General features: G+C 41.6%; 3 protein-coding genes and 1 long non-coding RNA gene across 11 annotated transcripts; 2 read left to right on the top strand and 2 right to left on the bottom strand.

The window, feature by feature from the left end:
• The first annotated feature begins 111,692 nt into the window (after positions 1-111,692).
• On the top strand, positions 111,693-389,105 carry LOC132406560 (complement C3-like). The gene is made up of 41 exons (XM_059992384.1): positions 111,693-111,765; positions 114,820-115,012; positions 115,860-116,022; positions 118,979-119,049; positions 141,716-141,810; positions 143,139-143,221; positions 144,400-144,487; positions 150,011-150,113; positions 165,524-165,644; positions 175,492-175,607; positions 175,706-175,846; positions 179,461-179,673; positions 218,559-218,762; positions 220,277-220,441; positions 238,423-238,552; positions 247,234-247,305; positions 267,364-267,561; positions 277,791-277,899; positions 282,591-282,676; positions 288,251-288,390; positions 294,584-294,796; positions 295,365-295,419; positions 312,327-312,413; positions 329,091-329,294; positions 337,700-337,775; positions 339,388-339,547; positions 344,716-344,811; positions 348,468-348,618; positions 350,484-350,653; positions 351,624-351,782; positions 360,290-360,349; positions 363,592-363,682; positions 376,539-376,590; positions 377,590-377,677; positions 378,279-378,368; positions 380,749-380,854; positions 381,281-381,370; positions 384,084-384,164; positions 385,334-385,417; positions 386,096-386,231; positions 388,596-389,105. Exons 1-41 carry the CDS (start codon positions 111,698-111,700, stop codon positions 388,735-388,737), a joined length of 4,950 nt encoding a protein of 1,649 aa, XP_059848367.1. The 5' UTR covers positions 111,693-111,697; the 3' UTR covers positions 388,738-389,105.
• A 39,063-nt stretch (positions 389,106-428,168) lies between these two features.
• Positions 428,169-457,986, bottom strand: LOC132406563 (uncharacterized). Of its 2 annotated transcripts, XR_009516200.1 has the most exons (4): positions 457,877-457,986; positions 456,481-457,442; positions 443,940-444,038; positions 428,169-432,815 (listed from the first exon to the last, which is right to left on the bottom strand). It is a non-coding gene; the product is annotated as an uncharacterized LOC132406563 (long non-coding RNA). The 2 variants fall into 2 exon arrangements; XR_009516199.1 differs by lacking the exon at positions 443,940-444,038.
• On the top strand, positions 457,321-461,103 carry LOC132406562 (zona pellucida sperm-binding protein 3-like). The gene is made up of 6 exons (XM_059992387.1): positions 457,321-457,719; positions 458,490-458,605; positions 459,942-460,045; positions 460,137-460,314; positions 460,385-460,511; positions 460,602-461,103. Exons 1-6 carry the CDS (start codon positions 457,321-457,323, stop codon positions 460,692-460,694), a joined length of 1,017 nt encoding a protein of 338 aa, XP_059848370.1. The 3' UTR covers positions 460,695-461,103.
• LOC132406561 (uncharacterized) lies at positions 460,372-496,477 on the bottom strand. 7 transcript variants are annotated; one of them, XR_009516197.1, is made up of 4 exons: positions 496,414-496,477; positions 491,971-495,872; positions 485,228-485,453; positions 460,372-460,507 (listed from the first exon to the last, which is right to left on the bottom strand). XR_009516197.1 is itself a non-coding variant. In XM_059992385.1 (2 exons), the coding sequence occupies exon 2, from the start codon at positions 495,686-495,688 to the stop codon at positions 494,726-494,728; it is 963 nt and encodes a 320-aa protein (XP_059848368.1). In that variant the 5' UTR covers positions 495,689-495,872; positions 496,414-496,477; the 3' UTR covers positions 490,005-494,725. The 7 variants fall into 7 exon arrangements, 1 of the variants encoding a protein (XP_059848368.1); XR_009516198.1 differs by lacking the exon at positions 485,228-485,453 and adding an exon at positions 484,937-485,180 and having other exon boundaries at positions 460,382-460,507; XR_009516194.1 differs by lacking the exon at positions 460,372-460,507 and adding an exon at positions 472,449-475,411.
• Positions 496,478-576,716: the final 80,239 nt, after the last annotated feature.

Genomic DNA, 576,716 nt, shown 5'->3' on the forward strand with positions numbered 1-576,716 from the left:
TAAACAGCACAAACATTTTGTCTCTAAATTCCTCCATCAACAGTGTAAGCACATTTCAGTAATAAAGCCATAGTTACACCCAGTGGAGGAATTAGTAAAGATCTTTCTAAACTCATTGGACTCTGGCATGGTGCCATAGAACAGGAAAATTGCACTGAGAAAGAGTGAAGGCAGCAGAAAGGAAATTATAGACTAGTTAGTCTGACCTCAGTAGTTCGGAAGATATTGAAGACAAAAGCTAAGGATGAGGTTATGGAGTACTTGGCGACACAAAACAACATAGAACAAAGTCAGCATGGTTTCCTTGAGGGAAAATCTTACCTGACAAATCTGTTGGAATTCTGTGAGGAGATCACACATAGGATAGATAATGGGGATGAACTGTATATATGTTGTATGTTTGGACTTCCAGGTGGCCTTTGACAAGGTGCCACAAATGAGGTTGGTTAGAATTTAAGAACTATTGAAAGTTATTGGCATGGTTAGAGCATTGGCTGATTAGTAGGAGGAAGAAAGTGGGAATAAAAGGATCCTTTTCTTGTTGGCTGCCAGTGAGAAGTGGTGTTCCACAGAGGTCGGTGTTGTGATTGTTTTTTTTTATACTGTATATCAATGATTTAGATGATGGGATAGATGGCTTTGTTGTCAAGCTTGCAGATTATATGAAAATTAGTGGAGGGATTGGTAGTGTTGAAGGAACAGGTAAGCTGCAGAAGGACTTAGATTAGGGCAAGAGAGTGGCAAATGATATACAATGTTGGAAAATGCATGGTCATGCACTTTAGTAGTAGAAATAAATGTGCAGATTATTTTTTAAATGTGAAGAAAATCAAAAAATTTGAGATGCAAAGGGATTTGGGAGACCTTGTGCAGAACACCTTAAAGGTTAACTTACAAGTTGAGTTAGTGGTGAGGAAGGCAAATGCCATGTTAGCATTCATTTCATGAGGTCTAGAACACAAGAGCAGGGATGTGATGCTGAGGCTTTATAAGGCACTGGTGAGGCCTCACCTTGAGTATTGTGAACATTTTGGGCTCCTTATCTGAGAAAAGGTGTACTGGTATTGGAGAGGGTTCAAAGGAGGTTCACAAGGATGATTCTGGGAATACAAAGGTTATCATACGAGGAACATTTGATGGTTCTGGGTCTGTACTCACTGGAATTCAGAAGGATGAGAGGGGATCTCATTGAAACCTTTCGAATGTTGAAAGGCAAAGACAGAGTAGATGTGGAAAGGATGTTTCCCATGGTGGCAGAGTCTAGGACAAGAGGGCACAGCCTCAGGATAGAGTAGCATCCATTTAAAACAGAGATGTAAAGAAATTTCTTTAGCCAGAGGGTGGTGAATTTGTGGAATTTATTGCCACAGGTAGCTGTGGAGACCAGGTCACTGGGTGTATTTAAGGCAGCTTGTTAGGTTCTTGATTGGACACAGCATCAAAGGTTACAACAGGAAGAAGGCTAGGGAGTGGATCTGAGGAGGGGAAAAAAGGATCAGGCATGATTAATTGGCAGAGCAGACTCATTGGGCCAAATGGCCTAATTCTGCTCCTATGTTTATGGCCTTATTACAAATGTGGTACTCAGCCACTTTCTTGCAGCCCTTTTGTAAGTTATCTTATGGATAGTTGAGGGTTAATGAACTTTAAAGCAATGTCAATGCATTTCTAAGTTGTAATGTTATACATCTGCTATCCTTGTCTTCAGTGACTGAAATTTCAGAATTGGGAAATCTTCTTGTACCAGCCCAGTCAAGTAAATTTGATACATTTAGTAAATACTACTATGTAGAGCTACTGGTGGGAGGAATAATGGAATGATTCTATTCAAAGCACTGATGTGGTTAGTTCATTTGAAACTTTGGTCAATGGTGCTTTCTAGGATATTGGTGGAACAAAACAAATGGTAAAGCCTTTGAATAGCAAGATTGTACAGTTAAACATATTGGAAATGGTGAATGCATTTGTGTGACATCGCTTTACTTACTTCTCTTCCTCCTCCACCCCCACACATAGGATTGTTTTCTTGGAAGTGCTGCATGTGGGCATGGACTGATTCTTACTCAGAACAGTTGCTAATGAAATAGAATATTATAGACAATAGACAATAGGAGCAGAAGTAGACCATTCGGCCCTTCGAGCCTGCACCGCCATTTTGAGATCATGGCTGATCAATAACTATCAATACCCGGTTCCTGCCTTGTCCCCATATCCCTTGATTCCCCTATCCATAAGATACCTATCCAGCTCCTTCTTGAAAGCATCCAGAGAATTGGCCTCCACTACCTTCCGAGGCAGTGCATTCCAGACCCCCACAACTCTCTGGGAGAAGAAGTTTTTCCTTAACTCTGTCCTAAATGACCTACTCCTTATTCTCAAACCATGCCCTCTGGTACTGGACTCTCCCAGCATCTGGAACATATTTCCTGTCTCTATCTTGTCCAATCCCTTAATAATCTTATATGTTTCAATCAGATCCCCTCTCAATCTCCTTAATTCCAGCGTGTACAAGCCCAGTCGCTCTAACCTCTCTGCATAAGACAGTCCAGACATCCCAGGAATTAACCTTGTGAATCTACGCTGCACTTCCTCTGCAGCCAGGATGTCCTTCCTTAACCCTGGAGACCAAAACTGTACACAATACTCCAGGTGTGGTCTCACCAGGGCTCTGTACAAATGCAGGAGGATTTCCTTGCTCTTGTACTCAATTCCCTTTGTAATAAAGGCCAACATTCCATTAGCCTTCTTCACTGCCTGCTGCACTTGCTCATTCACCTTCAGTGACTGATGAACAAGGACTCCGAGATCTCTTTGTATTTCTCCCTTACCCAACTCTACACCATTCAGATAATAATCTGCCTTCCTGTTCTTACTCTCAAAGTGAATAACCTCACACTTATTCACATTAAACAACATCTGCCAAGTATCTGCCCTTTCACCCAGCCTATCCAAGTCACCCTGAATTCTCCTAACATCCTCATCACATGTCACACTGCCACCCAGCTTAGTATCATCAGCAAATTTGCTGATGTTATTTTCTATGCCTTCATCCAAATCATTAACATAAATGGTAAACAGCTGTGGTCCCGATACCAAGCCCTGTGGCACCCCACTAGTCACCACCTGCCATTCTGAGAAACACCCATTCACTGCTACTCTTTGCTTTCTATCTGCCAACCAGTTTTCTATCCATGTCAATGCCTTCCCCCCAATGCCCTGAGCTTTGATTTTACCCACCAATCTTCTATGTGGGACCTTATCAAATGCCTTCTGAAAATCGAGGTACTCTACATTCACTGGATCTCCCCTGTCTAACTTCCTGGTTACATCCTCAAAAAACTCCAACAGATTAGTCAAGCATGATTTACCATGCTGGCTCAGCCCAATCCTATCACTGCTATCTGGATATGCCACTATTTCATCCTTAATAATGGACTCTAGCATCTAACCAATGTCAGGCTGACAGGTCGATAGTTCTCTGTTTTCTCTCTCCCTCCTTTCTTAAAAAGTGGGATACCATTAGCCATTCTCCAATCCTCAGGAACTGATCCTGAATCTAAGGAACATTGGAAAATGATTACCATTGCATCCACAATTTCCAGGGCCACCTCCTTTAGTACCCTAGGGTGCAGACCATCTGGACCTGGGGATTTGTCCGCCTTCAGTCCCATCAGTCTTCTCATCACCGTTTCCTTCTGAATGTCAATCTGATTCATTTTCTTTGTTACCCTATGTCCTTGGCCCATCCATACATCTGGGAGATTGCTTGTGTCTTCCTTAGTGAAAACAGATCTAAAGTACTCATTAAATTCTTCTGCTATTTCTCTGTTTCCCATAACAATTTCACCCAATTCATTCTTCAAGGGCCCAACATTGTTCTTAACTATCTTCCTTCTCTTCACATAACCTAAAAAAGCTTTTGCGATCTTCCTTTATATTCCTGGCTAGCTTGCATTCATACCTCATTTTTTCTCCCCGTATTGTCTTTTTAGTTAAGTTCTGTTGTTCCTTAAAAACTTCCCAATCATCTGTCCTCCCACTCACCTTAGCTCTGTCTTATTTCCTTTTTTTAATGCTATGCAATCTCTGACTTCCTTTGTCAACCACTGTGGCCCCTTTCCTCCCTTTGAATCCTTCCTTCTCTGGGGGATGAACTGATTTTGCACCTTGTGCATTATTCCCAAGAATACCTGCCATTGCTGTTCCACTGTCTTTTCTGCTAGGCTATCCGTCCAGTCAACTTGTATGAACTTGCCTGAATCTTACACTGTGTTGAAAAGACGAAGGATAAACATTGAAATAATTAAATATGCATAACATCAGTTTTTCCAGAGCTCTTTGATGGTATATCCAGACAAATTTTACATTAATGTCAAGAGCATATTGTTTATTTTCTTACTTGTGATTTTTTATATTTGTGCAGATCGTCTTTTATATATTCATGCGTAGTTTTTCATGATTCTATTACATTTCTTTGTGTTCCTGTGAATGTGTGCAATCTCAGGGTAGTAATATGAAGACATACTAATCAATTTGATAACTTACTTTGAACTATGAACTTTGAGAGCAGTCGCTCAGCTTGCTTCTGGAGTTTGGTAATTTTGTTTGCATTTAGCCCAAGTTCTTAAGACCTGATGTCAAATGACCTTGGTGACAATCATGTCGGCTATGTTGACCGGAGAACAAGTGGAGTTTGATTAAAACCAATGAGGCCTTCTTTAACCTGACTGGTATGGCAGCAGTTATCCAGATTAGATACAAAATTGGTAAAGGCACAGTCATTTCAGGTTCTTTCTCTACCCCTCTATAGACTAATGTTAGCTATACAAAAAGCAGGATTTGACAATATAGAAAGACTCTTAGAGGTACATTGAGAGACTGTAGGCATCAATGAATCATAGCTTTTGCTGATTCCTCACTGGACATCTGGCTACAAAGAAAAATAGAGCAATAACAAAGGGATGAGTAGAATTACCTGAACAACCAATCATGAATTGGAGAGATACAAGAGAGGAGGCGGCATCCAGGTCCGGGAGAGAAGTTTAAAAGAGAAAAACTTCATGGGAACTCGGCTATAACTGGAGCACCAATCGTGTGTTGGGGAGCAGGGAAGGTCTGGCATAAAAGGGAGATTCTGCTTAGCAGAGTGGTCATCAATGAAGTGGTTTGAGTCAGACTGGTAGGGTTTTGGCTCGTTTGGGCTTCAATGAGGTAAGTGGACTTCATTTTCTCCTTGAATTTTTTGAGGAATAGACAGTATCTCTGTAGGGTTAGTACTTTGCTCTGGGTGTCAGATGTGGGAGTCCTGGGAATCATCCAGTCTCCCAAATGGCCACATCTGTGCCAAGTGCACCGAGATGCAGCTCCTGAGAGACCGTGTTAGGGATCTGGAGCTACGGCTTGATGATCTAAAGCTTATTAGGGAAAGTGAGCATGAGAAAAATAGGAGATACAAGCAGTTAGTCACCCCAAGGCTGCAGGAGTTAGATAAGTGGGTGAGTGTCAGGGAAGGACAGAGCTCAGATAGTAGAGAGCACCCCTGTGGCCATCCTCCATAGTAATCGTTATCTCATTTTGGATGCTGTTATGGAGGGTAACCTGACAGAGGATGACTATGTTGATCAGGTCTCTGGCACTGAGCCTGGTTCCGTGGAGCAGAAGGCAGAGAAGACGAGGAATACAATAATCTCAAGGGATTCCATAGTGAGTGGAACAGACAGGAAGTTCTGTCAGACTGATAGAGATACCCACATGGTTTGTTGCCATCCAGGCGCCAGAGTACGGGATGTCTTTGATCAGGTGCAAAGTATTGTGCAAGGAGAGGGTGAATGGCCAGAAGTCTTGGTACACATTGCTACCAATGACATAGGTAGAAAAAGGGAGGAGGTCCTGAAGAGAGAATTCAGGAAATTGGGTGGGAAGCTGAAAAGCAGGACCTCCAGGGTAGTGATCTCAAGATTGCTGTCTGTGCCACGTGTCAACAAGCGCAAGAATAGCATGATCAGGCATGTTAATGTGTGGCTGAGAGACTGATGTAGGGGGAAGGGCTTTGGGTTCCTGGAACATTGGAGCCTCTTCTGGGGGAGGGACGACCTGTACAAAAAGGATGGGTTACACCTGAACCCAAAGGGGTCCAATATCGTAGCAGGCAGGTTTAATAGAGCTGTTAGGGAGGGGTTAAACTAATTTGGGAGGGTGATGGGAACCAGTGACAGGGCTGAGGAAGGGAAAAACAGAAATAAATCAAAGATAGCGTGCAACAGAGATGATAGAAAGGACAGACAGGAAATGAGGCATAATCACAGCCAGTGGGATGAGGTACAGGGCAATAGAGGCACGGTGCAGTTAAAACAGAAAACAACAAATACTGGACTGAAAGTGTTGTATTTGAATGCACGCAGCATAAGAAATAAAATGGACGATATTGAAATTCAGCTACAGATTGGCAAGAATAATGTTGTGGCCATCTTTGAAACTTGGCAAGAGGATGGCTGCCATTGGGAGTTGAATGTCCAAAGATATATGGTGTATGGGAAAGATAAGTTAGTAAGCAGGGGGGTAGTGTGGCCCTGTGTATAAGAAATAATATTAAACATTAGAAACGGATGACATAGAATCGGAAGGTGTAGAGCCTCTATGGGTTGAGTTAAGAAATGGCAAGGGTAAAAGGACCCTAATTACCTCCTAACAGCAGCCGGGATGTGGATTACAAATTACAGCAGGAGATAGAAAAGGCCTTTCAGAAGGGCAATGTCATGATAATCATTGGGGATTTTAACATGAAAGCGGATTGGGAAAACCAGGCCAGTAATGGACCTCAAGAGAGAGAATTTGTAGAATGTCTAAGGGATGGCGTTTTAGAACAGCTTGTTGTTGAGCCAACTAGGAGATCCGATTTGTCATGGTCCCTTCTGGCAATCCCCCACCTTGCTATTTACCTCAGGAATTGGGCCTCAATCCCCTCGTTTAGTTTCCAATCATTCCCAGGTTCCACTAACTACATACACCTGCTTTCCATCAGAAAATGCAGGATAAAGACCCTGTGATCACAACAAGGAGCTACCAGTTTGTTGGTCGACTCCAGTGTGAGTAACCTCATTTCATGGTTCTTAGGACTGCCAGTTCTAAGTCTAGCATCACTCCTGGATACCGATTACATGCTCGCTACATCAAGAACGCCTCCCGACTCTGCCTCTGTGCCCATGTTCTACACTTTGGTTCATCCACCGCTTCACTCATGTAGCAGAATTGGGTGTTGTGCAATGATCTGGAGGTGATAAGAGAACTTAAGGTTAAGGAAACCTTAGGGAACAGTGATTCCTAAGGTCCCTATGATTTAGTTTGCTTAGAAATTTGAGAAGGAGAAACTAAATTCCAACGTGTCAGTATTTCAGTGGAATAAAGGAAATTACAATGGCATGAGAGGGGATGTGGCCATTCTGCAAAAAATGAGAGAAGTGCAAGACAGATACAGTATATTCCAAATAAGAAGAAATTTTTGAATGGAAGAATGACTCTACCATGGCTGACAAGTGAAGTCAGAGCCAAAGTAAATGCAAAAGAGAGGGCATACGAGGAAGTCAAAGCTAGTGGGAAGATAGAGGATTGGGAAGCTTTTTAAAAACTTGCAGAAGGAAATTAAGAAGGTCATTAGGAAGAAAAAGATGAATTATGAAAGGAAATTGGTGACTAATATCAAAGAAGATACTAAAAGCTTTTTTAAGTATATAAAGTGCACAAGAGAGTTGAGGGAGGATATAGGACCAATTGAAAATGGCACTGGAGATATTGTAATGAGAGAAGCAGAGATGAAAGAGGAACTGAATGCATATTTTGCATCAGTCTTCACAGTAGAAGACATCTGAAGTATATTGGACATTCAAGAGTGTCAGAGAAGTTTTGAATTGAATTGAATTTATTTCTTACATCCTTCACATACATGAGGAGTAAAATAATTTATGTTATGTCTCTGTCTAAATGTGCAATCATAATAATTTATAATAAATAGAATAGTCAATGTGACATAGAAATATCAAATCATTGTGAGTTAACCGGTCTGATGGCCTGGTGGAAGAAGCTGTCCCAGAGCCTGATGGTCCTCGCTTTTATGCTATGGTACCATTTCCCAGATGGTAACAGCTGGAATAGATTGTGATTGGGGTGCCTTGGGTCCCCAATAATCCTTCAGGCCCTTTTTACACACCTGTCTTTGTAAATGTCCTGAATCATGAGATGTTCACCCTTATCAATGCGCTGGACTGTCTGCGCCACTCTCTGCAGAGTGCTGCGATTAAGGGAGGTCCAGTTTCCATACCAAACAGTGATGCAGCCAGTCAGGATGCTCTCAATTGTGGTCCTGTCGAAAGTTCTAAGGATTTGGGGGCCCATGCCAAACTTCGTCAACTGTCTGAGGTGAAAGAAGTGCTGTGTGCCATTTTCACCACACAGCTGGTGCGTACAGACCATGTGAGGTCCTCTGTGATATGGATGCCGAGGAACTTAAAGCTTTTTAACCTCTCAACCCCAGATCCATTGATGTCAATAGGGGTTAGCCCATCTCCAGTCCTCCCATAATCTAGAACCAGCTCCTTTGTTTTTGCAACATTGAGGAAGAAATTGTTTTCTTGGCATCACTGTGTCAGAGAGATTACTTCTTCCCTGTAGGCAACCTGGTTATTGTTTAAGATTAGGCCAATCAATGTAATGTTGCCAGCAAATTCAATTGGCAGATTAGAGCAGAAAGTGAAGTATGTGCAGAGCAAATTACGACTGAGAAGGTGCTCAGGAAGCTTAATGGTCTGAAAGTGGATAAATCTCCTGGACTTGATGGAATGCACCCCTGCATTCTGAAGGAAGTAGCTGGAGACATTGTGGAGGCATTACCAATGATCTTTGAAGAATTGGTAGATTCTAGCATTGTACCAGATGATTGGAAAATTGCAAATGTTACTCCGCTATTTAAGAAGGGTGGAAGGCAGCAGAAAGGAAACTATGGGTCTGTGAGCCTGACATCAGTGGTTTGGAAGCTGTTGGAATCGATCATTAGGGATAAGGTAACAGAGTACCTGGAGGCACATGACAAGATAAGCCAAAGCCAGCATAGTTTCCTGAAAGGAAATTCCTGCCTAACTAATCTACTGCAATTCTTTGAGGAAATTACAAGCAGGGTAGATAAAGGAGATGTAGTAGATTTAGTGTACTTGGATTTTCAGACCTTTGACAAGGTGCCATACATGAAGCTGCTTAGCAAGATAAGAGCTCATGGAATTACAGGGAAGTTATTAGTATGGGTGGAGCATTGGGTGATTGGCAGAAAACAATGGGAATAAAGAGATCCTACTCTAGATATCTGCCGGTTACCAGTGGAGTTCCACAGAGGTTGGTGTTGGTCCCACTGCTTTTTATGATATCTGTCAATGATTTGGACTATGGGATTAATAGATTTGGGGCTAAATTTGCTGATGATGCAAAGATAAGTGGAGGAGCGGCTAATGTTGAGGAAACAGCCTGCAGAGAGACTTAGATAGTTTAGGGGAATTGGCAAAGAAGTGGCAAATGAAATACAATGTTGTAAAGTGTATGGTCATGCATTTTGGTGGAAGAAATAAACAGGCAGACTATTATTTAGATGGGGAGAGAATCCAAAATTCAGAAATGCAAAGGGACTTGGGAGTCTTTGTGCAGGATACCCTAAAGGTTAACCTCCAAGATGAGTCAGTAGTGAAGAAGGCGAATGCAAGGTTGGCATTCATTTCTAGAGGTATAGAATATAAGAGCAGGGATGTGATGTTGCGGTTCTATAAGGTACTCATTAGACCACACTTGGAGTATTTTGTGTAGTTTTGGACTCCTTATTTTAGAAAGGATATTCTGACATTGGATAGGGTTCAGCAAAGATTCACGAGAATGATTCCAGGAATGAATGGGTTACCTTATGAAGAACGTCTGGCAGCTCTTGGGCTGTATTCCCTGGAGTTCATGAGAATGAGGGGGTATCTCACAGAAACATTCCGAATGTTAAAAGGCCTGAATAGATTACATATAGCAAAGTTATTTCCCACAGTAGGGGAGTCTAGAACAAGAGGGCACAACTTCAGGATTGAAGGATGTCCATTTAGAAGAGAGATGTGGAAATTATTGCTTTGTGTAATTTGTTGCCACAAGCGGCTGTGGAGGCCAAGTCATTGGGTGTATTTAAGCCAGAGATATATAGATTCTTGATTAGCCAGGGCATCAAAAGGTATGGGGAGAAGGCAAGGGAGTGGGGATGACTGGAAGAATTCGATCAGCCCATGACTGAATGGTGGAGCAGACTCAATGGGCCGAATAGCTTCCTGCTGCTCCTATATCTAAAGGTCTGAAGGTTGGGAAGAGAGGATAAGGTATAGAATATTACAGATCCCTTTGTGTCATATTTACTTAGACATCTACTTATATATTTACACCTTTGCTCTTAGCTCCAGCTGTTCTGAGCAAAGTTGGTATAGTTTTTATATACCTTCATTTCTATTGCACTAGCGTTTGCATTCAATAAATCTTTCCTGATACTATCAGACTCATGAACTGACCTAAGAAATCCCAACACTATCTTGGTCTGTACTCTCTGTCTCTACTTACACTAGTATTGTTTTTATTTTGTCATGTAAGTTATTTATAACTAGTTAACAAAGCTTTTAATTTGTTTTGTAACATAATCTTTGAGTTGGACAAAACACGTCAGCAGTGTGTAAAAAGAACTACCATGCAATCCGGTCCATGTCCAAGATTTTAAAAGAAGTCCTTCCAACCAGTTTTCTCTGAGTTCAATGATCTATACTGAGGTGCGTGAGAAAAGCTACTTTTTAATCAGGGTGGTGATCAAGATTTTAAGGGTAGAGTTTTGTGGCAGTTTTTCTGATTTTAGGAAAGACCAATTAGAAAGAGGGATTCATTAGAAAGTGCCATTAAGAATAATTAATGTAAGTGGAGTGGCCATTGTGTTGGTGTGTGCCAGTCTTTAGAGTGGCTTTGACTCATCACGTTTAGGCGAGATCAGGCATGGGTGAGGTACGATTGTCCTATAAGTCTCAGTGTCTCCATCTCAATGGCCAGTCTTTTGTACTCTTTGTGGGAAGACTGAGAGACCATTGGAAATTGATGCTGCAGAGGTAGTAATGGGGGACACCAAAAAAGTGGATGAACAAATAAGTATTTTGCATCAGTCTTCAGTTTGGAAGACATTAGCCATATGGTAGAAGTTCCAAGTGTCAGGAGTCATGAAGTCTGTCAAGTTAACATTACTAGGGAGAAGATTCTTGGGAAACTGAAAGGTCTGAAGGTAGATAGGTCACCTGGACCAGATGGTGTACACCCCCGAGTTCTGAAAGAGGTGGCTGAAGAGATCATGGATGTATTATACTGATGTTTCATGAATCACTAGATTCCGGAATGGTTTCAGAAGACTGGAAAATTACAAATGTCACTCCGCTCTTCAAGAAGGGCGGGAGGCAGAAGAAAGGTAATTATTGACTAGTTAGCCTGAACTCAGTGGTTAGGAATATATTGGAGTCAATTGTTAAAGATGTGGTTTGGAGGGTACTTTGAGGCACATGATAAAACAGGCTATAGTCAGTATAGTTTCCTCAAGGGCAAATCTTGCCTAACAAGTCTGTTGGAATTCATTGTAAAAATAACAAGCAGGAAAGACAATGGAGAATCAATTGATGTGAATTTAGATTTTCAGAATGCCTTTGACAAGGTGCCACTCATGACACTGCTTAACAAGCTATAAGCCCATGATATTACAGGAAATATTTTAGCATGAATAAAGCATTGGCTGACTAACAGGGAGTAAAGATTGGAAATAAAAGGAGCCTTTTCTGTTTGGCTGCCGGTGACTAGTGGTGTGCCACAAGTCTCTGTGTTGGGTCTGATTCTTTTTATGTTATATGAGGGATGATTGATAAGTTAATGACCTAAGGTAGAAGGAGTCAACTTTAGAAAACCTAGCACATTTTTCCTATATTTACTCACTTAGTCCAGTGGTTGTGAGCATACAGATCCCTTCTTTGTAGAAGTCGGCGTCATGGACCTCCAGAAGTGGTCCACAGCATGGACTGATTGATAAGATTGTGGCCTAAGAAAGAAGGAGATGAGTTATTAACTTAAAACTTTCTGCATTTTCACTCAGAGTTGAACTGCACATGCATGTAATGAGAGCTGTATAACTCATCTCCTTCTACCTTAGGCCACAAACTTATTGATCACCCTTGCTGTGGACCACCTGGAGGTCCAAGATACTCTTGTTACATGCCTGTGCAGTTCAACTTTTTGAGTGATAATGCAGAAAGTTTGAAGTTAACAACTCATCTCCTACTACCATAGGCCACAAACTTATCAATCACCCCTGCTGTGGACCACTTCTACAAAGAAGGGATCTGTATGCTCCATGACTGCTGGACTAAGTGTGTACATGTAGGAGGGGACTATGTTGAAAAATAAATGTGCTAGATTTTCTAAAATTGACTCCTTCTACCTTAGGCCACAAACTTATCAATCACCCCTCGTATGTTAATAATTTGTATGATGAAATTGATGGCTTTGTTGTAAAGTGTACAGATGATATGAAGCTAGGTGGAAGGGCAGGTAGTTAAGCAGAAGTAGAGAGGCTACAGAAGGACCTAGAGAGATTGGAAGAAAGGGCAAAGAAATGGCAGGTGTAATATAGTGTCGGGAAGTGTATGGTCAGTACTTTTGAATTGAAATTGAATTGAAAGGGCTGACTGTTTTCTAAATAGAAAGAAAATACAAAAAAAATGAGGTACAAAGGGACTTGGGAGTCCTTGTGCGGGTTAATTTTGCAGGTTGAGTCTGTGTGAGGAAGATACAGTAAATGTGATATTAGTATTCATTTCAAGCAGAATAGAATATTAAAAATGGATGTAATGTTGAAACTTCATAAAGCACTGGTGAGGCCTTACTTGGAGTGTGGTAAGCAGTTTTAGGCCCCTTTTCTTAGAAAGGATGTGCTGAAATTGGAGAGAGTTAAAAGGAGGTTCATGAAAGTGATTCCAGGTTTGAAAAGTTTGGCATATGAAGTGTGCTTGATGGCTCTGGGTCTGTATTTACTGGAATTCAAAAGAATGAAGGGTGTCCTCATTGAAACCTATCAAATGGTGAAAGGGCTTGATAGAGTGGATGTGGAGAGGATATTTCCTTTGGTGGGAGAGTCTATGACCAGAGGACACAGTTCAGAATACAGGGGTGTCATTTTAGAATGGAAATGAGGAGGAATATTTTTTAGCCAGAGAATCTGTGGTTATCGTTGCCACAGCCAGCTGTGGAAGCCAATTCTGTATGTTATTATAACCAAGTGACTATTGAAAATCATTTTTATTGTTAAAGTGCACTTGTGTATTCACCTTGGTAATGCTAAAATAGCTGTCTGCACCTTTAAGAAAAATCAGTGACATCATTTTGCATTTGTGGAGTAAAACAGGAGTTGCCATGTTTTAGAGAGAATGACATTACAGTGCTTTTCCCAGTTTGGTGAGGAAAGATGAGTAATATTTGATAATATCCTTGTAAATTAATTCATATTTGTTTGTAAATCTAGAATATTTGACATATTTTACATGTGGATGCTTTAGTTTTTCGCGAGTAAATTGATCAGCACTGGAATAGTGTGGTAGTGCGAAGTTCCTTATTGGCCTAGTAGTTTAGCCTTTTTTTGGTAATTAAAACTCAAAGGTAATATATTGTAAAAGTTATTTGTCTTTCTTTATTGTTTCATGACCAAATGTGAATGTAGCAGAGTAATGTGAATGTGTTGTCATGGGCAAACCAAGTTTGAAACGGGTTCCAGAATTGACCCTATGAACTGTGCTGCTATTAAGAGAGAGAGAGGGACGCGTCCAGTGCAATGAGGGAGAGAGAGAGACAGAAACTGCTCGAAGGATTAATGTTATGGTTTCTTCTGCCAGCTTGTTTACCTTTTCTCCAAGGACACTTTGCCTGCTTGTTAAGGTTCCTGCAGAAACAGCAGGGCAGAGCCAGTTGATGGACAGTCGGTGTCCAGCATGTGGAGATAAAAAGCAGGTCCACTGGGACACAGACACCCCACAAGGCATACACAGTGTCGGACAATGAACGAGTTTTGTGCACCCACGTGAAGGTGGGGTTTTGGAGGATCAATTCGGGGAAATCGATCAGCGGCTCACAATGTGAAAAGCTGCGACCGGTGGAGAATTATTTGTGTGTCCACCCTCGCCTGGGTGATAATTCCACCTCTGAAGAATAGTCATACGTATTATGTTCATAGACGGTGACCACAACGGGACTTTGGAAGACAACGGGAAGATTGATGGCAACAGCTCACCTCTCACCTCTCTCTCTCTCTCTTTCTCTCTAACATTACTCAATTAACTACCTCGAACTGAACTGAACTCTCTTCATGGCATTTACCCCTACGTTTGAAAGAGCCTATCTTTGTTCCTATTTCCACACACATCTATATATCTATATCTATATCTATATCATTGCTAACCTGTTTGATATATTTGCCTTTATATTACTGTATTTCATAGTTTACTAATAAACATTATTAGTTTATAGCAATACCAGACTCCAAAGTGTTTTCCATTTCTGCTGGTTCTTTAACCCTGTCACAGGGTACATGACAGTGGCAATCTCTGTTTGCATTATGTGATCGAGGAGAACTCATTTCAGGGTCTAGCCTATGTGTTTCAAAGTTGAGCACGTGTGCCAAATATCTCTTAGTTAGGATGAGATGTATTTATTCATTCTTTTAATGTTCTGTAGAAGGTACAGGGAAGGTGGGATTCTAATGTTAGTATTTTTTTAAGAATTGCCATTACTGTATTGGTTTTGTATATTTTGTTTTAGTTATTCTCATGTTGCAAACATCACAAGGGTGTGGTCCAAAATTAAGCTGAAATTGTAACAGCAGGAACTGTTTTTTTTTTAAATCCACTTTGTCATTTTTATTCAGATAGCCTCTTTCTGCATTAAAATATCTAAACCAGATAAAGGAATTAAAGACCCGAAGAAGTATTTGTTGTCCTGCGTGTGTATTTTTCCCCAGGCTACAAAGTTTGGTACCGGGCGTGAATGGGGTAGTTCCAAGCCAGGTTAGAGGGTTTTTGATTTTTCTATGCAGTACAATATACAACACATTATATGGTAGTGGCGAAGAACAAGCCAGCTGCTCCTGTGGGGCAGAAGGAGAGCCTGTTACCACACGGAAACTGTGGTAGTGTCATGGTCCCATCTGGCAATTCCCCATCTTGCTATTACCACCTTAATTGGGCCTTAATCTCCTTGTCTGATTTTCCATCATTCTTAGTTCCACTAATTACAGCACACCTGGTTCCAATTAGTGAATTATAGGATAAAACTCGGGCGTCACAGCCATTCTTTGCCAGTTTGTTGGTCGACTCTAATGTGAGTAAACTTCGTTTCCTGATTCTTTAGGACTGTCAGTTCTAAGCTCTGCATCATTTCCTGGATACTCTACGTAAACCTTGTCTCTGTGTAAAGACTCTCCTGGATACCGGATCCCTGTTCACAATGGTGCTAACGCCTCATGACTCTGCCTCCGCGCCTGCGTCCTGCACGTGGGTTCATCTTCAGCCTCATCCTTGCAACAGAACAAACTGGCCAAGAATGAACCCAACGGACATAGACCCCGTGCAACAGGCCTTCACCAGCCAGGGCTACCTACTGGGCACCCACAACCAACTGCTCAGAGAGGTCACAGAAAATCTTTGTGCGCTGTCCACGAATGTGAGGAAGGTCAGTGAGCAGGTTGACCGTATCCGCTTCCCTAACTGACCAAACCTCGCAGCCTGGGATGGCTACACCCCTTGGATCAGCAATGCAATCCCCTCGAGATCCATACGTACCTGAACCAGAACCCTACGCTGGGGACCTAAGGAAAAGCCAGGCCTTTTTATTACATTGCTCTTTGGTCTTTGAGCAACAGCCACATACGTACACCTTGGGCAGATCAAAGATTGCATACATGATGGGGCTGTTACGAGGGGATACCTTGGCATGGGCCACCACGATCTGGGATAACCAACCAGAGGTCTGTTCTTCCTTCCCCTCCTTCATCTCAGAAATGAGGAAGGTCTTCAAACAGCCCATTAGTGGTAAGGACACCACTAAGTGCTTGCTAACTCTCTGTCAGGGTTTGTGAAGTGTAGCAAAATACTCCATCGAGTTCTGAACATTAGCGGCCACGAGGCACTACAGAAAGTGTTCCAACAGGGCCTCTCAGATAAGATAAAAGATGAACTGACAGCAAGGGATGATGCAAACAGCCTGAACTCTCCGATCTCTCTAGCCACCAGGCTAGTTAATCGACTTCAAGAGCATCTGAGAGAAAAGACCAGTCGCCTGTTCTTTGGGTCAGCCCACGTCCCACCTTACTATCTTCAGCCAGCCTCCCTTCCCCAGCCACTCCAAATATAGCTCCTGCTCCTACTGTCCCCACTACCCTAGAGGAGGAACCAATGCAGCTGAGATGGAACCAACTCTCTCCTGCCGAATGACTTCGGAGGCGGAGAGCTAGGGATTGTTAATATTGCGACCAGCTGGGACATTTCCAGGATACCTACAAACAAGCTGGATGAACTCAGCAGGTCGGGCAGCATCCGTTGAAATGAGCAGTCAATGTTTCGAGCCAAGACCCTTCGTCAGGACTGAAGAAGGTGGGGGCAGGGGCCCCATAAAGAAGGTGGGGGGAGAGTGAAAAACCAATCAGAGGAAAGATCAAGAGGTGGGGGAGGGGAACCACTAAGGACATCTTTCCCTCTCTACCCCTCTCTGCTTTTCGCAGGGATCATTCCCTTTGCAACTGCCTGGTCCACACGTCCCTCCCCACAGATCTCCCACCTGGTACTTATCCCCGCAAATGCAAGTGCTACACCTGTCCATACACCTCCTCTCTTACCACCATTCAGGGCCCCAAACAGTCCTTCCAGGTGAGGCAACACTTCACTTGTGAGTCTGTTGGGTAATCTATTGCATCCGGTGCTCCCGGTGCAGCCTCCTCTATATCAGCGAGACCTGACGCAGATTGGGGGACCGCTTCGTCGAGCACCTCCGCTCCATCTGCCACAACAGACAGGATCTCCCAGTTGCCACCCACTTCAACTCTGCTTCACATTCCCATTCGGATATGTCCATACATGGCTTCCTCTACTGCCACGATGAGGCCAAACTCAGGTTGGAGAAGCAACACCTCATATACCGTCTGGGTAGCCTCCAGCCCCTTGGCATGAACATTGAATTCTCCAACTAGTAATTCCCTTCCTCTCCCTTCCACCATCCCACTTTCACTCTCTCCCCTTCTAGCTGCCTATCACCTCTCTCATGATTCTGCCTTCTTCTACTACCCATAGTGCTTTCCCCTTACATTCCTTATTCACCTCTCCTGCCTATCCCATCCCTGCTTCCTCTCCCCCACCCCTTGATCTTTCCTCTGATTGGTTTTCCACCCTCCCCCCACCTTCTTTATGACGAAGGGTCTCGGCCTGAAACGTTGACTGCTCATTTCAACGGATGCTGCCCGACCAGCTGAGTTCATCCAGCTTGTTTGTACATGTTGATTTGATCACAGCATCTGCAGTGTACTTTGTGTTTTCCAGGATACTTGTCCTCTGCAGTCAAAAGGGAAGGCTCATCAGTAGAAAAGAGTACTCTGGTGAGCTGGATGACACTCTCTACAGTCCCCCAGATCCAGATGCAGATCCCAGCTATCATGAACTATCGACAACAGTCCCTGTCCCTATCTGCCTTGGTGGATTTCGGTGCCGAGGGAAATCTGCTGGATGAGGCCTTAGCCGCCTGTGCCAGAATAGCTCAGGAGTCACTAAGTACCCCTCTGGAGGCCCGGGCACCGGACGGAAAACTGCTGGCTCAGGTTACCCACTGTACGCCACCCCTGACCTTGATTCTGTCTGGAAACCATCGAGAGCAGGTATGATTTAATCTCATCCATTCTCCTTAAGCCCCTGTAATTCTAGGATTTCCCTGGCTGAACCACCAAAACCCCTACATCGACTGGTCTACCGGGAAGATAGCCAGTTGGAGCCCGTTTTGCCACGCTACCTGTCTGCAGTTAGCTCCACCCCCCGGGGAGGCTACCATGACCTCTCTTGTCTTGGAATCCCTCGACTTGTCCAGAGTCACCACAGAATACTATGACCTGGGATAGGTATTCAGCAAACAACCGGCTCTTTCCCTGCCTCTGCTCCGCCCGTATGATTGCACTATTGACCTTCTCCCCGGGGCCTCGCTACACACCAGTCGTCTTTATAACTTATCCCAACCAGACAGAGAAGCAATGCAGAAATACACCAGTGAGTCCTTCATGGGGGCATTATTTGACCTTCATCCTCCCCAGTGGGCACCAGTTACTTCTTTGTAGAAAAGAAGGATGAGTCACTTCGTACCCACTACCCCTCATTAACTCGGCATTTGAACCACTTCACAGAGCAGCATTCTTCTCGAAGTTAAACCTTTATAGCACTTACCATCTAGTCAACATGAAGGAGGAAGACAAGTGGAAGACAGCCTTTATTACACTTTGGGCCTCTTCGAATAGTTGGTCATGTTATTCGGCCTCACCAATGCCCCCACCGTTTTCAAGCTCTAATCAATGATGCACTGAGGGACACTATTAATTACTTCACATTTGTCTACCAAGATGATACCTTAATATTTTCTAGCAACCTGCAGAAACACATTCACCATGTCCATCTAGTCCTCTAGGGACTGTGGGAGAACAAGTTATTTGTGAAAGCAGAGAAATGTGAGTTCCACGTCCCTTCGGTCAGCCTCCTGGGCTACATCATTGAGAGTGGGCAGGTGAGGGCAGATCACAAGAAGATCTGGGCAGTGGAAGAATGGCCTAGACCCATGATCTGCAAGCAACTTCAGCAGTTTTTGGGGTTTGCAAACTTATCGCCAATTTATCAGGGATTACAGTTAGGTGGCGGCACACTTTACCTGATTTACCTCACCTACAACAGCTTTTTGTTGGTACTCCAAGGCTGATTTGGCATTCACTGACCTGAAGAGGCGATTCAGAACTGGTCCCATCCTGGTCCAACCTCGAAGAACCCAAGCCTGGTCCAGTCCTGTAGCCGTGTCATGTCATTGCCTAATTCTGGGATCCAAGCTCAAGTCAAGACCCAAGTTCTGGGTCCTTGTCCAGACTCTGGCTCAGAGTCCAAGCCCAGGCTCCTAGTTCCCAGTTCCTTGTCCTAGTCCCGCTTTCCGAGCCCAAGTCTGTGTTCCTCTCCCAGCTCATAGTCTGTGTCCTGTCCTGTCCCTAACTCTAGTCCAGTCCAGTTCCTAGTACTTAAGTGTCTCTGTCTTGCAATTGGGTCCACCATCAACACCCCTGTATGACAAAACAGTCCAGCCAAGCATAGACTCAGTGACATAGACATTGCCATGTTACTCTCGCTATTCTGGGTTCTCTCCTGTTGAACGCCATCCCCACCCGCCTGTGTTGTCCATAGTCTTGGAAAGCCTTTTGGGTTGCCAGGAGTCTCCTATGGGGGGGAGGGTTTACTGTCATGGTCCGGTCCTTGAAGTCTGCATTCCAGTTCACAGTCCGGTCCATCGTTCCTTATTCTAGGTTTTTCCTTGTTCTGTTGGGTGCTCTAATTGAGGCACCTGATTCTCATTTTAGGCTGACTACATAAATATTTCCTGGGTTCAGCTTCATTTGCTGGACTGTTCCCTTCACCTTTCTCCTGAAGCCTTGCTGTGTCTAGATAAGGAACTGTCTATCATTGTTTGGAACTAGCTCTGTGTCCATGCCTTCGCTAGGTAGGTCTGGCCATTTGCCGCTACCTTGTATTGAAAACTGTCTCTGTGTCCACACCTTTGCTAGGTAGGTCTGGCCATTTGCCACTACGTGTGTTGGGAACCGTCTCTGTGTCCACATCTTTGCTAGGTAGGTCTGGCCGTTTGCCGCTATCTTGTGTTATGAACCGTCTCTCTGTGTTCTGTGTACGAGTCCCAGCCCTACGTCCTGCTCCCCAGGAGGGGTCCTGACTCTATGTAGAGCCCCCCAGCCACAAGTCCTGTTCCTAAGGAGAGGTCCCGGCTCTGTGTTCCATGTCCCTTTGTTCCTGCTCTCTCAAGACCAAGGCTTTGTGTTCAGGTGTCTCAAGATCGAGCCAAGGCTTTGAGTTCTTGTCCTGTCCATGTGCTTCGTCCTGTGCAGGATTTTCATGTTTAGTCCTGCAGCCAAGCCTCAAAGGACCCAAGCCTTGCCTAGTCCTGCAGCCAAGCCATGTCCAGTCCTGTAGCCACGTCATGTCCTCACCTAGTTCCGGGGTCTGAGCCAGAGTCAAGACACAGGTTCTGGGTCCTTGTCCAGTCTCTGGCTCAGAGTCCAAGCCCAGGCTCCAGGTTCCCAGTTCCTTGTCCTAGTCCTGTTTTTCTAGCCAAAGTCCTAGCCCAAGTCTGTGTCCTGTCCCGTCCCTAACTCTAGTCCAGTCCAGTTCCTGGTACTTCAGTGTCTCTGTCTTGCATTTGGGTCCACCATCAACACCCCCCGTATGACAAGTTCTCCAAGACGGTGCACTTTGTAGCCCTCCCTAAACTCCCTTCTGCTCAGGAAACCACAGACCTTTTCATCAGCCATGTCTTCCGCCTCCACGGAATCCCTGCCGACATTGTCTCTGATCAAGGTCCCCAATTCATCTCGCAGGTATGGAAGGCCTTCTGTCAAGCCTTAGGTGCCTCGGTCAGCCTGTCATCCAGCTTCCACCCACAGACAAACAGGCAAACGGAGCCAGTCAACCAGGAGTTGGACAACCAACAACCAACAACCCGCCTGCCTGGAGTGACCACCTTGCGTGGATTGAGTATACCCCTGCCATCGAAATGTCTCCATTTGAGCCTTTGGGTACCATCCCCTGCTGCTCCCCGCGCAATAAGAGGAGGTTGTGGTGCCATCAGTTCAGGCCCATATCGATTGGTGCCGCAAGGTTTTGGAGAACACATGCACGACCCGCTCAGATCAGCTGATCGCAATAGAAGAGTTGCCAATCGACACCGGACTCCTGCACCTGAGTATTGACCTGGGCAGATGGTGTGGCTTTCATCCAAATACATCTGTCTTAAAAATGAGCCTAAGAAACTCACCCCTCACTTCCTGGGACCTTTCGAGGTCGAAAGTATCATCAACCCCACAGCAGTCTGACTTAAGCTACCAAGATCTATGCACGTCCACCTACTTTTCATGTTTCCCAATTAAAACCACTTTCCATCAGCCCCTTGTGTACTCCGACCGAAACCCCTCCACCCACCCAGATTATCGACAATCATCTGGCATACACTGCCCAGCAGCTACTAGATGTGTGCTGTTGGGGGAGGGGCCTCCAATACCTGGTCAACTGGGAAGGGTTCCTGGGTTTCCTGCTCCTTCATCCTGGACCGCATCCTCATCTAAGACTTCCATCAGGACCATCTGGACAAGCCTGGAGGATCGCCTGGAGGCTCCCGTTGAGGGGAGGGTACTGTCATGGTCCTGTCTGGTAATTCCTCATCTTACTATTACCTCCTTAATTGGGCCTTAATCTCCTCATCTGATTTCCAATCATTCCCAGTTTCACTGATTACAGCACACGTGGTTCCCATTAGTGAACATAGGATAAAACTCTGGCATCACAGCCATGCTTTGCCAGTTCGTTGGTCAATTCTAGTGTGAGTAAACCTCGTTTCCTGATTCCATAGGACTGTCAGTTCTAAGCTCCACATCAATTCCTGGATACTCTATGCAAACTTTGTCTCTGTGTAAAGAATCTCCTGGATACTGGTTCCCCATTCGTGATGGTGCTAGTGCCCCACAACTCTGCCTCTGCGCCTTTGTCCTGCACTTGGGTTCATGATTATGATTGATATGGGGGCAACCACTTCCACCCTTGATCATGAGATAGTGTCAGAATATGAACTCCTGCTTTCCTGGGCCCCGATTGCCCTCTAGGGGTTCAAGGGGTCTGAACGAACATACCAATGGATGCAACCCCTATGAGTGGAGTTTCAGGGAAGGCAGTACATACCCTGGTAACTGTGGCTTCTAATATTACCTTACATCAACCTGTAAATATGCTCTCTTCCCACTTGGTGTGGAGCTTTTGATCTCTCGACAGATGCAGCACCTCACGCAGGCACAACAAAATCGCTATGATACAGCGTTATTGAGCAACCGGCTGCTGACATTTTCTCACTCCTCCACATTAAACCCGGCTACTTTCCTAATATTGCCACCCCAGGTTACAAATGATTCTGAACGTGATTGCGTGTTGCGAAATCAGCTTCTCACTACAGCCCATGAGGACCTCATGGACCAAACCCTACAGGACCAGGACCCTGACGTAACCTTTTATGTCGATTGGTAGTTCTTTCATGGGCCCTCAAGGCCATTCCGGCTATGCTGTGGTCACAGATGACATGGTGCTCGAACAGGCAGCCTTTCAACCAGTCGTGTCAATACAAAAAACTGAGTTCTTTGTCCTCACTTGTGCCTGCATCCTCACTGCCAACAAATGTACAAACATCTACACTGACTCGCAATATACCTTCAGGGTAGCTCATGACTATGGACGGCTTTGGCAATGCCAGGATTCCTTCTCAGGATATCCTATTAGCAATGCTACATTTGTACAGAATCTCCTCACTGCCTTGCAGCTTCCAAAAACATTGGCCGTTATCAAATGCTCTGCTCATACCTGTCAGACTGATAAAATCTCCACCGGTAACACCATGGCTGATGAGGCTCCCAAAGCCACAGCCCAGGCACTCAAAATTATAGTCCCACCGGCCCACCAAAACCCCTTGTACCTCTCAGACAGCACGGATATGCTAGACATGCAAGTTGTACGTATGGTTCAGAGAGACGCCCCTGAGGAGGAATGCAGACTATGGTCACAGGTGGGCTGTAAGGAGAATCCCGTGACGGGCCTCTGGTACACCCCTGCAGGACAGGTCTGCATCCCTACCCAATTTCTACCAATCCTCCTTGATTATATTCATACTTGCACTCACCTTGGAAAGAAGGGAAGGGTAAACAGTTTGCTGCAAACATAGTGGCATCCGAAATTACAGTAAGCAGCAACAAAGAGGACAAAAGCATGTTTAATATGCTGTAAGAATAATGTGGGAAAGGGGACACCCTGTGTGTCAGGTGCCACTCTCTTATCTAGAGGCCCTCTTTCATGATTAAAAATTGATTTTATTGAACTACCTAGAGTGCATTGTTACAAATATTGCTTAGTGATCATAGATGTGTTTAGTAGATGGATCGAGGTAATCCCTGACATGAATAATCAAAATCAGAATCAGGTTTATTATCACCTACATGTGCTGTGAAATTATTAATTTAGCAGCAGCAGTTCAATGCATATATAATCTAGCAGAGAAAAAAATAATAAATAAACAAGAAGGACAAGGTTCAGAGCAAGAAGGCTATGAGAGAAACGGCTGAGAATTTCTGGAGCAAAGGCATTTTACTACTCGGGGTAAAAGAGGCAACGTAGTGGACGTGATGGATTTTAGTGTAAGGGGTTTCTTCTTTTATGTTACTGCTAAGGCTAATAAAATAACTTCTTTGTTATGTTAAAAATAAAAATGCTTCTTTGTTATGGTAACTGTAGAGAATGTGCTTTTCTCTCGCAGCTTGTTTGGGTTATAATTTCTCATAACGAGAATTATATTCATTTGTTAACCAATTGGGATAGATGTTATTCTTTCTTGTGAGTCTGTAAGCTATTGTTTCACGGACTTTGGGGAAGAAGGCGCGATGGGGAGAGAGAGAGGAGACGCGATGCTGTAAGCTGGGCGACCGAGTGGACCCCGAGCGGGAGACCAAGGCCCAGGGTCTTCGGCGAGGAGAGGAGATGAGGACAAATTTGTGTGGAGCGTCTGGTTGACCACTATTTTTGGTCCCAGGCGGTGGGTCAAGGAGGTCTGAGGGGATCGAATGGTGGCAAGAAGTCTTTGTTAACTGAGCTCCAACGGTTGTGCATGAAGTGGTTGAAATTTGATAAGTTTGGCGCCTTTTACTTTTCCTTTTATATTGTATCTCTATTAAGTACTTAGTTCCAGTAAGATCTATAAAGTGTAATCACTTAATTGCATATGGTGTACTATCTGTTATTTGGCGCACTGGGGACATCACACAGTGTCTACACAAGCCGGTTACCCATTTTGGCGTGGCCGAAGGCTGCTCCTCCTAGATGGAAGTGAGCTGAGCAAGCCTGAGGCTAGCCAGGGGGCTACATTAGTAAGGCATTTGATAAGGTTCCACATGGTAGGCTTATTCAGAAAGTCAGAAGGCATGGGATCCAGGGAAGTTTGAGCAGGTAGATTCAGAATTGGCTTGCCTGCAGAAAGCAGAGGGTTGTGGTGGAGGGAGTACATTCAGACTGGACGGTTGTGACTAGTGGTGTCCCACAAGGATTGTCTCTGGGACCCCTACTTTTTGTGATTTTTATTTACAACCTGGATGTGGGGGTAGAAGGGTGGGTTGGCAAGTTTGCAGATGACATAAAGCTTGGTGGTGTTGTTGACAGTGTAAAAGATTGTCGAAGATTGCAGAGAGACATTGATAGGATGAGAAGTGGGCTGAGAGGTGGCAGATGGAGTTCAACCCGGAGAAGTGTGAGGTGGTACACTTTGGAAGGACAAACTCCAAGGCAGAGTACAAAGTAAATGGCAGGATACTTAGTAGTGTGGAGGAGAAGCGGTATCTAGGAGTACATGTCCACATATCCCTGAAAGTTGCCTCACAGGTAGATAGGGTAGTTAAGAAAGCTTACGGGGTGTTAGCTTTCATAAGTCGAGGGACAGAGTTTAAGAGTCATGAGGTGATGATGCAGCTCTATAAAACTCTGGTTAGGCCACACTTGGAGTACTGTGTCCAGTTCTTGTCACCTCACTATAGGGATGTGGAAGCATTGGAAAAGGTACAGAGGAAATTTACCTGGATGCTGCCTGGTTTAGAGAGTATGCATTATGATCAGAGATTAAATGAGTTTGGGCTTTTCTCTTTGGAGAGAAGAAGGATGAGAGGAGACATGATAGAGGTGTACAAGATATTAAGAGGAATAGACAGAGTGGACAGCCAGCGCCTCTTCCCCAGGGCACCACTGCTCAGTACAAGAGGACATGGCTTTAAGGTAAGGGGAGGGAAGTTCAAGGGGGTATTAGAGGAAGGTTTTTTACTCAGAGTGGTTGGTGTGTGGAATGCATTGCCTGAGTCAGTGGTGGAGACAGATACACTAGTGAAATTTAAGAGACTACTAGCCAGGTATCTGGAGGAATTTAAGGTGGGGAGGATATATGGGAGGCAGGGTTTAAGGGTTGGCACAACATTGTGGGCCAAAAGGCCTGTACTGTGCTATACTATTGTGTTCTATGTTTCTATGTTCTATAAATTTGTGGGCCGAAGGGCCTGTGTTGTGTTGTAGGTTTTCAATGTTTAAGTAAATCAATTACATATATTGAATAGATAAAAAAATGTGCAAAAACAGAAATACTGTATATTAAAATGAGGTAGTGTCCAAAGCTTCAATGACCATTCAGGAATCGGATGACAGAGGGGAAGAAGCTGTTACTGAATTGCTGAGTGTGTGCCTTCAAGCTTCTGTACCTCCTACCTGATGGTAACAGTGAGAAAAAGGCAAGCCCTGGGTGCTGGAGGTCCTTAAAAATGGATGTTGCCTTTCTGAGACATTGTTCCCTAAAGATGTCCTGGGTACTTTATAGGTTAGTGCCCAAGATGGAGCTGACTAGATTTACAACCATCTGCAGCTTCTTTTGGTCCTGTGCAGAAGCCCCTCCATACCAGACAGTGATGCAGCCTGTCAGAATGCTCTCCATGGTACAACTATAGAAGTTTTTGACTGTATTTGTTGACAGACCAAATCTCTTCAACCTCCTATTACGCCCTGACAGCAGGTAAAATACTGTTGCTAGAAGTAATCTCCCAAAATGGGCTACCAGAAATATTGAGTTAAGATAATGTAGCAAGCTTGAGGTGTAGCAAACAAGGTGTACAAGATATTAAGAGGAATAGACAGAGTGGACAGCAAGCACCTCTTCCCCAGAGCACCACTGCTCTGTACAAGAGGACATGGCTTTAAGGTAAGGGAAGGGAAGTTCAAGGGGGATATTAGAGGAAGGTTTCTCACTCAGAGAGTGGTTGGTGCGAGGAATGCACTGCCTGAGTCAATGGTGGAGGCAGATACACTAGTGAAATTTAAGAGACTACTAGACAGGTATATGGAGGAATTTAAGGTGGGGGTTTATGTGGGAGGCAGGGTTTGAGGGTCGGCACAACATTGTGGGCCGAAGGGCCTGTTATGCGCTGTACTATTCTATGTTCTAAACTTAAATAAGGAAAACCGCAATTCCTTATTCATCAAACAACAACTCCATTGCTCTCACCAGCCCCAGGCTGCAGGTATAGTGGAAAGGGCAAATAGTAAGTTAAAAACTAAAATGGCAAAACTTATGGAGGAAATGGGGCTTATAACCATATAACCATATAACAATCACAGCACGGAAACAGGCCATCTTGGCCCTCCTAGTCCGTGCCGAACCTTTAATCTCACCTAGTCCCACCTACCCGCACTCAGCCCATAACCCTCCACTCCTTTCCTGTCCATATACCTATCCAATTTTACCTTAAATGACACAACTGAACTGGCCTCTACTACTTCTACAGGAAGCTCATTCCACACAGCTATCACTCTTTAAGTAAAGAAATACCCCCTCGTGTTTCCCTTAAACTTCTGCCCCCTAACTCTCAAATCATGTCCTCTAGTTTGAATCTCCCCTACTCTCAATGGAAACAGCCTGTTCATGTCAACTCTATCTATCCCTCTCAAAATTTTAAATACCTCGATCAAATCCCCCCTCAACCTTCTACGCTCAAATGAATAGAGACCTAACTTGTTCAACCTTTCTCTGTAACTTAATTGCTGAAACCCAGGTAACATCCTAGTAAATCGTCTCTGCACTCTCTCTAATTTATTGATATCTTTCCTATAATTCGGTGACCAGAACTGCACACAATATTCCAAATTTGGCCTTACCAATGCCTTGTACAACTTTAGCACTACATCCCAACTTCTGTACTCAATGCTTTGATTTATAAAGGCCAGTGTTCCAAAGCCCTCTTCACCACCCTATCTACATGAGACTCCACTTTCAGGGAACTATGCACAGTTATTCCTAGATCTCTCTGTTCCTCTGCATTCCTCAATGCCCTACCATTTACTCTGTATGTTCTATTTGGATTATTCCTGCCAAAATGTAGAACCTCACACTTCTCAGCATTAAACTCCATCTGCCAACATTCAGCCCATTCTTCTAACCGGCATAAATCTCCCTGCAAGCTTTGAAAATCCACCTCATTATCCACAACACCTCCTACCTTAGTATCATCGGTATACTTACTAATCCAATTTACCACCCCATCATCCAGATCATTTATGTATATTACAAACAACATTGGGCCCAAAACAGATCCCTGAGGCACCCCGCTAGTCACCGGCCTCCATCCCGATAAACAATTATCCACCACTACTCTCTGGCATCTCCCATCTAGCCACTGTTGAATCCATTTTATTACTCCAGCATTAATACCTAACGACTGAACCTTCTTAACCAACCTTCCATGTGGAACTTTGTCAAAGGCTTTGCTGAAGTCCATATAGACTACATCCACTGCCTTACCCTCGTCAACATTCCTCGTAACTTAACTGGTTAAAGTGATAAAGTATGTAAAAGGATTAACACTTCGTTAAACAACGCAGTCCATTTTTCTGAAAGAAACCACTGATGATCAACAAATGTGCTAAGCCAAGCTGAGCCATATTTCTTCTTGAAGGTAGCTAGCTGGGGTTTCAGGATGCTCATCTCCTTGTACACTCATGCGTAGATCTAGGACCACTCTAGCCTGTTTCTGTATGTTCTGTCCATGATGCCTATTTTGTAATTTGTCTTTCGGGGCTGTCATATAGTGGATAACTTTGCATCCAGCCTGTCTTGTGTGGGAGGTATCTGAACAAATATATCTGTGTTGTAAGGGGAATTGTTAGTTAGTTGGTGGATTGGGCAGGAACAGTCACAGACAGACTGTTCCTGTTTGAGCGACTAACTGAGTAGGTCTTGTGTGCTTTGAATAAAGAGTTTGTACTTATATGGTCTCTGAGTGACTTCCACATTTGGTGCTTGCAAGCAAGGTACCAACATCGGGACAGTGACACGGAGGTGGGCTGAGTAAGCAACAGACCGAACATCCTATCTATGGGGACCAATCAGGCCCACAAAGATGTATTGCCTTGGTCACTCCCTATGATACCAATGTAAGTCTCTGCCCTTCGCCTGGACCTCAACACAGGACCTTGACGTGACCGGATCGAATCTGCTGACGGACTCGTATAAGGTAGGACAATTATTTGAAAACTGGACAGCTAGACACATTGTGTCTGGTTTAAAAAAAGAAATGATAAAATTGAATAGATAGCATGGGTCAGGTAAAATTTGAAGTCATCTAAGAATTAAAGTTGGGTAAACGAACCAGGAAAATTGAACAGTAGATACTGTGCACGGGTAACGGGTAAAAATTAAAGTCAGTTAAAAATCAACAGGAGAATTGAAGAGCAGACACTGTGCTTGATAAAAAGACAAAAACATGGGACAAGATCTGTTGTGTGATAAAAAGGTACAGGAACTTCACTAGGTTAAAAGTATGAGTTGTTTCATGATAGAGAGATTTATGTATTTTAAGTGCTATTTTAAGTAAGAAAAATGGGGGACGAAGTGTGGCCATGAGAAGGGTACTTGGGATGTGTCAAGCTGTGAACAAGCCAGAAAAATGGTCCTGAAAAAGATTAGTCATAATAAATGCAAAACCTTAATCAAGGAATAAAACCCGGGGGACAAATAGGGAATGAAATATGGGATCCTGGGAGCATGTTTGGCATACCGACCCTGTTTGGTGAGAGTGATCGCGACGAGGACTGGCTAGTGACAAGACCCTCACCACTGTATTGGGAGCCGCTACTAGCCATGGGACCCGAAAATTCTCCAGGGTTCTCTAACACCGTGGGAGGAAGGGTGAAACCAAGGGAGAGGGGGAGGACAGAGCCCCTATATCCAACCATCCCACGAGGTGATACTGAAGAATGGATAAGCTCAGTTCTCGAGAAAAGTCCCCCACCTGAACCTCAGAGACAGTTACCTACCTGAATTATGCCAAATCCCAGGGCGGGGGAGCAAGATTAGTCGGCGGTTAACCCTGTCTATGCCCCATGGAAGCCACAAGAAATGATCATGATAAAGAATCAGGCCCCTGACAGAAAGGAGAAACCAGTGCTTTTCAGACACGGACAGACAGAAAGACATACTTTATTGATCCAGAGGAAAATTGGGTGTCATCACAGCCGCACCAGCCAAGAATAGTGTAGAAATATAGAAATACAAAACCATAAATAATTAAATAATAATAAGTTAATCATGCCAAGTGGAAATAAGTCCAGGACCAGCCTATTGGCTCAGGGTATCTGACACTCCGAGGGAGGAGTTGTAAAGTTTGAAGGCCACAGGCAGGAATGACTTCCTATGACGCTCAGTGTTACATCTTGGTGGAATGAGTCTCTGGCTGAATGTACTCCTGTGCCTAACCAGTACATTATGGAGTGGATGGGAGACATTGTCCAAGATGGCATGCAACTTGGACAGCATCCTCCTTTCAGACACCACTGTCAGAGAGTCCAGTTCCACCCCGACAACATCACTGGCCTTATGAATGAGTTTGTTGATTCTGTTGGTGTCTGCTACCCTCAGCCTGCTGCCCCAGCACACAACAACAAACGTGATAGCACTGGCCATCACAGCCTTGTAGAACATCCTCAGCATCATCAGTCTCCTCAGAAACTAGAGACGGCTCTGACCCTTCTTGTAGACAGCCTCAGTGTTCTTTGACCAGTCCAGTTTATTGTCAATTTGTATCCCCAGGTATTTGTAATCCTCCACCATGTCCACACTGACCCCTTGGATGGAAACAGGGGTCACCGGTGCCTTAGCTCTCCTCAGGTCCACCACCAGCTCCTTAGTCTTTTTCACATTAAGCTGCAGATGATTCTGCTCACACCATGTGACAAAGTCTCCCACCGTAGCCCTGTACTCAGCCTCATCTCCCTTGCTGATGCATCCCACTATGGCAGAATCATCAAAAAACTTCTGAAGATGGCAAGACTCTGTGCAGTAGTTGAAGTCTGAGGTGTAGATGGTGATTCACATAATATGTGCAGAGCACAATTCAGATGTATAACGCTACCCCTCAGGATCTTTTCAGACTTTATCTGCAGACGAGGGATGAAAATGGAAGGCAGAACTGGGATACCAGACTTCCCAAGTACTGAGAGGGGATGTTGCCAAATGGTGAGGAGCAGACCAACGAGATAATCCAGGGCTTAGAAAAAACACTCCAGCAGACTTTTAATATCCCCAAGGTATTACAATGTAAACTGAAACCCGGGGAATCGGGGTCGGATTACTGGGAGCGCTTTGTATCATGCTACAAGACTTATGCGGGGGACCAGATCTTCAATAATGGGAATACTTCCCCTCAATTTAATGTGTTGGCCAGATAATGACCGTATTCAGATGCGATTGGCCGTAGTTTACTACTGGGATGCCAATGCAGAGTCCAGAACTGTCTCAAAGGGGGTGTAATTAAGCATGAATTTGTCCAACAGGGTGAGGGACACCGATGGGGGTCAGATAATTGCCGGTATCATAACCCTACACCAGAACTGGGATACTAGGATTGGGATCAATTCCCTGATTGGCCTTACCACCCCCCCCCCCCCATGATTGTCAAGTACCCGGCCAGCAAATGGCAATAAGAGGTTGACCCCAACGACCTTAACCCCCGAGCGAAGAAATGGGCCACCCCAGAGAGCGCCCATGCCAGGGGAGCTCAGCCAAGACTGAGTGACCGGGACACTGGAAGGCAAGGTGTCCCTGGGGATAGCAGAGACGCCAGTTTCAAACCGGTCCATCACCTCATTCTCCATGAGCAATCCCTTTTGCTAACTGACCTTGAAAATGTTGCCCGTTGTAAGTAGTGACCCACAAGAGGAACCCATCATTGCCCTCTCAGGGTTTGAGGGGTCTGAACAAACACACCAACAAACACAATTCCTATGGGTGGAGTTTCAGGGAAGGCAGTATATATCCTGGTGTGCGGTTTCTAATATTACCTTACATCAGCCTGTAAATATGCTCTCATTCCATTCAGTGGTGGAGCTTCTGACCTCTCGACAGACACAGCACCTCCCTCAGGCATGACAAAATCGCTATGAGACAGTCTTACTGAGCAACCCGCTGCTGAAGTTTTTTCTCTGCTCCACTTTAAACCCGATCACTTTCCTAATGTTGCCACTCCAGGTTACAAATGATTCTGAACATGATTGCGTGCTGCGAAATTAACTCCTCACTACAGCCCATGAGGATCTCACAGACTAACTACAGGACCCTGACGTAACCTTGTATGTCCACCATTCAGAGCCCCAGACAGTCCTTCCAGGTGAGGCGACACTTCACCTATGAGTTAGCTGGTGTGGTATACTGCGTCCGGTGCTCCTGGTGTGGCCTTTTATATAATGGTGAGACCCGACGCAGACTGGGAGACCGTTTTGCTGAACACCTACGCTCGGTCTGCCAGAGAAAGCAGGATCTCCCAGTGGCCACACATTTTAATTCCACATCCCATTCCCATTCTGATATGTTTATCCATGGCCTCCTCTACTGTCAAAATGAATCCAAACTCAGGTTGGAGGAACAACACCTTATATACCGGCTAGGTAGCCTCCAACCTGATGGCATGAACATTGACTTCTCTAACTTCCGTTAATGCCCCTCCTCCCCTTCTTACCCCATCCCTGACATATTTATTTGTTTGCCTGTTCTCCATCTCCCTCTGGTGCTTCCCCCCTCCCCCTTTCTTTCTTCCGAGGCCTCCCGTCCCATGATCCTTTCCCTTCTCCAGCTCTGTATCACTTTCACCAATCACCTTTCCAGCTCTTAATTTCATCCCACCCCCTCCGGTCTTCTCCTTTCATCTATCCCTCCCCCCACTGCTTTCAAATCTCTTACAATCTTTCCTTTCAGTTAGTCCTGACGAAGGGTTTCGGCCCGAAATGTTGACAGTGCTTCTCTTTATAGATGCTGCCTGGCCTGCTGTGTTCCACCAGCATCTTGTGTGTGTTGTTTGAATTTCCAGCTTCTGCAAATTTCCTCATGTATGTTGATTGATAGTTCTTTCATGGGCCCTCAAGGCCAGAGATGTTCCGGCTATGCTGTAGTCACAAATGACATAGTGCTCGAGCAGGCAGCCCTTCAACCAGCCGTGTCAGCACAAAAAGCTGAGTTATTTGTCCTCACTCGTGCCTGCATCCTCGCTGCCAACAAACATGCAAACATCTACACTGACTCTCGATAAACCTTCGGGGTAGCTCATGACTATGGAGCACTTTGGGAATGCCAGGGTTTCCTCACCTTCTCAGGACATCATATCAGCAATGCTACGTTTGTACAGAATCTGTTCCAAAAACATTGGCCATTATCAAATGCTCTGCTCATACCTGTCAGACTGATAAAATCTCCACCGGTAACGCCACAGCTGATGAGGCTCCCAAAGCCACAGCCCAGACACTTGAAATTATAGTCCCACTGGCCCACCAAAACCCCTTGCACCTCTCAGACAGCACGGGTATGCCAGACATGCAAGTCACACTTATGTTTCAGGGAGACACCCCTGAGGAGGAACGCAGACTATGGTCACGGATGGGCTGTAAGCAGAGTCCCGTGACGGGCCTCTGGTACACTCCTGCAGGACAGATCTGTGTCCCTACCCAATTTCGACCAATCCTCCTTGATTATATTCATACTTGTACTCACCTTGGAAAGGAGGGAAGGGTAAACAGTTTGCTGCAAACATAGTGGCGCCCAAAATTGTAGTAGGCGGCAACAAAGAGGACAAAAGCATGTTTAATATGCCGTAAGAATAATGTGGGAAAGGGGACTCCCTTACCTGGAGGCCCCTTTTCATGTTTACAAATTGATTTTATTAAACTATCTAGAGTGTGCATTGTTACAAATATTGTTTAGTGATCATAGATGTGTTTAGTAGATGGATCAAAGCAATCCCTGCCTTGAATAATCAAAATCAGAATCAGGTTTATTATCACCAGTATGTGACGTGAAATTTGTTAACTTAGCAGCAGCAGTTCAATACAATACATAATCTAGCAGAGAGATAAAATAGTAATAAGTAAGTAAATCATTTATGTATATTGAATAGGAATAGATGTAAAAGAATATGCAAAAATAGAAATACTGTATATTATAAAAGAGAGGTAGAGCCCAAAGCTTCAATGTTCATTTAGGAATCACATGGCAAAGGGGAAGAAGCTGTTCCTGAATTGCTGAGTGTGTGTCTTAAGGCTTCTGTACCTCCGACCTGTTAGTAACAGTGAGAAGAGTGCATGCCCTGTGTGCTGGAGGTCCTTGGTGATGGACACTGTCTTTCTGAGACACCGCTCCCTAAAGATGTCCTGGGTACTTTGTAGGCTAATAACCAAGATGGAGTTGACTAGATTTATAACCTTCTGCAGCTTGTTTTGGTCCTGTGAAATAGCCCCTCCATACCAGACAGTGATGCAGTCAGTCAGAACGTTTTCCGCGGGACAACTATAGAAGCTTTTGAGTGTATTTGTTGACACGCCAAATCTCTTCCAATTCCTAATAGGCCCTGACAGCAGCTAAAATACTTTTGCAAGAAGTAATCCCCTAGTATGGGCTACCAGAAGTGTGAGTTCAGATAACAGTCCCCACTTTGTAGCAAACTTAAATGAGGAAATCTGCAATGCCTTATCCATACAACAACAATTCCATTGCTCTCACCAGCCCCAAGCTGCAGGTATAGTGGAAAGTGTTAATGGCACATTAAAAAACCAAATTGGCAAAACTCACGGAGGAAATGGAGCTTAATTGGTTGAAGGTATTGCTTTTAGTATTATTCCATATGAGAGCTGCCCCCCAACAGGAAAAAAATGGGAGTGTCACCATCTGAAATCATCTTTAGAAAGCCCCCAAGGATTCCATGGGATACCGCACAGCCTTCCACTCTTGATATAAACAGGCTACCTAAATAAGATTCTCCGAGCCTTACATTCACAGGTGCGTCAGGCATATGAGGACGAAGACAATGCAACAAGAGAAGGTGACTTCCCCAATATTGAACCCGGGGACTACATAGTAATTAAGAACTGGAGCCGTTGCAAATTAGAACAACAGAGGGAGGGACCATTCCAAGTACTGCTCACCACGCCCAAAGCAGTCAAGTTGGAAGGACAACCGTGGTGGATACATCGTAATGACTGTAAAGAAATTTATGGACTGAAGAGACTATCACGGACTTCACATGTACTGGGCCATTGTCTTTTGCCTTCTTTTTGTGGGCTTCCAGTCAATTAGAGTCACACATAAGGGTGGGAGCAGTGACCACCGAAGACGTGGCAACTCTCCACAGGTTAGAACCATCTTTACCCCATGACCCACACAGGGAGCAGTTCCCCAAGTGCCGTGGCCAAAACATCCCCTACTGTCTTATTTTGCCCATAATACTTTCCTGTCCCTTTGCTACAACTGTGCCAAACACTAAGATGCAGGGGAATGTTGGAAGAAATAGTGAAACATTTAGAAAGGAGTAGTTCAATTTAACAGATGCAGCATGGATTCAGAAAGGGCAGGTCCTGTTTGACAAACTTACTGGAGTTCTTTGAGGACATAATGAGTGCAGCAGATAGAGGGGAACAGCTGGATGTTGTATACCTGGATTTCCAGATGTTGTTCAATAAGGTGCCACACAAGAGACTTACAAATAAGATACAGATGCATGGAGTCAGAAGAAGTGTATTGGCGTGGATAGTGGATTGGTTAACCAATAGAAGGCAGAGAGTTAGTATAAATGGATGTTTCTCCAGTTGGCAGTCAGTGGTGAGCGGGGTGCCACAGGGGTCGGTGCTGGACCTGCAGTTGTTTACCATTTACATTGATGATTTGGAAGAGGGGATTGAGTGTAGCGTAGCAATATTTGGTCATGACACTAAACCAAGTTGAAAAGCAAATTGTGCAGAGGATGTGGAGAGTCTGCAGAAGGACATAGATAGGTTAAGTGAGTGATGGAATACAACGTTGGTAAATGCGAGATCATCCACTTTGGAAGGAATAATGGAAGAGCAGATTATTATTTAAATGGTGAAAGATTGCAGCATGCTATTGTGCAGAGAGACTTCGGAGTGCTTGTGCATGAATCGCAAAAAGATGGCTTGCAGGTGCAACAGGTTATTAAGAAGGCAAACTGAATGTCGGCCTTCATTGCTAGAGAGATTGAATTCAAGAGCAGGGAGGTCAGGCTGCAACTATACAGGGTACTGGTGAGATTGCACCTGGAGTACTGTGTGCAGTTCTGGTCTCCATACTTGTGGAAGGATATACTAGTTTTGGGGGTAGTACAGAGGAGGTTCACCAGATTGATTCCAGAGATGAAGGGGTTAACTTAGGAGAGATTGAGTCACCTAGGACGATACTCTCTGAATTCAGAAAAATTAGAGGGGATCTTACAGAAACATACAAGATTTTGAAAGGGATTGATAAGATAGTAGGAAAGTTATTTCCATTGGTAGATGACACTAGAACTAGAGGACATTCTAGATTCAGATTCAGAGGAGAAGATTTAGGACAGAGATGAGGAAAAACTGTTTGTTCCAGAGAGTGGTGAATCTGTGGAACTCTCTGCCCAGGAAAGCAATTGAGACTTCTTCACTAAATATACTTAAGATATAGTTAGATAGATTTTTACATAGTAAGGGAATTAAGGGTTATGGGAAAAAGACAGGTAGATGGAGCTGAGTTTACGGACAGGTCAGCCATGATCTTATTGAATGGTGAAGCAGGCTCAATGGGCCAGATGGCCTACTCCTGCTCCTATTTCTTATGTTCTTATATGTGCACAAGTACTCTCACATGGAAAGACTATGTTACAGTTGTCAGTGATCCCCTCAATTCTAGCGAAGGAACTCTCTGCTTGGGGTTCTCTAATAACACCCAGGGTAGTGAAGTCCAGAATTGCAAGTGGACCCCAAGCGATTGCAAATGTTAGTGTTTTGAAGGGTGGTACCTCAGGTCCCTGGTGAATATGACCTCCTCTCCTGAAGCCTCTTGGCAACTTCTACATGTGTCCTGTGCCCGGGTGACAAATACATTCGTCAGGGGGTACTTTTGCATGGAAACAGCACTTGCAGCATCTATAATTATAGTGTTAATGGCGAGCTTTTCCCTCTTGCCTTTGAATAGCACCTTTTGGGTTTGTGGGGATATAGCCTACTTGTAGCTAACCAGGGAAGCGATTAAAAGGTGGGACACACAGCTGCCCCAGAAGAAAATTTGGTGCTGTTATCTAGCTTACCTAGTACCCAGTCTAAGGGTAGTACCCAAGCTGCAGGATCACCCCCACTGGCAGAGGCAGAAACAGGAAATTACAGAATCAGAAAGATTCTGGATGATTACCTTCCCATCTTATGGCGGGGATAGGAACTCCCGAGAAATCATTAAGTTGACATCTGCCCTGGAGGAATTGGCAAATGAAACTGCCAGCGCTGTATTAAACACCCAGGCTCAGGTGGCTGAGGTGATCACGGAAATGGTAGCCATCCAACAAACAGTTCTACAGAACTGTATGGCTTTAGTTTTTATCCTAGCTTAGAAAGGGGGAACCTGTGCTATTATTGACACAGAATGCTGCACCTATATCTCTGGTGAGTCTATTAACATTACATCCCTCTCTGAGCACATTGCCAAAGAGATCAACAACATCAAGAAAGTAGGGTAGGATTTACACATGTTCACCAAGGGGTCTAAATGGTGGTCGTCCGAATGGCCTGTTCAGTAATATATGGGCATGATATTGCATTATGGCCTAATAGTTGTACTTATCATTGTTATACAGTAATTACTGTTGTATGCTGTTTTATCCACTGATAACTCAATGCTGTACTTGGTCGCTTTCTCTGTAAAAAAAATTAATTATTGCTTTGTTGATCATGTAATGATCAAAAGGAAGGAATGATAAAGTATGTAAAAGGATTAAAGATGTAGAAGGATGCTTTCAAGAAAGAGCTAGATAGAGCTCTTAAAGATAGCGGAGTCAAGGGATATGGGGAGAAGGCAGGAACGAGCTACTGATTGTGGATGATCAGCCATGATCACATTGAATGGCAGTGTGGCTCAAAGGGCCGAATGGCCTACTCCTGCACCTATTGTCTATTGTTTATTAACACTTCGTTAAACAGTAGCAGTCCGTTTTTCTGAAAGAAACCACTGATGATCAACAGATGCACTAAGCCATGCTGAGCCATATTCTTTCTTGAAGGTCGCTAGCTAGGGTTTCAGGATACTTACCTCCTTGAGCACTTTTGCATAGAAATAGGACCACTCCAGCCTGTTTCTGTTTGTTCTGACCATGATGCCTATTTTGTAATTTGTCTTTCGGGGCTGTCATGTAGTGGATAACTTTGCATTCAGCCTGTCTTGTGTGGGAGGTATCTGAACAAATATATCTGTGTTGTAAGGGGAATTGTTATTTGGTGGATTGGGCAGAAACAGTCACAGACTGTTCCTGTCTGAGTGACTAACTGAGTAGGCCCCAGGTGCTTTGAATAAATAGTTTGTAGTTATACAGTCTCTGAGTGACTTTATCCAGATTCGACTTCCACGAAAAGTATTGCTCTTAGCATTTTTCCAATATGAGGACTACCTACCGAGGGGAAAAACAGGATTGTCACCAGCTGAAATTTTCTTTAGATAGCCCCTAAGGACTCCATGCTGTTCTGCACAGCCTCCCACTCTTGAAATAAATGGGCTACCTAACTAAGATTCTCCAAGCCTTGCATTCACAGGTGCATCAGGTATACAAGGACGAAGACGATACGACAAGAGAAGGCGACTACCCCAACTTCGAACCCGAGAACCCGAGGATTACATACTAATTAAGAACTGGTGTGGTGGCAAACAAGAACAATGGTGGAAGGGACCATCCTAAGTACTGCTCACCATGGCCACAGTAGTCAAGTTGGAAGGACAACCACGGTGGATACATTTGTACTGACTAAAAAAAATTATGGACTAAAGAGACTATTACAGAGTTCACCATGTACTGGGCCATTGTCTTTTGCCTTCTTTTTGTGGGCTTCCAGTTTATTAGAGTCATACATAAGGGCAGAAGCAGTGGCACCGTAGACATGGCAACTCTCCAAAGGTTAGAACCATCTTTTTCCCCAAGGCCCACGCAGGGAGTAGTTCCCCAAGTGCCATTGCCAAAACATCCCCAGCTGTCTGATTTTGCCTATAATACTTTCCTGTCCCTTTGCCACAAATATGCAAATATACTAAGAAGCAGGGGTATGTTGGGTATGTATGTAAGTACTCTCGCATGGAAAGACAATGGCGCAGTTGTCAGTGATCCCCCTCAATTATAGCGAGGAACTCTCTGATTGGGGATTCTCTAATAACACCTGGGATAGTGAAGTCCAGAATTGCAAAGGGGACCCTGAGCGATTGCAAATGTCAGTATTTTGAAGGGTGGTACCTCAGGTCCCCATTAAATTTGACCTCCTCCCCTGAAGCCTCTTGGCAACATCTACATGTGTCCTGCACCCGGGTGTCAAATACAATCACCAGGGGAAACTTTTCCTTGGAAACAGCACTTGCAGCATCTATAATTATAATGTTAATGGTGAGCTTTTCCCTCTTGCCTTTGAATAGCACCTATTGGGTTTGTACGGATAAAGTCTACTTGTGGCTACCTGGGGAAGCGATCAACAGGTGGGACCCGCAGCTGCCCCAGAAGAAATGGAGCGGGTGCTGTTATCTGGCTTACCTAGTCCCCAACCTGAGGGCAGTGCCCGAGCTGTGGGATCACCCCCACTGGCAGAGGCAGAAACGAGGAATCACAGGATTGGAGGGGTTCTGAGTGATTGCCTTCCCAAATTATGGCACAGCTAGGAACACCCGAGAAATCATTAAGTTGGCAGCTTCCCTGGAGGAATTGGTAAATGAAGCTGCCAGTACTCTATTAGGCACCCAGACTCAGGTGGCTTAGCTGATCATGGAAATGTTAGCCATCTGACAAACAGTTCTACAGAATTGTATGGCTTTAACTTTTATCCTAGCTGAGAAAGGGGGAACCTGTGCTATTATTGACACAGAATGCTGCACCTATATCCCTGATGAGTCTATTAACATTGCATCCCTCTCTGAGCACATTGCCAAGGGGATCAACAACATTAAGAAAGTAGGGCAGGATTTACACAGGTTCACCAAGGGTCTAAATGGTGGTTGTTTGAAGGTCTGTTCAGTAATATGTGGGCATGATATTGCATTATGGCCTAATAGTTGTACTTATCATTGTTATAATTACTGTTGTATGCTGTTTTTACCCACTGATAACTCAATGCTGTACTCAGTACTTTCTCTGTAAAAATTACTGCTTTGTTGATCATGTAATGATCAAAAGGAAGGAATGATAAAGTATGTAAAAAGTTTAACACTTTGTTAAACAATATCAGCCTGTTTTCCTAAAGAAACCACTGATGATCAACAGATGTGCTTATTTTGTTATTCAATGCTGAGCAATATATCTTCTTGAAGGTAACTAGCTAGGGTTTCAGGAATCTTATTTTCTTGTACAGTCATGTGTAGAGATAGGACTGCTCCAGTCTGTTTTGTGCATTTAGACCATTAAGTCTATTCTGTAATTTGTCTTTTGGCACTGTCAAGCAACAGATAAGTCTGACTCCAGCTTGGTATGTGTGAGGGGTATCTCAACAAATATATCTCTTCTATAAGGAGAATTGTGAGTCTGTTGGGGGATCAGGCAGGAACAGTCATAGACAGACTGTCCCTGTTTGAGTGACCAACTGAGTAAGCTCTGGGTGCATTGAATAAAGTTTTTGTACTTATACGGTCTCTGAGTGACTTTATCCGGATTTGACTTCCACAGACCCAACCTTCCCAAGTTACTCTACCAAGTTACTTGCACACTTTTCAGCAGCAAGACCGTGTGTTAAGTGTCTTCAGAAACTTAAGGTATAGGAAAAGAAAGCTGGATGGCAAGGAATGTAGAGCTCTGCCTAAACTGGTTTTGTCTCTGTTAAAGCATTGGGACAGGATCAGGGAGTGTAAAGGGTTACTGTATCAGGTAGTTGAGGATGAGAAGCAAGGGAAGTGTTATCAGTTTCTAACTACCAGCTGGAGGAGTAAAGTGTTAGGGTACGTACATGACTCTATGGGCCATCAAGGCATAGAGCAACCTTTGCAGTTGTTGAGAAGCGAATTTTTTGGGTTTGCATGCACAACAATGTGGCAGAGTGGATCAAAAATTGTATGCGTTGTGTTTTAACTAAAATGCCACACTCTAAGCACTCCTCTCCCCACCCCCCCCAAAATCATGCCTTGCTTTCTAGGCAGCTCAAAGTTGTCACTGTTGATTTCACTGTGCTTGAGCTGGTAACTGATGGGTGTGAGAATGTCTTATTAGTCATAGATGTCTTTACAAAATTCACCCAAGCATTTCCAACTCGGGATCAAAAAGCAGATATCACAGCAAAGGTGCTCTTGAGGGAATGGTCTATGAAGTACAGTGTTACTGAGAGGTTGCTTTCCAATCAGTACCATAACTTTGAAAGTGAAGTCGTAACTGAGCTTTGCAAACTGTACTGTTAAAGTTGAATCTGAATAAAACAGGAGATCAGCTTCTTATCATCACCACAGTTTATTGCACATTCTCCTGCAGGAGTTTGAGACCCAGTTGTCAAAGGGAAGACATGTCAGTGCTGCCAACCATCTGATAAGTGGACTACTTTAGTCAGGTTACAGTGGTATATTTATACACAGTAAGCCTCATACATTACTATTGCAAGATGTTATTTTTATTAGAACTGGTATGCCCACCAAGTCTATTGGTGCAAAACTTAGTTACAGATAAGAGAGCCCACTGAATCAAGGTTTAATTACAGGTGGATTTGCTGTCCAGTCCTTATCAGTTACTCCCCTTGCTAGGCCCTGACTTAATTGTAGATAGATATTCATTCCTGTCCTTACTCAAACAAAGGTACAATATATTGTTTATCAAATTCTCAAATTGTCTCTCTGCCAATTAAAAGGGAACTAGTGTAAGCCATTTTTTTTCTAACAGCTGAAGACAGAGTTTAAATCAGTTCAAAATTTCCTGTTCAGTCCCAGTTATTCTTTTAGGCAGAGGCTACATAAATTCAAAATTATTTTATATATATATCCTCAATTCCTTAGTATGGGTTAAAGAAAAGTCGTACTACACCCCATCATCCTACTGTCAATGCTCAGCGTGAGTGTTTCAACAGGACGATGAATGATTTGTTGCATACATTGCCTACAGAAAAGAAGCACAGGTGGCTAGAACATCTACCCGAGTTAGTGTATGTGTATAATGTGACATCTCACGCAACCACCGGATATTTCCCTTATTACCTACTGTTCGGTGTTGATTCCCACTTGTCAGTGAATGCTCTGCTGGGGCAAAGACAGTCTGCAAACAGGAAATGTGACGGGTTAGCCATACACCAGAAATGACTGAGTGTTGCTCATGCCAGAGGGATGAAAAGAAGGCTGTAGAATGTATTGCCTTAAAGGAGGATAAAATTCATTGTCCTAAGATTGGCATAAATGCACTGGTTTACCTCAGGAACAGACCATTAGGCTGTAATGAGATCCAGGATGTGTGGAAATCAACTGTCTACAGAGTGGTAGAAGTACTAGACAACACATACATGATGGAAACTTTGGAGCGAGGGTCTATGAAGAGGGTGAACTGGTAGACATCAGATCCTGTGAGAAGCTTCCCACCCCAGTTCCTCAAAGGAGACTACAAATTCCTGTAATTCAGTCTAGCCCTACCCTGGGACATGAATCAGATTCAGAGAATGGTGTGATATTGGGAGAAGATCTGTCAGAACATGATGTACTTAATCATGACCCTAGCCTTCATAGCAAAACTTCTGGAACTGACACCATAGTGCCTGTGACAGCTGATACAGGGTAAGATGTTGGTAGTCTTCCTGTTGCTGCACCCCGCAGGAGTAAAAGAGTAAATGCTGGACAGCACTCTAACCCACATCACGAACCAAGGTCAGTCCTAAATCTGGCCTCCATAAGTCCTGCCACAGAGTCGCAGATAATGGCTAGTTTATGTTCAGTTCTATTCAGAGAAGCAGTAAAAGAGGTTTTGCAGTGAGTGAGAAATCAAGGACACTTACCTGTATACAGGGGAGAATGTAACCAGGTGACCATTGAATATAAATTTTTATTGTTAAAGTGCATTTATGTATTCACTTTGGAATTACTAAAATAGCTGCCTGTGCCTTTAAGAGAAAATGGTGATGTCATTTTGCACACGTGGAGTAGAACAGAGTTGCCATGTTCTAGAGAGAATGACGTTTGAGTGCTTTTTTCAGGTTTGGTGAGGAAAGGTGAATAATATTTTATAATATCCATGTAAATTAATTTATAGTTGTTTGTAAATGTAGAATATCTATTATTTGACCTTGCAAATGGTCACCAATGAGATCTATTTATTTATATTTTTAATGTTGTGTAAAAGGTACAGGGTTGGTGGGATTCTAATGTCGTTTGTATTTTTTTAAGAATTGCCACTACTGTGTTGGTTTTGTATATTTTGTTTTAGTTATTTTCATACTGAATATGTAACAAGGGTGTGGTTTGAAATTAAGCTGAGACTGTAACAGCAGGGCCTGTGGTTTTTTAAAAATCCATTTTGTTGTTTTTATTTTGTTGCCGTCTTTCTGCATTAAAACATTTAAAACCGATAAAGGAATCAAAGACCCGATAAAATATTTGTTGTCTTGCTTATAGATTCTTCCCCAGACTACAGAATGTGTTTAAGACATAGGCTATAGATTCTTGATTGGTCACAGCATGAAAGAATAAGAGAAGAAAGCAGGAGATTTGAACTGAGAGGAAAAACTGATCAGCCATGACGACATTGTGGAGCACTCTTGATGGGCTAAAAGGCCTAATCCTGCTCCTATTGTTCTATTTCTATGTAGTTCAGTTTAAGGGTCTTCCCCTGATACTGACTTCTGATACTGATTCCCAATGCTGTGTGACCCACTAAGTTCCTCCAACAGTTGGTATTTTGATCCAGGTGCCATCATCTGTAGTCTCTTGTCCCTATATAGTCATTGCTTAATTTTCCTGAACAAGTAAGATCGTCCAGTCAATCATTTCTCCAAAGCGGCTGAGTATTCTTGTAAAACACATTCAAACCTTTTGCTGACATAAATGCAGTTTCTATTGGTGGCATTAACCTTGCATTTCCATTATGGTGCTACAGAGTATTTATCACTTTGAGAATCTTTGGAGTTTTCAAATAGCTCTTTAGTGCTTGTCATAAGAAATAAAATGGATGATCTTGAAATTCAACTACAGATTGGCAAGCCATTGGGAGTTGAGTGCCCAAGGAAAACAGTGCATCAGAAAGCTAGGTTAGTAGGCAGAGGGGGTGGCATGGCCCTGTGTATAATAAACAATATTAAATCATTAGAAAGGGATGGCATAGGATAGGAAGGTGTAGAGTCTCTAGAGATTCATTTAAGAAATGGCAAGGGTAAGGACACTAATGGCAGTTGTATACAGGCCTCCAAACAGCAGCCAGGATGTGGATTACAAATTACAGCAGGAGATAGAAAGGCATGTCAGAAGGGCAATGTCATGATAATCGTTGGGGATTTTAACATGAAAGTGGATTAAGAAAAGCCAAGCCAGAGGGAGAATTTATAGAATGTCTCAGGGATGGCTTTTTAGAACAGCTTGTTGTTGAACCCACTAGGGGATCAGCTGTGCTGGATTGAGTGTTGTGCAATGATCCGGAGGTGATAAGAGAGCTTAAGGTTAAGGAACCCTTAGAGAACAGTGATCACAATATGATTGAGTTCACTTTGAAATTTGAGAAGGAGAAACTAAATTCCAACGTGTCACTATTTCAGTGGAATAAAGGAAATTACAATGACATGAGAGGGGAACTGGCTGAGGTTGACTGGAACAAGACACCAGCAGGAAGGACAGCAGAGCAGCAATGGCTGGAGTTTCTGTGAAAAATGAGGGAAGTGCAAGACAGATATATTTCAAATAAGAAGAAATTTTCAAATGGAAGAAGTACACTACCGTGGCTGACAAAGTAAAAGCAAAAGAGAGGAGATACAAGGAAGCCAAAACCAGTGGGAAGATAGAGGATTGGGAAGCTTATAAAAACTTGCAGAAGTAAACTAAGAAGGTCATTAAGAAAAGATAGGTTCCGGTGAAGTCATTGTCCAGAATAGCAGCTTAAGTCATTAGGTCCTCCGGAAAAACACATATTTTGCCCTGTTAATCCATCAAATATAGGATCTTACAAAAATATCTGAATTGATAAGGGGGAACAAGAATGGAGAATAGGGAAAGAACGGAGATAAAAAAGCATCACTGCGGAGCCTACAGCACTATAGTCTTGCAGAAACGTAAAGAATACTCTGCAGTAAAGCGAATATTAAAACAAAGAAAGATTAGCGGTGTGGTGTCGGTGCGGGCAGCGGAGCAGGAGTAAGGAGTGCTCGAGGTCGACAGACGACTGGAGATCAGGGGATCGGAGGATCAGCCGTTGTAGGTAGGCCAAGACCCTCGGACCTACCTGGACAGTACCTGAGGAGGAAGGTAAAACTGTGCAGGTGCGGGTGACATCAGCGGCGAGCGCGGGGTTTAAAATGAGGCCCACTTTCAGGAGCGGGCAGCGTCGGTGCGGGCAGCGGAGTGCGCAGGAGCAGAGTGCTGGGCTTTGGCTCAGCGGGCTTCGGTGCAAGGAGACTTCAGTGAGAGGAAATCAGTAAGCCTGAGTACATGCTTGCTAAGGTAAAAAGGTGAGGTAAGTAGGTTCTTTTTTCATTTATTCTGACTAATCTGGGATCAGGTAATGTGGGAGACAGAGCGGTGGTGTGCTCCGTATGCAGTATGTGTGAGGTCAGGGTCAATACAGTTGTCCCTGATGACCACACCTGCAATAGGTGCATCCAGCTGCAGCTCCTATCAGACCGAGTTAGGGAATTGGAGCAGGAGCTGGATGAACTACGGATTATTCGGGAGGCAGAGGCAGAGATAAATAAGAGTTATCAGGAGGTAGTCACACCAAAAAGTCAGGAGGTAGGCAAATGGGTGACAGTCAAGAGAGGCAGGGGGAGTAGACAGAGAGAGCAGAGCACCCCTGTGGCTGTTCCCATCAACAATAAGTATCCCGTTTTGGATACTGTTGGTGGGGATGACCTACCAGGAACAAGTTGCAGTGGTCCTGTCTCTGGCACTGAGGTTGGACCCTCGACTAGGAAGGGGAGGAGGGAAGAGAAGAGAGCGGTAGTGATAGGAGATTCTATAGTCAGGGGGGCGGATAGGAGATTTTGATGGGAAGATCGGGAGTCTCGGATGGTATGTTGCTTCCCTGGTGCCGGGGTCCGAGACACCTCAGGTCGGGTGCAGGTTATTCTCAAGAGGGAGGGCAAGAATCCAGATGTTGTGGTCCATGTAGGGACCAATGACGTGGGTAGGATGAGTGAGGGGGTCCTGCGTAGGGAGTTCAGGGAGTTAGGTGTGAAGCTGAAGAGCAGGACCTCCAGGGTAACAATCTCAGGATTGCTACCCGTGCCACGTGTGAGTGAGGCAAGGAACAGAAAGATTATACAAATTATAATGTGGCTGAGAGGATGGTGCAGGAGGGAGGGCTTCAGGTTTTTAGATAATTGGGCTTTGTTCCAGGGAAGGTGGGATTTGTTCCGAAGGGACAGTTTACACCTGAACTGGAGTGGTACTAACATTCTTGCAGGGAAGTTTGCTAGTGCTTCTTGGGGAAGTTTAAACTAAATTTGCAGGGGGCGGGGATCCAGAATGTGAGAGAGGATAGCGAGATGAAGAATAAAGGACAGGTGAGGACTACACAGTTCCGGAATATTAAGTGTGTAGTAGGGGAAGGTGGGGCGGAACAAGTGATAAGGAGGACACATGTACAGAGGTATGGTCTGACGGAACATGGAGTTAGATGTGTTGAAAGAATAAGTAAATTTAGGAAGGACAACAAAATTCTAGGGACGTATAGCCTGATCGGAGTTCGGGGAGCTGGGTTAAGCACAATAGGCAGCAATTCAAACAGAGGAGAAATGGGCTAAAAATTCTATATCTCAATGCATGAAGTGTCAGAAATAAAGCGGATGAGCCTGAAGCTCAGGTGCAAATGGGTAACTATGATGTTGCTGGGATAAAGGAGACATGGCTGCAGGGAGATCAGACCTAGGAAATGAATGTACAAGGGTATACGTGCTATCGTAGGGACAGAAATGTAGGCAGAGGGGGTGGGGTGGCCCTGTCGGTGAGGAATGAGATTCAGTCCTTTGCAAGGGGGGACATAGGATCAGGAGAAGTAGAGTCTGTGTGGATAGAACTGAGGAACAGTAAGGGCAAAAGGACCCAAATGGGTGTTGTCTACAGGCCACCAAACAATAGCATGGCTATTGGGTGCAAGTTGAATAGGGAGTTAACATTGGCATGTGGCAAAGGTAATGTTGCAGTAGTTATGGGGGATTTCAACATGCAGGTGAACTGGGAGAATCAGGTTGGTGCTGGACCCCAAGATAGGGAGTTTGTAGAGTGCTTATGGGATGCATTCTTGGAACAGCTTGTACGAGAGCCAACCAGGGACAAGACTATTCTGGATTTAGTGTTATGTAATGAACAGGATTTGATAAGCGATCTTGAAGTAAAGGAGCCATTAGGAGGTAGTGATCATAATATGATAAGTTTTTATCTGTAATTTGAGAAGGATAAGGGCAGCTCGGAGGTGACAGTGTTGCAGTTGAACAAAGGAGACTATGGAGCCATGAGGGAGGAGCTGGCCAAAGTTAACTGGATGGATATCCTAGCAGAAAAGACAGTGGAACAGCAATGGCAGGTATTCTTGGGAATAATGCACAAGGTGCAAAACCAGTTCATCCCCCAGAGAAGGAAGGATTCAAAGGGGGGGAAGGGGGCCACAGTGGTTGACAAAGGAAGTCAGAGATTGCATAGCATTAAAAAAAAAGAAGTATGACAGAGCTAAGGTGAGTGGGAGGAAAGATGATTGGGAAATTTTTAAGGAACAACAGAACTTAACTAAAAAGGCAATACAGGGAGAAAACATGAGGTACGAACGCAAGCTAGCCAGGAATATAAAGGAGGATTTTTTAGGTATGTGAAGAGAAAGAAGATAGTTAAGAACAATGTTGGGCCCTTGAAGAATGAATTGGGTGAAATTGTTATGGGAAACAGAGAAATGGCAGAAGAATTTAATAAGTACTTTAGATCTGTCTTCACTAAGAAAGACACAAGCAATCTCCCAGATGTATGGATGGACCAAGGACATAGGGTAACAGAGGAAATGAAACAGATTGACATTCAGAAGGTAACGGTAATGAGTAGACTGATGGGACTGAAGGCGGACAAATCCCCAGGTCCAGATGGTCTGCATCCTAGGGTACTAAGGGAGGTGGCCCTGGAAATTGTGGATGCATTGTTAATCATTTTCCAATGATCCTTAGATTCAGGATCAGTTCCTGAGGATTGGAGAATGGCTAATGTTATCTCACTTTTTAAGAAAGGAGGGAGGGAGAAAACAGAGAACTATTGACCTGTCAGCCTAACATCAGTGGTGGGGAAGATGCTAGAGTCCATTATTAAAGATGAAATAGTGACATATCTAGATAGCAGTGATAGGATTGGGCTGAGCCAGCATGGATTTACCGGGGTAAATCATACTTGACAAGTCTATTGGAGTTTTTCGAGGATGCAACCAGGAAGTTAGACAAGGGAGATCCAGTGGATGTAGTGTACCTCGATTTTCAGAAGGCATTTGATAAGGTCCCACATAGGAGATTGGTGGGTAAAGTCAAAGCTCATGGCATTGGGGGGGGGGAAGACATTGACATGGATAGAAAACTGGTTGGCAGATAGAAAGCAAAGGGTAGCTGTGAATGGGTGTTTCTCGGAATGGCAGGTGATGACTAGTGGGGTGCCACAGGGCTCGGTATTGGGACCACAGCTGTTTACGATTTACGTCAACGACTTAGATGAAGGCAAGGAGAATAACATCAGCAAGTTCGCTGATGATATTAAGCTGGGTGGCAGTGTGACATGTGATGAGGATGTTAGGAGAATTCAGGCTGACTTGGATAAGCTGGGTGAGTGGGCAGATACTTGGCAGATGACGTTTAATGTGAATAAGTGTGAGGTTATCACTTTGGGAGTAAGAACAGGAAGGCAGATTATTATCTATACGGTGTAGAGTTAGGTAAGGGAGAAATACAAAGAGATCTCAGAGTCCTTGTTCATCAGTCACTGAAGGTGTATGAGAAAGTGCAGCAGGCAGTGAAGAAGGCTAATGGAATGTTGGCCTTTATTACAGAGGGAATTGAGTACAAGAGCAAGGAAATCCTCTTGCATTTGTACAGGGCCCTGGTGAGACCACACCTGGAGTATTGTGTACAGTTTTGGTCTCCAGGGTTAAGGAAGCATATCCTGGCTGTAGAGGAAGTGCAGCATAGATTCACAAGGTTAATTCCTGGGATGTCAGGACTGTCTTGCGCAGAGAGGTTAGAGAGACTGGGCTTGTACACGCTGGAATTAAGGAGATTGAGAGGGGATCTGATTGCAACATATAAGATTATTAAGGGATTGGACAAGATAGAGGCAGGAAATATGTTCCAGATGCTGGGAGAGTCCAGTACCAGTGGGCATGATTTGAGAATAAGGGGTAGGTCATTTAGGACAGAGTTAAGGAAAATCTTCTTCTCCCAGAGAGTTGTGGGGGTCTGGAATGCACTGCCTCAGAAGGCAGTGGAGGCCAATTCTCTGGATGCTTTCAAGAAGGAGCTAGATAGGTATCTTATGGATAGGGGAATCAAGGGATATGGGGACAAGGCAGGAACTGGGTATTGATAGTAGATGATCAGCCATGATCTCAAAATGGCGGTGCAGGCTCAAAGGGCCGAATAGTCTACTTCTGCACCTTCTATTGTCTATTAGATTCCAAACTCCATATCCTGCTAAACTGCAAGTGTTTTATGAAGATCGGATGCAACTATATCAGACAGTAGAAAAGCCGACTACAGACATGAAGGCCAGAGGGTTGCCTGTCAGCATGATCAAACCGAAGGAAAGCCTGGCTGAGCAGTTATCCCGATCTGCTTGGGAAATAGTGAGAAAATCGAGAAAGCAGGGGATGGGAGGAGGGTGAGAGAAATATATCAGGAAGAGACTGTGAGTTTTCTGAAGTCAGCCCTCACCCCGCCGCCCCAGAAGAGCCATAAGTTTTGGCTAACTTTAAAAATGTGGATAAGCTAATCAGAAACAAAAATAGACAGTGATATACCTATCTTGAGAATTACTTATTATCATGTGGATTTGATGTTACGCAATTATTTTTTATTCATTCATTCACTTCTTTTTCCCCACCTAAATGAGAATATGTATATGGGAGGAATACACAGGGAAATCTTGTGTAATGGATATAGATTTGTTAACTTACTTTTATGGGTACTGTGATGGGGGCCCTCAACTCACAAGTAGGAGGGGATAACCCCTCCTACCAGACCTACGAGGGTCATCTACCAGAGACCTCAGCCTTGGAATCACACCTTTGTTGCCTTTTTTAATTATTCACATTTCTTGGTTCTTATTTTTTCAGGGAGTAGATTGATTAAGTTTTATTATGCTAATTTCAATATATGATATATTGACAGATAAATATACATGGCTAAGGACAAAGTAAAATTCATTTATTTTAATGTCAATGTGCTGTTAAACCCAATCAAACATAGTAGACTTCTATCCAAAATGAAAAAAGAACAAGCCCATGTAGTTTATTTACAAGAAGCTCACTTAAGTGATAATGAGCATGGAAAATGAAAGAGAATGGGCTTCACTAATTTGTTTTTCTCCTCATCTAAATCAGGACATAGGAGAGGAGTTTTTATTCTTATCTCAAGCAAGCTAAATTTTGAAAAAGTATGGGAGATAACGAGGGCAGATATATTCTGGTAAGGGGGAATATAGACAGAAATTCAGTTACTTTATCGAATATGCACACACCCCCAGGAAGTAATATTGGTTTCTTTCAGAGAATTACCAATATTATGATAATGGAAACAGAAGGTCTCCTGATATGTAGGGGAGACTTAAATTTATAATTACAGCCAAAGTTAGACTCTTCCAATAGAAAAAAAACCTATGAAATAAAATCCTTACATGAGAAAGTTAATACACTTTTTGAGGATGTTGTTCTGATTGATATATGGAGAGACCCTTTCCCCTACAGAAGGGATTACACTCATTATTCTGCACCCCATTCTGTATATATAAGTATAGACTATTTTATAACATTTTGAAAAGACAATGACAAGATAAACACCTGAGGAATTGGGACAATAGATTTAAGTGACCATGCACCTATATATTTATCTGTCGATTTTGACCTACAACCATAGAAAACTATTTGGAAACTAAATTCAAGTCTACTCAATGATCCCTACTTTAAGGAACAAATTAAAAAATAATTTGGTCTTTACTTAGAATTCAATGATAATGGAGAGGTTTCATGGGATAATTCCATGGGATAATCTGAAGGCTGTTTTAAGAGGGAAAATTACAGCAATATCTTCATATAAGAAAAAAAATAAAGAATAAAACATTAGAACAATTACAAAATAGGCTGAAAGAACTAGAAAAAACACAAATTGAATTTGGCACAGGATACATTAGAGGAAATTTTAAAAATTAGGAATGAAATTAATAGTTTGGCTACACAAGAAATCAGGAAAAAATTAATGTTTCTGAAACAGACATTATCAAAGTGGATCTAAGTCTATGAAAATACTGGAATGGAAACTGGAAAAAAGATAGCAGAAAATAAAATTCATAGAATTAGGGATCCAAGAATAAAAATGATTAAAAAAAAATAAGCTAAGTGAAATTCAAAAAGCTTTTGAAGTGTTTTACAAAACTCTATATTCCAAAGTTCCAGGGGGAAGCATAACCCAAATTGACACCTTTCTGAATTCTCTACAGTTACCCACTTTAAGTGAAGAACAAAATAGAACGATGACTGCTGACATAACTGAAATCGAACTAAAATCTGAAATTAGTAGGCTTAAATTAAGCAAGTCACCAGGATCAAATGGGTATATGGCAGATTGGTACAAAGAATTTAAAAAAGAGTTCATTCCTGTCTTACTCCCCACACTGAACTGGGCTCTATAAAAGGCACAAATGCTACCCAGCTGGAAGGAAGCAATAATCTCAGCTATACCGAAAGAAGGCACGGATAAAATGGAATGTGGGTCATTTCAACCAATATCCGTTCTTAATGTAGATTATAGATTATTTACCTCCATCATGACCAAACGATTAGAGGAGTTTCTACCCATACAGATATGAAATGATCAGACAGGTTTTATACGACAACGCCAGACACAAGACAATATACAAAGGACATTTCACATTATGGATCATTTACAAAAAAAAAAATTTGAAGCAATAGCGATAAGCGTGGATGCTGAAAATGCATTTGATTTGGTTAATTGGAATTTTCTTTACTGAGTTTTACATAGATTTGGTTTCCAAGACACAGTTATTAAAACTATACAGACACTATATGACAATCCTACTGCTAGGATTAAAATCAATGGATATTTATCAAATAGTCTTACCCTAGAAAGGGGCACGAGACAGGGTTGTGCATGGTCACTGTTACTCTTTGCATTATATCTGGAAACATTAGCTCAATACATCAGACAAAATGAAGATATCAGGGGAATTACTATGAAAGGGACAGAGCATAAATTGGCTTGATATGCAGATGACATTTTGATCTATCTAGGGCAACCAACATACTCTTTACCTAAATTGATGCAATCCTTTGAAAAATATGGTCAATTATCAGGATACAAGATCAACATAGATAAAACCCAATTACTTTCATATTACTATAGCCCACCAAGAGAAATTGAAAGTAGATATCCCTGGGCATGGCACACAGAGTCTTTCAAATATTTGAGCATCATTATGCCAAAAGATTTGTCAAAATTATCAGAATATAATTATCAGCCTTTATATAAAAAAATTATGAAAGATATGGCAAGATGGAACCTGATTCCTTTTTGCAGTCTCAGTTCAAGGATTGAGTCTATTAAAATGAATATACTGCCCAGACTGTTGTATCTCTTTCAGACCCTACCAATAGAGATTAATCAAAATCAATTCAATGAATGGAACAAGATGCTATCAAGGTATATTTGGCAGGGTAAAAGGCCTCGAGTTTGTCTCAAAACTTTGCAATTAGCAAAGGAAAAGGGGGGATGGGGCTTGCCTTCTCTTAGAGATTATTATTTTGCAACACAGTTGAGAGCTGTGATATGTTGGTGCAGCCCATCATATGACGCTCAATGGAAAAACATTGAGGAGTGGGTACTTCCCATCCCTATACAAGAAATTTTGGCTGATAACAACCTGCAAAGGTACATAATTACTATTGATAACCCATGGGTGAAACTGAGTCTTAAAATATGGAAAACTACTATAAAAGAATATAATCTAGAGGGAGATATTGCAATTCTTAAATGGTGTGCATATGACTCGGATTTTACACCAAATAAATTGGATGCTAGATTTAAGGAATGGACAGCTAAAGGAATAACAGTTCTTTGCAACATAATGAAAGAAGGAACACTGTTCAGTTTTGAAATGCTTAAAGAGAAACACATTAGAAAAACAAGATTTTTATTGGTATTTACAGATGGGACAATATGTTAATAAGATGCTTAAAAATGTAACCAAGGCAAGTACATGCTTGATAGAGCTCTTTAGAAAAGCATATAATTCAGATAATGGTAGTAGAATCATTTCAAGCATGTATAAGGGGCTGTCAAATCTTAAAACACATTTGACTTCATACATTAAAACAAAATGGGAGAAGGAAGGAGGGATAATTATATCTGAGGAAGAATGGACAATAATATGGAGATATCAATGGAAGTGTACCAGTTCACAGAAATGGAGGGAGTTTGGATGGAAAAACTTGATAAGATATTTTATTACACCCTCTCAGAAATCCCATTATGATAGTAACCTCCCTGCTTGCTGGAGAAATTGTGGAAATCAAAATGCAAATCATAATCATATTTTTGGGACTGCCCTGTTGTCAAAGACTATTCGAGAGGGATACACAATGCCCTACAAGACATCTTTAAATGTGAAATACCCTTAGAGAGTAAGACCATATATTTTGGATATATACCTCAAGAATGATTGAAAAGAGATAAATATTTGATAAATATACTGTTGGTGGCTGGTAAAAAGACGCTTACTAGGAGAGCCCAACTTTAAATACATGGATGGAAATTACAATGGACATTTACAAAATGGAGAAGATAACAGCATCTGTTAATCATAAGTTGGAACAATTTGATTCGTACTATGAAAAATGGTTTAACTACATAACACCTCATAGGCCTGATTTTATCCTCACAAATCAATGAATATGTTGTAAAAAAAAAAGATCACTCCCTACTTGTACATAGTTATTTCCTTTTCCTTGTTTTTTTCTTTCCGCTCTTTTCTATAAGTGTATATGTGGCGACCCACTTCCTGGCACATCCGAACCGACTCACAATTAGATAGCCTACGGGGGTTTGCGAGCACAGAGCTTTGGAGCCTCTGCGCCATGGGGGGCAGGTTGAGGGAGGCTTAAAAGTGAGGCTGAAGATTTCGAATAAAGTTTTTTCCTTCGACTGCAGTTACCGACTCCATGTCGTAATTTTAGCACTTCGTGTAGCACACCGCTACAATTGGTGACCCCGACGGTGCAAACGATTTTTGGACCAGAAATGACCGATGCCGCCTCTGTTCATGCAGTTTCGTTGAAACTGCCGGGTTTCTGGACACAGCAACCGAACCTATGGTTCCAGCAAGCCGAAGCCCAATTCCACGTTCGCCAGATCACCTCAGAAGACACCCGCTACTACTACGTGGTGAGCTCCCTCGACCAGGACACAGCGGCCTAGGTCGCGGAGTTCGTACAGTCACCCCCGGCAGATGGCAAGTACACGGAATTCAAAGCCCTGCTCCTCAGGACTTTCGGACTCTCACGGCGCGAGCGGGCTGCCCGTTTACTGCACCTGGATGGCTTGGGCGACAGACCTCCTTCGGCTTTAATGAATGAGATGTTGTCTCTCGCCGACGGACACACATGCCTCATGTTTGAGCAGGCATTCCTGGAGCAGCTGCCTGAGGACATACACCTGCTGCTGTCCGACGCGGATTTCAGTGACCCCCGGAAGGTGACAGCCTGGGCGGACTTGCTGTGGAACGCCAAAAAGGTGAGCGGGGCGTCCATCGCACAGATCTCCCAGCCACACTCCCGGCAGCAAACCAGTCCAGGCCCGGCCGCAGAGCCCGCCAACCCCCGGCCGAAGGAACACTGGTGCTTCTACCACCAGCGGTGGGGCGCAGAAGCCCGCCGTTGTCGCCCGCCCTGCAAGTTCCCGGGAAACGCCAGGGCCAGCCGCCGCTGATGGCTACGGCGGCTGGCCATCGGGATAGCCTCCTGTATGTGTGGGATAGAAGGTCGGGACGCCGGTTTTTGGTCGATACTGGGGCTGAGATCAGCGTTTTACCTCCGACGAGTTACGACACCCGCAGCAGGGCATCGGGTCCCCCCCGAGGGCCGTGAATGGCAGCACAGTAAGGACCTATGGCACCTGTCAGGTGCAGCTACAGTTCGGCTCCAGCCAGTTCACGTGGGACTTCACACTGGCCGCCGTAGCCCAACCGCTTCTGGGTGCGGATTTTTTGCGGGCTCACAGCCTACTGGTTGACCTGCCCAGGAAGAGACTGGTACACGCCGAGACCTTTCAGACGTTCTCCCTGGGTGCAGCCCAGTTGCCAGCCCCTCACCTCGGCTCCATCACGCTGTCCGACAACGACTTCACCAGGGTCCTGGCGGATTTCCCATCGGTTCTGGCACCGCAGTTCACAGCGGCCATGCCCAGGCACGGCGTACAGCACCACATCCCGACCAAGGGACCACCCCTCCACACCCGCGCTCGACGGCTTCCCCCGGACAAGCTCCGACTGGCGAAGGAGGAGTTCCAGAGGATGGAGGAATTGGGGATCATCCGGCGGTCCGACAGCCCATGGGCCTCCCCCCTGCACATGGTCCCCAAAGCGACGGGGGGCTGGAGACCGTGCGGCGACTACTGCAGGCTGAACAAGGCTACCACACCGGACCGCTACCCTGTGCCGCACATTCAGGACTTTGCAGCAAACCCGCACGGCGCACGGATCTTCTCCAAGGTAGACCTCGTCCGAGGGTACCATCAAATCCCGATGCATCCTGACGACGTCCCCAAAACGGCTCTCATCACCCCGTTTGGCCTTTTCAAGTTCCTCCGCATGCCGTTCGGCCTGAAGAATGCCGCACAGACGTTCCAGCGGTTAATGGACTCGGTGGGACGGGACCTGGACTTCGCGTTCATCTATTTGGATGACATCCTCATAGCCAGCAGCAGTCATCAGGAGCATCTGTCCCACCTCCATCAACTCTGCGCCCGACTGAGTGAGTACGATCTTACAATCAACCCCGCCAAATGCCAGTTCGGACTCGATACCATTGACTTCCTGGGCCACAGGATTACTAAAGATGGGGCAACCCCTCTGCCCGCTAAGGTAGATGCGGTCCGCCTCTTTCCCCGACCCACCACGATCAAAGGCCTTCAGGAATTCGTAGGTATGGTCAATTTCTACCGCCGCTTCCTCCCTTCAGCTGCCCGGATCATGCGCCCCCTGTTCGCCCTGATGTCGGGTCCGAGCAAGGACATTACCTGGGATGAGGAGTCCGCCGCCGCTTTCGTTCTAACGAAGGAAGCTTTGGCGAATGCCGCAATGCTAGTACATCCCAGAATGGACGCCCCTACCGCCCTCACAGTGGATGCATCAAACACGGCAGTCGGTGGGGTGCTGGAGCAACTCATCGCGGGTCACTGGCAACCCCTGGCGTTTTTCAGCAAACACCTGCAACCACCCGAGCTCAAATACAGTGCTTTCGACCGGGAACTGTTGGCGCTCTACCTGGCAATCCGGCATTTCAGGTACTTCCTAGAAGGTCGGCACTTCACCGCGTTCACGGACCACAAACCGCTTACCTTTGCGTTTACGAAAGCGTCCGACCCCTGGTCGTCCCGCCAGCAACGCCACCTGTCCTACATCTCTGAATACACGACGGATGTCCGGCACATCTCGGGTAAGGACAATGTCGTGGCGGATGCGCTCTCTCGCCCTACCGTTCATGCCCTTTCCCAAGGGGTAGACTTTGAGGCACTGGCAGAGGCGCAGCAGGCAGATGAGGAGATTCCGAGTTACAGAACCGCAGTCTCCGGTTTGCAGCTCCAGGACCTCCCCGTGGGCCCGGGTGAGAGGACCCTACTCTGTGACGTCGCCACCGGCCAGTCCCGTCCCGTCGTCCCAACAGCCTGGCGGCGCCGCGTTTTCGACTCCATTCATAACTTGGCGCATCCCTCCAGCAGGTTCGTTTGGCACGGACTCCGCAAACAGGTCAGTGAATGGGCCAAAACGTGCATGCACTGCCAGACGGCCAAGGTGCAGCGGCACACCAAAGCCCCACTGCAGCAGTTCCATCCCGTCCACCGGCGTTTCGACCACATTCATGTGGATATTGTGGGTCCCCTGCCAGTGTCGCGCGGAGCACGGCACCTCCTGACTATTGTGGACCGGTTCATAAGATGGCCAGAGGCGGTCCCGCTCACCGACACCACCTCCGAATCTTGCGCCCGAGCCCTGATCGCCACCTGGATATCTCGCTTTGGTGTTCCAGCCCACATTACCTCCGACAGAGGCGCCCAGTTCACCTCCAGCCTGTGGTCAGCTATGGCCAGCCTTTTGGGGACTCAGCTGCACCACACCACTGCCTACCACCCACAGTCGAACAGGCTAGTGGAGCGTTTCCACCGTCACCTGAAGTCAGCCCTCATGGCCCGCCTGCGAGGAGCCAACTGGGCGGACGAGCTTCCCTGGGTCCTACTCGGCATCCGCACAGTGCCCAAGGACGACCTGCACGCCTCGTCGGCCGAGTTGGTATACGGCGCGCCCCTGGTCGTCCCCGGGGAATTCCTACCAGCCCCAAGGGGGCAAGAGGAAGATCCCGCAGCAGTCCTGGGCAGACTACGCGAGAAGCTCGGTAACCTGGCCGCCATACCCACTTCACAGCACGGGCGGCACCCGACCTGCGTACCCAAAGACCTACAGAACTGTAAGTTTGTGTTTGTACGAAGGGGCGGGCATCAGCCACCGCTGCAGCGGCCATACGAGGGGCCGTTTATGGTGCTCCGGAACAACAGGTCCACGTTCGTGCTGGATGTTGGGGGGAAAGAGGAGGTTTTCACGGTGGACCGCCTCAAACCGGCCCATGTGGACCTGGCGCAACCGGCCGAGTTTCCGGCACCTCGGCGCAGAGGCCGACCTCCCAAGCAGGTTCTGGCCCAGACTGTGGACATTGGGGGGGTGTATCGCCGGTTCTGGGGGGGGGGTTATGTGGCGACCCATTTCCTGGCACATCCGAACCGACTCACAATTAGATAGCCTACGGGGGCTTGCGAGCACAGAGCTTTGGAGCCTCTGCGCCATGGGGGGCAGGTTGAGGGAGGCTTAAAAGTGAGGCTGAAGATTTCAAATAAAGTTTTTTCCTTCGACTGCAGTTACCAACTCCGTGTCGTAATTTTAGCGCTGCGTGTAGCACACCGCTACATATACCCCAAATAAATACTTTGTGGTGATTTGTGATATATATGATTATACGATATATATGTACAGTGTCTGTAATACATCTTATGGAAATGTTTGTTTGATGATGAACTTCAATAAAAAAAATAAATTACAAAAAAAAACAATGATCTTTCAAGAATTGATAGATTCTGGCATTGTACAGGATGACTGGAAAATTGCAAATGTTCCTCCACTATTTAAGAAGGGTGGGAGGCAGCATAAAGAAAACTATAGACCTGTTAGCCTGACATCAGCAGTTGGGAGACTGCTGGAACCGATTGTTAGGGATGAGATTACGGAGTACCTGGAGGCACATGACAAGATAGGCCAAAGCCAGCATAGTTCCCTGAAAGGAAAATCATGTCTGACTAACCTACTGCAATTTTTTGAGGAAATTACATGCAGGATAGACAAAGGAGGTTCAGTAGATGTGGCATAGTTGAATTTTCTTAAGGCCTTTCACAAGGTGCTGCACGTAGGCTGTTTAGCAAGATAAGATCCCAAGGAATTACAGAGGAGTTACTGGCATGGGTGGATCATTGGCTGATATGCAAGAAACAGAGAGTGGGAATAAAGGGATCCTATTCTGACTGGCTGCCGGTTGACAGTGGAGTTCCACAGAGTTTTGTGTTGGCACCGCTACTTTTTATGATGTATGTCAATGATTTGGGCTATGGGATTAATGATACAAAGATAGGTGGAGGAGCAGGTAGTGTTGAGGAAACAGTGAGCCTGCAGAGAGAATGGACAAAGAAGTGGCAAATGAAATACAATGTTGGAAAGTATATTGTCATGAACGTTAGTGGAAGAAATAAACAGGGAGACTGTTATTTAGATGGGGAGAGAATCCAAAATGCAGAGATGCAAAAGGACTTGGGAGTCCTTGTGCAGGATACCCTAAAGGTTAAACTCCAGGTTGAGTTGATGGTGAAGAAGGCAAATGCAATGTTGGCATTCATTTCTAGAGGCACAGAATATAAGAGCAGGGATGTGATGTTCTGACTCTATAAGGCACTTGTGAGACCACACTTAGAGTTTTGTGAGCAATTTTGGTCTCCCAATTTTAGAAAAGATATATTGACATTGGAGAGGGTTCAGAGAATATTCCCGGAATAAAGGGTTACTATATGAGGAAAGTCTGGCAGCTCTTGGGCTGTATTCTCTGGAGTTCAGGAAAACGAGGGGGGAGCTCATAGAAACATTTCAAATGTTAAAAGGCCTGAACAGAATAAATATGGCAAAGTTATTTCCCATGGTAGGGGAGACTAGGACCTAAGGGCATGACTTCAGGATTGAAGGACATCTATTTAGAAGAGAGATGTGGAGAAATTACTTTAGTCAGAGGTCATAAATCTGTGGAATTTGTTGCCACAACGGCTGTAGAGGCCAAGTCATTGGGTGCATTTAAGGCAGAGGTATATAGATTCTTGATTAGCCAGGGCATCAAGGGGTATGGGGAGAAGGCAAGGGAGTAGGGATGACTGGAAGAATTGGATCAGACCTTGATTGAATGATGGAGCAGACCCGATGGCCGAATGGCCTACTTCTCCTAAATCTTGTGGTCTCATAAGACACATTGACAGAATAAGTCAAGAGTTTCTTTGACCCTGATAAGATTTAGTAAGATTTATTACTTGTGTTAATTTACAATCCCTTCCAATTGAAATATCTGTCAGTATATTCAGTGACTCTTCAGCGCACTGGGGTAGAGAATTCCAAAGATTTGTCACCCTCTGAGGAATACAATTTACATCTCAGTAACTCGTTATTTTGAATCTCTAAGTAAGTTCTAGCGATTCCCCAGTAAAAACATCTCAGTATGCAGTCTGCCAAATCCTCTCAGGATCTAATATGGTTCAATAATATCTCCTCATTTTGTTTTGTAATACAATGAATGTAGGCTCAACCTGTTGGAATTCTTTTTATATAATAATGCAAGCTAGCCTCTCTGCAGTGCCTCCAATGCAATGCATCCTTCTCTAATATGGAACTCAACAGAGTATTCCAGGTACCCTATAAAACCATGTTACAACTTCTTAATGTCTTCTTCAATAACAGGCAGGATTCCATCAGCTTTCCTGACTATCTTTGATAACTGCAGGCTATCTATACACATTTTATATTCTAGAACTTTTCTAGTATTTGTACCTCATACAAAATGCTGGAGGAACTCAGCAGGCCAGGCACTATCTGTGGAAATAAAATGCAAAGTCAATATTTTGGGCCTAGACCCTTTGGCAGTTCTGTGAGATGTCATTTTAATTATTACTTGTCTTACTCAGGTCAATTTAAAAAGTTTTGATAAGTGACCACCAGACCACTCCATTCCTTGCTCATGGATGAAATTCCCCTAGCCTTCCTCACTATAAGACCATAAGACAAGGGAGCAAAATTAGGCCATTTGGCCCATCAAGTCTGCTCTGCATTTTATTATGAATGATTTATTACTACTCTCAACCCTATTCTCCTGCCTTCTCCTTGTAACCTCCGAACCTACCAACCTCTACAGCCATCTGTAGCAATGAATATAGCAGATTCATCTCCCTCTGGCTAAAGAAAGTCCTCCTCACCTCTGTTCTAAATGGATGGCCCTCTATTTTGAGGCTGTGCCTTCTGGTCATAGGCACCCGCACTAGAGGAAACATCCTCTCCATATCCACTCTATCTAGGCCTTCTTATACCCAGGCAAAGTCTACCTTTTTTTTTGTTGCTGTGACTATTGCCTAGCATTTGTTCAGCAATGACTTTAGCTCACAAATCTCAGGTTTCCAGAAGGAAAAGTCTACTACTTTTTGGGTTGTTTGATGCCTCTGATATACACACCACTTTCATGCCCTATCTTTTATTTAAGGACCACATTTTCAGACTTACTCTTTTCCAGTTCATTCCTAGAAATGCCAGCAGCTTGCAAGGTTTTTATTCTTACCATGCACAGAAGTACAGGGAGAATCTAAAGCTGCAGGATTCTTCAGTTTCTTGTCAACCAATGATGCTTCCTTGTCACTGCCAATATAACTATGCATGAATTTGTTGTTTATGAGGTTCTTTTACCTACCCCAGGGGTCGGCAACCCACGGCTCCGGAGCTGCATGTGGCTCTTTCATCTCTGTGCTGCGGTTCCCCGTGGTTTGTTAGTTTTTGAAATGTAATTCGAAATTTGAAAATTATGGTGATCTTGTACAATCTAAATAAAACATTGTGGAGACCCCATTTCCTGGCACATCTGAACTGGCTCACAATTAGCCACCGTTCCGGCTAAGGGAGATAGCCTACTGGGGTTTGTGAGTACGTGTCTTTTGGAGCATTCGCGCCCACGGGGGGCGGGTTGAAGGAGGCTTTAAAGCAAGGCTGTTTAGTTCGAATAAAGTTATCTTTGACTGCAGTGTCGTTATTTTAGCACTGCGTGTAGCACACCGCTACAACGTGTTTTTTTATCGCTATTAATATACATTACCTCTGCCAATGCCTGACACCCGCCAGTGCGCACTTTCTTTTAATTCTTCAATCCAAGGTAGGCTAACTATGGAGTAACCTTCAACCCAACGTCTTTTTTTCGGAGTTCAAAATGTTTTTGTTGCATGCAGAAATGTAATTTTGTTTTCTCTGCAGGAGTTCATCAATTTCATAAATGCAACACATTATAATTCGTTTATACATAGCATAAAGGCAAAAAAAATGTTGTACGCAGTGTTATTTCATTTTAAATGTCAAACGGGTTTTGTGGCTCCCAGTGTTTTCTTTTCTGTGGGAAATGGGTCCATATGGCTCTTTCAGTGGTAAACGTTGCCGACCCCTGACCTACCCATAGACAGATTGCTGAAACTCTGCTTGGGTTTTGCTTTGACTGCAATGACCTGAATCTCATTTGCACCTTGGAAAATGCTAAGAATTCCTTTGGCATCAACATTTCCTGAACCATATCGGATTATTTGCGGAAATATGGCAAGTACACACGTAGCCAGTTGATTGTATGATGAATCAATTAGGTCTCCAACATGCAGAGGCCTCTCTTTCTGCCCAGGCTTTAGCGTATAGATGTTTTGTCTCAGTGTCCCATTTGTCCCTCCCTTACTGCAGGTTGCACATCGTGTACCGTAACATGATTCAGTAAAAATGTTTAATCATACTACTCAGTTGTCATTCTTCCTCTATGCATTAGAAACACCATTGATCTTAAGAATCAGATTTATTATCACGCATATATAATATAAAATTTGTTGTTCTACAATAGCATTACAGTTCAATAGCATAAACTTACTACACATTACAAAACTAAATAAAATATGCAAAGGAAGGAAGAATGAGGTAGTGTTCAAGGATTCATGAACCATTCTGGTCTGAGAAGAAGCTGTTCCACACTCAACAAACCAGGATTCTCTTGCTGCTGTATAAATGAGAAAAAGGCTTCTTCCAAATAGTGAAAGTCCTTAGAGATGGACACTGCCTTCCTGAGAAACTACCTTCTGAGGATAGTGTCCATTATAGAGCCTGATGAGTCTACAACCCTCAGGAGTCACTTGTGCTCCTCCATATCAGGCTCTGATGCAAATAGGCAGAATGCTTTCCACAGTACATCTGTAGAAACTTAGAAAAGGTTTTTGATCACATACAAAATCTCCTTAAACTTAAAATGAAGTAGAGGTGCTGGAACACCTTTGGTGTGATTACATCAATTCAGTGATGTTGAAAGTGTACTTATCCATGCAAAGGCAAGGTGTTTCGCCTTGCTTGCAAATGTTTAGGGATATGAGGAAACAAGTAATTAATTTCAGGCTGCAAAATTTGCCTGCTCCTGTAGAAAAGGATTATGTGACTAGTCTAGTTAAGTTCCTAGTCATTAATGGTTAATAGTGTTAATAACAGACCACAAGACCATAAAACGCTGAAGTAGAAAAAGGCAATTTGGCCCATTGAGTCTGCTTTGTTATTTAATCATGGCTGAGCCTTTTTTGTTGACTATGACTTCCCTTGTTAGCCACACTTGTGTCATTCTGCTTTTAGAATACTTCTTCTTTGGGATGTGTCTATCTTTTGCCTTCCAATTTGCTCCCAGAAACTCTGTTGTCATCCCTGCTTGTGTCCCCTTCCAATAAATTTTGGCTAACTTCTCTCTCGTGCCTCTGTAATTCCTTTTACTCCCCTGTAAAACTGTTACATCTAACTTTAGCTTCTCCTTCTCAAATTTCAGGGTGAATTTTATCATATTATGATCTCTGACCGTAAGTGTTCCTTTACCTTAAACTCTCTAATCAATTCTGGTTCAGTGCATAATGCTCAATGCAGAATAGCTCGACCCCCTAGTAGGCTCAATGATGTTCTATAAAGACATCTTGTAAGCATTCTACAAATTACCCTCTTTGGATTCAGCATCAATCTTCCCAACTTACATGCATATTCAGACACGGCACATAATGATAATGATGACTTGCATCTTGAAATCCCCCATGACTATCGTACATTGTCCTTTTGACATGCATTTTATATTTCCCATTTTATTTTTTAGCCTACATCTTTGCTACTGTTCAGAGATCTGTATGTGGGGACGTCACGTGATGATGTAGGATCGAGACGCTGGAACTCAGCTCTCCCATAAAAAATCAATAAATTAATGTTTAAGTGAAGAAAAGTTAGTCAATACTTTCTAAAAGTTACTTATAAACTACTCTGGATTGTTTCAAGCTATGCCTCAAAAACAGAAGATGAAGAAAGCCACTTCCGGGAAGACAACGCAACTTGGAGCAGAACCAAGGCCCACTTCTACCAAAGAGCCGCGGACTCAGGTACATTATACCACCGGCGATACGGAACAGGAAACTGCGGCAACATCGGACATTCCTAAAGGAAAAGACCAACGAGAACTACACAAGCGCGAAGCAAGGAGCATGCGCAAACGGGAGCAACCAAAACTACAAAGCCCAGTTACGACTGGAACCGAAAGTGAAAGTGAATCTGAGGGAGAGTCAGATTCTTTGGAAAGACCAGATGGAGATGGAGATAAAAGTTCTTCTGGAAATATAGAAAAGACTTTGAGGCAAATAATGCGTAAATTAGGCGCATTAAAAGTAATTAAAAGTAATCAAAAGGTAATCAAAGAAAAAATGATAAATATGGAGATTATCTTTGATAAAATGACAAAGAGAGGAAAAAATAGAAAAGAGAATTATAGACTTGGAAACTACAACAGAAGACATGATTGAAAGAATGAACAAAATGGAAAATGAGAATACTTGGACATCAGAAAGAAAACAATTTATGGAAAAAATTGATAAGCTTGAAAATTTTAGTAGATGAAACAATATTAAAATTGTTTACTTTTAATTAAGGTGATGATCCAATAAGTTTTTTTCAAAAATGGATCCCTGAAAAATTGAAAATGGAAGGAGAAGCTCCAATTGAGATAGAAAGGGCTCACAGAGCATTAAGGTCAAGACCTCAACCTGATCAAAATCCACAATCAATTTTAATAAAATGCTTAAGATACCAAGATAAAGAAAAGTTCCTGAAGGTGGCTGCCCAAAGTGCCAAAAATAGAAATGTGCCATTGATGATAGCAGGGAAACCAGTTCTTTTTTAACCTTTTGAAGAGAAAGAAGGGATTTAACCCAGCGAAAAAAGCCTTATGGGAAAAAGGTTATAAATTTATAATGCGTCACCCAGCAACATTGATAATTTTTTTGAAGGAGGGAAAAAGAAGATTTTTTTCCGATTATCGAGAAGCGGAGGTGTTCGCACAAGAACTTCCATCTAGTGGCTAATTATACATAGAGACTTCCAAACGTAATGGATTAAAGATGAAGATAGAGACAGTGAACAGAAGTGATGGACATTTAAGGATAATATAGGGAAGAAAACTAAAATTTTAGGAACACTAATTGAGAATAGTTTTTTTTCTTCTTATGTATAAACTTTTTTATGTTGCGGGGGGCTGGGGAGCTTTGGACCGGTTTCTGCGGGATTCACGTGTGTAATCATGGCGATTGCCATGACCTGTACAACAGAGGGGGGTAATGTTGTGTTTTTTTTTCACAATATTAGTAGGGAGGTATTTTGTTTTTTTCTTTATATTCTATTTTTCTTCTATCTTTTTGCCTGGATGATTGGAGGGGACACACATAGCAACATGAAGAATTTTAAAAAGATTTCCCAAGTTACCAAGAAAGTTGAAAGATTAGGTATTATTATAGCTTGGAGTAACATGATTAAAAATAATGTCTAATTTACTGAATTTTTAAAGTTTTAATGTTAATGGGCTTAATGGACCGGTAAAAAGAAAAAGAATTCTAATATACATTAAAAAAATGAAAACAGATATAGCTTTTTTACAAGAAACATATTTAATAGATAAAGAACATCAGAAATTAAAAAGAGACTGGGTTGGAAATGTTATTGCAGCTTCATTTAATTCAAAGGCGAAAGGAGTTGCAATTTTGGTTAATAAAAATTTACCAATTAAAATACAAAACATAATAATTGATTCGGCGGGGAGATACGTAATTATACATTGTCAAATTTTTTCGGAACTATGGACTCTTATGAATATTTATGCACCAAATGAAAATTATGTAAAATTTATACAAGAGGTCTTTTTGAATTTGGCTAACGCACATGACAAAATATTAATAGGTGGAGATTTTAACTTTTGTCTAGATCCAGTTTTAGATAAATCAACAAAGGTAATCACAAAATCAAAAGTACTAAAATTAACTCTATCATTGATGAAAGATTTAAACTTGATTGATATATGGAGAAGAATTAATTCAAAAGAAAGAGATTACTCATTTTATTCAAATAGACATAAAACATATTCAAGGATAGATTTTTTCCTATTATCAACAAATATTCAGAATAGAGTGAAAAATGTGGAATATAAAGCGAGAATATTGTCAGATCATTCTCCTTTGATAATGACAATGATAACGACAGATAAAGAGGAATCAATTTATAGATGGAGATTTAATTCAATGTTACTAAAACATCAAGATTTTTGTGATTTTATGAAAAAGCAGATTCAGTAATTTTTAGATACAAACTCACATTCAGTTGATGATAAATTCATATTGTGGGAAGCAATGAAGGCATACTTGAGAGGTCAGATAATAAGTTATACTTCTAAAATTAAGAAAGAATATATGATAGAAATAGATCAATTGGAAAAAGAGATTACAAAATTAGAAAAAGAATCTCAAAGAAATATGACAGAAGAAAAACAAAGACATCTTATTAATAAGAAGTTACAATATAATACACTCCAGACATATCAAACAGAAAAAGCAATTATGAAAACTAAACAGAGATATTATGAACTAGGTGAAAGATCACATAAGGTCCTTGCATGGCAGTTAAAAACAGACCAGACTTCTAAAACAATAAATGCAATTCGAACAAGAGTAAATAAAACTACTTATAAACCTTTAGAAATTAATGAAACTTCTAAGAATTTTTATTCTGAGTTGTATAAATCAGAATCACAAAATGATAATGTCAAGATAGAAAGATTTTTATCACAAATAACTATTCCAAAATTAAATACGGAAGAACAGAAGGGATTAGATATGCCTTTTACATTGAAAGAGGTCGAAGAAGCCCTAGGATCACTTCAAAGTAATAAATCTCCAGGAGAAGATGGTTTTCCGCCTGAATTTTATAAAAAGTTTAAAGATTTATTAATTCCTCCTTTTATGGAGTTAATACATCAAGCGGAAAGAACGCATTAACTTCCAGAATCTTTTTCGACAGCTATTCTAATAGTATTGCCAAAAAAAGATAGAGATCTTTTAAAGCCAGCATCATATAGACCTATTTCTTTATTAAACACTGATTATAAAATAATAGCAAAAATCTTATCTAACAGATTATCTAAATACTTACCAAAATTAGTACATATGGATCAAACAGGATTTATTAAAAACAATCAGCAGATAATGTAACTCGGTTATTTAGCATAATTCATTTAGCGCAAAAGAGGGAAGAAATGAGTGTGGCAGTTGCTTTAGATGCAGAAAAAGCATTTGATAGATTGGAATGGGATTTTTTATTTAAGGTATTGGAAAAATATGGATTAGGAGTATCTTTTATAAAATGGATTAAAACCTTAAATACTAATCCCAAAGCTAAAGTAGTGACAAATGGTCAAATTTCAACACCATTTCAGTTAACAAGGTCAACTAGGCAAGGTTGTCCATTATCACCTGCTTTATTTGTGTTGGCGATAGAGCCATTAGCTGAATTAATTAGAATGGACTGAGATATTGAGGGTTTTAGAGTTAATCAGGAAGAATACAAGATTAACTTATTTGCTGAATATGTTCTGCTTTATCTAACAAACCCATTACACTCATTGCGTAAATTATCCTATAGATTAGAAGAAAATGGGAAAATATCAGGTTATAAAATAAATTGGGATAAAAGTGAAATTTTACCTCTTACTAAAGGAGATTATAGTCAATGTCGATTAATAACCCAATTTAGATGGCCGGCAAATGGTATAAAATATTTAGGTATAAGAGTTGATAATGATATAAAGAATTTATATAAATTAAATTACTTACCACTATTGAAAAAAATTCAAGAAGATCTTGATAAATGGATGGTATTACCAATAACATTAGTAGGTAGAGTAAATACCATAAAAATGAATATATTTCCTAGATTACAATACTTATTTCAATCACTACCAATACAAATACCCCAGAAGTTTTTCCAAGAGTTAAATAAATATGTGAGGAAGTTTCTTTGGAAAGGTAAGATGTCAAGAATATCGTTGGAAAAATTGACATGGAAATTTGATCTAGGAGGGTTACAACTTCCAAATTTTAAGAATTATTATAATGCAAATCAACTTAGATTTATTGCATCTTTTTTTGAGAAAGACAAACCGGCATGGATTAGAATAAAACTAAATAAAATAGGAGAAAATATACCAGAAGATTTTATATATAAATGGGAATCTAAATGGTTAAGGGAAAAGAAAGAATCTCCTATATTAAAACATTTGATTGACTTAAGGAATAAGATAAATGTTGATGACGAGATAAAGAAATCCTTATTAGCAAAGAGATCTTTAATTCAAAATAGACTTATTCCTTTTACAATGGATAATCAACTTTTATATAATTGGTTTCAAAAAGGGATTAGATATATAGGTGATTGTTTTGAAGGAGGTATATTAATGTCATTTGATCAATTAAAGAATAAATATAAAGTATCAAACAACACTCTTTTTTGTTACTTTCAACTAAGGGCTTATTTAAGAGAAAAATTAGGTCAAACAATGTTATTGCCGAGATCTAATGAAATCGAAACTTTAATTCAAAAAGGAAAGATTAAAAAATTAATTTCTTGTATATATAATTTGATTCAAAAACAGGCAATTAAACAAGGAGTCCATAAGTCAAGACAAAAATGGGAAAGTGACTTGAATATTAAAATTGAAGAAAAAAATTGGTCAAGACTATGTCTTGAGAGTATGACAAATACAATAAATGTCAGGTTAAGATTAGTGCAATATAACTTTTTACATCAATTATGTATTACACCACAAAAAATAAATAAATTAAACCCAAATTTATCTGATCAATGTTTCCGATGTAACCAAGAAATTGGTACTTTTTTACATTCTACTTGGTCTTGTTCTAAAATTCAGCCTTTTTGGACAAATTTAAGAGTTTTATTGGAACAAATTATTGGAATACAACTTCCACATAATCCAATATTATTTTTACTAGGTGATATTGAAGAGATAAAACCGATACCCAAATTGAATAAATATCAGAAAGAATTTATAAAAATTGCATTGGCAGTAGCCAAAAAGGCTGTTGCAGTTACTTGGAAATCGGATACATATTTAAGTATAGATCGTTGGAAGAAAGAAATTTATTTTTCCACTTGAAAAAATTGCTTATAATTTAAGAGATAAATATGAAACATTTTTGAAAATTTGGCGCCCTTATTTACAAAAGACAGGATTAAGTATATAGATGCTCTGAAGATGAAATAATTGGTTATTTGGGGAAAGAAATAAATATATATACTAAAGCTATTACGAACTTCATGGAGCATGTGGGGATCGTCCAATATCCAGGCACTCTTTCTTTCTTTTTTTTCTTTCTTTCTTTCTTTCTCTTTTTTTTTATATAGGGATGCTAGGGGGGAGGGGTTAAGGGGAGGGGGGGGGATGGGTAATATACATTTTTTTTCCATACTTTATTTTGTAACTATTTGAAATACAATAAAAAAAGTTTATTAAAAAAAGAGATCTATATGTAACTCCCATCAAGGTCTTTTTACTCATTTCTTCGTTTCTTAGCTCTGCCCACAATGATTCTACACTTCCTGATGAAAATTCACCTCTTTTGAAGGAATGGATTTCTTATTTTACCATCAGAGCTATGCCAACTCCTCAGCCTACCTGCCTGTATTTTCAATGCAATGTGTATCCCTGGATGTTAAGCTCCCAGCTATAATCTTCTTTCAGCTGCAATTCAGTGATGCCTCAACATCATACATGCCAATCTGTAACTGTGCTACAAGTTCATTTGCCTTATTCCGTATTCTGTGTGCATTCAAATATAACACCTTCAGTCCTGCATTCATCACACTTTTCAATTTTGTTTCTCTTTTACATTGCAACTTATCCTGTTGACTGCAGTTTTGCCCTATCATCAGCCTCTCCTTGGCCAGCAGTCTCACTACACAAAGTGTCTGTTTGAAAACCACATTCCCCATCCTCAACATTATCACTCTGGTTCCCATCTCCCTGCCAAATTAATTTAATCCCTGTTTGGTAGGTGCACTGTTCCATAGTGGAACTTCTTGGCAAGGGTTAATGTTATTTCTGGAAACTGTCTTTATTAGCATTGCTTAGAAATCGTTTGCACCCGAAGTTCATGACATTCAATTTTTAAAAGTGTATTTTTACTACGTGAAAGTTGATATTGGAATGTCTTCAACTGATGCAAATTGTCTGTTGTTTAGTTCTACACACTCTCCACACTTGTCAGGTACTTAAACAAAACATTCTACCCTCTCCACGGTAGGCAATGTTCCAAGTGATGATGTTCAGTTGTTTCCTTTGTGTTAAGGGAATCCGAATGAGGGTCAATGACTAACAAACGAGATGCATTATTTGATGTGAGCTCCAGTGAAGTGTGTCCTTCTTCAGAAGAAGTAACTGGAATCTGGTTCCCATTCACAGAAGATTCACTTCAAAACTAAAACTAAAACTGGTTCCAGGAGCTTGGTGAAACTGACACTGCACCTGTTTCCTTTCATCGCATTAGGGTCAGCAGCAACATACCAAATAGTTACACCAGCGTAGGGCAGAACAGTACAAAACAAGCAACCTCTGCACTCCAGGCCACAGCTCCCTAGATCAGGATACTTCTCTACACAGTGAAAATACTGATCCTGATTTTTGATCTCCTGTTGCTTCCCCGATATGTGCATTAGTGGGTAAGTATTTTTCTTCAGTGCTTCTCTGCCTATTGAAAGGTATTTTGTTTAAAAGCTAATGACCCTCTGTTGCCTCTATTGACATGAAATAGGATTGAGATTGACTTAAACCAATCTGCCCATATATTCCCTAATGACTGAATTCAGGAGCTGAGGGCTGTAGGCAGAGATACAAAATAGATCAAAAGAAAGCACTAGAAACCCAGACTGATTTGCTGGATTTACTCCAGGGTTGCATTATCAGCCCCAGGAACCCAAAACAATATGAGAAGAAATTTCTTGAACGATAGGCCAAAGGGTTCATCAACAGACTCTTCTAAATCAGAACACCAAATGAGAGTGCATGGTCACTTGAATGATGACTCAGAGAACAGACTGATGATCTTCTAATTCAGAATTCAGTGGGGTCATCCCTCTCCTGAGACTTCTACAGAAATCTAGAGTATAAGACTGAGAGAACAAAGTATTGACTTTCAGTCAGAGCACTCTCATATCCCTCTCAGTTAAATACACGTAATTCCACAGATTTATTTGAAATCAAGGTATTTTTCCCATTATTCTGAGGCCAAATCTGATTCTTCACAAAGAATTTAAAGAACAAGGTCACTGGTAATCATTGCAATCCTGGTTTGGTCTTTCAATAGTGTGTACAACTCTGCTGCCGCATGAACAGATATTGTGAATGATGTCACAGAATTATTAATCAGAACATACCCCCTCTTTATCACTAACTGTTCTCAATTCCCAGATCTATAAAAGGTAATTGGACCCCAAATTTTAACTGTTCCTCTTCCCACAGATGTTAATTGTTTCCAGCATTTTCTGTTATTGCCATAGTTATAAAACAAGTTTGTCAAGCCTTTCCTTTCTGATAATGAATAGTTCCTGAATGAACGCTGGATTTGTTGACATTGAATTTTTAGATTTGAAAACCATATCCTGCGCTCCCTTACATACTGGATTATAATGAAGGAAGAAGACTGTGACAATGGGAGTGATAGTTTTCATTCAAAACTGTGCCATCCAGCGGTGGTTTTCCAGTCTGAAGCTCACACAGGTCTTATTGGGAGAGAAATTCAGTCTAAGAGGCAGTTCACTGGGTATTTTCCAACTGCCCTCCAGTGTTTGCCTTGTGATTGAACAATGGGTGGAATTATAAGTAAAACTGACCCACTCAGAGTGTCATTTTCTTTTTGCTGTTTAAATACTGGTATATGGCACCTCTTGAAATAAAAGCAGAAAGTGCTCAAAACACTCATAAAGAGGTTAATCAGCATTCATAGAAAGATAAATAGTTGATGCTTTAGGTCAGAGACCATTCATTAGATCAGATAGTTTCCAACAGGAGAGAAACTGGAGGAGGAATATTACAACAAGTACTCCATCACTAGGGTCTCTCTCTTTCTTCCTCCCTTCCCCCCATCTGTTTAGCAGTATAATATTCCCCATTCTCTTGACCATTTGCACCCTTTCCATGTTGCCTATTTGTAATTCTTGTTCCCTTTCGCTGCCTTTCTCTCGACCCACCTAACCCTCTCAACCTCTCATGTATACTTTAATCTCTATGAGGCAGATAAACAGTGGTTACTTTTATGCAGTATTAACAACTGAGAAGTCGCATGTCTAAAATTTTCCATATCCTTGTTCTGACCCTTCCATCACCTGAACCTCTCCTCAGCCCTGTAATTTTCACCATCACTGTGACATTCCCCATGCCTGGAAATCCATCTGGCCCTGAAACACTCCCAGTTCTTGTACTCCTCCAATTCTAGCTTCTCGGGGATGCTCAAATTCAATTAGTACAGAACAAATTCTTATACTTTTGATCGCTTGCTGCTAAGCCCTGAAATTCCCTTTTGAGGTCTCTCTTTAAAAAAAACTTTAACCGTGCATCTCCTTTAAAAAATTTCTCCTCTAGTGCCTATAAAAAGTATTCACCACCTCCCTCTCTTGGAAGCTTTAATGTTTTATTTTTTAACAAGATTGAATCACAATGGATTTAATTTGGCTTTTCTGACACTGATCAACAAAAAAAAAGGGCTTGTATCAAGGTGAAAAAAGATCTCTACAAAGTGATCTAAATTAATTACAAATATAAAATGCAAAGTAATTGATTGCATAAGTATTCATCCCCTTCAAGTCAGTATTTAGTAGATGCACCTTTGGCAGCAATTACAGCCTTGAGTCTGTGTGGATAGGTCTCTATCAGCTTTGCTCATCTGCACACTGCAACTTTTTATATGCACTATATATATATATATATAATTTTATATATACATGTGATACATATATATATATATGCAATTAAACAGTGCATATACTGAAATTTTTGTGTTTACATTATGTAAATTTGTACATACACACACAGACATGTGCGTCATCCTGCAATGAATAATTATTCAAAAAGTGATGTTTGTTATCTATTCTTAATACATAACCTAGTATTACCTTAGGAATTTTTTTTCAAATAATCTTAATTATGTATGATGATGACAACTGCTAGTATTTAGGAATAGATTTTCCTGAGTGTTTGTATTGAAAGTCACTGATAATTGATAGCAGGGTCATGTTACCTAATTCAGAATTAGGAAATAATGCTTTTTTGATACTTTTGAAATAAACTTTTTGCTATCAGATGTGATAAAGTGTGCAGCTTCATTTGATGTTTACATATGGTGCAATAACTGCTGTCAGTTTACAGGAATGAGGACTTTTGATAACATGAGAATTTTGAAAGCAGATGCTAGTTTGAATATTTGTTTAATGAGCAATTATTTTAAAACTGCCCCATCATGTCTTAGCACCAACTCAATCCTAACTTTCAGAAAGTCATAGAAAAATACAGCACAGAAAAAGCCTCTTCAGTACCTCTAGTTCATACCAAACCACTTAAACTATTTACTCCCATCGCCAAAACAATAGTACCCCATACCCTTATTATCCATGTACCTATCCAAACCTATTTAAACACTGAAATCAAACTTGGTTGCATGCACCACTTATGTTGGCAGTCCCACCCAATCTCAGTGGAAAGGTCTGCTTGCATTTATCCTATCTATATCCCTCATATTTTGTATATCTCTATCAAATCTCCTCTCAATCTACTAAATTCCAAGAAATATAGTCCTAACCTCTTCAATCTTTCCTTGTAACTCAGGTCCACCAGACCTTACAACATCATTATAGAATTTCTCTGCATTCTTTCAAACTTGTTTACATCTTTCCTGTAGATAGGTGACCAAATCAGCACACAATAGTCCAAATTAGGCCCTACCAACATCTTAATCAACTTCAACATAACATCCCATCTCCTGTACTCAATACATTGATTTATGAAGGCCAATGTGCCAAAATCTTCCTTTACAACCCTATCTGCCCGTGAAGCTATTTTCAATGAAGTATGGACCTGTATTCCTAAATTCCTTTGTTCTACTATGTACCTCAATGTCTTAACATTCACCGTCTAAGACCTGAGCTTGGTGCATTTGTCCAAATGATGCAAGCCACTATAGCCTTCCTCACTGTCTAATACACCCCCAGTGTTGGATGTTCAACAAACTTGCTTGTTCAGTTAACCACATCATTAATCAGATAATTGATAAAGATGAAAACACAGGAATGGACCCAGCACTGATCCCTATGGCACACCACTAGTCACAGGCCTCCAGTCAGAGAGGCAACATTCTACTACCGCTCTCTGGCTTCTCCCACAAAGCCAATGTCTAATCCAATTCACTACCTCATCTTGAATGCCAAGCGACCGAACCTTCTTGACCAACCTCCCATGCAGGACATTGTCAAATGGCCTGCCTAATGCCCACATAGACAACATTCACTGCCTTGCCTTCATCCACTTTCCTGGCTATCCTTCAATCCCCTGGTGCCTTTCCTGTTTCTAGGATTATTTAAATATCTCTGCTTGGGCCCCAGCAATTTCTACACTTGCCTCCCATTGGTTCCGAGAGAGCACCTTGTCAAACCATTGGGATTTATCCACCCTGATTTGTCTCAAGATAGCAAACACCTCTTCCTCTGTAATCTCTACAGGGTTTATGAAGGTGATACCGCCTTGCCTCACTTCTACAGACTCTGCATCCATCTCCCGAGTAAATCCAAATGCAAAAAAAAATTAAGGTCTTCCCCATCTTTTTTGACTCTGCATATGAATTACCATTCTGATTTTCCAGAGTATCTCTTGCAATCCTTTTGCTCTTAACATATCTAGAATCCTTTAGATGCTCCTTCACCTTGTCTGCTAGAGCAACTTCATCCCTTCTTTTAGCCCTCCTGATTTCATTTTTAAGTGTCTCCATGCATTTCTTATATCCATTAGCACCTCATTTGTTCCTGCCTGTGACTATCCACATAATCAATGCCTCTCATCATCTTATAAACCTCTATCATGTCACTTCTCATCCTCCTTCGCTCCAAGGAGAAAAGGCTGAGTTCACTCAACCTGTTTTCATAAGGCATGCTCCCAAATCCAGGTAATATCCTTGTAAATCTCCTCTGCACCCTTTCTATGGCTTCCACATCCTTCCTGTACTGAGGCGACCAGAACTGAGCACAGTACTCTAAATGGGGTCTGACCGGGGTCCTATATAGCTGCAACATGACCTCTGGGCTCCTAAATTCAATTCCATGGTTAATGAAGACCAATTCACCACAGGGTCAACATGCACAGCTGCTTTCAAGTCAAGATTTGATGAGCCAAATGTCAAGTCGTCACTTTTATTGTCATTTTGACCATAACTGCTGGTACAGTACATAGTAAAAATGAGACAATGTTTTTCAGGACCATGGTGTTACATGACAATACAAAAACTAGACTGAACTACGTAAAAAAAAAACACAGAGAAAGCTACACTAGACTACAGACCTACACAGGACAGCGTAAAGTGCACAAAAACAGTGCAGGCATTTACAATAAATAATAAACAGGACAAAAGGGCAAGGTGTCAGTCCAGGCTCTGGGTATTGAGGAGTTTGATAGCTTTGGGGAAGAAACTGTTACATAGTCTGGTCGTGAGAGCCTGAATACTTTGGAGCCTTTTCCCAGATGGCAGGAGAGGGAAGAGACTGTATGAGGGTTGCATGAGGTCCTTCATAATGCTAACATGAAGAAATCTGAAGATGCTGGAAATTCAAGCAACACGCAGAAAATGCTGGTGGAATGCAGCAGGCTAGGCAGCATCTGTAGGAAGAAGCACTGTTGACATTTCAGGCCGAGACCCTTCGTGTGTGTTCCTTCATAATGCTGTTTCCTAGCAGATGCAACGTGTAGTGTAAATGTTCGTGATGGCAGGAAGAGAGACCCCGATCTTCTCAGCTGACCTCACTATCCGCTGCAGGGTCTTGCAATCCGAGATAGTGCAATTTCTGAACCAGGCAGTGATGCAGCTGCTCAGGTTGCTCTCAATACAACCCCTATAGAATGTGATGAGGATGGGGGGGGGGGTGGTGGGAGATGGACTTTCCTCAGCCTTTGCAGAAAGTAGAGACACTGCTGGGCTTTCTTTGCTATGGAGCTAATGTTGAGGAACCAGGTGAGATTCTCCGCCAAGTGAATACCAAGAAATTTAGTGCTCTTAACGATCTCTGCCAAGGAACCATCGATGTTCAGTAGGGAGTGGTTGCTCCTTGCCCCCCTGAAGACAACAACCATCTCTTTTGTTTTGTTCCTATTAAGAGACAGGTTGTTGGCTCTGCACCAGTCTGTTAGGCGCTGCACCTCCTCTCTGTAAGCTGACTCGTCGTTCTTGCTGATGAGACCCACCACGGTCATGTCATCGGCGAACTTGATGATGTGGTTCGAGCTGTGTGTTGCAGCACAGTCGTGGATCAGCAGAGTGAACAGCAGTGGACTGAGCACACAGCCCTGGGGGGCCCCCGTGCCCAGTGTGATGGTGTTGGAGATGCTGCTCCCAATCCGGACTGACTGAGGTCTCCCAGTCAGGAAGTCTAGGAACCAGTTGCAGAGGGAGGTTTTCAGGCTCAGTAGGCTCAGCTTTCCAATCATTTTCTGAAGGTTGATTGTGTTGAATGCTGAACGTATGTTGGTGGCAATGGAGTCATCTGTTGAGCGGTTGGGATGGTACGTAAACTTCAGGGGGTCCAGTGAGGGGGGCAGCAGGGTCTTGATATGCCACATGACGAGCCTCTCGAAACACTTCATGATGATGGATGTAAGTGCAATGGGATGGTAGTCATTTAGGCAGGTCACTGAAGACTTCTTTGGCATGGGGACGCTGGTGATGGCCTTGAAGCACATTGGGATGGTGGCGTCTCTCAGGGAGATGTTGAAGATGTCAGTGAGAACATCTGCTAGCTGATCTGCACATCTTTTGAGCACTCTACCAGGGATGTTGTCTGGTCCAGCAGCCTTCTGTGGGTTAACCCTACACAGGGTTCTTCTCACATCGGCCACGGGGAGACACAGTACCCGGCCATTTGTAGGAGGAGTGGACCTCCTCGCCGCCACATCATTTTCCGCCTCAAACCGGGCATAGATGTTATTCAGCATGTCTGGGAGGGAGGCATCACCTGCACAGTCAGGTGATGTTGTCTTGTAATTGGTGATGACCTGGATGCCCTTCCACGTGTGCCACGTGTCGCCACAGTCCTGGAAGTGGCTGTGGATTAGCTGGGCATGTGCACGCTTTGCCCCTGTGATGGCTCGGGACAGTTTGGCCCTTGCTATTGTTAGAATTGCCTTGTCGCCTACTCTGAAGGCTGAGTCGCAGGTCCTCAGCAGCACATGCACCTCTGCGGTCATCCATGGCTTCTGGTTGGCACGTATAGATATGGTCTTGGACAGAGTAACATCATCAATGCATTTGCTGATGTTGCTGGTCACTATTGCTGTGGACTCCTCTGTTGGTAGAGTCACCATCAGTTGCAGTCTCTATGTACATGTGCCATGCTTTGAGCATCCTATTGACTCGGACCCCAAGATCCCTCTGATCCTCCACACTTCCAAGAGTCTTACCATTAATGCTGTATCCTGCCATCATATTTGACCTACCAAAATGAACCACTTCAGATTTATCTGGGTTGAACTCCATCTGCCATTTCTCAGCCCAGTTTTGTATCATATCAATGGCCCATGGTAACCTCTGACAGCCTTCCACACTGTCCACAACATCCTCAACCATTGTGTCATCAGCAAATTTACTAACCTATCACTCCACTTTCTCATCCAGGACATTTATAGAAATCACGAACAGTGAGAATCCCAGAACAGATCCCTAAGGCACACCACTGGTCACCGACCTCCATGCAAAATATGACCCGTCTACAACCACTCTTCATCTTCTGTGGGCAAGCCAGTTCTGGATCTACAAAGCAATGTCCCCTTGGATCCCATGCCTCTTACTTTCTCAATAAGCCTTTCATGGGGTACCTTATCAAATGCCTTGCTGAAATCCATATACACTACATCTACTACTTTTCCTTCATCAATGTGTTTAGTCACATCCTCAAAAAATTCAATCAGGCTCGTAAGGCATGACCTGCCCTTGACAAAGCCACACTGACTATTCCTAATCATATTATGGCTCTCCAAATGTTCATAATTCCTGTCTCTCAAGCTCTTCTCCATCAACTTACCAACCACTGAAGTAAGACTCGCTGGTCTATAACTTTCTGGGCTATCTCTACTCCCTTTCTTGAACAAAGGAAAAACAGCTGTAATCCTCGAATCCACAGGAACTGCTCCCATCCCAATTGATGATTCAATGATCATCACCAGTGGCTCAGCAATCTCCTCCCTCGCCTCCCACAGTAGCCTGGGGTACATCTCATCCAGTCCCGGAGACTTAGCCAACTTGATGCTTTCCAAAAGCTCCAGCACATCCTCTTTCTTTATATCTACACACTGAAGCTTTTCAGTCTGCTGTAAGTCAGCACTACAATCACCAAGATCCTTTTCCATAGTGAATACTGAAGTAAAGTATTCATGAAGTACCTCTGCTATTTCCTTCGGTTCCATACACACTTTCCCACTGTCACACTTGATAGGTCCTATTCTTTCAGGTCTTACCCTCTTGCTCTTCACATACTTGTAGATTGCCTTGAGGTTTTCCTTAATCCTCCCTTCCAAGGCCCTTCATGGCCCCTTCTGGCTCTCCTAATTTCCTTTTTAAGCTCCTTCCTGTTAGCCTTATAATTTTCTAGATTTCTAACATCACCTAGCTCTCTGAACCTTTTGTAAGCTTTTCTTTTCTTCTTGACTAGATTTATTACAGCCTTTGTACACCACAGTTCCTGTACCCTACCATAACTTCCCTGTCTCATTGGAACGTGCCTAAGCAGAACTCCACACAAATATCCCCTGAACATGTGCCACATTTCTTCCGTACTTTTCCCTGAGAATATCTGTTCCCAATTTTCTGCCTGATAGCCTCATAATTCCCCTTACTTCAATTAAGTGCTTTTCCAAATTGTCTGTTCCTATCTCTCTCCAATGCTATTGTAAAGGAGATAGAATTATGCTCACTATCTCCAAAATGCTCTGCCACTATGAGATCTGACACCTGACCAGGTTCATTTCCCAATACCAAATCAAGTAAAGTCTCTCCTTTTGTAGGCTTATCTACATATTGTGTCATAAACCTTCCTGAATACTGCTAACAAACTGCACCCCATCTAAATCCCTTGCTCTCGAGAGATGCCAATCAATATTTGGGAAATTAACATCTCCCATCACAACAACTCTGTTATTATTACACCTTTCCAGGATCTGTTTCCCTACCTGCTCCTCGATATCCCTGTTACTATTGGGAGACCTGTAAAAAATATCTAGTAAACTTTTTAACCCCTTCATGTTCCTAGCCTCCACCCACAGAGACTCAGTAGACAATCCCTCCAAGGCTTCCACCTTTTCTGCAGCTGTGAGACTATCTCTGATTAACAGTGCCCCTCCCCCACCTCTTTTGCCTCCCTCCCTGTCCTTTCTGAAACATCTAAAACCCAGCACTTGAAGTAGCCATTCCTGTCCCTGAGCCATCCAAATCTCTGTAATGGCAATCACATCATAGCTCCAAGTACTGATCCACACTCTAAGCTCATCCGCTTTGTTCACAATACTCCTTGCATTGAAATAGACACATCTGAGGCTTTGGTCAAAGTGTATCCCTTCTCTATCACCTGCCTATCCTCCCTCACACACTGTCTACAAGCTTTCTCTATTTGTGAGCCAACTGCCTCTTCCCCAGTCTCTTCAGTTCGGTTCCCACCCCCCAACAACTCCAGTTTAAACTCTCCCCAGTAGCCTTAGCAAACCTCCCCATCAGGATATTGGTCCCCCTGGGATTCAAGTGCAACCCATCCTTTTTGTACAGGTCACTCCTGCTCCAAAAGAGGTCCCAATGATCCAGAAATTTGAATCCCTGCCCCCTGCTCCAATCCCTCAGCCACACATTTATCCTCCACCTCATTCTATTCCTATTCTCACTGTCGCGTGGCACAGACAGAAATCCTGAGATGACTGCCTTTGAGGTTCTGCTCCTCAACTTCCTTCTTAACTCCCTGTCATCTTTTTTCAGGACCTCTTTCCTTTTCCTACCTGTCATTGCTACCAATATGTACCATGACCTCTGGCTGTTCTCCCTCCCACTGCAGGAGATCTTGGATGCGATCTGAAACATCCTGGACCCTGGCACCTGGGAGGCAAACTATCATCCGAGTTTCTTTCCTGAATCCACAGGATTGCCTTTCTGACCCCCTAACTATGGAGTCCCTTATCAGTACTTTATTGTCACCAAACAATTAATACTAGAGCATACAATCATCACAGTGATATTTGATTCTGCGTTTTGCATTCCCTGAAGTACAAATTGAATTAAATATAATAAAATATTTAATTTATAAATCATAATTAGAAAAAAGAAAAGGGGAAGTAAGGTAGTACAAGTCAGGTCCAGATATTTGGAAGGTACGGCCCAGATCCAGGTCAGGATCTGTTCAGCAGTCTTATCACAGTTGGACAGAAGCTGTTCCCAAATCTGGCCGTACAAATCTTCATGCTCCTGAACCTTCTCCTGGAGGGAAGAGGGACAAAATGTGTGTTGGCTGGGTGGGTCGTGTCCTTGATTATCCTGGCAGCACTGCTCCGACAGCATGTGGTGTAAAGTGAGTCCGAGGATGGAAGATTGGTTTGTGTGATGTGCTGGGCTCTGTTCACGATCTTCTGCAGCATCTTCCAGTCTTGGACAGGACAACTTCCATACCAGGTTGTGATGCACCCTAGAAGAATGCTTTCTACGGTGCACCTATAAAAATTAGTGAGGGTTTTAGGGGACAGGCCAAATTTCTTCAGCTTTCTCAGGAAGTAAAGGCACTGGTTGGCCTTCATGGCAGTGGACTCTGCTTGGTTAGACCAAGTCAGGTCATTTGTTATATTCACCCCAAGGAACTTAAAGCTTTTGACCTCTTCCACCTGCGCACCATCGATGTAGATGGGGTTGTGTACTCCTTCTGAAGTCAACAACCAATTCCTTCAACACACACAAAATGCTAGTGGAACACAGCAGGCCAGGCAGCATCTATAAGGAGAAGCACTGTCGACGTTTCGGGCTGAGACCCTTCGTCAGGACTAACCGAAAGAAAAGATAGTAAGAGATTTATCTTCTTTTAGCTTTTCTATTTTCTTTCTTCTTACATTCTTTATATTCCTCGAGCACCTAATTTACTCCATGCTGCCTATATTTATTGTAGAGACTGGGGAAGAGGCAGTTGGCTCACAAATAGAGAAAGCTTGTAGACAGTGTGTGAGGGAGGATAGGCAGGTGATAGAGAAGGGACAAACTTCGACCAAAGCCTCAGATGTGTCTATTTCAATGCAAGGAGTATTGTGAACAAAGTGGATGAGCTTAGAGTGTGGATCAGTACACTCTTTTTTTCCTAATCAAGTTTCCAATATCCCTTAAAAACCATGACGCTCTCAAACTTTTAACCTTTCCTTTCAACCTAACAGGAACATAAAGATTCTGTACTCTCAAAATTTCACCTTTAAATGACCTCCATTTCTCTATTACATCCTTCCCATAAAACACATTGTCCTAATCCACTCCTTCTAAATCCTTTTACATCTCCTCAAAGTTAGCCTTTCTCCAATCAAAAATCTCAACCCTGGGTCCAGACCTATCTTTCTCCATAATTATATTGAAATTTATGGGATTGTGATCACTGCACCCAAAGTGCTCCCCAACACATACCTCCGTCACCTGACCTATCTCATTCCCTAACAGGAGATCCAAAACTGACCCTTCTTTAGTTGGTACCTCTAAGCACTGCTGCAAAAAACTATCCTGCAAACATTTTGTGTGTGTTGTTTGAATTTCCAGCATCTGCAGATTTCCTCGTGTTTAACCAATTCCTTCATCTTGCTGACATTGAGGGATAGGTTATTGTCTTCGCACCATGCCACCAGGTTCTTAATTTCCTCTCTGTACTCAGACTCATCATTACCCAAGATACGGCCTACAATTGTGGTGTCATCAGCAAACTTATATATTGAGTTTGATGGAAACTTGGCTACACAATCATGGGTGTACAGTGAGTACAGAAGGGGGCTGAGTACACAGCCTTGTGGGGCACCGGTGCTCAGAGTGATTGTAGAGGAGAGCTTGTCCCCTATTTTACAGCCTGGGTCCTGTCTGTGAGGAAGTTGAAGATCCAGCTGCAGATCTGAGTGCTAAGACCCAGGTTCCAGAGCTTAGGAATCATTTTATTTGGAATGATAGTATTAAAGGCAGAGCCGTAGTCAATGAAAAGGAGCCTTACATATGCGTCAATGTTAACCTCTAGATTATGGTTGATGTGTGCCATAACCAATCGCTCGAAGCACCTCATAGCAATTGATGTTAGAGCCACAGGTCAGTAGTCATTCAGGCATGCCACCTTGTTTTGCTTCGGCACCAGGATTATCGTTGCCTTCTTAAAACATGAGGGGATCTTAGACTGAAGCAAGGAGCAGTTGAAGATGTCAGCAAACACTCCAGCTAGCTCACTTGCACAGGCCCAGAGAACCTGTCCCGGGACGCCATCTGGGCCTGTCGCCTTCATTGAATTTATCTTCAGGAAGGCTCTTCTAACGTCTTCCTCGGTGATGATGAATCTTGATGCTACCAGGTCCAGTTCATCCAGAGGGGGCGGAACGCTTCTCTTCTGTTCTAATCTTGCGTAGAATATGTTAAGTTCGTCAGGAAGAGAAGTGCTATGGTTATTGATATTCCCAGCCTTTTCTTTTTCTTTTCAGTACTGCCTTCCTCTTCCTTTCCCTACCCTTCTGAGCCACAGGGATGGACTTTGTTCCAGAGGAACAGCCACTGTTGCTTCCCCCAGGTAGGCTGTCCCCCCCAACAGTACTCAAACAGGAGCACTTATTCTCAAGGGGTACAGCCACAGGGGTACCCTCTATTATCTGACTCTTCCCCTTCCCTCTCCTGACTGTTACCCACTTGTCTGTCTCCCATGGCCCTGGTGTGACCACCTGCCTATAACTCCTCTTTATCTCCTCCTCCCTCTCCCTGACCAGACAAGGTCACCGAGCTGCATTTCCAGTTCCCTAACATGGTCCCTTAGGAGCTGCAGCTCGACACACCGGATGCAGATATGGCTGTCCAGAAGGCTGGGAGACTCCAGGATCTCCCGCATCTGACACTGAGCATACAACGCCGACCTCACGCACGTACTACTTCCTTTCCACAATTAACACAGGTAAACCTACCTCGTCTCGTTAACACCTCAGCCTGTTGAGCCAAAGCCCTATCACTCTGCTACCCTCACTCTGCTGCCCACTGGATATTGCAGTCTTTTTAAAAAACTTTTCCCACTCTACTAGCTGATGCCACGCATCTGCGTAGTCTTGCCTCTTTTACCCCGAGTAGTAAAACTGCTTTCGCTCTGGAAATCCTTAGCCATTCCCCCACAGCCTTCTTGCTCTGAATAATATATTCTGCCATCATATTTGACCTACCAAAATGAACTTTTATCTGGGTTGAACTCCATCTGCCACTTCTCAGCCCAGTTCTGCATCCTATCAATGTTCCGTTGTAACCTCTGACAGCCCTCCACACTATCCACAACATCTGCAATCTTTGTGTCATCAGCAAATTTACTAACCCATCCCTCCACTTCTTCATCCAAGTCATTTATAAAAATCACAAAGTGTAGGGGTCCCAGAACAGATCCCTGAGGCACACCACTGGTCACCGACCTCCTTGCAGAATATGACCTGTCTACAACCACTCTTTGCCTTCTGTGGGCAAGCCAGTTCTTGATCCACAAAGCAATGTCCCCTTGGATCCCATGCCTCCTTACTTTCTCAATAAGCCTTGCTTGAGGTACCTTATCAAATACCTTGCTGAAACCCATATACACTACATCTACTGCTCTTCCTTCATTAATGTGTTTAGTCACATCCTCAAAAAATTCAATCAGGCTCATTAGATACAATCTGCCTTTGACAAAGCCATGCTGATTATTCCTAATCATATTATGCCTTTCCAAATGTTCATAAATTGTGCCTCTCAGGATCTTCTCCATCAACTTACTAACCACTGAATTAAGACTCACTGGTCTATAATTTCCTAGGCTATTTCTACTCTCTTTCTTGAATAATGAAACAACATCCACAACCCTCCAATCCTCTGGGACCTCTCCTGTCCCCATTGAACCATAGAACATTACAGCACAGAAACAGGCCTTTTGGCCCTTCTTGGCTGTGCTGAACCATTTTTCTGCCTTGTCCCACTGACCTGCACCTGGACCATATCCCTCCATACACCTCTCATCTATGTACCTGTCCACGTTTTTCTTAAATGTTAAAAGTGAGCCTGCATTTACCACATCATCTGGCAGGTCATTCCACACTCTCACCACTCTCTGTGTAAACCCCCCACCCCATGTTCCCTTTCAACTTTTCCCCTTCACCCTTAACCCATGTCCTCTGTTTTTCTTCTCCCCTAGACTCAGTGGAGAAAGCCTGCTTGCATTCACTCTATCTATACTCATCATAATGTTATATATCTCTATCAAATCTCCCCTCATTCTTCTACACTCCAGGGAATAAAGTCCTAACCTATTCAATCTTTCTCTGTAACTCAGTTTTTCAAGTCCAGGTAACATCCTTGTAAATCTTCTTTGATGATGCAAAGACCATTGCCAGAGGCTCAGCAATCTCCTCCTCCACCTCTCACAGTAGCCTGGGGTACATCTCATCCAGTTCCGTTGATTTATCCAAATTGATGCTTTCCATGTCATGGTCCAGTCCATGAAGTCCGCATTCCAGTTCACGGTTCAGTACATTGCTCCTTATTCCAGGTTTTCCTGTTTTCCCTCGTTCTGTTGGGTGTTCTAATTGAAGCACCTGATTCTCATTTTGAGCTGGCGACATAAATCGCTCCTGGGTGAAGCTTCATTTGCTGGACTGTTTCCTCTCCTGCCCCCTGAAGTCTTTGCTTGTGTCCTTGCCTTTGCTGTCAAGTTCTACAGCTGGAGCAAGACCAGAGCCTTGCTGTGTCTAGATAAGTAACTGCCTATTGTTGTTGGGAACTATCTCTGTGTCTGTACCTTTGCTAGGTAGGACCAGCTGTTTGCTGCTACCTTGTGTTGGTAATTATCTTTCAGTGTTCTGTGTCCAAGTCTTGGCCCTATGTCCTGCTCCCTCGGAAGAGTCCTGACTTTTTAGAGCCCTGGCCCTAAGTCCTGTTCCTAAGGAGGGGTCCTGGCTCTGTGTTCCCATTCTCTCTCAAGACCAAGACTCCGTGTTCCCGTTCTCTCTCAAGACCAAGGCACTGTGTTCCCATTCTCTCTCAAGACCAAGGCTCCGTGTTCCCGTTCTCTCTCAAGACCAAGGCTCAGTGTTCCCATTCTCTCTCAAGATCAAGGCTCTGTGTTCCCATTCTCTCTCAAGACCAAGGCTCCATGTTCTGGTGTCCCAAGATTGAATCAAGGTTTTGGGATCTTGACCTATCCTGTGCAGGAGTTCCATGTCTAGTCTTGCAGCCAAGCCTCAAAGAACTCAAGCTATGCCCAGTCCTGTAGCCAAGTCATGTCCTTGCCTAGTTCTGGGGTCCAAGCCCAGGTCAAGACCCAGGTTCTAGGTCCTTGTCCAGTCTCTGGCTCGGCCTCCAAGCCCAGGCTCCTTGTTCCCAGTTCCTTGTCCTGGTCCTGCTTTCCTAGCCAAAGTCCCAGCCCAAGTCTGTGTTCCTGTCCCAGTTCATAATCTGTGTCCTGCCCTGTCCCTAACTCTAGTCCAGTCCAGTTCCTAGTACTTCAGTGTCTGTGTCTTGCACCTGGGTCTGCTCCCAGCATCTCCGTATGACATTCCAAAAGTTCCAGCAGATCTTCTTTCTTAATATCTACATGCTCAATCTTTTCAGTCTGCTGTAAGTCTTCCCAACAATCAACAAGAACCTTTTCATAGTGAATACTGAAGCAAAGTACGCATTAAGTACCTGCTATCTCCTCCAATTCCATACACACATTTCCACTATCACACTTGATTGGTTCTATTCTCTCATATCTTATCCTCTTGCTCTTCACATACTTGCAGAATGCGTTGGGGTTTTCCTTAATCCTGTCCACCAAGGCCTTCTCATGGTCCCTTCTGGCTCTCCTAACTTCTTTCTTAAGCTCCTTCCTGCTAGCCTTATAATCATCTAAATCTCAATCATTACCTCTTATTTTGAACCTTTCATAAGCTCTTCTTCTTGACTAGATTTTCAACAGCCTTTTTACACCACTGTTCCTTTACCCTACCATCCTTTCCCTGTCTTATTGGAATGTACCTGTGCAGAATTCCATACAAATATCCCCTGAACCTTTGCCACATTTCTTTTGTACATTTCCCTGAGAACATCTGTTCCCAATTTATGCTTCCAAGTTCCTGCCTGATAGCCTCATATTTCCCCTTCTTCCAATTAAGCACTTTCCTACCTTGTCTGTTCCTATTCCTTTCAAGGCAGCCTTGAAGAAGAGTTTATTGAGTGTACTCGGGATGGGTTCCTTGAACAATACGTTACTGAGCCGACAAGGGGGCAAGCACTCTTAGTTCTGGTCCTGTGTAATGAGATAGGACTAATAAAAAATGTCCTAGTAAAGGATCCCCTTGGAATGAGTGACCATAACATGGTCGAATTCCATATTCAATTAGAGGATGAGAGGGTTGGATCTCAAACAAGCGTACTGAGCTTAAATAAAGGAGACTATGATGGTATGAGAGCGGAATTGCTTAAGATGGATTGAGAAAATAGATTAAAGGGTAGATCGGTACTTGATCAGTGATGTATATTTAAGGAGTTGTTTTACAGCTATCAAGAAAAATATATTCCACTGAAGAAAAAAGGGTGTAAAAGAAAAAAATAGTTATCCGTGGCTAAGTAAAAAAATAAAGCAAAGTATACGACTAAAAAAAAAGTTATATAAGGTAGCTAAATCTAGTGGGAAGATTGAAGATCGGGAAGCTTTTAAAGATCAGCAGCAAATAACAAAAAGATTGATTAAGAAGGGGAAGATAGATTATGAAAGTAAATTGGCGAAAAACATAAAAGCAGATAGTAAGAGTTTTTATAGTTACATAAAAAGAAAAAGGGTGGCTAGAGTAAATGTTGGTCCCCTAGAAGATGAGACCGGGAAATTAATGGTAGGGGACATGGAGTTGGCGGAAACGCTGAACAAGTATTTTGTATCAGTTTTTACAGTAGAGGACACTCAAAATATCCCAACACTGGATAAACAGGGGGCTCTAGGGGGAGAGAAGCTAACTACGATTCAAATCACCAAGGAAATGGTAAATTAATGGGACTGAAGGTGGATAAATCCCCTGGACCGGATGGCTTGCATCCTAGGGTCTTAAGGGAAGTGGCGGTCGGGATTGTGGATGCATTAGTGATAATTTTTCAAAACTCGCTGGACTCGGCAATTGTCCTGGCAGATTGGAAAAATGCTAATGTAACTCCTTTATTTAAAAAGGGCAATAGACAGAAGGCTGGGAATTATAGGCCAGTTAGCCTAACACCTGTGGTTGGCAAAATGTTGGAATCGATAATTAAGGAAACAGTAACAGGGCATTTGGATAAACATAGCTTAATAGGACAAAGTCAGCATGGCTTTACAAAAGGGAAGTCATGTTTGATAAATTTGTTGGAGTTCTTTGAGGACATAACATATAGGGTAGATAAAGGGGAACCAGTGGATGTGGTGTATTTGGACTTCCAAAAGGCATTTGACAAGGTGCCGCACCAAAGATTATTACTTAAAGTAAAAAATCATGGGATTGGGGAGAATATTCTGGCATGGGTGGAGGATTGGCTTTCTAACAGAAAACAGAGAGTTGGGATAAATGGTTTATTCTCAGACTGCCAGTTGGTGACTAGTGTTGTTCCGCAGGGGTCGATGTTGGGACCCCAACTCTTTACAATCTATATTAATGATTTGGAGAAAGGAACTAAGTGCAACGTATCAAAGTTTGCTGATGACACAAAGATGGGAGGGAGTGTAATGAGTGCGAAGGACATTGAAACCCTGCAGGGGGACATAGATAGGCTGATTGGGCAGACATTTGGCAGATGAAATATAATACTGACAAGAGTGAGGTCTTGCACTTTGGCAGGAAAAATAATGGAGCAAGTTATTATCTAAATGGAGAGAAACTGGAAAGTGCTTCTGTGCAAAGGGATCTGGGGGTTCTGGTGCAGGAAACACAAAAAGTTAGTATGCAAGTGCTGCAGGTGGTCAAGAAGGCCAATGGAATGCTGGCTTTTATTGCTAGGGGGATGGAGTATTAGAACAGGGAGGTCTTACTGCAGTTGTACCGGGTATTGGTGAGACCACACCTGGAGTACTGCGTGCAGTTTTGGGGTCCATATTTAAGAAAGGACATACTGGCTCTCGAGGCAGTGCAGAGAAGGTTCACTAGGTTAATTCCGGGGATGGGTGGGTTGATGTATGATGAGAGGTTGAGTAGATTGGGACTCTACTCATTGGAGTTCCGAAGAATGAGAGGTGATCTTATTGAAGCATATAAGATTGTGAAGGGGCTTGATCGGGTGGATGCGGGGAGAATGTTCCCAATGATGGGTGAAACTAGGACTAGGGGGCATAATCTTAAAATAAGGGGATGCCGTTCCAGGACTGAGATGAAGAGAAAGTTCTTCACTCAGAGTAAGTGGGGCTGTGGAATTTACTGCGCCGGAGAGCTGTGGAAGCTACTACACTCAATAAATTCAAAACGGAGATAGACATCTTCCTGGATAAAAATGGCATTAGGGGATACAGTGAGCAAGCAGGTAAGTGGACATGAGGCTAGGTTTAGATCAGCCATGTGATCTCCTGGACCAGTTTTCGGTAGCCTGGATGGGTCGGAGAGGAATTTTCCAGATTTTTTCTCCTCAATTGGCAAATCGTTTTTTTTCCCCCGGGTGATCACATGGGTTTGGGCGGGATGAATAATAAAATAAAATGGGTGGCATGGTGCCCTGTTGGTTGGCACTGTTGCCTTGTGGGATTCGGTGAAAACTAGAGTTAAGATTGGATCAGCCATGATCTTGTTGAATTGGCCTACTCCTGCTCCTATCTCTTATGTTCTTATGTTATGTTCTTATGTTTCCAATGCTATGGTAAGGGAGATAGAATTGTGATCACTATCTCCAAAATGCTCTCCCACTGAGAGATCTGACACTTGACCAGGTTCATTTCCTAATGCCAGAGCAAGCACAGCCTCTCCTCTTGTAGGCTTATTTACATATTGTGTCAAGAAACCCTCTTGAACACACCTAACAAACTACACCCCATCTAAACCCTTCGCTCTAGGGAGATGCCTATCGATATTTGGGAAATTAAAATCTCCCATCACGATAACACTGTTACTATTACACCCTTCCAGGATCTGTTTCCCTATCTGCTCCTCGATATCCCTGTTACTATTGGGTATTGTATAAAAAAAACCCAGTAGCAATACTGACCCCTTCCTGTTCTTAACTTCTAACCACAGAGACTCTGTAGGCAATCCCTCCATAACTTCCTCCTTTTCTGCAGCCGTGACACTGATCAACAGAGCCATTCCCCTACTTAGTTTGCCTGTCCTTTCTGAAACATCTAAAGCCTGGCACTCGAAGTAACCATTCCTGCCCCTGAGCCATCCAGTTCTCTATAGTGGCCACAACATCATAGCTCCAAGTACTGATCCACACTCTGAGCTCATCCGCTTTGTTCCTAATATTCCTTGCATTAAAATAGACACATCTCAAACATCACTCTGAGCGCGTCCCTTCTCTATCACTTGCCTATCCTCCCTCACACACTTTTTTCAAGCTTTCGCTATTGGTACATGGAGCTTAGAAAAATAGAGGGCTATGGGTAAGCCTAGTAATTTCTAAGGTAGGGACACGTTCAGCACAATTTAGTTGGCTGAAGGGCCTGCATTGTGCTGTAGGTTTTCTATGTTTCTGTTTGTGAGCCAACTGCCTCTTCCTCTGTCTCATCAGTTCGGTTCCCACCCCCAGCCATCCTAGTTTAAGCTATCTGCAATAGCCTTAGCAAACCTCCCCACCAGGAATTGGTTCCCCTGGGATTCAAGTGCAACCTGCCCTTTTTCTACAGGTCACTCCTGCCCCAAAAGAGGTCCCAATGGTCCAGAAATCTGTTTCCCTGTCCTCTGCTCCAATCCCTCAGCCACACATTTATCCTCCACCTCACTTTACTCTGTGCTCACTGTCACCTGGCACAGGCAGTAATCCCGAGATGACTACCTTTGTGGTCCTGCTTGTCAACGTCCTTTCTAACTCTTTCAGGTAGTCTGTTATCAGGACCTTCTCCCTTTTCCTGCCTATGCCATTGGTACCAATACTGACCATTCTCATTCCCACTTCAGGATATCGTGGACGCGATCAGAAATATCCCAGACCCTGGTACCTGGGAAGCAACTTGCCATCCATGCTTCTTTCCTGCGTCCTCAAATCGCCTGCCTAACCCCCTAACTATGGTGTCCCCTATCACTGCTGCCATCCTCTTCCTTTCCCTGTCTTTCTGAGCCACAGGACCAGATTCTGCCAGAGGCGTGGCCACTGTTGCTTCTCCCAGGTAGGCCATCGCCCCTCCACAGTACTCAAGCATGAGTACTTGTTGTCAGGTGGTACAGCCACAGGGGTACTCTCTAGCCTCTGACTCCTGCCCTTCCCTCTCCTGACTGTTACCTACTTATCCACACACCCAGCCAACACTCTTTTTGTCCCTCTTCCCTCCAGGAGAAGGTTCAGGAGCATGAAAATTTGTACGGCCAGATTTGGGAACAGCTTCATTCCAACTGTGATAAGACTACTGAATGGATCCTGACCCAGATCTGGGCTGTACCTTCCAAATATCCGGACCTGACTTGCACTACCTTACTTTCCCTTTTCTATTTTCTAATTATGATTTATAATTTAAATTTTTATTATGCTTACTTCGATTTCTACTTCAGGGAGCATGAAGCACAGAATCAAATATTGCTGTGATGATTTTACGCTCTAGTATCAATTGTTTGGTGACAATAAAGTAAAGTATAAGTATCTGTCTCCCCAGGTCCCGGTGTGACTACTTGCCTATAGCTCCTATCTATCACCTCTTCACTTTCCCTGAGCTGCATCTCCTGTTCCCTAACAAGGTTCCTAAGGAGCTGCAGCTCGACACACCTAGCGCAGATGTGGCCACCCATGAGGCTGAGAGTCTCCTGGACTTCCCACCTCTGACACCAAGCACAGAACATCAGCCTCACAGACATTCTTCCTATCTGTATTCTACCCAGGCAACCTATCTCACTCGACTCGTTATCGCTGAAGTCCTGTTGAGCTAAAGTCTCCCTCTACACTATCGCCCGCTCCTCAGATGCTTTCTCTATAAAGCTGTCTCCTTTTAAACTCTTCTCACTGTTCTCCCTGGCTGATGGCTACACGCTTGTGCAGTCATGCCCTGATCAAACCGCCGAAGTAACCATCTTCCTTTAAACACTTCTCGCTTTTAAACTCTTCTTGCTGTTTTCACTGACTGATGTCCACGGACTTGCACAGACCTTCCCAATGTCTTGCTTGCAGCCACAGTAATGCCTGTCTGTACCTCTTTCTATAGGATCCCCTATCAATAATTGCTTATCTAAACTCTGTCCTACCCTGCTGTTTAACAATCATGATGTCACTGTTCTAGCGCTGCTTTCTTGAGAGAGCCCACCTCCCCACAGCTGTATCCAAAATGGTACGGTAACTTGATAGACGGGTTACCACAGGAGAAATCCTCCATTATCTGCTGGCCTCTCCTGGCAATCACAGCCTAACTGGCTGGACCATTGGTGTGACCACCTCCCTGTAGCGATAATCTATAACTACATCTGCCTCCTACATGCTTATAATTGGATACATTTTTACTTTTTGATAGTTGCCTCTCCTTCTCCAATATTCAAGGAATAAAGATATGCTGCTGCAATGGATCTATGTGTTCTGAGAGAAGATGCAGCTACACACTTCACAGACATCAAGTCATAGAGTCATAGAACCATACAGCTTGGGGCCAGGCCCTTGCAGCTCAATGGGTACAATTTGACTGCATTGCACACCTCGCTAATACCAAATTCCTGCATCCATTTCATATCCATCTAGGCCCCACCCTTCCATGTAACTATCCAAGAGCTTCTTAAGAGACACTACTGTACCTACTATACCAATTCACCTGGCAGCTCATTCCACCTACTCACCAACCTCTGCGTGGAAAAGTTGCCTCTCAGGTCCCCTTTAAATCTTTTCTCTCTTGCCCTAAATCTATGCCTCCTAGTTTTGGACTCCCCTAGCCTGGGATAAAAGATATTATAGGCATCCGTTAGTCTTATGAGACCATGGATTTGCGCCTTGGAAGGTTTCCAGGGCGCAGGCCTGGGCAGGGTTGTATGGGAGATCAGCAGTTGCCCATGCTGTAAGTCTCCCCTCTGCACACCACCAATGTTATCCAAGAGAAGGGCTAGGACCCATACTTGGCACTGGTGTCATCACAGAAGAATATGGTGTTAAGTGCCTTGCTCAAAGACACAACGTGTTGCCTCAGCTGAGGCTTGAACTAGTGACCTTCAGATCACTAGACTGATGCCTTATGTGCCAACACGTAAAAACTATTACCATCCACCATATCCATGCCTTTCAAAATTTTAAACATTTCAATAATGTTGTCCTTCTTCATTCCAAGGAATAAAGATCTAGAATGGGCTCTCCCTATATCTCAGGTCATCTAGCCTGGCAACGGCTCATTAATATTTTCAGGACTCTTTCAAGTTTAACCTTGTCTTTGCTGTATCAAAGTGACTGAAACTGTACACAGTACTCCAAATGAAGCCTCACTAGTGGATCATATACTGCAACATAACACCTCAACTTCCACACGTGGTTCCCTGATAGATGAATGCCAGTCAGTGTGCCAAATACTCTTTTCATCAACCTGTCGATCTGTGAAGCTGCTTTCAACAAACTATCCTTTAGTACTCCTAGGTCCTTCTATTTCATTGCACTCCCTGGTGCCCTGCTATTCATTTTATAAATCTTACATTGGTTAGACTTTCCTATTTTCATCAGCTCACACTTGTTTGTATTGCACTCAGTGGCCACTTTATTAGTTACACCTGCTTGTTAATGCAAATCAAGTCAAGTCAAATCAAGTCACTTTTATTGTCATTTCAACCATAACTGCTGGTACAGTACATAGTAAAAATGAGACAACATTCAGGTGAACAAAGGAGACTATGGAGCCATGAGGGAGGAGCTGGCCAAAGTTAACTGGACGGATATCCTAGCAGGAAAGACAGTGGAACAGCAATGGCAGGTATTCTTGGGAATAATGCACAAGGTGCAAAATCAGTTCATCCCCCAGAGAAGGAAGGATTCAAAGGGGGGGAAAGGGGCCACAGTGGTTGACAAAGGAAGTCAGAGATTGCATAGCATTAAAAAAAAGGAAGAATGACAGAGCTAAGGTGAGTGGGAGGACAGTTGATTGGGAAATTTTTAAGGAATAACAGAACTTAACTAAAAAGGCAATACAGGGAGAAAAAATGAGTTATGAATGCAAGCTAGCCAGGAATATAAAGGAGGATAGCAAAAGCTTTTTTAGGTATGTGAAGAGAAAGAAGATAGTTAAGAACAATGTTGGGCCCTTGAAGAATGAATTGGGTGAAATTGTTATGGGAAACAGAAATGGCAGAAGAATTTAATAAGTACTTTAGATCTGTCTTCACTAAGACAATCTCCCAAATGTATGGATGGGCCAAGCAATCTCCCAGATGTATGGATGGGCCAAGGACATAGGGTAACAGAGGAAATGAAACAGATTGACATTAGGAAGGAAACAATGATAAGTAGACTGATGGGACTGAAGGCGGACAAATCGCCAGGACCAGATGGTCTGCATCCTAGGGTACTAAAGGAGGTGGCCCTGGAAATTGCGGATGCATTGGTAATCATTTTCCAATGTTCCTTAGATTCAGGATCAGTTCCTGAGGATTGGAGAATGGCTAATGATATCCCACTTTTTAAGAAAGGAGGGAAGGAGAAAACAGAGAACTATCGACCTGTCAGCCTAACATCAGTGGTGGGGAAGATGCTAGAGTCCATTATTAAAGATGAAATAGTGACATATCTAGATAGCAGTGATAGGATTGGGCTGAGCCAGCATGGATTTACCAAGGGTAAATCATGCTTGACTAATCTATTGGAGTTTTTCGAGGATGTAACCAGGAAGTTAGACAAGGGAGATCCAGTGGATGTAGTATACCTCGATTTTCAGAAGGCATTTGATAAGGTCCCACATAGGAGATTGGTGGGTAAAATCAAAGTTCAGGGCATCGGGGGGAAGACATTGACATGGATAGAAAACTGGTTGGCAGATAGAAAGCAAAGGGTAGCGGTGAATGGGTGTTTCTCAGAATGGCAGGTGGTGACTAGCGGGGTGCCACAGGGCTCAGTATTGGGACCACAGCTGTTTACGATTTACATCAACAATTTAGATGATGGCATTGAGAATAACATCAGCAAGTTTGCTGATGATACTAAGCTGGGTGGCAGTGAGACATGAGATGAGGATGTTAGGATAATTCAGGCTGACTTGGATAAGCTGGGTGAGTGGGCAGATACTTGGCAGATGACGTTTAATGTGAATAAGTGTGAGGTTATCCACTGGGAGTAAGAACAGGAAGGCAGATTATTATCTATATGGTGTAGAGTTGGGTGAGGGAGAAATACAAAGAGATCTAGGAGTCCTTGTTCATCAGTCACTGAAGGTGAATGAGCAAGTGCAGCAGGCAGTGAAGAAGGCTAATGGAATGTTGGCCTTTATTACAGAGGGAATTGAGTACAAGAGCAAGGAAATCCTCTTGCATTTGTACAGGGCCCTGGTGAGACCACACCTGGAGTATTGTGTACAGTTTTGGTCTCCAGGGTTAAGGAAGCATATCCTGGCTGTAGAGGAAGTGCAGCGTAGATTCACAAAGTTAATTCCTGGGATGTCCGAACTGTCTTACGCTGTGAGGTTAGAGAGACTGGGCTTGTATACGCTGGAATTAAGGAGATTGAGAGGGGATCTGATTGCAACATATAAGATTATTAAGGGATTGGACAAGATAGAGGCAGGAAATATGTTCCAGATGCTGGGAGAATCCAATACCAGAGGGCATGGTTTGAGAATAAAGGGTAGGTCATTTAGGACAGAGTTAAGGAAAAACTTCTTCTCTCAGAGAGTTGTGGGGGTCTGGAATGCACTACATCGGAAGGCAGTGGAGGCCAATTCTCTGGATGCTTTCAAGCAGGAGCTAGATAGGTATCTTATGGATAGGGGAATCAAGGGATATGGGAACATGGCAGGAACCGGGTATTGATAGTAGATGATCAGCCATGATCTCAAAATGGCGATGCAGGCTTGAAGGGCCGAATGGTCTACTTCTGCATATGTTGTCAATTGTCTATTGTCTATTTTTCAGAACCATGGTGTTACATGACACAGTACAAAAACTAGATTGAACTACGTAAAAAAACAACACAGAGAAAGCTACACTAGACTATAGACCTACCTAGGACTGCATAAAGTGCACAAAAACAGTGCAGGCATTACAATAAATAATAAACAGAACAATAGGGCAAGGTGTCAGTCCAGGCTCTGGGTACTGAGAATCTGATAGCTTGGGGGAAGAAACTGTTACATAGTTTGGTCGTGAGAGCCCAAAAGCTTTGGAGCCTTTTCCCAGACGGCAGGAGGGAGAAGAGTTTATATGAGAGGTGCATGGGGTCCTTCATAATGCTGTTCCCTTTGCAGATGCAGTGTGTAGTGTAAATGTCTGTGATGGCGGGAAGAGAGACCCCGATGATCTTCTCAGCTAACCGCACTATCCACTGCAGGGTCTTGCAATCCGAGATGGTGCAATTTTCGAACCAGGCAGTAATGCAGCTGCTCAGGATGCTCTCAATACAAACCCTGTAGAATGTGATGAGGTTGGAGGGGTGGGAGATGGACTTTCCTCAGCCTTTGCAGAAAGTAGAGACGCTGCTGGGCTTTTTTTGCTATGGAGCTGGTGTTGAGGGACCAGGTGAGATTCTCCGCCAGGTGAACACCAAGAAATTTGATGCTCTTAACGATCTCTACCGAGGAGCTGTTGATGTTCAGTGGGGAGTGGTCACTCCGTGCCCTCCTGAAGTCAACAACCATCTCTTTTGTTTTGTTCACATTAAGAGACAGGTTGTTGGCTCTGCACCAGTCCATTAGCCGCTGCACCTCCTCTCTGTAAGCTGACTCGTCATTCTTGCTGATGATCATCAGCGAACTTGATGATATGGTTCGAGCTGTGTTTTGCAGCACAGTCATGGGTCAGCAGAGTGAACAGCAGTGGACTGAGCACACAGCCCTGGGGGGCCCCCGTGCTCAGTGTGATGGTGTTGGAGATGCTGCTCCCAATCCGGGCTGACTGAGGTCTCCCAGTCAGGAAGTCTAGGATCTAGTTGCAGAAGGAGGTGTTCAGGCCCAGTAGGCTCAGCTTTCCAATCAGTTTCTGAGGGATGATTGTGTTCAATATCCAATCAGCCAATCATGTGGCAGCAACTCAATGCATAAAAGCATTCAGATATGGTCAAGTCAAGGTTCAATTGTTGTTCAGACCAAACATCAGAATGGGGAAAAATTATGTTTTAAGTGCCTTTGACCATGGAATGATTGTTGGTGCCAAATGGGGTGGTTTGAGTATATTGGCCTGGTATTTTCATGTCTAACAGTCCCTAGAGTTTTCAGAGAATGGTGAAAAAACAGAAACAAAAAATAACATCCTGGGAGTGACCATTCTGTGGATGAAAACGCCTTGTTAATGAGAGAGGTCAGAGGAGAATGGCCAGACCAGTTCAAGCTGACAGGAAGATGACGCTAACTTAGATAAACACACAGTACAACAACGGTGTGCAGAAGAACATATCTGAATGCACAACATGTCGAATCTTAAAGTGGATGGGCTACCGCAGAAGAAGACCGTGAACATACACTTCACTTGCCATTCATCAGCCCAGTTCCATAAAAGATCAAGATATCCCTCTATTCTACAATAACTTTCTTCATTATCAGGAACACCTCCTATTATCAGTTCAACTGCATTCTCATCTAAATTATTTCTATAAATAACAAATAACATTAGTCACTATTAGTCACTGGCCTTTATTCCAAGAAAGAACCTTCAACCACTACCCTCTGGTTGTACGTCTGAACCAATTTTCAATCCACTTAACTAGCTCTACCTGAATTCCATGGGGGCTAATCCTCCATACCAGTCTACCATGCAGGACCTTGTCAAAAGTCTTGCTAAAGACCAAAGACAAAAACTTCCACTATTCTATCCTTTTGGTTACCTCTTACACCACTACAGCCTTCATTAAGCACAACTTTCCATACACACTCTCATGTTGATTTCGCCTAATCAGACTTAGTTTATTCAAAATTCCATTAGTTCCTGTCCTTCAGAATTCCTACCAGTAACAAATCTACTAATGATACAGGCTGACTGTCTTGTAGTTCCCTGGCTTGTGCTTACTACCCTTCTTATACACTGGACAGCATTAGCCTCCTTCCAGTTTACAGGAACTTCATCAGTGGCTAACAATTAAGCAAATATTTCCACAAGGACCCCACAATTTCTTCTCTATCCCCTCATAAATTTAAGGGATGCACTCAGTTAGCCTTGGGGTACTGACTGGTAACTGATCTCCCACACCTGACAAAATGTAATTAAGGTAATGTAAATAACTTACCTGAGTAAACACAAAGTACACTGCAAATGCTGTGGTCAAATCAACACGTACAAACAAGCTGGATGAACTCAGCAGGTCGGGCAGCATCCGTTGAAATAAGCAGTCAACATTTCGGGCTGAGGCCCTTTGTCAGTACTGAAGAAGGAGGGGGCAGGGGCCCCACAAAGAAGGTGGGGGGGAAGGTGGGAAGGAGAAGGCTGGTAGGTGCCAGGTGAAAAAACAATGAGAGGAAAGATCAAAGGGTGGGGGAGGGGAAGCAGGGAGAGGATAGGCAGGAGAGGTGAAGAAGGAATGTAAGGGGAAAGCACTATGGGTAGTAGAAGAAGGCAGAATCATGAGAGAGGTGATAGGCAGCTGGAAGAGGAGGCAGAGTGAAAGAGGGATGGGGGAAGGGAGAGGGAGGGAATTACCAGAAGTTGGAGATTCGATCTTCATACCAAGGGGCTGGAGACTATCCAGACGGTATATGAAGTGTTGCTCCTCCAACCTGAGTTTGGCCTCATCATGGCAGTAGAGGAGGCCAAGCATGGACATATCCGAATGGGAATGTGAAGCAGAGTTGAAGTGGGTGGCAACATCAGTGCGACCCGATGCAGATTGGTGGACTGCTTCGTCAAGCACCCCCACTCCATCCGCCACAACAGACAGGATCTCCCAGATGCCACCCACTTCAACTCTGCTTCACATTCCCATTCGGATATGTCCATACTTGGCCTCCTCTACTGCCATGATGAGGCCAAATTCAGATTGGAGGAGCAACACCTCAAATACCATCTGGGTAGTCTCCAGCGCCTTGCTATGAACATCGAATTCTCCAACTTCCAATAATTCCCTCCCTCTCCCTCCCCCTCCCCCATCCCAATTTCACTCTGCTTCCTTTTCCAGCTGCCTATCATTTCTCTCATGATTCTGCCTTCTTCGACTACCCATAGTGCTTTCCCCTTACATTCTTTCTTCACCTCTCCTGCCTATCCCCTCCCTGCTTCCCCTCCCTCACCCCTTGATTATTCCTCTGATTGTTTTTTTACCTGGCACCTTCCACCCTCCCCCCCCCCCACCTTCTTTATAGGATCCCTGCCCCCTCCTTCTTCAGTCCTGATGAAGGGTCTCAGCCCAAACGTTGACTGCTCATTTCAACAGATGCTGCCCAACCTGCTGAGTTCATCCAGCTTGTTTGTACGTGTTGAAATAACTTATCTTGCATTTGCCTTGTTCTTAACCATAGAACCATATAACAATTACAGCATGGAAACAGGCCATCTCGGCCCTTCTGGTCCATGCCTAATGCTTACTCACACCTAAACCCACTGACCTGCACTCAGCCCATAATCCTCCATTCCTTTTCTGTCCATATACCTAACCTCTTTTACCTTAAATGACAATACCAAAGCTAGCTCTATCACTTCTACTAGAAGCTCGTTCCACACAGCTACCACTTTCTGAGTAAAGAAATTCCCCCTCGTGTCACCCCTAAACTTTTGCCCCCTAACTCTCAACTCATGTCCTCTTGTTTGAATCTCCCCTACTCTCAATGGAAAAAGCCTATCCACATCAACTCTATCCCCCTCATAATTTTAATACCTCTATCAAGTCCCCCCTCAACCTTCTACGCTCCAAAGAATAAAGACCTAACTTATTCAACCTTTCTCTGTAACTTCGGTGCTGAAACACCGGAAACATTCTAGTAAATCTCCTCTGTACTCTCTCTATTTTGTTGACATCTTTCCTATAATTCGGTGACCAGAACTGTACACAATACTCCAAAATCGGCCTCACCAATGCCTTGTACAATTTTAACATTACATCCCAACTCCTATACTCAATGCTCTGATTTATAAAGGCCAGCATACCAAAAGCTTTCTTCACCACCCTATCCACATGAGATTCCACCTTCAGGGAACTATGCACCATTATTCTTAGATCACTCTGTTCTACTGCATTCCTCAATGCCCTACCATTTACGATGCATGTCCTATTTTGATTAGTCCTACCAAAATGTAGCACCTCTCACACTTACCAGCATTAAAATCCATCTGCCATCTTTCAGCCCACTCTTCTAACTGGCCTAAATCTCTCGGCAAGCTTTGAAAACCTACTTCATTATCCACAACGCCACCTATCTTAGTATCATCTGCACACTTACTAATCCAATTTACCACCCCATCATCCAGATCATTAATGTATATGACAAACAACATTGGACCCAGTACAGATAACCTGAGGCACACCACGAGTCACTGGCCTACAAACTGACAAATAGTTATCCACCACTACTCTCTGGCATCTCCCATCCAGCCACTGTTGAATCTATTTTACTACTTCAATATTAATACCTAACGATTGAAACTTCCTAACTAACCTTCTGTGTGGTACCTTATCAAATGCCTTGCTGAAATCCATATACACTACATCTACTGCTCTACCTTCATCAACGTGCTTAGTCATATCCTCAAAAAAATCAATCAGGCTCGTAAGGCATTACCTGCTTTTGACAAAACCATGCTGACTATTCCTAATCATATTACGGCTCTCCAAATATTCATAATTCCAGCCTCTCAGGATCTTCTCCATCAACTTACCAACGACTGAAGTGAAAAATCATAGAAGTTTTCGAGCATTCATTGTTTTCAAACAATGTAAAACCTCCTTCTAGCTAGCTCCAAAATTAAACCCTGATCAGTGATTTCTGATCCTGTGAAGCTTTGCACTAATGTGCTACTGCCATACTATAGTGCAAAAGAAGGAATAACAAATTAGAGTTCATGGACCTCTCAGAACCATGATGGCAGAGAGGAAGCTCTCCACCTTACATTTGTAGAAATTTGCAGGAGCCTTTTGTGAAACAGTTATAACAGTGTCATAAGGGTGGCATGATAGTGATTAGCAACATGATTTACTGTACCAATGACCCATGTTCAATTCCCACTACTGTCTGTAAGGAATTTGTATGTCCTCCCCATGACCGTGTGGGTTTCCTCTGGGTACTGAGGTTTCCTCCCATAGTCCAAAGACATACTGGTTGATAAATTAACTGGTCATTGTAAATTACTTCATGCTTAGACTAGGATTCATTCCGGGGATTGCTGGGGGAGCACAGCTTGAAGGCTGGAAGGCCCTATTCCATTCTGTATGTCAATCAATCAATAACAAGTCTCACAGGATGTAGAGCCGCTGGTGTGAATCTTCATGCCAATCACTGATGTATATCAGTGTATGTGTCAATAATAAACCAGATTACTGATTTACCATCCACTGTGTCAGTATGATTTGTCATTTCCAAAGACTTGTGCAATTTAGCTGTTTTAACTTCTTTCTTCCACATTCTATCACATTGCTATATTTACTCTCATCTGCTCTAAAAATTGATTCGCATGTAAATATATGTTAAGGAAATGTGATGCAAAGAATATACTACAGATTTAATCAAGACTAAGTCGAGTGATATTTCAGTGTTCAAAGCATGCAGTGAGTTGTATACACATACAAGAGAAAATCTGCAGACGCTGGAAATCCAAGCAACACACACAAAGCGCTGGCAGAACTCAGTAGGGCAGGCAGCATCTATGGAAAAGAGTACAGCTGACATTTCAGGATGAGCCTCTTCAGCAGGACTGGAGAAACAAACCGAGGAGTAGATTTAAAAGCTGGGGGGGTGGTGAAGTAAAGAGCTGGGAAGTTGATTGGTGAAAGAGGTACAGGGCTGGAGAAGGGGGAAACTAATAGGAGATGACAGAAGGCCATGGAAGAAAGAAAAGTGGGGAGGAGTACCAGAGAGAGGCAATGGTCAGGCAAGGAGATAAAGTGAGGGAAGGAAAAGAGGATGGGGAATGGTGAAGGAAGTGGAGATATTACTGGAAGTTCAGGAAATCGATGTTCGTTGAGATTGTGAACATGTCCATTTGCATGTGAACATGCACGAAAGAGATCATCAAAAAACATCTGCAGGATAGCTCAGACTTTGTCGTCGAAGCCCTAACTGCTTTTCTGCACTGATTATCTCTGTGGTATTGATGTAACTCGGACACCACTGTAGATTGAACAACCACATTTATTCAACAGACTTTCATTTTTCTTACCTACATCCTGACGTCATATGCACTCTGACGCTACAAGTACTCACACAATACATTACATCCCCCTTCTCAAGATGTTTTTTTTTACAACACTGTGAATTCACAAAACAACGTCTAGGTATGCCTTTTTTACATTGCAACAAACATGACATAAACTAAAAAAAAATCTTAACTTCTTATACTGTATTCTACATTGTATCTTACAATACTAACAGCAGTGTATTTTCTTTTACTAACATAGACTAATAAACCTTTTATTTCACACCTTGGAACTTATAACATGTGAAACTTTGCCTCAAACTGTGAGACTGGAGGTAGATCTAGTCTCTGTATCTAGCTAGAAGTTTGACTTGTCTCCCAGACCATGTGCGACACAACTGTGACTGTGCTTGTCCTTCATCAGTGTCAGTCTCTCGAGTGACCTCTGTGTCTTTGCGGTCTGCATCACTCTTGGTGTCATTTGTTTCCATGTCTGTATATGTGGAAATGTCCTGTGCATCTGTAGGTGGAAACTCCCTCTTGCCTGTCTTCAGTAGATGCTTCCTCTTCCTCCTGTAGACTCTTCCATCCAGCATGCAAATTATTAAAGATCTTTGTTGCTGATGTCTGTTCACAACCACAGCTAGTTGCCAAGTGTCTCTGTATTCTGACATTTTCACCTGTATGCAGATCTGGCAACTGTCTTGTATGTCTGTCATAGCAGCTCTTTTGCTTTATTTGCTTGTACTTTTGCTTGTCATGTACTTGAGCATTACCTTCAGGAGTTAGTAGAGTTGTGAATGTTGACAGTTTGGACTTCAGACGACATCCCATCAACAGCTGTGCAGGAGAGAACCCCACACCCTCAATCGGTGTGCTGCAATGTTGAAGCAGAGCAGTGTAAGAGTCACTATTGCTGCTTTGTGCCTTCTTGATGATGTTCTTGACAGTTTGTACAGTTCTCTCTGCTTGTCCATTAGACTGACCGTGCCCTGGACAGGAAGTAACATGTTGAAATTTCAGCTTTCTGAGAACCCTCTGAACTCACTTCTGGCATATTGTGGACTATTGTCACTAACGACAATATCTGGAATACCATGTCTAGCAAATGTCGACTTCATTGCGATAATAACACCTTGACTGGATGTGTCGCTTAACTTGGTAATCTCCGGATATTTTGAATAGTAGTCCACACAAAGCAGATATTCTGCACAATTGCAGTGAAAGAGATCTGTGCCAATCTTCTCCCATGGTCTTCCTGGTAGTGGGTGGGTAAGCAGAGGCTCCCTTGGATTGCTGTTTTTGTTTTCATTACAGACAGCACACTGAGACACAATGTCCTCTATCTGAGTTGACATGCCTGGCCAATAAAGAATGTCCCTTGCTCTTTTTTAACATTTCACTATCCCCAGGTGTGACTCATTAATTCAGTTGAGCATTTCCTGTCTCATTTGGTTTGGTATGATGAGTTTTGCCGTTTTGAACATTAGTCCTGATGCATAGCTGATTTCCTCTTTAAATGTCCAGTATTTCTGCATTTCCTTTGGAACATCTTTTCTTTCTGTTGGCCATCCATTCATTGTAATGTCTCTTAGCATTAGCATTTCAGGATCATCTGCAGTCGCTTTCCTGAACAAGTTCAACTTCTCCTCAGAGATGGGTAGCTGAGGTGTAACCCAGTTGACCTCCAGCTCTCTTCCTAGCAACTCTTCCTTTTGCTCTTTGAGGTAAGCACGGCTCAAAGCATCAGCAATATACAGTTCTTTCCCTGGCTTATAGGTGACTGTGAGGGTGTACCTCTGTAGATTGAGAAGCATGCTTTGCAACCTCATAGGAGCTTGGTGGAGTGGCTTTTTGAAGATGTTTTCAAGTGGTTTGTGATCACTCTCAACCTGGATTTCTTTGCCATATATATATATTGGTGGAACTTTTCACACCCATAAACTATGGTGAGTAAGTCCTTCTCAATTTGAGCATATCGGTGTTGACTGTCCAGAAGTGCTCGTGATCCATATGCCGCAGGCCTCCCATCCTGCAGTATAACAGCTCCTATTCCTTCTGAACTAGCATCCACAGACATTGTCACCAGTTTATTGACATCATAGAACTTGAGTGCTGGTGCATTGGTAACCAACTGCTTCAACGTGTCAAAACTTTTCTTTTGTTCATCTTCCCAATGCCATTCAGTGTTGCTCCCTAGTAGTTTCTGAAGTGGAGTGCTGACCTCTGATAAGTTGGGAATGAATTTGGCAAGATACTGTATCATGCCCATGAACCTCAATAGTTCTTGCTTGTCTTTGGGTGGTGGTAGCTGTACCTCAGCCCTGACCTTTTCGTTGTCTGGTTTTAGCCCATCAGCGCTGAGTACATGACCTATGAATTTGATCTCTGTAGTTCTGATCTTACATTTACTTTTGTTCAGTTTTAGTTTCTATTCATGCACTCTCTCCAGGAGCTTCCTCAGTCTCTGATCATGTTCCTCAATTGTGTCACCCCATATCAGCAAATCATTAATGATGTTGACCACCCTATCCAGGCCTTTAATCATTTGTGTCATGGACCTCTGGAATACCTCTGATGCAGAAGAAATCCCAAAGGGTAGACGCAGGAAACAATATCTCCCTATGGGTGTGTTGGAAGTGCATAATTTGGAACTTTCCTCATCTGGCTTGATCTGCCAGAAACCTTGATTTGCATCTAATACTGAAAAGTGTTTCGCGTTAGACATGCAGGAGACAACCTCTTCAACCGTGAGCAGCAGATAGTGCTCTCTTTTAATGGCTTGGTTGAGATCTTGTGGATCCATGCAAATCCTCATATTTTTTCTGTGACCACTGTCACCATACTATTCACCCAGTTGGTCAGTTCTACTTGTCTTGTTATGACTCCCATCTGTTTCACTCAATGTAGCTCCTCCACTAATTGTTCCCTGAGAGCTACTGGAATCTTTCTCAGGGCATGCACGACTGGTGCAATAGTTGGATCAACCTGGATATGGTGTTTCCCTGGTAAACATCCTAATCCAGAAAACAAGTCAGCAAAGTCTTTGAGAATGTCATTTTCTTTTTCAACACCATAGATTTGATTCATCAAGCCTAGCTTTGTGCATGTTGCTTTGCCTAGTATTGCTGGAACATGTTGCTGTACTATCTCAAACTCTATCTTGTATTTTTGTCCTTTGTACAAAACATTGCTTTCTTTCCCAAAGGTGCCGTCTTGTGGCCGAAATATGCAACAAGCTTTCAGGTGGATTTTCTCAGTCTTCCTCTGATGTCCAGTGAGTTGAATATTTCTGCTGACATTTCATTGCACTTTGGCCCAGTGTCAAGCTTAAATGTAACATTCTTCCTGTTTATTATCAGATCTTGAATCCAATCATCTTCATCCTTCATTTCTGCATTGTCAATATTCTTGATGCATACCTTCTATTCCACTTCAACTGTGCCAATGAACATGTCAACTGTTGCCCTTACTCTGTTCCACAGCATGCATTTTCCTTGCATGCTCCTGCGATTTGCACATCTTTGCAAAGTGATTTCTTTTCTGGCATAACTTGCATGTCTGATCAAAGGCTGGACATTTTCTGTATCCCTGTTTATAACCACATCTGTTGCAGTTATCTTTCTTTTGATCATCCTGTGGAGCTGGCTTTGTCCTACTCTTGTCAGTTTTCACAGTTTTTATTTTGTGCACTTCAATCTCTTCATTGGGCACTTTAGCCTGACATGACGTGATCTCACTGGCACGGCAAACATCAATTGCCTTTTCTAATGTAAGATCCGCCTCTCTCAATAGCCTGCCTCTCACTTGATCATTTCGTATGCCGCATACGATCCTGTCACGTATTAAAGAATCATGCAGTTGTCTGAACTCACAATCTTTTGCCTTGTTCTTCAAATCTGTTACATAGTCATCTATGATCTCTGTTCATCCTTGAGCCCTCGTGAAAAACATGTGTCGGATGTGCAGCAGGTTTTTCTCGGTTCACAGTAATCTTGAAATTTTTTCTTCAACACTTCAATTTTATCTTGCTCATCATTTTGGAAGACAATCGTGTTACAAACCTTTATTGCCTCTTCCCCCGCCACATGCAGAAACGCAGCACATTGCACTTTCTCCGTCTTTTCAGCTATGCCACTAGCGGTGCAAAACAGCTCAAACTTCTGGATCCATATTTTCCAGTCCTCAGCAAGATTACCTTATCGGCTTAAACTTGACGGTGGTTGTAAGTGTAACATCTTTTACGTGTCTTCTCTTCCTTTTTTTCCGCAGTTTCTTCTGACACCATCTAGTATTGAGGTGACTTAAACACCGCTGTAGATTGAACAACCACGTTTATTTAACAGACTTCTTACCTACGTCCTGACGTCATACACACTCTGATGCTACGAATACTCACACAATACATTACAATCTCAATGCAATATCAAAATTCTGAGCAATTTTTAGCACCATATTGAGGGAATCTATGCAATGCCCTGATGAGGGCCCAGACAAGAATGATCACAGAAAAGAAAAGCTTAACATTTGAGGAGCATTAGGTGTCTGGTTTTGTTCTTGATAGCGTTAAGAAGGATGAGAGTGGATCTAATCAAAGCATACGTGATACTTCTTCAGGCAGAGGTGCTGACTCTGTGAAAGTCATTGCCACAGGGCGCAAGTCACTGGAAGTATTTAAGGCAGAAATTGACAGATTATTGATTGGTAAAATGTTTAAGAGCTATAAGAAGAATGCAGAATTAAGAATTTAGGCATTGTTGAAAGGAGGAGAAGACTCAATGAGCCTAATGGTGTAACTTTACTCTTAAATTTTATTATTGTATGATCTCATAACCAGATCAGCAAAGATACTAGTTTGTTGAGATTAGATAAAAATTCAGCATGAGCATTGTTAATAGCATGATTTCTTGTGATTGTATATTTGGTTCAAAGCCATGCAAGCTCTCAAATTTCAAATTAACCAAGAAATATGCTGTCATAATAGAATTAAATCCTGCCAATTGTTATACTTCAAGCTTTTCTAAAGTTTTGTTCTGTAATACTTTCACCTGTTCACAACTGCTTAGGTGGATCCTGAACTATTCAAGACTGCTTTATTAAAGATAAAGAGTAGCTTCATTTGTCACTTCGAAATATTGAAGCAATAAGTGAAATGTGCCATTTGTATCAGGGCCCAATACAGTCCAATGAGGATATGCTGGGGACAGCCCTCAAATGTCACCATGCTTCTGGCGCCAAAGCAGCATGCTCACAATTTAGTAACCCCTCACCTGCATGTCTTTAAAGTGTGGGAGTACATCAGAGCATTCACAGGAATCTATGCAGTCATAAGGAGAAAATACAAACTCCTTACAGGGAGTGGCAAGACCGGAGCCCTATTGTGATCACTGGCATTGTAAAGTGTAACACGAACCACTACGTTACAGTGCCATCTTGGCTGAATGAACATCTTGGAAGCACTTTGCTTTTACCTGCATTGAATTAGCATCTGCTTTGTAATTATTGATGATAGTGACAATGTACTGGGTAATGATAGGATGTTGGGAGAAATCCTGTGAAAATTCAGGTCTTCAGTAGTCAAAATGGAAAACAAGCAGTGAGAAATAATGAAAAGGACTGTTTAATTTAAGCTTTATTATACAATTGAATATATTACAAAAACTTTTAATGGTCCAGTGCAAAGTACCTTGTCCTTCATAATAGCCCAGTGAAAAAGTGGCATGAATCAGGTTACAAACATAAGGAAATCTGCAGATGCTGGAAATTCAAGCAACACACACAAAATGCTGGTGGAAATGGTGGTGGCCTGCTGTGTTCCACCAGCATTTTGTGGGTGTTGTTTGAATCAGGTTACTGTGGCTTCAGAGATTTGTAGTAGATTGGGAAGACCCAAGAAAAACTAGTACTGGATTTGGTCTGGATCTGAGTTACTTCATCACCTGATGTATTTTTAGTAATTTTTGAGCTGGTGTTCACGCAGAATTCACACTCACATCTGATTGCCATGACTGTAGTGCCCAGCCATTACATACAATGATGTTTTTCACGTTATCCCTGCATTGTGACAACATGAGTGAGCAGCTCAAAGTAAATCTTGCTAGCCTTCTTTGAAGTAATGGCTGTAAGTCTTGAACAGGAATTGCTTCTTGTCTGTATGCAATAAGGGGAAAGTCATTGCAGAAGTTTGAGAAGCTTCCAGGAAGGTATGACAGTGTGAAGGAAGTTGGACAACCAGACTTTCCAGTATAATTGAAAGGTTTTGAAAGAAGGATTGAGGTCCTCATTGTGAAATGAAACAAAAATCCACATATATAGCTTATGAAAGATTCAAAAAACTAGGTAATGATAGTGATCTAGAGGATTATAAGGCTAGCAGGAAGGAACTTAAGAAAGAAATTAGGAGAGCCAGAAGGGGCCATGGGAAAGCCTTGGTGGTCAGGATAAAGGAAAATCCCAAGGCATTCTACAAGTATGTGAGGAGCAAGAGGAAAAGACGTAAGAGAATAGGACCAATCAAGTGTGACTGTGCAAAAGTGTGTATGGAACCAGAGGAGGTAGCAGAGGCACTTAATAAGTACTTTGCTTTAGTATTCACTATGGAAAAGGATCCTGGCAATTGTAGGGATGACTTACAGCAGACTGAAAAGCTTGAGCATGTAGATATTAAGAAAGAGGATGTGCTGGAGCTTTCAGAAAGCATCAAGTTGGATAAGTCACTGGAACCGGATGAGATGTACCCCAGGACAGTGGGAGGCGAGGGAGGAGATTGCTGACCCTCTGGCGATGATCTTTGCATCATCAATGGGGTTAGGAGAGGTTCCGGAGGATTGGAAGGTTGTGAATGTAGTTCCCTTATTTAAGAGAGGGAGTAGAGATAGCCCAGGAAATTATAGACCAGTGAGTCTTACTTCGGTGGTTGGTAAGTTAATGGAGAAGATCAAGAAAGGCAGAATTTATGAACATTTGGAGAGCATAATATGATTAGGAATAGTCAGCATGGCTTTGTGAAAGGCAGGTTGTGCCTTACGAGCCTGACTGAATTTTTTGAGGATATGACTAAACACATTGATAAGGTAGAGCAGTAAATGTAGTGTATATGGATTTCAGCAAGGCATTTGACAAAGTACTCCATGCAGGGCATATTGAGAAAGTAAGGAGGCATGAGATCCAATGGGACATTGCTTTGCGGATCCAGAACTGGCTTGTCCACAGCAGATGGGTCATATTCTGCATGGAGATCAGTCACCAGTGGTGTGCCTCAGCGATCTGTTCTAGGACCTCTTCTCTTCATGATTTTTATAAGTGACCTGGATGCGGAAGTGCAGGGATGGGTTAGTAAATTTGCTGATGACACAATGGTTGGGGATGTTGTGGATAGTGTGGAGGGCTGTCAGAGGTTACAACAGGACATTGATAGGATGCAAAACTGGGCTGAGAAGTGGCAGATGGAGTTCAACCCAAATAAGTGTGAGGTAGTTAATTTTGGTAGGTCAAATATAATGGCAGAATATAGTATTAATGGTAAGACTCTTGGCAGTGAGGAGGATCAAAGGGATCTTGGGGTCTGAGTCCATAGGACACTCAAAGCTGCTGCACAGGTTGACTCTGTGGTTAAGAAAGCATACGGAGCATTGGCCTTCATCAATTGTGGGCCTGACTTTAGAAGCTGAGAGGTAATGTTACAGCTATATTGGACCCCGGACAGACCCCACTTGGAGTAATGTGCTCAGTTCTGGTCACCTCACTATAGGAAGGATGTGAAAACCATAGAAAGAGTGCAGAGGAGATTTAAATGGATGTTGCCTGGATTGGGAAGCATGACTTATGAATATAGGTTGAGCAAACTCGCCCTTTTTTCCTTGAAGCAATGGAGAATGAGAGGTGGCCTGATAGAGGTGTATAAGATGGTGAAAGGCATTGATCGAGTGGACAGTCAGAAGATTTTTCCCAGGGCTGAAATGGCTAGTATGAGAGGGCAGAGTTTTGAGGTGCTTGGAAGTAGATACAGAGGAGACATCAGGGGTAAATGTTTTTACACAGAGAGTGGTGAACGTGTGGAATGGGCTGCCAGCGACAGTGGTGGAAGCGGATACAATAGGGTCTTTCAGGAGACTCCTGGACAGGTACATGGAACTGAGAAAAATAGAGGGCAAAGGGTAACCCTAGGCAATTTCTAAAGTAGGGACATGATTGGCACTGCTTTCTGGGCCAAAGAGGTTATATTCTTCTGTAGGTTTTCTTTGTTTCTATGTTTCTATATCCAAATTGACGCTACAGTAATTACAAACTTCCTTCAGCATGAATTGATGAAGTCAGGTATCCAGGGCATTGACATGCATGACACAAAATTTGAGGCCAGTGTCAGTCAATAGATTGAGAAATCTCATTTCCTAACAAGTCCTCTGCCTAATCACACATTGTTCCAGCTACACAACAATTTCTATCAATTATTGCTGGGATATAACATTAATTTTCTCAGTAGATCTCCATATTGTGCAGAGTTACTTGAACCCATGCACCCGTTATCTCACAGCAGCTACATATTCAGTCATGACTTTTCATTGACACAGTAACCAGAGGAGAGATGGAGGGTAAAATGGATGAGATAATACGAGAGAGAAATAATAAGACAGAGACAGAGTGTAAAGTAAGTGGTGTGTGTGTGTGTGTGTGTGTGTGTGTGTGTGTGTGCGCGTGCGTGTGTCTGTGTGTGTGTGTTTCGAAGTGATGGGAATGACTGGAACCATTATGTAGTTAATCAAGTCAAAGTCTGAGCCTTTGTGACTCATCAGGCCGGTGCTTATGCTGGTTTCTGTGGCATGAAGTGACTGAGAGTACGTGACTCCCCCACCCCCCCGGATAGGACGCCAGTCTATTGCGAGGTTGACCCCCAGCATTTTATTGCCAGAACCCATTTTCAGCTGGGTAGACTGGAGCATTCCAACACACACAAAAAGTGCTGGGGAACGCAGCAGGCCAGGCAACATCTATAGGAAGAGGTTCAGTCGACATTTCAGGCCGAGACCCTTCGTCAGGACTAACTGACGAAGCATTATGTGGTTAAGTGCCTTGCTCAAGGACACACATGCTGCCTCATCTGAGCTTGAACTCATTACCTTCAGGTCACTAGTCAAACACTCTAAACACTTGGCCACACGCCACACTTACATAGTCAATAGTCACAGGATAATCATTTAAAGTCACTGCACTTATACCTAAGATGCCGTTTTACAATTTACTCATCAGTCACCTCACTGTTTCTTTTGATTCCAAGTAGTGATTGGTGTAAACATTTGTAAATTTTCATGCCTTTCCTTACCACGACCTTATCTCTTAGGAAAGTTAGTGTCAAGATAGGGGTGGAGTAATTCAGTAAGAAAGTGTAAAATGCTATTTAAATTGGTTGGATGCAAAATGAGAATCTGAGGTGATTTGACTGTAGATAATCTTATGATATTGCAAAGCTGACTTCATATTACACTCCCCCAAATTTTAATTCTGGACAGGGTTAAAATTGCTCAATTTAAAACTTTGAAAGTAGCATTTTGTAAGGTTTGTTTGTGCTACTTATCTGGATAAGTCAAGGTCAAATTCTAAATCCCAGACAAATGCGAGATACCACTATTCTTCCCGGATTCCCAGGTTTAAATTAACTCTTGATTAAACAACTACGGACAGTGAATATTTGTTTATGTTTTAAAGTTCACTGAAGAATAAATATCTCATTTGTTAAATATTAATAACTGTAATGAATTCCTATATAATGCAATGACATGATTTTGGAAAATTTGCCACAGTGAAGCACTCACCATGGGATGGACTTCTCTGTTATTTGCTCTCTTGGTGTCTCTTCCTGCATTATCCCTTGGTGACCCTCTGTAAGTATTAGGGAATAGTTCAATTTAATGTACATTATGTTCTGGTATTTAGAAATTTTCTGTTGTTCAGCATGATCAAGCAATTCCCCTCCTATAAATTAGTGGAATTTTCAGAGATAGATAGGTTCTTAATTAGCCAGGGCATCAAAGAGTATGGGGAGAAGGCAGGGGAGTTGGGATGACTGGACCAATTGGATCAGCCATGATTGAATAGCAGAGCAGACTCGATGGACCGAATGGCCTTCTTCTGCTCCCACCTCTTATTGTCTTATTTTACCCCTAGTTAGTACTTCATTTTCTTATTAAATCATAGTTGTTTCTCAATAGCATTATTTTTCTTTGTGCTTATGTGCTTCAGTCAAAGGAATATTCCTAGAGAGTCTACAAAGGAGATTCATTGAGTTTGTCCATGGTGAGAGAATTCTATTATTCAAAGCGGCTAGAGAATCTTGGGTTTGTTATCCTTAAAACAGAAAAGGTTAAGGAGAGATCTCATGATTTTTTTATCTGTGAGAGGTATTAAACAAAATTTTTAAAGTTTAATTTCATTCAGGTACATTATTAAAACTAACTAAATATATTGGTAAATATATGAAGATTTAAGGTTATTGACAAAGAACCAATAAGACATGAAGGAACATTTATTTACACAGTGGAATTGGAAATATGGTGTAAGCTGATTCAAGATTAATTTCTAAAGAAATTCATAAATCCTGGAAGGGAAATGGATTGCAATACTTAGAGAAAAGAATGCTGCCTCACGTTTCAAAGAGCCAATACAGGTTTAATGGGCAATAGCTAATTGTGATTCAATTACTTATGCCACTAAGCACAAACTGAAACTGCTCGGCTGAAAATTGTCACCCCATGTACCAATCCCAGAGAAAATGGCTTCAAATCAAGACAAGTCACTTTGGGCAGTTAACTTCTGTAGAAAAAAAATAGTTCCCAGCAATAACATCAGCATATCTGCTCACAGGGAACAAATCCCTAAATGGAAATTCAATCCCACGGTGTAGCTTAGTCTGCTGTTTTCAACACTGTGCTATTGATTCTGCTAATCATTTCACATTTAATATAACTTTAGCTCAGCCTGAAACATTGTCCATTAGTCCCCTTCATAAATATTGCCTAACCTGCTGAGTTGTTCCAGCATTTTGAGTGTGTTACTCTCGATTTCCAGCTTCTGCAAAATCACTTGTGTGCATAACTTACATTCCTTTATGTCCCAGCTGGAACTCACTGATATCAACCTTAATGCATTTTATTCCAGCTAATACTAATGTAATATTATTAAACAATTATTTGGTTGTTTTTAATCTAAGTCACAGAATTTGGATCCAAAAACAGGCAGTTACCAGTGAATCAACAATGAGTCAGTATTAATTGCCTTTCAATTAAATTAATTTTATGCCTTTTATTAGAATGACTCTTGTCTTGTCCATACTGCACCAACTACTACCACTGGGCTATAAACCTGCAGGAGCAGTATGTGGTTAAGTGCCTTGCTCAAGGACACACACGCTGCCTCGGCTGAGGCTCGAGCTAACGACATTCAGATCACTAGCCCAAAGTCTTAACCACTTGGCCATGCACCAACACTATAGGTGCAACTTTAAAAAATTTCAGTGCAGTGTTTTCGTCATTTATCCCAGCCTACTGTAGACGTCTGGCACCTGATTAACTTAGTGCCTTTCAATTCTCTCATTGTGAAGGAAAATCATTTTTTCACTAGATCATTTTAAACTTTTGCAAGAGGTTCCATTAAATAAAGACAATTATTGGAAAAGAACTATGCATTCTTTATCAGTGCAACTACAATTATGCTTGAGAATCATACTGGAAGTTCAAACTGTGTAGTGTAATTTTGTGCAGAGCTTTGAAATAATTTTATTCAAAGTGACACTGATTTATGATTTGTCCTCATGATTCTGACTTTGCTCTGAAGGGATTATGGAGGAAGATGATTGACGGGGCCATCTCTTCACTCATCAGATTTAAATTTTGGCATTCCCTCTCATGTTGAGGGAGTAGCTTCATGCCATGTATGCTTCATCATCTTCGTTGGTAACTAGGCAGGAGAATTAAAATAAGGTTGTTGTCTGAAACAAGATACCACTGTGTGTGTTACTGCCGTTGAACTGCAAGGTTACTTTCAGAGGAGTGAGAAGGAGTGTTTGTCTTATTTAGACATGGGACCTTACATTTAGTTAGACTGTGTGAGGATGATAAATTTATTTTTCAACAGTTTATATAATGATCCAGTAGTTTCAGATACTGTATTGAAGCAAGGTCTTCACTGAAGCTATCTAATTAACTATTTAAATTCCCCAGATCATATGGTGGGATTTGAATCCAAGTCAGGAATTTAAGCACTGTGCCCCTATTTCTTTTAATACCTTTGTTCAAGGACTTAGCTTGGCTCTTTAGATTTCTACTTAAGTATCTTTTATTAATTTCATGTACCTGGCTGGCTTTAGTTAAAGAAAATGGTTGTCACTCTCCAGATGGCAATTAGAGATAGTCAAAAATCTGGCCTTGCCCATGACACCTATAGTTTTTAATAAAGAAAACACTTTCAAAGAAAACATTTTTACTGTGCCCATGATCTTTTTTTTTATCAATTATGCTATTATTTCCACTGCTGTAACTATATGTTGTAACTATGTGGTTTTGTGCAGGTCTTGTAGCTTCAGTTTTTGGTTTGTTGGGTGCTAGAGTTGATCTCCTGACTTGGTGTGTCTGGATAGTCTTGTTTTGACTGGTGGCTTTGGAGCTCCTTTCTGGGGTACGCGCTAAGATGGTAGCACGATATTAATACGCAGCAGCCTTTCCGGACTCTGGATTGGGGATTGCCAAACGTTATGTGGATTTTCTGGTGTAGTCTATTTTGTCATGTGCTTTTGTGATATCATTCTGGAGGAACATTGTCTCATTTTTTAACTGCATTGCACTTGTGGTTTCTGAATGACAATAAACTGAAACTGAACTGAAATGAAATGAACTTTCTTGATTCCTGTAATGAAACATTAATTTTCTTCAATTTTCCTACAGATATACACTGACTGGTCCCAATGTTTTCCGAATTGAAAGTGAAGAAACTGTGATTGTGGAAGCTCACAATGTCAATTTTGATATTAATGTTGATGTTCGTTTATTGATTTTCCCTGAAAATACCAACTTGTTATGTCAAACCAAAATGCACTTGACATCAGCTAACAACCATATAGCTTCTGCCACTGTTAAGGTAAATGAACAAATACATTAACTCACTTTTAATGGCTGTTCAAAGTAGTAGCTTTTACTTCAAGCATAAATGGGGAGCTCTTTCTAACAATTTTACCGGACTTTCTTATTATCGCTCTGTAAGTTATTCAGCATTTTGAGGAAAGGGAGAGATTCCTGATGAATTACAAATTCTCTTCATATCATTCCAGTATATCTTCACATGAATGTCAGTAGGGTTCAGTTTGTTGACAAATACCAAGCAGCATCATGCTCTTGTGCTTATTGTAAATTCAACTTGTTGCAGAAGGTTGGGTTGGAATTTCAGAATGTGTGTATGTCTTTAGTTACTAGAAACAATACAAGGAGACTGCAGATCCCTGCTTGTCACTGCCCATGCTGATACCTGTAACCTCCATTAGCTTCACATGTCTCAAAGATTTTTCCATGCCAGTTCTGCTCTATTCTGCATCCTCCAGGCCTATTACTTGGCTTCTGAATATCTACGTTTTCCATCTGGTAATATCTTCAGGACATTGACAAGCTACTCAGTGATGACAGTTGCAGGGTGGATATGCATTCTTAGATCGGTAGTCTAAATGTGAACTATGGCAGTGACTGTTGGATGGAGCCATATTTCTGAAAATCAGTTCCATTGAAGTAAATTTCAGAAGTGGAGTCAAGTGGTCTTGACTTGACTCGAATGTCTGATTGGTAATCCACAGTGCATTTAACACTACCAAAGCAAGGATGAATTTTTACACCATATGGATTCCTCATAGCCTGAGTTTGGAGTGAAGGATATTGGGGGTAATATAATATTTAAAATTAAGCACACTGATTTTGTTGATTTTTTTATTTTTTGTTAGATACCTGCAGAAAAACTCTCAAAGGAATCCAGAGGAAGCCAGTATGTGTCTTTAGAAGCAACATCAAATTATTTTAATTTGCAGAGTGTTATCTTAATAACACGCCAAACAGGACACATCTTTATCCAGACTGACAAACCAATCTACACACCATCTCAAACTGGTAACTATTATTCAAAGATTCAAAGTATATTTAATACAGTATGAAAGAATGTATAAATTATACAACCTAGAGATTTGTCTGCTTACAGGAAGAAATCTGAAAGAACCCAATTAAAAAAAAGACCAACACCCAATATTAGAAAAAGAGAAAAAAACACAAATCATGCAAACAATAGAAGTGGCAACCAGCAGTCCAAACCAAATTGAGTTCCTAGATCCAAATCCCTGGAGCAGGCCAGAGTAGGGTCAAAGCCTCAGTCTCAGTTCATGATATTTGTAGGGCAAATTGGAGCAAAGCTCACAGATATAAAACACAGCAACTGAGGCAATCTCACAGCCTCACTGTGAAATCAGCCCGAACCTTGCCTCCAGTCCTGACATCCTGCCTTTTTAGTCTGCCTGGGCTAGTATTCAAATTGTCCCTAACAGAAGATTGTACCTTGCATTGGGACTCTAGTCCTGCTGCGGCAAATGCTCTGGGACTAAACCATGCCATCCAGCAATTCACTCTGGGCCTAGACTGCACCGCCTAACCTGATGCTGTTCTCAACCTCTTCAAGTTGGATCAGTTCTAAGAGCAATCCAACTTCTCACCCAGGTGAATTGATCAGGCATGAAAACTCAAGTTCCTTGACTCCTCCTCTATGAGTCACTCACTCTAACTCCACCTGCATCAAATTTGCAAATCACCAGCATGGCTCATCACTCAAATTTGCTTCACCTGTAATTTCCTCTTCATTGTTTGCAGTGGATAATTTACCACAATTTACTTCAGTAAAGGTGTTATTAATAATGTTTTCAGTTGAATTTCTTGCCTTTCGAACTACCAGTAAGTTGTCACCTTCAGTAGTGCCAAGTAATGCCATCTTAAACCAGAAACTAAACTGAAAGTTTTTACAAGCATGTAACATCGCTGTGTGGGTGTTGTGAGAGAGGCACTTATGACTATATATAAAATATATAATATATTTTAATCAATGTGGCTACTTCCCCATATCTCCAATGAATCAACCCCTTTCCCTCCTGAATGATACAGAGTTCATCCAGCTCCAATTCAAGTTCCCGAACTCAGTCTGTAAGAAGCTGCAGCTGTATGCACTTCTTACAAATGTTGTCTTCAAGGAAACTTCAAGGCCTCCTCAGCCTCTCACATATCACAGGAGGAGCATTCCCTTGTCTTGACTAGTATACTCGCTGCTCTAACTATGCAATAGGAAAGAAACTTACTGTTAGTTTACCTTAACCTTCAGACATGATGATATGGCGGAGCAGACGATGGGCCAAATGGCCTAATTCTGCTCCTCTATCTTACGGTCTTATAGATTTATGGCCTTAACCTTCACATGTCCACACTAAACCCTCTTGCTCCCCACTCTAACCCTGTCCATCCCAAAGTGGCTGCTCCCACGATGGCCTCTTCACTTAAAACTAACCTCCTTCCATATGCCCTTGCCAATCACCTAATAAACCAAATGATGTGAAGTGCTACCGAATGTCCCGATAGGCCCCATTCACTTTTTTAAAATTTTGCACTCATGCGCCACAAGCAATACAGTCACATCAAAGTAATGTCTGGGCATCATTGAGAAATGGAGCAAATGTTGCCCATTCACTAATTGTCCTTGAAAAGATGATTTAATACCAGGGTGTTTATGTTACTCTGCAATTCTAAATATTTCTTAAAGCAAGTTCAAATCTGTCCACAAGTCCTGAAGTATTTAAATTTGATTAGTTAAGGAAGCTTAGAAATGGAATTCTTATAAAAAGTCTTGATCATGGATATTCTTCAGAGAAATGTGTAGACCAAGAACTTAGAAATGTCATTGAGTCTTCATTGCTCTCTAACAAGACACTCAATCATACCAAGTTGTTATACCAAAGACTTAGATAATAATGTATGTAAATTTATTTTATTGTACAGTATTCATTTTTGCAATACAGGTTTCGCTGTTAAGGCCAGTATTTATTGGCCTTCCAAAAATGACTTGAAAATATAAATGTGAGCGTCCTTCTTGAAGTACTACAGTCCTTCTAGTGAAGACATTTTTAGTGCTTTTCAGCAGAGAGCCCTTGGTTTTAGACCTAGCCACAGTGGAGAACTGGAGATGTATTTCCAAGTGTGGATGATACGTGAGATGTGGAGGGGAAGCACCACATCACATACCATCTGTGGTGGAGGTGTTTGTGCCTGATGCCATAGTCTTCATTGGTGATCTAGGCAGAAGGCTTGAGAGGTGCTCTTGGAGTAGGCTGGGCAAAACAAGTAGTATCTGTTCCTCATTGCACCTGGTAATGGGGGAATACATGTTGAGGGTGGTCAATGAACTCGTCATACAGGCTGCTTTAGCATCTTTGTGCTAAGCATTTGAAAATAATGGCAGTGGAGATATACAGACAAGTGGAGATTATTCCAGAAAATTTTATTTTATATTTGAGACACAGCATGAAGAAATCTTTGATCCATGTCACCCAGCAGTCCCCTGATTTAATCCTAGCCTAATCATGGAACAACTTACAATGACCAATTAACTTACCAACCAGTACATCTTTGCACTGTGGGAGGAAACCAGAGCACCTGGAGGAAACCTACGCGGTGATGGGGAGAACGTACAAACTCCTTACAGGCAGCAGCAGGAATTGAGCCCAGCTTGCCAGTACTGTAAAGTGTTGTGCTAACCACCATACGACCATGCCATTCAAATTCTTCTTGACTTGAGCTTTTTAGATGATGGAAGGGTCTCAGGATATCAGGCTATGAGTCACTCACCATAGGAATCCCACTCTCTGACCCACTGTTATAATTAGAGTGTTTGATTTGCTGCTCCTGTTGAGTTTTTAATCATTAATGACCCCCCCCCCCGCCTATTGATGTCAAGGGAATAGGTCATGGTAACACCATTGAGTAGGTGGTTAGATTGTGTAGTACAGATTAATTTTTGTGTTGTACTTTTCTCTAGTGCTTTATCGTTTGCTCACAGTGGACAGTGACCTGAAACCGAACAGAGCCCCAACAATTGTTGAATTTGTGGTAAGATATTTTGTTTTATAATTATCACAAAGTAACAAACTTACCCTCTACAGTGTGTGAAGATTTGTAGTTTCTCTCTGACATAATTTGTAAAGGTATTGTTCAGACTGGAGCAGAGGAATGAACAATAAAAGATGGCATTTGCAGCTACTGTGCAGCTAATGATGAACATGAGAAACATCACAGTGGTCAGTTCTCTGGCACTGAGTCTGGCTCTGTGACTCAGAAGGCAAGGGGGAGAAGAGGTGAGCTGTGATGATAAGGAATTCATTAAATAGGGGAACAGAAAGGAGGTTCTGTGGGTAAGAATGAGATTCGCGGATGGTATGTTGTCTCTCTGGTGCCAGGATCTAGGACATCTCAGATTGAGTACTCAGCATTCTCAAGGGAGGATGAACAGCCAGAGGTCGTGGTCCATGTAGGTACCAATGACATGAGTAGGACTAATGATGAGGTTCTGCATAGGGAATTCATGGAGTTGAAGAGCAGGATGTCCAGAGTTGTGATTTCAAAATTGCTACCCATGCCACCCGGGGGTGAAGGCAGAACTAGGAAGATTACACAGATTAGCATGTGGCTAAGGAATTGGTGAAGGAGGGAGAGTATAAGATTTTTGGATCATTGCACTCTTTCTTTCTTTTTCAATCTTTTCATTATTATTATTATCAACATATATTGGGATTACAAACTTACAAATTTATACTAAACATGAAAGGATACACATGCAGTAGTTACAATATAATTAAGTCTTCCCAAATCACAAATGATACAAATAACATATAAACAAAGCAAAACTAGGTTATATCATAATATATATTAAAAACAAACAAAAAAGAGAAAAAGAAAAAAAAATATGCCAGAAAAAACTAATCTAACAACCTAATAACTAATAAAGAGAAAAAAAGAGAGAAATTTTTTTTTTAAATGGGCTGTTTATAATATCTATAAAAAATACAAATTCATCAGTGTCGCCAACTCCATTCTTCTCAACATATGTATAATCAAAACTGGAAAAACGAATAGGTTTGGAACAGGGTCTCATTACATCATATGAAAATATTGAATAAATGGTCTCCATGTCTTTTCAAATTTAATAGAAGGGTCAAATAAAATACTTCTAATTTTCTCCAAATTTAGACATAACATAGTTGGAGAAAGCCAATAAAATATGGTAGGGGGATTAATTTCTTTCCAATTCAACAAAATAGATCTTCTAGCCATTAATGTAAGAAATGCAATCATTCATATAACCATATAACATATAACAATCACAGCACGGAAACAGGCCATCTCGGCCCTCCTAGTCCGTGCTGAACTTTTAATCTCACCTAGTCCCACCTACCCACACTCAGCCCATAACCCTCCACTCCTTTCCTGTCCATATACCTATCCAATTTTACCTTAAATGACACAACTGAACTGGCCTCTACTACTTCTACAGGAAGCTCATTCCACACAGCTATCACTCTCTGAGTAAAGAAATACCCCCTCGTGTTTCCCTTAAACTTCTGCCCCCTAACTGTCAAATCATGTCCTCTCATTTGAATCTCCCCTACTCTCAATGGAAACAGCCTGTTCACGTCAACTCTATCTATCCCTCTCAAAATTTTAAATACCTCGATCAAATCCCCCCTCAACCTTCTACGCTCCAATGAATAGAGACCTAACTTGTTCAACCTTTCTCTGTAACTTAAGTGCTGAAACCCAGGTAACATCTTAGTAAATCGTCTCTGCACTCTCTCTAATTTACTGATATCTTTCCTATAATTTAGTGACCAGAACTGCACACAATATTCTAAATTTGGCCTTACCAATGCCTTGTACAATTTTAACATTACATCCCAACTTCTGTACTCAATGCTTTGATTTATAAAGGCCAGCGTTCCAAAAGCCTTCTTCACCACCCTATCTACATGAGACTCCACCTTCAGGGAACTATGCACTGTTATTCCTAGATCTCTCTGTTCCTCTGCATTCCTCAATGCCCTACCATTTACCCTGTATGTTCTATTTGGATTATTCCTGCCAAAATGTAGAACCTCACACTTCTCAGCATTAAACTCCATCTGCCAACGTTCAGCCCATTCTTCCAACCGGCATAAATCTCCCTGCAAGCTTTGAAAACCCACTTCATTATCCACAACACCTCCTACCTTAGTATCATCGGCATACTTACTAATCCAATTTACCACCCCATCATCCAGATCATTTATGTATATTACAAACAGCATTGGGCCCAAAACAGATCCCTGAGGCACCCCGCTAGTCACCGGCCTCCATCCCGATAAACAATTATCCACCACTACTCTCTGGCATCTCCCATCTAGCCACTGTTGAATCCATTTTATTACTCCAGCATTAATACCTAACGACTGAACCTTCTTAACTAACCTTCCATGTGGAACTTTGTCAAAGGCTTTGCTGAAGTCCATATAGACTACATCCACTGCCTTACCCTCGTCAACATTCCTCGTAACTTCTTCAAAAAATTCAAAAAAAAACAGCAGAAGACAAGCAGAAGAAGATAAATGGATGGAGTCCATCATTGGTAAACCAAAGATTGCAGTATTAAGATGAGGTTGTAAATCAATGTTCAATACCATGGAAATAATATCAAAAATGTCTTTCCAATATTTTTTCAAAAGCAGACATGACCAAAACATATGAGTTAAAGACGCTATCTCAGAATGACATCTGTCACAAATAGGATTTATATAGGAATAAAAATGAGCCAATTTATCCTTAGGCATATGAGCCCTATGCACAACTTTAAACTGTATTAATGAATGTTTAGCACATATAGATGATAAATTGACTAATTGAATAATTTTATCCCAATTCTCAATAGGGATAGTAAGGTTAAGTTCTCTTTCCCAATCATTTTTAATCTTACAAAAGGGCTCTGAACGTATTTTCATAATTATATTGTAGAGTTTTGATATTACACCTTTCTGAGAAGGATTTAGTTCTAACAAATTCTCCAAAATACCCAAAGACTCGAGATTTGGAAAGGTAGGAAATGCAGTATTTAAGAAATTCCTAATCTGTAAATATCTAAAAAAATGAAATCTAGGCAAATTATATTTATTAGATAATTGTTCAAAAGACATAAAACAATTATCCAAAAATAAATTGGAAAATCGTAGTAATCCTTTAGTCTTCCAAGCTGAATAAGCTTGGTCTATAATAGAAGGATAAAAAAAGAAATTGGGTACAATAGGAATAATTAAAACAAACTGATTCAACCCAAAAAATTTCCAAAATTGAAACCATATATGTAAGGTATGTTTAACTATCGGATTGTCAATTTGTTTCTGCAATTTAGAAAGAACAAAGGGAAGAGAAGACCCTAAAATAGAACCCAATGAAAATCCTTGTACAGATTTAGTTTCCAGGTTCACCCAATGAGGGCTAAAAGATAAATCCCGATTCTTTAACCAACATATCAAATATCAGATATTAACTGCCCAATAATAAAATCTAAAATTAGGCAATGCCAATCCACCTTCCTTCCTTGCCTTCTGTAAATATTTTTTACCTAATCTAGGATTTTTATTCTGCCATATATATGAAGAAATTTTTGAATCAACATTAGCAAAAAAAATTTCGGAATAAAAATTGGTATCGCTTGAAATATATATAAAAACTTGGGTAAAATAATCATCTTAATAGCATTAACCCAACCTATCAGAGATAAAGATAATGGTGACCATTTAGTGAACAAACATTTAATCTGATCAATTAAGGGTAAAAAATTAACCTTAAATAACTCCTTATAATTTTTAGTAATTTTAATCCCTAAGTATATAAAAGAGTCATTAACAAATTTAAAAGGTAAATGTCCATAAATTGGAACCTGTCTGTTTAAAGGAAACAATTCACTCTTATTAAGATTAAATTTATACCCCAAAAAATTACTAAATTGAGCCAACAATGATATAACTGCAGGAATGGATTTCTCAGGATCAGAAATAAATAATAATAAATCATCTGTGTATAATGATAACTTATGTATATCCATCCCACGAGTAATGCCAAAAATGTTTGGTGATTCTCTAATAGCAGTTGCCAAAGGTTCTAAAGCAATATCAAATAATAATGGACTAAGAGGACAGCCTTGTCTAGTACCCCGAAATAAACAAAAAAAGGGAGATCTTTGATTGTTAGTAAAAACCGAGGCTACTGGAGTATGATATATCAGTTTAATCCAGGAAATGAATGTCGGACTAAAATTAAACTTCTCAAGCACAGTAAGTAAGTATGGCCATTCAACTCTATCAAATGCTTTCTCTACATCTAATGAAATGTCACATTCTGAGGTGGTACGTGAAGGAGTATAAACAATATTCAATAATCTCCTAACATTGAAAAAAGAATAGCGATTTTTAATAAAACCAGTATGATCTTCCGAGATAATTTGAGGTAATACCTTCTCCAGCCTGGGTGCCAGTAACTTGGAAAAGATCTTGGAATCTACATTCAATAAGGATATTGGTCTATAGGATGCACAGTCAGTAGGATCTTTATCTTTTTTCAATATTAAAGAAATAGAAGCTCTATAAAAAGATTGTGGCAGTTTACCCAATCTAATTGCTTCTTCAAAAACCTTGCATAACCAAGGAGAAAGAGTGGAGGAAAAACACTTTAAAAATTCCACTGTATACCCATCTGGACCTGGTGCTTTCCCAGAATTCATAGAGGAAATAATCCCTTTAATTTCTGCATCCGTAATAGGAGTTTCTAATATTGAAAGATCATCTGATGATAATTTTGGAAAATTCAATTTCCCAAGAAAATCATACATGATATTATGATCATGAGGAAATTCAGAATGATACAGGGAGGTATAAAAATCTTGAGAAGATTTGTTTATCTCATCATGGTTAACTGTCAATTCACCATTCTGTTGACAAATCTTAATAATTTAGCAATTAACCAAAGCATTCTTCAATTGATTAGCTAACAGTTTACCCAATTTATCACTATGTACATAAAAATCAGATCTGGTTTTCATTCATTGATTTTCAATTGAAGATGTAAGTAATAAACTGTGTTCCATTTGAATTTCAACCCTTTGTTTGTAAAGCTCCTTACTAGGAGCAGTCGAATATTTCCTGTCAATTTCTTTAATTTTATCAACCAATAAAAGAGTTTCCTTCTTAATACATTTTTTCAAACCAACAGAATAGGAGATAATCTGTCCACGTATATATGCTTTAAAAGTGTCCCAAAGTGTTCCGCAAGAAATGTCATCCATGGAATTAGTTGAAAAGAAGAAATCGATCTGTTCCTTCATAAATTTAATGAAATCCAGATCTTGCAGTAAGGTAGAATCAAATCGCCATTGCTTAACACTAGAAGCTGTATCCATAAATTTAATAGAAAGTTTCAATGGAGCATGATCAGAGATGGCTATAATATCATAATTACAACCAATTACAGATGGAATAAAATGAGAGTCAATAAAAAATAATCAATTCTCGAGTAAGAATGATAAACATGTGAGAAAAATGAAAACTCTTTGTCCTTAGAATGCCAAAATCTCCAAATATCGAAAATTCCATTATCAGTCAAAAAAGAATTAATGTAAGTGGCCAACTTATTAGGTAAAGTCTGAGTGGATATAGATCTGTCCAAGAAAAGATTTAAGCAACAATTAAAGTCACCACCCATTAACAATATATATTCATTTAGATTAGGTAGAGAAGTAAATAAGGACTTAAAAAAATCAGGATAATCCACATTTGGAGCGTAAACATTAACCATAGCAACCTTTTTGTTAAAAAGTAACCCAGTAATTAACAAAAATCTACCATTCAGATCCGAAATAATATCATGTTGGACAAAAGTTTAAAATCAGCCCAAATGAAAAAACTAAAAAAAACTGGTAAAAAGAACAATACATTTAGAAAAGAGACCCTCACCCTCCAGCCACGAAAAAAAAACCCATCCCAAGCCTGGAGAAGGCTGAGAAAAAAAAGGAATGATACTAAATCTACCTCTGTGTCAGCAGAAGGCAACTCCAAATATATAGAGAGAAAAAAAGTTCCACCCAAACTCCAAAAAAGTAATTATCACTATACTAAAACAAACTTCTTAATATAATTGCTAGTAAAAAAAAAAACAAAAAGAATATAAACACTAGTAACTTATAAATCAGGTTAAAACCCAAACAAAAAGTTGAAATGTGATAAGAAATGCATTATAGGAAGAAGACGAGAGAAAAAAAATGGCGAAATCTTAAAAAAAGCACGAAATAAAGCAAGAAAAGCAAGAAAAAAAAGCAAGAAACCACCATCTTAGTCACACAAAAAAAATGAAAAGCGTTAAAAAAAATTCACCTTCAAAGGGTTAATAATAATGACCAAAAATAAAGTATAGTGGTCAAAGTTAGTAAAATAAGAAGACTAGTACATCGAAAAAAAACTTGAATTAAAATATAAAATATAGAATAAACCTACACCAATAGCCAGAAACAAAATCTGGTTTTGGAAACAAAAACTATCTTGTAATGATCAAAATCATTCATTTATTAGAGATGAGAATCCGAAGCAGTGGGGTAGTTCTCATCCAGAAAGCTTCGAGCTTCAGACGTGGAGAGAAAAATACGTCGTGGTGCATTCGGAGGCAAGGTTCTAAGCTTCGCAAGGTATAAAAGCGCTGGTTTTAGATTTTTCTCATAACATTTGGACATCAGAGGTTTAAAAAGAAGCCTTGCCTTCATTACTTCTGGGCTAAAATCCTCCACTAATCTAAACTCGAAATCTTTAACCATCCCTAAACGCCAAGCCACACGAATAAATTGCTCTTTGACATGCAGATAATGAAATCGAACAATTACAACAGGTGGTTTAGATAAAGAACTCAATGATCGGCGCATAAATCTGTGGGCGCGATCAAGTAACGGAGGACTGTCTGGGAATACAGAAGGGAGCGCATCCTTTAAAAGTTGAGCAAAATATTTCGAGGGGTCCCCTTGTTCAATACCTTCTGGGAGACCAAGTATGCGTAAGTTCTGTTTTCTGGACCGATTTTCAAAGTCGACACTCTTGGCTTTAAGTGTTTCCACTTGTTTAATTGTCGAAGATAATTTCTGCTCCAGTTTTTCGATTATCAAATCTCGCTTCCGAGCATCCTCTTGCAAAGTTGTAATTAGAGCTTGCTGCTGGTTAACTACTGAATCAGTCTTATCCATATAATCCTGAAAATCCTTTATATCTTGCTTGAAAATTTGTCGTTGTTCTTCAAATTTTTCATTTAAAAGTTCCAATAACATTTCATAAGTCAATTCAGTGCGCTTAGGATCCATCTTTTTTTTCTTTCCGTTACCGTTAGAATCTTTTCCAGGGTCTCGCCCTTTAGATCTCAAAGCCATTTCTGTACTCATTTCTTCAAAATTCACAGTACACTCTTAAAGACAAGTCCAAAAAAGTAGCAAGAATCTTTTGGTGTAGGTAAAAGTAAGTTAAATAAGTGTGATCATAGGTTAAGAAAAGTGAAGGTTATGGAGCGAATCTGAAACAGCACTCATTCCATGAGCATCTCCTAGTGACCTCCCATTGCACTCTCTTCCAGGGAAGACCTTTACAGAAATAAAAAAGTTGCACTTGAAGTGGAGGGGGGCTAATATTGTAGTGGGAAGGATTGCTAATGCTGCACAGTGGGGTTTAAATTACAGCTATAGAGGGATGGGAACCAGAGTGCCAGAACAGTTCGTGGAGACGTTGTGAAGGCAGATGTTCTCAGACGTAGTCAGAAATCAAAAGGTTGAACATGGTGCGACTGGTGTCCTGAGCCGCATATAATTCAATGCAAGAAGTATTGTAGGAAAGGCAGATGAACTCAGGGCATGAATCAACATCCAGAAATTTGATATTGTAATCATTAGTGAGACTTGGTTGCAGGAGGGGCAGGACTGGCAGCTCAATATTCCGGCATTCCATTGTTCCAGACGTGATAGAGTGAAAAGGGTTAAAGGAGAAGGGGTGGTATTACTAGTCAGGGAAAATATCACGGCTGTGCTTCATCAGGACAGGCTGGAGAACTTGTCTAGTAAGGCCTTATGCATGAATCTGACAAATATGAAAGGTATGACCACATTAATGTGGCTAAATTATAAACCACCCAACAGTCCGTGGGATCTAAAGGAACAAATTTGTAGAGAGTTTGCAGACTGTTGCAGGAAACATATGATTGTTATAGTACATGATTTTAATTTTCCACATATTGACTGGGAATCCCATACTGTAAAAGGACTAGATGGGATAGAGTTTATCAAATGTGTTCAGGAAAGTTTTCTTCATCACTATGTAGAAGTCCCAGTTAGAGAGCACGCGATACTGGATCTGCTATTAGGGAATGTGACAGACAGCTGACAGAAGTTTGTGTAGGGGAACACTTTGCATCTAGTGACTACAGTGACATTAGTTTCAAAGTCTGGTCCATGGATTGAGATTCTATCTTGGAAAAGGGCCAATTTTGGTGGTATAAGAAATTATCTGGCAAGTGTGGATTGGGACAGTCTGTTTACTGGCAAAGGTGCATTTGGTAAGCAGGAGGCCTTCAAAAACAAAATTTTTGAGAGTACAATGTTTTTATGTGCCTGTCAGAATAAAAGGTAAAGATAACAAGTGTAGAGAACCTTGATTTTCAAGAGATTTTGAGGCCCTGGTTAAGAGAAAGAAGGAGGTACAAAGTAGGTATAGGCAGGCAGGAACAAATGAGGTGCTAATGGATATAAGAAATGCCAGAGAAACTTAAAAACAAAATCAGGAGGGCTAAAAGAAGGCATGAAGTTGCTCAAGCGGACAAGGTGAAGGAGAATGTAAGGGGTTCAAGAGGTATGTTAAGAGCTAGGGGTACTCTGGAAAATCAGAATGGTAATCCATATGCAGAGTCGAAACAGATGGGGGAGTTCTTAAATATATTTTTTTGCATTTGGATTTTCTTGAGAGTTGGACACAGTCTGTAGAAGTGAGGAAAAGTGGCATCAACTTCATGGACCCTGTAGAGATTACAGAGGAGGAGGTGTTTGCTATCCTGAGGCAAATGAGGGTGGATAAATCCCAATAGACCAAATAAACCACAAAATAAACCAAATAAAAACACAAAATGCTGGCAGAACTCAGCAGGCCAGACAGCATCTATGGGAGGAGGTAGTGACGACGTTTCAGGAACGAAACTCTTCATCAGGACTGACGAGGTGTTCCCTCAGACCCAATGGGAGACAAGCAGAAAGTGGCAGGTGCGGGGCACAACCCATCGGAAGTGGTGGGGGGGGGAGAGGAAGGGGCAGAACACCCCGCCGGGCAGCAGCAGTCTAGCCGGACCTGCCTAACGGAGGTAACAGATAGGAAAGGGCAGAATGCCCCGCCAGGCAGCAGCAGTCCGGCCAGACCTGCCCGACGGAGGCAAAGGGGTAGAACGGGGACTAGGTCCAGGATGACCAGCACGACACCCATGATCCCCAGGTAACTCAGGAAAGGCAGGCAGACAGCGCGACAGTGCGAGCAAGGCAAGACGGGCAGAGCAGCAGGACCAGCGCATGCAAGAAAAAGCAGGGGAACAAGGCCAACCTGGACAGAACAAGGTTGGAACCCGGGCAGGGTAAACAGGATACGGAGCAGGATACAGAACAAAACGACCACCCGCCTGGTCTCAGTCCCAAGGCCCCTTATAAATGCCTGCAGCTGAATTGGCCACAGGTGTACCTCCTTAAGCCAGGAGGATCCTAACTGACTCAAGGGTGATGGGAGGGACAGCTGCAAGACCTGGAGTCCAGAGTCCGCGAACCAATCAAGACCCATAACGTGGGCTCTGGACCGGACCGGACCCCGACATATGCTGATTTCTGGTCGCCTCACTACAGGAAGGATGTGGAAACCATAGAAAGCCTTCAGAGTAGACTTACAAGGATGTTGCCTGGATTGGGGAACATCCCTTATAAGAACATAAGAAATAGGCCAGGAGTAGGCCATTCAGCCCATCGAACCATTCAATAAGATCAAGGCTGATCTGTTCATAAACTCAGCTCCATTTACCTGCCTTTTCCTCATAACCCTTAATTCCCCTACTATGTATAAACCTATCTAGCTGTATCTTAAATATATTTAGCGAAGAAGCCTCAACTGCTTCCTTGGGCAGTGAATTCCACAGATTCACCACTCTCTGGGAAAAACAGGTTCTGCTCATCTGTCCTAAATCTTCTCCCCTGAACCTTGAGGCAATATCCCCTAGTTCTAGTCTCCCCTACCAATGAAAACAACTTTCCTACTTCTATTTTATCTATCCCTTTCAAAATTTTGTATGTTTCCGTAAGAAGGAGCTAGATAGATATCTGATGGATAGGGGAATCAAGGGATATGGGGACAAGGCAGGGACTGGGTATTGATAGTGAATGATCAGCCATGATCTCATATCTCGAGGGGCCGAATGGTCTACTTCTGCACCTATTGTCTATTGTCCCCTCTCATTCTTCTGAATTCCAGAGAGTATTCAGAATGTCCCAGGAAATGCAATCTCTTCTCTTAGGTTAACCCCTTCATCCTTGGAATCAACCTGGTGAATCTCCTCTGCACTGCCTCCAAAGCCAGTATATCCTTCCTCAAGTATGGAGACCAGAACTACACATAGTACACCAGGTGCAGCCTCACCAGTACTCTGTATAGTTGCAACATGACCTCCCTGCTCTCGAATTCAATCCCTCTAGCAATGAAGGCCAACATTTCGTTTGCCTTCTTAATAACCTGTTATCATAAGAATAGGTTGAATGAACTCGTCTTTTTCTCCTTGGAGCGATGGAGGATGAGAAGTGACCTGATAGAGGTGTATAAGATAATGAGAGGCATTGATCATGTGAATAGTCAGAGGCTTTTTCCCAGGCCTAAAATGGCTAGCATGAGAGGGCATAGTTTTCATTTTCACTTTTAGAATCTTTTTATTGGTACATAATCTTCTACAGCTATAAAATGATACAAAACTTCAACAGATTAATATGTATACAATTAATAAAACTGAAGCAAAAAAAGCTGATCGTAAAATATAAAAATGGGAAAAGAAATTATATATATATAAAAAGAAGGAAAAAAAAGAACCCCATCTAACTAGGAAAATAAAACCATTAGGAATCAACTCCCCGGAACAATACGTTTGACCATCATCTAAATATTTTTAAAAAGTCATCAACCACCGTTTCATATTTATTAAAAAAAATAAAATTGGAAAGAAACCATACAGCTTAATTCAAATTAAATGATAATATTTGGCAAAAGAACCCCATCTTCTCTCAAAATCAAATCGAGGATCAAACGTTCTACTTCTAATTTTTTCCAAACTAAGACATAACATTACTTGAGAAAACCATTCAATTAATATAGGGGAAGAAATATCTTTCCACATTAATAAAATAGCCCTTCTTGCCAGTAGTGTAACAAATGCAATTACATGTTGATCTGAAGATGAGATAACCTGAATATGATGCAGAACTATTCCAAATAGAACAGTCAATCTATTAGGTTATAATTTAATTTTCAGAGCTTTAGAAATTGTAGAAAATAAAGATTTCCAAAACAATTTTAATGAAGAAAATGACAGAACATATGTGACAAAGTAGCTACTTCAGTTTTACATCTATTGCAGTAGTTGTCTATACTAGGAAATATTTTAGATAGTCTCTCCTTTGTTAAATAATAACGGTGAACAATTTTAAATTAAATTAAACAATGGTTGGCACGTACAGAAGACAAATTTACGTTTTTCAAAACTCGAAGCCAATCTTCATTAACAAAGGTCATATTAAGTTCTCTCTCCCAATCTTGTTTAATCTTTAGTGATAGGTTCTCTTTTTGTAACAAAAATAAATTATAAATTCTGCTAATGGAACCTTTCACTAAGGGATTCAATTTTAAAATGGTATCCAACAAATCAGATTCTTGTAAATATGGAAACCTAGGTAAATATTGCTGTAAAAAATGTCTAATCTGAAAATATTGCAAAAAATGTGTATGAGCGAGAGAAAATTTATTAAGTAACTCTTCAAAAGTCATCAAATCAACCATCACAAAATAAATCTGTAAAAGAATAGATTCCTTTATTTTTCCATAGAAAAAAATGGGGTCAGTTGTTGAAGGTTTAAATGAAAAGTTTCGATTATAAAAAAAAACTAGACAACTTAAATTGTTTAAATTACGAAACTGAACCCAAATCCATAAGGATTGATTAATAACCGAATAGAGATTTAAATTTGGAATTTTAGAGAACTATAAAGGTAATGGAGCTCCTAAAATTGAAGTTAAATGAAATTACTTAACAGCTTTTAATTCTAAATAAACCCATAATGGTTTTTGGTTCTTATCAAGCCAATATAACCAAAAACATAATTGTCTAATATTCACAGCACAATAATAGTCTTAAACTAGGAAGTGCAAGTCCACCATCTTTTTTAGATTTTCGTAAATAAATTATACTTATTAATACTTATTAATTTTTGGTTTCTTATTGTTCTAAATAAAGGAAGAAATAAGAGTCAATTTGATCAAAAACATTTTTTAGTTAAAAAGATAGGTATATTTTGGAAAATATATAAGAATCTAGGTAAAATCATCATTTTCACAGCATGAATATGACCTATTAAAGAAAAAGTAAGTGGATTCCATCTAGAAAATAGTTGTTTCATGGAGTCCATTAAAGGAACTATATTCGCTTTATAGAGATCTTTATTTTTTTAGTAATTATAATACTTAAATATCTAAATGTATTAATAATTCTAAAAGGAATATCATTATATATACTAACAGGGACATTTAATGGAAACAATTCACTTTTATTCAAGTTAAGTTTATATCCTGAAAATTTACCAAAATCTTTAAGTGTTTCCAAAAGATTAGTAATTGATTTCTCAAGATTTGAAATAAAAACCAAAAGATCATCTGCATAAAGAGAAATATTATGTATGGTTCCATTCATAGAGATACCATGAATATTTTTAGGTTCACATAGTGTTATAGCTAAAGGCTCCAATACAAGATTAAATAATAAAGGACTTAATGGACATCCCTGTCTAGTGCCACGAGAAAGTGAGAAAAAAAGAAGACCTGCAGTTATTAGTAATGACCGTGGCAACAGGATTCTTATAAATTATTTGAATCCATCTATTGAAATTATTATGAAAACCAAATTTTTCTAATACTTTAAACAAATATGGCCACTCAACTCTATCAAATGCCTTTTCTGCATTGAGAGAGATAACACATTGAGGTTGCTTAGATAATGATGAATATATAATGTTCATCAATCTCTGAATAATGGCCTTTAATAAAGGCCATTTGATCCACAAAAGTGATTTTAGTTAAAATATTTTCCAAGCAATTAACCATTATTTTAAAGAGAATTTTTGCATCCACATTTAATAGTGAAATAGGTCTATATGATGAACATTCAACAGGATCTTTATCTTTTTTAAGAATTAAGGAAATGCTTCATAAAAAGAAGAAAGTAAATTACCCTTCTCAAAGGATTCATGAAATATTTCCAAAAGATACGGAGAAAGTAATCTTCCAAATTTTTTGTAAAATCTCACTGAATAACCATCAAGTCCAGGAGCTTTACCTGATTGCATTGATAAAATAGCTTTCTGAATTGCATGCTCAGTAATTGGAGCATCAAGCATCTGTTGATCTTCAACAGAAATTTGTGGAAATTTAATCTTATGTAAAAAAGCCTTCATTTTGGAAGAATCAGTAGGAAATTGAGATCTATAAAGATCAGAGTAAAAATCTTGAAAAGTATTATTAATGTCCTCATGATTACTTGCTATATCTCCATTATTTTTATGAATCTTTAAGATTTGTCTTTTAGCTCCAGCTGCTCTTAATTGAGAAGCTCAGAGCTTATTATTTTTATCCCCAAAAATATAAAATTGACTTTTCAATTTAAGCAAATATCCTTCATTAGGATATGTTAGTAATAAATTATATTGTGATTGTAATTCTACTCTTCTTTTAAATGAAACAACATTTGGGGAGATTGCATTGATGTTATCTAATACCTTAATTTGTTTAGAGATTTTATCGAATTCCATTCTTGTTTCTTTAGTTTAGCTATATACAAAATAATTTGACTGCATATATAAGCTTTTAATGTATCCCAAATTACTAACATAGAGATGTTTCCTATATTATTAAAGAGAAAAAATTCTTTTATCTGAGCTTCAATAAACTCAACAAATTCTGAACTTGGTAATAAATGTTCTGGAAAACACCAAAATGGTCTGGTAAAAACAACATCTTTCAGTTCAAATATTAAGTTTAAAGGAGCATGAGCAGAAATAGCGATCTCATCATACTCAGATTTCTGAACATTGAATAAAAGTCGAGGGTCAACTATAAAATAGTCGATTCTCAAATATTTATTATTAACCTGTGAGAAAAAAGAGTATTCTCTATCACTAGGGTGCCTCCAGACCTCAATTAAACCGTGATCAATTAAAAAGGAATTAATAAGTGATGCAGAACAATTAGGGAGTTGATATTTGGATGATGACTTATCCATTAAAGGATTTAGACACGTATTAAAATCACCACCCTTTAATAACGTATATTCTTTTAAATCAGGTAACAGAGCAAAAACTTTTAAAAAATGAGGGATCATCAATATTTGGTCCATAAATATTAACCAAAACCATTTTCCTATTACAAATTATTCCTTTAACAATCAAAAATCTACCATTAATATCAGCAATAATATCCTCCTGATTAAAAGGAATATTGGAATCAATAAAAATAGAGACACCTCTAGTTTTACTCCGGGAGTTTGCATGAAACTGAGGATCCTTCCAAAAATTTAAAAATCGATTTTTATCACATATCCTAATATGCGTCTCTTGAGCAAAGATTATATCAGGTTGGAATCGGTTAATAACTTTAAATGTTTCCTTACGCTTAATAGGATGATTCCAACCGCAAACATTCCAAGTTAAAACATTTAACTGTTTAGATACCATCATGGAACTTTGTATCTAAAAAGAATAGTTAGACGCATGTCAGGATAGGGTAGTCGAAAATGGCAGAGATGAACAGCAATAAAAATAATTGGCGTATGCTCCGGGATTTCATAATGGGGAAAAAAAAGAAAAAACAAAATCCCATCCAATCTACAAAGCCCAGAAACAATCGACAGATATTCACAATAAACAGATATCAATCGACGCAAACACCAAGAAAAACACGGATGCAAATGTAATCTCCACCTACCTAAGTAAAAAAAAAGAGAAAGAAAAAAATCTCTGTCTCCCTCTACTGAACATAAAACTCATTACAGTCGACATATATCTCAATATAATTAACTTGGAAGGAAAGTGTTTTTTTCGTAAAACAAAATGACCTTCAATTGAAAGTAACCTTCATAACATTAGATAAGGGAATAAAAACACGTCCAAAACAATTCTTGAAATATTTGCACAGAAGAAAAACAATTGCCATCTTTAAATTATCCGGTCTATCTTCAAAACATAAAGACATCCAAATAATTACTTTTAAAAATCTTTACAAAAGTATACGAAACAAAAAAAACAATTAATTCATTTAAATGCTGCAGAAAAAAATTCTAAATGTTTCAAACTTATTACAGTCTATCAACAGTTCTCCCTCTATGTCTGCTGAAATTGAAGCCATCCAAACCAGTCTTTTTCAGAGATAAAAATGTATTTTAAGGTAAAGACTTCTGTAACCATCAGATCTTCCAATCTCATCACTCTTTAAACCGCAAGAGAATCAAGCCATTATAATTTCTCTTTTAGTTCAGTTATCTCAATGCTGATATTGCTGATTTGAGATTCTAGTCTCTTTACCCGGGGGGGGGGGGGGGGGTTCTTCCAAGAATTAGCCAGCTTTCCATTTTTGGGCTTTCCATTGCTCAGGTCCGGATTTCTTTGGGTGCTTCTGCGAGTAGCCATAATTATAACTATTATTCTACAGATCCGACTGAACAAAGTTGAAATTTCAAAGTTTAAGTCAGAAAAGGGAGAGATTAAAGGTGGACAAGAAGCGACTGTGTCTTGCATGTCCATAACTGGGAGGTGGAGTCTGAAAGGGCATAGTTTTAAGGTGCTTGGAAGTAGATACAAAGGAGGTGTCAGGGGTAGGTTTTTTTCACAGAGAGTGGTGAGCACGTGGAATGGGCTGCCAGTGGTGGTGGTGGAGGCAGAAATGATAGGGTCTTTTAAGAGACTTTTGGATAGGTACATTGAGTTTAGAAAAGTAGAGGGCTATGGGTAAGTCTAGATAGTTGTAAGGTAAGGACATGTTTGGCACAGCTTTGTGGGCCAAAGGGCCTGTATTGTGCTGTAGGTTTTCTTTGTTTCTATATCTATGTTTCAGTGTTTCTAATGGTGTGCCACAGGGATCAGTGCTGGGTCCATTCCTGTTTTTTCATCTTTATCAATGATCTAAATAATAATGTGGTTAACAGGACAAGATTGGTGGTGTATTAGACAGTGAGGAAGGCTATAATGGCTTGCAGAGGGATATACATCCTTTGGAAAAATGGCAGATGGAACTTAATGCAGACAAATGAGGTTTTTTATTTTGATTGGACCAGCCAAGGTAAGTCTTGGGCAGTGAATGGTAGGACACTGAGATGCAGACTTTAAACTAGTAAGATGGGGGGGCGGGAATCAATTTGAGGAAACTATGGGAGAGGAGGTTAGTTCACCAGTACAGCAAGTAAATAGACAGTGTGTGAGGGAGGAAAGGCAGGTGATGGAGAAGGGATGCGCTCAGCCCGAAGATGTAGGGGAGAAGAAAGAAAAGGATAATAAATTTAAATGCATTGTTAGGGATGAAAAGAGAGGAGGAGGTGGAGAGTATCTTAAATGTATCTATTTTAATGCTAGGAGCATTGTAAGAAAGATGGATGAGCTTAAAGCGTGGATTGATACCTGGAATTATGATGTTGTAGCTATTAGTGAAACATGGTTGCAGGAAGGGTGTGAATGGCAACTAACTATTCCTGGATTTAGTTGCTTCAGGTGTGATAGAGTAGGAGGGGCCAGAGGAGGAGGTGTTGCATTGTTTGTCCGAGAAAATCTTATGGCGGTGCTTTGGAAGGATAGATTAGAGAGCTCCTCTAGGGAGGCTATTTGGGTGGAATTGAGGAATGGGAAAGATGTAGTAACACTGATAGGAGTGTATTATAGGCCACCTAATGGGGAGTGTGAGTTGGAAGAGCAAATGTGTAAGGAGATAGCAGATATTTGTAGTAAACACAAGGTGGTGATTGTGGGAGATTTTAATTTTCCACACGTAGACTGGGAAGCTCATTCTGTAAAAGGGCTGGATGGTTTAGAGTTTGTGAAATGTGTGCAGGATAGTTTTTTGCAACAATACATAGAAGTACCGACTAGAGATGGGGCAGTGTTGGATCTCCTGTTAGGGAATGCGATAGGTCAGCTGACAGATGTATGTTTTGGGGAGCACTTCGGGTCCAGTGATCACAATAGCATTAGCTTCAATATAATTATGGAGAAGGACAGGACAGGACCTAGAGTTGAGATTTTTGATTGGAGAAAGGCTAACTTTGAGGAGATGTGAAAGGATTTAGAGAGAGGGGATTGGGTCAAGTTGTTTTATGGGAAGGATGTAATAGAGAAATGGAGGTCATTTAAGGGTGAAATTATGAGGGTACAGAATCTTTATGTTCCTGTTAGGTTGAAAGGAAAGGTTAAAGGTTTGAAAGCACCATGGTTTTCAAGGGATATTAGAAATTTGGTTCAGAAAAAGAGGGATGTCTACAATAGATATAGGCAGCATGGAGTAAAGGAATTGCTCGAGGAATATAAAGAATATAAAAGGAATCTTAAGAAAGAGATTAGAAAAGCTAAAAGAAGATACAAGGTTGGTTTGGCAAATAAGGTGAAAGTAAATCCGAAAGGTTTCTACAGTTATATTAAAAGCAAGAGGATAGTGAGGGATAAAATTGGCCCCTTAGGGAATCAGAGTGGTCAGCTATGTGTGGAGCTGAGGGAGACGGGAGAGATTTTGAACGATTTCTTCTCTTCAGTATTCACTAAGGAGAAGGATATTGAATTGTGTAAGGTGTGGGAAACAAGTAAGGAAGTTATGGAACCTATGACAATTAAAGAGGTGCAAGTACTGGCGCTTTTAAGAAATTTAAAAGTGGATAAATCTCCGGATCCTGACAGGATATTCCCCAGGACCTTGAGGGAAGTTTGTGTAGAAATAGCAGGAGCTCTGACGGAGATGTTTAAGATGTCATTAGAAACGGGGATTGTGCCAGAGGATTGGCGTATTGCTCATGTGGTTCCATTGTTTAAAAAAGGGTTCTAGAAGTAAGCATAGCAATTATAGATCTGTCAGTTTGACATCAGTGGTGGGTAAATTAATGGAAAGTATTCTTAGAGATAATATTAATAATTATCTGGATAGACAGGATCTGATTAGAAGTAGCCAGCATGGATTTGTGCGTGGAAGGTCATGTTTGACAAACCATATTGAATTTTTTGAAGAAGTTACGAGGAATGTTGATGAGGGTAAGGCAGTGGATGTAGTCTATATGGACTTCAGCAAAGCCTTTGACAAAGTTCCACATGGAAGGTTAGTTAAGAAGGTTCAGTCGTTAGGTATTAATGCTGGAGTAATAAAATGGATTCAACAGTGGCTAGATGGGAGATGCCAGAGAGTAGTGGTGGATAATTGTTTATCGGGATGGAGGCCGGTGACTAGCGGGGTGCCTCAGGGATCTGTTTTGGGCCCAATGCTGTTTGTAATATACATAAATGATCTGGATGATGGGGTGGTAAATTGGATTAGTAAGTATGCCGATGATACTAAGGTAGGAGGTGTTGTGGATAATGAAGTGGGTTTTCAAAGCTTGCAGGGAGATTTATGCCGGTTAGAAGAATGGGCTGAACGTTGGCAGATGGAGTTTAATGCTGAGAAGTGTGAGGTTCTACATTTTGGCAGGAATAATCCAAATAGAACATACAGGGTAAATGGTAGGGCATTGAGGAATGCAGAGGAACAGAGAGATCTAGGAATAACAGTGCATAGTTCCCTGAAGGTGGAGTCTCATGTAGATAGGGTGGTGAAGAGGGCTTTTGGAACGCTGGCCTTTATAAATCAAAGCATTGAGTACAGAAGTTGGGATGTAATGTTAAAATTGTACAAGGCATTGGTAACGCCAAATTTAGAATATTGTGCGCAGTTCTGGTCACCGAATTATAGGAAAGATATCAATAAATTAGAGAGAGTGCAGAGACAATTTACTAGGATGTTACCTGGGTTTCAGCACTTAAGTTACAGAGAAAGATTGAACAAGTTAGGTCTCTATTCATTGGAGAGTAGAAGGTTGAGGGGGGATTTGATTGAGGTATTTAAAATTTTGAGAGGGATAGATAGAGTTGACGTGAATAGGCTGTTTCCATTGAGAGTAGGGGAGATTCAAATGAGAGGACATGATTTGAGAGTTAGGGGGCAGAAGTTTAAGGGAAACATGAGGGGGTATTTCTTTACTCAGAGAGTGATAGCTGTGTGGAATGAGCTTCCTGTAGAAGTAGTAGAGGCCAGTTCAGTTGTGTCATTTAAGGTAAAATTGGATAGGTATATGGACAGGAAAGGAGTGGAGGGTAGGTGGGATTAGGCGAGATTAAGAGTTCGGCATGGACTAGGAGGGCCGAGATGGCCTGTTTCCGTGCTGTGATTGTTATATGGCTATATGGTTATATGCATAGTAGAATAAAGGGATCTGGGAATATAGGTCCATAATTCATTGAAGGTAGCCTCAAGGGTTAATAGGGTTGTAAAGAAAACATTGGCCTTCATATATTAATGTATTGATACAGAAGATGTGATGTTATGTTGAAGTTGTATAAGATGTTGCTGAGGTCTAATTTGGAGTATTGTGTGCAGTTTTGGTCACTTACCTACCGCAAAGATGTAGACAAGTTTGAAAGAATAGAGAAAATTTATGATTATGTTGTCAGGTCTGGTGGACTCAAGTTATAATGAAAGATTGAATAGATTAGGACTGTATTCCTTGGAATGTAGAAGATTGAGAGGAGTTTTGATATATAAAAATTGTGACAGGTATAGATAGGGTAAATGCAAGTTGATTTTTTTTCCCACTGAGGTTGGGTGGGACTAACACAAGAGTTCATGGGTTAAGTCAAGTCAACTTTTATTGTCATTTCGACCATAACTGCTGGTACAGTGCATAGTAAAAATGAGACAACGTTTTTCAGGACCATGGTTTACATGACACCGTACAAAAACTAGACTGAACTACGTAATCAAAAAAACACAGAGAAAGCTATACTAGACTACAGACCTACACTGGACTGCATAAAGTGATCAAAAACAGTACCGGCATTACAATAAATAATACAGGACAGTAGGGCAAGGTGTTAGTCCAGACTTTGGGTATTGAGGAGTCTGATAGGTTGGGGGAAGAAACTGTTTACATAGTCTGGTTGTGAGAGCCTGAATGCTTCGGAGCTTTTTCCCAGACGCCAGGAGGGAGAAGAGCTTGTATGACGGGTGCATGGGGTCCTTCATAATGCTGTTTCCTTTGCGGATGCAGCGTGTAGTGAAAATGTCCGTGATGGCGGGAAAACAGACCTCTATGATCTTCTCAGCTGACCTCACTATCTGCTGCAGGGTCTTGCGATCCGAGATGGTACAATTTCCGAACCAGGCAGTGATGCAGTTTCTCAGGACACTCTCAATACAACCCCTGTAGAATGTGATGAGGATGGGGGGTGGGAGATGGACTTCTCAGCCTTCGCAAAAAGTAGAGATGCTGCTGGGCTTTCTTTGCTATGGAGCTGGTGTTGAGGGACCAGGTGAAATTCTCCATCAGGTGAACACCAAGAAATTTGGTGCTCTTAACAATCTCTACCGTGGAGCCGTCGATATTCAGCGGGGAGTGGTTGCTCCGTGCCCTCCTGAAGTCAACAACCATCTCTTTTGTTTTGTTCACATTAAGAGACAGTTTGTTGGCTCTGCATGGGAGAAAGGTGAAGAGTTTAAAGGGACATAAGAGGAAACTTCTTCACTCAGCAAGTCGTGAGAGTGTGGAATGAGCTGCCAGTACATGGTGCATGTGGGCTGGATTTCAACTGTTAAGAGAGGTTTGGATAAGTGCATGGATGGTAGGGTTTTGGAAAGCTATGATACCAGTGCAGGTCAATATGAGTAAGCAGTCTAAATGACACAAAGGTTGGAGGTGTTGTGGATAGTGTGGAGGGCTGTCAGAGGTTACAGTGGGACATTGATAGGATGCAAAACTGGGCTGAGAAATGGCAGATGGAGTTCAACCCATGTAAGTGTGAAGTGGTTCATTTTGGTAGGTCAAATATGATGGCAGAATATAGTATTAATGGTAAGACTCTTGGCAGTGTGGAGAATCAGAGGGATTTTGGGGTCCGAGTCCACAGGACACTCAAAGCAGCTGAGCAGGTTGACTCTGTGGTTAAGAAGGCATAAGGTGTATTGGCCTTCATTAATCATGGAATTGAATTTAGGAGCCGAGAGGTAATGTTGCAGCTGACCCTGGTCAGAAACCACTTGGAGTACTGTGCTCAGTTCTGGTCGCCTCACTACAGGAAGGATGTGGAAGCCATAGAAAGGACACAGAGGAGATTTACATGGATGTTGCCTGGATTGGGGAGCATGCCTTATGAAAACAGGTTGAGTGAATTCGGCCTTTTCTCCTCAGAGCAACAGAAGATGAGAGGTGACCTGACAGAGGTGTATAAGATGATGAGAGGCATTGATTGTGTGGATAGTTGGAGACCTTTTCCCAGGGCTGAAGTGGTTGCCACAAGAGTTCACAGGTTTAAGGTGCTGGGGAGTAGGTACAGAGGAGATGTCAGGGGTAAGCTTTTTACTCAGAGTGGTGACTGCGTGGAATGGGCTGCTGGCAACGGTGGTGGAGGCAGATATGATGGAGTCTTTTAAGGGACTTTTGGATAGGTACAGTGGGCTTAGAAAAATAAAGGGCTACGGGTAAGCCTAGTAATTTCTAAGGTAGGGACATGTTCGGCACAACTTCGTGGGTTGAAGGGCCTGTATTGTGCTGTAGGTTTTCTATGTTTCTATCTCCAGGATAGTGGTTTTCTCTGCTAGACTGAGGTCTGGAGAAATGTGCAGAGTCATTATAAATGTCCAAATCTGAAGTAGGTGCATAACTGGAATGCTGGGGAAATCAAGCTATTGAGCCTGGAAAGTGGACAAGTTTATATCATCATTGATTTGTTTGAATGAGACTGCAGGCCAAAGGGGTCATCTCCTCCGTTGCTGTTTCTGTTTCTTAAGTTCTCAGGGTTGTTAGGGTTTTAGAAACTTAAAATGAGTATTTGAAATCCTCCCTATTGCCCAATGCCACTCCCCCCTCCTCTCTTTTCCCAAAGTGATTTGTAGTCCAATTGATTATGTTTTGAGATGTGAGATGACAGGAATGCATAAGGTGTGCACACATCTTTGAGCTGACAAAGCCTTGGACTTTGCATGCCCCAACAAACGCTGCCAGGCGACCTTGCAAAATACTGACCTCTGCAGCTTCTCAATTGTGTGAATCATCACTTTAATATGTGATTATAGGATTGGTATAATTAATACTCCAATTTATCTCTGACATCTAATTCTATTTTCAGAATCCACAAGATATTGTCGTAGAACGGAAAGAAATCATTGTAAAAGATTCCACTGGAATTACTGGAAGCATCTACAACATACCAGAGATTGTGAAGTATTTACAAATTCTTGCCATGGAGATTACTGTCAGAGCAATTGGGGCTTTGTTTATTAAAGCTTAAAAAGAATTAAAGAAGATCTGAATGATTCTCAGATTGGGGAGGCATGGTGTAACATGCAGGTCATGGAAATCTGAGATAAACCTCCATCTGCAGGAATCATACAGTCATTGGGTAGCATCAAATTCTAATTGGATTTGGAAACGCATTTCATATTATTAAAGTATCTAGAAATGGGGGCATATTTTCAGGATAAGGTATTGTCTGTTTAAATGGAAATCGGGAAGAATTTCTTGTCATTTCAATTTCTAAACCTCAGAACTCTGGGAATGGAATCAGTATATTCTTGCAGGATTGGATGAATTTTAGCTCCATAGCAATGTCTAGCATGGACTGCCAAGATCAGATCTGTTACAATCTTATTAAATGATAGACAAGGCAATAGCTGCATAACAGACTCTTATTTCTTATACTTGGGGGGGGGGGGGACGGACAGGATGAATTCAGCACTAAAAATCAGTACAAACAGAAACAAAATCAGTACCAATATCACACACCCATCCAGTAATGATGCAGATGGTTTCTGATGTTTGCTACCGATTTTCGTTCTTCTGACCCCAGTGTGATGAGAAAATCTGTTGACTCATTTTCTGGATGTGGGAATTTTAGGACAAGTAATCAAGTTGTGTCTCCGTACTTTTAGTTCCAAGTTTGAATCCTACCACAATTAAATGTAATTTCTAAAATAAATCTGGATTAAACAGCTAACCTCAGTAACAGTGACCATAAAACAAATATTTAAATATCCTCTCCTGATTTGTGTGCTATCTAATTCTTAACTTCTAGGGTTTCAGTTCAAAATCAAATTACATATAACACAAGTTCCCCAAGGTAGTGTTAAGACTACTGTGCTTGTCTTTTTTTCCCCAATCCACTCCTACACCTTGAATTGGACAGTCCCAATAATGAATTTATTTTGCCAAAGGCTTTTTGAATTTTGGCCATTTCCTGTGTATTTCGGGCAGAAGTGGTTTGATATTGAGTCAAAATATCCTGTTCCAATTTTCCCAAGCTGAGTTTCACCTTGTCAGCTGAAGTTAATGTGTCCAATAATCTTAGTGTGTTCCAGACCTGTTTTCTAATCTATTTGTGTGCCTTTTAGAATATCTCACAGTAAGTCGTTATAGTAGTGAAGAGAGGTTTTTTATTGATTTTCAAGGAGAAAATATTTTTATTATAAGTTGATCTGTTAACCACAAATATTCAAATGCTTGGCAAAAATTTTTGTATAATTCAGTGGTTTAATATCAGATATATTTTGCAGTATTGGAATATGGAAGATTTTTGCAAGTTACAAAGATGCCCCCGATGCAAATTTCACAACTCAATTTGAAGTGAAAGAATATGGTGAGAGAAATTAATATTGTACTTAAATATGGTGAATGAAATTAAAGGTAAAAGTTTCCTGTGATAAAAAGATTATAGCTGACGTGAAATCCAGAGGAAAATGTTTTTGTGTGAGATGTTGTTTCTACTTTGATATGACTTCTGCCAATTGCATGTTAAAGCAAGTATTTTGGATGATAGTATATAATTCAGTTCTTAATGTTCCAGTAGGTCCTTTCCTCCCTACTCTACAAATGCCCCATCTTTTGACATCCACCAGCAAGATTCAAGCAAGCAGCACATCTATGAGATGGAAGTGATAACTTTATTCACATTGCAGAAAGCTGAACAAGAGCACCAACAGTTCTTTTACAATGCTAGTGCCTTAAACTCGCTTTTAAACTTTCTGCTGTAACAATACCCAGATTAGTGCAGGGATCCCAACCTAAGAAGGTCACATGTAATTACTTCTAATTAACCTGCTCTCCTTGGAGGGTGGTGTAATTGCAACCTATAAATTTAACCCACCATACCACCATAGTTTTCTTCAGCTCTCTATCCCTCTGAGGTATCTTCATTCTTCCAACATCCACCTCTTTAATGTCTATAAATGTGATTGTTCCACTAATTGTTGGTCAATCTTTCACCTGCCAAGACCCCAATTTCTGCAGTTTCTTCTTTAAACATTTCTACATTATTTTTTGGGACACCCTTTGTATCTCCAGCTTTACCAACCCTTTGTCACATGCATCAATATATTCTAATGCAAAATAGCACAAATGGTGGACATCTAAAATAAAAACCAAGTTTTGGAAATACTCAGCAGGTCAAACAGCAATTATGGAGAGATTAAAATGTTTCAAATTGATGATCTTTCTCTAAAATTGGAATAGTGTCTAATTTATTGAGTATCTCTTAGTTATGTTTGCTTTTAATTCTAGTAACTCTTAAGTGTTTTAGCATACAAGATTGCAATATTGAGATCCAAATGGAGCCATTTTGCTAAATTAACGGCAACATTTAAATGGAATCTGAATTAATCACAGGTTGTAATTTTTGCACCCACAGGAGTAATTAATCCATTTGTTATAAAGAGTTTTGAGGATGGCGTGATAAGAAATGACACAGATTTTCATTGTCTAAGTCCTTTGCATTGTTCACGGGGTTAAACATTATTGTTTTTGTTCTATTTTCATCAGTGTTGCCAAGCTTTGAAGTTACCTTGGCTTCACAACAGCCCTTTTTCTATGTTGATGACCTGGAATTGGATGTTACAGTCACTGCAAGGTTGGTATTGTCTTCTATCAGAAAATGGGATTTTTAGATAAATTGCAAGAGAGCTGTTGGCGTCACTTGTGCAGATTTTGGGTGTAGTGTTACTCTCATTTCTGCATTGATTTAAATGACATATGGAAATTGCAGTGGAGCTGTGTGCTGGCCAGTGTTGAATTGGAACCTGAATAAACCACTATTTTATTTCAAGGGCATGCTTGTTTGAGGTAATGAGTGAGAGAGTGTCATACAGGTAGGGAGTCATTTGAAATCTGTAAGTCTCATCAGGAGTGAGTTTTATTTGAATTAACAAAAAGAAGGGAAGTATAAGCAGAGCAGCCATTGAATAGGATGTTTTGGCAGATGAATGTGTGGCTGAGTAATTAGTGCTGGGGCAGGGTTTCAGATTTCTGGGTGATTAGGATCTCTTCTGGGGGAGTTTTGCCCTGTACAAAAAGGAGAGTTTATATCTTAGGCCTTGGGAACAAATATCCTTGCAGGCAGGTTTGCTAGAGCTGTTGGAGAAGGTTTAAACTAATTTGGCATGGGAGTGGGAACCTGAGTGATTGGGCTGAGGATAGGACAATTGCTATATAAGTAGATGCAGTGTGTAGTGAGGCTGATGATAGGGCAAAATTGGTATGAGTTGAAGTGTAACATGGAGGTAAAATTAAAAAGGTGATGAATAAAGGACTAAATATCTTTGAATGGACACAGTATATGGAATAAGGTCGATAATCTTGTAGCACAATTAGAGATTTCCAGTGTGCATCACTGAGTCGTGGCTGAAAGAAGATCACAGTTGGGAGCTTAACATTCAAGGATGCACCTTGTATTGAAAGGACAGTCTCTGTTGGTTAAAAAAAGTTAATTCAAAATCTTAGAAAGAGGGGCATATGATCTGAAGATATAGAACCTTTGTGGGTAGAGTTAAGAAACTTCAAGGGTAAAAAGACCCTGATGGGAATTATATACAGGCCTCCAAATCATAGCCAAGATGCAGGATACAAATTACAATGGGATATAGAAAAAGCATGTAAACAGGGTAATGTTACCATAGTGATGGGGGATTTCAGTTTGCCGGTAAGTCAGGTTGGTGAGGGTAGATTGTGAAAATCAAGTTGAATCAAGAGAGGGAATTTGTAGAATGCCCATGAGATGGCACTTTAGAGCAGCTTGTGGTTGAGCCCAGATGTAGAACCATAGAACATTACAGCACAGAAACAGGCCTTTTGGCCCTTCTTGGCTGTGCAGAACCATTTTTCTGCCTAGTCCCACTGACCTGCACCTGGGCTTTATCCCTCCAAACCCCTCTCATCCATATACCTGTCCAAGTTTTTCTTAAATGTCAAAAGTGAGCCCACATTCACCACTTCATCTGGCAGCTCATTCCACACTCCCACCACTCTCTGCGTGAAGAAGCTCCCCCCTCATGTTCCCTTTAAACTTTCCCCCTTCACCCTTAACCCATGACCTCTGTTTTATTTCTCTCCCCTACCCTCAGTGGAAAAAGCCTGCTTGCATTCACTCTATCTATACCTATCTATACATATGAAGTCCATGTGGTAAGGCAATTCTAGTTTGAGTGTTATGTAATGAACCAGAACTGATTAGAGAGCTTAAGGTGAAGGAACCATTAGGAGCCAGTGATCATAAAATGATAGAATTCACCCTGTAGTTGGAGATGAAGAAGATAAAGTCAGGTGTATCAGTATTATAAGACCATAAGACATAGGAGCAGAATTAGGGCATTCAGCCCATCATCCACTCTGTGATTTCATCATGGCTGATGTTAGATCCTATTCAACCCCATACACCTGCCCTCTCACCATATCCCTTGATGCCCCAACCAATCAGGAATCTATCAACTTCCGCTTTGAATATATCCACAGACCTAGCCTCCACTGCATCTGTGGCAGAGCATTCCAGATTCACCACACTTCAGCAAAAAAAAAAATGCTTACTTCTATTCTAAAAGGTCTTCCCTCAATTTTGATGTTGTGTCTTCTAGTTCGGGATTCCTTCACCAGAGGAAACATCCTCTCCACATCCGCCTTATCTAATCCTTTCAACATTCAGTAAGTTTTGATGAGATCCCCACACATTCTTCTAAATTCCAATGAGTACGGACCCAAAGCCACCAAACGCACCCTGTATGTTAACCCCATTCACTCCCGCAGTCATCCTCGTGAACCTCCTCTGGACTCTCTCCAATGACAATACATCCTTTCTGAGATAAGGGGCCCAAATCTGTTGACAACACTCCAAGTATAGCCTGACTAGTGTCTTATAAAGTTTCAGCATTATCTCCTTGTTTTTTTTTTATATTCTATTCCCCTTGAAATAAATGCCAACATTGCATTTGCCTTCTTTACCACAGACTCAACCTGTAAATTAACCTTTTGGAAGTCTTGCATGGGAACTCCCATGTACCTTTGCACTGCTGACATTTCAAGTTTTTCCCTATTTAGATAATAGTCTGCATTATTGTTCCTGTTACCAAAATGCATTGTCATTTATTTCCCAACCCTGTATTCCATCTGCCACATTTTTGTCAATTCTTCCAATTTGTCTACCTGCTGCATTTGCATTGTTTCCTCAGCATTACCTACCCCTCCGCCCATTTTCATATCATCCGAAAACTTTGCCACAAGGCCATCAATTCCATTATCTAAATCATTGGCAAACATTGTGAGAAGTAGCAGTGCCAACACTGACCCTTGAGGAAAACCATTAGCACTGGCAGCCAACCAGAAAAGGCCCCCTTTATTCCCATTCACCGCCTCCTGCCTGTCAGCCATTCTTTTATCCATACAAGTATATTTCCTGTAACACCATAGGATTTTATTTTGTTAAACAGGCTCATGTGAGGCACCTTATCAAATGCCTTCTGAAAATCTAAGTAAATGACATCTACTGCCTTTTCTTTGTCCACTCTACTTATTACTTCCTCGAAGAATTCTAACAGATTTGTCAGGTAAGATTTCCCTTTACAGAAGCCATACTGACTTTGACTTATTTTATCATTAGTTTCCAAGTACCCCAAAACCTTTTCCATAATAACGGACTCCAACACTTTCCCAACCACTAAAGTTAGGCTAACTGCCCTATGATTTCCTCCCTTTTGTCTTCCTCCATTCTTAAAGAGTGGAGTGTTATCTGGAATTTCTGATCCTCCACGACCTTGCCAAAATTAAGTGATTCTTGAATGATCAGGACCAATGCATCTGTCATCTCTTCAGCAACCTCTTTCAAGACTCTGGGATATAGTCCATCTGGTCCAGGTGACTTATCCATGTCAACACCTTTCAGTTTGCCTAGCAGTTTTTCCTTTGTAATAGCAATGACACTCACTCCTGCTCCCCGACAGTCACAGACCTCTGGCATACAGCTAGTGTCTTCCACAGTAAAGACTGAATCAAGGTACTTATTAAGTTTATCTACCATTTCTTTATCCCCCATTACTACCTCACCATCATCATTTCCCAGTGGTCCAATATCAACTCTCACCTCCCTTTTACTCTTTATATAACTGAAAAATACTTATAGTATCCTGCTTTATATTATTGGCTAGTTTTCCCTCATATGTCATCTTTTCCCTTGCGGGTCTTTTTAGTTGCCTTTTGTTGAATTTTTTAAAATTCCCAGTCAGGTAACTTCCCACTCTCTTTTGCTACCTAATATGCCCTTTCCTTGGCTTTATGCAGTCCTTAACTTCCCTTGTCAGCTACAGTTGCCTAGCCCTGCCATTTAAGAACTTCTGTGGGACAGATCTATCCCTGCATCTTGTGAACTATTCCCAGAAACTTCAGCCAGCTCTGGTTCTGCCATCATACCTGCCAGTATCCCCCTCCAATCCAACTGGGCAAGCTCTTCTCTCATGCCTTTGTAATTCACTTAATTCCATTGCGATACTGATACATCTGACTTACACTTTCCCTCTCAAATTGCATTATAAATTCAATCATATTGTGATCTCTGCCTCCAAAGGGTTCCTTTACATTAAGCTAATTAATAAAATCTGAGTTTTTACACCACACCCAGTCTAAGATAGCCTTTCCCTGAGCAGGCTCAAGCACAAGCTGCTCTAAAAAGCCACCTCATAGGCATTCAGTAAATTCCCTCTTGCAATCCGACACCAATCTGATTTTCCCAATCCTCTTGCAAATCCTCTTGTATATTGAAGTCAACCATTTTAATTGTGACATTACCCTTATTACATGCTGTCTTGCTCCCTTTGCAATGTCAACCCTACATCTTGGCTACTATTTGGAGGCCTATATATGATTCCTATAATGGTTTTTTTACCCTTGCAGTTTCTTAACTTCACCCACAAAGATTCACCATTCTCTGACTCTATGCCACCTCTTTCTAAGGATGCAATTCCATCTCATACCAAGAGAGTCATATCACCAGTATGTCTTCCTGCCTGTCTTTTCGATACAATCTATATATTTTGATGTTAAAATCTTAACTGTGACCTTCTTTCAGGCACATCTCAGTGATGCCCACAATGTCATACTGACCAATCTCTAAATGTGCCATGAGTTCGTCCACCTTATTCCGAATGTTACGTAAATTTAAATACAGCACCTTCATCCTGCAGTCTTCACCCTTATTATGGTGGAGTAAAGGAAATCACAGGGGCATGAAAGAAAAACTGACCAAAGTTGACTGGAAGGGGACATTAACAGGGGTAATGGCAGAACGACAGCACCTGGAGTTTTGGGGGATTTTTGGAATGTACAGGATAGATACATACTAAAGATGAAGTAGTATTTTAAAGGGAGCATGAGGCAGCTATGGCTGACAAGGGAAGTTAAAGACACCATAAAAGTCAAAGATGAGACATATAATACAGTAACAAAAATTAGTGGGATCTTAGAGGATTAGGAAGCTTTTAAAAACCACTGAAGGCAACTAAAAGTACCATAAGGATAAAAAAGATGAAATATGAAGGTAAGCTAGCTAATAATATAAAAGAGGATACAATTTTTTTTTTTCAAATATGCCATGAGTGGATATTAGTCCAGTGGAAAATGATGCAAGTGAGGCTGGACAAAGGAGTGGTAGACAAATTTAGTAAGTACTTTTCAACAGTAGAATGAATCAAAGGAAGGTCAGGTGAAATGATTTTGCTGAATGATCCCTAGCTCAGAACAAATGTTTCAGCTTCTAGATTTGTTGCACTTGTTCCCTTGAGATAAAGAAGATTGAGAGGAGATATGACAGGTGGTTCAAAATCAACATCAGTTTAGATTACTTAGGGAGAGGAAAGCTGTTCCCATCAAGGGATGATTCAAAGACTGGGGAATAGATTTAAAACCCTGGATAAATGATACAAGGGAGATATGAGAGAATCTTAGAGAAATATTCTGACAGGCAACAGTGTTTTCAAAAGAAAATTGAATAAGCTGTTCAGCGAATTATTTTTTGAAAGAATTGGACATGAGAATGAAAAGATTTCTGTGCTGTGACAATTCCAAACATCAACCATTTGCTTTGGAGGCATTTTATTCCCGGTCTTATTCATTACAGATACACTTATGGAAAAAATGTTGAAGGTCGAGCCTTTATTCTGTTTGGAATATTGAAAGATGGTGAAAGAATAAGCATTGCAAATTCACTTCAAACAGTGTCTGTAAGTAGGATCTGTAAAGTTTTGCGAGTTCTAATCTTATCATATGCTCATTATATTCCAAGTTCATTCCAAATCACCCAAGGTCACAGAGAAATTGCTTAACATAAATAATCTTAGAAAACTAACAGATATCTTTGCAAGGAGTCATTTTAATATTGAAGACTGGATATTTTCCACAAGTTAATTATTTTGTGTGATTACAAAAATTAGATGCTGTTTTAAATATTGTGTTGTTTCAATGCTGTGTTGTACTTTTTGGCTGTGACAGTTGTAAGGATGAGTTTTCAAAAAGTTTGGCTCTGTCATCAATGAGTGTGGAAGTGCTGACCTTAAGGCACAGAACAGCAAGGGGGAAGAGGAGACTGCAAGAAAACAAGATGTCAATGAAAATTCAGAAGAGCTTTCTTCTGCAGGGATTTTTCATCAAAGTGATACTTTCTTTGCTTTTGTGTCACCTAGCAGGTTACAAATTAATTATTGATCAGTGTTAGTTTACAGTATTACAATACAGAATGAGTTTGTTCAGCCCAATCAATCTGTATTACTCTTATGAAGGACAATTCATTTCATATCGTTTGTCTTCTACTTTCCCCTATATGTAGGCAATGGTTTGGAGATGCAAGAAGGTGTCTAAGTGTATATTTTCTCTAATTAGTTATTTACCAGTACCCTTCTGAAAGCTGTAAACTACATTCTTCACCACGTCGAGTAGTAGATCCAAGCCATTCATTTTGGCATATTACCTTAAATAACTCTCTTCGGATTGTTGATGATTTAGATCAATCTTAACACCTTGTAATTCAGAACAATTCCATCCATTCTCTTCTTTGCCTTGAAAATGAGAAAAAAAACAACTACAGATGCTAGACAGAGGAAGAATGGATCAGTCATGATGAAATGGAAGAGCAGATTCGATGGGCCAAATGACCCAATTCTGCTCCTGTGTCTTATTGTCTTATGGTCTTATCATTTAAATAAGATGGAAACACTCGTCAGGTCAGGGCGCGAATCTGGAAAGAGAAACAGTTAATATTTCAAATTGTAGATGTTTTGTTGGAACAGGCACAGTGAGAAACCAAGTTGATTATAAGTTTAAAAAGAGGCTGATAGGGAGATAATGAGGACAAAGGGTTGGCCACTGATAGAGTGGAGCCACTTTTGCCCAGATGATACCACTGTTTATAGGCTGCCATGTATCACCTTGAAAATAAGGTACAGATCTTCAGGCTTACATTGGGCTTCACTCTAAAAGAGTAGAAGCCACAGACAGATAGAAGGGGGATATAGAACTAGAATGTCAGGAAACTGGAAACTCAGCATCACCTTTATGTACAGAACATAGGAATTCTGCAAAGAAGCTGCTTGGTCTGTATTTGGTTTCACAAGCATTCATAAAACCAAATCCTGTACACCAAATGAAATGCCACCAGACCGGAAGAAGTGCAATGTTGCAAAGATGAACTACAGCAGGTTTAAATCAATTGGTATGGTTAGGGCAATTGAATATTTCTATATATGTCTTGGTATTCACAACTACTCAATGATATTTGGGCCACTAAGTGAGAGGTTTTGAAAAGATGAAAATGTTGATAGTTTTGCATTTAAAAAACAGTGTTAGACAGTTTCTAGGGTACCATTAAGAAGGCTACTTGTGCGAGCAGCTCCAATGGAAATCAAATATTCCCATTTTAGACTGCTACGGCTGAAAATCATGGCTACATCTATGGACTATACAGCAAGAAACATAATTTTAAGGTGATTATAAAACCTATCTCTATCCAAAGTCAATGAAACTTAAACAGACTCAGGTTGCTGATGCAGTTCCCCTTAAAGACAATGGAAGAGAAGATGCTATGCAGTTTAAAAGTTCATTTAAGGAAGCATGGCTTTCGATTCCCAATACTAACTATCCTGCTGACAAATGTACAGTCTCCGGTAAATAAAATTGAAGATCTCAGAGCAAGAGTGCTGTACTAGAGTGACATTAAAAGGGATAGAGAGGGTGGAAAGAGGGGAGGAAAGGTGGCATTACTGGTCAGGGATACTATTACAGCTGCAGAAAGGGTGGGTAATGTAGCAGGATCCTTTACATCGAGTCAGTATGGGTGGAAGTCAGGAACAGGAAGGGAGCAGTTACTCTGCTGGGGGTATTCCAATAGGCCCCCTGGTAGCAGCAGAGATACCGAGGAGCAGATTGGGAGGCAGATTTTGGAAAGGTGCAAAAATAACAGGGTTGTTATCATGGGTGACTTTAACTTCCCTAATATTGATTGGCACTTGATTAGTTCCAAGGGTTTAGATGGGGCAGAGTTTGTTAAGTGTGTCCAGGGTGGATTCCTGTCACAGTATGTTGACAGGACAACTAGGGGGAATGCCTTACTAGATCTAGTATTAGGTAACGAACCGGGTCAGGTCACAGATCTGTCAGTGAGTGAGCATCTGGGGGACAGTGATCACCGCTCCCTGAGCTTTAGCATTATCATGGAAAAGGATAGAATCAGAGAGGACAGGAAAATTTTTAATTGGGGAAGGGCAAATTATGAGGCTATAAGGCTAGAACTTGTGGGTGTGAATTGGGATGATGTTTTTGTAGGGAAATGTACTATGGACATGTGATCGATGTTTAAGGATCTCTTGCAGGATGTTAGGGATAAATTTGTCCCGGTGAGGAAGATAAAGAATGGTAGAGTGAAGGAACCATGGGTGACAAGTGAAGTGGAAGAAGGCAGCATATATGAGGTTTAGGAAGCAAGGATCAGATGGGTCTATTGACAATAGACAGTAGGTGCAGGAGTAGGCTATTCGGCCCTTCTAGCCAGCACCGCCAATCACTGTGATCATGGCTGATCATACACAATCAGTACCCCATTCCTGCCGTCTCCCCATATCCCTTGACCCCGCTATCTATAAGAGCTCTATCTAACTCTCTCTTGAATGCAGCCAGAGACTTGGCCTCCACTGCCTTCTGGGGCAGAGCATTCCACATATCCACCACTCTCTGGGTGTAAAAGTTTTTCTGCATCTCTGTTCTAAATGGCCTACCCCTTATTCTTAAACTGCAGCCTCTAGTTCTGGACTCACCCATCAGCGGGAACATGCTTCCTGCTTCCAGCGTGTCCAATCCCTTAATAATCTTATATGTTTCAATCAGATCCCCTCTCATCCTTCTAAATTCCAGTGTATATAAGCCCAGTCGCTCCAAACTTTCAACATATGACAGTTCCGCCATTCTGGGAATTAACCTTGTGAACCTACGCTGCACTCCCTCAATAGCAAGAATGTCCTTCCTCAAATTTGGAGACCAAAACTGCACACAATACTCCAGGTGGGGTCTCACCAGGGCCCTGTACAGCTGCAGAAGGACCTCTTTACTCCTATACTCAATTCTTCTTGTTATAAAGGCCAGCATGCCATTAGCTTTCTTCACTGCCTGCTGTACCTGCATGCTTGCTTTCATTGACTGATGTTCAAGAACACCTAAATCTCGTTGTACTTCCCCTTTTCCTAACTTGACTCCATTTAGACAGTAATCTGCCTTCCTGTTCTTGCCACCAAAGTGGATAACCTCACATTTATCCACATTAAACTGCATCTGCCATACATTTGCCCACTCACCCAACCTGTCCAAGTCACCCTGCATTCTCATAACATTCTCCTGACATTTCACACTGCCACCCAGCTTTGTGTCATCGGCAAATTTGCTAATGTTACTTTTAATCCCTTCATCCAAATCATTAATGTATATTGTAAACAGCTGTGATCCCAGCACCGAACCTTGCGGTACCCCACAGGTCACAGCCTGTCATTCCGAAAGGGACCCGTTAATCGCTACTCTTTGTTTCCTGTCAGCCAGCCAATTTTCAATCCATGTCAGTACTCTGCCCCCAATACCATGTGCCCTAATTTTGCCCACTAATCTGCTATGTGGGACTTTATCAAAAGCTTTCTGGAAGTCCAGGTACACTACATCCACTGGCTCTCTCTTGTCCAGTTTCATAGTTACATCCTCAAAAAACTCCAGAAGATTAGACAAGCATGATTTTCCCTTCATAAATCCATGCTGACTCAGACTGATCCTTCTACTGCTATCCAAATGTGTCATAATTTCCTCTTTTATAATTGATTCCAGCATCTTTCCCACCACTGACGTCAGGCTAACCGGTCTATAATTCCCTGTTTTCTCTCTCACTCCTTTCTTGAAAAGTGGGACAACATTAGCCACCCTCCAATCAGCAGGAACTGTTCCTGAATCTATAGAACATTGGAAAATGATTACCAATGTGTCCACGATTTCTAGAGCCACCTCCTTAAGTACCCTGGGATGCAGACCATCAGGTCCCAGGGACTTATCAGCCTTCAGACTCAACAGTCTATCCAACACCGTTTCTTGCCTAATATAAATTTCCTTCAGTTCATCCTTTACCCTAGTTCCTTTGGCCACTATTACATCTGGGAGATTGTTTGTGTCTTCCCTAGTGAAGACAGATCCAAAGTACCTGTTCAACTCATCTGCCATTTCCTTGTTCCCCATAATAAATTCACCCGTTTCTGTCTTCAATGGCCCAATTTTGGTCTTAACTATTTCTTTGCTATTCACATACCTAAAGAAGCTTTTACTATCCTCCTTTATATTCTTGGCTAGTTTACCTTTGTACCTCATTTTTTCTTGGTGTATTGCCTTTTTTGTTATCTTCTGTTGCTCTTTAAAAGCTTCCCAGTCCTCTGATTTCCTGCTCATCTTTGCTATGTTATACTTCTTCTCTTTTATTTTTATACTGCCCTTTACTTCCCATGTAAGCCACGGCCACCCCTTACTCCCCTTAGGATCTTTCTTCCTCTTTGGAATGAATTGATCCAGCACCTTCTTCCAAGCTCTCTGAAGTCCCACTGCAGAATCTCCTTCCTCTTCTTCCTGAGGTCATTTGTGGAATTTGTGTCATTGAAGAATATAGGGTAGCAAGAAAGGAGCTTAAGAAGGGGCTGAGAAGAGCAAGAAGGGGGCATGAGAAGGCCTTGGCGAGTAGGGTAAAGGAAAACCCCAAGGCATTCTTCAATTATGTGAAGAACAAAAGTATGACAGGAATGAAGGCAGGACCGATTAGAGATAAAAGTGGGAAGATATGCCCGGAGGCTGTGGAAGTGAGCGAGGTCCTCAATGAATACTTCTCTTCAGTATTCACCACTGAGAGGGAACTTGATGACGGTGAGGACAATATGAGTGAGGTTGAAGTTCTGGAACATGTTGATATTAAGGGAGAGGAGGTGTTGGAGTTGTTAAAATACATTAGAACGGATAAGTCCCAGGAGCCTGACGGAATATTCCCCAGGCTGCTCCACAAGGCAAGGGAAGAGATTGCTGAACCCCTGGCTAGGATCTTTATGTCCTCGTTGTCCACAGGAATGGTACTGGAGGATTGGAGGAAGGCGAATATTGTCCCCTTGTTCAAAAAAGGTAGTAGGGATAGTCCAGGTAATTATAGACCAGTGAGCCTTACGTCTGTGGTGGGAAAGCTGTTGGAAAAGATTCTTAGAGATAGGATCTATGGGCATTTAGAGAATCATGGTATGATCAGGGACAATCAGCATGGCTTTGTGAAGGGCAGATCGTGCCTAACAAGCCTAATATAGTTCTTTGAGGAGGTGACCAGGCATATAGATGAGGGTAATACAGTGGATGTGATCTACATGGATTTTAGTAAAGCATTTGACAAGGTTCCACATGGTAGGCTTATTCAGAAAGTCAGGAGGCATGGGATCCAGGGAAGCTTAGCCAGGTGGATTCAGAATTGGCTTGCCTGCAGAAGGCAGAGGGTCGTGGTGGAGGGAGTACATTCAGATTGGAGGGTTGTGACTAGTGGTGTCCCACAAGGATCTGTTCTGGGACCTCTACTTTTTGTGATTTTTATTAACGACCCAGATGTGGGGGTAGAAGGGTGGGTTGGCAAGTTTACAGATGACACAAAGGTTGGTGGTGTTGCAGATAGTGTAGAGGATTGTCGAAGATTGCAGAGAGACATTGATAGGATGCAGAAGTGGGCTGAGAAGTGGCAGATGGAGTTCAACCCAGAGAAGTGTGAGGTGGTACACTTTGGAAGGACAAACTCCAAGGCAGAGTACGAAGTAAATGGCAGGATACTTGGTAGTGTGGAGGAACAAAGGGATTTGGGGGTACATGTCCACAGATCCCTGGAAGTTGCCTCACAGGTAGATAGGGTAGTTAAGAAAGCTTATGGGGTGTTAGCTTTCATAAGTCGAGGGATAGAGTTTAAGAGACGCGATGTAATGATGCAACTCTATAAAACTCTAGTTAGGCCACACTTGGAGTACTGTGTCCAGTTCTGGTCGCCTCACTATAGGAAGGATGTGGAAGCATTGGAAAGGGTACAGAGGAGATTTACCAGGATGCTGCCCGGTTTAGAGAGTATAGATTATGATCAGAGATTAAGGGAGCTAGGGCTTTACTCTTTGGAGAGAAGGAGGATGAGAGAAGACATGATAGAGGTGTATAAGATATTAAGATGAATAGACAGCCAGTGCCTCTTTGCCAGGGCACCACTGCTCAGTACAAGAGGACATAGCTTTAAAGTAAGGGGAGGGAAGTTCAAGGGGGATATTAGAGGAAGATTTATCACTCAGAGTGGTTAGTGCGTGGAATGCACTGCCTGAGTCAGTGGTGGAGGCAGATACACTAATGAAGTTTAAGAGACTACTAGACCAGTATATGGAGGAATTTAAGGTAGGGGGTTATATGGGAGGCAGGGTTTGAGGGTCGGCACAATATTGTGGGCCAAAGGTCCTGTAATGTGCTGTACTATTCTATTAAAGGCTGTTGCATACTTTGTTTTATGGAGTCTTGGAAAAGCCTTGCCATTCAGGGATTCATCTTTAAGTCTCAACAAATATACCACAGCTGTCACTAACTTCATTAAAACTGTGTGGATGAGTGTGCACCTATGAGAACTTACTGTACATATCCAAATCAAAAGCCATGGACAAACCAAGAGGTTCGTAGTCTGCTGAGGGCTAGAACTGTGTATTTACGTCTGGCAATCAAGTCTGTACAAGAAAACCCAGTATGATGTATGGTGGGCTATCTTAAGAGCTAAGAAGCAATTCCGAGTGAGGTTGGAGGCAATATCGCTTGCACGTCAAATCTGGCAAGGTTTGGAGGTTTACTTTTTACAAAGCGAAACCCAACATCAATAATGGCAGTGATGCTATGTCCTATATGAGCTTAACTCTGTTTATGCTCACTTTGAAAGGGAGAATAAAACTACAGCTATGAGGAACTCTGCAGCATCCGGTGACCCTGTGATCTCTGTCTCGGAGGCCAAAGTCAGACTGTCTTTCAAGAGGACAAACCCTCACAAGGCGATAGGCGATGACAGAGTACCTGGAAAGGCCCTAAAAACCTGTGCCAACCAACTGGTGGCAGTGTTCAAAGACATTGTCATTCTCTGATGGTTACAGTTGGAAGTTTCCAACTGCTTCAAAAGGGCATCAATTATACCAGTGCCCAAGAAGAAAAGGGTGAACTGTCTTAATGACTTTCATCCAGTAGCATTCACAGCTACAGTGATGAAGTGTTTTGCGAAGTTGGTTATGGCTAGAATCAACTCCTGCCAAAGTAAGGACCTGGACCCACTTCAATTTGCCCATTGCCAAAATAGGTCTATAGGCTCTCCATGTGGCCTTGGATCACCAGGTCAATGCAAATATTTATGTCAGGATGCTGCTTATTGATGTTCAATCCATCATTCCTACATTCCTGATTGAAAAGTCACCGAACATGGGCATCTGTACCTCCCTCTGCAACTGGATCCTCGGCTTCCTAACTCAAAGACCACAGATATATGGTTAGATTGTTTCTAATCAGTGCAGATTAGAAATAACATCTCCAACTTGCTGACAATTAACACTAATACACTTCAAGGATGTGTGCTTAGCTCACTACTCTACTCCTATGACTGTGTGGCTAGGCACAGCTCAAACACCATTTTTAAATTTGATGATGATACAACCATTTAAGCCAGAATCACAGATAGTGATGAGAGCATGTACAGGAACAAGATATACCAGCTAGTTGAGTGGTGTCGCATCAACAACCTTGCACTCAATGGCAGTAAGACCAAAGAACTAATTGTGGATTTCAGGAAGGGCAAGACAAAGCAACACACAACAGTCCTCATAGAAGGATCGGAAGTGGAGAAAGGTAGCAATTTCAAGTTGCTGGGTGTTAACATCTCTGAGGACCTAACATGGATCCAACATGTTGATGAAACTATAAAAGTGGCAAGACAGTTCATTAAGAGTTTGAAGAGACTTAGAATGTCACCAAAACATTTGCATATTTCACCAGATGCTCTATGGAAAACATTCTAACTGGGCAAGTTACCATCTAGTATGGGGTGCTATTGCACATGAGTGAAGTAAGCTGCAGAGAGTTGTAAAATTACCCAGCACCATCATGGGCACTAGCCTCTATAGGACATCTTCAAGGAGCATCAGGAAGTCAGCCTCCATCATTAAGGACCTCCACCGAGGTCATGCCTCTTCTCATTGTTGCCATCAGGAAGGAGGTACAGAAGCCTGAAGGCACACACTCAATGATTCAGGAACAGCTTCTTCCCCTCTGCCATCTGATTTCTAAATGGACATTGAACCCTTGAACACTACCTCACTACCTTTTTTTTATTTCTGATTTTGCTCTACTTATTTAATATATGTATATACTTACTGTAGTTCAGTTTTCTTTTTCTCTCTATCATGTTTTCCATTGTACTGTTGCCACAAAGTTAACAACTTTCATGGCATTCTGATTCCATTCAGGACACAGTAATACAACTCAAGTCTTCACAATTCACCACCAAGATAGTACAGCTGAGGCTTTCAAAGGCAGAGGAGGTACGATCAACTCCTTGTGTATAAATGTGGTGCTGCTGTCCCAGTCCTGCTCACTCAACTTGGGACATCTTGTGATCAAGTGCTGTTCATTTTATCTTCCATGGGAGATTTCTGTCATCATCTTGGTAGTGTTATACTTCCCACCTCAGGCCAGCATCAAACAGACTCTAGACGAACTCAGGGACATAATCAACAGGCATGAAAGAGCGCACCCTAATGCCATCCCCATAATTTTGAGGGATTTTAACCAGGTCACCTTGAACAAGTCTCTAAATTATTACCAACAAATCACGTGTAGTACTAGAGGAAACAAGACACTGGACCACTGTTATACTATGATCAAGAATGCCTACCATGCTGTTCTACATACATTCTTTGGAAAAACTGGCTGTACTTCTCTCCGAGTATAGGCAGAGACTGAAGACCACAGCACCAGTAATGAGGACCAAGAAAGAATGGCCAATGAGGCACGGGGCACTTACAGGACTGCTTTGAGCTGGTGGACTGAACTGTATTCAGGGGTTCATCCTTGAATCTGAAATGAATACACCATAGCTGTCAATAACTTAACTAAAACCTGAGCAAATGAGTATGTGCATATGAGAACTTACTGAAAATACCCAAATCAAAAGCTGTGGAAGAACCAGAAGTGTCTGCTGAAGGCTTGATCTGTGGCATTCATGTCCAGTGATCCAGAACTATACAAAAGGGTCAGGTACAACTAATGGAGGGCTACTTCAAGAACAAAAGAACAAGTCTGATTGAGGTTAGAGGCAGAACCAAATGCACACCAGCTCTGGCAGGGTTTGCAGGATATTACTTCCTACAAAGCAAAACCTAACATCATGAATGGCAGGGATGCTTCACTCCCAGATGAGTTCAAGGTTTTTTATGTACACATTGAAAAGGAGAATAAAACTACAGTTATGAGGATCCCTGCAGCCTTCGGTGACCATGTGATCTCTGTCTTGGAGGCTGACATTAGATTGTCTTTCAAGAGGATGAACAATCACAAGGGGCCAGGCCCCAACAGAGAACCTGGTAGGGCTCTGAAAACCTGTGGCAACCAACTGGTGGGTGTGTTCAAAGATACTTTCACTCTCCCATTGTTACAGTTTGAAGTTCCCAACTGCTTCAAAAAAGCAACAATCTTGCTAGTGCTCAAGAAGAACAGAGTAAACTGCTTTAATGACTATCAACCAGTAACACTCATATCTACGGTGATGAATTGCTTTGAGAGGTTGATTATGGCTAGAATCAACACCTGTCTGAGCGAGGACCTGGACCCACTGCAGTTTGCCTATCCCAGATAGGTCTACAGTGGATGTGATATCATTGGCTCTTTGTGTGGCCTTAGATCACCTGGACAACAGTAATATTTTTGTCAGGATGCTGTTTATTGACTACAGCTCAGTGTTAACACCATCATTCCTACAGTTCTGATTGAAAAGCTCTAGAATCTCAGCCTTTGTACCTCCCTTTGCAACTGACTGCTTCACCAGAAGACCACAGTCTGTGAATCAGAAATAACTTCTCCACCTCTCTGACTCACCTCAAGGTTGTGAACTTACTACCTCTACACCCATAACTGTGTAGCTAGGCATGACTTAAACACCATCTGTAAATTTGCTAATGACACAACTATTGTTGGCATAATCTCAAATGGTGATGAGTGGACATACAGGAGTAAGATACATCAGCTAGTTCAGTGGTGTCGTAGCAACAACATTTCACTAATTATCAGCAAGACCAAAGAACTGATTGTGGACTTCTGAAAGGGTAAGTTGAGTGAACATACACCAGTCCTCAAAGAGATCAGAACTGGAAATAGTGAAGAGCTTCAAGTTCCTGGGTGTCAACATCTCTGAGGATCTATCCTGAGCCCAACATATTGATGCAGATACAAAGAAGGCACAGAAAAGGCTACATTTTGTTAGGAGTTTGACGAGATTTGGTATGTCACCAAAGATTCTACAGATGTACCATGGAGATCTTTCTAAATGGCTACATCAACATCCTGGGCATGAGCCTCCATAGCATCCGGGACACCTTCAAGAAACAATGCTTCAATAGGTTTCAATAAATACATTTAATGTCAGAAATGTATACAATATACATCCTGAAATTCTTTTTTCTTCACAGACATCCACAAAAACAGAAGTGCCCCAAAGAATGAATGACAGTTAAATGTTAGAACACCAAATTCCCCCCAATTCCCCCTCCCTCATACAAGCAGCAGCAAGACAACAACCCCGCCCCACCCCCACCAGCAAAAAAAGCATCAGCACCCTCCACTGAGCATTCAAGTGTGCAGCAAAGCATCAATAATGACACAGACTTGCAGTACTCCAAAAGCAACTCGTTCACCTGGTAATTCGACATACCACAGGATCTCTTTCTCCCCTCAAGGGAAAAAAGAGTTGTCCCTGTTTCACAGCAAGAGGGAAGACACAACAAGCAACTTGCTGATTTACAACGTTAAAAGTCTGTTGCATCACCTTTTCTGTGCTCTGTGCCCAGAGAGTCATCACCAAAAACATGCACCTCTCTGGACACACAACGTCTGGCAACTAGCCTGCTGCTCCTGATGTTCGTGTTCTCCCATGATGCTTCAGTCAAGGGCATCAGCCTGGAATCCGCCTATCTCCAGAGCCACAAAAACTCAGAGTCCTAAAGGTGCACTCGTCTTCCAGGCTGCATCCTTGAGATATCAAAAAGCGGCCAGTCATGAGGTCCTGAGAGTGGGTCCCATTCCTGTGAAGAGCCGAAGTTAGAGTGTAACTCCAGGTCAGGGTCTTCAAAAGAATCCCCCACACCCTGAAAAGGGAAAAAAAATAGATATCAAAGATGGAAATAGAGCTGTTTCCAAAGATGCAAGCAAAGGAGTCGTTGGTTAGTGCCATCTCAACTTTGCTTCGCCTCCATCTCAGGAAGGTGGCATCCATCACTGAGGACCCCCATTACCCAGATCATGCCCACTCCTCATTGCTACCATCAGGAAGGAGGTATTGGAGCTTAAGGCACATACTCAACGATTCAGGAACAGCTTCTTCTCCTCTGCCATTAGATTTCTGAATGTGCATTGAAACCCTGAACATTACCTCACTATTTTTTGCACTATATACTTAATTTAGCAATTTTATGTGTATAATTACGGTAATTCAGTTTTTATTAATATGTATTGCAATCTAATACCATCGCAGAAACAACAAATTTCATGATATATTCCAATTAAATTAAATTGGATTCTGAAAAATTAACTTGTTAGAATTAACAACTAAACAAAAGGCATAACAACCATTTCTGAAGCCACTGGCTATTTCATTGGGAAATGCAGCACTGCATCAATTTAGGCTTGTATTGGTGTTACCTCAGGTCAGAAAATTGGCCCAAATTCCTTGGCTTGGCAAAGGTGGGTATTATTATTTATTTGATTAAATTCAAACACCTTCAATTTCTGTAATGAATGGTAATAGAAATAAATAATGTCAACACTTTCGAAACAAATTGCTCTTTGCCTATTAGCCTGTTCTAACTTACAACTCCACTCCTTCTGACTCCTACACCCCAACATCCATGAAATATTTAATAACATAATTATCAAGCTTTTCCCTGTACCTAATTATGTACCTAATAAAGTGGTCCTTGAATATATGTTCAAAGTTCAAAATACATTTATTATTAAAGTATGTATGCAGCATACAACCCTGAGATTCCCCTTCCCACAGACAGCCACAAAAGAAAGAAGCACTATAGAAACAGAGAAAAACTACAGCACAATACAGGCCCTTCAACCCACAAAGTTGTGCCGAATATGTCCTTACCTTAGAAATTACAAGGCTTACCCATAGCCCTCTATTTTTCTAAGCTCACTGTACCTATCCAAAAGTCTCTTAAAAGACCCTATCGTATCTGCCTCCACCACTGTTGCCGGCAGCCCATTCCATGCACTCACCACTCTCTGAGTAAAAAACTTACCCCTGACATCTCCTCTGTACCTACTCCCCAGCACCTTAAACCTGTGTCCTCTTGTAGCAACCATTTCAGCCCTGGGAAAAAGCCTCTGACTATCCACACAATCAATGCCTCTTATCATCTTATACACCTCTATCACGTCACCTCTTATCCTCCGTCGCTCCAAGGAGAAAAGGTCGAGTTTACTCAATGTGTTTTCATAAAGCATGCTCCCCAATCCAGGCAATATCCATGTAAATCTCTGCACCCTTTCTATGGTTTCCACATCTTTCCTGTACTGAGGCAACCAGAACTGAGCACAGTACTCCAAGTGGGATCTGACCGGGATCCTATATAGCTGCAGCATTACCTCTCCGCTCCTAAATTCAATTCCATGATTGATGAAGGCCAATACATTGTACATCTTTTTAACTACACAGTCAACCCTCACAGCTGCTTTGAGTGTCCTGTGGACTCGGACCCCAAGATCCCTCTGAACCTCCACACTGCCAAGAGTCTTACCATTAATACTATATTCTGCCATCATACTTGACCTATCAAAATGAACCACTTCACACTTAATCTGGGTTGAACACCATCTGCCATTTCTCAGCCCAGTTTTGCATCCTATTAATGTCCCGCTGTAACTTCTGACAGCCCTCCACACTATCCACAACACCTCCAACCTTTGTGTTGTCAGCAAACTTACTAACCCATTCCTCCACTTCCTCATCCAGGTCATTTATAAAAATCACGATGAGTAGGGGTCCCAGAACAGATCCCTGAGGCACTACACTGGTGACCAACCTTCATGCAGAATATGACCTGTCGACAGCCAGTCTTTGCTTTCTGTGGGCAAGCCAGTTCTGGATCCACAAAGCAATGTCCCCTTGGATCCCAAGCCTCCTTACTTTCTCAATAAGCCTTGCATGGGGTACCTTATCTGATGCCTTACTGAAATCCACTGCTCTTCCTTCATCAATGTGTTTAGTCACATCCTCAAAAAATTCAATCAGGTTCGTAAGGCATGACCTGTCCTTGACAAAACCATGGAATCAATTTAAAGAAAACACCAAACGCCCAATGCACAAAAAAGAACAAATCACGCAAACAGCAAAAAACACAACATATAAAACATCACACCGCAGAATCATTGAAACACCCTAGAAATATTCAGTTTAATTCAATTTAGTGTTGTGCTTTTCATTGACTGCAAGCCACAAAGCCAGTCTGCCGGAATCAAAATTGCACAAAACAGCAATAAAAAAGGGCTCAACCAGAACCACATATAGCATGAATGCAGAGTCCAATCCACAAATCACATTAATTAAACCTTGTCCGAGACCCAAAACTCCAGCACATCCTCTGGCAGCTTTGAGCGAGAGGGAGAGAAAGCCAAGTCAAACACTGGCACTTTCCTCCAGGTGTAGCAAACAAGAGCAAGAGTGAGAGATCAGTTAAAAGCAGGTACCTTCCTCTGCAGCAGTGAGTGAGAGGGAGAGAGAAACCTGTCAAACACAGGCAGAAGGTGCTGAACTCCTTCTCACCATGTTGATTTCCATCGGGGTTACGCTTTAATTGGTGAGAAATGGAATCTCATGCCTTGTCTCCAGGCTTCTTGGCTTCCAGGCTGCACACTCCACTTGAAACCTCCCCGACCTCCCTTGGAGACATCAAAATGCCAGATCAATCAATAATCCCAAAAACACACCATCAAAATGTAAGTGACAGGTTCCAATTGCATGCAGTTTAGTAGCAGAATCATATTTGGAAGATGAAGAACTAGGGTGGCACCTTTTGGCATGTGGTTCATTGGTGCAATCTTCTTCAGATGATGTTCATGTTCTTCTGCTGCTGTTGCCCACCCACCTCAAGGTTCAACTTGCTGTACATTCAGAGATGCTCTTCCACACACCACTGTTGTAACAGGCAGCTGTTTGAGTTACTGTTGCTGTCTGTCAAATTGAACAATCTGGCCATTCTCCTCAGAACTCTCTCATTAACAAGGCATTTTCTCCCACAGAACAGCCATCACTAGATTTTTTTTTGTTTTTTTTTGTCACATTCTCTGTAAACACTAGACTGATGTGCAGGAAAACACCAGATCGATAGTTTCTGGGATACCCTTGACCACATTTACATTCTTTAATGTATTGAGTTGTTGTCACATGACTGGTTGATTAGATATTTGCATTAATGAGCTGGTGTACAAGAGTACGTAATGAAGTGGCCACTGAGTGTTGTTTCATTCATATAAAATATAAAAGCTTAAGTAGTTTTAAGTGTTTTAATTTAAGTATTTTTGCAGTGAATTCTTCAGTTACTTCTGATTTTATATAAAAATACAACACAAAATAAGGATTATAACAAAAGATGCAGTGAAACATAATATTAATGAGAAAAGTGGAATTATATGTTAGGAGAGAGAGGATATAAGAGATGGATATATTTCTGTATATGTGCATGTATATTTTCTTAAAAGAATTTACCATTAGTATCACCACAGAAAATCAAATGCAATATCAGAAACTCTCTAAATCCTTTACTTGCAGATTACAAATGGCCACGGAGCAGCTAAACTGACTAGAGACCAGTTGACTAAGAGTTTCGATGACATTAACTCACTGGTTGGGAGTTCAATCTATGTCACTGCAAGTGTTATTACACATACAGGTGAGTGTTTCTCTTAATGCATTTTAAAAAACAATGTCATAATGTTTATGTTCTGTTATAACAGCATTATAGATCTTGTAGTTTTTAATTTTATTGCTGGTTATACATATATTAGATATCTTTGACATTAAATAATGTGGTTGGGTCTCCCCTCATGTTATCAGCTTAAGCTAGTCAGAATCATCTAGATAAGTAAAAGATTTAAATGAGTGAGTGATACACATGGCTACTCGCATTTGTGCTGTATAGGAGTATTTGTATAGCAGATGGATAAAGTCCAATTTCCATTCATTGTAACCTATTAAACTGTTCACATTCTCAAGTCTAGATTGTGAGATATTTCTTGTTGGAACAGTTCAGGAACTTTAGATTTTCTCTTTTGTCCTGGCAAAAGAGACACCAGAGATCTATCAAAATATTTAATGGAATTACATAATTAATGTGTGTACAACATTAAACTATTAAATAATCCTACTTCCAAGGTACAACCTCTACTGTCTTCAGGTATGAAAATGGCAGGTTCATAAAAATGAGATAATCTGAAATGAGCACTGAAATACAGCTTGTTCACAGTTAATGAAGATTTGAAATTCCTAAAAGACTAATTATTATGTCAAGGTTTGTTTGCAGGAAGTACAGTATCTATAAGGTTGCAATGAATCAAAACCAGACTGCACTCATTCTGACAAACTGAAATGTGTAAATTGAAATATACAAACCATTTTTGAATGGTCATTGGTGCCCCCTTTTATATAACTTGTTTAGTTAACCTTCTCGTAGCTTGGAACAGTCGGGGCGAAGAGCCTGTTTCCATGCTGTATGACTCTACAACTTTTTCTCAGTAACCAATCAAAAATGCTGTTAGGTGTTACTGTTCTTCATGAATCTTCGTTTAAAATTTAATTTGCAACTGAGTTTAACAGCCTTATTGTAACAAATATATCTTTAGTTAAGCAATAAATTAAATTCAATACTTTCTTGGTAGGCAAATTTTAAGTAAATAGCAGAAGAATAAATAGCTAGAAGAGTTCAGCAGATAGCATCACTGGAGACAAAGGGATGGCTGATAATTCCAAACCCTGTATCAGGTTTATTAAGTAAATATTTATTAACTGAGTCAAGCTGGATATCAGCCACTGCTTTATTGATGCTGGTCTAACTCTGGAATCAGGACCTGATTAAGGTCTTGGATCGAAACTTCAACACTTTGTTCCTTACCATAGATGTTGCCTAACCTGCTGAGTTTCTCCAGTATTTTGTATGTGTTACTTTGGATTTTCAGCATCAGCAGGAAGGCTTGTGTTCATAATTAGGCGAGCATTGATAAAGGAATAGCTGATATACAGCTCCCCCAGTGAATAACAAATAGAGTTAAATGGCATAAATGTACTGTAAATTACAAATTCAATAAGTCATGCAATAAAATGAATAATGTGGTAGTGTTCATGGGTTCATGGACAGTTCAGAAATCTGGTAACAGAAGGGAAGAAACTATTCCTGAATAGCTGAGTGTGGGTCTTTAGGCTCCTATACCTCTTCTCCAACTGTAGTAATGAGAATGAAGCCTGTGGTTAATAATGGAAACTGCCTTCTTGAGGCACCACCTCTTCACAACCTTCACTCCATAGGACATGATAGTTCTGAAAGGCAGCATAGTAGCATCTTCTCAAGAGTATTTGCTGAATAAAAAGGCATAGTATAACTGTTTTATGATTTTTATGTTGTGAATTGTACTCTTTAAATCTGTATTTTTTTTTCTCTTTGTGGAACCTGCTCATCAGAAGCCAGCCATGCTGTCATTATCTACACATGAATGAGAGGGCATCTCTTATGATGATAGGATAAGCGAGCTAGGGTTTTTCTCTTTGGAGCAAAGGAGGATGAGAGGAGACTTGATAGAGGTGTACAGGAGAATAAGAGGCATAGAGCAAGGAGTGGACAGCCAGGTACTTTTTCCCAGGGCAGAAATGACTAATACAATGGGGCATAATTTTAAGGTGATTGGAGAACATTAGAGGGAGAATGTTAGAGATACATTTCTTATACATAAAGTAGTGGGTGTATGGAACACCATGCCAGGTTTGGTGGGAGAGCCTGATACATTAGGGACAGTTAAGAATCTCTTAGATTGGTAAACGAATGAAAGAACAATGGAGAGCTCTGTGGAATGGGAGGGTTGGATTGATCTTAGAGTAAACTAAAAGGTCGACACAACATTGTGCTATACTGTTTAATGTCCTATATTCTATTAAAATTCTAAAATCCACTCTGGACCCCATACTAAAACTTGCACACTCATCATGGACTGTGAGGAATAATGATAAGTCTTGTAGAGCATTCTGACGCTTAGAAAAGTTGTCCCTTGTTACTGGTCCAGATGCAGAACTACAGTGTTTAGACCTACAGAAGCAAAACAGCAGAGATTCTGTAAATAAAGTGGAAGTAGTAGAAATGCTTAGTTGATCAGGTGGAATCAGTGACAAATGGAACTGTGATGAGAGACCTAGCGATCATGGTTAGGACCCAATTGCAGGAGTATCTGAGACTAGAATTGAGACAGGATACAAGGTTGAAACGAGAACAGGGTTTGAAACTAGCTGCTAGAGGAGAATTCAAAATTGATAATTAAGCACCAAGCCTCAGTACAGGTACTCTTCAAATATTAAAAGCCTGGCACCAAAACATGGCTGCCAATTAGCAGGGAGGACCTGAATCTTTAAAGGGGCCACACCAGCTATACAAATTCTGGAGAGCTGGAGCATCTAAACCCCAGAAGTTGACATGGTCGGGTGCATATTGTAACAGGACTCGCTCCCCAGTGTCTGACTCCTGATGACCCTGGCTGTTCGAAAAGGCAATGATGGTAGCCATGGATGAGAGCTGGATCCAAGATGCCGGATCAGCGCCATCCTTCGGGTCAAAATCCTTCCCAGTCCACGAGAAACTGCCAAACACCACAAACAGTTCATGAATCCAGAACTCTTTTTACAGTGAAGACCTGTTCCTCATCGACAAACCTGGGTGGCAGTTGGACTAAAGGACTGGTGCCTAAAGGTTTTAATTTGGAAATGTGAAAAATGAGATTGACCTCAAGGATCTTGGGGAGCTGCAATGTGGAAGGCACTGGGTTTACTTTCTTGAGAACATTGAAGGGTCCAATGAACCTGGGTACCAATTTCCTAGACTCCACCTGCAACAGCAAATCCTGAGTAGACAGTCAGACCCGTTGCCAAGGCTGTAAAGCTGACCTATGTTTTTTCTTGCGGTTAGCTTTCATTTGAGCCTTTCTTGGTAGAGACCAACGAAATCTCCCTTGCCTAGTCTACTTTTCCTTGCAGCGTTGGATGAGATCTCTGGCCTTAGGAGCCCCAAACTTGGCCTGCTGCTCAGTTCCGAGTGGTGGGGAGTACCAAAATTGATATTCAAACAGGGACTTCACATGTGCAGAATGCTGTATCTCCAATCAGAACGCCCTCCAAAAACATGACACAAGTTATAGACCCTGATCTGACACAATATTCACCAGAAATCAGTGGATCCTGTAGATTGCCCTGTAGTACAATCTCATCATCTCTGCTGCTGACGGTAGTTTGTCCAACACAATGAATTTGCAGGCTTTCGAAATCCGACCTGCAATTATCATGATGATGGTCTTCCCCTTGGAAGGTGGAGACTCCTGACTAAGTCCATGGACATGTGAGCCCATGGTCTGTGTAGAACAGGTCGAAGGTGAAAGAACCCTTGAGGTTGGTTATGGGTTCCCTTGTTCCAGATGCATACATCGCATGGCAGCACATATTGTCAGACCTCTTTAGCAGCTCCTGGGCACCAGTATCTCCTCTTAATGAACTTGAAGGGTTTTGGCAACTTCTGGATGAGTAGTCATTCTAGATATGTGTCCCTATTGAAGTACCTCAGACCTGACAGAACTTGAAACAGACAACCTGGAGGTCATTCTTGGGAATCTCTCCTTCTACCTGGGCTTTGTGAACATGTGTTGATTTGCCAGCAAATATAAGCCAGGGTTTGTGGTCTGTCCATACAATAAAAGGGTTCTTGGCCCCCTTAAGCCAGTGCCAACTTGACTGCGAGCAACTCTCTATTTCCCTTCTCACAGTTCACCTCTGTCAGGGATAGCCACTTGAAGAAAAATACACACAGTTGCAGCTTATTGTACAAAGTTGTCCATTGAGACAACACTGTACTGACTCTGGCATCTGAGGCATTCTCCTCCATGATGGAAGGAAGAAGGGAAGGTCCAGGTTAGGTGAAATCAAAATACGAGCTGTTGTGAAGCACTGTTTAAGTTCTGCAAATGCAGAGTCTGCTTCGGTAGTCCAAACAAAAGGGCCTGCAGATCTCTTATTGCTGTCAACAGAGCCACCACTGTGCAGAAGTTCTTGATGAACTTTCTGTCAAAGTTGGCAAATCCCAGGAATCATTGGATTTGTTTCACATTGGAAGGTTGTGGCCAATCAAAAACATTCCCTCTTGCAAAGACTTGACCATGTAATGATTTTTCCTTGCTTCCAGTTCATAGAAGGGTTATGCTCGAAGATCAGGGATATGTGAGAATAATCAATGATATGGAAACAAATGTTCTCCACATGTTTCCCTATCCTCATTTTCAAAACCAATATCTGCCGCAGGATCTGCCTAGACCCAAGAGGACGTCCAGGACAGTTGTGGGCATAGGCTGACTCAACTCTTGTGTGGTATGTTGAGCCAACAGGCAGACCCCAAGTCCAGGAAGTTATCAGCTGCCCCAAATTTCACAGAGGCATTCACCTCTCACTGGGTCTTCCCCAGGAGATCCCTGTCTTCAGCATGACACCAGAATCAGTGGAGTTGGGAGTATTGGCTGCTACCTTCACTATCCTCCTGACACAGGACAGTCTTAACTGTCTTAGATGGTTGCAGGTTCAGACTTTTGGCACGCAGGTGACCTGCTTTCCTGCAGTAATAGCAGCAACCTTGACTCCGATACCAGGACTTCTCATTGGTGGAGAGTCTTTTGCAGCCAATTTGACAATAGATAATAGATAATAGGTGCAGGAGTAGGCCATTTGGCCCTTTGAGCCAACACTGCCATTCAATGTGATCATGGCTGATCATCCATAATCAGTACCCTGTTCCTGCCTTTTCCCCATATCTCTTGACTCTGCTGTCTTTAAGAACTCTATCTAACTCTTTTTTGAAATCACCCAGAGATTTGGCCTCCACTGCCTTCTGAGCAGAGCATTCTGTAGATCCACAACTCTCTGGGTGAAGAAGTTTTTCCTCAACTCTGTTCTAAATGGCCTACCCCTTATTCTTAAACTGTGGCCTCTGGTTCTGGACTCCCCTAACATCGGGAATATGCTTCCTGCCTCTAGCGTGTCCAATCCCTTAATAATCTTCTATGTTTCAATCAGATCCCCTCTCATCCTTGTAAATTCCAGTGTATACAAGCCCAGTCGCTCCAATCTTTCAACATATGACAGTCCCGCCATCCTGGGAATTAACCTCTTGAGGCTATGCTGCACTCCATCAATAGCAAGAATGTCCTTCCTCAAATTTGGAGACCAAAACTGAACACAATACCCCAGGTGTGGTCTCACCAGCGCCCTGTACAACTACAGAAGGACCTCTTTGCTCCTATATTCAACTCCCCTTGTTATGAAGGCCAACATGCCATTAGCTTTCTTCATTGCCTGCGGTACCTGCATGCTTACTTTCAGTGACTGATGAACAAGGACACCCAGATCTCATTGTACTTCCCCTTTTCCTAACTTGACACCATTCAGATAGTAATCTGCCTTCCTGTTCTTGCCACCAAAGTGGACAACCTCACATTCATCCACATTAAACTGCACCTGCCATGCCTCTGCCCACTCACCCAACCTGTTCATGTCACCCTGCATTCTCCTAATATCCTCCCCATACTTCATACTGCCATCCAGCTTTGTGTCATCTGCAAATTTGCTAATGTTACTTTTAATCCCATCATCTAAATTATTAATGTATATTGTAAATAGCTGCAGTGCCAGCACCAAGCCTTGCAGTACCCCACTAGTCACTGCCTGCCATTCTGAAAAGGACCCATTAATCCCTACTCTTTCTTTCCTCTCTGCCAACCAATTTTCTATCCATGTCACTACCCTACCCCCAATAACATGTGCTCTAGCTTTGCCCACTAATCTCCTATGTGGGACCTTATCAAAGGATTTCTGAAAGTCGAGGTACACTACATCCACTGGCTCTCCCTTGTCCATCTTCATAATTACATCCTCAAAAAATTCCAGAAGATTAGTCAAGCATGATTTACACTTCGTAAATCCATGCTGACTTGAACCGTTCCTGTTACGGCTATCCAAATGTGCCGCTATTTCATCTTTTATAATTGACTCCAGCATCTTCCCCACCACTGATGTCAGGCTAACTGGTCTATAATTCCATGTTTTCTCTCTCCCTCCTTTTTTAAAAAGTGGGATAACATTAGCTTCCCTCCAATCCTCAGGAACCATATAACCATATAACCAGATAACAATCACAGCACAGAAACAGGCCATCTTGGCCCTCCTAGTCCGTGCCGAACCCTTAATCTCACCTAGTCCCACCTACCCGCACTCAGCCCATAACCCTCCACTCCTTTCCTGTCCATATACCTATCCAATTTTACCTTAAATGACACAACTGAACTGGCCTCTACTTCTTCTACAGGAAGCTCATTCCACACAGCTATCACTCTTTGAGTAAAGAAATACCCCCTCGTGTTTCCCTTAAACTTCTGCCCCCTAACTCTCAAATCATGTCCTCTAGTTTGAATCTCCCCTACTCTCAATGGAAACAGCCTGTTCACGTCAACTCTATCTATCCCTCTCAAAATTTTAAATACCTCGATCAAATCCCCCCTCAACCTTCTACGCTCCAATGAATAGAGACCTAATTTGTTCAACCTTTCTCTGTAACTTAATTGCTGAAACCCAGGTAACATCCTAGTAAATCGTCTCTGCACTCTCTCTAATTTATTGATATCTTTCCTATAATTCGGTGACCAGAACTGCACACAATATTCCAAATTTGGCCTTACCAATGCCTTGTACAACTTTAGCATTACATCCCAACTTCTGTACTCAATGCTTTGATTTATAAAGGCCAGCGTTCCAAAAGCCCTCTTCACCACCCTATCTACATGAGACTCCACTTTCAGGGAACTATGCACAGTTATTCCTAGATCTCTCTGTTCCTCTGCATTCCTCAATGCCCTACCATTTACTCTGTATGTTCTATTTGGATTATTCCTGCCAAAATGTAGAACCTCACACTTCTCAGCATTAAACTCCATCTGCCAACATTCAGCCCATTCTTCTAACCGGCATAAATCTCCCTGCAAGCTTTGAAAATCCACCTCATTATCCACAACACCTCCTACCTTAGTATCATCGGCATACTTACTAATCCAATTTACCACCCCATCATCCAGATCATTTATGTATATTACAAACAACATTGGGCCCAAAACAGATCCCTGAGGCACCCCGCTAGTCACCGGCCTCCATCCCGATAAACAATTATCCACCACTACTCTCTGGCATCTCCCATCTAGCCACTGTTGAATCCATTTTATTACTCCAGCATTAATACCTAACGACTGAACCTTCTTAACTAACCTTCCATGTGGAACTTTGTCAAAGGCTTTGCTGAAGTCCATATAGACTACATCCACTGCCTTACCCTCGTCAACATTCCTCGTAACTTCTTCAAAAAATTCAATAAGATTCAATTCAGGAACTGATCCTGAATCTATAGAACATTGGAAAATGATTACCAATGTGTCCATGATTTCTAGAGCAACCTCATTAAGTACCCTGGGATGCAGACCATCAGGCCCAGGGCATTTATCAGCCTTCAGTCCCATCAGTCTACCCAACACCATTTTCTGCCTAATGTGTATTTCCTTCAGTTCCTCCATTACCCTAGGTCCTCTGGCCTCTATTACATCTGGGAGATTGTCTGTGTCTTCCCCAGTAAAGACAAATCCAAAGTACCTGTTCAACTTGTCTGCCATTTCCTTGTACCCCATAATAAATTCACCCATTTCTACCTTCAAGGACCCAATTTTGGTCTTAACTAATTTTTTCCTCTTCACATACCGAAAGAAGCTTTTACTATCCTCCTTTATATTCTTGGCTAGCTTACCTTTGTACCTCATCTTTTCTCCCAGTATTGCATTTTTAGTTATCTTCTGTTGCTCTTTAAAAGTTTCCCAATCCTCTGACTTCCCACTCATCTTTGATATGTTATACTTCTCTTCTATTTTTATACTGTCCTTGACTTGCCTCATCAGTCAATTTACATTGGTTTGGCAGGATTTTGTGCAGATGGGCTGATCATTGTCCAGGGTTGGGAGGTGGAACTGTAATGCATTGAGGCTGGGCTTGGGCTATCCCTCCTTGACCACCTGAGGTAGTTCCACTTTCACTCCACCAGGCAATTAATGAGGCAGATGGACTGAACAATCAGAGCCTCTATGTCCTCTACCAACATCCTTTAATTTGCAACAGATCCATGGCAGTACAGAGTAGTTAGCCTTCTCATTCCACACATGCTCCTCAGCCAAAGTCCAAACTTAATAGCATAGTCATTTGCTAATCAACTAAGCTGATGTAGCTTCATCAGATGATCTGAGGCTCTGTTAGCTCTGGAAGGATGATGGAACACTCTCTTCAAGGCGTTCATGAATTCTTCCAAATCAGAGCTGACCTCTGGCCGACATTCCCAACGCATGATGGCTCAAGCCTGGGCTTTCCTGGTCAGGTGAGAGATCATGAAGGTTACTTTTCCGCACACCACAGGGATTCAGGATGGCTGGAGTTTAAACATCAATGAACACTGAGTGATGAGGTTTGGCAAGAGCCCAGGTCACTACTGAATCTCTCTGGGATCAGGAGATTGACTGACTCCGCAGAGTGATCAACAGCATCACCTGAATGATTTTGGCTTCCTCCTAATGACAGTTGGTGCATGGCAGTCTAGTGGTGTTGTACCTCCCAGCTCTGTATTGAAATTTTCTCACTGTGGCTGACCACAGCTGATGAGAGGCTCCAATACCCTGCTCAATCCATGTTAGGCTCAATCGTACTGTGACGAGAGACCTAGGCGAGGATATTTAGCAGACAAGTGCTGGAGTATCCAAAACTCAAATTGACACACAATGCAAGGCTGAAATGAGGATAGGGTTCTAAACTAGATGCTGGAGGAGAATCCAAAGCAGAGCTGACGACGGAGGACTGAACCTCAGTTAAGGTGCTCTTTAAATATTGAAATTCTGGTGCCAAAATATGGTCGCCAGTTAGCGGTGTGAGCCTGAGTCTTTAAAGGAGCCAAGTCAACTATCCATATTATGGAGAATCAATTCATTTAAATCCGGAAGCTGCTGCAGTCGGGTGCATATCATATCGGGAACATTTTAAAATAATTTAATCTAACTGCTCATCTCACAGAGTGTTGGGACCTCTTTTAGAAATTCTGGAACAGAGTGAACTGCACCAATATTGTCATTGAAAATATTCATCAGAATTTCCAGCACCTTTATGTGAGAATCAATGCCCCACAGGAATAATGGAGCACATCATGTCTTCTTAATGCTTTCAATCTGGGGTACAGATTATTATTAATGCAAAATATTCCATTGAATCTAGGCATTATTTTGCAAAGGCTTCCATAAGCAAATTAAAATATATGTATTCTTATGCTGCTATTGCAATTCTAGCAAGCCCAGAACGTATTTCCTCGACATATGCAGTTGTGTAAAATATCTCTCATATTATTTTATATGTTTTTCATTTCTCTTTTTCCATCACAGGCACTGACCTTGTGGAAGCAGAAAAAACTGGTATAAAAATAGTTGTCAGCCCATATACAATCTTGTTCACCAAAACGTCTAAGTATTACAAGCCTGGGATGCCCTTTGAAATGATGGTACAGTTGTTCCCATTTTCTTCATCTCACTCTCTGCCCTTTCTATAACTTCATGGTACATCTTTGCTCAATCATTCTCTTGTTCTTTGTTACCCAAGGTCTACGTAACTAATCCTGATGGCTCCCCTGCCAATAATGTTCCTGTGAAGGTGGATGATGTCAGTTCGAAAACTCATGCTGATGGAATTGCTAAATTGACTATAAATACACAAGGAGAGCCAAATATCTTACGAAAACAAGTAAGAAATAAGCTATTTCATATGCATTCATAGAATGAAATAACAAAGTGCAGGTCTTTTTCCTGTTGTGCTTGAGCTGGCTCTTTCAATTATTACCACTCCCTTTTCACTGCAGTCCTTTCCTTTCCTTCAAATATTTATCCAATTTCCTTTCGAAAGTTACTGTTGAAATGGCTTCCACCTTCCTTGCAAGCTGTATATTCCAGATCATAACTGTATTCTCCACCAGTATTTTCTCCAACTGTATTTTCCACTAGTTATGTTACACATCTGTTCTTTGTTTATTGGCACTCCTCGCTGATAACTCTTACTTTGTTAAAATTTATCTGATTTAGAAAATCCCTGTTATATCTTCTACTGATGTTCTCTTCAGACAAAGCAAACTGTAGTGAAACTGAACAGCCAATTTTCACAATAACTTAAAAGAGCATAATTATTTCAAATTAGCATGTATTTGAATGAGTTACTTACATAATATTATTAAACACTTTTCAGGTGTATTTGGGTTCCCATACATGGAACAATAAAGCAACCATTTATATTTTATTGTTTGTAACAATATATTTGGAATTCAAAACTACGTACCTGTGAGGTACAGTAGACCATTTTCAAAAACACAAATGCACACCACCACAAACTGTAACTCACACAAAATGCTGGTGGAACACAGCAGGCTAGGCAGCATCTATAGGAGAAGCACTATCGACATTTCGGGCCGAGACCCTTCGTCAGGACTAACTGAAAGGAAAGATAGTAAGAGATTTGAAAGTAGTGGGGGGAGGGGAAATGCAAAATGATAGGAGTAGACCGGAGGGGGTGGGATGAAGCTAAGAGCTCGAAAGGTGATTGGCAAAAGTGATACAGAGCTGCAGAAGGGAAAGGATCATGGGACAGGAGGCCTCAGGAGAAAGAAAGGAGTGGGGGGAGCACCAGAGGGAGATGGAGAACAGGCAAATAGCTAAATAGGGATGGGGTAAGAAGGGGAGGAGGGGCATTAACGGAAGTTAGAGAAGTCAATGTTCATGCCATCAGGTTGGATGCTACCCAACCAGTATATAAGGTGTTGTTCCTCCAACCTGAGTTTGGATTCATTTTGACAATAGAGGAGGCCATGGATAGACATATCAGAATGGGAATGGGATGTGGAATTAAAATGTATGGCCACTGGGAGATCCAAACTGTAACTTCTTGGTTTGGCATACCTCTCAGTATCAAGCCAGAGAATTAACCCTGGTTCAATGAGATGTGCAGAAGGGCACCTCAGGAACAGTTAAAAACTTGAACTAGTGAAGCTACAATAGATGACTACGTGTGTGTTAAACTCTTTAGGGCAGTATCTGCAGTTGTGGTAACCAGCAAAAATTGCTGACAATCAACAATGATAAGCAGACTTCAATGTTTTGAAGTTCTGTGATCCTACCATATCTAGTTATAAATGATTAACAGCTAACAGGTTCTAAAATCCCCACTTGCAGTAAAATCATTTATCAGAGACTAGTTATTGATTTCAGCCAATACAATAGGAAGAGAAACATCATAGGTTTCAATTCAAGTTCACATTCAAGTTTACTTATCATTCAACCATACATGAATATAGCCAAATAAAAGTGTTCCTCTGGGCAAGATGCAAAACTCATTACTAACAGCACACAGCACATTGCACATATAGCACATAGCACACATATAGGGTTATGTGGATGATTTTGGCAAATGGATCACCTTTGTGAGACAATAGAAGTGGGGGTCTGTATTGCTTCCTGGATCAGCAGGAAATCATGGTGCTGCCATCAGGCATACTGCTTTACAGAGTGAGGTTGTCTCTGGTGTTGCCCTTTAGCATACTGCTATAGACATAAGACTATGGGGTATTGCTCTCTAGCCTACAGCTGTACACTACAAGGCTACATGACTTAGATGTTTTTCCTTCTAGCTTGCTTAGAACAATACCAAATATAGAAACATTGATCAAACTATATCCATTAGAATCAACCATAAAGAGGGTGCGTGTAGTGATTGTAAGCAAAGTCATTGCTCTCCCAAGGGACGGCTTCCCATGTCATGTAAATAAAGTCTCCTAACAAATACCTGGGTCTGAGTCTTGTGTGGAAAAAGAAACTCCCTAACAGCTTACAATAACAGAAAAACATACAGTCAAAAAAACAAATAATATAGCCTGCTCCCGAGTTCCATGCCCTGTAGATAGATGGTGCATGGAATGTTATCCAATATAACCATATAACTATATAACAATTACAGCACGGAAACAGGCCATTTCGGCCCTTCTGGTCAGTGCTGAACGCTTACTCTCACCTAGTCCCACTGACTTGTACTCAGTCCATAACCCTCCATTCCTTTCCTGTCCATATACCCATTCAATTTTTTTTAAATGACAATATTGAACCTGCCTCTACTACTTCTATTGGAAGCTCGTTCCACACAGCTACCACTCTTTGAGTAAAGAAGTTCCCCCTTGTGTTACCCCTAAACCTTTGCCCCTTAGCTCTCAACTCATGTCCTCTTGTTTGAATCTCCCCTAATAATGGAAAAAAGCCTATCCACGTCAACTCTATCTAACCCCTCATAATTTTAAATACCTCTATCAAGTTCCCCCTCAACCTTCTATGGTCCAAAGAATAAAGACCTAACTTGTTCAACTTTTCTCTGTAACTTAGGTGCTGAAACCCAGGTAACATTCTAGTAAATCTCCTCTGTACTCTCTCTACTTTGTTGACATCTTTCCTATAGTTCAGTGACCAGAACTGTACACAATACTCCAAATTTGGCCTCACCAATGCCTTGTACAATTTTAACATTACATTCCAACTCCTATACTCAAAGCTTGATTTATAAAAGCCAGCATACCAAAAGCTTTCTTCACCACCCAATCCACATTCATGGTCCTGGTCCAGTTTGTTCTTCCACAAAACAAACTCTGGAGAGCAGCACGGAGTGAACACTAGAAGCAGCACTGATGGGACTAGCCCGTCCCCAACCCAGTACAGATTCTAGCAAACCCATAGAGGTCTCTTTTCTCTCTTGTACTGCTTAAGTGTCTATTCCCCTGGACAGCTACAAAAGACAGCCTCTGGGGCATGAGACCCTAGTCTGTGCTATAACTGAGGCAATGCAGCTCCCCCATATCCAGTCTTGCTAATGAACCAGTTCAGTTTTCTACATTGCCAATGTCCAACAGGGTCTTTCAATCACAAAAAAATGGCCAAGACAATCATTCACTCCACTTGTTTGACCATGCACCGCTTTGGCACAACAACAGTATGTTACAAGTCCAGGCAATAACACAACAACAGTATACAATAAGTCCAGCTCCTCCACTACCAAGCAGCTCTCTGATGGAGTAGACCCGTACTACATAATTTTCTTAATATTCAGTAGCATCTTGATATTGTAAAAAAGACATAAAGGACAAACAATTACAACTTTGGTTGCTCCCACTGTCCACCAACTGATGAATTAGTAAATGAATTAAGAAACTTAACGTTTCATTTACTAATTCACTTTATAAAATGAAGTATACTGCATTTTTAAGGTGGTGGAAGATCAACATGTGCTCAGCAGTTGGAATTTACTTCTCCCCTTTGTCTTTCTGCTTACAGGTTTTAACAGAAGTTCCTGATACTCCCAGCAATCGACAGGCATCTGCATGGATAACTGCAGAGCCTTATAGGACACAACATGGTTCAATAAACTACTTGCACATTAGTATTCCAACAACAGATTTAAGTCCAGGTGAAGATTTATTGGTTAGTCTGTACCCCCGAAATGACAATCCACAAGTCCAGGAACAAATAAAATACTTCACCTACTTGGTATGTTTTCTGCACACTTGTCATACCTTACATTGGTATTCATTTTGTGAAAGTAGCAGCAAGTATTTATAAACGTAAATTAAAGTAATAAGATAGTTATTAATTTTTTTTAAATCTCCATTGAGTCTAGAAGGTATTTGGAAAACCCTTGTATTATAAGCTAAATTTTATGGAAGGAATGAATGGTGAAGTGTTTTAATCTGTTGATGAATTGTTATTCATTTTCACACCTTTTGGTGCATCGGGTGTTTTTTTTCTTATTTCCAGAGTATTTGTTTTTTTTTTGTGAAGTTGAGTTGCTAACTCAATGCTCAACCCTGAACAGGTGGGAAGTATGCAAGGAGCCGGCCAGATTAGAACCCTAGACCAGTAAATTCCAGTACTGATGCCACTACACCACTGGCTGGCTACTTTGGTGAAGTATGAGGCCAGAATTGGGGGATGTGTGGATGTTTTAGAGGTTCAGAGAACAAGAGAATATTGCAGAGATTGTGATGGATTGCGATCATGAAAATAAGAATTGAAAAACAAAATAAATCAGTGTTTTGTTTAGCTGGGTTCCATTATAAGTTAGTATATGTTGGTTCATATTGGTTGATGAATTTTAGATTGCTTCACTATTATGAAAATTAAGGAAAACTTCAGTCAAGATAGAACTACCAAAATGCAACACAGTAAAGTCACTCCAACAATAATGTAATCTGACCACATAATGCATTCCTAGATTAACCATGGGATAAATGCTGCCTGCATTCCCAGATAGCAAAGGCAAAGGTAAGTATTTTAGTTAATTAATTATCAGAGATAAGACTCTCTAAAATACTGAGGACCAAGGTCTTCTGCAATGCAAACTAAGCTTTCATGAACAATTGTGAACAAGTGTGTACTGTATATGTTGCTTTGCAATCTTACCATCATTATGCAAGTTACAGAGGCTGTAGACTGAGGGGGAAGGGTGTGTGGAGAGAGGGAGTAGGTGTGGGATAGGTGGGAAGTACCATGATAGTTGTGAAAACCTGCTCCGGTCCCACCAAACCCGTGAGATTGAGATGGCTCTCCCACCCAGTTTGTGTGGATGCTGTGTAATTTGCTAACCTCTTACAAATTAGTGCCAAGAAATAACAGACAGCACACAGCATATGATTAAAGGATTATATTCATGAATCTTAACTAAAGAGTTAGTAAAGAAAAAAATGAAAAAAACAAGAAGGACTGGTTATAATTAAACAGTACAATGTGCACCAGTTGGAGTTTAATTCACAGATCTGCAGTCGATCTCATTGTCCGACTGAGGATCTAAAAGACCCAGCTCACATTCCAAAGCATCTGTTATCTCTAACCATAACCCATACACTGCTTCTACAGAAAGACCATTATGTTAGCAATGAAACCTTTCCCAGGGTGTTATGGTTGGAAGAGTACGGACAGGGGATGGATAATGAAGAAGCAGAGGGCTGAGGAAGGTGACTGTTGAAAATAATGCTGCTGAATATTGTTGCAGCAGTCTTTCATCATAAGATGGAATGTGTAGTCTGCCTCATAATTGTTTAGTCTCACACTAGAGTTAGTAGGGGAAAATGTGAATTCCAAAGTTTTTGTGAATTACATTAAGAATTTTCAAAGGTGTTCAAATGAATGGTATCAATATGAAGATGCAAGAGACTGCCTTCCAGATAAAGTACTTTGACCTGAGTCATTGAATTTCCATAAATGCTACCTGATCCACTGAGGTATTGTGTGTACCTCAGATGGACTGATAAATCCTATCCAACTGTGTCCCAGCTAAATGCTGGGAAGCTCACTATCTATGCTGTGCTGACCTATGTACCCAAAATCCTGTAACATATTCTGATAATATTCCTACTCTTTGGCAATCTATCTCTTAGTTTTGTTGTTACGATTGAGGCACACATTGCCAGTCATAGAGTTAGAAAGGATAGGTAGGTAAGGATGAAATACCAATCACCCATGATCTAACTCAGCTGCAGAACTGGTTCAAGGGGTTTCATGACTACCTCTAATGCCAACTTTAAATTTGGTTTCAATTTTTCAGTTGAAATTCCTTGGGCAAGAAGCTACAGGAGGTGTGGATACAGCCTAGCTCATGAAAACAAGTCTCCCATTTTTGGGCTCTATCTGCACCTCTTCCTGCATCAGCTGTATCAGTAGAGGACCCAGTATAATCAAAGATCCCACACATCCCTGGACATTCTCTCTTCTTTTCTCAACCATTGGCAGAGAGTACAAAAGCCTGAAATTGTGTACTACTAGTCACAGGGGCAGCTTCTATCCCACTGTTGAATGATTGCCTTTGTCAGGGAACATAGAGGAGGCTTCAGCCAGAAGTGGAGCAGTAGAGACCATTGAGCAATAAACAACACTTTGGAATGTGAACTAACAAGCCATAAGGAGTCACACAAACAAGAGAAAACAGAAACTAAACACAACAGTCAACAAGGTAAAGGTTAGGGAGAGTCAAGGTGAGGAGCAACTGGTTAAGGATGATTGGTTCAATGAGGGAACAAGGACTGTAGCTGAACACTGGGAGTAAATAGGCTGCAGGTGCTGAGTCTGGAATGAGTGGCAGGTAAATTCTATTAGCTGGGTGGAGGTTGAGAGGTACCAGTATGTGCAGGCCTGAATGGACAAAACTCCTCACGCTGTCCCCTGATGGGTCAGGACAATCTGGATGGCTCCGGTGGAACGCATCAATGAATGGTGGATTCAAGATGTAACTGGATGACACCCAAGACCTCTCCTGTCCACTTCTCTGTCGACTAGGTAATGCACAGTCTGTCCACGGTGAACTACTGTACATGATGGAGAACAAGGTTCATGTCTCAGCAGCTAACAGGAGCATGGGAAGGGCAATGAACTGGGTCATCTTGGAGAACTGGTCCAGCACTGTCACGGTCACTGTGTCCCCATTGGAGATGGCAAAACCATGATTAAATCCATGATGATGAGCAACCAAGGGCATCCAGGGACTGGTAAGGACAACAGGAATCCAGAGGCCTGCTGTTTGGAAAAATTGCCTGGGTACGCTGAGAGCTGGCAGCAATGAACTGACGTAAATTCAGGGGATACTTGTGTGGAATTCTGCATAGATATGTTCCAATGAGACAGGGAAGTTACGGTAGGGTAGAAAAACCATGGTGTACAAGGGCTGTAATAAATCTAGTCAAGAAGAAAAGAAAAGCTTACAAAAGATTATGAGAACTAGTTAATATTAGAGATCTAGATGATTATAAGGCTAACAGGAAGGAGCTTAAGAAGGAAATTAGGAGAGCCAGAAGGGTCCATGAGAAGGCCTTGGTGGGTAGGATTAAGGAAAACCCCACGACATTCTACAAGTATATGAAGAGCAAGAGGATAAGACATGAAAGAATAGGACCTATCAATTGTGACAGTGGGAAAGGGTGTATGGAACTGGCGGAAATTGCAGAGGTACTTAATGAATACTTTCCTTCAGTATTCACTATGGAAAAGGATCTTGGTGATTGTAGTGATGACTTGCAGTGGACTGAAAAGCTTGAGCATGTAGATATTAAGATAGAGGATGTGCTGGAGCTTTGGGAAAGCATCAAGTTGGATAAGTTGCTGGGACCAGATGTAATGTACCCCAGACTACTGTGGGAGATGAGGGAGGAGATTACTGAGCATCTGGCATGATCTTTGCATCATCAATGGAGACAGGAGAGGTTCCAGAAGATTGGAGGGTTGCGGATGTTGTTCATTTATTCAGGAAAGGAAGTAGAAATACCCCAGGAAATTATAGACCAGTGAGTCTTACTGCAGTGGTTGGTAAGTTAGAAACATAGAAACATAGAAAACCTACAGCACAATACAGCCCCCTTCAGCCCACAAAGTTGTGCCAAACATGTCCCTACCTTAGAAATTACTAGGCTTACCTATAGCCCTCTACTTTACTAAGTTCCATGTACCGATCTAAAAGTCTCTTAAAAGATCATATCGTATCCGCCTCCACCATCGTTGCCGGCAACCCATTCCACACACTCACCACTCTATGAGTAAAAAACTTACCCCTGACATCTCCTCTGTACCTACTCTCCAGCACCTTAAACCTTTGTCCTCTTGTGGCAATCATTTCAGCCCTAGGAAAAAGCCACTTATGATCTGCGTGATCAATGCCTCTCATAATCTTATACACCTCTATGAGGTCAACTCTCATCCTCCTTCTCTCCAAGGAGAAAAGGCCAAGTTCACTCACCCTATTCTCATAAGGCATTCTCCCCACCAGGCCACATCCTTGTAAATCTCCTCTGCACCCTTCCTATGGCTTCCACATCCTTCCTGTAGTGAGGCAACCAGAAATGAGCACAGCGCTCCAAGTGGGGTCTGGCCAGGGTCTTATATAGCTGCAACATTACCTCTCGGCTCTTAAATTAAATTCCGTGATTAATGAAGGCCAATACACCGTACGCCTTCTTAACCACTGAGTCAACCTGCGCAGCTGCTTTGAGTGTCCTATGGACTCAGACCCCAAGATCCCTCTGCTCCTCCACACTGCCAAGAGTCTTACCATTAATACAATGTTCTGCCATCATATTTGACCTACCAAAAAGAACCACTTCACACTTAGCTGGGTTGAACTCCATCTGCCACTTCTCAGCCCAGTTTTGCATCCTATTAATGTCCCACTGTAACCTCTGACAGTCCTCCACATTATCCACAACACCTCCAACTTTTGTGTCATCAGCACTCTTACTAACCCATCCCTCCACTTCCTCATCCAGGTCATTTATAAAATTTACCAAGAGTAAGGGTCCCAGAACAGATCCCTGAGGCACTCCACTGCTAACCGACTTCCATGCAGAATATGACCTGTCTACAGCCACTCTTTGCTTTCTGTGGGCAAGCCAGTTCTGGATCCACAAAGCAATGTCCCCTTGGATCCCATGCCTCCTTACTTTCTCAATAAGCCTTGCATGGGGTACCTTATCAAATGCCTTGCTAAAATCTATATACACTACATCTACTGCTCTTCCTTCATCAATGTGTTTAGTCACATCCTTAAAAAATTCAATCAGGCTTATAAGGCATGACCTGTCCTTGACAAAGCCATGCTGACTACTCCTAATCATATTATATCTCTCAAGTGTTCATAAATCCTGCCTCTCGGGATCTTCTCCATCAGCTTACCAACCACTGAGCTAAGACTCACTGGTTTATAATTTCCTGGGGTTTCGCTACTCCCTTTCTTGAATAAAGGAACAACATCCGCAACCCTCCAATCCTCCGGAACCACTCCCGTCCCAATTGATGATGCAATGATCATCACCAGAGGATCAGCAATCTCCTCCCTTACCCCCGCCTGGGGTACATCACATCCGGTCCTGGCGACTTATCCAACTTGATGCTTTCCATAAGCTCCAGCACATCCTCTTTCTTAATATCTACATGCTCAAGCTTTACAGTCTGCTGCAAGTCATCACTACAATCACCAAGATCCTTTTCCAGAGTGAATACAGAAGTAGAGTATTCATTAAGTACCTCTGCTATTTCCTCCGGTTCCATACACCTTTTCCCACTGTCACACTTGATAGGTCCTATTCTTTCACATCTTATCTGTTTGCTATTCACATACTTGTAGAATGCCTTGGGGTTTTCCTTAATCGTGCCTGCCAAGGACTTCTCATGGCCCCTTCTGGATTTCCTAATTTCTTTTTTAAGCTCCTTCCTATTAGCCTTATAACCTTCTAGATCTCTAACATTGCCAAGCTCTCTGAACCTTTGTAAGTTTTTCTTTTCTACTTGAATAGATTTATTACAGCCTTTGTACACCACGATTCCTGTACCCTATCATAATTTCCCTGTCTCATTGGACATACCTATACAGAACTCCACACAAATATCCCCACATTTGCCACATTTCTTCCATACTTTTCCCTGAGAATATCTGTTTCCAATTTAAGCCTCCAATTTCCTGCCTGATAGCCTCATAATTCCCCTTACTCTAATTAAATGCTTTTCTAACTGAGATAGCTGTTCCTATCTCTCTCCAATGTTATTGTACAGGAGACAGAATTATGATCACTATCTCCCACTGAGAGATCTGACACCTGACCAGGTTCATTTCCCAACACCAAATCAAGTACAGCCTCTCCTCTTGTAGGCTTATCTACATATTGTGTCAAGAAACCTTCCTGAACACACCTAACAAACTTCACCCCATCTAAACCCCTTGCCCTAGGGAGATGCCAATCGAAATTTGGGAAATTAAAATCTCCCATCATGACAACTCTGTTATTACTACACCTTTCCAGGATCTGTTTCCCTATCTGCTCCTTGATATCCCTGTTACTATTGGGCAGCCTATAAAAAACACCCAGTAAAGTTATTGATATCTTCCTGTTCCTAAGCTCCACCCACAGAGATTCCATAGACAATCCCTCCATGACGTCCACCTTTTCTGCAGCTGCGACACTATCTCTGATCAACAGTGCCATGACCCCACCTCTTCTGCCTCACCCTCCATCCTTTCTGATATCTAAAACCCAGCACTTGAAGTAACTGTTCCTGTCCCTGAGCCATCCAAGTCTTTGTAGTGGCCACCACATCATAGCTCCCAGTACTGATCCACGCTCTAAGCACATCCACTTTGTTTACAACACTCCTTGCGTTAAAACAGACACATCTCAAACCTTCAGTCTGAGCGCATCACTTCTCTATCACCTGCGTATCTTCCCTTTCACATTGTCTACAAGCTTTCTCTAATTGTGAGCCAACCTCCTCTTCCCCAGTCTCTTCAGTTTGGTTCCCACACACCAACAATTCTAGTTAAAACTTTCCCCAGTAGCCTTAGCAAACCTCTTTGACAGGATATTGATCCCTCTGGGATTCATGCAACCCATCCATTTTGTACAGGTCACAAGTTGATGGAGAAGATCCTTACAGGCAGGATTTATGAACATTTGGAGAGGTATAATATGATTAGGAATAGTCAACATGGCTTTGTCAAGGGCAGGTTGTGCCTTACAAGCCTGACTGAATGTTTTGAGGATGAGCCTAAACACATGGATGAAGGAAGAGCTGTTGCTATAGTGTATATGGATTTCAGCAAGGTATTTGATAAAGTACCCCATGCAAGGCTTATTGAGAAAGTAAGGAGGCATGGGATCCAAGGGGACATTGCTTTGTGGATCCACAACTGGCTTGCCCACAGAAGGTAAAGAGTGGTTGTAGATGGGTTATATTCTGCATGGAGGTCAGTGACCAGTGGTGTGCCTCAGGGATCTGTTCTGGGACCCGTACAATTTGTGATATTTATAAATGACCTGGATGAGGAAGTGGAGGGATGGGTTAATAAGTTTGCTGATGACACAAAGGTTGGAGGTGTTGTGAATAGTATGGAGTTCTGTCAGACGGTAGAGTGGGACATTGATAGAATGCAAAAATGGGCTAAGAAGTGGCAGATGGAATTCAACCCAGATAAGTGTGAAGTGGTTCAGTTTTGTAGGTCAAATATGATGGCAGAATATAGTATTAATGGTAAGACTCTTGGCAGTGTGGAGGAGCAGAGGGATCATGGGGTCCGAGTCAATAGGACGCTCAATGCAGCTACGCAGGCTGACCCAGTGGTTAAGAAGGCGATATGTGTATTGGCCTTCATCAATCGTGGAATTAAATTTGGAAGCCTGAGAGGTAGTGTTGCAGATATATAGGATCCTGGTCAGACCCCACTTGGAGTACTGTGCTCAGTTCTGGTCGCCTCACTACAGGAAGGATGTGGAAGCCATAGAAAGGGTGCAGAGGAGATTTACATGGATGTTGCCTGGATTGGGGAGCATGCCTTATGAAAGCAGGTTGAGTGAACTCTGCCTTTTCTTCTTGAAGTGACAGAAGATGAGAGGTGACCTGATAGACGTGTATAAGATGATGAGAGGCATTGATTGTGTGGATTGTCAGAGGCTTTTTCCCAGGGCTGAAATGGTTGCCACAAGAGGACATAGGTTTAAGGTGCTGGGGAGTAGGTACAGAGGAGATGTCAGGGGTATGATTTTCACTCAGAGAGTGGTGAGCATGTGGAATGGGCTGCCGGCAACGGCGGATATGAAAGGGTCTTTTAAGAGAGTTTTGGATAGGTACATGGAGCTTATAAAAATATTGGGCTATGGATAAGCTTAGTAGTTTCTAAGGTTGGGACATGTTCAGCACTTCTTTGAGGGCCGAAGTGCCTGTATTGTGCTGTAGATTTTCTATGTTTCTATGTATATCTTTAAACATGATGGGCCACCAGAACCTGAGTCACAAGAAATCCAGGGTACTTAGTATGTCTGGATGGCCAGGGAAGGGTAAGGAGAGGGTTCACTGGAGCGCATCAAAGTGTTGGGCTGCTATTGTCAGGCGCATTGGCCTGAGCAGGCTCTTGTTGTTGAGCCTGCTGGATCTAATTCTCAAGGATCCAGATAATCATGGTGAGAATTTGCAATGATAGAATGGTTGGGTTGAGGGTTGGTCTCCATTTCAGTTGGTCAAACTGTCATGACAGGACATCCAGCTTTGTGTTTTTGGAACTGGGTCAGTGGGAGATGGTGAAGTTGAATAGTTTGAAAAGTGGGCCCAGTGAGTGTGACATGAGTGATGTTGCTGGGTCTATTGTTTAGATATGAGGTTCTGATGGTCAGTCTAACTGTCCAACTCTACCACAAAACATCCGGAAGGTTCAGATGGCAAAGAATGGGAGAAGTGATAAAGTATCAAATGAGCTCCTTGAAAGTATGGACCACGACAGCACACCAGATTATCCATGATGTTGGTTATGGTGAGGGAAGTGTGTGAAACAGCAATATTGTAGTTTCTGATGAAATGGTGTTAGAAATTGGAGAACGCAAAGAAGTACTGTAGCTGTTTGACTGTGAATGCTTGGATTAATCTAATGACAGTGTGCCCATTCTCTGGGTCCGTGGTTATGCCTTGCAGTGAAGGGACATTACCCAGGAAGGAAATGACTAGGGTATGAGATTGGCATTTTTCTAAGTTGCATTACATTTGGTTTTCAACTGTAGTGCAACTTAGAGGTGCTGAAGAACTGAATGGATATGACTGACATACTAGTGGTGGTTCATTGAGAAGCTGCAAATGTCATTGTAGACAAATACATACAGTGCTGTGCAAAGGTCTTTGCACACACATATTGCTCAGGTGCATAAGATTTTTGCACGGTTCTGTATTTGAAGTGTGCATTTGTAAATTGGCAGCAGCAAAAGATTTTGGGTATGGTGAGGGGAGAGTGCTGCAGGAGGAGTGTGGGACGGATGGCAGAGAAGGAATGCAAGGGGCAGGGGGTTGTGCAGGTGCAGACAAGTATAGCCCAGAGACATCAGGCAAGGTCATTTGATCTAAACAATTGGTTTATTGATCATTACAAAAGGGCTCTCTCCCCTCTCCCTTCCCCATTTTCCAACTGTGATTTCCCTCTATCTGCTCCCTGCCCATGCTCAGTTCATAATACATGTTGGGAATGGTGAGGGTGGAGAGCAACAGGAATTTTTTTGTGGCAGTAGTACAGTGCAATGCAAAAAATTACCACAATACTGTTCAAAAGTCTTGGGCACCCTAGCTATAGATATATATATAGATAGATAGATATATGTGTGTGTGCCTAAGCCATTTGCATAGTACTGCACTTATGTAGCATGTCTTGGAGGATCTCATTGATGAAAGCTTTGAACATGTCCAAAATATTCCGAATAAGGATGTTGAGCAGCCTGAAGTCCTGGTACGCATTGGTATCAACAGCATGGGTAGAAAAAGGAGGTGGTCCTGGAAACAGAATACAGGGAGTTAGGAAGGAAGCTGAGAAGCAGGACCTCAAGAGCAGTAATCTTGGGTTTGCTGACTGTGCCATGTGACAGTGAGGATAGGAATAGAATGAGCTGGTGGATAAATGTGTGGCTGAAGAATTGGATTGGCAAGGAATTCAGATTTCTGGATCATTGGGACATCTTCTGGGGTAGGTGTAACCTGTACAAAAAGAATGGATTGCAAGGGGAACCAATATCCTTGCAAGCAGCAAGAGCTTGAGAGTGGTTTAAATTAATATGGCAGAGGGATAGGAACCAGTATGATAGAGCTAAGGATGAGCCAGCAGGTTTACAAGTAAATGATGTAATATGTAATATGAATGTAAGGAAGGACAAGCCAATGATTGGGTATAACTGCAGACAGAGCAAAAAGTGAAATTGTACCACAGAGGCAAAATTCAGAAGGGAGAAAAATGCAAGACTGAAGGTGCTGTCTTTAACTGCACATAGCATTCAGAATAAGGTGGATGAACTCATGGCACAATTAGAGATCAGTCAGTATGACATTGTGGGTATCATTGAATGAAAGAAGGTCATAGTTGGGAGTTTAACATCAAAGGATATACTTTGTATCAAAAAGACAGGCAAGAAGACATGGACGGTGGTGTGGCTCTGTTGGTAAGAGATGGAATTGCATCTTTAGAAAGAGGTAACATAGTGTCAGAGAATGGTGAATCTTTGTGGGTGGAGTTAAGAAATTGAAAGGGTAAGAAAAAATATTATGGGAACATATATATAGGCCTCCAAATAATAGCAGATATGTGGGGTTAAGATTGAAAAGGGAGCTGGAAAGGGCATGTAATAAGGCTAATGTCACAAATATAATAGGGAACTTCAATATGCAAGGGGATTGGGAAAGTCAGTTTGGTGTTGGATCACAAGAGGGGGAATTTGTAAAATGCCTACAAGATGGCTTTTTAGAGTAGCTTGAGCTTGACACTACTAGGGAAAAGGTTATCTTTGATTGAGTGTTGTGTAATAACCCAGATTATATTAGTCATCTTAATGTAAAGGAACCCTTAGGAGGCAGTGATCATAATATGATTGAATACATACTGCAATTTGAGAGGGAGAAATATAAGTCAGATGTATCAGTGTTGCAATGGAATAACGGGAATTATAAAGGCATGAGAGAGGAGCTTGCCTAGGTAGATTGGAAGGGGATACTGTTGAGGAAGATAGCAGAACAGAGGTGGCTGAAGTTTCTGGCAATAGTTTACAAGGCACAGGATAGATATGGCCTGAGAAGAAGTTGTTCTCAAATATCAGGGCTAGGCAACCATGGCTGACAAGGGAAGTTAAGGACTGCATAAAAACAAAGGAAAGAGCACATAAGGTAGCAAAAGTCAGTGTAAAGTCAGATGATTGGGAGGCTTTTAGAATCCAGCAAAAGGCAACTGAAAAGGCAAAAAGAAAGATGAAATATGAGGGCAAACTAACCAAAATAATATGAAGCAGGATACGAAAAAAAATTCAGTTATATAAAGGATAAAAGGGAGTTGAGAGTTGATATTAGACCACTGGAAAATAATGCTGGTGAGGTAGTAATGGGGGACAAAGAAATGGTAGATGAACTTAAAAAGTACTTTGTTAATTCTTTACTGTGGAAGACACTAACTGTATGCCAGAGATCCATGAGTGTCAGGGAGCATGAGTGAGTGCCAATGCTATTTATTACAAAGGAAAAAGTGCTAGGCAAACTGAAAGATAAATCACTTGAACCAGATGAACTACATCCCAGTCCTGAAAAAAGTTGCCGAAGAGATAACAGATGCATTGGTCATTATCTTTCAAGAATCACTTGATTCCGGCATGGTCCTGGAGGACTGGAAGACTGCAGATGTCACTCCACTCTTTAAGAAAGAAGGAAGATGAAAGAGAGGAAATTATAGGTCAGTTAGCCTAACCTCAGTGGTTGGAAAAGAGACCTTTTCTGGTTGGCTGCCAGTGACTAGTGGTGTTCCTCAGGGGGTCAGTATTGGGACTGCTACTTTCACATTGTTCATCAATGATTTAGATACTGGAATTAATGGCTTTGTGACAAAGTTTGCAGATGATATGGAAGTGTAGGTAGGTAGGTAGTGCTGAGGAAGCAACGCAATTGCAGCAGAACTTAGACAAATTGAAAGAATGGGAAAAATGTGGCAGATGGAATACAGTGTTGGGAAATGTATGATAATTCAGTTTGTTAAAAGTCACAAAAGTGCAGACTATTATCTTAATGGGGAGATAATTCAAACATCAAAGTTGCAAAGGGACGTAGGATCCTCGTGCAAGACTCCCAGAAGGTTAATTCACAGGTTGACTCTGTGGCAAGGAAGGCAAATGCAATGTGGCATTTATTTCAAGGGGATTGGAATATAAAAGCAAGGAGATAATCCTGAAGCTTTATAAGGCACTAGACATACTTCACTTGGATATTGCCAACAGTTTTGGGCCCCTTATCTCAGAAAGGATGTTTTGTCATTGGAGAGAGTCCAGAGGAATTCCACGAGGATTATTCTGGGAGTGAAGGAGTTAACATATGGGGAGCATTTGGCAGCTTTGTGCCTGTACTCACCAGAATTTAAAAGAATGCAGTAGGATCTCACTGAATGTAGATAAAGTGGATGTGGAGAGAATGTTTGCTTTGGTGGGTGTATCCAGAACTAAAGGGCACAGATTCAAAATTTAGGGGCAACATTTTGATGGATTTGTGGAATTTGTTGCCACATGCAGCTGTGGAGGTCAGGTCATTGAGTGTATTTGAGGCATAGATTGATAGGCTCTTGATTGGGCACAGCATCAAAGGTTATGGGGAGAAAGCTGGGAACTGGGGTTGAGGAGGAGAAAAAAAAAGGATCAGCCATGACTGAATGGCAGAACAGACTCGATGTACCAGATGGCCTAATTCTGCTCCTATGTCTTTAGAACAGAAGTAGGGAGGATTTTTTTAGCCAAAGCATGGTGAATCTGTGATATGCACTGCCACACACTGCAGTGGAGGCCAAGTCTGTGTGCATATTCAACATGGAACTTGATAGATTCCAAGTTAATCGGGGCATCAAGCAATATGGTGAGAGGGCAAGTGTATGAGGTTGAATGGGAACTGGGATCAACCATGATGAAATGGTGGAGTGGACAATGTGTTGAATGGCCTAATTTGCTCCTCTGTCTCACGGTCTTATGGTCTAATCCCCCACCAAAGAAAACATCTTCTCCACTTCCACTGTATCAAAACTATTCAACATTTGATAGGTTTCAATAAGATTTCCCCTATTCTTCTAAATCCCATGAGTACAGGCCCAGAGCCATCAAACACACCTCAAACGATAACCCTTTCAATCCCAGAATCATTCTTGTGAACCTCCTCTGAAGCCTCTCTAATGTCAGCTCATCTTTTCTTAGATAAGGGTCCTAAAACTGCTCACGATATTTCAAGTGAGATGTCACTATTACATCTTTGCATTTATATTCCAGTCCTCTTGAAATTAATGTTAATATTCAATTTGTTTGTCTCACCACCAATTCAACCTGCAAGTTAACCTTGTTGCAACGAGTGAGGCGAACCCAAACGCAGGACACTGGCAAGGAGATTTAGTTAGGATGCAGAGGCGGACATGAGCGTTGAACGGCAAACAGGAGGGAGTGCAGGGAAACAGGAGGCAGGTGGAACTTATCTTGACATGGAGAGTAGAAAGGGAAGCGACAGACAAAGCTTTTCATAGCACGGAGAGATGGAGTTACACAGGTAAACCTTGATGCTGAAGTATAACTTAGAAAACTTATCTTGACACAGAGAGACAGAGTTTCACAGGTAAATCTCGGCACTGAAGCAAAACTTAGAATACGCAATCCTAAGCAGCCGGGAAACGTTAATTACCACACTGGCAAAACCAACGATCTGGCAACTAGTGGGTGCAAAGCCAGAGTTCTATTTGGCTTTTATGTTGTTTTTGACTTCCCTTGTTGGCCAATGTTGCATCATCCAGCCTTTAGACTACTATTTATTCTTTTGGATGTATCTATCCTGCACCTTCTGTATTGCTCCCAAAAACTCCAGCCTTCACAGTTCTGCTATAATCCCTGTGAGTGTCCTCTTCCAATCAACTTTGTACTTGGATTTTAAGAAGGCCTTTGACAAGATGCCATGCATGAGGCTGCTTAACACGTTACGAGCCCATGGTATTACAGAAAAGATTCTAGCATGGATAAAGCAGTGGCTGATTGGCAGGAGGCAAAAAGGTGGAATAAAAGTAACTTTTTCAGGTTGGCTGCCTGTGACTAGTGGTGTTCAACGGGGATCTGTGTTGGGACTGATTCTTTTTATGTTACATATCAATGATTTGGATGATGGGTTTGTTGCAAAGATAGTAGACAATACGAAGATAGATGGAGTGGCAGTTAGTTTTGAGGAAATAGAGAGGCTGCAAAAGGACAAACAGATTAGGAAAATGGACTAAGAAGTGGTAGATGGAATACAGTGTCAAGAAGTGTATGGTCATATGCTTTGGTAGAAGAAATGAAAAGTTTGAATATTTTCTAAATGAAGAGAAAACACAAAAAAAACTGAGGCACCAAAGGACTTTGGAGTCTTTGTGCAGGATTCCCTAAAGGTTAATTTGCAATGTTGAGTCTGTGGGTGAGGAAGGCAACTGTGATGTACGCATTCATTTTAGAGGACTAAGATATAAAAGTAAGGATGTAATGTTGAAACTTTATAAGGCACTGGTGATGCCTCACTTGGAGTACTGTGAGCAATTTTAAGCCACTTATCTTAGAAAGGATGTGCTAAAACTGCATAGTGTTCAAAGTAAGTTCACAAAGATGATTTCAGGATTGTACAGCTTGTCATATGAAGAGTATTTGATGTCTCTGGTCCTGTATTCCATGCGACAAAGTTAATAATATTATCCATTTTACTTGAAATCACTTGAATAAGCCATATGGTATGTAAAGGGTTAACCTTACTGCATAGGAAACTCCCTGTTCCCATTTCTCTTGAAGGCAAATCTCCAAAATTGAAAATAATGTGAAATGCCACCTATAGTCAAAACATTGAAAAGATTGCTATAAGCAGCACCAAACAAATGTTGAAAAAAAATCAGCCATTTGCAATATATTTTGAAAGGCGAGATCTTGGAAAGTGAAACAGAATACAATCTTATTAATATTTCAGGGAAAAAAACAATCACCAAATCAGATTCTTAATTATTTTCAAAAATGAACAACTGAAAATAATAAAATAAAATAATAAAGGAAAAAAAGGAACTTGAACATAGAAGCATGATAACCACCCATACTCCAAAACAAGGTAAGAGTGTTATCAAACCAAGGACAAAAATCTTCAAACTTTAAAAGTCCAGATCTTTGAACTGGTTATTAACTTATAAACCAAATGAATATAGACACAAAGAAACAGTAAATGTATTAACCAGCTGAGATCAAATGTTGATCCTTAAGGAATTGGTAAGCTTCGTCCACAGATTTAAACCATTTGCGTGATTTATCAGGCAGAACAACCCTTAAACGAACTGGAAATAGTAGAGCTGGTTGAAACTTTCTTTGATAAAGCTTGGACATCACCAGTTTCTAAATGGATGCCCCCTATTCTGAGGCTGTCTTCTGACCTTAGACTCTCCTACCAGAGGAAACATCCTTTCAACATCCACTCTATCGAGGCCTTTGAACATTCGGTTGCATTCAATTAGGTCACCCTTCATTATTCTGAATTCCAGTGAGTACAGATCCATAGCCATTGACAAGCCTCTCAATCTTGGAGTAATTTTTGAGAATCTTCTTTGAATGTTCTCCAATGTCAGCATACCCTTTCTTGGTTAAGCACCCCAAAGCTGCTCACACTACTTCAAGTGAGGCCTCAGCAATGCTTTATAACATTATATCCTCAATATTCCGTCCTTGCTTTTACATTCCAGTCCCCTTGAAATGAATGCTAACATCACATTTGCCTTCTTCAACTGAGACTCATCCTGCAAATTATCCTTTAGAGATTCCTGCATAAGAACTCCCAAGTCCCTTTGTACCTCAGATTTTAGAATTTTCTCACCATTTAGAAAATAGTCAAACTTTTCATTTCTTCTACCAAAGTGAATGACCATACACTTCCTGACTCTGTATTCCATTTGCCACTTTGTTGCCCATTCTTGTAATCTGTCTCGGATCTTCTGTAGCCTCTCTACTTCAGCAAAACTATCTGCTTCTCATTGCATCATCTGCAAACTTTGCAACAAAGCCATCAATTCTGTTATCCAAGTCATTGACATATAATGTAAAAAGAAACAGCCCCAACAAAGACCCCTGTGGAACATCACTAGTCACTGACAGTCAACCAGAAAAGACTCCCTTTATTCACAGTCTTTGCCTCTTGCTAATCTGCCAGTGCTTTAACCATGCTAGTATCTTTCCTGTAATACCATGGGCACATAGTTTGTTAAAGCAGCCTCATGTGTGGCATCTTGTTAAAGGCCTTCTGAAAAACTGAAGTACACAAAATTGTCAGGCAAAGTTTTCCCTTAAGGAAACCATGCTGACTACAGCCTATTTTATGATTCACCTCCAAGTATCATGAAACCACATCCTTAACAATTGACTCCAACAACTTCACAACCACAGCGGTTAGACTAACTGGCCTATAATTTGATTTCTTCTGCCTTTCTCCCTTCTTGAAGAGTGGAGTAACATTTGCAAATTTTCCAGTCTTCCTGAGCCATTCCAGAATCTAGTGATTCTTGAAAGCCACCTCTTTCATAGCCATGGAGTGTACACCATCTGTCAAAGGTGACTTATCTACTTTCAGACCTTTCTGTTTCCCAAGAACCATCTCCCTAGTAAGGGCAACTCACACACATCTGACCTCTGACATTCTTGATCTTCCACTATACTACGAATGTCTTCCACAGTAAAGACTGATACAAAATATCAATGATTTTTATGACATGGATGAGGAACTAGAGGGATGGGTTAGTAATTTTGCTGATGACACAAAGGTTGGAGGTGTTGTGGATAGTGTGGAGGACTGTCAGAGTTTACAGCGGGCCATATATAGGATGCAAAACTGGGCTAAGAAGTGGCAGATGGAGTTCAGTAAGTGTGAAGTGGTACACTTTGGTAGGTCAAATATGATGGCAGAATATAGTATTAATGGTAAGACTCTTGACAGTGTGGAGGATCAGAGGGATCTTGGTGTCTGAGTCCAGAGGACACAAAGCAGCTGCGCAGAGAGGTGATGAGAGGCATTTATCCTGTGGCTAGTCAGAGGCTTTTTCCCAGGGCTGAAACGATTGCCACAAGAGGACACAGGTTTAAGGTGCTGGGGAGTAGGTACAGAGGAAATGTCAGGGGTAAGTTTTTTACTCAGTGGTGAGTGCATGGAATGGGCTGCCAGCAATGATGGTGGAGGTGGATATGATAGGGTCTTTTAAGAGGCTTTTAGATAGCTACATGGAGCTTAGTAAAATAGAGGGCTATGAGTAAACCTAGTAACTTCTAAGGTAGAGACATGTTCAGCACAACTTTGTGAGCCAAAGGGCCTGTATTGTGCTTTAGGTTTTCTATGTTTCTGTTTCTAAAATATAAATATCAAATATGAAGGCAGAATATAGTATTAATGGTAAGACTCTTGGCAGTGTGGAGGATCAGAGGGATCTTGCAGCCTGAGTCCATAGGACACTCAAAGCAGCTGTGCAGGTTGACTCTGTGGTTAAGTAAGTATACAGTGCATTGGCCTTCATCAATCGTAGGATTGAAGTTAGGAGCTAAGAGGTAATGTTGCAACTATATAGGACCCTAGTCAGACCCCACTTGGAGTACTATGCTCATTTTTGGTCACCTCACTACAGGAAGGATGTGGAAGCCATAGAAAGGGTGCAGAGGAGACTTACAAAGATGTTGCCTGGATTGGGGAATGTGCCTAATGAGAGTAGGTTGAGTGAACTCAGCCTTTTCTCCTTGGAGTGAAGGTGACCTGATAGAGGTGTATAAGATGATGAGAGGCATTGATTGTGTGGATAGTCAGAGGCTTTTTCCCAGGGCTGGAATGGCTAGCATGAGAGGGCACAGTTTTAAGCTGCTTGGAAGTAGGTACAGAAATGGATCTCTCTGGACTGAAAATATATATATACCAAATCACCTGCGTAAGCTGATACCTTATATGTCCCTTTTCCACAGGTAATACCAGAAATTTGCAGGGGGCGGGGATCCAGAATGTGAGAGAGGATAGCGAGAGGAAGAATAAAGGACAGGTGGGGACTACACGGTTCCGGAATATTAAGTGTGTAGTAGAGGAAGGTGGGGAGGAACAAGTGATAAGGAGGACTCATGCACAGAGGGATGGTCTGACGGAACATGGAGTTAAATGTGTTGAAAGAATAAGTAAATTTAGGAAGGACAACAAAATTCTAGGGGCGTATTGCCTGATGGGAGTTCAGGGAGCTGGGTTAAGCACAATAGGCAGCGATTCAAACAGAGAGAGGAGAAATGGGCTAAAAATTCTATATCTGAATGCACCGTGTCAGAAATAAGGTGGATGAGCTTGAAGCCCAGGTGCGAATGGGTAACTATGATGTTGTTGGGATAACGGAGGCATGGCTGCAGGGAGATCAGACCTGGGAAATGAACGTACAAGGGTATATGAGGGGGTGGGGTGGCCCTGTTGGTGAGGAATGAGATTCAGTCCTTTGCAAGGGCGGACATAGGGTCAGGAGAAGTAGAGTCTGTGTGGATAGAACTGAGGAACAGTAAGGGCAAAAGGACCCAAATGGGTGTTGTCTACAGGCCACCAAACAGTAGCTTGGATATTGGGTGCAAGTTGAATAGGGAGTTAACATTGGCATGTGGCAAAGGTAATGTCGCAGTAGTTATGGGGGATTTCAACATGCAGGTGAACTGGGAGAATCAGGTTGGTGCTGGACCACAGGATAGGGAGTTTGTAGAGTGCCTAGGGGATGCATTCTTGGAACAGCTTGTACAAGAGCCGACAAGGGACAAGACTATTCTGGATTTAGTGTTATGTAATGAACAGGATTTGATAAGCGATCTCGCAGTAAAGGAGCCATTAGGAGGTAGTGATCACAATATGATAAGCTTTTATCTGCAATTTGAGAAGGATAAGGGCAGCTCAGAGGGTGTCAGTGTTGCAGATGAACAGGGGAAACTATGGAACCATGAGGGAGGAGCTGGCCAAAGTTGACTGGACGGATAGCCTAGCAGAAAAGACAGTGGAACAGCAATGACAGGTATTCTAGGGAATAATGAACAAGGTGCAAAATCAGTTCATCCCCCAGAGAAGGAAGGATTCAAAGGGGGGAAGGGGGCCACAGTGGTTGACAAAGGAAGTCAGAGATTGCATAGCATTAAAAAAAAGGAAGAATGACAGAGCTAAGGTGAGTGGGAGGACAGATGATTGGGAAGTTTTTAAGGAACAACAGAACTTAACTAAAAAGACAACACGGGGAGAAAAAATGAGGTACGAATGCAAGCTAGTCAGGAATGTAAAGGAAGATAGCAAAAGCTTTTTTAGGTATGTGAAGAGAAAGAAGATAGTTAAGAACAATGTTGGGCCCTTGAAGAATGAATTGGGTGAAATTGTTATGGGAAACAGAGAAATGGCAGAAGAATTTAATGAGTACTTTAGATCTGTTTTCACTAAGGAAGACACAAGCAATCTCCCAGATGTATGGATGGGCCAGGGACATAGGGTAACAGAGGAAATGAATCGGATTGACATTCGGAAGGAAACGGTGATGAGAAGACTGATGGGATTGAAGGCTGACAAATCCCCAGGTCCAGATGGTCTGCACCCTAGGGTACTAAAGGAGGTGGCCCTGGAAATTGCGGATGCATTGGTAATCATTTTCCAATGTACCTTAGATTCAGGATCAGTTCCTGAGGATTGGAGAATGGCTAATGTTATCCCACTTTTTAAGAAAGGAGGGAGGGAGAAAACAGAAAACTATCGACCTGTCAGCCTGACAACAGTGGTGGGAAAGATGCTAGAGTCCATTATTAAGGATGAAATAGTGGCATATCTAGATAGCAGTGATAGGATTGGGCCGAGCCAGCATGGATTTACCAAGGGTAAATCATGCTTGACTAATCTGTTGGAGTTTTTCGAGGATGTAACCAAGAAGTTAGACAAGGGAGATCCAGTGGATGTAGTGTACCTCGATTTTCAGAAGGCATTTGATAAGGTCCCACATAGGAGATTGGTGGGTAAAATCAAAGCTCAGGGCATCGGGGGGAAGGCATTGACATGGATAGAAAATTGGTTGGCAGATAGAAAGCAAAGGGTAGCAGTGAATGGGTGTTTCTCGGAATGGCAGATGGTGACTAGTGGGGTGCCACAGGGCTCAGTATTGGGACCACAGCTGTTTACCATTTATGTTAACGATTTGGATGAAGGCATAAAAAATAACATCAGCAAATGTGCTGATGATACTAAGCTGGGTGGCAGTGTGACATGTGATGAGGATGTTAGGAGAATTCAGGGTGACTTGGATAGGCTAGGTGAGTGGGCAGATACTTGGCAGATGTCGTTTAATGTGAATAAGTGTGAGGTTATCCACTTTGGGAGTAAGAACAGGAAGGCAGATTATTATCTGAACAGTGTAGAGTTGGGTAAGGGAGAAATACAAAGAGATCTCGGAGTCCTTGTTCATCAGTCACTGAAGGTGAATGAGCAAGTGCAGCAGGCAGTGAAGAAGGCTAATGGAATGTTGGCCTTTATTACAAAGGGAATTGAGTACAAGAGCAAGGAAATCCTCTTGCATTTGTACAGAGCCCTGGTGAGAGAACACCTGGAGTTTTGGTCTCCAGGGTTAAGGAAGGACACCTTGGCTGTAGAGGAAGTACAGCGTAGATTCACAAGGTTAATTCCTGGGATGTCTGGACTCTCTTACGCAGAGAGGTTAGAGAGACTGGGCTTGTACACGCAGGAATTAAGGAGATTGAGAGGGGATCTGATTGAAACATTTAAGATTATTAAGGGATTGGACAAGATAGAGGCAGGAAATATGTTCCAGATGCTGGGAGAGTCCAGTACCAGAGGGCATGGTTTGAGAATAAGGGGTAGGTCATTTAAGACAGAGTTAAGGAAAAACTTCTTCTCCCAGATGGTTGTGGGGGTCTGGAATGCACTGCCTCGGAAGGTAGTGAAGGCCAATTCTTTCAGGAAGGAGCTAGATAGGTATCTTATGGATAGGGAAATCAAGGGATTTGGGGACAAGGCAGGAACAGGGTATTGATAGTAATTGATCAGCCATGATCTCAAAATGGCGATGCAGGCTCGAAGGGCCGAATGGTCTACTTCTGCACCTATTGTCTAAATGTTAGATGAATCATGAATTGCAATAGCTAAAGGTTCCAAAGCGATGTCAAGTAGTAAAGGACTAAGAGGGCATTCCTGCAGTTGTATTTTTGCTTGCTCAGTTTAGTAGCTTTTCTGGCTATAAACTGAATCTTAATATGAGTGAACTATTCCTATTAAATATGCAAGTTCCAATTTACAAACATTTACTATTTAAATTGGCCACTGACAACTTTACATAATTGGGTGTTAAAATTACTAAGAAACATAAGGACTTATTTAAGGTTAATTTTTTACCTTTAATTGATCAAGTTAAACAACTGTTTACTAAATGGTCCCAATTGTCTTTATCATTGATTGGGTGACTCAATGCTATTAAGATGATTATCCTACCTAAATTTTTATAATTATTTCAGGCCTTTCCAATTTTTATTTCTAAATCCTTTTTTGACATTGTTGACTCTAATTCTTCATATATATGGCAGAATAAAAATCCTAGATTAAGTAAAAACTATTTACAGAAGTCAAAAAAGGAAGGGGGTTTGGCATTGCCAAATTTAAGATTTTACCATTGAGCAATTAATATTCAATATTTAATATTTTGGACAGAGGAATTGGTGGCAAAGCAAAGACCACAATGGGTAAACCTTGAATGTAAATCTGTACAAGGCTTCTCATTGGTTTCTATTTTAGGGACCTCACTTCCCTTTGTTCTTTCTAAATTTAATAAACAAATGGTTAATCCAATAATGAAATATACATTTTGAATATTGTGTCAATTTCATAAATTTTTTGGTTTGAATAAGTTTATTTTATAAAGCCCTATTGTATCTAATTTCTTTTTCAAACCCTCTGTTATGGACCAAGCCTTTTAGATATGGATAACAAAGGGTATAACATGTTTTCGTGACTTATTCTTAGATAACTGTTTCATGTCTTTTGAACAGTTGTCTAATAAATATAATTTACCCAGATCCCATTCTTTTAGATACTTACAAATTAGAATTTTTTTGGAATAATATGTTACAGACTTTTCTGAATTCATATCCAACTGATATCACAGAAAATATTTTAGGTTTAAACCCTTATCAGAAGGGTTTAATAGCAACTATTTATGATATGATCATGAAAATACAGCTAGGTCTATCAGATAAAAATAAGAATGAAGGGGAAAAAGAACTTCAACTTTCCTTACCTACAGAGAAATGGGAGAAAATTTTACATTTAGTTAACTGCTCCTCTGTATGTGCTAAACACGCATTGATACAATTTAAGGTGGTGCATAGGGCCCCTTATGTCCAAGGACAAACTTGCTCATTTTTACTCCCACACTAATCCAATCTGTGATAGATGCCATTCTGAAGTAGTCTCTTTGACTTACATGTTGTGGTCTTGTCCTTTTTTGGAGAAATATTGGAAAGATATTTTTGGTATTATTTCAACAGTTTTGTGTATTAATTTACATCCTCACCCTATTACTACAATTTTTGGCTTACCAATGGCTAGAAGATCCATTCTATTGAACGGGAAAGAGATTAATCCTCCAACTACATTCCAGTGGTTTCCCCAAACTATATCTTGTTTAAATTTAGAAAAAAATCAGAAGTGTTATTTTTGACCCTTCGGTTAAATTTGAAGAAACCTGGAGACCATTTATTCAACACTTTCATATGAGCTAAATTGACCTTTCCCAAACCTTTTTTATTACCCTTAAATACTTGGATAGAGGAACAGAGTTATTGACACTACTGTTTATATCCGTTATAATATAATAGCCCAGCTTTGTTTAGTTTAGTTTGCAAGGTAGTTAGTTTTTTTTGGGGGAGTTTTCTTTTTACTATGCAAATACAGTATGAGTTTGGGAGGCTTAGTACATCTGTGTTATCAATAGTTTATAATTGTATATACTGCTTTATTAACTATGTATTCCCAATCTCTCCATATTTCTATTGTTACTATGCTTTGTTTGAAAATCAATAAAAAGAATTAAAAAGAAAGGAAGTAGGTACAGAGGAGATGTCAGGGTTAAGTTTTTTATGCAAAGAGTGGTGAGTGCTTGGAGTGGGCTGCTGGCGACAATGATGGAGGTGGATACGATAGGGTCTTTTAAGAGACTCCTTGACAGGTTCATGGAGCTCAGAAAAATAGAAGCCTATGGGTAACCCTAGATAATTTCTAAGGTAAGGGCATATTTGGCATTGGTCTGTGGGCCAAAGGGCCTGTATTGTGCTGTAGGTTTTCTATTTTTCTGTATTTCTTTCATATGGGTTGAACTAAGAAATCACAGGGGTAAAAGGACCCTGATGTTAGTTATATACAGGCCTCCAAATAGCTGCAGTGAAGTGGACTACAAGTTACAACAGGAAATAGAAAAGGCTTGCCAGAAGGGCAGTGTTATGATAATTGTGGGGGATTTTAACATGCGAGTGGATTGGGAAAATCAGGTTGGCACTGGATCTTAAGAGAGAGCATTTGTAGAATGTCTAACAGATGACTTTTTAGAACAGCTTGTTGTTGAGCCTACTAGGGGATCGGCTGTACTGGATTGGGTATTGTGTAATGAACCAGAGGTAATTAGAGAGATGGAAGTGAAGGAATCCTTAGGAGGCAGTGATCACAACATGATTGAGTTCACTGTGAAATTTGAGAAAGAGAAGCTGAAATCTGATGTGTCGGTATTTCAGTGGAGTAAAGGAAATTACAGTAGCATGAGAGAGGAAGTGGCCAAGGTTGACTAGAAAGGGACACTAGTGGGAAGGACGGCAGAGCAGCAGTGGCTGGAGTTTATGCAAGAAGTGAGGAAGGTGCAGACAGACATATTCCAAAGGAAAATAAGTTTTCAAATGGAAAAAGGATGCAACTGTGGCTGACAAGAGAAGTCAAAGCCAAAGTAAAAGCAAAGCAGAGGGCATACAAGGAAGCAAAAATTAGTGGGAAGACAGAGGATTGGGAAGTTTTTAAAAGCTTACAAAAGGAAACTAAGAAGGGCATTAAGAGGGAAAAGATGAACTATGAAAGGAAGCTAGTAAATAATATCAAAGAGGATACTAAAAGCTTTTTCAAGTATATAAAGAGTAAAAGACAGGTGAAAAGTAGATATAGGACCGATAGAAAATGATGCTGGAGAAATTGTAATGGGAGATAAGGAGATGGTGGAGGAACTGAACGGGTATTTTGCATCAGTCTTCACTGAGGAAGTTTGCTGAATAGTCTAAGGGTAGATAAACTCCTGGACCAGATAGAATGCACCCTCGTGTTCTGAAGGAAGTAGCAGTGGAGATTGCAGAGGCATTAGCAATGATCTTTCAAAAGTAGATAGATTCTAGCCTGGTTCCAGAGGACTGGAAGATTGCAAATGTCACTTTACTATTTAAGAAGGGGGCATGAAGCAAAAAGGAAATTATAGACCTGTTAGCTTGACATCGGTGGTTGGGAAGTTGTTGGAGTCGATTGTCAAGGATAAAGTTACTGAGTATCTGGAGGCATATGACAAGATAGGCAGAACTCAACATGGTTTCCTTAAAGGAAAATCTTACCTGATAAAACCTAGTGCAATTTTTTGAGAAAATTACAAGTAGGCTAGACAAGGGAGATGCAGTGGATGTTGTGTATTTGGATTTTCAGAAGGCCTTTGACAAGGTGTCGCACATGAGGCTGCTAAACAAGATAAGAGCCCATGAAATTACAGGAAAGTTACATACATGGAAAGAGCGTTGGTTGATTGGCAGGAAACAGAGAGTGGAAATAAAGGGATCCCATTCTGGTTGGCTGCCAGTTACCAGTGGTGTTCTGCAGGGGTCTGTATTGGGGCCACTTCTTTTTACGTTGTATATCAATGATTTGGATTATGGAATAGATTCAAGATTCAAGATTCAAAATCTTTATTGTCATTCTAACCGTACATCAGCACTGCAGGGCAGAATGAGAGCGTTTCCCAGGAGCAGTACAATCATAACATAACAAACAGAACATTAAATAATAAACATAACAATAAATAGTAAAACACAACAGCCACATGTCAGTTTAAAACAAGTTATAAGTGTCCAGTGCAAGTTAAAAGTGTCCAAAACAGAGGCAGGTAGAGCAGCTATTTAGCAATCTGACTGCCTGTGGGAGGAAGCTGTTTAGCAGCCTTGTGGTTTTAGTTTTGATGCTCCTGTAACGTTTACCTGATGGCAGAAGAACAAACAGTTCATGGAGAGGGTGTGAGGGGTCTTTAATGATGTACCTTGTCTTCTGGAGCCATCGACTTTGAAAGAGGTCTTGGACAGAAGGTAGGGGGACCCCAATAACCTTCTCTGCTCCCCTAACCACCCTCTGCAAGGCTTTTTTGTCGGCAGCACTGCAGCTGGAGTACCAGGTTGTGATGCAAAAGGTCAGCACACTTAGATGTCTTTGTGGCTAAGTTTGCTGATGATACAAAGATAGGTGGAGGGGCCGGTAGTGCTGAAACAGAAAGTCTGCAGAGAGACTTGAAAAGATTGGGGGAATGGGCAAAGAAGTAGCAAATGAATTACAATGTTGGAAAGTGTATGGTCATGCACTTTGGTAGAAGAAATAAACGGACAGACTATTATTTAAATGGGGAGAGAATTCAAAGTTCTGAGATGCATCGGGACTTGGCAGTTCTTGTGCAGGATACCCTTAAGGTTAACCTCCAGGTTGAGTTGGTGTGAAGAAGGCGAATGCAATGTTGGCATTCATTTCTAGAGGAATAGAGTATAGGAGCAGGTAAGGCACTGGTAAGACCTCTCTTGGAATATTGTGTGCAGTTTTGGGCTCCTTACTTAAGAAAGGATGTGCTGACGTTGGAAAGGGTTCAGAGAAGATTCACTAGAATGATTCCAGGAATGAGAGGGTTAACATATGAGGAACATTTGACCGCTCTTGGACTGTACTCCTTGGAGTTTAGAAGAATGAGGAAGGGAGCTCATAGAAACATTTTGAATGTTGTAAGGCATGGACAGAGTGGATGTGGCAAAGTTGTTTCCCATGGTGGGGGAGTCTAGTACAAGAGGACATGACTTGAGGATTGCAGGGCGCACATTCAGAACGGAGATGCGAAAAACTTCTTTAGCCAGAGGGTGGTGAATCTGTAGAATTTGTTGCTGCGGGCGGCAGTGGAGGCCGGGTCATTGGGTGTATTTAAAGCAGAGATTGATAGGTATCTGAGTAGTCAGGGCATCAAAGGTTATGGTGAGAAGGCAGGGGGAATGGGACTAAAGAGGAGAGTGGATCAACTCATGATGAAATGGCGGAGCAGACTCGATGGGCCAAATGGCCGACTTCTGCTCCTTTGTCTTATGGTCTATGGTCTATGTTTCTAAAATACTTATTCAGTTCATCCGCCATTTCCAATTACTACCTTTCCACCATCGTTTTCCAGATGTCCATTATCCACTCTGCCTCTCTTTTACACTTAATGAATCTGAAGAAATGTTTTTATCCTATTTAATATTATTGGATATTAATAGTATTTCATCTTTTACTTATTTTTTAGTTGCCTTCCATTGATTTTTAAAAGTTTCCCACTAATTTTTGCTGTATTTGGCTTTTATGTTGGCTTTGACTTCTCTTGTTAGTTACAGTTATGACGACTTACCTTTAGAATACATTTTCCTTTTTGGAATATATATATCCTGCACCTTCCAAATTATTTTCAGTAATTCCAACCATTGCTGCTCTGCCGTCATCCCAGCCAGTGTTCTTTTCCAATCAGTTTTGGCCAACTCCTCTCTTAGAACATACAAATTTACTGCACATTACTGGCCCTTCGGCCCACAATGTTGTGCCAATCATGTAACCTACTCTAGAAGCTGCCTAGATTTTCCCCAGTGCATAGTCCTCTATTTTTCTAAACTCCATATTCCTCTTAAAATACCCTATTGTATCTGCTTCCACCACCTCCACCAGCAGTGCATTCCATGCACCCACCACTCACAGTGTGATAAACATACCCCTGACATCCCCTCAGTACCTGTTTCCAAGCACTTTAAAACTATGCCCCCTTGTATTAGCCATTTCAGCCCTGGGAAAAAGCTTCTGGCTATCCACATGATCAATGCCACTCATCATCTTATACACCTCTATCAAGTCACCTCTCATCCTCCATTGCTCCATGGAGAAAAAGCCAGGTACACTCAACCTATTCTCATAAGGTACACCCTCCAATCCAGGTAACAGCATTGTAAATCTCCTCTGCACTCTCTCTAATAACATAGTTTATTAAGATGGCACCAGTAACTGACGACTCTGTGCGTGGTCTGCCGAGCAAACTGCCCTCTATAGTATCCATGTTCTTACTGTAGTGAGATGACCAGAACTGAACACAGTACTCCAAGTGGGGCTCACGGCGCTTGAACTTAGTCCCATGGTTCATGAATGCCAACACACCATATGCCTTCTCTTGTGTCTCTAATTCCCTTTACAGCACTGTAATACTAATACATCTGACTTTAGCTTCTCCTTCTCAAATTTCAGGGTGAATTCTACAATATTATGATCACTTGGCCCAAAGGACTCTTTTATCTTAAAGTCAAGTCAAGTCAAGTCACTTTTATTGCCATTTCGACCATAACTCTCTAATCAATTCTGGTTCATTGTACATCATCCAATCTAGAATAAGTGATATCTTAGTGAACTTAATGCACTTCCTAGATAATCAAAAACATGACACCTGTCAATGTTGAAATCCTCACATCTGTTGCAAATGGTGGCTTTATTGGCTCAATTAACAGTTCCAGATGTCAGAGCTCACCCAGCTAAGAGCTAGATGAGCAAGGTGTTCTTGACCCAATCCATGGAATAAAGAGACAGCTGGAACTGAGAATGTAAGATACACTTCAACAGAAAATTCAGGTCGGAAATCCGTTGAAGCAGTTGGGTTGGGATTCTGGAGTTCAGAGGGAGGAAGTTGACTGATACAGAGATGCTGTACTGAGGCAGGGAATTGGTTGAGAGTGCAGACAGATTGTCAATGGTTTCCTGCTGCTTCTGAATCATGTGCTCATTTTGGCAGATGACTTCCTTGGGTAAACATACACTAATGGGTCAATTGATGGCTTATTCAGACAGTCAAAGAATATAGATGAAGTTTGACCCAAAAGCAGAGCAGCAAAGGTGATTTAGCAGCAAGAAATAGTTTGGTAATAGCCCACAAAGTTTCAAGACACAATGAGCAATAAAACAGAATCTAAACACAATAGACAACAAGGGAATCTTTAGGCAAGGAAAGTGAAGGCTATGAGCAACTGTTTGAGGCTAGCTGGTTTGATGAGTGAACAAGGACTGTAGATGTGAACTGGTGTTAAATAGGCCACAGGTGATGGGTCTGGAATGAGTGGTAGGTGAATCCTATTAGTGGTCTGGTGACTGAGAGATGTCTGCAGGAGAAGGCCCGGCATCTTTGACTCTTAAGATCATGATCTACCTTGCATGGTCTTCCACCACCTCATTGTCTGCCTGCACTACATTACCTCTGTAACTGTCATGCTTATTCTATGAATGAACATCGAACATACAACAGTACAGCACAGGAATATACCACAATGTTATGTTATGTTGAACTCATTAAATTAGTAATCAAATGGCCATATGCCTATAAGACCATAAGACATAGGAGCAGAATTAGGCCATTCAGCCCTTGGAGTTTGCTCCAATATTCCATCATGACCGATACCAGATCCCATTCAACCCCCATACACCTGTCTTCTTGCCATTTCCTTTGGTGCCATGACCAATCAGACAACTATCAACTTCTGCTTTAAACATATCCATGGACTTGGATTCCATCGCAGTCTGAGGCAGAGTATTTTACAGATCCACCCTTCTCTGGCTAAAATAATTCCTCCTTATCTCTGTTCTAAAAAAGTTGCCCCTCAATCTCGAGGCTGAGCCCTCTAGTTCTGGATACCCCCACCGCAGGAAACATCCACCTTATCTTGTCTTTTTAACATTCTGTAGGTTTCATTGAGATCCCGCCACATTTTCATAAATTCCAGTGAGTACGGGCCCAAAGCTGCCAAAGTCTCCAAATAGGTTAACCCCTTCATTCCCAGAATAATCCTCATGAAACTCCTCTGGACTCTCTCCAAAGACAACACATTTTTTCTGAGATATGGGGCCCAAAACTGTTCACGATACTCCAAGTGCTACTAGTCACTGGTCGCCTACCAGAAAAGGCCCCTTTATTCCCACTTGCAGCTCCTAAATGTCAGCCATTCCTCTATCCATCCCTGTAACTTTTCTGTAACACCATTGATCTTATCTTGTTAAGCAGCCTCATGTGAGGCACCTTATCAAATGTCTTCTAAAAATCCCAGTAAATGACATCCACTACTTCTCCTTTATCCACCCTGCTGTCTACCTAAGATAAACCATAAGGCCATAAGATATAGGAGCAGAAGTAGGTCATTCTGCCCCATCATTCGATCATGGGCTGATCTAATTCTTCCACTCATCCCCACTCCCCTGCCTTCTCTCCATACCCTTTGATGCCCTGGCTAATCAACACCCTATCTATCTCTGCCTTAAATGCACCCAATGACTTGACCTCCACAGACACTACTGTCGACAAATTCCACAGATTTACCACCCTTTGACTAAAGTAATTTCTCCCCATCTCTGTTTTAAATGGACGTCCTTCAATCCTGAAGATATGCTCTCTTGTCCTAGTCTACCCTACCATGGCAAGTAACTTTGCCATATCTAATCTGCACAGACCTTTGAATGTTTGGAATGTTTCTATGAGATCCCCTCGTCATTCTCCTGATCTCCAGGGAATACAGCCCAAGAGCTGCCAGACATTCCTCATACGGTAACCCTTTCATTACTGGAATCATTCTCATGAATCTTCTCTGAAACCTCTCCAATGTCAGTATATCATTTCTAAGATAAGGAGCCCAAAACTGCACACAATACTCCAAGTGTGGTCTCATGAGTGCCTTATAGAGCCTCAACATCACATCCCTGCTCTTATATTCTCTATCTTTAGAAATGAATGTGAGCATTACATTCACCTTCTTCACCACTGACTCAACCTGAAGGTTAACCTTTAGGGTATCCTGCACAAGGAATCCCAAGTCCCTTTGCATCTCTGTATTTTGAATTCTCTCCCCATCTAAGTAGTAGTCTGCCCATTTATTTCTTCCACCAAAGTGCATGACCATACGATTTCCAACATTGTATTTCAAATCTTTTAGAGTATTTCATCAAAGAATTTTAACAGATTTGTCAGGCAAGATTTCCTTTGACAGAAACCATGCTGACTTTGACTTATTTTGTCATTAGTCTCCAAGTACCCCAAAACCTCATCCTTAATCATCAACTCCAATACTTTCCCAGCCACTGAGGTTATACTAACTGGCCTGTAATTTCCTTTCTTTTGTCTTCCCTTCTCAAAGAGTGGAATGACATTTGCAATTTTCTGCCCACATGTCCAAAGACAAGCTATCTTGTTTTTATCAGGATATATCTCCTTATTGTGATAGATGGTACATTGGAGAGGCTTCACTAAACCATATATTTTGGACATGTCCGAGTCTTGAAAAATACTGGAAGAAAGTATTCCAAACTTTTTCTGTACTTTTTAAAGTAAATTTTAAGCAAATTTTAAGCCTAACCCTTTGACTGCCTTGTTTGGTATTGTTGGAGAAAAAGGCATAAGTTTGGACTCATCTGATTTACATATATTGGCCTTTTTTTCTCCTATAGCTAGGAGGGTGGTGTTGCTTAAATGGAAGGATGTTGCTCCACCTACTCATGCTCAATGGTTACGTGATGTTATGTCATGCTTAAATATAGAGAAGATCCTTTGTTCAATTTTTGACTCTAACCAAGGCTTTCACACATTGCGGGGACCATTTTTGAACTATTTTCAAAACCTTTGATTTGGTGTTAAAGCGCAGGTGTTGGCTGATAACCTAAATCACTATGTGATTAGGATTTTTTTCAGTCTTTCTTTCTTTACCAAACAGCTTCGATCTTGGTAGTGGGTCTAGATTTTTTTAATAATAAAATTATTGCAATTCAAATTACAATTTAATTAATGTACATGTTTGATTATGAATATAGGGTACTGTGATTGCAAGTGTGATTTAAATATAATGTATTCGGTACTATTCTATCTTTTTTTTGATTCATAATATATATCCTCATGTACTCTATTATTCTATGTGAAAATTAATAAAAATCATTGAAAATGAAAGGCAATTTTGCCAGTTCTCTGGAACCATGCCAGAACAAAGCGATTCTTGAAAGATCATGACCAATGTATCCATTATCTCTTCAGTGACCTCCCTTAGGATTCTGGGATGTAATTCATCAGTTCACCTGACTTATCCCCCTAAAGACCTTCAAGTTTGTCTAGCACTTTTTCCTTTGTAGCAGCAATTACACTCACTCCTGCTCCCTGATGCTCATGGATCTCTGGCACACTACTAGTGCTTTCCACAGGGAAGACAGAGACAAAGTACTCATTAAGTTCTTCTAACAACACACACAAAATGCTGGTGGAACACAGCAGGCCAGGCATCATCTATGAGGAGAAGAACTGTCGATGTTTCGGGCTGAGACCCTTTGTCAGGACTAACTGAAGGGAAAGATACTAAGAGATTTGAAAGTAGCGGGGGGAGGGGGAATGCAAAATGATAGGAGAAGACCGGAGGGAGTGGGATGAAGCTAAGAGCTGGAAAGGTGATTGGCGAAAGTGATACAGAGCTGGAGAAGGGAAAGGATCCTTGGACGGGAGGCCTCGGGAGAAAGAAAGGGGGAGGGGGGAGTAACAGAGGGAGATGGAGAACAGACAGAGTGATGGTCAGAGAGAGAGAAAAAAACAAACAACTAAATATGTCAGGGATGGGGTAAGAAGGGAAGGAGGGGCATTAACAGAAGTTAGAGAAGTCAATGTCCATGCCATCAGGTTGGAGGCTACACAGCCGGTACATAAGGTGTTGTTCCTTCAACCTGAGTGTGGCTTCATCTTGATAATAGAGGAGGCCATGGATAGACATATCAGAATGGGAATGGGACATGGAATTAAAATGTGTGGCCACTGGGAGATCCTGTTTTCTCTGGCGGACCGAGCATAGGTGTTCAGCAAAACGTTCTCCCAGTCTGCGTCGGATCTCACCAATATATAAAAGACCACACCGGGAGCACTGGATGCAGTATACCACACCAGCCGACTCACAGGTGAAGTGTCGCCTCACCTGGAAGGACTGTCTGGGGCCCTGAATGGTGGTGAGGGAGGAAGTGTAAGGGCAGGTGTAGCACTTGTTCTGCTTATAAGGATAAGTGCCAGGAGAGAGATTGGTGGGAAGGGATGTGGGGGATGAGTGGACAAGGGAGTCACATAGGGAGTGATCCCTACAGAAAGCAGAAAGGGGCAGGGGAGGGAAAGATGTGCTTGGTAGTTGGATCCCGTTGGAGGTGGCGGAATTTACGGAGAATTATATGTTGGACCTGGAGGCTGGGGGGTTGGTAGATGAGGACAAGGGGAACCCTATCCCGAGTGGGGTGGTGGGTGGATGGGGTGAGGGCAGATGTGCGGGAAATGGGAGAGATGCTTTTAAGAGCAGAGTTGATGGTGGAAGAAGGGAAGCCCCTTTGTTTAAAAAAGGAAGACATCTCTTTCATCCTGGAATGTAAAGCCTCATCCTGAGAGCAGATGCAGTGGAGACAGAGGAATTGTGAGAAGAGGATAGCATTTTTGCAAGAGACAGGGTGGAAGAGGAATAGTCCAGGTAACTGTGAGAGTCTGTAGGCTTATTGTAGATATCAGTAGCTAAGCCATCTCCAGAGATGGAGACAGAAAGATCAAGAAAGAGGAGGGAGGTGTCGGAAATGGACCAGGTAAATCTGAGGGCAGGGTGAAAGTTGGAGGCAAAGTTAATGAAGTCAACGAGCTCAGCATGCGTGCAGGAGGCAGTGCCAATGCGGTTGTCAATGTTGCTTTTTTTGACCTGGAGGCTGACTTCTTCTGCCATTTTGTCCCCCATTACTACCTTACTAGCATCAATTTCCAGAGGTCCAATACCAACACAACCTCCCTTTTATTCTTCATATAACTGAAAAAACTTTTTGTATTCTGCTATATATTCTTGGCTAGTCTGCCCTTATATTTTGATTTTACCTTTCCTATAGGTTTTTGAACTTTGTTGAATTTTAAAAGATTCCTTGGCATTCATGCAATCCTTACATTCCCTTATCAGCCACAGTTGCCTGCTCTTGCCATTTGAGAACTTTGTCTTCTGTGGGACATTTATCCTGCGCCTTGTGAACTATTCCCAGAAACTTCATCCATCTCTGTCACCCCTGTCAGTATCCTCCTCTAATCCAGCTGGCAAGCTCCTCTCTCGTGCCTCAGCAATTCCCTTTATTCCATTGTGAATCTGATACATCTGAATTATGCTTCTCCTTCTCAAATTGCAGTATGAATTCAAGCATATTATGATCACTGTCTCTTAAGGGTTCCTTTACTTTCAACTCCCTTTGAAGATCAGGATTATTACACAACACCCAATCTAAGATAGCCTTTCCCCGAGTAGGCTCAAACACAAGATGCTCTAAAAACCCATCTCATAGGCATTCAACAAATTCCCTTTCTTGCTATCTGACACCAGCCATATTTTCCTAATCTCCTTCCATATTGAAGCCCTCCATTACAATTATGACATTACCCTTATTACGTTATTTTTTCAGCTCCCTTTGAAATCTGAACCCCACATCTTGGCTACTACTTGGAGGCTTCTATATGATTCCCATAATGTTTTCTTTTACCCTTGCAGTTTCTTAACTCCACCCACAAAGATTCAACTTTCTCTGACCTTATGTCACCTCTTTCTAAAGGTGTAATTCCATCTCTTACTAACAGAGCCACGTCACCACCAATGCCTTCCTGCCTGTGCTTTTGATAAAAAGTGTATACTTTAATATTAAACTCCCAACTATGACCTTCTTTCAGCCATGACTCAGAGACTGGTCAGTATGACATTGTGGGTATCACTAATTGTGCCATGAGTTCATCCACCTTATTCCGAATGCTATGCACATTTAAATACAGCACCTTCAGTCTTCAATTTTTCACCCTTCTGAATTTTGCCTCTGTGGTACAACCTAACTCTTTGTTCTGTCTGCAGTTGTACCCAATTATTGGCTTGTCCTTCCTTACATTCATATTACACCATCTACTTGTAAACCTGCTGGCTCATTCTCAGCTCTATCATACTGGTTCCCATCCCCCAGCATATTAGTTTAAACCATTCCCAACAGCTCTGGTACACCTGCCTGCAAGAATATTTGTCTCCCATTGGAATCCATCCCTTTTGTACAGGTCACACCTCCCTGAGAAGAGGTCCCAATGATCCAAAAATCTGAACCCCCTGCCCCCTGCTCCAATTCAGCAGCTACACATTTATCTGCCACCTCATTTTATTCCTATCCTCACTGTCATATGGCACAGGCAACAGTCCCGACTTTACTACCCTTGAGGTCCTGCTACTCAGTTTTCTTCCTATTGACCTGTATTCGGTTTTCAGGACTTACTCCCTTTTTCTACCTCTGTCATTGGTACTAATACGTATGTACCATGACTTCAGGCATTTGACCGACTAAGTTGCAATACTTCACATTTGGCTGTGTTAAACTCAATTTGTCATTTTTCCTTCCTTGTACTACTTCAATGTATTGATGTGATGAAATGATCTATATGAATGGCAAACAAAACATAAGTTTCCACTGTACTTCAGTACTTGCACAATTAATAAACCTATTTAACAATTTAATTTTAATTTACCAATTTTTAGATTGTTCCTAATTACTAGCTGTTGATTTGGTCATTTTGATAATGTGTTGGCAATTCAGTCAGGAGCTTGTGACCTTGATCTCTCAATTAACAAGCAAGACACACAAAATGCTGGAGGGACTCAGTAGGCCAGACAGCATCTATGGAAAAGAGTAAACAGTTGACATTTTGGGCCGAGATCCAGCAATGCAGGATGCAATTAGAATCATGACAGTTGCTGTGACCTCCCTGTGTTACATTTATTTGGATATATTTTACTGTAGGGTGAACAACTTGATTGGATGCAGATCACTTTAGGATGTTCTAAGATTGAGAAAGCTGCCAATAAATACAAATGCATTTAGTTTGAGGTATGAGAAGAAAGTGTGATGGCAAGTATACAGCTGAAGAAATTATCTAAGGCTGAATGAGTATTAAGAGCAAAGTTTGGCTCAGCTTACAACAGTGCTTTGTTAAGCAATAATAGTGAGGTTGATTTGACTCAGAAGGATCTGTTACAGAGCTTTGGGGAAAACAGTGAGAATGAGAAGCAGGATGACAGGAACCCAGACATTCTCCTGATGAATGTTCTTGGCCTGAGTTGCTAAGTTCCTCCAGAATTTTGGGGTTGTTGTTCTGTAATTCCAGCATCTGCAGAATTGTTTGTGTCATGTGCCCTGCTGACAATATAAATACCCTGTGTCATATTTTTCCAAATGTTCAATATCTCTGGGCTTTTCACTTTCATATTTTCACTTTAGCTGGTACACTTTTTTTATACTATGAACACATTATGTACAAAAATATTAATTCATGATAGAATTAACCTCTATGTGTTATATTCAAGTTTGAGGATGAGTGCTTCATTCGCTCAGATGGTTGATCCATTCTGTTTGTCTGGGTTTGTTACAAAATAACTATTCAGTATTATAGAGTAATACATATAAAATGCTGGAGGAACGTAGCAGGTCAGGCAGCATCTATGGAGAGGAATTAATGATCAATGTATCAGGCTGAGACCCTTCATCGGAACTGGAAAGGAAGGGGGATAAAATCCAAGTTACTGGCATCCAGATTGGAGAAGGTATTACCCAAAATTATTTCAGAAGATCAAACCGGTTTTATTAAAAATTGCTATTCTTTTTTCAACATTAGGAGATTATTGAATATTGTTTATACTCCCTCACATGACATTTCAGAATGCATGATTTCATTAGATGCGGATGCGAAGAAAGCATTTGATAGAGTTGAATGGCCTTACTTATTTAATGTGTTGGAGAAGTTTAATTTTAGTCCGATATTCATATCGTGGATTAAATTGATTTATCACACTCCAGTAGCCTCAGTGTTTACCAATAATCAAAGATCTCCCTTTTTTCACCTATTTCGGGGCACTAGACAAGGATGTCCTCTTAGTCCATTACTATTTAACATTGCCTTAGAACATTTGGCAATTGCCATCAGATATTTTGGGTATTAATCGTGGGACAGACATTCATAAGTTATCTTTGTATGCAGATGATTTATTACTATTCATTTCTAATCCTGAGAAATCTATCCCAGCAGTTTTATCATTATTGGCTCAATTTAGTGAGTTTTCTGGGTATAAGTTAAATCTTAATAAAAGTGAATTGTTTCCTTTGAATAGACAGGTCCCAATTTATGGAAATTTATCTTTTAAATTAGTTAATGATTCTTTTATTTATTTAGGGATCAAAATCACAAAAAAACATAAAGATTTATTTAGATTTAATTTTTTACCCTTAATTGATCAGATTAAAGGTTTGTTTACTAAGTGGTCACCATTATCTTTATCTCTAATAGGTAGGATTAATGCTATTAAGGGTTATTTTACCTAAGTTTTTATATATTTTTCAAGTGATACCAATTTTTATTCCAAAATCTTTTTTTACTAATGTTGATTCAAAAATTTTCTCATATATATGGCAGAATAAAAATCCCAGGTTAGGTAAAATATATTTACAGAAGACAAAGAAGGAAGGCGGGTTAGCATTACCTAATTTCAGATTTTATTATTGGGCAGTTAATATTAGATACTTGTTATGTTGGTTGAAAGATTGGGGTGGATCTTTCGGCCCTCATTAGGTGAGTTTAGAAATTAAATCTGTATCAGCTTATGCTCTGGGTTCTATTTTAGGGACTTCTCTCCCTTTTGCTAAATTGCCGAAACGAATTGACAACCCGATAGTTAAACATACTTTATGTATATGGTTTCAATTTCGGAAATTTTTCGGGTTGACTCAATTAGTTTTAAATAGTCCTATTGTATCTAATTGTTTTTTCCACTCTTCCATTATAGATCAAGCTTATTCAGCTTGGAAAACTAAGGGATTACTAAGATTTTCTGATTTATTTTTGGACAATTGTTTTATGTCTTTTGAGCAATTATCCAACAAATATAACTTGCCTAGATTTCATTTTTTTAGATATTTACAGATTAGACATTTTTTAAGTTCTGTACTCCCTATGTTTCCAAATTTTGTGCATTCAGATATTTTGGAGAGTTTGTTTGAATTAGACCCTTTTCAAAAAGGGCTTATTTCAAAACTTTATAATATAATTATGAAGATATGTTCAGAGCCCCTTTATAAGACCAAAAAGGATTGGGAAAGAGAGCTTAACCTTATTATTTCTAGTGAGAATTGGGATAGAATTCTTCAACTAGTTAATACATCATCAATATGTGCCAAACATTCATTAATACAATTTAAGGTCGTACATAGGGCCCATATATCCAAGAATAAATTAGCTCATTTTTACTCTTATATTAATCCTATCTGTGATAGATGTCAATCTGAAATCGTGTCTTTAACTCATATGTTTTGGTCTTGTTCATTTTTGAAAAAATATTGGAAAGATATTTTTGATATTATTTCTGCGGTTTTGAATATTGATTTACAACCTCATCCTATTACCACAATTTTTGGTATACCAATGCTAGACTCACTGCATTTATCTTCTTCTGCCCATCGAATGATTGCATTTCTAACTCTGATGGCTAGAAGATCTATATTGTTGAATTGGAAGGAAATTAACCCTCCCACTGTATTTAATTGGTTCTCTCAAACTATGTTATGTTTAAATTTAGAAAAAATTAGAAGTGGTGTTTTTGATACTTATATTAAATTTGAAAAGTTATGGAGACCATTTATTCAACATTTTCATATGACGTAATATGACCCTTTTCCAAGTTCATTTGATTTCCCAGCTTTTAGCTTATGTATGTTGAGAGGACCGGAAGTTACGGCATTGATGAATATTTATTCTTGTGAGATATTATAAACAGCCCCTTTTCTTTTTTTTGCTTCTTTTTTCTTCTTTATTAGTTATTAGATTAGTAGATTAGCTAATTTTGCATTATATTTTTTTCTTTCTTTTTTCTGTTTTTTTATATCATATATTATGAAATATTTAGACTTACCATGTTCATACATATACTGTATGGTTTATGTCTTGGTAAACTCATTTATACTGTAACTATTGTTTATGTCTTTTTTCATCTGTAATTTGTATGTAATTTGTATGTTTGTAATTTCTTTATTAATATATCATTTGTATTCTGTCTATATTATTAATAATAATAAAAAGATTTAGAAAGAAGAAAGGGGGATAAAAGCCCGAATAAGAATGTGGGGAGACAGGGAGGAGAAAGGGGGGAGAAGAAAGGGGGATAAAAGCCCGAATAAGAATGTGGGGAGACAGGGAGGAGAAAGGGGGGAGAAGAAAGGGGGATAAAAGCCCGAATAAGAATGTGGGGAGACTGGAAGGTGATTGGTGGAAAAGGTAAAGGGCTGAAGAAGAAATAATCTGATTGGAAAGGAGACTGAACCATGAGAAAGGGAAAGAGGAGAAAAAAATCAGTGTTTGATCAGGAATTTGAAACCTATCGCTTCAGACTTTTGTTCAATAAATTTATATTTGTCTTAATTAATTTTTTTAAAATTTCTTTTGCCAGTTGATTAACAAAGGGAAGATTGTTAAATTTGGGAGAGAAAACAGATTGCCGAAACAAGTCATGATGACCATGCAAATTCCAATCAAACCAAATTTAATTCCATCATTCCGACTGGTTGTTTACTACTATCTTGTAAAGGGATCAGTGGTGGAATTTGTTGCCGATTCTGTGTGGATTGATGTGAGGGACACATGTATGGGAACAGTAAGTATCTTGTTTTCTGTGACAGGGATAGTATACGAATAAGGCTCAATCTGTAGCCAGGGTTCACAAACATTATTTGGGAATAAGATTTATAACATAAGTCATGATTCTTATGAGAAAGTCCAAATCAGACCCAATTCCAGTGTAACTGAGGTCAAGCAAAGCTCTTTCTTTGCTTTAGATCTCTTCTCAGTCATGCTAGCAGCAATATTTGACCTTACAGTAGAATGGGGAATCACTGTTTGACAAGGGCAAAATGTGTCCTTGCTTTGCACACTGTTAATCAGATGCAAAGATGCAGTTCTGGGTACACCAGAAGCACCACATGAGTGCTGTTCCATGTATTTAATGTATGCTTCTCAAAACCCCTGCACCATCACTCCTTCCTGTGTATATTACCTGGTAAATTCTGTTACTATAATAAACAAAACTACAGTGCAAGTATTATGTACTTATTGGTACTAACTTTTTAAAGTTAAAAGGGCCTGTATAAAGCACATATCATTCAAACTATTCAAACTGGACTAATAAATTTGCAACAAATAGCTTAGATCATGTAAATCTTGGATTAGGTTATTTAGTCACAAGAGACTCTGCAAGTCATCAATACCTTGAGATGCCATATTAACTAATTCAGCAGCCAACAACGCATGTACATTAACAAAAGACTTTTTTGTTGTTTTGATATATTATATAACCTTGCGGGTTGTGGTGATGTGTGCTAACTAAGAAGAACTTGCACTGACTCATTTCACTGTCTGCACACATTCTGTTCAGTGTGTGAGATTTCTCACTCTGACATACAAAGGAAAAACTGAACTCTGGACCCCCAACCCACCCCAATCCTAATGCGTCCAATTTCACATAAAGTATTAAAAGTATTGGCTTCAATTGTGATCCATTAGAATTGGTCTAAGATTAACATTCTGAATGTGCTTGATAGAAAGTCATTGGAACTGATGAAAATGTAAGATAATTACAGATTAGTCTTGAACAAAAATACTCTGAGTATGTTTCAATTAATAATGAGGGGTGCAAATGAATTGCAAATGCTATAATTATTGCTGGTAAAATTATCAGCAATAAACTAAGTTTATTGTATTCATGTTGACTGACACCTAGTGAATATTTCAAAATGAAAGGTTTGACACATTAACTTCTCAATCATATCAGTCCATTTGTTAATAATGACATATTTGGCTTCCCAAGTTGCTGTTGGTGAGAATTTGTTAATGCAATAAGCTGTTTGACAAAACTGAAACTGTAGCTCCTGGACACCAACAATCCCAAGTGGACAATTGAAAATAACAGGAGTTTGGTAAAGAAAGTCTATGCAATTCATATTGCTGTGAGTTTGGGAATAGCTTAGAAGTCAGAATTTTTAAGTTGTCATGTTGCCCTGATCACAATTTCTGGGGATGTAATTGTAAAACGCAGAGCCTACTAAATTTGCCAGCAGTCAACAGAAGCTATTGTTTCAGCCATAACCTACTATTTGTGACATTTTATCCTAGCTGAAGGTTTCTGGTGCAAATCCAGGTGATGACAAGAAATTATACAAACCTGGAGACGGGTTCAAATTGAAAATAACAGGTGATCCTGGTGCAAAGGTTGGGCTTGTTGCTGTGGATAAAGCAGTGTTTGCTCTGAGTAAGAAGAATAAAATAACACAGAGCAAGGTGAGTCATTTTTTAAATGTTTCTATCTAGAAATTACACTTGATAGGCCTACAAGAAAACACATCATTTGAGATTCCAACAATTTGTTTCAAAGAATGTTGCTCACAATAAAGTTCAATAGGTACATTTAATGTCAGAGAAATGTATACAATATACATCCTGAAATTCTTCTTCACAACCATCCATGAAAACAGAGGAATGCCCCAAAGAATGAATGATAGTTAACTGTTAGAACCTCAAAGCCCCCCCCCCAACTCCCCCTCCCATGCACAAGCAACACCAAGGCAAAGACCCAATCCCTCACCAGCAAAGAAGCATCAGCAACCTCCACCAAGCACTCAGTGCAACGAAGCATCAATAAAGACACAAACAACACACACAAAATGCTGGTGGAACACAGCAGGCCAGGCAACATCTATAAGGAGAAGCACTGTCCATGTTTCGGGCTGAGACCCTTCGTCAGGACTAACTGAAAGGAAAGATAGTAAGAGATAAAGACACAGACTTGCAGTACCAAAGAAAATTGGTACATTCAGTAATTCGATATACAACAGGCTCGCTCTCACAAGAAAAAGAGGTTTACCCATTTCACAGCAAGAGGGTAGACATAACAGACAACTTGCTGATTTATGATGTTAAAAGTCTGTTGTGTTGCTTTTTCTGAGCTCTGCACCCAGAGAGTCTCTGGACACACAGCCCACGGCAGCTAGCTAACCCGCTGCACTTGATGTTCCATGTTCTCCCGCGATGCTTCAGCCAGGGGCACCAGCCTTGAATCAGCCAGTTTCCAGAGCCACAAAAATCTGGCACCCTGAAAACGCACTAGTTTTCCAGGCCGTGTCTTTGGGATATCAAGAAGCGGCCAGTCGTGAGGCCCTGAGAGTGGGTACCATTCCTGCAAAAAAACCAAAGTCAGTGTGTAACTCCAGGTCAGGGTCTTCAAAAGAATTAGTTGTGATTGAGCTAGTTCCTGAATGAACAAAGGAAAGCTGAATGAAAAATGTTATACACTCAGTGAGTGATGAATCTTTGAATTCTTCACCTGGAGGGCTGAGTTATTCATTCAAAACAGATGTATAGGCTCTTGGATATTAAATCATATGGGAAATGCACTGGGAAACAGTGCTACAGTTGGCAGTCAGTTGTAATCCTCAGGAAAGGCATAGCAGGCTCAAAAGTTCTGAATGATCTACTTCATCTCCCTTTGTATGTTCTTCTGATCTTTAACATATCAATCCATTTGTTTTATGGTCACCATTGCTCAACGATATCTTTTATGTCCATCTTATTTAATTAGTTAGTTTTAGATTTTGCAGGTGTTCTTGTAGGCTTTGAACCCTTGGCTGGATCTTATCAGCCCAAGCAAGATCACTAACTCAACAGGTCAGTAATGTGATTGTTATCTTCCAGTCAGTTGGCGGCATGTTCGGTCACAACGGCTTCTACGGGTTCAACAAAAGGTACTACTATCCTATTTAAACTTAATTTTAATGTCACAAGATCCTACTATATATTAAGGACAAAGTACTGTAACTCTACCGCATCAATCAGTTGCTTGTTGATGGAGAAAATGAAGGAGTTGCGCATCATGCTGTTGCCTGAAGCAAAGAAGGCATACAGTCTAATAGCGAGTGACTGTTTGGTTGATTTCTTGTAAGCACAAGACCCTTTTGGACATTGTTAACGTGAAATGCTGCAAGTTCAATTCACTGACTTCTTGGCGGTGATCAGGGGTAGATGGCAGAGGAGCTGTGAGGCCTCGGTCATAGCAAGGACTAGGCCTCAAGCCACGGTGTCACTTGTTTACAGCTGCCAGGAGAGAGAGCCATTGGAGCCAGTGTGCTCCCCTGGAGGTAGTCTGGGCTGATGTCCAGGATGGAGTCTGCACTGCCTCCCCATGTTTGCTTGGCTGAAGACAAGCTCTGTTGTGTATTTATGCAGAGTTATGCAGCATTAAAGGTTCAGGTCAGTTCCACTAGTTGATGACCATGTCTCGGCAGCAGAACTTGGACGATTAAAGAGAACATGCTCTACTTTAGTTCAGTGTGTGCTTGCGTGTTGGATTTCTGGCCTGATTGGATTCTCATCTAACGTCCATAAGATATAGGAACAGAATTAGACCATTTGGCCTATTGAGTCTGCTCCACCATTTAGTCATGGCTGATCCTTTTTTCCCCCCTTCCTCACCCCCACTTCCCAATCTTCTCCCCATAACCTTTGATGCCGTGGCCAATCAAGAACCTATCAATCTCCTCCTTAAATACACCCAACTACCTGGCCTCCACAGCTGCTTCCGGTAACAAATTCCACAAATGCACCATTCTTTGGCTAAAGAAATTTCTTTGCAATTCTATTTTAAAAGGGTGCCCCTCTATCCTGAGGCTGTGCCCTCTTGTCCTAGACTCTTTCACCGTGGGAAACATCCTTTTCACATTTACTCTGTCCAGGCCTTTCAACATTCGAAAGGTTTCAATGAGATTCCACCCCCCCCCCACCAATCCTTCTAAATTCCAACGAGTGCAGACCCATCAAACATTTCTCGTATGATAACCCTATCGTTCCCAGAAACATCCTTGTGAAGCTCCCCTAGACCCTCTCCAATGCCAGCATATCTTTTCTTAGACAGGGAGCTCAAAACTGTACACAATACTCAAAATGAAGCCTCACCAGTCCCTTATTAAGCTTCAGAATCCCATCCCTGTTCTTATATTGAAATGAATGCCGATATTGCATTTGCCTTCCTCACCACCGACTCACCCTGCAAGTTAATATTTAGGTATTCTACATTTGGACTCCAAGTCCCTTTGTAGTTCAGATTTTTGGATTTTCTTCCTGTAGAAAATAGTCTGCACATTTATTTCTTCTACCAAAGTGCATGACCATGCATTTTCCTATATTGTATTTCATTCGCCACATTCTTGCCCATTCTCCTAACCTGTCTAAGTCCTGTAGCCTTCCTGTTTCCTCAACACTACGTGCCCCTCCACCAATCTTCATAACGTCTGCAAATTTGGCAACAAAGCCATCTATTCTATCTTATAAATCGTTGATATACAGCATAAAAAGAAATGGTCCCAACACTGACCCCTGCGGAACACCACTAGTCTCAGGCAGCCATCTGGAAAAGGATCCTTTTATTCTCATACGCTGCCTCCTACCAATCTGCCAATGCCCTATCCATGCAAGTAGTGCTCCTGTAATACTGTGGGCTCTTATCTTGGTAAGCAGCCTCATATGTACACCTTGTTAAAGGTCTTCTGAAAATCCAAATATCCAACATCCACTGCATTTTCCTTACCTATCCTACTTGTAGTCTCCTCAAAGAATTCCAATAGGTTTGTCATGCAAGATTTCCCCTGAAGGAAACCATGCTGACATTGTCCTATTTTGTCCTGTGTCAATAAGTCCTCCATAAACTCATAATTAACAATTGATTCTAATATCTTCCCAAACTCAGTGGTCAAGCTAACTGGTCTATAATTTCCTTTCTGCTGTCATCCTCCTTTCTTAGAGTGGAGTGATACTGGCAATATTCCCATCCTCTGGAATCAATGATTCTTGAAAGATCATTGCTAATGCCTCCACAATCTCTACCACTTACCTCTTTCAGAACCCTTGAGTGCAGTTCATCTGGTCTGGGTGACTTATGTTCCTTTAGGTCTTTCAGCTTTTTGAACACTTTTTCCTTTGTAATTGTAACTGCACTCACTTCTCTTTCCTCACACCATTCAACCCCTAGAGTACTATTTTGCTGGTATCTGCCACTGTGAAGACAGATGCAAAGTGCTCATTTAATTCATCTGCCATCTCCTTGTCCTCCTGATGCACCATCAATAACTCACTCTGAGACGTAAGGCGAGATATCGGCTTTTATTGACTGAAGAAGGAACCAGCAGTGAGTGACCATCATACTACATCCTGGAGAATGAGGCAGAGAATCAAACCTCGATCGCCTTTATACAGGGGCCTGTGGGAGGAGCCACAGGAGCAGTCAGAAGGGGGCGTGTCCAGACAGGTACATAGTTCACCACATTCACCCCCCCTTTGTTTAAAAGAGTCCCCATGTGGCGAAGTTTCTTACAGGTCAAGTCTATCAGGTGGTCGAATCTGTCGCTGCGATCTACGTAGCACCGGCTGTGATTGCACCGATGCCGGCGACATTGGTGATTGCACAGGAGACGGAGGTTGTGCTGGTTCCAGCTCATGCATGTGCGAGGCACCTGGTATATAAGTGTCATGAGGAGTCTATGTAGGGCCTGGTGAGCGCGGTGTCACCTCGGGTACAGGGTTCATAGTTACCGGAGAGTGTTCAGGGTAGTGGCCTGCTGCACCTGCAGGCGCCAGGTCGCGGATGGAGACCGTGTCCTCCCGCCCATCAGGTAAGACCACGTAGGCATACTGGGGTTTCGCATGCAGAAGGTGAACCCTCCCAACCAGCGGGGAGTATTTATTACTCCTCACATGTCTCCGGAGCAGCACTGGCCCCGGGGACGTCAGCCAAACTGGTAGAGTGGTCCCAGTGACCGACTTCCTGGGAAAAGAGATTAGGAGTTCGTGAGGGGGGGGCGCCATCCGACCACCTGGGCCCTCCAAGGGCTTGTGCTTGGCTCAATGATCCCCTCTCTGAGCAGCCGCTGCACCTCTGACTGAATGAAGGCCCTGTCCCCCACACTGCACCGCCTGCTTTTAGTCGCCACAGGTTTACAGTCGGGGTCAGGTTGGCGAACCGCGGCGGGGGAGGGACCTTGAGAGTGGAGAGACTGCAAGTGGTGTCGGTAGCGCAGCTGTCGTGCTGGATGGGATGTGTGTGCCGCTGTGTGTGTGTGGTCAGTAGTGGTGAAGTCCCACAGAACTGAGGATTCCGGACAGTGAGTGGTGGGAGGGGCCCGTCATATACCATAGTCACACTTTCGAGATGGCTCTGGAAGTCCAGCCCCAATAACACAGGTGCGCACAGATTAGGCATGACCAGTAGCGCAAAGTTCTGATATTCTGTGCCTTGCACCACCAATGTCGCTACACAACCCGCCCGGATGTCTGTGGAATGCGACCTAGAAGCCAAATGGATCTTCTGACTTACTGGCCGTGTTGCGAGTCCGCAGCGTTGCACTGTGTCTGGGTGAATAAAACTCTTAGTGCTGCCCATGTCAAACAGGCATCTAGTCCTGTGCCCCACCACCCGGATGTCCATCATGGACCTTGCAAGCTGGTGTGGGGCACTTTGGTCGAGGGTCACAGTGGCCAGAGATGAGCCGTCAGGGTACCCAGTAAGCATCGGAGGGTCGGGGGCAGGGCATGCTGACGCCGACAAAGATGGCCGCCCACATCCGGGGTACCCAGTAAACATCGGAGGGTCGGGGGCGGGGCATGCTGACGCCGACAAAGATGGCCGCCCACATCCGGGCATGCAAGATGGTGGCCCCCACATCTCACCCGCAGCGCTGCACTCCGCTCGCAGTTTAGACTTACAGACCTCGGCGAAATGGCCCCGCTTTCCGCAGCTGGAGCAGGTCGCTTCTCGCGCTGGACAGCGTTTTCGGGGGTGCTTTTTGAGGCCACAGAAATAACAAAGCACAGGCTTCTGACGGGCCACCGCCGTGGTCGGGTTCGGGGAGCTCATGGAATCGCGACTGGCAGCAGCGAATTCGCTCAAGGGAGCCGGCGGTGGCGGGGTCTGAGGCGTCCATGGAACCGGCGGGGAATCGTGCGACTGGACAGCGTCGGTGTAGTGCAGAGCAGCTTCCAGAGCGTTGGCCGTCTCGATCGCCGAGCATAAGGTAAGATCAGAGTGTTCCAGCAGTCACTGGCGCACGTACACTGACCTCAGTCCCGTCACAAAGGCATCTCGTACTAGCAGCTCCGCATGTTGTTCTGCCGTGAGCGTCTTGCAGTCACAAGCTCGGACGAGTGTCTGTAGTGCTCGGAGAAACTCGGCGCTCGATTCTCCAGGCCGCTGTCGCCGGGTAGCTAAACGATGTCTTGGGTAGACGGTGTTCACCGGCCGCAGGTACTGTCTTTTGAGGGCGTCCAGTGCCCCTTCATAGGTCAGCAGGTCCCGGATAATGGAATAAACTTTTGGGGTGACCCTCAAGAGGAGAATTCTGTACATAACGGCAGGGTCAGTCACACGAAGCTCCGCCAAGTATGATTGGAAGCATGCAAGCCAGTGTTCAAAGGCAAGAGCTGCTTCAGGGTCTTGAGGGTCCAAATCCAACCTTTCTGGACGTAAAACGGTTTCCATGTTTTAAAACTTTCAGTCAATAAAATTGATGCACCATCAATAACTCACTCTGAGACGTAAGGTGAGATATCGGCTTTTATTGACTGAAGAAGGAACCAGCAGTGAGTGACCATCATACTACATCCTGGAGAATGAGGCAGAGAATCAGACCTCGATTGCCTTTATACAGGGGCCTGTGGGAGGAGCCACAGGAGCAGTCAGAAGGGGGCGTGTCCAGACAGACACATAGTTCACCACACCTCCATTATTATTTCTTTCTTTCTTTTTAAATCTTTTTATTAATTTTCAAACAAGCATAATAAGAAAAACATCGAGTACAAAGAGCTTAAGAGTACATAAAAAAACATAGAAAGTAGGTTCAGGAGTAGGCCATTCGGCCCTTGGAGCCTGCACCACCATTCAGTATGATCATGGCTGATCATCCAACTCAGAACCCTGTACCTGCTTTTTCTCCATACCCCCGATCCCTTTAGCCACGAGGGCCATATCTAACTTCCTCTTAAATATAGCCAATGAACCGGCCTCAACTGTTTCCTGTGGCAGAGAATTCCACAGATTCACCACTCTCTGTGTGAAGAAGTTTTTCCTCATCTCGGTCCTAAAAGGCTTCCCCTTTATCCTTAAACTGTGACCCCCTCATTCTGGACTTCCCCAACATCAGAAACAATCTTCCTGCATCTAGCCTGTCCAATCCCTTTAGAATTTTATACATTTCAATAAGATCCCCCCTCAATCTTCTAAATTCCAGTGAGTATAAGCCTAGTCAATCCAGCCTTTCTTCATATGAAAGTCCTGCCATCCCAGGAATCAATCTGGTGAACCTTCTTTGTACTCCTTCTATGGCAAGAATGTCTTTCCTCAGATTAGGGGAGCAAAACTGCACACAATACTCTAGGTGCGGTCTCACCAAGGCCTTGTACAACTGCAGTAGAACCTCCCTGCTCCTGTACTCAAATCCTTTTGCTATGTATGCCAGCATACCATTTGCCTTTTTCACCGCCTGCTGTACCTGCATGCCCACCTTCAATGACTGGTGTACAATGACACCCAGGTCTCGTTGCACCTCCCCTTTTCCTAATTGGCCACCTTTCAGATAATAATCTGTTTTCCTGTTCTTGCAACCAAAGTGGATAACCTCACATTTATCCACATTAAATTGCATCTGCCATGAATTTGCCCACTCACCTAACCTATCCAAATCACCCTGCATCCTCTTAGCATCTTCCTCACAGCTAACACCACCGTCCAGCTTCATGTCATCTGCAAACTTGGAGATGCTGCATTTAATTCCCTCGTCTAAATCATTAATATATATTGTAAACAACTGGGGTCCCAGCACTGAGCCTTACAGTACCCCACTAGTCACTGCCTGCCATTCTGAAAAGGTCCCGTTTACTCCCACTCTTTGCTTCCTGTCTGCCAACCAATTCTCTATCCACATCAATACCATATCCCCTGTACCGTGTGCTTTAAGTTTGCACACTAATCTCCCGAGTGTGTACATAATTAATAGGTTAATATACCAATACAAACAATTGATAATCCACATATAATAGCCTCCCAAACTCATAGTAGGTTACAGAAAATGGAAAAATAAGAAAAAAAAACAAAAAAAACAACTAACCTAACCGACTTGGGCCATTGCATTATATTAAGAATACACAGTAGTATCAATAACTCCGCACCTCTATCCAAATAATTAAAGATGATAAGGATGGGGTTTGGGAAAGGTCAGCTTAACTCATATGAAAGTGTTGGATAAATGGTCTCCAAGTTTATTCAAATTTAACTGAAGGGTCAAAAATGACACTTCTAATTTTTTCTAAACTCAAACAAGAGATAGTTTGAGAAAACCTCTGAAATGTAGTTGGAGGATTAATTTATTTCCAGTTCAATAGGATAGATCTTCTTGCCATTAATGTGACAAATGCAATCATCTGCCAGGCTGAGGGGAATAAACGACTATTATCCATCATTGGTAAACTGAAAATTGCAGTAATAGGATGCGGTTGCAATTTGATATTCAAAACTGTTGAAATAATACCAAAGATATCTTTCCAGTAATTTTGCAGACAGGAGCAAGACCAAAACATGTGAGTCAATGAGGTAACTTCAGAATGACATCTGTCACAGATTGGATTAACATGAGAATAAAATCGAGCAAGTTTGTCCTTAGACATATGAGCCCTATGGACAACCTTGAATTGTATTAGGGCATGTTTGGCACAAATGGAAGAGGAGTTAACTAACTGTAAAATTTTCTCCCACTGCTCTGTGGGTAAAAGACAATGAAGTTCTTTTTGCCATTCCTTCTTTATTTTATCTGATAACCCTGGTTGTATTTTGTATTTATAATCATATTATAAATTATGGCTACTAAACCCTTCTGACAAGGATTCAGACAACTTTGGATTTTTCCGTAATATCCATTGGAAATAAATTTGGAAAGGAATGTAACATATTATTCAAAAAAACTCTAATTTTTAAGTATCTAAAAAAATGGATTTTAGGCAAATTATATTTATTGGACAACTGTTCAAAGGAAATAAAACTATTATATAAAAATAGATCACAAAAACAAGTTATACCTTTTGTTTTCCATAACACAAAGGCTTGGTGCATAAAAGAGGGCTGAAAAAAATTGGATATAATAGGGCTTGATAATATAAACTTATCCAAGCCAAGAAATTTATGAAATTGAAACTGTATTTGTAATGTATATTTAACTATAGGATTAGTTATTTGTTTATTCAATTTAGATAAAACAAAAGGAAGCAAAGATCCTAAAATAGAAAACAATGAAAAGTCTTGTACAGATTTGCACTCCAAATTTACCCATTGTGGGCTTGGTAATGTGACCGATTCTTGTGTCCAAAATATTAAGTATCGAATGTTAACTGCCCAATAGTAAAACCTTAGGTTTGGCAAAGCCAAACCACCTTCCTTCTTAGGCTTCTGTAAATATTTTTTACTTAATCTAGGTTTTTTATTCTACCACACATACAAGGATATTTTGGAGTCAATAATGTCAAAAAAAATTTAGGAATAAAATTTTGTAATGCTTGAAATAGATATAAAAATTTGGGTAAAACTATCTTCTTGATAGCATTAAATCGACCAACCACTGACAAAGATAATGGGGACCACCTAGTAGTAAGTTGCTTGATTTGGTCAATCAAAGATAAAAAGTTAACTTTAAATAAATCCTTATGTTTCTTGGTGATTTTAATACCAAAATAAGTAAAGTTATCTGTGACAACTTTAAATGGTAAGTGTTTATATATTGAAACTTGCATATTTAATAGAAATAATTCACTCTTATTAAAATTCAGTTTTGTAGCCGGAAAAGCTACTAAACTGAGCAAGCAAGGATAAAATAACAGGAATAGATCTCTTAGGGTCAGAGATGTGTAGTAACAAATCATCAGCATATAGTGATAGCTTATAAGTCCCTTCCCTGTGGGTAATACCAAAAATATTAGGTGAGTCACGAATAGCAATGGCTAAGGGTTCCAAAGCAATATCAAATAGTAGAGAACTTAAAGGACAGCCTTGCCTCGTACCATGGAACTGCTGAAAAAGGGAAGATCTTTGATTATTGGTAAGAACCAAAGCCAAAGGCTTATAACATATTAATTTAATCCATGATATATACTTTGGGCTAAAATTAAAATTCTGCAGTGTATTAAATAAATATGGCCATTCAACTCTATCGAACGCTTTTTCAGCATCTAAGGAAATGACACATTCTGGAATTTTAGATGAAGGAGTATAAACTATATTAATTAATTTTCTAATGTTAAACGATGAATAATGATTTTTAATAAATCCGGTCTGGTCTTCAGAAATAATTTGAGGTAATATATTTTCTAATCTAGTGGCCAAAATTTTGGTAAAAATCTTGGAATTAGTATTCAGCAAAGATATAGGCCAATAGGATGTAAATTCAATAGGGTCTTTGTATTTTTTAAGAATTAGAGAAATGAAGGTGTTCATTAAAAGATTGTGGTAGTTTACCTACAGTTAATGCATGTTTAAAAATTTTACAAAGCCAAGGAGAGAGTATAGAAGAAAAGGATTTTTAAAATTCCACAGTATAACCATCCAAACCAGGGGCTTTACCTGATTTCATTGAAAAAATAGCCTCTTTTATTTCAGTTTCCATAATAGGTGCATCTGGTAATACACAATCTTCGACTGTTAATTTCAGGATATTCAATTTTCTTAAAAATTCATCCATTATGGAAGAATCATCAGAAAGTTCTGATTGATATAGAGAGTTATAAAAATCTTGAAAGGCTTTATTTATCTCTTTATGATCAATCATCAAAGTGCCATCTTATTTACGAATTTTAATGATTTTTTGTTTAACCAAAGCAGTTTTCAATTGATTAGCCAATAATTTACCTGATTTGTCTCCATGTACATAAAACTGAGTCCTAGATTTAATTAACTGATTTTCAATCGAGGAGGATAATAACAAACTGTGCTCCATTTGAAGTTCAACTCTCTTTTTATAAAGTTCTTTACTAGAGGTCACAGAGTAAGTCTTATCAATTTCTTTAATTTTATCAACCAATTTAAGTATTTCAGTGTTAATTTGTTTCCTGACTCCAGCAGAATATGAAATAATTTGTCCATGAAAAAATGCTTTAAAAATGTCTCATAATATTCCACTAGAAATCTTTTCCATTATTATTTCTCCGGCCTCATTTTCTAGTAGTCCTATATCCACTCTCCTCTCTCTCTTATTTTTATATACTTGGAAGAAGCTTTTTCTATTCACATTGATATTTTTGCTAGCTTGCTTTCATATTTCATCTTTTCACTCCTAATGATTCTTCTAGTTGTTTTCTGTAGATTTTTAAAAACTCCCTCATCCTCAATCTTCCCACTATTTTTTGCTTTGTTATACGCCCTCTCTTTTGCTTTTACAAAACAGAAGACTGAGTACAGGATTAATGGTCAGTACAAACCAGAAGACTGAGTACAGGATTAATGGTCAGTTCCTTAAGAGTGTGGGTGAACAAAAGGATCTTGGGGTTCAAATCCATACATCCCTCAAGGTCACTGCACAGGTTGATAGGGTAGTTAAGAAGGCCTATGGAATGCTAGGCTTCATTAACAGGGGGATTGAGTTCAAGAGTAGAGAGGTCATTTTGCAACTCTACAAATCTCTGGTGAGACCACATTTAGAGTATTGTGTTCAATTCTGGTCACCTCATTATAGGAAGGATGTGGAAGCTATGGAGAGGGTGCAGAGGAGATTTACCAGGATGTTGCCTGGTTTGGAGAACAAGTCATATGAAGCAAGGTTAGCAGAGCTGGGACTTTTCTCTTTGGACCGTAGAAGAATGAGAGGGGACTTGATAGAGGTCTACAAGATTATGAGAGGCATAGATAGGGTGGATAGTCAGTACCTGTTTCCCAAGGCACCAATAACAAACACCAGAGGGCATATGTACAAAATTAAGGGAGGGAAGTTTAGGGGAGACATCAGGGGTAAGTTTTTTACACAGAGGGTTGTGAGTGCCTGGAATGACTTGCCAGGGATGGTGGTGGAGGCTAAAACATTAGAGGTATTTAAGATCCTCTTGGACAGGCACATGGATGAAAGAAAAATGGAGGGTTATGGGGTAGTGTGGGTTTAGTACTTGTTTTTTAAGGATTATATGGGTGGGCACAACATGGGGGGCTGAAGGGCCTGTACTGTGCTGTAGTGTTCTATGGTTCTATGGTACATTAGTTTTGACTTCTCTTGTCAGCCATGGTTGTATTATTTTGCCATTTCAGTGTTTCCTTGTTTTTGGAATACATCTATCCTGCACTTTTCCCATTTTCCCCAGAAACTCAAGGCATTTCTGCTCTGCTGTCATTTCTGTCAGCTTATCCTTCCAATTGACCGGCTCCTCTTTCATGCCACAGCAATTTCCTTTACTCCACTGAAATATTGTTGTGTCAGAATTTACTTTCTCAAGTTTCAAGCTGAATTCAATCATATTGTGATCACTGTCTCCCAAGGATTCCTTTATCTTAAGTTCCCTAATCGCCTCTAGTTCATTACCTAACATCCAATCCAGTATAGCTGGCAGGCTCAACAACAAACTGCTCTAAAAAGTCATCTTGTAGGCATTCAACAAATTCACTCTCTTGAAAACACAAAGTACACTACAGATGCTGTGGTCTCTTGAAATCTAGTACCTACCTGATTTTCCCAATCTACCTGCATGATGAAATTTCCCATGACTATCATAACATTGCCCTTTTGACACACCTTTTCTATTTTCCCGTTGTAATCTGTAGTCCATGTCCCAGCTACTGTTGGGAGGCCTGTATATAACTACCATCAGGGTCCTTTTATCCTTGTAGTTTCTTAACTTAGCCCACAAGGATTCAACATCTTCCAACCCTATGTCACATCATCCTCATGATTTAGAAACATAGAAAACCTACAGCACAATACAGGCCCTTCATCCCACAATGCTGTGCAGAACATGTACTTACTTCAGAAATTACCTAGGGTATCCCATTAGGATTTATGGTTAGGGTTAGGATTCAATGTTCTTTACCAGCAGAGCCACGCCACCTCTTCTGTCTACCTTCCTATTCCTCCGATACAATGTGTAACCTTGGACTTTCAGCTCCCAATGGGGAGATGGAGCTCATCAGCCTGGGAAGGAAGTCCATCTAAGAGAGGGAAAACTCTGATTTCAAACCTCTGCTGCCTTGCGGCCATACCCACTCATGGGAAAGGCTTCGGGAGTAAACCCTGAGGACAAATCTGGAACTGGAGTCCCTAAGGCAGTCCAACTTTGCTTTCAACCTTACCCTGGCAACTCCTGTGACGTCACTGGTGCCAAGCTGTATCGACCCTTGCCCTTCCCTTGGACAACATCGGTGGTGTGGAGAGGGGAGACTTGCTGCTTGGACAACTGCCGGTCTTCCATACAACCTTGCCCAGGCCTGCACCCTGGAGAGACTGAAGCAGATCCATGGTCTCATGAGACTAACAGATGCCATCCATCAGCTCCCAACTACAACCATCCTTCAGCCATGATACAGTAAAGGCTATAGCGTCATAGCCAACGATCTGTACAGGTGCAACAAGATCATCCACTTTATTTCTTATTGTCCTCACTTGGAGATATAACACATCGAGTATTGTATTTGCTACACTTTTTGATTCTGCATTCCTAATGTACTGATACTCACCCTGCTGGCTGCAATTTTGTCCTATCACCTCCTGACAGTCTAACTGCACACTAACTTTGCTTTATTACCTTCTGTCCTATCCTGAGTCCCTTCACTCTGGTTCCAATCCCCCTGCCAAATTAGATCAAACCCTTAACAAACCTGCATGAGAATATTGGTCCCCTTTGGGTTCCACTACCACTCTTCCCTTTTGTAAAGATCATACCTCTCCCGGAATAGATCTGAATGATCCTAGAACCTGAAGCCTTGCTCCCTGCAGCAGCTTCTCAGCCACACGTTTATCTAGTCAGGAACCCTGTTCTCGTCTAGGTCTCGAAATCATGTCTCGGTTCTAGAACCGGATACTTCAGAACTTTGGTCCTTACCATCCTCACCTCAGCCTCTTGTCACACTACCAACTGAATTTAGTTTACTTCATTGTACTTTCCACCTGTTTAGTGCCTTAGTGTGTGCTTGTTTTATATATATATCTGGAATGGGTTGTAGAGGAATTTTTGTTACTGTGCATAACTACATATCAATTAAATAAAAGCACGCATGCGGGAGATGGGTTTAGCTGGTGTATTCACATTGCAATGAGAGAGAGAGAGTGAGAACAATGTGCACACTCAGAAAGTAAATCAATAAATAGTGCTAAGAGGGGGTAGGGGAGTCATTGCTCTAAAGGAAATAGATTCATTCATTACACTTCCTCCCCTTTTAGATTAATGCAACATAAAACTATATATGTACAAAACATTCAATTTCCCTTTCATAAAGCCATATTCCAAATAGATATACTTTCACAAGAACAGTCCATAACTAATTTCACAGTTCTGAAGATCCAGTCTTTTGGGTGGTATTCTGTTTCTTTCAGGATGGTGCTTCTGGACCAGTGGAGTGGCATCAGGTTTGGTAGATGTCTTGTCAACAATAACGTTCTCGTCACACCTCTGGACCTGTGGAGTGGCATCAGGTTTGGTAGATGTCTTGTCAACAATAACGTTCTCGTTGCACCTCTGGACCAGTGGAGTGGCATTAAGTTTGGTTGGTGTCTTGCCTAAGACAACATTCTCAGTTTCCGGTCTCAGGTTGCTTTCAGTGACATCATCACTGAGATACAAGTCCAGAGACTGTAACACGTTCATCTTGTTGGATGTGGTCAACTCAAGCGTGTTCTTTAGTTGAATATCCAGTATCTGGTCCACATGATGTCTCCATGTCTGATCTCCAACATCCACTGTGTACATCAGTGGTCCAGTTCTTGTAGCTATCCTACCGGGTGTCCACTTGTCTTCACAGTAATCAGAATCAGACTTTAATCACCAAGTACCTGTGCACATACAAGGAATTTACTTCCGGGAGATGTTGTCTCTCTGCTCATAACAATAATAATGATAAATATAAATGAAAATATAGATTATACATACAAGTAGTGCAATCCAAGTAATAGGAGGCACACACTGGGACGTCCTGTCAATATCAAAGCTCGTTGTTGATTTACTTGGCAACTGGCTGAACTGTTTATTCTGCACTTCTCTCCATAGATCTGGTTTCAGGAACTCTGTGCAAGATCCCTGTTCATGAACAACATTGCAGGTGTTTGATTTGTCATCACATGAACAGAGTTCCACTACACAAAAAAGAAGTTGTCCACCTTGTACTGTGTAGGAATGTCCCCCTTGTCCATTGCTTTGATGGACTTCTCAAAGGTTTGGATAAACCTTTCAACTAACCCATTCACTGCTGGGTGATGAGGAACTGACTTGAAATGTCTGATACCATGTCTCTTCATAAACAGTCAAAATTCTTCTGATGTTGTCATTCTCAATTTGTTCAGGTAAGCCATTTCTGGCAAAGGTAGTTGTCAGAGCAGAGACAGTTTTTGCTGATGTGGTTGACTTCATTGGTATGGTCTTCGATCACTTTGAATGAGCATCCACAGCAATCAGAAGCATGGAGTCAATGAATGGCCCAGCAAAATCAATATGCACTCTTTGCCATGGTGAAGATATCCACTCCCATGGATGTAACGGTGCCTGTGAGGTTGCATTTTGAATTTTTTGGCATCCCTAACAGCTTTTGGCCAAGTCTTTGATCTGTTTATCTATTCCCTTCTCAAACACCTTCTCACTAGCATTAAGCAGCTGTGTCGGCCTCTGGTTAGTGCTAACATTTGGATTGCTGTTACCCTGTTGATGCCACACTGTGAGCTTTGATTGAGTGCCAGTCTAGTTGGATTTTCCTCAACCATTCTCATCTGAAAAGTGCTGGCCCTCCACCTTTCAATACATAATACTCTAACTGCTGTGTTTGGCCTCCATACATCACATTTGCCTTCAGTTTGCTTTTGAGAGATACTTTTTCACCCATGTAGGTCTTTAGCATTACTGAGGCCCTCTCGAATGATATCTTAGAAAACAGTCTGTTGTAGTCAGCCTCTAGAATTATAGACAAAGCTGACCCTGTGTCCGGCTCCATTTTCAGTTTTACACCAGATACATCTATCATGATGCAGATGATTTTATGATCTGCTTCAAGTCAAGTCAAGTCAAGTCAAGTCACTTTTATTGTCATTTGGACCATAACTGCTGGTACAGTGCATAGTAAAAATGAGACAATATTTTTCAGGACCATGGTGTTACATGACACAGTACAAAAAACTAGACTGAACTACGTAATAAAAAAAGCAACAGAGAAAACTACGCTAGACTACAGACCTACACAGGACTGAATAAAGTGTACAAAAAGTACAGGCATTTACAATAAATAATAAATGGGACAGTAGGGCAAGGTGTCAGTCCAGGCTTTGGGTATTGAGGAGTCTGATAGTTTGGGGGAAGAAACTGTTACATCGTCTGGTCGTGAGAGCCCAAATGCTTCGGAGCCTTTTCCCAGACGGCAGGAGGGAGAAGAGCTTGTATGAGGGGTGCATGGGGTCCTTCATAATGCTGTTTCCTTTGCGGATGCAACGTGTAGTGTAAATGTCCGTGATGGCTGGAAGAGAGACCTCGATGATCTTCTCAGCTGACCTCACTATCCGCTGCAGGGTCTTGCGATCCAAGAAGGTGCAATTTCCGAACCAGGCAGTGATGCAGCTGCTCAGGATGCTCTCAATACAACCCCTGTAGAATGTGATGAGGATGGGGGGGGGGGGGGGTGGGAGATGGACTTTCCTCAGACTTCGCAAAAAGTAAAGACGCTGCTGGGCTTTCTTTGCTATGGAGCTGGTGTTGAGGGACCAGGTGAGATTCTCCATCAGGTGAACACCAAGAAATTTGGTGCTCTTAACAATCTCTACAGTCGATGTTCAGCGGGATATGATTGCTCCGTGCCCTCCTGAAGTCAACAACCATCTCTTTTGTTTTGTTCACATTAAGAGACAGGTTGTTGGCTCTGCACCAGTCCGTTAGCCGCTGCACCTCCTCTCTGTAAGCTGACTCGTCGTTCTTGCTGATGAGACCCACCACGGTCGTGTCATCGGCAAACTTGATGATATGGTTCGAGCTGTGTATTGCAGCACAATCATGGGTCAGCAGCGACTGATCAGGCAACCCTGGGGAGCCCCCGTGCTCTGTGTGATGGTGTTGGAGATGCTGCTCCCGATCTGGACTGACTGACTGACTATGCAGTTCTAGGCATGACAGTTCACCTTTGTCAGACTGTATGTTGACTGACTGTGTTTTACATTTGGTAACATTATGCAGTTGCTTTGTTTTGTGCTTGAGACTTTTCACTCAGTTGTGCTTTTTGTGTGCATTGCACGTTCTCTCTATGTGACCTTGCCTGTGACATTTTCTGCAGACTTTTTCTTTAAACCAACAGTCATTTACATCATAGGAGGATGTGCCACATTGATAACAGCTTCAACTTTTTGCACTATTCTGGGACATTTTGCGCATTTCACATTCTAACCTTCTTTTCTGTAGTTCTCTAATGATATTGCAATAGTCAGTGCCTGTTCTACGATTAGGTCTCTTTTGACCAGTGGCCTCATTTGAGTGCTTTGACTATGCATGCCACATAAAAACCATGCAACAGAAAGTCCATCTCTAAAGTCACAGTAGGGGAAAGGTTTGAGCAGTTATGCAATGTATTCAGAAAAGCTTTCATCTTTTGGCTGGTTCCTTTTGTAAAATCTAAATCTCTCACCTATTGCCAGTAGTTTAGGGCTCAAGTGACTCTGAAAAATTTTAACAATTTTGTCGAACATTTTGCTTGTTGACTTTTCAGGGGTTACTAGTTTGCGTAAGACACTGTACGTCCTTGCACCTATTAAGCTAAGAAGTGCAGGGGCTTTCTTTTCCTCCTCCACGTTGTTCGTGGTACAGTTCAACCCTCTTGAGGTATATAGGGAGACGGTGAGGGAGAGAGATACGTAAACAGCACTGCATGTGCAGACAACAGATCAATAAGTAGTGCTAAAGGGATGGGGGGGGGGAGTCTTTAAAAGAAATAGATCCATGCATATCTGCTAACTGAATTTTGTTTACTTCATTGCATTTCCCACTTCTTTAGTGTGCTTTTGCATGTGTTTGTTTTATTACAGGTCTGGAATGTGGTGGAGAAGAATGATATTGGTTGCTCTCCTGGAAGTGGTAAAAATTTCCTCGGTGTTTTCTCAGATGCAGGATTAGTCTTCGTAGCGAGCACTAACGTCAAGACTGAAACAAGAACAGGTGCTGGTTTCTGGAAGCACTCCGTTTTGAATTAATGTTTTATTAAGTGAATGTTGTGTGAATGTAGTGTTAATGCTGATTTTATATTTATGATAGGCACTTCTTTAGAGATCATGCAGGTAAAGGTATAATAGCCTGTAATTGCTACCCATGACGACTCCCAATTATCCACCTTTAGGTCCCATTTCCGATTCACCAATTGCCCCTTAGTAATGTAAGTGAAAATATTCTTAGTCCCCATAGATATTGATAATAGCAGTTTTCCCTTGCCACACTCTTTATATATCTATAAATTGTCAAAAGTATTTGCCCAATCTTCAGCACTACATGAGCAGGAGATTGAATCTATCAATTCAGTTGTTTTGCCATTGTCATTGATCACTTTCATATGTTGTTTTCCATCAATTGAATCCATCTATTTCCCTGACAATTGCCTGATAATGAGTTTCTGCAACCATGATGTCATATTATCTTAGATCATACGTCCATATGGATGGCCACCAATATCGCCTTTTGTTAGTGTTGTAATATCGTTCGATTCTGACACTGCCTCTGCCCACCAGCTGCTGAAACTTTTAGTCCTGCCTTTGTTACATTAAGACTTCCTTATTTGAATGGACTCCTGATTGGTCTCCCTTGTTTTCCTTCCCTTCAACTTGTGCTGCTTCAGTGCTCTGTTGGTCATGTCCTTCAAACTAAGCCTTATGCTAACCTAAACTAGCTTTTGATTAAATAACACATATTAATTCAGGAGAATCAGCAAATGTTGGAAATCACAGACAAAATGCTGGAGGAACTCAGAGAGTCAGGCAACATCTATGGAGGGGAATAAAAAAGTCGATGTTTCAGCCTGAGATCCTACATCAGAAGATTGCAGAAAAGGGAATAAGAAGGTAGAGGTGAGGGATTGTCCAGAAGGAGTACAAGCTGATAGTTGGTAGATGGAAACAGATGAGCAGTAAGGTTAGTGCATGGGGGGGCAATGTGAAGTGAGAAGTTGGGAGGTGATAGATAGAAGAACTAAAGGGCTGAAGAAGAAGAAGGAATCTGATTGGAGAGGACAGTGAACCATGGAAGAAATGAAAGGAGGTACAGATGAAATGGAGAATATGCAGGAGGAACCAAAATGGAAAAAGAGAGGAGGAGGATGGGAGAGTAATTGTGGGGTTAGAGAAATTGATGTTTATGCCATCAGATTGGAGGCTGCCCAAACAGAATATGATGTGCTGCTAATTTGAAAATTCTCATCCTTGTTTTCTTATTCTTCTGTGCCTCATCCTTTCTTTATGTCATTGCTTTCCCACCTTTACTTTCCACTAAAACATTTTGGTTCAGTTTTGGTCTCGAGAGCAGCCCTGCTTTGAACTGCTTCCCCATTGCTGGCTGCACTCTCTGCTGTCATGATGTTGCATTCTACAAATCCCCCCCTTAAGATGATTCTTCAAATCTACCTTGGCCAAGTATTTACTCATGTGTCTTAATTTCACCTTGTGCTTTCTGTGCCTGTCTTCAATATTATTGCTGTTTTGGGCCTTATAAATGCAGATTGTTGATACCATTATTGTCATTAAAGAAATGCTCACCAAATAAGAGTAAAAACATTTTTCAAAAGCATATGAAACATCATGCCCTCTTTGTCTACCAGTGAAGCTTTATCTACCCCATTCATAACTTCTATAACTATGTTGTCAACCTGCTTCATTTGTTGTGAGCAAAATGTCAGATAAACAACTGATTTTATATCAAAAAGTTGATCACATCTTCACTGTGAATCAGTATACAGTAAATGGGTAGCAGCATACAGACATATGAACTGGAAGTAGAATTAGGTTATCAACTGTTCTCCATGTTCCACAATTCAGTTATATAATAGCTTACCTGATTTTCACTACAACTTTATTTGGGTAACATTACAAAGAATCTATCTTCCTTAAAGATATATTTATTCAAGAACTTCATTTTCACTATTCTTTGAAGAAGCAATTTCAAAGATATATGACTGTCTGAGAGGGAGAAAGATATCTGTCGAACATGGGCAGTCCTTTGTGTTAAGAGATGTGATCTTGTTCTACCTTTTCCCCAGAAGAACATCTGTTCCACATACATTCATGATCTTTTGGGATTTATTATCACTTAATGAAGTCCCTCCTATTCTTCAGAACAGCAGACTCTTCTCAAAAGACGTTTTCCAAGTATTAAATTTAAATCTTCTTGAATTAGTTCTAACATATTCACATCCATCCTTAAATAAGACTAATAGTGTACACAGTGTTCCAAATGTAGTATCAACAATACCCTATATAAGTGAAACAATACTCCTATTGACTACTTGCAATAAATTGCTGCCGCATAGTATTTATAATTACTTGCTGCACCCTGAACATAAGCATTTGAAAACCATGTCTAGGACACTCAAAGTCCTTTGTATTTGAAATTGGAAATGGAATTGAAATTGATTTGTTATTGTCATCTGTACTGAGAAATAGTGAAAAACTTTTGTTTGTATGCAATTGAATCATATCATTCCATAGTGCAGAATATAGTGCTACAGATACAGAGATAGTGCAATGCAGGTAAACAAAGAGCATGGGCTATGATGAGGTGGACTTAGTGTGTGAGCGGTCCATTCAAGATTTGGATAACGGGGTAAGTATACTGAGAGGTCTGCAATCTCTCACCAATTAAACCATTTGCTCTTCACTTGTCCTGCCAAAATGCGCCATTTCAGCTCCGTCCTCACTTTTCAGCTGCCTAGCTGCACCTGAAAATCTCTTTGATACCTTAATTGATCATAATAAGTCCTGTTCCAGATGAAGAGTCCTGATGAAGTGTCCTGGCCGAAAAAATAACTCTTTATTCCTTTCCATAAATTATAACTAACCTGCTGAGTTTTTCAGAAGTGTGTGCATGTGTGTGTTACTCTATGTTTCTAGAATTTGCAGAATCTCTTGTGTATATGATCATATTAAATTTACATAAGTTATATAATTATCCCTTGAGTATCTATTTATAAATGTCATAGGTTTGTGAATTCCTTCCAGACATTGAAAGTGTAGTTTGTTTATCTAAAAACACAAAATGCTGGCAGAACTCAGCAGGCCAGACAGCATCTATGGGAGGAGGTAGTGACCCGAAACGTCACTACCTCCACCCATAGATGCTGTCTGGCCTGCTGAGTTCTGCCAGCATTTTGTGGTTTTATTTATTTCCAGCATCTGCAGACTCACTCGTGTTGCCTTGTTTATCTAATTTTCTTTTGAGAGATTCACAATTGTTAATTGAGCCCTTTGTTTATTTTGGCCAATTATAACCATTAATGCAATGTATTATTCACTCACTCTGAGCATTTGTTTCATATATCCCTTTCCAAAGCATTCCTTGCAGTGAAATGAAGTCATTAGATCAGTACGTAATCCATACCTTGTTCAGTTAAGACATAAATTTACCAGTTCAATTAGGGTGGCAATTTGTTGCAAACTGCTCTGTACAGATCTACATATTATTATAGTCATTATATACTTTTAAATCTAAATTCAATGACCTAAAAATAAGTAGTAACATTCTTTTAAGTATAGTCTTCAAATTATTGCCTGCTTATGCTGTGCTTTCCCTGTAACTGACACTTTATTTTGCATTCTGTCATGGTTTTTACCTTGTCCTAACACCAGGTAGTGATGTGAAAAAATGCTGTATATAGATGGCATTTGAAACAAAGTTTTTCACTATACTCTGGTACATGTTACAATAATAATCCAGTTTACCAATGTTCCATCATGTCTCCAGGCAACTATGCTCTTCTATTTCAGTCTGATTATTAACCCCCTCCCCAAAGTTCAATAAATTATTAATAACTTTAAACCTGTAGTTAATTCTCTCACCATTACAGGGACATATAAATAGTTGCCTCAAAGCGGGCCTGATATAGTAACTGGCTTTCTTTCTTCCTCAATCATTATTAATTTCATGAAGCTAGTAAAGGGGTGTTTGGAATGATTTATAAATGGTGGTTACTATAAATTTAGCACCCAGAGGTAAATTAGGACATGAATCAATTGTATAAAGAGCTAATTTAAATACATTCCGATACATTTAAAGGTACTGGGGAAAAAAGAATCTAGTTTTACAATTATCTTTATTAATCCTCAATAGTGCATCAAGAACCCAAGTGTGGATTGACCTTCAACTCTAGATTTTGATTTAGTCATTTAAGCTCCTTTTTAAAAAAATATTTATTTGATCATTTGATCAAATTTGATTATTTGATCATGACCAATTTAGAGCATAAGACCGTAAGACATAGGAACAGAATTAGGCCATTTGGCCCATCGAGTCTGCTCCACCATTCAATCATGGCTGATCCTTTTTTCCCTCCTCAGACCCACTCCTTGGCCTTCTCCCCATAACCTTTGATACCATGTCCAATCAAGAACCTATCAATCTCTGCCTTAAATACACACAATGATCTGACCTCCACACCCAATCATGGTAACAAATTCCACATATTCATCACTTTCTGGCAAAAGAAATTTCTCCACATCTTGGCTTTAACTAGATGTCCCTCGATCCTGAGGTTGTGCCCTCTTGTCCCAGATCCCCCACCATGGGTAAAATCTTTTCTACAACGACTCGGTCTAGGTCTTTCAACATCCCCCCTCATCCTTCCAAATTCCAGCAAGTACAGACCCAGAGCTATCAAATGTTCCTTATATGATAACTCTTTTATTCCTGGAGTCATCCTTGAGAACATCCTCTGAAACCTCTCCAATGCTAGCAAAAATCTTTTCTTAGGTGAGGAGCCCAAAACTGTTCACAATACTCAAGGTGAGACCTCATCAATGCCTTATAATGTCTCAGCATCACATCCCTGCTCTTGTATTCTAGACCTCTTGAAATGGATGTTAACATTGGCTTTGCCTTCCTCAACCCCAACTCAACCTACAAGTTAACCATTAGGATGTTCTGCACAAGGACTCCCAAGTCCCTTTCACCTCAGATTTTTGGATTTTCTCCCCATTTAGAAAATAGTCTGTTCATTTATTTCATAGGTAAAAATATCCTGCATATCTTTTCCAATGTTGTATTTCATTTGCCACTCTGTTGACCATTCTCCTAATCTGTCTGTCATTCTGCAGCCTACCTCTTTTCTCAACATTTTCTGCCCCTCCACCAATCTTCATATCATCTGAAAACTCAACAACAAAGCCATCTATTCCATCAACTAAATCATTGATATACAGCATAAAAAGTCCTTGCACTGACCTGTGGAACACCACTGGTCACTGGCAGCCAACCAGAGAAGAATTGTTTTATTCCCACTCTCTGCCACCTACCAGTCAGCCAATGCTCTAACCATGTTAGTAACGCTCCTGTAAAACTGTGGGCTCTTAACCTGTAAGTAGCCTCATGTGCAGCACCTTGTTAAAGGTCTTCTGGAAATCCAAATATACAACATCCACTGCATTTTCTTTATCTATCCTCCTTGTAATCTCCTCAAAGAATTCCAACAGGTTCTTAAGGAAATCATGCACTTTGTCTTAACTTGTCCTGTGTCACCAAGTACTCCATCACCTCATCCTTAACAATTGACTCCAACATCTTCCCAACAACTGTGATCAGGCTAACTGGTCTATAATTTGCTTTCTGCTGCCTTCCTCCTTTCTTAAAGTGTGGAGTGACATTTTCAATTTTCCAGTCCTCTGGCACCATGCTAGTGTCCAACGATTTTTGAAAGATCATTACCAATGCCTCCACAATCTCTACCATTACCTCTTTCAGAACCCTAGATTGCAGTTCATCTGACTTGGGTGATATGCACCTTTAGGTCTTTCAGCTTTTTGACTCCCTTTTCCCTGGTAATAGTAACTGCACTCACTTCTCTTCTCTCACACTGTTCAATATTTGGCACACTACTCTTGTCTTCCACAGTGAAGACTGATGCAACATACTCATTTAATTCAGCTGCTATCTTTTTGGCCCCTGTTATTATTTCTCTGGCCTCATTTTCTACTGGTCCATTATCAATTTTCATTTCTCTTTTAGGTTTTGCATACTTGAAAAAGCTTTTACTATCCACTTTGATATTTGTCTGCTAGTTTGTTTTCATAATTCATCTTCACCCTTCTAATAATTCTTTTAGTTGCTCTCTGTAGATTTGTAAAGGCTTCCCAATTCTCTGTCTTCCCACTAATTATTGCTTTGCTTTCTCTTTTGCTCTTACATTAGCTTTTGCTTCCTTTGTCAGCCATGGTTGTATTATTTTGCCATTTGAGTATTTTTTTTTGTTTTTTGAATACAGCTTTCCTGCTTTTTCCTCATTTTTCCTGGAAACTCATGCCTTTGCTGCTCTGCAGACATCCCTGCCAGCATTTCCTTCCAATTTGCTTTGGCTAATTCCTCACTTATACTGTAATTTCCTTTACTCCACTGAAATACTGCTATGTCAGACTTTAACCCTATCAAATTTCAAGTTGAACACAATCATATTGTGATCACTGACTCCTACAGGTTCTTTTACCTTCAGCTCCCTGATTCATTTAGCCTACCTTTCCAGTTAAGATGGTTGAACAGTTCTCCCATTATCCTTTCTGAAAAATTCAATATTAACTTATACTGTGCTGCATCTAACTTGTGTTTTAATGGCCTAATATTCTTACCTTTCACATAGTGAAGCCAGAATTCATTACAGAAACTTGATCATTACTGAGCTCGGTTCTGGTCACCTCACCACAGGAAGGATGTGGAAGCCATAGAAAGGGTGCAGAGGAGATTTACATGGATGTTGCCTGGATTGGGGAGCATGCCTTATGAAAATAGGTTGAGTGAACTTGCCCTTTTCTCCTTGGAACAACGGAAGATGAGAGGTGACCTCAGAGATGTATAAGATGATGAGAGGCATTGATCATGTGGATAGTTAGAGACTTTTTCCCAGGGCTGAAATGGTTGCCACAAGAGGAGACAGGTTTAAGGTGCTGGGGAGTAGGTACAGAGGAGATGTCAGGGTTAAGTTTTTACTCGGTGAGTGTGTGGAATGGGCTGCCAGCAATGGTGGTGGAGGCGGATACGATAGGGTCTTTTAAGAGACTTTTTGATAGGTACATGGAGCTTAGAAAAATAGAGAGCTATAGGTAAGCTGATTAATTTCTAAGACAGGGACATGTTTGGCACAACTTTATGGGCTGAAGGGCCTGTATTGTGCCGTAGGTTTTCTATGTTTTTTTTTCTAAAACTCTTAAGTTACGGTCCAATGTAGTGATGTGGAAGGCATCATATTTTGAAAGAAATATTAAACTGTAAACATCTCCTTCATCTAGATATGAGATCCCATTGCATTATTTTGAAGCAGAACTTGTGAATTCTTCTTTTCCTGGATAATGAGTATCATTCAAAAATAAAATAGTTTCTGCTGATTAACAGTCGCAGATTATGGTGACTTGCTGTGTTGAAATTCAAGTATATTGACTTATGCATAAATATCCTGAGTATAAACACCATGTAAATTTGCTTTTTTCAGTAACAACATAGTACATTACAAATATGACAAACATAAATTACAGAAATCAAAATTAGCATAAATTTAGCACAAACTCAGATTAATATAAATTATACATTACTTACACAACAAAATAAATAAGATGCACATAATAACATTAGTGAAAGTTTGAGGGAGATATAGTCTGAGGTAGAGCTAAAGATTTTCAGGTCAGTTCTGGAACCTGAAGCTATTGTTGAAACTTGATTGTGTGGTTCTTTTTGGCTCTTGGACCTCCTACCTGATGTCAGCAATGAAAAGTGGGAATGACCTGGATGGTGGAGGCCCTCATAGAGAGATGTTGCCTTCCTGAGATATCCTATACATACCCTCATTGTACCCATGATGGAAACTGCTGAGTGCACCACTCTCTGAAGACTCTTGTGAACTTGTGCACTTGAGTTTCCATACCAGGATACATGAGGCAACCAATCATATTTTCCACTGTACATTCTGTAGAAGCTTTTCAGAGTCTTCAATTAGATGTCGAAACTCTGGCATGCCATCTTCATGGTTGCATCTCTGTGCTGGGGCCAGGATAAATCCTCCAAGATGTAGACACCCAGAAATTTGAACCTGCTCATTTTTTTGCACCATGGACCCTAAAATAAGGACTGGTGTTAGTCTCCTTCCTAAAGTCTTATAATCAGTTCCTTGTTTTTGCTTGTGTTGAGTGCAAAGTTGTCAAGGCACCACTCAACCAATTGATCTATTTCATTCCTGTATGCAAAATGCTGAATTATCTGCTTCAGAATTATCTCATTGGTTATAAAATGCTTTGGAATATAAACTGTACAATAGAACTGGTGTCTCCCTCTTGCCACTGCATCACTTGTAATATAAATTTTCAATTGTACTCGCACAGTTCCATCTTGCATCTGACTGTTTCAGTCCACAGTTTGTGAATTTTAAGTTGGTTTCACATTCTCAAATATCTTGAGTTTTGACTGAATACACATTAGCAAAGATAGTATGTTGTTTACTTTTTGCTGAATTGCCTTACCTATCAGTGCTATATTTCCATATGTGGAAATGAGTATACTTAGTGTGTGCACTTATGTTTGTAAAACTGAATTTTATTTATTAATAATGGATTGACAGGGATGCAAATTAACATTCACATAATGCAAATGTTGCAAACATTTAATTGCAGAGCTGAAATGTCAACAGCCAAACACACGCAGACGTCGTTCAACAACTTTGGGGACGGTCAAGTCACAGAAATGTATGTATTTCCAATTTAACAAATGGTTTATTGACATAAATCATATTTGTAGAGATTGTTTACATATAACCATATAACAATCACAGCATGGAAACAGGCCATCTCGGCCCTCCGAGTCCTTGCTGAACTCTTAATCTCGCCTAGTCCCACCTACCCACACTCAGCCCATAACCCTCCACTCCTTTCCTGTCCATATACCTATCCAATTTTACCTTAAATGACACAACTGAACTGGCCTCTACTACTTCTACAGGAAGCTCATTCCACACAGCTATCACTCTCTGAGTAAAGAAATACTCCCTCGTGTTACCCTTAAACTTCTGCCCCCTAACTCTCAAATCACGTCCTCTTGTTTGAATCTCCCCTACTCTCAATGGAAACAGCCTATTCACGTCAACTCTATCTATCCCTCTCAAAATTTTAAATACCTCGATCAAATCCCCCCTCAACCTTCTGCGCTCCAATGAATAGAGACCTAACTTGTTCAACCTTTCTCTGTAACTTAAGTGCTGAAACCCAGGTTACATCCTAGTAAATCGTCTCTGCACTCTCTCTAATTTATTGATATCTTTCCTATAATTCGGTGACTAGAACTGCGCACAATATTCCAAATTTGGCCTTACCAATGCCTTGTACAATTTTAACATTACATCCCAACTTCTGTATTCAATGCTTTGATTTATAAAGGCCAGCGTTCCAAAAGCCTTCTTCACCACCCTATCTACATGAGACTCCACCTTCAGGGAACTATTCACTGTTATTCCTAGATCTCTCTGTTCCTCCGCATTCCTCAATGCCCTACCATTTACCTTGTATGTTCTATTTGGATTATTCCTGCCAAAATGTAGAACCTCACACTTCTCAGCATTAAACTCCATCTGCCAACGTTCAGCCCATTCTCCTAACCAGCATAAATCTCCCTGCGAGCTTTGAAAACCCACCTCATTATCCACAACACCTCCTACCTTAGTATCATCGGCATACTTACTAATCCAATTTACCACCCCATCATCCAGATCATTTATGTATATTACAAACAACATTGGGCCCAAAACAGATCCCTGAGGCACCCCGCTAGTCACCGGCCTCCATCCTGATAAACAATTATCCACCACTACTCTCTGGCATCTCCCATCTAGCCACTGTTGAATCCATTTTATTACTCCAGCATTAATACCTAACGACTGAACCTTCTTAACTAACCTTCCATGTGGAACTTTGTCAAAGGCTTTGCTGAAGTCCATATAGACTACATCCACTACCTTACCCTCGTCAACATTCCTCGTAACTTCTTCAAAAAATTCAATAAGGTTTTTCAAACATGACCTTCCACGCACAAATCCATGCTGGCTACTGCTAATCAGATCCTGTCTATCCAGATAATTATTAATACTATCTCTAAGAATAACCATATAACAGTCACAGCACGGAAACAGGCCATCTTGGCCCTCCTAGTCCGTGAATACTTTCCATTAATTTACCCATCACTGATGTCAGAATGACAGGTCTATAATTGCTAGGCTTACTTCTAGAACCCTTTTTAAACAATGGAACCACATGAGCAATATGCCAATCCTCTGGCACAATCCCCGTTTCTAATGACATCTTAAAGATCTCCATCAGAGCTCCTGCTATTTCTACACAAACTTCCCTCAAGGTCCTGGGGAATATCCTGTCAGGACCCGGAGATTTATCCACTTTTAAATTTCTTAAAAGCGCCAGTACTTCCACCTCTTTAATTGTCATAGGTTCCATAACTTCCTTACTTGTTTCCCACACCTTACGCAATTCAATATCCTTCTCCTTAGTGAATATCGAAGAGAAGAAATCATTCAAAATCTCTCCCATCTCCCTCGGCTCCACACATAGCTGACCACTCTGATTCTCTAAGGGGCCAATTTTATCCCTCACTATCCTCTTGCTTTTAATGTAACTGTAGAAACCTTTCGGATTTACTTTCACCTTATTTGCCAAACCAACCTCGTATCTTCTTTTAGCTTTTCTAATCTCTTTCTTAAGATTCCTTTTACATTCTTTATATTCCTCGAGCAATTCCTTTACTCCATGCTGCCTATATCTATTGTAGACATCCCTCTTTTTCTGAACCAAATTTCTAATATCCCTTGAAAACCATGGTGCTTTCAAACCTTTAACCTTTCCTTTCAACCTAACAGGAACATAAAGATTCTGTACCCTCATAATTTCACCCTTAAATGACCTCCATTTCTCTATTACATCCTTCCCATAAAACAACTTGACCCAATCCACTCTCTCTAAATCCCTTCGCATCTCCTCAAAGTTAGCCTTTCTCCAATCAAAAATCTCAACTCTAGGTCCTGTCCTGTCCTTCTCCATAATTATATTGAAGCTAATGCTATTGTGATCACTGGACCCGAAGTGCTCCCCAACACATACATCTGTCAGCTGACCTATCGCATTCCCTAACAGGAGATCCAACACTGCCCCATCTCTAGTCGGTACTTCTATGTATTGTTGCAAAAAACTATCCTGCACACATTTCACAAACTCTAAACTCTAAACCATCCAGCCCTTTTAGCTTCCCAGTCTACGTGTGGAAAATTAAAATCTCCCACAATCACCACCTTGTGTTTACTACAAATATCTGCTATCTCCTTACACATTTGCTCTTCCAACTCACGCTCCCCATTAGGTGGCCTATAATACACTCCTATTAGTGTTACTACACCCTTCCCATTCCTCAATTCCACCCAAATAGTCTCCCTAGAGGAGCTCTCTAATCTATCCTTCCAAAGCACCGCCATAAGATTTTCTCGGACAAGCAATGCAACACCTCCTCCTCTGGCCCCTCCTGCTCTATCACACCTGAAGCAACTAAATCCAGGAATCACACCCTTCCTGCAACCATGTTTCACTAATAGCTACAACATCATAATTCCAGGTATCAATCCACGCTTTAAGCTCATCCACCTTTCTTACAATGCTCCTAGCATTAAAATAGATACATTTAAGATACTCTCCACCCCCTCCTCTCTTTTCATCCCTAATAATGCATTCAAATTTATTATCCTTTTCTTTCTTCTCCCCTACATCTTCGGGCTGAGCGCATCCCTTCTCCATCACCTGCCTTTCCTCCCTCACACACTGTCTCTTTACTTGCTCTACTGGTGAACTAACCTCCTCTCCCATGGTTTCCTCAAATTGATTCCCACCCCCCCATCTCACTAGTTTAAAGTCTGCCCTGTAGCCCTAGCAAACCTCCCCGCTAGGATATTGGTCCCCCCAGGATCCAAGTGTAATCCGTCCTTCTTGACCAGGTCACGCCTGCCCCAGAAGAGGTCCCAATGATCCAGAAACTTGAATCCCTGCCCCCTGCTCCAATCCCACAGCCATACATTCATCCTCCACCTAATTCTATTCCTACTCTCACTGTCGCGTGGCACAGGCAGTAATCCCGAGATTACTTTTTTTCAAATGATGGTAATCCAATTAAAATGTAATACAACAGAAGTGAGTTTAAAAGTAATAATTAAAACTTAAAGGAGAAAAATGTGCTTAACTTTGATATTAGTTGTATATTGTGAGGTGTATCATCCTGAACCTGTTCTTACATCCAATCTTATCATCCTTTCATTCAGTCAAGGCCAGTCCTGCTGTTCATTGCCTGTTTTAGGATGAGTACTTATATGGTATAACTGAAATATATAATTAAAAGGAAGGTATAACATACTTGAAAAATATATTGGGATGTTTTTTAACAACTGAATCTGCTGTGTGATACCTCAAATAAATGAAGGACTGAGTACTGCTATAGAGGTCCAGTTTAACTTGATAAGTTCAGGCATAGGCTAATAAGTGACAAGTAAAATGACATCACCAAAGTGGCAAACAATAACTGTCTCCAAAAAAAGGTAGGGAGTCTAACCTACCTTTTATATCTAATGAAAAACTGTGACATTTTTGAAATTGCCTAGGGCGAGGATGGGCAGAGCAGTGGGAGTGTCTGATTGGGCACAGGCTAAATTGTCAATGTATCAAAATTCCTAAAAGAATGGCAGTCGGAGACAAGATAAAAATAACAAAATTGAGACAGAGAAGTAAGCTCATGAGTCTGTGGTGAGGAAAGAAAATGCAATGTTAGCATTCATTTCAATAGGACTTTAATATAAAAGCAAAGTTGTAATGTTAAGGCTTTATGAAGCACTGCTGAGGTCTCACTTGGAGAATTGTGAGCAGTTTTGGGCCCTTTATCTTAGAAAGGATAAGACCATGAAGTATAGGAGCAGAATGAGGCCATTTGGTGTGTCGAGTCTGCTCTGCCACTTCATGATGGCTGATCCATTTTTGCCCTCAGCCTCAATGTCCTGCCTTACCCGCCCCCCCACCCCCCTTCATGTCCTGAAGAGATGTGCTGAAACTGGAAAGGGTTCACAGAAGGTTCACAAAAATGATTCCAGGATTGAATAACTTGTCATATGAAAAGTGTTTTATTGATCAGGGCTTGTACTCACCAGAATTCAGAAGGATAAGAGGTGCCCCCATTAAAAGCTATCAAATGATGAAAGATTTTGATGGAGTGAGTGCAGAGAAGATGTTTCCTATGGTGAGAGAGTCTCAGACCAGAGAACAAATCCTCAGAATAGAGGGGTGTCCTTTTAAAACAGAGATAAGGAATTTCGACAGCCAGGGAGTGGTGAATCTGTGGAATTCTTTGTCACAGGCAGCTGAAGAGGCCAAGTCTTTATGCATATTTAAGACAGAGTTTGATAGATTCTTGATTGGTCAGTGTTTGAAGGAATATAGGGAGAAGGCAGAAGATTGGGGCTGAGAGGAAAACTGAATCAGCCATGATGAAAAAGCGGAGCAGACCCAATGTGCCAAATGGCTTAATTCTGCTCCTATATCTTATGGTCTTATGGTCATTCACAAACAAAAGATATAGGGTGAGACCTAAAGTTTCTCAGAGAGAGTTTATCAAGGGAGGAAAAAAATAGTGATTGAGTGCATGTTCAGCATTGTCCCCATGGATGGAACAGAGGTGTTCTGCAAAGAGATTACTCAGGCTTTGCTCCAGTATGAATAAATACCCTGGTTATAAGTTAGGTCAAAATGTGGGTATCCTGTCGCAAGTACCAAGAGCCTGCCTCCTGAAAAGTTTTCATTAATTTCCAAGGCACATCAGGAGGATGATAGAAAAATTCAATTTTTTTGGATAAATTGAGTTCCAACAACCCTCAGGAATGTTGACAACATCTAGAACTAAACAGCCTGTTTTATTGGCACCTTATTAACAGTTCTAAATATTTGTTTCCTCCAGTATTGGCATACCATCTAAAATACAGTTCTCCAATAGCATCTCCTAAACCCAGAACCCAAGGAGTACAAAGACACCAAAGGCTTGGAAACAACGTTAAACTCCTCTCTAAATCATAAACCATTCTGATTTGGAAATTGCTGAAGGAGTTTCTTCAACACTGGGTCTAAATACTGGAATTCAGAGCAAACCCAGAATCCTTGGAGCCTAACCATGCAGCAGGTGTACTTTCAACAGAAGTTCTGCAGAGTCTTAAAAGCACATTTTGCCTCCATTTTGTCAAGGATGGTTAAGGTGGACTCCAAGTCCGTGGGTATATTTAAAGTGGAAGCTGATAGTTTACTCATTTACCTGGGCTCAAAGGATATGGCAAGAATGCAGGTTTATGGGGTTGTGTGGTATCCAGGATCAGTCATGATGGAATGTGGAGCAGACTCGATGGGGTGAATGGCCTAATTCTGCTCCTATGCCATCTATTTTTATGGTCTAACAGCTAGTGAATCTGGCTCTGTGCTTAGAAGTGAAGTGGGGAGAAGAGGCATGCAGTAGTGTTTGGGAATATGTTCAGAAGAGGAACCCAAAGGAGGCTCTGTGAATGAAAACAAGATTCTTGGATGGTTTGTTACCTCCTGGGTGCCAGGGCCAGTGACATCTCAGATTGAGTACACAGCATTTTTGTGGGAGGGCAAGCAGTCAGAGGTTCACATGAGTACCAATGACATGGGTAGGATGGATGATGAGGTCTTACACTGTGATTTCAGAAAGTTAGGTGCTAAGTTAAAGAATAGGACCTCTAGGGTTTTGATCTGAAAGTAGGTAGTGGAGTGGTTGTGGGAAAAGATGTTGTCAAGGCTAAATACAAAGTCAGGAATCAAAGGGTCAAGCATAATGAAACTAATGTTTGGAGCTGCATATATTTCAATGCAAGGAGTATTGTAGGTAAGGCAGATGAGCTTCGGCAGATGGATCAGCATGTGGAATTACAATATTGTAGCCATTAGAGAGACATGGTTGCAGGTGGGGCAGGACTGGCAGCTCAAAATTCCAAGGTTCTGTTGTTTTAGATGTGATAGAGCAGGATGGAATAAAGGGGGTGGGGCGGTCAGGGAAAATGTCATGGCAGTGCTCTGTCAGGGCAGACATGAGAGCTTATCTAGTGTGGCTTTATAGGTAGGTCTGATGAATAAGAAAGCCAAGGCCACATTAATGAGATTATATTATAGACCATCCAGCAGTCCATGGGATTTAGAGAAGCAAATTTGTAGAGTGATTGCAGGCTGTTGAAAGAAACATAAGGTTGTGATAATAGGTGATTTTAAATTCCCACATTTTTTCTGGGACTCCCATACTGTAAAATGGTCAATTGAGTTCAGGAAAGTTTCCTTAATCAGCACATAGGAGTCCCAACGAGACAGAGTGTGATACTAGATCTCCTTTAATTGGAGAGGACCCAGAGAAGGTTCACAAGGATGATTCCAGGAATGAAAGGGTTATCATACCAGGAACATTTGATGGCACTGGGTCTATGGTCATTGGAATTCAGGATGACAGTAGATTTTATTGAAACCTTTCGAATGTTGAAAGGCCTGAACAGAGTAGATGTGAAAAGGATGTTTCCCATGCTGGAAGAGTGAAGGACAAAAGGACATGGCTAAAGGGTGGTGAATTTGTGGAATTTGTTGCCACATGCAGCAGTGGAAGCCAGGTCAGTAGGTGTATTTAAGGCAAAGATTGATAGGTTCTTGATTGGACATGGCATCAAAGGTTACAGGGAGAAGGCCAGGAACTTGGGTTGAGGAGGAGAAAAAATGATTGAATGACAGAGCAGACTCGATGGGCCAGATGACCTAATTCTGCTCCTATGTCTTATGGTCTTTTAGGGACTGAGACAGGGCAGGTGACAGAAGTTTGTATCAAGGGACACTTTGCATCTAATGATCATACTGCCATTAGCTACAAGTTAATTATGGAAATAGATAGGTTTGGTCCCTGGGATGAAATTCTATATTGGAGAAATGCCAATTTTGACAGTATCAGAAATTATCTGAGAATGTGGATTGGTAAAGATGTACTTGATAAGTGGATGACTTCAAAAGTGAAATTTTGAGAGTACAGAGCTTGTATGTTCTGTCACAGTAAAAGGCAAAGGTAACAGTTTCAGGGAACCTTAGTTTTCAAGAGATACTGAGGTCCTGGTTAAGAAAAAAAAGAGGTGCATAGCAGATGAAGGCAAGTAGGAAGAAATGAAGTATTTAAGGAGTACAAAAATGTAAGAGGACACTTAAGAAGGAAATCAAAAGGGCTAAAAGAAGATATGAGGTTGCTCTAGCAGACAAGGTGAAAGAGAATCCTTATGGCTTCTTTTGATAGATTAAGAACAAAAAGATAGCAAGGGACAAAATTGGTCTTCTGGAAGATCAGACAGGTAATCTATGCATGGAGATGAAAAAGATGGGGGAAGTTATAAATGGACTTTTTACATTTGTATTTACTCGGGAGACAGACAGAGTCTATAGATGTAAGGCAATGCAGCAGAGAGGCCATGGACCCTGTACAGGTTACAGAGAGGAAATATTTGCTGTCTTGAGGCAAATTAGGGTAGATAAATCTCCATGCCTGTCTAAGAGTTCCCATGGACCCATTGCGAGACTAGTGCAGAATTTGCAGGGACCCTAGCAATGATATTTAAAACATCCTTACCCACAGGTGAGCTGATAGGCAATTGGAGGATAGTGAATGTTGTTATACTGTTCATGTAAGGATTTAAGAATAAGTCATGAAACTATAGGCCAGTGAGTCTGGCATCACTTGTGGGAAAGTTATTGGAAGGTATTCTACGGGACTGGATATATAAGTATTTGGATAGACAGGAACTGATTAGGGATAGTTAACGTGGCTGTGTACAGTAAATCTTTTTATAGCGTTTTCAAGGAAATTACTAGGAAAGTTGATGAAGGTAAGGCAGTGGATATTGTATGCATGGACTTCAGCAAGGCACTTGACAAGGACCCACATGGGAGGTTGATCAAGAAGTTTTGGTCACTTGGCATTGAAGATGAGGTAGTAAATTTGATTTAGTAATTTGGCTCATGTATGAATTTATCAAAACTCGGAGCAGGATCTGGACCAGCTGGACTGAAAATGGCAAATAGAATTTAATGTGGACAAGGCACACAAAATGTTGGAGGAACCTGCTACAAGCATCAGGAGTACTGGTGAAGGGTCTTGGCTCAAAACATCAACTGTTTACTCTTTTCCATTGATGCTGCCTGGCCTACTGAGTTTCTCCAGCATTTTGTGTGTTTTGCTTTGAAATGTCAGCACCTGCAGATTTTCTCATGTTTGTTAATACAGGGAAGTGTGACTTGTTGCACTTTGAGAGGGTAGGTCTTACACAGTGAGTGGGAGGGCACTGAGGAGTGCAGTAAAACAGAGTTATCTGGGAATACAGATTCATAATTACTTGATAGTGGTGTCACAAGTAAATAGAGAGGTGAAGAAAGCTTTTGGCACAATTCCCTTCATAAATCAATATATTGAATACTGTAAGACAATAAGGCTGTGGATCAGGATTAGGCTATTCAGCCGATCGAGTCTGCTTTGCCATTCCATCATTGCTAATCCCGGATCCCACTCAACTACATACACATGCCTTATTGCCATGTCCTTTGATGCCCTGATCAATCAGTAAACTATCAACTTCTGCTTTAAATATATCCATGGACTTGGCTTCCACCGCAGTCTGTGGCAGAGCAGTTTACAGATTCACCTCTCTCTGGGTAAAAGAATTCCTCCTTACCTGTGTTCTAAAAAGTCACCTCTCAATCTTGAGGCTGTACCCTCTAGTTCTGAATGCCCCACTATAGGAAAAACCCTCTCCACATCCACCCTATCTAGTCCTTTTGTTAGGATGAAACTGTATAAGATGTTGGTGAGGCCTAATTTGGAGTATTATGTGGAGTTTTAGTCACCTACCTACAGAAAGATGTAAATAAGATTGAAACAGTGCAGAAAAAGCTTACAAGGATGTTGCTAGAGCTTTCCCAGGTTCAGAGGGAAAGGGTTGAATAGGTTAGAACTTTATTCCCTGGAACATAGAAGTTTGAGGGTAGATTTGATAGAGGTATACAAAATTATGAGGGGCATAGATAGGGTAAATGCAAGTAGACTTTTTCCATCGTGGTAAATTCTGTGCATTAAGGGTGGAAGGTGAAATGTTTAAGGGAAACAAGAGGCAGGACTCCTTCACTCAGAGGGTGGTGAGTGTGTGGAATGTGCTGTCAACACTGAGGTCGATAGGTAGATGGATGGGAGGAGTATGGAGGGCTGTGGTCTGGTTGCAGCTCAATGGGCCTAGACATTAATGGTTTTGCATAGACTAGATGGGTCAAAGGTTGTAGACCATAAGATACACAAGCAGAATTAAACCATTTGGACCATCAAGTGTGCTCTGCTATTTTGTCACGGCTTATCCGTTTTTCCTCTCAGTCGCAATCTCCTGCCTTTTCCCTGTATCCCTTCATGACCTTGATAATAATCTATCAAACCCTGCCTTAAATATACCCAGTGACACCTGCCTATGGCAACAAATTCCATATTCACTGCTCTCTGGCTTAAGAAGTCCCTTCTCATCTCTGTTTTAAAAGGACAACACTCTATCCTAAGGCAGTGTCCTCTGGTTTTAAACTCCTCCACCTCTCCATATGCTCTCCACTTCCACTCTATTGAGGCATTTCTACATTCAATAGGTTTCAATGAGGTCACCCCTCATTCTTCAGAATTCCAGTAAGTAGAGGCCCAGAGATATCAAACATTCCTTGTATGTTAAGCCTTTCAATCCCAAAATAATTTTCATGAACCTCCCCAATGTCTTTTTTAGATAGACCCAAAATTGCTCACAATACTCCAGGTGAGGCCTTACCAGTTACTGAACCTACAAGGGAACATTCTATCTTAGATCTGGTCCTGTGTAATGAGACAGATAAAATTAGTGATCTTACCTCCTCTTGGAAAGAATGATCACAGTATTACTGAGTTTCTCATACAAATAGAGGGTGCAGTAGTTCAATCTAAAACCAGTGTATTATTGTCAGGAACAGGGACAGGAATGGACCCAAGTGCAGGAAGCAGGCACTGAAGTACTAGGGGTAGGACAGGAGGGAGATGCCATGGCATGCAAGGGGTAATGTTGGGGTTCAGGCAGATAGAGAGTCTTAGTCATGCAGGCAGAGCAGGATCCCAGAGGCCAGGCAGAAGGCGGGGTCTTGAGATACATGGCTTAGCTGGAGGAGAGCCCCCCCACCCCGAGCAGGCCACATATGTCCTGGGTAGGGCCACCTCCCAGGCAGAAACACAAGAGGCCTAGGCAAGACGCAGACTCCCAGGCAGGTGCGGGGCACAACCCATCGGAAGCGGGAGAGGGAAAGGGGAAAGAACACCCCGCCGGGCAGCGGCAGGCCAGCCAGACCTGCCCGACGGAGGCAACAGATAGGAAAGGGCAGAATGCCCCACCGGGCAGCAGCAGTCCGGCCAGACCTGCCCGATGGAGGCAAAGGGGTAGAACAGGGACCAGGACCAGAGTGACCAGCACGACAGCCATGATCCCCAGATAACTCGGGAAAGGCAGGCAAACAGCACCACAGCGCAAGCAAGGCAAAACGGGCGGAGCAGCAGGACCAGCGCATGCAAGAAAAAGTAGGGGAACAAAACCAACCTGGACTGACAAATACAGAGCAGGTCAGAACCCGGGCAGGGTAAACAGGATGCCAAACAAAACGACCACCCATCTAGTCTCAGTCCCAAGGCCCCTTATAAACACCTGCAGCTGAATTGGCCACAGGTACACCTCCTTAAACCAGCAGGACCCTGGCTGGCTCAAGGGCGACGGGAGGGACAGCTGCAAGACCTGGAGTCCGGCGTCCGCGGACCGGATCAAGACCCGGAACGCAGATCACGGACCTTCGACAATTATGCCTAAACAATGGAGACTACAATGGGATGAGGGAGAATTTCGCTACTGTAGACTGGGAACACAGGCTATATGGTTGGGTGGTTGAGGAACAGTGGAAGACTTTCAAAGAGATTTTTCCCAGTGCTCAGTAAAACTATGTTGCAGTTAAAAGCAAGAACAGTAAGGATGGGGGGAGCCAGCCTTGGATAATTAAGGAAATAAAACAAGGCATCAAACAAAAAGTTCATGCATACAAAGTTGTCAAGAGTACTGGGAAACTGGAAGATTGAGAAAACTTTAAAACATAACAAAGAACCACTAAGTGAGCAATAAAGAAAGGGAAGCTAGAATATGAAAACTAGCACAAAATATAAAAATGGATAGTAAAAGTTTTTATAATTATATAAAGTGGAAAAGGGTGGCTAAAGTGAATGTAGGTCCCTTGGAGGACAAGAAGACAGAATTTATATAGGGTAATGAGAAAATGGCTGAGGCTTTGAATGACTATTTTGTATTGGTCTTCACGGTGGAGAACACATCTGACATGCCAAAGGGAGATGTTATGGATGCAGTGGGAGGTGAGGACCTTGATACAATAGCTATCACTAAAGAGGTACTGCTGAGCAAATTAGTGGGCCTGAGGATAGGTAAGTCCCCTGGTCCTAGCATAATGAAAGAAATGGCAGAAGTTTTGGTGATAATTTACCAAAATTCTCTGGACTCTGGGCAGATCCCAGCAGATTGGAAAACAGTGAATATCACACCACTGTTCAAAAAAGGATGTAGGCAAAAGGCAAGTAATTATAGGCCAGTTAATTTAACATCTGTAGTTGGGAAAATGATTGAAGCTATCATTAAAGAAGAAATAGCAAGGCATCTGGAAAGAAGTGGACCATCAGGCAGACGCAGCATGGATTCAGCAAAGGCAGGTCCTGTTTGACAAACTTACTGCATTCCTTTGAGGATATAATGAGCGCAGTGGATAGAGGGGAACAGATGGACATTATTTGCTTGGATATCCAGAAGGCATTCGATAAGGTGCCATATAAAAGACTTATCCATAAGATAAGGATGCAAAGAGTTGAGGGCAATGTATTAGCATGGATAGAGGATTAGTTAACCAATAGAAAGCAGAGATTTGGGATACATAGGTGTTAATTTAGTTGGCAACAAGTGGTGAACGGTGTGTCACAGGGGTCGGTGCTGGGCCTGCAACTGTCCACGATATACATTAATGATCTGAAAGAGGGGATCAAGTGTAGTGTATCTAAGTTTGCTGATGATACTAAATTGAGTGGGAAAACAAATTGTGCAGAAGATATGGAGAGTCTGCGGAAAGATATAGATAGGTTAAGTGAGTGGGTAAGGGTCTAGCAGATGAAGTACAATGTTGATAAATATGAGTCATCCACTTTGGAAGAACAGATTACTATATAAATGGTAAAAAAAAATTGCAGCATGCTGCTATACAGAGGGACTTGGGAATGCTTGCACATGAATCACAAAAGGTTGGTTTGCAGGTGCAGTAGGCTATCAAGAAGGCAAATGGAATGTTAGCCTTCATTGCTAGAGGTATTGAAGTTAAGAGCAGGGAGGTTATACTGCAACTGTACAGGGTATTGGTGAGGCCACACCTGGAGTACTGAGTGCAGTTCTGGTCTCCTTACTTGAGGAAGGATATACAGGCTTTGGAGACGATGCAGAGGAGGTTCACTCTTTTGATTCCAGAGATGAGAGGGTTAAACTATGAGGAGAGATTGAGTCGCCTGGGACTGGTTGGAATTCAGAAGAATGAGTGGAGATCTTATAGAAACATACAAAATTATGAAAGGGAAAGATAAGATAGAGGCAGGAAAGTTGTTTCCACTGGTAGGTGAGTCTAGAACTAAGGGACATAGCCACAACATTTGGGGGAGTAGATTTAGGACAGAGATGAGGAGGAACTGCTTTTCCCAGAGAGTGGTGAATCTGTGGAATTCTCTGCCCAATGAAGCAGTGGAGGCTACTTCAATAAAATTATTTAAGACAAGTAGGTGGAAATGAGTCAATGGCCATATCAGCCATGATTTTATTGAATGTTGGAGCAGGCTCATCAGGCCAGGTTGCCTACTCCTGCTCCTATTTCTTAAGTTCTTATATTCTTATGTTTCTTTCTTGGAAGTAGGAACTCTCATGGAATACCATTGATGTATTAAACCTGATAATGGCTTTAATTAGTGGTGGTGGGAAGAGACCATAAGACAAAGGAGCAGAATTAGGCCATTCAGCCCATTGAATCTGCCTCACCATTACATCGTAGATGATCTCTGAATCCATTCAACCCCATATGCCTGCCTTCTTGCCATATCCTTTAATGCCATGACTGATCAAAAAGCGATCAATTTCCACCTTAGGTAAACCTATCAGCCTGGTCTCCAGATAGTGGCAGAGCATTCCACAGATTCACTACCTTTGTTTCTTGCTTGCTTTGGTTCTGTCTTGTAGTGTTCTATGACACTATGACAAGGGAAATCAAAGACAGCATAAAAGCAAAAGAGAGGGTATATAATATAGCAAAAATCAGTGGGACATTAGAAATTTAGGAAGCTTTTAAAAACCAACTAAACAAATCATAAGGAGAGAGAAGACGAACATAGAACATAGAGTAGTACAGCACAGTACAGGCCCTTCAGCCCACAATGTTGTGCTGATCCATATACTCTGCCTCCCCTATAACCCCCCACCTTAAATTCCTCCATATACCTGTCTAGTAGTCTCTTAAATTTCACTAGTGTATCTGCCTCCACCACTGACTCAGCCAGTGCATTCCACGCACCAACCACTCTGAGTGAAAAACCTTCCTCTAATATCCCCCTTGAACTTCTCACCCCTTACCTTAAAGCCATGTCCTCTTGCATTGTGCAGTGGTGCCCTGGGAAAGAGGCGCTGGCTGTCCATTCTGTCTATTCCTTTTAATATCTTGTATACCTCTATCATGTCTCTTCTCATCCTCCTTCTCTCCAAAGAGTAAAGCCCTAGCTCCCTAAAACTCTGATCATAATGCATACTCTGTAAAGCAGGCAGTGTCCTGGTAAATCTCCTCTGTACCCTTTCCAAAGTTTCCACATCCTTCCTATAGTGAGGCAACCAGAACTGGACACAGTACTCAAGTGCGGCCTAAACAGAGTTTCATAGAGCTGCATCATTACCCCGTGACTCTTAAACTCCATCCCTCGACTTAGGAAAGCTAACACCCCATAAGCTTTCTTAACTACCCTATCTACCTGTGAGGCAACTTTCAGGGATCTATGGACATGTAATCCCAGATCCCTCTGCTCCTCCACGCTACCAAGTATCCTGCCATTTACTTTGTACTCTGCCTTGGAGTTTGTCCTTCCAAGGTGTACCACCTCACACTTCTCCGGGTTGAACTCCATCTGCCACTTCTCAGCCCACTTCTGCATCCTATCAATGTCTCTCTGCAATCTTCGACAATCCTCTACACTAACCACAACACCACCAACCTTTGTGTCATCTGCAAACTTGCCAACCCACCCTGCTACCCCCACATCCAGGTCGTTAATAAAAATCATGAGAAGTAGAGGTCCCAGAACCGATCCTTGTAGGACACCACTAGTCACAACCCTCCAGTCCGAATATACTCCCTCCACCATGACCCTCTGCTTTCTGCAGGCAAGCCAATTCTGAATCCACCTGGGCAAACTTCCTTGGATCCCATGCCTTCTGACTTTCTAAATATGAAGTTTATATGAAATATGACGTTAAGCTAGCTAATAATATAAAAGAAGATACAAAATGTTTTTTTAGATATATAATGAGTAAAGAGAGATGAGAGTGGATATCAGACAGCTGAAAGTGAAATTAGAAAGATAGTAATGGAGGACTAAACTATGGCAGACAAACTAAATAAATATCTTGTGTCAGTCTTTACATCATGGAAAGTGGCCAGTAAGTGAGTGGGCCAGTGAATGAGTGGAGCTTTGAGGCTTTGACTCGAGAGACTTCGACAAGAAGAAGCAGCGGACAACCTTGCTCCCAGCTAGCCTTTACAATGCCTCCTGAGATGGTGATGTGCCTCTCATATGAGACATGGCAGTCTTGGGGGAACTCCACTCTGCCGCAGAGTCACATCTGCCAGAACTGCATGCGGCTGAGCGATATGGAAAACCGTGTAAGGAATCTGGAGCAGCAGCTGGATGACCTTCGACTCATAAGGGAGAATGAGGCAGTCATAGATGAGAGCTACATGGAGGTAGTCACACCTCGGCTTCCAGAAGCAGGTCGTTGAGTGACAGTTAGATGGGGGAAACGAAGGTGAGTAGACAGGTAGTGCAGAGCACCCCTGTAGCCATTCCCCTGAATAATAAGTTTACTGTCCTGGATACTGCTGGTGGGGATGACTGACTGGGGTGAGCCACAGTGGCAGGGCCTCCAGCACTGAGTCTGACCCTGTGGTGCAGAAGGATGGGACGGAGAAGAGGAGAGCTGTTATCATTGAGGACTCTATAGTCAGGGGAGCAGACAGGAGATTTTTTGGACATGAGAAAGACACCTGCATGGTTTGTTGCCTCCCAGGTGCCAGGGTTCAGGATGTCTCTGACCAGGTGCATGACATCCTAGTACGGGAGGGAAAGGAACCAGAAGTCGTGATACATGTTGGTACCAATGACATAGGCAGGACCTGAAGTGTGAGTTTCAGGAACTAGGAAGAAAGCTGAAGAACATGACCTCAAGAGGGATGTTCTCAGGATTGCTGCCAGTGCTACGTGATAGTGATGGTAAGAATTAGAGGAGATGGCAGTTGAATGCGTGGCTGAGGAGTTGGTGCAGGGGGCAGGGTTTTAGATTTTTGGATCATTGGGATCTTTTCTGGGGAAGGTGAGACCTGTACAGATTGGTTGGGTTGCACCTGAACTCGAGGGGGAGCAATATCCTTGCAGGTAGGATTGCTAGCATGGTTCGGGAGGGTTTAAACTAATTTTCAAGGGGGATGGGACCTGGAGTGATGGAGCAGTGGAAGAAGTGCATGGAATAAAGCCAGATCTAACATATAGAGAGGCTTTGAGGAAAGAGAAGCAGAATAAAGGGTGTAAAGTTAGTAAGGTAGAAGGGCTAAAGTGTGTGTACTTCAATGCAAGAAGCATCAGGAACCAAAGTGATGAACTGAGAGCTTGGATACATACATGGAATTATGATGTAATGGCCATTACAGAGACTTGGCTGGCACCAGGGCAGGAATGGATTCTCGATATTCCTGGATTTCAGTGTCTTAAAAGGGATGGGGGGGAAGGGGAGGAGGGGTGGCATTACTGGTCAGGGATACTATTACAGCTACAGAAAGGATGGGTAATGTAGCAGGATCCTCTTTTGAGTCAGTATGGGTGGAGGTCAGGAACAGGAAGGGAGCAGTTACTCTACTGGGGGTATTCTATAGGCCCTCAGGTAGCAGCAGAGATACCGAGGAGCAAATTGGGAGGCAGACTTTGAAAAGGTTCAAAAATTACAGGGTTGTTATCATAGGTGACTTTAACTTCCCTAATATTGATTGGCACCTGATTACTTCCAATGGTTTAGACAGGGCAGTGTTTGTTATGTGTGTCCAGGATGGATTCCTGTCACAGTATGTGGACAGGACGACTAGGGGAAATGCCATACTAGATCTAGTGTTAGGTAACGTACTGGGTCAGGTCACAGTTCTCCCAGTGGGTGAGCATCTGGGGGACAGTGACCACCGCTCCCAGGCCTTTAGCATTATCATGGAAAAGGATAGAATCAGAGAGGACAAGAAAATTTTTAATTCGAGGAGGGCAAATTATGAGGCTATAAGGGTAGAACTTGTGGGTGTGAATTGAGATGATGTTTTTTTAAGAGAAATGTACTATGGACATGTGGTTGATGTTTAGGGATCTCTTGCAGGATATTAGGGATAAATTTGTCCTGGTGAGGAAGTTAAGGAATAGTAGGGTGAAGGAACCATGGTGATAAGTGAGGTGGAAAATCTAGTCAGGTGGAAGAAGGCAGCATACATGAGGTTTAGGAAACAAGTATTAGATTGGTCTATTGAGAAATATAGGATGGGAAGAAAGGAGCTTAAGAAGGGGCTGAGAGCAAGAAGGGAGTATGAGAAGGCCTTGGTGAGTAGGATAAAGGAAAACCCCAAGGCATTCTTCAATTATGTGAAGAAAAAAAGGATGACAGGAGTGAAGGTAGGACCGATTAGAGATAAAGGTGGGAAGATGTGCCTGGAGGCTGTGGAAGTGAGTGAAGTCCTCAAAGAATACTTCTCTTCGGTATTCACCGATGAGAGTGAATTTGATAACGGTGAGGACAATATGAGTGAGGTTGATGTTATAGAGCATGTTGATGTTAAGGGAGAGGAGGTGTTGGAGTTTTTAAAATACATTAATACAGATAAGTCCCCGGGCCCTGATGGAATATTCCCCAGGCTGCTCCACGAGGCGAGGGAAGAGATTCCTGAGCCTCTGGCTAGGATCTTTATGTCTTTGTTGTCCATGGGAATGGTACCGGAAGATTGAAGGGAAGCGAATGTTGTCCCCTTGTTCAAAAAAAGTAGTAGGGATAGTTCAGGTAATTAAAGACCAATGAGCCTTACGTCTGTGGTGGAAAAGCTGTTGGAAAAGATTCTTAGAGATAGAATCTATGGGCATTTAGAGAATCATGGTCTGATCAGGGACAATCAGCATGGCTTTGTGAAGGGCTGATCATGTCTAACAAGCCTGATAGAGTTCTTTGAGGAGGTGACCAGGCATATAGATGAGGGTAGTGCAGTGGATGTGATCTACATGGATTTTAGTAAGACATTTGACAAGGTTCCATATGGTAGGCTTATTCAGAAAGTCAGAAGGCATGGGATCCAGGGAAGTTTGGCCAGGTGGATTCAGAATTGGCTTGCCTGCAGAAAGCAGAGGGTCATGGTGGAGGGAGTACATTCGGATTGGAGGGTTGTGACTTGTGGTGTCCTACAAGGATCGATTCTGGGACTTTTACTGTGACTTTCTGGTGCTGCTGTAACTTATTTTATGCTACTTATCTATTTAATACCATTTTTCTATTACTGTCTTGTTTTTATCTAACGCTTTGTTTGATTGCCTGAGAGGAAGCCAAACAGAGTTTCATTGTACCTATGTATGATGACAATAAAGATCTTTCAATTCAATTCAATGATTTTTATTAATGACCTAGATGTGTGGGTAGAAAGGTGGGTTGGCAAGTTTGTAGACGACTGAAAGGTTGGTGGTGTTGTGGATAGTGTAGAGGATTGTCGAAGATTGCAGAGAGACATTGATAGGATGCAGAAGTGGGCTGAGAAGTTGCAGATAGAGTTCAACCTAGAGAAGTGCGAGGTGGTGCACTTTGGAAGGACTAACTCCAAGGCAGGATACTTGGTAGTGTGGAGGAGCCGAGGGATCTGGGGGTACATGTCCACAGATCCCTGAAAGTTGCCTCACAGGTAGATAGGGTAGTTAGGAAAGCTTATGGGATGTTAGCTTTCATAAATCAAGGGATAGAGTTTAAGAGTCGCAAGTTAATGATGCAGCTCTATAAAACTCTGGTTAGGCCACACTTGGAGTACTGTGTCCATCTCTGGTCACTTCACTATAGGAAGGGAAAAGCATTGGAAACGTGAAAGCATTGGAAAGGGTACAGAGGAGATTTACCGGGATGCTGCCTGGTTTAGAGAGTATGCATTATGATCAGAGATTAAGGGAGCTGAGTGTGTGTGTGTGTGTGTGTGTGTGTGTGTGTGTGTGTGTGTGTGTGTGTGTGTGTGTGTGTGTGTGTGTGTGTGTGTGTGTGTGTGTGTGTGTGTGTGTGTGCGCCCATAACTCCTGATGGGTTAAGATCGTTAAGGGTTAAGAGGTTAACATTGGGGCACCATCATGACAAGCTTTTTGCTCCAATATTTTGGTCCCAGACACCATGTCTTGGGCATCTGAAACCTGGCGGAGCGCATCCCAGCCCATCCCAGCTGGATTCGAACTCGGGAGCCTTTGCTCCGAAGTCCAGCGCTGATGCCACTACGCCACCAGCCGGCCTAGAATATCTTCCAATAACTTACCCACAATTGATGTTAGACTTGCAGGCCTATAATTTCCTGTCTTATGTTTAGAGCCTTTCTTAAATGGCTGAACAACATTGGCTGCCCTTCAATCCTCTGGTACCTCTCCTGTCACTAAGGATGATTTAAATATCTGTGCTAGTAATGCTAAGGCTTTATAAAGCACTGATGAGGCCTTACTTGGAGTATCATAAGCAGTGGTGGCATTGAGGGGTTGGAAGCAGGGGTTCAGAGGAGGGTCATGAGAAAGATTCCCAAAATGAAAGCACTAACGTATGAGGACCTTTTGATGGCTCTAAGCCTGTACTCGCTGGAGTTTAGAATAGTGAGAGGTGAATGGTGAAAGACTTAGAGTGGATGTGGAGAGAATGTTTCCTATAGTCAGGGAGTCTAAAAGCAAAGGGCACAGCCCTAGCATAGAGGGACATCCATTTGGAACAGAGGTGAGGAGGAATCGCTTTAGCGAGAGAGTAGTGAATCTGTGGAATTCATTACCACAGACGGTCGTGGGGGCCAAATCATTGAGTATATTTAAACTGGAGATTTATATGTACTGGTTTAGGCAGGGTGTGAAAGGTTATGGGAAGAAGACAGGAGAATGGGTTTGAGAGGGATAATAAATCGGCGATGTTGGGCTGAATGGCCTAATTTTTCTCCTCTGTTTTATGGTCTTAGATTCCTCACTCTCTATCACAAATTTTATGAAGTCTTTTATAATTTTGTTTTTAATTGCAGTGAATAAGTTCACGAACTTATTATTGCGTAGATGTTGCAATGCTGGTATGAAGGACAACAACATGGGCTTCAGCTGCAGTAAAAGAAAGAGACGTATAACTGCGGGGGAAGCCTGTGCAGATGCCTTTGCAGAATGTTGTGAACACATTCACCGATACAGAGAGCAGCTTGATAGAAGCAGTATGACGTTAGGTCGAAGTAAGCACTGATTTGTTTTTCTCTCTTAACCATTCCAATTGAATTAGTAGCACAATGTGAAATACTTTATAATATTTTAAAACTAAAAGGCTTTATAAACTTTATGAATGCAGAAAAATGTGAAATGTTTTGTGATGACAATAACAGTAACTTTCTCTTTAGAATAATCAAAAGCAAATCAGAAATGTAACGTGACTGATTAATAATAGAAAATAATTGAACATTGTTTCAATAGATTTCAAAGTTCAAAGTAAATTTATCATCAAAGTTTATGTCACCATATATAACCCTAAGCAATGGGATGAAAACATTACTTGAGGTAAACTGAAATGAGTTGTGGTTGATATCAAAATTAGCCATTATTGAAGTAAAGAGCACACTCACAGAGACAAAGGGCCCAGTGCTGCTGCTAATTATTTTGCCCAATATAAATTGTGGCTGTGTGATGGATCAAATGATGTTTGTTGTGATTCCATCACTCGGATCATATGAGGTCATCCACTTTATGTTTTGCCAGTGTGGAGTAAGGAAAGAAAATGGGGTAAATCTGGGGTGGACTAAGCCTTAGTATCACAGAGGACACAGGCCTGGAAGTTGAGGGAGATTGTTTGGAAGCTGAGCCTGAATGTAAAGGATTATTTGAAAGTTATAGGCCAGAAAGTGAGTTGTCAAGAGGATCAGCTGTGCAGAAATATGTGGTTAGATATAGAGGGTTGGTGGTGTTTTTATTGGTGTAAGGAATGGTGGATGGGGTTTCTCAGGTGGGAGGATGCTTTAGAGAAGTAATTAATAGTTTTAGTGGATGTTGGGATGCGGATTAGCAAAGGGGGATGTCATAATACAAATTGAGCTCATTGTCATATACATAAGTGAGCATATGATAAATTTGCTGCAGCATCGCAGGGACATAGCATCAGATACACACGATAAACACAATTAAACAAGATAATTTGTGCAATATTAAACAAGAAGTAACACAATTAGACCAAAAAAATACAAATTCTATTGTAGTGCTGAGTGGCCAAAGTTGTTATTTTGTTGCTAAACTGAGATAATGAGCAGAGACAAGGATGTTAGGTAAAGGTTTGGAGGGATGGTCTGCTTGTGTGGAGGGTTTATGAATTTACACGGGGCATGCAAGTTAGTGGAGGGTGAGCTTTATTGGATCAATTGCGTGAATGTAGCTAATGCATATGCACCTGATTGATCATGCAGTGATTCAACTGGTCCTGCTACGCATGGAAGACTCTCCTTATACATGGGCTTTTGGGTGTAAGTTGTTTCATAGAGGTGACCCCAATTCATTGAATATATTTATTTCATTTAGAGATGCAGTGCAGAATAGGCCCTTCTGGCCCAACGAACTGCACCAGTCAGCAACCCACCTGTCTAATGAGTGAGTGAGGCCTCCGTCAGTCAGTGTTGACTATGGATGTTGCATTCTAGTTGTCTAGATACACAAGTCTGTGCAGTATGATATGGAGGGTAATCTGTTGCTCGTGTAGCAAGCTCCCCCTCTCCATGCATCTGATGAACCCAAAGGAATGACAGAGACTGTTACAGTTTCGTACCCAAGGCATTGCAGGAATTGTCAGTTAGCATTGAACTCAACGTAAGACTGCCTCAAGGACTCCCACTCCCTTGGGGAGTAAACCCTGAGGGAATTTTCCCTCAGGGTTTGCTCCAGAAGCCTTCCCCATGAGTGGGTATAGTTGCAAGTCAGTGGAGATTTGAGATCTGAGTTCTCCTAGATGAGCTGCCAACAATGGCTGACAAGCCCCATCTGCCCGAAGCTACTGGTTTTAAGGTGCTACCTTTGCCTCTTCTCCTGTCAGTAGAAATGGTTCTGCCAGTATTTGTAGTTAAGCTACATGTGAAGTCCAGAAGCTGGTTATCAGAGGCTATTTAAGGCAACTTCATTGGGAGCATTTAATAGGTAGTGGGAACTTGTCCCCATTACCACCTCTGGCTATAACAACTTTAAGGAATCACTTATTTAATAACCCTAGCCTAATCACAGGACAATGCACAATGACCAATTAACCTACTAACTGGTATGAATTTGAACTGAGGCAGAAAAGTGGAGCACTTGGAGGAAACCCATGTGCTCACCCAAAAAACATACAAATTCTTTGCAGGTGAGTTGAAATTGAGCTCCAAACTCTTACACACTGGGATATAATAGCATCATGCTAACTGTTCTACTATTGTGGCACCTGATCTTGCACTGTAAGTTGACAAACATGTACCATGACTAATGCGACTCAGTAAAAATGATTAAACCTACTGCTTGGTCATCATCCTTGCTCCACATGTACATAAGAGAGGGGAAGCACTTTTGCTCCCAGCCTTCGCGCTATGTTAGAATAAAAATCAGCTTGACCACAAACTAGATGTACTTTCTCTTCAATTGCTGTTTTATCCAAAAATCCTGGAAACACAGTTTATCAGCTGATTCTGATGTAAGTTTTTGGATATGGGTATGTAATGTTAACTGATTTTACATCTGTGGGAGCCAAGTGTTTTCAGCATTTTTTGTTTCTATTTCACTGTTTATGGTTTCTTCTTTGCATCTACTGAGCAAGGTAGATGATATAATTTCCTTCGTATTAGCTTATTGAATGTGGGTCTTGTCAGGCCTGCACAGGGAGGCACCTCCCAATTTCTAAGCTAACAGCTAACAGAAATCACTCGTTTCCAACTACTTAAACCCAGCTCTCATCCACAGTCCTTGATCATCCATTGAACCAGACTGTCTCAACTAGTTGCTCCTAGCATTCAATTGCCTTGTTGCCTGTTATGTTTAATGTGTTCCCTCTTGTTTTGTGGCCCCTTGTGGCTTGTTATTTTGTACTTTCTTATTAAAGTTATCACTCACCACTGAATCATCTCTGTTGTTCTGTGTGTGGGGCAAGCCTCCTCTGCATGTCTTGACAGGATGGGTGAACCAGAAATTGACCCAGTGGAGCTTGTGTGCCTAAAGGAAATTGTCCGTTGACATGAGCATATGTTTCAGAAGAAACAAGAAATCATTGACCATCTGTTCACCATTATCAGCCAACCTTCCAACTCGATACTGCAATCTGCAACAGACAACCTCCTCCCTTTGATTCCATGCCTGAATGCTTTGACAGATCCTGAACCAGATGCTGCAACTTTTTGTTCCAGTGAGTCTTACACTTTGAGCTACAACCATCTCTGTATTCAACAGACTAAGCTAAGATTGCCTTCCTCATCTCTCTCTTAACGGGCAAGCTCTGACCTGGGTTGCCACTAACTGAGACAACACAACTCCCATTTGCAACAGATGCAAGGATTTCACTGCTGAAATATGCTTTGTTTTTGACCATTTGGGAATTGGAAGGGAGGCAGCTTATAAGATACTTTACCTGCATCAGGGGTAATGTATGGCACTGGATTACACTGTGGAATTCAAGGCCCTTGCAGTGGACAGCTGGAATGCAGAAGTGGTGCTGGCCCATTACCATCACAGCCTACTGAAGCACTTGAAAGATGAGTGCTCTATCCAGGAATCTTGAAAGCCTCATCACTCTGGCCCTTGGTATTGACAAACATCTTATGGAATGACGGTCCAGATCATCAGCTTGAACCCCAGTTCCATTCCCAGAACCATTTCAGGCTGCAGGACCCTCATCAGCAATAGCTCCAGAATCTATGCAGTTAGGGAGAACTTCCTTAAGAGCGTGAGTGTCAATGGAGAAACAGTTTGTGTGCTTACTGTGGAGCAGTTGGTGATCCATGAATCAAATGTCCACTGCACACAGGAAACATCACCACCAGATAGAGAGGAGGGACCTTGTTCCAGATCCATAGCCTGACTTTAGAAACATAGAAAACCAACAGCACAATACAGGCCCTTTGGCCCACAAAGCTGTGCCAAACATGTCCTTACCTTAGAACTATCTAGGCTTACCCATAGCCCTCTATTTTCTAAGCTCCACGTATCCATCCAGCGGCCTCTTAAAAGACCCTACCATTTCCACTCCCACTGCCACCACTGGCAGCCCATTCCATGCACTCATGACTCGCTGTGCAAAAAACCTTACCCCTGACATCTCCTCTGCACCTACTTCCAAGCACCTTAAAACTATGCCCTCTCGTGCTAGCCATTTCAGCCCTGGGAATAAGCCTCTGACTATCCATACAATCAATGCCTCTCATTATCTTGTACACCTCTACCAGATCACCTCTCATCCTTCATCTCTCCAAGGAGAAAAGACCGAGTTCACTCAACCTATTCTCATAAGGTATGCTCCCCAACCCAGGCAACATCCTTGTAAATCTCCTCTACACCTTTTCTATGGATTCCACATCCTTCCTTTAGTGAGGTGACCAGGATTGAGCACAATACTCCAAGTGGGGTCTAACCAGGGTGCTATATAGCTGCAACATTACCTCTCAGCTCTTAAGTGCAATCCCACAATTGATGAAGGTCAATGCACCGTTGGCCTTCTCAACCACAGTCAACCTGCGTAGCAGCTTTAAATGTCCTATAGACTCAAATCCCAAGATCCCTATGATCCTCCACAATGACAAGACACTTGCCATTAATGCTCTATTCTGCCATCATATTTGTCCAACCGAAATGAACCACTTCACACTTATCTGGGTTGAACTCTATCTGCCACTTCTCAGCCCAGTTTTGTATCCTATCACTGTCCCATTGTAACCTCGGACAGCCCTCCACACTATCCACAACACCTCCAATCTCTGTGTCATTAACAAATTTACTAACCTATCCCTCATCCAGGTCACTTATAAAAATGACAAAGAGTAGGGGTCCAAGAACAGATCCCTGAGTCACCAGCCTCCATGCAGAATATGACCCGTCTACAACCACTCTTTGCCTTCTGTGGGTAAGCCATTTCTGGATCCACAAAGCAATGTCCCCTTGGATCCCATGCCTCCTTACTTTCTCAATAAGCCTTGCTAAAATACATATACACTACATCTATGGCTCTGCCCTCATCAATGTGTTTAGTCACATCCTCAATAAATTTAATCAGGCTCGTAAGGCATGACTTGCCTTTGACAAAGCCATGCTGACTATTCCTAATCATATGTTCATAAATCCTGCCTCTCAGGATCTTCTCCATCAACTTACCAGCCACTGAATTAAGTCTCACTGGTCTATAATTTCCTGGGCTCTCTCTACTCCTTTTCTTAAATAAGGAAACAACATCGGCAACCCTCCAGTCCACTGAAACCTCCCCCGTCCTCATTGATGATGCAAAGATTATTGCCACAGACTCATCAATCTGCTCCCTCACTTCCCACAGTAGCCTGAGGTACATCCTGTCCAGTCCTGGTGACTTATCCAACTTGATGCTTTCCAAAAGCTCCAGCATGTCCTCTTCCTTAATATCTACATGCTCAAGCTTTTCAGTGCACTGCAAGCCATTCCTACAATCGCCAAGATTGTTTTCTGTAGTGAAAACTGAAGCAAAGTATTCATTAAGTACCTTTGCCACCTCCTCCGGTTCCATACACACTTTTCCACTGTCACACTTTTTTGGTCCTATTCTCTCATGTCTTATCATCTTGCTCCTCCACTTTCTCTTTTTCCTCCTCCACATCCTGTCAACACTACACACACAGGGGTCTCTAGCAAATTTCAGTACACCAGCCAACACCCTAGACTGTGTTGAGCCTACCCCTCAGCCCTCCTGCCATTGACGGATGTGCTTTAAGGTCTGGATGGTCAGAGAATACACAGGGCCTGTGCAACTGAGCATCAGAAAGAACCACTTACATCCAATTCCTCTTGATTGATTTACCCAAAACTCCTCTCATGTTGGATTACCTCTGGCCTCTCCACTCATGAGCATAAATTCGCCTTGTCATCTGGTTCATTTCTGAATTGGGGACCCACATGCCTCAGCTGAGTTCTCCCCATAAATCCATGCAAATGGAGTAAAACCTCAACTTCACCAAACTCCCTCAGGAATACCTTGACTTGGCATTGCTTTAGCAAAAGAGATACCATCACCCTGCCACCTCACAGAGCACACACTGTGTGATCAACATCCTCCATGTTACCATGCATCCTCAAGATTGTCTGTTCTCCTTCTCCCCTCCAGAGACGCAAGCCATGAATGACTACATCACCAAAGCACTAATGTTGGCTTCTTTCAACCATCCCAATCCCCACAATTGTGCAGGATTCTTCTTTGTCAAAAAGAAAGATGGAGCTCTCCATCTACTACCATAGACTTGGACAAAGTCTAAGAGCTGCTGCCCTCTCCCTTTATTGATAGCACAGGGCCTAGGTCATCACTAAACTGGATCTACAGATTGTGTACAATCTGATTCACATCTGCCAAGTGTATGAATGAAAAATGGCATTCATAATATTCACTGGGCAATATGAATACTTGGTGTTGCTTTTTGGATTTTCCGACTGTCTAGCTGTTTTCCAAACCTTCATCAACAAAGTCCTTTGAGATATGCTATATAGGTATGTGTTTGTCTACTTTGACAACATTCTCATAAAACCATAAGACATAGAAGCAGAATTAGGCCAATCAGTACATCTGCTCCACCATTCCATCATGGCTGATCCCAGATCTCACTCAACCCCATACACCTGCCTTCTTGCCAAAACCTTCAATGCCCTTACCGATCAGGAAATTATCAACTTTCACATTAAATATACCCATGGTCGGCATCCATAGCTGGCTGAAGCAGAGCATTCCACTGATTCACTACTCTCTGACTAAATAAATTCCTCCTTACCTCTGTTCTAAAGGGTCACCCCTGAATTTTGAGGCTGTGCCCTCTAGTTCTGGATACCCCCACCAAAGGAAATATCCACTCCATATCCACCTAATCTATGTATGGTGGGCTTCAGTGAGAAACCGTGCATTTTTCTGAACTCTCTTCAATGACTACACATCCTTTCTGAGATATGGGGCCCAAAACTGTTGACAATACTCTAAGTGCGGCCACAGCACTTAGCCACAGCATTATCTCCTTAATTTTATATTCTATTCCCCTTGAAATGAATGCCAACATTACAGTTGCCTTCTCTACCACAGACTCAATCTGTAAATTAACCTTTAGAATTCTTGCATGAGGATCCTGTCCTTTGGCAACTCTAGCATTTGTATTTCCTCCCCATTTAGATAATAGTCCGTAATATTCCTTTCACTAAAATGCAATATTATACATTTCCCAACACTGTATTCCATCTGTCACATTTTACCCATTCTTCCAATTTGTCTGTCCTTCTGCAAACACCTTGCTTCCTCAGCACTACCTACCCTTCCACCTATCTTTGTATCATCTTCAGACTGCCACAAATCATTAATTCTATTATCTAAATCACTGACAAACAATGCAAAAAGTAGTGGCATTTTTACCAATGCTGACCCCCTGATGAACACCACTAGTTATTGGCAGTTAAGCAGAAAAGGCTCCCTTTATTCCCACTTGCTGCCTCCTGCCTGTCAGCCACTCCTCTATCCTCACCAGTATTTTTCCTCTAATTCCATGGGATTTTACCTCGTTAACTAGCCAAGATATGAATATGAGTTCAATCATGTTATGATCACCAACTCCTAAGCATTCCTTTACCTTAAGCTCTCAAATAAAATCTGGATTATTACACAACACCCAACCTAAAATAGCCTTTCCCCAAGTAGGCTCAAGCAGAAGCTGCTCTAAAAAAAATCATCCATGATGGAATAGATGGATTTGTTGGCAAGTTTGAAAAAGATTGGAGGGGCAGGTAGCATTGAGGAAATGGGTAGGCTGCAGTAGGACTAAGACAGATTAGGAGAATGTGCGAGAAAGTGGCAAATGAAATACAATATTGGAAAATGCACGGTCATGCACTTTGGAAGTAGAAATAAATGTGCTGTCTATGTTCTAAATGGGGAGAAAATCCAAAAAATCTGAGATGCAAAGGAACTTAGGCGCCTTGTGCAGAACGCCCTAAAAACTAACTTGCAGGTTGAGTCAATGGTGAGGAAGGTAAAGGCGATGTTGGCTTTTATTTCAAGAGGTCTAGAATGCAAGACCACACATGTGATGCTGAAACGTTATAAGACACTGGTGAGGCCTCATTTTGATAGGGTTGAATGTATGTGATAAGGCACCAGGGCCATCATCTCCCTCAGGACCATATGGGAGGACTTACTCTTGTGCCTTCTTGCCTAAGTTCAACTCTACACAACACTATTATGGAGTTGGAGATGCAGACCTACTCACGATCAAATAAGACTTGGAAGAATGGAGATAATGGCTGAAGCACCAAGCTCTTGCACATCTAGGCTAACAACCAGATCTCAATTCATTCAACAGTCAGGCTTGCCGGGCTCTTCTTCGACCATTTCAACTTGTTCTCCTACTGACCCGGCTCCAAGAAAATGAGGTGGACTTGCATCATGACAGTTTGACCCATCTGGAATGGAGACAGACCCTCAACCCATAATTCCATCCTCCCTGATCCTCTATCTGATCATCTGGGACCAAGCTCTACAGCACAAGCCCATTCTGGCTGACATAGCTGAGAGCTGAATGCATCCTGAGGCATTCCAGTGGACCCACTTCTTGCCCCTCTCCACCATCCAGGCACATGACAGACTCTGGATTTTCTATGATGCCAGTACTTGGTGGGCCACCATGATCACCGATATATGTCAGTTCATTGCAGCGTGCCTTCAATGTGTCTCATACAATTCCTCCAACCAGTGACCCTCTGGGCTCCCGTGGCCCATGCTGATCCCTCAGTGCCTGTGGTACCACATTGCCATGGAGTTCATCATGAGGTTGCCATTGCCTGTGGGGCCACTGTAAACATGAGAATTGGTTCTCCAAGACAGCTCACTTCATTGCCCTTTCCAAAATTCTGTCAGCTGCTGATACGGCAGACCTGGTTCTCCAACATGGAGTTCATTTTCATGACTTCCATCAGAATACTGTCAGACTCGGGCCCACAGTTCATCTCCCACTTCTGGCAAACATTCTGCTCTCTCCTCGGCACTTCAATGAGTTTGTTTGCTGACTATCATCTACAGTCCAACATATAAAGAGTCAATCAGCAAGTGGAGAAGTTTCTGCAATGCTTCACCACCTCTAACCTTTCCACATGAAAGAAGTCTCTGCACTGGGCTGGCCTGTCCCACAATCTACACACCTTCTCTGCCGTGGGTATTTCATCCCTTGATGTGCTTCATGACTACCAACCCCATTGCTTCCTGCAGAGGAGCCAATGGTGGTGGTCTCATCTGCCAAGGCCCTGGTTCACTACTGCCAGAATGCTTAGAGGAGAGCATGGAGGGCCATCCTAGCTGCCAGCTGAGCCTACTGCTGATAGGCCGACTGCCCAGCCAGACTACTCCAGTCTGAGGTCTGTGTCTGGCTGTCTACCCAAATTCTGCACCTGTGTACAGTCTCCTGCAAGTTCACAACCCAGTTCATTGATCCCTTCAAGATCTCACATCACATCAATCCACTCACTTAGCAATTTCAGCGACCACAGTCCCTCGTGAATACACCTACTGTACATTCCATGTGTCTTGCCTCAAGCCTGTCATCCATGGACCACTCAGGCCACCTGGGTATGTACCTCTGGAACCTAAGCAAAACATTAGATCTAATCCAATTGATTATTGTGGTCTCAATCATAATCAATTCAAGGTGCGGAATTGATTATGATTAGGACCACCCTAATGAGTGGTGAGAGGAACATAATCATAAGTTCCAAACACAGTAGCAAATTCTTGGTCAACATGCTTAGCTCTTCTTAACCTGCTAAAGTCGTTAAAATTTGTGTGGCAATTGCTTGTACGTGAAATACTTTTGATGGCACTGACTGGTTAATACATGCATCTGCTATTCTAACTTTAGGCCAGTGTTACATGATTCTATGTGCATTTAGTTGAGGAGTGTGCAGGAGGCTGAGGTAATGGCTGGGGGTGTGTAGAAAGCCAGAGCACTAGAAATCACAGTTTTGCTTTTGCTGATCATTTAATGCAATGTACCTGTTACAATGCATCGCATTTGGATGTCATCAGGAATGTTTATAACCCTGGGAAATGTTAGGTTCAATTCAGAAACCCGAGGATAGCTTGGCTGACAATTCTGAATTTTATGTTTCACATTCCTATTCTAAATAGCAAATACCTGTTTGGGCTTTTGACCTTTTATTTTTAATCTCCAAGGTTAGATTATATGTAAATCCATAATTTTACTCTTTTCTTTAGGTGCAGATGATGATTACTACACTCCTTATGAACACATAACAAGCAGATCCAACTTCCCAGAAAGCTGGCTATGGACAATGATTTCTCTTCCAAATAATCAGAGAGATGGGTATTTATTCAAAAATTTTATACATTTGTATGAATTCCTTTCAATGATAATACACTACTCAATAAGATTAATTCAGGAATTTGCCAGAATTGCCATTCCATGACAGTTTTTTGGCCCTTCACTATTGACTGGAATCTGGTTCAAGTAATAACATTTGCAATTTTGCACATTACCAGTTCCAGCAAATAGTAACATGACACTCATTTTTAAAAAATGTTTTGATGAACTTTAAGAAAGTTTCTATGTGTTTTAACAAAATATTGAGGGCAATTGTACCTGTATGCTCATAACATAATTCAACCCATGACAATCTGGCTGAGAAGGAATGCTCCTCACTCCTTCTAGATGATGAAACTCTAGTCTTAGCTCTAAATGCAAAATTGTACTGCACATTCACGAAAAGCCCTCTGTGCAGGAAACAATATCAAATACATGGATTTTATTGGTATAAATGATAGTGTAGTGGGAGTAATGGACAATGATAGTGTAGTGGGAGTAACAAAGATTCATAGGTTAATTTTATTATCAAAGTATGTATTCAGAATACAATTGATTTCTCTTCTCCAGATAGCCTTAAAATACAGAAAGCATTGAAGTACTTGAAAATCCCTCTCATTGCATGAAAAGAAAACGATACAAAAACTCACAAACCCCAAACCCTCCAACCCATCCCTCACACAAAAGCTAACAGATCACTCACATGGAGAAACAACTGCAAGATCATCAAACCACAAACCCCAGCCCACCAATCAGCAACATGAAATAATAGGTGAGAAAACAAAAAAAACACAGAACTGAAAGAGGCCAAAATGAAATACAGTCCAATCCATAAATCTCAGAATTTTGATATCACTCCGAGAGCATTGGGACATAGCAGACTCTCTGAGGTCAGCGACTCAAACCAGCGGCCTCGCCAAGGTCAGTGACTCAACCAGAGGCCTCTCCGAGGGCAGCGACTCAAACCAGCGGCCTCGCCAAGGTCAGTGACTCAACCAGAGGCCTCTCCGAGGTCAGTGACTCAACCAGAGGCCTCTCCGAGGGCAGCGACTCGAACCAGCGGCCTCTGAGGGCAGCGACTCGAACTAGCGGCCTCTCTGAGGTCAGTGACTCAACCAGAGGCCTCTACAAGGTCAGCAACTCGAACCAGCGGCCTCTCTGAGGGCAGCAACTCAAACCAGCGGCCTCTCTGAGGACATTGACTCAAACCAGCAGCCTCTCCAAGGTCAGTGACTCAACCAGAGGCCTCTCCGAGGGCAGCGATTCGAACCAGCGGCCTTTCCGAGGGCAGCAACTCAAACCAGCAGCCTCTCCAAGGGCAGCAACTCCAACCAGCACTAATATGCTAACAAACTATCAAAATTCTTTGACAAGGTGATGAGAGAGATTGAGTGTAGGGCAGTGGATGTTGTCTACATGGATTTTAGTAAGCCATTTAACAAAGTTCTCCATGGGAGGCTAATCCAGAATATTAAGCTGCATGGGGTCCATGGCAAATTAACTGTTTGGATACAGAACTGGCTTGCATATAGAAGACGGTAGTGATTGAAGGACATTCAAACTGGAGGTCTGTATTTAGTAGTGTTCCACAGGAATCTATGTGGGAGCCTATGCTGTTTCTGACGTATATAAATGACCTGAATGATAATATAAATAGGTCAGTTATTAAGTTTGTGTATGATATCTAGATTGGTGGAGTTGTGAAAAGAGTAGAAGATTGGCAAAGAAAACAGTGCAATATAGATCAGTTACAGATATGGGCAGATGGAGTATAAACCTTTAACCTAGATAAATATGAAGTGTTGCACCTTAGGTGGGCAAATAGGAAGATAGTACAACACTAAGGACAAGATACTTAATAGAAACATAGAAAAACTTATAGCACAGTACAGGCCCTTCGGCCCACAAAGTTGTGCCAAACATGTCCCTACCTTAGAAATTACTAGGCTTACCTATTGCCCTCTATTTTTCTATGCTCCATGTGCCTAGTCAAAAGTCTCTTAAAAGACCCTATCGAATCCCCTCCACCACCATTACCAGCTGCCCATTCCATGCACTTACCACTCTCTGAGTAAAAATCTTAACCCCTGACATCTCCTCTGTACCTACACCCCAGCACCTTAAGCCTGTGTCCTCTTGCGGCAACCATTTCAGCCCTAGGAAAAAGCCTCTGACTATCCACATGATCAATGCCTCTCATCCTCTTGTACACCTCTATCAGGTCACCTCTCATCCTCAACACGTACAAACAAGCTGTTTGTATGTGTTGATTTGACCACAGCATCTGCAGTGTACTTTGTGTTCACCTCTCTGTCGTTCCAAGGAGAAAAGGCCGAGTTCACTGAACCTGTTTTCATAAGATAAGGCATGCTCCCTAATCCAGGCAACATTTTTGTAAATCTCCTCTGCATCCTTCCTGTAGTGAGGTGACCAGAAATGAGCACAGTACTCCAAGTGGGGTCTGGCCAGGTTCCTATATAGCTGCAACATTACCTCTCAGCTCCTAATTTCAATTCCACGATTGATGAAGGCCAATACACTGTACGTCTTCTTAACCACACAGTCAACCCGCGCAGCTGCTTTGAGCGTCCTGTGGACTCAGATCCCAAGATCCCTCTGATCCTCCATACTGCCAAGTGTCTTACCATCAATACTATATTCTGCCATATTTGACCTACCAAAATGAACCACTTCACACTTATCTCGGTTGAACTCCATCAGCCACTTCTCAGCCCAGTTTTGCATCCTATCAATGTCCGGCTGTAATCTCTGACAGCACTCCACACTATCCACAACACCTCCAACCTTTGTTTCATCTGCAAACTTACTAATCCATCCCTCCATTTCCTCATCCAGGTCATCTGCCATCTTGGACAATTACTCCCATCCACTCCATAATGTACTGGTTAGGCACAGGAGTACATTCAGCCAAAGACTCATTCCACCGAGATGTAACACTGAGCATCATAGGAAGTCATTCCTACCTGTGGCCATCAAACTTTACAACTCCTCCCTCGTAATGTCAGACACCCTGAGCCAATAGGCTGGTCCTGGACTTTATTTCCACTTGTCATGATTAACATTAATATTTAATTATTTATGGTTTTATATTGCTATATTTCTTCACTATTCTTGGTTGGTACAGCTGTAACAAAACCCAATTTCCCTCGGGATCAATAAAGTATGTCTGTCTGTCTGTCTGTCTTTATAAAAATCACGAAGAGTAAGGGTCCCAGAACAGATCCCTGAGGCACACCACTGGTCACCAACCTCCATGCAGAATATGACCCATCTACAACCACTCTTTGCCTTCTGTGGGCAAGCCAGTTCTAGATCCACAAAGCAATGTCCCCTTGGATCCCATGCCTCCTACATTCTCAATAAGCCTTGCATGGGGTACCTTATCAAAGGCCTTGCTGAAATCCATATATACTACATCTACTACTCTTCCTTCATCAATGTGTTTAGTCACATCCTCAAAAATATTGATGTTCAGCAGAGAGATCTTGGGATCCAAATTCATAGCTCCTTGAAAGTGGCTGCACAGGTCAAAGTGGCTGAAGGTGGTTAAGCAGGGTTATGAATTGTTTGCTTTTATTAGTCAAGGCATTGAATTCAGAAGTCAAGTGGTTATGGTGCAGCTTTGTAAAACTCTGGTTAGGTCACATCTGGAGTATTACATGTATTTCTGGCTGCCCCACTATAGGAAGGATGTTGAGGCTTTGGAGAGGGTGCGAAGTGGTTTACCCAAATGCTGCCTGATTTAAAGAGCATGCACTATCATGACAGTTTGGATAAACATGAGTTGTTTTCTCCATAGCATTGTAGGCTGAGGGGAGGGATGATAGAGTTTTAAAAGATTGCGAGGCACTGATAGAGTAGACAGGGATTATTTGTTTCACAGGGTTGAAATGTCTACCAGGGGGCATTCATTGAAGGTAAGAGGAGGAAGATTCAAGCGGGATGTGAGGGGTAAGTTGTTTTAGTCATGGCTTCCAGAAATGCGCTGTCTGATGTGGCGATAGAGGCAAATACATTAGAGGCTTTTCAGAGACATTTGGATAGGTACATGGATGTAAGGAAGATGGAGGGATATCAACATTATACAGGTTAGAGGGATTAGTATTTAAGTGTTTTTGATTTGCTTTTTATCTGGTTCAGCACAATATTGTGGCCCAAATGGCTTGTTCCTGTGCTTTACTGTTCTATGTTAAAATCTGATTCAGTAATGAAGTAATCCCAGCCAGGTGCCCATATAGTTTGTGTCATGTCTGTAGGCTCATTAGTGTTATTCATTCCTTCAGCCAGTGGTAGAGGTGGTCAACGCTTTACTAAAGTTAGTGGCTATTACAGCAACATATCCAAATTCAAAGCCTGCCTGTTGTCTAAAGGTACACTGCCCTCATAACTTGTCAAGAATAGAAAATGAACGAATCCTGGAGATACTGAATAATGCCTGGATCACTTATTCATGTGTTCTATGCCTAAAGAGATAACAATCACAGGCAGTGGAGTACTATGAAATGAGACTATTTGTGTAATGTGTCCGAAGTTTCAACTTAGTAAGTTTGCCTCTAAAATTTCAACAACAAATATGTGCTGTTTATCACAAAAAGCCACAAATTACAAAAATAACATATCTGTGGTGTATATGTCAAAATGAGCTTAATGCACATTTTCTTTTACTTAAACAGCCTTGCATCATCGGAGATTATTCAATACCTTAAAGACTCAATCACTACTTGGGAAATACAAGCTGTCAGTGTGTCTCCAACAAAAGGCAAGGTTCTTCTGCATTATAAGAATGTTGAAATCAATAACTACATAATGTTTTAAAGGGCTTTGATCAAATATTATATTTTATTTCTTTTTATATCTGGAAGTTGTGAGAGTGGAGATGTGGGACAAATAGTGCACCAAACACAGAAGAAATTTGCCTCCACTGTTTACTTTGACTGGAGTGTCATAATGTGCTCATCATTGACTAGAAATATTAGCAAGACAGATATATTCCAAATAAGAAGAGATTTTCAAAGGGAAGAAGAACACTACCGTGGCTGACAAGCGAAGTCAGAGCAAAGTAAAAGCAAAAGAGAGGGCATACAAGGAAGCCAAGGCTAGTGACGAGATAAGAGGATTAAGGAGCTTTTTAAGAACTTGCATAAGGAAACTAAGAAGGTTATTCTAAATGAAAAGATAAACTATGAGAGGAAACTGGTGACTAATATCAAAGAAGATACTAAAAGCTTTTTTAAGTATATCAGAGTCAGAATCAGAATCAGAATCAGGATTATAATCACCGGCATGTGATGTGAAATTTGTTAACGTAGCAACAACAGTTCAATGCAATACATAATCTAGCAGAGAGAGAGAGAAAAAAAATCATTATAATTAATTAAATAAAACATAATAAATGAACAAATAAATCAATTACATATATTGAATAGCTTAAAAAAATGCAAAAACAGGAATTTTGTATATTAAAAAATGTGAGGTAGAGTCCAAAGCATCAATGTCCATTCAGGAATCAAATGGAAGAGGGGAAGAAACTGTTCTTGAATCACTGAGTGTGTGCCTTTAGGCTTCTGTATCTCCTACCTGATGGTAACAGTGAGAAAAGGGCATGCTCCTGGGTGCTGGGGGTCCTTAATAATGGGCGCTGCCATTCTGAGACTCTGCTCCCTGAAGATGTCTTGGGTACTTTTAGGCTAGTGCTTAAGATGGAGCTGACTAGATTTACAACCTTCTGCTGCTTCTTTCAGTCCTGCGCAGTATCCCCTCCATACCAGACAGTGATGCAGCCTGTCAGAATGCTCTCCACAGTACAACTGTAGAAGTTTTCGAATGTATTTGTTGACATACCAAATCTCTTCAAACTCTAATAAAGTATAGCCGCTGTCTTGCCTTCTTCATAACTACATCAATACGTTGGGACCAGGTTAGATCCTCAGAGATCTTGACACCAAGGAACTTGAAGCTGCTCACTCTCTCCATCTCTGATCCCTCTATGAGGATTGGTATGTGTTCCTTCATCTTACCCTTCCTGAAGTCCACAATCAGCTCTTTTCTCTTACTGACATTGAGTGCCAGGTTGTTGCTGCGGCACCATTCCATTAGTTGGCATGTCTCACTCTTGTACTCCTTCTTGTTACCATCTGAGATTCTATCAACAATGGTTGTATTGTCAGCAAATTTATAGATTGTATTTGAGCTATGCCTAGCTACACAGTCACGTGTACACAGAGAGTAGAGAAGTGGGCTAAGCACACACCCCTGAGATGTGCCAGAGTTGATTGTCTGCGAGGAAGATATTTTGTCACCAATCCACACAGACTGAGGTCTTCTGGTTAGGAAGTCGAGGATCCAGTTACAGAGGGAGGTACAGAGGCCCAGGTTCTGCAACTTCCCGATCAGGATTGTGGGAATGATGGTATTAAATGCTGAGCTATTGTCAATGAACAGCATCCTGATGTAGGTGTTTGTGTTGTTTAAGTGGTCTAAAGCTGTGTGGAGAGCCATTGAGATTGCATTTGCCGTTGACCTATTGTGACAGTAGGAAAATTGCAATGGGTCCAGGTCTTTGCTGAGGCAGGAGTTCAGTCTAGTCATAACTGACCTCTCAAAGCACTTCGTCACTGTTGATGTGGGTGCTACCAGGCAATAGTCATTAAGGCAGCCCACATTATTCTTCTTAGGCACTGGTATGATTGTTGCCTCTGAGACGGAGATCACAGGGTCATCAGGTGCTGCAGGGATCTTCACAGCTATAGTTGTGTTCTCTCTTTCAAAGCAGGCATAAAGGGTAAAAGAGAGTCGAGGGTAGATATAGGACCAATACACAATGATGCTGGGGATAGTGTAATGAGAGATGCAGTGATGGCAGAGAAACTGAATGTGTATTTTGCATCAGTCTTCACAGTGGAGGATGTCTGCAGTATACCGCACATTTGAGAGTGTCAGGAAAGTGAAGTTTGTGATGAAAATTACGACTGAGAAGGTGCTCAAGTAGCTTAATGGTCTGAGGGTGGATAAATCTCCTGGACCTGATGAATTACACCCTCGGGTTCAGAAGGAAGTAGCTGGAGAGATTGCGGAGGCACTAATGGTGATCTTTCAAGAATCGATAGATTCTGGCATTGTACCAGATGACTGGAAAATTGCAAATGTTACTCTGCTATTTAAGAAGGGTGGGAGGCAGCAGAAAAGAACTATAACCTGCTAGCCTGACATCAGTGGTTGAGAAGTTGTTGCAATCAATTGTTAGGGTTGAGATTATGGAGTACCTGGAGGCAAATGACAAGTTAGGCCAAAGCCAGCATGGTTTCCTGAAAGGAAAATCCAGCCTGACAAACCTACTGCAATTCTTTGAGGAAATTACAAGCAAGGTAGACAAAGGAGATGCAGTCGACATGGTGTACTTGGATTTTCAGAAGGCCTTTGACAAGGTGCTGCACATGAGACTACTTAGCAAAATAAGAGCCCATAGAATTACAGGGAAGTTAGTAGCATGAGTGGAGCATTGGCTGGTCAGCAGAAAACAGAAAGTGGGAATAAAGGGGTCCTATTTTGGCTGGCTGCCAGTTACCACTGGAGTTCCACAGGGGTCAGTGTTGGGACCGCTGCTTTTTACAATGTACGTCAATGATTTGGATTACGGTATTAATGGACTTGCTGAAGATACAAAGACAGGTGGAAGAGTGGGTAGTACTGAGGAAACAGAGAGCCTGCAGAGAGACTTAGATAGTTTAGGGGAATGGGCAAAGAAGTGGCAAATGAAATACAGTGTTGGAAAGTGTATGGTCATGCACTTTGGTGGAAGAAATAAATGGGCAAAATATTTAGATGGGGAGATAATTCAAAATGCAGAGTTGCAAAGGGACTTGAAAATCCTTGAGTAAGATATGCTAAAGGTTAACCTCCAGGTTAAGTCAGTTGTGAAGAAAATGAATGCAATGATGGCATTTATTTCTAGAGGTACAAAATATAAGAGCAGGGATATGATATTGAGACTCTATAAGGCACTCGTGAGACCACATTTGGAGTATTGTGTGCAGTTTTGGGCTCCTTATTTTAGAAAGAATATACTGACATTAGAGAGGGTTCAGAGAAGATTCACGAGAATGATTCCATGAATGAAAGAGTTACCATATGAGGAACGTCTGGCTACTCTTGGGCTGTAGTCCCTGGAGTTCAGGAGAATGGAGGGGAGGAGGAAACCCATAGAAACATACTGAATGTTAAAAGACCTAAATAGATTAGATATGGTAAAGTTATTTCCCATGGTAAGGGATTCTAGGAAAGGGCACTACTTCAGGGTTGAAGGACATCCTTTTAGAACTGAGATGCGGTAGTAAATCTGTGGAATTTGTTGTCATGAGCGGCTGTGGAGGCCAAATCATTGGGTGTATTTAAGGGAGAGATAGATAGGTTCTTGATTAGCCAGGGCATCAAGGGTATAGGGTGAAAGCAGGGGGGTGGGGATGACTGGAAGAATTGGATCAGCCCATGATTGAATGGCAGAGCAGACTCAATGGGCCAAATGGCCCACCTCTGTTCTTATATCTTCTGGTCTTATGGCTATTGGAGAGTGCAGGATATAAAAGATGCAAGTTCTATTGATGAGGCTGAAACCTAGAATAGAAATGTAAAATACTGCTAATGCATAACTGGCCAGGCAGCATCTATCAACAGAGAAAAAAAGTCCTTTCCACAGAACAGGGAAAATTTAGAGATGCAATCAATTTTAAAATGCACAGTAAATGGAAAGGGGACAACAACAGAATGTAGTGAATACAGGAGAGGTGAAGTAATGGGCATAATGGCTCAGGAAAAGAGAATGGTTGAATAATTGTACTGGAGTCTGGGCCTTTTTTAATTAGGATTTTCTCGCATTTGCAATCTATCAATGAGATTCTACAAAAGAAGAAAATAGTTCCTTGCCAGTAAGTCCATCCATTTATTTCTGTTAGGACATCAGATTGTGTCAAGGTATACTGTATATGTATATATTAAAGCAGTGTTAATTGCAGTGGTGTTCCTATTGAACATGGAACAGTAGAGCACAGTACAGGCCCTTCAGCCCACGATTTTACACCAATCTTTTAACCTACTCAAAAATCAATTTATCTCTTTCCTCCCATATAGCCCTACATTCTTCTTCATTCATGTACCTATCTAAATTGCTTTAGTGGACCTGCCAGTACCACCAGTTGTATTTTCCACGAACTTATCATTCTTTGCATAATACCTAGCTCTGGCATCCCTCTGACACTTTTTCCAATCATCTTAAAAGAATGCCCTCTTGCATTACCATTATTGCCAGGCTAAAAAGGTACCTGCTATCCATTCTAGCATCTTGCACACCTCTTTTGGTGGAACATTCCATCATCACATTGAAATTATATGGGTGCTTTTATACATGTTATCAGTGTAATGCTATTTCCTCTGTGGATCACAATCACCAGAAAAAAAAAGATACAGGAAAGACAAGTGACTGTCAAGGAAGGTTTATGTGCTACTAAAAGAACATAAGGGTTATCTTTTGTTTAAGATAGATGCCAGAGAGAGAGGCAGAGAAAGAAGCAGGAACATTTTCTTGGTAACACACACAAACTGCTGGTTGAACACAACAGGCCAGGCAGCATCTATAGGGAGAAGCACTGTCGATGTTTCGGGCCGAGACCCTTCATCCTGTGTGTGTTGCTTGAACTACAAGCATCTGCAGATTTCTTCGTGTTTACATTTTCTTTGTAACAGCTGCCTAGTTAGGACATTGGTGCATTGTTGTAGAATCACATTGATAATCAGGAATATTCTAATTTTCAAGGTGTAAACCTGAAAGGACTTGCTGCTGTAAGTCTTTTGAAAATTATTAATGATACATCAACTGAAATAGTTCTTGCTCAGGGCAACTGTACATTTTCATTAAAACTGATACTATTCATTCCAGGTGCAGTTTACCACTTGAATAGACACATAATATTGACCATAAATGGATAAAGTCTGAATATTTATTAGCCCATGCCTTTGACCATTGTTACTGAACCTCAGCAAGCTTCTCTAATTCAAAGTAAAAACACCCAAAATGTGAATGATCATTTGTGTAACACTCCTACTATCTTTTAATGTTTCTACCTCAAATCAGAGATGATTTGTATTATATTATGGCAGAGCAGTCAACTTAAATCTGTATCAATTGATGGGAATGCAAAAGTTATTCCTTCAAAATATAAGGTTAACTGAAGGAAATTAAGTTTATTCTCTGTTTTGGAAGTAATTTGGTTTCACTATGAAATATAACAACAGATAATGTAAGTGCAGTGCATATTCTGAATATTAAAACTTCTTGTTGCAGGAGTATGCATTGCACAACCCTATGAACTGACAGTAATGAAAGAGTTTTTCATCGACCTTCGACTTCCATACTCAGCTGTTCGCAATGAACAAGTGGAAATTCGAGCAGTCCTTTACAATTATCATACTTCAGAAATTCAAGTAAGTTTGGCAATGGTATTCGATATCCTAAAGACTTCAGTCACAAGGAGATCATTGTACATCCTGCAATGAATGTAATGGAGTTGTGTAATGGGGTGTGGAATAATTTAAGTGAATAGTGTTGCATTTATAACAAAGGTCCAAGGTCAGAAATGTAACTGGTTAAAGCGGAATTGCAGGAGAGGGATCAGAGATTGAATGTGAAGAGTCAAAAGATTTAAATTTTCTGGAAGGTTATGAAAACAAACAAAATCATGTTGTCTTGTGTTCACCATTGGTGGGGTGGAGGGAACAATATATGTGCAAGAAAGCAAGCCTCAGTGATATGCATTTTTGAAGGTGTAGGGTGTGAAGAGGACAGATGATAGTCTGAAGGACATGAAGGGATCTGAACAAGACAAATATAAGTTGGAATCTCTGAGAAGTGCAGGTCAGTGAACAAAATGGCTACAGCAGTACAGGAGATGTTAAACAGAGATGAAGGATAGAGAAAAGGAAGCAGGTCAGGGGAATGTTGAAATGGTTGACAAGGACAATGATACATGAAGAGGATATAGAACTGTTTTTAAATGAAATAGTGAGACAGATATTAGACAAAAGTCAATATGAAATCAGTGGACAGAATCCATTAAAACTCAGAAGGAAAATATGTATTAAGCTAATGCTGGAGAAGTTCTATGGAACTCCAAATAGGGAGAAGGATATGGAAGATGCAGTCTCCACCAGGGGCATGATGAAGGAAATGGGATGTTATGTTGAAGCTGTATAAAACATCAGTGAAGCTTAATTTGGAGAATTATGTGCAGTTTTGGTTACCCACCTACAGGAAAGATGTAAATAATGTTGTAAGAGTAAAGAGAAAATTTACAGAGCTGTTGTTGGGTCTGAAGGACCTGCATTGTATGGAAAGACTGAGTAGGTTAGGACATTATTCCTTGGAATGTAGAAGATTAAGAGGAGATATGATAGAAATATTTTTAAAAATTGAATGGTAAAATAAGGTAAATGCAAGTAGGCTTTCTCCAGAGGTTGTGTGGGACTGAAACTAGAGGTCATGGGTTAAGCATAAAAGGTCAAAAACTTAAGGGAAACATGAGGGGAAATGGCACTCAGATGGTTGTGAAAGTGTGGAGCATGTTGCCATTGCAATTGGTGCAGTGAACTTGATTTCAGCATTTATGAGAAGTTTGAATAAGTACATGGATGGTAGGGGTATGGAGGGCTATGGTCCCGGTGCAGGTCGATGGGGGTAGGCAGTTTAAATGGCTCAGTACAGCCTGTTTCTGTGTTATACTTCTCTATGACTCTGACTAAGAGCTATATGCAAAGACTATAAATATTTGGAGACTTCAATATTACACTATTTGGATAATTAGAATCAAGAGAAGAAATTCTTGAACACAAGGAAGTCTACAGATGCTGGAAATTCAAGCAACACACACAAAATGCTGGTGGAACGCAGCAGGCCAGGCAACGTCTATAGGAAGAAGCACTGTCGACGTTTTAGGCCGAGACCCTTCGTCAAGACTGTCTTGGCCCGAAATGTCGACAGTGCTTCTTTCTATAGATGCTGCCTGGCCTGCTGTGTTCCACCAGCATTTTGTGTGAAGAAATTCTTGAAATGTGTTAGGGTGATCTTTTTAGCCTATTGAAGGAGGCATTGCCATCTTTGTGCCAGGGAATGAGGTGAGACAAATGGGCCACATGCCAATGGGAAACTATTTTGGTAAGTGATCATTATTATCATAATATTTAGGCTAGTGGTGGAGAAGGCAAGGAAGAACAGTAGAATTCATAAAGTGGAAAATGGCCAACTTCAATGAGATGGGGGAAGGGCTTAGCTAGAATAAACGGTGTCAATGGTTGAGAAGAAAAGAAAAGGGTTGACAGGAAAAGTGTGAAACCTTTAATGAGATATTTCAGCTACAAGCAGTGCACATGAAATAGCGGGGAAACAATTGTGAGGTTCATTTGAGTATAAGGGAGAAGGAGAATATCATTAAATAACAGATGGTGCTTGAATGTATTTCATACACATTCAAGTTCTAAGTGCATTAAATAAAGAAGGAATCGTGACAAGCAAAGAGACATTGGGATTAGGTAATTCAGCATTATTCTACTGGCATACAAGTCATGCGCAGGCAATAAGAGATTGGAATGGACCTTATTGGGAGTGGTGTATGCTTGGTGGATAAAATTGTGACAATTAATAGACCATAGGACCATAGAACACTACAGCACAGAAACAGGCCTTTTGGCCCTTCTTGGCTGTGCTGAAACATTTTTCAGCTTAGTCCCACTGACCTGCTCCTGGACTATATCCCTCCATACACCTCTCATCCATGTACCTGTCCAAGATTTTCTTAAATGTTAAAAGTGAGCCCACATTTACCACTTCATCTGGCAGCTCATTCCACACTCCCACCACTCTCTGTGTGAAGAGCCCCCCCTAATGTTCCCTTTAAAATTTTCCCCCTTCACCCTTAACCCATGTCCTATGGGTTTTTTTTCTCCCCTAGTCTCAGTGGAAAAAGCCTGCTTGCATTCATTCTAACTATACCCATCATAATTTTATATACCTCTATCAAATCTCCCCTCATTCTTCTTTCTTTTTCCAATATTTTTATTAATTTTATATACACAAATACAGAGTTCGTAAGGATACTAATTATAAATCAAAATAAGATAGCACAAAATGCATACAATCATGGTATCCCACGTTGATAAGATAGAGTAATTAAATACACTAGTATGGTTAATTTTATTATTTAAAAAAACCTACACCCCCTACCAAGACAAAGCTGATTGGAAAAAAAAGAGAAAAAGGAAAGAGTACTTTATCATATAGTGTTTATAATAATAGTCCAGATCTATATTTTAATTCAAAGGTTTTTAAAATAGTTCAGAAAGGGTCCCCATAACATTTGAAAATCTTGGTTAGAATCAGAAATCGAACAACAAATCTTCTCTAGATTTAAATATGACATAACATCACATAACCATTGAGCATGTATGGCAGGGGGCAACCTCCTTCCACTTAAGCAAGATCGCCCATTCCAAGGTTTGTTGAGAAAAATAATGTTAATATATTGACAGTTCAAGTGAGTAGGAATGAGGTATAGGAAGGTTGAAATGTGATAGAGGGTCTAGTTATATTTAGAAGAAAAGCTTACTGGGTCCCATTGAATTACATCCTATGTTTCACAAAGAAGCAGGCTTGGAGAAAGCTGGAAACATGCTGTTCTAAATATTCATTGGTATGGGAGGAAACAGGGAAATGGAAAATAGCAAATGTTACATTCGTGTTCAAGAAATGGTGCAAGAATACTTGTAACTACAGACCCTTCAGATTAACATTAGTGACTCAATATCATTTGAATAAATGAGGAACAAAAATGTAGAATAGAGCACAACATTATAAAGACAATTCAGGAAATAGAAATCTAGAGGTATGTATGCACCAAATGTTACACCCATCCTGAACACTATTCCTGAAACAGATGATCTAGTGATTTCTTGCATTCTTTGCAGCAGCTTGCTAAATGTAAATTATTTGCCAAATTTTTGAAATTGCAGCAGTGACCACATCTAAAAAGGAATATAATGGCTGCAAACAGTTCTGAGATATGGTATATTAGTTTATTAAAGTAATCATTGTGTATTTTGCGGGTATCTAGTTAGTTGTTGAATCCCTGATAAAAACCCAAGGTTCTGCACCATAGATTCTGTTGTCACTGGACTCAAGTCTCCAGATGTTGACCAAACATTGAAGAGCATGGGTGCAGAAGCCATTTGACACTTGGGACCTTGGATTCTGTAGTTCTGTGTGCTATTCTTGTATACAAGAGCTGCTGTATGTTAAATGTCTTCAGTTCAAGGACCCGCCAACTAATGAGTAGTTGCCTACATTACGGAATCCCTGCTTACTAGTTTCCCATTGGTGTTCTGTAACTTATAACTGCTGTATAAATTCAAATGTTTTTGTAAAGTTAAGCAAAACATTGCATGTTCATTAACAGAGTTGAGAGACAACAGGAATGTGAGAATATCCTCAATGCCCAGAGTCTAGACTGACATCTACATCATTTATTATTATACTGAAATTTGTCCTCTACTGCGCCTATTGTCTTGTTTATTATTCATTTATTTATTTATTAATTATTGTACTGCCCTGCACTGTTTTATGCACTTTATGTAGTCCTGTGCAGGTCTGCAGTCTAGTGTAGTTTTTGTGTTGTTTTACATAGTCTAGTGTAGCCTTGAGTTGTCTCACATAGTCTAGTGTATTTTTGTGTTGTTTCATGTAGCACCATGGTCCTGGAGGAACGTTGTTTCATTTTTACTGTGTACTGTACCAGCAGTCAAAATGACAATAAAAAGCAACTTTACTTGACTTGACTTGAATATTTTAGTGGCTTCTAACACGTACTGAGTATGAAGTTCACCCTGCATGCTGCACTTAATTCAGTATTATTATACAAATTTCAGGCCAAATAATTAAAGTCAAAGTCCATCTCATCTTAATAAAATAGGGATAGACCATGCACTCATTGAACCTGCTCTATGATCCACCACTTATTGGAGCTTGGAGTCATAGAGAGATCCGTCAGGGAAACAGGTCTTTGTCTCACAGAGTCTGTGTTGATAATTAACCACCTGCTTGCGTTAATCATACATTTATCCCATTTAGTTTCTCACCACATTTTTACCAACTCCTCCTGGATTCTACCACACGCCTACATGATGAGGGCAATTTCCCGTGGCCAATTAAACTACCAACCAGTGTGTCTGTGATGTGGGAGGAATCCTGAGTCCCAGGGGAAAGCCCTGCAATCACAGGGAGAATGTGCAAACTCTGCACAGAAAGTAACCATGTTGAGATTGTTCCAAGGTCTCTGACAGTGTGAGGAAGCATCTCTACAGATTGTGCCACCACGTTACCATTGTCAGTTCCCCATGTTCTTTGATCCCATTGTATTCTGAAAATCTGTCAACTTTAGCTTTGAACCAACTCTTCCATGCAACTCACAGTGGCCATTTCCAAAGATTCACAAGTCTTTGAAACAGTTTCTTTCTACAGTGCTAAAATAGTGGATCTCTGATCCCAAGCCTGTGTTTTTTCCAGCCAGTGGACACAATTTCCATCCTGGGGGGTAGCTCTAGAACCCTGTTTTACATTCTTCAGCCAATTCTACAAATCTTTTCCTTTAGGACTACTTGCTGATCTCAGTCTAATGAATATCTATTAGAAGAATTTAATTGTTAGTTGCTTGAGATTACTGGATTGAAATTAGATCTTCTACTAACAACCATCTGTCATTAAACCATTATTTATGCTGCCATATTCACTTTTATATATTTTGTAATATTATTATATGTAATTACATATGGATTCTTCAAATCTTAGGGCAACACAATATGCTTTACAGTTAATTTTGGATTGCTTGAAGATTAGTGCAGAGACACAGTAGTGTAGTGGCTAGCAAAATGCTATTACGGTGCCAGCAATCTGGATTCAAATCCACCTCTGTTTGCAAGGAGTTTCTACATTCTCCCTGTGACTGCGTAGGTTTCCTCCGGGTACTCTGATTTCTGTCCACATTCGAAAGACGCATGGGTTATTAGGGCTTTTGGCCATGTGGGTCTGTTACTGTGCTATATATCTAAACCTACTCATGATTAAAATGTAGAAAGCACAAAACAAGTGCACACACAGCAAGATCCCACAGACTGCAATGTAGTAATGGGTGGATAAATTGCTTTCATGATGTTATTTGAAGCAAACATATTGGTCACGGAACTGTCCTGCTTTCTTCAAATTAATTGCAAAGGAATCTCTTACCAAAGACACATGCTAACTTCCTTTAATGCTATATCTGGAAAAAGCCTTTCACTACTTAGTGATGTCATTATAGTACAGGTGTCCCCCACCCTTTACAAAGGTAAAGTGTTCCTATGAAACCTTTCTTAAGCTGAAATAGTGTAAAGCGAAGAACCATGAATTTGGATGGGAAAAACTTTTGGAGAAGCGAAAATCCTCTATGTATTGCGATAACAGGTTACTCCTGTCGGTCTTTTGTAAAAACAAAGTGACGTAAAGTGAACGTTCGTAAAGCGGGGGGGCACCTGTACTGAGAGGAGTGTTTTTTTTACATTTTCTGTCATTACAATTTTGGTACTTTTAAAATTCCAGGTTCGTGTAGAGTTTCCATACAATGAGAATCTGTGCAGCAATGCAAAACCAACAAAACGATATTCTGTTAAAATCACTATTCCGGAGCAATCATCCGCTGTGGTGCCTTATGTTGTAGTTCCATTGACTAAGGGAGAAATAATGATTGAAGTCAAGGCTTCAGTTATGAATGTCTTTGTGACTGATGGAGTAAAAAAGCCCCTCCGAGTCGTGGTAAGTTCAAAATAATTAAACTTCCAATGTCCAGCAGCGTAAGTGATTATAAAAGATTTGTTTCACATCAGGTCAGTTGTCTGAATAGTATTGAACTGCTGATGCAGAGCTTTGAATTGCTCAGAATCTGAATTTGAAAGGTGCAAATATTTGAACAAACTTGAACATTTGATAGTATTCCTGGGAACATAGCTGGGGAGTGGTGACTTGGCAGAAGGATAATCCAGCAGTTGCTAAGTATTTTGTTGCATTCACTGTTAATGAATAAACAGTATTTCTAGCCTGTGCTGATGAAGGAATGGTGATATATTTCAAAGTCTGATAATATGAGACCTGCAGTAGAAGGAGCACCTGTGTGGCTCTTACCAGTGTCTTATACACTAGTGTTGAATAGTTTTGAAGGGGATACTGAAATCTACTATTAGTCAACTCTGAGCTCCCACACATATAAACTGAGGTGTATTACATCGAAAGTTGCATAGAGTGCAGAGTAAATAACTCTTATAGTAAATGAACACCTAGAAGAAACCAAACCTTTACATATTTACTGTATTCTTCCTTTCTATAGCCAGAAGGAGTAAAGATTGAACTCCCACCATATAATCGTTATTTGGAACCCAAAGGTAAGTGTCCACTACATTGAAACCCCTCGAAATATGCAGCTGTCAGTAACAACATATTCTATTTAAATTGTTCCTCAATTTTGTTTCACCAGTGTGTTATCAAACCAAATTTGATACTGGAGATAAAAATTATGTAACGGCAAATGACCAATTATTTAGTCAGAACAGATAGAAAGAGAAACTGTAACTATAACAAATCTTCAGTGGTAACTGTGGAGAGAGAAATGAAGTTCATTCTTATAACCATATAACCATATAACAATTACAGCACAGACACAGGCCATCTCAGCCCTTCTAGTCCATGCCAAACGTTTACTCTCACCTAGTCCCACCAGCCTGCACTCAGCCCATAACCCTCCATTCCTTTCCTGTCCATATACCTATCCAATTTTACTTTAAATGACAATACCGAACCTACTTCTACCACTTCTACTGGAAGCTCATTCCACACAGCTACGACTCTCTGAGCAAAGAAATTCCCCCTTGTGTTACCCTTAAACTTTTGCCCCCTAACTCTCAACTCATGTCCTCCTGTTTGAATCTCCCCTACTCTCAATGGAAAAAGCCTATCCACATCAACTCTATCTATCCCCCTCATAATTTTAAATAACTCTATCAAGTCCCCCCACTCAAACATCTACGCTCCAAGCAATTAACACCTAACTTATTCAACCTTTCCCTGTAATTTAGCTGCCGAAACCCAGGTAACATTCTAGTAAATCTTCTCTGTACCATCTCTTTTTTGTTGACATCCTTCCTATAATTCGGTGACCAGAACTGTACACAATACTCTAAATTTGACCTTACTAATGCCTTGTACAATTTTAACATTACACCCCAGCTCCTTTACTCAATGCTCTGATTTATAAAGGCCAGCATACCAAAAGCTTTCTTCACCACCCTATCCACAAGAGATTCTACCTTCAGGGAACTATGCACCATTATTCCTAGATCACTCTGTTCTACCACATTCTTCAATGCCCTACCATTTACCATGTATGTCCTATTTTGATTATTCCCACCAAAATGTAACACCTCACACTTATCAGCATTAAACTCCATCTACCATCTTTCAGCCCACTCTTCTAACTGGCCTAAATCTCTCTGCAAGCTTTGCAAACCTACTTCATTATCCACAACGCCACCTACCTTAGTATCATTTGCATACTTACTAATCCAATTTACCACCCCATCATCCAGATCATTAATGCATATGACAAACAACATTGGACCCAGTACAGATCCCTAAGGCACAGCACTAGTCACCAGCCTCCAACCTGACAAACAGTTATCCACCACTACTCTCTGGCATCTCCCATCCAGCCACTGTTGAATCCATTTTACTACTTCAATATTAATACCTAACAATTGAACCTTCCTAACTAACCTTCCATTTTAGAACCTTGTCAAAGGCCTTACTGAAGTCCATATAGACAACATCCACTGCTTTACCCTCATCAACTTTCCTAGTAACCTCTTCAGAAAATTTAATAAGATTTGTCAAACATGACCTTCCACACACAAATCCATGCTGACTGTTCCTAATCAGACCCTGTCTATCCAGATAATTATATATACCATTTCTAAGAATATTTTCCATTAATTTACCCACCACTGACGTCAAACTGCTATAATTGCTAGGTTTACTCTTAGAACCCTTTTTAAACAATGAAACCAGATGAGCAATACGCCAATATTTCGGCACCATCCCCATTTCTAATGACATTTGAAATATTTCTGTCAGAGCCCCTGCTATTTCTACACTAACTTCCCTCAAGGTCCTAGTGAGTATCCTGTCAGGACCCGGAGTTTTATCCACTTTTATATTCCTTAAAAGCGCCAATACTTCCTCCTCTTTAACCGTCATAGTTTCCATAACTTCCCTACTTGTATCCCTTACCTTACACAATTCAATATCCTTCTCCTTAGTGAATATCGAAGAAAAGAAATTGTTCAAAATCTCCCCCATCTCTTTCGGCTCCACATATAGCTGTCCACTCTGATTCTCTAAGGGACCAATTTTATCCCTCAGTATCCTTTTGCTATTAATATAACTGTAGAAATGTTTCAGATTTATTTTCATCTTACTTGCCAAAGCAACCTCATATCTTCTTTTAGCTTTTCTAATTACTTTCTTAAGATTCTTCTTACATTCTTTATATTCCTCGAGCACCTCATTTACTCCATGCTGCCTACATTTATTGTAGATCTCTCTCTTTTTCCTAATCAAGTTTCCAATATCCCTTGAAAACCATGACGCTCTCAAACTTTTAACCTTTCCTTTCAACCTAACAGGAACATAAAGATTCTGGACCTTCAAAATTTCACCTTTAAATGACCTCTGTTTCTCTATTACATACTTCCCATAAAACAAATTGTTCCAATCCACTCCTTCTAAATCCTTTCACATCTCCTCAAGGTTAGCCTTTCTCCAATCAAAAATCTCAACGCTGGGTCCAGTCCTATCCTTCTCCATAATTATATTGAAACTAATGGCATTGTGATCACTGGAACCAAAGTGCTCCCCAACACATATCTCCGTCACCTGACCTACCCTTTTCTAGTCAGTACCTCTATGTATTGCTGCAAAAAACTTTCCTGCACACATTTTACAAACTCCAAGCCATCCATCCCTTTCACAATATGGGCTTCCCCGTATATGTGTGGAAAATTAAAATCTCCCACAATCACAACCCTGTGATTACTACAGATATCTGCTATCTCCTTGAAAATTTGCTCCTCCAATTCTCGCTCCCCATTAGGTGGTCTATAATACACCCCTATAAGTTTTACTACACCTTTCCCGTTCCTCTATTCCATCCAAATAGTCTCCCTAGATGAGCAGTCTAATCTATCCTGCCAGCACACCGCTGTACTATTTTCTCTGACAAGCAATGCGACACCTCCCCCTCTTGTCCCTCCAATTCTATCACACCTGAAGCAACGAAATCCAGTAATATTGCCAGTCACACCTCTCCTGCAACCATGTTTCACTAATAGCTACAACATCATATTTCCAGGTATCAATCTATGCTCTAAGCTCATCCACCTTTCTTACAATGCTCCTAGCATTAAAATAAATGCATTTAAGAAATTCCTTACCTCCTTCTCTCTGTTTATCTCTAACAGTACAAAGAACTTTACTGTCTTCTTTTTCTTCCTTTTCCCATACATCTGTTCCCGCACTCTGGTTCCCCTCCCCACTCGTATCTAGTTTAAATCCACTGGAGCCTCTCCAGCAAACCTACCTGCAAGAATATTTGTCCCCCTCCAGTTCAGACATAAACCGTCCTTCTGGAACAGGTCCCACCTTCCCTGGAAAACTGCCCAATTATCTATAAATCTGAAGCCCTCTCTCCTGCACCATGTCTTCAGCCACGTGTTGATCTGCACTATCTTACTATTTCTAAACCCACCTGCACGTGGCACTGGTAGCAATCCTGAGATTGCTATCCTGGAGGTCCTGTCCTTTAACTTGGCACCGAGCTCCCTAAACTCACCTTTCAGGACCTCCTCACTATGTTAATATTTATGTTGATACTATTTGGTGCAAATGAGGAAAAGATAAAGAAATCAGGATTTAAGATGCAGAGCAAGGCAAAGAGAGGTCATATAATAGAGCAAAAATTAGTGGGAAGTTAGAGAATTGAGAAACTTTTAAAAACCAGCAGAAGGCAACTAAAATATCATAAAGGAAAAGATGGACTATGAAGATAAGCTAACCAATAATATTAAAGAGGATACCATAAGTTTCTTCAAATACAAGACTAAAGAGAAATGAGAGGAGATATTGGTAGTGACGGGAGACAAGAAAATGGCAGACCAACTGAATAAGTATCTTGCATCAATCTTCACTGCATGCTAGAGATTCCAGAGTGTCAGGGGACAGAAGTGTGTGAAGTTGCCAATGCTAGGGAGGAGTTTCTTTGGAAACTGCAAGGTCTGAAGATAGATAAGTCACCTGGACTAGACTGTATACACCCCAGGGTTCTGAAAGAGTGGATGAAGAGATTGCGAAGGCATTAGCAATGATCTTTCAAGAATCAGTTGACTCTGGCATGGTTCCAGAGGAATGAAAAATTGCAAATGTCATCACTCATTAAGAAGGGAGAGAGGCAGATGAAAGGAAATTATAGGCCAGTTAATCTGACCTCAGTAGTTGGGAAGATGTTGGAGTCGATTGTTAAGGATTTAGTTTCAGGGTACTTAGAGGCACATGAACAAATAGGCCATAGTCGTTGTTGTTGAGTGGCTCGCCGAGCTGGCTGGTTAGCTTGCAGACGTTTTGTTACCCAGCAAGGCAACATCATCAGTGCAACTTTAAATGAAAAAGAAGGCCTTTGTCAGTGTGGTTTCCTAAAGGAAAAACATCCATTGTAATTCTTTGAAGAAACAACAAGCAGGATAAAATTGGTGGATCTTGTGTACCAGTATTTTTAGAAGGTCTTTGACAAGGTGCCGCATATGAGACTGCTTAAGGGTTGGGTTAAGGTTAGGGTTAGGGTTAGGATGTATACTAGCATGGATAAAGCAGTTAATAAGGGGAGCCTTTTCGGGTTGGCTGTTGGTGTCTAGTGATGTTCCACAGGAGTCTGTGTTGGGATTTCTTTTTTTTAATGTTAAATATTAATGATTTGTATGACAGAATTGATGGCTTTGTGCAAAGTTTGAAGATGATACGAAGGTAGGTGGATGAAGCAGTTAGTTTTGATGAAGCAGAGAGGCCACCAAAGGACTTAAAATAGATTAAGAGAATAGGCAAAGAAGTGGCAGCTGAAATAATATTAGGAAGTGTATGTTCATGCACTTTGGCCAAAGAATAATGGTAGACTATTTTTTAAATGAAAAGAAATAAAAAAAATCCAAGATGCAAAGGGACTTGGGAGTTCTCGTGCTAGATTCCCATAAGGATAATTTGTAGGTTGAGTCTGTGGTGAGGAAGGCAAGTGCGATGTCAGCATTCATTTCAGGTAGACTAGACCATATGAATGAAGATAGGTCGGGGGTAGGCAACACTGAGGAAGCAATGCGATTGCAGCAGAACTTAGCCAAGTTGGAAGAATGGGCAAAAAAAACGGTAAATGGAATACAGTGTTGGGAAATGTATGATAATGCACTTTGATAAAAGGAACAATAGTGTGGACTATTATCTAAATGGGGAGAAGGTACAAACATCAGAGGTGCAAAGGGAGTAAGGAGTCCTCATACAAGACTCCCAGAAGATTAATTTACAAGTTGAGTCTGTGGTAAAGAAGGCAAATGTAATGTTAGCACTTTTTTCAAGGAGAATGGAGTATAAAAGCAAGGAGATAATGCTGAGCCTTTATAAGACACTAGTCAGGCTGCACTTGAAGTATTGGCAACAGTTTTGGGCCCCAAATCTCAGAAAGGTCATGTTGTCATTGGAGAGAGTCTAGAAAAGGTTCACAAAGATGATTCCAGGAATGCAACAGTTAACGTATGATGTTTGGCAGCTTTGGGCCTGTATTCATTGGAATTTAGAAGAATGTGGGGGGGTGGGGGGTGGAAGATCTCACTGAAACCTAGTGAATGTTGAAAAGACTAGAAAGTGTGGATGTGGAGAGGAAGTTTCCTATGGTGAGAGATCCAGAACTAGAGGGAACAGCCCCAAAATTGATAGGTGACCCTTAAGAACAGAAGTAAGGAGGAATATTTTTAGCCAGAGAGTTGTAAATCTGTGGATTGCTCTACCACGGACTGCAGTGGAGGCCAAGTCTGTGCGCATATTTAAGGCACAATTTGATTGTTTTCCTGATCAGTCAGGGCATCAAAGGATATAGCAAGAAGGCAGGTGTATGGAGTTGAGTGGGATCTGGGATCAGCCATGATGGAATGGTGGAGCAGACTCAATAGGCTGAATGGCCTACTTCTGCTCCTTTTAAGACTTTAAAAGTCTTATGGTCTTTTAAAGGCAAGATGTAATGTTAAGGCTTTATAAAAGCAAGGATGTAATGTTGAGGCTTTAAAAAGCACTGGTAATGTCTCATGGAGTACTGCAAGCAGTTTTTGGCCCCTTATTTAAAAAAGGATATACTGACATTGCAGAGGGTTTAGAGGAGGTGTAAGAAAATTATTCTGGGATTGAAAGGCTTGTCATAAAAAGCCACCTCATAAGCATTCAATAAATTCCCTCTCTTGTGATCTGACACAAACCTGATTTTCCCAATCCTTTGCATACTGAAGTCCCCGATTACAATTGTGTCATTACCCCTATTACATGCCCTTTCCAACTCCCTTAGCAATTTCAACCCCATATCTTGGCTACTATTTAGAGGGCAATAAATCATTCCCATATGGTATTTTTACCCTTGCAGTTTCTTAACGTCACCCACAAAGACTTGACGTTCTCTGATCCTATGTCATCTCTTTCTAAAGATGTAATTCCATCTCCTACCAACAGAGTCACACCACCATCTATGCTTTCCTGCCTGTCCTTTCAATACGAAGTATATCCTTTGATCTGAAGCTCCCAACTAAGGCTGTCTTTCAGCCATGACTCAGTGATGCCTACAACATCATAGTGACCAAGTTCTAATTATGCAACAAATTCATCCACCTTATTCTGAATACTACATGCATTGAAATACAGCACCATTAGTCCTGCATTCTTTGCCCTTTTGAATTTTGCCTCTGTAGTACAATTTAGCTCTTCACTCTGTCCGCATTTGTACCCAATCTTTGGCTTGTCCTTGCTTATATTAATATTACACCCATCACTTGTAAACCTGATGGCTCATCCTCAACTCTGTCTTACTGGTTCCCAAGCCCCTGCCATATTAGTTTAAGTTACTGCCAATAGCTTTAGAAAACATGCACCCAAGGATATTTGATCCCCTCGGAGTCAAGTGCAACCTATCCCTTTTGTACAGGTCACACCTGCCCCAGAAGAGGTCCCAACGATCCCAATCTCTGCCTTCTGCTCCAATTCTTCAGCTGCGCATTTATCTGCCACCTCATTCTATTCCTATCCTCATTATCTCCTGGCATAGGCATTATTCCAAGATTACTACCACTGAGGCTCCATTCTCAACTTCCTTCCTAAATCCCTGTATACTTCTTTCAGGACTTCCTCTCTTTTTCTCCCTATGTTATTGGTGGGTGCCAATGTATATGATGACTTCTAGCTGCTCACCCTCCCTGTTCAAGATGTGGACGCATTCAGAAACCTGAGAGCATGGGGGAGTATTTATGCAGTGTTCACACAGATCAGGGATCAGGTGGTCAAGACATCCCAAATTCCCAGTTTTGGTGGGACCCGACTCATACCGACCCTGTGTGTGGTCAACCATGGGTACTGCGCCGCTGGTAAGCGAAGCTGGAGTAGCCTCTCCAGGGCACAAACCAGGGCAGAGTTGATATGGAGATCCGACTGTTGCCCATGCAGTGGGACCCACCCCCCACCATGCTGATGACAGGTCCAAAGTAACAACAAAATTCAATACAATTTGGTGCCAGCATCATCACAGGAGTTGCCGTGCCGGTTCTGGATACAGCAGTCAGCCACCTTCAGAACTCCGACTCCAGATTTTTCCTCAGGGTTTACTCCCAAAGCCTTTCCCATGAACGGGTATAGCCGCAAGGCAGTGGAGGTTTGAAATCTGAGTTTTCTCTCTCCTAGATGAGCTACCATCCATGGTTGATGAGCCCCATCTGCCCAGAGCAACTAGTTTTAAGGTGCCAGTGGCCCGCCTTTGCCCCTTCTCCTGTCAGTGAGAACTGCTCCGCCGGGCATAAGAACTATGCCACATGTGAAGGCCAGGAGTTAGACTTGGTTGTCAGAGGCAGTTTGAGACACACCCATGAAGAGCATTTGTTTAGCAGTGGGAGCTCATCCCCACTACCACCTTTTGTCTATGACTACCTTTAGAGCCCACCTAAACATATTGATTTTGAAAGAGGTAGTTTTCTCACCACTGAGTCCAATGGCTGTTAGCAAGGAGCTAACAAGCTGCAGCTCTAGAGACACCTGGTAAAAGAGGGTTTCATTGTTTGGGCTATCATGTAAAAAATATTACTGCTCTAAGAATTGATTAGGTGGTTTGTGTGTTTAAGCCTGTTGTCCAGGAAAGTAATCAAGCTTAATAATTATGGACACTGCAGGGATTAAGTCTTGGTCTGATTCAAAGAGATTATTTGTAACTAAGTCTTGTGTTCTGAACGGGGTGGATATCCACAGCCCAGATGAATTGCCAATGAGAGTTTTAAATTTGGTTCCAGTCTCAGGGGAAATTACAATCATGGAACCACAATCTGACCAAACGGCAGGCAAAGTTGTTTTAGTTCAGACTAACGATGTGACAGGAGTGGATTTGCCTCATATGATTGCAGCACCTGGAGAAGTGAGGCCATGGGCCATCTATATTTTTAGAGAAGAGGGGAGTGTAGGCGAGGGTGCAGAATTGTAAGTTGAGTTTCCTGTAGCTGAGGGTGGATACGTTAAAGACAAGTTACTCTTGTTTACACAGTGTGAGGGGAAGGAGTTGTCTGATGTGAAAGGGATAATGAGTCTAATGATAAAAGCATAAGTATATCTGCAGGGACCCAAAGTTGGTGTAGGCTAAGAGTGTTCTCTGGGGTCAAATCCACACCCAGTGGGGAAGAAGAGGCTTAGGCTGAACAGACATCTCAGCTATTAGATAAATGGCAGTGCTCAGATAATGCAAAAAAAAAACTGAGACTGGTAGAGGGCTTAAAGGTCCCAGTAGCTGATATAGAGAGCTTTATCAAGGCAGAAAATCTACTAGCCATGTCATCTAATTACCTGCAAGCTCTGGACACATTTCAGAAGGAAGAGAAGTTGTCTGCTACATTTTCAGGTTGGAGAACTGCTGCACTGTTTGTGTCACAAAGGGAGCATTCAACTGTCTGAGAGAAATTGCTTGAGGACGTAGCAAGTTGTGAAGGGTGCACTGTCACAAGACGTGATTGCTCTACATATTCAGATGATCCAAGGGATGCACCATCCTCCATCTTTTACCAATATACTCTGAATTTAGGAGAAAAATGCAATGGAGGAGCGGGAGGCCTCCGTCAGTAGCTTCTGTTGCTAAAGCAACTCCTGATGCCACACAAGAGCTGGTTTTGCAGGATGTCGTGAAAGATCTGAGGGCCGAAGTATTTTGGATGATATCAGTTGATGTTGCCACCAAGCCTGACAAGGCCAATAGGAAGCTGGATCCACTGGTGGGACATACGAAACTGAGGACAGCTACTGAGCAGGGTCCCTTGACCAGGGAAGTAACTGTTATTTTCTGTTACAAGGTGTATAAGATGCTGAGAGGCATTAATCATGTGGATAGTCAGAGGCTTTTTCCCAGGGCTGAAATGGTTGCCACAAGAGGACACAGGTTTAAGGTTCTGGGGAGTAGGTACAAAGGAGATGTCAGGGGTTAAGTTTTTTACTCAGAGAGCGGTGAGTGCATGGAATGGGCTGCCAGCAATGGTGGTGGAGGCAGATACGATAGGGTCTTTTAAGAGACTTTTGGATAGATACATGGAGCTTAGAATATTAGAAGGTTATGGGTAAGCCTAGTAATTTCTAAGGTAGGGACATGTTTGGCACAACTTTGTGGGCTGAAGGGCCTGTATTGTGCTGTTAGGTTTTTCTGTGTTTCTATGTTACTAACTGGAGAAGATGGATGTTTCAAGCGAGAGTGTGAAGAACAGGAAAATCTTTGGAAAGTCAAACAGAAAAGAAAGAGGTAAAACTACGAAGGAACTGAGTAAAGGAATGGGCTGATGTTTCAAAGAGAATATGTTCCTATCAGTATATCAAGGGAAATACTAAGGTTCAAAACACTATCCCTGAAGGTCTATCCATACAGATTGAAGGTGTTTATGTTGGAGCCATACTTGACACAGGTTCTCAAATGAAATTCATGGGCTTAGTGCTGATGAGTACCCGTACAATGGTTACGTCATTGAAAATGGAGTTTTCAGAAGCAGATGTTGGAGTAAATAAGACTATTGACCCACCAGTGTTGGTCTGCTTGGATCCAGTTGAAAAGGTTGGAGCTTCCATTTTTGTGGGAACAAATACTGCCATTGTGAGAAGGCTCCTGAGAGCATGTAAAGAGGGAAATGGAGAGAACGTTTTGAAACCTTGTTTATTCCTCCTGTGCTTTTGAGAAGGTACAAGTGCCTCCTAAGCAGGATGATGAGCAGAAATGAAGAACATCCAGTACACCTGGTCTGAATCTGTCATGTTCCATCCTGGAGGTGTAGCTAGAATGACAGGAACCCCTAAATTGGCCAGAATGCTTGAGGAATGGAAAAAGGGATTAACTGAGAAGGTGCTGGAATGTGAAGATGCCTTTTCTACTGATGAGTCCGATGTTAATTACTTGAAGAGAACTTGCCACACTATTATATCGACTGTGGACACCCCTTTCTGAGAGAGGTATCACCTGTTAGCAACAGTGGAGATTAGAGATGTTCTGCAGAGCATGATTAAACTGAAAGTATTGAAGTTCAGTCATGGAGCAGGGGGACCTGAGCTGCCAGTGACACAAGTGATAGACTGGAGGAGGCACCCTCTAGTAGACAGGAAGGGTCACAAGGATTGGTTGAAGTTGGAGGAGCTGAAGATGAGATATGGAGGTCCCAAAGTGTCAGGAAACCTTCAGATAGGCTGGCCTATGACACACTGGGGGAACAGAGTGTTGCATCTATCCCCTTAGTGAGATATGTCATTACTACTTACAAGTGGATTGGAGGTCCTGACATCCCAAAATTAGGATTAGGGTTAAGTGTAATGCATAGAATTATAAAACTCAGTGTTGAGTCAGAAGACTTTAATATGAATTGAGTTTGTGCAGTCTTGTATTGTTCATTGAGCTTCTTTGCAAATTGTAGCAGACTACAAAGAAGTGTTTAGTGAGGCTAAGATGATGAATGAATTAATTAGTGTGATAGGGAATTAGAAACTCAGCATGTCTTTTGTGAACTACACTAAGATGGTCATTGAGTCTTTGACCTTTCTACTGTGGATGAGTGTTGGTGAATGAGGTCAAGAGTGAAAATCGAAAGGCAGTGAAGATGTCGGAGTGCTGAGAAATTTCTGTCTTGGAAGCTGAAGGCATGGCTGGCAGCTCACAAACGTATATGAAGTCAACATTAGGGTGTGCGGAAATCAAAGGCTAGGTAAGTTAATTTACCTGTCATATGAACAGTGAACAACTTTCTTTTTCATGCCATCCATCCAAACCATTTCATTACAACAGTGTATTGATGTAGAAGAAAGGAAAGCAATTACAGAATGCAGAATAAAGTGTTAGAGTCATGGCAAAAAGTAAAGTGCAGGTAGGCAATAAAGTGCACAGTAATAATGAAGTAGATCATAAGGTCAAGAATCCATCTTATTGTACCAGGGGACAATTCAGTAGTCTTATAACAGTGGGATAGATGCTGTCCTTGAGTCCAAATCATGTAGGTTATTGTAAACACAAAACACACTGCAGATGCTGCGGTCAAATCAACACGTACAACACGCTGGAGGAACTCAGCAGGTCGGGCAGCATCTGTGGAAACAAGCAGTCAACGTTTCGGGCCGAGACCCTTCATTAGGACTGAAGAAGGAGGGGGCAGGGGCCCTATAAAGAAGGTGGGGAGAGGGTGGGAAGGACTTTGGCCCTCATCCCATTCTCCTGTCACCAAAACAGGGACCATGTTTCCCTTGTCCTCACCTACCACCCCACCAGCCTCCAGATCCAGCATATTATCCTCTGCGACTTCCACCACCTTCAACACACCACTAAGCACATCTTTCCCTCTCTACCCTTCTCCACTTTTTGCAGGGATCGTTCCCTCCATGATTGCCTGGTCCACATGTCCCTCCCCACAGATCTCCCACTTAGTACTTATCCCTGCAAGCGTAAGTGCTACACCTGTCCCTACACCTCCTCTCTTACCACCATTCAGGGCCCCAAACAGTCCTTCCAGGTGAGGCAACACTTCACTTGTGAGTCTGTTGGGGTAATCTATTGCATCTGATGCTCCCAGTGCGGCCTCCTCTACATCGGCGAGACCCGACACAGATTGGGGGACCGCTTCGTCGAGCACCTCTGCTCCGTCCGCCACAACAGACAGGATCTCCCGGTTGCCACCCACTTCAACTCTGCTTCACATTCCCATTAGGATATGTCCATACATGGCCTTCTTTACTGCCATGATGAGGCCAAACTCAGGTTGGAGGAGCAACACCTCATATACTGTCTGGGTAGTCTCCAGCCCCTTGGTATGAACATTGAATTCTCCAACTTACAGTTATTCCCTCCCTCTCCCTTCCCCATTCCACTTTCACTCTGCCTCCTCTTCCAGCTGCCTATCAGCTCTCTCATGATTTTGCCTTCTTCTACTACCCATAGTGCTTTCCCCTTACATTCCTTCTTCACCTTTCCTGCCTATCCTGTCCCTGCTTCCCCTCCCCCACCCCTTGTTCTTTCCTCCGATTGTTTTTTCACCTGGCACCTACCAGCCTTCTCCTTCCCACCCTCCCCCCACCTTCTCTATGGGGTCCCTGCCCCCACTTCAGTCCTGATGAAGGGTCTCAGCCCGAAACGTTGACTGCTCATTTCCACGGATGCTGCCTGACCTGCTGAGTTCCTCCAGCGTGTTTGTACGTGTAGGTTATTGTATTTTCTGCCTGATGGGATAACGGAGAGAAGAGAGAATGTCTGGGATGGGAGGGCTCTTTGATTATGTTTACTACTTAGCCAATGTAGCGAGAAGTGTAGAGTCAATGAAGGGCAGACTGATTTCCAAGATGTGCTGACTGTCCATAATTCTCTGCAGTTTCTTTTGTCCTCTTGCTACACAAAGCCATGATGTACCCAGACAGGTTGCATTCTGTGGTGCATCAATAAAAATCGGTGAGGTTGAGAGGGAATATGCTAAATCTCTTTAGTCTCCCGAAGTGCGGGTGTACTCCCTTCATGCATGCAGCATGTGGACAGTCTCCAAGTCTTTCTCTGTTGGCATGATGTGTTATTTATTCCAAACAACAACAGGAATTAGATTACATCAGTAGGTGTGTTGTGTGGACAAGGAACACTTAGACTATTAGAAACATAGAAACATAGAAAACTTACAGTACAATACAGGCCCTTCGGCCCACAAAGATGTTTGGAACACGTCCCCACCTTAGAAATTATTAGGCTTACCCATAGCCCTCTATTTTTCTAAGCTCCATGTACCTATCCAAAAGTCTCTTAAAAGAATCTGTCTTATCTGCCTCCACCTCCGTTGCTGGCAGCCCATTCCATGCATTCACCACTCTCTGTGTAAAATCTTAACCCTGACATTTCTTTTGTACCTACTCCCAAGCACCTTAAACCTATGTCCTCTTGTGGCAACCATTTCAGCCCTGGGGAAATGCCTCTACTATCCACACAATCTATGCCTCTCATCATCTTATAAACCTCTATCAGGTCACCTCTCAACCTTTGTCGCTCCAAGGAGAAAAGGCCAAGTTCACTCAACCTATTCTCATAAGGTATGCTCCCCAATGCAGGCAACATCTTTGTAAATCTCTGCACCCTTTCTATGGTTTCCACATCCTTCCTGCAGTGAGGCAACCAGAACTGAGCACAGTACTCCAAGTGGGGTCTGACCAGGGTCTTATCTAGCTGCAACATTACCTCTTGACTCCTAAATTCAATTCCATCATTGATGAAAGCCAATACACCATATGCCTTCTTAACTACACAGTCAACCTGCACAGCTGCTTTGAGCGTCCTATGGACTCGGACCCCAAGATCCCTCTGATCCTCCACACTGCCAAGAGACTTATCATTCTATATTCTGCCATCATATATGACCTACCAAAATGAGCTACTTCACACTTATCTGGGTTGAACTCCATCTGCCACTTCTCAACCCAGTTTTGCATCATATCAATGTCCCGTCGTAACCTCTGACAGCTCTCAACAACATCCACAATACCTCCATCCTTTGTGTCATCAACAAACTTACTAACCCATCCCTCCACTTCCTCATCCAGGTCACTTATATAAATCACGAAGAGTAAGGGTCCCAGAACAGATCTGAGGCAACAGATATTCCATGCAGAATATGACCTGTCTACAACCATTCTTGGCCTTCTGCAGGCAAGCCAGTTCTGGATCCACAAAGCAATGTCCCTTTAGATCCCATGCCTCCTTACTTTGTCAATAAGCTTTGCATGGGGTACCTTATCAAATGCTTTGTTGAAATCCATATATACACTACATCTACTGCCCTTCCTTTATCAATGTGTTTAGTCACATACTCAAAAAATTCAATCAGTCTCGTAAGGCATGATCTGCCCTTGACAAAGCCATGCTGACTATTCCTAATCATATTATACCTTTCCAAATGTTCATAAATCCTGTCTCTCAGGATCTTCTCCATCAACATACCAACCACTGAAGTAAGACTCACTGGTCTATAATGTTTTGGGCTATCTCTACTCCTTTCTTGAATAAAGGAACAACATCCACAACCTTCCAATCCTCTGGAACCTCTCCCGTCCTCATTGATGATGCAAAGATCATCGCCAGAGGCTCAACAATCTCCTCCCTCGCCTCCCACAGTAGCCTGGGGTACATCTCATCCGGTCTCAGCGACTTATCCAACTTGAAGTTTTCCAAAAGATCCAGAACATCCTTTTTCTTAATATATACATGCTCAAGCTTTTCAGTCTGCTGCAAGTCATCACTGCAATCACCAAGATCCTTTTCCATAGTGAATACTGAAGTAAAGTATTCATTAAGTACCTCTGCTATTTTCCCTGGTTCCATACACACTTTCCCACTGTCACACTTGATAGGTCCTATTCTTTCATGTCTTATCCTCTTGCTCTTCACATACTTGTAGAATGCCTGGGGTTTTCCTTAATCCTGCCCACCAAGGCCTTCTCATGGCCCCTTCTGGCTCTTCTAATTTCTTTCTTAAGCTCCTTCCTGTTAGCCTTATATTGATGCATTATATTGAGGAATACTCATCACATTGCTGGTTTTCCAAGGAAGAGGATGCAGTGTCTTTTTAGCTCAGAGTCCTGGGTGCAATTCAATTAAATTTTGCATTCAATTAAAATTTTCAGTTTTGGTTGTGGCTGTGGTGAATAAAATGAGCTCAGAATGGCTCTGAGCCCCTGTACCACCTTTTATCCAGAGTATTTCTTGTGCAGTTTTAGTATGGTTGGACTGGGAAAAGTTTCTGCTATATTCTCTGTGGGATTGTTGTCACTGATTAACTGAACTCCGAAAGCCTGTACTCATTCTCTATTGCATTTTATTTACCTGTGCAGAAGGATAACAGCACAGGGTTCTGTCACCCTTACTGTTCTAAAGCTTGAACAAAGAAATGAAATTTTTATACAAAAATTGAATTTATACAGAATTTTCATTAAAAATTAACTAGTTGGATAATGGTACTGACTAAATGAGAATCTTGTAGGTGTTCAAATTCCTTATTTGCATAATCAATCACGAATCACACTATGATAATACAGGTATTAATAACCTATTGAATCTCCATGTTAAAGGCCAGTAATTTAGTAAAGTAACTGACCCTACGTGTAACCCTAGAATCCTTTGTTTGCATTCTTATCTTGAATCCATATTCCAAATAGCTTTGGCCCTGTACTGTGCAAAGGGGCACTATGCTCTTGAAAAGTCTTTCTTAAAATACCTTTTTTTTGCTTGGGATGACTGCACATTATCTGTAAACTACCCTTATCTGAACATTACTTTAACCCCTGCCTTGTCATGACTTCCACAGGATTTACAAATGACTAGTTTTGGGGTTCATTAGAAATGGAAACATTACTGTACATCTCTCTGATCGTCCTTTACCAAGAAGAACATGGATCAGACTGAACAGCCTTTATTTAGGGATGGGTTCTCTCAGTCTGCTCTTATTATACCTCCAATGGTTCTACATTGGTCAAAGGAAGATTTTGCATGCCTAGTTCAAATTCTCTGCTGCATTTCAATGTTATCAAGTATTTCTCAATTTACTCTCAGGGATTTCTGATTTATAGCACAAAGAAGGGGAAATCAAACCAACCAACTTTAGTTCACCTTAAACAAAGAGGTTCTGCAGATGCTGGTATTCCAGAGTAACATTTACAAAATGCTGGATGAAGTCAGCAGGTCAGGCAACATCTGTGAAAAGGAATAAAGAATCAACATTTCAGGCTGAGAACCTTTATCAGGACAGTCCTGATGAAGGATCCTGGCCTTAAACATTAGCTCTTTATTCCTTTCTATTTTATGTGTGTCTTCTTTGAGTTATCTTGTAAACACTTGTGATAAACTAAAGTACTAAACTACAATATTGTAAACTGCAGGAAGATTGGTCACTCTAAAATATGACAAAAGTGATTTACAAAGATATAAAAACGTTCAAATAGGTAGCAGAAAAATAAGTAAGAATACAGGAAAATCAAAGGAGCCAGCTAGTCAGTCCATCAAACCTATCTCACCATTCATGGTTGCTCTGACCCAACTTCATCACCTCTTCTGTGTCACTTCCTTCAATTCTTGATTCCTCAATCTTTCAAAACTTTACCTACTGCCTCCTAAAATACTCTCAATGATCTTACCTCAATAATCAGTCCGTAAAGAGCTCTGAAAATTCATCACTATCTGGAAAAGTAACAATTAGATTTTTGTTAAATTACAGATTATAGGCATTTTTGACAATCAATATTTATTGATTATTCTTTATTGCCCTTGAGAAAAGTAATCTTGAATTCCTGCATTCTTTGTGATGAAGATGCATTTAAATGTAGTTAGGCTGGAAGTTATAAGATTTGGAGTCAACGATAATGTGAGTTTTGGATGATATAGCAGTATACTAAGAATATATTACAAATAAATAAATATATTCTTCCTTCAACTCAGGCAAAACTCAAAGATTTGATGTTGCCATTGATGTCCCAAATGACATGGTTCCGAATACAGAGCCACTGACACTTATCAGCGTTCAAGGTAAGTGTTTAATGCTGCTAGACTCAGTTCTCTAGAAGCTGGTGACAAATATATTTCTAGATTTTATCTGACTTATGCATGTTAGAGCATTCAGAGTTGCCTATCTTCTGTTTTCCATCTCTAACATAACACTAGAACAGGACTTGAACAGAGATTTTAAAAATGGAGTGAACATTTAGATTGCCCTTCACAGGATAAAATTATTGTCTGTCAAACTCAAATGCACACAGTGGCATTTTTCTCTTTATTCTGATTAGAACATGGTTCTGTAACTAGCTTAGTTTTTGTTTTTGTTTTTCCTTATCTTGATGACCTGTTTACTTCTCACTTTAAAATTGGAGTTTTAAGTACTACTTTGGTTAGGAAACATTTTTCACTCCCAGTCTTCTTCTCGCTAGAAATCTGTCATGTGGTCATCTTTTAGACAAGTATCCTTATGGGATGAAAAATATAAGAATAATGTATAACATTTCCTGGGGATACATCCCAAGTATGTAGCTCAGAAAAATATTCATACCAGGCACTTTGACAAGGTCCAGCATGGTGGGTTGGTCTGGAAGGTTGGATGACAGGGGATCCAGGATGAGCTAACCCATTGGATACAAAATTGGCTTGGTGGTAGTGGAGGACTGTTTTTCATTTTGGAGGTCCATGGTTATATTGGAAGCAAGGACCTGTGCTGTGTCAACTATTGTTTGTCATCTATCTCAATGATTAGGATCAGAATGGTTAGTTAGTTTGCAGACGACACCAAAATTAGCATTGAAGGATATTCAAGGTCACAATAGGATCTAATGGGAAAAACAACCAAAAAAAATTGCAGATGGAATTTAACTCAGATGTGTAAAGTGTTGGTGTTTGGTCAGTTAAACCAGACAGGATTTATGCATTGAACCTTGGTCATTAATCACTGGCTAATGCTGTAAAATAATGTTCTAACTGCTACACTACCATGCCTATAAGGATATCCATCAGCTTTCTATGCTTGAGGGTTTTAACAAAAAAACACATCAATCTAGTTTCTCAAAATAAGATCAAAAAACAAGCCACATTAATAACTTCACAAACCTGCTTTGTGTCCTTTCCAATCTGATGACATAATTTCCTGTAGCAGGATTACCATAACTGTATTCTATACTTCAAATATATCCTAATCAAGTTCTTGTACAGCTGTAATGCAGTGTCTGAAACCTAACCAATAAAGTCAAATGTGCCAGGCTCCTCCTTCATCACCTTGTCTATATCTGTCACCACTCTCGAGGAACTATGTATCTGCACTCCCAGGTCTCTTCTACAACACTTCCCAAGACCCTGCCAATTAAGTTCTGCCCTATTTTGAAGTACAGAGCTATTTTAAAACATGAGAGGCATAAATAAGGTGAATAGTCACAATCTAGTATAAGAGGGCTTTAGATTAACATAAAAGGGGAAGACTTAAAAAGAACATGGGGAAAAACTTTTTCAAACGAAGGATGATGGGCACATGAAACAAGCTGCCAGTGGAAGTGGTGGAGATAGGTAAAGTTACAGAATTTGAAGGTCATTTAGACAGGTACATGGAGAGGAAAGGTTGAGAGGAACACATCACTGTGCTAGATTCCAACACATAATCTTCCGCAACTTCCACCACCTTCAACAGGACCCTACCAGTAAGCACATCTTTCCCTCTCATATAACAATTACAGCATGGAAACAGGCCATCTCAGCCCTTCTAGTCCATGCCAAACGCTTACTCTCACCTAGTCCCACTGGCCTGCACTCAGCCCATAATCCTCCATTCCTTTCCTGTCCATATACTTATCCAATTTTATTTTAAATGACAATACCGAATCTGCCTCTACCACTTCTACTGGAAGCTCGTTCCACACAGCTACCACTCTCTGAGTAAAGAAATTCACCCTTGTGTTACCCTTAAACTTTTGCCCCCTAACTCTCATCTTATGTCCTCTTGTTTGAATCTCCCCTACTCTCAATGGAAAAAGCCTATCAACATCAACTCTATCTATCCCTCTCATAGTTTTAAATATCTCTATCAAGTCCCCCCTCAACTTTCTACACTCCAAAGAATAAAGACCTAATTTGTTCAACCTTTCTCTGTAATTTAGGTGCTGAAACCCAGGTAATATTTTAGTAAATCTTCTCTGTACTCTCTTTATTTTGTTGACATCTTTCCTATAATTTGGTGACCAGAACTGTACACAGTACTCCAAATTTGGCCTCACCAATGCCTTGTACAATTTTAACATTACACCCCAACTCCTTTACTCAATGCTCTGATTTATAAAGGCCAGAATACCAAAAGCTTTCTTCACCACCCTATCCACAAGAGATTCCACCTTCAGGGAACTATGCACCATTATTCCTAGATCACTCTGTTCTACTGCATATGTGTGTCCTATTTTGATTAGTCCTAGCAAAATGTAGCACCTCACACTTATCAGCATTAAACTCTATCTGCCATCTTTCAGCCTACTCTTCTAACTGGCCTAAATCTCTCTGCAAGCTTTGAAAACCTACTTCATTATGCACAGCGCCATCTATCTTAGTATCATCTGCATACTAACTAATCCAATTTACCACCCCATCATCCAGATCATTAATGTAAATGACAAACAACATTGGACCCAGTACAGATCCCTGAGGCACACCACTAGTCACTGGCCTCCAACCTGACAAACAGTTATCCACCACTACTCTCTGGCATCTCCCATCCAGCCACAGTTGAATCCATTTTACTACTTCAATATTAATACCTAACGATTGAACCTTCCTAACTAACCTTCCGTGCGGAAACTTGTCAAAGGCCTTACTGAAGTCCATATAGACAACACCCTCTGCATTACCCTCATCAACTTTCCTAGTAACCTCTTCAAAAAATTTATTAAGATTTGTCAAACAAGACCTTCCACACACAAATCCATGTTGACTGTTCCTAATCAGACCCTGTCTATCCAGATAATTATATATACCATCTCTAAGAATACTTACCATTAATTTACCCACCACTGACGTCAAACTTACAGGCCGATAATTGCTAGGCTTACTCTTAGAACCCTTTTTAAACAATGGAACCACACGAGCAATACGCTAATCCTCCAGCACCATCCCCATTTCTAATGACATTTGAAATATTTCTGTCAGAGCCCCTGCTATTTCTACACTAAGTTCCCTCAAGGTCCTAGTGAGTATCCTGTCAGAACCCGGAGATTTATCCACTTCATATTCTTTAAAAGCGCCAGTACTTCCTCTTCTTTAATCATCATAGTTTCCATAACTACTCTATTTGTTTCCCTTACCTTACACAATTCAATATCCTTCTCCTTAGTGAATACCGAAGAAAATAAATTGTTCAAATCTCCCCCAACTCTTTTGGCTCCACAGATAGTTGTCCACTCTGATTCTCTAAGAGACCAATTTTATCCCTCACTATCCTTTTGCTATTAATAGAACAGTAGAAACCAGTTGGATTTATTTGCACCTTACTTGTCAAAGCAACCTCATATCTTCTTTTAAACAACAACACACACAAAATGCTGGTGAAACACAGCAGGCCAGGCAGCATCTATAGGGAGAAGCACTGTCAACGTTTCGGGCTGAGACCCTTCGTCAAGACTAACCGTAAGAAAAGATAGTAAGAGATTTATCTTCTTTTAGCTTTTCTAATTTCTTTCTTAAGATTCTTCTTACATTCTTTATATTCCTGGAGCACCTAATTTACTCCATGCTGCCTATATTTATTGTAGATCTCTCTCTTTTTCCTAATCAAGTTTCCAATATCCCTTAAAAACCATGACGCTCTCAAACTTTTAACCTTTCCTTTCAACCTAACAGGAACATAAAGATTCTGTACTCTCAAAATTTCACCTTTAAATGACCTCCATTTCTCTATTACATCCTTCCCATAAAACAAATTGTCCTAATCCACTCCTTCTAAATCCTTTTGCATCTCCTCAAAGTTAGCCTTGCTCCAATCAAAAATCTCAACCCTGGGTCCAGACCTATCTTTCTCCATAATTATATTGAAATTTATGGGATTGTGATCACTGGACCCAAAGTGCTCCCCAGCACATACCTCCGTCACCTGACCTATCTCATTCCCTAACAGGAGATCCAAAACTGACCCTTCTTTAGTTGGTACCTCTAAGCACTGCTGCAAAAAACTATCCTGCAAACATTTTACAAACTCCAAACCATCCAGCCCTTTTACAAAATGGGCTTCCCAGTCTATGTGGGGACAATTAAAATCTCACGCAATCACAATCTTGTGCTTATTACAAATATCTGCTATCTCCTTACAAATTTGCTCCTCCAATTCTCGCTCCCCATTAGGTGGTCTATAATGCACCCCTATAAGTGTTTCTACACCTTTCCCATTCCTCAATTCCACCCAAATAGCCTCCCTAGACAAGCCCTCTATTCTATCCTGCGAAAGTACCATTGTAATATTTTCTCTGACAAGCAACGCAACACCTCCCCCTCTTGCCCCTCCGATTCTATCACACCTGAAGCAATGAAATCTAGGAATAATTAGTTGCCAATCACATCCCTCCTGCAACCATGTTTCACTAATAGCTACAACATCGTATTTCCAGGTATCAATCTATGCTCTAAACTCATCCACCTTTCCTAGCATTAAAATAAATGCATTTAAGAAATTCTCCACCTCTTACTCTCTGTTTATCCGTAACGGTGCGAACAAATTTACAAACATATAATCTTCTTTTTCTTCCTTCTCCTCTACATCTTCGGTCTGAGTGCTTTCCTTCTCTATCACCTGCCTATCCTCCCTCACATACTGTCTACAAGCTTTCTCTATTTGTGAACTAACCTCCTCTCTCTTAGTCTCTTCAATTTGATTACCACTCCCCAACCATTCTAGTTTAAAGTCTCCCCAGTAGCCTTAGCAAATCTCCCCGCCGGGATATTTGTCCCCCTAGGATTCAAGTGCAACCCATCCTTTTTGTACAGGTCACCCCTGCCCCAGAAGAGGTCCCAATGATCCAGAAACTTAAATCTCTGCCCTTTGCTCTAGTCCCTCAGCCACGCATTTATCCTCCACCTCATTCCATTCCTACTCTCACTGTCGTGTGGCACAGGCAGTAATCCCGAGAATACTACCTTTGTGGTGCTTCTTCTCAACTCCCTTCCCAACTCCCTATATTCTCCTTTCAGAACCTCTTCCCTTTTCCTACCTATGTCATTGGTACCTACATGTACCACGACCTCTGGATCCTCACCCTCCCACTTCAGGATATCTTGGACGCAGTCAGAAACATCCCAGACCCTGGCACCAGGGAGGCAAACTACCATCAGGGTCTCCTGACTGCATCCACAGAATTGCCTGTCTGACCCCCTAACTATCGAGTCCCCTGTTACAACTGCCTTCCTCTTCCTTTCCCTACCCTTCTGAGCTACAGGGCTGGACTCTGTGCCAGAGGCACGGCCACTGTTGCTTCCCCCAGGTAGGCCATTCCCTCCCCAACAGTACTCAAACAGGAGTACTTATTGTCAAGGGGTACAGCCACTGGGGTACTCCCTAGTACTTGACTCTTCCCCTTCCCTCTCCTAACCGTGACCGACTTGTCTGCCTCCCGTGGCCTTGGTGTGACCACCTGCCTGTAACTCCTCTCTATCAACTCCTCACTCTTCCCGACCAGACGAAGGCCATCGAGCTGCAGCTCCAGTTCCCTAACACAGTCCCTTAGGAGCTGCAGCTCAGTGCTCCTGGCGCAGATATAGAGGCTAGGAAACTCCAGGAACTCCCATATCCGACACCAAGAACAACAAGCTGCCTTCACACTCATAATTCCCCCTTTCCTTAAATAACAGGAAAAATTGAAAGCTAAACCTACCTTGCCTCGCCCGTTTCCGCCTAAGCCAATTGAGCCAAAGCCCTTAAGCCTTCTGATCCTGGCTCACTCTGCTGTCCACAAACGACGCTGCCCGCTCTATAAGGCTGTGTTCCTTTTAAATCTTCCACATTTCACTGCCCGGCGTCACACGCCTGCGCAGTCCCACTTCTCTTAACCCCAATGAGAAGAAAGAATCAAAATGGCTCCCGCAGCACTCCCGTTCCAATTCTCAGACTTCCTTCTCCAAATTAAACCTGAATCAGGATTTCTCTCTACCACTCTCTGCTTTCCACAGGGATCATTCCCTCCGCGACTCCCTGATCCACACGTCCCTCCCCACAGATCTCCCACCTGACACTTATCCCTGCAAGCATAAGTGCTACCTACACCTGTCCCTACACTTCCTCTCTTACTGCCATTCAAGGCCCAAATCAGTCCTTCCAGGTGAGGCAACACTTCACTTGTAAGTCTGTTGGGGTCACCTATTGCATCAAGTGCTCCCCATGTGCCCTCCTCTACATCGGAGAGATCCAACGCAGATTGGGGGACCACTTCATCGAGCACCTCCACTCCATCCGCCACAACAGATAGGATCTCCTGGTTGCTTCCTACTTCAACTCTGCTTTACATTCCCATTAGGATATGACCTCCTCTACTGCCATGATGAGGCCAAACTCAGGTTGGAGGAGCAACACCTCATATACCATCTGGTTAGTCTCCAGCCATTTGGCATGAACATCAAATTCTCCAACTTCTGGTAATTCCCTCCCCCTCCCTTCCCCCATCCCAGTTTCACTCTGCCTCCTCCTCCAGCTGTGTATCACCTCACTCATGATTCCATTTTCTTCTACTACCCATAGTGTTTTCCCCTTACATTCCTTCTTCACGTTTCCTGCCTATCCCCTCCCTGCTCCCCCTCCCACACCCCTTGATCTTTCCTCTTACTGGTTTTTCACCTGGCATCTATCAGCCTTCTCCTTCCCATCCTCCCCCCACCTTCTTTATAGGGCCACTGCCCCCTCCCTCTTCATTCCTGACGAAGGGTCTCCGCCCGAAACATTGACTGCTCATTTTCACGGATGCTGCCCGACCTGCTGAGATCCTCCAGCATGTTGTACATGTTCTTTTGACCCCAGCATCTGCAGTGTTCTTTGTGTTTAAGATTTAGAGGGATGTAGACCAAACACAGACAAATGAGACCAGCTCATGTAGACAGCTTAGTGGGCTTGGATGAGTTAGGTCAAAGGGTCTGTGTCCATGTGGTCTAACTCTGATTCCTGGAACAAATGTTTTGCTTCATGCTTTGTGTAGTGCTCTCGTGCTGTGTGTTGAAACTCTAACTAAACACCAAGTTAAACCAGAGCCAATGAAGACTGAGTCGCAGTAAGATTAACCGTTTACTGTTCACTCTTCCACATTAATGTATGGTGAAATCTGTTGATAAAATTATACAAAATATATACAGTATCTGCTTCCTTCTTGGCACCACATTTGCATCATAAATATTTGTAAACATAAAACTATAACAAACTGTATTACATTAAAGTCTCATTAAAGTACAACATACAGGCAGAATCTGCTTAAGCCATCAACAACTTTAGGTAGACTCCAACACAACTTTTCCAGCAATGCTTTCAAAGGCACAAGAAAATAAACCTCATCAACCGATATTTCTTTTAACAGAATCAGCATTAATATTTTTACTTCAACATATCAACTGTCATATGAACTTACGGCGTTGCTTCTATGATGTTTCTTTGTGGAGAAAATGGAGCTTTTCACGTTGGTCCTGCACGAGCATGCCCCCACCTTCCTGTTTCTCCAAACTGGAACTTACCCACAAGATGCAACAAAACCGGGGGTGACGTCATCACATGCCACGATACATCACAGACAATGAACTTTATCTTCATTAAACTGTAACGTAGTTATCAACCTTTAACTTTAACTAGAAATAGTTGCAAACAAATTATTTAAAGTGGAAATGTAATAAGTTAAACAAATGCCTTAAGGGCAACACACTCCTCGCCTGACCTTTGTAAGGTCACTATGAACATGGTATAGAACTTTAGTCTCTAGATCAGTCTTTAGGTAGAAGTAGAATGACCTCTGCAACTGGTCTGAGGTAAGTTTTCACATCACCTTGGTCAGAAGTTTTTAACTCGTCCTCCCTGACACGTCCATCCCTACCAGGGAATGTGGCAGTGATTCTGGCCATTGGCCAGCAGTTGCAGGCAATCTGCTTGTCCCTGAGCAAGACTAGATCACCAACTTGAAGGTTCCTGTGAGGTTCTGTCCACTTCTGTCTGTGTTGCAACAAAGGGTGGCTCTGATGCATCCAGAACTGACTTGCAAGGCCTGAACCTGTCTCCATTGCTTTGTGTACAAGTCTTCATCTGAGAAGTCTCCAGCTGGAGGGGGAAACCTGCCTTCTGTGTAAGGAGCATTGATGGCGAGAATATGAAGGGGCTTTCCGGGTCCGAAGACACAGGTAGAAGTGGATGTATATTTATAATGGCTGTGACCTCTGCCATTAGTGTGCACAGTACTTCATGGGTCAGACGTGTGTTTTGCTGCAAAAACATTGAATCAAGGATTCTTCTGGTGATGCAAATCATCCACTCCCAAGAGCCTCCCAGGTGAGAGGTGTGTGGTGGGTTGAATTCCCAGTTGCATCCCTGCTCACTGAGGTACCTTTGCACCGTTTTGTCCATCCCAAGCTCCTTGGACGCTCCAACAAAGTTTGTACCACAATCGGATCTTAACCGTTTTGCAGGGCCTCTTAGTGCAAAGAAGCGCCTGAGAGCGTTAATGTAGCTGAATTTATCTAAAGATTCAATTACCTCAATGTGCACAGCTCTCGAACTCATGCAGCTGAACATGATGGCCCGCCGTCTGTTCTCTGCTTGTCCTCCTCTGGTGCATCTAGTGGTGATAGACTAGGGACCAAATACATCAAGCCCCATATACATAAAAGGAAGGCAGGCCTTGAGGCATTCTGGTGTGAATTCTGCCATATGTTAATCCTCCAGCTTCCCTTGCAGTTTGCAGCAGGTTACATATATGTGGAGTACAGAATTGATTAGTGTTTTGCTTCCAAGGTCCACAGTCCTGCTGCCCTGATTGCTCCCTGTGTCAGATGATGGCCTTGTTGCCTTACCTGTTCATGATGATGGCGTGTGAGCAGTAAGGACATGTGGCTGTCTTTGGGCAGAATTACTGGGCTCTTTTCTGCAGTTGAAAGGTGAGAATATGTTAATCGGCCTCCGATGCAAATGAGATCATTCTCCAGGATTGGGCTGAGTTTCCTCAAAGGGCTGCTCTTTGATATTGGTTTATTAGGTTGGAGTGCTGAAAGCTCCTTTGCAAAGGCTGTTCTTTGAGTTGCTTTAAGGATGACATCCTTTGCCTGGACCAATTCGTCCAGAGTGCGAGGTAAGCCACATTTGTGCCATCCTTTACATTCACTATTTTGGGTGAGTGTTTGTGCGATCTGGCGATGTGGATGAGGAACACAAATCCTCTTACTAAGGAGTTCAAGGTGGAGAACCGCTGAAAGTGGTCAGTGGTACGTATTGATTCTTCCAGGTAGGTAACACAGGTTTGTATTTGTGGCCCGATTTCCGAGTTTCTTTTGGGTTCGATCAGCTCAAATGTCTCGCTCGTTTGTGTTTTTTCTGCTGGTGGCTGATGCAGGAAGGAGGGTCCGATCAACCAGGAAGTCTGCACCAAACGGGATGCAGGTAAGGATCTCGATGCGTGGTCTGCAGGATTTTCCTCTGTGCGTACATAATGCCATTGTTCGGACTTTGAGGACAGGCAGATGCTTTGAACTCTATAGTGAACGTATATGTAGAAACATTTTGATTCATTATAGATACAACCTAGCACTACTTTGCTGTCTATATAGAACTTGGTAGCATCCAGCTCTAGGTCTAGCTCATCCTGGATAAGATCTGCCATTTCCACAGCTAGGACAGCTGCGCATAGTTCAAGCCCTGGGATTGTAGGTTCAGATTGAGGTGCTAGCTTTGCCTTACCAGTTACAAATCCTACTTCAACTTGACCATCTTTCCGAACTACTTTCAAGTAAGCCACAGCACCAATGGCCTTGGTTTACGCATCTGAGAACACACACAATTCTCTGTGCGCGGCCTCAGTGAGTGAGATTGCAGTGTACCTACATGGGACGTGAAGCTGTTTTAGGTCTTGAAGTGTATCTCTCCAAGCTTCCCATCTGCTTTAGCTTGTCTTCTGGTAGAGGAGTGTCCCAGTCGGAGAGCTAAGGTAAGTTCTCTGAGGGGGGCTCTTCCCTGGATCATAGCCGGTGCCAGTAGAACCAGGGGATCGAAAACCCTGTTAACAGTGGAGAGAGCTCCATGGCAGATGAATGTCTTGATTATGGTCGGCACAGAGAACATGAATGTGTCAGTTGTGATCTCCCAAAGGAGGCCCAAACTCCTTTGTGTGGGTATGGTTTCTCCATCTAGATCTAGGTCCTTGATTGCTGGAGCACAGTCATCAGGTAGGAAGGCCTCCATTACTGCCTGACAGTTTGATGTGAACTTGTGCAAGCAGAGGTTTGACTCAGTCAGTAAGGCCTGTGTTTGTTGGAGCAGATCGATTGCTTCAGCTTCTTTCTGTACCGATATCAAGCCATCATTGATGTAGACGAGTCTTTCCACAATCTTAACGGTGTCATCGCCATGCTCCTGTGTGCCTTCTCTGATGGCTCTTCACAGCCCATAGATGGCCATGGCAGGAGATGGACTATTGCAGAAAACATGGACCTTCATCCAGTACTCAATGACTTCCTTGTTGGTGTCATTGTCCTTGTGCCATAACAAATGGAGGAAGTTGCGATGATCTTCCTGTACTAAGAAGCAATGGAACATCTGCTGCATGTTGGCTAGGATTGCAACCTTCTCTTTCCGGAAGCACAGCAGGACCCCGAAGAGGGTATTGTTAAGGTCGGGGCCTGTGAGGAGCATGTCATTGAGGGAGATGCTAGCGCACTGGTACTGGAGTCAAAGGCCACCCTGACCTGATTGGGCTTTTGTGGCTGGTAAACCCCAAACGTTGTGAGGTCCCAGCACTCCTCACCTTCTCTCAGTGGCGGTGTTACCTCAGCATGTCCATTAACGAAGATCTTCTCCATGAATGCTACGTATTGTTGCTGCATCTCGGGTTTCCTTTTCAGGGTTCGTTGCAAAGATGTGAACTGGTTGACTGCCTACTCTTTGTTGTTTGGCAAGTGCTGGTGTGGTTCTCTGAATGGTAATGGGGTGACCCAGCTGTTTGCTTCATCTCTAAAAACTTTTGTGTCCATTATTTTTAAGAAGATGGCATCTTCCACTGATGGAGCAAGTTTATTATTGTGCTCAGTTTGAGCAAAGACTGACTGTCCCAGTGTTTTCCCAGTTACTTGTTAAAGCTTTGTTGTGCTTCTTTGATACACATAAAGCTTGTGCAGGGCTAAAAAATTGAATGGCAGCCACTCTCTAGCATGTTAGTCTTGAGCGTGTTAACTGTCGGTTTGTGTACGTTGCCAAGGCACACCTCCCCTATCACCACCCACCCCAGATCCAGGCATCAGGCGAAGGGGGCGTTTTGCTGACTGACTTTGTGCACCCTAAGAACATCTCTTCTGAGTAGCAGGAGTGTTTCTGTTTCTGGATCCAGTTCTGGGATGTGCTTGACAATGTGGTGGAGACGCGGCTGGTGTAGCACTGTGCATGGCGTTGGAATCTCAGATCGGTTATTCAAGATCTTGTTGCACTCCAAGAGTGGAGGGAGACAGATGACAACTTTATCATCCAGCGACTCAAGCTGGAAACCTTCTGCATTCCTGCCAGATGTTTCTGCGATGCCAGAGCGAGTTCTGAGGTAGTATGGAAATGGATTATTCTCTACACTGAACAACTTGAAGAACTCTGGTCTGACTCATGAGCGGTTGCTCTGGTCGTCCAGAATTACATAAGCTTTGATGACCTTGTCTTTGGCTCCCTTAGGGTATATCTTAGTGAGGCAGATCTTTGAGCATGAATGGCTTGACTGACCTGAATCGCAAACTTCTGTGCAGCTCGAGCTGACAATAGTCGTATCGAGGTGATCCTCTCCCTCCCCGCCATCCTCTTGTGAGGGTGAAGGAGACTTGGCAGTTTGCAGTGACAGGCCGGGATGCATGGCCACATTGTGCATTCCAAGCACTTTACAGGGAACGTACACTCTAGAGCGAGGTGGGAGGTAGAGGAACAGCACTTAAAACATATTCTTTTTTCCTTGAGAAGGGCCTTTCTTTCAGCAAAGGGTTTATTTCTAAACATTCCGCATTTTTTGAGGGGTGGGGTTTGTTGTGCAATGGACAATTCTTGCTAGGGTCATTGTTGGCTGTGGAGACTTCGGTTTTATGCACTGAGACGGGTTTATTGATGTTAAAATTGTTAAAAGTAGATCTGACTGGCTTGGTGTGAGTTATGGTGCTACCTTGATTCTTGAAGCTAGGGTTGTTTCGCTTCTTCGCCTCTTTACACAGAAACCTACTAAAACACTTAAAGGGAGAGAATCGACCATCGTTCTCTTCCTTGTACTCTGAGCCAACAGGCACCCACCTTTCCTGCAGCCCAAATGGAAGTTTGCCCACAAGTGGTCCAATTCCACGTGAAGTGTCTAGATATGACAGGCCAGTTAAATAGCTGTCTTCTTTAACATCTTCAATCTCCATGAGTAAATCTCTGAGTTCTCTTAGTTTAGTGTGGTCCTTGGCTGACACCCTAGGAAAATTGTCCAGCCGTTGAAATAGCATCCTTTCAATAATTTCAGGGTTCGCATAGCACTCCCAAGGTCTCTCCCATGCTTTGTGTAAGGCTAGCTTGGGGTCGTTGACGTACACTGAACATATGCGTTTCACCTTGGCAGCTTCTGCTTTAGCTCTTGCGAGGACAGCCACACTTGCTGACGTCCTACTGCTCTTGGTGCTGGATGCCAATGACTTGATGCTTGATCGCGAAGACATCGTACCACTTGTCGAAACACCTAATGATGCCGCCTTTTCACTGTAGTGTTCTCGTGCAGTGTGTTGAAACTCTGACCAAACACCAAGTTAAAGCAGAGCCAATGAAGACAGAGTCGCTGTAAGATTAACCGTTTACTGTTCACCCTTCCACATTAACGTATGGTGAAATCTGTAAAATTATACAAAATATATACAGTATCTGTTTCCTTCTTGGCACCACATTTGCATCATAAATATTTGTAAACATAAAACTATAACAAACTGTATTACATTAATGCCTCATTAAAGTACAACATACAGGCAGAATCTGCTTAAGCCATCAACAGTTTTAGGTAGACTTCAACACAATCTTTCCAGCAATACTTTCAAAGGCACAAGAAAATAAACCTCATCAACCGTCATTTCTTTTAACAGAATCAGCGTTAATATTTTTACTTCAACATATCAACTGTCATATGAACTTACGGCATTGTTTCTATGATGTTTCTTTGTGGGTAGAAATGGAGCTTTCCGCGTTAGTCCTACACATGCAGGCCCTCACCTTCCTGTTCCTCCAAACCAGAATTTACCCACAAGACATGGTGAAACCGGGGGTGACGTAATCACATACCGTGATACATCACAATGAACTTTGCCTTCGTTAAACTGTAATGTAGTTATCAACCTTTAACTTTAACTAGAAATAGTTGCAAACAAATTATTTAAAACGGAAGTGTAATAAGTTAAATAAATGCCTTAAGTGCAACACACTTTGTATTGCAAACTACCAATTATCACTTTACCTGTCTTACCATCAGATACCTAAGACTGTTGATGTATAGAGAAATCTTAGGGAGCAGTGTCTTAGCTCCCTGAAAGTGGCAACATAAAGTACATTGATAGATTAGAGATAAAGGCCTTTGGTATACAAACAATTTCATAAACTGAAGCTTTGAGCAGAAGAGTTGGATGTCACATTGAAGATACACCTAAGATTGGTTAGACAGCACTTGGAATGTTGAATGTGCTTCTGAATGCCATAATAAGGGAAGGATGAGAACAACAAACTGTAGGAGAGATTTTACCTGGAAGGTAGGGATATAGATGGACTGTGGTTAGTCTCATTGGAATGTAAGGATATAGTTTTAAGGACAGATTAGCTGGACTATATTTAATCTCACTGGAATGTAGCGATATAGATTTAAGGAGAGATTAGATGGACTGTGTTTAATCTCACTGGAATGTAGGAGGCTGAGGATTGATCCAATAAATAAAAAAATAGGAGTGTTATGAGCAGGATAGATAGTTGAAATTCCTAATCCCAGGACAGAAATCTAAAGCTAGAGGGCACCGGTTTAATATTAAAAGGATGTATTTAATTATTGACGGGTAGGTTTTTACACATAGATGGTTTCTATTGACGACGAGCTGACAGAGAAGGTCAATATTATTCATTATTATCATCATTATGTGCAAAGTCATATTGCATGGGTGGTCATGTTCTATGACCATGATTGCTCTTGGGAAATTTTTATACAGAAGTGATTTGCCACTTGCCTTCAACCAGACAGTGTCTTTACAAGATGAGTGACACCAGCCAATGCCAATACTCTTCAGAGATTGCCTCGCATCAGTGGTCACATAACCAGGACTTGTGACATGCAACAGCTGGTCATATGACCATCCACCACCCTCCCACCTGGCTTCATGTGACCCTGATCAGGGGACGAAGCAGGTGCTACACCTTGCCCAAGGGTGACCTGCAGGCTAGCAGAGAAAAGGAGCACCCGACTTCTCCTTTGGTAGAGGCATATCTCCAACCCGCCACCAATATTATTATTATTACAGTGCTTAAAATGTCTTTTAGACAGCACCAGGGATATATTTTATGACCTGACCATTACTATTCCCCTTCATTTCTTCCTTCAGTTCTCTGTTCTTTCTGATAAGAAAATTCCGTTTTCTCACTAACGTTTTAGGATCTTTCACAAAATATGGAAAGAAGTCAGAGATTGAACAGTAGAAATTCTGTTTTGGTGTGTACAATCAGTGGTCTGTCTGCTTGGCAAAGAATTTTTTTATTACTGCTGTTCTTATGATCTGTATGTCTTTGCTAAGTAAGTGCTGTTGCAGTGATCAACACTGCCACTTGATCCATTTTGTCTTTGATCTCTTTCCAGAGAGTTTTTGCATGGCCTCCATGAAAGCAGCAAACAAATCAGTCTGCAAATTATTGCTATCCTGAATTTTATGTATTTATTTACTCAAAAGTTAATTTATTTTCATTACAAATGTTGCTATATTTGCTTTACTTCAGGAATCAACATAATCTAAAAAGGCACTGAAAGAGATTTAACAAGAACTTTCAAAGAAGGATAGATATTTCATACTAATGGGGATTACTGTATTTTTGATCCTGATTAGCACTTCCTGTGTTTTACTTTTGCACCATTCTATAGCGAGAAAACAAATGGAGATTTCAACTAGCATAATTTATTAAATGCTGTTTATATAGTTAAAAAAATCATGTTCATTATTCTACTGAAGAAAAGAGTTTCTTAAAGAATGTTAAATATTTTGTTCTAGTTTTTTTATAAAATATATGGATTGTGGAATTACAAAATAGTACCGTACAGATGGAGATTAGTGGGCCTCTTGTCTTTGTACTGCATTCTAGATAGAATTAACCACACTCTCCCTCCTTTATACCCATGGCATCTGTATTTTTCCCTTCAGCTCCTTAAGCAGTTCTCTTTTGCATCCACCAGAGCAAAGGTTCCCAACCTGAGGTCCATAGACCCCTTGATTATTGGTATTGGTACATGGCTTATAAAAGGTTGGGAACCCTTGCTCTAAAGCATAAATTTTCTTATCACAGCAATCCATGTGTGAGGCCTCCATCAGTCAGAGTTAACTATGAATGTTGCATCCTGGCTGCCTAGATATACAAGCCTGTTCACTTTGCTGAACAGTTAACTGTCGGCTAACTATTACTTGGATTGCACTACTTGTATGTATAATCTATATTTTCATTTATATTTATCATTATTATTGTTATGAGCAGAGAGACAACATCTGCCGGAAGTAAATTCGTTGTATGTGCACAGGTACTTGGCGATTAAAGTCTGATTCTGATTCTGATATGGAGAGCAAATTGTTTTCCACATAGCAAGCCCTCCTCCCTCCACACATCTGATGAAGACAAAGGAATGGGAAAGACCGATAAAGTTTGGCATCAGTAGCATCACAAGATTTGCCAGTCAGTGTTGAACTCAACATGGAACTGCCTTACTGATACCAGCTTTAGATTTTTCCCTCAGCATTTACTCCCAAGGCCTTCCTCATGAGTGGGTATAGCCACAAAGAAATGAAGGTTTGAGATCAGAGTTTTTCTTCTCCCTGCTAACCACGGCTGTCGAGCCCCATCTGCCTGAAGGCACCAGTAACCTGCTTTTGCCCCTTCTGTCAATCGAAACGGTTTTGCAGGGCTTAGTAGCTAAGCCACACGTAAAGGCCTAGAGCTGGACTTGATTGTCAGAAGCTATTTGAGGTGCATACCATTGGGAGCATTTAATAGGTAGTGGGACCTTATCCCCATTATAACCCTCCAGCTATAACAACTTTAAGCAATCCATGACAGAAAATTTGAGAAAATTCATGTAGCTTCATCAAAAAATTCTTTCAAAGTGAGTGAAAGAGATTAGATTCATATGTGTAAATGCATGGGATTTATTTTCATATCTTGTGAAATAATATTAGTTATACCTAGCCTTGAATGAGTATGTTTGTATATTTAACAGAATACTCAAATTTATTTCCTTAATGAAACAGGAGACCTTTTAGCTGAGACAATTGAAAATACTATCGATGCAAAGAAACTGAACCATCTAATCCGTGTTCCAACTGGATGTGGTGAACAGAACATGGCATCAATGACACCAGTGCTGATTGTTACAGTATACCTAGACAAAACCAACCAGTGGATGAAGTTGGGAGTGGACCATAGGGCAAAAGCAGTGAAGAATATTCAACAAGGTACAGAGGATCATCACGTAAAATAAGAAGCATTGTTAAAAAATAATATGTAAACTGGTTAAATTTTAAGCATAACCATAAATGTTTGTTTTGAACATTTGGCATCACATGTATAAAGCAACGATGCTTCAAGTTGATAATGTTGTTGATAAAGTGTTGACTTTTTTAGAGAAATAGATTTTCAACCAAAGCTAAAGACTGTGGTAAAGTAAATTCTCCATCAGAGACTGAAGGGATGTGTTGTCATTGAGAGAGTCCAGAGGAGGTTCATGAGGATAATTCCAGGAATGAAAGGGGTTAAGATATGAGGAACATTTGGCATCTTTGCGCCTGTACTCAATAGAATTTAGAAGACTGCAGGAAGATCGCATTGAAACTTCCCAAATGTTGAAAGGACTAGATCGAGTGGATGTGGAGAGAATGTTTCCTATGGTGCGGATATCCAAAACTAGAGGTCATAGCCTCAAAACTGAGTGGAAATCCTTTATAACAGAAGTAAGAAGGAAGATTTTTAGCCAGAGAGTAGTAAATCTATGGAATGCTCTGCTACAGACTGGGTGGAGGCCAACCACATGAGTATATTTAAGGCAGAATTTTGATCATTTCCTAGTCAGTCAATGCATCAAAGGATATGGTAAGAAGGCAGGTGTATGGGGTTGAATGGGATCCAGGATCAGCCATGATGGAATTGTGAAGCAAACTCAGGCTGAATGGCCGAATTCTGCTTCTATGTCTTGTGTTCTTATGGTCTTCTGGACTTATGGACATTATTAAAATTAATAGATGTTGGGATTAAGCAAGGAATTTGAGAAGTAGGGTCAGCTATGATCTGGCATGCCAGACAGGACATAAAAAGAAAATCATGCAGTATCCAAGGGAAAGGCAAATTGGGTCCAAAATTGTTAGGAAGCAAAATGTAATGGTTGCTCAGTATTTTGTAGTCTTTTGTGCTGTTATCTCTAGGATTTCAGAGTGTAGCAATTCCCTGCTTCTGCAATATATGTCAATGATATAAATCTAAGTGTCAGGGCAATTTATGGAAAATAAAACTCCCAGTTTGACAGCAATGTACAAAACCATGAAAGTGACAGATCATTGTGTTTAAGTATGGAATGATGAGTGTGTAATGGGTTGTAAATTATGTGATGGTATTGGGTTGGCTGATCGTGATGTTCTAAACTCAAATAAAGATGCTTTGCCGTTTCAGATATAAATAGCCATGAATACCCTCACTAAAGAATGGTTATACTGCAACTGGGGTGTATGGTTGGATCCTGACTAAGTATCAGGAAATGCCTATAGCGATTATATAGCTTCTACCACCAAAGGCAACTCTGCCTTCATGTAGGACTTAGGTCGGGGTGCACCCTGTCTTGCTGAAGGAGCTCTGTCTATGGCGAGTGTTTGTCACCGGAAAAATAACCGGACCAAAGGTGGCGGTGTCACCTAAAACTACTGAAGTCTCTGTCAGCAAGAAGATGGATTCCAAGCTTTGGTGGAAGATTGTCTTTGTACAACAACAGCAAAGGTTGGGCGACATCTAGTGTATGATTGCCAATTGGGAACACCAGTAGAGGCCAAAAGCTATAGTTGAGCACTGCGGCAACAGAAGGCAATGACAAACCACTGTTGAAATTTCTGCCTAGTCAATCATGGAAGGCAACAAAAGAAGGAAACCAGACAACAGTATGAATGGGGTTGATTCTAATCAACAGAACAACACCTCGCTCGGTAGGGGTAGTCATGTGCTGCAGGTGACACCAGACCGTCATTCAGAGACTGTAAGCAATAGGGAAAGTCTATGGGTAGCAACATGGAACATCGGTATACTTTACCAGAAAGGAAAGTTGGACAACACGTTAATTGAAATGAAAAGGTTGGAAGTTGATATCTTAGGCCTGTCAGAAATTAAATGAACTGACAGTGGCAAATTCACTATGAATAGATCTCTGATAATGTATTCTGGAAGTCAACAGCATATGTATGGAGTTGGAATTATTTTAAACAAATAAGTATCAGAATGTCTTATGGGATATTGGGCAATATCCAACTGGCTGCTTTTAGTTAAATTAAGGTGTAAGCCTTTTAATATTTGCATAATCCAAACCTATATGCCAAAAAATTATGCGGATGAAGAGGGTATCAACAAGTTCTATGAAGATCTCGGCAGTGCTTATGAACAATGTAAATCTCAGGATATAAAACTAGTCATGGGAGATTTTAACTCCAAAGTTGGACAGGAAAGAGTTGACAAAATCATAGGACCATTTGGATTGGGAGAGAAAAATGAAAATGGAGAGAGGTTTACTGATTGGTGTGTCAGAAACAACCAAGTGATCACCAATATTTGATATAAAAACCATCCACGTAGATTGTGTACTTGGATTAGCCCTGGAGATAGAACAAGGAATCAAATAGATTTCATTACCATCAATGAACACTTTAGAAATAATATCACAAATTCTAAAGCCTACCCAGGAGCGGTCTATGGTGTAGATCACCATCCAGTAATAGCTACCATTAAAACGAAATCAAAGAAAATGAAACATGGAAAAAAAGAGAAAGAAGTATATGTTGGGGGAACTTAAAAAAGATAGCACACCTAAGCAACAATCCAAAACAGCTGTAGAAGAACACCTCAACGAAAATGTAACAACATCTATTTGGAACAGATTTCAATATGCTATACAACAATCAGCAGAGGAGATAATCCCAGTACAAGAAATCCAACAAACCAACAAGGGGTGGATAACCCAAGAAATTCTAGATCTGATGAAACAAAGAAAGTTGGTGAAGAATACTGAAGTGCAATACAGAGAGCTAGGCAGACAGATCAGACAATTGTGCAATAATGCAAAGGAAGAATGGCTGAATCAAAAATACAATGAAGTAGAAGGCCATATTAACAACAGCAAAGAAATGCACAAGAAAATTAAGAAAATTACTGGTATTAAAAAAACCTCCTCTATAGGATGCATAAGATCTCTAGCACCCGGGCAATCAGTACCGGTGCCCCCCAGGGATGTGGGCTCTCCCCACTGCTCTTCTCCCTTTACACTAATGACTGCACCTCACAGGATCCATCTGTTAAACTCCTGAAGTTTGCAGATGACACAACTGTCATTGGCCCTGTCCGAGACGATGATGAGTCTGCATACAGACGAGAGGTGGAACGGCTGGCCCTCTGGTGTGGTCAGAACAATCTGGAGCTAAATATGCTCAAGACTGTGGAGATGACAGTGGACTTCAGGAGGAGCTCCCCAATACTCCCCCCACTCACTATACCCAACAGTATTGTGTCTGCTGTGAAGACCTTCAAATTTCTGGGTGTCACAATCTCCCAGGACCTGAAGTGGACACCCAACACGGACACTCTTATCAAAAAGGCTCAGCAGAGGTTGTATTTCCTACGTCAACTCAGGAAGTACAACCTGCCTCAGGAGCTGCTGATTCAATTCTATTCAGGAATAATCCAGTCTGTTCTCTGTTCGTCCATCACTGTCTGGTTTGGATCAGCTACCAGACAAGACAAGAATAGACTCCAAAGAACTGTCAGGGCTGCGGAAAGGATTATTGGTGTGAAGCTGCCCTTGATCCAGGACTTATATACATCTAGAGTCAGGAAGCGAGCAAGCAGCATTATTGTAGACCCATCACACCCTGGACATCACATGTTCCAACTCCTTTCTTCTGGTAGGTGCTTTAGATCACTGTATGCCAGGACAAATAGGTACAAGAACAGTTTCTTTCCATATGCCATCAGTCGTATGAACACTTGAATTTTAGTCTATTATAAATCAAGTCCACCTGTACATTCAATGAGGTGGACCTCATTGTATATAGTTTATGATTATTTGCACTATTGTTTTTGTTTGCTTTTAATTCTGTACAGAGAGAGCTCAGGGAAACCGGCATCAAATTCCCTGTATGTGTCCTAATACTTGGCGATAATAAATACATAATATAACATAACATCAGCAGACGGATCCATACTAACAGATCTAGATAAAGTATGTGAGAGGTGGATTCAGTATATAGAGCAGCATTTTGAAGATAATAGAAGGGAACCCCCAGATATTAAACACCCTAATTCTGGCCCACCTATTACCAAAGAAGAAATAACTAAAGCAATGAAAAGCATGAAACATGGCAAAGCTACTGGACCTGATGAAATTTCAGTAGAAATGATACAAGCCCTAGAAGATCTTCTTTTTGAACTGTTTAATGGCATATTTGAGTCTGGTGTATTGCCTGACGATCTCTTGAAATCAGTATTTATAACTCTGCCAAAAATACCTGGAATTATTGACTGTGAAAATTATAGAAGAATCAGTCTTATGAGTCTCAAAGATTTTGTTGAGAATTGTTGTGAGTCGAATGAAGAACAAGTTAAGGCCAGAAACTTCTAAACAGCAATATGGCTTTATTGAGGATAAAGGAATTAGGAATACAATTTTCATACTATGAATGCCTACAGAAAGGGCAATTGAATATTAAAATGATGTCTTTTTATGTTTTATTGATTTGACTAAAGCGTTCAACAAAGTGCAATGTGAAAAATTAATTCAAATTCTTGCTAAACTAAACAGTGACAGAAGGGACCAACAACTGCTTCAAAATTTATATTGGAACCAAACAGCTGCAGTAAAAATTGATGATAATATAAGCAGTTGGACTAAAATTCAAAGAGGAGTTAGACAGGGATGCATTGCCTCTCCGGAATTATTTAATATCTATAGTGAAATGATTCTCAGAGAAATAGAAGATCTAGATAGGATAAAAATTGGAGGTGTTAACATCAACAATATAAGATATGCAAACAATATCACTCTAATAGCAAGTGCTGCAGAAGACCTACAAATCCTCCTAGGAAAAGTAGTACAAACAAGTGCGGATTTTGGTCTAACCATCAACTGTAAAAAAAAACCAAATGCATGGTAATATCAAAACAGCAGGATGTACTGCCAATTGTACATCAGTAACCAAGAGATTGAACAAAATATCAGCTTTAATTACCTTGGTAGCTTTATATCACAGGATGCTAGAAGTAAACTAGAAATAAAAAGAAGAATTGCCATTGCCAAAACCAACTTCCAAAAAATGAAACCCATTTTTACCAGCAGACGCACTTCTATGACAACAAGGCTTAGGCTACTAAAATGTTACATCTGGTCAATCTTGCTGTATGCTGAAAATATCATATAGAGATAGGGTAACTAATGAGACAGTACTCCAACGTGCCCATACAAAAAAACTTTAATGAGAACATTAAATGAGAGGAAACTTAAATTCTTGGGCCATGTCATCAGAAAGGGAGAAATAGAATGCCTACATTACAAGGCTGTATGTCTGGGAAATGCGGAAGAGGAAAGCAAAGAAGAAAATATATGGACACTGTGAAAGAACTAACAGATCTAAGTGTGTGAGATATCATTGACGCTGTGTGGGGTCGTTCGATGTGGAAAGCTGTGATCGCCCAAGTGTATAACACGCAAGGCACATGAAGAAGAAGAATACTGTAACTAACCAATCTTCAAAGACTGCTTCACAACCCTGTTTATTCTTTATGGCGAGCTTAGTTTTGAATACCCATTATTTGAGTGGTGGGTCCCCTCTCCTTACCAAGGAGAAGATACTTCCAGCAAACAAAATAGCTTAAACTCAGTTCATTTATTTTCAATGATTCACATTTAAATCCAAGTAACATCCTTGAAACACATTTATAATTCAAAGGATTTCTATCTTATAAAAGATTTCCAAATTACACTTCTAAAAGGATTTGCAAAACACAGGTACAATTCCTATCAGCTAAAATAAAACATACCCATGATGCAAACAAACTAGTATGCATTGCAGAAATCATAAGCAGAGGAATGGACTCTTGATGTTCCTTACCCCTTTCCTAATGAGCTAGAACTGCTCTTTATACTTAGACAGTTTCTTTGTACTTGGGTGACTTCACATGTGTGATACTCTTTTAGATACCTTTCAACAAAAATGGTCTAAAAGCTCAAACGAGAAATTCTGCAGATCCTGTTAATCCACGCAATGACACAATTTCTTGGAGTCTCATTTCCCAGCTATGCACCATTAATGCTGTGAAGCTGACTGCTTGAGTACATAAACCTACCAATTTATGAATAGTTCAGTTATTGATTGATATGTTAAGTGATTGTCTCTGGTCTGCAGGCTTTCTTGAACTAAATACTTAGCCTACATTGTCAGTTTGAAAGAAGCCAAATTAAGTAACCTGTTGTCTTGTACTGCACCTCTTGATCAGCAATAAACCAAGTGCAATGACCAACATCCTGCATTCTATAGACAATGTGTCTGTATGCAAATCTGTGCTTTCAAACTTATTACTGATTATCAATTGCCAATTACATTAAGAAATGAAGACTCCCATTTATAACCAGAAACTAAATAAATAATCTTAAATGGAAGTTTAACCTACAACTGTATGATTTTTATAAGTAACATCTGGTGTGTTTAGAAAGCTAAGCTTGGCAAAAATAAGAGGCCCCCAGGAATAGAATATCCCTCATAATGTTGAGATTGGAGTGCACGCCCAGCAGTCCAGACTGTATGAATGGCATAAAAAAATTGAGTCAAATGCTGATATGCAGAACAGGCTAGCTTTGACAGGGATAGAAAAAAGAAGAATAAGCTAAATTTGGAAAATTAGATATTGAGTCTGGAAGGCTGCAACACATCTGGATGAAGACATTTTCTTTCTCAAGCTTGTATTATTCCTTATTGTAACACCTTGGTTAATTAAAGTGGCAGGCAACCAGAAGGTCAGGGGTGTTCCAATAGGCTGAATACTCTACAAGTGATCACTCAGTCTACATTTGGCTCTCTGTAATGTATAAGTGACCACAGTGTGAACCCTGAATTTGGCTCTCTGCATTGTATAAGTGACCACAGTGTTAACCCTGAATTTGGCTCTCTGTATTCTATAAGTGACCATAGTGTGAACTCTGAATGCAGTACACTAAATTGGAAGAAGTACAAGTGGATTACTGCTACACTTGGAAAGATCGTTTTGGTCTCTGGACAGTGGGAAGGGTTAAAGGGAGGGGGGTAAGTGCTGCATCTCCTGCAGTTGCATGGATAAGTGCTGCAAGATGAGGGGAAAGGAGTGGAATTTATGCCTGGTTGTAGAATTTTGTTGGACATGACAGAAATTGTATAAGACAATGAGTTGGATATAGGGGATGAGAACAAAGGAGTAGGAAATATATAAGATGTGGTCAAGGGTTCTATGATAGAAGGGAGTGCAATGTTCATGAACAAGGAAGATATTACAGGTGCACAGTGTGGAACATTTGATTATCAGAATAAATTAAATAATGGAATGGAATCCTGACCAAAAGCAAGTTGAGAGCATAATGAGACCAGAGAGACTATTGTGACCACTAGGTCATTGAAGACTTAAGATGGAAAAGGGAAAGAGTATATTGGCATTGGCAAATAGGAACTTCAAAAGGAAAACATATATCTGTTTAAAAAGTGACATCTGAGAACATGATATTTCAAAATGATCAAGGTGTCAGGGTGAAGGATAATAACAGTAATTGCAGGACAGAAGACAAATTAGGATCCATTTGAGACTCATAAAATGGGCTGTAGGGGGGATGAACTATGAAGATCACAGGCATCAAGAGATGACAAATGTATCTGTGCAGCTGAGGTGATGTCAGAGGGCAAAGTTTTAGAGTAAAGCTAATTCACAATATTGTTTCAATATGTAAATACTTTAATTCCTCGTAGTGGAGGCTGTATAATGAGTGTTTAGAAATGGAATGTATCTCACCTTGGAACATGATACAACAATCAAGTTGTCAGTATATAGTAATTTAAATAATGTGTGCCTGTAATTCTGAATCAATTTTTCAGAATTCAGTAACTCATGTGAATGTGCTTTAGCAAAAATTTCTACTTTCATAAGCACAGTACATAGAAATTCAGTGGGAAAGATCCAAATTTCTACAGCAAACACGAGGAAATCTGCAGATGCTGGAAGTTCAAACAACATACAGAAAATGCTGGTGGAACACAGCAGGCCAGGCAGCATCTATAAGGAGAAGCACTGTCGACATTTCGGACCGAGACCCTTCGTCAGGACTAACTGAAAGGAAAGATACTAAGAGATTTGATCATTTCGCATTTCCCCCTCCCCCATTAATTTCAAATCTCTTAGTATCTTTCCTTTCAGTTAGTTCTGACGAAGGGTCTCGGCCCAAAACGTCAACAGTGCTTCTCCTTATAGACGCTGCCTGGCCTGCAGTGTTCCACCAGCATTTTGTGTGTTTTGTCCAAATTTCTACAGATCTGTTTTCCCAGCACTTTGTTACTGTTTGGTATTTACGGAATTCATAATTCTTGCATTTTTTTTTACCCAGGTTATACCCAAGAACTAGCGTATCGCAAGGGAGATGGTTCTTATGCAGCATTTCCCCATCGGTCATCCAGCACATGGTATATAAAAATTAGCTTTTAAATGTTTCCTCTCCTTTCTGAGCATAAGCTGAATTCCCAGTACATTATTATGATTTATTTTGATGAAATGCTGTTACCACAAGTATAAAATTGTCATTAATGTGTTTTTAAAAATATCTCTGTTCACATTGAAACGGAGATTTTGGCATGTCTCCTCCTACTTCACATGTGCAGGACACATCTACCAAAAACAAGCGACATGCTTGTTGTCGAATTTCACCGTGAAAGTGCGCGTTTGTGTAGTTACAGACTAGAAAAACTTAAAATGACAGACAGCTGTTGGCTCTCGCGCAGGAGAACTTAAAAGTAAAAAAAAAACAAATTACGGAGGCAACCGACAGGGAGTTCACAGACATATCGACCCAGCTGATGACGAACATTGAAAATCTGACTAACTCGGTTGCATGAATAAAGCCCCTTGTTAAATGTATAAAACATGTCTGCATCAGTGTTATCTTGTATTTCCATGCATTTACATGAGGCTGTTACACATCTATTGTCAGAGAAGTACTTGCATAAATAGGTAAAACCTCCTTCATACAAGCAAGGACAGAAAACTAGGCAAAGTGAGTATACTTACTTATTCAATAAGTTATGGGTCAAAGTATTTGGTGAGTACATTTCTAACTCCTCTGGCATCAGTCTCATTGCCGTCTGTTCTGAAATTGTTAGGTTGCGTTCAAGAAAATGAAATGGCGCACTGCCATCTGACAGCGTTTTCAGATTTCTCCGGTTACCCCATCCACACAGATCTGCCCGAGTGGTGTTTTCAAAAATACATACTCTGGAAAGCATTTCTGAAAAGCTCCATTTTTGGGGGACGGAAACATTGTTTTAGTGTGGACGGAGGGTAAAAACAAAGAGAAAAAGCTTTGGTTATGGATTTATCCGGTGTAGTGTGGACGTAGCCTAAATTTTCTACCTCTACAAATGATGCTTGTGAATGCAACATGATACCAGATGTATAGAATGCACAAAATTGGTTTGAAAATCTTCCATTCTAAAAATGAATAATGATTCTTTTAGAAATACTGTATATCTTGACTGCTGTGAACTATTTCCATGGATAAAATTGTGGAAAATAATAGTTGTTTTGAAAATAAGTGGTTTCCAAGGCTTGCAAGAATGAATCAATCAGTGACATTACTACAGGATTCATGCTTAGATTTCTTCATTTGATTATTTTTAATATTTTGGCAGTTCAGAATATCTATCTTCTCATTATACTCTCAATTTGTTATCTTTTACGAGTGCCAGGGAAGTGATAATATGAAAGATGTCCCCCTTTAGGACTAGGGCTTCAAAGCACAGAGTCATAGAAAAGTACAGCACTGAAACATGCCCTTTGGCCCATCTATTCTATGCCAAATGTTTTTAAACTGCCCACTCCCATTGATTTGCACTGGGACCATAGTCCTCCATACCCCTATTATCCATGTACCTTCGCTTAAACATTGAAATCAAGCTTACATGCACCATTTGTGTTGGAAGCTCATTCTGTAGTAGATCTTGATTCAGTGCACAGTAAAGAGTAAACTTCTACTCTTCAACTTCTATCAAATAAATTTGTGCTGTATTTTTTTCAATGCAGGTTAACTGCCTATGTGGTTAAGGTGTTTGCAATGGCACATAACTTGATCACAGTTGAGCCACATGTACTCTGTGGAGCTGTGAAGTGGCTGATATTAAACAAACAGAAACCTGACGGTCACTTCCACGAGGATGCTAAAGTAATTCATGGAGAGATGATTGTAAGTGAAATATGTTTTATACACTTTTTCACTCTTGATTGTGTAGGACATGGAACCAGATGATAACACAACAGTAAAAGGGGTTATTTAGATCAGTAAGACTGTGGCTGTTTATTGAAAAGTTGGACAACTTTCCATTTATTTGTTCTCAGGAAGATGGTGGCCTTGAATTGTCTTCCTTAGTTGTCCATCATTTATAACCCTTGAACTACATAAGTTCCTAGCTCATTTCAGAGGGCATTTTAGAGTTAAGTGGAGAAATACATGATAAATCTGGCCAAATAGGACTAGCTTTGTTGTGGACCATGGTCAAAGTGGATTAGTTGGAAAGACAGCATTCCCATGCTGTCTTACTCTACGATTATATCACACATTGTTAGGTCTGACAAAGTAATGATTGCAGTTTACTTGCATCACGTCGTACTGAAAAGTGCTTAAATGATCACCCAGTAATTTCATAGTTCACCATGTACAAAACCTGGGAAACACAGCAGGTCAGGTGGCATATGTGGAGGGAAATAAGCGTTTAACATTTTGAGCCATGACCCTTCATTGGGACTCGGCACAAATCATCAACTAGTGAAAATCTACAGATGCTGGAAATTCAAGCAACACAAACAAAATGCTGGAGGAACTCAGCAGGCCAGGCAGTATCTATGGAAAACAGTACCATCGATGGTTTGGGACTAGACAGACATAAGGTGATAGGTGAAACTCAGAATGGGGAAGGGGTGAAGTAAAGAGCTAGGAGATTGGTGAAAGAGATATAACGCTGGAAAAGGGGGAATCTAATAGGAGAGGACAGAAGACCATGGAAGAAAGAAGGGGGAGGATCACCAAAGGGAAGCAATGGGCAGGCACTACTGTTTCCTCTACTGTCATGATGAGGCCACACTCAGGTTGGAGGAGCAACATCTTATATCCTAGTATTCAGTCTGGGTAACCTCCAACCTGATGGCATGAATATCAATCTCTCAACCTTCTGATAATGCCCCCCTTCCCTATTCCCCAACCCCTTTTTCCTCTTTCACCTTATCTTCATGCCTGCCCATCACTTAGAACATAGAACATAGAATAGTACAGCACATTACAGGCCCTTGGGCCCACAATGTAGTGCTGACCCTCAAATCCTGCCTCAGATATAAACCCCAGCTTAAATTCCTCCATATACTTGTCTAGTAGTCTCTTAAACTTCACTAGTGTGTCTGCCTCCACCACTGACTCAGGTAGTGCATTCCACGCACCAACCACACTGAGTAAAAAACCTTCTTCTAATATCCCCCTTGAACTTCCCTCCCCTTAACTTAAGCCATGTCCTCTTGTACTGAGCAGTGGTGCCCTGGGGAACAGGCGCTGGCTGTCCACTCTGTCTATTCCTCTTAATATCTTGTACACCTCTATCATGTCTCCTCTCATCCTCCTTCTCTCCAAAGAGTAAAGCCCTACCTCCCTTAATCTCTGATCATAATGCATACTCTCTAAACCGGGCAGCATCCTGGCAAATCTCCTCTGTACCCTTTCCAATGCTTCCACATCCTTCCTATAGTGAGGTGACCAGAACTGGACACAGTACTCCAAGTGTGGCCTAACTAGAGTTTTATAGAGCTGCATCATTACATCTTGTCTCTTAAACTCTATCCCCCAACTTATGAAAGCTAACACCCCATAAGCTTTCTTAACTACCCTATCTACCTGTGAGGCAACCTCCAGGGATCTGTGGACATGTACCCCCCAAATCCCTCTGTTCCTCCACACTACCAAGTATCCTGCCATTTACTTTGTACTCTGCCTTGGAGTTTGTCCTTCCAAATTGTACCACCTCACACTTCTCTGGGTTGAACTCCATCTGCCACTGCTCAGCCCACTTCTGCATCCTATCAATGTCTCTCTGCAATCTTCGACAATCCTCTACACTATCTACAACACCACCAACCTTTGTGTCGTCTGCAAACTTGCCAACCCACCCTTCTACCCCCACATCCAGGTCATTAATACAAATCATGAAAAGTAGAGGTCCCAGAACAGATCCTTCTGGGACACCACTAGTCACAACCCTCCAATCTGAATGTACTCCCTCCACCACAACCCTCTGCCTTCTACAGGCAAGCCAATTCTGAATCCACCTGGCCAAACTTCCCTGGATCTCCTGCCTTCTGACTTTCTGACTAAACCTACCGTGTGGAACCTTGTCAAATGCCTTACTAAAATCCATGTAGATCACATCCACTGCACTACCCTCATCTATCTGCCTGGTCACCTCCTCAAAGAACTCTATCAAGCTTGTTAAGCATGATCTGCCCTTCACAAAGCCATGCTGATTGTCCCTGATCAGACCATGATTCTCTAAATGCCCATAGATCCTATCTCTAAGAATCTTTTCCAACAGTTTTCCCACCTCAGACGTAAGGCTCACTGGTCTATAATTACCTGGACTTTTTTGAACAAGGGGACAACATTCGCCTCCCTCCAATCCTCCGGTACCATTCCTGTGGACAACGAGGACATAAAGATCCTAGCCAGAGGTTCAGCAATCTCTTCCCTTGCATCGTGGAGCAGCCTGGGGAATATTCCGTCAGGCACTGGGGACTTATCCATCCTAATGTATTTTAACAACTCCAACACCTCCTCTCCCTTAATATCAACATGGTCCAGAATATCAACCTCACTCATATTGTCCTCACCGTGATCAAGTTCCCTCTCATTGGTGAATACCGAACAGAAGTATTCATTGAGGACCTCGCTCACTTCCACAGCCTCCAGGCACATCTTCTCACTTTTATCTCTAATCGGTCCTACCTTTACTCCTGTCATCCTTTTGTTCTTCACATAATTGAAGAATGCCTTAGGGTTTTCCTTTACCCTACTTACCAAGGCCTTCTCATGACCCCTTCTTGCTCTTCTCAGCCCCTTCTTAAGCTCCTTTCTTGCTACCCTATATTCCTCAATAGACCCATCTGATCCTTGCTTCCTAAACCTTATGTATGTTGCCTCCTTCCACCTGATTAGATTTTCCACTTCACTTGTTACCCATGGTTCCTTCACTCTACCATTCTTTATCTTCCACACCGGGACAAATTTATTCCTAACATCCTGCAAGATATTCCTAAACATCAACCACGTGTCCATAGTACATTTCCCTGCAAAAACATCATCCCAATTCACACCTGCAAGTTCTAGCCTTATAGCCTCATAATTTGCCCTTCCCCAATTAAAAATTTTCCTGTCCTCTCTGATTCTATCCTTTTCCATGATAATGCTAAAGGTCAGGGAGCAGTGATCACTGTCCCCCAGATGTTCACCCATTGACAGATCTGAGACCTGACCCGGTTTGTTACCTAATACTAGATCTAATATGGCATTCTCCCTAGTCAGCCTGTCAACATACTGTGACAGGAATCCATCCTGGACACACTTAACAAACTCTGCCCCATCTAAACCTTTGGAACTAATCCAGTGCCAATCAATATTAGGGAAGTTAAAGTCACCCATGATAACAACCCTGTTATTTTTGCACCTTTCCAAAATCTGCCTTCCAATCTGCTCCTCGGTATCTCTGCTGCTACCAGGGGGCCTATAGAATACCCCCAGTAGAGTAACTGCTTCCTTCCTGTTCCTGACTTCCACCCATACTGACTCAAAAGAGGATCCTGCTACATTACCCACCCTTTCTGCAGCTGTAATAGTATCCCTGACCAGTAATGCCACCCCTCCTCCCCTTCCCCACCTCTCTATCCCTTTTAAAACACTGAAGCTTCCCTTTGGTGCTTCTCCCCCTTCTTTTTTCCACAGCCTTCTGTCCTCTTCTATTAGATTCCCCCTTCTCCAGCCCTATATCTCTTTCAGCAATCAACTTCCCAGTTCTTTACTTCACCTCTCCCCCTCCCAGTTTCACCTATCACCTTGTGCTTCCTCCCCTCTCCCCACCTTCTAATTCTGACTCCTCATCTTTTTCTTTATCCAGTCTTGCCAAAGGGGCCCGGTCACTCTGCACTCTTTTCTGTAGATGCTGCCTGGCCTGCTGAGTTCCTCCACATTTTGTGTGTTCCATATCATCAAGTGTTTGTTTCCTTTCATCGATACTTCCTGAACTGCTGAGCTACTCTACCTAATTAAGTGGCCATTGAGTATACATTTGTGGTCCCCTGCTGTTATAGTCCATCCCCTTCAACGTTTCTGATGTTGTGCATTCAGAGATGCTCTTCTGCACTGTAGTAATGTGTGATTATTTGAGTTACTGTCACCTTTCTGTCAGCTTGAACCAGTCTGGCCATTCTTCCCTGAGATCTCTCATTAGCAAGGCATTTTCACCCACAGATTTGTGGCTCACTGGATATCTTTTGTGTTTTGCACCATTCTCTGTAAGCTCTCAAGACAGCCTTGTGTGAAAATCCAAGAAGATCAGTAGTTTCTGAGATACTTAATCTACTCCATCTGGCACCAATAATCATTCCATAGTCAAAATCACATAGATCACATTTCTTCCCAGTTCTGATGTTGTTTGAACCTCTTGACCATGTCTGCATGTTTTATGCATTGTGTAGCTGCCACATGATTGGTTGATTAGATAATGGCATTAACGAGCAGATGTACAGCCATACCTAATAAAGTGGCCACTGAGTGTACGTACATTGATCTGAAGTATATTTTGTGATAATGTTTGGAAGTGGGGAGAGAAATACTAAGTGAAAGGATTTTAAAAGAGTTTGGTCTTGGGGAACAGGCTGAAGACAGGGATATAAATGCAGAAATCTACCATTTATAGAGAATGGGGCTGAGGACACAGAGTACGTCAAAGTGATGAAGACTTCAAAACAATGTAGAAAATAGACTGAACATTCAAAACAAGTTCAAACTTTGAAATGCAAAGGAAATGTCTTCAACAACAAAGGAAATTTATTCTTTTCTTCATTCACAGGATGAGAACATTTCATCTCTATTTAAATTGCACATAGCATGAATACTGTTTGTCATTTTACACAATTTATCATTTCATTGTTTAAGTATATCTTCATCAGCTGATCTTGATGGGGCAACATACCTTTTTTGCTAGATTATTTGAGGCTATTGGCATTATAACAATTAAAATTGGTTTAATTAAATGTCTTTTTTTATCTTACTTAAATCTTACATGTATGGGGTGTATTTTCATGTGTGGTATTTCCCTTTAGGGAGGAATCCATGGATCACAGGACTATTCACCATTGACTGCATTTGTGCTGATCGCAATTGTTGAAGCTAAGACTGTTTGCTTCCACTATGTTGCGGTAAATTATTTTTATTTCATAATACAGTATAAGTTATCTGGTTCATGTATTATTTCAAGGAAGAGCAGGAGAGTGCTGGCAATTATTTACACTCAATCAAGATAATCAAAGACTGCATGAAGTTGTTTTGCTGCATTTCATGAAAGTACTTCAAAGCTGTGAAATGTTGAATCTTTTAAAGGAAGAGCAAACTCCTTTGTGAGAATCAGCTATGCAAGACTTCCTCAGATTTTATTTGGATTTTTATTTGTTCTGTGGCAAAAGTACAACTAAACTTTCATTCTAACATCAAACACCCATAATAAACAGACTGAAATGTCAAAGGGCAAAGTGTGAGTTCACTAAATGGTCAGTTATACAACCATTAACCCATCCTCCACTAAAGTAAAAGGTTTGAACACATATGGAAGCAATTAAAAGGTGCATCAAGGTGTGATGTCTGAAGCAGAGAGTTAAGACATGTAGCACCTACCACCCAGGACATGCTCTCTTCTCACTGCTGCCATCAGGAAGGAGGTACTGGACCTTCAGGACCCACACCACTAGGTTCAGGAACAGTTATTATCCCTCAACCATCAGGCTCTTGGGCCAGAGGGGTTAACTTCACTCACCCCATCACTGAACTGTTCACACACCCCATGGATTCATATTCAAGGACTCTTCATCTCATGTTCTCAATATTTATTATTTATTTGTTTGTTTGTTATTTCTCAGCTCAAGTTGATAAAACTGGCAGAGCCAAGCACATACTAGGAACTTTCGGACCATTCTAGTGGTGTTTAGTATTGTGGGTTTTCTCAAGATTTACATAAATAATGCTGTGTAGGCCTAATTGTTTAATGCTATTGTGCAGTGCCTTTGGGATAATACTAGTTGTAGATATTACTACTGGGACAATATATACCCTGTTCATGTTCCATAGTCTTAAAATGTTCTTTTAGCTCAGCATATTTCTGATGTTTTTCACTTAGTGTATGTTATATGTGTTTGGAATGGCTAAATCTATTAAGTAAGTTGTCCTTGCTTGTTTATCCTCTATTATTATAGCCTGGCAGTTATTATGGCTAATCCTATCTGTAATAATGGAATGGTCATAATATAATTTATGATAATAATTGCTATTATTATATTTATTATTATTATTTTTTTTTGTGTTTACACAGTTTGATTTTTTTGTGCAATGGTAGTCTACCCTGTTGGTGTGGTCTTTCATTAATTCTATTACGGTTATTAGATTTATTGAGTATGCCCACAAAAAATGAAACTCTGAGTTGTATATGGTGACATTTATATACTTTGATAATGAATTTACTTTGGATTTTGAAGTTTGGTTTGGTTAAGTCTGGGGTTGGGATAATTTGGCCACCACTGATGTGGGAACTTTTTAGAATTTTTCTTTCAAGCGATAGATAAATGTGAAGTTATCCACTTTGGAAGCAGGAACAAGAGGGCAGAGTATTGTCTGAACGGTGTAGAGTTAGGTAAGGGAGAAATCCAAAGAGACCTAGGAGTCCTAGTTCACCAGTCAATGAAGGTGAATGAGCAAGTGCAACAGGCAGTGAAGAGGGCAAATGGAATGTTGGCCTTTGTTACAAGGGGAATTGAGTACAAGAGCAAGGATGTCCTTTTGCATTTGTACAGGGCCCTGGTGAGACCACACCTGGAATATTGTGTACAGTTTTGGTCTCCAGGTTTAAGGAAGGACATTCTGGCAATTGAGGAAGTGCAGCGTAGATTCACTAGGTTGATTCCTGGGATGGCAGGGCTGTCTTACGCAGAGAGATTGGAGAGATTGGGCTTGTACACACTGGAATTGAGGAGATTGAGAGGGGATCTGAATGAAACATTTAAGATAATTAAAGGATTTGATAGGATTGAGGCAGGAAATATGTTCCAGATGTTGGGAGAGTCCAGTACCAGAGGGCATGATTGAGAATAAGAGGTCAGTTATTTAAAACAGAGTTGAGGAAGAGCTTCTTCTCCCAGAGAGTTGTGGAGGTGTGGAATGCACTGCCTCGGAAGACGGTGGAGGCCAATTCTCTGGATGCTTTCAAGAAGGAGCTAGATAGATATCTGATGGATAGGGGAATCAAGGGATATGGGGACAAGGCAGGGACTGGGTATTGATAGTGAATGATCAGCCATGATCTCAGAATGGCGGTGCAGACTCGAGGGGCCGAATGGTCTACTTCTGCACCTAGTGTCTATTGTCTATTGTCTATTAATTCTTTAAATATTGCATGATCCAAAGTGTTCCCTTTCTGCTCCTCAAATATTGTACATAGACCAACCCAAAATTAAGACTATAAGACATAGGAGCAGAATTTGGCCATCTGGCCCATCAAGTCTACTCCGCCATTCAATCATGACTGATCTTTTTTTTTTCTCCTCCTCAACCCCAGTTCCCGGCATCTACCTATAACCTTTGATGCCATATCCAATCAAGAACCTATCAATCTCTGCCTTAAATACACCCATTGACCTGGCCTCCACACAAAGCATGTGGCAACAAATTCCACAAATTCACCACCCTCTGGCTGAAGAAATTTCGGCGCATCTCTGTTTTGAATTGACGCGCTTCTATCCTGAGGCTGTGCCCTCTTGTCCTAGACTCTCCCACCATGGGAAGCATCCTTTCCACATCTACTGTCTAGGGGGCTAGGCCTTTCAACATTTGAAATGTTTCAGTGAGATTCCCCCCTCATCCTCCTGAATTTCAGTGAGTACAGACCCAGAGCCATCAAATGTTCCTTGTATGATAACCCTTTCATTCCTGGAATCATCCTTGTAAACCTCCTCTGGACCCTCTCCAATACCAGCACATTTCTTCTAAGATGAGGATCCCGAAACTGTACACAATACTCAAGGTGAGACCTCATTAGTGCCTTATAAATCCTCAGCATCACATCTCTGCTCTTGTATTCTAGAGCTTTTGAAAGGAATGCTAACATTGCAGTTGCCATCCTCATCACCGACTCAACCTGCAAGTTAACCTTCAGGGTGTTCTGCGCAAGGATTCCCAGGTCCCTTTGCATTTAGATTTTTGGATTTTCTCCCCATTTAGAAAATAGTCCGCACATTTATTTCTACTACCAAAATGCATGACCATGCATTTTCCAACATTATATGTTTCATTTGCCGCTTTCTTGCCCATTCTTCTAATCTGTCTAAGTCATTCTGCATCCTACCTGTTTCCTCAACACTACCTGCTCCTCCACCAATCTCCAACAAAGCCATCGATTACATCATCTAAATCATTTATATACAGCATAAAAAGAAATGGTCCCAGAAATGACCCCTATAGAAAACCACTAGTCAAATGGCTGCCAACCAGATAACAATTGTTTTATTCCCACTCGCTGCCTTCTTCCAATCAGTCAGTGCTCTAAACATGTTAGTAACTTTCCTGTAATATGATAGGCTCTTAACTTGGTAAGCAGCCTCATGTGTGGCACCTCGTCAAAGGCCTTCTGAAAGTCCAAATATACAACATCCGCTGCAGCCCTTTATCTATCCTACTTGTAATCTCCTCAAAGAATTAAAGGACGTATTTATCCATACAATATGCATTGATGTTGTGAATTCATATTTAACAATAATGTTCACTTACACATAATTCCTGTCTAGAGTTGTTTAATGTATCATTTCTTAATTAGAGTTATGAGAACAGCATGAAGAAAGCAGTTAATTACCTGGAGCAGCGCATAGATGGTCTTGATGGAGCATATGGTGCAGTACTTTCAGCCTATGCCCTTTCACTGTCGGGTGTAAACAAGGAAGACATTGTAATGAAATTTGCTTCATCAGGTAAGAATTTATTTAGAAATACAGGATAGGTCTTTCTGGCCTCTTGAGCTGCACCCACCAGCAATCCCCTGACAACCACTGATTTAAATCTAACCTAATCATGGGACAATTTACAATGACCGATTAACCTACTGACCAGTACCTGTACTTCTTTAGGAGGATATACAGATTCCTTACAGAGGATACCAGGATTGAGCTCTGAACTCTGACACCACAAGTAGTAATAGTGTTGCGCCATTGTGGTGCCCATATCTTTTTGCGCAACTCCATAACTTTTCAGCACATTTAGTGAAATTCATAACAGGAGTGAGTGAAATATTGTAGCTGATGAAAACTGAGTGATGCACACACAGAAATGAAGTGCAACAAATGTTTGAAATCTGAAATGAAAACAGAAAATGCTGAAAACTTTCATCTGCTCACAGAGCACCTGCAGAGAGAGAAACAGAGTTGATGTTTGTGGTTAATAATTTTTTCATGGGGAATATTAGAAATATAAATGGTTGTGGTTCAGGATTTTGGAAAAGAGGAAAGCGAAGCTCTGCGATAGGATAAGAGTCAGGAGAGAGTGACTAAAGAGCTAATGTTGCAAGCATGATGGGGTGGTCATAGGACAAGCAAAGAAATAAAATAAATTCAGTACAGATATAAAAAGAAGAGCAGAAATATTATCTGAGATTGTTAATGCAGTGTGGAAGGCTACAATATTCCTCACGAGAAATTTAGGAGATGGATATAGAATAGGAAGCCTGAGTTAGAGATCAGATTGCAAATGTTATAGGTAGTCATAGAGTCCAGGGCACAATAGTATGAATGTCACAGAATAAGACTGACAATGAAAGTGGTAGACATTCAGAAGTTGTGGGTCATACTTGTGAACCAAACAGACATGGGCATTTCTATCATTTAACTATTTTTTATTTTGGATTTCTTGACTTGGAGTGTTTTGTGTTCAAATACTAGATCTTCCCCTTGTGATAATGGTTTGAGATTAAGGAGCTGAATTTTAATCCATCTCAAGTAATTATGCTAAGATTCTCTAAGGTTTAGAGAGAGAAATATTCCAGTAATATGGTGGTCATCTCGGTCACAGCAGCCTCTTTGTGCCCAAGCAAACATATAATTGTTCACCCATTGCATCTTCTTTATGATCATAAGACACTGTTGGATATGAAAAACATCAAACTACCCCATTAATGAATTACTTGACAGTGATGGAGTTGGACTGCTTGTAGCTGCTACAGCCACCAAAGAAGGAAGGCATCAGAAATGGTGTGCAAAGCAGTGGGCAGTCTAACGAATAGTTCAAATGATTGTCTTGGATTCTTTTTCCTGTCATCGCAAAACCTTGTTGGATGTTGGTACAGTAGAATACTGCAAGTCCAGTTCACTGCTTCAATAGCAAGACTGATGGCAGGAAATCACCTGTTGCAACCTCCCAGAGAAGGAGACACTACAGGTGGTGTGGTGCAGTGGGTGTCTGAGCTGATTTGCTGCATGGCTCCTCCCATTAGTGCTGCTCTCCTGTGTTCGCTCAGTGGTAGACGAGGTGGATTGTGTTCGTCTGCAGCTGCATGAGTGTGTGACGAAGACTGCTGTGTGCTTGTTCTTACAGAAACGTGATTCTAGGACTACATCTCATCAATCTACAGGCCATGACATTCAGGGACTTGGGCTACATTTTTTGTTTGACTCTGTTTTACTGCTGTTGTAGTTATATTACATTCGTATATACAGTATGGTTGAATGACAATTGAGCTTAAAGAGAGAGTGAGAGAAAGCAATTGTGAGATCTGTTTTGAAATAGATGTGCATTAACTTGAACATCTAACACTTCGGTAAATTTTCTCTTACACCTTTTTTAGACGAATCATACTGGCCAGTGTCAGGAAATGCAGATTCTTTGTACACCATTGAAGCCACAGGATATGCTCTTCTGTTCTTTTTGCAACAGAAGCAGTATGACCGTGCTGGTAAATTAGTGAGATGGCTATCAAGTAAGAGCAAATATGGAGGAGGCTACGATTCTACTCAGGTAAACTTTGTCCGAAATCTCACCTTTGTAGGAGGCAGATCAAGAAAATTATCAAATGCTTGAAGAATATCTATGTTAAAAACATTCTGTCATGGCCTTTACACTTTATAATGATATAAAGTCAAACTCCATTCACATATCAGACTTGGGACTTTACTGTCCAGCCTAACAGGTTTTCTGGATTGTCACTTTAGTTCACTTCATTAAATGTTAAATAGCAGTAGAATAATACCTTTTTCTCATGTGTACAATACATTTAAAAGTCATGTGTAAAATAGAACCTAGAAAGTATCAACGAAGAGCAGGAATCCACATCTGGAAAATGGACAATTCAGCAGAGTGAATAGGAAACACAGAAACGTTACCTGGTGATACAGATAAAAAAAGTTTATTTTTACTGTACATGGCAGTACATAAAAGTAAATCCTGGATAGTCAATATGTGTTTTAATTTTCAAAATAAATGTCACATAGCTCAAGTTAATTTCAGATTCAGATTCACTTATCTCATACATGGAAATACACAGTGAAATGCATCATTTTCGTTAATCACCAACACAAGTGTTACCAGACATTCTGATGCCAACATAACATGCAAACAAAACAACAACAAAACAGCAAAGCAAGCTTCTTGCCTCCCTTCCATCCACCCAAGCACACATGACCAGTCGTCTAACCCCAGTTCATACTGTCTATAGGCCTCCAGCTATATATTCCACATATAAATTTCCAGACCTGACCAAGCATTTATTTGATATGATTTAACCTTCAAAATTCTGTCTCCCTTTCCCAATTTTTGTAAAAACATTGTCATTTCTGGAAGAAAAATCTTCAGTAGTTTGAGTGTTTCAAATTAAATTTTAAAAAAAGATCGCATATTCATTGCTACTGTGTGCAAAGGTGGTGAATCCTTGGACCTCCATCTGAAATGTCATCAAATATATTCAACATGTACTTTTTTTACTTCCTAGGCGACAATAGTTGCGCTGCAAGCACTGGCCAAGTACATGACTGATGTCCCTCAGTACAAAGCGGTTGACTTGGATGTACGGCTTTTCATTCCGAGCAGGAGCAGATTTGTTTCTTGGAGGTTTGATACTGGAAATGCATATGTAGCAAGATCATTAAAGGTTTGCTTATGTTCTTGTTCAGAAGGATGATGTGTTTTTTTCCCATTTGCTAATATTCTAAGTCATATGTAAGTTCTACAAGGAAATACTAATAATTTTCCATTTTCTGATTTCAAAAATTTTCTTCACTCACTAGCCCTAGAAGTGAATTGAATTTACCATATATTAAGTTAATCCCTGATACTGAAGCAAACCATTTGGTTAATTGAGTCCATTCCACATTTCTTCTGTGCAGGAGTCTCCCTCCTCCAGTTACAAAGAGTCTTCTGTGGTTCTAGTCCTTGAATCCCATCTTTACTTTGTTCAAGTAAAGTTTTATGCTGTAACATTTAAGTGTTGCTGTTGAGGTTCAGATAATTCTGCCAAGCAGATTAGTGTAGAGGGACAGAAAACTAACTTGCAGAAACTTGAAAGAATGTTTGCAGAAAATAAAAGGATAATATTTGCAGAAATTTGCGAGATTAATTGGGTTATCATAGTGAGGGATTTTGATTTTCTTTTAGATTGGGACTGCCATTATGCTAAGGGATTAGATGAGGTGGAATCTGATAAGTGAGTTCAAGGAAGTTTCCTTATATAATATATTGAAGGCCCAACTAGCAAAAGAGCAAAGCTCAATCTGTCCATGGGAAATGGGGCAGGACTGTCAGGCTTGCACAGGCAGGCACCTCCCAGTCTCCACCCAGCTAACAGGAGTCACCTTTCCACTTCCAATTCATCTTCTGCAGTTTATTTAAACCAAGATCTCTTCCACAATCCTTCATTCACTCGTTCCTGCAAACAAGCCAGCCTCAACCAGTTACTTTGTCACCTTGTCATAATCTGTCTTGCTTTGTGGCCCTCCCATGGCTTGTTATTTTACAATTTATTAGTAAAATATTGCTTACTCCTAAACTGTTTCTGTTGCTCTGCTTTTTAGTCAAGCCTCCTCTACATTTCCTGATAAGATGAGTGAACCAACTATTAACCCAGCAGAGTATATTAGCCGAAAGGAAGTCATTCATTGACAAGAATCCACAATCCTGAAGCAGCAGGAAACCATTGACCATCTGCTTGCCACTCTCAACCAACCCTCTATCTCAATATAGCGACCCCCTCACAAGTCAACTTATTCCTTATATCCCCGTATTCCTGTGCCCAAGTGTTTCCATGGATCACCAACCCAATGCTGCAACTTCCTGTCCCAATGCACTTTACAATTTGAGCTCTAGCCATCTCTGTATTCTGCAGACCAAGCCTGGATTACCTGTGTCATCACTCTCAAGACTGGGCAAGCTCTGACCTGGGCAGCTGCTTTATTTAGGGAAACCACTATTTGCAATAAATATGAGAAATACAATGCTGAAATGCACCAGGTTTTTGACTATCTGGTAAGTGGATACTTCCAGTTTGGATACTTCACCTGTATCAAGGATCACACTCGGTGCTGGTTACACCGTGGAATTTAGGACCCTCGTGGCAGAGTGCACCTGGACTGCAGAATCACTGCTGGCCCATTACCTTCATGGCCTCTGAGTGCTTGAAAGACCAGCTGTCTGCCTGGGAGATGCCCACAGATTTCAAAAGCCTAATCACTCTGGCCATCCGGATTGACAAGCATCTTATGGAATCTAGGTCATCAGCTAGAATTCCAGTTCTGTTCCCAGAACCATTTTGGGCCACAGGACCCTCATGATCAATGCCTCCAGAACCCATGCAGGTGGGAGAGCTCACTTAAACCCCAAGAGCATGAGCATCAGTAGAGAACCAACTTGTGCCTATATTGTAGAGTCTCTGATCAGGGACAGCTGCTTCCCCTCTGCCGTCCGTTTTCAGAATGGGCATTGAACCCATGAACACTACCTCACTACTTCTTTATTTCTGTTAAGTTGCACTACTTATTTTAACTGAACTATTTATAGACAGGTATTCTTAATATGACACAAGTTTTTGCTCTATATTTATCATGTATTTCATTGTGCTGCTACATTAAAATTAATAAATTTCATGACATATACTGGTGATATTAAATCTGATTCTGATTCTGATCACCCATGCATCAAATAACTACTGCATACAGAAAAACAGCACCGTCACATAGAGACAAGGTGGCCTCTGTCTGGCTTCTCATTCCAGCACCATAGCCTGACTCTCTCTCTGTCCTCCTCCACACCCCAATGGCTCTACGCACACAGGAGGCTCTGGTGGGATCCAGCGCAGCAGGCAACATTCTGGACTGGACTCTATGTGTGCAACTTGGACACTCTACCAATCCTATCTCTCATCCCTTCTGCATCACGGTCATTGATGGAAGAGCCTTGGGGGCTAGGATGGTTAGAGCAAGCACACATGAGTGAGTCCATCCAATTCTTCCTTATTGAATCACCCAACACTCCCCTAATCCTGAGTTGCCCATGGATCTCTGCTCATGACCCTGACTTTGGATGATCACCCGGTTCACTGCTGAGTTGGGGACCCTCCTTCTGGCCCTTCTACCTGCAATCTCAGCTGACTTCACGTAAATTCATAGAGATGGAGGATACACTCAGACTCACTAAACTCCCACAGGAACAAAGTGACCTAGCCTTTGTTCATTATGTGCTGTGTTGTATGATGTGGGCAATCATGATCTTTCCATGACCCTGATGTTCTTGGAAAAATTTTCTACAGAAGTGGTTTTTCCATTGCTGCTTTCTTTACAAGACGATGAACCCAGATGTTATCAATACTCTTCAAAATTTCCCTGGCTTCAGTGGTCGCATAACCAGGACGTGATATGCACCAGGTGCCCATATGACCATCCACCACCTGCTCCAATGGCTTCAAGTGACCCTGATCAGTGGAGAGAAGGAGGAGTCTATGCAGCTGCTTAGACCCCCTGCCCCAAGGGTGACCTGCAGGCTAGTAGAAGGAAGGAGCACCTTACACATCCATTGGTAGAGACGTATCTCCACCCCACCACCCCTTCATTATCTTCAATAAAAAGGAACCCAGCACCCTGCCACCTCACAGACCACACTACTCTGAGATCAACCTCTGCCTGGGCACTACTGCTCCCTGATCATTTCTCCCTCTCTCCTCCTGAGACCCAAGCCATGAATGACTACATGGCCAAGGCACTACTTCATTTGACCATCCGAGCATCCAGCCATTAGGATTCTTCTTTGTCAAAAAGGAAGATGAGGATCTTCTTCCTGTATTAACTACTGTGGACTTGGCAAAATCACCATGAAGAACCACTACCCTCTCCACTTGATGGCTAGTGAATTCAAAACACATTGCGGGGCCCAGATCTTCACCAAACATGATCCACAGATGGCATACAACCTGATTTGCATTAGCCACAGAAATGAGTGGAAGATGGCATTCACAACACCCATTGGCCACTACAAATACTTTGTTGTGCCTTTCAGACTTTCTAACAGTTCAGCCATTTTCCAAACCTTCATCAATGAGATCCTCTGAGACATGCTACACAAGTATGTGTTTGTCTACCTCAATGACATGCTCATCTTCTCCAAGGACCCCCAAGATCATGTCTGTCATTTCCGTTCAGTCCTACAGGTGTACTGCAAATTAGAAAAATGCCAGTCCCAATCCCCTGTCATTTCCTTTCTAGGCCACATCCTTTCACCCAAAGGCATAACCACGGACCCAGAAAAAGTGCATTGTTGAATGGTCCTGACCGCACTCCCTCAAACAGTTCCAGGACTTCCTAGGCCTTGCTAACTTCTACCACCAGTTTATCAGGAACTGCAGTCAAATTGCTGCTCATCTCACCTCCCTCACCAAATCACCTACCTCATGAATAACCTGGTCTGCTACTACGGACCACACTTTCAAGGTGTCACAACCTTGGGTCATCAGTAGGGTATTCTTTTTTTTTGTATTCTCTGTATTTTATTAATTATAATGTATTGTTGAGCTTTGGGTTTTTTATGTTTTATAGTTGGGTCTTTAGTTTACATTTTAGTTGCAATTGTCCTTCGATACTTCCAATTAATTCTCCTCGAGACTTTGCAGGTGTCCAATTAAGCATCTTTGGACTTTTGACTCTTATCAGAATGGTAAGCTTGTCAGGAGTCTGGGGTTTTAATTAGCTGGGCACAATTCCTTGTGCCCTGGAATGTACTTAAAGGGGCAGTGCTAACCCCCTGAAGCTCAGTAATCCTGATCTTTATCTAATGAAGTTCCAGCAGTGTTATGCTATATTATTCCAGATTATCCAAGACCTTGTAAGTTTTACTGCTTTGTTTTGTCTCATTTGTTATTAAAATTCCTAGTTTCCTTTATCCCTTCTGGGTTTCTGTGTGACCCTGTGATTGGGTCTGAAGATGAAGTGTGACCCAAGGAGCTCGAGACGCTTCATGATCACTCCTGTTCTCTGTTATCTGTACTCCTCCAGACCCGGTGTGGTAGATGCATCTGATGTGGGTGCCAGGTCCATCCTCTTCCAGCAAGAGCTGGACAGGAAGACACACCATTGTGCTGTCATCTTGTACAAGTTCATCTTTACCCAGCACCATTATGGAGTAGGAGACAGGGAGCTATGTGCCAACAAGTGGGCCTTGGAGGAATGGATACATTGGCTGATGGGAAACCAAGCCCTTCCTGAATTGAACTAACCATCAGTAGGTCATAGCCATACAAAAGACCCACCAACTCAACTCACATAAGGCTCACTGGGCACTCTTCTTAGAGGTATTCAACATCACCAACTCCTCCTGACCCAGCTCCAAGAATACTAAGGTGGATACCCTGTCATGAGAGTTCAACCTAGCTGAAATGGTAATTGACCCATAGCCCATTATTCCATTCTTGCAGATCCTCTCCCCAAATGTCTGGAATCTTTAGAACCAAATCTATCAGGCCCTACAGCACAAGCCTGCTTCAGCTGACACACCTGACAATCTCAACCCACCTGAGTTTGTTGAACTACCTTGTTCAGTGTACCCGGTTCACCAACTGATGTCATTGTGAATGGAGTGTGCAGTACCTGACTGACTGGAAAGGGTATGGCCCTGAGGAGAGGTTTTGGGTGCCGCCCAGTTTCATCTTCGGTCCATTACTCATTAAAGAGTTCCACCGGGCCCATCCAGATTGTCCTGGACTGTTGGATGCCAGCCATAGGAAAGGGGTTCCTTTCAGGCCTGCAAAAGCAGGTACCTCCTGTTGTTCACCCAGCTAACAGGAATTCATCTGCCACTCATTTCCAAAATCATCACCTGCTGCCTATTTAACCCCTGTTCTCATCTTTGTTCACTCATACAAACCAGCCAGACTCATTCATTTGCTCTTAGCTTTCAGTTACCTTGTTGCTTTGTCATATTAAATATCTGTTCTGTATTGTTTTGTGGCCCCTGGTGGCTTGTTGCATTGCAGTTAATTGAAATAATATTGTTAACTGCTAAATCATCACTGCTGCTCTGCTTTTGGGTCACACCTCCTCAGCATTCCCTGACAAGGGTAAGAATAACTAAGTCAGTGCAGGTTGGGGATGGGGACAGTGAGGTTTTCTGCCACCTTAGTTCTATTAGTTTTAAATTAGTAATGGAAAGAGATAGATCTGGTTCCCTAGTTAAAGTTCTGAATGGAGCAAGGCAAATTTTAATTTATTAGGAACACAAAATTTGATTAGAGTAGGTTGTTTGCAGGCAAAGGGACATTTCTCAAGTGGGAGGCTGTAAAAATTGAGATATCAAGAGTTCAGGATGTACATTTCGTATCAGAGTGAAAGCCTGGGCTGGAGGATAAGGGTCCCTGGATGATGAGGGATATTGAGGCTCTAGTTAGGGAAAAAAAAGGAAGCATGGGTCAGGTACAGGAAGCTGGGATCATGTGAACCCCAAGAGGAGTATACTCAAAACAGAATTCAGAGACTTTGTAGGTGTATTAGGGGAAACGAGTAAATAGGAAGACCAAAGTGGACATCATTGTGTAGAGCTGCAAGAGAAGAGCAAAGTCCTTAATGAGTATTTTTCCAGTGGAGTAAGATGTGATTAGTTCAGGCTTTGAGAAAGTCAGTGTTACTATTGTAGTGAGGATGGTTGTCAAGATTTACAGAGAGAGTTTATCAGCTGGGTAAATGGACTGAGAAATGACAAATGTAGTTTAAGTTGGTTGTGGGAGGTGTTGCATTTTAGAAATATAAATGAGGGTAGGACATTCACAGAAAATGGTTCAGCCCTGGGGAGTGTTGGACAACAGCAGAACGTCATAGTATAGTACTGGTTCCATGAAAGTGGTACCACTGGAAGACTGGTGAAGAAAGCTTTTTCTATACTGGCCTTCATCAATCAGGGTGGTAAGTTTGAAAGTCAGGACATTTTATTTTTACTTTATTTAAAGATACAGGGCAGAGCAGGCCTTTCGGGCCCTTAGAACCATACCGCCCAGCAACCCTCGCTACAAACTAGCCTAGCCTAATCATGGGACAATTTGCAATTACCTACTAAGCTGGTATGTATTTTGGACTGTGGGAGGAAAGCGGAGGATCCAGAGCAAGCCCATGCATTCCACAGGAAGAATGTACAAACTCCTTACAGATGATGTCAGGAATTAATTCTGATACTCCAAACTGTAATAGCATTGCACTAACTGCTAGGCTACCATACCATGTAATTCTACAATGAGACCACATTTGGAATATTGCATTCAATTTTGTTTACCCTGTCTTACAAAAGATGCGACTAAGTTGGAAAGAATGCAAAGGAGATTCTCAAGGACGCTGCTAGGACTTGAAAAATAAGTTGTAGAGAGATTGCTAAGACTGTGACTTTTTCATTGGAGCTTAGGAGAATGAAGGGTGATGTTATAGAGGGGTATAAAGTTATGATAGGGTGATAGCACATAAACTTTTTCCAAAGTTGGTAAATCAAGCACTAGAGGGCATGGCTTTAAGTTGAGAAGAAAGATATTTAATAAGAACTTGAAGGGCAACCTTTTCACCCTGAAAGTGTTCAGCAGATGGAATGAGATATCAGTGGAAGTATATAATGCTGGAACATTCACAACATTGGACAGTTACTTGGGTAGAAAAAGGTTTAGAGATATATGGGCCAAATACAGGAAAACGGGATTGGGTTAGATGAGAATGTTTGTCAGCATTGTGTGACATACTGTGTGACGCTTAAGACAAAGTCTCTCAGCATCTCCATGGAAGCAGACCAAGAACAGCATGGATGAAAACCAAATGCTCTAAAGGGTATGAAAGGCTTGTGACTATCCCTGGGTTTGCAAGGGGTTAAGGTAGGAAAAGGCACAGTTAAAGCAGCCTGAAGTATCTGCCAAGCTTCCACATTCATTGCTTGTTGAAAGGTTAGTTAGTTCTAACTGCAGGTCGGTCATTACTTTCCAAAATTACTTTGAGATTTATAAGAAAGAAACAGGCTTAAACCTTATGCAACATTGCTCAGAGATATTGAAAGTTATACATTTCATACAACAGTCATTACATTCCCTCTTTAGTTACTTCAAGGCTGTGAATGAAAAGTGCACTCTACAAGTGCACAAATAGTAATGGGTTCGAATATTATCCAACTTTGATTTTTGATGGGCAAGGTGTAATTGTTGAATCCTTTTATAATATTTCTCTGCCAAGGAAAGATCCTGTAGTGAATATCCAAAGTATCTCAAATTCAAGTTATTATCGTTCAATTATTTGCATGTATATCACCAAACAAACCAACACTAATCCAGACCAAGGTGCAAAACCTGAAGTAATATTTCAGAAGACTGATACTTAGCATAAGATGCCCTTACGCACAGGTTAAAAATTAGTCAGTATAATGGTACTGATGTGTCATATATGATGGTGTGGCCTGGGGGAAGAAGCAGATTCCTGTCACAACAGTTATTTTATGAGTGCTATAGTACCTCTTATCTGATGGTAGAGGGTCAAAGACTGTGGGATGGATGGGAGTAATCCTTGACAATGCTATGATCCCTGTATATACAGCATTCCTGATAAATATCTTGGAGGGGTGGAAGAGAGACACCAAAGATCCTGTCAGCAGTCCTCATAATCCTTTCTGGGATCTTGGGGTTAGATGCCTTGCAATATCTGTACCAAACAGTGATTCAGCATATCTGGTGCTCCTGAAAAATGTGGTTACAATTGGTGGGAGTGGGGGATCCTTTCTCACATCGATCTCCTCAAAGTGGAGATGCTGCCACCTCTGTGTATTTATATAGCCATTAAAACATGCAATATGCATGGATGTAATACAGAACTTCACTGTTTGACCCTGCTGAACACTTGAGGCAAAGCATATCACATTATAAGAAATATATTAGCAATGCACAAAGAGTCCTTTCTTCTCACACTCTAGTTCATGTTCTGAATATAAGGAAGGATTGTCAATGGTTTACCGCTATACTTTTCTTTCCTTTATCAGAATTTGTCTCCATGATGTATTTCTATGTCACAAATTAAAGCTGTTGGTGCTTCAAAGCCTGTGATCTGGGTTTTGTTTCATGACATTTTTTATTGCTTGGGACAAATGGCTAACCAGTGTCTATTATTTCAGCTCAATTCTTTTGAAAGGTTTGCTGTAAACGCAAGTGGGCAAGGACAAGGAACACTAAAGGTAAGTGTTGTTTGCAAGTGTTTATTCTACTGAACTTAACAATGATATTCCTGTATTTACAAATCTTTGGCCCATTGTCCTCAAAACTGAAACTATTTGCAGTACAATACAATACTTTACATTTAGGGATCAGAACTGGTTGAACTATGCTATTTTCGACAGACAACAGTACAATGAAAAGATGCTCAATTAATGTTCTTCACAAACAAAAGAAAATCTGCAGATGCCAGATATCAGAGCAACACACTCAAAATGCTGGAGAATTCAGCAAGCCAGGCAGCATCTATGGAATCCAATGCTGCTGAAGGGTTTTGGCCCGAAACATCAACTATACGTTTTTTTTCCATGGATACTGCCTGGCCTGCTGAGTTCCTCCAGCATTTTGTGTGTGTTGCTTAATAACATTCTTACTCATTCTTCCCCATTCTGCAAAGGCTTAAAGTACAAGATAAGAAGGATGTAAGAGAAAGAGCAAAGTGTTAATTTGGAAAAGACCTGATTTTAAGTAGGTGAGGAAAGTGAAAAAAATATATATCTGAAAACCTAAATTAGAATGCAGGGGGTAAACATTTCAAAGAACATCAAGTTCAAGTATACCATCATCGGCATATTTATCAGTGTGTAAATATTGTGAAAGCTAGCTATGAATATAAATAATATAATATGGTCCATCTGGTAAGGTGAGAGAGGGAAAAGGGATAGGAAATGGAGGGGGGGGGGTTGTGGGGCATTAACTGAAGTTTGAGAAATTGATGTTCATGCCATCAGCCTCCAACCTGATAGAGGTATTTAAAATTATGAGGGGGATGGATAGGGTTGACGTGGATAGGCTTTTTCCATCGAGAGTAGGGGAGATTCAAACAAGAGGACATGAGTTGAGACTTAGCGGGCAAAAGTTTAAGGGTAACATGAGGGGGAATTTCTTTACTCAGAGAGTGGTAGCTGTGTGGAATGAGCTTCCAGTAGAAGTGGTAGAGGCAGGTTTGGTATTGTCATTTAAAGCAAATATGGATAGGTATATGGACAGGAAAGGAATGGAGGGTTATGGGCTGTGTGCGGGTCAATAGAATTAGGTGAGAGTAAGCGTTCGGCACGGACTAGAAGGGCCGAGATGGCCTGTTTCCGTGCTGTAATTGTTATATGGTTAACATACTTAAAAAAAATTTTACTATCAACTTAGATATTATTTCCTACCTTGCTTTCACATTTCATCTTTTCCCTTCTAATAATATTTTTTGCTGCTCCCTGTAGGTTTTTAAAAACTTCCCAATTCTCCATCTTCCCACTAATTTTTGCTTTGTTGTATGCCCTTTCTTTTGCTTTTACAATAGCTTTGACTTCCCTTATCAGCCACAGTTGTACTATTTTACCATTTGAATCTTTCTTCATTTTGGAATATATATGACCTGCACCTTCCTCACTTTTCCCAGAAACACACCCAGCTGCTTTGCTGATATCCTTGCCAGCAGCTCCTTCCAATTTACTTTGGCCAACTCATTTTTCATGCCACTGTAATTTCCCTTACTCCACTGAGATACTGCTACATCAGACTTTACTTTCTCCTTATCAGATTTCAAGTTAAACACAATCATATTGTGATCACTGGTTCCTAAGATTTCTTTTACCTTAAGCTCCCTAATCACCTCCGGTTCATTACATAACACCCAATCCAGTATAGCTGATTCCCTAGCAGGCTCAACAACGAACGGCTCTAAAAAGCTATCTCTTAGGCATTCAACAAACTTACTCTCTTGAGATCCGTTACCAAATCTCACATGACTACCATAACATTGCCCTTTTGACTTGCCTTTTCTATTTCCTGTTGAAAGCTGTGTTCCACATCCAAGCCACAGTTGAGAGGCCTGTAGATAACTGCCATCAATGTCCTTTTACTCTTGCATTTTCATAACTCAACCCACAAGGATTCAACATCTTCTGATCTTATGTCGCATCTTTCTACTGATTTGATGCCATTCTTTACCAGCGGAGCCATGCCACCCTACCTTCCTACCTTCCTATCCCTCCAAAATAACATGTAATTTTGGACATTCAGCTCACAACTACAACCATCCTTTGGTCATGATTCAGTGATGGCCACAACATCATACCTGGCAATCTGTAATTAAGGTTGTAGAATGCTTCCGAAATTTGTAATTAGGGCATTTATTACAATAAAGTTTTCCAAGTAGCTACTATTAAAACAAGTGACTAATGCAGTAGAAATTGAATAGTACAATGCAATGTATTAATTATGCATATTGTTGACCTACATCTCACAGTACCTTTACTGGTAGCCTTTTACTTCAGTCCCCATTTGCTGAACTATATACACCTGCTAACAGTGTTGTAATACTTCTCCCCCACCATGTCTCCCCCTCCCTGCCTCTGCATTTAATCATGAACAGCCAAGTTCTTTGATTCAATAAGTTAGACTAACTACATAAATGGTATATGGCTTAGGAGAGAGAAGGTGCAAGGGTGACTGGGTCTGGAGGTGAACAATGGATGTGAGGAAGGAGAGATGAAAGGAAGTGAAAGAGAAACCAGGAGGAACAGAGAGGAAGTTATAGAGTGAAGAAGAAAGGAAAGAGAAGGGGCATTGGGTAGCTGGCAGAGAGAAAAGAGGGAAGGGAGAGCAATGAACAAACATAATTAGTTAGATTGATGTAAAACAAAAATTAATTGACACTGTAATTAGATCACTATATTTTCCAGTATGTATTCTCTTGGTTCTAGTGTCATCTTTCTGAATCATTCAAGATTGAAGTTTATTTGTCACATGTACATCAAACACAGTGATGTGTGTCATTTAGATTAACAACCAACACACATATTCCACTACTTCCCTATCTTTCTATAAATTTTCACACTGAAAATGTCATACTTACTAATATCACTGACTGACACCACTTATCACTAATTAGTATCATTTATCACATTAATATCCAAGCCAAAATTTTCATACTATATCATTTATTACAGAAATAGAACTAAAATTAAATCTAATCAAGCATTATTAACAATCCGTCCAACCAGCAAAAAGGTGCAGAAATGTCAGTTAAACATTAAAGATTCACTGCCCTTTTAGAAATAGTTATTGAAGAAAGATCAGGAGTTGTACTCAAGACAGTAAGTTATTTGATATAATTCAATAAATACCCTTTTAAAAATATTAACATACTGCATTTCTGTATTTTATCAGTAGTTTAGCTTCTGAGTGATAATCTGTTTCTTTTCTGCAGGTTTTGACAGCTTATTATGCACTGTTGCCTAAGGAGAGACAGGAATGCAAGAATTTCAACTTGGACATAGAAGTTGAAAATATTCAGGCTGGTGAGCAATGCACTCGGACTATTTCTAAATGAGTTTCTCAGCATTCGCCAAACCAGATCAAACTCTGAAATATAGCAAGAATCTTCACTGCAGTTCTTAGGCTTTTGTTAAGGAATGTTAAATAATACCCTAATATGTTTGTATTACTCTAGCCATTTCTTTATTTCAATGAATTTTCTCTCTCCTTGTCTATCACTATAGTCTGTCTATTCCTATGCATACCTGCTGTCAGTCAGGGGTTTGAGCAAACCAAGAAAACAATGGGACTAAAAGAGCACCAGGAGAGGAAAGGTTTCAGTTCCTCTTCAAGTTATTTTTCAAAGTTACTTTTCAATATCAGTCTTTCATGGATAAGTGTGATACTCCTTGATTTGTGAAATTGAATGAAACAAGGATTGCAAGGGACAAAGTTGGTCCTCTGGAAGATCGGAATGGTAATCCATGTATGGAGCCAAAAGAAATGGGGCAATTCTATTTGCATCTGTATTTACTCAGGAGACAGATGCAGAGTCTATGGAGGTGAGGCTGTGCGTCATCAACTTCAAAGACTCTATACAGATTACAGAGGAGGAGGTGTTTGCTATCTTGAGGCAAATCAGATTGGATAGATCCCCAGGGCTGGCAAGATGTTCCCTTGGACCCTAAGGGAGGCAAGTGCAGAAATTACAAACAAGAGAAGATCTGCAGTTGCTAGAAATCCAAGCAGCACATACAAAATGCTGGAGGCAGCATCTATGGAAAAGTGTCCAGTCGATGTTACGGGTTCAAACCCTTTTCCACAGATGTTGCCTGTCCTGCTGAATTCCTCCAGCATTCTGTACACGTGGCAAGTGCAGAAATTGCTGGGCTCCTAGCAGATAGATTTAAATGATCCTTAGCAGCAAGAGATCTACCAAAGGATTGAAGGATAGCTAGTGTCCGCTGTTTAAGAAAGGCTCTAAACATAAAGCAGGAAATTGTACGCTGGTGAGTCTGACGTCAGTGGTGGGAAAGTTTTTGGAAGGTATTCTAAGGGACCAGATATATAAGTATTTGGATAGGCATGGAAAGATTAAGGAGAGTCAACATGGCTTCATACATGGCAGGTCAGGTCTAACCAATGAAGGAAGTTACCAGGAATGTGGATGAAGGCAAGACAGTGAATGTTATCTACATGTGCTTTAGTGAGGCATTTTTACAAGGTCCTACACAGAAGGTTGGTCAAGAAGGTTCAGTCTCTCAGCATTCAAGATAAGCTGGTAATTAGATTAGACATTGGCTTTATGGGAGAACCCAAAGAATAGTAGCAGATGGTTCCCTCTCTGATTAGAGGCTTGTGACTACTGGAGTGCCACAGGGATCAGTACTGGATCCATTGTTGTTCATCATCCAGATTGTTGATATAGATGAAACCCACCTGGTTTCCTTGGCTGCATAAGTCTAGGGAATGCACACTCCAGTCCTGTCGAACCCATGAGATTGAGAAAGCTCTCCGACACCAAACCCCAGTTTGTGTGGACACTGTGTAATTTGCTACCCTGTTACAACAGACAGCACTCTGCATACAATTAAAAGAATTATATTTATGTATCTTAACTAAAGGGTTAGTAAAGAAAAGAATCTGAATCAGAGTCAGGTTTATTATCACCAGCATGTGACATGAAATTTGTTAACTTAGCAGCAGCAGTTCAATGCAGAGTCTAGCAGAGAAAAAAAAATAAAGTAAAAATAATAATAAATAAACAAGTAAATCAATTACAGTATATGTATATTGAATACATGTTTTAAAACTGCAAAAACAGAAATGCTATGAGGTAGAGTCCAAAGATTCAATGTCCATGTAGGAATTGGATGGCATAGGGGAAGGAACTGTTCCTGAATTGATGAGTGTGTGCCTTCAGGCTTCTGTACCTCTACCTGATGGTAACAATGAGAAAACGGCAGGCCCTGGGTGCTGGAGGTCCTTAATAATGGACACTGCCTTTCTGAGACACCGTTCCCGGAAGATGTACTGGGTACTTTGTAGGTTAGTACCCAAGATAGAGTTGACTAGATTTACAACCCTCTGCAGCTTCTTTCAGTCCTGTGCAGTAGCCTGTCAGAATGCTCTCGACAGTACAACTATAGAAGTTTTTGTGTATATTTGTTAACATGATAAATCTCTTCAAACTCCTAGTAAAGTATAGCCGCTGTCTTACCTTCATCATAACTACATTGATATGTTGGGACCAGATTAGATCCTCAGAGACCTTGACACCCAGGAACTTGAAACTGCTCACTCTCTCCACTTCTGATCCCTCTATGAGGATTGTATGTGTTCCTCAAATGGGCACCATTGCACTAGTTGACATATCTCACTCCTGTACACCCTCTCGTCACCACCTGAGATTCTACTAACAATGGTTGTATCATCAGCAGATTTATAGATGGTATTTGAATTAAGCCTAGCCACACAGTCATGTGTATATAGAGAGTAGAGCAGTGGGCAAAGCACACACCCCTGAAGTGCGCCACTGTTGATCATCAGCGAGGAAGATATGTTATCACCAATCCGCACAGATTGTAGTCTTCTGGTTAGGAAGTCGAGGCTCCAATTGCAGAGGGAGGTATAGAGGCCTGCAACTTTTCAATCAGGATAATGGGAATGATGTAGGTGTTTGTGTTGTCCAGGTGGTCTAAAGCCATGTGGAGAACCATTGAGATTGCGTCTGCAGTTGACCTATTGTGGCGATAGGCAAATTGCAATGGGTCCAGGTCCTTGCTGAGGCAGGAATTCAGTCTAGTCATGACCAACCTCTCAAAACATTTCATCACTGTCGATGTGAGTGCTACCAGGCGATAGTCATTAAGGCAGCCCGCATTATTCTTCTTAGGTGCTGGTATAATTGTTGCCTTTTTGAAACAAGTGGGAACTTCCGCCTGTAACAGTGAGAAGTTGGAAATGTCCTTGAATACTCCCACTAATTGGTTGGCACAGATTTTCAGAGCCTTACCTCCATCAGGACCTTCCGCCTTGTGAGGGTTTACTCTCTTTAAAGACTGCCTATCATTGGCCTCTGAGACAGAGTTCACAGGATCATCAGATGCAGGAGGAATCTTCACAGCTGTAGTTGTGTTCTCCCTTTTGAATAGTGCATAGAAGGCATTGAGTTCATCTGGTAGTGAAACATCACTGCCTTTCATGCTATCGGGTGTTGCTTTGTAGGAAGTAATGTCTTACAGACCCTGTCAGAGTTGCCCTGTATCCAATGTTGCTTCCAAACTTGTTCAAAATTGTCTCTTCGCCCTTGAAATAGCCCTCCACAAATCATACCTACTTTTCTGGTACAGGCCTGGGTTGTTGGACTTGAATGCCACAGATCTACCCTTCAGCAGATGACGTACCACTTGGTTCATCCATGGCTTTTGGTTTGGGAATGTACAGTAAGTCTTTGTAGGCACACACTCATCCACACAGGTTTTAATAAAGCTGATAACAACAGCAGCATACTCATCCAGGTTCAAAGTTGAATCCCTAAAATCAGTCCAGTCCAGAAAGAAGAAAAATACAAAAAAGCCCATTATAAATAAATAGTCAAATGTCCACAAGTTGGATCTCAGCTCTTCCAGAAGTCATACATATGCACCGATCTTCAGTAGACTATGGCACTTTGCTCCAACAAATAATGGTCCACTGGGTCAAATCCTATGACCGGTTCTCTCCAGCGTCTTCTCTCTCCATCTCCTGCCAAACAAAAGATCCAGCTTACATTCCAAAGCACCCATTATCTCTAACCAAACACTGCTTCTACAGAAAGAACATTACTCTAGCAATGTAACCTTTCCCAGGGTATTACATAGATGACAGTGTAATTAATAGGATCAGCAAATTTGTTGAATACACTGAGATTGGGAGTATAGTAGACAGCAAGGAAGGCTGTCATGACTTGCAACAGTAGGAAAAATGAGCTGAAAAATGGCAATAGAATTTAATAAAGACAAGTGTGAGGTGTTGCACTGGTAGGATCAAACATGGTAGGTCTTGCATAGTGGATGTTAGGACACTGAGGAGTGTGGTAGAATACGGGATCTGGGAATAGAGGTCTATAATTCATTGAAAGTGGTGTCATAGGTAGATAAGGTTGTAAAGAAAGCTTTCGGCACATTGGGCTTCATAAATCAAAGCACTGAGTACAGGAGATGGAATGTTATGTTGAAGTCGTATAAAATGTTGATGAGGCCTAATTTGGAGTACTGTGTGCAGTTTTGATCACCTACCTACAGGACAGATGTAAATAAAGTTGAAAGAATAAAGTGAAAATTTACAAGGATGTTGCCAGGTCTGGAAGACCCGAGTTATAAGGAAAGATTGAGAGGAAATTTGTTAGAGGTATACAAAATTATGAGGGGTATAGATAGGGTAAATGCAAGCATGCTTTTTCCCCTGAGGTTAGGTGGGACTACAACCAGAGGCCATGGGTTAAGGGTGAAAGGTGAAAAGTTTAAGGGGAACGAGGAGAAATTTCTTCACTCTGGGTCATGAGAGTGTGGAATGAGCTGCCAGCACAAGTGGTGCATGCAAACTCAATTTCAAAGTTTAAACAAAGTTGGATAGGTACATGGATGGAAGGAATATGGAGGGTTATGGTACCAGTGCAGGTAATGGGAGTAGGCAGTTTAAAAGAATCAGACTAGATGGGCTGAAAGGCCTGTTTCTATATAGAACTTTCCTATGACTATTACTCCAAATGAAATGAATGAGTGAGATCAACCATATCAGTAACATAGCTACAAATATTAGCAGCAAGCCTGACATAGTCTTACAATCATCCAACAGTCATATATGTCACAAATGATTTATGCTATTAGGCCTCCCAGTGGTCAGGAGTTGTCCACTTGCAAAATTCATCAAATATTGCAATGTTTTTCCAAGGTATTTAAAATTGGAGAGAATTGATATCAAAAAGGATTTCTGATGGAAAAAAATTAGAGGGTGGATGCAAAAATGAGGCGAGAGTTGAGAATACAAAACATTTCACCAGCCAGTGATGGAGTTTTGAAATGGCTGTCTCAAAATGTGGCAGATGGAGAAACTGTACCTTTAAATAATGAGCAAGGGCACTTGAACCTACAACTGAGAAATGTGATTAGCCTTTTGTTTTTGGACAATATGGTCACAAATGGCCATAAAGCCTCCATCTGATCAGTATAAGCTCCTTGAGACTATGAATAATCCATGAAGTGAACATAGAACATAGAACAGTACAGCACAGTACAGGCCCTTCGGCCCACGATGTTGTGCCAACCCTTAAACCCTGCCTGTCATATATCTCCCCACCTTAAATTCCTCCATATGCCTGTCTAGCGGTCTCTTAAATTTCACTAGTGTATCTGCCTCCACCACTGACTCAGGCAGTGCATTCCATGCACCAACCACTCTCTGAGTAAAAAAACCTTCCTCTAATATCTCCCTTGAACTTCCCACCCCTTACCTTAAAGCCATGTCCTCTTGTATTCAGCAGTGGTGCCCTGGGCAAGAGGCACTGGCTGTCCACTCTATCTATTCCTCCTAATATATTGTATACCTCTATCATGTCTCCTCTCATCCTCCTTCTCTCCAAAGAGTAAAGCCCTACCTCCCTTAATCTCTGATCATAATGCATACTCTCTAAACCATGCAGCATCCTGGTAAATTTCCTCTATACTCTTTCCAATGCTTCCACATCCTTCCTATAGTGAGGCGACCAGAACTGGACACAGTACTCCAAGTGTGGCCTAACCAGAGTTTTATAGAGCTGCATCATTACCTCATGACTCTTAAACTCTATCCCTCGACTTATGAAAGCTAACACCCCATAAGCTTTCTTAACTACCCTATCTACCTGTGAGGCAACTTTCAGGGATCTGTGGACATGTACGCCTAGATCCTTCTGCTCCTCCACACTGCCAAGTATCCTGCCATTTACTTTGTACTCTGCCTTGGAGTTTGTCCTTCCAAAGTGTACCACCTCACACTTCTCCGGGTTGAACTCCATCTGCCACTGCTCAGCCCACTTCTGCATCCTATCAATGTCTCTCTGCAATCTGCGACGATCCCCAACACTGTCCACAACACCACCAATGTTTGTGTCATCTGCAAACTTGCCAACCCACTCTTCTACCCCCACATCCAGGTCATTAATAAAAATCACAAAAAGTAGAGGTCCCAGAACCAATACTTGTGGGACACCACTAGTCACAACCCTCCAATCCGAATGTACTCCCTCCACCACAACCCTCTGCTTTCTGCAGGCAAGCCAATTCTGAATCCACCTGGCCAAACTTCCCCGGATCCCATGCCTTCTGACTTTCTGAATAAGCCTACCATATGGAACCTTATCAAATGCCTTACTAAAATCCATGTAGATCATAACCACTACACTACCCTCATCTATATGCCTGGTCAACTCCTCAAAGAACTCTAACAGGCTTGTTAGACATGATCTGCCCTTCACAAAGCCATGCTGACTGTCTCTGATCAGACCATGATTCTCTAAATGCCCATAGATCTTATCTCTAAGAATCTTTTCCAACAGTTTTCCCTCCACAGACGCAAGGCTCGCTTGTCTATAATTACCTGGACTATCCCTACTACCTTTTTTGAACAAGGGGACAACATCTGCCTCCCTCCAATCCTCCAGTACCATTCCAGTGAACACAAGGACATAAAGATCCTAGCCAGAGGCTCAGCAATCTCTTCCCTCACCTCGTGGAGCAGCCCGGGGAATATACCATCAGGCCCCAGAGACTTATCTGTCCTAATGTATTTTAACAACTCCAACACCTCCTCTCCCTTAATATCAACATGCTCCAGAACTTCAACCTCACTCATATTGTCCACACTGTCATCAAGTTCCCTCTCACTGGTGAATACCAAACAGAAGTATTCACTGAGGACCTTGCTCACTTCCACAGCCTCCAGGCACATCTTCCCACTTTTATCTCTAATCAGTCCAACCTTCACTCCTGTCATCCTTTTGTTCTTCACATAATTGAAGAATGCCTTGGGGTTTTCCTTTACCCTACTCGCCAAGGCCTTCTCATACACCCTTCTTGCTCTCCTCAGCCCCTGCTTAAGCTCCTTTCTTGCTACCCTATATTCCTCAATAGACACAGCTGATCCTTTCTTCCTAAACCTCATGTATGTGCCTCCTTCCACCTAACTAGATTTTCCACCTTACTTGTCACCCATGGTTCCTTCACCCTACCATTCTTTACCTTCCTCACTGGAACAAATTTATCCCTAAAATCCTGCAAAAGAACCCTAAACATCGACCACATGTCCATAGTACATTTCCCTGCAAAAACATCATCCCAATTTACACCTGCAAGTTCTAGTCTTATAGCCTCATAATTCGCCCTTTCCCAATTAAAAATTTTCCTGTCCTCTCTTATTCTATTCTTTTCCATGTTAGTGCTAAAGGTCAGGGAGCAGTGCTCACTGTTCCCCAGATGCTCACCCACTGAGAGATCTGTGACCTGACCTACTTCGTTACCTAATACTAGATCTGGTATGGCATTCCCCCTAGTTGGCCTGACAACATACTTGACAGGAATCCATCCTGGACACACTTAACAAATTCTGCCCCATCTAAACCATTGGAACTTATCAGGTGCCAATCAATATTAGGGAAGTTAAAGTCATCCATGATAATAACCCTGTTATTTTTGCACCTTTGCAAAATCTGCCTCCCAAATCTGCTCCTCAGTATCTCTGCTGCCACCGGGGGCCTATAAAATACTCCAAATAGAGTAACTGCTCACTTCCTGTTCCTGACTTCCACCCATACTGACTCAAAAGAGGATCCTGCTACACTACCCACCCTTTATGTAGCTGTAATAGTATCCCTGACCAGTAATGCCACCCCTCCTCCCCTTTTCCAACATTGACAATAGACAATAGGTGCAGAAGTAGACCATTCGGCCCTTCGAGCCTGCACCACCATTTTGAGATCATGGCTGATCAATTACTGTCAATACCCTGTTCCTGCCTTGTCCCCATATCCCTTGATTCCCCTATCCATAAGATACCTATCTAGCTCCTTCTTGAAAGCATCCAGAGAATTGGCCTCCACTACCTTTTGAGGCAGTGCATTCCAGACCCCCACAACTCTTTGCGAGAAGAAGTTTTTCCTTAACTCTGTCCTAAATGACCTCCTCCTTATTCTCAAACCATGCCCTCTGGTACTGGACTCTCCCAGCATCTGGAACATATTTCCTGCCTCTATCTTGTCCAATCCCTTAATAATCTTATATGTTTCAATCATATCCCCTCTCAATCTCCTTAATTCCAGCGTGTACAAGCCCAGTCTCTCTAACCTCTCTGCGTAAGACAGTCCAGACATCCCAGGAACTAACCTCGTGAATCTACGCTGCACTTCCTCTACAGCCAGGATGTCCTTCCTTAACCCTGGAGACCAAAACTGTACACAATACTCCAGGTGTGGTCTCACCAGGGCTCTGTACAAATGCAAGAGGATTTTCTTGCTCTTGTACTCAATTCCCTTTGTAAAAAAGGCCAACATTCCATTAGCCTTCTTCACTGCCTGCTGCACTTGCTCATTCACCTTCAGTGACTGATGAACAAGGACTCCGAGATCTCTTTGTATTTCTCCCTTACCCAACTCTACACCATTCAGATAATAATCTGCCTTCCTGTTCTTACTCCAAAAGTGGATAACCTCACACTTAATTACATTAAACGCCATCTGCCAAGTATCTGCCCACTCACCCAGCCTATCCAAGTCACCCTGAATTCTCCTAACATCCTCATCACATGTCACACTGCCACCCAGCTTAGTATCATCAGCAAATTTGCTGATGTATTTTTTATGCCTTCATCCAAATCGTTAACGTAAATGGTAAACGGCTGTGGTCCCAATACCAAGCCCTGTGGCACCCCACTAGTCACCACCTGCCATTCCGAAAAACACCCATTCACTGCTACCCTTTGCTTTCTATCTGCCAACCAGTTTTCTATCCATGTCAATGCCTTCCCCCCGATGCCCTGAGCTTTGATTTTACCCACCAATCTCCTATGTGGGACCTTATCAAATGCCTTCTGAAAATCGAGGTACAGTACATCCACTGGATCTCTCCCATCTAACTTCCTGGTTACATCCTCGAAAAACTCCAACAGATTAGTCAAGCATGATTTACCCTTGGTAAATCCATGCTGGCTCGGCCCAATCCTATCACTGTTATCTAGATATGCCACTATTTCATCCTTAATAATGGACTCTAGCATCTTTCCCACCACCGATGTCAGGCTGACAGGACGATAGTTCTCTGTTTTCTCCCTCCCTCCTTTCTTAAAATGTGGGATAACATTAGCCATTCTCCAATCCTCAGGAACTGATCCTGAATCTAAGGAACATTGGAAAATGATTACCAATGCATCTGCAATTTCCAGGGCCACCTCCTTTAGTACCCTAGGGTGCAGACCATCTGGACCTGGGGATTTGTCAGCCTTCAGTCCCATCAGTCTTCTCAACACCATTTCCTTCCGAATGTCAATCTGTTTCATTTCCTCTGTTACCCTATGTCCTTGGCCCATCCATACATCTGGGAGATTGCTTGTGTCTTCCCCAGTGAAGACAGATCTAAAGTACTTATTAAATTCTTCTGCCATTTCTTTGTTTCTTCTTCAAGGGCCCAACATTGTTCTTAACTATCTTCTTTTTCTTCACATACCTAAAAAAGCTTTTGCTATCTTCCTTTATATTCCTGGCGAGCTTGCGCTCGTACCTCATTTTTTCTCCCCGTATTGCCTTTTTAGTGAAGTTGTGTTGTTCCTAAAAACTTCCCAATCATCTGTCCTCTCACTCACCTTAGCTCTATCATATTTCCTTTTTTTTAATGCTATGCAATCTCTGACTTCCTTTGTCAACCACTGTGGCCCCTTTCCCCCCTTTGAATCCTTCCTTCTCCAGGGGATGAACTGATTTTGCACCTTGTGCATTATTCCCAAGAATACCTGCCATTGCTGTTCCACTGTCTTTTCTGCTAGGCTATCCGTCCAGTCAACTTTAGCCAGCTCCTCCCTCATGGCTCCATAGTTTCCCCTGTTCATCTGCAACACTGACACCTCCGAGCTGCCCTTATCCTTCTCAAATTGCAGATAAAAGCTTATCATATTGTGATCACTACCTCCTAATGGCTCCTTTACTGCGAGATCGCTTATCAAATCCTGTTCATTACATAACACTAAATCCAGAATAGTCTTGTCCCTGGTCGGCTCTTGTACAAGCTGTTCCAAGAATGCATCCCATAGGCACTCTACACACTCCCTATCCTGTGGTCCAGCACCAACCTGATTCTCCCAGTTCACCTGCATGTTGAAATCCCCCATAACTACTGCAACATTACCTTTGCCACATGCCAATGTTAACTCCCTATTCAACTTGCACCCAATATCCATGCTACTGTTTGGTGGCCTGTAGACAACTCCCATTTGGGTCCTTTTGCCCTTACTATTCCTCAGTTCTATCCACACAGATTCTACTTCTCCTGACCCTATGTCCCCCCTTGCAAAGGACTGAATCTCATTCCTCACCAAAAGGGCCACCCCACCCCCTCTGCCCACATTTCTGTCCCTATGATAGCACATATACCCTTGTACATTCATTTCCCAGGTCTGATCTCCCTGCAGCCATTATCGCAACAACATCCGTTATCCCAACAACATCATAGTTACCCATTCGCACCTGGGCTTCAAGCTCATCCGTCTTATTTCTGACACTTCGTGCATTCAGATATAGAATTTTTAACCCATTTCTCCTCTCTCTGTTTGAATCGCTGCCTATTGTGCTTAACCCAGCTCCCCGAACTCCGATCAGGCTATACGCCCCTAGAATTTTGTTGTCCTTCCTAAATTTACTTATTCTTTCAACACATCTAACTCCATGTTCCGTCAGACCATACCTCTGTACATGAGTCCTCCTTATCACTTGTTCCGCCCCACCTTCCTCTACTACACACTTAATATTCTGGAACCGTGTAGTCCCCACCTGTCCTTTATTCTTCCTCTTGCTATCCTCCCTCACATTCTGGATCCCCGCCCCCTGCAAATTTAGTTTAAACACCCTCCCCCCCCAAGAAGCAAACTTTCCTGCAAGAATGTTAGTACCGCTCCAGTTCAGGTGTAAACTGTCCCTTCGGAACAGATCCCACCTTCCCTGGAACAAAGCCCAATTATCTACAAACCTGAAGCCCTCCCTCCTGCACCATCCTCTCAGCCACGTATTAATCTTTATAATCCTTCTGTTCCTTGCCTCACTCGCACGTGGCACAGGTAGCAATCCTGAGATTGTTACCCTGGAGGTCCTGCTCTTCAGCTTCACACCTAACTCCCTGAACTCCCTACACAGGACCCCCTCACTCATCCTACCCACATCATTGGTCCCTACATGGACCACAACATCAGGATTCTTGCCCTCCCTCTCGAGAATAACCTGCACCCGATCTGAGATGTCTTGGACCCCGGCACCAGGGAAGCAACATACCATCCGAGACTCCCGATCTTCCCCACAAAATCTCCTATCTGCCCCCCTGACTATAGAATCCCCTATCAATACCGCTCTCTTCTCTTCCCTCCTCCCCTTCCTAGTCAAGGGTCCAACCTCAGTGCCAGAGACAGGACCACTGCAGCTTGTTCCTGGTAGGTCATCCCCACCAACAGTATCCAAAACGGTATACTTATTTTTGATGGGAACAGCCACAGGGGTGCTCTTCTCTCTCTGTCTGCTCCCCCTGCCTCTCCTGACTGTCACCCATTTGCCTACCTCCTGTCTTTTCGGTGTGACTGCCTGCCGATAACTCTTATCTATCTCTGCCTCTGCCTCCCGAATGATCCATAGTTCATCCAGCTCCTGCTCCAATTCCCTAACTCGGTCTGATAGGAGCTGCAGCTGGATGCACCTATTGCAGGTGTGGTCATCAGGGACAACTGTATTGACCCTGACCTCACACATACTGCATATGGAGCACACCACTGCTCTAACTGTCTCCCCCATTACCTGATCCTAGATTACTGAGAATAAATGAAAAACAAGCTTCTTGTCGAAGTCCTCTTGCGCCGAAGCCCGCTGAGCCAAAGCCCAGCACTCTGCTCCTGCGCACACCGCTGCCCGCATCAACACTGCCCGCTCCTGAAAGTCTTTGAAGTTGGAGTAGATTTGACAGGACAGAGGGTTCTAGGGAAGGAATTGTACTATCTAAGAAGAAATGGTGAGAATCTGGGCAATGTTGATTATCTTCTTGCTATTGGATTAATTCCATAGAGCAGGTAATTCTGCATAATTTGAATTTGATTGAAGATGTTGAATTGGTTAGAGGACTCCCTTCAATGCAATTGAATTTTCTTCTGTGATACTAAGCATCAGATAAGTAGCCAGAGGAATAGCAGCAAATCAGCAAGTTGACAGTTCAAAATATAAACTGCACATAAAGTCTGTCTATAAAACTCCGTCAATAAAACTGTTACTTCCAGAAAAACCATGGATTTAAGCTACACTCAGCTAATTGAACAGCTGTCCAATAGGGCAGTATGGAGTGAGTGCTGCACAGTCAGACATAATTTATTTCAAATCAAATATTCAGCCAAACTTCTGTCTGATCTCTCAGGTTGATGTTATTCCTTGGCAAACTGGTCAATAGTTATTCCTGAAAACTTGCACATGGATGCAGGGTTGAAATCTTGCTTCCATTTACTAGATTACAGCAGCAAATGTATCAGAAAGTATTTTTATTATATAAATTACATTGAAGAGTGCACTTCCCCTTTATTCATGTTAGAGTTACTATTGGAAATCAAATTATTTGTGATTACAATAATTCATCTTCCTTTATATATTTGTAGCCAAACGACCTGAAGATGCTCAGAATACTCTCCTGATAAAAATCTGTGCACGGTAAGTGGCTCAACCTCAATGAGTTTGGAGTTGCATTTGTATTTTGTTGTCAGGCAAGAAATTGGTTTCAGGAATTAATGAGAGAAAACATAAGAAAAGAGGAACTTTGGATAACTATGAGGCTTTTGATCCTGTTTCAACATACACTAAGGTCATGTCTGATCGATGATCCATGTCCTGTTTTATTTATCCCTCAAAAATGCCTGTGACTTAGTTCACAAATGTAGGTTTATTGCCCAAACTTTTATTGCCATTTTAGAAGAAAGTTCCAAAGCGAAGAGACAGTGTATCTTTCCTTCTGACTGTGCTAAACATCCTTATTTTTTTTAAAATGGAACACCAAATTGAGATTCTTATTTTAAAAAGTCTGTTAGTATGGGTTACATCCAGACACAAAATCCTAAAACAGGACCTGTGGAGGAGCACCCCTCATAGCAATGAGAATCCCAGTTATTTCCCTGATCTGCAGTGTTGGGTCCTCGGCCACAAAAGGCACATGATTGAGCGCACAGAAATGCTCATCATGGTCAAGGAGGTACATTGCTCCTGGAAAACTGAGCATGATAAGACAGTGGGATGGAAGGTGTAGCTGATGGAGAAGAATGTTGGTAGATGTGTGCCTACAAAACCTGCTGACCCCACTGGGAAGAACTCTGCTTCAGTCGTCTTCTTCAGGAATGAGACTTGACACGTATTGTGCAAAGTAATTTGTATCACACAAAATATTGTATCCTCTCTTTCAAAAGTGAATAACCCCATAGAATGGACAGTGCTGAATGAAGCTCATTATTTCAAGCCATCAGTATACTATTGTTTACAGCTTGTAGAGTGGTGATCCTCTCTCTAATGGGGTTTCATGCAGAGATGGTTGAGAGGTGTCACTGATTAAAAACGATTCATCATCAGAACTAATGTCACTTTGCTCTCCTCTTTTGTTTCAGTTGCTATATGTTCCAAAGATCTGCTGTGGGCTAATCTATTTTACTTTGCCCTTTACAGCTATCATGGCAGTAAAGAATCCTCAATGGTCATTTTAGATATCTCCATGTTGACTGGATTCTCTCCAGATGTCAATGATCTTGGTCAAGTATGTCATGTTTTATTCATTAAGAATAACTTGAATTTATTTAACAGAACTATTCATGTACATACTTCCAACTAAGGTTATAGAAGAGATAGGTGGAGTATATAGTCTGATGGTTTTGAGACCTTCTGCATGGACTACAACCACTAGCTACCAAAGAGAATCAAATGTTCATAAAAATACTGGAGTAACCCTCATAGATCAATTGAACTTTATCATCTCTATTTAAATCAGATAAGGTCAAAAGAGAATCTACCAGTGATGTGTTAATGTAGAAGAGGTATTCAGAACCTGTGCAGCGTAATGAACAGGAATATATTTACCCACTCCTCTTCACTAGCAGGCAACCATCTTTCTTCCCCTGACTTTCACCACACTATACATCTGTACCTTTCTTACCTTTCAGTGCCACCACCACTCTCTCACCAATCCAACCTGCTGATGTTCCCCTCCTTCCGACCTCTTGTTCAGCTTTGCCCTGAAATCTGCTTATATAAGCCTGCCACCAAATGGGTTTGAGACTTTTGACTTGCTTAATTTGCATTTCTTTACTGATTGAATTTACAAACCATGCATCATTAAAATTATTCCACTCTGTTTCTAGCTTAAAAATGGAATTGAGGATTATATATCAAGATATGAAATTGACAAAGCATTATCCACCAGAGGATCACTGATCATTTATTTAGATTCGGTAAGAAGATTCTTATATTTTGCAATTATAGAAAGATATCCCCAAAAATGTAATAGACTGTTGACACTCATTTTGTATTTAACAAGTTTAAACATGTGCACTGGAGATTATGATCAGATGCTGGATTTATGTGGTGTTGAGTTGAGGAGAAAACTTTGTTCAAAATTAGGAGAAAGCTTCAAGCTCTTCTTCAAAAGTTCTTCCAAGAGGACATTTGTAGCCAAATTTAATAACTTGTCTGACAAGGAACACTTCCAACGGGACAGCACTCCCTCAGAACTGCATAAAAGGTTTAGTATTCAAGTTTTTAGTGCAGGGCATGAACCTGCAGTTTCTGACTTGGAGGTGATAGATGAAATGTTACCTACTGAAGCCAAACAAAGCCCAGTGCCTTCTCACAATAAATGACAAGCTTAACCCCAGAAATGTGTTAAGGGCTCCATAATGACCATCCCTTCAAGACTAAAATGGTTGTAAAGCAAGAAGCTGGTATGCTTCTCTTTTATGCTTTTTAAATGCTTAGGAAAAAAAACTAAAATCAATCATATGGTATAAAAATATCAAATAGATTAAAACAACACTAAAAGTCCAAAGTAAATTTAAAACATTTGGTAAAATTTAAATTAATTGATTCAAAATACTGTACATTAGCTGAACTCCATCCCTTGGAGTTTAACCTTTCCATTGAAATGGATGGATGATTGCATGAAAATGTTCTAAGATAAGGAGTACAAATGCCATGCTGTGAGTACGATCTCCACCATCCTGTACTGGATTCTATAGCAGGCACTGCAAGAAACTGGAAAAATACTACTGTTGTTTCCTGCACATACTCCTTCAGATTTACTGCATACATAAACAAGCCATGTTGTCACATGGACATCAGTCCTTCTTTTCCAGTTGGTAGGCCACATCATTGACATGCCTGACACTGGATGCAAAAACATGAACCAGATACTCTATTCCAATTTGTGTCATAGAAGGACATCACTAGATGGACAGAGGAATACAAAAAAGCTGTTATTTTCTCAAAGCTTCCATGGTGAATAGGCAATGTCTCTTGGCAATTTCCCTTGGGAATTACTGGACCACGGCCACTTAAAGCAGAAAAGGAATATATGGGAGAGTATAACAAATCTGTGTGAATTGCAGAAGTACACTACATCACAGGATACACCATGCCCCTGCTTTGAGGTTTCTATGCGTCGTGCTTTGGCTTTGTAAATCATCTCCAAGTCCATAACCAGAGTGGAAGCTAGTAGTTTTTGATATTGAGACTCTGTCTTTGAAGTCGGAGAAGAATCCACAATACAAAAGCAAAGTGCTGCAAATATGAAATGTGGGAACTTCTGGTGAAACACAATAGACTGGACAGTAGTTGAAAAGAGAATAAGAGATGGCCTTTCCTTGGATTTCAAAGAGATTTCCTTGGAAGGTATAATTACAGTGTAAACAAGTTTTAAGGGAAAATAGAGGGAGGGATAGAGAAGACAACAGGGGAGGCCAAATTACAGAGAGATTTAAGGAAAATTAATAGTAATAAACAAATGATGTGTCTGGAGGAGGTACAAATGGGTACAGCAGAATCATTGTAAGAAGCTATGTCATTGCAATAGCTCAAAATCTATATTAATTAAAATCTCCCTTAACTGTTCCTGCATAATTCCCTTTGAGTAATGCCATAAGGTGGTTCAAGAAGTGGGTAATTTAGACAATATGATAACTTGTAAATACTAGATCGGGTTATTAAAAATCACATACAATGCGGGCAGGAGAAAGGAACAATCTCATTGGCTTTTGCTAAGTTCATTCTCAGTCCAGAAGAGGTTAAGTATATTAGATAATATTTTACTCATGAGTTTTAACTTTCTAAAATGATAGTAAGTCTTTCTTATTAATAATTTCATTTTAAAATTTAGTCAGCTTGAGTTACTCGACGTTTTGTATATTAACATGGTGCAGGTCTAATTGGTTTTAAAAGCTTCTGAAGTAACCAGTTTATTAAACAACCATTATTGGAGAGCAATGCTACCAATAATACTATCCCAGTTTCATTAAATTCACATATGCTGTTTTATTTTATCTGTTGTGGGTATTCCTTCATTACCTATCAGTAACTATGCTTGAAATTATGGCAATGACATCCCTTCTGAAACCCTGATATCGTTCTGTTGAAGGGATTCCCACAGTACGCATGGGAATTCTGGAATTTAGAACAATAGCAACAGTGATAAATTCAGGTTAGGCAGCAGCTCTGGAAACAAATTAACAATCGACGTTTTGGGCCAAGACCCTTCTTCAGGACTAGAAAGGGGAAGATGCTTCTGGAACTGAACAATTGTACTCTGATGCATACACTGTGACTTTTCATCTAAAACAGGTATCAAACCTTGAGGACACTTGTGTTGCATTTAAAGTACACCAATTCTACAAAGTTGGATTGATTCAACCTGCCTCTGTCAAGATCTATGAATATTATGATACAAGTGAGCATTTATATGGCTGCCTTATTAATTGAGTTTAATTTTTTGTAATGAAATTTGTTAATGATTATTGTAAGTATATAAGTACCTTCTATTTGAAAAAATAAGAATGCTACATTGCCTTAAAACAAATTAATCAAATGAATTACAGATTACTGATAAAATTCCAAAACAACACATTACACATTTATTAATTTGACCATTGAAAACTGTTGGTAAATACTCAGTAAAAGGTAACTGTAAAGGATTTCAATTGATTTGTTCCTAATATTAGTTCATTTCAATTCATTTTATTTTGATAATGAAAATTGTACTTTTATACATAGCAGTTTGAGTTACTGCCAGACAGAACACATTTTAAGAAGTCAGAATGTTCTAATTAACTGCTTAAATTTTGCTATATTCACACCATTTTTCCTCTGTCTATAGCAAAGAGTTGCACTAGGTTCTACAATGTCCCTGGAAACAGCGAGATGCTTAGCAAAATCTGTCAAGGTGATGTGTGCAAATGTGCCGAAGGTAAGAATCATTTTTTTTCCATATTGACTGCACCATCCTATTCCTTCATCTCAATGCTAATCACAAATTCTGACCCAGTAAACTAGGTGCACTCAAAGAAAACAGTGAAGTACTTTGTACAATTGTTGCAGCGAGTGCTTGGTGAAAGACAGCTCCATCATTTTTCAGTAAATTTCTGTGGCTGAAAAAATTTCAGATGTAATAAACTTACAAGTAATTGGTTTACTTGTTTATTTATTATTATGTTTTATTTATTTATTATTATTTTTTCTCTCTCTCTGCTAGATTATGTATTGCACTGAACTGCTGCTGCTACAAAGTTAACAAATTTCACGTCACATGCCGGTGATAATAAACCTGTTTCTGAATATTATGCAAATCATTTGGCTCATCCACATCCTGCATTTGCCAGAGCTATCAAAAACTGAATATTTCTAAAAAACTCAGAAACTAGGGAACAATTTTTAAAAATCCAAATTATTTAGAAACTGAAAATCCAAATGACTTAAAGTCAAATGAAAATTATCAAATCATATACCTTAATCATTCACTACTTTTCTCTTCCTTTCATATCAATGGGGACATTTTCACCAGCTTTTGATCAGCTTGTCGAAAATGCTTCACTCTTCATCTCCATGATAGCAGGATACCAATATCCATGCTTGCACATTAGTGTCAGTTATATGAGATAATATCAGTGAAATCTGAAAAAAAACTTCATGAAATTTGAAAAATTCATGGATGTTTAGTAAAAATCAAATCACCAAAATTCCTTTTGGTTGGGTAACCAACATCATGGGATGAATTGCATTGAATACTGTCATGTATTGCATATACATAAATCCCTTTGGCTATGGTACTGCCCTAATATTCAGACCTCAGTTCTAAATAATTTTGTGTGACTGTGAATTTAATGGTAACATCCAGTCTCGTTGGGTGATTGTTCCTTCTGTGAAGATTACTTTACCTCTAGAGGATTTAAGGCTCAACAAGTCAATGTTCATTGTGGGTTCGGTGGTGTGACAAAGGCAAAGACATTGCTGTCCATCTGATTCAAAGTCCAAGACAAACTGAGCCATTAAAATTGCAACATGTGGTGGGCTATTCATTACAGAACTGTTATCTGTCAATCATTTTGGTTTGCTGTTGAATCATATCCCTAAATTAAAACAAAATGTTTCAAATGCTTCTACTAAATACTCTACCAGAAAAATATTAAGGAATACACATTCAAGGAAGAAATATGAGGTTTTACATTTTTGGTATAGTAATAATGATTGTACGTTGAAAAAAATAAACCAGTAAAGGAGGTCAAATCAATCAGATATTTCAAAAAGTATTAAAGGGGAAAGAAAAGAATAAATATTTGATTTAATTAACAGTACTAATTCACAGTTAAAGTAAAGATTAGTATTTGAATTTGGGCTAATCTAATCTATACTAGTGTACTGTTGCTGTTAGAGAGAACATAGAATAGTACAGCACATTACAGGCCCTTCAGCCCACAATGTTGTGCTGACCCTCAAACTCTGCCTCCCATATAACCCCCGACCTTAAATTCCTCCATATACCTGTCTAGTAGTCTCTTAAACTTCACTAGTGTATCTGCCTCTTCTACTGACTCAGGCAGTGCATTCCACACACTAACCACTCTCTGAGTAAAATACCTTCCTCTAATATCCCCCTTGAACATCCCTCCCCTTACCTTAAAGCCATGTCTTCTTGTACTGAGCAGTGGTGCCCTGGGGAAGAGGTGCTGGCTGTCCACTCTGTCTATTCCTCTTAATATCTTGTACACCTCTATCATGTCTCCTCTCATCCTCCTTCTCTCCAAAGAGTAAAGCCCTATCTCCCTTAATCTCTGATCATAATCCATACTCTCTAAACCAGGCAGCATCCTGGTAAATCTCCTCTGTACCCTTTCCAATGCTTCCTATAGTGAGGCGACCAGAACTGGACGCAGTACTCTAAGTGTGGCCTAACCAGAGTTTTATAGAGCTGCATCATTACATCGCATCTCTTAAACTCTATCCCTTGACTTATGAAAGCTAACACCCCATAAGCTTTCTTAACTACCCTATCTACCTGTGAGGCAACTTTCAGGGATCTGTGGACATATACCCCAGATCCCTCTACTCCTCCACACTACCAAGTATCCTGCCATTTACTTTGTACTCTGCCTTGGAGTTGTCCTTCCAAAATTTGTCCTACTAAACAAGTTTGGAGGCCAGGATAAATAACTTGGGTTCAGACTTCATTCTGACAGTTGGACAATTTAAATTAAACTTAACAATTCAATTTGTATTAAAATAAAGTGGGAGTCAATTATACTGAATTGACACATCAACATGAAAATAAGAAGGATATCTGATGCTGGAACTCTGAAATAAAAACTAAGTAGGTTAAGAAACTTCTGTGGGGAGGAAAACAGAATTAATAGTTCAGAGTTAATAGTTCAGAATTCCTGAATGGTGATGGATCTGAAATATTTACTTCTTTTCTTGACAGAATTCTGACTCACTGCACACTATATCCATGTGAAGCTAAATGGTTGATAAAATCTCTAGGGAAGGAAAGTTGTACATTATAATATCAAAGATCTTTTGAGCAATAGAGGATTAAAAATGGAGCATTCCACCCTTGTCTTTAAGAATTTTAAATGATGTATAGAGTTATTTCAGAAATTCAATTCCCCTTTCTTCTATGTCTGTAGGAAGCTGCGTTACTATAAAGACAGAGAAAGAAGACCCTGATAAACGTGATGAGGTGTCATGTGCCCCAGGAACTGATTACAGTAAATATATTCCTATTCAAGCTATGTTACACATCATCTGAACAATTCCACAATTTTACACAGCTTTCATTATTTTATATTTATTCATGTTTGATCATTGTGTTGATTAACACTTGATTTCTACCAGCATTTCGATGAAGTTAAAGGATTTGGTTGGCTGTACAAGGTATTGGAATATTGATCTAAAACGTGTACTCAAATCCTATCAATGCAGATGTGAAATTAAGTATAATTGACATTAAAAATTAGTATTAGTAATGATAGCTGTTAAACTACTGTATTATTGTAAAGCTCACTGTTTCAGTAACGCCTTAGTCTACTAGTCTACTATTCTGATCCAGGGAGTAGTAGGAGGAAGAGAAAAGATATGTGTATATAATTTAATGATCTATGAAATAGAGAGAAAAGGGGAGTTTTCTAAAGCAGCCACCAAAAATTGCACAATATATACAGGATCCTCTCCACATCAGCCAGAAGAGTCTAGGTGACACATAAAATGCCCTTGTATCTTGCTGTCAAAGACAACCTATACAGGACAAAATACATGAATGAATGAATCCATGTTGAACTTAATTAATGGCATGCTACAAGATTTCTGTACTCTCATTATTAAAAAAATTAAGATTTTTTTAAACATATGTTTTGGAAAATCTCTTTTGAATGCAAACAATGGCATAGAAATCACATCACATATCCTAAGAGATAATGAAATTTCATTCAATATTGCCCCATTCTGTGGGGATTCACACTTCACAGAATGCTACAGTATGTGCTAAGGCCATAGTTTTATGATGGGCCTTGTCTTTGTCTTGGTCTCCTTCCTAATATGTATCATACTGACGAGGACTCCTATGTCTTTTTAAGTAAATGTCAGAAGTGGTTTTGATTGCTATCATGGCTTTCCACTCCATGATAGCAATTAAAAAGTGTCCTAGTTCACTGTAGAGCAGCTGGAGATGTTCAGAATTGGGCAATGTCCAGCCAGGAATCATAAGGATCCAATAGTGGAGCATGTTCCAGGTTATATAAATCACTCTAATGCTATTTCATGTGTGATTTAGCCAATTTCAGCTCTTATTTTGCAGCCAATCAAATATTTCCTTGCGCTAAAATTGGCATAATTCAATTTCCAGGGAATTGCTTTTATTTTTTTCTCTCTCTCTCTCTAGTTTACAAAGTGAAATTCCTTGATAAGAAACGGAGAGACAATTATGTTTTCTACAATATACAAATTCAGACTCTTATCAAACAGGGTGAGTAATTTTTATACTTTTGCATGATGAACAGCACACAGGGAAGACACATCAAATCAAATCAAATTTAACAATCACACATGGACACAGCCAAATGAGATCGTATTCCTCTGGGACCAAGATGCAAAACATACACAAAATAGCAAGGGAAAAGAAACAAACATTGTCATCCGAAAAAACTCATAGCCCAGGATGAGTCCAGGATCCAGGACTGAGTCCAGGATTTGTGTGACCATGTCACACAAATTACAAACAAAAGAAAATCTGCAGCTGCTGGAAATCCGAGCAACACACACAAAATGCTGAAGAATCTCAGTAGGCCAGGCAGCATCTATGGAAAACCTCCCCAACAGCTCTAACAAACCTACCCATGAGAATATTGGTCCCTCTTGGATTCAGGTGCAACCCGTCCCTTTTGTACAGGTTATCTATCCTCCAGTAGGGATCCCAATTATCCAAGAACCTGAAGGCCTGCCCCTTGCACCACACATTAATTTGCCAAATCATCCTGTTTCTACCCTCACTGAATACTCTGTTGCTCCAATCTTATTTTATAGTTAGCAAAACATATTGAGCATCAAGATTAAATCAGTCACAATTTAGAACATTGCCAAAAAAATTTGACATCTTGAAACAATGGTGAATAGGATCATCTAACACCGCTAATTTTCATTTCAGGAAGTGATCCAGTAGCTGAAGAAGATACGCGTAAACTAATCATACACTTCAGCTGTGATAATACATTTCACGTGGAATTGAACAAAGATTATCTAATAATGGGACAGAGCTCAGATCTGTGGCAGGAGGAGGACAGGTAAGGTGCAAATTCTGAATCACAGTTGATCCTTATTCATTCTTGAACTTTTCACATAAATAAAATTTGGGTACATGAGAAACTACTGTTAAAGATGAAACTGTAATCTCATAACAAATTCAGATGGATTAATATGGGATTAAGTCACAGGATGATAATTTACACAATTGACACACAAAATGAAAGGAAAATGCATATATGCAGGATGTTTTACCTACTCAGAACATCTTCACAAATTCCAAACAAAGGAAGCAAGTCAGTGCTAAATGTTGTTGAGCTCTAATTGGTAATGAACTGATTACTTGTGTATCGATCCCTGGGGAGTCCCCAGGCTCCTTCCAATAACAAAGGAAATAAAACTAGGGTTTTCAATCCCTCACATCAGCTCAATCACTAAAAATAAAATTTTATCTCTGCATTACTTACCTGTATTAACCTCACATTCCAGGAGTTACTTAATATCTAAAAGCATCTCAACAGTGCCATGAATTTATGCAGCCATAGAGCTCTTGCTTATGGATTCTATAGAGAGACTTTTAACATTAGATGAAGATATTTAGACTATAATACCATAAGTTATAGGGACAGAATTAGACTATTTGGCCCATCAAGTCTGCTCTGCCATTTCATCATGGCTGATCCAATTTTCCCCTCAGCCCCAATCTCCTACCATCTCCCATATCCCATCATGCTCTGACCAATCAAGAATCTATCAACCTCTGCCTTAAATATACATAAAGATTTGGTCTCTACAGCTGCTTGTGGCAAGGAATTCCACAGATTCACCACTATCTGGTTAAAGAAATTTCTCCTCATCTCCATTCTTAAAGGATGCCCCACTATTCTGAGACTGTGTCCTCTGGTCTTAGACTCTCCCAACATAGGAAACATCCTCTCCATATCCACTCTATTAAGGCCTTTGATTATTTGATTGATTTCAATGAGGTCACCCCTCATTCTTCTGAATTCTAGTGAATACAGGCCCAGAGCTATCAAACACTCTTCACATGACAGACCATTCATTCCTGGAATCATTTTCATGAACCTCCATTGAACCATCCCCATTTTCAGCACATCCTTTCGAAGATAAAGGGCCCAAAACTGCTCACTATACTCCAAGTGAGACCTCACCAGTACTATATAAAGTCTCAAAATTATATCCTTGCTTTTATATTCTAGTCCTCTTGAAATAAATGCTAACATTGCATTTGCCTTCCTTACCATTGACTCACTCTGCAAATTAACCTTTAGTGAATCCTGCACATGGACTCTCAAGTCCCTTTGTGCCTCATTTTTTTGTATTTTTTCTCCATTTAGTAAATAGTCAACCCTTCCACTTCTTCTACCAAAGTGCATTACCATACACTTCATGACAGTGTATTACATCTGCCATATTTGCCCATTCTCCTAATCTGTCTAAGTCCTTCTGTAGCCTCTCTACTTCCTCAAAACTACCTGCCCTTCCACCTATCTTCATATCTTCTGCAAATTTTGCTTCAAATCCATCAATTCCATCATTCAAATCATTGGCATATTATGTAAAAAGGATCTGTTCCTACACAGACCCCTGTGGAACCAACCAGAACAACCTCTGTTTATTCCCAGTCTTTGCCTCCTGCCAATCACCCACTGCTTTATCCACGCTAGAATCTTTCTTGTAGTACCGTGGACTTATTGCTTGTTTAGCAGCCTCATCTGCGGCACCTTGTCAAAGGTCTTCTGAAATCAAAGTACGCCACTTCAACTGATTCTCCTTTGTCTATCCTACTTGTTGATTCTTCAAGAAATTCCAACAGATTTGTCAGGCAAAATTTTCCCTTGAGGAAACCATGTTTTATCCTGTCAGTTTTATCATGTGCCTACAAGTACCGAGACCTCATCCTTGATAATTGACACCAACATCTTCTCAACCACTAAAGTCAGACTAACTGGCATGTAGTTTCTTTTCTTCTGCCTCTCTCCCTTCTTAAACAGTGGAGTAACATTTGCATTTTCCAGTCTTCTGGAAACATTCTTTATATCTTGGTCCTGAATGGCAAATCCCTATTTTAAATCTATGACTTCATCTCTCTGTTAATGTAATCTCTCAAACAATTTACTCTTCTGTTTTTTTTAAGCTTCCACTCAATTGTATAGTTCTGCTCCCTTTTGGAGAAAATCCCAGACTCCACCATACCACTTTGTTGACTCTCTTCTGTAGTGGGTTTAACTTCAGAGCTCACCATACAGGGGTGCATCCACGCTCTTAATTTTAATAATTTTGAAAAAGCAATGGACATTTTATCAATGTTGAATCCATTTAGAAAATGCTCGTTATCAGTTCTCATGCTTGTTCTTCCTCTTGACTATGTTTCAAAATTTCAGAGTTAACTACCTAGTTGGTGAAAGTACTTGGATGGAAAAGTGGCCAAATGATGCAGAATGCCAAGAACGAAAGTACAGACAACTCTGTCAAGATCTAGAATTTTTTTCTGAAAATCTCCGGTTTCACGGGTGTCCATATTAATTACATTACATATTGAAATAAGTGGATAAAAACATGTGTACAACAATTCCCAATGTAAGCTTCATTATCAAATTTGTAAAATTCAAAGCTGATCTTTTTCACTGCAAAAATTTGAAGGAATGAACAAGAGCAGTATGGTATTGAATGCAATTTAGCTTGAGTGTATCTTTTTGATGGTTAATTCCAACTTCTGTCATAATAAAATACTAATGACTGATTGGCCTTTCTGTAAAGATGATGTATACATTTAACATGGTGTTTAAATGTCTAATAATTACAGTGTTGCTATGATTGTATTGTGCAGAATTATGTTTGCAGACTTTTACAGCAAGAGGTAATTTGTTAAGAATATGATATTAAAGGACTTATCTGACCAAACACAACTTCTGGTGTTCTCAAATAGTTCTGCATGAATTTAAACCTATTTCCTTTTTTAATTTTGTTCATTGCATTCCTTAATTGACTTTGGTGTTGCGCAGACTATTTCAAAAGGCAGATAAGAGTCAACTATATTACTGTGTATTTTGACATATGAGGTCAGTGCAACTAGATGGCAAAATGAACTATTAAAACGCTCTGCAGGAGATCTGTCATAGGATGGAGATTCTAAGGGGATGAACACAAATCACAGTGCTGTTGTACAGGAGAGGCAAGTTAAGCAAAGCTGAGCTGTCAATGCAGAAACAATAAGATCTGACAATGTGTATTTATGTTTGGTTTTAGGATGTAGCTGAATGGTAAATTAACTTCGCAGAAGGATTTTAATGAACCAAATAGATCCTATTGACAATCTAGTGAATAAATCATTACCTTACTCACATCAGTTTTTATTCCACACACACTTAGTTACTCGAATTTAAATTACCCATTTATTTCTGTTCTGTGAACTAATTTTAATTAATAATTCCAACTTCGGCTTTGCATTCATAAAAATATATATATCCATAATGCGGGGTATTGAATGCCTAGTGGTCATTAATGGGTGAAATATCTTCTAGCTTTGGATAGTAAGCAGACAAGACAAACATTCAAAATCACCAAGAACAGCTTAAATCAGAATCCACGGTATTTATCAAAGACATATCTGGGCAATGTACAATATTACGCAGGAGTCTATTGAACCAGTAGCATAACTAGCAGTGGTTGTGGTCATAAAAGTAGAGTTCATGTGCAGAACAAGTTGGATATAATTGCTTTAAAACTAGCAGATAGAAACAAAAAGAGAGAAAAAATAGTACGTTAATAAAAACACCCATGAGGAGTGAAGGTGTTCAGATCTTTAACATTAATTTTAAGTTGCAAAGGCTGGAATATATCAGTAATGCATTCAAGTTTACATTGAGCATCATTAGAGTGAGTTAGGAGGGCAGAGGAGAATGGGAAAACAATGAATAGACAGAAAACTCATTATCCCTGCAGTTTAACATGAATTCTGCAAACACTTTGGTTTCTCCAATGTAGAGAAGACTGCATCCAAAAAAAATAACTGACTGATATACCAAATTGATGTAGTACAAATGAACATCAGTTGGGCCTGGAATGTTAGGGTTTCCAGTGTTGGGTAAGGAAGAGAAACAAACTCAGATGATAAAAGAACAAGAAACAGAAGATTTGAAGGAAAGGTGTGTGATGGTGGAATCCTAATGACATTATCCATTGAGTAAGATGATTAATTGAGTGGAAAGCAAGAACAAGGTTGTGGAAAGAAGAATCTCCTAAAAAGATCAGTTTTGGTGCAGGTGACAAAGGTCCTATGGAAATGATCTAGTGAGCCCATGATGAAATTACTAAAAATTGACATTTGGTTTCTATTAAGTAATTGTCAACTTGACAAACACCACAACACCTTTGGCAGCAAGTTTAATAGTAACATTGGAGCCTTATATCCTTCATGTCAAAACCAGACTAGATCTTGGCCAACAATCCTGCTGCATTAGGGTATGAACTACTTCGCTATATGAGGAGTCACGAATGGTGCAGAACATTGTTCAGTCATCTGTGTACATCCCCACTTCTGATCTTATGATGGAAGGAAGGTCATTGATAAAGCCGCTGAAGGTAGTTGGTCCTAGGACACTTCCCTGAGGAACACTGCAGTGATGTCCTGAGGATGGGATGATTGATCTCCAACCACCACAACTATCTTCCTTTGTGTCAGGTATGATTCCAACCAGTGGAGGGTTTTTCCCCCTAATTCCCATTGACTCCATTTTAGCTAGGGCACCTTGATGCCATACTCAGTCAAATGCTGTCTTGATGTCAAGGGATATGACTCTCAGTTCACCTCTGATATTTAGCTCTTTAGTCCATGTTTGGACCAAGAAGCTGAGTGGCCTTGATGGAACCCAAACTGAGCATCCATAAGCAGGTTTTTGCTGAGTAGGTGCTGCATGATAGCACTGCTGATGACCCCTTCCATTACTTTCCTGATGATTGAGAGTAGGCTGACAGAGTGGTATTTGGCTGGGTTGGAACTTGTCCTGTTTCTTGTTTACAGAACATAGCTGGGCAATTTTCTACATTGCTGGGTAGATGCCAATACTATAGCTGTAATGTAACAGCTTGGCTAGTGGTGCAGCAAGGTCTGGAGCACAAGTCTTCAGAACTATTGCCAGAATTTTGTCTGGCCCATAGCCTTTGCAGTATCAAGTGCTTTCAGCCATTTCTTGATATCACATGGAGTGAATCAGATTGGCTGCAAACTGACATCTGGGAGGCTGGGGACTTCTGGAAGAGATTATGCCTCCCATAATCTTGTAAACCTCTATCAGATCTCCCCTCAGCCTCTGCCACTCCAGAGAAAACAATCCAAGTTTATCCAGCCCCTCGTGATAGCACAGCCCTCTAAACCACGCAACATCTGGGTAAACCTCTTCAGCACCCTTCCAAAGCCTCAACATCCTTCCTTTAGTGGGGCAACCAGAACTGTATGCAATACTCCAGATGCGGCTGACCAGAGATTTACAAAGTTACAAAATAACCTCTTGACTTCTGAACTCAATTCCTTGACTTAAAAAAGAAAACATTTCATAACGCTTCTTAATCACCTTATCGACCTGTGTAGCCATGAGCCTGGATCCCAAGATCTCTCTACTCAGCAACACCATTAAGATTCTTGTCCTTAACAGTGTATTGTCTCCTTGCATTTGTCATACCAAGGTGCAACACCTTACATTTATATGGGTTAAACCCCATCTGCCATTTCTCTGCCCATATCTGCAAATGGTCTATATTACATTGTTTTCTTTGCCAGTCTTTTAAACCATACACATCTCCACCAATCTTGGTACCACCCAAAAACATACTAACCCACTCAGCTACATTTTCATTCAGGTCATTTATATACATCACAAACAGCAGAGGTCTCAACACAGATCCCACGGAACACCACTAGTTACAGACCTTCAGCTCAAATAAGTCTTTTCAACCATTACCCTTTGTCTTCTATGCACAAGCCAGTTCTGAGTCCAAACAGCCAATTTGCTGCTGACCCCATGCACCGTAATCTTCTGATTTAGCCTCGCATGAAGGACTTTGTCAAATGGCATATAAAATCCATGTGGACAACATCTTCTACTCTACCCTTATCAACCTCACTTGCCACTTGAACTTGCATCCTTTGATTTTTACTGCAATCTCCATTCTTGCTCTCTCTATATTTTTCTTGTCCAAATCTCACCTCCTTCCCCAGATTTTGTCACAAGAATGCTCAGGGCATTGCTACCTCAACATTAGGCATTCTCCCTTCTCAAATATCATCACCACCTACTTTAAATCAGATCTGAATTTTGTCTTTAAACATCTAACTCTTGATCCCTCTCCTTAGAAGCCTCTTTCCTCACATAACTTCTTCAAAGTAATATTGCCTCCCAATTACATACACATGAAGGATTTGCTTGAATCTCATCAAGCCAATTTGATAGCATCAGCCTTTGACATAGTTGATAAAGTTTTCCTCCAATTGTTATATTTGCCACATTCTGGCGTAATTGAAATTAAAAAATGGATAGTCACCAACATTGTCATCTCTTTTATCAAGCACTATTATCTCTAGTGTTTACCACATTAAAATTAACCCCCATTCCCTCATTTACATACTTCCTGTCAGCATTAGTTTGAGACCATAAGATATAGAAGCAGAATTAGGACATTTGGCCCATCAAGTCATTTGGCCACATTTTATCATGGCTGATCTATTTTCCCTCTCAGCCCCAAGCTCCTGACATCTCCCCATATCCCTTAATTTCCTGATTAATCAAGGATCTATCAACCTCTACCTTAAATATATGTAATGACTTGGCCTTCTTAGCCACCTGTGGCAACGAATTCAACAGTTTCAACACTCTCTGGCTATAGAAATTCCTCCTCATCTCTGTTGTAAAGGACACCCCTGTCTTCTGTGGCTATATCCTTTGGTCTTAGACTCCCCCACCGTAGGAAACATCCTCTCCCCATCTACTCTATCAAGGCCTTTCAACAATCTATAGATTTCAATTATGTCACCCTCTATTCTGAATTCAGTGAGAATAGACCCAGAGCCATCACTCTTCATATGACATGCTTTTTAATCCGAATCATTTTTGTGAACCTCTTTTGCACCCGCTCCAAGGTCAGCACATCTTTTCATAGACAATGGGGCCAAAAATGCTCATAATACTCCAAGTGAAGCCTCACTAGTAATTTGTAGAGCTTCAACATTACATGCTTGCTTATATTCTAGTCCTCTTGAAATTAAGACTAGCATCACATTTGCCTTCCTCACCACAGACTCAACCTCAAAGTTCAAAGTCAAAGTAAAATTTATGAACAGAACATTACATGTTATCACATACAACACTGAGATTCTTTTTCTGCAGGCATACTTGACAAATCTATAGAACAGTAACTGGAGACATCAGGAACTATAAACTGTAAACAAATGGTGCAAATGCAGATATAAATAAATAGCAATAAATAATGAGCATGAAATACCAATTAAAACGGAGTCCTTAAATTTGACCTTCAATGAGTGTAACTATCCCCTTTTGTTCAAGAACCTGATGATTGAGGGGTATTAACTAGTGGTGCAAGTCTAGAGGCAACTGTATCTTCTGCCTGATGGTTGCAGCAAAGAAAGAGCATAACCTGGGTGTTGAAGATCATTGATGATGGATTGTGCTTTTCTACGGCAATGTTTCATGTAGACGTGCTCAATGGTGGAGAGGGTTTTACCCATGATGTGCTCAGCCAAATCCACTATCTTTTGTAGGATTTTTCACTCAAAGCCATTGGTGTCCCCATACCAGGCAGTAATGCAGCCAGTCAGCACACTTCCCACCACACATCTATAGAAGTTTGCCAAGGTTTCTGACAACATGCTGAATCTCCGCAGACTCCTAAGGAGGCAAAGGCATTGTCATGCTTTTGTTGCAATTATATTTGTGTGACAGTTAGGGCAGGTCATCTTGAGATAGTGACACTCAGTAACTTAAAGTTACTGACCCTCCCCACCTCTGATCCTCCACTGATTACTGGCTCATGGACCTCTGGTTTCCCTCTTCTGAAGCCTACAATCAGTTCCTTGGTCTTATTAACACTGAGTGAGAGGTTATTGTTATTACAGCACTCAGCCAAGTTTTCAGTCTCCCTTCTACAGACTGATTCATCATTTCCTTTGATACAGCCCACAATAGTGGTGTCATCAGCAAACTTGTATATGGTGTTGGAACTGCACTTAGCCATGCAGTCATATGTGTAAAATGAGTAGATCAGGGGGCTAAGTACATATCCCTGCAGTGCTCCTATGCTGGTGGAGAATGTGGAGATCTTTTTGTCAATCCAAAATGAATGAGGTCTACAAGTGAGGAAATTGATGATCCAATTGCACAAGGGTGTATTAAGGTCTTGGAGTTTACTGATTCATCTTGAGGGGATGATATTGTTAAATGTCAAACTGTAATCAATAAAAAAAACATCATGATGTGCACATCTTTGCAGTCCAGATGTTCCAGAGCCATTGGAGGTGGCATCTGCAATAGATTGTTACTTCGGTAGGTGTCAGGGCGCTGGAGCAGGGATCCAATCGTAGACCCAGTACTGTGCACACAGTGATATTAATTGAGTAACAAATCCCAAAGTGTAAACAAAGTCGACGTCAAAGTTCAGGCAGAGATCAAAACATCCAGAGAAATACAAAAACCAGAATCAGGGAGCAAGCAGAGTCAATATTCAGACAGAGTACAGGCACGTATGCTGAACAGGCTCAGGAAAATTCACTGGCACTATCTGGCAACAAACAGGTGAAAACTCAGGACTGAAATACAATGAGCAATAAACAGAGAGGCAGATGCTAAATGGAGCACAATGAGACACACGTGGCAGCAATACAGGTAATAATGAGAAACAGATGAGAGATGGAGTACTCAGTGATACAGGGGCCAGAGTAGAGCAGGGGTCTGTGGCACATGGCAATACAAAACCACAGACTGACAGCTAGGTAGAAACATACAAAAAGACAGAGTTCAGCTGGAGGTACTGACAGGTAGGCAAATTGGAGCAGATCCAAGACACCATTCAGACAGGAGCTGATATGCTTCAACGCCAGCCTCTCAAATCACTTCATCACTGTGGATATAACTGCCATTGGGCAATAGTCATTTAGACAGGTTACCACACTCTTCTTGGGCACTGGAACAATTGAAGCCTGCTTGAAGTAGGTGGGTATCACACACTGTCAGAGCAAGAGGTTGAAGATATCCATGAATACATCAGCTAGATGATCAGCACAGGTCTTCAGTACTGGACCAGGTACTCTGTATGGACTGGATGCTTTTAGTAGATTCATTTTCTTGAAGGCAGTACGCACATCATCTTCAGATACTGAGGCCAAAGGATCATTGGGAGACATGGGAGTGCATGATAGTTCTTCCCTGTTCTGATGGTCAAAGTGAGCATAGAAGACATTGAGCTCACCTGGAAGCAAAGATCTGCTGTCTCCTATGTCACAAAATTCAAGTCAAGTCAAGTCACTTTGACCATAACTGCTAGTACAGTACATAGTAAAAATGAGACAATGTTTTTCAGGGCCTTGGTGTTACACTACACAGTACAAAAACTAGACTGAACTACGTACAAAACAGAGAAAAAAAAAACACACAACAACTACACTAGACTACAGACCTACCCAGGACTGCATAAAATGCACAAAACAGTGCAGGCATTACAATAAATAATAAACAGGACAATGGGGAAGGTGTCAGTTCAGGCTCTGGGTATTGAGGAGTCTGATAGCTTGGGGGAAGAAACTGTTACATAGTCTGGTTGTAAGAGCCTGAACGCTTTGGAGCCTTTTCCCAGACAGCAGGCAGGAGAAGAGATTGTATGAGGGTTGCATGGGGTCCTTCATAATGCTATTTGCTTTGAGGATGCAGCATGTAGTGTAAATGTCCATGATGGCGGGAAGAGAGACCTCGATGATCTTCTCAGCTGACCTCACTATCCGCTGCAAGGTCTTGCGATCCAAGATGATGCAATTTCCGAACCAGGCAGTGATGCAGCTGTTCAGAATGCTCTCAATACAACCCCTGTAGAATGTGGTGAGGATGGTGGGTGGGAGATGGACTTTCCTCAGCCTTCACAGAAAGTAGAGTTGCTGCTGGGCTTTCTTTGCTATGGAGCTGGTGTTGAGGGACCAGGTGAGATTCTCCACCAGGTGAACACCAAGAAATTTGGTGCTCTTAACGATCTCTACCAAGGAGCTGTCAACGTTCAGTGGAGAGTGGTCGCTCCATGCCCTCCTAAAGTCAACAACCATCTTTTTTGTTCACATTCAGAGACAGGTTGTTGTCTCTGCACCAGTCCGTTTGATTTTGTCTGACTTTTACATTGCAACTCACCAATCCATGCAAACCTGTCCACAAGGATATTTGTCTCCTTCAAGTACAGGTGTAACCCATCCCTTTTGTACAGGTTGTACCTTCCTCAGTAGAGATCACAATAATCTGTAAATCTGAACTCCTGTCCCCTGCACCAGTTCCTCTGCCACACATCCACATGCCAAAGAGGGCGAGGGTTAAAGTATCTCATTTGTTCTTATTTGTTCATTCCTTGTCTGTTAGGTTAGTGAGAAAGGCTACAGGTGCTGTGTTTGATACTGCATGTGAGATGTAGCCTTCAGCCTCCCAGAAAATCTTTTCTGCACCATGTGCAGCAAGCTGCAGCTCCTGAGAGAAGGTATTGAGGAACTGGAACTACAGCTCGATGACTTTTGTTTCATATGGAAGGTGATAGATAGGAACTACAGGGAGGTAGTCACTCCTAAGTTGCAGGAGACAGGTAAATGGGTGACTGTCAAAAGAAAGGAAATCTACAGCCAGTGCAGAGTACATCTGAGGCCATTCTTTTCAAGTGATAAGTATATCACTTTAGATACTGTTCAGGGGGATGACCAGAAAGCGGAGAGCCACAGTGATCTGGTCTCTGGCAGTGAGACTCATGCTAAGGCTCAGAAGAGCAGAGAGGTGAAGAGGACCGCACGTGGTGACAGGAGATTCCATAGTTAGAAGAGCACAGGTGAGATTGTGTGGGGAAGATAGAGACAAATGGATGGTATGTCATCTCCCTGGTGTCAGGGTCAGGGAAGTCTGAGATTGGGTCCATGGCATTCTCAAGAGGGAGGGTGTAGCCAGAAGACTTGGTACATCTTGGTACTAATGACATGGGAAGGAAAAGCAATGAGGTCCTGAAAACAGAATTTAGAGAGCTAGGTAGAAAGCTGAGAAGCAGGACCTCCTGGGTAGTAATTTCTGAATTGCTACCTGTACCACATACCAGCCTCTTCATATTTCACATCCCACCTCAATCCAAAGGGCTCCAATGGATTAAAATTCTCTCTGCCCTCTCCTTCTTTTCCCCTCTCTTTCTTCCCCAAGGGAAGGTAACCACACAGAAGCTGTAAAGCAGCAGCTCCGTGATATTAAGGCAGAGCTCACCAGCGTTAATCAAAAAATAGCGGTGGCAGGGACTCGCATTGAGAAGGTGGAAGATTGTGTTCAAAATGTGGAACGGATACTCAGCAAGACAATAAAAATAATACATCACCAAGAAGGTAAACTGCTTGACCTGGAGGGAAGATCATGGCGGAAAAATATCAGAATCTACAACGTTCCTGAAGGAGCGGAAGGCCCATCTATGATGAAGTTTGTCGGAAAGTTACGGCAGGATGCATTGGATCTTCTCCCGGCTATGAAGCTTGAAGTCGAAAGAGCGCACCACGCATTAGTCCCAAAACCTACCCAGGATAGAAAGCCATGGTCAATTATAACAAAATTCCTTCGGTACAGCACCAAGGCGGAGATTCTACGAAAGGCCTGGGGTAAGAAGAGAGTGTTTTTAAGAGGATAAATTAATATATTTCGACCAAGATTACCCCCCCCCACGTGGTCCTCCAGAAATGCAAAGAATACTCCGAATTAAAGCGAGTATTAAAGCAAAATAAGATTAGATTTCAAACTCCGTACCCTGCTAAACTTCGAGTGTTTTATGACAATGGGATGCAGTTGTACCAGACAGTGGAAGAGGCGACTACAGACATGAAGGCCAGAGGGTTGCCTGTCAGCATGACCAAAACAAAAGAAAGCATGGCTGAGGAATTGTCCCACTTGGCTTGGGAAATAGAGCAAGAAACGAGAAGGCAGGAGACGGGAGGAGGCTGAGAGAAACATATCAGGAAGAGACTGGGAGTTTCCCAAAGACAGTCCTCACCCCTTTCAGAAGAGCCATAAGGTTTGGCTAACTTTAAAAATGTTGATAAGCTAAGCAGAAGCAAAAGTACACGGTGATATACCTATCTCGAGAAATACTTATAATAATGTGGATTTTATATTACTTAGTTGTTAGTCTTTATTCACTCACTTACTCCTTTTTCCCCACCAAAATGAGAATATATATATATATATACACGTGTGTGTGTGTGTGTGTGTGTATATGTGTGTATATATCTATCTATATATATATATATATATATATATATATATATATATATATATATATGAGGAGTACACAGGGAAATCTTTTCTGTGTAATGGATTTGTTCACTGACTCTTATGAATACTGCAATGGGGGCCCTCAACTTACAAATAGGAGGGGTTATCCCCCACAGCTAGACATTTCCTCTAGCTCAATGCAGGGTCATTTACTAGAGACCTCAGCCTTGAAATCACACATTCATTGCTATTTTTGTTATTATTTGAGTTTCTTGGTTCTTATTTGTTCAGGGAGTAGATCGATTAAGTTTTATTCTAATTTCAATGATACATTGACAGATAGATAAATACAGATGGCTAAGGACAAGGTAAAATACATTTCTTTTAATGTAAATGGGCTAGTAAATCCAATCAAATGTAAAAGAATTTTATCCAAAATGAAAAAAGAACAAGCCCATGTAGTATATTTACAGAAAACTCATTTAAGTGATAATGAGCTTAAAAAACTAAAGAGAATGGGCTTCACTAATCTGCTTTTCTCCTCATATAAATCAGGACACAGGAGAGGAGTTGCTATTCTTATCTCAAGTAAGCTAAATTTTGAAAAAATATTCAAAATGAGAGATAAAGAAGGCAGATATATTCTGGTAAGGGGGAATATAGATGGCAATTCAGTTACTCTATTGAATATATACGCACCCCTGGGAAGTGATATTGGTTTCTTTCAGAAAATTACTGAGATTATGGTAACGGAAACAGAAGGTCTCCTGATATGTGGGGGAGACTTAAATTTACAATTACAACCAAACTTAGACTCTTCCAACAGAAAAACCTATGAAACAAAATCTTTACATAAGAAAGTTAATACACTTTTTGAGGATGTTGGTTTAATTGATATATGGAGGGACCTTTTCCCTGACAGAAGGGATTACACTCATTATTCTGCTCCTCATTCTGTATATACAAGAATAGACTATTTCATAACATTTGGAAAAGACAAAGACAAAATAAACACCTGTGGAATTGGGACAATAGATGTAAGTGACCATGCACCTATATATTTATCTGTTGATTTTGACCTACAACCAAAGAATACTATTTGGAAACTAAATTCAAGTCTACTCAATGATCCATACTTTAAGGAACAAATTAAAAAATAAATAGGTCTCTACTTAGAATTTAATGATAATGGAGAGGTTTCACCTCCCATTTTATGGGATACTCTGAAGGCAGTCTTAAGAGGGAAAATTATAGCGATATCTTCATATAAGAAAAAAATAAGGAAGAAAACATTAGAGGAATTACAAAATAGGCTGAAGGAACTAGAGAAAAAACACAAATTGAATTTGGCACAAGATATATTAGGGGAAATTAAAAGAATTAGGAATCAAATAAATAATTTGGCTACACAAGAAATCAGGAAAAACTTAATGTTTCTGAAACAGAGACATTATGAAAGTGGATTGAAATCTATGAAAGTACTGGCATGGAAACTGAAAAAAAGATAGTAGAAAATACAATTCATAGAGTTAGGGACCCAAGAACAAAAATGATTAAAAAAATAAGCTAAGTGAAATTCAAGAAGCTTTTGAAGTGTTTTACAAAACACTATATTCCAAAGTTCCGGGGGGGAGCATAACCCAAATTGACACCTTCTTGAATTCTCTAGAGTTACCCACTTTAAGCGAAGAACAAAATAGAACGATGACTGCAGACATAACTGAAGTTGAATTAAAAGCTGCAATTAGTAGGCTTAAATTAAGCAAGTCACCAGGATCAGATGGGTATACGGCAGAGTGGTACAAAGAATTTGAAAATGAGTTAATTCCTGTTTTACTCCCCACACTGAACTGGGCTCTAAAAAAGGTACAAATGCCACCCAGTTGGAAGGAAGTGATAATCTCAGCTATACTGAAAGAAGGCAAGGTTAAAACGGAATGCAGGTCATTTAGACCAATATCTGTTCTTAATGTAGATTATAGGTTATTTACCTCCATCATGGCCAAATGATTAGAGGAGTTTCTACCCATACTGATACATAATGATCAGACAGGTTTTGTACGACAACGCCAGACTCAGGACAATATACGAAGGACACTTCACGTTATGGATCATATACAAAAAAAATAAATCAAAGCAATAGTGATAAGCATGGACACTGAGAAAGCATTTGATTGGGTTAATTGGAATTTTCTTTACAGAGTTTTACATAGATTTGGTTTCTATGACACAATTATTAAAACTATACAGACACTATATGACAATCCTACTGTTAGGATTAAAATCAATGGATATTTATCAAATAGTCTTACCCTAGAAAGGGGCACGAGACAGGGTTGTGCATGGTCACCACTACTCTTCGCGTTATATCTGGAACCATTAGCTCAATGCATCAGACAAAATGAAGATATCAGGGGAATTACTATTAAAGGGACAGAGATAAATTGTCTTGTTCTGCTGTTACGTACTTGTGACACATGACAGTGGTACCCTTGTCACGTGACTGGGGTTGAAGCTATACTGGACATGAGGTAATGGTCTTGTGATGGTGGAGTGATGTCATTTTCCCACCAGTAGAGATCATGTGACAGTTTTTTTTTTACAGGTTATAAAAGGAAGACCCCCCACCCTGTGAGGAGGGGCAGTTCGTGGCTGGATTTGCCAAATTGACTTCATGCCACTGCGTGATTTAATGTGATGACGCAGTTTAGTTGAAAGATGAAGTTTTATCTAATGCTTAAAGTTTAAAAGGTCATTACCAGCAGGTTCATTACAATACTGCTAGTTTGAGAATCAGTGGAAAGTGAAGATCGGAGTTCGGGAATTAAAGATCGAGGAGAATCTATTTTCGATGGTGAAACGGGTTCAACCTTATTTAATCCTTATTCGGAAGGAATTTGTTAACTGTTCTCGTGTTAATCTCTGCAGGCTAGCAGAAGATTGAGGACAGTCTGATAAAGGAAAGGTCAGTGCCTTTAAGCCGTTTCATTTCATAAATTCTTCGTGGGAAAAGTTCAACGTCGGGGATCGAAGCAAAATGACGTGAAAGAGAATTTAAATCATCTTACAAAGTCTCTCCTTTTAAGTGGACTGTGAGCATTTTTGAACTTTTGGCAATACTGCTTTAAAGAACTGTTTGAGCTGCATCGCTTTAAGAACTGTTTAAGCTGCCGCACAGCCCCTGATTTCTGGCTATATTAGTGTTTGTTTACTTTTGGGGGGTTTGTTTTCAGTGTTTTAATAAAAGTGTTATTTGTTATAAAATCCCTTGCTGAACTCATATATTTATTGTTGCCTGAATACATAACACTGCGGATGACATTTTGATCTATCTAGGGCAACTAACATACTCTTTACCTAAATTGATGCAGTCCTTCGAACAATATGGTCAATTATCAGGATACAAGATCAACATAGATAAAACCCAATTACTTTCATATAACTATAGCCCACCAAGAGAAATTGAAAGTCGATACTCTTGGGCATGGCACACAGAGTCTTTCAAATATTTGGGCATCATTATGCCAAAAGATTCGGCAAAATTATCAAAATGTAATTATCAGCCTTTATATAAAAAAAATTAAGGAAGGTGTGGCAAAATGGAGCCTGATTCCTTTTTTCAGTCTCATTTCAAGGATTGAGTCTATTAAAATGAATATACTGCTCAGACTATTATATCTCTTTCAGACCCTACCAATAGAGATTAATCAAAATCAATTCAATGAATGGAACAAGATGCTATCAAGGTATATTTGGCAGGGTAAAAGGCCTCGAGTTCGTCTCAAAACTTTGCAATTAGCAAAGGAAAAGGGGGGATGGGGCTTGCCTTCTCTTAGAGATTATTATTTTGCAGCACAGTTCAGAGCTGTGATATGTTAGTGCAACCCATCATATGACGCTCAATGGAAAAGCATTGAGGAGCGCGTACTTCCCATCCCTATACAAGCAATTTTGGCTGATAGCAACCTGCAAAGGTACTTAAATACTATTGATAACCCATGGGCGAAATTGATTCTTAAAATATGGAAAACTACTATAAAAGAATATAATCTAGAGGGAGATATTGCAATTCTTAAATTGTGTGCATATGACTCTGATTTTACACCAAATAAATTGGATGCTAGATTTAAGGACTGGACAGCTAAAAGAATAACAGTTCTTTGCAACATAATGAAAGAAGGAACACTGTTCAGTTTTGAAATGCTTAAAGAGAAACTCTTATTAGAAAAACAAGATTTTTATCGGTATTTACAGATGTAACAATATGTTAATAAGATGCTTAAAAATGTAACCAAGGCTAATACATGCTTGATAGAGCTCTTTAGAAAAGCATTTAATTCAGATAATGGTAGCAGAATGATTTCAAGCATGTATAAGGGGTTGTCAAATCTTAAAACACATTCGACTTCATACATTAAAACAAAATGGGAGAAGGAAGGAGGGATAATTATATCTGAGGAAGAATGGACAACAATATGGAGATATCAATGGAAGTGTACCAATTCACAGAAATGGAGGGAGTTTGGATGGAAAAACTTGTTAAGATATTTTATTACACCCTCTCAGAAATCCCATTATGATTGTAACCTCCCTGTTTGCTGGAGAAATTGTGGAAATCAAAATGCAAATCATTATCATATTTTTTGGGACTGCCCTGTTACCAAAGACTATTGGAGGGGGATACACAATGCCCTACAAGACATCTTTAAGTGTGAAATACCCTTGGAGAGTAAGACCATATATTTTGGATATATACCTCAAGAATGGTTGAAAAGAGATAAATATTTAATGAATGTTGGTGGCTGGTAAAAAGACTCTTACTAGGAAATGGTTATCACAGGAGAGCCTAACTTTAAATACATGGATGGAAATTACAATGGACATTTACAAAATGGAGAAGATAATAGCATCTGTTAATCATAAGCTGGAACAATTTGATTCATACTGGGAAAAATGGTTTAACTACATAATGCCTCATAGGCCTGATTTTATTCTGACAAATCAATGAATCTGTTGTAAAAAAAAATCACTCCCTACTTGTACATAGTTCTTTCCTTTTGCTTGTTTTTTCTTTCCACTCTTTTCTATAAGTGTATACCCCAGATAAATACTTTGTGGAGATTTTGTGATATATATGATTATATGATATATATGTACAATGTCTGAAATACATCTTATGGAAATGTTTGTTTGATGAACTTCAATAAAAAAATAAATTACAGAATTCTCACTCTTCACTGGGGGACGGGGACTAATTAGACATTCAAAATCTGAACACTCCTTCCCCTCACTCCACAGAAACCCTATGAAATCTCCACCCCAGGCTATGAGAAACTTGACTTGTGATTCAGCCTGCCCTGCTGCTGCTATGTCAGCACTGGTCTGCATTAAATCAAGAGCTGCACCCATCATTTTATCAAACGTCTGCCCCGCAATCGCAACAATACTTAACAGGCAAATTAACATTATCCGGAATACAAATATCTACCCCACTGGTAGATGCTCAATGCTCAATGCTCAATGATTTTCAATGCTCAAGGTAATCACACAGCATCCAAGAAATCAATCCCCCACAATTGTAACATAGAGCATAGAACAATACAGCACAATACAGGTCCTTTGGCCCACAATGCTGTGCCAACCCTTTAACCCTGCCTCCCATATAATCCTCCACCTTAAGTTCCTCCATATACCTGTCTAGTAGTCTCTTAAATTCTGCTAGTGTATCTGCCTCCACCACTGACTCAGGCAGTGCATTCCATGCACCAACCACTCTCTGAGTGAAAAACAATATCCTCCTTGAACTTTCCACCCCTTACCTTAAAGCCATGTCCTCTTGTATTGAGCAGTGGTGCCCTGAGGAAGAGGCGCTGGCTGTCCACTCTATCTATTCCTCTTAATAACCTTCAGGTTCGGCTAGTAGCTTAATCCAGGAGGAGACAGCCTCCAGCCCAGCCAAACTTGAGAAATCTTGTTTGGGTGGATGCCTCGGAATGTTACAAATCTGTACCATGAAACAACAAACAGTACACAACCTGCAATTAAATGACTGAGCTTTATAATTCTTAATTTGCCTATAGGGTTAGTAAAGAAAACAAAAAAGTAAAAAGGCCCATTCTCATGAAATGGTCTAATGCGCATGCTGGAGTTCACTGTTTTCGCATCAATTTGTTCTCCATTGATTTCCCTGGGCGCCATTGACTCCCGAACCCATTCCAAGCCCACTCCATCCTGCAGACTGTGACTTCTCCATTCTGGTATCTTCTCTCTCCATCTTTCACTGAACAAAAGCCCACAAAACTGTCTCTTGGGCACACAAGGAAGAAAAACACGCCTCTCATTGGATGGAACAGATTACAAAGCCCCCATTATCTCCAGTCATAACCCAAATACTGCACCACAGAGAAACCATTACATTAGCAGTGAAACCTTACAAAGTGTTACATAAAGAACTGGAGGTAAAAGGTAGAGCCATGGGTACTCGCATGGGTCATAACTATGCCTGGCTTTTTATCGGCTACGTGGAACAGATATAGGAGATTGGGTGTTATATAATGAACCGAGGCGATTAAGGAGCTTAAGGTAAAAGAACCCTTAGGAACCAGTGAAAACAATATGATTGAGTTCAAATTTGATAGGGAGAAAGTAAAGTCTGATGTAGCAGTATTTCAGTGGAGTAAGGGAATTTATAGTGGTATGAGAGAGGAGTTGGCCAAAGGAAATTGGAAGGAGTTGTAGGCAAGAATGATAGCAGAGCAGCAATGGTTTGCATTTCTAGAAAAAACAAGGAAGGTGCAGGACATATGTATTCCAAAAATGAAGAAATACTCAAATGGTAAAATAGTACAACTATGGCTGACTAGGGAAGTCAAAGCTATTGCAAAAGCAAAAGAAAGGGCATACAACAAAGCAAAAATTAGTGGGAAAATAGATGATTTGAAAGCTGTTTCAAAGCCTACAGAGAGCAGCCAAAAAAAAATCATCAAAGGGGAAAAAATGAAATATGAAAGCAAGCTAGCAAATAATATCAAAGTGGATAGTAAAAGTTTTTTCAACTATGTTAAAAATCAAAGAGAAATGAGAGTGGACATAAGACTACTAGAAAATGAGGCAGGAGAAATAATGGTGGGGGACAAGGAGATGGCGGCTGATGAACTAAATCAGTATTTTGCATCAGTCTTCACTGTGGAAAACATTAGCAGCATGCCCGATGTAGTGTGTGAAGGAAGAGAAGTGGGTGCAGTTACTTTTACAAGAGAGAAGGTGCTCAAAAAGCTGAAAGAACTAAAGGTACATAAGTCACCTGGACCAGATGAACTGTCTCCTTGGGTTCTGAAAGATGTAGTGTTAGAGATTGTGGTGGCATTAGAAATGATCTTTCAAAAACCATTAAACTCTGACATGTGTCAGATGAATGGAAAATTGCAAATGTCACTCCACTCTTTAAGAAAGGAGGAAGGCAGCAGAAAAAAAAATATTCTAGACTAGTTAGCCTGACCTCAATGGTTGGGAAGATGTTAGAGCCAATTGTTAAGGATGAGGTAATGAAGTACCTGGTGACACGGGACAAGATAGTACAAGGTCATCATGTTTCCTTCAGGGCAAATCCTGCCTGACGAACCTGTTGGAATTCTTTAAGGAGATTACACGTAGAATAGATAAAGGGGATGCAGTGGATGTTGTATATTTGGACTTTAAGAAGGTCTTTGATAAGGTGCCACACATGAGGCTGCTTACCAAGTTAAGAGTCCTTGGTATGACAGGAAAGTTACTATCATGGTTAGAGTATTGGCTGTTCCCAGCATTAAATCAGCTGCTTTAAAGAGATGTTCCACTCCACATAAATCCAGGTGGATCTTAACCACCAAGCTGTGCTCCGCACACTTCATCATTTGCAAAGGAGAAACAGTTTGTACTTCATGCGATCAGAATTAGGAACCAAAAGCCAACTATGCAGGGGATTTCACTTTTCTCCATGGAATCCACTGAGCTCTGGACTGTTAGCAAATGTCCAGAACAACAATCTGCTCCAACTGATTCCAGCAACAACCCTAGACCCCTTCATTCAAATACTTCCATGAGGTTAAACAACAGAAATGAGACTTCAAACTCCCTGTCACCACATTTTATCCACAACTTTCAGTTCCCTGGCTGAAACATGCCTATTGAGCAAAATTATTGGTCTGGATTTCCATGTTTTTTACCTGGTAATAGACATCGGTTAGTCTCGTGAGACCATGGATTTGCACCTTAGAAAGTTTCCAGGGCGCAGACCTGGGCAGGGTTGTATGGGAGACCAGCAGTTGCCCATGCTGCAAGTCTCCCCTCTCCATGCCACTGATGTTGTCCAACGGAAGGGCAAGGGCCAATATAGCTTGGCACCGGTGTCATCGCAGAGTAATGTATGGTTAAGTACCTTGGCACGTGGCCAAGTGGTTAAGGCATTGGTCTAGTAATCTGAAGGTTGCTAGTTCGAGCCTCAGCTAACGTAGTGTATTGTGTCCTTGATCAAGGTGCTTAACCACACATTGCTCTGCATGGGCAACTGCCGGTCTCCCATGCATCCCTGCTCAGACCTGCACCCTGGAAACTTTCTAAAGCACAAATCCATGGTCTCTGGAGACTAACAGATGCCTGTTTCTACCCGATGACTGAGCTAATACTGTAAATTTATAGTAAAGCATGCTATTTTTAATGGGATATCAGCATTTAGACCCAGTAACAGTGAAGACACAGTGATAACTTACCAGATCAGGATACTGTGTAACTTAGGTGGGAGTCTGCAGCTCATGTTCTTGTGCATCTGCTTTCTTTGGCCTGCTTGCCAACAAGAGATCATGAGTTTAGGAGGTACAGTTAGATAACTGGAGTGCATTTTCCATGTAAGATGCTTCGCAGCTACTGTGTAACAGTGATAAAAGGACCAATGTTTTGTTTTCATTGAGATTCCCTCCTCATTATCTAAACTCCAGCAAGTACAGTCTTAGAGCCATCACGCGCTCCTCATATGATAACTCTTTCATTTCATGAACTTCCTCTGGACCCTCTCCAATGCCAGTACATGTTAGATAATGGCCTAAATCTGCTCACAATTCTCCAAGTGTAGTCTTATCAGAGCTTGGGAGTCCTTGTACAGAATGCCTTAAAGGTGAACTTGCCGGTTGAGTTTGTGGTGAGGAAGGCAAATGCAATTTAACATTCATTTCAAGAGGTCTAGAATACAAGAGCAAGGATGTGATGCTGAGGTTTTATAAGGCACTGCTGAGGCCTCACCTTGAGTATTGTGAATAATTTTGGGCTCCTCATCTCAGAAAAGATGTGCTGGCATTAGAGATGGTTCAGGGGCCGTTCACAAGGATGATTCCAGGAATGAAAAGGTTACCATATGAGGAAAGTTTGGTGGCTCTGGGTCTATACTCGTTGGAACTTATAAGGATGACGGGAGGATCTCATTGAAACCTTTCGAATGTTGAAAGGCCTAGACAGTAGATATGGAAAGGATGTTTCCCATGGTGGGAGAGTTTAAACCTAGTGGGCACAACTTCAGTGTGGAGGGGCATCCACTTAAAACAAAGATGTGGAAAAATTTCCTCTGCCAGAAGGTGGTGAATTTGTGAAATTTGCTACCAGAGGCAGCTGTGGAGGTCAGGACTTTGGGTGTATTTAAAGCAAAGATTGATAGGTTTTTGGTTGGTTATGAGGACAGGCCAGGGAGTGGAGCTGAGGAGGGGAATAAAGGATCAGCCATGATTGAATGGTGGAGCAGATTCAATGAGCCAAGTGGTCTACTTCTGCCCCTATATCTTATGGTCTTAGAAAGCCTCAGTATTACATCCTTGCTTTTGTATCCTAGTCCTCTTGAAATGAATGCTAACATTATGTTTGCCTTCCTTTTCATCAATTTAACCTGCACTTTCCTACGTTCTATTCTATCTACCTGTTTTTTGCTCATTCATCCAATCTGTGAACATCCTTCTGCAGACACCCTGCTTCCTCAGAACTACTGCCCCTTCACCTATCTTTGTATTGTCTGCAAACTTGGCCACAAAGCTATTGACTTCTTCCTCCAAACTATTGACATAAAATATGAAAAGAAGCAGTCCTAACACCAACTCCTGTGGCACAACACTATCACCAGCAATCAATCAGAAAAGGCTTCCTTTATTTCCACACTTTGCCACCTATCAGTCAGCCAATCTTCTATCCATACTAGTACATTTCCTGTAATACCATGGGCTTTTACCTTGTTAAGCAGCCTCATATGTAGCAACCTTATCAAAGCACTTTTGAAAATCCATATAAACTCTCTTTTGGCTATCCTGTCTGTTATTTCCTCAATGAAGTCCAACAGATTTGTTAGGCAAGATTTCCCCTTCAGACCATCATGTTGATTTTGGCCTGATTATCATGTGCCTCCAAGTACTCCGAAACCTCATTCTTAATTATAGACTCCAAAATCTTTCAAACTTCTGAAGTCAGACTAACTGGCTTATAATTTTCTTTCTTCTGCCTCCCTCTCTTCTTAAAGAGTCAAGTTACATTTGCAATTTTCTAGTCCTCATGAACCATTCCTGAGTAAATACAGTTGGAAAAAAGCATTTAAGATTCCCCCCATCTCTTTTGATTCCATGAGGATTACCATTCTGATCTTACTTCCTCCTCCTTACTTTTGTTCTAAAAGGTTGTCCCTCAGTTTTGAGACAGTGCCCTCTCCATTATCATATTGATAATGGTACATAGAGATCAGGATTACATTAATAATGGTTAGCATGTAAAAACACATATTCCAAGTAAAGTAACAAATGGAGTTCAGCCTCTCAATCTCTTAGTAACTAACCATGAAAAAGATATTTTATAAAAAGAGAGAAAAAAACCCAAACTAAGAAAAACTAAACTAAAAAGAAACAAAGATTGGGCTGCCATGTTTGATTAAAATTATAATTCGTCATTAACTTCACTCCTCTGTGCATGAACAAAAAAAATTACTAAAAAAAGGTTTCAAAACAGGTCAACTTACATCGTATGAAAATATTGAATAAATGGCCTCCACGTTTCTTCAAATTTAACCGGAGTCCATAGTATTGCTCCTAATTTTTTCCAAGTTTAGACATGCTATCGTTTGGGAAAACCATTGAAATGAGGTAGGGGTTTGGAATTTTTTCATTTAAGTAAAATGGATCTTCTGGCTACTAATGTCACAAATGCAATTAGATGACAAGCTGATGAGGATAAATCACTGGAGTCTATCACTGGTAGTCCAAAAATTGCAGTATAGGGTGACGTTGTAAATCAACATGCAGAACTACTGAAATAATATCAAAAATTTCTTTCCAATATTTTCCTAGAAGTGGACAAGACCAGAGCATATGTGTTAAGGAAGCTACTTCAGAATTACATCTATCACAAACAGGATTTATATGACAGTAAAAACTAGCTAACTTATCCTTGGACATATGAGCCCTATGAACCACCTTAAATTGTATCAAAATGTGTTTGGCACTCTTTGAAAAGGTATTAACTAGTTTAAGAATTTTCTCCCATTTCTTTGTAGATAAAGATATTTGAAGTTCTCTTTCGCACTCATTCTTCATTTTATCAGATGTACCTAGACGTATTTTTGTAATCAGATCACAAATAATTGCTAGTAAATTCTTCTGATAGGGGTTTAAACCTAAAACTTTTTCTGTAACTTCAATTTTATGTGATATCGGAAAGGTAGGTAAAGTAGTGTTCAGAAAGTGTCTAATCTGTAAATATCTGAAAAAGTGTGATTTAGGCAAATTATATTTATTAAACAACTGTTTGAAAGACATAAAACAGTCATCCATGAATAAATCATGAAAACATGTAATTCCTTTTGTTTTCCATAAAAGAAAAGCTTGATCAATTCTAGATGGTTGGAAAAAAATTAGATATAATAGGACTTGACAGGATAAATTTATTCAGTCCAAAAAATTTACAAAATTAAAACCATATTTGTATTGTATGTTTAACATTTGGATTTGTCATTTGTTTATTCAATTTAATAAGTGCAAAGGGAAGCGCAGCTATTAAAATAGAAGCCAGTGAAAACCCTTGTACAGATTCCTGCTCAAAGTTCATCCATCGTGAACATTGAATTTCATCCAACTCTTGTGTCCAAAACATTAAATATCAAATATTAATTGCCCAATAATAAAATCTAAGATTTGGCAAGGCCAAACTGCCTTCCATTTTTTAATATCTGTAAATATTTCTTACTTAACCTGGGATTTCTATACTACCATACAGATGAAGAAATTTTAGAATCAATAAATATCAAAAAAAGATTTAGGGATAAAAATTGATACCACCTGAAATAGATACAGAAATTTAGGTTAAATAATCATCTTAATAGTGTTAATTCTACAAATCAAAGATAAGGACATTAGGGACCATTTAGTAAACAGTTGTTCAACATGATCAATTAAAGGTAAAAAATTAACTTCAAATTGATCCTTATACTTCTTAGTAATTTTAACCCCCAAATAAATAAAATAATCAGTAACCAATCTAAATGGTGATTGTCTATAAATTGGAACTTGCATATTTAATGGGAAAATCACACTCTTATCAAGATTCAATTTATAACCATAAAAACTACTAAACCGAGCAAGTAGTGTTATTACTGCAGAACTGGATTTCTTTGGGTTAGAAATGTATAATAACAGATCATCAGCATATAGTGATACTTCATGCATCCCATTCCAACAAATAATCCTAAATATATTAGGTGAATCATGAATAGCAATTGCCAAGGGCTCCAGGGCAGTATCAAATAGTAAAGGGCTTACAAGACACCTTGAAAAAGACACCAGTACCTTGAAAAAGCCTAAAGAAGGGGGATCTCTGATTATTGGTAAATACAGCAGCCAAGGGTATATGATATATCAATTGAATCCAAGATATAAATTTTGAGCTAAAATTAAATTTCTCAAGTATATTAAATAAATATTCCCATTCAAGTTCGTCAGACGACTGCTTGGTGTCAAGTGAAATAATGCATTCTGGAGTATTAGATGAAGTAGTGTATACAATGTTCATTAACCTCTTAACATTAACATGTGAGTAACGATTTTTAATAAATCCCATCTGATCCTCAGAAATAATTTGAGGGAGGTCATACTTTCTCTAATCTAATTGCTAATGTTTTGGAAAATATTTTAGAATCCACATTCAACAAAGATATAGGTCTGTATGATGCATATTCAGTAGGATTTTTATCTTTTTTAGGAATTAAAGAAATGGATGCTTCATAAAAGGATTGTGGTAATTTACCTACTAATAAAACATCTTTAAAAACTCTACATAACCAGGGAGAAAGTAAATCTGAAAAAAGATTTTAAAAATTCAGCTGTATACCCATCTGGGCCAGGTGCTTTACCAGAGTTCATCAAAAAAATTGCTTTCTTTATTTCTTCTTCAGTAATGGTGCATCTAATGATAAACGTTCAACAACTGGTAATTTTGGAATATTTAGTTTCCTTTAAAAATCATGCATTATGGTAGGATCATCAGGAAATTCTGATTGAAATAAATTGGTATAAAATTCTTGAAAAGATTTACTAATTTCATCATGGTTAACCGTCAGAATACCATCCCATCTACAAACTTTATTAATCTGACATTTTCAATTGGTTAGCCAACAATTTACCCGACTTATCCCCATATATATAAAATTGACTCAGTGTTAAGTAATGGGTTTTCAATCGGGGATGTTAATAACAAGCTATGTTGCATCTGAAGTTCAACTCTCTCTTTATAAAGATCCAAATTGGAAGCAATAGAATATCTTTTATCAACTTCTTTAATCTTATCAACCAATGTACATATTTCAATATTAGTTCATTTTTTCAATGAAGCAGAGTATGAAATAATTTGCCCACTGATATATACTTTAAAGGTATCCAATAACATCCCACTGGAAATTTCTTCCATTGAGTTAGATGAAAAGAAAAATGCAATCTCTTCTTTAATGAAATTAACAAAATTTAAATCCTGAAGCAAAATAGAATTGAACTGCCATTGTCTAGTACTAAAAGTTAAATCAGTAAATTTAATTGATAATTTCAAAGGCGCATGATCGGAAATGGCAATTGCATCATATTTACAGATAGTGACAGGTGAAACTAATCAAGAATCAATAAAGAAGTAATCGATTCTAGAGTAATTATGATAAACATGAGAAAAGAAAGAGAACTCTTTATCATTATAATGTAAGAACCTCCAAAATTATAAAATTCCAGAGTGAACTAAAAAGGAATTAATAAAAGTAGCAGATTTGTTTGGAAGTACTCGATTGAGCACAGACCTATCCATCATAGGATTCAAACAATTAAAATCTCTTCCCATTATTAATCTATATTCATTTAAATTAGGAAGAGATATAAACAAATGCTTAAAGAATTCAGGCTAATCGGTACTTGGTGCATAAACATTAACCAAAACTACTTTTTGGTTATAAAGTAAACCAGTAATTAATAGAAATCTAACATATGGGTCTGAGATCAAAGACTCTATAAAAATGGAAACACCTTTCACTTAGGTCAATGAGTTTGAGTGAAACTGTTGACCTTTCCAAAACCTAAAAAAGTACTGATTATCCTCCTTCCTCACATGAGTCTCTTGTGCAAAAATAATCTGAGCATTCAATCTATGAAAAACTTTAAAACTCTTCTTCCATTTAATTGGAGGATTCAAACCATTCGTGTTTCATGAAACAAAGTTAATAATATTTTCCATTTTCCTTAAATAAACCATATGGTATGTAAAGGGTTAGCCAAGTTGCATAGGAAACTCATGAACCAGGAAGAGGAAAAAAAGGTTTAAAGAGGAACTGGAAGTTACAACAATACAGACATTTTTGTAGTTTCAAAGCAGCCCAAATGAAAAATATTGAACTAAAAAAAGATACCCCCTCCCCCAAAGCCACAAAACCTAACCAACAGACAGCCAGAAAACTATCTAAAAACCACCCAACCCCCATCTCTCTTGATGGCAGGTCTCCAAATTTTAAAGAAAAAAAATCAGCAATAGCCAAATCATTCGACGCAATTGGTGGAGAGTGAAGAAGTAAAGGCATCTTAGAGAGAAGCCATTTTTTTAACAGATCAGGGAAAAGAGGCTAGACTGCACAGGCACATGATGTAACACACCAAAGAATAAAAAAAAGACCACCATATACACGGCCATCGTCAGAGTGGACTGAGTCAGAGTGGGACGGCTTTGGCTCAACAGGCTTCAGCAAGAACAAGCAGAGGCGAGGGTAGGTCCCCAGTATGTTTTGTTTTTGTTCATTTAGAGTAGAGAGAATGCCAGGCAGGATGTTGGAATGCTCCTCTTGCAGGATGTGGGAAGTCAGGGAGACCTCTGGTCTCCCTGACAATGATACTTGCAAGAAGTGCATCCAGCTGCAGCTCCTAACAAACCACATTAGGGAACTGGAGCAGGAGCTGGATGACCTCTGGATCATTCGGGAGAATGAGGTGTTTATAGATAGTAGCTACAGGGAGGCAGTTACGCCAAAGGAGCAATGCACAGGTAATTGGGTTACTGTCAGGCGAGGGAGGGGGAAAGGGCAGGCAGAGCAGTGCTCCCCTGTAGCCATTCCCCTCAACAAGTATACCGATTTGGTACTGTTGGGGGAGATGACGTACCTGGGACAAACTGCAGAAGATGGATCTCTGGCACTGAGTCTGGTTCTGCAGTACAGAAGGGAGAGTGGAAGAAGAAGAGAGCGGTAGTGATAGGGGACTCGATAAAGGTACAGACAGAAAGTTCTGTGGTCGCAACACAGACTCACAAATGGTTTGTTGCTTCCCGGGTGCCAGGGTCAGGGGTGTCTCTGATCGCGTGCACAGCATTCTGAAATGGGAGGGTGAACAGCCAGATGTTGTGGTACACATCGGTACCAATGACATAGGAAGAAAGAATGAGGAGGTCCTGAAGAGTGATTATAGAGAGCTTGGTAGGAAGTTAAAAAGCAGGACCTCGAGGGTGGTAATCTCAGGATTACTACCTGTGCCACGTGCCACGTGCCAGGATGCTCTGGAGGATGAACACATGGCTGAGAAATTGGTGTAGGGGGCAGGGTTTCAGATTTCAGGATCATTGGGACCTCTTCTGGGGCAGGTGGGACCTGTACAAGAGAGATGGGTTACACCTGAACTACAAGAGACCAATATCATTGCAGGGATGTTTGTTAGTGCTATTGGGGGGAAGGGGTTCAAACTAGATTTGCGGGGAATGGGAACCAGAGTGTCAGAGTAGATAGTGGAGCGGGGATGAAAATAAATGATGTTGAAGTTTCATGCAGAGTCACAAATAGAAGGGTTGTGTGTGGTGGTAATAATAATCTGAGGTGTGTCTATTTCAATGCGAGGAGTATTGTGGGGAAGGCTGACGAGCTGAGGGCATGGATTGACACATGGAATTACGACATTATAGCCATTAGTGAAACTTGGCTACAGGAGGGGCAGAACTGGCAGCTTAATGTTCCAGGGTTCTGATGTTTCAGACGTGATAGAGGCAGAGGGGTGAAGGGCTGGGGGGGATGGGTGGGTGGCATTGCTAGTCAGGGAAAATGTTACTGCAGTGCTCAGGCAGGACAGATTAGAGGGCTTTTCTACCGAGGCCATATGGGTGGAGCTGAGAAACAGGAAAGGTATAACCACGTTAATGGGGTTGTACTATAGACCACCCAATAGTCAGGAAGAATTGGAGGAGCAAATCTGCACAGAGATAGCAGGCAACTGCAGGAAACATAAAGTTGTGATAGTAGGGTATTTTAATTTTCCACACATTGATTGGGACTCCCATAGTGTTAAATGTCTAGACGGGTTAGAGTTTGTAAAATGTGTTCAGGAAAGTTTTCTAAATCAACATATAGAGGTATTGACTAGAGAGGATGCAATATTAGATCTCCTATTAGGAAACGAGTTAGGACAGGTGACGGAAGTGTGTGTAGGGGAACACTTCAGTTCCAGTGATAATAACACCATTAGTTTCAACTTGATCATGGATAAAGATAGATCTGATCCTCGAATTCAGTTTCTAAACTGGAATAAGGCCAAATTTGAAGAAGTGAGAAAGGATCTAAAAGGCATGGATTGGGACAGGTTGTTCTTTGGCAAGGATGTAGTTGGTAAGTGGGAGGCCTTCAATGGAGAAATTTTGAGAGTGCAGAGTTTGTATGGTCCTGTCAGGATTAAAGGCAAACTGAATAAGAATAAGGAACCTTGGTTCTCGAGGGATATTGGAACTCTGATCATCAAGTCAAGTCAAGTTACTTTTACTGTCATTTCGACTATAACTGCTAGTACAGTACACAGTAAAAATGAGACAATGTTTTTCAGGACCATGGTGTTACATGACACAGTACAAAAACTAGACTGAACTATGTAAAAAAACAACACAGAGAAAAAGAAACAACTACACTAGACTACAGACCTACCCAGGACTGCATAAAGTGCACAAAACAATGCAGGCATTACAATAAATAATAAACAGGACAATAGGGCAGTAAACTGTCAGTCCAGGCTCTGGGTATTGAGGCACCTGATAGCTTGGGGAAAGAAACTGTTACGTAGTCTGGTCGTGAGAGCCCAAATGCTTCAGTGATAAAGAAGAAGAGAGAGATATATGACATTTAAATCTCAGCATGAAGCGGAGAGAAAAGTGGTAAAAGAAGCACGGAGAGAAGCTGCTTTTTTAACTGATCACGACAAAGAGGCTAGACTGCGCAAGCGCGTGAAAGTCAGCCCGTGAGGCAGCAGAGGCTGAGGACGAGCTTCACTCCAGGTGAGGTAAGGCCAGGTAAACTCCTTTAATTAATCTAATTAGATTAGGAGTAGGTAATGGAGGCATCAGTTAAGGCAGATGAGTGCTCCGTTTGCAGTATATGGGAAGTCAGGGTGAGCACAGCTGTCCCTGATGACTACACCTGCGAAAGGTGCATCCAGATGCAGCTCCTGACGAACTGTGTTAGGGAACTGGAGCTGGAGCTGGATGAACTTCGGACCATTCAGGAGGCAGAGACAGAAATAGACAGGAGTTTCAGGGAGATAGTCACCCCTAGGAATCAGGAGACAGGTAGTTGGATGACTGTCAGGAGAGGGAAGGGGAATAGACAGGAAGAGCAAAGCACCCCTGTGGCCATTCCCGTCAACAATAAGTGTAACGTTTTGGATATTGTTGGTGGGGATGATCTACCAGGGACAAGTTGCAGTGGTTGCGTCTCTGGCACCAAGACTGGACTCTCAGCTCAGAATGAAAGGAGGGAAAATTGGAGAGCAGTAGTGATAGGGGATTTGATAAACAACACACACAAAGTGCTGGTAGAACACAGCAGGCCAGGCAGCATCTATAGGGAGAAGCGCTGTCAACGTTTCGGGCCGAAACCCTTCGTCAGGACTAACTGAAAGGAAAGATAGTAAGAGATTTGAAAATAGTGGGGGGAGGGGGAAATGCGAAATGATAGGAGAAGACCGGAGGGGGTGGGATGAAGCTAAGAGCTGGAAAGGTGATTGGCGAAAGTGATACAGAGCTGGAGAAGGGAAAGGATCATGGGACGGGAGGCCTCAGGAGAAAGAAAGTGGGGTGGGGGGGGGAAGCACCAGAGGGAGAGGGAGAACAGGCAAACAACTAAATATGTCAGGGATGGGGTGAGAAGAGGAGGAGGGGTATTAAAAGAAGTTAGAGAAATCAATGTTCATGCCATCAGGTTGGAGGCTACCCATCCAGTATATAAGGTGTTGTTCCTCCAACCTGAGTTTGGATTTGATAGTTAGGGGGACAGATAGGAGGTTCTGTGGAAGAGATCGAGAATCCTGGTTGGTCTGTTGCCTCCCTGGTGTCAGGGTACACGATATCTCTGATTTAGTTCTCAGTATACTCAAGAGGGAGGGTGAGCAGCCGGATGTCATGGTCCATATAGGGACCAATGACGTGGGTAGGAAGAGTGAGGAGGTTCCAAAAGGTGAGTTTAGGGAGCTAGGTGCCAAGTTAAAGAGCAGGACCACCAGGATAGCAATCTCAGGATTGCTACCAGTGCCACGTGCAGGTGGGTTTAGAAAAAGTAAGATAGTGCAGATCAACACGTGGCTGAAGCCATGGTGCACGAGTGAGGGCTTCAGATTTATAGATAATTGGGCAGTTTTTGTCAGGGTCCGATCCTGAACCGCATTCTGGGTTTTGATCTGGTCCAGGGGCTCCGGACTCCGGGTCCTGCAGTTGTCCCTCCCGTCACCCGTGATCTAGTTAGGAACCCCCTGGTTCAAGGAGACACACCTGTAACTCATTGAACTGCAAGTGTTTATAAGGGGCCTTGGGACTGGGACCAGACGGGTGGTCATTTTTTCTATTACCCCGCCGGCTCTGAACTCGTCTCTGCATTCTGATATCCCGCCCGGGCTCAGACCTATTCTTCATTATGCTTCTCTGCCCGCACCAGTATTGCCAGGTGGATCTACGCTCCCACCTTTCTTCCCATGCGCTGTTCCCGCTTCTCCGCTCGGTTTTGTTTTCGCGCGGTCACGCTCTCTGCCGGCCGTTTCCAAATTTCCCGTTGTCATGGCTGTTGTGTTGGTCCACCTGGACCTATGCCTGTTCCTATCCCTTGCCTCTGTCGGGCAGTTCCAGCCAATGGGCCGTGGCCCGGTGGGGGTTCTGCCTGTTCCTATCCCTTGCCTCTGTCGGGCGGCTCCAGCCGACCCGCTGTGGCCCGGCAGGGGTTCTGCCCCCTCCTTCTCTTCCGGCCAAACTCTGGGATAGTGCCCGCACCTGCCTAGGGGTCCGCATCATCCCCAGACCTCCGGTGTTTCCGCCTGGGAGGCGCCCCTGCCCAGGATATATGTGGCCCACCGAGGGAGGGCTCTCCGCTAGCATATCGCCACCTAGACCTGTCTGTCTGTCTGCCTGTCTGAACCTTGAGGACCTGCCTGCCTGAATCCGTGAACCTGTCTGCCTGAACCTCGAGGACCTGTCTGCCTACCTGAACCTGGACTTCGGGAGTCGCTCTGCTCTGCCTGCCTGGACTTTGGGAGTCACTCCACTCTGCCTGCCAGAACTCTATCTGCCTGAACCCCAGCTACCCTTAAGTGCCATGGCATCCCCATCTTGTCCTCCCCCTAGTACTTCAGTGCCTACGTCCTGCGTTTGGGTCCATCCGGCCCTTCTCGACAGTTTTCCAGGTAAGGTGGAACCTGTTCCGGTGGGACAGTTTACATCTGAACTGGAGGGAGACAAATATTTTTGCAGGTAGGCTTGCTAGAGAGGCTCCAGTGGATATAAACTAGATACAAGGGGGGAGGGGAAACAGAGTGTAGGAACAGATGTATGGGAGAAGGAAAAAAAAAAGAAGACAGTAAAATTCTTTGTTAGAGATAAACAGAGAGGAAGAAGTGGAGAATTTCTTAAATGCATTTATTTTAATGCTAGGAGCATTGTAAGAAAGGTGGATGAGCTTAGAGCATGGATTGATACCTGGAAATATGATGTTGTAGCTATTAGTGAAACATGGTTGCAGGAGGGGTGTGATTGGCAACTGGATTTCATTGCTTCAGGTGTGATAGAATCGGAGGGACAAGAGGGGGAGGTGTTGCGTTGCTTGTCAGAGAAAATATTACAGCGGTGCTCTGGCAGGATAGATTAGAGGGCTCGTCTAGGGAGACTATTTGGGTGAAATTGAGGAATGGGAAAGGTGCTGTAACACTTAGAGGGGTGCATTATAGACCACCTAATGGGGAGCGAGAATTGGAGGAGCAACTTTGCAAGGAGATAGCAGATATTTGTAGTAAGCACAGGGTTGTGAATGTGGGAGATTTTAATTTTCCACACATAGACTGAGAAACCCATACTGTAAAAGGGCTGGATGGTTTGGAGTTTGTAAAATGTGTGCAGGATATTTTGCAGTAATACATAAAGGTATCAACTAGACAACGGGCAGTGTTGGATCTTCTGTTAGGGAATGAAATAGGTCAGGTGACGGAGGTATGTGCTGGGGAACACTTCGGGTCCAGTGATCACAATGCCATTAGTTTCAATATAATTATGGAGAAGGATAGAACTGGAACCAGGGTTTAATTTTTGATTGAAGAAAGGCTAACTTTGAGGCGATGCAAACGGATTTAGGAGTGGATTGGGACAATTTGTTTCATGGGAAGGATGTAATAGAGAAATGGAGGTCATTTAAAGGTGAAATTTTGAGGGTACAGAATCTTTATGTTCCTGTTAGTTTGAAAGGAAAGGTTAAAATTTTGAGAAAGCCATGGTTTTCAAGGGATATTGGAAACTTGGTTCAGAAAAAGGGAGAGTTCGGAAAAAGGGAGAGATCTACAATAAACATAGGCAGCATGAAGTAAATGAGGTGCTCGAGGAATATAAAGAATGTAAGAAGAATCTTAAGAAAGAAATTAGAAAAGCTAAAAGATGATAAGAGGTTGCTTTGGCAAGTAAAGTGAAAATAAATCCAAAGGGCTTCTACAGTTATATTAATAGCAAAAGGATAGTGAGGGATAAAATTGGTCCCAAAGAGAATCAGAGTGGGCAGCTACGTGTGGAGCCGAAAGAGATGGGGGAGATTTTGAACAATTTCTTTTCTTCAGTATTCACTAAGCAGAAGGATATTGAATTGTGTAAGGTAAGGGAAACAAGTAGGGAAGTTATGGAAACTATGATGATTAAAGAGGAGGAAGTACTGGCACTTTTAAGGAACATAAAAATGGATAAATCTCCAGATCCTGACAGGATATTCCCTAGGACCTCGAGGGAGGAAAGTGTAGAAATACCAGGGGCTCTGACAGAAATATTTTAAATGTCATTGGAAATGGGGATGGTGCCGGAGGATTAGCATATTGCTCATGTGATTCCATTGTTTAAAAAGGGTTCTAAGAGTAAACCTAGCAATTATAGGCCTGTCAATTTGACATCAGTGGTGGGTAAATTAATGGAAAGTATTCTTACAGATGGTATATATAATTACCTGGATAGACAGTTTTTGATTAGGAACAGTCAACATGGATTTGTGTGTGGAAGGTTATGTTTGACAAATCTTATTGAATTTTCTGAAGAGGTTACGAGGAAAGTTGACGAGGGTAAAGCAGTGGATGTTGTCTATATGGACTTCAATAAGGCCTTTGACAAGGTTCAGCATGGAACCTTGAGGAAGGTTCAATCATTAGGTATTAATATTGAAGTAGTAAAATGGATTCAACTGTGGCTGGATGGGAGATGCCAGAGAGTAGTGGTGGATAACTGTTTGTCAGGTTGGAGGCCGGTAACTAGTGGTGTGCCTCAGGGATCTGAGTCCCTGATCTAGGTCCAATGTTGTTTGTCATATACATTAATGATCTGGATGATGGGGTGGTAAATTGGATTAGTAAGTATGCAGATGATACTAAGGTAGGTAGCGTTGTGGATAATGAAGTAGGTTTTCAAAGTTTGCAGAGAGATTTAGGCCAGTTAGAAGAGTGGGCTGAGCTATGGCAGATGGAGTTTAATGCTGATAAGTGTGAGGTGTTACATTTTGGTAGGAATAATCCAAATAGGATATACATGGTAAACGGTAGGGCATTGAAGAATGCAGTAGAACAGAGTGATCTAGGAATTATGGTGCATAGTTCCCTGAAGGTGGAATCTCATGTGGATAGGGTGGTGAAGAAAGCTTTTGGTATGTTGGCCTTTATAAATCAGAGTATTGAGTATAGGAGTTGGGATTTAATGTTAAAATTGTACAAGGCATTGGTATGGCTGAATTTGGAGTATTATGTCCAGTTCTGGTCATCAAGTTATAGGAAAGATGTCAACAAAATAGAGAGAGTACAGAGAAAATTTACTAGAATGTTACCTGGGTTTCAGCACCTAAGTTACAGGGAAAGATGGAACGTTAGACCTTTATTCTTTGGAGTGTAGAAGGTTGAGGGGGAACTTGATAGAGGTTTTTAAAATTATGAGGGGGATAGATAGAGTTGACGTGGATAGGCCTTTTCCATTGAGAGTAGGGGAGATTCAAACAAGAGGACATGTGTTGAGACTCGGGGGCAAAAGTTTAAGGGTAACATGAGGGGGAGTTTCTTTACTCAGAGTGGTAGCTGTGTGGAATGAGCTTCCAGTAGACGTGGTAGAGGCAGGTTTGGTATTGTCATTTAAAGCAAAATTGGATAGGTATATGGACAGGAAAGTAATGAAGGGTTATGGGCTGAGTGCGAGTCAATGGGATTAGGTGAGAGTAAGCGTTTGGCACGGACTAGAAGGGCCAAGATGGCCAGTTTCCGTGCTCTAATTGTTATTTGGTTATATGTATAGGAAACAGGGAGCAAATAAGGTACTTGAGGAGTATAAAAAGTGCAAAAAATATTGAAGAAAGAAATCAGGGGGCTATAAGAAGACATGAGGTAACTTTGGTAGTCAAGGTGAAGGATAATCCAAAGATCCTCTACAGGTATATTAATAGCAAAAGCATAGTAAGGGATAAAATTAGTCCTCTTGAAGATCAGAGTGGTCAGCTATGTATGGAACCAAAAGAGATGGGGGCAATCTTAAAAGGGTTTTTTGTGTCTGTATTTACAAAAGAAACTGGCATGGAGTCAATGGAAATAAGGCAAACAAGCATTGAGGTCATGGAACCTATATAGATTGAAGAGGAAGAAATCAGAGGAAATCTTGAGGCAAATCAGAGTAGATAAATCCCCAGGACCTGACAGGGTATTCCCTCGGACCTTGAAGGTGACTAGTGTTGAAATTGCAGGGGCCCTAGCAGATATATTTAAAATGTAGGTATCTACAGGTGAGGTGCCATAGGATTGGAGGATAGCTCATGTTGTTCCGTTTTTTAAAAAAGGCTCTAAAAGTAATCCAGGAAATTATAGGCCTGTAAGTTTGATGTTGATAGTAGGTAAGTTATTGGAAGGTGTACTAAGAGATAGGATCTACACGTATTTGGATAGACAGGGACTTATTAGGGAGAATCAACATGGCTTTGTGTGTGGTAGGTCATGTTTAACAAATCTATTAGAGTTTTTCCAGGAGGTTACCAGGAAAGTGGATGAAGGGAAGGCAGTGAATGTTGTCTACATGGACTTCAGTAAGGCCTTTGACAAGGTCCCGCATGGGAGGTTAGTTAGGATGATTCAGTCGCTAGGTATACATGGTGAGGTAGTAAATTGGATTAGACATTGGTTCAATGGGAGAAGCCAGAGCAGGGGTCGGCAACCCGCGCCTCTAGAGCACATGCGCCTCTTTCATCTCTGTGCTGCGGCTCCCCGTGGTTTGTTAGTTTTTGAAATGTAATTCGAAATTTGAAGATTATGGTGATCTTGTACAATCTAAAAACGTTGTGGAGACCCCATTTCCTGGCACATCCGAACCGGCTCACAATTAGCCACCATTCCGGCTAAGGGAGATAGCCTACTGGGGTTTGTGAGTACGTGTCTTTTGGAGCATCCGCGCCCACGGGGACGGGTTGAGGGAGGCTTTAAAGCAAGGCTGTTTAGTTCGAATAAAGTTACCTTTGACTGCAGTGTCTTTATTTTAGCATTGCGTGTAGCACACCGCTACAACGTGTTTTTTCATCGCTATTAATATACATCACCACTGCCAATGCCTGACACCCGTCAGTGCGTGCTTTCTTTTAATTCTTTGATCCAAGGTAGGCTAACTATGGAGTAACCTTCAACCCAACGTCTTTTTTTCGGAGTTCAAAATGTTTTTGTTGCATGCAGAAATGTAATTTCGTTTTCTCTGCAGGAGTTCATCAATTTCATAAATGCAACACATTATAGTTTGTTTATACATAGCATAAAGGCAAAAAAACCGTTATATGCAGTGTTATTTCATTTTAAATGTCAAACGGGTTTTGTGGCTCCCAGTGTTTTCTTTTCTGTGGGAAATGGGTCCATATTGGCTTTCAGTGGTAAACATTGCCGATCCCTGAGCCAGAGAGTGGTAGTGGAGGATTGCTTCTCTGAGTAGAGGCCTGTGACTAGTGGTGTGCCACAGGGATCAGTGCTGGGTCCATTGTTATTTGTCATGAATATCGATAATCTGTATGATAATGTGGTAAATTGGATCAGCAAATTTGCTGATGATACAAAGATTGGAGGTGTAGAGGACAGTGAGGAAGGTTTTCAAAGCTTTGCAGAGGGAACTGGACCAGTTGGAAAAATGGGCTGAAAAATGGCAGATGGCGTTTAATACAGACAAGTGTGAGGTATTGCACTCTGGAAGGTAGAACATACAAGGTAAATGGTAGGGCACTGAGGTGTGCAGTAGAACAGCAGGATACAAAATTCCCTAAAAGTGGCATCACAGGTAGATAGGGTAGTAAAGAGAGCTTTTAGTACATTGGCCTTTATAAATCAAAGTATTGAGTATAAGAGTTGGAATATTATGGTGAGGTTGTATAAAGCAGCAATGAGGCCGAATTTGGTGCATTGTGTGCAGTTTTGGTCACCAAATTATAGGAAGAGTATTAATAAGGTTGAAAGAATGCAGAGAAGATTTACAAGGATGTTGCCGGGACTTGAAAAACTGAGTTAAAGAGAAAGGTTGTATAGGTTAAGACTTTATTCCCTGGAGCGTAGAAGAATGAAGGGAGACTTGAGAGAAGTATATAAAATTATGTTGAGTATAGATAGAGTCAAAGAAAGCAGGATTTTTCCACTGAGGCTAGGGGAGAAAAAAGCCAGAGGACATGGGTTAAGGGTGAAGGGGGAAAAGTTTAAAGGGAACATGGGGGGGGGGGGCTTCTTCACACAGAGAGTGGTGGGAGTGTGGAATGAGCTGCCAGATGAAGTGGTAAATGCAGGCTCACTTTTAACATTTAAGAAAAGCTTGGACAGGTACATGGATGAGAGATGTCTGGAGGGAAATGGGCCAGGTGCAGGTCAGTGGGACCAGGCAGAAAAATGGTTCAGTACAGCCAAGAAGGGCCAAAAGGCATGTTTCTATGCTGTTATGTTCTATGGTTCTATTGAGAAGGAATGCCAAACACAAGCTAAGTGAAAAAACAACCTTTTGTAGACCATTTTAAAAAACAAGGTCTTAAAAAATAAAACAGAGTACAATCTTCATAATATTTAATCATCAAGTCAAAGTCTTAATAATTTTCTAAAACAAACAATTAAAAATAAAAATGTAAAATAATAAAGGAAAAGGAAGGGAACTTTAATATAAAACAGTCATAAGCCAAAACAAAGTACCAGAAACATCACCTCAAGGGCAAAGCTCCACGAACTTAAAATGTCCAGATCTATAAGCTGATTATTAACTAATAAGCCCAAAGGAACAGTAAATTAATTAAACATCCAAGCTCAAACAATGTTCTTCGAGATATTGTTTCACGTCACCTACTGATTTAAACCATTTAAACGATTTAGTGGGTAAAACCACTCTTAAGCGCGTGGGGTACAGCAAAGCTGGTTGAAGATTCCTTTGGTATAATTCTGACATCATCACTTTAAAACGCAATCTTTCTTGCATTACCTCAGGACAATAATCTTCAATCAAACAAAACTTAAGATTTGGTATTCAATAATTCCTTTACGATGAGCAATTCAAATTAAGTGCTGCTTAGTACTCACATAGTGAAATCGAAGAATCACATGACGGGTTTTAACTCTTTCGATGATTTTGGCTTTAATGCCCTATGCACGCGATTGAGTACCGGAAGAGAGGTAAAAACCTCTGAGCCAAAGATTTCCATTAAGAATTGAGAGAAAAATTCAGTAAGGTCCCCACTCTCAACGTCTTCACTGAGTCCCATTATTTACAAATTCTCTCTGCGACTATGACTCTCCAAATCAATAATCTTGGCTTTATACTGCTCCAATGTACGAGTAGTCGAATTTAATTTCTTTTCCCAAGAATTCAGTCTGGAATCTCTATTTTCCAGCTTCAGTAAGTTCAGAAATTTGCCGTTGTTGTTTTTCATTCACTTTTTCAAGTGCTCTTAGTTTACCTTTGTTCTCCTTCAACATTACTTCCAATGCAGCAAATCTTTTGTCAAGTTGTTCATCCAATAAATGAGAAATAGCTTGTAAAGTAAGTTGAGGCTGTATAGGCTGATCTTTCTTCCCGTTTCCATTACTGGTTTCCTTGCCTTCAGCTAATGCCTTCCTAAGTCTGGAAGTCATTCCCTCCCTGTTCTGGTGATCAAAGTGTGTATAGAAGGCATTGAGTTCATCTGGAAGCAATGCTCTGCTGTCTCTTTGTCACAAGATTTAACTTTGTAGGAGGTTGTGGCATTCAATCCCTGCCACAGCTGTCGAGCAGCCCTCATTGATTCCAATCTAATCCAGAATCACCCCTTTTCCCAAGCGATGGCTTTCCGGAGATCATACCTGCACCTTGTAGCATTTTTGATCTCCAGACTTAGAACATAGAACATAGAACATAGAACAGTACAGCACATTACAGGCCCTTCGGCCCACAATGTTGTACTGACCCTCAAACCCTGCCTCCCATATAACCCCCCACTTTAAATTCCTCCATATACCTGTCTAGTAGTCTCTTAAACTTCACTAGTGTATCTGCCTCCACCACTGACTCAGGCAGAGCATTCCATGCACCAACCACTCTCTGAGTGAAAAACCTTCCTCTAATATCCCCCTCAAACTTCCCTCCCCTTACCTTAAAGCCATGTCCTCTTGTACTGAGCAGTGGTGCCCTGGGGAAGAGGTGCTGGCTGTCCACTCTGTCTATTCCTCTTAATATCTTGTACACCTCTATCATGTCTCCTCTCATCCTCCTTCTCTCCAAAGAGTAAAGCCCTAGCTCCCTTAATTTCTGATCATAATCCATACTCTCTAAACTAGGCAGCATCCTGGTAAATCTCCTCTGTACCCTTTCCAATGCTTCCACATCCTTCCTATACTGAGGCGACCAGAACTGGACACAGTACTCCAAGTGTGACCTGACTAGAGTTTTATAGAGCTGCATCATTACATCACGTCTCTTAAACTCTATCCCTCGACTTATGAAAGCTAACACCCCATAAGCTTTCTTAACTACCCTATCTACCTGTGAGGCAACTTTCAGGGATCTGTGGACATGTACCCCCGGATCCCTCTGCTCCTCCACACTACCAAGTATCCTGCCATTTACTTAATACTCTGCCTTCGAGTTTGTCCTTCCAAAGTGTACCACCCCATACTTCTCCGGGTTGAACTCCATCTGCCACTTCTCAGCCCACTTCTGCATCCTATCAATGTCTCTCTGCAATCTTCGACAATCCTCTATCTACAATACCATCAACCTTTGTGTCATCTGCAAACTTGCCAACCCACCCTTCTACCCCCACATCCAGGTTGTTAATAAAAATCACAAAAAGTAGAGGTCCCAGAACAGATCCTTGTGGGACACCACTAGTCACAACCTTCCAATCTGAATGTACTCCTTCCACCACGACCCTCTGTCTTCTGCAGGCAAGCCAATTCTGGATCCACCCGGCCAAACTTCCCTGGATCCCATGCTTTATGACTTTCTGAATAAGCCTACCATGTGGAACCTTATCAAATGCCTTACTAAAATCCATGTAGATCACATCCACTACACTACTCTCATCTATATGCCTGGTTACCTCCTCAAAGAACTCTATCAGGCTTGTTAGGCACGATCTGCCCTTCAAAAAGCCATGCTGACTGTCCCTGATCAGACTTGAATGCCTCTCATCTAGCTCTTAGAAGATTCTGGGTTTCATTGTTCATCCAGGGCTTCTGATTGGGGTAAATCCTGAATGATTTCTGTGGGGACACACTCATCCACAGCTGTGTTAATAAAATCTGTAACAATCCTGGTCTAGTCATTCAGGTCCCCAGATGAGGTCCCAGTCCACTGACTCAAGGCAATCCAGTAATTGTTCCTTTGCCTCCTGCAACCACCTCTTAGTTGTTTTGATCTCTGGAGCCTTGCTCCTTAGGCTCTGTCTATATACAAGTAGTAAAAGTGCAGTCAAATGATTCAACTTGCCAAAATGTGCTCTCAGGAAGGAATGATAGACATTCCTCATTGTAGTGTAGTAATGTTTTGGGACCTTTGGTGCAACAGGTTATGTGATGGTGATAACTGGGCAGGATTTTTTTCAAACAGGCCTGGTTAAAGTCATCGATTATAATTTGAAATACATTGGGATGGGATGTTCTTGTTTACAGACAACATCAAGAAGTTTCACTAGTGCTTGCTTATGATTGACCACTCACACTACGTAAACCATGGTCAGGATCACGGATGAGAACTCCTGAGTCAAATGGAATTGTCTACATTTAATGATTAGTTGTTCTAAGTCAGGGAAGCAAGAAGCTGACATAACCCCAATGTCCATGCATGAACAAGAATTTACTAAAAAGCATACTCCATCACCTCTTTCCATACCAGAGTTCATGGTCCGATCATGTTGCATATTTGCAAACTATCTTAATACTTAATTAAATAGTGCACGTATCATGACTTGACACTTCATACTTGAAACGTGTCTTTATTTTTCATTTGTGCTTCCATGCTCCCTCACATCATGTGTTGTTCTGTTTGCATCTGATGACATCATCACCAAACTGGACAAGAGACAAACTACATTAACTGACCTTACCCTTTCAATACATGACAAATACATTCTGAAAATTGTAAAACCTCTCGTCTGCATGAAGATTCTGGTGGCCCAAGCAGTAGCAGGAGCAGGCCACAGTGACGAGGTTTCTCGCAGGTCAGCGGTGTTGCAGGTCGTTGGTGTTCGGACTCACTCCAGCAGATCAATCAGTGATAGGAACAGGCCACAGTGATGATGTTCCTTGCAGGTTAGCAATGCTTGGTTGAAAATACAGAAGGAACAAGCAGTGCAGCCATTGTTGAGAATAGGTCAGTGGTGAGAGTAGGAGTGTTGGACGGGTTCAAAAGAGGCTTTAGCTCCAGGTAAGTTTCCGTTTTCTCTCTCACTGTACCTAGTGTAGTAAATGGTCATTGTGTGTTCTTCACGCTGGATGTTGGAGTCCTGAGAAACCCAGAGTCTTGGAGGGAAATGCATCTTGGGGAAGTGTATCCAGCTACAGCTCTGGAACAGCAACTGGATGACCTTTGGCTTGTACAGGAGAGTGAGGAGATAACTGATCAGAGTTCCAGGGAAGTAGTCACTCTGAAGTTACAGGAAGCAATTAGCTGGAAGACTGTCAGGAGAGATGGCAATGTGCTTAGGCAGTTAGCGCAGAGCACCCCTGTGGCCATTCCTCTCAATAATAAGTATACCATTTGGATACTGTTGTGGGGATGACTTCCCAGGAGGTTACTGGCACTGAGCATGGGTCCATGGTGCAGAAGGGTAAGAGGGAGAAGAGGGGAGCAGTAAATGATAGAGGATTCAATAGTCAGAGGGACAGAAAGTTCTGTGGACATGAATGGGATACCCAAATGGTATGTTGCCTCCCAGATGCCAGGGTTAGGGACATCTCAGATTGTGTCCACAGCACTTTGGAGGGTGAGAGAGAGCAGCCAGATGTCCTGGTACACCTTGGTACCAATGACATAGGAAGGAAAAACAAAGAGGTCCTGAAAAGAGAATATAGAGAGCTAGGCAGAAAGCTGAGAAGTAAGACCTCCAGGTAGTACTTTCCAGATTGCTGTCTGTGCCATGTGCCAGTGAAGGTAGAAACAGGATGATTTGGCAGATTATTGCGTGGCTGAGAAGCTGGTGCAGGAGGTAGGGCTTCAGGTTCTCGGATCGTTGTGATTTCTTCTGGGGGAGTTATGACCTGTACAAGAGTGATGGGTTGTACCTGAACCCAAGGGGGACCGATATTCTCGCAGCAGGTTTATTAGAGCTAATTTGGCAGGGGGATGGGAACTGGAGTGAAAGGTCTCAGGATAGGATAGATGGTGAAAAAGCAAAGATAGTGGGCAGGGAGATTGTCAGGAAGGGCAGGCAGATGATAGAATGGAATTGCAGTCAGCAGGGTGGGTATCAGTGCATTAGGGATGTAGAATCAAAAAGGGTAGCAAATGCAGCACTCAAAGAGTTATATCTCTGTGTACAGAGTATAAGAAATGAGGTGGATGATCTTGATACACTATTACAGATTGTCAGGTATGATGTTGTGGCCATCACTGAATCGTAGCTGAAGGATGGTTGTTGTTGGAAGTTGAATGTCCAAGGTTACACATTGTATCAGAGGGATAGGAAGGTAGGTGGGGATATGGTTCTGCTGGTAAAGAATGACAAAGGACTGTATGATGTTGAGCCCTTGTGGGTTGAGTTAAGAAACTGCAAGGCTAAAATGACCCTGATATATACAGGCCTCCCAAAAGTAACTGGGATGTGGACCATAGATTACAACAGGAAATAGAAGAGACATGTCAAAAGGGTAACGTTATGATAGTCACAGAAAATTTCAACATACAGGTCAATTGGGAAAATTAAGTTGGTAATGGATCTCAAGACAGTGAGCTTGGCGAATGCCTATGAGATGGCTTTTTAGAGCAGTTTGTTATTGCGGAATCAGTTGTACTTGATTGAGTGTCATGTAATGAACCAGAGGTGATTATGGAGCTTAAGACAAAAGAATTCTTAGGAGGCAGTGACAACAATATGCTTGAGTTCAACTTGAAATTTGATAGTGATAAAGTCTGATATAGTAGTATTTCAATGGAGTAAAGGAAATTACAGTGGTATAAGACAGGAGTTGGTCAAAGTAATTTTGAAGGAGAGGCCAGCAGAGGTGACACCAGAGCAGCAATGACGTGAGTTTCTGGGAAAAATGAGGAAGGTGCAGGACTTGTTCATCTGCAACTTGTTAGTATATTTTTAGTTTGAATTCTATCTGTGTTTGGAAATTCTTTGTAGTTTATAAATATTTTGTAATCCAGTAATCTTTGATAGATCACTCTGAGTGTTAATTATGTATTAAAAACTATTGGTCTAAAATTAAATAAAATAAACTGTTTAAGCTACTTTGTTAACTGGAAGTATCTCTTCCTTGCTAGGGAGGGGAGGGATCCCACCACTCAAGCAGTGGGTATTTACAGCTAGACTTTGTTGTAGAGACTAGTGTAACACGCTGTAAGGTTTCACTGCTGTGTAACATGCTGTAAGGTTTCACTGATAATATAATGGTTTCTCTGTAGCAGCAAATTTTGGGTTATGGCTAGAGATAATGTGGTTTGGAATGCTGTTGTTCTTTCTTGTGAGTCTAGAAAAGAGATTTTAGAGGTCTTTTGCCAGGGAGAGATGAGGAACTACAATGTGAATGGAGAGAATTGGTAGACTGCCAGACGAAGTGGACTTGGAGCGAGCGTCCAAGGGGCAGCGACAATTGGAGGAGGATGATGGTTGATGACTGGCTTATCAGTAAGCTCCAACATTGCATAATAGACTGTTTCATAAGATTGAGCCCTTTTTCTTTTTTTTCCTCATTTTCTTTACTAACCATATAGTCAGAGTAAGAATTATAAAGCTTAATCGTTAAACTGCATATTGTGTACTGTTTGTAACAGGGGACACATCACGCAGCATCCACCCAATCGAGATTTCTTAAGTTTGGCCAGGCCAGGGGCTATCACCCACTATATTAAGCCGCTGGCCGCAGCGAGAGTTACAATTGCAGGGGCTTGTCTGGGATTGATTCCTTTGGATCCTGTGTGATTACCCTGAGCAATGAACCAGTGAGGCAGATTTTTGTACTCCAGATGAATTGTTAATTCACCTGTTAAATACTGTAAAAGTTGCAATTGCAGCTGGAGGTTTGATAAAATGGCTGGTGTAGCTTTTGTTTTAATGCAGACCAGTACTGAGGAAGCGGTAGCTGGGGGCGGAGATTTCAAAGACAGGGTTCTTTCGTTTCCAAGGAGTGAAGGGAAAGAGTGGTCAGATTTGGAATGTCTAATTAGTCCACGTCCTCTGATGAAGAGTGAGGATTTTGAGTTAGTATCTGCCCTTATCTCTCTGGCGAATAAATGGAAAAATCAGATTCAAAGTCCCAGCTGTGGCAGGCTCCACCTATTCTCTGGAAATACACCCACCCGTAAAGGGGAGGAGGAGTATGAACCTTGGGCGGAGTGGACTCTCAGTTGTTAGGTGAGTGGCAGTGCTCTGATGATGTAAAGCGACAGAGATTGGTTGAAAGTTTGAATGGCGGGGAAGGCCACTGACATTGTGAAAGCTGTCAGGATGAAATATCAGGTTGTGACAGCTGTCAATTACATGCAAGCACTAGACAATGCTTTTGACCCAACTGGAAGCCTAAAGAAGCTCATGGTGGGGTTTCAGAATATGCATCAGGAGAAGGGACAGAAGCTTTCTGCATTTATTTTTCAGCTAGAGATAAATTGCTTGTGGCACAGAGGCAGCTGAGGTGGAGCAGTTAAGAATGGATCAGATAGCCAGCGGTGCCCAGTCCCATGACCAGATTGCGTGGGGTCTCCAATAATCTCATAAGGCGCACCCCCTCCATCTTTTGTTGAGCTGATCAGAGAGGTACGTGAAAAGGAGAACACTGCGGAAATGCAGGTGACAACCGGGCCCCCAACAGATGAGATTAGGTCCACCCCCACCCCTGCGGGGGATACTGATTCGGAGGATGAGGACCTGGATGTGTGGTATATGCTGCCTTATGCTAACTCCCCATTGATTGAGGAAGAGACTCCCGGCTCTTCTCCCATTGAGACAAGTAAAGTGGGGGGGGGGGACTGTCTGTGGGCACCTGGGTTGCAGCAGGACGCTGCAGGGGAGGAAGTGGGGTTTGATCATGGGACACAGGCATCCGAGTTGCAGGTGGACATGAGTGATAAATCGGGGGAGGCCACGCCAGGTAGACCAGAAGTATCCCCAGTAGTTTCAGAACCTGAAGAGTTAGATGATGGGGTGTGGAGGTCTCACAGAGAATTAGGACTCCACCAGATAGGTTGGCCTATCTAGCACCAGGGAACCAGATGGCCTGTTTCTGTGCTGTAATTGTTATATGATATATGGTTATATGACTAGTGTCCAACACACAGATGGGCATATATGATGACGTAGGCATCACTGAATCATGGCTGAAGGAAGATTTCAGCTGGGAGCTTGATATCCAGAATTACACATTGCATCAAAAGGACAGGCAGGAAGACAGATGGGGTGGCATTGCTCTGTTGGTAAAAAATGAAATCAAACCTTTAGAAAGAGGTGACATACAATGGGAAGGTATTGAATCAAGATGGATCAAGCTAAGAAATTGCAAGAGTGACAAGACCCAATGGGAGTTGTTTACAGGCTGCCAAACAGTACAAAGAATCTGGACTATAAATGAGTGGGAGATAGAAAATGCATGCAAAAAACAATGTTATAATAATCATGGGGAATTTCAATATGCAGGTAGATTTGGAAAATCAGGTTGATGGTGGATTCCAATAATGCCTACAGATGGCTTTTTAGAACAGCTCATGTTTGAATCCACTGGGGGATCAACTATTCTGGATTGGCTGATTATACAATGAACCAGAATTGGTTAGAGAGATTAAGGTAAAGAAACTAAGATGAAAGTGATCATATGATTGAATTCACTCTGTAACTTGAGAAGGAGAAGCTAAAGTCAGATGTATCAGTATTACAGTGGAGTAAAGGGAATTACAAAGGCATAAGAGAGGAGTTGGGAAACGATTGGCAAAGAACACTGGCGGGGATGATAGCAGAGCAGCAATAGTTGGAATTTCTAGAAGCAATTTGGAAGGCACAGGATATACACATCCCAAAGAGGAACAAGTATTCGAAAGGAAAGATGTCACAACTGTGGCTGACAAGAGAATTCAAAGCCCACATAAAAGCCAAAGAGAAGGCATATAATAGAGCAAAAATTAGTGAGAAGTTAGAGGATTGGGAGACTTTTAAAAACAAATAGAAGGCAACTAAAAAAGTCATTAGGAAGGTAAGGATGGAATATAAAAGGGTAAGCTAGGCAATAACATTAAAGAGAATACCAAAAGTTTCTACAGATGCATAAAGTGTAAAAAGGAGGTGAGAGTGGATACCAGACTGCTGGAAAATGATGCTGGAGAGTTAGTAATAGGAACAAGGAAATGGCAGATAAACTGAATAAGTATTTTCCATCAGTCTTCACTGTGGAATATACTAGCAATATGGTAGAAATTCCAGGTGTCAGGGGTCATGAAGAATGTGAAGTTACCACTTCTAGAGTGAATGTTCAGACCATGTGGAACACCATTAGTCACTTGCAGCCAACCAGAAAAAGCTCCCTTTATTACCTCTGTTGGCCTACTGGTAATCAGCCAATTTTATATTCATGCTAGTATCTTTCCTGTAATATCATGGGCTCTTAACTTGTGAAGTAACCTCATGTGTGGCTCCTTGTCTAAAGCTTTATGAAAATCCAAGTAGACAACATCCAGCAATTTTCTTTCTCTAACTTGCTTGTTATTCCTTCAATGAATTCCAACAGATTTACTAGGCAAGATTGTTCCTTAAAGAAACCATGCTGACTACAGCCTATTTTATCATGTGCCTCTAAGTACATTGAAAAACATCCTTAACAAATGACTCTGACATCTACCCACACGCTGACATCTGGCCTATAATTTCCTTTATTCTGCCTCTCTCACTTCTTGAAGAGTGGAGTGACAATTGCAATTTTCCAGTCCTCCAGAATCATGCCAGAATCAATTGATCCTTGAAAGATTATTACTGATGCCCCACAACAGAGCTCTGTGACCAATCATGAAATCAGAGGCTGGAGAGGAAGGAACTTCACTTACGTCCTCTGACCAGGTATAAAAGGGCAGCAACTTATTGCAGTTTGTTTGGAGCTCTGACCAGCAACCAATCATGAGATCAGAAGCTTGAGAGCAGGGAATTTCACTTCAGTACTCTGAGTATAAAAGGGCAGCAACTTGTGGAAGTCTTTTTAGAGCTCTGACCAGCGACCAATCAGCATTTGGGAATGATCTATTCAACATATGTATACTGTAATTGATTGACTGATTGATTTTCTCTCTTCTATATTATGTATTGCATTGAACTGCTGCTGCTAAGTTAACAAATTTCATATCACATGCCGATGATAATAAACCTGATTCTGATTAGGCAAGAACAAATTAAAGGAGGGCAGTGGCAGGAACTCCAGGGTTGTGATCTCAGGATTGCTACCCATGCCACATGCTAGTGAGGCTAGATAAAACTAGGAAAATTATCCAGTTTAACACATGGCTAAAGAGTTGGTGTAGGAGGGAGGGAATAAGATTTTTGGATCATTGGGCTCTCTTCCAGGGAAGGTGGGACCTGTACAGAACTACAGGGGACTAATATCCTTGTGGGAAAGTTTGCTAATACTGCACAGTTGGTGTTTAAACTAGAGTTGCAGGGGAATGGGAACCAGAGTGCCAGAACACTTAGCAGAGTGATTATGAACATAGATGTTGGTAAGACCTTAGACAACAGGAATTAAAAGGTTGAGCATCAAATGTGTTCAGGAAAGTTTCCTTCATCAGTTTGTAGCAGTCCCAATCAGTGTATATGGACAATTCCCAGGGTTATCCCTACTCCATTCCTGGCCATTCCAATTCAGCTTAGCTCTTAAATCAATCAACCTTGGATCTCTCCTCACTTCTTCTCACCTCAGCTCCCCCTCATCGAATTACCCAACCTGTCCAATTTGGCTTGGCTCTTAAATCGATTAAACCTCTGATCTTTCCAGGCCTCAGCTCCACCGCATCAAATTGACTCCAAGTCCACTCCAGCAACTCCAGCCTGGACTTCCTGCAACCATCCTGCACCAGTGAGACACCACTCACACCACAAAAAAGCCAGATAGTACAGGTTATTCCACTCAACTTTGCCAGGGAAGCCACAGGCCACTGTTTGCAGTGAGCCTTTACCATAAAAACTGTAAATAATGAACTACTTAGTTGCCTTCTTTTTGCTTTAATGGCCACCAGCAAGTTGTTGCTCAAACCAGTAAGTATCATCATCTCGTCCTCACCTACCACCCCAAGAGCTTCTGTATCCATCACATTATACTCTACAACTTCTGCCATATTCAACGGTACTATACTACCAAACACATTTTTACACCCCACTCTCATTCTCCACTTATTGCAGGAATCACTCCCTCCACAACTCCCTTGCCCATTTGTCCCTCCCCACTAACCTTTTCCTTGCACTTATCTCTGCAAGCATAAGAAGTGTTACGTCTACCCACTTACCTCCTCCCTCACCTTCATTCAGGGCCCCAAACAGTCCTTCCAAGTGAGGTAAAACTTCACCTATTGAGTCATTTACTGCATCCAGTGCCCCTGATGGGCATCCCTCTAACTTAATGAGACTGCACATAGATTTGTGGACTACGTTGAGCACATTCGCTCCATCTGCAAAAACTAAACTTTCTCAGTAGCCAAACATTTTAATTCCAATCCCCATTCCATTACCTCATGTTGATCCAACACCTCCTCTTCTGCTACAGTGAAGTCATTTTCAGTTGGAGAAGCAACACCTCATATTCCATCAAGGTTGCTTCCAAGTTATTAACATAAACATTGATTACTCCAACTTCAGATAATTTTTTCTCCCTCACACTTCCCTGTTCTTCAATTTCCCACCCTGGCCCTCCTCACCTATCTATCTCCCCCTGGTGCACTTCCTCCTTCTATTTTCCCATACTGCACTCCTTCTTCTATCAGATTCCTTCTTCTCCAGCCTTTTACCGTTTCCACCTACCACTTCCCAGATTCTTACTTCATCACCCATTCGTCACCCACCAGGAGTCACCTTTCACTTTCCAGCTTGTATTCCTTCCCCTCCCCCACATTCTTATTGTGGCTTCTTTTCTCTTTCTTTCCAGTCCTAATCAAAGGTTCAAAGGTTCATTTATTATCAAAGTATACAACTCTGAAATTCTCCTGCTCCAGATAGCCACAAAACCAAGAAAGAAAAGAACAGCAGCACAATCAACCCCAAATCCCTCTTCCCCACACAAAAAAACAATGAAGATTGTATAAAAAGCACAGAATTAAAAAAAAAACTATAAGACTGAAAAAAGTCCACAGTCCAATCTGTCCTTTGCCAATCAACTGGTGGGGTAGTTAAACACATTTTCAATCTCTTATTGCTACAGTCAGAAGTTCTCACCAAATTCAAAAAGGCAACAATTATACCAGTGCCCAGGGTGAGCTGTCTTAACAACTATCATCTAGTAGTACTCACATCTATGGTAATGGAAGAACTTTGAGAGGTTGGTTATGCCTAGGATCAGTTCATGCCTCAGCAAAGACCAGGACCCATTGCAATTTGCCTATTGCCATAATACGTCTACAGTGGAGGCAATCTCACTGGCGCTCTATGTGACCTTGGATCACATGGACGATACAAATACCTATGCCAGGATGCTGGTTATTGACTACTGCTCAGTGTTTAATATCATTATTCCTGAAGTTCTAATCGAAAACTTTCAGCACCTGAGCCTCTCTACCTCCTTCCACAACTGGATCCTCAACTTCCTAACTGGAAGACCACAATCTGTGCAGATTGGAAATAAAATCTCCACCTCTCTGACAATAAAAACTGATGCACCTGAGAGATTTGGCCTTAGCCATCTGCTGTACTCTCTCTTCACCCATGACGTGCAGCTAGGTACAGCTCAAATACCATCTACAAATTTGCTGACTATACAACCATTGTCGGGAGACTCTCAGATAGTGATGAAATGGTGTACAGGAGGTTGATACACCAATTTTTGAGTGGTGTCACAGAACAACCTTGCAATCAGCATCTCTAAGATCGACGAACTGATTGAGGCCTTCAAAAAGGGTAAGACGAGGATACATACACCAATCCTCATACAGGGACCAGAAATGGAGAGAGTCAGCAGTTTCAAATTCCTGGGTATCAAGATCTCCGAGGACCTAACCTGAACCCAACATATTGAAGGCAAGATATTAGCTATACTTCATTAGGAGATTGAGGAGATTTGGTATGCAACCAACAACACTCACAGATTTCTATGGAGAACATTCTAACTGGCTGCATCACTGTCTAGTCTGGGGGAAGTGCTACTCACAGGATCAAAGAAAGTTGCAGAGACTTGAAAAATTAGTCAGCCTCTGTACTATCCAGGACATCTTCAAAGAACTGTGCCTCTGAAAGATGGCGTTCATCATTAAGAACCCCCATCACCCAGGACAACATGTCCTCTTCTCATTGCTACCATCAGGAAGGAGGTGTATGTATGTATGTATGTATATTTATATATACACCTCCTTCCTGATGGTAGCAATGAGAAGAGGACATGTTGTCCAGTAAGTGTGTGTGTATATATATATATATATATATATATATACACACACACTTACTGTAATTCACAGTTCTTTTCTCTTTATTATCATTCATGTATTGCATTGTACTGCTGCTGCAAGGTTAACAAACTTAATGGCACTTAAACACAGTTGACAAACTCCATCCCATCCTGTCCAAACAGTAAGGCCCAGTCAATATGTGGAAAGGTAAAATCACCTACTATCATAACCATATGTTTCTTGCAACAGTTTGTGATCTCTATACAATTTTGCTCCTCTAAATCTCACTGACTGGTTATAATATAATCCTGTTTACATGTTCATCCCTCCCATAGTCCTCAATTCCACCCATATAGCCTCAGTAGGTAAGCTTTCCAACCTGTCCTGTCTGAGCACTGACGTGACATTTTCCCTGACTAGTAAAACCACACCTCTCCCTTTAACCCCTCCCACTCTATCATGTGTAAAACATCAGAACCCTGTAACACTGAGCAGCCAGTCCTGCTCCTTCAGCAGACAAATCTCACTAATGGCTACAATGTCATAATTCAACATGCTGATCCATGTCCTAAGCTCACTGTCTTTCCTATAATACCTTGTTAGTCCCACCATACTCAATATTTTAATTCCTGACTTTGTAAGTAGGCGTACCAACATCTTTTCTTATAACTACTCCAATGTCTGTCTAGCACTCTGGTTTCCATGCCCTGCAACTCTACTTTAAAACCCCCATGCAGCACTAGCAAACCTTCTCACAAAGATATTAGTCCCCTTCCAGTTCAGGTATAAGTCATTTCTTCTGTACAGGGCCCACCTTCCTGGAAGAAAGCCAATTGATCCAAAATTTTGATGACCTCCCTCCTACACCAACTCCTCAGCTACATGTTTAACCGGGAGTACGATCTTCCTACTTCTGGCCTTACGAGATGTGACATGGGTAGCAATCCTGAGATCACAACCCTGGAGGTCCTGCCCTTTAACATAGCACGTAACTCCCTGAACTCACATAGCAGAACATCGTCACTCTTGCTATCTATGTCATTAGTACCGACATGGACCAGATCCTCTGGCAGTTCATCCTCCCATTTAAGAATGCTAAGGACTCAATCCAAGGTGTCCATGAAAATTGGCTTTTCTTCAATTTAGAATCTCAGCCCAAGGACCAGACCAATCCTTTTCTATAATTATCTCAGAACTAATAGCAATATGATCATTAGATGCAAAGTGTTCTCCTACACATACGTTTATCACCTGCTCTGTCTCATTCCATAGTAGCAGATCAAGTATTCCATACCCTTTTGTTGGGACTTACTTCTATGCAATGATTAAGAAAGTTTTCCTGAACATATTTCAAAGTCAAAGTACATTTATTTTCAAATAATTTATAAATAATAAAACATTGAGATTTGTCTGCCTATGGGCACACAAAGCAAGAAACCCAAAAGAGCCCAATTTTTTAAAAAATGAAGACCAACACTCAACGTGCTGAGAAAGAGAAAAAAAAACAACTCATGCAAACATTAGAAGTGAACACAGTGTTCTGAACCTAACTGAGTCCTTAAATCCGAATATCAGGAGCAGGCCCAAAGCCACGGTCTGAATTTGTTATCTTAATGGTGCAAATCACCGTGAAGCTTGCAGACATGAAGCACAACAGCCAGGGCAGTCTCATATCCTCAGCATCACAGAGAGAGGAGTGAACATCACATGAGTGTGAGCGAAATCGCCTCTGGTTCCAGTACCCTGCATTTCGAGTCTATTTGAGCCAGCATTTAAATTGAAAAATTCTATTCCAGCTGGTCCTTTTACAGTATGGGAATCCCAATCAATATGTACAAAGTTATGTTTCTTGCAACAGTCTGTGATCTCTCTACAAATTTGTACCTCTAAATCCTACAGATGGTAGGGTGGTCTGTAATATAGCCCTATTAACATGGTCATACCTTTCTAATTCCTCAGTTCCATCCGTAATGCCTCACCAGAGAATTCTCCAGTCCATCCTGACTGAGCACTGCCATGACCCTTCCCCTGACCAGTAATGCCACCTTGCCTTCTTTAAACCCTCCCGCTCTGTCGCATCTAAAACAACAGAACACCTGAATATTGATCACAAACAACAGAAAATCTGATATGCTGGAAATGCAAGCAATACACATAAAGTGCCAGAGAAACTCCGCAGGTCAGACAGCATCTATAGAAAAGAGTATAGTCGACATTTCGGGCCGAGACCCTTCAACAGAACTGGAGAAAAAAAGATAAGGAGTCAGAACTGAAAGGTGGAGGAAGGGGAGGAAGAAACACAAGGTGATAAGTAAAACTGGGAGGGGGAAGGGGGAGCTCTAGCAATGTTCTACAGATATAAAGAGATGGCATAGCATCGGAAGTTGTTGAATCATAGTGCATGGAGCTAGAGAACTTTAATGGTAAAAATACCATAAGACCATAAGACACAGGAGCAGAATTAGGCCATTTAACCCATTGAGTCTGCTCTGCCATTGAACCACAGCTGGTTCTTTATTTTCCCTCCTCAATCCCTCTCCCCAGCCTTCTCCCCGTAACCTTTGATGCCACGTTCAATCAAGAACCTGCCTTAAATACACCCAACGACCTGGCCACTACAGTTGCCTGTGATAACAAATTCCAAAAATTCATCACCCTCTAAAGAAATTTCTCTGCCTCTCTGTTTTAAATGGATGCCCCTCTATACTGAGGCAATGCCCTCTTGTCCTAAATTCTCCTACCATGGCAAACATTCGTTCCACCTCTGCTCCGTCTAAGCCTTTCAACATTCAAAAGGTTTCAATGATATCTCCCGTCATCCTAGCAACATCCACAAAATGCTGAAGGAACTCTGTAGGCCAGGAAGCATCTATGAACAAAAATACAATCAATGTTTCGGGCCAAAACCCTTTGGCAGGACTGGAGAAAAAAAGCTGAGGAGTAGATTTGAAAAGTGAGGGGAGGAGAGAGAGAAGTGAGCACTAGAGGGAGGCGATGGGTGGGCTGGGAAATAACATGGGAGAGAAACAAGGGGATAGGAAATGGTGATGGGGTGTGGAGGCATTACTGGAAGTTTGAGAAATCCCCCCTCATCCTTCTAAATTCCCATGAGTACAGGCCTAGAGCTATCAAACATTCTTGATATGATAACCCTTTCATTCCCAGAATCATCCTTGTGAACCTTCAATGCTGCACTTCTTTTCTTAGATAAGGAACTGACAACTGTTCACAATACTCAAGGTGAGGAACCACCAGTGCCTTATAAGGCCTCAGCATCACATCCCTGCTCTTGTATTCTAGACCTCTTGAAATAATTGCTAACATTGCATTTGCTTTCCTCACCACCGAGTCGACCTGCAATTTATAACAATTACATTACGGAAACAGGCCATCTCGGTCCTTCTAGTCCATGCCGAATGCTTACTCTTACCTAGTCCCATCTACCTGCACTCAGCCCATAACCCTCCATTCCTCTCCTGTCCATATACCTATCCAATTTTTTTTAAATGACAAAAGCGAACCTGCCACTACTACTACTGGAAGCTCATTCCACACAGCTACCACTCTCTGAGTAAAGAAGATCCCCCTCGTGTTACCCCTAAACTTTTGCCCCTTAACTCTCAACTCATGTCCTCTTGTTTGAATCTCCTCTACTCTCAATGGAAAAAGCCTATCCACGTCAACTCTATCTATCCCGCTCATAATTTTAAATACATCTATCAAGTCCCCTCTCAACCTTCTACGCTCCAAAGAATAAAGACCTAACTTGTTCAACCTTTCCCTGTAACTTAGGTGCTGAAACCCAGGTAACATTCTAGTAAAACTCCTTTGTACTCTCTCTATTTTGTTGACATCTTTCCTATAATTCAGTGACCAGAACTGTACACAACACTACAAATTTGGCCTCACCAATGCTTTGTACAATTTTAACATTACATCCCAACTCCTAGACTCAATGTTCTGATTTATAAAGGCCAGCATACCAAAGAAGTTTTCTTCATCGCCCTATCCACATGAGATTCCACCTTCAGGGAACTATGCACCAAGTTAATCTTTAATCATTAATCTTTCATCTTTAATTTAATCTTCAGTGTCTGCACATTTCTTCTACCAAAGTGCATGACCATGCATTTTCCAACATTTTATTTTTTGTTTTCCATTTTCTTGATGATTCTCCTAATCTGTTTGTCCTTCTGCAGCCTCCTGTTTCCTGAACACTACCTGTCCCTCCACCAACCTTCATCTTATCTACAAACTTGGCTACAGAGCCATTTACTCCATTATCTAAATTATTGTGAAGCAGTCCCAACACTGACCACCAGTCACTGGGCAGCCAACCAGAAAAGGATCTTTATATTCCCTCTCACTAACTCCTACCAATCAGCCAATGCTCTAACCATGCCAGTAACTTTACTGTAATACAATGTGCTCTTAACTTGTTAAGCAGCCCCATGTGTGGCACCTTGTCAAAAGCCTTCTGAAAGTCCAAATGTACAACATCCACTACATCCTCTTTATCCATCCTATTAGCAATCTCCTCAAAATATTCCAACAGCTTCATCAAGCAAGATTTTCCTTTAAGGAAACCATGCTGACTTTGTCCTATCTTGTCCTGTGTCACCAAGAACTCTAATAAACTCATCCATAACAATTGACCCCAACGTCTTCCCAGCCACTGAGATCTGACTGACTGGTCTATAATTTCCTTTTTGTTGCCTCCATCCTTTCTTAAAGAGAGGAGTGATATTTGCAATTTTCCCATCCTTCAGAACTGTGCCAGAGTCCAATTATTCTTGAACAATCATTACTAATGCCTCAACAGTCTGTACCACTAGGTCTTTCAGAACCCTAGGATACAGTTTATCTGGTCCACGTGACTTATATACCCTTCAATCCTTTAGCTTTTGAGTACTTCCTCCCTTGTAATAGTAACTGGACTCACTTCTTTTCCCTCGCACCCTTCAAGACCTGGCACACTGCTAATGTCTTCCACCGTGAAAAGTGATGCAAAGTACTCATACAGTTAATCTGCCATCTCCTTGTCCCCCATTATTATTTCCTTGGCTTCATTTTCCAGTGGTCCTATATCCACTCTCATCTCTCTTTTATTTTTATATACTTGAAAAAGCTTTCTTTTATATTGTTTGCTAGCTTACTTTCATTCTTCATCTTTCCCTCCTAATAATTCTTTTAGTTGCTTTCTATAGGTTTTTAAATCTTCTATCTTCTATCTTCCTGCTAATTTTGCTTTGTTGTATGGCCTCTCTTTTGTTTTCACATCAGCTTTGACTTCCCTTGTTAGCCATGGTTATACTATATTTCTTCGTTTTTGGATACATCTATCCTGCACCTTCCTCATTTTTCCCAGAAACTCAAGCCATTGTTGTTCTGCTGTCATCCCTGCCAGCAGCTCCTTCCAGTTTACTATGGCCCAACTTCTCTCTCATACCACTGTAATTTCCTTTACTCCACTGCAATGCTGCTGTGTCAGACTTTACTTTCTCCCTAGCAAATTTCAAGTTGAAGTCAATCATATTGTCTCCTTTGAGTTTCTTTGCCTTAAACTCCCTAATCACCTCCAGTTCATCACATAACACCCAATCCAGTATAGCTGATCCCTAGCAAGTTCAATGACAAACTGCTCTAAAAAGACATCTCACAAGCATTCAACAAACTCTGTCTTGACAACCATTACCAACCTGATTTTCCTAATCGACGTGCATGTTGAAATTTCCCAGGACTACCATAGCATTACCCTTTTGACATGCCTTTTCTATTTCAACTTTGTAATCTGTAGTTAACTTTCCAGCTACTGTTTGGAGGCTTGTATATAACTAATATTAGGGTCTTTTTACCCCTGCAGCTTCCTAACTCAACCTACAAGGATTCAACATCTTCCAATCCTACGTTATGTCTTTCTAATGATTTGATGCCATTCTTTACCAGCAGGGTCATACCACACATTTTGCCTACCTTTCTATCCCTCTGTGTAGATTGGACACTTGGCTCCCACCAACAACCAACTTTAAGCCATGATACATCATGCCTGATGATCACATCATACCCGACAATCTGTAAAAGTGCAACAAGACCATCCTTATTTCTTACACTCTGTGTATTGAGATATAAAACTTTGAGCACTAAATTTGCTCCCTTTTTTGATTCTGCATTCCTAATGCACTGATACTTACCCTGCTGGCTGTTAGAACATAGAACATAGAAAACCTACATCACAATCCAGGCCCTTCTGCCCACAATGTGCCAAACATGTTCTTACCTTAGAATTACCTAGGCTTACCCATAGCCCTCTATTTTTCTAAGCTCCATGTACCTAATCAGGAGTCTCTTAAAAGACTCCTTATCATTTCCACCTCCACAACTGCCACTGGCAGCCCATTCCACGCACTCACCACTCTGCGTAAAAGACTTACTCCTGACATCTCCTCTGTAACTACTTGCAAGCACCTTAAAACTATGCCCTCTTGTGATAGCCATTTCAGCCCTGGGAAAAAGCATCTGACTATCCACACAATCGATGCCTCTCATTATCTTGTACACCTCTATCAGGTGACCTCTCATCCTCAGTCGCTCCAAGGAGAAAAGACCAAGTTCACTCAACCTCATAAAACATGCTCCCCAGTCCAGGCAACATCCTTCTAAATCTCCTCGGCACCCTTTCTACAGTTTCCACATCCTTCCTGTAGTGAGGCAACCAGACTAGCATAGTACTCCAAGTGGGGTCTGACCAGGGTCCTATATAGCTCCAACATTACCTCTCAGCTCTTAAACTCAATCTCATGACTGATGAAGGCCAATTCACCATATGCCTTCTTAACCACAGAGTCAACCTTCATAGCAGCTTTGAGTGTCCTATGGACTCAGACCTCAAAATCCTTCTGATCTTCAACACTGCCAAGAGTCTTACCAGTAATGCTATATTCTGCCATCATATTTGACCTACCAAAATGAACCATCTCACACTTATCTGGGTTGAACGCCATCTGCCACATCTTAGCCCAGTTTTGCATCCTATCAATGTCCTGCAGTAACCTCTGACAACCCTCCACACTATCCACAACACATCCAACCTTAGTGTCATCAGCAAATTTGCTAACCCATCCCTCCACTTCTTCATTCAGGTCATGTGTAAAAAATCACGATGAGTAGGGGTCTCAGAACAGATCCCTGTGTCATGATTCCGGTTGGCTGTTTCCCTTTAAGACTCCTTTCTCCCTGATTATGCCCTAATTTCAGTCAATAGATCTCCATTTGCTGCTAGTTTACTCAATTACAGTACACCCTGTTTTCATCAGAGATTGTGAAATAAGTACGATGGTGACACTATCACAGGTTGCCAGTTTGTTGGTCTATTCCCATGTGATAACTTTGTTTTTCAACTGCTTGGAACCATTTGTTCCAAGTTCAGCTCCAGTTTCAAGCTATTCCATGAAAACCTCATCTCTGTATCAAGACTCCAAATCAAAGCTCAGTGTCAAGATTCCTCCAGTTTGCTGTTCAACATTCACGCCTGTGCCAGCATCCCCAACTCAATCTCCGTGCCAGTGTCCTGCACTTGGGTTCTCTTCATTTGCTCCGTGCAACACCCTGAGGCACACCACGGGTCAATGGCCTCTCTGATGCATACCACTGGTCTACAACTTCTCTTTGCCTTCTATGAGCAAGCCAGTTCTGGATCCACAAAGCAATGTCCCCTTGGATCCCATGCCTCCTTACTTTCTCAATAAGCCTTGCATGGGGTACTTTATCAAATGCCTTCCTGAAATCAATATACACTACATCTACTACTCTACGTTCAAGGTGTTCAGTTAGATACTCAGAAAACTCAGTCAGGCTCATAAGGCATGACCTGCCTTTAACAAAGCCATGCTGTCTATTCCTAATCATATTATCTCCAAATGTTCATAAATCCTGCCTCTCAGGATCTTCTCCATCAACTTACCAACCACTGAAGTAAGACTCACTGGTCTATTATTTCCTGGGCTATCCCTACTCCCTTTTTTGAATAAGGGAACAACATCCACAACCCTCCGATTCTCCAGAACCTCTCCTGTCCTCATTGCTGATGCAAAGATCATCACCAGATGTTCAGCAATCTCCTTTCTCACTTGCCATAGCAGCCTGGGATCATCCCATTCGGTCCCGGTGACTTATCCAACTTGATGCTTTCCAAAAGCTCCAGCACGTCCTCTTCCTTAATATCTACATGCTCAAGCTTTTCAGTCTGCTGCAAGTCATCCCTACAATCACCAATTTCCTTTTCCATAGTGAGTACTTAAGCAAAGTATTCATTAAATATCTCTGCTATCTCTTCCAATTCCATACGCACTTTTCCATTGTCACACTTGATTGGTCCTATTCTGTCATGTCTTATCCTGTAGAATGCCTTGGGATTTTTCTTAATCCTGTCCACCAAGGCCTTCTCATGGCCCTTTCTGGCTCTCCTAATTTTATTCTTAAGCTCCTTCCTGCTAGCCTTATAATCTTCTAGATCTCTATCATTACCTGGTTTTTTGAACCTTTCATAAACTCTTCTTTTCTTCTTGACTAGATTTACAACAGCCTTTCTACACCACAGTTCCTGTGCCCTACCATCCTTTCCGTCTCATTGGAACGTACCTATGCAGAATCCCTCACAAATATCCCCTGAACATTTGCCACATTTCTTCCGTATGTTTCCCTGAGAACATCTGTTTCCAGCTTATGCTTCCTAGTTCCAGCTTGATAGCCTCATATTTCCCCTTACTCCAATTAAACATTTCCCTAACTTGTCAGTTCCTAACCCTCTCCAATGCTATGGTAAAAGAAATAGAATTGTGATCACTATCACCAAAATTCTCTCCCACTGAGAGACCTGACACCTGACCAGGTTCATTTCCCAATACCAGATCAAGTACAGCCTCTCCTCTTGTAGGCTTATCTACATATTGTGTCTAGAAACCTTCCTGAACACACCTACTCCACCCCATCTAAACCCTTTGCTCTAGAGAGACACCAATCAATATTTGGAAAATTAAAATCTCTCACCACAACAACCCTGTTATTATTACTTCTTTCCAGCATCTGTCTCCCTATCTTCTCCTCGATGTCCGTTAGTATTGGGTGGTCTATAAAACATACCCAGTAGAGTTACTGACCTCTTCCTATTCCTAACTTCCATCCATAGAGACTCTAGACAACCCCTCCATGATTTCGTCCTTTTCTGCACCTGTGACACTATCTCTGATCAACAGTGCCACACTCCCACCTCTTTTGCCTCCCTCCCTGTCCCTTCTGAAACATCTAAAGTCTGGCACTTAAAGTAGTCATTCCTGCCCCTGTACCATCCAAGTCTCTGTAATGGCCACAGCATCATAGCTCCAAGAACCGATCCACGCTCTAAGCTCAACCACTTTATTCATCGTACTTCTCGCATTAAAATAGACACATCTCAAAACATCGGTCTGTGTGCGTTCCTTCTCTATCACCTGCCTATACTCCCTCCCGCACTGTAAGCTTTCTCTATATGTAAGCCAACCTCCCTTTCCTCTGTCACTTCAGTTTGGTCCCCACTCCCCAGCAATTCTAGTTTAAACTCTCCCCAATAGCCTTTGCAAACCTCCCCGCCAGGATATTAGTCCCCCTCAAATTCAAGAGCAACCCATCCTTTTTGTACAGATCACACCTGCCCCAGAAGAGGTCCCAATGATCTAGAATTCTGAATCCCTGCCCCCTACTCCAATCTCTCAGCCACATGTTTATCCTCCACCTCATTCTATTCCTATACTCACTGTCACATGGCACAGGCAGTAATCCCAAGATTACTATCTTTGAGGTCCTGCTTCTCAACTACCTTCCAAACTCCCTGCTGTCTGTTTTCAGGACCTCCTCTCCTTTCCTACCTATGTCATTGGTACCAATATGTACCAAGACCTCTGGCTGTTCTCTTTCCCACTTAAAGATATTATGTTATTTTGACCTATTATCTGTCTGCCCTTCCTGACAGTCTGACTGCATGCTATCTTATTTTTTATTTATTATCTGTCCTATGCTTCCCTTGACCCCGTTTCCCATCCCCCTACCAAATTAGTTTAAGTGCTTCCCAACAGCATTAACAAACCTTCCCGCAAGAATGTTGGAACCCTCAGTCCCAGGCATGACCCATTTCTTTGTACATGTCATTCATCCCCCAGAAGACTACCCAATGATCCAAGAACCTTAACCGCTGCCCTTGCACCAGCTTCTCAGACATGCATTTATCTGCCAAATCATCCTATTTCTACCCTCACTGGCATGTGACATAGGTAGCAATCCAGAAATTACTACCCTGGATGCCCTGCATCTCAGTTTTCTGCCTAGCTTTCAAATTCTCTCTTAAGGAGCTCTTTGCTTTGCCTTTCTATAATATTGGTACCAATATTTACCAAGACATCTAGCTGCTCTCACTTCCCCTCCAATATGCTGGGGATGCAACCCAAGACGTCCCTGACCCTGGCACCTAGAAGGCAACATACTATACCATCAAGGTGTCTCATTCACGTCCACAGAACCTCTTGTCTGGTCCTCTAACTATTGAGTCCCCTATCATTACTGCTCCCCTTTTCTCCCTCCTTCCTTTCTTCACCACATATTCATGCTCAGTGCCAGTAACCTGGTCCCCATGGCATTCCCCACACCAGTATGCAAAATGACATACTTATTATTGAGGGGAATGACCACAGGGCTGCTCTGCACTAACCCTAAAGACTTAATGGGAGTTATATACAGTCACCCAAACAGTAGTACAGATGCAGTCCACAAGTTACAATGGGAGTTAGAAAATGAATGACAAAATGACAATGTTACAATAGTCATGGGGATTTTAATATACATTTAGATTGGGAAAATCAGGTTGGTGCTGGATCCCAAGAGAGAGAATTTCTAGAATGCCTACAAGATAGCTTTTAGAGCAACTCGTGGCTGAGCTGACTAAGGGATCAGTTATTCTGGATTGGGTGTTGTGCAATGAACCAGAATGAATAAGAGAGCTTAAGGTAAAAGAACTCTTAAGGGTAATTGATCTTGATTTGATCAAATTCACCCTGAAATTTGAGGAGGAGAAGCTGAAGTCAGGTATATCAGTATTACAGTAAAAAGAATTAGAGAGGAATAATAGAGGAGTTGGCCAGAATTGATTGGAAAAGAACACTGACAGAGATGACAACAGAACAGCAATGGCTGGAATTTCTGGAAGTAATTTGGAAGGCACAGGATCTATACATCTCAAAGTGAAAGAAGTATTCTAAAGGCAATAAGAGAAGTCAAAGCCAACATAAAAGCCAAGGAGAGGACATATAATAGAGCAAAAATTAGTAGGAAGTTAGAAGATTGGAAAACTTTTAAAAATCAACAGAAGGCAACTAAAAAGGTCATTAAGAAGATAAAGATGGAATACAAAAGTAAGCTAACCAATAATACTAAAGAGGATACCAAAAGTTTTTTTCAGATACCTACAGTGTAAAAGAGAGGCAAGGGTGGATAATGGACCACTGGAAAATGATGCTGGAGAGGTAGAAATGGGGATAAGGAGGATGAACCGAGTAAGTATTTTGCATTGGTCTTCATAGTTGAAACTAGCAGTATGGTGGAAGTTTCAGGTGTCGGGAGTCATAAAGTGTGTGAATTTACCATTACTAGGGAGAGGTTTCTTGGGAAACTGAAAGGTCTCAAGGTAGATAAGTCAACTGGGCTAGACGGTGAACAACCCAGGGTTCTGAAACAGGTAACTGAAGAGATTGAGGAGATATTAGTAATGATCTTTCAAGAATCACTAGATTCTGGAATGTTACAGAAGACTGGAAAATTGCAAATGTCACTTCACTTCTCAAGAAGGAGGAGAGGCAGAAGAAAGGAAATTATAGGCCAGTTTAGTCCAGCCTCAATGGTTGAGAAGATGTTGGTGTTGATTGTTAAACATGTGGTTTTGGGGTACTTGGAGGCACATTATAAAATAGGTCCTAGTCAATATGTTTTCCTCAAGAGAAAATCTTGCCTGACAAGTCTGTTAGAATTCTTTGAAGAAATAACAAGCAGGATGGTGAAAGGAGAATTGGTTGATGTTACATCCTTAGACTTTCAGAAGGCCTTTGACAAAGTGCCACACATGATACTGGTTAACAAGCTATGAACCTATGGTATTACAAGAAAGATTCTAGCGTGGATAAAGCAGTAGCTGATTGACAGAAGGTAAAGAGAGGGAATAAAGGGAGCTTTTTTTGGTTGGCTGCCAATGACTAGTGGTGTTCCACAGGGGTGTGTATTGGGACTGATTCTATGCCAATGATTTGGATAATGGAATTGATGGCTTTGTTGCAAATTTTGCAGATGATACGATGACAGGTGAAGGGACAGGTAGTTTTGAGGAAGTAGAGAGGCTACATAAGGACTTAAACAGATTAAGAGAATGGGCAATGAAATGGCAGATGGAATGCAATGTTGGAAATGCATTTCGGTATAAGGAAAGAAAGGGTTGACTATTTTCTACATGGAGAGAAAATACAAAAGTCTGAGGTACAAAGGGTCTTCTGAGTCCTTGTGCAAGGTTCTCTAAATGTTAATTTGTAGGTTGAATCTGTAGTGACGATGTTAGCATTAATTTGAAGAGGACTAAAATATAAAAGCAAGGATGGAATTTTGAGACTTTATATAACACCGGTGAGGTCTCAGAGTATAGTGAGCAGTTTTGGGCCGCTTATCTTAGAAAGGATGTGCTGAAACTGGGGATGGTTCAAAGAAGGTTCACAAAAATAATTTCAGGATTAAACGCTTGTCATATGAAGAGGGTTTGATGGCTCTGGACCGGTATTCACTAGAATTCAGAAGAATGAGGGGTGACCTAATGGAAATATTTTGAATGGTGAAAGGCCTTTTAAGAGCAGATGTGAAGAGGATGTTTCCTATGGTGGGAATAACTAAGACCAGAGGAGCCTGCCTCAGAATAGAGGGCATACTTTTAGAATAGAGATGAAGAGTTAGTTCTTTCACCTAAGAATGGTGAATTCATGGAATTCATTTCCACAGGCAGCTTTGGAGACCAACTCTGTATGTATATTTAAGACTGAGGTTGATAGGTTCTTTATCCATCTGGGTATGAAGGGATCGGAGAGAAGGCTGGAGATTGGGACTCAGAGGAAAAATGGATCAGCCATGATAAAATGATGGAGCAGACTCGATGGGCCAAATGGCCTAATTCTGTTCCTATATCTTGTGGTCTTGTGGTCTTATATACTTTGGAGAACATTCTAACTGGCTGCATCACCAGCTGATATGGAGGGGTCAATGCACAGGATTGGAACAAGACCTGCAGATGTTTCTATCTCAGCCAGTTCCATCATCTACAAAAGGCAATGGCTTAAAAAAAGTGCCACTAAGGACACCCACCACCCAGTATCTGCCCTCTCCTCCTTCCTACCATCAGGGAAGAGGTACAGGAGCATGAAGGCATGCACTCGTGTTCTTCTACGGATGCGTCCTAACTTGCTGCATCACTGCATGGCATGAAATTGCACTATAGCAGAAAGGAAGGCTGTATAATGGATTGTCAAAACTGCCCAATGCATCACCAGGCACCAGTCCACCTGCTATTAAGGACATATATACAGAATGGTGCCAGAAAAAGGCCAGAAAAATCATGAAGGATCTCATCCACCTGGATCATGGACTGATTAGTCCTTTCCCATACTGACAATCCTGTGCCTGGCATCACTTTCTGGACAGTCCACTAATCTACTTACCAAATTTATCTTATATATTTACATTTACTGTGTTTTGTTTTATTATTGTATTCTTTACCCGATTGTGTTTTTTTCCACTATAATTCATGCTCTCTAGTCCTGGAAAATTCCATGTTTGTTTTCCTACACTTTCCAGTTTAGGCATATCCTTTCTCTAACAGGGTGACCAACACTGTGCACAGTTCTCCAAGTGCAGCCTCATCAATTACAAATGCAACTTTGACATAATGTCCCAGCTCTTTAACTGAATGCCTTGACTGATGAAGGCCAACGTGTTAGATGTCTTTTCAATACCCTAACTACCTGCAGAGCAACTTTCAACAAATGATGTACTCGTAATCATTCTGATTTCTGTGAATGAGAACATAAGAACATTAGAGATAGGAGCAGGAGTAGGCCTATTGGCCCCTCAAGCTTGCTCCGCCATTCAACAAGATCATGGCTGATCCAATCTTAACTCTAGTTTTCACCGAATCCCACAAGGCAACAGTGCCAACCAACAGGGCACCATGCCGCCCATTTTATTTTATTATTCATCTGGCCCAAACCCATGTGATCACCTGGGGAAAAAAAATCTGATTTGCCAATTGCGGAGAAAAAGTCTGGAAAATTCCTCTCCGACCCATCCAGGCTATCGAAAACTGGTCCAGGAGATCACATGGCTGATCTAAACCTAGCCTCATGTCCACTTACCTGCTCGCTCACCGTATCCCCTAATGCCATTTTTATCCAGGAAAATGTCTATCTCCGTTTTGAATTTATTGAGTGTAGTAGCTTCCACAGCTCTCTGGGGCAGTAAATTCCATAGCCCCACTACCCTCTGAGTGAAGAAATTTCTCCTCATCTCAGTCCTGGAACAGCATCCCCTTATTTTAAGATTATGCCCCCTAGTCCTAGTTTCACCCATCATTGGGAACATTCTCCCCGCATCCACCCGATCAAGCCCCTTCACAATCTTATATGTTTCAATAAGATCTCCTCTCATTCTTCGGAACTTCGATGAGTAGAGTCCCAATCTACTCACCCTCTCATCATACATCAACCCACCCATCCCCAGAATTAACCTAGTGAACCTTCTCTGCACTGCCTCGAGAGCCAGTATGTCCTTTCTTAAATATGGACACCAGAACTGCACGCAGTACTCCAGCTGTGGTCTCACCAATACCCGGTACAACTGCAGTAAGACCTCCCTGTTCTTATACTCCATCCCCCTAGCAATAAAAGCCAGTATTCCATTGGCCTTCTTGACCACCTGCTGCACTTTCATACTATCTTTTTGTGTTTCCTGCACCAGGACCCCCAGATCCATTTGCACAAAAGCACTTTCCAGTTTCTCTCCATTTAGATAATAACTTGCTCTATTATTTTTCCTGCCAAAGTGCAAGACCTCACACTTGTCAGTATTATATTTCATCTGCCAAATGTCTGCCCAATCACTCAGCCTATCTATGTCCCCCTGCAGGGTTTCAATGTCCTCCACACTCATTACACTCCCTCCCATCTTTGTGTCATCAGCAAACTTCGATATGTTGCACTTAGTCCCTTTCTCCAAATCATTAATATAGATGGTCCCAACACCGACCCCTGTGGGACACCACTAGTCACCAACTGCCAGTCTGAGAATAAACCATTTATCCCAACTCTCTGTTTTCTGTTAGAAAGCCAATCCTCCATCCATGCCAGAATATTATCCCCAATCCCATGATTTTTTACTTTAAGTAATAATCTTTGGTGTGGCACCTTGTCAAATGCCTTTTGGAAGTCCAAATACACCACATCCACTGGTTCCCCTTTATCTACCCTATATGTTATGTCCTCAAAGAACTCCAACAAATTTATCAAACATGACTTCCCTTTTGTAAAGCCATGCTGACTTTGTCCTATTAAGCAATGTTTATCCAAATGCCCTGTTACTGTTTCCTTAATTATCGATTCCAACATTTTGCCAACCACAGATGTTAGGCTAACTGGCCTATAATTCCCAGCCTTCTGTCTATTGCCCTTTTTAAATAAAGGAGTTACATTAGCATTTTTCCAATCTGCCGGGACCATTGCCGAGTCCAGCGAGTTTTGAAAAATTATCACTAATGCATCCACAATCCCGACCGCCACTTCCCTTAAGACCCTAGGATGGAAGCCATCTGGTCCAGGGGATTTATCCACCTTCAGTCCCATTAATTTATCAAGTACCATTTCCTTGGTGATTTGAATCATAGTTAGCTTCTCTCCCCCTAGAGTCCCCTGTTTATCCAGTGTTGGGATATTTTGAGTGTCCTCTACTGTAAAAACTGATACAAAATACTTGTTCAGCATTTCCGCCAACTCCATGTCCCCTACCATTAATTTCCCGGTCTCATCTTCTAGGGGACCAACATTTACTCTAGCCACCCTTTTTCTTTTTATGTAGCTATAAAAACTCTTACTATCTGCTTTTATGTTTTTCACCAATTTACTTTCATAATCTATCTTCCCCTTCTTAATCAATCTTTTTGTTATTTGCTGCTGATCTTTAAAAGCTTCTCGATCTTCAATCTTCCCACTAGATTTAGCTACCTTATATAACTTTCTTTTTAGTCGTATACTTTGCTTTATTTCTTTACTTAGCCACAGATAACTATTTTTTCTTTTACACCCTTTTTTCTTCAGTGGAATATATTTTTCTTGATAGTTGTAAAATAACTCCTTAAATATACACCACTGATCAAGTACCGATCTACCCTTTAATCTATTTTCCCAATACATCTTAAGCAATTCCACTCTCATACCATCATAGTCTCCTTTATTTAAGCTCAGTACGCTTGTTTGAGATCCAACCCTCTCATCCTCTAATTGAATATGGAATTCGACCATGTTATGGTCACTCATTCCAAGGGGATCCTTTACTAGGACATTTTTTATTAGTCCTGTCTCATTACACAGGACCAGATCTAAGACTACTTGCCCCCTTGTCGGCTCAGTAACATATTGTTCAAGGAACCCATCCCGAATACACTCAATAAACTCTTCTTCAAGGCTGCCGTGTCCGACTTGATTAGTCCAGTCAATATGAAAGTTAAAATCCCCCATAATTATAGCTGTTCCCTTATTACAAGCCCCAACTATTTCCTGACTTATGCTCCGACCAACTGAGTTACAGCAGTTTGGAGGCCTATATACTACTCCCACCACTGCTTTTTTCCCTTTACTATTTCTTATTTCTACCCAAATTGTTTCGTTATCCTGATCCTTTGAGCCAATATCATTTCGCTTTATTGCAGTGATTTCTTGCTTTATTAACATAGCCACCCCACCTCCTTTTCCTTCTTGCCTGTCTCTCCTAATTGTCAAATACCCTTGTATGTTTAATTCCCAGTCCTGGTCACCCTGCAGCCATGTTTCCGTAATTGCCACAATATCATAACCATATGTAATTATTTGTACCGTCAACTCATCAATTTTATTCCTAATACTACGTGCATTCAAATAAAGGACTTCCAAGTATGTTTGACACTTATTTCCTACCTTTTCCTTTTGTACAACTTTACGCTTATCTCCATACATTCTTTCCCCTCCTGACACACTCTGTCTTTTTATTCCTCCACTTTTACCTACATCCATTACCTTCTCCATTGTCTTTTTAATTATTTGCTCTCTAGAATCCTCCCCCCCCCCACCCACTAGTTAGTTTAAAGACCTCTCTGCAGCCCTGGTTATATGATTCGCCAGGACACTAACCCCAGCCCAGTTCAGGTGAAGCCCGTCCCTCCAGAACAGTTCTCTCCTGTCCCAGTACTGGTGCCAGTGTCCCAAGAAGCAAAACCCACTTCTCCCACACCAGTCTTTGAGCCACGCGTTTAACTCTCTAATTTTATTTAACCTAGCCAAATTTGCTCATGGCTCAGGTAATAATCCAGAGATTATTACCCTTGAGGTTCTGTTTTTTAATTTGACCCCTAGCTGTTCATATTCCTGTAACAGAACCTTCTTCCTTGTCCTATCTATGTCATTAGTACCGACGTGTACTAAGACAACTGGATCCTCCCCCTCCCACTGCAAGTTTCTCTCCAGCCCAGAACAGATGTCCTTAACCCTGGCACCAGGCAGGCAACATAGCCTTTGGGACTCTCGCTCTCGGTTGCAGAGAACCCTATCTATCCCCCTGATGATATTGTCCCCTATTACTACAACATTTCTTTTGACTCCCCCCTCTGGAATGGCCCCCCACTCCATGGTGCTATGGGCAGGTTGCTCATCCTCCTCACAGTCCCCGCTCCTGCCCTCACAGGGAGTTAAAGCCTCGAATCTGTTGGACAAGAGCAAGGCCTGCATCTCCTCCAGCCCTACCTCCTGGAATCCCCTACTTTCCTCACTCATAGCCACACCATCCTGTGCTTGACTGCAATCTATATTAGTTAATCTATTAGGAATGGCTATCTCCTGGTACACAGAGTCCAGGTAACTCTCCCCCTCCCTGATGTGTCGCACTGTCTGGAGCTCGGACTGCAGCTCATCAATATGAAGCTGGAGTTCCTCCAGCAACAAACACTTACTGCAAATGTAGTCGCCGTGTCCCTCAATGGGGTCTATCAGTTCCCACATCTCGCAGCAGTAACACATCACCTGCTCCATGCTATATAGTTAATTTAATGTACTAGTATTAGTTATGCAAGAACCCTTTGCCCCAATACAGCTAACTATCACACTATTTAACAATACTTTTAAAGTTATAAGTGTAAAAGGAAGCAGGACTACTTACCAATACTTACCATGCAAATAGCTGTGAGAGCTCTGCAGCTCCGGTCTTCCTCGCCTCACACGGTTCCGCCAAAGCCCTTAGGTCTCCACTCTACTCCCGGCTCACTCCACTGCCCAAAACGACGCTGCCCGCTATATCGGGCTGTGTTCCTTTTTGAGAATATGTTTTCATTCAATAAAGAGCTTTTATTACTTTCAATAAAGAGCATTAGGGAGTGCTCAGAAGAGGTTTCCTCCAATACTGGATGGATTAAAGTATTTTAGCTATAACCAGAGTTTGGACAACTCTGTTCTTCTGGAGCATGGGAGTACTGTATGTTGAAAGTTCATAGAGTTATGATAATCCTAGATAGAACAAACTTTCAGAATCTTTTTTTGTGTATGAGTGCTGAATACATGAGGGATTCATGTTAAACTGCGATGGGGCAAGATTTAACATTCAAGCGACTTTTAAGTAGGCAGATAGATATGCAGGAAATTGAAGAAAATGCAGACAGAAGGGATTAGTTTAAATGGGTACAGATGTGATGTGCTGCAGGACCTGCTTCTATGATCAGTCTGGTCGATATTTGAGGTTTATTGATTGCTGCTGATCAGAAGGGCAACAGTGGATTTCTCTGGTATAGCTGCGCCTCTTGGTCAATAGTTTATTCCAACTATGCTACGGCCTCTTAAAATGGATATTTCTATCCAATGGTAACAGGCAAATACAGAGCTTTAACATAACTGGTATGAGTTCTGAAGCTGTGTGGGAAACGTAGAAATTTAGTCTGGCAAATTAGTTTAATCTGCATGTTTCTATCAGCTGATCACATATCGAGTATAAAAGGTGCTGACATCGCTCTAAGTGTATGGTTGTGTTGGTCAACAAAATGTTGGTGTTTGAGGGAAAAAGATTGGTTTTATTACTGTTCTTAGTTGGAGTAGTTTGTTGCTCTGATGTTTGGAAGCAGTTCAGAGGTGAGCGGTTTCCCTGGAAAAAAGTCAAACCCAGAGTTCAGTCTACATCCAGTTTCCAACTGCGATCGCTTGAGGTGCAAAGTGTTTCTCCTTTGCAGAGTGTAATGGTGGAGTGCGGAGACGATAACTTATTGGTTAAGGTCCACCTGGATTTGTTCGGAACTCGACATCCAATTAAAGCATCCGATTTAACGCTGGGAACAGCAAGCTGCCGACCAACTGGGATTTACCCTCGGAACCATACTGTTGTCTTTAACTATGGGCTCCATGAGTGCGATAGCGAATTACAGGTAATTTGTTCATTTACTTTTTAGTATGGGGATATCAGTGTTGAGATTTTACCTTGCTAATGCTTTAAATTGCACTTACAGTCCCAACATTTTCCAGTCTCCAGAATTCATCTGTTCCTGCTTTATAAATAAACCATCTTTTTTTTTGCGCACCCACCTCATCTGATGAAGGGGATAGAAACTTCGACTTCTCCCTTCTAGAGAATGTTCCCCTAGTTTGTTTTTGCTCCGAGATCTAGTATCTGCAATCGTTTGTCTATTTTTGACTGGTGTCAGCAAATAGTGCGTGATTAGAGCGCGTGTTTGGGTTAAAGCCTTTAATCAGTAACTGGGCAGGTGGAGTTCTATCAAGTCCTCCTATCACTTGTAAAACACTTGTAATTAACCTTGGCGTCACAAGGACTATTGGTTTTCTAAAAATAGATTGCAATGATTCTTTGTACCAGGTCGACTAAACAAAAAAAAATGCTGTATAGTAAATTACTGCACTGGGAACTACGACGAATCATAAAATCGCAAAAGCCTCATGACTAGACGAACAGCATAGTCTACTCTTTATATCGGTGCTATAAGATGCTGCTTGCTTGACTTACTGAGTTCCCCCAGCATTCTGTGTTGCTCACAATTTGCAGTATCTGCAGATTTCTGATTAGAAATCTGGTTAGATTTCAAATGTTATAACCGGTTCGTATTGAAGAGACCTACTAAACTAAGGAAGCGTGGAGTTGCATTCTGTTCAGATTAGCTTTGTGCTTAATCTTTTTTTTCAGATGGTCGGAGATTCCCTTATCTACACAACCTACCTTAATCACACACCCCAGGTTTATGGAACGATTATTGTCCGAACTAGTGGAGCAATTGTCCCCATTCAATGCCGTTATTTCAGGTAAATCACACTGAATTTATTGTCGTAATGGAGCACTACAGCTCTAACTGTTTCTTCTGCCCATCTAGTCCGTGCCAAACTATTCTGCGTAATCTATCGACTTGTCCATAGCCCTCCACATCCCTCCCATCTCCGTATCGTCAGTGGATAGAGGCCAGAGGAGGTTCCACGAGGATGATTCCAGGAATGAAGGGATTAACGTATGAGGAGCGTTTGGCAACTTTGAACCTGTACTCACTGGAATGGTGGGAGGGGTAGATCTAGTTGAAAGGATTAGATTGGGTGGAGGTGGAGAGTATGTCTCCTATGCCGGGGTATCCAGAACTAGAGGGCACAGACTCTGAACTGAGGGTGACCCTTTAGAACAGAGCTAAGGGGGATTTTCCTTATAGCCAGAGAATAGTAAATCTGTGGAATGCTCTGCCACAGACTGTGGTGGAGACCAAGTCCGTGGGTATATTTAAGCCGGAAGTTGATTGTATCCTGATTAGTCAGGGCATAAAAGGATATGGCAAGAGAGCAGGTGTATGGGGTTGAGTGAGACCTGGGATCAGGGATCAGTCATGATAGAATGGCCTAATTCTGCTCCTTTGTCTTATGGTATTCATCCAAACCTCTCTTTAATGTTGAAATTGAACCTGCATCTACCACTTGTGTTGGCAGCTGGTTCCACTCTCACTGCCTTCTGTGAAGAAATTCCCTTCCTATTCCTTTTAAACATTTCATCTTTTACCCTAACACAACCTTTAGTTCTGGTCTTTTCCAGTGGAAAAAGCCTGCTTTCATGTACCCTATCTATACCCTCATCATTTTATGTACCTCTATCAAATCTACCCTTGTTCCCCTAAGCTCCAGGGGATGGGGGTGGAGTCCTAACCTGTTCAACCTTTCCCTATAACTCAGGTCCCAGTAACATTTTTGTAAATATACTTTTACTCTTCAACAGGTACGTTTAATGTCAGAGAAATGTATACAATATACATTCTGAAATTATTTTTCTTTGCAAACATCCACAAAAATAGAGTGCCCCAAAGAATGAATGACAGTTAAATGTTTGAATCCCAAAGACCTCCCCCTTTCAATCTTATTGATTCCTTTCCTTTAGTAACTGGGCAGAACTGCACATAATACTCCAAATTAAGCCTCACCAATGTCTTGTATAACTTCCAAATAACAACCCAACCCCTATACTAGTATTCCCAATTTAAAAAGGCCAATATGCCAAAAGCCCTTTACAACCCTCTTCCTGTGATGCCACTTTCAAGGAATAAGCAGTATACTTGTTATTGACATGATCATATGCATGTTTTCTAATCTCATTGCTTTTTTTTTACAGGAAAGGCAATGTGAGCAGTGACTCAATCAAGCCCACTTGGGTCCCCTTCAGCTCTACCAAGTCCAGAGAGGGGCATCTGTCATTTTCCCTACGGCTAATGAATGGTATATGATGGATGGAGGAGACTGTTATTGGGACTCAAGTAACTGACTGTGTTCATGCATTCCTATTTGCCTTTTCTATCTTGCTCTATAGATGACTGGCTTACAGAGCGCAGTTCAACTATATATCATCTGGGTGAGCTCATTCATATTGAGGCTTCTGTTTCAATGATTAATCATACAGATCTAAAGCTCTACATTGACCACTGTGTAGCCACATTGAGCCGAGACAAGGACTCTACCCCGAGATACAACATCATTGATCACCATGGGTAAGTGGCTTTCTGCTTGCAGCAACTAATAACATCTCAATCAGTTCATTATTGGTGTGCTTTTGTTCAGTTGCCTTCTGGACAGTGCGGCTGAGGACTCCTTCTCGACTTTCATGTTGCGAGGGGATAAACGTGAAGTGGATAAGCTCCGCTTTGACCTGGATGCCTTCCGCTTCTTTGGAGATGAGCGTTCCTTGGTAAGAGGAAGACAAACAGACTGTTATCAATGTTAGGTGGTCACTAATTTCAGTAAATCCTTTTTTTTTATTTAAAAAAAAATCCTTCAGATTTTCATCACGTGTCACTTGAAAGTTAGTGCAGTTGATCAGAATGATTCAATGAACAAGGCTTGCACATTCCAGAAGGTGCAGAATATGTAAGTAGCTTCTCATCCCCTCCACCACCCCCACCCCCCAACTGTCAGGTTACAAATAGGAATGGCTTAACTATTTTCTGGTTTAGTTGGATGCCATTGGAGGATTCAAGCATTGATGTCTGTGCCTGTTGTGGTTTGGGCAAATGCACTGCTGCAAGGAAAGGTCCATTTCCCTCCAGAGGACAGAGGGATGTTCAGCCCAATGCTGGTAAGTCCTTCATCCTGGATGTGCATGTTACTCCAGCTGCACTACTTAACCAGAATATTTGGTATTACAGGGAAAGATAATGGAACAAAATGGGAGGGTGAAGCCTTGCTTGGACCAATGATCATTCTGGATCCTGACATGGCCAGCCTGGAAACTGAGCAAATTAATACATTTCAGCAGCACACATTGGAGGGATCTCCAGAGGGTATGTTCATTACATGGCATTCTTTTTGTCCCACCCTGATATTGCCTTCCTTACTGTTTGCTTTGGTCTCTTAGGTGTGGTGTCAGAGGTGGTCCTTGTCGTGGCCCTGTCTGTGACAGCTGTCTCTCTGACATCTGCTACTTTGGTCATTTTGTGCTTGTATGGGAAACACAAGCAAATTCATTGAAACGGTTTCAACTAAGCAATAAAACCACATGTCTTGTTATTTTTGTTTTTGCATGACTATTCTTCTAGGGAGTGTTTTTTGGGGAGAGGAGATTGGGTGTGACAGATTTCCTGGTGATGTATTACTGTGGCATTTCTGGCAACAAGGCATTCAATCCATTGTGATATTGGCAGCACTGCTGCTGTATGTTTGCAAATGATTCTTGTTGAGCCATTATTTGACACTGATCATGAAAAATAACACTTCCAATTTTTCAACTTGCATTACCTCTTATGGTGATCTCCTTGGGCTGTTGATAAATGTCATGGCATTCTCCTGTTACAAGAATCATCCCTTGTAATAATGATCAGTGAGGCACAAAGAATCTGTAATTACTGATAAGTAACTTTTATTGTCTAACTAGGAAGCACGTGGGTTCATAAACAAACTACCTTCTAGTAGTGCACCCTACTAGAATCCCTGACCATCCATGAACAGTCAATGAAGAGAATTGAGTTTGCTAGCAACAATGGTGGTGGATGTGGATACAATAGGGTCTGTAAGAGACTTTTGGTTAGGTACATGGAGCTTAGAAAAATGGAGGGCTATGGGTAACCCTAGTAACTTTAACATAGAGACATGTTCGGCACAACTTTGTGGGCCAAAGGGCCTGTATTGTGCTGTAGGTTTTCTATGTTTCTGAAAGGTATTACCCGGTAGAGGAGTCTACACTCGCCAAGCATTCCACATGTCCATGGAGTCCTCATTATCTGCAATGGTTGGTCTCTGGTTGCTGGAGAGTTATCGCCCCTGCGTATTTGGAGCTCCTGACTCTCGTGTTACTTAACAATTGAACGAGTGGACCTCTGTCCCATTGGATCAAGGTTACCTGACCTACCTGTGTCACCTTCTTACTGGTCATTATGCAGGTCTACAGTCAACATTGCTTCATAGTTCTTCCCACCCCAGCCTTGTGTGTTTGTATGTCTCAACTCTGACTGGTCCAAACCAGTTAAATGAGCCAACCCAGACACAGTCTAATGAGATTACAGATTGCTTCTTTGGTAGATCTGGCATTTTACATAACGAGTAACTACTTGTCTGAGAATGGTTTCATGATTAGCAGGTCACCTGAAACTACTTGTATCCATATTTAATTGTTCTGATTAAATTATCCCAGAGCAAGAATAAGTTCAGAGTCCACAAAATGGGGAAACAAAGACAACTGGTTTGTCTGCTTCTCCTATCCTTGATAAGACTATAGTTTCTTCTGGCCAACACTCTAAAACTGCTTAAAATGCTCTTTTGTTATTCCACTATTGCAAGGATTAAATCTCTTCTCTGGATGTGGTGCTAAACTCACCTTGGAACATGAGGAAATCTGCAGATGCTGAAAATTCAAGCAACACACACAAAATGCTGGTGGAACACAGCAGGCCAGGCAGCATCTATAAGGAGAAGCACTGTCGATGTTTTGGGCCGAGACCCTTCATCAGGACTAAGTGAAAGGAAAGATAGTAAGAGATTTGAAAGGGGAGGGGGAAATGTGAAATGATAAGAGAAGATTGGGGAGGGTGGAGTGAAGCTGAGAGCCGGAAAGGTGATTGGCAAAAGGGATACAAAGCTGGAGAAGGGAAAGGATCATTGGATGGGAGGCCTCGGGAGAAAGAAAGGGGGAGGGGAGCACCAGAGGGAGATGGAGAACAGGCAGAGTGATGGGCAGAAGAAAAAAAGGAGGGGGAAAAAAACAACTAAATATATCAGGGATGGGGTAAGAAGGGGAGGAGGGGCATCAACAGAAGTTAGAGAAATCAACGTTCATGCCATCAGGTTGGAGGCTACCCAGCTGGTATATAAGGTGTTGTTCCTCCAACCTGAGTGTGGCTTCATCTTGACAGCAGAGGAGGCCATGGACAGACACATCAGAATGGGAATGGGACGTGGAATTGAAATGTGTGACCACTGGGAGATCCTGCTCTCTCTGGTGGACAGAGCGTAGGTGTTCAGCGAAATGACTCCCAGTCTGTGTCAGGTCTCACCAATATAGAAAAGGCTACACTGGGAGCACCAGACACAGTATACCACACCAGCCAACTCACAGGTGAAGTGTCGCCTTACCTGGAAGGACTGTCTGGGGCCCTGAAAGATGGTGAGGGAGGAAGTGTAAGGGCAGGTGTAGCACTTGTTCCGCTTACAAGGATAAGTTCCAGGAAGGAGATCGGTGGGAAGGGATGGGGGGGACGAATGGACAAGGGAGTCGCTTAGGGAGTGATCCCTGCGGAAAGCAGAAAGGGGGGGGAGGGAAAGATGTGCTTGGTAGTTGGGATCCCGTTGGAGGTGGTGGAAGTTACAGAGAATTATACATTGGACCTGGAGGCTGATGGGGTGGTAGGTGAGGACAAGGGGAACCCTATCCCGAGTGGGGTGGTGGGCAGATGGGATGAGGGCAGATGTGCAGAAAATGGGAGAGATGCGTTTGAAAGCAGAGTTGATGGTGGAAGAAGGGAAGCCCCTTTGTTTAAAAAAAAAGGAAGACCTCTTCATCCTGGAATGAAAAGCCTCAGACAAGCTTAATAATACACTTTTTGTCAATGTCACCTGTGACATTTGAGTCAAAGGGTAACAAACTTGTAACCTCCAAAGGCAGCTATTCTGTGGGCTTTGGTATCAAATCAGGAAGGATACAATGTGTGTAAGTGAAGGGTAGATGTTACATGGACTTGTATGTGATCTGTAGAGAGCTATGGGTAACCCTAGGTAATTTCAAAAGCAAGTACATGTTCAGCACAGCTTTATGGGCTGAAGGACCTGTATTGTGCTGTAGGTTTTCTATTTTACTATAAGACATAGGAACAGAATGAGCCATTTGGCCCATCAGATCTGTTTTGCCATTCCATCATGGCTGATTTATTATCCCTCAACTCCATCCTTCTGCCTTCTCCCCGCAACCTTTAATCAAAAACCATACTCCCAATTGGTTCCTTGTTTCTAGACACCTCACAAACTGCATGAGTCTTTGAATCATCACTTGCAACTGTTAATTGTATGTAATTTGAAAACAGCTAGGTCATGCAAGTACAGGACAAAGCAGATTTGTCCAAAGACAGATTCATGAATCTAATTGTACCATAGACTGGAGTGAATGGAAAAATGTCGACAGGGAACAGCATCTGCCTTGCACTATAATTCAGGTCTGCATCACTTTTACAAAATAATATACACATCAAGCTATTATACATTGACTGCAAACCAGCCTTCAGAACTGAGATACATAATAAGCACATTGATAAATTCTTGGATCTTGACAATAGGATGTGTCTGTATTAAGCTTCTAAGCTTTATTAAACCAACAGGCATCAGGCAGTTGGAATCAGTGACAACATTTTATTCACCTTGACCCTCATTAATGGTGCTCTCCCATAACTGCATGCTTTACCAAGTATGACTGAGAACAAACATGGACTTCATTACCTGATAACACTACTGTTAAACATTTATCAAAGACACTGATAAGGCAGGGTGCTGGAATGATATCACAAGCCTTGTGCCATGGTTTCAGAGCAACAGCCTAGCACTTAACATCAACAAGATGTATGTCAATCTAAGGAAATCAGTTTGAATGTAGTTCTACCTATCAATGAAGCTTCTGTACAGATGGTAAAAAGAACTTCGTAGCTAGGCATCCATATCACTAGCAAACACTCTGGGTTCTTCCATATTGACGTGGTGAACAAGAAAGCACTCTGCATCTGTACTTTCTTGGGGATCTGAGAAGATCCAGCTTGTTGGAGATTCCCATAAACTTTGCAGATGCACTTCAGAATGTGTCCTGGCAGGTTGCATCTCAGCCCTGTATGGTAACAGCTCTGTGCTGGACCGACGAAATATGCAGGGAGTTATAAATTCTGCCTAGTCTATCGCAGACAGTATTTCCATCCGTTAAGTCCATCTTGCTGTTTTGCAACAGGAATTTGAATGTTATCAAATTTTAAAAGGGTTCTAAGAGTAAATCTAGCAATTATCGGCCTGTAAGTTTGATATCAGTGGATATTAATGGAAAGTATTCTTAGAGATGGTATATATAATTACCTGGATAGACAGGGTCTGATTAGGAACCGTCAACATGGATTTGTGCGTGGAAGGTCATGTTTGACAAATCTTATTGAATTTTTTGAAGAGGTTACGAGGAAAGTTGACAAGGGTAAAGCAGTGGATGTTGTCTATATGAACTTCAGTAAGGCCTTTGACAAGGTTCCACACAGAAGGTTAGTTAGGAAGGTTCAATAGTTAGGTATTAATATTGAAGTAGTAAAATGGATTCAACAGTGGCTGGATGGGAGATGTCAGAGTAGTGGTGGATAACTGTCAGTTTGGAGGCCAGTGACTCGTGGTGTGCCTCAGGTTATCTGTACTGGGTCCAATGTTGTTTGTCATATACATTAATGATCTGGATGATGGGGTGGTAAATTGGATTAGTAAGTATGCAGATGATACTAAGATAGGTGGCGTTGTGGATAATGAAGTAGGTTTTCAAAGCTTGCCGAGAGATTTAGGCCAGTTAGAAGAGTGGGCTGAAAGATGGCAGATGAATTTTAATGCTGGTAAGTGTGAGGTGCTACATTTTGGTAGGACTAATCAAAATAGGATGTGCATCGTAAATGGTAGGGCATTGAGGAGTGCAGTAGAACAGAGTGATCTCAGAATAATGGTGCATAGTTCCCTGAAGGTGGAATCTCATGTGGATAGGGTGGTGAAGAAAGCTTTTGGTATGCTGGCCTTTAAAAATCAGAGCATTGAGTATAGGAGTTGGGATGTAATGTTAAAATTGTACAAGGCATTGGTGAGGCTGATTTTGGAGTATTGTGTACAGTTCCGGTCACCGAATTATAGGAAAGATGTCAACAAAATAGAGAGAGTACAGAGGAGATTTACTAGAATGTTTCTGGTGTTTCAGCACCGAAGTTACAGAGAAAGGTTGAATAAGTTAGGTCTTTATTCTTTGGAGCATAGAAGGTTGAGGGGGGACTTGATAGAGGTATTAAAATTATGAGGGGGATAGATTTGATGTGGATAGGCTTTTTCCATTGAGAGTAGGGGAGATTCAAACAAGAGGACATGAGTTGAGAGTTAAGGGGCAAAAGTTTAGGGGTAACTCAGAGAGTGGAAGCTGTATGGAATGAACTTCCAGTAGAAGTGGAAGAGCCAGGTTTGATGTTTGTCATTATTATATATAAAAAAAAATTGGATAGGTATATGGACAGGAAAAGAATGGAGAGTTATGGGCTGAGTGCAAGTAGGTGGGACTGGGTGAGAGTAAGCATTTGGCATGGACTAAAAGGGCTGAGATAGCCATTTTCCATGCTGTAATTGTTATATGGTTATCAAGAATTTGGGTCACCCGTAACTTAAATATTTTGAAATTTGTTCCTTATTCTTTCCTGATTCAGCAGCAGGAGAGATCCTTAAGGCAGAGGCATTATGTATGTATTCAAGGTTATGAGGGATTATTTTATTAGAGTAATATAACGAATAAAATAGAGAAAGAAAGACAAATATTAATGAGGTAGCATAGGAAGCAAAGTAATTATCCACCAAGTATGAGCTTATCTGTATAATGCAGGAGGGAAATTTGGGTGTCTGGCAGACTTTTGTAGTCCTCCTTGCTCCATTCTTCTCCCTCCCTATTGCCCACGCACCACCACCCCCCCCCACCTGCCCTTTCCCTATCTTCTTTCTCTCCTATATCTTCCTAGCTTTGCTTTCTCCCTCTCCATTCTCCATCACCATTCACTCCATCACCACCTCCATCCACAACCTTCCCTCCCCATATCTCTTACATATTCCTATGGATTTCTGTTAGCCACTCCCAGGAGTTCAGATGCTGTACAAGCAGGGGTATCAATAAAGTTCAGTTGAGTATCCTGCAAGCTGGCTTCCTGGTGTGCTCTGTACTATCCCTCAATAACAAACACAACAAGGAGACTGATCATCAATTAAATTCAGACCAGACCAAGAGAGATCCCCATTAGGAAAATGCACATTAGGACTGTTCTTGTTTGCTATATATGTGAAAAATATCCAGAGACTTATCAACCTAAATTGCCTGTGCTAGTTTGTTAATTGTATGCACGTGAGTTGAGGAAAGGCCAGGGGTGCCTGGCAACATCTTCAAGCTACACCCAAAAGTGTATAGTTGTAATAATTTTTGAGCACTAGTCTGGAAAAGTACACAGACACAACAGAGAAGTCAGTCATTTTCAGTTGAAAATATATTAAGTGTCATAAAATCATAGAAAAATACAACACAGCAAGGCCCTTCAGCTCATCTAGTCAATGCTAAACCATTTAAGCTGCCTATTCCCATTGAGCTGCACCTGGACCATAGCCCTCCATACTCTTACCATCCATGTCCCTATACAAATTTATGTTAAAAGCCGAAATCGACCTCACATGCCATGTACCACTTGTGCTGGCAGCTCATTCTATACGCTCCCAACCCTCTGAGTGAAGAGGTTTCCTCACATGTTCCCCTTACACTTTTCTGTAGTCCCACACAACCTCAGTGGAAAAGCCTGCTTGTATTTACCTTATTTATACCCCTCATGATTTTGTATACCTCCATCAAATCTTCACTCCGTCTTTTACATTCCAAGGGATAAAGTCCTAACCTATTCAATCTTTCCTTATAACTCAGTTCCTTCAGTACCGGCAACACCCTTGTAAATTTTATCTGTAGTCTTTCAATCTTATTTACTACCCCACCTTTAATGTCGAGTGGCTGAACATTCTTGATCAATCTTCCATGCGGGATCATGTCAAATGTCTTGCTAAAGTCCATGTAGACAACATCCACTGCCTTGCCTTCAGTAATTTTCCTGGTAACTTCCTCAAAAGGGAACTTCCTCAACCTGGTAACCAATCAGGATTGGTTAGACACAAAGCCATGCTAACCTATCTCTAATCAGTTCCTGTATCAAAGTACTCATATGTGCAATTCGTCAGGAAACCTTCCAATAACTTTCTTACAACTGATGTTGGGCTCACTGGCTTATAATTGCCAACTGCACAACCTCTGACTCCAACCTTGACCTCCAGGCTGGGTCTTCACGCCCTGCCGCTGGAACCTTCATCTCTCCTTCCCCCACCACCAATCTGCAATCTCGTGTCTCTCAGATCCTACTGCCAGTTCTTAGGCCTTGGAGACTTCATCTTTCTCTCACCTCACCATTCCTGAACACCCCAAACCTCCCTTCTCCTCAGACCCTACCAACCCTCTTCTCCTTTCTGATCCCAGCTTTCATCCATGCCAGGTCTTCACAATTCCTTCCAACCTTGCCCTCTCTAAGGCAGAGCATTCTGTCCTCAGTAAGGGCATCATGTTTGTCCCCCTGTGCCCACACCTCAGTGAATCCTGCACCCCTCTGCAACATTGAGCTCTTCTTCCACCACCTCCATCTCAGAGCCTACTTCCTTGGCAAGGACTCTCCACCCTGCACCGATGACCCCTTCTCCCCTTCTCCCATCTTCAACCCTTCTCCTCTTCCTGGACACCTCACCCTGGTCTTCTGCCTGCTCTGGATTGTTTGATTGCCAACAGCCGATGGGACATCAACCATCTTGACTTCATGTCTCTTCTCTCTAATTCCAACCTCACTCCTTCTGAACATTCTTCTCTCCACACCCTCTGCACTAACCTTGACCTCACCATCAAAACCACAAATAAAGAGATGCAGTAGTTGTCTGGCTGAGGCTCAGCAACAACTCTCTGACATCTCCTCTTACTTACACCTCTAACAGGAGCCCACTAAGGAGCATGAGGACTGTCTCCCACACCATAACCGACCTCATGGTCTATCTTGAAATTTCCCACCCACTGCTAGCAACCTCATACTTCCCACACTTCTGTTTCTACCTACTACCCATGACCCACAAATCTGCTTGTGCAGGTAGACCCATTATGTCAGCTTGTTCCTACCCCAATAAACTCGAATCTGCATACCTTGACTTTTGTTTTATCTCCCACAGTTCAGTCCTTTCCTACCTACATCTGTGACACCTTATAAGCTCTGGATCTTTTCAATGATTTGAAGTTCCCTGGCCCCCACCATATTTTCACCATAGATATCCAGTCCCTATACACCTCCATCCCCCACCAGGAAGACCTCAAAGCTCTCTGTTTCTTTATGGACACCAGACCTGATGAGTTCCCCTCCATCACCACTTTTCTCAGTCTAGCAGAACTTATTCTCACTCCTAATAATTTCTCCTTTGGCACCGCCCACTTCTTCCAAACAAACAGTGGAGTCATGGGTACTCGCATGGGTCCCAACTGTGCTTATTAGGGGAATGGGTTAATGTAATGAATCAAGGCAATTAGGAAGTTTAAGGTAAAAGAACCCTTAAGAAAACCAGAGATCACAGTATGATTTGTGTTCAACTTGAAATTTGATAGGGAGAAAGTAAAGTCTGATGTAGCAGTATTTCAGTGGAGTAAGGGAAATTACAGTGGTATGAGAGAGGAGTTGGCCAAAGTAAATCGGAAGGAGCTGCGTGGCAGGCATGCCAGCAGAGCAGCAATGGTGTGCATTTCTGGGGGAAATTAGGAAGGTGCAGGATAGATATATATATATATATATATATATATATTCCAAAAATGAAGAAATACTCAAATGGTAAAATAGTACAACCATTGCTGACAAAGGAAGTCAAAGCTATTGTAAAAGCAAAAGAAAGGGCATACAATAAAGCAAAAATTAATGGGAAGACAGGCAATTGGGAAGATTTTCAAAACCTACAGAGAGCAGCTAAAAAATCATTAGAGGGGAAAAGATGAAATATGAAAGCAAGCCAGCAAATAATTTTTGAAGTGCATAGTATAAGTTTTTTCAAGTATGTTAAAAATAAAAGAGAAATGAGGGTTGATTTTGGACCATAAGAAAATGAAGCAGAAGAAATAAAGCAGGAGATGGCTGATGAACTAAATGAGTATTTTGCATCCGTCTTCACTGTAGAAGACACTAGCAGTATGGCTGATGTTGTAGTGTGTGAAGAAAGAGAAGTGGGTGCAGTTACAAGAGACCAGGTTACAAGAGACCAGGTGCTCAAAAAGCTTTAAAAACTAAAGGTACATAAGTCACCTGGACCAGAGGAACTGCACCCTAGGGTTCTGAAAGAGGTAGCGTTAGAGATTCTGGTGGCATTGGAAATGATCTTCCAAAAATCATTGGACTCTGGCATGGTGCCAGAGGACTGGAAAATTGCAAATGTTACTCCACTCTTTAAGAAAGGACAAAGGCAGCAGAAAGGAAATTATAGACCAATTAGCCTGACCTTAGTGGTTGGGAAGATGTTAAAGTCAAATGTTAAGGACGAGGTTATGGAGAACTTGGTGACACAGGACAAGATTGTACAAAGTCGGCATGATTTCCTTCAAGAAAAATCCTCCCTCATGAACGTGTTGGAATTCTTTGAGGAGATGACTAGTAGGATAGATAAAGGGAATGCAGTGGATGCTGTATAGTTGGACTTTCAGAAGGCCTTTGACAAAGGTTCCACACATAGGGCTGCTCACCAAGTTAAGAGCCCATGGTGTTACAGGAAAATTACTAACATGGTTAGAGCGTTGGCTGATTGGTAGGAGGCAGTGAGTGGGAATAAGAGGATCCTTTTCTGGCTGGCTGCCAGTGACTAGTGGTGTTCTGCAGATGTCAGTGTTGGGACCACTTCTTTTTATGCTGTGCATAAATGAATTAGATGATCAAATAGATAACTTTATTGCCAAGTCCGCAGATGATATGAAGATTGGTGGAGGGGCAGGTAGTGTTGAAGAAACGGGTAGGATGCAGGAGGACTTAGATTAGAAGAATGGGCAAGAGAGTAGCAAACAAAATGCAAAAGTTGGAAAATGCAAGGTCATGCACTTTGGTAGTAGAAATAGATGTGCGGACTATTTTCTAAATGGAGAAAATCTAAAAATCTAAGACGCAAAGGGACTTGAGAGTCCTGTGCAGAACACACTGAAGGTTAACTTGCAGGTTGAGCTGGTGGTGAGGAAGACAAATGCCAAGTTGGCATTCATTTCCAGAGGTTTAGAATACAAGAGCAAGGATGTGATGCTGAGGCTTTATAAGGCACTTATAAGGCCTCACCTTGAGTATTGTGAACAGTTTTGGGCCCCTCATCTCAGAAAAGATGTGCTGGCATTGCAGAAGGTCCAGAAAAGGTTCACAGGATGGTTGCAGAAATGAAAGGGTTATCATACGAGGAATGTTTGATGGTGTTAGGTCTGTACTCGCTGGGATTCAGAAGGATGAAGGGGGATCTCATTGACATCGTTTGAATGTTGAAGGGTCTAGACAGAATGGATGTGGAAAGGATGTTTCCCATGTTGGAAAAGTCTAGGCCAAGTGGGCACAGATTCAGGATAAAAGGACAACCTTTCAAAACAGAGATGCAGAAAAATTTATTTAGCCAAAGGGTGGTAAATTTGTGGAATTTGCTGCCACATGCAACTGTGGAGGCCAAGTCACTGGGTGTATTAAAGGCCGGGATTGATAGGTATTGATTGGACATGGCATCAAAGGTTATGGGGAGAAGGCTGACAACTGGGGTTGAGCAGAATTAAAAAGGATCAGCCATGATTGGTGGAGCAGACATGATGGGCCAGATGGCCTAATTCTGCTGCTATGTCTTATGGTCTCTCTTTTATACAATATCCGCTACATCTCTTTTATCTATCCTACCTGTAATTTCTTCAAAGAATTCCAGCAGACTCGTCAGGCAAGATTTTCCCTTGAGGAAATCATGCTGACTTTGTCCTATCCTGTCCTGTGTCTCCAAGTACTCTGTAACCTCATCCTTAAAAATTGACTCCAACATCTTGCCATCCACTGAGGTCAGACTAACTGGTCTGTAATTTCCTTTCTGCAGCCTTCCAGTCCTCTGGTAGCATGTCAGAGTTCAATGATTTTTGAAAGGTCATTTCTAATGCCAGCACAATCTACAATGCTGCTTCTTTCAGAACCCTAGGATGCAGTTCATCTGGTCCAGGTGACTTACGTGCCCTTAGTTCTTTCAGCTTTTTGAGCACGTTCTTTCTTGTAGAAGTAATACACCCACTTCTCTTCCTTCACACACTACAACATCAGGCATACTGCTCATGCCTTCCACAGAAAAGACTGATGCAAAATACTCATTTAGTTCATCACTCATCTCCTTGTCCCCCACTAATATTTCTCTGACCTCATTTTTCTTTATCAATCTTTTTTTATTAAGTTTCAAATAAACATAACAATGATAGTGATACAAAGAGATCGGGATTACATTAATAAAAGGTTAAAGTATACATAAACAGACTCCAAGTAAAATGTGTAATCTAAGCCTCCCAATCTCTTAGTAACTAAACATGAAAAAGATTCAAAGAAAAAAAGATTTTTACAAGAAAAAAAAATCCCCCTAAACTGACAAAGAAAACAGAATAAAAACAAATCAAAAGTTAGGCTGCCTTGTTTCATCAGTTAAAATCGTTGTTTGGCATTAACTCTGCTCCTCTATACATGAACAAACAGTTATTGAGAAGGATTCAGAAAAGGTCAGCTTACATCATATGAAAATGTTGAATAAATGGTCTCCAAGTTGCTTCAAATTTAACCGAAGGGTCGATAGTGCCACTCCTAATTTTTTCCAAGTTTAAGCATGTTATAGTTTGGGAAAACCATTGAAATGTAGTAGGGGGATTAGAATCTTTCCATTTACAAAGTGTACCAATTCACAGAAATGGAGGAAGTTTGGATGGAAAAATTTGATATTTTATTACACCCTCTCAGAAATCCCATTATGATAGTAACCTCCCTGTTTGCTGGAGAAATTGTGGAAATCAAAATGCAAATCATTATCATATTTTTTGGGACTGCCCTGTTATCAAAAACTATTGGAGGGGGATACTCAATGCCCTACAAGACATCTTTAAATGTGAAATACCCTTGGAGAGTAAGACCATATATTTTGGATATATACCTCAAGAATGGTTGAAGAGATAAATATTTAATGAATATACTGTTGGTGGCTGGTAAAAAGACTCTTACTAGGAAATGGTTATCACAGGAGAGCCCAACTTTAAATATATGGATGGAAATTACAATGGACATTTACAAAATGGAGAAGATAACAGCATCTGTTTATCATAAGCTGGAACAATTTGATTCATACTGGGGAAAATGGTTTAACTACATAATGCCTCATAGGCCTGATTTTATTCTCACAAATCAATGAATCTGTTTTAAAAAAAAATCACTCCCTACTTGTACATAGTTCTTTCCTTTTGCTTGTTTTTTTTTACAGCACGGAAACAGGCCATCTTGGCCCTTCTAGTCCATGCCGAATAAAAACGAGCTAACTTATCCTTGGACATATGGGCCCTATGAACCACTTTAAATTGTATTAAGGCATGTCTAGCACACATTGAAGAAGTGTTTGTAGTTGGATAATTTTCTCCCATTTCTCTATAAGTAAAGATACCTTAAATTTTCTTTCCCATTCATTCTTAATTTTATCAGATGTACCTAGACGTATTTTCATAATCAGATAATAAATAATTGCTGTTAAACTCTTCTGATAGGGGTTTATAGACAATAGACAGTAGGTGCAGGAGTAGGCCATTCGGCCCTTCTAGCCAGCACCGCCATTTACTGTGATCATGGCTGATCATACATAATTAGTTCCCCGTTCCTGTCCTCTCCCCATATCCCTTGACCCCGCTATCTATGAGCTCTATCTAACTCTCTCTTGAATGCATCCAGAGAACCCAAACCTAAATTTTTTTCTGTAATTTCAGTTTGATGTGATACCAGAAAGGTAGATAACATAATATTCAAAGTTTCTAATCTGTAAATATCTGAAAATATGTGATCTAGGCAAACTATATTTATTAGACAACTGTTCAAAAGACATGAGACAGTATCCATGAATAAGTCACGAAAACATGTATTCCTTTCATTCTCCATAAAAGAAAAGCTTGATCAATTCTGGAAGGTTGGAAGAAAAAATTAGATATAATAGGACTTGATAGGATAAATTTATTCAATCCAAAAAATTTACAACATTGAAACCATATTCATATTGTATGTTTAGTTATTGGATTAGTCATTTGTTTATTCAGTTTGGTAAGTGCAAAGGGAAGTGAGGCCCCTAAGATAGAAGCCAATGAAAATTCACGCTCGAGGTTCATCCATCGTGGACAATGAATTTCATCTGGATCTTGTGTCCAAAACATTAAATATCGAATATTAATTGCCCAATAATAGAATCTAAAATTTGGCATTGCCAAACAACTCTCCCTTTTTGATTTCTGTAAATATTTCTTACTTAATCAAGGATTTTTATTCTGCCATATATATGAAGAAATTTTAGAGTCTGTCAAGTCAAACTAGTTTCTAGAAAGTATTGGGACCTAGAGGCAAAGGAAAATAAAAATTTAAAATAATAGCAAGAATCCACTGATAGACCGGTTGGAACCCATTGTTTTGAGTGCTGCTTCTACCCGGAACATTGGGGGGGGGGGGGGGGGGACTCCGCAGTGTCACAGCGGCAGTCCGGGAGCAGCGTTGGAATCTGTGGTAAGATGCTGAACTTTAAATAACTTGAGACTGTTTAATAGAAAAGAGCACTGCTGTCACCGCATTTGGGTTAGCGCTAGCTTCGTCACAGGGACCATCGCTCACAGGCGCTTCTCGGAAATGGCGTGAGGTTTAAGAAGGGATGGAGAATCTTCGGGAGGGTTCATCCGGTTTGAAAACATAACGGTCCATTAGAGAGCGGAGACTGCAGGAATCCGTCTACGAAGTCCGGAGAGGCAGCCAGTTTTTTCACCTAAGGACCAATGACTAATGGTACTATCAAACTGCCGCACTTGTGAAAAATAAAAGGAGGAAAAAGGAAAAGTTGTTTGTTCATTGAGTGGAATCTTGTTAAGAAACCTTCGGGTAGACGCATTCAATCTCCTTCAAGTGGGGAAGCTGAACATGTTCAAAGAAGAACAAAAACTCCAGCTTGACAGTGAAAAAAACTTGACCGGGAAACTGGAGAACCAGGAAACAGAAATCTAGGAGCTTTTAGCTGGAACAGCAGGAGCAATAACCTGGAATCCTGAAAAAGGAAGAAAATCAAGTTAAGATAAAACAACATCAAAGCATCATTAAAAAGTTGTACTTACCTTCTCACCTGTGAAAAGCCTACGGAGGAAATCAAACATGGCTGATCAAGCTATTGGGAAATCGGTTGAGCAACTCAAGGTAGAGCGAACAGCAGCAAAAAGATTATTTTCTCATCTGGCCAACAGTATTACCAGGACCTATGAAGACATGTCTGAAGAGGAGCTCAGAGTCAGTTTCAATAAACTCACAACAGAAGCTGAGAGAGTCATGGAAGCCAATGATGATGTGGAGGCCAGATTCATTGCAGCACTGGGGGCGGAGCTGAACACAGAGGAAGTAGCTGTGTTAACTGAACAGCAAAAAGCTGACCTGGCAAAGGTGGCAAATGAGTACAAGTTGAAACTAAAGGAGGTCAGAAGCCTAATCCAGGAGACTCTTTGGACCAACTTTGGAAATGTTGAATTATGCACAGCACTACAAGCAGCAGAGGATGAATGTAAAAATGTTGCTGCTGTACAACCCGATGGCAACCAGAAGGTGTATGACTTCATGCTTAACCACCTGCAAAGAATGGTAAAGACAGCGAAGGAGGTGCATGGTCAGTGGAAACAATGTTTCCCGACAGGGGATCAGAAGGACCTTCAGAGTCGCCTAAAGGGGCTCGAACTCCACATCCCCAAGTTGGTTTCCAAGAAGGCCCACTTCATACAGGCAAGGAGAAAGGAGGATGCTGAAAGACTAACACTGACAGCATTGGACTTCTCCTCCAATTTTCCCATGCCAGCCATCAGATTGAAACCAACGGCCCTTCCCAAGTCTACTGGCAGCAAACATGATTTTCACAGGTGGAGAAAGGCTGGGAAGCACTCCAGAGGCAGGGAGAGCCGACCGGTTCAAGAGAGGTCAAAAAGGTTCAACTACTGGACAGTCTTGACGACAAAATCAGAAGAGACCTTCGCCTCACTACTTATAACATTGCAGGCAGATGATATCTTCCATGTTCTAGAAAACTGCTATGGAAATTGAACATGCATTGCTTTTGAAATAGTAGAAGAATTACAGAAGATGCCAGCTGTCAGAAATCATCAGTCACGGAAAATAGTGGAATTAATTCAAGCTGTGGAGAAGGCACTTCAAGACTTGAGTGACCTTGGAGACACGGGTGCTAGCAAAAATTCACTGGTGACAAAATCAATTGAAAGTAAACTTCCAGAATCTTTCAAAGGAATGGCTGGTCTATGTCACTGACAAGAGAAATGCTATGGCACCAGATAATCGGTTTGACAGTCTCTTGGAATTCCTCAAAGGGGAAGAGAGCATATATGAGCAGCTCAAGCAACTGAGGGATGAAGAGCCAAGTAGAAGAGAAACCAGGGCTGAGCCAAGACATGCCAGAACCAAGTCTACCAAGTCAGGCAACGACCATGCAGTGTGTGTAGTCTGCGGTGACAGAAAGCACAAAAGGAAACTCTACATTTGTGAACAGTTTTGAGCACTAAAGCTACCAGAGAAAAAGGCTGCAGTAAGAAAGTTGGGGGCATGCAAGAAGTGTCTCGAAGTTCATGATGACTGTTCATATCTGTGTAAAAACCAAGACTGCAAGGATGAGCATACTCCTGAGCATCATTACTATCTGTGCCCCAATGCTGAAATGAAGAAAAGCAGCACAGATCAGAAAAAGAGCAGATTTGCTCCAGAGGAAGATAAAGGCAGGAAGAAATATACAGAGGATCAAGAGGAGTTCTTCAACAAACTTTCACCAGAATTAGCCAAACAATGTTGCAATGTATTTTCAAACACTGCATCCAGAGCCTTCAGCACTGTGAAAGATAAACCGGGCCTTCTGGTAGAAAGTGGATTGCAAGAGCTACCAGTGATTATGATGCATCTCGAGGTCACAGCTAATGCTGGACAAAAAAATTGGGATGTTAATTGACTTGGCTTCGGACACCAATTATATAAACCACAAAGCTGCAAGAGACTGAACCTCAGAAGTGAGGAAATCACTCTTGTCGTCCATGGAGTTTGGGGGATGAAGGTTCAGGTGGAGACAAAGTGGTACCTTCTAAAAAAGCACTCCCAAGGGCACTCTCAAATCACACCAATTGGTTTGTTATGGACTAGACAGAATTGCAAATATCCACAAACATGTGACACCAAAGCAACTGCAGAAACTCTTCCCAGACATACTGCTTGATGAACTTGTGAGACCCAGAGAAATAAATTTACTCTTAAGCCATAGAGGTCAGCTAGCGCCTCAGAGAACCAGAGCTGTTTGAGACCTCATGCTGTGGGACAGACCACTGGAGAAGACGTTCGGAGGAACACATCCTGATCTCTTTGAGGAGCTGTCTGTCTTGGCCCATATGTCCAAGACACATTTTGCAAGGTCAATGAGAGCGGCTGCTGTAAAGTATGAGAAGCTCACCAGCACAGTCCCAGAGCAACTCCCACCAAACAGACAGGATGGCATCAAGCTCCAGGAGTCAGGTACTTCAACCAGCAACCAGGACTTCCTAGAGTGGGGGAAGTGGGGTAATATTGGTGCAACATGTGAGCCAAAATGCGGGGGTTGCCGCTGCAGAAACTTGCCAGCCGGGCAGCAAAGGAATGACTCTTGCTGAAGAGAGGAAACTTGAAGTTGTAAGAAGAGGCCTCAACTATGTCACCAGTGACTGGCACAGCAAAGAACCACATTGGCATGCCAGATATCCTTGGTTAGAAGATCCATCTTCCTTGCCAAACAATAAAAGAACAGTCGAGGCTACATTTCTCAGGACGGAAAAGCAACTAGCCAAAGAACCCAAGTGGAAACCTGCCTACACTGCTCAAGTGCATGACATGGTTGATAAAAGGGCTGCAATAAAATTGTCCAAAGATGCATCATCAACTGTAACAAGGCCAGTCTGGTACGAGTCACCTGATTGCTCTGAACATGCACTCTGCCACGACTCCAGTGAGACTCATGTCCAACAGCAGCCAAAAGTTCAGAGGCGTGAGCTTGAATGACCTGCTAATGAAAGGTCCTTCTGACATGTCAGTCCAAGGCCTCCTTTACTGCCACTATGAGGCCATCCTCAGGTGAGAGGAGAAACACCTCATATTCCATCTGGGTAGCCTCCAACCTGAAGACATGAACATTAATTTCTTGAAGTTCTGGTAATTGCGCTTCCCCTTCTTCTTCCTCATTCCCCATTTCCATTTCCCTCTCATCTTTTCCTCTCCCTCTCGGCCTTTTCTCCTTAGAGCGACGGAGGATGAGAGGGGTGACCTGATAAGAGGTTTATAAGATGATGAGAGGCATTGATCATGTGGATAGTCAGAGGCTTTTTCCCACGGCTTAAATGGTTGCCACAAGAGGACACAGTTTAAGGTGTTGGGGAGTAGGTACACAGGAGATGTCAGGGGCAAGTTTTTTTTTACTCAGTGGTAAGTGTGTGGAATGGGCTGCAGCAACAGGTCTTTTAAGAGATTTTTAGATAGGTACATGGAGCTTAGCAAAATAGAGGGCTAGTAATTTCTAAGGTAGGGACATGTTCGGCACAACTTTGTGGGTCAAAGAGCCTATATTGCACTCTAGGTTTTCTATCTTTTCTCCTTACCTACCCACCTCCTCCCTCTGGTGCTCCTCAGCTTCCCCTTTCTCCCATAGTCTTCTGAACTCTTCTATCAGATCACCCCTTCTCGTGCCCTTTATCTCTTTCATCAATCGAATTCCCAGCTTGTTACATCAACCCATCACCTACTACCTTATACCTTTTCATCTCTTCCCCTATCTTCTTACTCTGACCTTATCTCTTTCTTTCCTGTCCTGATGAAGGGTCTTGGCCAGAAGCATCAACTTTCCATGAATGTTGCCTGGCCTGCTGACTTCCTCCAGAATTTTGTGTGTATTACTTTCATTTCCAGAATTTGAAGACGGTCTTGCGTTGTAGAGATCTTGGAATCCAAGTTCACAGCTCCTTGAAACTGACTATACAAGTCAATAGGGGTGTTAAGAGGGCTTTTGGAATTTTTGTTTTTATTAGTCAAGGCATTGAGTTCAAAAGTCAAGAGGTTACATTGCTACTTTATAAAACTCTGGTTAGGCCACTTTTGATGTATTGCATATAGTTCTGGTCATCCCACAATAGGAAGAGCGTTGAAGCTTTGGAGAGGGTGTAGAAGATGTTTACCAGGATACTGCCTGGTTTAGCTATCCTGAGGGGATGGCTAAACTTGAGATGTTTTCTTTGGAGTGGCAGAGGCTGAGGGGAGATCTGACACAGGTTTTTAAGTTAATGAGAGGTAAAGGGAGTATCAGTTTCACAGAGCTGAAATGTCTAATACCAGAGAGCATGCATTGAAGGTGATAGGAGGTAGGTCTAAGGGGAATATGAGGGGTAAATTTTTACTCAGAGTGTTGGATGTCTGGAATGTGCTGCTGGTATGGTGATAAAGGCAAATACATTAGAGGCTTTTAAGAGAAAATTGGATGGGCACATGGATGTAAGCAACATGGACATTGTGCAAGGAATAGATATTGTGTAGATAGGTATGATTAGTGCCTGGATATTTTTGATTTTTTTTTAGCTGGATTGGCACAACACTGTGGGCCAAATAGCCTTCTCCTGTGCAGTAATACCATAACACATAGGAGAAGAATTAGGCTGTTCAGCCCAACCAGTCGGATCTGCCATTCCATCATGGCTGATCCCAGGTCCCATTCCAACCCATACACCTGCCTTCTCGTCATAACCTTTGATGCCGATCAATCAGGAAACAATCAACTTCTGCCTTAAATATATATGCACAGACTTGACCTCCACCGCAGTCTGTGGCACAGCATTCCACAGATTTACTATGTTCTGGCTAAAAAAAATCCCCCTCACTTCTGCTCTAAAGGGTCGCCCCTCAATTTTGAGGCTGTGCCCTTTAGTTCTGGATACCCCCACCATAGAAAACATACGCTCCATATCCACCCTATCTAGTTCTTTCAACATTCAGTAAGTTTCAATGAGATCCCCAAGCATTCTTCTAAATTCCAGTGAGTATAGGCCAAAGCTGCCAGGGGCTCCTCATATGTCAAACCCTTCATCCCAGAATCATTCTCAAGAACCTCCTTTTGACTCCCTCCAATGTCAAAACATCCTTTCTCAGATATAGGACCCTAAACTGTTGACAATACTCCATGCAACCTGACTAGTATCTTAAAAGGTTCAACATTATCTCCTTGCTTTTATATTCTATTCTCCTTGAAATAAATGCCAACATTTCATTTGCCTTCTTTGCCACAGACTCAACCTGTGAATTCACCTTCAGGGAGTCTTGCACAAGGAATCCTAGGTCCCTCTGCACCTCTGATGTTTGAACCTTCTCCCCATTTAGATAATAGTCTGCACTATTGTTCCTTTTACCAAAATGCATTATCATATATTTCCCAACACTCCATTCCATCTGTCACTTCTTTCTCCATTTGTCCAATTTGTCTAAATCCTGCAGCAATCACATTGCTTCCTCAGCATTACCTGCCCCTCCATCTATCTTCATATCATCCGCAAACTTTGCCACAAAGCCATCAATTCCATTATCTAAGTTACTGACAAACAATGTGAAAAGCAGCGGTTCCAATACTGACCCCTGAGGACACTACTAGTCACAGTAGCCAACCAGAAAAAGCCCCTTTTATTCACACTCGCTGCCTCCTGCCCGTCAACCATTCCACTACCTATTCCAGTATCTTCCCTGTAACACCACAGGATATTATCTTGTTAAGCAGACTCGTGTACTGTTATATGTTCTATAAATAACAAGCAGGACAGACAAAGAGCAGGATAGTAAAAGATTTTATAATTATATAAAGCAGAAACGGGTGGCTAAAGTGAAGCTGTTTTTTGAACCTTTCACAAGTGTTTCTTTTCTTCTTAACTAGATTTTCAACTGCCTTTGTACACCACGGTTCCTGTACACTACCATCCTTTCCCTGTCTCAATGGAACCCACACAAATATCCCCTGGGCATTTGCCACATTTCTGCCGTACATTTCCCTGCGAACATCTATTCCCAATTTATACTTCCAAGTTCCTGCCTGATGGTTTCATATTTCCCCTTACTCCAATTAAACACTTTCCTAACTTGAGTGTTCCTATCACTCTCCAATCCTGTGGTAAAGGAGATAGAATTGTGATCACTATCTCCAAAATGCTCTCCCACTGAGACACCTGACACCTGACCAGGTTCATTTCCCAATACCAGATCAAGTACAGCCTCTCCTCTTGTAGGCTTATCTACATATTGTGTCTGGAAACCTTCCTGAACACACCTGTCAAACTCCACCCCATCTAAACTCCTTGATCTAGGGAGATTACGATTAATATTGGAGAAATTAAAATCCTCCATCACAACAACCCTGTTCATACCGAATCATTCCAGAATCTGTCTATCTGCTCCCTGATGTCCCTGTTACTATTGGGTGGTGTATAAAAAACACCCAGTAGAGTTATTGACTCCTTCCTTTTTCTAACTTCCACCCACACAGACTCAGTAGACAATCCCTACTTGACTTCCTCCTTTTCTACTGTTGTGTCACTATCTCTCATCAGCTGTGCCACACCCCCACCTCTTTGGCCTCCCTCCGCCCTTTCTGAAACATCTGAAGTCAGACACTCGAAGTAACCATTACTGTCCCTGAGCCATCCAAGTCTCTGTAATGACCACAATATCATAGCTATCATAGCTCCAAGAACTAATCCAAGCTCTAAGCTCAACCACTGTGTTTGTGATGCTTCTTGCATTAAAATAGACATCTCAAACCATCAGTCTGAGCGCATCCTTTCGCTATCAACTGCCTATCCTCCCTCTCACACCATCTACAAGCTTTCTTGATTTGTGAGTCAACTGCCCTTTCTTCCATCTCTTCAGTTTGGTTCCAACCGCCACCAACCCCCCCCCCCCCAGCAATTCTAGTTTAACTCTCCCCAATAGCCTTAGCAAACTTCCCTACCAGGATATTGGTCCTTCTTGGATTCAAGTGCAACCCGTCCTTTTTGTAAAGGTCATGCCTGCCCCAAAAGACAATAGACAATAGGTGCAGGAGTAGGCCATTCTGCCCTTCGAGCCAACACCACCATTCAATGTGATCATGGCTGATCATCCACAATCAGTACCCCGTTCCTGCCTTCTCCCCATATCCCTTGACTCTGCTATCTTTAAGAGCTCTATCTAACTCTTTCTTGAAGGCATCCAGAGAATTGGCCTCCACTGCCTTCTGAGGCAGAGCATTCCATAGATAAAAGGGGTCCCAATAATTCTATTCCTAAACTCACTGTCACATGGTACAGGCAATAATCCCGAGATTACTACTTTGAGGTCCTGCTTCTCATCTTCCTTCCTTACTCCTGTAGTCTGTTTTCAGGACCTCCTCCCTTTTCCTACCTATGTCATTGGTACCAATATGTACCACAACCTCTGGCTGTTCACCATCCCACTTCAGGATATCGTGGATGCGATCGGAAACATCCCGGACCCTGGCACCTGGGAGGCAAACTACCATCCGTGTTTCTTTCCTGTGTCCACAGAATCGCCTATCTGCCCCCCTAACTATAGAGTCCCCTATTATTGCTGCCATCCTTCTCCTTTCCCTACCCTTCTGAGCCACAGGGCCAGACTCTGTACCAGAGGCACAGCCTGTTGCTTCCCCCAGGTAGGTCATCTGCCCCAACGGTACTCAAACAGGAGTACTTACTGTTAAGCGGCACAGGCACAATGGAACTCTCTAGTATCTGACTCTTGCCCTTCCCTCTCCTGACTGTTACCCACTTATCTGGCTCCCGAGATACTTGCCTTTTGCTTCTATCACCTCCTCACTTTCCGACCAGACAAAGGTCATCAAGCTGCATCTCTAGTTCCCTAACCCGATCCCTAAGGAGCTGCAGCTCCATGCACCTGGCACAGATGTGACCGCCCGGGAGGCTGGGAGTCTGCCGGACATTCCACATCTGACATCCAGTACAGAACACTGGCCTCAGACATACTTCCTATTCTTCAGAGTTACTTGCATCGACCCATTATCACCGAAGCCCTTATACTCCATCAACTGCTCTATAAAGCTGTCTTCTTTTTAAATTCTTCCTGCCAGTCTAACTTGCTGACGTCCACGCACCTGCACTGTCATGCCTCGAAATACTGGCTTTGGAGGTGGTGCAGAGGAGGTTCAACAAGTTGATTCCAGAAATGAGGGGGTTAGACTAAGAGGAGCAATTGAGTCACCTGGGACTGTACTTGCTGGAATTGATAAGGATGAGAGGAGATTTTATAGAAACATATAAAATTATGAAAGGGATAGATAGGCTAGAGGCAGGAAGACTGTTTCCACTGGTAGGTGAGATTAGAACTAGAGGACATAGCCTCAAAATTCCAGGGAGTAGGTTTAGGATGAAATGAGGAGGAACCGCTTTTCCAAAAGAGTGGTCAATACAATGAAGCAGTGAAAGCTACCTCAATAAATATAGTTAAGACAAGGTTGTAGATTTTATGTAGTAGGGGTATTAAGGGTTATGGGGAAAAGGCAGGGAGGTGGAAATGAGTCCATGGTCAGATCAGCCATGATCTTATTGAATGGCAGAACAGCTCAATGGGCCAGATGGCCCACTCCTGCTCCTATTTATGTTCTTATTCCATATATGCATGCATTCACCTTCAGTCCCGTATACAGCTCCATTTTTTTATATTGTCCCCCTTGTACATTGCAATTTATCCCATTGACTGCAACTTTGTCCTACCATCACCATCTCCTTGCTAGCAGTTTCACTACAATTTGCCTCTGTTTGTAAACCAACTACCCCATCCTTAGCATCACTCAGGTTCAAAACCACCTGCCAAGTTAGTTTTAACTGTCCTGAAAGGTACCCCTCAGGTTCAGGTGTAACCTGTCCCTTTTGAAGAAGTCATACTTTCCCTGTAAGAGATCCCAATGATTCAGAAATCTGAGCACAGCCCCACTTCACTGGTTCCTCAGCCGTGCATTCATCTGCCAAGTCATCCTATTCTTATTTTCACTGGTGCATGGCACAGACAGGAGTCCAGAGATTGCTAGAGGTCCTGCTATTCAGTCTTCTACCTAACTCCTTAAAATTTCTCTTCTGGACCTCCTCACCCTTCCTAACTATGTCATGTGCACCAAGCCTTCTGGCTGTTCACCCCCTCCCCCCCCTCCTGTAGAATACTCTGGCCCCGATCTGAGATATCTCTGACTCTGGCATTTGGGAGGCAACATATCATCTGGGTGTCTCTATCATCTCCACAAAATATTGTTATATCGGTAATGATAAAAGATTCCATAGTTTATGCTCTACACCTCTCTTCGCTTCTGAGCCACACCACCCAACTCAGTGCAAGAGACCCAGCCCCCCCCCAGTAGGTCATCTCACCCAACAATACCCAAAGTGACATCCTTATCATGGAGGGGAATGGCCAGAGGGGTACTCTGCACTGGCTATCTATATCCTTTCCTTCCCCTGACATTTACCTAGTTACTCACCTTCTGAAAGCTAGAGGTGTCCACCTCCCTGTAGCTCCAATCTATCATTTCCTCAATCTCTCATACGAGCTGAAGGTCATCAAGTTAGTATCCAGTTCCCAACACTTTTCCTGAGGAGCAGCACTCAGTGTACCTGGTGCAAATGTCGTTATCCGGAAGGCTGGTGTTGTTCCAGAATTCCCACATCTCACACACAGAATAAAATACAGTCCTCTGGAGCCATTCTGACTGCACTAACTGTGCCCTAACAGATAAAGAATGAAGAATAAAGGAGGAGGAAAAAAAGCTTACCAGATACTTATCTTGCCCAAGTTTGATGAGCCAAAACCACTCCAACCTGGTCCACTCTGAGAATGGCTGCTATCTTATTTTAATTTGTCTTTTCTAATGACTCTCATTCATTGATTGGACGGAGTCCAAGTCTCATCTTTGCTGATTTATAAAATCATCTTTGTTCAGTGCCCTGTGGTTCTGACTGCAACGGAGATCATTTTCTTCTTCTATTTTCTCTGGGTACCTGTTGTAATAATGCACTAGGTAACAAGTGACCAGCAGAATTTACACGACAGAAGTGCCACACAGTGTTAATCTACAATGAGAAAGCCTAATCACCTACTATTGAGGTTCAATGGCATTGCTGACTCTGAGTTTTCCACCATAAAAAGCCAGGAAGGTCACAATTTGATGTTGTGTCCACATGCCTGAACTGTTCCCAATAAGAAGATTAAGTGTTCCTCCAAACTGTGTAAAACCTTGTAACAGTGGGATAACGGTGGCCAGGAAAAACACTAAAATAACCTTAGATTCAATATTGTCTTTCACAAATCAACTTTGCAAATATTTTACAGAGTAGCAAAGGCAAAGGATTTGTGCATAGGAATCACAGACAGAGCAGCACATCAGTTTTGATGTGTCTGGCAGGTCACCAGCACACCAGCACTTGAATGTCACTGATCCCCGAAAGTGGAGGAGATGCTTGAGAAGACAGTGTGCCGTTCATAACAAGGAGAACCCAAATAAATGTCATGAGTTTCAAAGTCAATATTTGGAAAGATAGGTTGGTCCAAAAGTTGAGATTCTAAATTGGTGGTCCAATTTTGACCCCATCAGAAATGATCTGGCAAGCTTGGATCGGAACAGGCTGTTTTCTGGCAACGGTGTACTTGGTAAGTGGAGGGCCTTCAAAAGTCAAATTTTGAGAGTAGAAAGCTTGTATGTGCCTGTCAGAATAAAAGATAAATATAACAAGTGTAGGGTACCTTAATTTTCAAGAGATATTGAGGCCCTTGTTAAGAGAAAAAAACTGCATAGCAGGTTTAGGCAGGTAGAAACAAATGAGGTGCTTATGGAGTATAAGAAATGCCAGAGTATACTTAAGAAAGAAATCAGGAGGGCTAAAAGAAGGCATGAAGTCCTAGCAGACAAGGTGAAGGAGAATCCTAAGGGATTCTACAGATACGTTAAGAGCAAAAGGATTGCAAGGAGGTTCGTTAGTTGCTCAACATTCAAGATGAGGTAGTAAATTGGTTTAGTTATTGGCTTTGTGAGAGCAGTCAAGGGGCTGGAAGTAGATGGCTGCCTCTCTGACTGGAGGCCTGTGACTAGTGGTATGCTGCAGGGATTGATGCTGTGTCCATTGCTGATTACCAACTATATCAACAATCTGGATGATAATGTGATCAACTAGATCAGTAAATTTGCAGATAACACCAAGATTGGCGGTGTAGTAGACAGTGAGGAAGGCTATCATGGCTTGCAGTAGAATCTGCATCAGCTGGTAAAATGGCAGATATGATTTAATTCAGACAATGTGAGGTGTTGCACTTTGGTAGGACCAACTAGGGTAGTTGAACAGTAAGGCACTGAGGACTATGGTAGAACAGAGGGATCTGCGAATACAAATCTATAATTAGTTGTAAGTGGCTTCACAGGTAGATAGGGTTGTAAAGAAAGCTTTTGGCACATTGATTTTCAGAAATCAAAGTACAGAGTATAGGCAATAGGATGTTATGTTGAAGTTGTGTAATCTCATATACAGCAAATCTTAATAGAAAGTCCCATATAGATCGATTAGACCTAATTACAGATTAAAGAATTAGACCAATTGGATGCTCAAACTAAGAATCCTGAAATATACAAGAAGCGTGTAGAACTTTAAACTCAATTTAATCTTCTGTCTACTCAACCTGTTGAACGCCAACTTCTTGAAAGTAAGAGTCGTTTGTATATTCATGGTGATAAATCTGGTAAATTTCTAGTTAATCAGCTGAGGCGTTCTAAAGCTAAACAACATATTACAAAGATCCGGAAGGAAAATGGGGATTTTACATCGGATCACTTAGAAATCAATGACGTATTTAAACATTTTTACTCTCGGCTTTATTCCTCTGAATCTCTGAATGAGTATATTTCTGTTGATCTTTTCTTAAATAATCTGAATATTCCTTCGCTTTCATCTGATTTTAAAGCCAAACTTAATGAGCCTATATCATCAGAAGAAATATCTTTTGCAATTTCTGCATTGTCTTCAGGAAAATCTCCTGGACCTGATGGGTTCCTCGTAGAATTTTATAAATCATTTTCTTCACTTCTTTCTCCTCAGTTACTCTCAGTACTATCTGACTCATTTAATTATGGTAAATTGTCACCCTCTTTTAATGAGGCATCTATTATTCTTTTATTAAAAAAGGGTAAAGACCCAACAGAATGTTCCTCGTACAGGCCGATTTCTTTGCTTAATGTTGATGTTAAAATCTTGGCCAAAGTTTTGGCTCATAGATTAGAAACTGTTATTCCCTCTATTATTTCTGATGATCAAACTGGTTTTATTAAAAACCGTCTTCCTTTTTTTAATATTCGGCATTTATTTAACATTTTATATTCACCTTCAACTGGGATTCCTGAATGCGTTATTTCCCTCGATGCGGAGAAAGCATCTGATCGTATAGAATGGAACTACCTCTTTGCAGTTTTAGAAAAATTTGACTTCGGTCAAAGTTTTATCTCTTGGATCAAATTGCTGTATCTGTGTCCCACTGCCTCGGTTTTGACTAATTTTCAACAATCCCAGTTATTTAACCTCAAACGTGGCACCTGGCAAGGATGCCCTTTAAGTCGCTTTCTCTTTGATTTGGCTGTAGAACCTCTTGGCAATAGCATTCCGAAGCTGTCCTGAACTGACCGGCATCTGGGGGGGGGGTGTTGAGCATAAAGTTTCTCTTTATGCTGATGACTTACTACTTTTTCTTTCAAATCTGTCCACATCCTTACCTCCAATGTTTTCACTTCTTGATCAGTTTAGCCAGTTTTCTAGCTGTAAACTTAATTTACATAAGAGTGAACTTTTCCCAATTAATAAAGAAGCACAAGAATTAGCATTTCGTGACCTCCCTTTTAAAGTAGTTCATAAACAATTTACTTATCTTGGGATTACAGTTACAAGGAAGTTTAAAGATCTTTTTTGTGAAAATTTTGCCAATCTTTTATATACTACAAAACAGAGTTTGTCACAATGGTCACCTCTATCTATGTCCTTGGTAGGTCGTATTAATGTTGTTAAAATGTATGTTCTCCCTAATTTTTTATATTTATTTCAATCAATCCCAATTTTTATTCCTAAAACCTGTTTTGATTCCTTAAGACTCTATTCTTTTGTCATATCTGTGGAAGAATATTAGACACTTTATTAACCCTTTAATTCCTAACTTCCCTGAAATGCCCGAGAAAAATGTTATGAATTTATTTCTTTCTATTAATCCACTGGGTAAAGGTTTAATATCATTTATTCGTGATAAATTAGCATTCTTACGGCGTGCCCCGTGGATAAAATTAGAATGGCTAATGATTCTAATGGCTAATGATTCTAGAATGGCTAATGAGCATGATTTAAATATCTCTTTATCTGATGAGATTTGGGACTTGATTCTCAAATCGGTTAATTCAACCTCTCTTTGTGCTTGCCATTGCCTTTTACAGTTTAAGATTGTTTATAGAGCCCATATGTCTAAATCTAAATTATCTCGATTTTACCCTAATATTAGTCCTCTTTGTGATAAATGCAAGAGGGGCGAGGCTTCTCTTATTCATATGTATTGGTCCTGTCCTGGTTTAGAGAAATTTTTGAAAAACTTTTTTATAACTTTATCCTGTATTCTGAATCACCACTTAGAACCTAACCCTTTAACTGCTCTGTTTGGTTTTTTGGGTGAGACAGATATACGTTTGAGTTCGACTAAGTGTCGAATACTATCTTTTGCTTCTCTCCTGGCTAGACGTTTAATCCTCCTTAGATGGAGAGATGTTGCCCCGCCCATGCATGCTCAATGGCTTAATGATATTATGTCCTGTTCAGACCTTGAAAAAATTCATTATTCAATTATTAAATTCTTTTATTGAGTACTTTCATAACCTTCCTCTTAAGGTTTTTTTTTCAGTCCCTTACTTTCAGCTCTTTTTTTTTGGTAGTAGGCATTATTATCTTCTGTTTTCAAGCGTATTTACAGTTTTGGGGGTTTGATTGTCCTGATTTATATTCTCTATATTGTGTTGTGGTTGGTCTGGAGTTTTTTTTTGCTGTGGGGCTTGGGGAGGATTCTAACTTTACATGACTTCAATTTGGGTGCTTTCTCAATTATCTTTTTTGTATTATATTATTGTATGTTTATTTTCACACTGTATTAATTTTTTATTTTGGTTTGGGTTTTTTTTATCTGTAGTGTTGTAGAAAATGCATTAAAAAACCAATTAAAAAAATTAAGAAAAAATAAGTTATATAATACATTGTTGAGGCCTAGTTTGGAGCATTATGTTAAGTTTTGGCCACCTACCTACAGGAAAGATGTAAATAAGGTTGAAAGAGTACAAAGAAAGATTTTATTTGTTGATCAGTGGCAAAAAAGCCAAATTAAATCCACTGTGATTTAATGTAAAACAATTAAAACATGAAAACTTCCAATTTTTTTAAGCAGTTTATAGCCACATCAATCATTTTATATTAACTGTATTCAAGTTAATCTGATTCTCATGTTGGATTCTGGTGTTCGAATCTACATTTTTTTTTAAAAATCAGGAAAGAGGCATAATACATGAACAATTTATTAAGAGTGAGACAACAAAGCGAACAGGAGCAGAACAGTGACAGGGGCCATACTACTTGAAGAAAAGAGGAACTATAGATTACACCTAGTATAAAATGGCTACTTTTATAGCAAAAAATTTTTAAATTGCATTCAAATCCATAAATAACAATAGACTGGTTTAAATCATTTACTTAATGAAAGAACAAAGAAGCTTCCAGAATTATACTGTGTATAGCCACTAGAAGGCATATTAAACTGTTATGTATATAAATGCTACTTGAAATACAGATAATTGTTAAACTGCAAAGAAAATAATAATTAGGCAGTGTAATTCTAAAACTAAACTGTCAGATTCAGCAATTCGACCTTTGATTCTAAATCACGCTTTGAGAATCATTACATCTGACAATTCAGAGGCAGAAAATCTTGTATCTCTGTTAAGTATAACATAATCAACAAATCACTTAGGATATTAAATATCAAAGTGTATATATTCTTCAAAGCATTCATAAGATTATGTCATAGTTAGGCAGATTATTAGGCACACTTACTCAAGTTCGAACTGTTCTATTAATGATCACATTTAAACAAGTAAAAATGATGTGTGATAAGGCATATTAGTATAATTAATATGACTCATAATATCGAGTAACCTCAGCTTCTGAGGCTTGAATGAATCCTATCAAAGAAATCCCATCAATCAGATTGATGTATTTCAAGTGCTTCTTCATGAATACGATCAGCCAAATGAGTTACATTAGTGGTTGCCAACCCGTCGATCGTGATCGACTTGTCAATCTTTGAGACTTTCCCAGTAGATCCCGAGAAAAAATGAAAAATAAATACACAAATACTGTTGATTGTTTCTGGGTTGCGGGGTTTTAGTTCCGTTCTTTCTGCCCAGTCCGCATGCACATAGGTCTCCCGCACTACACAGTGTACTTCAGTGGTCCCCAACCACCAGGCCGCAAGGAAAAAATGAGTCAGCTGCACCTTCCCTCATTCCCTGTCACGCCCACTGTTGAACTTGAACCCACACGAGGTCATCAGTTGCCTAAACGCAGTAATACCCTCATGCCCAGGTAACCGGCCATCTCACACAGCCGGTGAGAACCACCGATGCTACTGGCCCGGAGCGGGGCTGGCGAGAACCGCCGATGCTACTGGCCCGCAGCGCGGCCAGCAATAAGTGCTGTACTGGCCTGGAGCATGGACAGATAGGCGCCGCCTCTGAACCTGTTTAGCACACCGAATGTTCGTGGGGAACCCGGTGCTAAAATATTCGTGGACAACCTAATCCAGGCTCAGGGTTTCGTAAGTATCAGAGCAGCTACCTCATTGCGATCTACTGATCTACTGAAACAAACTTTTGTCAGCCGATAGATCCTACGGGGGGGGGGGCTGTTGCTCTCCTCACTCAGTCGGTCGCTCTCTCCGGACTGCAACCACCACGGCCCCGGTACGGGGACCTTCAGCCCTGACCTTGTCCTCTGGTGGTGGGTGGGCAGAGGCTGGAGTTTGGGCCGGGAGGCTGTCTAATAAGGCAATGAAGCCCTCAAAACTGCTTCGGTACCTTGAGTCCAAGCACCCTGCACTTAAAGACGAACCCGCTTATTGTCAAATTAAAGAATATTGTCAATATTAAACCAGCCCGTGGTGCAAAAAACGGTGGGTACCCCTGGTGTTTATTTATTATTTCTACTTCCGGGTTGCAGGGTTTTACTTCCAGTCTTTTCTGCCCCAGTGTGCATGCTTGTAACTAATCGATCTGGGGTCGATCTTGCCACTAAGACCGAGGAAGGGGATCTTGGGGTTAAAAAGGTTGGTGACCACTAAGTTACGTCTTAAGATTCATCAGTCATGTCAGTACAATACTCATTGGCTATAAATGGCCATGTTCCCCCTTAACTGCTAAGAGAAGATCTAATGTCATATAATTTTAAAGAACCATCTTACGCATGGGAGTAATTTCTGTTGTTACTTCTGCCATCTTCAGCAGTGTCATTCCTTACTCTTCCTAAGGCTGCAGGAACATTTTCAATCTCCTGAATACTCCTTGCAACACCAAAAAATGGGAATAAAATTAATGCTAAATGATCTCCTTCTGAAATAACTCATTTACTTCTGGACCAGGAGTTCCCAATCTTTTTGTACCATGCACCCCTACCATTAACCAAGGGATGCATGGACCCCAGGTTGGGAACCCTTGTCCTAGACTTAGGAGGTAAAGATGAGGTGTATGTATGTCTTATGGCAGGAAAAACATACAAGATCCTAACTGATCACATGGAAAGGAGGTATAGGTTCCCTCTCTGCACATAAAGTACATATTGCTCCATGAACTTAGACCATTTATTACTTGACAGGAGCTTTGTTGAATTGTAATATTTCAGGTCATCAATAATGCAAGTATACATAATGAGTCATCTCAACAGGCAAATTATGAGTGAGAAAATTGGCAAAAATTTAACAACAAATAATATTAGAAGAAACAATAATGTCCATTAGTTTTCAACTTGTTTGAAGTCTTCTGGCTGGTCAGTAATTTGCTCACTGTAGGCAAGCAGCATAGACTGTGACAGAAGTTACTGGTACATTAACCGCAGTGCTAGTCTTTGTCAGGTACTTTAACTCACTTGCAGTAGCTGGCTTATAGTCTTCTGGCTGGTTAATCATTCCCTCAGTGTAGCTCAGCAGTGTAGGCACTGTGACCAAGAGGTTACTAGCACATTAATCACAGCACTTACTGTTTTCATAGAATACCACTTCAGCTCACTTCCAGCTCCCAGTGGTTCCTTACATGTTTTCTTAATCAAGACCCAATCACCAGAACTCAGGGTGTGTCCTCCTTCTACTGGGTCCACCCAACGGCAGAAATGGTTGAGAAGCAGCCCTGATAGTTTGGGTTAAGTTCAGACAATAGTTAACTAAACTGTCTGACATAATGTGTGTATCAGCCTCGCTGATATAGAGGGCTCCTGGAAGTGACAAGTATTGTATTGAGATATAGCGTGGAGTAGGCCCTCCAATCCACGCCACTGAGCAGCCCACCTATTTAACCCTAGTCTAACTTACCATGAGCAATTAACCTACTAACTGGTACGTCTTTGGTCTGTGGGAGGAAAGTAGAGCAGCTGGAGGAAACTCACAGAGTCAAGGAGAGAACATACAAACTCCTTAAAGACAACTGCAGGAATTGAACCCAGGTACAGCTATAAAGTGTTGTGCTAACCACTACACTGCCATGCTGTCCCAATAGGAAATAGGACAATCTGTTACCAGCTCAAATGGACTTAAGTTTAATTGTCATTTGGAGTTGTTGTTATGCTACACAAGACCACAGAAAGAGCTATAAGCCATGGCACACCTTCCTTATGATACCTGGTCAGTCATTTTTTTTTAATGATTCCATTCAATCATTCTACTTGTCATTACGATTCTGGATAATGTGGACAATGAAAATACCATTCAATATTCATCAGTTGACATAACTCCCAACAAACACTACCAGTGAAATATGTTCTTTGGCCAATGTCAACATGACGTGGTGATCTCCCAACTAGGAATGCAGGTGTGCATGGGGGGGGGTGTCAGTAGCTTTCCTTGCTGGAATAGCTTCCGCTCATCTTGAAAACTTGCACAATTTTACCAGTTTAGTATCTTTAGTAGGAAATGTATTAACTGTAAAAGTGGACCAGGTGGGGCAGGAGCACCTAATTGTGGTAGTTTTTCCGCTGCTGCAGGATTTATTTTCTGGCAAGTCGGGCATCTTTCTAACTTGTGTCAAGCTTGTGCCCTGAATGATGGATTCCACCACCACTGGGACAATCTGTCAAACATCTTTTGCACCCCAATTATGTATATTTGCTGTACAAGATTATTTTGGATGTTCTTCTGCAGAGTTCACCTTTGCTTCCAAAATTCCAGTTGTTGGGTTCACTATATATTTCTTTTATTCCTTCCAATGCTAACCTGTTCCGAAATTTCATCCACCAATGCATTTCCAATGTAGTCATCTTAGAGTGGCTTTTACATTTTAATGCAGCAACTTTTGACAACAGTTTCCTGACATGCATAAGCTCTTGTACAAGATGGCCATTCTTGATTGGGATTCCTACAGCCTTAAGAAAACCTCTGTCTCCATAGAATTCCACAACCATGGACAACTCCAAAAGCATATTGAGAATCAATGGCAATATAATCTGATCTTTCTTTTGCCAATTTACAGACTTCAATCAAAGCTTTTAATTTTGCCTGTTGGATAGAGGTATCAGGAGCCATGCTTCTTGATGCCAGCATTTCAGTTCCATAAATCATCATTCAGGTTCCATATATCATCATTCAAATTCCTCTCTCAATCACTGAATCATCAATGTACAGAATCAGATCTTTGGCAACGTAATAATGAACAGGATGCTGTCGGGCTCCATGTTGTTGAATTAAGACTGCTATCATATATTTCTCTTTGATATACTGAGTGAATTATGTACCTCTATCAGGGATTCTTAATACAGATGTAGTGCACAATATCACCTTTAAAGTTTGAAATGCTTACAGTTGTTCTTCATTAAGAGTCAGAGGGTCACCTGAGCACTTTATTTATTGAGAAATGAAGCAGAATAGGCCCTTCCAGTCCTTCAAGTTGCACCGCATGGCAACACCTGATTTAACCCAAGCCTAATCACAGGACAATTTATAAAGACCAATTAACCTACCAACCACTGCGTCTTTGGACTTTGGGAGGAAACCGGAACACCCGGAGGAAACCCACACGGTCACGGGGAGAACGTACAAACTTCTTACAGACAGCAGCAGGAGTTGAACCTGGGTTGCTGGTGCTGTAAAGTGCTGTGCTAACCACCACACTGCCATGCCTCCCCCTGTCCTTCAAGAGATTGTTGAGTGGTTGAGCAATAGTTGATGGACCTACCACTAGCTTATTAATAGTGTCATCTTCAGTCATACGTATCTTCACTCCCTTGGTCTTTATTGGAGAAAGTTGTGACATAGCTGTCAATCTTACTGCTTCATCACTGTCATCCTCACTTGAGTCGCTAGGGGACTCCGCAGAATCTATGCAATGTCCATCCTGTAATTCTTTAGAGTTCAGAGGGTGTCCCTGTTCCAGGCGTCTGTCCAATATAGGCTGTAATTCTCTGGAGTTCGGATAGCAGTGCTGCATAGGGAGACTGTTCACTGTAAACTGTAATTCCTCAGGCGGAGCTTCAGAAGCATGTGTTTCACTGGGCGGAATGCTAGCAGTACTAGCATCACTTGTAGCATCACTCACAGGACCACCCACTTGAAATCGAGCCTGCGCTTTCTTACATTCTTTCAGTTTCTGAAGACCACTTCTGACAAGACTTCTCCGAACTGTAGAGGGGTGTACTTGAGTTCCAGTAGTTTCTGTGAGTTCAGAGCTAATAGCAGTGCTGGACTTTTTCCGATTTAGAAGGGATGTCAGTATGATGTATCTCTCTTCTGCTGCACTCAGTTTCCGTGGCCGACCACTGCGTTTCTGGTCCTCAATTTTGCCTGTTTCTTTGTGCTTCTTCAGAAGAGCTTTGACAGCACATCTTGAAACTCCTGTCTGCCGCGAAATTTCCGCTTGGGAGAGACCTTGCTGATGCAGAATGACTACCTTGTGTCTTGTTGCAATGCTCACTCTTGCCATTGTGTAAGAATTGAGGATTTCAAGGTTAAACTGTCACATCTGCCACACCCTCACCTTTTAGTTTGGTTGTCCTTCACCCAGTTTGATTCCTTCTACACCTCTTTCAGTTAAGCAGTTTAGTTCATTCAACTCATGTCACTGTTCTGTTTGTTATCTTTGTTTAATCATGCAGTGGGCTATATACCTATAAAGTAATAAAGTTTTCATTTGAAAAGTGGTCTATTAATTAATGTTTCTTTCTTTATCGAAATATAAACATTTCTCTTTTTTTAAGAAAACGAATGTTTGGAAATCTGAAAGTTGCTCTTTTCTACTGAAAAAAGTAACATACGAAATATAAATATAAAGGTGTCTAAGTCTTTTGCTGGTGCTCGGCAGTGTTTGGGAAAGCCATCCGCTTCATTCCCTCCGCCTGCACGTCCAAAAATGCCCTAAGTACTGACGGGGAAAGACCCCACTAACCATCCGGGGGGGGGGGGGGGGGGGGAATCCACTACGGTTATAGCGATGCGCATGCGCCGCAGAAATGGCGTCAGCACCTTCGCTCATCAGCAAAAAAAATTCCCCGGAGCCCGGGTACATATCGTAGGGCTCAACAGACGGAAATGAATGGGCCTTTCCCGAGTTCCCGGGACCACAATGTGTCCAAATCAAGTCGCAATTGTTCCTCAGTCACGGTGCGGGCACCGTTGCAGATGTTCCCCTACCCGAAGCCCCATTCTTACCTGCGCTGATCCTTCGGAGTCTATTGTCCACAACACGCATGCGCGATTTCCGAACACTGCGCGACGTTGACGCCTGCGTAGTTGATTTTGGGTTACCATTGGTGAGTTCTGGTGCGCAGAGTTTTCTGGGTAAACTGGGTGCCATTAAAGGTGCCTGTAATCACCAGTTCCATGCCACATGTTTAAAAACAGCAGTTATTTTAATGCATAAGCTCCCACAAACACCATACTCAATATCAACTGGCATTTCGTGTATCAATTGTCAAAATCTAACCTACTTACAAATGCAGATATAAAACACAGGAGTCCGAAGATGCTGGAAATATAGAGCTAACATACAAAGTGCTGGAGAAACTCAGCAGGTCAGGCAGCATCTAAGCAGAGGAATAAACAGTATAGGCATGATTAGGGGTCACAGCCCAAAACGCCATCTACTTATTTCTCTTCATAGATGCTACCTGACCTGTTTAGTTTCTCTAGCATTTCCTAAATATAGACATTTTTTCAGTCAATCAGTTTCCAACTATTGCTGATGGTTCAACTGTATCCACATCCTCCTAGCCTCATTTCCTCCTCCTCCACCCTATAAACTCTAGCCCCCACTTGCTTTTGAAGTCCCAAAATCCTGGCTCTTTAGTTTCTAAACCTGCTGCTTTGAAGATTTACCCACCATCCTGCTGTTATGCTTTAGAAAAACAACTGAGCTGTCTAAGGCACAGCCCTTTGAAATCTGAAAATGACCTAAAAGGTTGAAAAGCACACAGAAGAAGGAGCTTAACCACCCTTGATATTTTTTCTCTGTCCAGAGCACTGTAGATTACAGAATGCCTGGGACGAAACCACAGTGAGCTCATCTTTTCATTCTGTCTACAGAAAGTCATTAAGGAAATGCAAGGGAAACCTTTTCACCCACAGAGTGGAGACCAATTGCAACTTGGCATCTCAAGGAAAGCGAGAGGTGAACAGCAGGGATGGATATAAAATTGTTGATAAGGAACAGAAATATGGGCAGGGACCAGCTGGATTGGGTGGCACCCCTCCTCTGTATATTGGGTGTGTGGTAGAGATAGTGTGCACCCTAGACAAGGATTTGAAATAGAACTAATTTATTTGTTACAGATCCACAATATTAAACACCAGACTAATTTAAGACTTACATCAGCAAAACAAGCATTCTGATCCTCAGTGGCCAGGTTTTGGTGCTGGCTGTGATGAGCAGCCACAAGAACTGCAGAATCTGACATAAACAATTGGTCAGGAACTACACCTGGATTCAGCCACCATGATGGTTAAAATTTTAACCTTCAACTGATTTGAACTTCTTCCCTGATGAGAAGTTGCTAGTGTTTCAGCAGGTGGAATGATTGAGTAAATCTCTTTCCTCATTCATGCCAGGGGTGCGACCTCTACTTACTCTGAAGTTGCTGGAGTTTCTCAAGGTGGGTTAACTGAATGAATCCCTTTCCATGTTCAGAACAGGTGTACGGATGAATCCTGTGTGAGCTGTCTGATGTTTTAGTAGCTCTGTCGACTAAATAAATCTTTTCCCATACTTGGAATAGATGAACAGCTTCTCCCAGTGTGAGCTCTGGTGTTTCTGGAGATCAGATGCTTGGATGAATGCTTCCCACACTGAGCAAGTGAACACCCTCTCCTTGGTGTGCACTTGCTAGTGTATCTGCAATTGGTCTAGTGAATTCCTTTCAAACTTAGAGGCTGTGAATGATATCTCACTGCTATCAACTTCATAGCCATTTCTTCAGGCCAGATCATGGACCTGTACATGCCATAGAAGTCAAAGAAACATACAGCATGGAAACAGGCCATTTGGCCCATCTAGTCCATGCCAAACCATTTAAAATGCCTACTTCCATTGACCAGCAGCAGGATCAAAGCTGTCTACACCCCTTACTCTCCATGTGCCTATCCAGACATTGCTTAAATATTGAAATCAAACTGGAGCTGCACTTGATGACCTTAAGCTTGCATGAGAGATTGAGGAAATAATAGATTGGAGCTACAGGGAGGTGGTCACCTCTAGCTTTCAGGAAGTAAGTAACTAGGTAAATGTCAGGAAAGGAAGGTATATGGGCAGCCAGTGCAGAGTATCCCTCTGGCCATTCCCCTCAATAATAAGGATATTACTTTGGGTACCGTTGGGTGAGATGACCTACCAGGGGACCGGGTCTCTGGCAATGAGTCTGGTACTGTGGCTCGGAAGCGAAGAGAGGTGTAGAGACTGCAGTAGCGATAGGAGATTCCATAGTTAGAGGGAAAACTATAGAATCTCCTTTTAGTACTGATATGATGATATTTTGCAGAGATGATAGAGACACCCATTTGGTAGAGTCAGAGATGTATCAGATCAGGACAACTGCATTCTACAGGAGGAGGGTGAGCAGCCTGAAGGCTTGGTGCACATGACATAGTTAGGAAGGGTGAGGAGGTCCAGAAGAGAGATTTTAAGGAGTTAGGTAGAAGACTGAATAGCAGGACCTCCAGCAATCTCTGGGCTGCTGCCTGTGCCATGCACCAGTGAAAGTAAGAATAGGATGATTTGGCAGATGAATGAGTGGCTGAGGAACCAGTGGAGTGGGGCTGGGCTCAGATTTCAGTATCATTGGGATCTCTTCTAGGGAACATACAACTTCCACAGTAAGGACAGGTTACACCTGAACCTAAGGGGGCCCCCACTCAGCAAACTTAGATAAACTACACTTCCAGATCATTAATGTGAACAGTTGCGAGCACAGCACCAATCCCTGCAGCAAATGCTCACCACTGATTGCCAACCAGAGAAACACCCATGTATCCCAACTCCCTGCTTTCTATTGGTTAACTAATTCTATATCTATGTCACAACCATGGATTTGGCAGTGGAGTAGATATGGTAATTGCACTTGTGCATATGCACTTGTCAGCTAATTATTGTTTAATTGTGATAGTACTTAACACTATTCTTGCCGTCATAGTGCTTGTCAAGACTTAGACATAGCAAGCAATGTTTTGCTGCCTGTTTGCATTCGGCCTTCCCTGAGAAATTGAACTGTTGAGTCAACTGACTCCGAAGACTAGCGGTATTCATTCAATGTTTAGATGTTCTTTTGAGCCACAGTGTAGGCTTTGTTTTCCATTTGAGAATTTTAGTTAATGGCCCTGTTTATTGTTTACTTTCCTTTTAACACTGTTTGCATTAAAGTCTGTGAACTATCAACTTGCTTCAGTGTCTCTCGCTGTGCACTTGGGCCATATCCAAACCTGCTAACAATCAATGTTAATACATGCTCCCAACTCTATTCATCCTTATCTTATATGCACCTTTTCATATTTGTTATATCCTCAAAGAACTCCAGTAAGTTTGAAATACAGGACCCGCCTTTGCTGAACCCATGCTGCGTCTGCCTGATGGATCTATTTCTTTCCAGATGCCCCGCTATTTCTTCAATGATAGTTTCAAGCACTTTCCCAACTACAGATGATGAACTAACTGGCCTATAGTTATCTGCCTTTTGCCTACATCCTTTTTTGAGCAAAAAAGGTCAGTTAAGGTAGGCCAGTTAAGTGAGGTGACATTCGCCTTCTTCCAAATCATCGGGACCTGCCCAGAGTTCAGAGAATTTTGATAAATTATCACCAAAGCCTCAACAATAACCTCTGCCATTTCTTTCAGTACCCTGGGATGCATTTCATCAGGACTAGGTGACTTGTCTATCTTTGGGCCCACAGGTTTACTCAGCACCACCTCTTTAGTGATAGCTATTGTGTCAAGGTCCTCACCTCCCATTGCATCCATATCATCTCTCTTCAGCATGTTAAGCGTGTCCTCCACCATGAAGACCTACACAAAATAGTCATTCAAATCCTTGGTCATTTCCTCATTACCCAATATCAATTCCCCTTTCTTGTCCTCAAAAGAAACTAGATTCACTTTGACCACCCTTTTCTGCTTTATCAAATCTTTTACTATCCACATTTATATTTTGTGCTAGTTTATCTTCATAATCTATCTTCCCTTTATTGCTCCCTTAATGGTTCTTTGTTGCTTTTTAAAGTTTTTCCATTCTTCCAGTTTCCCACTGCTCTTGGCAACTTGGTATGCACAAGGTTTTAATTTGATACCTCCCTTATTTCCTTAGTTATCCAAGGCTGGCTCTCCCCACCCTTGCTGTCCTTGCTTTTAACAGGAATATACTTTTTTTGAGCACCACAAAAAATCTCTTTGAAAGTCTTCCACAGTCCCTCAACTGTTTCACCATATAGCCTGTGATCCCATTCTACCCTATCCAACTCCTCCCTCATCCCACTGTGGTTTCCCTTGTTTAGGCATAATCACTGGTCTTAGATCAAACTATTGCACCCTCCATTTGTATGGGAAACTAAATCATACTGTGATCACTCTTTCTAAGAGGATTCCTAACTACAAGATTGCTAATTTTACCTGTCTCATTGCACATCACCAGATCCAAGTCACATTCCCTTGTAGGTTCACTAACATGCTATTCAAAAGCTATCATGTGTGCAGGTTAAAGTCCCCCATGATAACTGCTGTTCTATTCCTACATGCCTCAGATATTTCTCAGTTTATTGCCTGTGCCACTGTAATTTTACTATTGGGTGGCTGATAGACAACTCCCAACAGTGATTTTTTTCCCTTTACTATTCCTAATCTCTACCCAAATGGATTCAATATTCTGCTCCTTTGATCTTATATTGCCTCTCACTGTCATCCTGATCACATCCTTAATTAAGAGCGCTACCCCACCTCCCTTGCCTTCCTGCCTATTCTTCTGTATTACCTGATATCCTTGAATATTCATTCCCAATCCTCTCTACCCTCCAACCACATTTCTGTAATGACCACTAGATCATACACCTTTCTACTGATCTGCGCCACAAGTTCACTGACCTTGTTTCGAATACTATAGGCATTCAGATAGTGCCCTTACAAACTAGTATTTTTTTTCTCTTTTGCACAACTTTTCTGTACTCGACCCTTACTGTTCTCTTTTTTAACTTTTGCTTTTACTTTATCTTTATCCAAACTTTTCTCTTTTACTTTAGCCATATTTCTCAATCTGTTGAAACCATTCCCCTGTTACTTAGTTTAAAGCCCTATCCACAACCCTAGTTATGTAATTTGCTAGGATCCAAGTCCCATCATGGTTCAGGTGGAGCCCATCCTGATGGAACAGCTCCTTCCTTCCTCAATATTGGTACCAGTTTCCCATGAATTCAGACCCACTTCTCACACACCAATCCTTGAGCCACACATTGAACTCTCTAATCTTCTTAACCTTGTGCCAATTTGCATGTGGCTCAGGTAGGAATCCAGAGATTACTACCTTTTTTGATCTGCTTTTTAAGTTAGTCCCTTGCTGATCAAATTCCCTCAGCAGAACCTTTTTCCTCATTCTACCTATGTTGTTGATACCCACATGGACCACGACAACTGGATCTTTCCCCTCCCACTGCAAATTCCTCTGCAGGTCAGCTAAGATATCTTGAACCCAGGCACCAGGCAGGCAACACAGCCTTTGAGTTGCTCTATCCGTGTGACAGAGAACTTTGTCTATTCCCCTGACTATACTATCCCCAATTACCGCTATACTTCTCTGCTCCCCCCCTTCTTGAATGGCTCCCTGAATCTTCTCAATTTTATTTTGACTGATGCAGATTTTCAGTGTACTGCACTTAACGCAGACTCCCAATTAGTGCAGTTCGCAGAATCCATATGTGAGTTTTGAAAAGGGTTCTTCTTGTGGTGTCACTCAGTCAAGCCACCGATATTCAATTGGAATTCCTATCGATAAACTCTAGTTTTTGTCTCAACATGGGGATCTGTCAATCCTCTGCACCTAGGTTTGGTCGTCTATCAGTAACGGTGCCTTCTATTCTCAGTCTTGTCTCGAGGCTGCATTCCAAGTTTCTTGCGTCCATGTTCAAGTGCACGTTCGGAGCTTCTCTAGTCTACAATCAAAGTTGTCGAGGTTTCCTGAGTCTCGCATGATCTGCTTAGTTTCCGAGGACTATTCCATGTTTCCAATCACTATTTCATGTTTCTGAAGATTATTGCATATTTCCAAGGACTATTCCTTGTTCCAGGACTTGACGCTATATTCCTAAGTTTGATGCTATGTTCCCAAGTTATAGGCTATGTTTCCTAGTTATATGTTGTGTTTCCAAATTATATGCTAGTTCCGAGTTATAGGCAATGTTTCCAAGTTATGTGCAGTTTTCCCAAATTATGTGTAATGTTCCTGTGTTATATGCAATGTTTGTGAGTTTTGCAACCCTGTTTTGAGAGCATCAGGTATATCTCCAATTTACCAGACCTGACTCAAAAGCATCAGATCTGTCTGAAATTTAACAGCCCTGTCTCAAGTTCCCCAAGACTCTGACATCAGTTTCTGGATGACATAGATATCCACAAATATTAAAAATGTACAAAACAGCAAAGTGTATGATGTGAAATAAGTCGATACTGCAACAAATAAACATTAAAAATTCTAGAATAGGAAGTAAAGCTAAAAACAATTGTTTCAATGCAAAAAGAGCCAACACCACTATAACTAGCTATTCCTTCCCATTTTCATTTCTGCTCATGCTGCAATCTGCACAGATCTAGCTGTCAAGTTCTGCAGCCCACTGTTGGACATTCTGCAGCACTCCACACCCACACCAAACCTCACCAGAAAGTTTCACCATTGCTAACTCTAGAGCTGTTCTGCTAGAAAGATGATTAATTCACTGAAATTCAGTAATATGTGTTTCCCATCATACACTTAATATAAAGAGAATTAATTTACACAGTGAGACTATGAACTGCAATGGGTTGTATATAATTTTTTTTGGTAAAATTGCCAAAAATTCCCATGTTGTGCACTGGATAATATTTTGTTATTTCTCATTGCAACTTCAGACATCTAAGGAAGTGATAGAGACCATAGAATCTCTGCCAGCCCTCATAAAATTCCCATCAATTCCCTCCATACCATTCCCTCTTTTTACTTTCTTACTTTTAATCTTGCACACACCCATCAACTTTCCCCCAAACTTCCTCCCTCCACACACCTCCTACAGTGAAAACTAAAATAGTCAATTCACTGCCATAGAAAACATTTCAAACAAAGTATATCATTATGTAGTATGATGAATTACTAAACTACTGAATGCAACATAATCTCATGAATCTAGGAATAAACCAATTATAATGCCTCAAAGAAAAATGCAAAGAGAGCCATTTAAATACAGTGCTTCATAACACAAAGTTTCTTGTCATAATACAGCATTGTAATAAAGGTTATGTCATAATTAATATACACTGTAGGCATAAATGATCATGCTAAGAAACCAAAGCCTAATGCTGTGATTTTTAAGGCTCCAGTTTAATCACTTTAATTAAGTACCAATATCACATTCTTCAAAATGATCCATTAAAGGAAAATCATTAAAACGCTGTAATCAACAAGTCAAGTCAAATCACTTTTTATTGTCATTTCGACCATAACTGCTGGTACAGTACATAGTAAAAATGAGACAACGTTTTTCAGGACCATGGTGTTACATGACACAGTACAAAAACAACACAGAAAAAAACTACACTGGGCTACAGACCTACCCAGGACTGCATAAAGCGCACAAAACAGTGCAGTCATTACAATAAATAATAAACAAGACAATAGGGCAGTAAGGTGCCAGTCCACGCTCTGAGGAGTCTGATAGCTTGAGGGAAGAAACTGTTACATCTGGTCATAAGAGCCCGAATACTTCAGTGCCTTCTCCCAAACGGCAGGAGGGAAAAGAGTTTGTATGAGGGGTGTGTGGGGTCCTTCATAATGCTGTTTGCTTTGCAGAAGCAGTGTGCAGTGTAAATGTCCATAATGGTGGGAAGAGAGACCCCGATAATCTTCTCAGCTGACCTCACTATCCGCTGTAGGGTCTTGTGGTCCGAGATGGTGCAATTTCCAAACCAGGCAGAGATGCAGCTGCTCAGGATGTTCTCAATACAACCTCTGTAGAATGTGATGAGGATTGGGGTTGGGAGATGGACTTTCCTCAGCCTTCACAGAAAGTAGACATGCTGCTGGGCTTTCTTTGCTATGGAGCTGGTGTTGAGGGACCAGGTGAGATTCTCCGCCAGGGAACACCAAGAAATTTGGTGCTCTTAACGATCTCTACTGAGGAGCCGTCGATGTTCAGTGGGGAGTGGTCACTTCTTGCCCTCCTGAAGTCAACAACCATTTCTTTTGTTTCATTCACATTCAGAGACAGGTTGTTGGCTCTGCATCATTCTGTTAGCCGCTGCACCTCCTCTCTGGATGCTGACTCATCATTCTTGCTGATGTGACCCACCACGGTCGTGTCATCAGCTAACTTGATGATGTGGTTCGAGCTGTGTGTTGCAACACAGTTATGAGTCAGCAGAGTGAATGGCACTAGACTGAGCACACAGCCCTGGGGCGGTGGGGGGGGGGGGGCATGCTCAGTGTGATGGTGTTGGAGATGCTGCATCCGATCTGGACTGACTGAGGTCTCCCAGTCTGGAAGTCTAGAATCCAGTTGTCCTGGACAGAGTAACATCATCAATATCAATATCAACAATTAAGTAATTTCTGAGGATTGGTATTTGGATTTAATTACAATAGATTAAAACTGATTCAATCAATTAGTATCAAGACAGCAAACAATCTTCTGGAGGAACTCGGCAGATCCAGTAGCATATTGACCATAGGAACACAAGACATAGGAACAGAATTTGGCCATTTGATCCATCTCGTCTGCTCTGCCATTTTATCATGGCTGATCCATTTCCCTCTCCATCCCATTCTCCTGCCTCCTTTCCATAATCTTTCATGTCATGACCCATCAAGAACCTATCAACCTCCACTTTAAATACACCTAATAATCTGGTCTCTATTGCCACCTGTGGCAATGAATTCCACAGATTCACCACTCTCTGGCTAAAGAAATTCCTCCAGATCTCCATTCTAAATGGATGTCCTTCTATTCTGAGGCTGTGTTTTCTGTTTCTAGACTTCCCCACCATAAGAAATATCCTCTCCACATCCACTTTAACTAGACCTTTCAATATTTTGAATGAGGTCCCCCCTAATTTTTTTATTACTACCAAAGTGCATAAGCATACACTCGCCAACACTATTCTTTTTGCAAATTCTTTGCTCATTCTCTTAATCCGTCTAAGTTCTTCTGCATCCTTCCTGCTTCATCAACACTACTTGCCTATCCACTTTTCTTCATATCATCTGCAAACTTGACCATAAAGCCATCAATTCAATAATCCAAATCATTGGCATACAGCATAAAAAGAAGAGGTCCCAACTCTGAACCCTGCAGAACACAAGTCACTGGTAGCCATTATTCCCTGTAGGGTCTTTTTACCTTTGCAGTTTCTTAACTCTACCAATAAGGATTCTACATCTTCTGATCCCATGTCACCTCTTTTAAGGATTTAAAATCTTTTTTTTTTGTCAACAGAGCCACAACATTCACTTTGGCTACCTGTTTGTACTTTTGATAAAACATGTATCCTTCAATGTTAAGCTCCCAACTCTCAGTCACAACTCAGTGATGCCCACAACATCATAACTACCAGCCTCTAAGAGCACTGCAGATCATCTGCTTTATTCTGCATACTGCACACATTCAGATATAACACATTCAGCCCTGCATCTATCACCCTTTTTGTCTTTAGCCCTCTTTTATTCTGCAACTCATCCCACTGACTGCACTTTCACCCATTTCACTGGCTGTCCTTCTTGACCATCTCACTACACACTGTCTCTGCTTGTAAACCAATAGCCCTATCCTCAGCCATATCACTCTGGTTCCCATCCCCCTGCCAAATTCATTTAAACCCTCCCCAACAGCTCTAGAAAATTGACCACAAGGATATAGATCCCCCTCAGGTTCAGGTGGAACCCATCCATTTTGCACAGGTGATACCTTTTCCAGAAGAAATCCCAAGATCTAGAAATCTGAACACCTGTCCCATGACCAGTTTCTCAGCCATGCTCTTATCTGTCAGATCATCCCATTCTTACCCTCACAGGCATGTGACACAGGCAGCAATACAGAAATTGTTACCCTGGAGGTCCTCCTTTTCAGCTTCTATGCAACTCCCAAAACACTCTCTTCAAAACCTCCTCTCTTTACCTACCTATGTCATAGGTTCCAATATAAGACCAGAAGATATAGGAGAAGAAGTAGGTCATTCAGCCCATTGAGTCTGCTCCACCATTCAATCATGGCTGATCCAATTTTTCCAGTCATCCACAACTCCCCTGCCTTCTCTTCATACCATTTGATGCCCTGGCTAATCGAGAATCTATCTATTTTTTAAATACACCCTCTTCAGCCACTCATGGCAACAAATTCTACAGATTTACTGCCCTCTGACTAAAGTAATTTCTCTGCATTGCAGTTCTAAAAGGACGTCCTTCAATCCTGAAGTCATGCCCTCTTGTCCTAGAATCCTCTACCATGGGAAATAACTTTGCCATATCTAATCTGTTCAGGCATTTTAACATTCAGAATGTTTCTATGAGATCCCCCACATTCTCCTGAACTCCAGGGAATGCAGCCCAAGAGCTGACAGATGTTGCTCATATGGTAACCCTTTCATTCCTGGAATCATTTTCGTGCATCTTCTCTGAACCCTCTCCAATGTCGGTATATCCTTCCTAAAATAAGGAGACCAAAACTGCACACAATACTCCAAGTGTTCTCTCACAAGTACCTTATAGAGCCTCAACATCACATTCCTGCTGTTATATTCTATACCTCTGGAAATGAATGCCAACACTCGTCTTCTTCACAACAGACTCAACCTGGAGGTTAACCCTTAGGATATCTTGCACAAGGACTCCCAAGTCCCTTTGCAGCTCTGCATTTTCGTTCTTTCTTTTCCAATATTTTTATTAGTTTCTACATAGAAGAATATAGAGTAAATAAGTGTATATAAAAGCTCAAAAAAGATTTTAAAAAGCTACCAATTACATTATATCTGTTCATAATAATGATCTGATTACCCCGTATTCATATAAGTTAATCAATAATATTGAACTGTACTAATTTATTACAAAACAAAGAATCTAACACTTACTAAGACCAAAGCTGTTCATTAAGGAGAAAAAAAAGGTAAAATACCTTTTCATATAATAAAAATTAATAATAGTCAACATCCGAGTCTAAACAATGAATTGAAGGTTTTGAAAATAATTCAGAAAAGTTCTCCACAATGTTTGAAAGTCTTGACGCGATTCAGAAATTGAACAACGAATCTTCTCTAAATCTAAACATGACATAATGTCACATAACAATTGAGCATGAGTAGGAGGAAAAACATCTTTCTGTTTAAACAAAAGCATCCTCTGAGCTATTAGAGAGCTAAAGGCCAAAATATATAAATCAGATGCCTTCAGCTTAATATCTTGTCCTGCAACAATACTGATTAGGGCCGTCAGAGGGTTAGGCTTAAAATTGACTTTAAAAGGTAAGGAAAAAGTTTGAAAAACTTCCTTCCAATATTTTTCAAGACTCAGACAAGTCCAGAACATATGAATTAATTCAGATTCTCCATTATTACATCTGTCACAGTAGGGAGATATATCTGAATAAAAACGAGATTGTTATGGTCAGGTCTGAAGTCCGTGTCCTGGTTCTTGATCTTGTCCACGGACTCCTGGTCCTTCGACTGCCCCTCGTTTCGCCTTGAACTCAAATAGTCACACCTGAGGATCATCTTAGCTTGGTTGGGCTTAAGGAGGCACACCTGATGCCTATCGGTTGGCTGTGAAAATAAGGAGCTCTGGGATCGAGTATAGTTGGGGGAGTTGTCCTGTCCATCCCGACTTAGAGTACCACCGTTAACAACGAGTACTGTGAGTGAGGTATGGACTGGGCTGCTCCGTAGCCTGCCCAAGTCTTCCGGCCGCAGTGAGCCTTGAAGTCACCCTGGACTGATCTCCCTTCCTATCCCTTGCCTCTGTCGGGTTGTGCACCAAGACCTGCCCAGGAGCCCCATGACCTGCCCAGACCCCTGTGTCCTGCCTAGAAGGTCCAGGCCCTGCCCAGGAGTTTTGTGGCCCACCCAGGGGGCTATCCTCCCCGCATTCCTAGTCCCAAGAACCTATCCTAAAGCCAAGTATCAAGACCCCAGCCTCAAGACCTCAGCCTCAAGATCCCTGCCTCGAGCAAAGCCTCAAGACCTCAGTCTCAAGCAAGCCTCAAGACTAAAGCCTCTAGACCCCAGCCTCTAGCCAAGCCTCAAGACCTCAGCCTCAAGCAAGCCTCAAGACCCAAGCCTTGAGACCCCTGCCTCTAGCCAAGCCTTGAGAGCCTCTCTGAACTCCAAGATCCTCTCTGAACTCCAGGGTCATCTCTGAACTCCAGGGCCATCTCCGAACTCCAGGGTCATCTCTGAACACTACAGTCTCCACAAATGCCACAGTCTCCACACCTTGTCCTATCCTTTAGCTTGTCCCATCCTCCCCCAGTACTTCAGTGCTTGCGTCCTGCATTTGGGTCCAGTCTCACATCCCTTATGACAGAGATAGCTTATCCTTAGTCATATAAGCTCTACGTACCACCTTAAATTTTATGAGGAAATGACGAGCACATAGTGGTGAAGTCGTAACCAATTTAAAAATTTCATTCCAAGTTTCCTTAGATATTGATGTTTGTAAATCTTGTTCCCAGAGATTCTTAATTTTGTCTAAAGGAACATTCCTCATCTCCAGTAACATACCATAAATATTAGATATTGAAGCATTATGAAAAGGTGTCAAACTAAAAATTACATCTAGTAAGTTCTTATCTGAGCTTATAGGGAATGTGCATAACTGAGATCTTAAAAAGTCTCTGATTTGTAAATATCTAAAAAAAAAAGTGAGTTTTGTGTAAGCTATATTTAGCTGACAATTACTTAAATGAAAAAAGGTTTCCTCCAACAAACAGATCCCAAAAACATCTAATACCCAACCTGTCCTATTCTTTAAAAACTAACTAAGTCATGGAGGGTTTAAAAAAATTAGAATAAATGGGACTTGAAAGGGAAAATCTCAATAAACCAAAGTGTTTTCTAAATTGTATCCAGATCCTCAGAGTATGTTTAACTATTAAATTATCAGTTAGTTTATTTACAGATAAAGGAAGTGAGGAGCCAAGAAGAGAAATAATAGAAATTATTAACAGCGTTAGCTTCTAAAGAAACCCATACTGGACATTCTACATGATAAATATAATATAGCCTAAACATAAGATATCATATGTTAACTGCCCAGTAATAAAACCTAAAATTAGGTAAGGCTAAACTTTCAAACTTCTTAGATTTTTGAAGATGAACTTTATTTAAACAAGGATGTTTATTTTTCCATATATAAGAGGATAAAATTGAATCAAGAAAGTTCAAGTAAGACTTAGGAATAAAAATGGGTAAAGCCTGAAAAAGATGTATAAATTTAGGTGGAATATGCATTTTAATAGAATTAATTCATCCAATCAACAATATTGAAAGAGGTAACCAATTTAATGATATCCTTTTTACATGATTCAATAAAGTAAGAAAGTTTTCTTTAAGCAGGTATTTGTAATGCTTAATGACTGTTACACCCAAATAAGTAAATTGATTTCTTACAACTTTAAAAGGGAGATTAGTATTAATTGATACCAAATTATTTAAAGGAAATAATTCACTCTTATGTAGGTTCAATTTATATCCTGAAAACTGGCTAAAACAGGAGAGTAAAGAAAGTACACAAGGTAACGAGGTCTCAACATTAGAGATAAACGGCAATACATTATCAGTGTAAAGCAAAATTTTGTGAGTAATACCTCTCCTTAAAATTCCACAGATATCATTAGCTTCTCAAAAAGCAATGGCAAGAGGTCTAAAGCTAAATAAAAGAGCAAAGAGCTCAAAAGACAGCCTTGTCTAGTTCCTTGATGAATGGTTTGGAATTTTGAAAATTAGTAACAACCCAAACAGAAGGAGATAGATAAAGTAATTTAATCCATTGAATAAATCTGGTCCAAAATTAAATTTTTCTAAGGTTTTAAATAAATAATTCCATTCAACCCAATCAAAGGCCTTTTCAGCATCTAATGATATCATACATTCCGATATTTCCTGGGAGGGAGAGTAAATAACAGTTAAGATACAGCATATATTAAAATGGGAATGTTGGTTTTTAATAAATCCAGTCTAATCATCAGAAATAATAGAAGGTAGATTATTTTCAATCCTACGAGCCAGAACTTTAGAAAGGATTTTAGTATCAACATTGAAACACAGAAACACAGAAACACAGAACTCTACAGCACAATACAGGCCCTTCAGCCCACAAAGTTGTGCCAAACACATCCCTGCCTTAGAAATTACTAGGCTTACCTATAGCCTTCTATTTTACTAAGCTCCATGTACCTATCTAAAAGCCTCTTAAAAGACCCTATTGTATCAGCCTCCACCACCGTTGCTGGCAGCCCATTCCACACACTCACCACTCTCTGAGTAAAAAACTTACCCCTGAAATCTCCTCTGTACCTATTCCCCAGCACCTTAAACCTGTGTCCTCTTGTGGCAACCATATCAGCCCTGGGAGAAAAAGCCTCTGACTATCCACACAATCAATGCCTCTCATCATCTTGTACACCTCTATCAGGTCACCTCTCACCCTTTGTCGCTCCAAGGAAAAAAGGCCGAGTTCACTCAACCTATTCTAATAAGTCACACTCAACCTATTCTAATAAGTCATGCTCCCCAATCCAGGCAACGTCCTTGTAAATCTCCTCTGCACCCTTTCTGTGGCTTCCACATCCTTCCTGTAGTGAGGTGACCAGAACTGAGCACAGTACTCCAAGTGGGATCTGACCAGGGTCCTATATAGCTGCAACATTACCTCTCGGCTCCTAAATTCAGTTCCACGATTGATGAAGACCTATACACTGTATGCCTGAGTCAACCTGCACAGCTGCTTTGAGTATCCTATGGACTCGGACCCCAAGATCCCTCTGATCCTCCACACTGCCAAGAGTCTTACCATTAATACTATATTCTGCCATCATATTTGACCTACCAAAATGAACCATTTCACACTTAACTGGGTTGAACTCCATCTGCCACTTCTCAGCCCAGTTTTGCATCCTACCAATGTCCCACTGTAACCTCTGACAATCCTCCACACTATCCACAACACCTCCAACCTTTGTGTCATTAGCAAACTTACTATCCCATCCCTCCACTTCCTCATCCAGGTCATTTATAAAAATCATGAAGAGTAAGGGTCCCAGAACAGATCCCTGAGGCACTCCACTGGTGACTGACCTCCATGCAGAATATGACCCATCTACAATCACTCTTTGCCTTCTGTGGGCAAGCCAGTTCTGGTTCTACAAAGCAATGTGGCCTTGGATCCCATTCTTCCTTACTTTCTCAATAAGTCTTGCATGGGGTACTTTATCAAATGCCTTGCTGAAATACATATACACTACATCTACTGCTCTTCCTTCATCAGTGTGTTTAGTCACATCCTCAAAAAATTCAATCAGGCTCGTAAGGCATGACCTGCCCTTTACAAAGCCATGCTGACTACTCCTAATCATATTAAACCTCTCCAAATGTTCATCAATCATACCACTCAGGATCTTCTCCATCAACTTACCAACCACTGAGGTAAGACTCACTGGTCTATAATTTCCTGGGCTATCTCTACTTCATTTCTTGAATAAAGGAACAATATCTGCAATCCTCCAGTCCTCGGGAACCTCTCCTGTCCCCATTGATGATGCAAATATCATCACCAGAGGGTCAGCAATCTCCCCCCTAGCCTCCAGTAGCCTGGGGTAATTTCATCCGGTCCCGGCGACTTATCCAACTTGATGCTTTCCAAAATCTCCAGCATATCCTCTTTCTTAATATCTACATGCTCAAGCTTTTCAGTCTGCTGCAAGTCATCACTACAATCACTAAGATCCTTTTCCATACTGAATACTGAAGTAAAGTATTCATTAAGCACCTCTGCTATTTCCTCTGGTTCCATACACACTTTCCCACTGTCACATTTGATAGGTCCTATTCGTTCCCATCTTATCCTCTTGCTCTTCACATACTTGTAGAATGCCTTGGGGTTTTCCTTTATTCTGCCTGCCAAGAACTTCTCATGGCCCCTTCTGGCACTCCTAATTTCCTTCTTAAGCTCCTTCCTAGTAGTCTTGTAATCTTCTAGATCTCTAATGTTGCCTAGCTCTCTTAAACTTTTGTAAGGTTTTCTTTTCTTCTTGACTAGATTTATTACAGCCTTTGTAAACCACAGTTCCTGTACCCTACCATAACCTCCCTGTCTCATTGGAACATATATATACAGAGCTCTACACAAATATCCCCTGAATATTTGCCACATTTCTTCCGTACTTTTCCCTGAGAACATCTGTTTCCAATTTAAGCCACCAACTTCCTGCCTATAGCCTCATAATTCCCCTTACTCCAATTAAACACTTCTCTAACTTGTCTGTTTATATCTCTCTCCAATGCTATTGTAAAGGAGATAGAATTATGATCACTATCTCCAAAATGCTCTCCCACTGAGAGATCTGACACCTGACCAGGTTCATTTCCCAATACCAAATCAAGTACAGCCTCTCCTCTTGTAGGCTTATCTACATATTGTGTCAAGAAACCTTCCTGAACACACCTAACAAATTCCAACCTATCTATACCCCTTGCTCTAGGGAGATGCCAATTAATATTTGAGGAATTGAAATCTCTCATCACGACAACTCTATTATCATTATACCTTTCCAGGATCTATTTACCTATCTGCTCCTCAATATCCCTGTTACTATTAGGCGGCCTATCAAAAACACCCAGTAAAGTTATTGACCCCTTCCTGTTCCTAACCTCCACCCACAGAGACTCCGTAGACAATCCCTCCATGGCGTTCACCTTTTCTGCAGCACGCCCCCACCTCTTTTGCCTCCCTCCCTGTCCTTTCTGAAACATTTAAAACTCGGCACTTGAAGTAACCAACCCTGTCCCTGAGCCATCCAAGTCTCTGTAATGGCCACCACATCATATCTCCAAGTACTGATCCACGCTCTAAGCTCATCCGCTTTGCTCACAACACTCCTTGCATTAAAATAGACACAGCTCAAGCCTTCAGTCTGAGGGCATCCCTTCTCTATCACCTGCCTATTTTCCCTTTTGCACTGTCTACAAGCTATCTCTAATTGTGAGCTAACCTCCTCTTCCTCAGTCTCTTCAGTTCAGTTTCCACCCCCCAACAATTCTGCTTTAAACTCTCCCCAGTAGCCTTAGCAAACCTCCCTGCCAGGATATTGGTCCCCCTGGGATTCAAGTGCAACCCGTCCTTTTGATACAGGTCACACCTACCCCAAAAGAGGTCCCAATGATCCAGAAAGCTGAATCCCTGCACTCTGCTCCAATCCTTCAGCCACACATTTATCCTTCACCTCATCCTATTCTTATCTTCACAGTCGCATGGCACAGGCAGTAATCTCGAGATTACTACCTTTGCAGTCCAGTTTCTCAACTTCCTTCCTAACTCCCTGTAGACTTTTTTTCAGGACCTCTTCCATTTTCCTGCCTATGTCATTGGTACCAATATGTACCACAATCGCTGGCTGTTTTCCCTCCTACCACAGGATATCTTGGATGTGATCTGAAACATCACAGACCCTGGCACCTGGGAGGCAAACTACCATCTGAGTTTCTTTCCTGCATCCACAGAATCACTTGTCTAACCCTCTAACTATAGAGTCCCCTATCACTACTGCCTTCCTCTTCCTTTCCCTACCCTTCTGAGCCACAGGGCCAGACTCTGTGCCAGAGGCACAGCCACTGCAGCTTCCCCCAGGTATGCTGTCCCCCACAACAGTACTCAAATAAGAGTTCTTATTGTCAAGGGGTACAGTCACAGGAGTACTCTCTAGTACCTGACTCTTCCCCTTCCCCCTCTTGACTGTCACCCACCTGTTTGTCTCCCGAGGCCCCAGTGTGACCACCTGCTTTATAACTCCTCTCTATCACCTCCTCACTCTCCCTGACTAGGCGAAGGTCATCGAACTGCATCTCCAGTTCCCTAAGTCAGCCCCTCAGGAGCTGCAGCTCAACACACCTGGTGCAGATGTGGCCATCCGGGAGGCTGGAAGACTCCAGGACCTCCAACATCTGACACCGAGCACAGAAAACTGGCCTCACACACATACTTCCTACCTCACCTCATCCCGTTACTGCCTATGCCCATTGAGCCAAAGCCCTATCACTCTGCTGCCTGCTCCGAACGCTACCCACTGGATATGGCTGCTTTCTTTTTAATCTCTCTTTAATCCAAGTGGTTAAAAAAAAACTCCCTTCGCTCTGAAAAATCAGCAGTTCACTCACAGCCTTCTTGCTCTGAATGAAATTGAGTACTGAAATTGGCCTATATGAAGAACATTCAGTTGGGTCCTTGATCTTCTTTAGGATAAGTGAAATAGAGGCTTCATAGAAAGATTGAGGCAAGCTACACAATTTGAAAGAATCCAAAAAGTGTAACTGTGGTATAATTAATGAAGAAAAAGCCTTATAAAATTCTCCAGAAAATTCATATGGACCCGGAGCTTTCCCCAAGTGTAATGAATGTATAGCCTCAGAAATTTTCTCATAAGAAATGGGTTAATCCATCTGTTTACAATTATCTGCAGAAAGTGCAGGAATATTTAGTTGATCTAGAAAATTATTCTTTACAGTATTATCTTTAGGAGAATCAAAACTATAAAGTTTAGAATAAAATTCTCTAAAGGTATCATTTATTTCAGAGTGATCAGTTGTCCTATTACCATTAGTTCTGCAAATTTCTTTAATTTGTCATTTAACTACAGAAGTTTTTAATTGGTTGGCCAAAACTTTGCCTGATTTATCTCCGTGAATGTAAAATTGAGTTTTATCTTTAAGAAGTTGAGTTTCAATTGGATATGTTAACAGAAGATCGTATTTAGATTTAACTTCAACTCATCTTTTATATAAAACAGGATCTGGAGATATAGCATATATTTGATCTAATTGCTTCAATTGATTGGCTAATTCAATTCTTTCTTTATTAGCTTTATTCTCAACACTCACAGTATAAGAAATAATTTGACCTCTAATAAAGGCCTTGAAAGTATCCCATACAATAAGATAAGACATCTCTTCCTTTTTATTCTCTTCAAAAAACAAAATAATATGCCTCTCTAGAAATTTTTAAAAATTCCTTATCAGGTAATGAAGTTGTATTAAAACACCAAATTCTGTTTGTTTGAGGAAGACAAGGGAGATTTAAAGATAGAAATACAGGAGCATGATCTGAAACAGCAATTTCTTTACATTCACATGGAACAAACTGATGAAATCATTTGACTATCAATGAAAAAAATAATCAATCCTGGAATATGTATGATGAACATTGGAAAAAAACGAGTACCTCCTGATCTAAAGGATCGGGTAAGCAGTTAGCTTTCAAATTTTAAAAAAAATCTTTATGCTTCAGCATTCAAATGAAACCATTCAAAAGGTCCATCTTTAATAAAATTCTCAGTCAAACTGGGTAGCCAAGGGTCGGGTTAAAGCCCTTATTAAAAAATTCCAACAAAGCTTGTTTAAACTTAACACATTCCTGTATAACCTCAAGCAAATAGTTTTGGAGAATCTAATATTCCACTCTGTAATGAATCATACCCTTTCAATGGGATTTGCGAATTAAAAGTTTCTCATTTAATCTTGTGTCTTCATGTAAGGACAAACTAAACAGCTAGCCTTGGATTTTAAAAACCTTTGTGCTTCAGCAGTCAAAAGAACCATTTTTAAGTGTGATTCTGAGATGAGCTGGATAGCGAAGGGAGGATTTAAAACCCTTGTTAAAAACTCAGACATATCTTCTTTGAACTTAACACGTTCCTGCATAACCTCAGGCAAGTAATCTTCAACAATTCTAACCTTGCTGCCATGATACTCAGTCATACCTCTTCAACAAGATTTGTGTATTAACAGTTTCTTTGTTTTAAATTCATGAAAACAAATTATTACTGATCTTGGTCTATCTCTGTTTGGAGGTCTAAACACAGGAGACCTGTAAACTCAATCAATCATACGCAAAGACACCAAAATTTCCGGAAATAATTCTTGCAGAAAGTTTGCAAAGAATTCCATAGGATAATTACCGTCAATTAATTCTTTGAGACACAGAACCCATAGGTTGTTCCTTCTACTTCTATTTTCTATGTTGATAATCTTCAGTCTTAACTTTTCATTGGACTTCAATTGCTTTTCACAAAGCTTTTGCAGTTCATCCACTTCAGTTTCCAGAGACGACAACATTGCTTCATTTTTTATATGTTTATCATGTTCATTAAGAATTTGCTGAATAGAATCCAATTTACCATCTATGTTAAATTCAGAGCTGAATTGTTGAAACTTCTCAGAGGCTTTTCGTGTATGACTTTGCAGCAAATCCATAATAGAATCCAAAAAAGCAGGGGGATCATTCTTTTTAGTAGCTCTGCCATCCTTTGATGTAGCCATAATGAGAAAATATCATACTTAAAAAGAAAGTTTCAAGACAGGTTGGAAATAATAAGATAATTTGAGTTGGGGCAACGGGAGATTGCTACTACTCCATCAGCCACCACCAGGAAATCTTACATCTCTGCATTTTGAATTCTCTCCCCATCTAATTTCATTCCTTAACAGGAGATCCAACACTGCCCCACTCTAGTTAGTACCTCTATGTATTGCTGAAAAAAACTATCGTGCACACATTTTACAAACTCCAAACCATCCAGCTCTTTTACAGAATGAGCTTCCCAGTCTATGTATGGAAAATTAAAATCTTCCACAATCACAACCTTGTGCTTACTACAAATAACTGCTATCTCCTTACAAATTTGTTCCTCCAATTCTCGCTCCCCATTAGGTGGTCTATAATACACCCCTGTAAGAGTTACTATACCCTTCCCATTTCTCAATTCCACCCAAATAGTCTCCCTAGACAGGCCATCTAATCTATCCTGCCAAAGCACAACTGTAATATTTTCTCTGACAAGCAATGCAACACCTCCCTCTCTTGCCCTTCTGATTCTATCACACCTGAAGCAACAAAATCCAGGAATATTTAGTTGCTAATCACACCCCTCCTGCAACCATGTTTCACTAATAGCTACAACATCATATTTCCAGGTATCAATCCATGCTCGAAGCTCATCCACCTTTCTTACAATGCTCCTAGCATTAAAATAGATGCATTTCAAAAATTCTCCACCTCTTACTCTCTGTTTATCCTCAACAGTGCAAACACCTTTATTATCTTTTTCTTCCTTCTCCCCAACATCTTCAGTCTGAGTGCTCCCCTTCTAAATCAACTCCCTATATTCCCTCACATACTGTCTATAAGCTTTCTCTATTTGCAAACTAACCTCCTCTCCCCTAGACTCTTCAATTTGATTCCCACCCCCCCCCCCAACCATTCTAGTTTAAAGTCTCCTCAGTACTCTTAGCAAATCTCCCCGCCGGGATATTGGTCCCCCTCAGATTCAAGTGCAACCCGTCCTTTTTGTACAGGTGACACCTGCTCCAAAAGAGGTCCCAATGATCCAGAAACTTGAATCCCTGCCCCCTGCTCCAATCCCTCAGCCATGCAGTTATCCTCCACCTCATTCCATTCCTACTCTCGCTGTCTCATGGCACAGGCAGTAATCCTGAGATTACTACCTTTGCGGTCTTTCTTCTCAAATCCCTTCCTAACTCCCTATATTCTCCTTTCAGCACCTCTTCCCTTTTCCTACCTATGTCATTGGTACCTATATGTACCACGATTTCTGGCTCCTCATACCCCCACTTCAGGATATCTTGGACGTGATCAGAAACATCCTGGACCCTGGCACCAGGGAGGCAAACTACCATCCGGGTCTCCTGACTGTGTCCACAGAATCGCCGATCTGACCCCCTAACTATCGAATCCCCTATTACTACTGCCTTCCTCTTCCTTTCCCTACCCTTCTGAACTACAGGGGCGGACTCTTTGCTGGAGGAACATCCACTGTTGCTTCCCCCAGGTAGGCTGTCCCCCCCCCCCCAACAGTACTCAAACAGGAGTACTTATTGTCAAGGGGTACAGCCACTGGGGTACTCTCTAGTACCTGACTCTTCCCCTTCCCTCTCCTAACCATGACCCACTTATCTGCCTCCCATGGCCCCGGTGTGACCACCTGCCTGTAACTCCTCTTTATCAACTCCTCACTCTCCCCAACCAGATGAAGGTCATCAAGCTGCAGCTCCAGTTCCCTAACACAGTCCCTTAGGAGCTGCAGCTCAGCGCACCTGGTGCAGATGTGGACCTTTAAACATTTCACCTTTCACATTTAACCATATACTTAAAAAGCTTTTAGTATCTTCTTTGATATTAGTCACCAGCTTCTTCTCATAATTCATCTTTTCCTTCCTAATTACCTTCTTAGTTTCCTTCTGCAAGTTTTTAAAAGCTTTCTAATCCTCTCTCTTCCCACTAGCTCTGGCTTCGTTGTATGCAATCTCTTTTGCTTTTACTTTGGCTCTGACTTCACTTGTCAGCCACAGTAGTGTCCTTCTTCCCTTTGAAAATTTCATTTTATTTGGAATATATCTGTCTTGAACATCCCTCATTTTTACAGAAACTCCAGCCATTGCTGCCCTGTTGTCTTTCCTGCAAATGTCCCTTTCCAGTCAACTTCAGCCAATTCTCCTCTCATGCATTGTAATTTCCTTTATTCCACTGAATTACTGACACCTTGGATTTTATTTTATTAATTTCAATGTGAACTCAATCATATTGTGGTCACTGTTCTTTAAGGGTTCCTTAACCCTTATCTCTTATCTCTTATCACCTCCGGATCATTGCACAACACTCAATCCAGCACAGCTGATTCCCTAGTTGGCTCAACAACAAGCTGTTCCAAAAACCTATCCTTTTGACATTCTACAAATTCTCTCTCTTGAGGTCCAGTACAGACCTGATTTTCCCAATCTTCTTTCATGTTAAAATCCCCAACGATTATCATGACATTGCATTTCTGACACACCTTTTCTATCTCCTGCTGTAATTTGTAATCCACATCCCAGCTGCTGTTTGGAGGCCTGTATACAACTGTCATTAGGGTCCTTTTACCCTTGCCATTTCTTAACTCAACCCATAGAGACTCTACACCTTCAATCCTATGTCTAATGATTTAACATGATTTCTTACACACAGAGCCATGCCACACCCCATCTGCCTACTGACCTACCTTTCTGATACACCGTATCTCCTTGGATGTTCAGCTCCCAATGGCAGCCATCCTTTAGCCAAGTTTTAGAGGTGACCACAACATCATATTTGCCAATCTGTAGCTGAATTTCAAGATCGTCCATTTTATTCCTTATGCTGCGTGCATTCAAATATAATACTTTCAGTCCAGTATTTGTTGCTTTCTGTTTTAACTGCCCCACACCTCTATTGTCCTGTAGCTCATGCCACTGGCTGTCATTAAGTCAAGTCAAGCCACTTTTTATTGTCATTTCAACCATAACTGCTGGTACAGTACATAGTGAAAATGAGACAACGTTTTTCAGGACCATGGTGTTACATGACACAGTACAAAAATTAGACTGAACTACGTAAAAAACAACACAGAAAAAAACTACACTAGGCTACAGACCTACCCAGGACTGCATAAAGTGCACAAAACAGTGCAGTCATTACAATAAATAATAAACAAGGGCAGTGAGATGCCAGTCCAGGCTCTGGGTATTGAGGAGTCTGATAGCTTGGGAAAAAACTGCTACATAGTCTGGTCGTAAGAACCCAAATACTTTGGTGTCTTTTCCCAGACGGCAGGAGGGAGAAGAGATTGTATGATGGGTGTGTGGGGTCCTCCATAATGCTGTTTGCTTTGCGGATGCAGCGTGTAGTGTAACTGTCCATAATGGTGGGAAGAGAGACCCCGATGATCTTCTCAGCTGACCTCACTATCCGCTGCAGGGTCTTGCGATCCGAGGTGGTGAAATTTCCAACCCAGGCAGTGAAGCAGCTTCACAGGATGCTCTCAATGCAGCCCCTGTAGAATGTGATGAGGATGGGGGGGGCGGGGTGGGAGATGGATTTTCCTTAACCTTCGCAGAAAGTAGAGACTAGGCTGGGCTTTCATGGCTATGGAGCTAGTGTTGCGGGACCAGGTGAGATTCTCTACCAGGTGAACACCAAGAAATTTGATTCTCTTAATGATCTCTACCAAGGAGCCGTCGATGTTCAGCAGAGTGGTCGCTCCATGCCCTCCTGAAGTCAACTACCATCTCTTTTGTTTTGTTCACATTCAGAGACAGGTTGTTGGCTCTGCACCAGTCCGCTAACCACTGCACCTCCTCTCTGTAAGTTGATTCGTCGTTCTTGCTGATGAGACCCACCACAGTCATGTCATCAGCGAACTTGATGATGTGGTTCGAGCTGTGTGTTGTAGCAGTCATGGGTCAGCAGGGTGAACAGCACTAGAATGAGCACACAGCCCTGGGGTGCCCCTGTGCTCAGTGTGATGGTGTTGGAGATGCTGCTTCCGATCCAGACTGACTGAGGTCTCCCAATCAGGAAGTCTAGGGTCCAGAGGTATTCAGGCCCAGTAGGCTCAGCTTTCCAATCAGTTTCTGAGGGATGATTGTGTTGAATGCTGAACTGAAGTCTATGAACAGCATTTGAAAGTACGTTTCTGTTTTTGTCCAGGTGGGTTAGGGCCAGGTGGAGGGTGATGGCAATGATGCCGTCTGTTGAGCGGTTGGGACGGTATGCAAACTGCAAGGGGTCCAGTGAGTGGGGCAGCAGGATCTTGATATGCCTCATGACAAGCCTCTTGAAACACTTCATGATGATGGATGTGAGTGCAACAGGACAGTAGTCATTTAGGCAGGACACTGAAGACTTCTTCGGCACGGGGACAATGGTGGCGGCCTTGAAGCACATTGGAACGGTGGCACTGCTCAGGGAGATGTTGAAATTGTCAGTGAGAACATCTGCTAGCTGGTCTGCACATCCTCTGAGCACTCTACCAGGAATGTTGTCTGGTCCAGTAGCCTTCCATGGGTTAACCCTACTCAGGGTTCTTCTCACTTCAGCCACAGTGAGACACAGCACCTGGTCATTTGTGGGAGGGGTGGACTTCCTCACCACCACGTCATTTTCTACCTCAAAATGGGCGTAGAAGTTATTCATCACATCTGGAAGGGAGGCATCACCTGCACAGTCAGGTGATGTTGTCCTGTAAGTGGTGATGTCCTGGATGCCTTTCCACATGCACCACGTGTCATGTTTGAAAGTCCTGACTAGATTCAGAAATTGAACAACAGATCTTCTCTAAATGTAAGCATGACATAACATCACGTAACTATTGAGCATGAGTAGGCGGAGTGACATCCTTCTATTTAAGTAAGAGTGCCCTCCTAGCTATAAGAGAAATAAAAGCCAAAATGTGCAAAACAGATGTCTCCAAAATAATATCTTTTCCTCCAACAATACTAAATGAGGCAGTCAAAGGGTTAGACTTAAAATTTACTTTGGAAAGTACAGAGAAAGTTTAGAATACTTCCTTCCTAGTATTTTTCAATACTTGGACATGTCCAAAACATATGAATTAGTGAAGTTTCTCCATTGTTACATCTATCACAATAGGGAGATATATCTGAATAAAAATGAGATAGCTTATCGTTGGTCATGTGGGCCCTATGGACCACTTTAAATTGTAGGAGAGAGTGGCAGGCACATAACAATGAAGTGTTCACCAATTTAAAAATTCCATTCCAAATTTACTCCAAAATTGAAGTCTGTAAATCTTGCTTCCAAAGATTTTTAATTTTGTCTAAAGGAGCATTTCTCATTCCCAGCAACATGCCATAAGTATTGGATATTGAACCATTATGAAAAGGTTTCAAATTAGAAATTACATCTAATAAGTTCTTATTGGGACTTTTAGGAAATGTATATAATTAAATTATTTAATTTTGAGCCTGATTTCATTCAATGGATTAAATTACTTTATTCATCTCCCTCTGCTTGGGTTCTTACTAATTTTCAGAATTCCAAACTATTTAAACTTCAGCATGGAACCAAACAAGGCTGTCCTTTGCGCCCTTAGCTCTTTGATCTGGCCTTAGAACCCTTCATCATTGCTTTTCAAGAATCTAGTGATATCACTGGTATTTTAAGGAGAGGTACTACCCACAAAGTTTTGCTCTATGCTGATGACCTATTGCTTTTTATTTCTAACGTCAAGACTTCATTATCTCCTGCGCTTTCTTCACTCTCCTGTTTCAGCCAGTTTTCAGGATATAAACTGAATTTACATAAGAGTGAACTTTTTCCTTTGAATAATTTGGTATTAATTAATACTAACCTTCCTTTTAAAACTGTAAGAAATCAATTTACCTATTTGGGTGTAACAATTATTAAGAATTATAAATACCTACTTAAAGAAAACTTTCTTACCCTACTGAATTATGTAAAAAGGGCACTATCAAACTGGTCGACCCTCTCATTATCGTTGATTGGCCGAATTATTTCTATTAAAATGAATATCTTACCTAAATTTATATACCTTTTTCAGGCCTTACCTGCTTTTATTCCTAATTCCTTTTTTGATTCTCTTGATTCTATTCTATCTTCTTATATATGGAAAAACAAACATTCTCGACTAAGTAAAGTTCATCTTCAAAAAGCTAAAAAGAATGGAGGTTTAGCTTTACCAAATTTTAGGTTTTATTACTGGGCAGTCAATATACAAAATCTAATGTTTTGCTCATACTATACTAACCATGAGGTATAGATTTCTTTAGAAGCTAACTCTGTTAATAAATTTCCTCTCATTTCTCTTCTTGGATCCTCTCTTCCTTTACCTTTAGGTAAACTAACTGACAATTTGGTAGTTAAACATACTTTGAGGATCTGGGTACAATTTAGAAAATACTTCGGTTTATTGAGATTTTCTCTTTCAAGTCCCATTTTTTCTAAATTTTTTTTAAACCTTCTATGACCGATCCAGTTTTTAAAGAATGGAATAGATTGGGTATTAAATACTTCCAGGATCTGTTTGTTGGAGGAAGTCTCTTTTTGTTTGAGCAATTGTCAGCTAAATATAGCTTACCAAAAACCCACTTTTCTCGATATCTACAAATCAGAGATTTTCTGTGATCTCAGTTATATATTCTTCAAAGTTTTTCAACAAACCTAAGTTTACCTCCATCATAATCTCCAAATGCCCTTGCACCTTAGCACATTCCATTCTTAACCCTAATGTGTCTACATCCTTTGCTTTGGTAAATACCGAAACAAAGTATTCATTTAACATCTCACTCACATACACCAATTGATTTATTTTTACTTTGTTAGATACAGCATGGAATAAGCCTTTCCAGCACTTTGAGCAGGCCATCCAGAAGCCCTAGCTTAATTGATGGTCTGGGCCATATTCAGGGATTCATCTTTGAATCTAGATGAGTATACTGCAGTTGTTAGCAACTTCATTAAAATCTGTGTAGATGAGTGTGTACCTACAAAGACCTACTGCACATTCCCAAACCAAAAGTCATGGATGAACTAAGAAGTAGGTCATCTGCTGAAGGCTACATCTGTGGATTCAAGTCTGGTGACCCAGTTCTGAAACAGAAAACCAGGTATGATTTGCAGATGGCTATTTCGAGGGCGAAGAGATTATATCGAATGAGGTTGGAAGCGACATTGGATGCACGACAACCCTGGCAGGGTTTGCAAGACATTACCTCCTACAAAGTGAAACCCAGTAGCAAGAATGGCAGCGATGCTTCACTAACAGATGAACTAAATGCCTTCTCTGCCGCTTTGAAAGGGAGAATATAACTGCAGCTGTGAAGATCCTTGCTGCACCTGGTGATCCTGTGATCTCTCTCAGAGGCCGATGTTAAGCTGTCTTTAAAGAGGGTGAACTCTTGCAAGGCGGAAGATCTCAACGGAATATCTGGTAAAGCTCTAAAAACTTGTACCAGCCAATGGTGGGAGAATTCAAAAAGGCAACATTTATACCAGTGCCTAAGAAGAATTGTGTAAGCTGCATTAATAACGATCGCCCAGTACCATTCTTATCTACAGTGATGAAATGCTTTGCGAGGTTTCATCATGGCTAGACTGAACTCCTGCCTCAGCAAGGACCTGGACCCAGTGCAATCTGGCTATCACAACTATAGGTCAATGGCAAATGCAATCTTAGTGGCTCTTCACACAGCCTTAGACCACCTGCACAACATAAACACTTATGTCAAGATGCTGCTCATTGGCTATAGCTCAGTATTTAATACCATAATTCCCACAATCCTGATTGATAAGTCACAGAACCTGGGCATTGGTACCTCACTCTGCAATTGGATCTTGGACTTCCTAACTGGAAGACCACAATCTATGCAGATTGGTGATAACATCTCATCACTGATTATCAACTCTGGTGCACCTCAGGGGTGTGTGCTTAGCCCTCTGCTTTACTCTCTCTATACACATGATTGTGTGGTTAGGTATAGCTCAAATACCATCTAAAAATTTGCTGATGATATAACTATTGTTGATAGAATATAAGATGGAGATGAGAGGGTGTACAGGAGTAAGATATGCCAACTAGTGGAGTGGTGTTGCAGCAACGACCTTGCACTCAATGTCAGTAAGACAGAAGAGCTGATTGTGGACTTCAGGAAGGGTAAGGCGAAAGAACACATACCAATCCTCATAGAGTGATCAGAAGTGGAGAGAGTGAGCAGTTTCAAGATCCCTGAGGAACCAACCTGATACCAACATATCGATGCAGTTATAAAGAAGGCAAGACAGTGACTATACTTCATTAGGAGTTTGAAGAGATTTGGTCTGTCAACAAAAACACTCAAAATCTTCTATAGAAATACCATGGAGAGGATTCTGACAGGCTGTATCACTGTCTGGTATGGGGGACTACTGCACAGGACCGAAAGAAATTGCAGGGTCATAAATTTAGTCAGTTCCATCTTAGATCTAACCTACAAAGTACCCAGAACATCTTCAAGGAGCAGTGTCTCAGGAAGGTAGCGCCCATTATTAAGGACCTCCAGCACCAAAGGCCTGCCCTTTTCTCACTGTTACCATTAGGTAGGAGGTACAGAACCCTGAAGGCACACACTCAGCGATTCAGGAATAGCTTCTTCCCCTCTGCCATCCTATTCCTAAATGGACATTGAACCTTTGGATGCTACCTCACTTTTTTAACATATATTATTTCTGTTTTACACAATTTTTAACCTATTCAATATCCAGATACAGTAATTTATTTATTTGTTTATTTTTACTTTTTTTTCTTCTATTTTATGTATTGCATTGAACTGCTACTGCTAAGTTAACAAATTTCACGACACATGGCAATGATAATAAACCTGATTCTGACTCTGATCATGTGATAACTTAAAATGATCACTTAAACTACCAACCAGTACATCTTTGAACTAGTGGAGAGAATGCCCCCCACAAGAGACTCATCCAGAAAGTCATGAGGCATGGGATCAGTGGAACCTTGGCTGTTTGGATAAAAAAAATTGCCTTACAGGAAGAAAGCAGAGGGTAGTAGTGGAAGGAAAGTATTCTGCCTGGAGGTCAGTGACTAGTAGAGTGCCAAAAGGGTCTGTCCTGGCACCCTTGCTGTTTGTGATTTTTATAAATTACCTGGATGAAGAGGTGGAAGGATGGGTGAGTAAGTTTGCGAATGACATAAAGATTGGAGGAGTTGTGGATGGAGCTGTAGGTTGTCGAAGGTTATAAGAGGATATAGACAGGATGCTGACATGGGCAGAAAAGTGGTAGATGGAGTTCAATCCAGATAAGTGTGAGGTGATGCATTTAATGTAGCATTCAAACCAGGAGGCTGAGTACAGGGTTAATGGTCGGTTACTTAAGAGTGTGGATGAACAGAGGGACATTGAAGTTCAAATCCACCCAACTCTCAAGGTTGCTGCACAGGTTGATAGGATAGTTACGAAGGCCTATGGGATGCTAGGTTTCATTAATAGGGGGATTGAGTTCAAGAGTAGAGAGGTCATGTTGCAACTCTACAAATCTCTGCTGAGACCACACTTAGAGTATTGTGTTCAGTTCTGGTCACCTTATTATAGGAAGGATGTGGAAGCTATGGAGAAGGTACAGAGGAGATTTACCAGGATGTTGCCTGGATTGGAAAGCAAGTCTTATGAGGCAAGGTTAGCAGAGCTGGGAATTTTCTCTTTGGAGCGTAGAAGGATGACAGGGGACTTGATAGATGTCTACAAGATTATGAGACGCATAGATAGGATGGATAGCCAGTACCTGTTTCCCAGGGCATGAATAGCGAACACCAGAGGGCATATGTACAAATTTAAGGGAGGGAAGTTTAGGGGAGACATCAGGAGTAAGTTTTTTACACAGAGAGTTGTAGGTGCCTGGAATGACTTGCCAGGGATGGTGGTGGAGGCTAAAACATTAGGGGTATTTAAGAGCCTCTTGGATAGGCACATGGATGCAAGAAAAATGGAGGGTCAGCACAACATTGAGGGCTGAAGGGCCTGTACTGTGCTGTAGTATTCTAGTGTCTAGATGTTTCTGATGGTGGGGTATCAAGAACTAGAGGACACAGCCTCAAAATTGAGAGGCGACCTTTTAGAACAGAAGGAGGATTTTTTTAGCCAGTGAGTCATAAATCTGTGGAATACACTGCCACAGACCGCAGTGGATGCCACGTGCATGCATATGTTTAAGGCGGAAATTGATCATTCAATTTCCCTGCCTTGATTGGTCAGGGCATTAAAGGATATGGTGAGAAGGCTCGTGTATGGGGTTGAGAGAGATCCAAGATCAGTCATGATGGGATGGACTGAATAGCCTAATTCTGCTCCTATGTCTTATGGACTGTGGAAGGAAACCAGAACACCTGGAGGAAACCCATATTGTTACAGGGAGAATGTACAAACTCCTTACAGACAGCGGAGGGAAATGAACCCGGATCTCAGGTACTGTAAAGCACTGTGTGAACCACTGTGCTACCATGCACATTTTCTCCTTTATCCTTAAGGTGTCCTGCCGCCCCTCTAGTTATTCCTTCACTCTTGATATATCCGTGGAATTCAATGGCATTCTCTTTCATCTAAATCACCAAAGGCTTTTCATGACTTGTTCTAGCTTTCCTATGTCCCGTCCTATGTCCCTTCTAGCTCCTTTATGGTCGTCAGGAGTCCTGTTTAATGCATGTTTTCTATGTCTTACTCATGCTCTCCCAACCTTTTCTTCTTGACCAAATTAACTACCTCTTTCATCATTCTAAGTTCCCGTACCTTGCCATTCTCTTCTTTAAGCTCTGCTGCATGGTTTCTTAACAGGGGTTCCGCGAGACAATGCTAGGTGTTTTGAGAGAGACCATGATTTTTTAAAAAACATTGTTTTATTGAATAGTGCCATGCTAACACTCTCAGAAAGGACAGTAAGAACAGTTCCATTTGAGGTCTCTCAGCCCAGTATGCCTCTGCATAGTAGGACCATTTCTGTAAGTTTCTTCCCCCAAGCCATTAGATTTCTCAATTCCCAGAGTCTAGTCTGACACCAGTCCCCACACACACACACACACACACACACACACACACACACACACACACACACACACACACACACACACACACACACACACACACACACACACACCACCCCCTTTGCAATTTTTGCTCATTTCTTTCTCAATTCCTGCTAAAACATTGTTTGCATTGTTTACATTTACATTTACATCATTTCATTTATTATTACATTGTAATTTGCCTTTTACTTTTGCCTATTGTCTTGTTTATCAATTATTGTACTGTCTTGCACTGTTTTGTGCACTTTATGTAGTCCCATGTAGATCTGAAGTCTAATGTAGTTTTGTGTTGTTTCATGTAGTCTAGTGTAGTTTTGTGTTGTTTCATGTAGCACCATGGTCTTGGAAGAACATTGTTTTGTTTTTACTGTGTGCTATACCAGCAGTTATGGTTGAAATGACAATAAAAGTGACTTGACTTGACTTGGCCATGTTTATTTGGTTGAGTCCATTCCCAGTTTTTGATGTGAGATAGGGGAGGTCGTTGATAATTGGTGAGGGATGTACTGCACGGAAGGGAAGACAGTAGGCTGATGAGGATGAAGTGTGTTTTCCGTGCATTGAATGGACTCACCCAACTTGGGCTGTGACGTCAGCCTCTCCCTCCTGAATTATCCCCCCAACTTCCCCTTATGTGCTTTTCAACTTCCCCATTTATTAACCCCTGTGTTTTACAGACATACCTGATGGTCCAATATGGTGATTTTTGAACAGAAGGTGTGAGATGGAAGAGGAGGATACTGGCCTAGGCCTGCGGACAATTCTGATAAGGTTAACGATGAAGAATCTTCTGAGTCATTTCACTGCACTAGTGCAACAATGGGCACAAAAAAAGTCTGTTTTTACAATGAAAGCTACTTACCAATTGGTTTTACATGGACTGGTGATCCAAGTTGTCCTACCCCATTGTGCCTAGTCAGTGGCAAACAACTTACTATTTTGCTCCAGCAAAATTGCAATGATTCTTAACTACAAATCACAAGAAACAAGAAGTCTGTCTTGGAGGAACTGTGCTGGCATCTATACGGATGGTGTCCCATCAACGGTTGGCTCCATGAGAGATTTCATTTCTCTTGCAAAAAAAAAGAAAATCCTGATGTTGTCACAAAGCACTGCCTTCTTCACAGAGAGGTGCTGTTGTCAAAAACTCTTGGAGGTGAAACAAAAAAAGTTCTGGGTGATGCTATAAAAATGGCTAACTTTATTAAACAAAGACCAGTTCACTCCAGAATGCTTAACAAATTGTGTGAAAACCTGGACAAAGAACACACCATTCTCCTGCTACTCAAAGAAATCCAGTGGCTTAGTAGAGGAAGAGTTCCCAACAGGGTGTTTGAGCTGAAAAGTGAGTTGCAGGAGTACTTACAAGAAAATAGGCCAGATTTTGCTGAGTGCTTTGAAGATGAGGAATGGCTACAGAAATTAGCCTGCTTAGCAATTTTCCATCATTGAACAGGTCGCTGCAAGGCCCTGGGGGAAATATTTTGACCTCCAGTAACAAGTTACTGGATTTAAAAGGTAACTAATTCTTTGGGAATGTGGTGAACTATGTGCCTGTCGGGACACGCCCCTGCTGACTGCTCCTGTGGCTCCTCCCACAGGCCCCTGTATAAAGGAGACCTGCGGCCTGAAGATCGGCCTCAGTCTCCAGGACCTTGTATGATAGACACTCACTCCTGGTTCCTTCTTCCAGTCAATAAAAGCCGATATCTCGCCTACGTCTCAGTGTGAGTTATTGATGGTGCATCAATTTTATTGACTGGAAGTTTTAAAACATGGAACCCGTTTTGCGTCCGGACCGGTTGGATTTGGACCCTCAAGACCCTGACGCAGCTCTCGCTTTTGAACACTGGCTTGCATGCTTCCAATCGTACTTGGCGGAGCTTCGTGCGACTGAACCCGCCGTTATGCACAGAATCCTACTCTCGAGGGTCTCCTCCAAAGTTTACTCCTTTATCCGGGACCTGCCGACCTACGAAGGGGCACTGGACGCCCTCAAACGACAGTACCTGCGGCCGGTGAACACCGTCTACGCAAGACATCGCTTAGCTACCCGGCAACAGCGGCCTGGCGAATCGTGCGCTGAGTTTCTCCGAGCACTACAGACACTCGTCCGAGCTTGTGACTGCAAGACGCTCACGGCAGAACAGCATGCGGAGCTGCTGGTGCGAGACGCCTTTGTGACGGGACTGAGGTCAGTGTACATGCGCCAGCGGCTGCTGGAGAACTCGGATCTTACCTTAAGCTCGGCGATAGAGAAGGCCAACGCTCTAGAAGCTGCGCGGCATAACGCCGACGCTGTCCAGTCGCACGATTCCCCGCCGGTTTCGTGGACGCCTCAGACCCCGCCACCGCCGGCTCCCGGGAGCGAATTCGCCAACGCCGCCGCCAGTCGCCATTCCACGAGCTCCCCGACCCAGACCACGGCTGTGGCCCGTAAGGAACTCGTGCTTTGTTATTTCTGTGGCCAAAAGAAACATCCTCAACAACGCTGTCCAGCGCGAGAAGCGACCTGCTCCAGCTGCGGAAAGCGGGGCCACTTCGCCAAGGTCTGTAAGTCTCAACCTCGAGCGGAGTGCAGCGCTGCGGGTGAAACGTGGGGGCCGCCATCTTGCATGCCGGGATGTGGGCGGCCATCTTTGTCGACGTCAGCACGCCCCGCCCCCGATCCTCGGATGCTGACCGGGTACCCCGGATGTGAGCGGCCATCTTTGTCGGCGTCAGCATGCCCCGCCCCCGACCCTCCGATGCTGACCGGGTACCCCGACGGCGATCCAACTCTGGCCACTGTGACTCTCGACCAAAGCGCCCCACACCAGCTTGCAAGGTCCATGATGGACATCCAGGTGGAGGGGCATTGGACTGGATGCCTGTTTGACACGGGCAGCACTGGGAGTTTTATTCACCCGGACACAGTGCAACGCTGCGGACTTGCAACGCGGCCGGTCAGTCGGAGGTTCCATTTGGCCTCTGGGTCGCAGTCCGCAGACATCCGGGCGGGTTGTGTAGCGACTTTGGTGGTGCAAGGCACAGTATATCGGGACTTTGAACTGCTGGTCATGCCTAATCTGTGTGCACCTGTGCTATTGGGGCTGGACTTCCAGAGCCATCTCGAAAGTGTGACTATGGTATACGACGGGCCCCTCCCACCACTCACTGTCAAGAATCCTCAGTTTTGTGGGACTTCTTCACATACCCCGCTACTGACCACACACACACACGGACACACACATCCCATCCAGAACCAGGCCAACAGCTGCGCTACCGACACTTGCAGCCTCTCCACTCTCAAGATCCCTCCCCCACCGCTGTTCGCCAACCTGACCCCCGACTGTAAACCTGTGGCAACCAAAAGCAGGAGGTACAGCGCGGGGGACCGGGCCTTCATTCAGTCGGAGGTGCAGCGGCTGCTCAGGGAGGGGATCATTGAGCCGAGCACAAGCCCTTGGAGGGCCCAGGTGGTTGTTGTTCGGACTGGGCAGAAAAATAGGATGGTGGTGGACTATAGTCAAACCATCAATAGGTTTACGCAGCTTGACGCATACCCCCTACCCCGCATCGCGGATATGGTCAACCAGATTGCTCAGTATAAGGTGTACTCGACAATAGATCTGAAATCCGCTTATCACCAGCTCCCCATCTGCCCAGAGGACCGCCCCTACACCGCCTTCGAGGCGGGCGGCCGGCTCTATCACTTCCTGCGCGTCCCTTTCGGTGTCACGAATGGTGTCTCTGTCTTCCAGAGGGAAATGGACCGGATGGTGGACCAGTACCAACTGCAGGCCACATTTCCCTATCTGGATAACATCACCATCTGTGGTCATGACAGGCCAGATCACGACGCCAACCTCCAACGGTTTCTCCAAGTGGCCGCAGCTCTGAACCTTACTTATAACAGGGACAAGTGTGTTTTTGGTACCACCCGCCTTGCTATACTTGGGTATGTCGTGGAAAACGGGGTTATTGGGCCTGATCCCGAACGTATGCGCCCCCTGTTAGAGCTCCCTCTTCCCACCACTCTCAAGGCCCTCAGACGGTGCCTGGGGTTTTTTTCCTATTACGCCCAATGGGTCCCCCATTACGCGGACAAGGCTCGCCCCCTGGTCAAGTCTACCTCGTTTCCCCTCTCTGCTGAGGCCTGCGCGGCCTTCAACTGCATTAAAGCGGACATTGCCAAAGCTACGATGCATGCAGTGGACAAGACCGCTCCCTTCCAAGTGGAGTGTGATGCCTCCGATTTCGCTCTGGCTGCTACCCTTAATCAGGAAGGCAGACCAGTAGCATTCTTTTCTCGCACCCTCCAAGGCTCTGAAATTCGGCACTCCGCGGTGGAGAAAGAAGCCCAGGCCATAGTGGAGGCTGTTAGGCACTGGAGGCACTATCTTGCTGGCAAAAGATTCACTGTGCTGACCGACCAGCGCTCGGTTGCGTTCCTGTTCAGCAACCAACAGCGGGGCAAGATCAAAAATGATAAGATTTTGCGGTGGAGGATAGAACTCTCCACCTACACCTATGATATCCTGTACCGGCCTGGCAGACTCAATGAGCCCCCCGATGCCCTATCCCGGGGAACATGTGCTAGCACACAGCTCGACCAGCTGTACGCCCTTCATGCACAACTTTGCCATCCGGGGGTCACCCGATTTTACCATTTTGTGAAAGCTCGGAACCTGCCGTACTCCCTGGAGGACATCAGGACGATGACCAGGGACTGCCAAATTTGTGCCGAGTGCAAACCGCACTTCTACTGTCCTGACACGGCACAACTTGTCAAGGCCACCCGCCCTTTTGAACGCCTGAGTGTTGACTTTAAGGGCCCCCTTCCCTCCACTGACCGCAATGTCTATTTTCTCAGTGTTATTGACGAGTTCTCACGGTTCCCCTTTGCCATCCCCTGCCCCGACACCACTGCCACGTCCGTCATAAAAGCCCTGCGCCAGCTCTTCACTCTGTTCGGGTATCCCTGCTATATCCACAGTGATAGAGGGTCCTCCTTTATGAGTGAGGAGCTGCGCCAGTACTTGCTAGCTAGGGGCATTGCTACCAGTCGGACCACGAGTTATAATCCCCGGGGTAATGGCCAGGTAGAGCGGGAGAATGCCACAGTGTGGAAGGCCACACTTTTAGCCCTTAAGTCCAAAGGGTTGCCGGTCTCTCGATGGCAGGAGGTCCTCCCTGAGGCACTGCACTCTATCCGCTCTCTGTTATGTACGTCCACCAATGCCACCCCTCACGAACGCCTATTCTCTTTTCACAGGAAGTCTGTCACTGGGACCACCCTACCAGTTTGGCTGACGTCCCCGGGGCCAGTGCTGCTCCGGAAACATGTGAGGAGCAATAAATACTCCCCGCTGGTGGAGAGGGTTCACCTTCTCCATGCGAACCCCCAGTATGCTTACGTGGTCTTACCTGATGGGCGGGAGGACACGGTCTCCATCCGCGACCTGGCACCCGCAGGTGCAGCAGACCACTACCCTGAAGGCTCTCCGGTAACTGTGAACCCTGCACCAGAGGTGACACCGTACTCACCAGGCCCTACACAGACTCCTCACGACACTTGTATACCGGGCGTTTCGTACGCATTTATACCAGGCGCCTCGCACATGCATGAGGGATCACCGGCGCCTAGTGGGCAAGAACACGCGCAACCCCCGTCCCCTGTGCAATCGCCAATGTTGCCGGCACCTATGCGGTCACAGCCGGTGCTACATAGATCGCAGCGACAGATTCGACCGCCTGATCGGCTTGACTTGTAAGAACCTTCGCTACATGAGGACTTTTTCAAACGAAGGGGGGGTGAATGTGGTGAACTATGTGCCTGTCGGGACACGCCCCTGCTGACTGCTCCTGTGGCTCCTCCCACAGGCCCCTGTATAAAGGAGACCTTCGGCCTGAAGATCGGCCTCAGTCTCCAGGACCTTGTATGATAGACACTCACTCCTGGTTCCTTCTTCCAGTCAATAAAAGCCGATATCTCGCCTACGTCTCAGTGTGAGTTATTGATGGTGCATCAGGGAAAATAATTTTGCAAAAGGAAATCTTGAAATGTTTCCACTGCTGCTTGGGCTTGAGAATGAGGAAGGATATCAGAAAGTCTCGAGTCTTACTGAAAACCACCTGAAAGAACCACAGAACAGTATCTTTCCTCCCTTTCAACACAAGTGCATGACTTGGTGAGAAACCCTTTCTCTAAATCTTCTGCTCAGCCTGAGAACTTGACTTTGAGAGAAGGGCTGCATTCAGATCGTGCACTCAAGATTAGATTCACTGACCTGCCCCGAAAGAGTTCTGGATTTATGTGAAAAAAGAGTATCCTGCCATTCATAGGAAAGCAATGAACATTTTGCTGCAGTTTTCAATTTTCAAACATGTGTGAGCAAGCTTTTTCCTCTTTAACAAGTGTTAAGAGCAAGGATAGAAATTGTTTCATTTCAGTTGAAGATGAAATCCTGTGTGCTTATCTCAAGTTTGACACTGAATTGTGTATTTGTGCAGCAAAAAACAAGCACAGGTTTCACCTGCTAGGCCTATATTTTAGCTTGATCATGTCACTTAGTGAGAAAATGTTGTTTCAAATTCTTCTGTAAAATTGTGTCTTAGGCTATATTTTGATTCATATTGCTTTAGTTTATGGTTTTTGGTAACTTCAACATTGTCAATAAATGTTCATGTTGTAAATAGCATTAAATAAAATCAATTTACAATCTGTATTTAAATCTATCGAGCCTACCTTGAGAAAAAATTAAATCCCATTTTGGCTTCAGCCAGTTATTTAGCAAACAATTATTATGCTTGGCTTATGAGTTCTAAAAATTTATAAAGGGAAAATGTCATGAGGTGGGGACAAGGGTGCTGGGAGAAGATCCACACACAGGACACAAACATGTCTTTCTTAGTTTCAATAAAATAACGTTTATTACTCGCTACACAGAAGATCGGGAAATCAAGGAGAACAAAGAGGAACATGAACCTCAGACTAGGGGACTAGGGACTTGGATCACTGCTGACCTGGGACTTGGAAACAGGAAACTGGGATCGCCGCAGCCATGACTTGGACAGTGGGAACATGGACAGCCGCGGTCTTTGGACCCAGACAGTGGGAAGATGGACAGCCTCGACCCTGACTGGGGCCCTGGGGACTGGGACCGCCACGGCCCTTGGACTTGGAGACTGGGATCCAGCCATTAACTAAGGGCTCCATGGACAGCAGGTTGGTAAACTCTGCTCGAAAGATTAAGTCAGCGATCTGGGATACAATTGTCAAAAGTTTGACAAAAATAGCATAATAGAAATGCAATAAGATATTTTTCATTCAATAAAATAACGTAACCTGAAACTTCTGTCGGAGAAGCGATGGAAAAAGAGCCAATCAGCAAAATCAAAATAGATTTATTTCTAGTTTGTTGGAGAGTAAATTGCAGGAGCAGTGATTGATGAGACTCTGTGTTGGAAGCCCGCAGGGGCTCGATGGCAAGTAATCTTTCTGTTTGGATATAATATAACTCCAACATTCAAGGTCCCCTGACTTCAGTTGTATTTACCTGAATAACTTAGCAATGCGTATAATTGGAGTGTAGACCATCTTCTTCATTTCCTCTCTGAATTTAGGTTGTGTCACCACATAAATGCCAGAATTTGTGCATGTGCTAGAGAGCTGGAACATGTAAGCCATCTGCTGCAGGATGTACCCAGGGTCATTTGGCCCTGAATAATAATGAGCACCTGTGATTCGATAGTATAAAAAATTTGCCACGTACGGCATCCACAGCAGAATGAAGCTGCCTGAAATGGTGAAAAGCAATATGATTGATTTTCTTCGACTCTCTGCTTCTGGGTCAACAGGGCTTCCACCACCATTCGAGAACAAGCGTCTGCGTGCTTTGTTTGCAATTAAAATATTCCTGACAGTCAGACCATTAAAGAGTAAAATAAAGAAAAAAGGAAGGAAGGGAGTTAGGATTCGGTGGATCCAGTCATACACAATCCAAGCAAGTTGTGTGTAGAAGGAAGACATAGTCTGACACATCCATGGGAGACCATCAGTCACATAAACAGGGATGAAGGTGAAATACCAGGGTACATTCTTCAGAATGAACAGCACATACACTGATCCGATCACTGCCAGAGCTGTTCTTGGGACGCAGTACACTGCCTTTGGCTTTTGACAACAAATGGCTATGAAGCGATCAAATGTGAAAGCTACAGTTAACCAAACGGAACTGTCCCTCGCCACGCAGACTAGCACAATGATGCAGCTACACACCGGGGTTCTGTGCAGGAAGGAAGTTGGAAAGTAATAATAAAGGGTGCGATTGAACATCACTTCGGTAATGACTACCATCAGATCTGTCACTGCCATGGCGATCAAGTAGAGAGTAATGCATTTGGAGAGACCGCACTTCCCTTGGTAGAGGATCAAAATGGTCAACAGGTTCACTATGAGAAATGAGAGAAGTAGTCACCAAATTTTGTAAGTTCCATAAAACTATGCAATATGAGTTAATGTTTTGTGGCTGGTGCAAGTACTACTGCTGGTGGTGGTCAGTGGTACCCAGTGCCTTATACCTCTCTAAGACACAATTGTGGGAGGTGATAGAATGGGGTTATTGGAATCAGACAGTACAGAAACAAGCTCATTTAGGGATCATATCCAGGATGGCCATCTACAGGTATATCCATCCATACCAACTGCATTTGCCTGTAGCTGACGCCAGAACTTCATTAGAACTCATGTATTTTAGAAAAGTATTGTCAGAGTACCTGCCTCTACTACTATCTCAGGTAGTGCATTACAGAACATTGATACCCTTTGGATGTTTATTTCCCATCAAGAGAGCTTTCATCAAGTATTAATCTATATCAAGTTTAAGCACTATATAGGGAATATTCTTCTTTTATCCAGTCTCTCTCTCTATGTCCCTGTCCTTTGTACCTCTCAGCCTTCTCTGCTTCAAGGAAACCAAGCCCAGCCCATGGTTCGCATCAGGGGTTTGTTGGCAGTGGGATAACTATCATTCTTGTTTGCACTGATAGTCCAGTCTCACTACAAATTATGGCTTTGCTCTGCCCTACACCTTACAATATAGAACTTTGAACATAGAACAGTACAAGACTAGGCAGGCTATTCGGCCCATAATGCTGGACCGATCCCTATGACAGTTTATATAAAACACCCTCCTCCTGTGTATTATCAATGTCCCTTCATAATCATGAGTCTATCCCTACCAAAATACCTGCTTCCACTACTAGGCCAAGTAATCTATTTCAGGAAAATGCAACTTCCAGCCCTCACATTGCCTTTCAACTCCCCCTCCTACTCTAACCTTAAAAACATTTCTTATGGTGCTTAACATTCTATCTCATGGAATCTTTTTCAGACCATTTGCCCTACATATGTCTCCAGGTGCCAGGGTTAGAGAAGTCTTGGACTGAATCTATAGCACTCTAAAGGGGGAGAGAGACCAACCAAAAGTCATGGTACATGTTGGTGTCAATGACTTAAGTAGCAAAAGTGATGAGGTCCTGATGAGAGAACATGGGGAGCTAGGTTGGAAGCTGAAAAGCAGGATCTCAATGGTAGCAATTTCTAGACTGCTGCCTATAACATGAGCAAGTAAGGATAAAAATAGGATAAGCTAGCAGATGAATTAGTGCAGAGGCAGGGTTTTCGATTTCTGGATCACTTGGCTCTAGTCTGGAGAAGCTATGACCTGTACAAAAAGAACTGGTTACACCTGAACTTAATGGGGACCAATATCCTTGTGGGCAGATTTCTGGAACTGTTGAGAGGACTTAAAGTAGTTTGGCAGGGGAAGGAGAACCTGTGTGCAGGAGATAAGTATAGGTAGATAAGTACTGGTGTATAGGTAGAAACAACGTGTCACAAGTCTGCAAGTCTGTGAGGAAGGACAGGTAGATGATAGGGCAAAACTGACGTCAATGGAATGAGCTAAGGCATGTCTAAATTAAAGCAATACATGTCAGGAACAAGGGTGATTAACTTAGAGCACAGGTCAGTACATGGAATTTTGATGTTGAGACCTAGCTGTTACAAGGGTGGGAGTGGTTGTTGGGTGCTATGAGGTTTCACTGTCTTAAAAGGAACAAGGAGTTGCATTGCTATTCAGGACGACAGATGCAGGGTGAGTGAACAATAATTGACTAGAGTGTGGAAACATCCAGTCAAGGGGAAAAAAGAGTAAGGCAGAGCTCTCAAGAGTTATACAGTACTAAGGAATGAGCTGAAGGAGAGCTAGAAATGGGCATGAGAAGGCCTTGGGAAGTAACATTAAGCAAAAGACAAAGGCATTATACACATATGTGAAGAACAGAAGGATAGCTAGATTCAGAGTAGGACCATTCAGGAATAGTTGAGGAAACATGCCTAGAGTTGGAGGAGGAAGACGATGTCATCAAATAGAGGGACATTGACAGTTATGATGACAGCATGAAACAGGCTGAAATGTTTGAACATATTGATGTTAAGAAAATCACATCCTAGAACTTATGAAAAACAATAGAATAGATGAGTCCCCACGGTCAAACAAGGTAAACCCCAGGTTACTACGCGAAGCAAGGGAAGAGATTGCTGCACCCTTGGTGATTAGCCTTGCATCATTACTGCCCACAAAATTAGTACCAGATGATTGAAGAGCAGCAAACACTCCATTGTTCTAGAAAGGGAGTACAGATAATCCCGGGAATTAGAGACAGTGAGTGTTACTTTGTGGTCGGAAATTATTGAAGAGGATTCTTAGTGACAGAACTTATGAATATTTGGAGAAGCTTAGAGATGGTCTTGATGAAGGACAGATGATGCCTCATGAGCCTGATCAAATTTTCTGAGAGTGTGACAAAGCATATGATGAAGGAAAAGCAGTGAATGTGGTGTATACCAACTTTAGCAAAGCATCTGCTAAGGCTCCTGTTGGTAGGCACATTCAGAAAGCTAAGAGGCATGGGATCCAGGGAACTTGGCTATGTGGGTACTATGTGGCTGGCTTGCTCATAAAAGGCAAAGAGTGGTGGTAGATGAAAAGTATTCTGCCTGGAGGTCAGTGACCAGTGATGTTCCACAGGAAACTGTTCTAGGACCCCTATTTTTGAGATTGTTTTATATATAAATGACTTGAATGAGAACTTGGAAGGGTGGGTTAGTAAGTTTGCAGGTGACACATATCTGTGTTAATGGAGTTATGAATTGTAAGGAGGGTGTTGTAGGTTGTATCGGGACATAAACAGGATGCAGAGCTGGTCTAAAAAGAGATAGATGGAGTTTAACCCTGAAAATTGTGAGGCATTTGATTTTGGAAGTTCGAAGTTGAAAGCAGAATAGAAGAATAATGGCAGGGTTCTTAGCAGTGTGGTGAAAAAGAAGGATCTTAGGATCCACATCCATAGACCCCTCAGTTGCCCAGCAACTTGATCGGCTGATTAAGAATGTGTATGGTGTGTTGGCTGTTATTAGTGGAGGAATGGAGTTCAAAAGCAGCCAGGCAATGTTACAGTTCTATAAAACCAACACACACAAAATGCTAGAGGAACTCAACAGGTCCAGCAGCATCTATGGAAAAGAGTACAGTCGACGTTTCGGGCCAAAACCCTGCCAAACATCAACTGTACTCTTTTCCATAGATTCTGCCTGGCCTGCTGAGTTCCTTCAACAGTTTGTGTGTGTTGCTCAGATTTCCAGCATCAGCAGATTTTCTCTCGTTTGTGACAGTTCTATAAAGCCCTGGTCATACCACACTTGGAATATTGTATTCAGTTCTAGAAACATAGAAAACCTACAGCACAATACAGGCCCTTCGGCCCACAAAGTTGTGCTGAACATGTCCCTACCTTAGAAATTACTAGGCTTACCCATAGCCCTCTATTTTTCTAAGCTCCATGTACTTATCTAAAAGTCTCTTAAAAGACCCTATCATATCTGCCTCCACCACCATTGCCAGCAGCCCATTCCACACACTCATCACTCTCTGCATAAAAAATTTACCCCTGACATCTCCTCTGTACCTACTTCCAAGCACCTTAAACCTGTGTCCTCTTGAGGCAACTATTTCAGCCCTGGGAAAAAGCCTCTGACTATCCACATGATCAATGCCTCTCATCATTTTGCTTCTGTTCTGTTTGCTTCATTAAAGGAAGGATGTAGAAGTTTTAGAGAGGGTACAGAAGAGATTTACTAGGATACTGCCTGCACTAGAGGACACGTCTTATGAAGATAGATTGAGCAGCCTATTAATTTTTTTCTTTAGAGTGAAGGAAGTTGAGAGGTGACTTGAAAATAGATAGAGTGGCTGTTTTCCAAGTGCAGAAATGGCTAATACAATGGAGCATTATTTTAAGGTGATTGGAAGAAAATACAGGAGGGGGGACGTCAGAGGTAAGTTGTTTGCATAGAGAGTGTGGATGTGTGGAACACCCTGCCAGGTGTGCTTACAGAGGCAGAAACTGTACATTAGGGGCATTTAAGAAATTCTTAGATTGGCAGATGGAAGATAGGAAAATGGAGGGGTATGCAGGAGTGAAGAGATAAATTGATCCTAGAGCACAACATTGTGGGTCAAAGGGCCTTTAACTGTGATGTAATATTCTATGTTCTATGTTTCGTGTCTCCCATCAGCCTCCGATGCTCTGGGGAGAACAACTCAAGTTTGTTTAATGTCTCCTTATAGGTCATACCTTCAAAACCAAGCAGGCTCTTCATAAACCTCTTTTGTACCTGCTGTCCAATCTCTATATCCTTCCTACAATAGAAAGACAAAATTGCACACAATATCTCTTTAATATTTTAAGTGTGCTGACTAAATGTTGGATAAACTGTGGCATGACTGTCTTACTTTTATACTCAACGGTAATGAAGGCAAGCATGTCAAGAACATCAATCTATGTGGAATAAAGGTGGTCATGGACTTCCAACAATAATAACAGCTTTTCCAAACCTGCTTTCTGTCTTCTATGAGCAAGTCACCCCTGAAATTCACACTGGATCTTATACATCTTCACCTACCATGACCAACTTTATCAAATGCCTTATTAAGGCCATTGTAGATATTGGCCACAGCCCTACCCTCTGCCAGTTCCTTTGTCACCTCCACAAAAAAAACCAAACTGCAGACCTGCAGTGCACAAACCATACTGACTATCCCAAAGTAAATCATGTGTTTCTAAATGTGCATAAGTCACATCCCTGTGTGCAGATTCCAGTAGCTTCCCTACTACTGACTTGGGGCTGACTGGCCTGTAATCACTTGGGCATCTGTTGATACTAAGGACACAAAGATCTTTGTCAAACCCCCAGCGAATTCCTTACTTTATCCATTTCCACTCGATTTTATTGAGATCAATGTTCTATTAATTTTTAATGTTTATTTAGGAGTTGATTGGGTTCTGGCATTATGGTACATTGTTGTGGGCATTAGTTAGGAACCGGAATATCTTCAGATCAGAAGTGTGAGTGTATGGGAGTGTGGTTAGAGACTGAGGATAGTGGGGGCTGATGGTTGAGACCACCCACTTATGCTAGGATTTTGCATTTAAGTGTGTGGGAGTGCTTCCAGGAGCTGAGAAGAGTGGGAATGAAGCAAAGGATGTACTTTTGAGGGTTAGAATTAATAGAATTTCATCTGGGTGTTGTTTTCAGTGGGCCGTGGGAGGGCTCTTTGAGGGTGAGGGGTTTTGATTTGCATACAATTGTGAGGATTAAGGTTAAGATAAATGCTAAGTGGTGTGTGAGTGTTTAGGAGTGCTTCCATTTTCAGCAATATTTACACCTATTTTCCAATGACTGGATGTTCCCTATTGCTCTTAGAGGCCCCGCCATTCATTATGTATTTTCTATCGTTATTAGATCATCCACAATGCATAAACTAACTTATTAGGATTAATGTCATTGTTCCTATCACTGTTGCCCCCATCTTCGCTAATCAATATTGTTCTATAACCTAGAACTATCCTCCTGAACAGGGCCACCTATTTCAGATCAAATTTGATCTCGCCTGTGGCAATGAATTCCGTAGATTCACCACTTTCTGGCTAAAGAAATTCCTCCACATCTCTGTTCTAAAAGGACATCCCTCTATTCTGAGGCTGTTTCCTCTAGACTCCCCCTCACCCTAGGAAGCACCTTTTCCACATTCACTCTATTAAGGCCTTTTAACACTTGATAGATTTCAATTAGGTCACCACTCATTCTTCTGAATTCTAGTGAGTGCAGATCGGAAGCCATCAAACGCTCTTCATTTGACAAACCTTTCAAATCCTTTCTTAGATAAGAAGCCAAAAACTGCTCACAATGCTCCAAGTGAGGTTTCGTCAGTGCTTTATAAAGCCTCAACATAACATCCTTGCTTTTATATTCTAGTCTTCTTGAAGTAAATGCTAACATCGCATTTACCTTCTACACCACTGACTTAACTTACAAATTAACCTTTAGGCCATCCTGCACAAGAACTTCCAAGACCCTTCATACCTCAGAGTTTTGTATTTCCTGTCCATTTAGAAATTAGTCTAAGCTTTCATTTCTTCTACCAATGTGCATGACCATACACATCCAACACTGTATTCCATCTGCCACTTCTTTACCCATTCTCCTAATCTGTCCAAGACCTGCTGTAGCCTCGCTAATTCCTCAAAATAACCTACCCTCCACCTATCTTTGTATCATCTGAAGACTTTGCCAGGAAGCCATCAATTCCATTATTCAAGCCATTGATATATAGTGTAAAAAGAAGCAATTCCAACATAGACCCATGTGGAACACCACTAGCCACCAGCAGCCAACCAGAAAAAGCTCCCTTAATTCTCACTCCTTACCTCCTGTCAATGAGCCAATGTTTTATCCATGCTAGTATCCTTCCTGTAATACCATGGGCCCTTAACTTGTTAAGCAGCAGCTTGTCAAAGGCCTTCTGAAAATCCAAATGCTCAACATCCAACATTTTTTTTGTCTATCCTGCTTGTTATTTCTTCAAAGAATTCCAACAGATCTTTCAGGCAAGATTTTCCTTTGAGGAAAACATGTTGAACTTGGCCTATTTTATCATGTGCCTCATAACACCCCAAAACCACATCCTTAACAATCGATTCCAACATCTTCCCAACCACTGAAGTCAAATTAACTGGCCTACAATTTCCTTTCATGTCTCTCTCTTCTTTCTTGAAGAATGGAGTGACATTTGCAATTTTCCGGTCTTATGGAACCATGTCAGAATCAATTGATTCTTGAAAGATTAATACTAATGCCTCCACAATATTTCCAGCCATGTTGTTCAGAACACTGGGGTATAGGCCTTCTGATCCAGGAGACTTGACTGCTTTGGACCTTTCAGTTTCCCAAGTACCTACTCCCTAGTAACAGCAACTACACACATTTCTGCCCCCTGACACTCTCGAATTTCCGACATTCTTCTTGTGTCTTCCACAGTGAAGATTGATGCAAAATACCTATTCAGTTCATCTACAAATTTCCTTGTACCTCAATACAATCTCACTAGCATTGTTTTCCAGTGGTCCAATATCCAACCTCACCTCTCTTTTTAAACTTTATGTATCGGAAGAAACATTTGGTATCCTGTTTGATATTATCAGCTAGCTTATTCTATCTTTTCCTTCTTTTTGACTTTTTTAGTTGCCTTCTGTTGGTTTTTGAAAGTTTCCCAATCCTCTAATGTCCTACTAATTTTTACTCTTATTATATGCCCTCTTTGGATTTAATATTAGCTTTGTCTTCTCTTGTTGGCCACAGTTGTGTCATCTTGCCTTCAGAATACTTCTTCCTCTTTGGAATTTATATATCCAGTGCCTTCCAAATTGCTTCCAGAAATTCCAACCATTGGACCTGCTGTCTTCCTTGCCAGTGGTTTTTTTCCAATCAACTTTAGCCAGCTCCTCTCTCGTGCCTTTGTACTTCCCTTTATTCCACTTTAATATGGATACATCTGACTTTAGCTTCTCCTTCTCAAATTGCAGGGTGAATTCTATTAGTTTATCAGCCATGTATTCATCTACCAAATCATCCTATTCTTACCCTCACTGGAATGTGATAAGAACAGCAATCAAGAGATTACTACCCTGGAGCTCCTGTTTTCCAGCTTTCTACTTAGCTCCCTAAAACCTCTCTTCAGAACTTATTGGTGCCAATATGTACCAAGACGTCTGGCTGCTCACCCTCCCCCTTCAGAATGCCATGGTCCCAATCTGAGACATCCCTGACCCTGGCACCTGGGAGACAACATATCATCCTGGTGTATCAATTGTGCCCACAGAATCTCATTTCTGTTCCCAGGACTATGGAATCTCCTATCACCACTGCATTCCCCTTCACCTCTCTTCTCTTCGGAGCACCAGTCTCAGTACCGGAGAATCAGTTACTTTGGCTCCCCCAGGGCAACCCCTTCAACATATCTAAAGTGCTATACTTGTTATTGAGGAGAATGACCACAGGGTTACTCAGCACAGGCTGTGCATTTCCCTTCCTTCTTCTGACAGTCACCTAGTTACCTGTCTCCTGCAACCTAGGAGTGACTACTTCCCTGTAGCTCCTAACTCTCATGTCTTCATTCTCTTGTATCAGCCAATACGTTCTTTAGGGAACTGCAGCTTGGTGCAGCTGGTGCAAATGTCTTTATCTAAGAGACTGGAGGTCTCTCAGAATTCCCACGCCTCACAGAAAGTACAAAACCCTGCTCCTGGAGCCATTCTTACTACACTACTACCCTATTTTCAGAAGGCATTTGATAAGGTCCCACATAGGAGATTGGTGGGTAAAATCAAAGCTCATGGCATTGGGGGGAAGACATTGACATGGATAGAAAACTGGTTGGCAGATAGAAAGCAAAGGGTAGCGGTGAATGGGTGTTTCTCGGAATGGCAGGTGGTGACTAGTGGGGTGCCACAGGGCTCGGTATTGGGACCACAGCTGTTTATGATTTATGTCAACGATTTAGGCGAAGGCATTGAGAATAATATCAGCAAGTTTGCTGATGATACTAAGCTGGGTGGCAGTGTGACATGTGATGAGGATGTTAGGAGAATTCAGGGTGATTTGGATAGGCTGGGTGAGTGGGCAGATACTTGGCAGATGGCGTTTAATGTAATTAAGTGTGAGGTTATCCACTTTTGGAGTAAGAACAGGAAGGCAGATTATTATCTGAATGGTGTAGAGTTGGGTAAGGGAGAAATACAAAGAGATCTAGGAGTCCTTGTTCATCGGTCACTGAAGGTGAATGAGCAAATGCAGCAGGCAGTGAAGAAGGCTAATGGAATGTTGGCCTTTATTACAAAGGGAATTGAGTACAAGAGCAAGGAAATCCTCTTGCATTTGTACAGGGCCCTGGTGAGACCACACCTGGAGTATTGTGTACAGTTTTGGTCTCCAGGGTTAAGGAAGGACATCCTGGCTGTCGAGGAAGTGCAGCATAGATTCACAAGGTTAATTCCTGGGATGTCAGGACTGTCTTACGCAGAGAGGTTAGACAGACTGGGCTTATACAAGCTGGAATTAAGGAGATTGAGAAGGGATCAGATTGCAACATATAAGATTATTAAGGGATTGGACAAGATAGAGGCAGGAAATATGTTCCAGATGCTGGGAGAGTCCAGTACCAGAGGGCATGGTTTGAGAATAAGGGGTAGGTCATTTAGGACAGAGTTAAAGAAAAACTTCTTCTCCCAGAGAGTTGTGGGGATCTGGAATGCACTGCCTCAGAAGGCAGTGGAGGCCAATTCTCTGGATGCTTACAAGAAGGAGCTAGATAGGTATCTTATGGATAGGGGAATCAAGGGATATGGGGACAAGGCAGGAACTGGGTATTGATAGCAGATGATCAGCCATGATCTCAAAATGGCGGTGCAGGCTCGAAGGGCCGAATGGTCTACTTCTGCACCTATTGTCTATTGTCTAACAGATGAGAAATGAAGAACTAAGAACAAAAAGTGAACCTTATCAGATGTTTTAGCTTACCCAAGTCTGATGAGCCAAAGCCACTCCAAACACTCACAACAATGGTAGCTGTAGAATGGCCGCTCTGCTTGTGTTATTTTTATTCACCCTCTCCAATGAATCCCATGCAGTGATTGGTTGCAATCCAACTACAAAACACTGTTGTAAAGCTCTGCCTTCTTAATTTTGAGTGTGGATCTGATTGAAAAGGTAGCTCTCATCACATTCTCGCACTTTGGTCACACATTACAACACAGTACTGGCCCTTCAGCCCACAATGCTGTACCAACCTTTTATATACTCTATGATCAATCTAACCCTTTCTTGCTTCATATCACCCAAATGCCTATCTAAGAGTATCTTAAATGCCACAATTTTATCTGCCTCTACAAACACTCCTGACAGGAGTTAGCCTAACCCTGACCTGGTTAAAAAAAAACAAAACGAAGGTGCATAACAGGTATGTGCACATAGGAACAAATGAGGTGCTTATGGAGTGGAAGAAATGCAAGAGAACAGTTAAGAAAGAAATCAGGAGTGCTAAAAAAAGGCATGGGGTTGACCTAACAGACAAGGTGAAGCAGAATCCCAAGAGATGACCAGAGGACAAAGCGTCAGAATAGAGAGGCATCTCATTAGAATGGAGATGAGGAGGAATTTCTCTAGCCATAAAGTGGTGAATCTGTGGAATTCTTTGCCTTAGGCAGCAGTGGAGGCAAAGTCTTTACATATATTTAAGGTAGAGGTTGATAGATTCTTGACTGGTCAGGACATGAAGGAATACAGGGAGAAGGCAGGAGACTGGGGCCGAAAGGAAAAGTGGATCAGCCATAATGAAATGGAGGACACTCGATGCCCAAATGGCCAAATTCTGCTCCTATATCTTATGGGATTCTACAGATATGTTTGGAGAAAATGGATTGCAAGGTCAAAATTAGTCCTCCAGAACATCAGAATGGTAATCCATGTGTTGAGCGAGAAGAGATGGGATAGATCTGAAATTAGTCTTTTTTTGCATCTGTATTTACTCTGGAGATGGACACAGAGTGTAGAGAAGTTAGACAAAAGAGGCATCAACTTCATGGACCCTATACAGATTACAGAGGAGGACGTGTTTGATGTTGTAAGGTAAATTTGGTGGATAGGTCCCCAGGGTCTGATGAGGTGTTTCCTCAGACCCTGTGGGAGGCAAGTGCATTAATCACAGGGCCCTAGCAGAGATATTTAAATCATCCTTAGTAAATAGGTGAAGTACAAGATTAGACCACAGCCTACATTGTTCCGCTGTTTAAGAAATGTTCTGAAAATAAAACAGGAAATTATAGGCTAGTAACATCAGTAGTGGGGAAGTTACTGGAAGATATTCTGAGGGACCAGATGTATGAGTATTTGATTAGACAAGGACTGACTGGAGATAATCAGCATGGCTTTGTGCATAATAGGTCGTGTCTGATCAATCTTACAGGGTTTTTCAAGGAGGTTACAAGGGAAGTTGATGTTAGCAAGGCAGAGGATGTTGTCTATATGGAACTTAGCAAAGCATTTGGTCAAGAAGGTTCAGTCACTTGGCATTTAAAATAAATTAGATTAGACATTTGCCTTGTGAGAGAAGTCAGAGAGTGGTTGTAAATGGATGTCCCTCTGACTGGAGGCCTATGACTAGCTGAGTGCCGCAGGGATCATTTCTGGATCCAATGTTGTTTGTCATCTATATCAACAATCTAGTTGATGGTCTGGTTAATTGTATTGGCAAATTTGCAGATGACACCTAGATTAGGGGTGTAGTAGGCAGCAAGGAAAACTATCATGTATTGCAGTGGGATCTGGACCAGCTGGAAAAATGGGTTGAAAAATGGCAGATGGAATTTAATGCAGGCAAATGTTTCACTTCAGTAGGACCAACCAGGGTAGGTCTTACACAGTGAATGATAGGTCACTAAGGACTGTTATAGAACAAAGAGGTCTGCAAATACAGGTCTATGATGCACTGAAAGTGGCATCACAGGTAGAAAGGGTCGTAAAGAGAGATTCTGGCACATTAGACTTCATAAATCAAAGTATTGGGTACAGGATATAGGATGTTGTACTGAAGTTGTATAAGATGTAGGTGATTTAATTCAAAGTATTGTGTGCACATACAGTATAGTCACCTACAAATAGGAAAGTCGTAAATCAAGTTGAAAGAGTGTAGAGAAAATTTACAAGGATGTTTCCCAGGCTGGAGGACCTGAATTATAAGGAAAGATTTAATAGGTTAGGACTTCATTCCTTGGAATTTAGAAGACCGAGAAGAGATTTGCTAGAGGTATACAAAATTATGATGGGTATAGATTGGATAAATGTGAGCAGGCTTTTTCCACTGAAGCAGGGTAGGACTACAACTAGAGGTCATGGGTTAAGTGTGAAAGGTGAAATGTTTAAGGGGGAAATGAAACGAAACTTCTTCAGTCAGAGGGTCATGAGAGAGAATGAGCTGCCAGCAGAAGTGGTGGACGCCAGCTCAATTTCACTGTTTAAGAGAAGTTTTGGATAGCAATATAGATTGACTAGATGAGCCGAAAAGCCTGTTCATGTTCTACGACTCTATGACTCTACCTTTCCTATACTTTTCTCCATTTACCTTAAAATTGTAACCCATTGTATTAGTCATTTCCACCCTGGGAAAAGTCTGTGGCCCTCTACTCTATCCACGCCCCTTCTAATCTTATACACACTGATCATGTCACATCTCATCCTTCTTTGCTTCAAAGAGAAAATCAGTGATTTTCCCAGCCAAGCTTCATACAGCATGCCCATCTGTCTAGGCACAAACTGGTAAATACCCTTTGCATCCTCTTTAAAACTCTGACATCTTTCTTGCAATGAGGCAACCAGAAGTGAACACAACACAAAAATACAACTGCAGATGCTGTGGATCAAAGAATACGTACACAATGCTGGAAGAACTCAGCAGATCAGGCAGCATCCGTGAGAAAAGAGTAGCCAACGTTTCGGGCCAAGACCCTTCATCAGGAATGGGGGAGGGGAAGAGAGGGCCAAAGCCCAGTAATAGAGATAGGGAAGGGGGAAGGGCTAGAGGCACCAGGTGGAAAACCAATCAGAGGAAAGATAAAGGGGGGAAGGGATAAGCATGAAGGAACTGTAGAGATAAAGGAGCAGAAAGTTGAAAAGGGAGAGAGGCAGAGAGGGACCTGGGATAGGGGGAGGGGGAGGGAATTACCGGAAATTGGAGAATTCAATGTTCATACCACCAGGCTGGAGGCTACCCAGATGGTAGATGAGGTGTTGCTCCTCCAACCTGAGTTTGGCCTCATCATGGCAGTAAAGAAGGCCATGTATGGACATATCTGAATGGGAATGTGAAGCAGAGTTGAAGTGGGTGGCAACCAGGAGGTCCTGTCTATTGTGACGGACGGAGCGGATGTACTCAACGAAGCAGTCCCCCAATCTGCATTGGGTCTCACTGATGTAGAGGAGGCCGCACCGGGAGCACCGGATGCAATAGACGACTCCAGCAGACTCGCAGGTGAAGTGTTGCCTCACCTGGAAGGACTGTCTGGGGCCCTGAATGGTGGTAAGGGGGGAGGTGTGGGGACAGGTGTAGCATTTGTGCTTACAGGGATGTGCCGGGTGGGAGTTCTGTGGGAAGGGACGTGTGGACCAGGTAGTCGCAGAGGGAACGATCCCTGCGAAAAGCTAAGAGGGGTAGGGAGGGAAAGATGTGCTGGGTGGTGGGGTCCTGTTGAAGGTGGCGGAAGTTGCGGAGGATAATGTGTTGGATCTGGAGGCTGGTGGGGTGGTAGGTGAGGACAAGGGGGACCCTATCCCTGTTGTGGTGACAGGAAGATGGGTTGAGGGCTGAAGTGCAGGAAGTGGAGGAGATGCGGGTGAGGGCATCTTTGATGACACCAGAAGGGAAACCGTAACTGAAACCGCCAGAACTAAACACAATATTTCATGGGTGGTGTAACCAGAATTTTATAGAGCTGCAACATTATTTTGTAGCTCTTGAACTCAATCTCCTAAATTTGTTGTAAAGTATATTAACCTAGGATTGTTAGAGAGTTTCATGACAAGCTGAACCTCCTTAACAGGTATGAACACATAGACAGTAGATTAGATCTGAGCAATAAATGCTTCCTCTGTAAGTGATGCCCTGCTAAATCAAAGAACATAGATCATAGAAATTTATAGCATATTACAGGCCCTTCAGCCATTAATGTTGAGCTGACCACGTAACCTACTCTAGAGGCTGCCTAGAATTTCTTTACTGCATAGCCCTCTATTTTTCTAAACTCCATGCATTCATCTAAGAGGCTTTTAAAGGACCCTATTGTATCCAATTCCACTACGGCTGCTTACAGTGCTTTCCATGCATCCACCACTCTCTGTGTGGAAAACTTACCCCTAACATCCCCTTGTTACCTATTTTCAAGCACCTTAAAACTATGCCTCCTTGTGTTAGCCATTTCAGCCCTGGGAAAAAGCCTCTGGCTATCCACACGATTAATGCTCCTCATTATCTTATGCACTTCTATAGGTCACCTCTCATCCTCCATTGCTCCAAGAAGTAAAGGCCAAGTACACTCAACCTAATCTTATAAGGTACACCCTCCAATCCAGGCAACATCCTTGTAAATCTCCTCTGCACTCTCTCTATATTATCCATATCCTTCATGCAGTGAAGTGACCAGAAATGAACAGAGTACTCTAAGTGGGGTCTGAACGAGGTCTTATATACAGTTGAAGTCAGAAGTTTACAAACACTTGGGTTGAATTCATTAAAACTCATTGTTTAACCACTCCACAGATTTCATATTAGCAAACTATAGCTTTGGCAAGGTGTTGAAGACATCTACTTTGTGCATAACACGAGTAATTTTTCCAACAATTGTTTACAGACAGATTATTTCACTTTCGATTGACTGTATCACAATTCCAATGGGTCAGAAGTTTACATACAAAATCGAATGAAGTCAGCCAAGACCTCAGAAAAAAATTGTGGACATCCACAAGTCTGGTTCAACCTTGGGAGCAATTTCCAAATCCCTGAAGGTACCACGTTCATCTGTACAAACAATAGTACGTAAGTATAAACACCATGAGACCACGCAGCCGTCATACTGCTCAGGAAGGAGAGGCATTCTGTCTCCTAGAGAGGAATGTACTTTGACGCAAAAAGTGCAAATCAGTCCCAGAACAACAGCAAAAGACCTTGTGAAGATGCTGGAGGAAACAGGTAGACAAGTATCTATATCCACAGTAAAACAAGTCCTATATCAATATAACTTGAAAGGCTGCTCAGCAAGGAAGAAGTCACTGCTCCAAAACTGCCATAAAAAAAGCCAGGCTACAGTTTGCAAGTGCACATGGGGACAAAGATCTTATTTTTTGGAGAAATGTCCTCTGGTCTAATGAAACAAAAATTGAACTGTTTGGCCAGAATGACCATCCTTATGTTTGGAGGAAAAAGGGTGAGGCTTGCAAGCCATAGAACACCATCCCAACCGTGAAGCATGGGGGTGGCAGCATCATGTTGTGGGGGTGCTTTGTTGCAGGAGGGACTGGTGAACTTCACAAAATAGATGGCATCATGAGGAAGGAAAATTATGTGGATGTATTGAAGCAACATCTCAAGACATCATCCAGGAAGTTAAAGCTCAGGCGCAAATGGGTCTTCCAAATGGACAATGGCCCCGAGCATACCTCCAAAATTGTGGCAAAATTGCTTAAGGACAAAAAAGTATTGGAGTGGCCATCACAAAGCCTTGACCTCAATCCTATAGAACATTTGTGAGCAAAACTGAAAAAGCTTGTGCGAGCAAGGAGGCCTACAAACTGACTCAGTTACATCAGTTCTGTTGGGAGGAATGGAACAAAATTCTAGCAACTTATTGTGAGAAGTTTGTGGAAGGCAACCCAAAATGTTTGACCCAAGTTAAACAATTTAAAGGCAATGCTACCAAATATTAACAAAGTGTATGTAAACTTCTAACCCACTGGGAATGTGATGAAAGAAATAAATGCTGAAATAAATCATTCTCTCTACTATTATTTTGACATTTCACATTCTTAAAATAAAGTAATGATCCTAACTGACCTAAGACAGGGAATGTTTTCTGGGAGTAAATGTCAGGAATTGTGAAGAACTGAGTTTAAATGTTTTTGGCTAAGATGTTAGTAAATTTCTGACTTCAGCTGTAGCTGTAACAGTACCTCACAGCTCTTAAACTCAGTCCCACGGTTGATGAATGCTAACACACCATATGCCTTCTTAACAACACTGTCAACCTGTACAGCAGCTTTGAGTGTCCTATCGACAGAGACCCCAAGATCTCTCAAATTCTTCACACTGCCAAGAGTCTTACCATTTATATTATATTCTGTCTTCAAATTGGACCTACCAAAATGAACCACTTCACACTTATCTAGATTGAAGTCCATTTGCCACTTCTCAGCCCAGTTCTACATCCTATCAATGTCCACTGTAACCTTTGACAACCCTCCAGATTATCCACAACACCCCCAAACTTTGTGCCATCAGCAAACTTACTAACCCACCCTTCTACTTCTTCATTCAGGTAATTTATGAAAATCACAAAGAGGAGGAGTCCTGAAACAGATCCCTGTGGAAGACCACTGGTCACTGACCTCCATGCAGAATACAAGCTATCTACAACTGTCCTTTGCATTCTGTGGATCCACAAAGCAAGGTCTCCTTGGATCCCATGCCTCCTTACTTTCTGAAGGAGCCTTTCATGGGGAACCTTATCAAATGCCTTACTGAAATCGATATACACTACATCCACTGCTCTAGCTTCATCAAAGTGTTTTGTTACATCCTCAAAGAATTCAATCAGTCTCATAAGGCATGACTTGCCCTTGAAAAGCCATGCCTACCATCCCTAATCAGATTATGTCTCTCCAGATGTTCATAAATCCTGCCTCTCAGGATCTTCTCCACCAACTTGCCCACCACTGAAGTCAGACTCACTGGTCTATAATCTCCTGGCTTATCTCTACTCCCTTACTTGAACAAGGGAACAACATTTACAGCCCTCCAATCCTGTAGTATTTCTCCCTATTGATGATGCAAAGATCATAGCAAGAGGCTCAGCAATCTTCTTTCTCACTTCCCAGAGTAGCTTGGGGTAGATCTCATCTGGTCCACGTGACTTATCTCAATTAATGCTTTTCAAAAGCTCCAGCACATCTTCTTTCTTAATGTCTATATGCTCAAGTGTTTCAGTCAGCTGTAAGTCATTCCCTCAATTGCCAAGGTCTTTTTCCCTGGTGAATACTGAAGTAAAGTATTCATTATGTACCTCTGCTACCTCCTCCAACTCTATGCACACATTTCCATTATCACACCTGATTTGGCCCAATTCTCACATGGCTCATCCTCTTACTTTTCACATACTTGAAGAATGCCTTGGGGTTTTCCTTAATCCTGCTCACCAAGGCTTTCTCATGGCCTCTTCTGGCTTTCCTAATTCCATTCTTGAGCTCCTTCTTAGCAACCACATAATTTTCTAGAGCTCTAGCAGTACCTAGTTTCTTTCGTAATTTTTTCTTTACTTCTTAACTAGATTTTCTACATGCTTTATACACCATGATTCTTTAACTCTAATATTCTTTCCCTTCCTCAATGGAACATACCTATCCAGAACTCGTGCAAATATTCCCTAAATATTTCCCACATTTCTGCAGTGCATCCCTGAGAACATCTGCTCTCAATTTATGCTCCCAAGTTCCTACCTAATAGCATCATATTTCCTCCTACCCAATTGAATGTTTGCCCAAATTGTCTGCTCCTATCTCTTTCCAACGCTATGGTGAAGGAGATAGAGACGTGATCACTACCTCCAAAATGCTCTCCCACTGAAAGATCTGACACCTGACCAGGTTCATTTCCCAATACCAGATCAAGTACATCCTCTCCTCTAGTTGGCTTATCTCTAGTTGGGGATATTGGTTTCTTTCAGAAAATTACTGATACTATGGTAGTGGAAACAGAAGGTCTCCTGATATGTGGGGGAGACTTAAATTTACAATTACAACCAAACTTAGACTCTTCCAATAGAAAAACCTATGAAACAAAATCCTTACATAAGAAAGTTAATGCACATTTTGAGGATGTTGGTTTAATTGATATATGGAGGGACCTTTTCCCTGACAGAAGGGATTACACTCATTATTCTGCTCCCCATGCTGTATATACAAGAGTAAACTATTTCATAACACTTGGAAAAGACAAAGACAAAATAAACATCTGTGGAATTGGGACAATAGATGTAAGTGACCATGCACCTATATATTTATCTGTTGATTTTGACCTACGACCAAAGAATACTATTTGGAAACTAAATTCAAGTCTACTCAATGATCCATACTTTAAGGAACAAATTAAAAAAGAAATTGATCTCTACTTAGAAGTTAATGATAATGGAGAGGCTTCACCTGCCATTTTATGGGATACTCTGAAGGCTGTCTTAAGAGGGAAAATTATAGCAATATCTTCATATAAGAAAAAATAAGGAATAAAACATTAGAGGAATTACAAAATAGGCTGAAAGAACTAGAGAAAAAACACAAATTGAATTTGGCACAAGATACATTAGGGGAAATTTAAAAATTAGCAATGAAATTAATAGTTTGGCTACACAAGAAATCAGGAAAAATTTAATGTTTCTGAAGCAGAGACATTATGAAAGTGGATCAATGTCTATGAAAATACTGGCGTGGGAACTGAAAAAAAATAGCAGAAAATACAATTCATAGAATTAGGGAACCAAGAACGAAATTGATAAAAAAAATAAGCTAAGTGAAATTCAAGAAGATTTTGAAGTGTTTTACGAAACTCTATATTCCAAAGTTCCAGGGGGAAGCATAACCCAAATTGACACCTTCTTGAATTCTCTAGAGTTACCCACTTTAAGCAAAGAACAAAATAAAATGATGACCGCTGACATAACTGAAGTTGAATTAAAAGCTGCAATTAATAGGCTTAAATTAAGCAAGTCGCCAGGATCAGATGGGTACATGGCAGAGTGGTACAAAGAATTTAAAACTGAGTTAATTCCTGTTTTACTCCCCACACTGAACTGGGCTCTAAAAAAGGCACAGATGTCACCCAGTTGGAAGGAAGCAATAATCTCAGCTATACCGAAAGAAGGCAAGGATAAAATGGAGTGCGGGTCATTTAGACCAATATCCATTCTTAATGTAGATTATAGATTATTTACCTCCATCATGGCCAAACAATTAGAGGAGTTTCTACCCATACTGATATGTAACGATCAGACAGGTTTTATACGACAATGCCAAATACAAGACAATAAATGAAGGACACTACATTATAGATCATATACAAAAAAATAAAATCGAAGCAATAGTGATAAGTGTGGACACTGAAAAGGCATTTGATACGGTTAATCGGAATTTTCTTTACTGAGTTTTTCATAGATTTGGTTTCCAAGACACAATCATTAAAACTATACAGGCACTATATGACAACCCTACTGCTAGGATTAAAATCAATGGATATTTATCAAATAGTCTTACCCTGGAAAGGGGCACGAGACAGGGTTGTGCATGGTCACCGCTACTCTTCACATCATATCTGGAACCATTAGCTCAATACATCAGAAAAAATGAAGATTGCTGGGGAATTACTATTAAAGGGACAGAGCATAAAATGGCTTGTTACGTGGATGACATTTTGATCTATCTAAGGTAACCAACATACTCTTTACCTAAATTGATGCAATCCTTTGAACAATATGGTCAATTATCAGGATACAAGATCAACATAGATAAAACCCAATTACTTTCATATTACTATAGCCCACCAAGAGAAGTTGAAAGTAGATATCCCTGGGCATGGCAAACAGAGTCTTTCAAATATTTGGGCATTATTATGCCAAAAGATTTGTCAAAATTATCAGAATGTAATTATCAGCCTTTATATAAGAAAATAATATGATGGAACCTGATTCCTTTTTTCAGTCTCAGTTCAAGGATTGAGTCTATTAAAGTGAATATACTGCCCAGACTGTTATCTCTCTTTCAGACCCTACCAATAGAGATTAATCAAAATGCAAATCATTATCATATTTTTTGGGACTGCCCTGTTATCAAAGACTATTGGAGGGGGATACACAATGCCCTGCAAGACATCTTTAAATGTGAAATACCCTTGGAGAGTAAGACCATATATTTTGGATATATACCTCAAGAATGGTTGAAAAGAGATAGATATTTGATGAATATACTGTTGGTGGCTGGTAAAAAGACTCTTACTAGGAAATGGTTATCACAGGAGAGCCCAACTTTAAATGCATGGATGGAAATTACAATGGACATTTACAAAATGGAGAAGATAATGTTAATCATAAGTTAATGTTAATAATGTTAATAATTAATGTCATAATCATAATGTTAACCATCTGTTAATCATAAGCTGGAACAATTTGATACATACTGGGAAAAATGGTTTAACTATATAATGCCTCATAGACCTGATTTTATTCTCACAAATCAATGAATATGTTGTAAAAAAAGATCACTCCCTACTTGTACATAGTTTTTTTCCTTTTGCTTGTTTTTTCTCTCCACTCTTTTCTATAAGTGTATACCTCAGATAAATACTATGTGGAGATTTGTGACATAAATGATATATATGTACAATTTCTGAAATACATCTTATGGAAATGTTTGTTTGATGATGAACTTCAATAAAAAAATCACAAAAATAAAGGAAAGTTAATATCTCCCATCACAGCAATCCTATTATTATTGCACCATTCCAGAATCTGCCTCCCTATCTGCTCTTCGCTATCCCTGTTACTTTTGGGGGGGAGGGTTCCATAAAAAACACCCAGTGGGGTTATTATATTGTGGGGGGGGGGGAACTAAAAAAAAGCAGCCAGTAGAGTTATTTAGAAGAATTAACTAGTAAAGGAGAAATAGCTTTATGATGCAGTTTAGGTCAACCGGCTTAGTTACTGGCAGTTGCTTAGCAGTCATACAGTCCTAAACTGAGGATTTTGATATTTTGTGTTATTCTGCATACCTTGTTACACCAGAATAAGAGGCTTCCATCTCTTTAATGAACATTTCCATGTAAGCTATTACCATTTCAGCAGTTATTACAAGAACATGGAGTTGAATTAGGTTTCTATGCTTGCAGTTGGAGGAAAGTTTTGCCCATCTCAAAGATTTGCCTTCAGATGATAAGGGCTGTGAGTTGAGTTACCTGGGCTTTGGTCCACAGATGAAATTATTCATCTCGCTTTCCATACTAGAGGCCTAGTCTGGTCACCTCAATAATCTTCAGTTGAGTTATTACGTTCATCCAGTTCCCTTTCTCACATTGCATTTATTTTGGGTTATAGAGTCATAGAGTCACAGAAAAGTACAGCACAGAAACAGGCTCTTCAGCCCATCTAGTCTATGCCACACAATTAAAACTGTCTACTCCTAAAGCTGCACTAGGACCTATGCCTTCCACACATATACCACCAATATACCTATCCAAGCTTCTCTTAAATGTTAATATCACTTGCACTGGCAGCTCATTTCACACACTCATGACCCTCATGTTCTCCTTAAACTTTTCACCTTTCACCCTTAAACCATTATCTCTAGTTGCAGTCCCACCCAAACTCAGTGCAAAAAAAAACTGCTTACATTTAGCTTATCTGTAGCCCTCATTATTTTGTATACCTCTATCAAATCTCCCCCGAATCTTTGACAGTCGAAGAAATAACATATAAACCTATTCAGTCTTTCCAGGTAACTCAGGTCCTCCAGTCCTGGCAAAATCCCTGTAAATTTTCTCTGTACTCTTCCAACCTTTTTTACTATATATCTTCCCTGTAAGTAAGTGACCAAAATTACATATAATATTTCAAATTAAGCCTCACCTACATCCTCTAAGAGTCTACAATGTCAGCATAACATCCCATTTACTGTACTGAGGGCCAATGTAACAAAAGATTTCTTTACAAATCAGTCTACCTGTGACACCATTTTAATTACCTGTATTTCCAGATCCCCTTGTTCTATAACAGTCCATAGAGCCCTCTCATTCTCTGTGTAAGACCTACCCTGGTTGGTCCTACCGGTGCAATACCTCACACCTGCCTGCCTTAAATTCCATCTGCAATTTTTCAACCCGTTTTTCCATCTGGTCTAGTTCCCGCTACAAGGTTTGAGAATCTTTGTGCTGTTCACTAACCCCCACCCATTCTTGGTGTCATCTGCAAATTTGCTGATCCATTAAACCATGTATTCATCTGGATCATTTATACAGATGACAAAAAACGACAGACACAGCAGCAATCCCTGTGGCACATCCTGTCAGAGAGGCAGCCATCTACTACCACTACCAGGCTTCTCTCACAAAGCCAATGTCTAATCCAATTTACAATCTCATCTCAAAGGCCTAGCAAATGACTGAACCTTCTTGACCAACTTTCCATGCATGAACTTGTCAAATGCCTTTCTAAAGTCCATGTAGACAACTTCCACTGCCCTGCCTTCATCGGATCTCCTGGTAACATTGAAAAACTATCCAAGGTTGGATAGGCATGAGCTATCATGCACAAAGCCATGCTGACTATCCTTAATCAGTCCATGTCTATCCAAATACTAATAAATCCATTCCTTTAAAATAACTTCCAATAACTTTCTTGCTACTGATATCAAGCTCACTGGCCTGTAATTTCCTGATTTATTTTTAGAGCCTTTCTTAAACAGTGGAACAGCATTAGCTATCCTCCAAACCTCCAGAACTCAATCTGTTGCTCAGGATGGTTTAAATATCTCTGCTAGGGCCTTGGAATTTCTGCACTTCTCTCCCACAGGTTCCGAAGGAAAACCTTGTCAGAGCCTTGGGATTTATCTACCCTAATTTACCTCAAGAAAGTAATCACATCCTCCTCTGTAATCTGCATAGAGTCCATGAAATCAATGCCTCTTTGCCTCATTTCTATAGACTCTGCAATTATCTACTGAGTAAATACAGATGCAAAGAGTTCATTTAATGTCTCTCCCATCTTATTTGGCTGCACACATTCTGAACTTTCAGATGACCAGTTTTGTCTCTTGTAGTCCTTTTGCTTTTAATATATCACTAGAATCCCTTAGGGTTCTCCTTCATCTTATTTGCTAGGGCAACCTCGTGCCTTATTTTGGCCTTCTTGATTTCTTTAACTATTCTTGTTCATTTCCTGTAATCTACAAGTACCTCATTTATTCCTACCTGCGTATTCCTTCTATGCACCCCTTTTTTCTCTTGACTAGGCCTCAATATCTCTTGAAATCCAAGGTTCCTTAAACCTGTAATCTTTACCTTATATTTATATAGGGACATACAAGTTTCGTACTCTCAAAATTTTATTTTTTAAAGCCTCCCACTTCCCAAGTATACCTTTGCCAGAAAAGAACCTGTCCCAATCTACACTTGTCATATCCTTTCTGCTACCAACTGTTGGGTGGTCTATAATAACATGGTCATACTCTTCTTATTACCCATTTCCACCCATAATGCCTCACTAGAAGAGTTCCCCAATCTGTCCTGACTGAGCACTACCATAACATTTTCACTGACTAGTAACATCACCCTTCCTCCTTTAATCCCTCCTGCTCTGTTGCATCTAAAACAAAGTAACCCGGGAATATTAAGCTGGAAATCCTGCCCCTCCTGAAACCAAGACTCACTAAAGACTACAATATTATAATTCCATGTGTTGATCCATGCCCAGTGCTAATCTGGCCTCCAATAATACTTACTGAATTGAAATATATGTATCTCAGGACATTAGTCACACCATGCTCAACTTTTTGTTTCCTGATTTTGTCTGTGGTCTTAATAACGTCTCTCCTCACCAGCTATCCACTCCGGCACTCTGGTTACCATCCCCCTGTAAATCTAAATTAAACACAAACCCCCGACTCCCGTGCAGCACTAGAAAACCTTCCCACTAAGATACTAGTCCCCCCCATAGCTCAGATGCAATCCATCTGTTCTGTACAGGTCCCACCTTCCCTGGAAGAAAGCCCAATGATCCAAAATTCTGACACCCTTGTTCCTACACTAACTCCATGTGTTTAACCGGATAATCTTCCTACTTTTTGCTTCATTAGCATGTGGCATGGGTAGCAATCCTGTGAGCCCTGGAGGTCCTGCACTTTAACTTAGCACCTAACTCCCTGAACTCATTTTCCAGAACTCGACACTCTTCCTACCTGTCATTGGTACCTAGATGGACCATTACCTCTGGATGTTCACCTTCCCACTTAAGAATGCTAAGGACTCAATTCAAGATATTCCTGATTCTGGCACCTGTGAGACAGCACACCATCAAGGAATCTTGTTCTTGCCTCCAGAACCTCCTTTCCATATTCCTAAATTATCCCCAATCACCACAGGGTCCCTCTTCTATGCCCTCCCCCCCCCCCCCCCACCATCCCTTCTAAGTCACAAAGCCAGTCTCTGTGTCAGAGACCTGACCACTGTGACTTTCCTCTACTAGGTCTACCGTAGTGATTACCATTTCATTCTGAGAGACCCTGGTTCCCAATCACCTCAAGACTATCCAAAGTACCTCCTGTACTTGGCCACAGGGGTACGCTGCAGTAGCTGTTTAATCCCTTTCCCCTTTCTGACTATCACCCATTTTCCTGTGTCCTGCACCTTGGGTATAACTACCTCTCTATATGCCCTAACTATCATCCCTTTAGACCCCCAACTGTTTCGGAGTTCATCCAGGTCCAGCTCCAACTCCAAATCCTTTACACAGTTTGTTAGAAGCTGCAGCTGGATGCACTTCTCACAGGTGTAGTCATCAGAGACACTAAAGGTCTCCCTGCATTCGTACATCCCACAAGAGGAGCATTCTTCTATCCAACTTTTAGAACATTTAAAATTGGGGACCAGGCGCTCTCAGAATGAAATGATAATCACTGCGAAGTAGATCTTGATCTTTCCCTATACTATTGAAAGTTTAGATATATCCTTGTTCCAGGTCTTCCCTCAGTCTAACTCAACTTCTCCCGACACAGAAGTAGCTGTCCCTGGATGCAATGTTGCCGGCTGTAGCCACTGCGCTATCATATCAACTCAACCCCATAACATCTACTGACTGCACATCTCTAGTTTCCTGAAGGAGACTAAATTAGGTCTTCATACTGTCACTTTTAGCTCCTCCTCTGCCTGATGAAAGTAAGTAAAGAACAAAAATAAAATTGATTACCAATTACACAAACATTATAATGTTAATTATAATGTTATTCAAAAATATATTTACACTTATCATCACTCACCAAGAACTCCTATAAAAGCCAGCAATGGATAGTAAAAAGCATAGATAATATCAATAAATGTGTCATACATTGCAAAACTGACACTGTTGACTCTGTCTGCTGATGCTGAATTGAAGTATATCAAAGTATAAATTCAAGGGTGGTTATGTATAATTCTAAAGATTCCCCGAGGGGCAATTACAAAGAAATTGTGAAATGTTCTCAGTGGGTAATGTTTCCAAAAATAATTGTGAAAAATATTTATTTAGTGATAATTACTGATCATTTCAGTGGATACAATTATATCCCTCTCCCAGCTGTTCATTTCAGAATTTATCGCCAAATTTACATGATTATTTTTATTATACAGACTCCTGTAAACTTATGAAGTATTAGTCAGTTATTTCCACAGATAGAAAATGTATCAGTGATATGCAGATACAATGCCTGTAATCTAGGTGAATCTTAACCAATTTTAGTTTCTTAACACTGTGTAATCGAGGAACTGTTATCAATGCATTTTTTCCTATTAAAAGTCAAGGAATTAAGTTGCAAGTAATCAATAGACATTTGAAAGACATGAATGTTTTATGAAAGCATTTGTTCCTCGCTATAACTCATATCCTCAAATACAATGAAGTACAATCAAGGACCATTTATCAATAAGCCTTTTCATAGAAAATACATGCTACTAAGTTAAAAATAATTAACTGGCACTAATTTCATAAATATAGACATTTTACCATTACATTAAGCTCCTCTCGACAAGTCATGAGTTCAAATAAATTAAGTAAATTTTAAAGCTTGCAAAGATGTTTCATGATGTAATATCCTGATTCAAGTCTCGAATCCATTCTCTTTCGCCTGCAGAGTTGGCTTTGGCAGCATGAGTCAGAATTCTTCTGTCTGTATTCTTAGCTTATATGGAAAAGGCTCTAATATAAGCAATCCATGTTACCCTGAGTGTGACCAGTTCCATGGGTCTTAAATCATGTTTTTGGCTGAGGTAGTTCAGTCTGCGTTTGAAGGGATTTATCACTGTGTTCTCTCGCAGTTACAGTGAGAGGTTTCAAACATGGCAGAGATGGGGGGATTAATTGCTTTTGAATTCAGATTCTATAGTGCTAAGTACTCTGGACATTGAATCCAGTGGTCCGAATTCAAATTTCAGTGAAACCTCAGTTCCTGGCGACACTATTACAGTTGATTATAAGAACGCTAATGTTGAAAGTCTAGTTATGCTTTCTGACCAGTACCACTTTCTGGAGATGTATGGTCCCAATGAAGCATCTCAGGAAGAAACATCAACTGTTCATTTCCCTTCATAGATGCCTTTTGACTCACAGAATTCCTTCAGAATTTGTAGGGTATGTGCTGCTCCAGATTTACAGGATCCACAGCTTCTGTTCTGTCCCCTTATTGCAGATGCTACCCACCTGTTACGTTTTCTCATTCCTGTTGAATGAAATGAACATGGAGCTCTTTTCTTGATAATACTTAAACTCAGACTTCCTTTTTCCCCACAAAATCTGCAATACTATCATGATCCAATTGTCTCTAAAGTTCCACACAATTCTCCACATGTGGTCGGTATCAGTGTTTGAACAGGTTTTGCTGCTGTTGTGCTCTACCTGCAGCCAAAAGTATTTACAACTGCTTTTTCAACCAATCTGGCACTTCCAACAATTTTAAATAACTGAATGTCTCTCTAGGCTTTTTAGAATGGTACTATTTGGTTCAAGCTCCATTTGCAGATTCCAACAAAAACACACTATGTCATATTTCCTCACTCTGATATTTATCTGGCACATATACATTCTTGTTTCCCTGGTCCTTTACTGCCCTCCCACTCTACATTACCTGCCATTTACAAATTTGGGAATTTCCTTCACAATGTCTTAATTTGCGATGCCATTTCTCTCCAATCAAAAAAAAATACTGTTCTCCTTCTTGTTCAATGATTCAAAAGTTCAAGTTTACGTAAGAACATAAGAAATAGGAGCATGAGTAGGCAAGTTGGCCCATCGGGCCTGCTCCACAGTTCAATAAGATCATGGTTGATTTGACCATGGGCTCATCTCCACCTACCTGCCTTTTCCCTACAACTCTTAATTCTCTTACTATGCTAAAATCTATACAACTTTGTCTTAAATATATTTACTGAGGTAGCCTCCACTGCTTCATTAGGCAGAGAATTCCAGATTTACCAGTTTCAGGAAAAGTAGTTTCTCCTCATCTCTGTCCTAAATTTATGCCCCAAAATTTTGAAGCTATGTCCCCTAGTTCTAGACTCACCTGCCAGTAGAAACAACATTCCTGCCTCTATTTTATCTATCCCTTTCATAATTTTATATGCTTCTATCAGATCTCCTCTCATTCTTCCAAATTCCAATGAATACTGTCCCAAGCAACTTACTCTCTCCTCGGTCTAATCCCCTCATCTCTGGAATCAACCTGGTGAACCTCCTCTGCACCACCTCCAAATCTAGTATATCCTTCTTCAAGATCAGAACTGCATGCAGTACTCAAAATACAGCCTCACTAATACCCTGTACAGTTGCAGCATAACCTCCCTGCTCTTAAATTTAATCCCCCTGGCAATGAAGGCCAACATTCATTTGCCTTCTTGATAGCCCGCTGCACCTGCAAACCAACCTTTTGCGATTCATGCACACACACTAATTCCCTCTGCACAGCAGCACACTGTAATTTTTTAACCAGGTAAATAATAATCTGAAATTCTATTTTCCTTCCAAAGTGGATGTCCTTGCATTTACCAGCATTGTACTCCATCTGCCAGACCCTTGCCCACTCTCACCAACCTCTAAGTCATACCGCTCACCACTGATTGCCAACCAGAGAAACACCATGTATCCCAACTCTCTGCTTTCGATTGGTTAACCAATCTTCTATCCATGCTAATACATTACCCCCAACTCTATATATCCTTATCTTATGGCAAGTCTTTTATGTGGCACATAATCAAATGCCTTCTGAAAATTGATATAAATAATGTCCATCTGTTCCCTTCTATCCACTGTGTTCATTACATCCTCAAAGGACACCAGTAAGTTTGTCATATAGGACCTGCCTGTGCTGGATCCATGCTGCATCTTCCTAATGGATCCATTTCTTTCCAGATATCTTACCATTTCTTCGTTAATGATAGTTTCAAGCATTTCCCGAATCACAGATGTTGAACTAACTGGCCTATAGTTACCTGCCTTTTGCCTACATCCTTTTTTGAACAGTGGTATGACTTTTGCCTTCTTCCAATCCACCAGGACCTGCTCAGAGTCCAGAGAATTTTGATAAATTATCACCAAAGTCTCTACTATAACCTCTGCCGTTTACTTCAGTACCCTGAGATGCATTCCATCGGGACCAGGGGAATGCCTGGTCTATCTTCAGGCCCACTTTTTCTCAGCATTACAATAGTTATCACCAAAGAGGTATCGACATCCTCACATCCCATCGCATCTATCACCTCTTTTCGGCATGTTTGAAATGTCCTCCACCGTGAGAACTAGCACAAAATAGTCATTCAAAGCCACAGCCATTTCCTCATTACCCAGTATCAATTCCCCTTTTTCATCCTCCAAGATGAAATCTTCACTTTAGCCACCCGTTTCTGCTTTATATAATTTTTAAAAAACTTTTACTATCCACTTCTATGTTTTGTGCTAGTTTATTTTCATAATCTATCTTCCCTTTCTTTATTGCTTGTTTAGTGGTTCTTTGTCGCTTTTTAAAGTTTTCCTAATCTTCTAATTTCCCACTACTTTCGTGACTTTGTACACATGAGCTTTTAGTTTGATGCCTCCCTTTATTTCCTTAGTTATCCATGACTGGCTCTCCCCACCCTTACTATCCTTGCTTTTAACTGGCATATACTTCTGATGAGCACCATGAGAAGTTTTTTGAATGTCTTCCACTGCTCCTCAACTGTCCCACCATATAGCCTGTGTTCCCAGTTTCCCTCATCCCATTTTAGTCTCCCTTGTTTAGGCATAATACACTCATTTTAGATCAAACTATTGCAATCTCGATCATACTGATCACTCTTTCCAAGAGGATAGATCCCTAGCTACAAGATCACTAATTTTACCTATCTCATTGCACAGTTCCCTTGTAGGTTCAGTGACATGCTGTTCAAGAAAGCTATCGCGTATGCACACTACAAAGTCCTCCTCAAGACTGCCTCAACCAACTTGATTCACCCAATCTATGTGCATGTTAAATTCTCCCACGATAACTGCTATTCCATTCTTACATGCCTTAGATATTTCTCTGTTTATTGCCTGTGCCACTGTAATGTTATTATTCAGTGGCCAATAGACAACTCCACTCTGCAACCACATTTTTCTCATGCCCACTAAATCATACCCCCCCCCCTTACACTGATTTGTGCCACAAGCTCACTGACCTTGTTCTGAATACTATGGGCATTCAGATAAAGTGTCCTTACACTCACTGTGCTTTTAAAATCTGGTAATTTTTGTTGCTTATACACAACCTTGCTGCACTCCACACTTATTTAACTTTTGCCTTTACTTTATCTTTATCCACACTTCTCCAATTCATTGAACCTATCGCCCAGCTATTGAGATTAAAGCCCTATCCACAACCCTGGTTATGCAATTTGCCAGACCCAGGTCCCATCACCGTTCAGGTGGAGTCTGTCCTAATGGAACAATCCTCAATCCAGGTGCCAGTTCCCCGAGAATTCAAACCCACTCCTCCCACACCAATCCTTGAGCCATGCATTTAACACTTTAATCTTCTTGACCCTATGCCAATTTGCTCGTGGCTCAGGTAATAATCCAGAGATTACCACCTTCTTGGTTCTGCTTTTTATTGCTCAAATTCCCTCAGCAGAATCTCTTTCCTCATTCTACCTACATCGTTGATATCCACATGGACCACAACAACTAAATCTTTTCCCTCCTACTGCAAATTCCTTTACAGGTCAGATGAGATGCCCCAAATCCAGGCACCCGGCAGGCATTACAGCCTTTGGGACGATATCCCTGTAAGAGAAAACTTTGTCTATTCCCCTGACTATACTATCTCCAATTACCACTACATTTCTCTTCTGTCCCCTCCCCCCACCCTTGAATGGCTCCCTGAACTACAGAGCCAGTTAGGTAGCTCATCTTTCCTAAAGGCCCTAGTCTCATCCAAGAATCTCAGACCTATTGGACAAGCTCAGGGGCTGAGGCTCCTCCAGCACTATGTTTTGGATCCCACTACCTACCTCACTTGTAGTCACACACTCTTGTCCTTGACCACAGAACTGAATTTGAGGCAGCTAACCTAATGGGCATGAATACCTCCTGAAACAGAGTCCAGGTCACTCTCCCCCTCCCTGAGGTGCTGCAGTGTTTGAAAATCCGATTCCAGGTCATCAACTTTGAGCATGAGTTCCTCGAGCAGCCAACACTTGCTGCGGATGAGGTCACCAGGAACCACAATGAGGTCCACCAGCTCCCATATCATGCAGCTACAGCACATCACCTGATCCTTAAGAGGCCTATAGGTAACCCTAGGTATTTCTAAGGTAAGGACATGTTCAACACAGCTTTATGGCTCAAAGGGTCTGTGTTGTGCTGTAGGTTTTCTATGTTTTGGCCCCTTCCCTACTTTATTTAATTAGTTGTAGTGTTACATACCCCGTGGGTATCTTGTGACTGTCTTATGAATATGATGTAATTGTCTTGTGGTGGTGGGGTGATATAATTTCCTGCCAGTGTGAGGTCACATTATGTAATTTTCCAACCAGTGAGAGGCCATGTGATGGCCTGTTTCAACAGATATAAAAGGGGAAAGCCTTGCTGTGATGCAGGTCAGTTTGTGGTTTAATTCATCAGTGACTCCATTATGTTGCGTATTCGTCTCATGACGCAGTTTTATTTTAAAGTGGAGTTTTGATTTCTGTCTTAAGTCTCAAAGGTTATTGCCAGCAGTCTCACCAGATGCTGCCAGTATTGGTTTCTACCTTTGTAGTCCAGTCGGAGAGTGAAGAATTTACCAAAGTACGGAAAACCCAAAGGATTGAGTAAAGTTGGTGTCGTCATCAGTAATACAGGATCGACTTTATTGAATCCTTATTCAGAGGGTAGTGGCCTACATCTGAGATAGCTCCTGCATTGTGAAAGCAGAAAGAGCTGGGCGTAGTGTTTCGCCAAGTAAAGGTCAGTACATTTAAGCCATTTTATTTCCTTCATCATAAATCCTTCGGGCAAGGCATATTTCATCAGGGATCAGCATCAACGTCACGTCATCGAGGAATTCTTTACTTCAGGGAAGTCTCTCCTAATTGACTGTGTAAATCATTTGGACTTTTGCATTTACCACTTTTAAGAACTGTGTTTGCATTTATCCCTTTAAGAACTGTTCGAGTTGCCGTATAGCAGTTAATTTTCAGTTAAGTTAGTCATTTGTTTACTTTTCATTTTTATTGAGCAGTGTTTAAATAAATGTTTTATTTGTTCATAGAAAACCAGTCTTGATTCTATATATTCATTGTTGCAGTATCATAACAGTAGTTTGGCGACTTTTTTATTTAACCATTACAAAAGCTTTACCCACTACTCACCTGTGCCTCCTGTTATGGGTGTTGAACAGACCTGATGGACAATGGGGTGCAGAGTTAACTATCCCCCCCCCCCCCGGCAAGAACCATGAACTATTACTGTTGCTGTGCTGGTCATGGGAGAGGGAGACAAAACACAGGCATGAACATTTGCTACCGATAAGATGGGAGAGAGAGAGACTGTTGATTTATTGTATTTTGACTCTTCCTGGATTATTTACTTTCACTACTTTACTTTGCTCGTTAACATTCCTCATGAGACTACAGGAATGGCCTGATTTGATGGACACAGTCATTCAGAATTGATTGATAGCTGAGACCCTGTTAGTAGGGATAAAAGGCAGGTCTGGAGAGACACCCTTCAGATACACCAGTGGACACTGACTGAGTGTTGTAGAACCCACAGGAAGGTGGGAGCTTCAGAGACCAAACCAGGAGATTGGTCAGTAAAGCTCTCAGTGTAACAGCAGGACCGGTGGGGACTTGTGTGTGTGTCCACTCATGCCAGAGTGACGAGTCCACCACAGAAGAATGGTCCAGCTGAAGGACGGAGGGGTCATAGCTGAATGACCACAACAGTGCAACAGAATCAAAAGGCAACAGGAAGGTTTGTTGACTGCAGCTGCTCAATCTCTCGTGCTCTCTCTCTCTCCAACGATTACCACACAACAACTATACCTACCTCAGCACACATGAACTGAACTGAACTTTATACTTTTCTATGACAATTCATTTACCCCTAGACATCGATAGAGCTTGTTTATTATTGCTTGTTATTATTCCTACACTTTTAGGTTTATTATTGCTAATTTGTATTATATGTATAATTTGCAGTATTGGTATTGTTTTGCTTATTTTACTAATAAACACTTTTGAATATAGTACCACCAGACTCCAACGGATACTTCTATCTTTGCTGGTCTGACACCCAGTTACGGGGTACGTAACACTCCTCACCGAAGCCTCTTGAGCCAAAGTCAGTAGACTCCACTCTCTACGCTGGTAAACCATACCACAAAGGGACTCTTAGTCCCACCTTTTTCAAAGGTACATTTAATGTCAAAGAAATGTATACAATATGCATCCTGAAATTCTTTTTCTTTGCAACCATCCATGAAAACAAAGTGCCCGAAAGAATGAATGACAGTTAAATGTTAGAACCCCAAAGCCCCCGCAGTTCCCTCCTACCATGCGTAAGCAGCACAGCAATGATCACTCCTCCCCCACTAGCAAAAAAAAAGCATCAGCGCCTCCTTTCCCCAAGCACTCAAGCGTGCAGCAAAGCATCAATAAAGATACAGACTTGCAGTACCCCAATGACTACTCATTCACCTGGTAATTTGGCATACCCCAGGCTCTCTCTCTCCCTAGTAAGGGGAAAAGTGTCTCCGTTTCACAGCGAGAGGGTAGATATAAACAATTCGCTGATTTAAGATGTTAAAAGTCCATTGTGCTGCTTTTTCCAAGTTCTGAGCACAAAGAACTCGGATCTCTGGGCACACAGCTAGCAGTCAGCTTGCTGCTTTCAATCCTTAATCTTACACGACACACCGATTTTCTGCAGAGGCACCAGCCACAAGTCCGCCCGCCTCCAGAGCCACAAAATCCCATAACCCTGAAAGTGTGCTAGTCTTCAAGACCTCATCCTGGTATTTCGAATAGCAGCCAGTCACAAGACCCCGAGAGCAGGTCCCATTCCTGCAAAGAATCAAAGTCAGCATACAACTCCAGGTTAGGGTCTTCAAAAGAACCTTGAAAGGGAAAAATAGAGATAAAACTGCTTCTAAAGATGCAAGCAAAGGACTCACTGTTAGGCACCATCGTCTCCTAAATTCCACCTTGTTAGGCCTACAACAACTACACCACTATTCTAATTATCAATTCGCATATCTCTTTGAAAAACACACTAATTGTCTCTATTAGCTCTAACGAACTGCTTACACAAAGTCAAGAGAAAACGGCCACACAAAACAAAGGATAGTCCTGAAAAAAATTCCTATGTGGCCCCTGTAAGGCAACCAAACTCAAGCTACATGAGCAGCCGCATCCAAAATTTAAAATAGAACTTAAAGAATGCTACAGGCCAAAACAACCAAACCTCTTTTTCACACTCACTCTCACATTCTACCAAACAGCATGTACAGTTGGAACGGGGTTTTTGCAGAGACAGAAGCGAAACTTGTAGCAAGACAGGAACTTGTGATTATGACAGGGCACTGAAACAGGGACCCAATTGCAGACCCAGTACTGTGCACACATTGATATTAATTGAGTAACAAATCCTGAAGTGCAAACAAAGTCAGCATCAAGGTTCAGGCACAGATCAAAACATCCAGAAAAATCCAAAAACCAGAATTTTAAAAAAAGAGAGTCAATATTCAGGTGGACAGAGCGCAGATACAGATGCTGGAAAGGCTCAGGAAAACTCACTGGCACAATCTGGCAACAAACCGGTGAAAATACAGGACTAAACTACACTGAGCAATAAACAAAGAGGCAGATGATAAGTGAGGCACAGTGAGACACAGGATGCAGCAATACAGGTAATAATGAGAAACTGATGAGAGACAGTACTCAGTAATACAGGGGCCAGAATAGAGCAGGAGCAGGGACAGGAGCTCATGGCAATAAAAACCACAGACTGACAGCTAGGGGGAAAACACACAAAAAGACAGAGTTAAACTGGAGGTACTGATAGTACCCCCCCCCCCCCCACATGGACTCCTCCTGGCATCATGGCAGGTAGAGCTCGTTGCTGGCAATGAAAATCCCTGATGAGTGAGGGGTCCAGGATGGTACGGGTGGGGACCCAGCAGCTCTCCTCAAGACTGTAGTCTTCCCAGTCCACAAGGTACTGGAGGCCACAGCCCTAGTGATGAACATCCAGCAGTCGACATACCATGAAGGCCTCTGACTCATCGATGAGCTATGGGTGAGTGGGGTTTTGGGGACAGGACACAGGGGGTGGCTCATGAAAGGCTTGATGCAGGACACATGGAAGGTGGGATGAATGCAGTGGAGAGTGGAGGGGAGCTTGAGATGGATAGCAACAGAGCTAATGACTTTAGCAATAAGAAAGGGGCCAATGAAGCAGGGGGCAAGCTTGCAGGAATCCACCTTGAGGGGCAGGTCTTGGGTTGAAAGCCACACATATTGTCCCTGGCAGTAACCCGGAGCCTTGGAGCGATGGTGGTTAGCTTGATGCTCGATCCTAGCAGAGGAAAGGAGAAGGGCAGAGCGAGTGTGCCTCCACGTCTGCTGACAACAGCGGATGAATGCCTCGGCAGATGGAAGGCCAACCTCCTCCTCCCAGGCAGAAAACAGTGGAGGTTGGTAGTGAAGGCAGCACTCGAAGGGGGACAGACCTGTGGATGAGGACAGATGAGAGTTTTATGATGTACTCAGCCCACGGTAGCTGCCGACTCCACGCAGAGGAGCTCTGGGAGACCAGACACTGCAATACTGTCTCTAGCTGGGGTCAGAGGTGAAACATTCCTTCAGGTCAGAGGATGCTTTTCCAATAGCAGGGAACCAGGAGAATCTGACAGCAAATGAGGTAAGCACAGTGAGTGGTGCAGCCAGTGTACTGTAATTTCTGATGAAGTGGTGATAGAAGTTAGCGGTCCAAGAAGTGTTGCAACTCCAGACGAGTCGAAGGTTGGGGCCTGAAATTATATACCCCAGGAAGTAGACAGTATTGCAATGAAACTCATATTTCTCAGCCTTCGCAAAGAGCTGGTTCTCCAGAAGGCACTGGAGAACTCTGCGGATGTGTCTTTGGTGTTCAGCAAAGGACCTAGAAAATAATCAAAATGTTATCGAGATACACAAAAACAAATTGATTCAGCATGTCCCTGAAAACATCATTTACCAGGGCTTAGAAGATGGCGGGGGCATTGGTGAGACCGAATGGCATGACCATATACTCGTACTAGCCTGAGGTGGTGTTGAAGACCGTCTTCCATTCGTCCCCTTCACAGATGCAGACAAGATGGTAGGCATTACGGAGATCCAGCTTGCTGAAAACTGAGGCTCCTTGTAGAAGTTCAAATGCCAAGGTCATGAGCGGAAGAGGGTGACGGTTCTTAAAAGTGACTTCATTCAGTCCCCAGTTATGCATGGACACAATGAGCTGTCCTTCTTTTCAACAAAAAAAAAGTGGCTCCAGCAGAGGAAAAAGACAGCTGGATGATGCCTGTAGCCAGAGACTCTTGATTGTACTTACTCATGGCTTCTGTTTCAGGTACCGACAGGGAATACAGGTACCCCTTGGGGGAGATGTGCCAGGCAAGAGGTCAAAGGCACAATCATATGGACGATGAGGTGGTAGGGAAGTGGCCTGGGACTTGCTAAACACAGCCTTGAGGTCCATGTATACAGGAGGGATAGCACTAAGGTCCAGAAATTCCTTGTAGATCTGGGCTTGAAGACAAGGGGATCTGAGCTTGGTGGACGCAATGGCAGTGACAGAATGCGCTCCAGCCTACGTCAGCTCTGTGCCCAGCGTCAGCTTTCTGCCCATCGTCAGCTCAGTGCCCACCATCGGCTATCTGCCCAGCGTCAGCTCTGTACGCAGCATTGGCTATGTGCCCAGCGTCAGCTCTGTGGCGAGCGTTGGCTCTGTATGCAGCATCAACTGTGTGCGCAGAAAAGGCTCTGTGCCCAGCGTCGGCTCAGTGCCCAGCGTCGGCTCTGTGCGCAGAGTCGGCTCAGTGGCTGGCATCAGCTTTGTGCGCAGCATCAGCTATGTGCCCAGCATTGGCTCTGTGAGCAGCATCACATATGGGTTAAGGTTAGGGTTAGGATGCTAGTATGCTAGTAGGGCAGTGGACAAAATAACCCTCTAGTGCAGGGGTGGGCAAACTTTTTGACTCGAGGGCCACAAAGGGTTCTAAAATTTGACAGGGGGGCCGGACCAGGAGCAGATTGACGGAGTGTTTTGGTAATACACCTCATAAGAGAAAATAAAATATCATGGGATATGTAGAAAACATGTGCTTTAATTTCAATTGAAAATGAACAAATGCATTACAACAAAATATCTGTCTTTGAAGTCCCATGGTATTTAGCTATTTATTGAAATGACTTTTAAAACACTGAAAATTAAATGAATAAAATACAGCTTTTTTAATAGTAACAGTTATTATTTTAAAGCACTGAAAATTCTGTTATCCTTCAAGGTATTATCATCATCACTCTCCTCCTGACTGTCTTTATTTCAAAAACGGTAGGAGATGCAGGTCTGCTTGTCCTGCTCCTTCCTATTCAATTGTCCCCTGTGCCAAAACAGTGAGAGCGCGGCAGTATGCGGAGCTCTGTGCTCGCAAATCCCCACAGGCTATCTCCCTTAGTCGGAACGCTGGCTAATTGTGAGCCGGTTCGGATGTGCCAGGAAATGGGTTGCCACAAGGTCACAAAGTAAAGCGCAAATGTGGAGAAATATGCTGCACCTCAACAAAGGTCAATGTATATAGAGTGCGTCATCTATTGGGAAAATGCCAGAATTGCGGGGAAAAAATGTTAACAAGGTTTATTAATATAATTTCATCGAGTTCTGCGGGCCAGATTAAAAAGCTTAATGGGCCGCATATGGCCCGTGGGCCGTAGTTTGCCCATGCCTGCTCTAGTGTTTGTGGATCTCATACTGGAGATGCAGTATCACTTCACCTTGCCACTTTGTTTTTGGCCCAAGTTGTCATTATCTCGGTCCCCAACTTACCTTTATTGGGATCTTCCTCCTCGTTAACCATTCTGGAGTTTAAGTTAAAATGGTGGAGTTATTGTTTATGGATAGTATTTGGACTTTTTTTTTGTAGGGACTGGGTGCTGTGATCTGGGGGTTGTGTATCAGCTAATTGAGGGGTGTTGTGGGGAGGGACCGGCCTGAGGATAGAGTTAGGTAATGGGGTTGAGGATTCCCAGTGATGGGAGGTGGGGTGGGGTGGCAAATGGCATTGCAGGATGGAGGGCAGGGGTTCCCGTTGCAGTAGGGGGAGAACTGGGCTAGGAGCCTAACTGCTGGTGATATTGGGTGAACCTGGTTCCTTGATGGCTTGGGTTTATGGGGGTGTGTAGCAGGGTTGGTGATGTTAGGTTTAGGGAAAGGGTAAAGGGCCTTATATAAGCCCCTTTTGACTGGTGAGGTTTGGGTTATTCGGGGTGCTGTCTGGTTTCGTTGGGGTGAGCGGTCCATTGGAAGTTGGGGTTAGGGTAAAGGGTAGGAGTGGGGATGTTTGTGTTGATGTGTGCTGAAATTGGCTCCCTGGTGGGAAGAGGGTTCAGGTTTATGGGGGAGTGTAGGAGGGTTACAGGTGTTAGGATTAGGGGTATGGCTGGGAGGTGGGGCTGTCCTTTCTGGGGATTGGCTTGTGTTATTTGAGGTGCTACCTGGTTTAATTGGGGTGCATGTTCCATAGGAAGTTAGGGTTAGGGTGAAGGCTGGGATTTGGGAATGTTTGTGGGATGGCGTTGTAATGGTGATGTGAGGTGAACCTGGCTCCCTGGTGGGGAGAGGCATAGGGTTTATGGGGGTGTATTAAAGGGTTGGTGGTGTTGAGCCGTGGTGACTGGTTGTGTCTCCCAACATCTGGAACATATTTCCTGCCTCAATCCTATCAAATCCTTTAATTATCTTAAACGTTTCAATCAGATCCCCTCTCAATCTCCTCAATTCCAGCGTGTACAAGTCCAATCTCTCCAATCTCTCTGCGTAAGACAGCCCTGCCATCCCAGGAATCAACCTAGTGAATCTACGCTGCACTTCCTCAACTGCCAGAATGTCCTTCCTTAAACCTGGAGACCAAAACTGTACACAATATTCCAGGTGTGGTCTCACCAGGGCCCTGTACAAATGCAAAAGGACATCCTTGCTCTTGTATTCAATTCCCCTTGTAACAAAGGCCAACATTCCATTTGCCCTCTTCACTGCCTGTTGCACTTGCTCATTCACCTTCATTGACTGGTGAACTAGGACTCCTAGGTCTCTTTGCATTTCTCCCTTACCTAACTCGACACTGTTCAGACAATACTCTGCCCTCTTGTTCCTGCTTCCAAAGTGGATAACTTCACATTTATGCACATTGAATGACATCTGCCAAGTATCTGCCCACTCACCCAGCCTATCCAAGTCTCCCTGTATTCTCCTAACATCCTCTTCGCATGTCACACTGCCACCCAGTTTAGTATCGTCAGCAAACTTGCTGATATAGTTTTCAATGCCCTCATCTAAATCATTGACATAAATCGTAAACAGCTGTGGTCCCAATACAGAGCCCTGTGGTACCCCACTAGTCACCTCCAGCCAGTCCGAGAAACACCCATTCACTGCTACCCTTTGCTTTCTATCTGCCAACCAGTTTTCTATCCATGTTGAAACCCTGCCCCCAATGCCATGAGCTCTGATTTTACTCACCAATCTCCTATGTGGCACCTTATTGAATGCCTTCTGAAAATCTAGGTACACAACATACACTGGCTTATCCTCGTCTAACATCCTTGTTACACCCTCAAAAAAACTCCAACAGATTAGTCAAGCATGATTTGCCCTTGGTAAATCCATGCTGGCTCGGTCTAATCCTATTTCTGCCATCTAGATGTGCCACTATTTTGTCCTTAATAATGGACTCAAGCATCTTCCCCACGACTGACGTTAGGCTAACAGGGCGATAGTTCTCCGTGTTCTCCTTCCCTCCCTTCTTGAAAAGTGGGATAACATTAGCCACTCTCCAACCTTCAGGAACTGATCCTGAATCTAAGGAACATTGGAAAATGATTACCAATGCATCCGCAATTTCCTGAGCCACCTCTTTTAGAACCCTCGGATGCAGACCATCTGGACCCAGGGATTTATTAGCCTTCAGTCCTACCAGTCTACTCATCACAGTTTCTTTCCTAATGTCAATCTGTCTCAATTCCTCTGATATCTTATGACCCTGGCCCATCCATACATCTGGGAGATTGCTTGTGTCCTCCCTGGTGAAGACAGATCTAAAGTACGCATTAAATTCTGTTGCCATTTCCCTGTTTCCCATAACAATTTCTCCCAATTCATTCTTCAAGGGGCCAACATTGTTCTTAACTATCTTCTTTCTCTTCACATAGCTAAAAAAGCTTTTGCTATCCCCTTTTATATTCCTGGCTAGACTGAGCTCATACCTGATTTTTTCTCTCCGTATTGCTTTTTTAGTTAAGATCTGCTGCTCCTTAAAACTTTCCCAATCATCTGTATTCCCACTCATCTTAGCCCTGTCATACTTCTGTTTCTTTAATGCTATACAATCTCTGACTTCCTTTGTCAACCACTGTAGCCCCTTCCCCCTCTTTGAATCCTTCCTTCTCATTGGAATGAACTGCTTTTGCATCTTTTGTATTATGCCCAAGAATATCTGCCACTGCTGATCCACTGTCTTTCCTGCCAGGGCATCCGCCCATTTTACTTTGGCCAGCTCTTCCCTCATGGCTCCGTAGTCTCCTTTATTTAATTGCAACACTGACATCTCTGATCTGCCCTTATCCCTCTCAAATTGTAGATAAAAACTTATCATGTTATGATCACTACTTCCTAATGGCTCCTTTACTTCAAGATCACTTATCAATTCCTGTTCATTACACATCACCAAGTCCAAAATAGCCTCGTACCTGGTTGGCTCAAGCACAAGCTGTTCCAAAAATACATCCCTTAAACACTCCACAAACTCCCTATCCTGGGGTCCAGCACCTACCTGATTCTCCCAGTTCACCTGCATGTTGAAATCTCCCATAACGACTGCATTACCTTTA

Source organism: Hypanus sabinus, chromosome 16, assembly GCF_030144855.1.
Source record: "Hypanus sabinus isolate sHypSab1 chromosome 16, sHypSab1.hap1, whole genome shotgun sequence".
Taxonomy (NCBI): Eukaryota; Metazoa; Chordata; class Chondrichthyes; order Myliobatiformes; family Dasyatidae; genus Hypanus; species Hypanus sabinus.

Excerpts from the sequence above, each read along its gene's own strand:
- LOC132406560 (XM_059992384.1), top strand. The coding sequence starts at position 111,698 with ATGGGATGGACTTCTCTGTTATTTGCTCTCTTGGTGTCTCTTCCTGCA. Across the intron at positions 329,295-337,699 it reads AGTGAAGAATATTCAACAAG|GTTATACCCAAGAACTAGCG; the intron begins GTACAGAGGATC and ends TTTTTTACCCAG. Across the intron at positions 363,683-376,538 it reads AGTTGAAAATATTCAGGCTG|CCAAACGACCTGAAGATGCT; the intron begins GTGAGCAATGCA and ends ATATATTTGTAG.
- LOC132406562 (XM_059992387.1), top strand. The coding sequence starts at position 457,321 with ATGGTTGTGTTGGTCAACAAAATGTTGGTGTTTGAGGGAAAAAGATTG. Across the intron at positions 457,720-458,489 it reads AGTGCGATAGCGAATTACAG|ATGGTCGGAGATTCCCTTAT; the intron begins GTAATTTGTTCA and ends CTTTTTTTTCAG. Across the intron at positions 458,606-459,941 it reads ATTCAATGCCGTTATTTCAG|GAAAGGCAATGTGAGCAGTG; the intron begins GTAAATCACACT and ends TTTTTTTTACAG.
- LOC132406561 (XM_059992385.1), bottom strand. The coding sequence starts at position 495,688 with ATGGCAAGAGTGAGCATTGCAACAAGACACAAGGTAGTCATTCTGCAT.